The sequence below is a fragment of the Eleutherodactylus coqui genome, chromosome 7, assembly GCF_035609145.1.
Source record: "Eleutherodactylus coqui strain aEleCoq1 chromosome 7, aEleCoq1.hap1, whole genome shotgun sequence".
Classification (NCBI taxonomy): Eukaryota; Metazoa; Chordata; class Amphibia; order Anura; family Eleutherodactylidae; genus Eleutherodactylus; species Eleutherodactylus coqui.
In genome coordinates this window covers 160,535,725-161,054,516 of record NC_089843.1, presented here as the reverse complement: position 1 = coordinate 161,054,516, position 518,792 = coordinate 160,535,725, and the positions used below count along the sequence as shown (strand labels likewise).

General features: G+C 43.3%; 4 protein-coding genes across 11 annotated transcripts in view; 2 read left to right on the top strand and 2 right to left on the bottom strand.

Annotated features, from left to right (window-relative positions):
- NPNT (nephronectin) overlaps positions 1–5,368 on the top strand; it is a 101,538-nt gene extending 96,170 nt beyond the window's left edge. For all 6 annotated transcript variants that reach the window (XM_066573902.1, XM_066573904.1, XM_066573901.1 and 3 more), the window contains one exon: positions 1,070–5,368. In XM_066573902.1, coding sequence (XP_066429999.1) covers positions 1,070–1,162 — 93 coding nt within the window. In that variant the 3' untranslated portion in view covers positions 1,163–5,368. The remainder of the gene's footprint in view (positions 1–1,069) is intronic.
- A 26,321-nt stretch (positions 5,369–31,689) lies between these two features.
- Positions 31,690–265,155, bottom strand: TBCK (TBC1 domain containing kinase). Its single transcript, XM_066573900.1, has 26 exons — positions 265,066–265,155; positions 260,369–260,591; positions 247,232–247,304; positions 208,455–208,569; positions 206,780–206,853; positions 204,214–204,355; positions 203,402–203,462; positions 196,204–196,265; positions 195,587–195,648; positions 193,807–193,955; positions 193,582–193,717; positions 191,817–191,916; positions 187,979–188,028; positions 187,444–187,570; positions 185,835–185,933; positions 185,335–185,397; positions 183,441–183,567; positions 181,022–181,072; positions 176,981–177,064; positions 176,231–176,316; positions 142,876–142,912; positions 136,049–136,210; positions 106,443–106,618; positions 71,840–72,015; positions 57,062–57,221; positions 31,690–32,587 (listed from the first exon to the last, which is right to left on the bottom strand). Exons 2-26 carry the CDS (start codon positions 260,562–260,564, stop codon positions 32,477–32,479), a joined length of 2,679 nt encoding a protein of 892 aa, XP_066429997.1. The 5' UTR covers positions 260,565–260,591; positions 265,066–265,155; the 3' UTR covers positions 31,690–32,476.
- A 3,506-nt stretch (positions 265,156–268,661) lies between these two features.
- AIMP1 (aminoacyl tRNA synthetase complex interacting multifunctional protein 1) lies at positions 268,662–319,087 on the top strand. Of its 3 annotated transcripts, XM_066573897.1 has the most exons (8): positions 268,755–268,794; positions 276,478–276,531; positions 287,241–287,374; positions 288,646–288,759; positions 290,112–290,255; positions 300,693–300,898; positions 311,629–311,797; positions 318,835–319,087. In XM_066573897.1, coding segments are annotated over exons 2-8 (936 nt in total). In that variant the 5' UTR covers positions 268,755–268,794; positions 276,478–276,529; the 3' UTR covers positions 319,002–319,087. The 3 variants fall into 3 exon arrangements, with proteins under 3 accessions (XP_066429995.1, XP_066429994.1, XP_066429996.1); XM_066573898.1 differs by lacking the exon at positions 276,478–276,531 and having other exon boundaries at positions 268,662–268,794; XM_066573899.1 differs by lacking the exons at positions 268,755–268,794; positions 276,478–276,531 and adding an exon at positions 285,028–285,156.
- A 1,301-nt stretch (positions 319,088–320,388) lies between these two features.
- On the bottom strand, positions 320,389–332,976 carry GIMD1 (GIMAP family P-loop NTPase domain containing 1). Its single transcript, XM_066574824.1, has 2 exons — positions 332,590–332,976; positions 320,389–320,649 (listed from the first exon to the last, which is right to left on the bottom strand). Exons 1-2 carry the CDS (start codon positions 332,974–332,976, stop codon positions 320,389–320,391), a joined length of 648 nt encoding a protein of 215 aa, XP_066430921.1.
- Positions 332,977–518,792: the final 185,816 nt, after the last annotated feature.

Genomic DNA, 518,792 nt, shown 5'->3' with positions numbered 1-518,792 from the left:
CCTCATTTTTGGGGGGGGGCTTGAAATATAAGCCCTACCCCCAAAATAAGCCATAGCTAGATTACATTTTGAAAAAAGCAATACATTACCTAGCAGTCCGTGTCCCCTCCACTGGTCTCCGGAGCAGCGACGCTCCTCTTGCAGTCCTTGGCCACCCACAGAGGATCGCTTCCTGCTTACAGGATTCATAAATCCGCCTCCAGGAAACGATGGCTCTGGTTCTCGAGTGCTGCTCAGCCAATCACTGCAGCGCTCAATGAACCAATGCGACGACTGTGATTGGTTCATTGAACACTGCATTGATTGGCTGTGCAGCGCTCGAGAACAAATCAGAGCCATTGCTTCCTGAAGGCGGGATTTATAGATGTATGGATCCTGTAACCAGGAAACTATCTTCTGTGGGCTGCTGAGGACTGCAAGAAGAGTGGCAAAGCTCTGGAGACCAGCGGGAGGGTACTAGACCGAGCCTGCTAGGTAAGTATAATTAGACATCCCCCAAAGATAAAACCAAGCTCCTCTTTTGGGGCAAAACGTAATATAAGAGTGTGTCTTATTTTGGGGGAAACACGGTACTTAGAATGGGGTTTCATAGATCAGTGTTAAACATAAATACTTTGTAGGATTTGACACATCTTAGCCTGTCCGTGCCTCAGAAATGGTAAATTTGCTCTATAATTAATGCCATTTGCTGCCGTAAATTGTCAGCTAAGCAAGTGTGCAAGAAATCTGGTTACAGATTCTTAATCAAAACCAAGTGCAAACATGTTTTAGAACACAATATATACAATAGACTAAAAAAAAAACCAAGTGCAAACATGTTTTAGAACACAATATATACAATACACTAAAAAAATCTGCAGAGGTGCTGCCCATCGCTTTTTAACGCCTACGGACACCGTTTGCTACCAATAGTTTTATGGTTCCATTGCATCTAAAATGAAAAGTAAAACAACTTTGGAAATAGTTGTAATTAGAAGTATTTGTGTATATAGTGGATTTATGTCTGTCAGTTTCGGACTACTTGCTTCTTGCTACCTGATTGTCTGAATCGTTATATTTTCCTTCACAGATTGTCTTTAAAGCAGAAAGAGGGAAGGATCGCTCAGGACACGTTGGTCTAGATGATGTCAGTTTAAAGAGGGGACACTGTACTAAGCCTTGAAACTCCTCCTAGTTGTAGCTACAGTGTGTGACAACCCACCATGCGAGAGGGCAGGAATAACCTCTTGTGGGACTTCAAGACAGCAAATCCATAAAAAGAAGAGCCAAGAATTCCTGCACTGTCTCATCATAGGATGACAACGGGCACAAGAACCTTCTCCCAGATATCTGTTTCCAGACTATCATGCTTGCTTCCTAAGACTCCTTACACACTACCAAAGAACTTTCCCCGAGGAAATGACTTGAAGAAAATCAAAAGGAACAAGTCTGGTCTGGCGCAGAGTTAATTCTTGAACTACGTGTGCTCGAGCTTCTGAGAATTGAGAAAACTCTGACGTTAACTGAGTTTTGCCAAGTTAAACTCTGCTAATCGCGGAGCTGAAAGCTTTGTAAATGCGTTCTGTCTACCTTTGTATTTATCAGAAGATTTTGAACTCGACAACTTTTTATAATGAGTATAGCATCTTATTTAATTATGTAGAATAACTGTTAAGGTCAGACACCTAGTCACATCCCGAGTCCTTGTAAAGAACACATACGTGGTGCTTATTAGTAGGCTTCGTCGGCCACATCAAACATGTTTGAAGTTTATATGACAAGTAAATCTATTAGTGTTGTTCTTTCAGCATGATATACTGTATATGTTCATTCATACCTACAAAAAGTGCTTAAGTGATATTTTTGTATCATATATAAGAATAGATCAGTGTTGTAATTTTTTTTTCTATTGCCTTCATATAAGAGACAGTTCGGTTTTCTGTGCAAGAAAAGATTGAACTCCATCATATATGGAGGTTAACTATTGATGAAGAAACAGTGGCCTTAATGTACTGTGACTCTGAAACCAGGAGGAAAAACACCTCAATGACCTCTGGAGATACCGGATCTAGACATCAATATTGTTTAAAAACATTTTCAAGACCACAATTAAAACAGTATTGCGTACAGTTGTTATTGCACCAGTGTTTGCAGGGACTGTTAGAATTTGCTCCACATTGCAGGAACTGTTCTGTGTTTGTTTGTTTCTATAGATTTGCAGTAGCAGACAACTCCAACATATTCCTAGGTTTTTTACCAAATTTAGTTTATATATTCAGGTAGTTCATATAATCAAGTATGAAGAGCTCTAATAGTAATACACGCATTGTCAAAAAAAATTATCAAGCCCTAGAAGGAGTTGTTGTTTTGCTGCAAGACTTGGCATGCAGTTCCATCTCAGGCAGATATGCAAGTGAGAGTAGAGTTGTGGGGTGATTAGATGAACGGTTTTGTCACCTGAGCCCTAAAAGTGGTTCTACCTTTGGCCTATAAAAAGGCTCTCAGAGGCTACTTGTGTGTATTGGATCTTTTTTTCCGCTTGTGTAGAGGATGTTGTCCAATAGATGCTTCTGCGGTGCAATCGAAGAGATTTCGCCCACTTAACTAAGTTTGAGAGGGGCGCATTATTAGAATGTGAGATGCTGGATGGCCATATCAATGAATTGCCTGCCACCTGTGCAATTCTGACCAACTACTACTGGAGGTGTTGGGACCAGTGGATGCGTGAGGGCACACAAGGCAACCAGGCTCAGGACGCCCTTGACAGACGACAAGAGGATCATCTGATCACCTAATCACCTGACAAGCATGAGCAGCTCCAATTGTTTTGTTATCCATCATCCAGAGACAGGTGCCACCATCATTACAGGCCATAGTGTCTGTCAGAACCATTTCCTGGTGCTTAGCTAAAGGACATTTGGTCTACTGCCTTCGACATCCACCATTGCCTCCATTTGTAGTGGGGCTGTGAACGACAAAACTGGACTGCTATGGATTGGAACCGGGTTGTTGTTGTCTTCAGTGACAAATTCAGGTTTAGTTTGTTCATGTCTGGAGACTTAAGGGGAGCGCCTCAATCCTGCCTTTGCTGTGGAGCAGCATACTGTCACCACTGCTGGTGGGATGCTCTGGGGGACCATCACATACGAGTCGGCCACCACTTATTAGTGGTACGAGGGACAATGACAGCTCAGCAATATGTTCAGGACATCCTGCAGACACGTGTTCCTCTAATGGAGGCTTCCAAGAGGCAGTTTTCAGCAGGATAATGCTCGGCCGCACACACAAGGGTGTCACAGGAATGTCTCCACAACATTGTCACGCTTCCGTGGCTGCCCGGTCACCAGATTTATCACCAAAAGAACATGTATGGGACCATTTGGGGTACCAACTATAACTGCCTTTGAGTTTTCACAATCTACAGGCTCAGTTGCCACTAATGTTAACTGATATGCCACAGGATACCATATGAAATCTGTATGCCTCCATGCCCCCCATATCACATCTTGTATCCAAGCTAGAGCTGCTACAACAGGGTACTAGAGCCTCCATACCCGCCTGTATCACTTCTTGTATCCAAGCTAGAGGCGGTACAACAGGGTACTAGAGCATCCATGCCTGCCTGTATCACATCTTGTATCCAAGCTAGAGGCGGTACAACAGGGTACTAGAGCCTCCATGCCCGCCTGTATCACATCTTGTATCCAAGCTAGAGGTGGTACAACAGGGTACTAGAGCCTCCCTTCAAGGGGTCAGTTTTTCAAAATAAATGATCCCTTTGCTCTGATATTGATACATTAGAGTTGATATAAGTGATATAAAGTTTCATTCCATGCCAACAGCTCCTTTTAGGTGCTTGATTTTTATTTTTTTTTTAATGTGTCTACAATCGCAGAGAAGCCATAAATAGTATTCTAGAAATTGCTAAATATAGTAATAACGTTTGGATATTTTCAGTTACTAGAGGCTACTTACCCATTCAGGAACCTCGACTATTAGCCAGAGCATAGTGTGGCTAAAAAGAGCTGCTCTCACATAGCTTAAAAGGGTTTGTCTGTTTACCAGACAGCATCCCTTAATTAGTGCCCTCTGTAGTAAAATAACAAACTCATCAGTACATACCCCTCTCCCACTGCCTCTGAGATCCCACACTGCATCCTTGCTCTGGTCCCAGGGTTTGTTGTGACAGCTGACGTCACTGGCAGTCAGTTGATCGCTGTAGCCAATCACAAGTTGCAGCATCACCGCTCATTCTCCTGGCAGCGGCACTTGCATCATGAGTGCCATGATTCCAGGAACATGATGCTACAGCGGTCACCTCACTGTCATGGCTACCACTTAGAAATATTTTGAGCTTTTAACCCTTTGCAATCCAATTTTGGATTCAGGGTTTCCTAGGGGGCTTTCTCTTTCTGCCATTATACAATGGTGCCATCTGCTGGCTAGAGCCAATACTGCGGTATGTGACATGCTGGAGAGGCCCCCGACAACAGAGCGCCCAGTAATCTATAGTAAGAATACCCTGCCGGACGTCTTCCGACATCGGAGCTGTACAGCCTTCAATCAGAATGTTTTTAGATGTCAGACAGTGGATTGGAAAGGGTTAATTTGTAATTGTAGATCCTACAAATAAGTGGATGTGCATTCTATTGTGTGTTAGACAGTCCGTTACAGAACTCCATCTACTCCCCAAATATACAGAACCAGAATGGAGCCATCATGTAGGTCAAGGCTATGACAACAATGTGAGCAGAGCGTTAGTGAATTGTATGTAGAGGCAGAGGACCAGATCCATCCATTTCTCACTTGGCCATGTTTGGAGCCCCATTACTCTGATCCTGAGTATGGAACATTAATACCTTGCTCTTGGCTCATACTGTGCCTCAGATTTTATATGTGCTCCATTGCATGCCATATCATAGAGATGTGTCCACCTCTCAACCCCCCCCCCCCCCAGAAACATTGCTGCTAATGGGGTCTCACTGAGGCAAATATATTCTGTATGGGTCCTTAAAACAGGCATGTCGCCACATGGGATCCTGGAACGCTGGTGGTGTCATATGCATAAGGATCACCAGGAACTAAAAAAGTGAGCTAAGACAATAAAAATGTCCTGTGTCCCCGGGGTTTCTGCTGTGCTACAATGAATTCCGTTTTAGCAACTTGATGGACATTCACTTCAAGCATCGTGTTTGCCTCTTTATGGTGACGGTCGCTGTTGCCTAGTATTTTTTTTTTTTTTTATTTGACTTTTTAAAATTCTGCATGCGTTTGTGTTCTTTAGTCATCTGACATTCCGGTTCATAGCTAAGCAGCACAGGGGTTTATCACTGTTAAAGAGATACATATGTGTGTAGCCCAAACCTTAATAAAAGCCAGTTTCACATGCCATATTTTACTATGGGTTTTATTGGCTTTATTGTAACATGTTTTGTTAATCTGACTGGCATGAGCCCCAGTGAGGTCCAACTGGTAGTGATATCAAGACTGTTGTAGCACAACTGTAACATAACTGTTCCATCTATTTGACTTGTGCTTGATATGAATCTTCTTTATCTTCTCCTTGCAACTTTTATTGATATTTTGATACGGACATGGGATATTTTGGCATGAAAGCGTAGCCCTTTTTAAAGGAAGGGGTCTCCTCATGATTTTAGCGCACAAATACTGCCAGGTACCATAAATGGTTGCTTCATTAGAGACTGATCTAGTAGCACATTTGGTCCTCCATTGTGGTATCCATCCACGGGTATTACAGGACCTACAACATTACTCCACCTCCACCAGCCTGAACTATTAATAGCTAACAGGAAGGGTTCATCGATTCATGCTGCTTGTACCAAATTTTGACCCTCTAATTAACATGGTGCAACAAAAATCTTGACTCATCTGACCAGGAAATGTTTTTCCACTGTTCAGTGATCCAGCTTTGCGCGCTTTTGCCACTGGACTCATCGCCTTTCTGTTTTTCTTGTACAGCAATGGCACTGGAACTGGTTGTCCACTGTTATAGCCCATGTGTGCCAAGGAACAACGTTGTCCATTTGGGCACATTAGCTGGAGCACCAGCATTGTATCCGGCTACAGTTTGCTTAACCGTGCGCTGCCTATTGGTCAGAACGATTCTCCTCTGAGGAGTTTATGTGCCCCAGCTTTCCTTTCAGTGGATGCTTATCCTAGATCCCACCATTCCCAGTTCTCTCCTGACATCATTGCAGAAGAAAACCCCACAAGGTTGGCAGTGAAATACTGGCCCTGGCTAGTCTGTAATCTGTGTAGATCTAGTATATACTGTTATATGGTCACTGCATATTGGTCTTTGTGTAGTATTTTTTTCAGTAACATTATGTTGGTATTATGTGGTCACAGTCTGGGGGTATTACTTGGCACTTATATAGTGTTGTTATTTGGGGGAGGCAAGTTGTGTGACACTGGTCCTCTTAATCTGCCGCTTTTGTGAATGCATTACAAGGAATGACATATGAGACCTTTGACCACAATGGAGTACAGTGTAAGGTGACAAGTGCAGCCGTAGCACATACTTGACTAGAAAATGCTCCAAGACTGGGATTGTCAGGAACATTCTTTGTCTGCAAACATTTCGTTTTTGGCACTTGCAGAGTTTATGACCAGCCGGAGACATGCAGAAGTTCTCTGAAATGTTTTCTTTATACTTAATGTTGCCGGCCAAATTATAGAACCCAAAGCACTTATCACATAAGACATTTATCTTGGTCTGAATATCCTGCTTTTCCATACTCTAATGTACAAAATGGACAATGTGGTAAATGCTGAACAGTCACTTGTTCTGCTGGTTAGGTAACCTGTTAGATGGGTCGTAGGGACAACGAAGCTGCTTGGGCAACATGATAGCTGGCAGCCAGTCCTTATGTTATAATGGTCGAAACTATTTATGCCAGAAGGACCCACTTTTGGAGTTCGTCTAATCAATAGTAAGTCAGCGGAAACCGCACAGTATAGTTCTGGACACCATCCAGATTTATATGCCGTATGTAGTCACAAACAAAATATAACACAGATCCTTACAGAAAATCTCATTAGTAAAGACTAATAGGTCACAAAAGTGTTAAGACTCCAGTGGCAGGTCATCCACCCCAGTGTGATATTCAGATTGGGTTGTTTACTGGACATCATGGATGTTCTGTAGTGCGGCCCAGCCTCTGGCAGCCCGAGGATCCGCGGGTCAGTTGCACTCGGTGCGCCCGTCTTCTTCTGCATATGGGGCTCTCTGAATATTTTTTCTCTACACAGCTAGCAGCACAAGCTCGGGTAGAAGTGTTTTAAGGGGTATTCCTAGCTCAGCTTTTCATAGCGGGATGAAAAAGCGCTGCTATAGTTAGTGGGTACCTGGCAACTACGAAAACAGCCAACCACTCCAACCCAGTGCTGTTTTGGTAGCTCTCATTGAAGTGAATGGAAGCTACAGAAACGGCATAGCCGTAGGCTGAATTGCTCAGATATTCCGAAACTTAGTAGGAAAAAGAGGGCTGGGTTTTCCCATCTTATTCATTAAAAGCTGAGATAGGAATACCCCTTTAAATATATAGAATATAACGAAGGCTGTAGTCACACAGGCAAGTGTGATATGTGGGCAGACAGCCTATCGCCCATCTTATATACCCAGCAAGCGTCACTTCCTAGGATACATGTTGCTGAAGGCGAAAGTAGGTGGTGATCATAATAATGTAACTGAACTATGTAATTTTGCACATCAACATCACTGTAAAAAATTAGTTTTTGCATCAGAGCTGTATGGGGGCTCATTGGTTTCATTTTCACTTTTGGGAGCATATGAGATTTTGATTACTTTTTATTTCACTTTTTGGAGGCAAGATCAACAGAAAAAACAACTTTGGTACTTTCTACAGTGTCTTCTATATGGCCGCCTAATGCAGCGCTGTAAAATGATGCATGATCGGTAGATAGCCCATTAGTGGCCACTGTAGAAAGTGATATGGGCAGTCACTAACTGGTTAATAGTAATCCTGAGTGAATACAGTACTAACAGCCTCAGTACATAAGCTCACATTTTCTGGTTTCCGCAATTGATTATAATTTCTGTATTGAACAGTGATACAAATTTTCTGTCAAAACTCCGTATTGGTTAAAGGGATTGTCTCGCGGCAGCAAGTGGGGTCATACACTTCTGTATGGCCATATTAATGCACTTTGTAATGTACATCGTGCATTAATTATGAGCCATACAGAAGTTATTCACTTACCTGTTCCGTTGCTAGCGTCCCCGTCGCCATGGATCCGTCTAAATTCGCTATCTTCTGGCGTTTTTAGACGCGCTTGCGCAGTCCGGTCTTCTGCCTCGTGAATGGGGCCGCTCGTGCCGGAGAGCTGGTCCCGCGTCGTCATCGTAGCTCCGCCCCGTCACGTGTGCCGATTCCAGCCAATCAGGAGGCTGGAATCGGCAATGGACCGCACAGAGCCCACGGTGCACCATGGGAGAAGACCCGCGGTGCATCGTGGGTGAAGATCCCGGCGGCCATCTTAAAGAAGGAAGAAAGAAGTCGTCGCAGAGCCTGGATTCAGGTAAGTAATATATATATATATTTTTTTTTTAACCCATCCCTTGAGTTTGTCTCGCGCCGAACGGGGGGCCTATTGAAAAAAACCAAAAACGTTTCGGCGCGAGACAACCCCTTTAATGGTTTCAAGATCTCTGCTTGCTGTCACTTAACAAAATCCTTTATTGCTTAAATTATAGCTGCTAAAAATCTGTTCAGATCACATGATAGACAAACAGATGCAAGAACGATTATATATAGGGTATATCCACATGCAGCGGACCGGTTGCAGAAATTTCTGGAACTATCCCATTCACTGAGAAAAAAAACGTACATAGCACCAAAGTAATGACGATTATTTTATACCACATTAAAAAGACAAAAAATAGAGAATTAGGAGCCACAGGAGAAAAAAACAAGTCATAATACGGAGTCCCACTTATTATACAGGAGTTGTAAAAAGTCTACACACCCTTAAAGATCTCAGTTTGCTTGTCAATGAGATTGTACAGATAACGGGTCACAATGGAGGTGGAAATACATATGAAATGATTCTTTGTCGGATTTTTTTAACATAAACCTGGCACCTTCCCCCGGGGAGTGTAGACTGTTTATATCCACTGTAAATCAATAATGCCCCCAATAAATAAAGCAAGATATACTGTATGATAAACAGTCATAACCTAGATGAATCAATAAGATGATTACATGCGAGCGTACAGATAATATATGAATAACGTGGTGGCGTGGGTTGGCTGCTGGACTGAATAGCTGCCTAGTGCAGAGCTACTGAACCACAGGGGCCCAAAGGACATTACAGCAGCTAATCACAAAGCTACACGGGCCTCACCTGTTGCTTACACCACCAGGAGGTTAATCCAGGCAAAGCCCATTAATTTGTTTTCCTGGTCTCCAAAGCAAGACCATGATGGTGCAGCCGGAGACTTACAGCTCTCCTACTTTAAGCCTGTATAGCGCTCATCTGAGGTCGTGGATTCCATGGAGCAGCAGCAAGGGCACAGCCTAAAACCCTTGAATGGTGAGGCTTTTTTTCCCAGCCACTCTGTTCCGATCACTCCTGCACACAACACCTCGAAGAGCGACCCTGCGGGTACCTAGCGGAAGTCTCTACTACAGGTACATCTACATCATCATCACCACTCATTGGACCACATGGCGGCTGAGGCCTCTTCTCCTCCTGCTAGTCCAGAAAAATAGAGGCAGAGACTGGACACTCCTGAAGGATTATCTGACACAAAGGTGAGCGATTCATCACACACCACTGCTGCATCTTCACCCTTAGCTTGACATCTTTGATGAGATCCCGGTGACTGACACAGCTTTCATGGTAGTATCTGTGATCAATATGTTGAAGGCTCTACAAATCTCTATACAATCTAATTTTGCTCAGCTTATCCAACCCATCAACTCCACTATCACTGCAGAGGAACGTAGGATTGACCAAGTGGAGACAAAGATGGCGGACTTTGCAACATTACATAACTTCCTTATTGATGCACACTGTAACCTGGAGTCGGCGTTTGACCAACTTAGAGCCAAGGTGGCTGACTTAGAGAACAGGTCACGTCGCAACAACGTGAAATTCTGAGGGATTCCAGAATCAGTGTCTTCCCCTGAGCTTATGCAATATCTACAGAGTCTCATGCAAGCATTGCTGCTGGAGTGTCCAATATAGGACTTTAGAATTGATAGGGCACATAGACTTCCTCACCCTAGACGCCTAGAGGATCGTGTACCAAGGGATGCTTGGGCCCATGTCCACTTCTTCCACATAAAGGAAAAATTACTGGATGCCAGCTTGAAAAGCAAAGCCTCTAACTGCGCCATTTCAATCTCTGTCTTTGTGCACAGACTTGTCTGTGGCAACTCTAGCTCAAAGGCGACAATCACTCCCTGTTACAACAACACTGAGGGATCACAAGATCCCATACAGATGAGGAGTTCCTGTTCGGCTTTTGATCACCTAGGACAACATTAAATTTGTCAAGTCATTAGAAGATCAAATCAACCTTCTAAAGCAATGAAACTTAAACGTTTCCTCATCTGCCAAAGACCCTAATCAAATCGCACATCATCTATTAGGAGATTGGCGCACCACGAAATCCCGCAAGCCATCACAACTTTAACTGTTTTGTATGCCCTCTTGGTGTGTTACTATAGATGAACAAAACTAGGAAACATCTGATACCCCCAAACAAGCTTTGCAGCTTGAAGAAGTCGTTAAGTTTCTTTCTTCACTCACAGCACAGTGAGAAACCGTTTGATGCTAATGTTGTATATTTTAGCTCTCTACTTATTTCTCCTATCATTATATATTAGGTACACATATTGGCTCGTCCGGCATATGGAGAACGCTCCAACGCAGCCAACCTTCCACGACTTTGACTATATGAATTGCTAAGTAACTTGGCCTTTTCTATGTACTGGTAAATACAGTGATTAAGATTGTATCGTTAATGTTAAAGGGCTGAAAAGCTCTCAAATGTGGGAAATGTGAAGTCACGGTCTCCAGATATCTCTTATGCACAGGAGACACACATAGTCTCAAAGAATGCCTTAGCTACTCTAACAACTTACTTTAGAATCATAAGATTTATAAAGAATCAAAGCCCAATACTGCTCACAAAACAACAAATCTGAGAAACTATTAGCGCCTCGTCTTAAGGCCCAACATCTTAAATCTCGGATCCCATACCGACTAGACCTAAATAACAAAGGGACATTAACAAATCCAATAGATATAGCAAATAGTTTTAGAGGTTATCATTTAGCTCTATATAACCCAATGGCACTAGGCAAGGCTGCCCATTATCCACATTGATATTCATACTAGAGCCATTAACCCAAACCCTTAGGCAAAACCCCTTACTTCAAGGGGTCCTAATTGGAGACAGAACACATGTAATATCACTGTACGCAGAAGATACATTAACTTTAACAGATACTGCACTAGAGGTTATCATAAATTTTGGAAAGGTCTCTTATTACAAAATAAATATGCAAAAATCCCAGCTCTTATCGATAAACATCTCTGAAGATTTACACTGCATTATCTCCAAAACAAGTCTTCGATTGGAAAGGGTATCAAATACCTGGTCATTACAATAACCGCTCTACATAAAAAATGTAGCCCGTGGTAAAGGCTCTACAGGAAGAATCTCAACTACTTCCTAAATTCAAGATAACATAGCTGGATAAAATAGCCATTCTTAAAATTACCAAAACTCCTATATTTGCCCCTCACTCTCTTCATTGCTCTACCAAAATGCTTTTTTTTGCAGCTGTAAATTGACTATTGTCACAATTCATTTGGGTGAAGCGGAAACCCCATCTAGCTAACAAACTGCTTACAAAAGATAGATGGGTAGGACTGGGTGTTCCCAATATTGGTGATAACTATCTATCTACACATTTATCGCAATTAGGGTGCGTTCACACGAGCGCATGAACGGCGCGTTTTTGCACCCAAACGTATATACGTGACCATCTGAGGCATTGGTTTTGAATGTATTCGTTCGCACGGGCGATTTTACGGCGCGTAAAAACAGCAACCCGAAAAAAAACAGAACATACGCGACCGAAATACGCGCCAACGCTTATTCGATGGCCGAAAAGATAGTTTGCAAAGTAGGAACAAACAATAATACGCTTTCTAGCTCTGGTCATGATCGCCGAAAAACGTTCTTTCCGGCGATTATACGCTGCGCACGTGCGAACATAAATATGCCTACGCTCGTGTGAACGCACCCTTAGCCTCATGGAGGTTCTAAACCCCAAAACTCTGGGTACACAGAGAATTATTTAGTGAATCCTGTTTCACTTAAATGTTTGCTCATAAGCTCTCTATGGCAACTGCCTACACCATCATATCTCTTCCCGTTGACCCACATCTCTTTCACTGCTTGGAAAATATTTCACAATCATGCAAAACCTCATGGGCTTCTTCCAGGGGAATACATTCCTTCGGTCTTGCTTCGACATGCTATCTCTTATCTGAATATCTCTAAGTGGATCTCATCAGGTGTCAGTACTCTGGCACAACTACTGCAGGGAGAATCTCTCATACAATATAATCAGTTAGTGTCTTCGCACCATATGACCCCTGTTGATCATTATAAAAATTTGCCAATTCAACCATTTTTACACGCCCATAAACCGACTCTGTTACAGGCTAACCTAAACCTATTCAAGATATTCTCCAGAGGAACAAAAGGGCTACAACTAGAGTTGAGTGAACATACTCTGCCGAGCTTGATGCTCGTTCGAGTATTAGCGTACTCAATGGTGCTCGTTACTCAAACGAGCATCCCGCCGTGTTCGCCCTGCCCCAGTTTTTGGCCCCTCCCCACTGTGACGTGCCTGTTTTGGCCCCTCCCCGGTCATCCCACATACAAAAATGCTCCAGTCTTCCATTGTAGTCAATGGGGTTCGTTACTCAAGTAGAGCTCTCGAATATTACGAAAAGCTCGACTCTAATAACGCGGACCCGAGCATTTGGGTGCTCGCTCATCTCTAGCTAAAACCTATCGAGTAATTTTCCAAAAGTATATCCACCAAAGGAACATTCAATGATAAAGAATGGAAACAAGCCTTTTATCACACACATAAAGCACTTAAAAGCTGTTCACATGTGGAGACGTTAATGAAAATCACACTGCGATGGTGGTATATTCCAGTTTACTTAGCTCACATGTATCCTAACTGTGCAGTCAACCTCTGAAGAAATTGTGTCAATAGGGAAACGTTGTTGCATGTCTTGTGGAGCTGTCTACTTCTACAACAATATTGGAACTCTGTGTTTCAGATGTTATCCTCCTTGATAGGTTGTGTGGTAAAGAAAGTCCCTTCCTTAGTCTTGTTAATTATTGGCTCATACGCAATCCATCCAGAGTTTTGGATTCCAGGTTGCAAGATACTCGCTTCCTGCTCAGCTGCCCGGCTTTTGGACTGAAGAAAAAGTGCTGCATGCAACACTTTTTCTTCTGGTATTTGCTGTCGGTTCTGTCATGGAACTGCCAGCCGGAGGTTCCAACTGACGTAGATGTGAAATCGGCCTTAGTGATTTTACACCTACATTACGGCCTAGTTCACAGTTTCCGATTTCTCTCTTCTCAGTTTTGGAGGAAGTAAAACTGAAATGAACAGATCAGTTTTTCCTCCCATCCATTTCAATGGGTTTTCAAAAAGACTGCCACGTCTTCGTTCCAGTTAGAAAAACTGCAGCAAAACAAAACTGAAGCAGACTAAGGGCTAATGCCCACGCCGGCGCGTCATATGGGAGCTGCACAGCGGATCCAGAGGGGAGTATGGTGTCTTTGGGGGGAAATGGGGGGCATGACGGGCTCCGCTGCGGTATTCCGCTTGCGAAGCCTGTCACGGCCATGGGCATGAGCCCTAAAAGCCTTTAGTTTTTTTTGAAAACCAATTGAAATGAACTGATCAGTTTTTTCCCCATTGATTTCAGTTTTACATCCTCAAAAAACTGAGCAGAGAGATGGAAACCCTGAACTGAGCTTTAATGCAGGTGTAAAACCACTCTTACTAGGGTAGATTCACACTTGTATTTGGGATTCTGCTTCCCTGTCCCGTCCGGTGAGCAGAAAAGGGGAATCCGCACGGCCAAACGGTTTAATCTCTGTCTGGAACCGAACAGCATCAGACTGGGGTCAGTCCAGCTGCCCAGCTTTTAGATAGAAGAGAAAGTGCTGCATGTAGCACTTTTTCTTCTGGCATTCTGAGCTGGATCTGATCTGTGACGGAACCTCCGGCCAAAGGTTCCGATGCAGATGTGCAACTGACCTAACTCCTGGCAGCTCCCCAGCATGGGAACACTGCCTGCTGCAGTGTCCCTAGGCTTGGTCTCCACCACTATTTCTGCGGACCTCTCTGTGGTGCATATAATCCAATTGCTCTATTTACTTGTATTAGTAATAGCCTTTGGTTGTGTTGGAGCCTCTTGTGGCCAAAACTGATATTGTAGTCTGCATTATTGTAACTAACTCGTAGATTCCACAGAATGGCTGATAGAGGCAGTAGAACTCATTCTGGAGCTCAGTACATAGCGTCACAGCTGCAAGAGGGGAGAAGGGCACTGCTCACCCCTCTTACACTCAATCTGTCCCCTATTTCTTGTTAGACTACTGAACGTATGTTAATAGGAAGTAGGGGGCAGGCAGACTAGAGTGTGACTGCAGAATCAGACTACATAGGGCTTCTTGGTTGTCTGTAACCATGGAGACATATAGATCTGGTTAGAAGCCGTAAGCTCAAAATGTAAATAGTCTACCAAACTAAGGGTTCCTTTAGACGGGACGACTGTCGAGCAAATGAAGCCCAACACTTGTTCCCGCACTTACTCACTCTCGTGTTTCTGCACAGGAGCTAGTATCTCTGGCTCACAGCGGGGAGGCTGCAGGAGATTTCTCGCCTCATGCACCCCCGCCCCTCTCCATTGACTTAACATAGCAGCCGTTCAATACTGATTAGCGATCTGCTCATCATCCATCGTTTATGCAGCATAAATGATGGATGATGAGCTGATTGCTCAGTGTAAATAGCGGCCGTTCAGTATTGTACAGGCTATGTTAAAGGGGTTGTCTCGCGGCAGCAAGTGGGGTCATACACTTCTGTATGGCCATATTAATGCACTTTGTAATATACATCGTGCATTAAATATGAGCCATGCAGAAGTTATTCACTTACCTGCTCCGTTGCTAGCGTCCCCGTCGCCATGGATCCGTCTAAATTCGCTGTCTTCTGGCGTTTTTAGACGCGCTTGCGCAGTCTGGTCTTCTGCCTGGTGAATGGGGCCGCTCGTGCTGGAGAGCTGGTCCCGCGTCGTCATCGTAGCTCCGCCCCGTCACGTGTGCCGATTCCAGCCAATCAGGAGGCTGGAATCAGCAATAGACCGCACAGAGCCCACGGTGCACCATGGGAGAAGACCCGCGGTGCATCGTGGGTGAAGATCCCGGCGGCCATCTTAAAGAAGGAAGAAAGAAGTCGTCGCAGAGCGGGGATTCGGGTAAGTAATATATATATATTTTTTTTAACCCATCCCTTGGGTTTGTCTCGTGCCGAACGGGGGGGGCCTATTGAAAAAAAAAAAAAAAACGTTTCGGCGCGAGACAACCCCTTTAAGTCAATTGAAAGGGGCGGGGGAGCACGAGGAGAGAAATCTCCTGCAGCCGCCCCGCCCCCTGCTGGTCGCTCTGTGAGTGAGCCAGCGATAATAGCTCTCCTGTGACAGCACAGGAGCAAGCATGTGCGGGGACGGGTGTCGGGCATTATTTGGCTGACATTCGTACGGTGTAAAGGGACCCTTAGGGTATGTTCACGCAGTGTATTTCAACGAGTATTCCGCACCAAAATATGTTTACACTGCATGTCCAATTAATTTGTAATGGGAAACGGTGTCCCTTTCTTGATTACATGTGTTTTGCTGACACGTATTTAAATGTAACGTTTTTGTTTTCGGTGTTGGATTTTGGCATTGCAATCAATGGGACTTCAAAATACACATCAAAATACATGTTGTCAAGTTTGGATGTGTATTTTGATGCATATCTGCGCCTAAAACCCTAGTGTTCACAGGCGCAGATTTTTTAAACCCTGCCAAATGTGTCGTATGAACATATCGTTAGTGATTTAATTCAGATGCATAGAATATGTTAAAAAAATTTAACAAAGCAACATGTTTCCATCTAGTAACGAGCTCCAGTGAGCTCAGGCTGCTTTTACGCCTGCTTTGGGGTCAGTTCAGGGTTTCCGTCTCTCTGCTCAGTTTCTGGAGGACAGGGAGGGAAATAAAACTGAAAAAAAATAGTTTTTTTCTCCATTGATTTCAATGGGGGTTTCCAGGGAAAAAAACGGAAAGACTTTTGTTTTCTCTCATTCCATCAGATTTCCTTTTTTTTGGACCAAAAAATAGCGCAGGCCGCAGCGCTCTCATGGTACCCTGTGCCCTCCACTTATACCTGTCCCGGGCAGCAGAATCACCCATGTTCATTGCAGTACAATAGACTGGCATTCATGCCGTATACGACTTTCTGGTTTACGTGAAATGATTCTTAGCTAAAAATATCCTGGAAAATCTGTAAAGAAGTATTTTCTCCCAAGATTTACGTGATTGCACACAACAAGTCATCACGGCAGAAGACAAGATGCTTTCCCATTGGGTAAGGAGCGCTTCCTGAATACAAGAGATTAATTAATGAGAATTCTGCCCATCGCGGCTAGTGTATAATTAATCCCACTGAACGCACAGCAGAACAATCCTGTTAACCCTTGTCTAACCATTTAATGAATACATGGTACAGTCATCTTCATGCCAGTTAAGCAACGCTGCATTTAAACTTCCAGGGTCTTCAAAGTGACGCTCCTGGATCATCTCACTCCTATCAATTAAGAGCAGAAAAGTCAATTGACATCTATGATGTGCGCCTTGAATGTTTAGAGGTGCAATAAGCCGGAGCTGCCGTCTTCCCCGCACAGCCTCACACAGGAAAATGACACAGCTAAATAGCTCAATTACATGCAAAGCCACAGCTCTTGTTTAAATGCAAATTTCTCTATTCCCAGACATCGTTATTGTCTAATTAAAAGCCTCATTAAACAGCCAGGGATTCATTCACACACGTTCATCAGCGCTGAATTATAGGAAATTGGATGTGGCTTAGCACCAAAACAGATGACCATTTGGAAAATTAAAAATGTAATGTTCTAATCGCACATGGTGTGCATGAAAAATGTAGCAATGCTTGCAGAGTTCCAAGAGATTCATCATTATTATTAAAGGAGTTAAGTATTGCAGTAATGAGAATCCAGTAATCTGATTGGATGAATGTATGCAGCATTACTCTTCCCCAAATGGGCCTGATTATTCACATGCTACACATTACAGCAATGAGAGGGAAAACTAAGGAAAGGACATTACAACTGGGGGTATTTTGTTTCACAAGGAGGGACCAATTGTCGAATGATGAAATGTTCCTTGTAAAACTAGATGGTATTTATTTGCCAGTTAAAATGCACTTTTGGAGCCAGGAGACTATTGTAAAGGGCACGCCAAATCCCTAAGCCTGAGGAATGGCTGCTCGATTCATAATTTCTGATAAAGGCATAGACCACGGGCATAGAATGCAAAATACATTGACGCCAATGCTTAGGTTTTGAAAATCTTAGTCATTTATGTTCCTAGTGACCTGCAGTAGAAGAACGGATTGGCCGTATAGGTCGTCAGTGAATGCCAGACTCTCTCAAACTATGGACTTGTTGGGATATTGTTCTGGCTGCATTCCCCAGCAGAAAGATATAGTGAAGAACGATCACTTTAGCAACTGATCCTCCATGTTCAGTTCCTTGGACATAATGCCTAATTTAGACACAACGATACCGATCAAAAGACATCTTTTGAGCGATAATCGTTGTTCACATTTATAAAGACAATCGCTCAAAATTTGCTCAAATGGCAGTTTGAGTGAAAAGTTTTGAGCGGTCACTTTGCATAAGTGTGTAAATGAAGGCTCACGCTGTATGCAGAAGACAAGCAGGACCGCTATCTTCTGCATACAGCTGTTGTCTTCTCAGAGCGCTCAGCTGGTATCCAGCTGAGTGCTCAAGCAGGGTATGCAGAAGCCAAATGGGGGCCGCTTGTCTTTTGTATACAGCTGTTTTCTTCTCGGAGCGCTCAGCAGGTATACAGAACACAGTTGGAGCGCTGTCTTCTTTATACTCCTGCTGTGTTTTCCGAGTGGGATACCAGCTGAAACAAAAGTATTAGCGGTATCCCGCTGAGAACTCAGTGCGTGGCACCGATAAAGCTCATTCTTTAATTTCAGCTAGCTGAAAGACAACGATGAACGACATATTGATGAAAACTGCACGATGTCCGTGCAGTTAGACCCAACGATTCTCACTCAAAAGACGGATTTAAGTGATAATCGTTGGGTCTAAATGGGCCTTTATTTGCCAAATCTCATTGTCTACAGATTGAAAGTGATCTGGGCCACTGGGCATTAACCCTTTCCAATCCACTGTCTGATGCCTAAAGACATTACGATTTAAGGCTGTACAGCTCCGATGTTGGAAGATGTCCGTCTGGGTTCTCTTACTGTATATTGCCAGCCTTTCTGCTTTCGGAGCCGATCCAACATGTCACCTCATGCAGTACTGGCTTTAGCCAGCATATAGCACCATTGTATAACGACAGAAAAAGAGTAAGCCCCCTAGGAAAACCAGGATACAAATTGGATTGGAAAGGGTTAAAGAGATTTTCAGAATTAGAAAATATGGTTGCTTTCTTCTAAAAACACTGCAACTCTTGTTCATGGGTTGTCTCTGGTATTCTAGCAGAACCCATTAATTTCAACGGCGTTGAGCTGTAATACCACACACAAACAAGAAACAAATATCAAGTGGACTATATATATGGCGCTGATGGTGATAACGAGAAGAAAGTGTGCTAAAATGCTGGGATTACCCACACTAGGTGCCACATAAAATTCCAGTAGAGCCTAAAAAAAAAATCCAAATTTTTGTCAGATATTTGAAACACATTGGCAGATTTTATGATCTGATCCTAGATTAGGGGGGGGATTATTTTAGTTAAATAATGTCCTTTCTTTGGACTTCTATGGACTCTGGACCTGGGCAAAGAAGTCCAGCTCTGATGCATCTGCTGTTGGTGCATAGACTTAGATGAAGGTCACATTCAGAGTTTTTCCTCTAACACGGATGGACATAATCCTATCATTGAAGTACTAGTAATTATTAGTAAATTATAGTACCAGTGTTTCTGGTGGTGCAATGTGCCACACAGCTGTGCTACATGGTATATCTATTATGATCCCCACACATCTCACACACAGCTCTACTACATCCATCCTGATTCCCACACATTACACACACAGCTATGCTACATAGTACATCCATTATGATCCCCACACATCACACACACAGATCTACTACATCCATCTGGATTCCCGCACAAGACAAACAAAGCTTGGCTCCTCCCACAGCATGACATCACCGCAGGTCCTTCAGCTCGCCAGATCTCTGTGGTCGTGGTAGGTTGGTGTCTTCTATCAGGACCACTGAGTTGTGTCTGAGATAATAACGGCTTAGTTGTATTCTCATTTTGTTATTTTTGTCCTTCCCTTTTCAAGAGACCTGACTTTATTGTTCCTCTGTCTGTCAGGCTCTGTGTTTTATATATGTTGTAGGACCTTCGATGATGTCACCAGGGGCGGAGTATGAGAAGCATGCACATACATACTTACTGACAAGTGGTCATTAGCAGTTTGATTTAGGGGTCTCTATGCACCTTGAAATCTTTTTGCTTGCCACAATGGCAACCACATTTCTACTTTCCGTCTTGTTTCCTGAGTAATAAATGGTGTAGTCATCTGAGCTGAAGTTCTCAAATCCAGTCCAATGCAATTCACTGACTCCCACTAGATCCTCACTAATTTTTTCCACTTCTCTGTTGATGATGTCCAGCTTTCCCATACTCATCCCACTCAAGTTCAATATTCCAATGGTATACTATTCTTTGCAGTTCAGGGTGACCTTTTTCACCTTGCAGTACCTCAGCAATTGGGCTTCCTTGCAGGTCTCCCCCTCTCACATCATCCCATTGTCCTGACTACTCCGAGCTTAACAGCATCAATAACACTACCGGGGAAGAGTGAAGGAGAGCCCGCTGTCAAACACCATTTTTAAAGCATGTTGATTCTGATCCATAGAGTTTCATCATGAAGGTATTATGGGGTAGGTCATCAGGTCATTCCCCCAACCCATAGCACTTCGCCATAAAACCACCAGTTCATCTCCTACCAATATCTTTTTATTGTTCCATAAAAACTTACAGATAAAATGCAGCATTTCAGCTCATAAGAACCTTTCTCAGGCACAACAAATCACCCCACATACTTCTTTAAATACACAAACTCCGCCTCCATAATTACATTCACAACTAAATCAATAGTTTACATGTCAGATGTCATTAGAAAACAGCGGTACATGAGCCTATCAACATACCTCATACACAAATGTCTTTAATAATTTCACCAATTAGGTGTGTATCAAATTGCTAAAATTGCAGCCATTTTGCTCAAGGGGGAACAGTTTTAGGCTCATACTGGTCGAGTGCTTTAAGATTAAAGAACATTTTACATGTAGGTTGGATAATGTGGTGTATGCTATTCACTGTCCCTGCAGTCTTCTGTATACAGGCAAACTACTATGGAAGTAAGGGAAAGACGCAACAGACAAATGCACAATAAGGAAGAAATTAATAGATGTAGCGAAACATTTTGTGGAAGCGAGACATCAGGTAAGTCAACTGAACTATTGATTGGTTTGCAAATGTAATTATGGAGGCGGAGTTTGTGTATTTAAAGAAGTATGTGGGGATGGTTTGTTATGCTTGAGAAAGGCTCTCGTGAGCTGAAATGTTGCATTTTATCTGTCCCTTTTCCTGGAACAATAAAAAGATGTTGGGAGGAGATGCTGACATTTTGCTAACTTTTTGGTCTCTTTTGGATACTGGGATGGATCAACCCAATGATGATTGCTGCATTCCGCTGATACATTTATGAAGGGGATTCCAGTGCTGTTCCATTTGTGTATGTTGGACAAAGCATTTATCATCATAATATTGGCAGGCAGAGATGAACGAATAGGTAGGATGCCTACCTCAGTCTAAGGAGAGTCCAAGGGGTCACAGAGTCATTGGACTGGGCATGGCTTTCATTAATATTAGAGGAGGGGACTCTATACTTGCCGTCTTGTGCAAGGAATCTAGATGGTTTATCATTTGGACATGGTTAATCCTGTAGGCTCAAATGAAGAATTGCTTTTTACTAGTTTCTTTTCTCAAACGTAGTTTTGTTTCATTACATGATTTTTTTATTTTTCTCCAAATATTTTTTTCTTCCTCCTTTAGGAGATACTAATCATATCTGTCTAGCATTAGGTTTGTATTTTTTGATACTTAGAGAGACTGTCTGTAACTGAACTCCTTTTATTCGATGAAGCCCAACGGCTATCAGACTGCCAAATTCGGAGTTTGTTAATTTTAGATTGACTGGACCGTGCAGGCTTGATAGTCCCCATTCTGGTCTTCTGGATGTAGTGTATTCCTTTGGACATTTTGCGGTTTCTAATGTCGGAAAGGAGGGAAGTTTTGTTTTCTTCATCTCTTACTTTATTATTTTTGTAGTGTTTTTTTTGCTTTAGTGCACTTTTGGTATTACACACCCACTCTAAATGCAGAAAGACTCATCAAAAAGATCAGTGCTTGTCTCAGAAGTTTTCCCAAAGAAACTATTAACTATGGCTCAACAGGTTTTAGGGAGGTCACGCTTACAACCCCCTTCTTTATGAGAAAAAAACAGAAATATGGACTTTCAAAAGTAAAATTTTACTTAAATTTCAATGGTTAGTGAATGAGGATAGAAGATTTCACATCTCATCAGGAGTAGTATTTGGCCACGGCCATCACAGCAGCCGACTTCTGATGACTGGAAGCTGCTTAATGTAGATAAGTCCAGTATGTGGAAAAAATATAATAAGGAATACATGGTTGGCTGTGGAGGCTGATCCCACAAGATACTATGCATATTGCCACTGTAGTTTGGTTTCCTCACTAAAATAAATCATCACTTTTAAACTACTGTTTTATGACTTCCCACCCCCAAAAATGGGCATGTGAAACAAGTGCAGTTAGTATCCTCTGTTCCCCGTGTCACCATTTAAAACTGTGAAAACTGGATTACGATACACATGTACAGCAGAGTTGGCAATCTCTGTTTTTCTTGGACAAAAGTCACAGTCAAAAATAAAAAAAAAATAAAATTTTTAAATGTACTGAAGTCTACGGAAGTTGTGAAGATAGACAAGCAAGTGACACCTATAGACTTTAGAAGACAGACTAACACACGTCTCCACCTCCTTTGGGCTGGACAGTATTGCAAATGGCCTTCAGGGATTTCCTGAGTGGTGGGGGTCCCAGAGGTAATATATAAATGATGGTTGCCAGGAAAATGCTGTGACCTACAACAAAGTTTTAAAAGATCCTCCCAACTTCCATCATTGGTGCCTTTTAAAAGTCTTCATCAATGTAATTTTTTGGATTAGAAATAAAGAGTATACTTAAAGGGTTAATGAAGAGAAGAGAGAGAAAGAAATAGGAAGATAGATAGAAGGGACTAAGAAAGGGTGTGTGGTTGAGGTCTCCTAGTTCCCCAAGGCCCTATACGTTCTGTGAGGCAGTAACAATCTCATGCTCAGCAGTAAGAGAGTAACCGCCTTTATCGTTACTAACTCTGTATACATTTTATCTGGAAGGTAATATTCATAGTTTTGTGCTCATACCACTGGAAAAAAATATATAGATCTAAAACCAATCAAACCTATCACAGAAATCGGATCAAAGACTGGAAAAATAATAAAACATAACCTTTATTAAATATGATTGAAAGGCATAAGCCACCATAACAATGTCAAAGGTCACCCACAAAAGGAAAAAAAAATAAGCAGGAGTCTAATAAGGAACATACAGTAGGTATCTAGGCTCGCCCTGCTGTGCCCATAATCCTCCGGCCCTATTAAAATCCCTGATGAACTAGCTAATCTAGAGAAATACTTTGGGACAATTTGAGTGATCATGTTTTAGTGTCTTTTGGTTCCTTATTGATGTTTTTTATTTACATAGTGGAACATATGTCTAATTGTTATGTGATTCTTTTGGGGGGATTTATATGAGTAATGTTATAGCTGCTGGATATCGAATATATATTTATATGTGCTTGCCACTGCATTTGATTTACATCTTGTCTATATGTATTCAGCATCTTTTCTTTTGAGTCTAATCCTATATCCTATTAATGAGAGTTCATTAGGGGATCGTAGGATATTGGAGCGTGGGGTCGCCCCCTTCTGGGTGATTACTCAGTTAATAGGACCATTGAGAATAGGGACATTGCAGAGCGAGTAAGTAGTTTTGTGAAATGATGTTATTACCATCACAATAGCTTCGTCTACAACTACGGGGCTGGCAGAGCTGGTGTTTCATCACTGATCTTGGCTGTCTTGACTCACTGCCTAACCACATGACTCGATTTTCTGTCATATGCTGTCAATTTAAGCAAACTATATTTTGCTAACTTTTGACGACCTATGATTACGCTTCTCATTTATCTATCATATGCAAATGTAGAAACATAGAGTATTGACTAGAGAAAACAACAACTACTCCACGTAGTCTTTCCCTATATCCCTATATGTTTTTTCCAATTTAAGGCCTCAGTCACACGGGTGCATCGGCATCCGTACACCGGCGCCGATGCGCCCGTGTGACTGACAGAAGACGGCCGTACCTGAAGACGGACATCTCTCTGCAGCGCTGCTGAAAGAACACATGACCGGCAATGGAGCCGGTCACATGTTCTTCCTCCCGGCGCTGCAGAGAGACGGCCGTCTTCAGGTACGTCCGTCTCCTTCCTGCAGTAACCGCTTACTTTAGTCTTTTTTTGTGGCCACCCTGGCGTGTTTTTATGCGCGCAAACACACTTCATATTTGCGCCTGCCCATTCACTTCAATGGCCTGATGCGACGGATAATACGCACCAAAATAGGTCATGCCGCACATTTCGTGAAAGATCACGCTCGTGAAATAACGCTGCACAAATACCCTGACATGAACGAGCCCCTGCTATACAATTACAGTCACTTATTTAAAGGCAACCACAAGGCTGCTGTCCTCGGTGAAAACACGGATTAAATGAAAGAGCCGCGCACATTCCCATCTGAAAACAATATTTTCTTGTCCTAATCTCGTGTCGCTGTGAGAAGCAGACAAGTGGTGGTCTGTACCGAACATCGCACGGTGTACCCGGATCACAATAACAAGACTTAATCCCTACAACGGCTGTAGGGCTCCTTTTCTAAGCTTCCTAAATGGATACAGTAGGACGAGAAAGCCAGTGCAACAATTAAACACAAAATATAATTGTTGGGTTCTGGAAAAGTTGAACTTAGAGTAAAGCTATAAAAGAAGAAAACACAGAATATAAGCTTGATAGAAAGTAGTCGAAGAAGAATTTAGGAATAATACTGGCTTTGTTCTGTGGCGCCTGCAATCTGACCAATCCCCAGTAGTAACTAGGATGATAAAACACTCACTAGGATGTTTTCCTCCTCGGCTTGTGGGATTTAGAGGGTTCTTTGATAAACCACACACAAAGCAATACTACCGCACTCTTCTGCATTTGATATCATAGAGAAGATATGTGAGAAGCATTCACTATGCAGAACAACGTGCCGCCGTCTGTTCAGATTTCCTGAAATATAACATATATCCGTATCTATTTACAAGATAAGCTTCATTCTAGGACATTTCTCTGCACTGAAAATCCACAGCATTTACAGTAGAGCCAAGATTTTATCAAATCTCATCCAAATGGTGTGAAAATATCTGTGCGAAATCCACAGGGGAATGGATGTAGTCAGCGGATTGTAAATCGTCGGCATGTCAATTATTTGCTGCTGATTGTCACCATGCAGAAGGCGAAATTTGTAGTGACTCCACAGCATTTACACACTAAATCCACAGCAAACTCTGCGCCATTTGGAGGAGATTTTGCACCTCCGGATTGTTGTTGTGGAAAATCCGCAAGAGATCCGCTGCTGATCATACCGTCAGGGGTACAGCAAGAACTAACCTGGGTTGGAATGGTGAAATCCAGGAGTCAAAATGTAGTACACGGGGGCACAGAGCTTGTCACAGTCAGAAACCAGAGAAAGACAGCGATACAAACAAAAACGGATCCTGATAACAGCAGGGTACTGTACAGAGGTTTAGGCACTATAACTGGCACCAAAGACCAAAGGTAGTGTAAAATGTGGCATTGTTTTCACTAATTGACCATGTACTACTACAAAGTGGCAGCTGGTAACCCGCAAATGTGGCTGGAGAGTGGCAAGGTAAGGGGCCTTTTACACGGCCAGATTCTCAGCTCAATGTTAAGGATGATTTAGACAAAACGATTTTGGCTCACAAATTGCTCAAAGCCGTCTTTTGAGCGATAATCGTTGTGTCTAACGGACATGCTGAAAGACAACGCTGAGCCTTATCAGGAATTCACAGTGGGATACAGCTGATACTATCAGCTGTATCCTGCTCCCTGAACACAGATGAGTATGAAGAACAGAGCGGTCCAGCTGTGTTCTGCATACCCCACACGGAGCGCACAGCTGTATTCCAGCTGAACGCTCCATGAACAGCCAAGGGGTGAAGAACGCAGCGGTCCAGCTGTGTTCTGCATCCCCCACTCGGAGCACACAGCTGTATAACAGCTGGGCGCTCCGAGCAGAGAACAGCTAGATGCAAAAGACAAGCGGCCTCTCTTGTCTTCTGCATGCCCCTGCTTGGAGTGCTCAGCTGTATAACAGCTGGGTGCATCCGAGCAGAGAACAGCTGGATGCAGAAGACAAGCGGCCCCGCTTGTCTTCTACATACCCTGCTCGGAGCGCTCAACATTTGAGTGATCACCTTGTGCTTAAAGGAACACAACGATTATCGCTCAAAACACAATTTTTGAGCGATAATCGTCGTGTCTAAACCAGGCTTTACGAGTGTTGGTCAACAATGCATGTCAATCAGCATTTGTTTATAGGACCAGGACTTTTTATGCTTGCTCCAGAAGCAATGATCAGCCAACAAACATGCGGTCACTTGTTCATCAGTCAATTGTTGTTCCTGTAGATGGCCCTATGAGCGGACAAATGTTTACGCACAATACTTGGGCCAAGTAAAAGAGACTTAGGCTTCTATTAGAAGAGCTGATTCTCATTTCCAAGAGCATGTGACATCAGCGCCCCGTGCAGACTGCTTAGACAGACAGACACATCGTTGACTCGTTGAACGAGAATCATTCAGTCTTTCACATTAGCTAATATGAAAGACTGAAGATCAGTGTTTACACAGAACAAGTGGTGAACGAGCCAACAATGAATTTTATGCCGGCATGAAACAAACGACAAGTGAGCAATTCTCGTTCGTCTTTCAATCGCCGGCTCGCATTTATACTGATTATCGTTCACTTTTGCTCATTTGAACGAATCATTCCGACTAAAAGCACCTAAACTGTCCAGAACAACAAACAGTAAAGAAGTATGCAGGTACATAAGAAAACAACAGGTTCAACTTAAAGGAGCTAATACTATCGACCTAACCTGAGGATATGTTATCAATAATTGATCGGCTAAATTCTGTCAGCTGATCGAGCGCCTGCTGTCAGCCCACAACATACAGCGGTACGGAGTGGAAGCAGTCAGCTCCGAACCCTGTGTAGTGGCCAGCACTTGTCATTGCAGGTGCAACTCACATTAAAATCAATGCAATGTCTGCAATTACCACTGCACAGGAGTCGGAGTGATCTGCTTTCCTTCTGACCTCTGTGCCGTGTGGCTCTGACAGTGGGTGCTTGATCAGCTGATTGGCAGGGATCCCAAGAGGCGAACCCTAGCTGATCAACTATTAATGACCTATCTGAAGGGCAGGTCATCAATAGTTTTTGCCTGAAAACCCCCTTTATGACTGAAACATTCCAACAAGTCAGCTTGTTTATGGAGCCATCTTTCATCAGACTGACGGATCATCACATAGAGGATCTCATATATAAATATGGACAATAGTCTTCCGTGGGGTAATGTACTAAAGTCTATAGAATGTGTGGCAGCAGGATAAAAACTGTTCCTCAAAGATCCCCAGCTCCGCTGAAATATTTATGAATGTAATTGTGTGTTTTATACAATGCTCTGCTGAGTTTTCCCACCTCCCCATCACTATTACCAGTGTGCTAGGAACTCCTATAAAGCATGAGTATGAGAGACATAAAACTGGATTATAGAATTGTAGCAGTTGCCAAGTAATTAGAGACTTAGAAGAAATCAAGTCACACATAATGTAAGAAAAAAAAAAAGCTAAGGCCATCTTTATTGCAGACGATATTTAAGTTATGGCTGAAGTTTTCACATTACTCCTCACAAGTTTTTTATGATAACCTGTATGTAAAACGGACGAGCCGCTGCTACAATTGGGACATCACAATCTGGAATTAGATGTATATACAGTTCTGGGCCCAAATAGTACAACGTAATTACAGGGTGCAGAGATTTTCCCGGCAGCCGACATAAAAAGCCCCTTGGAGGAAAATTTCTAAAGAGTAGCTGCAATTGCAGCCAACGTTGGACAGCCGCATATAGATCTATAGAAAGGTCTATATAGTTCTATGCGGGTGTCTTCAGCTGCCAGTAGGAGCCAAGGGGGCACAGCCCTGGGGTGGGGGTTGCATCCCCCTCGTTCTAGCGATCAGCGGGGGTCTCAGCAGATGGATGCCCATAAATCAATAATTTTGACAAGTTTATGACACGTCAAGTTAGATGAAAGTGCAGCTACTCTTTAAAACAACCCTCCGATCCTGGATGAAGAAAGATGGTCGCACCGCTTATCTGACTACCTGATGAACACTGTACACTAGTAAGAATCATTGAGGCATTAAATGCTGATCTAACTGGGCAGCACTGCTCACATGGACAGCACTGACCAATCCAAGTGGGCGTAGAGTCTTAGACTAATGATACATACTAGTATACATTGTGCATCAGGTAGTCAGAGAAGTAGTTTGTCTATCTTTGGTTCTCCAGAACTGGAGTGTCACTTTAAGTAAGGCCCATGTGCTCAGGGTTCTCTGGGACTATATCAACATCTGGTACAGATGAGCACTGTGCCATGTAAATAATGAAGGATACTTCACTGTGCTGATTGAGGAGGACCTCCACTGATAAAATACTGATGACCTATCCTAATACTATTGTACCAGATAGTTGGGAACCCCTTTAATACTGTTGCAACATAAAGACTTGTAATAATAGTGGGATCAACCATTGATGATTGTAGGATTCATGTCATAAATGTGAAAATACTAGGGTATCTGAGTCAAGGCTCCTAAGATGTCATAAAGGCTTCTAGATTAGGGAAAAATTGTGTCCTTTCACTAACATTGCATTGCCTGTAAATACAGTATAATAGGCTGATGGAGGGAGTGGTGGACCCACATAACTGTAACCAGAACGCCATTAGAATCATAGAATTAGACTTTTACAATCTTAAGGATGCCATTTACACTAGTGTAAGCACAGAAACTGTAGAGCGTGGAAGCTGGAGTTTGTCACTAATCACTGGAGGTCCAGTGCCACCTCACCAGAGGAGCAGCCAGAAAGAATTTTTAATGTTATTCCCTAACTGCCCCGGCCCTTAGGGGTGGGCAGGCACTGCTATCAGCCCCCCACCTTAACCTCAGGAAAATGTAACCCCTCTGTGTCCTACTTATTTAGTGACCCTACTCGGTAATATTGTCTCCTCTGAGGTCCCACTTAGTAATAATGTTCCCCTTTGCCTACACTACACAGCCCTCACCCCCTTAGCCTCTCGACAATGTCAAAAGCATTTCAACCATGTTGTTAACTCCTTCAGAGTAGTGCTGATATTTCGCTCGATTCCTCCGACTGCTCCCTTTTGATGCTGTGCGGAGGTTGAGGGGGTAAGGGCTGTGTATTGTAGGAGGAAGGGGACACTATTACCAAGTGGGACCACAGAGGAGACATTATCACAAAGTAGGGACACAGAGGGGTCATTATTAGAGATGAGCGAGCACGCTCGGATAAGCCAGTTACTCGAGCGAGCCTCGCTCTTCTTGGGTAACTGCATTCTTGTCCGAGTCTGCTCGGGGGGCAGCGGGGGATAGCAGGGGAGAGAGTGAGAGAGATGTCTCTCTCTCTCCCTCCTCCCCCCCGCCACCCTCCCGAGCACACTCGGAGAAGAATGCAGTTACTCGAGAAGAGCGAGGCTCGCTCGAGTAACTGGCTTATCTGAGCGTGCTCGCTCATCTCTAGTCATTGTTACTATGAGGATAGTGACAGAATAGGTAGAGCGTGCAGAGATAAATCATGGGTGAAAGAGGTCTTCTTGGTGGTCTGGACAGTTCAGGAGGCATTAATGACTAGCACCTTAGCACATAGCACCACAATATACGAATGGTAACAGGCAACTATCTAAAGTGTACGGGCAGCAGCTGTAACCCTTTTCAATCCAATTTGTATCCTGGTTTTCCTAGAGTGCTTACTCTTTTTCTGCCATTATACAACGGTGCTATCTGCTGACTAAAGCCAGTACTGCATGAGGTGACACGTTGGATAGGTTCAGACAGCAGAGAGGCTGGCAATATACAGTAAGAGAACCCTAATGGACGTCTTCCAACATCGGACCTGTACAGCCTTAAATCATAATGTCTTTAGACGTGAGACAGTGGATTGGAAAGGGTTAAACTGACTTACTAATAGAGAGTGTGAGCACTAAAAATGTTTCGAGCAGCATGAACTCTAAATACGACCCTGTGTAGAACGCAAAAAGGGAAAAACACACACCAACAAAATGAAAAACCAGTGTGTGATTTGTGCACCATCATAAATAACAACCACCTATTCAGTCTGCAAGTCCAACATTCACAGTATTGGCAGCTGGCACTTTTCTGGTTATCCAAGAGGAAGGTAAAGGCGGCTCTCCTTGATATTCAGAATTAAAAGCAGCACTTTATTTTATATAAAAAATATTAGATACAAAACCAGAACGCGGCGCACTAAATATAATGTCGCCTATTACTGTGCACAGTGTCCTGGGTTTATACATACTATTTCTTGATATGAAATAAAGTGCTGCCTTTAATTCTGCATCTTGAGGAGTGCCGCCTTTTTATCTTTCCTCTCGAATATTTGATATTCTTTAATTCAGGCTGCAGCACCTTTGAATTACCATAGAGTCGCGGTGAGCGGTGGGTGGCCATCAGTGAGTGCTGTTTGCATCTTTTTAAAGTTGGACTTTTCTAGTTATATTGTGGAGGATTGCTTAAAAGGATGCCACTAGAATAATAGATCTTCCAATATTTAACATTTACATTAAAGGGATTGTCCCGCGCCGAAACGGGTTTTTTTTTTTTCAACCCCCCCCCCCCCGTTCGGCGCGAGACAACCCCGATGCAGGGGTTAAAAAAGAACACCGCACAGCGCTTACCTGAATCCCTGCGCTCCGGTGACTTCTTAGGCCTCATGTCCACGGGGAAAATCAGATCCGCTGCAGATTCTACATGTAGAATCTGCAGCGGGTCCCTCCTGCCCCGCGGACATGAGCGCTGAAAATACGAATAAATAAGAATTTACCTATCCGTAGCGGGCGGCGAAGCTCTGCTCTTCCTCACGGCTGGATCTTCTTTTTCGGCCGGCGGATGAATTCCTGACGCCGGCGGCACGTCGCCGGCACGTCGTCGACGTGCCGCGCGCATGCGCCGGGCACATCCGCCGAGCCGAAGCAAGGGAGATGCGGCCGTGAGGAAGAGAAGAGCTTCCCGGCCCGCTGCGGGTGAGTAAATGCTTTTAATTCCTATTTTAGGTCTCCCGCGGATCCGGACGGCTTCCATAGGCTTCAATAGAAGCCCGCGGGAGCCGTCCCCGCGGGAGACCCGCACGAAAATGGAGCATGGTCCAGATTTTTTCATGCTCCATTTTTTTAAAATCCCTTTTATTGACGATCCGCGGGTATTTATGTACCCGCGGGTGGTCAATGCATCCCTATGGGGTGCGGATCCGCGTGCAGGTAATCCGCTGCGGATCCTAAATCATATTTTCCCCGTGGACATGAGCCCTTACTTACCTGCTGAAGATGGCCGCCGGGATCTTCTCCCTCGGTGGACCGCAGGGCTTCTGTGCGGTCCATTGCTGATTCCAGCCTCCTGATTGGCTGGAATCGGCACGTGACGGGCGGAGCTACACGGAGCCCCATTGAGAAAAGGAGAAGACCCGGACTGCGCAAGCGCGTCTAATTTGGCCATTAGACGCTGAAAATTAGACGGGCACCATGGAGACGAGGACGCCAGCAACGGAACAGGTAAGTGAATAACTTTTGATAACTTCTGTATGGCTCATAATTAATGCACAATGTACATTACAAAGTGCATTAATATGGCCATACAGAAGTGTATAGACCCACTTTGTTTCGCGGGACAACCTCCAGTTTCATGATGGCTATTTACTCACCAACCTTTGTCCCATGTTCTCTTTATTAAATATCTGCTGTATTACATGATATATTATATGGAACATCATCACAAATAAAATTATTCAGCATGGTTCACAAGGTGGAGTGTCCACTTCATACAGATAATTTAGGCTCTTCCATAATTCCATTCTCTAACTAATGTGTGTCGTATCCATAGTAATACGCAAAATACACAAATATCAGCTACCCAGAATAAGTAGATTATAGAATTGTGTTATTTTATCTTATGTGTTTGAGTTGGTTAAGTGGGATGACCCCGGATGGACAGCCATCGCTCCACTGAAATCAACCAACTCCTCTTACTGTTTCAATAAAAGTGTGGCTCTGAGCACTGGGGGGTCAGAGCTGTGACCTGCCCATTCTGGACATTAGTGAAGGTCCTAGACCGCACCAATGTGACTAAACCCTTATAGTATATCAGGAACTGCAGTATTTGGAAATACCCCTCTAAGTAGGACTGTAACCTGATTCTATATTACTTTATTCTTTATATCATACACTTTGTAGAACTGACCATTACTTTTCAGCACACCAAATATAGTGACCTATGTGTGTCGTTTAATTCGACCCCAAAACTTTAGGCAGTTTATGGCAACCATGATCCAGGAAAGATAAAGTAATCAAATAATAGAGATAGAAAACCCTTTTTGAAGCGACGCCATCGTCCAGGCTCATGATAGTGTGGGTGGTATCATAATATATAAGAAATTAGATTGGTCCAGTCCTGCTCCACGAGTGCAATGGTCATAGGCTTCAGGTTGTGGAGCTCTTATATCTGAGGGGATGGTACAGTCAGTAGACCTGTTGGCTTCATCTTGTTCATTCCACCATCCAGAATACAAACTCGGGGGTATCCCAACTTCACCAGATGTGCTGCAAACTAGAAGAGAAGACATAAGTAGAAATATCCAGTCAACCATCTATGTGCTTTCACTTGCTTTATACAAGGACTGCCAGACCACATAACTACAAATCTATAGATTAGATTATAAGAGCTTAGTAACACTTACGTTGACAAGACCACTTATCAACTACAGTAACATCTCTGACGTGACAACCTTGATAAAATGGTTTTGCTGGTCCCCTCAAAGATGATGGCAGGAATACATTTTTTTAAAATCCATCATATAATAAGCTGGCTTAAATTATGGGTTGGTCGTTTGGAGAGGATTCATGTATCTGTAATATACAGATTGCCTGCTGACAATGCTATACTCAGTCACATGACAAGAACACCAGAGAGCACAAACCCCACCAGTGGCATCTTCTGATATGTCTCGGTGACATAGGTGAATACTCCTTTCAAATTGCCTTCCCGATGGTGTCCTTCCATGATTGCCAGTTGCTCAGTAATCACTTTTCACAAATGCAGCGACATTTTGGGATAGACGTCCTCTTCCACGGTACCTTCTCCATTAACTAGGGCCTAAATAGTAATGTAATTATCTCCAGACATTTTCTCCCACTTAGGGTCATTTTACAGGGGATGGTGGTCAAGCATTTAAGGACTTGACAGTGATGTCAGTGATTGTCACTCCTGGGCTTTCACACAGGAGCGATGATTGATTGGTGATTGGAAGCATAGCAGCCTGGAGATTGCTTCCGACCGGCCACCTCCATTCACAGTAAACAGGTAGTCGTCCATAGATGAAGACTACCTGTTTAGGCAAGCTGATCATTGTTTGACTTTTACGCCTACCTAAACTGAACATCACATGATAAGTGAATGCATTATTGTTCGTTGCTCAGTCGTTGGCAGTGTTTACACTGAAGTATATTATTCAGTTCCGCATGATCCAGCAATAATCTGAATGAAAATCATTCCAGGTAAAAGGCCCCTTAGTCTCTAATAACCCTTTAACTTTCCTTCATTCTGAGTTATCCCATCTCCCCCCTATATTTTACTATCCTAAACCTTTTTCCACTTACACCTACATATTTGTTCTCGTTCCATATTGCCTCGTAATATTCTATATTTCTAGACCTCAGCACCCATCCTCTCATCCTCTATAGCCAATAATTCATCCGTTGTCTTACTGACTCTTTCATTTAGTGATACATTGTTGGACAGTTATATTGGAGTTGAAGAGAGAAAAATTCCAGGCGGGGGGCGCGTACTCTCAGGGTGGGCTTACAAGGAGAATTTACAAAGTGTAGAGCGTGAAGAACTTGACAGCTGCCCAAGGCAAGCTGACTTGTCAAGCATGGATCCTGTGTCACTTTTACTGGCCAACATATTGACATTACTTTTACTGCTGTCTACACTCTCCATGGATATTTATGATCAGCACTGTATACTTCAGCACTTACAGAGCAGACCCTAAATATACTGTGTATACATTTCAGAATGGGTTAATGGTGGCTGCCAGCATTCAAGTCCTAACATAGATTTTCTAAAGACGATGTGTAGGTTGGAGTGGCTGTCTCATTGCCGACCTATTTTCAGCTGGATACTTTAAAAGCCTTATATACAATAAATTGTATGTTCATATACTCTATTATATAGTTCTAAATGAATACACAGGGGTCCTCAGTTCAGAATCCTCATCTCTTGGCCAAGGTGGAGAGTCCTTACATGGAGCATCAACTAACTCCGGAGGAAGTATCATGTCCTGCAGAACAACTGAACACTTATGGCCAGGTTTGCATATACTATAGACCACGGCTGTTCTTCTAATAAGTGAGAATTGTCCAGAATGGAGGACTGCTTTAAGAAAGCTATGCCAACTCTGTTGGAGCCGATGTGGCCATCAGATTGGGTGGAGACATAAATCAAATTGACAGAAGGGTATTACTCAACGACTTACATAGCAAGGTAAAAAGGGAAACAGACAATGGTCTTCAAACCCCAAACATTCTAGTTCTGTTCTTGTTGTACAGATTCAACAACCGGATTTATATAATCTGGTCCTCAATTTAAAAAAAACAAAAACTAAACCTTACTATAATACAATGACTTCAGCACAGGTTTCTGGAGCTCAAACAAAAGAGGAGGTCTGGGAGCCGTCCACTGTGTACTGGGTGAAGGGGTCCCATGGGAAAACAGGAGTCAGTCCTAAATAAACTTTTCATTAAGAACAAGTGAATTTCCTTGTGAGCACTACATCCCGCTGACTATACAGCTGCCAAGGTCAACACACTTGTAAATGTCTTGAGGGAATAATCAGCAGTGGGCCTGCAGAACACTCCTGCCTGTTATAATGGCATTAGCAGGTAGTTAGCACTAATTTATTCCAGACAGGATAATTGGCTGATCAAAGCAGCCCTGACTACAGTGAGTGGCAGCTTATAAGAAACGCCTTACAGTGCGGGTTCACCTTAGTGAGTAGGTAATAGGGGAGAGCAGATATAAATGGGTACTTCTATTCTATTGCCCGTTGCAGGGTAAGGGGGCACCGCCATGGGGGAACTTCATCAGTCTACATTTCAGTTTACATTTTACTTAAATCTCTCCTGCTTGTAAAAGGAACAGTCTTGGTATAAGGAATACAATTTAGCTGATGTAAACATACCTAATTAACATAGGATGAAAGCAAACAAGGCTCACCCATAGAAAACATTCACTTTAAAGGGACACCGTCATTACCTTTGAGTTCCATAAAGTATAGTCTGGCAGCTGTGTTTCATACTCACTGGGCGCCCCGCTTCAGCGCTATGTCCCCACGAAGTCAGCGAGTGCCATCAGCTTGACTCTTTCTGCATGCGTACGTTACATAGAGATGAATTGGAGATGAGTGTGTGCAGAAGTCAAGCTGCTGGCACACACCAACTTAGCGGGGGCACAGCACTGCTAATATAGCTCTCCGGACACCCTGTTCCCTCACCTTTGAGCAATAAGACAGTTTACGGGGTTCAAAAGTGTACCTTAAGTCAACAGAAGGAACAAACAGACACATGATATCATGTCACTACGGATACAATGTCAATGTGGCCCATCAATATATGGGAGCAATATATGGGAGCTCTAGCAATATACGGGAATCAACAGTGGGAGGCATAAGAAGAATCATGATGGTAAGACTGGAACACAGTTTGTTCAGGTATTTTTATATACATGTTGTTCATCCTTACTGGCGGCATCGGTTAACGACAGCCGATTCGCCACCGGGCAATTTGTTTCTTGCTGCTCTTGAATTACAACCGGCTGAATAGCGTTTGTATCTCGCTGCACTGCGGTCACATTCACCAGTGCTTTCAGCACATCTTCCTCTTTGCCGCTTATAGTGCATATGTCCGAATCCGAAATACCATAAATGTGTGGGGATCGCCTAGGATGAATACCACACGTTACACCTTCAGGTGGCAGGTGACCTGCCCCCTGCTGCTTCACAGAATGATAGGAGTCCGTGAGGAATAAACCTCCCATCTACTACAACTCCTGTCATCTTAACAATAACACAAGTGGACAGAGAATACTGACCTCTCTACACCTCAGTTCATCTCAATGGCACAGTACTGCGGCAACAGTGAGGAAAATGTATTGGCTGATGAATGATTTTTGAAGACAAGGGGCTATAAACACAAAGCTCTCTTTTTGGATAAGCGATACATCTGGACATTTACATTGATTGTACCACATATTGGGCCATTTCCACACACACGGGTGATTTACGGTTTGACATGTGCCATCTTTATTTTGTGTTTTAGATGTTTTTTTTTACAACTATATTAACAGTTTTGCAAGCTGTTAAAATTATGACAAATGCAGAAAAAGGCCAAATTCAAACAACAAGGTCATAGAATGTGTGCTAGACTTTATCCTGGCTCAAAAATTGACCAGGCTGGAGAATCTATGCCGGAGATAAAACATAGGATAGCATTGGGGTGAAGTGCAATGCTAAACAAAATCTGGAAAAGTAGGGATATCGGCACAGCAGCTAAATGCAGGATAGTGCAAACCACCATATTCCCCATCACCATGTATGGATGCGATAGCTGGGCTGGGAAGAAAGCTGATAGAAGCAGAATTGATGTGTTTGAGCTGTGATGCTGACGAAAGCTGCTGCGTATGACCTGGACAGTGAGAGTAACCAACAGAGAAGTCCTGAATCGTATAAGACCCGATATATCACTGGAGGGGAAGATGACCGGACTCAGACTTACGGATTTTGGCCATGTAATGCGAGCAGAGATGCTAGAAAAATCTATAATGCTTGGACAGATCAGTGGCAAAATAAAACCCAGCCGCCAAAGGACACAATGGCTGATACTGTCAGAGCTGATACTGGCATGGATATCACACAACTGAAGGAAGCAGTACGAGACCGAAAAACATGGAGGGAGGGAGCCTTGAGGGTCGCCGAGGGTCGTGAACAACTAAAGGCCCTGTTTAGATACAACGATTATCGCTCAAAATTCTCAAAAGACGTTTTATGAGCGATAATCGTTGTGTGTGTCTGCACTGACATCGTGCATTTTTGTTAAGCCGTCGCTCATTGTTGTCTTTTAGCGTGCTGAAAGACGATTATGAGCCTTATCAGGGATACACAGCGGGATACAGCTGATACTATTGTTTCAGCTGTATTTCGCTCCTTGACCACAGGCTGGGTATGAAGAACAGAGCGGTCCAGCTGCGTTCTCTATACCCTGCACGGAGCGCTCGACTGTATAGACAGACACTCCATGAAGAAAACAACTAGATGCAGAAGACAAGCAGAGACACCCCGCTTGTCTTCTGCATCCTCTGCTTGGAGCACTCGACTGTATAACAGCCGGGCACTCCATGCAGAAAACAACTAGATGCAGAAGACAAGCAGAGACACCCCGCTTGTCTTCTGCATCCTCTGCTTGGAGCACTCGGCTGTATAACAGCTGGGCACTCCATGCAGAAAACATCTGGATGTAGAAGACAAGCGGAGACACCCTGCTTGTCTTCTGCATCCTCCGCTCGGAGCACTCGGCTGTATAACAGCTGGGCACTCCGTGCAGAAAATAGCTGGATGCAGAAGGCAAGCGGGGACACCGCTTGCCTTCTGCATCCTCCGCTCTGAGCACTCAGCTGTATAACTGCTGGGCACTCGGAGCGGGGAACAGATGGCTGCAGAGGACAAGCGGGGACACCCTGCTTGTCTTCTGCTTCCTCCGCTGGCAGCGCAAAGTCATCGCTCATCTTGCGCTGTAAATGACACAACGATTATCGCTCAAAAGTCACTTGAGCGACATCTTTTGAGCAATAATCGTTGTGTCTAAATGGGCCTTAACAACAGCAACAAGCTGTTAAAATGCACCAAATTTACTACAGGCATTTGCCATTTTTTCACTAAATATTGGTATACAATATTTAGTGAAAAAATACAGCAGCCATAAGGCAAAGAGAAGTATGTCTAATATGCCAAGTCATGGTAAATGTACCTTGGTATGTCATTTGTTCCATGTCATGAATCTCCTCGTTACTATACGGGAGTGATAGTTACTCTCGTCATGAGGACAGCCCATAATAAACAGTTTGTGCCTTAGTTTTGCTGTATGAGAATGCAGCTCTAACAAATGTATCTTTTTCGTATAAGCAAACGTCATACATTTTGCAAACGCTAAAAGGTAACACTTTAGATAATAATACAACACAAAGATGACATAAGGAGAAAGTTAGTGCGAGTGTTCAAAGCTGTCAAGCAAAGAAATGCTGTCTCTAGAATTATGGGGAAAAGAACAAATGGCGCTTTAACTTGTATTACCATGGCTTTAGCAGAGCCTTTGAAATGGAAAAGTCAAGCTAACTTGGAATGGAGTTGTGGTTTTAATCTCGCATTATTTACATTCTCTGAGATGCTCCACATTTTCCCTATACCAGTTGGAGAATGCATGCTTGGCACAGAGGTGGGTGGCAGAGCCATAACAAAAGCTTTTCTTTTTCATGCCAGCACAGAAATAGACCAAGAGTCGGTCCGGTTTTTTGATCTATACATTCCCTACATCTTACTAATACCCACATCATCAAACTTCAAACAAACTCTGGGGTCCCGCTATTACCACTGACTGAGCTTTGAAAGCGGTTCTGCTCCTTGTACGGAGACTGTGAATAGACTAACCAGGAGATCAGATCATACGACGGCACGTCAACTATTCCTAGCGCCATAAATGAATGCAGTAGTAGAGCGTTTGCAGCACAGTCATTCTAACCACAGGAACAGAAAGCCCAGGAAAGGTTTCAAACTTTTTTGCTTTCTGCTATCATTCTTGAGATGTCCTCTTATTAATGAGGACAAATATAAGATGTGATATTTGTGAGGGCAAAGTCATCTGAAGGTCATGCGATTTCCTTGGCTCCATATGTGATTTGCAATCCTTAAAAGATAATTTTGGTAAAATCCATGGAATACAAGAATGTGTAGGAATGCAACTATTCGAGAAGGGCAAATCTTATCTACAAAATACAAATGGCTGTCCCCTAGTCTTCTATAGGCTGCTTCCTCTACCATGTAGATGATGATCCATCTTCTGATCGCTGTAATCCCTTGCCACATAGCAGATGTAGTTTACAAAGCTACTTCTCACATATAGTGATTTTTACAATCAAGATTTTGGGAAAAAGTCAGACTATTGTCTACTAGGGGTGGCATGGGAGGAATAATGAAGGGTTAGGAGATGTATGGAAGGACTGCATGTGTCTTCTACAGTTACTAATAAACTACATATCTATAGTCATTGCTGCATGGGATAGAACAAAAATCATACACATGTGATTCACGACGTGGAAAGTGTTTTTGTCTGAATTTTAGTACTGGCAAATTTATGGAAAAATCATGTCTCTCAGGGAAAATTAACAGATGGCCAGGTTAGAGGAGTTTTCCCATAAACATAAATGCCCTTAAAAATCTCTAATAAAAAAAAAAATGTAATTCCCTTCTTTTAGAAATATTGCACTGTTCTTGAGATCAGCAATTACCTGCACTCCGTGTATCCAAAGCAAGAAGAGTCCAGTTTGTGCAATATTTGTCCCGCTCTCCCTGGATTTCCTCAGCTGAGCAGCGCTCTCCTAATGTTGCACATGCTTAGAACACATATCATCTGTCTGTTCCCAAGATGCTTGGCTACTTCCATAGACTTCTATGAGCTCCTTTGACATCAATGCAGCCAATATAATCAGGGGCGTAACTAAAGGCTCAGGGGCCCTGATGCAAAAGGTGAGCTGGGGCCCCCCTCTATCTATATCTGTACCCGTACCCATAGCTAAACCATGCTGCACAGAGACATAACTTGAAGCTCCTGGGCCCCGATGCAAAACCTGTAACAGGGCTCCCAACTATAATGCTTTATTCATAGTACTGGGCTCCCTATATGGAGAAGAGAGGCCTTATGGGCCCCCTAAGGCTCCTGGGCCCGGGTGCAACCGTATCCCCTGCATCCCCTATAGTTACGCCCCTGCATACAATATGATATGAAGCTGAGCATGCGCAGTGAATTGTCTTTTCATCCCCAAGATACACTCTTACTGCACATGCTTGGCCTTATTATATTGTATGGGCTGCACTGATGTCAAAAGAGCCCAGAGAAGTCTATAGAAGTAGCTAAGCATCTCAAAAACAGACCGATGATAACTGTGTTCCGAGCATATACAAAGGTTGGGAGAATGCCGCTCAGATAAGGAAAAATGTGGGGCCAACTGCACAAAATTTACCACAAAATCCTGGAAGAGCCGCAGGATGAAGATTGCACACATTGGACTCTTCCTCGTTTGGACACATGGAGTGCTGATCTCAAGAACAGTGCAATATTTCTAAAGAAGTGAACTAGAAATGTATTTTTTTAGATTAGAGATTTAAAATTGTAACATTTAATTTTATGTTTATGGGAAAAAAAACCTTAAAGACCATTCTTCTGCTTCTAGTAGACTAAAGGCCTTGTACTTTGCCCATATAGGAAGGTAGGGCATGGCGATTGATATTATTAATTTAATTAATTCCCCATTTGAAAGCCCCACAATTCTGACTATATTTTTATATTATCATTGTCTTACAGCTGTCATTGATAAAATGATCCTATTATTGGCTAAGGAGCTATACTTGTTTAGCGTTTATCGCAAATTGAGTTCTATAGGTTTAGTAGTTGGGATTAGTAGTTTTTCTATTGTCAAGCCAAGATTAGAAAGTGCAACCATAACGATGGAGTGAGTCAGACAGAAAAACAAAGCAATTAAACTATGTGCAAAACTGTAGATATGAGATAGATAGCAAGCGAGAGAGAGAGAGAGAGAGAGAGAGAGAGAGAGAGAGAGAACGATAGATAGATATGAGAGAGATAGATAAGAGATAGATAGATATGAGATAGACAGATAGATAGATAGATAGATAGATAGATAGATAGATAGATAGATAGATAGATAGATAGATAGATAGATAGGAGATCAGGGGATGCGGTTGCACCCGGGCCCAGGAGCCTTAGGGGGCCCATAAGGCCTCTCTCCTCCATATAGGGAGTCCAGTACTATGAATAAAGCATTATAGTTGGGGGCCTGTTACAGGTTTTACATTGGGGCCCGAATCTTCAAGTTACGCCTCTGTATGAGATAGATAGACAGACAGATAGATATGACAGAGATAGATATGAGATAAGGCTGATTTAGACACAACAATTCTCACTCAAAAATCGTTAAAACCATCTTTTGAGCGATAATCGTTGTGTCTAACCTCACTGACATCGTGCAGCTTTCGTTAATCAGTCTCTGATCATTCTCTTTCAGCATGCTAAAAGACAGTGATGAGCCTTATCAGGAGTTCACAGCAGGATACAGATGATACTATTGTTTCAGCTGTATCCAGCTCCATGAACAGGGCCTTGGTATGAAGAACACAGGACTCCAGCTGTGTTCTGCATACCCCGCTTGGAGCACTCAGCTGTATAACAGCCGGGCGCTCCAAACAGAGAACAGCTGGATGCAGAAGGCAAGCGGCCCAGCTTGTCTTCTGCATCCCCCGCTCGGAGTCCAAAGTAATTGCTCAACGTTTGAGCGATCACCTTGTACTGTAAAGGCACACAACGATTATCACTCAAAAGTTGCTCAAAAGACATCTTTTGAGTGATAATTGTTGTGTCTAAACCAGGCAATAAATAGATATGAGATAGATAGCTATGAGATACATATGAGACAGATAGATAGATAGAGATAGATATGAGATAGATAGATATGAGATAGATAGATATGAGATAGATAGATATTAGATAGATAGACAGACAGACAGGATATTCCATTCTCTAATGCTAAAGGACACTTGCATACGGCTTTTTGCTAGACCAACAGAAAAGGCCTCTTAAGGTTCACAAGCAGTGGAGCAAGCAAGCAGATCCTTTGAGAATTCTTATCAAAGCTCAGATCTTTGCTACTGGACAAATGCCAGTCCCTAGAAAGGACAAAATAATTACAACATATTTTATTAAACACACTAGTTTCCAAAATACAGAAACTTTATGTTATCTGCATGTGGCCACATTTCTACAAACCAAACTGCAATGATGTATCAGAGCACATAAAATGTACTTGAAGCTAGAAGTCCATCCCCTTGCGTATGATTTCTCAATTGCCAAGTTATAGCTTGGAGTCTTTTCCATCTCTTCTGATTAGGAGGCATGCAATATTAGAGGTCAAAGCGAGATCATGCGAACCCAGAATATACACCCATTTGTAATACAAAACTACATGGTTTCCATGGCACTCATCTGAATGTAGAAGCAAATGCTGGGTGACTAGAGTGAGAGAGAATTACACACGTAATAGAATCAGCCTTTTACTTTGGTAGCCAAATGCCTATAGCCTATAAGGAATATTCTGCTATACATTCAAGTGCTTGAATTTAAATTGATGCTCCAAGAAAAAGTGAAAAATACAATTATTACCCAGCTTGGATGTATGTACCCCAGCCACAAAGTCTGTCTTACGTAGTTATTGTTGATTGAGTGATCCATGGGTGTATAGGTACCAGTATAGGAAATGACTCACTATAAAAGCTACAACCTACTGTATATTCTGTAAGTCTCTGGATGGTCATGACAGTTGTCTGGGATCAGAGATTGCAGAGAGACTTCAGGAGCAACCTGCCAGAAAATACCTGTAGATCCCATAATCACAGGGACCAAATAAGTAAAACCTTGGAGCTGGTTTGGGCACCTCCAATCCGGGCAATAACTCTGTTCTGAACTTTGCTCAGATTATCTCTTTAACATTTCTCTTGCGCTGCAGAAAGCAGAGATCATTTCTGATGAAGGTTAAAAAAGTAGCCAAAGACGAAAATGTACACAAAAGGGGCCAGCCAGACACACTTCTTGTAATAAGATGCCCAAAAAGAAATTAAAAGTTTAAGTGGAAGCTCTTCTACTAATGGAGTTTCATTCACTATGAAGTCCATCAGATGCCATAATAAAGGAGCACTTTTCTTTCTTTTTTTTTTTTTTGGGGGGGGGGGGGGAGAGGAGGAGGGTGTCCATCATATCATCAGTGACCTCTACTGTGAAGATGCTAAGGGTAAGAAAGGCCTTTGCGCTCTTGTCTCGAGACTAATGGAGTTACTGGGATATATTTATTGTATCTACAGTATATAACAAACAGTGCAGATATAACATACACAAAAAAGATAAACCAATGTATGCATGCCCGTAAGAGCGCAAAGGCCTTTTTTACCCTTAGCATTTTCATATAGTGCCCTTCCTAAGTAAGAAATAGGTGACATTGTCCCTGCGCTCTCCTTGTACTTCTAACTTGGATTCTCTGTAGACCTTGGGACCACTTGATAAAAGACCACAAACGTAAACCAGGACTTCAGGGTGCTAGCAGGTAAAGTCCTATATTAGAAACCCTGTTAAGCACCAGGAAAGGCCACATCTTGCTCATTATATCATGGAGCATATTACTTATCTAGGCATTTTCCCACTCACTCTTGTTATTATTCTCTACTGCGAAGAATCTAGCTCTGTAGCCCTCCAGATTGTGTATTCTGCACTTTTCGTCCGACCTCCAAGGCACATGTTCAGCACTCTGACAACACTGTGCCCTGCAGTTAATAGGCAGATTTCTGAAAATAGGTCTCCTCTGCATTTTTTTCTAACATCCCAGTCACATGGCCAGCATTCTAAGAAGGCTCTGTGCCCTGCAGTTAATGGGTTAGATTTCTCACAACTGTCATAAGGTAAATCTATCTTCTTGCCCACAGCAACCCATCACAGAGTGGCTTTCATTTCGGATTCTGCTTTTGAAAATGAAAGCTGCATTGTGAATGGTTGCCATGGGCAAGAAAGACGGCTTTTCTTTATGACTGTTGCCATTAACTGCAGGACACAGAGCTTTCTCAGAGTACTGGTCACGTGACCTGGATGTTAGAAAAAAGTACAGAATACACAGCCTGGAGGAGAGGAGCTACAAAACTGCATTCTTCACAGAAGTCAGTGATATTGCAATGGATTCTACTCCCTTTCCCCCAAAAAACAACCCAGAGTGATTTTTTAACAAATCTATGACTAAGGACAATTGAGGCCCAATACACATCAGTTATGTTGCTGCTTATTTTTCCTAAGAATTAATAAAACTTTTTTAAACTCGCTTTTACATATTTTTTAGTCACCATTGGGGACTTGAACTTGTGATCATTTGATTGCTCATAGAGTATAATGCAATACCATAGTACTCTATTATACCGCATTCTGACAGGTAGTCTATCAAGTCACACTGCAGGCATGGCTTAATAGGAAATCAGAAGGACCCAGGCTGCCATGGCAACTGCACAGCACTTTGTGATGTCATCGTGGGCAGCGGCATTAGATATCCCAAAATACTGATCCTGAAATTGAAATGCCACTGTCAGAACTGACAGCAGCATTTAAAGGTTAAGAGCCTCGATCAGTGTTCATGCAGATCACAGCTGTTGCGGGTGGGCATCAGCTATCAGAGACAGCTCAATGACTCCGGATCCCGATCTATATAAACCTGGAACCCCAGAATGTAACTGGACGATCTGTGGCATTAAGGGGTTAAAAAGCTGAGAACTAATCACATTCTAACTAGATTTTCCAATAAGTATTATACAGTCTGTGGAAAGCCAAATAATCTATAATTACGTAATTAGGTACTGGCTCAGTGAAACCCAACCTGGAACAGACATTGTTATGGCTTTAGCCAGTTACTTTTCATGAAGAGCGAGCACTGTAGATTGATTCCAGTAGGAAGGTCATGGAGTCAGTGACCGAGGAAACATCACTGCGTGAAGAAAACAGAGCTAGGGTTTCTTTTGGCTAGGCTTACATCTACATCAGGAAAGGCATGATCCTCAGAACGCACTCCTTACTCCCATACACAAGGCTTTCAAATCACTTAATAGTAATAGAGAACAGATATTAAGAAATTAGTTTCACAAGGAGCACAAACAGCACTGCGTTCTCCTTGCTTCCATTAGGACAAGAGCGAAACACAAGAGAAAACCTATAAATCAAAGTTCTATAATGTGCAGAACAAACATTACCAAGTTATTTTGTACATTTTAGTAATTTTTTCACTTGCAGAAAGAAAGAAAGAAAAAAAAGTATTTAGTCAGATACCAATTGTACAAGTTCTCCCACTTAGAAAGATGAGAGAGGCCTGTAATTGACATGATAGGTAGACCTCAACTATGAGAGACAACATGAGAAAACACATGCAGAAAATCACATTTTCTGATTTTTAACGAATTTATTTGCAAATTATGGTGGAAAATAAGTATTTGGTCACCTACAAACAAGCAAGATTTCTGGGTCTCACAGACCTGTAACTTCTTTTTTAAGAGGCTCCTCTGTCCTCCACTCATTATCTGTAGTAATGGCACCTGTTTGAACTGGTTATCAGCATAAAAGACACCTGTCCACAACCTCAAGCAGTCACACTCCAAACTCCACTATGGTGAAAACCAAAGAGCTGTCGAAGGACACTAGAAACAAAATTGTAGCCCTGCACCAGACTGGGAAGACTGAATCTGCAATAGGTAAACAGCTTGGTGTGAAGAAATCAACTGAGCAATAATTAGAAAATGGAAGAGATACAAGACCACTGATAATCTCCTTCGATCTGGGGCTCCACGCAAGATCTCACCCCGTGGGGTCAAAATGATCACAAGAACAGTGAGCAAAAATCCCAGAACCACACGGGGGAACCTAGTGAATGACCTGCAGAGAGCTGGGACCAACGTAACAAAGGCTACCATCAGCAACACACCACGCCGCCAGGAACTCAGATCCTGCAGTGCCAGACGTGTCCCCCTGCTTAAGCCAGTACATGTCCGGCGCCGACTGAAGTTTGCTAGAGAGCATTTGGATGATCCAGAAGAGTATTGGGAGAATGTCATATGGTCAGATGAAACCAAAGTAGAACTGTTTGGCAGAAACACAACTCATCGTGTTTGGAGGAGAAAGAATGCTGAGTTGCATCCAAAGAACACCATACCTACTGTGAAGCATGGGGGTGGCAACATCATGCTTTGGGGCTGTTTCTCTGCAAAGGGACCAGGACGAATGATGAGGTTTAAGTGCAAACCTCCTTCCATTAGCAAGGGCACTGAAGATGAAACGTGGCTGGGTCTTTTAGCATGACAATGATCCCAAGCACACTGCCAGGGCAACGAAGGAGTGGCTTCGTAAGAAGCATTTCAAGGTCCTGGAGTGGCCTAGCTAGTTTCCAGATCTCAACCCTATAGAAAACCTTTGGAGGAAGTTGAAAGTCCGTGTTGCCCAGCGACAGCCCCAAAACATCACTGCTCTTGAGGAGATCTGCATGAAGAATGGACCAACATACCAGCAACAGTGTGTGCCAACCTTGTGAGGACTTACAGAAAACGTTTGACCTCTGTCATTGCCAATAAAGGATATATAACAAAGTATTGAGATGAACTTTTGTTACTGACCAAATACTTATTTTCCACCAAAATTTGCAAATAAATTCGTTAAAAATCAGACTGTGATTTTCTGGATGTGTTTTCTCATGTTGTCTCTCATAGTTGAGGTCTACCTATGATGTCAATTACAGGCCTCTCTCATCATTATAAGTGGGAGAACTTGTACAATTGGTATTTGACTAAATACTTTTTTTCCCCCCACTGTATTTTAAATGCAATTCTATACGCCTATCCTGAACCACATGTTTTTGAAGACGATATGAAAAGCAATCTGGATACAACTAATGCAATGTGTTATGCCTGATGCTTGGCTTGAAAGGACAATGCATGATGCAGAGATTCAAGGAGCACTGAAGACAACACCAGTCATCGTCTGCACTGGGAATAACATACAGTAGTAGCTGGATCGTTCTTTTAAATGGTCACTAGCTTTTCAAACATCTTCTGCTAATACGATAGCCATTGTGATAACTAGCAAAACTGCCATTCACCTAAAATGATGCTTTTGTGCAGAAAAATCACTCTGAAGTACCTTCCTTCTAACTTGCTATCTACTGCCTGTTGTCATGTGATGTTATCTCTGTTACTAGAGACAGCAGGATGTTAGAACAGGAAAGGGATAAGTCATCCTGTTCATTGAAGTCTATGAGAGCAGAGCAGAAGTAGGTAGAGGAAAGAAAGGTCAGACACGCACAGATGTACTTAGAGCTAATGGTGAGTTATTTAATGCAGTTTATTCCCATCTCCACTGCTCAGTACTGCTGAACTCTGCCCTATATGATGATGTTATCGGTGTATTACAAACTGGTAAAGAGCACAATCTGCAGTTCTCCGTTTGGTCTATAGTGTCCACACAGCAACAGTCTCCTCCTACTAGTTTTGAGAAAACTGAGAATTACAGATACAGGCTACAGATGGGAAAGAAGGGGAAATAGAGAAAAATACAGGATACAAGTCACACCATGCTGAGAAATATTGTTATTCCTAATGGCAGCTTATCCTAAGAGGTCATCTGAAAAGTTAGGAACGCCTTACGTTGCTTAACTAGAACACATATAGGCTCATAGCTCCCCCATAACAGCAAGAGCGACACATTGTTTCTACCTCCGTAACACTGCCTCACCATAACTGAGTTAGCCACACAGTAAAGCCCCATAACTGTTCTGAGTCATACAGTGCACTGCATAATACTGCCAGCCACACAGTTACCCCATAACTGGGCCAGCCACAAAGTGCCCTATATAAGTGCCAGTCACGATGTGCCCCACCAGAGAATGGAACTTACCTGTCACTACCCCAGTGTGGTATACCACTGCTCACAATCACCTTGCCTCTGTAACTGGGCAGAATAAGAAGCACATAATGTAAGTGCTTTACACCCTCTACTCTCTAACCCAAGGAGGCCTGTATAGATAGATGGCAGTGCAAGAACGCAGCACAAGATAGTGATTCCTCAGACTGCTAATGGAATACAGATTCTCTCTTTGTTTTGTTGAATTCAAATTTTTGCTGACCGCTTGCTATTTTTGGGAAGAACTTGGAATTGGCATCTGATAACACACTTCAGCTATTTTCTTATCACTTTAGTTATGTTTACAGGAACATTTCATGTTTTAGATTTGACATGCACCACCTCCGAACTGCAATCTTAAAATGCTTAATGTTTGTGTGGGCCTATGGGGGCTGGGAGCCGTCCAACAATAACCAGAGATGATGACATTCATGAAGAGCTGATCCCAACTTACCAGATTGGAGGATTACTACCACCCTAAATAGTTAACTCTCCCAGAACCCCTCGGATTGTGGAGTCTCCGGCTTTTGCTGAATTTGGTAGAAAAAAAAAAACATTGTTGTGTTCTTCATAGCAACACTAAAACAGAATATAATTTATTCCCATTGTAAAAGCCTGGGATGCAATTTCCGTATATAATGTACATAATTACATTGTTACTTAGGTGGAAAAAAATCCTGTCAACTTCAACCTTTTTAGATCAATTATACATTACTCATTGCATAATTGGTTCTAACACTCATGCATCTAGTCCCTCTCTACTATAGTAGTATTCGAATGCTGTAGTTTACTCTGGTTCTTTAAAAAAATTCTTTATTTATATTTCTTTAAAGTAGAAAGGTAATAAAATAAAGATATATTGGTAACAGGCCTAAAGACATATCCCTAAGCCAACATCGAGAGATTAAGAAAGATTGGAATGGAGATAAGATACCAAAAGTCTAATATCTGTTTAGTTCTGCTATTATTATTGCTATTATATTGTCATATCAACTTCACAGAAAAAGATACTAAGGGTGAAATGGAAAGTATAGGAAGAGGGCGAGAGAGAAACAGAGATGGGGTCAAAGTGAAAGGTCTCCTGTCCACGGGCGATCTTACATTGCGTTACTCGCGGCGATAATCCGGCCACGAGTAACGCAGTGTATGCTTTCCATAGCGTTGTTATGGAAAGTGCAGCCCTCCACATAAGGAAGGTCCCCCCGGGTCTTTCGTACAGTTTTTGGCATGAATGAGTCATGAGCCAGTCTATGTATTAATCACGTATATATTACATCAAGGTGCTTGACTGTGTCCACCATAAAAAATTATGGCAAGTTGATAAAACAATCAAGAAGTCACTGTGAGAACAAAGTATGGGGATACAGACTGATTTGGGATCAGCAAAAGCATCTGACAGAGCTGCATCCTCTCACCCTTCTTGCTTAACCTATATGCAAAAGTGATCATGCGGAAAATGGACCTAGATGAATTGGAATTTGGGGTGAGAATAGGTGGAAGAGACATCAACAACATCCATTATGTGGATGACATATCTCTGTTTGCAGAAACAGAAGCAGGTCTGAAGCAGCTGATATGGAAGACTAAAACTGAAAGTTAAAAAATGGGCCTCTACCTGAATTTAAAGAAGACTAAAATTAGAACTGTCAAAAATGGCCAAATTGAAATCAAAATTGACAACAAGGCCATAGGATGTGTGTGAGACTTCCTTGGTTCAAAAATTGACCAGGCTGGAGAATCTATGCCAGAGCTAAAATGTAGGATAGCGTTGGGGCGAAGCTAAGAATGGACAAAATATGGAGAAGTATGGATATCGGCATAGCAACGAAACACAGGATAATGCAAACCACCGTTTTCCCCCAAAGCCATGTATAGATGTGAAAGCTGGACTGTGAAAACAGGTGATTGAAAGAGGATTGATGTGTTTAAGCTGTGGTGCTGGCGAAAGCTGGACGACGAGAGTAACAGAGAAGTCCTGAATCGTATAAGACCCGATATATCACTAGACGGAACATAACCAGACTCAGGCTCACAGATCTTGGCCATGTAATGCGAACAGAGTCACTAGAAAAATCTATAATGCTTGGACAGATCAGTGGCAAAATAAGACCCGGCCGCCAAAGGATAGGATGGCTGATACTGTCAGAGCTGATACTGGCATGGATATCACACTATTGAAAGAAAAAGTGCAAAACCGAAAAACGTGGAGGGAGGGAGCCCTAAGGTTTGCCGAGGGTTGGGAACGACTAAACGGCTAACAACATCATACAGAGTGGCCCAAAAAATGTACACACATTCCAACGTGAAGACTATCTGCATAAAAGCTTTATTACTAGATTTATATAGACATCATAGGGTAGCAGTAAGCTATGTTTGACTTCTGCAGTCACATTAAATGTTCAAAGTGGTCCAGACACTTCTGATTTCAGCAAACGTCTGCACCAACAACATTGGTTAGTGTCCACAGCCATTCAATATGGCTCTTGACGACCATATGGCGGCTTTAGCAATCATGTGACTAGTGACATCTTTACAGACAAGCTCATACCACGTATTGTCACCATATACACTATTGGGATTTTAAAAAACGGCATAAACAACTATTGAAATGTCTATACATTTTTTGGGCCACCCTGGATTTAAACACATATAATATGTATAGTATGCACAACATAACACAGTATAATAGTATACAAATATATCAGGGAGCCACATTGTATTAGTCCGTGGCTTTCTGATGAAGAAAGTTATACATCAGTCAACTCAGTTAGAAGATCACCATTTACCATCAAAGAGAAAATACCTTCTATTCGCAAGGAATCTACAAGTTTGCCCATAGACATGCTGCAGACTGCCACAATCAGACAGTTTGCCGACTGGCTCTAAAGGCAACCACAAGCTATATAACTACTTGGTGTTTTATGCTTGGAATGATCTAATGACACAATATGGAAATTACTCTGAAATGAAGGTGTAATAAAACACTGAAGGAAATCTGTCAGTGTTCTTTGTCTGAAAAGAAATCATCCAGTCATTAAGAGACAATGGTGTTATAAAGAAAGTACAATGCGGGAAAAAAGAAGTTACAAACTCATGAAAATAAGTTTAACTATAAAGACTGAGTGAAGAGTGAAATGTAGGTATTTTAAGAAGATGGAAAACCTAGATTTTACTGGAAGAAATCACAGAAACATGGAAAATCTTGCAGAAATTCAACATAACTAAATATGCCATGCTCCACCACCGATGACGAGAGACTGGTGAAAGATGGCCTTGTTTTATCCATCATTGAAGTGTACTTGGGGAGATAACACGCTCCAGCAAGCGGAAAAGCTGAAATAATGCATGTCTTCCAAACGGGACAGCTGTAATCCTGCAGAATGGCTGGTATAGAATGATGCGGTATAAAAGAGACATAACTGATGTGTGACAGAATAAATACCAAGTTACAGAGCACGTCCACCAACACCGGCCATATAACCACCCTATACAAATACACGCTGGTATACAGTATATAGATGAATTTATGTTGTCTGTTCTATATTCACGGCCAAAAGACTGGATTAATCTCACCAAATTTGCCACATAGGTAAAATCAGGCACCTCGGAAGGTTTTATATTGGGTTTCAGCTCTCTAGGGCCTACCGTTGGCAAAAAAATCGGAATGCAAAAGCAAATATGAACTGAAACCTGGTCTATAAGCTTCTGAAGCGCTGGATTTACCCATGTGGCTAATTTGGTACTATATAGATGTTGTTTTCATATCCGTCACAAACAAAGTGTTTAACCCCACACACAAACAGCAAACCACTACATGAAATAGACAGTGCGAAGCCGGGTAATCCTGCGAGGCATGCTTAAAGTCTCCTATAGGATAATTAAGATGCTAATGATAAAGGATAATGTTATTTTAGAATTTAATGACTCTTATCACAATCTGTAGCAATTCTCAACATAACTTGCAGGGCTGTGGAGAAAGGGAATTCCCAGCTTGCACTACTATTGGGGTAAAAGGCGCAATTTATGGTAGCCAACACAACAAAGAAAGCAGTGGAAGGGAATTTGATTTCTTTATAGTCCCCCGGATTTGTTTTTCTGACAAGCAAACACTTATTAGATTGCAATGAATAAGGGTGCTGTCATGCTTGGGATGAGGAATTTGCTTTCCTGCTCCGTTCTGGAAGCAGGAAAAGGAAATCCCTAGGAACCGAACAGCGTAGAGCGGACCTCATTGACTATAATAGAGTTCACCCGCTTTCCATCCAGCTTTTGGACAGAAGATTCTTCTTCTGGCATTTTCAGCCGGATCTAAGATGGAACCTACGGCCGGAGGTTGTGACACCACCCTTACAGCGCAACAAACACAGATAAACTGGCCCATCCAAACCTGAAGTCCAAAACAAATCCCAAAGGAGGGAATGTATAAAAGGTAATGACTATGGATAAGTATGACACACATCGCTAAATTACTACAAAATACCAAGTCTTATCTGTTCTCCACTATGAAAGAAAACACGAGGGATGGAGAACAATAACAAAAGAAAAACTGTCACAGTTATTACTTATAGTTCACTCAGTTAGTTTAGAGAAATGTAACAAGATACGATTAGAGATGAGCGAGCATACTCGCTAAGGCCAATTATTCGAGCAAGCATTGTCCTTAGCGAGTACCTGCCCGCTTGGAGGAAAAGATTCGGCTGCCGGCGCAGGGGAGCAGTGAGTTGCGGGAGTGAGCTGGAGGGAGCGGGGGGGAGAGAGGGAGAGAGAGATCTCCCCTCCATTCCTCCCCTCTCTCCCCTGCCGCTCCCCGCCCCCCACCGGCACCCAAATCTTTTCTTCCGAGCGGGCAGGTACTCGCTAAGGGCAATGCTCGCTCGAGTAATTGCCCTTAGCGAGTATGCTCGCTCATCTCTACATACGATGCATCTCCAAGCATTCAATTTCACAGCAAGAATGGAGCCAACCCTGTTGTCACCAACCATCTAGCCAATAGGTTGTCACATATAGCAAAGAGCACAAGAACAAATCCCCACTATGCAAGAGATCCCAAAAGCATAATAAAAACAATTCAAAAGTCATAACCTCAAAATGGTACCAATAAATACTAAAACTCATCCCACAAAAATCAAGACCTCACAAAGCTCAGTTGCCAGGAAAATTAAAATGCTATTGCTCCCAGAATACAGCAATGCATATTCTGTTTTTTCATTTAAGAATATGTTTTGATTCTGCAAAAGGAGTAAAAGAAAAAAAAAATTATTATAATATATATATAACTTTGCATTGCAGAAAACAAAGCCCAAAAACATTGGTGGAATTTCTGGACATTTATTCCATCTCCCCCAAATATGTAATAAAAATTATACAACACATTATATAATTACTCCAGAGTGGTGCCATTGAAATAATACAACTTGTCTCCAAAAAAACAAGCCCTCATACGAATATGTTAATGAGTTATGGCTCTTGCAATACACTAAAAATCACTTGGTCCCTAAGGCACAAAATAGTCCAGTCACTAAGGGGTTAAGGATAAGCCATAAATTGAATGGATAAGATTCAAGACTACCATCCAGTAACAAAAGAGTTTCGGACACCGATACATCACATGCAGGAAATCTGCTCCTAAGAGTCATATGTGAAATCTTTGTGGTAGGGCAATTTTGTGAGCCAAAGCCAAGAGTAAAATTAAGGAGGGATGAGAAATATAAAAGGAAGGATCTACTTCTGACTGCACACAAAAAGTACAACAAAAATGGCATGGCTGCTTATTGCCTAAGGGATGTAAAATGATTGGTTTTTCTTAAAGATTCATTCTGCATAATATATTTCTCATCTCAGAATTGTAGTAATAAATATAGTAGGTGCCGAAGCTACTGTCAACCAACGTACCTGCAGATTGTGGCGGGGCACGTAATTAACTATTGACCGATGGTCTTACATGACAGAGGTAGCTTACGAATATAATTTGTACAGCTGTCTGTTGCCCATTTAAATGTGACTGGAAAATATTTGAGAATCGTGGCGAAGCAGAGGATTAGAAGTACAATACTCAACTACATGTTGTGAACATAAACCGAGTGCCTCAACAACTCAATACCTGAAGGCTTCCTGCAGAATATCTTCACGCTGACATCACTCGGAATTAGATCACATTAGGCTCCGTCAGCTAATGACTGAAAATAAATACTGTTATGGTGATGCAGGGCACTGCCGTCCATGTCGGATGCGGTACTTGGTTTGGTACACTGAGGCTTTGCACATCACTTCCTAGGTTATACATAATGTAAGAGTGCTGTCATAACACAGGAAGGTTGGGGGTCATATTGTATTAGGTATACTGACCTCTGGTAATTCATGTGCAGCAGTAGGGATCATCGACACATCTATGGAAGTACTCCTCATCGTGCAACATTCGATAAGTTTGTTGCAAATAATGGTAACGTGGCCTCCAGCAAGTGACTTAAACTGCAAATGCTAAATGCCCCCCTATTTACCAAAAGAATTGTTTTACTTGCCCAGTGCACCATAACTAAATATGGTGTAACCCCCCCCCCCCCTATCACCCCCCCCCCCCCCAAACATATTCAGTGTCAATGTCAAAGACATAAAAGTGCGGTCTTGGGGTTCAACCCTTGATCCTTTATGAGTCTGTTACCCAGAATAAAAGTGCCTATGTTGTAAGTCAGAAGAGCCACTTGATGTGGTCATCCCTGCACTGTAGTTATAGTAAATTATTTTATTAGTTTTCTTCTGGCAATAAAAGCTATACATACTAGATTATTAATCTTGATTCGTATTTCAAAACATGCATAGAGAAACAGGAGAAAAACATAAAATACAGCGCTCAGATAAATACCGCATAGGGTGCTCAGATAAATAGTGCATGCAATGTCCAGGTAAATAGTGTAAAGATATAAGCAGCACAAAGAATTTCTAGATCCACTAAAAAAACTTTTATTTCTCTAGTAGCCCATGTGGTGAAGAAGTTAATGTAACATCCCTGTAATCTAGGGATATTTTCTCACACAGTGTCCAGTCAGTGGGTTAGGATACAGCCATGGTATCATAGAGAAGCATCTCGTGGTGATTCCTTCTCAAAACATCAACATGTAAAAACACCCTTTTGTACATCTCAAAGCTCCGATGTTGTCCCTGCTGCCTGTGACAGGAAGTTTAAAGGAGCGCAACATTAATACACAACTTCTGCCCATCTAATCATTTCTGTAATATACTTGCATTAAAAGTTTAGTTGCTTTAAAACTGTACTTGACATTTGAAGTGGCTGCCACTAGGGGTCGCCTTTCTAGCTTCTCTGCATTCCACTATGTCGCTAGGTACATAACTTTTCTAGTAACAAGGACACATGGATGTTTCTTTAGTAACCGGTAACTATCTTCACAGGCGGCTCCTGTGCACTCTGAGGCTGCAGGCTGACAGACCTGCAGACACTGTAATAATAGTCTCCACAATTTGGGGGTGAGGGGAGGGCAACAATTTGTCACAAGTGCAGTATTAACCTTAATGAGGTGTGTTATTCATTGGGAACAGTGATTAAAGGTGCACTAATATGCACGGGTTTGGTGTATGTTTGCATATGTCATTTAACCAGTTTGCCCTCCGTGATGTACATATATATTACAGATGTACATGTTTGGTACATAGCAGGCTACTACAGCTCGTATAGCAGAGCACTTAGAATATGGTGACAAAAGGCAATTCATTTTTTAATTAAGGGGGTTTTTAATTTTTGAAAGGACCTCTGTCCCATGTTTTTGGCACTGTAAACTAGTTGTTTTGTCAGATCTGGGACTTGGTGATGAGGGTATTTTTATCATCTTCAATAGCTGCTCTGAACCAAAATAATCAAGGTTGATGCAGTTCCTACACGGTATACAAATGACAGGTGACATGTTTAGACGAAGGAGGTGAACCATTCATTAAACACACCCAATGGAGCATTGATTCAGGTCTGCAGCTTACAAGTATTCTGAGCTCGGTACCGCACTGTACCAGCACATGGGAAGTGGTGGAATTTTTGACATGACTGGTTGAGAGAATAAGTCTTGTAAAACTTGGAAATGGAAAAAGAAACACAGTTTTGCCATTTTTGGGGAGGGTTTGCTTCGGTAGCACTCAAGGTACAGTAAAAATGGCATGTTAGCTTTATTCTATGGGTCAATACTAGAGATGAGCGAGTATACTCGCTAAGGGCAATTGCTCGATCGAGCATTGCCCTTAGCGAGTACCTGCCCGCTTGGGAGCAAAGATTCGGCTGCCGGCGGCGGGCGGGGAGCTGCGGGGGAGAGCGGGGAGGAATGGAGGGGAGATCTCTCTCTCCCTCTCTCCCCCCTGCTGACTGCCGCAACTCACCTGTCACCCGCGCCGGCAGCCGAACCTTTTCTCCCGAGCGGGGAGATACTCGCTAAGGGCAATGCTCGATCAAGTAATTGCCCTTAGCGAGTATACTTGCTCATCTCTAATATTGACCCATAGAATAAAGCTAACATGCCATTTTTACTGTACCTTAAGTGCTACCGAAGCAAACCCTCCCCAAAAATGGCAAAACTGTGTTTCTTTTTCCATTTCCAAGTTTTACAATACACTACATGGTACATTAAATGGTACCATTAAAAATACAACATGTCCCACAAAAACACAAGTCCTGATATGGCCATGTTGAGGGAAAAAAAGAAAGAAAAGAAATGACTCATGAAATGTGTGTATGAAAAAACCCCAAAACATGACTAGTAGTAAAAAGGTTAAATTAAATGAGTTTGGGAAATATATGCACATAACTTAGTGGTGAAATTCCTGCCAATACCAGTTTGGGCCCTTTTACACAGAACGATTATGTTCAAAAAACTGTTCAAAAAAAGAAAAATGAACAATAATCGTTCAGTGTGAACGCAGCCAATGATCGAACAACAAACGATAAATCGTTCGCTTTTTGTTTATTTTATGCAGGCATAAAAATCATTGCTGGTTCATTCACTTATTCACTTTAAATAGCGCTCATTCAGTCGTTCTCAATCACTTATACAGCGAATGTGAAAGACTGAACGATTTCTTGTTTGAGCAAGACAACGATGTATCTGCCTGCACAAACAGGCTCCCCGAGCCAATTTGAATGGGATTTGAAATCGGGAGGCGTAAACGGACCTTTAGAGGCACAAAACTTTTAATTACCATGTAGAAAGTTGAAGACACTTCGACTTACCTCTGCTGCATTTGTTGACACATGTCCTACGGACACAATGACTTTGCCTTTGAAGCTCTGAAGGGTGGCACTTGCAGGACCTGGCACCAGTTCTCCATCTGCAGTGAAGGCCGAGCCATATGGCATATTGATGCTACCAGGTATATGCCCTCGATTAAAGCTGTGACAAAGTGGTTAGGGAACATGAGAGAAGATACTTTCTGGAAATACATATCAGTGGTGGATCTTCAAGATGTTTATACCACAAGAGAACGCTTAATGTATCAGAAATGCGGTGTTGATGGTATGCTGGTGGGCATCACTGTAGTTAATACCCGCTAAACACACTTGTATGATGAATATCTTGTCTTGCATAACTCAGGAAAGCATTGTGTCTTGCCTTGAAACATTTGTGTCTGATGTGTAATTTGTAAAGAGCCCCAACCATCAACCTTCTTTAATAGCAATGATCTCCTCAAACAGGACCGAGGGACTATTTGGTCCACCTCACGTTTCAGGATCCGGGTGTGACTATTACCTATGCAACTTCTCATAGTTAAATCCTGGATAGGCAATAACTTTCAATTACACATTGCTACCTCTGCAGCCGCCTTTATCAGAGCACAGACATCACATACACAGCTATATTCTTAGAGCTACTGCTGGGAAACAGTTTGTGATAGGGAAAGTACTCGAGGACTGGTTGGGCAATTACCTATTTAAGGAACTTAAGTGGTTCCAAAAGTGGAGCTTTGCTTTAAGTCCAAACAATATATACATTATTAGGCGGGGACATTAACCCTTATAACTATAGAAAGCCTCCATCAAAGGTCATGGAGCGTAGTGGCACAGTGTGAACTTCACTAATATATCCTGTAGAGTGACTCATACTTCAGTATAACAAGATCTCGCTATCTTAATTGTGTAGTACGGAGAACTAGGAAATAAAAGCCGGTTCGAACATATTAGATCGCTGCCTCTCTAACACACAGCCACTGTTCCATTGTCCTGTATCTCTTTGCTAGTACTAGAGGTGTGGATTGACCTTAAATGGAACAGCTGCTGGGTGAAAGCCAATACATCTGCTGTTACATTGAAAAAGGAAGTGTTATCTCACTTGCCGCCCTATCAAACTTTCCGGATGAGGCTGAATTTATCTGGAGAAGGCAACTTGTTATCATTGCATAGTGCACATAAAGAATAGCGCCATTGACGTTCAGTTACTTGATGCTTTCTCTTTACTTTTTTAGATAGCAGCATATAAGTAAGGCTTATTCTCTACAATATGATTTTGAAAAGATGTGATGATTATGAGGATTGCGAACCACTCTATGCAGGGTAAATGTTCATTAGAAAACCATTCCCAGCCATTTCTAGACTGCCCTGATAGACCAAAGATGGACTAAAAGGGCTATTATACAATTGTTCCCTCATTCCAACGATTAATTGCTCCGTGTAGAAGGTTCGCTCTGATTTCATTGGAGGTATTGAGAGTATTTCACAATGTATATCATCGACCGATGTCTCAAATTTATGCCACAGTATAAGCATACAATAGGGTATTTCACACATGGGACCCCATTGTAAAAACCGTATACCAAATGGAATATTTTTTTTGTCTGTATACACAAAATTTGTCCCAGGTCAGAAGGGGGGATTTGTAATATTGCATGCTGCTTTTTCTGGGTATTTTTCGTGCCCCGGGTCTGCTCGTTTCCAGATCCCGCTTCATGCTACCAGGATGATACGGCTCCTGTCACTACCCGGTACACACTGTGTCTCGGTAGTCTTAAACACTTCTGGCAGCTCTGATTGGCCAGTGAATCACAGCAGCATGTAGTCTCCACCAATGCAGATGTCACACGTGCATCGTAATCAGAGAAGTGGTGCGGTCATATTGGAAGACTGAACAGGAGCCTGGGAATCAGTGGATCCTGGGAACAAAGGTATAAAAGCAGAGTGTCAGGCAATATATTACTCCCTCAGGACAGACCGAAGGGAAGGTTGTGAGTTCAATTCCCACATGGTTCAGGTAGCCAGCTCAAGGTTAACTAAGCCTTCCATCCTTCCGATGTTGGTAAAATGAGTACCCAGCCCCTGGACAAGAATAGTGCCGTTTCTGGGGACAGAAGCTGTCTTTTTTCTTAATTCTAAACAAACCCTTTCAGCATTATTATGATGAAGATGTGTAATAGCATAACCTAACAGTACAGTAATTATATAATATACCTGAATGAGTAAAATCTACACCCATTATCAAAATATGACTTTACTTTAAGACCTACATATCTAGTAGTTCTAATAACTCCAAGTATATTAATAGAAAACTGCAATCTAACTGATGTAATTCTGCTTTAATTTGCTATTATTATGCATCATTGTATCTGTGCTGAAGTTAGCAGAATGTAACAATGTTGCCTGGAGGAATGCTTGCTTTTAGTATTTGCCAAGTGCTACTCTTTGCTACAGCTGAGCACATTGCTAGCGACTTACACATATGTAACCCTTGGGCCAGATTACCTGCTGTAGTTTATAGTCTCTTCAGGAAACCGATAAATGGGTTCTGCCTTTAACAAGTCTGGGCTGGTAAGAGCAATTTGCGAGATGTACTGTGAGTGTGCATCTTCAGTTTTACTAAAAATTACATAGGTGTCCTATAAAACGCCTCTAATGCGGCTGGCAAGATGGGGCCTGAATTTCGGAGAAGAGGTGTAGATAAATCTTGCAGTTACAATACATGTCTAGTACCTCTTATGCCTGGGTGAGATAGAAATACAGATTTTGTGTACTTTTAATTTTGTTAACATGATCCTTCACTTGATACCTTGAAAGCCCAGGAGACCACAACACCAGTGATAGCAAAAACATGCTTCCTATGGTTACAGCTACTGAATGATGGGTTTCCTGAAGGTTTCTCCTTTAAACATTGCTAAGGGACATTAGAGCAATAAATTAGAATGCGTGCTTTATTATAATAAGCATGGCTTGTTCATAGGTGTATTGGTGGCCGGTTCTGAGTAACTTCTCAATACTTTGTTGGATCACCTTATCCCTGTATGTTGTATTATACAGTACATTGAGATTGTATTGCACATGTCTAATAACCCTCCAATTAGCTGCAGCGTCCAAGAGCCATCCACCATCACAGACACTAGGACAGTGGTGGCGAACCTATGGCACGCGTGCCAGAGGCGGCATGCAGAGCCCTCCCTGCTGGCACGCGCCCCATCGGCCGCTCACCACTTGTGAATACCAGCAGGGGCCGTGGCTCCCCTGCCAGCATTCACAAACGGCACTGCTAGCTGCACTGATCCCGGCACACACTGAATTCCGTGTGCAGCAGGAATCCCTCTCCCCCCTGCCCCGACGTCTCCTACTACTTGGTTCCGCCGGGAGGGGGGAGGCGTCCAGCAGCGTGTGTGTCAGAATGTGTGCCGGGAGCATATTAACACTTTCTTCCCCACTTCTGCAGCAATCAGCAATTCCCAGCAACCTGATTGGTTGTTTGGGTTGGCTGATTCACCAAACAACCAATCAGGTTGCTGGGAATTACCTATTGAGGCAGAAGTGGGTAAGAAAAAGTTAATATGCATGCCGGGACCAGAAGAGAAGCTGAGCATCCAGGAGGAGGAGGAGGAGGAGGAGGAGGTAAGTATGTGGGTCTCGGGAGGGGCACTGTGGGGTGTCACTACTGCACTGGGGGGCCACTGGGGGGTGTCACTGCTGCACTAGGGGGTGCCCCTGCTGCACTGGGGGGTGTCACTACTGCACTGGGGGGCCGCTGGGGGATGTCACTACTGCACTGGGGGGCCGCTGGGGGGTGTCCCTAATGCACTGGGGGCTGCTGGGGGGTGTCCCTAATGCACTGGGGGGCCGTTGGGGGGTGTCACTACTGCCCTGGGAGGGCCGCTGGGGGGTGTCCCTAATGCACTGGGGGCTGCTGGGGGTGTCCCTAATGCACTGGGGGGCCGTTGGGGGGTGTCACTACTGCCCTGGGGGGCCGCTGGGGGGTGTCCCTAATGCACTGGGGGGCCACTGGGGGGTGTCCCTAATGCACTGGGGGCCGCTGGGGGAGTGTCCCTAATGTACTGGGGGCCGCTGGGGGGTCACTATTATCGCTGTGGGGTGGGGGACACTATTACCGCTGGGGCCGCTGTGGGGTGAGGGGCACTATCACCGCTGGAGCCGCTGTGGGGTGGGGGCCACTATCACCGCTGGGGCCGCTGTGGGGGTGACTATAACCGCTGGGGCCGCTGTGATGTTGGGGTCACTATTACTGCTGGGGGTGCTGGGGGGGTGTGTCACTATTACCGCTGGGGGTGGGGGTCACTATTACTGCTGGGGCTGCTGTGTGGTGGGGGTCACTATTACTGCTGGGGGGTCACTATTACCACTGGGGTATGTTTACACGTGGCGGAAATGGGCAGGGCTCTTTCAAAATAGACCGCGTGCAGATTCTGACTACTTTTTGGATGCAGAAAGGCTGCAGAATTTTCCACAGTATTTTCCGCTGAGGACATTCTGCAGTATTTCCGCATCTAAAAAGCAGTCAAAATCTGCCTGCTGTCTATTTTGAAGTAGCCCTCTCCTTTTTAGAACGACAGGAGTAAAATCATACGTCGTGATAAGCCTCGCCCCCTGACATGTTAGCACTTTGCGATAATTAAGTGGGTTTTAGGTTACAGTTTAGGCACTCGAGCTCTAAAAGGTTCGCCATCACTGCACTAGGACATACTTTATCAACACAGTGTACAAACTTAGACTAGACCATCTTAACCCTTTCCAATCCAATTTTGGATTCAGGGTTTCCTAAAAGGCTTTCTCTTTTTGCTGTTATACAATGTTGCCATCTGCTGGCTAAAGCCAGTGTGTGTGCGCCAGAGAGGCTTCAAAAGTGGAGTAGCTGGCAATAGACGGTAAGAATACCCTGTCAGACGTCTTCTGACATTGGAGCAGTAAAAGCTTCAGTCAGAATGTAAGAAGACGTCAGACAGTGGATTGGAAAGGGTTAAAATGTGCCCAAACTATGACAGTGACTTTGCTGGATGATAAACCTGTAGCATATTTTACGGTCTCGTCTAATTTAAGTCAACTATTACCTTGTTTAGTTTACACCAGATTCTGTGTCAAAATTTAGGCACAATTTTTGTTGTATGATGTTACAATTAGGCTTTACCCTCGTGTGGCACAGAGTGTTAAGGCAGTAGTATGCAGTCCTAAGCTCTTGCTCACGACCTGAAGGTTGTGGGTTCAATCCCCGCATAGTTCAGGTAGGCGGCTCAAGGTCAACTCAGCCTTCCATCCTTCCGAGTTTGGTAAAATCAGTACCCAGCTTGGTGAGGGGTAGTAAAAAAGCGCTGCGGAATAAGTTGGCGCTATACAAATAAGTTTTTTTTCACCCTCTTTCAGTGAAGCCACACCCTTTCTGTGAAGAAGCACCCATTTTCAACAAAGTCCCATCTCTCATATTTGTAATCCAGTCGTATAATCTTAAATGTACATTTTCAATTCATTCCTACATCTGTTCTCTCCACGTTGTAGAATGAATAGCCGGCATTCACCCCGATAAAATCTATAGCAGTGCTTTATTTCGTATCTTGGGACAAAAAGGTGCAAAAATAAAATAGAGGACGCGATGCACCTAGAATCAGGTGACACCTTCTCTCGTGTTCACACGCACAAGTGATTTAAATGTACGACGCTCTGTTGTACCGTAGCAACATGACAACAATACAATTGTGATTCAACCGCAGTACTTTACTATCACCCTCAAGATTCTCTCGTACATGCTAAATTAACCATTTCGAACCCACTCCCGTTGCAATCGATCTTATATGCTCAGCAATGCGTTTCTATAAGCATCATATATAAGCAGCTGATTAATAGAATCTTACTGAGATTGTAATGCCCAGCTCAAAGTAATTAAAGTTGGAGATATTACATATTGCATCAATCAGTTTTTGAACTGTAAATCTACATGAGTTGTCCATGTTATCTTTTGCCCTTGTGGTCTATGTTATATAAGTAAGACCATATGATGCCTATACATACACATTGCTGAGCATATAAGATCAGCTGCGACTAGAGTGGGTTCGAAACTCTTTATTGAACATGTATGGGAAAAACGTGAGTGATGGTAAAGTACTGTGATTTGCAGCAATTGGTTAGGTAGACTGCCCAGAAAATGGAGGAGATAGACATAAGCTATAACTTCGAAGAGAGGCAAGATGACTTAGTAGATCAGATACCCTGGGAGGGCTTGGATTGAAAAATAGGAACAAATTGCATGCATTTTTGTAATGCTTATAAATGTGTTGAATCCCAATTGTTATATGTTGTTAAGATACAACAGAACGTTGTACACTGAAGTTATGCCCCGACGTACTTGTGAAGACTAGACAAAGCGGCATGTTACGTGAAACCGCTTTCTGTATGCACCACATCCCCGATTTTATCCCTGAACCTCTTTGTACCAAGATACAAATAAAGAACTGCTATATCTAGGTGAGTGCCGCCTATTCATGCTACAATGTGGATATTTGAAAAACTGTTATTACTGTGACTGAGCCTCATCGTTTATCACACGGAACCGCGGTCAGAATTTGTTCATCCATTGGCAAAGTCTTTTGCCATCATTACACATTCATTTGATGTAGACTGAATATCTGACCTTCTTAGGGTGCCTTCACACTGGCGATGAAATAGCACAATTTCCCAGCGCTGCGAGAAATCACAAAAGTATGAAGCCAATGGCTTCCAATGGCTCCATTTTGTGAAAACAAAATGGCAGCATGTCCATTCTTTCTGCGATCTCGCCCATTGAAATCATGCGGAGATGATCGCGATCCTCTGCCACTGCTGAAATCAATGCAGAAACATCAGGATCCACTGCGGCAGCTGTGACAGCTGAAGCAGGAGACTTCTTCAGCGATCGTGTTCCACTGATTTCAATGGGTCTGGCACTGCTGCTGGCCCTATTGAAATCAATGGGAGGAGCTCACTATCTCCTGCCATGGCTGTGACAGCCACAGCAGGAGATTCCTTCAGCCCTGCTGGGATGGGAGGCTGTTTCCCTGCAAATATCAAAGCTTCAGAAAGATTGCGAGAGCGATATGGGGCCGTCAATCACATCCCGATATCGCTCTGCCCAGTGTGCAGGAGCCCTTACAGCTATTAAAATGAGAAAGTTGAGCTCTTAACTGCAAGTAAATATAGGACTGGTTTAAACAGACAAGTCTTTGTCTGATCGCCTTCCTTTAATGTATGTATTCCAACAACTTAATACTGAGCCGGTTCATGTCCATGTGAAGCCGTGCTCTGATTAGCCATTTGGAATTGCTTAAAGGGGATTTCTCAGGCAATAAAATACTGGAGATATTTTAGAGCTTTCTAGGGATGTAATTAAAAAAGCCAAGTCATTACAACGCCATGGAAGGAGGCTGCAATTACTAAATCTCCTCTAGGACACTAAGAAGCAGGCGATTATACTACCTTGATGATTAATGTGGGATTAACAGAGCTAGATATTACTTAACAGGCCAGATGCGTCCAGCACACGTTTCCCATAAGGTTGTATCTTGACACTATATTAAGCACAAACCCTACTTAAACCAATACAAATACTATAACTAGTTGGATGGCTCCACGTTCTGCACATCAACACTAGGGCTACACTGAGGCTTGTTAGAGCGCTACTGTTAAAATCCATCAAGAGACAATGAGTACATTGCGTTACATTCAATCTGGTGGACTGCAGCTGTAAAATGATAGTTTGAATCAAACGGCACTACGAAAACTCTCTGCAGCCCGGGCCTAATGCTGCGCTGAGACGGAACGATTATTGTCAAAAAAATAGTTCAAACGAATGAAAATGAACGATATTTGCCTCTTGAACACCATCCAGTTTGTGCAGGCATAAAAGCCATCTTTGGTTCGTTTGCTTATCGTTCAGTCACTCTCATTCGCTTATACAAGGACTGAAAAAATCTTAACAATTTCTTGTTTAAAAGCAAAGATGCATTTGCTTGTCAAAACAGCCTTCTATTAATTTTTGCCCCAAAAGACATCGGGGGATGTCTTATAATACTCACCTAGAAGGCACGGTCCGGATCTTCCCGCTGGTCTCTGGAGCTGCGGGGGGCTTGCTTCAGTCCTGAGTCGCCGACAGAAGACTCCATAAATCCCGCCTCCAGGAAGCGATGGCTCTGATTGGTTCATCGAGCACTGCATTCATTGATTGAGCAGCGCTCGAAAACCAATGTGGTGGCTGTGATTGGTTCATCAAACGCTGCATTCAGATACTGCCTTTCTGCAGTTCTGCCACTCTAGTCCTGCCCACTGGGCTTTGTTTATGTAGCGGCAGCGATGATGCGCCTGTATACCCCCAAGTGATCGATGCAGACAAATCAGTGGCTGCATAGCTAATTTTTTAAATTTTATCACAATTCCTAACTTTGGTCAATTTGATGATTATTTTGAAAACCCATTGCTTAACCCTTTACAATCCATTTTTGATTCAGGGTTTCCTAGGGGGCTTTCTCTTTCTGCTATTATACAATGGTGCCATCTGCTGGGTAGAGCCAGTACTGTGGTATATGACATGCCAGAGAGGCCCCCGACAACAGAGCAGCCAGTAATATACAGTAAGAATACCCTGCCGGACGTCTTCCGACATCGGAGCTGTACAGCCTTCAATCAGAATGTCTTTTGACGCAAGACAGTGGATTGGAAAGGGTTAATCCCCTAAAAGCATTATACGAGACCTGTAAAATTTTGAAAAAAGCTGGAAATAAAAATAAATGCATTACTTGCTTGCTTTCTTTCCCACTGTTCCAGTACTGCTGCTCCAATGCTCCCTATTGGTGGTTGTTTCTGGTATTGCAGCAATGATGTGCCTGACTCCCCATGTAACTGTGGCAGCCAATCAATGGTATTTATAGCTACAAATTTTAGGATGCTTTTCTTTTTTCTTCTTTTGAAGCTATGCGGTTTAAGTAATGCAAGCTTTATTCCATATGTCATCATGATTTCAGTAGTTCAAAATTTTTTAGTTTACGATTTTTAATGAAAAAATTGATTTTATTAAGTTTATTTACACTACCGTTCAAAAGTTTGGGGTCACCCAAACAATTTTGTGTTTTCCATGAAAAGTCACACTTATTCACCACCATGCGTTGTGAAATGAATAGAAAATAGAGTCAAGACATTGACAAGGTTAGAAATAATGATTTGCATTTGAAATAACATTGTTTTTACATCAAACTTTGCTTTCGTCAAAGAATCCTCCTTTTGCAGCAATTACAGCATTGCACACCTTTGACATTCTAGCTGTTAATTTGTTGAGGTAAGCTTGTGAAATTGCACCCCACGCTTCTAGAAGCATCTCCCACAAGTTGGATTGGTTGGATGGGCACTTCTGGCGTACCATACGGTCAAGCTGCTCCCACAACAGCTCAATGGGGTTCAGATCTGGTGACTGCGCTGGCCACTCCATTACCGATAGAATACCAGCTGCCTGCTTCTGCTGTAAATAGTTCTTGCACAATTTGGAGGTGTGTTTAGGGTCATTGTCCTGTTGTAGGATGAAATTGGTTCCAATCAAGCGCTGTCCACTGAGTATGGCATGGCGTTGCAAAATGGAGTGATAGCCTTCCTTATTCAGAATCCCTTTTACCCTGTACAAATCTCCCACCTTACCAGCACCAAAGCAACCCCAGACCATCACATTACCTCCACCATGCTTAACAGATGGCGTCAGGCATTCTTCCAGCATCTTTTCATTTGTTCTGCGTCTCACAAACGTTCTTCTTTGTGATCCAAACACCTCAAACTTGGATTCATCCGTCCACAACACTTTTTTCCAGTCTTCCTCTGTCCAATGTCTGTGTTCTTTTGCCCATCTTAATCTTTTTCTTTTATTGGCCAGTCTCAGATATGGCTTTTTCTTTGCCACTCTGCCCTGAAGCCCAAAATCCCGCTGCCGCCTCTTCACTGTAGATGTTGACACTGGTGTTTTGCGGGTACTATTTAATGAAGATGCCAGTTGGGTACCTGTGAGGCGTCTGTTTCTCAAACTAGAGACTCTAATGTGCTTATCTTCTTGCTTAGTTGTGCAACGCGGCCTCCCACTTCTTTTTCTACTCTGGTTAGAGCCTGTTTGTGCTGTCCTCTGAAGGGAGTAGTACACACCGTTGTAGGAAATCTTCAATTTCTTAGCAATTTCTCGCATGGAATAGCCTTCATTTCTAAGAACAAGAATAGACTGTCGAGTTTCAGATGAAAGTTCTCTTTTTCTGGCCATTTTGAGCGTTTAATTGACCCCACAAATGTGATGCTCCAGAAACTCAATCTGCTCACAGGAAGGTCAGTTTTGTAGCTTCTGTAACGAGCTAGACTGTTTTCAGATGTGTGAACATGATTGCACAAGGGTTTTCTAATCATCAATTAGCCTTCTGAGCCAATGAGCAAACACATTGTACCATTAGAACACTGGAGTGATAGTTGCTGGAAATGGGCCTCTATACACCTTTGTAGATATTGCACAAAAAACCAGACATTTGCAGCTAGAATAGTCATTTACCACATTAGCAATGTATAGAGTGCATTTGTTTAAAGTTAGGACTAGTTTAAAGTTATCTTCATTGAAAAGTACAGTGCTTTTCCTTCAAAAATAAGGACATTTCAATGTGACCCCAAACTTTTGAACGGTAGTGTATATATTTTATTATTATGGGGCGATTTTTTCAGTTAAACCTTATGTTACTTTTTTTTCTTACTAGGGAACATGAAGCTGAAATCGAGTTGATCGGTAGCATAATACTCTGGAAGACTAAGTATTCCAAGGAATTACTGCAGTAGTGGTGATTCATATTTATTAAGAAAACAGTTCACATAAGAGGAGCCATGTAAGATTTTAATCATGAATCCGTATGATTCACAATGCTGGAAACATTAAAATTAAATTAGGGAGGCTGGAGTAAACCTATGGGGGCCTTCCTGGAAGGTAGCAATCCCAGAAGTCTCATGTTCATGAATGTTACACTCAACTAAGGTTGGGTTTCCACCAACAGATTTCACTCCCCTAATATCTGCACAAAAGCCAATTCTCCTATTACTCCTAATTAGACCTTTATCACTGCACACATTTATAGTAAAGATCAGATACATATACTACCGACCTTAGTATTCAGTGGTGACGACCTGTACGCTTCGGTGTTTTAATGGTCGGGCATGCTCAGTGCCTTCAATTTCTGTAATGATGACAAAGGGTTGTACAGCCGCAAATGGGCACTCATCAGTAACTGGCAATGGGGCATAGTGGGAGATGTAGTTTTTGCACTCCATGGCACCATTTTTAAAAAAGGTCAGCAAAAAATCTACTGGAGTTCAGTTTGACAATTTAGATGGATGCTTGGAATTACAGCAATAAGTGGAAATGTTAGGAAAATGTATACCTTCACTGGCATCGGGGACGGTGGCTGTCACACTAGTAAGTACAGCATCCTCACCTTACAAAAGGCTCCCGTATTTGGTGCACTCAATAAGTAAGGCGAGTGCATTTGGTTGGGTTTTTTTTTCCAGCCAATCAATGATGTACTAGGTAACAGCGATTCTGATCTACAGCTGCGGTGTGCAAGAAGCTCTCCTATGTAGTGGAAGAAGTGGATCAGCGGTCATTGTAGAATGTTAATGAAGGAGCTTGGAAGAAACACCTAGGGACATGATGCTCATAGACCAACTTGAATAATTTCTACTTTAAGTCCGATTTACTTTGCTGACTTGTACAGTATATGGTGGAATACAGAGCAGAAAACAGAAGCCTCTTCACCTTCTAATGAGGGCTGTAGAACAGATTAGTATTGTAAAGTGAGGGATTAAAAAAACACTCATTGTAAAAAAAACAATACTCAAGCACCTAAAAGGAGTTGTTGGAATTGAATGAAACTTTCTTTTTGTGATTGTAACATTGATATAAGGAAGTGATTACAATATCTGAGCAAAAGGAGAATTTATTGCAGAAAACTAAACACTTGAGGGAAGGCTCCAGTACCCTATTGCCCTATTGTACCACCTCTAGCTTGGATACAAGATGTGATACTGGCAGGCATAGGGGCCCTTGTACCCTGTTGTACCACCTCTAGCTTGGATACAATATGTGATACGAGTGGGCCTGGAGGCTCTAGTACCCTGTTGTATTACCTCTAGCTTGGATACAATATGTGATACGAGTGGGCCTGGAGGCTCTAGTACCCTGTTGTACCACCTCTAGCTTGGATACAAGATGTGATACTAGCAGGCATAGGGGCCCCTGTACCCTGTTGTACCACCTCTAGCTTGGATACAAGATGTGATACTGGCAGGCATAGGGGCCCCTGTACCCTGTTGTACCACCTCTAGCTTGGATACAAGATGTGATACTGGCAGGCATAGGGGCCCCTGTACCCTGTTGTACCACCTCTAGCTTGGATACAATATGTGATACGGGTGGGCATGGAGGCTCTAGTACCCTGTTGTATCACCTCTAGCTTGAATACACATTTGTGATATGGGCGGGCATGGAGGCTCTAGTACCCTGTTGTACCACCTCTAGCTTGGATACACAATGTGATATGGGCAGCCTTGGAGGCGCCAGTACACTGCTGTACTGCCTCTAACTTATACAGGTGGAATGGAGGCTCTAGTACCCTGTTGTACTGACTCTAGCTTGGATGCAAGATGTGATACGGGTGGCCTTGGAGGCTCTAGTACCCTGTTGTACCACCTCTAGCTTGAATACAAGATGTGATACAGGCATGCATGGAAGCTGTAGTACTCTGTTGTACCATCTCTAGCTTGGATACAATATGCGATACAGGCGGCATGGAGGCTCTAGTACCCTGTTGTACCAACTCTAGCTTGGATGCAAGATGTGATACGGGTGGCCTTGAAGGCTCTAGTACCCTGTTGTACCGCCTCTAGCTTGGAGACAAGATGTGATACAGGTATGCATGGTGGCTTTAGTACCCGGTTGTAATGCCTCTAGCTTGGACACAAGATGTAATTCAAGCAAGCATGGAGTCTCTAGTACCCTGTTGTGCCACCTCTAGCTTGGATACATGATGTGATATGGGCAGGCATGGAGGCTCCAGTACCCTATTGTACAGCCTCTAGCTTGGATACAAGATGTGATACGGGCAGGCGTGGAAGCTCTAGTACCCTTTTGTACCCCCTCTACCTTGAAAACAAGATGTGATATGGGTGGGCATGGTGGCTCTAGTACCCTGTCGGGCCATCTGTAGCTTGGATGTAATATGTAATACGGTCAGGCATGGAGGCATACAGGTTCCATATGGTATTCTGCAGCATATCACTCCACATTTGCTGTAACTGAGCCTCTAGATTGTGCAAACTTGTAGACTCTGGACGTTGGTGTCCCAGATGGTCCCACACATCTTCTATTGGCAATAAATCTGGTGACTGGGCAGGCCATGGAAGTGTGGCAATGTTGTGAAATTCCTGTGATAGCCTCTCTGTGTACAGCCAAGTATTATCCAGATGGAAAACGCCATTTGAAGTCCTGCGATAAGAGGCAACACATGTGGCTGCCGGATGTCCTGAACTGTCATTGTCCTTCGTACCACTACTAGGGGTGACTGTCATATGCGATGGCCCCCCAGACCATGACACCAACAGTAGGGACAGTGTACTGCTCAACAGCAAAGGCAGGATTGAGGCCCTAGGTCTCCAGACACGAACACGGCCATCATCAGTGCCCAAACTAAACCTGGATTCATTGCTAAAGACAACCCGATTCCACTCTATAGCAGTCCAGTTTTGTTTTTCATGACACTACTGCAATGGTAGGTGGGTGTCAAAGGCAGTACATGTAATGGGCGCTGTGAGACCAAATGTCCTACAACCAAGTGCATGGTAATGTTTTTGACAGACACAGGGGGCCTATAATGGTGGCGCCAAGTTAGAAAAAGAGAAATGCCAGTTCACCTGCTTTTTCTGCAAATCAAACATGGAGCACGACAGACCCTTGTTCAGACTCCCAGATTCCTTCAAATCTCAAAACACTCTAGATTCAGTGAGGATTTCATAAAATTCTCCATGTAACATTTCTTCTTAAAGCGTGATAAAATTCACAACGTTCACATGGACACAAGAGAAGGTCCAACGTGTTTTAAATGCATTTAAGAGTTTCGTAATGATGGTGCCACCTGTTCCTGGATGTCAGACAACAAAGCAGTTGGAGCTGCCATTGTTTGTCAGACGATCCTTTCTACTGTTGGTATGCTGAGGGCATCCTGAGCCCGGTCACCATGTGTGTGTCCCCCTACACATCCACTGGTCCCAATACCTAACAGTCTGGTCAGAATGGCCCAGGTGACGGGTAATTCGTTGATGCAAAAAAGACAGCTTCTTACATTTCAATAATGCGCCCCTTTCAAAATGTGGTAACTGGGTGTAATCTCTTCTCTGCGTCGTAGAGGCGTCTAGTGGTCAACAGGCTCTACACAAGCGGAAGAAGAGGTTACTACACACAAGGAGCCTCGGAGAGCCTTTTTATAGGCCAAGGGTGGAACCCCTTAGGTGGCAAGACCGTTCATCTAATCACGCCACAACTCTAACCATTTGCATATCTGCCTGAGATGGAACTGCATACTGAGTTTTGCTGCAAAACAACAACTCCTTCTAGATGCTTGATTTTTTTTGACAAAGAGTGTATTACTCATGTATGGTCTCAGGTTTTGTGTTCAGAAGGTAATAAATAAAAGCACACAAATGTCATCAACAGTTTTATGAACAAAAGGATACTCTTCACTGTTGCGAATGTCAACCACGAGCAACTTGGGTTTACTAGACTTGGTCTTTTTGGTAGGTCCCTTTGCATGACTTGGCACAGTCAGTTCACACAGGTCAATCAGATCCTCTGCTGATATTCGAGGGGACACCTCTGATTTTAGTTCACTTAACTTGATAAGTTCTCTTCCCTAAAAGAAAAGGAAAACAAATATGACAATGGTAACTGACCTTACTCGGCATATTCATCAGGCAATATATATAGAGAACATCACTAAATTCTGACGTAAGGGAAGATAATAGAGAACATATAAGTAAAATATGACCAAACTGGCACTCAATTATACAGAGTCCTGAAGCATGAAACAATCATAAATAAGTGCATACCGCAGAGCTTATTTAGTGTTACCTTGCTATTTCGATTATTATATGGATTTTTTGAGACTTGTGTATAACTTTATACTTCCACACCATAGTGACAAGGGGCTGTGAGCACATGACCCATTCAAGATATCAACCAAACACTACAGTGATCCTACAAATATGCTTTTGATATAGAGATTTAGGTGAACACGAGGGCCCCACACAATGACCTCCATTCACACACTATATCAACCATTCAAGTATTTTTCAAAGGCTAAAGACAAAAAATCTCAGGAACTCAAGATAGCAAATGTATAGTCCATAAATATCCACAAGGAAATGGTATACAGCCCTAATGCTAGTGACTTCAGGAGAGATAGATACGGTTACTTTTGGATTTGCTTTATTTGCTTAGTCTAAAAGCAACAAAATATAACGATGAATATCAGTAAAAATCAGGATTTTTCTTCCCCCCTGCTTGCCTCCATTCATAGTAAGCATACAGTCATTCAAAAGTGAACGCCGGCTGATTACACGGGACGGCTCGTCGTTCAGTTCTCTGCATGCAGGTATTGCCAAGTATATCATCACACATATATGAAATGGAATTAATAGAACTCTGGTGGCCCCAGTTTGAACATTTGACTCTGTGGATTTTCCCCCATGGTAGTATACCACAGCTAATCTGTATATATAGTGCAGAACAGTTACAATGACAGGCATTTCCAAGTCTCATCACCTACAAGAAGCCATGAAAATGCTAAACGTACAATAAGTGGAATGTCAGAACATTATGAAGGACGACCTTGTTTACCAAAAACGCTGAAAGATTCTTGTGCTTGAGCGGAAATATTCACATGATCCCAGATTTCCCCTTTCTCCAAAAGATGAATATTTTCTCAAGAAGCATTACATTCCTCAAAATTACACACTGATCATGTTCAAATCTACAGACTGCATGTGTTCTTTACAAGGACTCCCAACATCTCAGCGGGGTTCACTTATTTCACATAATGTTCAGAACGTTGAGGCATTTGTTCACCTTTAAACGTTATACATTATATATACTTTCTAAATGAAAAGAGAAGTAATTTAGAAAATCCATTGCATTACAGCTCCTCATCCTTCACAGCTGAAGTCATAATGCTGCTAGCCTACTGAGCTTACAAATGTCCCAACAGCCGAAAATAGTTCAATGGAGCCTGGAACTCCGTAAGACACCTCCTTATAAATGCCCTGCGGTACTGTGGCTTTGGTTACATCCAAACCCAGTAATAGTACATTATAGTATGGGAGTACAGGCTCTCGCTGGTGAAGTATGATTAGCATATATTCATATCTGTTGGAGTTGACCAGACCTTTGGCCAAAATGGTTTTCAAAGAGTTACAACAATCATCGGCATCCCATGCATGTGAATGGGGTTTGTACAATGCCGTTCGCATGCCATGGAAGACTTTTCATGCTTGCTACTTATTTCAAGTGGCAATGCCAAGGATAAGTCCCATTGTATAATATGGGGTCAAACCCTGTGCAGATCTCCTGCACACCTCCAACATTACATTGCTAGACGTTAATGTATCCAATGCCTTCGAAACAGAATACCATCCTCTTCAAGGTATAAAGCGCGGATCACCCTTGAAACTTGTGTACATGGTGTATCTCCTATAAGGCATAGTAGGGGCAAGTAAGGAAGAACACTCAGTGCTAACCTCATTAAAGTAACATGTCACTAGACTGGGGGGGTCTGTGTTAATGATGGTGGTGCTCAGCAACTGCAAGGAGGAGAAATATACTTCCAATGGAAGAAGATATGAAGAACACAACACTCACCAATTAAGATTTAAAACAGCAGTTCATTCATTGCATGCAGGACTTACAAACACGGAAGGGGACTGGATGGGTGCAATAGAAGGTAATAGCCGTTTTGCGTAGACCGCTCTTTGAGCCTTACAGTAGTATAATAGGGCACATGGATGTCACAGCGGCTTCCTTGCTTGAGATCGCATTCTATAAACCAGTACAAAAAGCATCTGAGTATATGCTGAGCTTAGGACAGCAGAAGACGGGAAAGATGAGTGAATAGGTTCAGGTTGAACTGGGAGACAATCACAACTAATAGCACCTTTGCAGAACCATGTGGAATCTATTGCTCAATCACACTCCAGTGTTGGAAGGTGCTTCAAAATAACCAGATGACTATCTAGATTGGGTGGAGACGAAAGAGATGTCCCTTTAATAGGTAGGCCAGGCACGCGCATACATCCAAATCGGTAACACAAATAGGTGGAAGGATAGTGCATAGTCTACTGCACAGGGCATGCTTATGGCTGTGGCCTATGGGAGGAAGAGGGAGAGGAAGCTGTCGGCTATAGCCAGCGGCCAAAAAACAATATAGGATGCCACTATTGGACTCATGCATAGAAACTGTTGCTATTCATCGTATTACTTTTTGGTAGAACCATTTCACTACATAACAGACTCTATGAAGCTCACACTAGCCCACAATGGAACAGGTAAACCCCCTCGTGGGCTATGAACCCCCAATCCTGTACGAGCAGTGTATGGCACAGTACGCTAGCTGCACTACATACCGCATCTCAGCAGCCATTCTGGTTAGTTTATCTATTTATACAGACACATAAGCTGGCCGACGTGACATCCACGTACACTGGGAGGCTGGCCAGTAGCCATGAGCTATCTTGTTAAAGGTGAGGTCACATGAATACCACACTAATATTTGGCTTTATTGCAAATGAGCAAGTTTTTCAAATTGGTTCTTAGTGGCCATACGGTTTCATGGGTAAAGCCGCTGTTCATCTGCAAAACCATGGAGCCTTTAAAATCTATTTGAAAACTGTGGCGTTTTACCATAAAACTGTATGTTGGCATCATTTTTTGGCCATACTGTGTCCGTTATGTAAGAGCCCGTCCTTTGCAGGACATGCCATATATGCCACCTCTGAGATGCTCACCTATTGGGTGAATGGGTGTCCACCAATTCCCACACGCTGCATTCTCCACACACTTCAGTGGAGACAAGGTCACATGCAAATACAGCCACCTTTGACACGTATGTTGAATGCACCGTCCGGAAATTTGCGAACCGCAAAAGCCATAATATTTGCATGTAGCCTTACAGTGTGCCCCAAAATGAATCTCACTAGTGCACTCTAGGTACTCTAATCCGACACTGGACTGTTAAGAAAAAATATTTTTAAAGTATCAATGTCATCTATATGATATCTATAAAGGGATTAAATGGTGAGCATGGCCATCATCTTCTGAAGGAGGTGGCACTGATCAGCCGAGTCAGTAGGGTCTCTTCCAAATAGTATTGTCTGCAGAGCAAAGCTGCAGAATCTCCAGTCCGGAGATGTACAGAGAGAGCTCCCAAGCTCCTTTGAGACAAGCCGATTATCGTTTGAACGAATGAACAAGCAAGTGACCTCCTCTCTAGCTCGTTCGCTCTCATGCTTCCTGTTTACACTGGCAGACACATCGTTGGCTCGATCAAACGAGAATCGTCCAGTCTTTCACATTCACTGTATAAAGCTCCATTTACACGCAAAGATGATTTGCTCACAATTCGCTCAAAAGACAGTTTGAGTGACAGTTTTGAGCGATCATTTTGCATAGCTACTAATGGGCACTAATGCCTGTTAATAGCTATTTAGCTTCATTTCCATTTAAACGAAGCTCCCTTCGCTGTATGCATATAAAAGCGAGTGGTCTGTTACCTGTATACAGCTCCATTGTTCTCCCATGGGACAGCAGCTGAAAACAATGCTATCAGCGCTCCCGAAGAGAATCACAGCCTGCGGTCCCTACTATCAGCTGGCTGGCCGAACAATAGTTTTTATGCTGAACAAAAAAATTATTGTTCGGCCGAACAGCTGACAACAGTAGCATTTACATGCAATGATTATCGCTCAAAAGACATCGTTTGAACGAATTTTGAGCGATAATTGTTGTGTGTATGGGCCTTAAGTGAGTGAGAGGTACTGAAACATTGCTGTTTAAACCCAACGATAAGTGAATGAGCCAACGGTGATTTTTATGCCTGCATAAAATGAATGACGGGCGAAAAGTGAACGATTCTAGTTCGTTGTTGGCTTGTGTTTGCACCGAATGATTCTAGTTCATCGTTGGCTTGTGTTTAGACCGAAGGATTCTTGTTCACTTTCACTCGTTTGAACGATAGTCTTTCCGTCTAAAAGCACCTTTAGCGAGTATGTTGCCTTACACTGTCATTGTCTTGCGAGTCTATCATCATACATCAGGTCGCTGACAGCCCGTATCTACCTACAATTTGTCAGTCTAATGTAAAACAGTCAGTCAAGTGGCTGCAGAGAAGACTCGGGGTGTACATACCTCCTATGTGTTCCCTACCTGCTTATCACTAAAGCAGCTCTTAGTATATTGGGGAATTGTTATATATGTAATTCTCCAATGTAATAGTCAGTGAATGAACTATAAAGTAATATACTTATGTCAGAAATCCCCTTCCCAGTGTGATATTTTACATCACACATAAATTGGAAGGAGGATATGTGGTCAAGCATAAGATCAGTATTTCTCCTCCTCTAGCAGCACGGAATCACAAAACCATATAAGCCTCTTATTTTAATATTAGTAATCAAAGCCACCAAGGCATTCTGAAATTAAAAGCTAAGCTCCTGCAAGATTAAAGAGTTCTCAGCATCATTTGGCGGCAGGCACGCACAATTAGAGGCGGCCATTTCATTTTCCATCATTTTATAATCTCTTTCTGGCATTTCAATAAGGCTTTCATGTACAATCAAACATTTCTCAACCTGTCTTTTATATCCTGTGGCCTCTGACATTATTTTGTAGAAAGTCAAGGTTTATGAACAGGAGAGTGTGAAAAGCATCTATTAGATCAGAGGATCCTTCGTCTTACTCAGCGGGAGGAAGGGATTGTAACAATGTGTTATACGGTAGCTTTGACATTAGTGGATGCATTTAATGATCTTTGATCGTCTTTGCTAATGGGGTCCGTGTATGACTAGCTGATAGTGGGGGGTCTCTGCCACAACTGACCTTTATAATTGTGGGGAAGAGTCACGGTGGCCATGGAAGAAATTAGCGAATGCCAGGCCCCGCTGAGCAGGAGCTTCTCTTTGGAAAGGCTCTCTGCCTTGCCCGTAAGAGGGGAGTCCGGAATTTACTCGCATCCTAACAGTACATATAGATAGGGGTCATCATAACCAGACAATTCTTCTAACCCTTTCCAATCCAGTTTTTCTACCACCCGCATACTCATTATCTGCTTAGAAACAACCAGCGCTATCTGCAGGCTAAAGCCAGTACTACAATAGGTAATATGTCAGACAGGCTTCGACAGAGGAGGGGTCAAGCAAATCCAGTTAAAACCCAGTTGGACGTCTTCCGACATCAGAGCTATAAAGGCTAAATCATCATGTTGGAAGATGTTCAACGCTGGATTGGAAAGGGTTAAACGGGTTGTCCAAGTTAATTTCGTTTAAAAAGACTAGAAGCAATGGCATGAAACTGAAAGGGAGGAGACACAAATTAGATATTAGAATAAAACTGTCTGACAGTGAGGGTGATCAGTGAGTGGTACAGGTTACCACGGGAGGTGGGGAGTTCCAATTCAATGGAAGTTTTCAAACAAAGGCTAGACAAATATCTGTCTGGGATGATTTAGTGAATCCTGCACTAAGCAAGGGGTTGGACCCGATGACCCTGGAGATCCCTTCCAACTCTATGAAATGAACTGTAGCCGCTCTGCCTCCAATTACTACCGATGCTCGTTCCCGTGTGAAAGCATAGGAAATATCATCACTGCTACAGCTGTTGGGCATCTGCGCCTGACAGGTTGTCCCGTGTAGAAGCCCCCTTAAACATAGTTCTTTGCAATGAGGGAGCCCGTCAGTATTTCAGTCTGCCCATGGTTAGAGCACTGTGAATTTACTGATTATTTCATTTCATTTTATTTACTTAAAGGAGATGTCCCGAGGCAGCAAGTGGGGTTATACACTTCTGTATGGCCATAATAATGCACTTTGTAATATACATTGTGCATTAATTATGAGCCATACAGAAGTTATAAAAAGTTTTTTACTTACCTGCTCCGTTGCTAGCGTCCTGGTCTCCATGGTGCCGACTAATTTTTGGCCTCCGATGGCCAAATTAGCCGCGCTTGCGCAGTCCGGGTCTTCTGCTGTTCTCTATGGGGCTCCGTGTAGCTCCGTGTAGCTCCGCCCCGTCACGTGCCGATTCCAGCCAATCAGGAGGCTGGAATCGGCAGTGGACCGCACAGAAGAGCTGCGGTCCACGAAGATAGAGGATCCCGGCGGCCATCTTCAGCGGTAAGTATTGAAGTCACCGGACCGCCGGGATTCAGGTAAGCGCTGTGCGGGTGGTTTTTTTAACCCCTGCATCGGGGTTGTCTCGCGCCGAACGGGGGGGGGGTTTAAAAAAAAAAAAACCCGTTTCGGCGCGGGACATCTCCTTTAAAAGGGTTGTCTAAGCGCACTTCAATGGAAGCCGTCCGCACGGAATCCGTCTAAAAATACAGCATGCTGCGTTTTTTTTTTGGCTCACGGAAACCACAATTAGTTTCCGCTTGTGTGCAGGAAGACTCACTTTTCCATAGCATTTTATGGACGGTATTTGCTGTGGGTCCTGGGGGCGGACGCCTACTCTGGATTCCCCGATGCAAATCCGGTTGTGTGCGGCTGGCCTCAAACAGAAATCTCAGCATCAAGATGGTGCCTGATAAATATCAGACAGGAGGCTGCACTGCATGGAAGTGACTGCAGTATACATAAGGGGCATCCAAAGTGTGACAGGCAATCAGAGAAGGGGAGCAGGGATGGAAGAAATGCTTTCCTTGGAGTGGCCCTTTAACATCTGCCAACTTCTCCGATGGATAAAGGTGGACAATGAAGGTTCACTGGGTGTGAAATCCACATCCAACTTCACATTCCCCATTTTTTTTATTCTACATTATTACAAAAAATATCTAAATAACCATGGTAAAGTAATACACCGTGGGATAATATGACAAGTGTGCACCTGCATGTGAGTAGGCGGACACTTTCTGGAGCAACATAGTAATGGCAAAACTGCATATTTTGGGGGAAACCGTGGGCTGGGGAAAAAACCAAACTATGGATCATTCCTCCAAGGAAACACACTGGAATGGTATCATCTTTGCGTACATCTTTTATCTGCATATCAGGCAACAAAAGTCTAGAATTTGTCTTCTCTAGATCAAGGCCGGTGTTGATAGTTGATGCTGAAGATCTTGAACCATGGAAGAACAGATCGTCTATGGATACCACAATGCGGAATCTGGACATTTTGGCGTAATACGATGTATTCTACTGGATGCAATGACTGTACAACTGTAATATTTATTCACTTCAGATAGCAAACACTTCTAAACGGTCTCAGTCTCGCAGGGAGAGCACGCTGAAGAGCGCCGGCTTAATATGAACTTGCATGCCTCCTGGCATAAACACAATGTTCAGCTTTGCTTGAATAAGTTTGTAATAACAACATTTACCTAAACTTTGCACCCAAACGCAGTCAAATAAAGGTATGTCGCTTGTAAGCAATCACATTCGTATCAGGACATGCAGGTAAAATCATTTTTATGAATGCCAACGGACATGGCCGTAAATGGCAGCTTTCAATCCCCTCTGGAATGTAACTTTGCCTAATTCAGTCCAATTTGACGTTATAATACTTATTTTCTCTTGGAGAGAAAAAAAAATCTTAAGAGCGAGAATGCACTGCAGACATTTGTCATGGTGACTCTTACAAAGGGCCGCTGTGACTTGTCGGCAAAGGAAAAAAAAAAACAGCACAAATTACATATGATTGGCCAAAAAGTGATTACCATTAGTGACATAAAAATGTCTCCACGACAGGTCACTCAGAAGTTAAGCTGATGCAGAGGCTCCGAAATGTCAAAAAGGCATGCGAGTAGAAAGAATGTAGTCTGCTTCATTTTACTTACAGTTTTGGCTGCCAAGAACTGCTCGAAAGTAGGAATATTAAATGCAGAGGTATTCACAGATTACGTGTATTGCTAGAGCTTTTCCTAGCATAAACCAATTATAAGTACATGCCCGGTTTCCCCCAAAATAAGACCAGCCCTGAGCATAATTTTCGGGGAGGATTGACATATAAGCCCTACCCGGAAAATAAGCCCTAGTTACACTACATTACAAAAAAAAAATACATTACCTAGCAGGCTCGGTCCCAGACCGTCTCGTCTCATTGCTTTCTAGAGGTTTGGCGTGGTTCCAGCAGTCCTCAGCTGCTCGTACATCACTTTCTGGTTACGGGATTTATAAATCTCACCTCTAGGAGGTGATGGCTGTGATTGGTTCTTCGACCACTGCTCAGCCAATCAATGCAGTGCTGGATGAACCAATCACAGCCATTGTATTGGTTCATCCAGTGCTGCATTGATTGGCTGAGCAGCAGTCGAAAAACCAATCACAGCCATCACTTTCTAAAGGCGGGATTTATGAAACCAGGAAGTGATGTTGTATGACTGCGGGAAGTGCGTCGGAGCTGTGGAGAGCAGCGGGAGGGACCTGGACATAGGAAATAGGACCTACTGCCTCTTTTGGGGCAAAAATGTATATAAGACGGGGTCTTATTTTCAGGGAAACACAGTATATAGCCTTGTGCATTAAATCCTTCTAGCTACATTGTTACCCTTCTTTCCCAGAAAATGAACACTATGTGATGAAATTCTCTCTACGGCATGGCAGAATAACATACGGATCTAGTGGAGTTTAACGCATTAAAACTTTCTTTACCTCGGTTCGTTTACCCTTTAAAGAGTAGTTTCACATCTGCCCTGGAACATCCAGTCAAAGGTTTCATACTAGATCGGGCACAAAAAGCCGAGCAGCTGAGCAGAAACTGAATGGATCCCATTATAGTCAATAGTGTCCATTCGGCGCTGTTCAGTTTCTTCACAAGATGGAGCCATTCGCCCAGGGTGATTCCTCTTTCCGGTACTGTTGTATCTTGTCTCCACCAGAAGAATGGGTGAGGCCAAGATGCATGCCCACAAGCAACGCCCCCAACTGGATTGGCTGGGTAGGAGAATGGGTGGGCCACATCTCCCCTGCAGGCTCCTGTCAATCACCACTCCACCGCTCGGCCTTGTCCCCTTCCCGGCTCCTGCGCTGAGTCTCCTCGCTGTGGTCACATTTGCCTGGCATAATGCGAGGCTAGCGAGGAGACTGACAGCGGCTGAGCGAGTGCAGCGGAGTACTGAAGGCAGAACAGCGGGGCCAGGGGCCACCAAAAGCAGAGGTCATGGAAGTGTGAAAGCGCCGCAGATTTTGGAGCACTGATGTAAGGCTTCCGAGGACAGTCTGCGCCGGAGCTGGTAGGCAACATCTTCCAGGAGGGGGCATGATGTCACAGCGTTGGAGAAGGAACTGCGTGGGGGTGGAGGAAAACCGATAATTACAGCACCAGAGGCGGGAGGGGAGATGGCAGAGCGCACCGCTGAGCTAAAGCCAACAAGCTACAAATGGAAGAGCAACCATAGAAGTCACAGGGAGGTGCTCAGTGGACATGGTAGACCGGCAGGGGGAGAGTAACATGGTCAGCATCAGCGGAAATGGGATGTCGCAGCTGGGACGTCCCAAGCAGAGTACTGTTGTATCTTGTCTGCCCAAAGCGCAGATGAAATTCTCGGCGATGAGCTTACATGAGGCTGTTTTGGTGTCAAGCACATGGATTTCCACAAGACCCATTTAGATGACAGGAACAGTTGCAGAAATTTGTGCAAGAAATCTGCCGTATGAGAATGAATATTGACTATACTATTTCTAAGCATTTCTATACAGCTGGGATTTACATTTGACTTTGCTGTTATGCTAGATCATCATCATCCAAGTTGCGGTTTTTCTTCACATTGCTTGTTTCAGCTGTAAAAAGCATTTTGGAAACCGAGGACTGGATGTATTAGAATCCACTCCATGATCTAGTCTATGGTAGGTTGGCGTGGCAGCGTTTAGTGCTTTATTCCAAATGGTCTACATTTCAGTTGATTCGGTGCATTACGTACTTCTGTTTTGGTCATTGGGTAGTTTTATGCCCTATAGTGAGATGAAGTCCTGATTCATGACGTTACTGAGGCTTTGGAGAACATTAGTTTACCCGGTGTGTTTTTGGTGATGAGCAATGCTCTGCTTACATCGCAGAACTCACATTTTTTGCACTCTCTGCATCTTACTGCGGAGATATCATATGTGCTTTATTGTCATCATTCTTTTGCAACCTCTCTAGTGTTATTTGAAAGGTGTGCACATATCTTCAATAGCTATTCGCTTAAATCTTGTTAGACAACCCTTTCTACAGACTTCCCCATACACATGAAGCTTGGTTGGGCCAAACATTTATGTGTTTTACAAAGGGTCAATGGAGAAAGACGAAGCCAGACACTTGCGGAATTGGCTTACCTCCAGGGTGGACACAAGGATTGGTTATTGGAATTCAAAACAAAGGCAGGGCGGCCCCCATACATGTGAGAGTTTTATACTGCCACTTGAAATCAGCAGGTTCGGATGAATTTTGTCTGATGTGTATGACAGCCTTAAGTCTCTTGGTAGCCCACCATGAATCCCACCCTCCTTGTAATAATTAATCTACCTGTACTGAGGGAGAGATTCAGAATTCATCCACTGACTGCTATTTTTTTGATAAGGAAATTGTTTTATTATCAACAGGACCTTCCAGGTAGAGATATGAATTGGTTGTTCCAGTGATGAGTTAGAGTCCTTCTAGACGAGCCGATTCTCATTTGTACCTAGCGAGTAGCGTCACCATTAGCGAAGTTGCTCTTGTGCAGTCTGTTTCGACAGACGCATCGTTGGATCATTCAAACAAGAATTACTCAGTCTCTCACATTCACTATATAAGCGCAGAATGATTATTGCTTAACCCAAACGATAAGCGAATGAGCCACCGATAGTTTTTATGACTGCATAAAATGAATGACGAATAAAATGTGAATGTTTCCCATTCATCATTTGCTCGCGTTTAGACTGATCCTTGTTCACTTTCGCTCGTTGACACGATTTTTTGAACGATAATTGTACAGTTTAAAAGCACCCATAGGGGGCGTGTACATCTAGTCGTAGTGCGCTGAACGGGTTTACCCCAATTTACGCTATTGTTATCTTAAAATGACAGTGTGCAGGCGGCATTATGTGCCATGGAGTTTATATAGATGGTGTTCAGTGTTTACTCCATGCACTGTTCGTGGGTATAATCTTGGCTCAGAACAATTCCGGATTGTGTGGTCAAAAACTATTTAAAGGAGTTTTCTCACAATTACATTGTATCATATAAATAAATACACCTAAATCTTTAAAACATTTCTATTATACAAATTTACCATTCCTCGAAGGGATTGGTGACGCAGGCTGAGACACGGCCACATGGAATCAGAACTGTCATCACACTTTAATCACACAGGAGATAATTATCAGTAAGCACTCATTATAAGGAATTAATGCGCGAAATTCCATCAGTTACAAGGCAAGCAGATAAAGCTCATTACAGACCACACTGGATGACACAATTGTAGAAGCCCTTTTTTGTTTTAGAAACTATCTGGACACAAAGACGGAGCTGGCAGTGGGATTAGGGCGGGGTGTATGTATTACCCCATCATATTATCATGTGCTACGTTTCAGGTTTACACAAAACTGCAAAGAAAACGTACAAAATAATGGCTGCAAATTACTACCATATACAGTTGCAATCAAGCTTATTCGACCCACACTGCAAATGAGGTCTATTTCCTAAATTTACAAACTTTCAGCTGTTTTAAAAATAATGCAAGGACAATTTTAATAACTCAACATAACTAAGACAGCAAGCAGTTTGTCCAAATGTAACACAAATGCCACTTTTAATGACTCTTGCAGAATTATCCAACCCATTAAATAAAATCCCTAATAAGAGCACACAATTCCAAATCAGGTGTTGGCTGAAAGACACCTAAAGCAACTAATCAAGGGTTTCATTAGTTCCATCAGGTGTGCTTTAGATGAAATACATGAAATACCTGGACTGGCTAGGCCTTTGCTGACTGTGAAATTTAGGGCTCTTTCACATGAGCAGATATATGTAGATGGCGTTTTTATGTTTTCACGCCTGCTCCATATGAGCACCTGAATGGGCGTTTTTCCGCAATCACGGACAGCACATTCTCGACCAGTCACGTGACCACGAGCGTCGTTTTTAGCAAAAGGAAGGCGCCGCATCCCAGAAAGCCCTTCCTTGGGATGCCTTCCAGTGCCTATATAAAGGCATCTGTAAACTTTTTGCAGTGTTGGACGCTGCTAAAATGCCTCCCCCTCCCTTCTTTTTCCCTGCCCCCATAGGAGCCCCCGTATATACACTGGACGTATTTCAGCAGCTTATGTTCCATCTTTCATGCTGCTGACGTATTTACGCGCGGTATAATCGATTCACATGGGTAGGGTATATACGCCCAAGCATGAAAACGCAGCGTTTATGTGCTTGTGGGAATGAAGCTTCACCTGCATGTTATAAATATGGCTATGGGCTCATTCACAAAACCACACGAGTAAAATGCTGCGTTGGTCAGGCAGTGTTTTAGCGGTCTGTGTGAGCCAGCTATCACCGTGTATGGCAGCGAGTGCACTGCATAAAATCCATCCTTCAGCCAGAGAGAAGATAACACAGACCACATGCTGTGTTTGCTGTCCATGGTGCTGTATTGTCCACGGGAGCGCTGAATACATTGTATTCAGCAGAAAGCCCCCGGCAGAACAAAGGAGCTGAATGCAGAGAACAGACCACCTGCTGTTCTCCGCATACAGGTCCTGGAGGCTCATTTACATTCAAATGACGTTGATAAGCTGCTAATGGACATTAGTGTCCATTAGCAGTTTATGCAAAACAATTGATCAAAACCTATCTTTTGAACAATTATCTTTGCGTGTAAATGGACCTTAAGATTTTTCAGGAACACTGCCAGAGGCTATGCAGCAGGTCAGACCAGCAAAATGAGCTCTACTAATTACTAAAGCCACATGCCATGGCAATAGTCATTAAAATTGCCATTCTGTGCTGATTTTGGAGAAACAACTAGTTATATTAGTTGTGCTGAGCTATTTAAATTGTTCTTTGACTGTTTTTTCTTTTGCAAAAAGCTGTAAGTTTGTAAATTTGGCAAATAAACCTTCAATAGAAGTTGAATAATTTTGACTGCAACTGTACATATAACGCAGCATAAACAGTTAAAGGGGATAATACGGGTTCAACAAACAAACCTCCTTATTTGAATAATAAAAAGCTATACCATTTTCCACTACTTGATGTATCAATCCCTCGGGGTGTTCCAGATCTCTGCAGATAATTGAGCATGAGCGATACATACGTTCAATGGGTTTCCACTTATGAAAATGATATGATATTAAGAAAGCTATCCAAGGCATGCCAATAATTACAGAATATATATGATGCTTGCAGATATCACACAAGTAGAGCATATATTACTTTAATGCATCCTTGTAGACTTCCATTTAAAAGTTCTGAAGAAAGTTATCCCCCTTGAGGCAGATGTACTTGCTTTTAATACATTTGTTCAGAACTGGCAATTAGCTGGCAGAAGAAAGAGCCGGGAAACAAACTGGTTGCTGTGCCGTGTAGGCTCTCCACAAACCCTATATTTTTTCTAATGATGAACAGAAAAATAAGACAATCCGAGCGCCGAGACCGGGCTGAGTCAGAATAATTAACCTGGGAAAATACGCGAGAAGAGAAGTTCAATAAGGACAGCACATTAAATCGTTCCGTATTCAATTAGGTTTAGAAGATGAAGGGCCTGTAATTATGGCTAGCAGGGCCTAATTATAGAACAATTAAAGTGATGACATAGCCTAGAACTGCAATAAATTGCTGCGTGCTTAACAGCAACATCATGGCCATATTAGGCTTTAAGAGCACTTGTTTCACACTACGTAAACACCAGGCAGAGAAATCCAGCGGCTTCTCCTCCGCGCCGCTACGTAGATCTTACACAAACACTGCACAAGCATAGATGGAATGGATAGAATGACATTCTTAAAGGGCACCCGACTCCCATCTGTGCCGTCCGACTGCCTGGGCTTTTTGTGGACGGGAATATGACATGGCACAGCAACCCTGTTATGGACCTCAGGAGGCATTACATCAGTATCTCTTACCCTAGGTCCTCCCTCACATGTCACTACCCCATTCTTGGACAATATACAGTGGGGGACATTTATGAAACCGTCTAAAGAAAAAACGGTCTTTGTTGCCCATAGCAGCCAATCACTGTGCAGCTTTCATTTCTTACAGTGCAATTGAAATAGAATGCTGCACTGTGATTGGTTGCTATGGGAAACAAGAGATACTTTCTGTTTTAAACAAGTTTCCCAAATTTGTCTCAGTTTGCTCCGATGGTAATGATAATTAAGGAAGGCTTAGATTTTTTTTTTTTTTAGGAAAAAATAAAAAATAAAGTCGCTTGCAGTTGCCCCAGAGTTTTCTAGTAAGCACGTGTTCCTTTAGGCCAGCTTCACACCACACGGACATAAGCGTATTCGGTGTTGCGTTTTCGCACACGTGTGTGCATACTTTACTGTATTTTTTCCCCATGTATGTCCTGCGTACTTGCGCGCGCAAAAAAACACACAAGCGTGCTCTTATTGATGTCAATGGGCAAACAAGTTTCATTAAAATAAATAAAGCTTGTTATTTGTATAGCACCAACTTATTCCGCAGCGCTTTCAGGTAATTTATTTATTACCCCCCACCAAGCTGGGTACTCATTTTACCGACCTCAGAAGGATGGAAGGCTGAGTCAACCTTGAGCTGGCTACCTGAACCATACGGGGAATGAACTCACAACCTTCAGGTCATGAGCAAGAGCTTAGGACTGCATTTCTGCTGCCTTAACACTCTGCACCACACAAGGTTCACATTAATTTAAAGTGCTAATACGCAGGCTTTCTTGTGTGACGAAAATGCACATGGAAAAACCAAGTGACCGAAAATATTGAAATACATATGTTCTATGTACTGCGTATTACGAGCGCAAATTTTGCAAGTCTAATATGCAGTGCAAATGCATATATGTGAATAAGCCCTAAGGTTTTAGATCTTATTCACGCAAGTGTGCTGTCCGTATGTACAAAAACATCTTGTTAGTTGACAATCAAAATGAGGTTCTAGATCAGCGGTGAACATAAGAGGCCAGCAAGCTCTTCTATAATGGGCCAACACAAGCAGGAAACGGGTAAGGAGCACATTGCACTACGGAGGGGTTTGTAAACCAAGCAAGTCTTATCTGCTGAGGTGAGAAAAATCAACTGCATTAATTTCTCATTTTATCTTCACTAAATTTTCAGTTTTTGGCCCCAAGAAGCTTCTGTTATACCTGTAATACCATTGGCAGGACTGCCATCAGGTGCCCAATGGCAAATATGGGAAAATAAAGGGGGCTTTTAAAGATGCAGAATCCATTCCTTTCACTCAGGGCTCTTTCCCACAAGTGTAAACGCTATGATCTGATGCATTGGGTTCTATTGCATCAGATCACATGGCCGTATTCCTGAGACGTAAAAGCGCCAAGCCAGGCCAATATAGCGCCGGGCGTTTTTATGTCAGGCCCAAAAGATAGTCCTGCAACTATCTTTTGGGCCGGAATACATCGGCCGCTAAATGGGCTCCTATTGGAGCCCATGACAGCGGATGGAGGTGGGAGGGAGTTTAGCAGCGCAGCTGCTAAACTCCCTCCCTCTGCTCCCCCCCCTGAAGGCTCACCCCTGCTCTCCACCCCGCTCGTTCTCTGCAATAGCAGGGGGCGGAGCTAAGCACCATCCCGTCTCCTCCAATTGCTGGCTGCGGACAAGGGGCGGGATGTAGGCAGGGCTAAGCTCTCGCCCTCTCCCCGCCCATTGTCCATAGCCATCAAAGGGAGGAGGCGGGATGGGCCGGGGATTAGCTCCACCCCCTCCCATTGCAATGAGCGAGGGGGGAGGAGAACAGAGGTGAGCCTGAGGTGAACAGGGATGGGCGACATCATGGTAGTCTCGGCATGTATGCGCCGGGACCCAGGCCGTCTGAATGGGCGCACAAACATTTGATTTGTGCCCCCGTTCACCAGTTTAATCTCTCCCACCATAGCGTATATCGGCCAGGCCATTAAAACGCATGCGATATACGTTTGTGGGAATAAAGCCTAAGGCTGTATTCAGTCAGTACGGCGGAGGTTGATTTTTAATTGCAACTGCATCGAAAACTGCATTGAATTATGGAGACACCCCATGCGATTGTTCCTGCGCAGCTTTGACCGCACCAGCTAAATAATTCCTGACACATGATGTATCCAGCGACTGCAGCAAAGAAGGGGGTGTGTTTGAGTTGAAGAATCAGGGTGGACCTCAATTAGAACAGCTAATTTGCATACGGCGTGGGAAGAATTTTGGCGATGTTACTTAAGATGCAATCTTCTGTTGAAAAACAAAATCAAGGTACTGCCGGATTCCTTCTTCAGACGCACATGCCGAGATATATTGTGTTAACCCCTTAAGGACCAAGCGCTTTAAATTTACAGCTCTTGGTCCTGGGCTTTAATCCTGCCCGATAGCAGATGTACGGCGCAGGATTAAAGCCTCTGTTCCTGCAATCAAGCAGGAGCAGGTAGGGCTGTCAGCTATTAGTCACAGCTAAGAAGCGGGAGGAGAAGGGAGTAGCAGTTTTTAACCCCTTCTGCCCTCTCCTTCCCAGGTACACATGCTCAATGACTGCTATGCACTAAAAAGTGAGAGTGTTTCTTCTACTACATGAGCTGACGATCACGTGAACGCCGGCAACCTATTGGCACAGCAGAGCTACAGGGTCCTAGCAGACCCTGATCAGCTCTGTAAGTGACTATTGTCACTACAGGGGGTTGTTAACCCCTGTAACTGGGGTTCCTATGGATGCCTCAGCTACAGTTTAAAAGTGTCAAATAAAAAAAAAAGCCCATGTGAATGTCCCCCAGAGGTCTTATATGACATCATGGGGAACATAGACTGTAAAAACAAGTGTTACAAAAAATAAGTAAGAAAAAACTGCAGAATAAAATAAAAAAATGTATACATAAAGAAAATGACCCAAAGTCGACGCCAACCAAAACCGTCGCCGTATACACCATGTAACCCGAAACCATACATATTATATATCAAAATCTCCGAAACAAAATGAGGAACCCGTTCCCATACTTTATTTTAGTGCAAATGTCCTAATTTAAAAAAACCTTTGTTTCAAGTGTGGTTCAGTATGGTAGAGGAGACAAAGATGGAGGACCTGACAGCATCATTAAAAGGTACACATGTCAAGTTTAGGAACACATGGTTTTACTGGATTGAATTCCAAGACACAATGGAATACTGTAATGCTTACAACTCCTAATTACACAAAAGCGCCAGAGGGAATTCTGGATAGCAAGGCGATTAGTGTAATTTCAGTAAAGTTTGATCACCTCGCTAGAGTGGTGGCTATATGTAATCTCGACCCCCTCATATCTTACCCTTCATTGGGTAGAAACTCCCCCCACCCCCTCCCTGTTTTTTTTTTTCCTCTTTCCTTTATCATCCTAATTTTCCTAGGTCTCTGCCCCCCTCCCAACTAGTTGCTTTTAAAATAAGAATAGTGGTCTGACAGTAGGGGAAAGTTCAGGTTCTTGGATGGGTTTTAAAAAAAAAAAATGCAAGCTGGAAATAAGGCAGCAGAACGTGGATTCTATCTTACTAGGGTCCACCTTCCAATACTTGAAGAGATGAGACTGCAGGACCTGCTAGGGGGCTTACGGCCCCCATACATGACTCTACTCTGCTTGATTAGTTCATTGGACGAGACTGAATATGGCCCGTTTGGCCAGGAGTTATGTTGCATTTAAGTAATGCAAAATGTTTATTACGAATTTTGTTTTGCTGGTTATTTTCTTTTGATCATCTAACAATGTCAACCATGATGTGTGAGAAAAAGAGAAAACATGTACAAATAAAGAATTTAAAAAAAACAAAACACCATCTATAAATGTAAAAAAATAAATCTTTTTTTATAGCTTTTTACCCCCAATAAAAGTAAAATATGGAAAAAGGTCAGTGAAAAGGGTATTTAAAAAATAGCCCTATATGTCACGGGAAAAAATAAAATACCAGCAAAAATAATTTTGGCAGCTGAAGGAAAAAAAATAGGGCAGTAAAACCACCACATGGGCAAAATCCCCAAAAAGTGTCTGGTCTTTAAGATACAAAACAGTCTGGTCTTTAAGGGGTTAATGGGATAGAATCAACATGAGATTTTCTTATTTGTATCCCCATCAACAATCCATTTGTGACAAGACTGACTGTATTCATATATACAACGTTCTAATTTCCAGCAGTCTGATAAATTAGAAAATTCCCTGGTGGATTTTGTGACTTATGAAAGCCTATTAATGCTCCGCTTTATAAAATGTTCTTCTCTGTCCAATTACTACAAGATTTCTCTTTTTTCTGATAAAGGCCATACAATATCACCCATCATTCACCCACAACTAGAAGGAAGTACAATGTACCATGCATACATCAAATCTACCCATTTCCATGCAGAGAGGAGGAGAGCCGCTTTCCTTCAAGAAGATATTCCATAATGTATTTAGTACCAGTGTCCTGCACATGGATGCGGGTTACTAATATATGTGGTGTTGGCCCGTCTTCAGCTGAACATTTATGTTGTGGTAATTATGGAAATGGCCTCCAAGGTCCTAACCGACTAAACCTATAGGCCAGTTCTGTGATATATACCGATCCTTTGAACTGACATTTGGGGGTTACTAACAGATCACGGGTCTACTGACCTTCACATGACTTTCAACGCTGAGTTACGGCTATTATAGGACCTAGATTATACATTTTACCAGTGACTTCACTCATCCTGCCGATCAAATCTCAGTACTCCATATATTGTTTTACAAGGAAAAAGACACTCTAAAAAAATGACTTTCTTTTAGTTTTAGAATCAAACAGAACACATTATTTGTGTGTTAACCCCTTAGTGACTGGGCTTACTTGCACCTCGACGACCAACTAATTTTTCAGTTTCTTTCACTGCTGCATTCCGGGAGCCATAACTTTTTTTTTTGTTTCCGTGGACACAGCCGTATGAGGGTTTGTTTTTTGCGGGACAAGTAATTTTTAATTGCATCATTTTGGGGTACGTATACTGTACTGTATAACGTTATTTTTAGGGGTATTGGGGAAAGAAAATAAATTCTGCCATTTGTTTTTTGGATTTCATTTTTACGGCGTTCAGTGTGTAAAATAAATAATGTGATAAGATTATTCGCTAGTTTATTTTTGTGGGATGAGTTGTACATTTTAAATGGTACTATTTATTGATCTATGCAATGCTGTGATCACTTTTTAATCCGTTCTTGTAAGGTAAGACAGGCAAAATTAGCTATATTTGGACATGTTCTGTGTACTTTTTCCATGATATGCACTGTGTGGGTTGAATAATTGACTACCTTTTTTCTCTGGGTCATTATGAACCACATGTAATTTTTTTTGTTCATAGTAAAGGTGAGGTTTTAATGTTTTTATTTATTTATTTTTTTAGTCTTTTTATTTTTGCCCAACTAGGGGACTTGAATATCAGCATCCTTTATCATTCTTCCACTGCACCATTATACTTCTATATAGCAGTGTATTAGAAAGCCTATTAAACTTAGCCAAAGGCCACTGTAGCTGGCAGACTCGAAGGCTACGTTTAAGCCATAGCAACCAATCGGTACCCCGCTATCACACTGAGGGGGGCTGAGGGAGCCACAAAGGTGCATAAATGGTTAATCCCCGGGGCTCCAAGGTTTCCAATGATCCCTGCTGTTAGAGCAACGGCACTGCAGAATAAAGCCCCTTAATGGTCGCTGTCAAAAGACGTACAGTATGGGCGGTCGTTAAGTAGGTTAAATAACCTTCTATCCACCAATATCTATCTAGTCTACCTATCTCTCCCTTCAGAATAACACATCCGGTGGTTTTAATTAAAATTCAATTATGGCCAACATCATTTAAAACTACAATAACGTCCACTGACCCCAATTAAGAAAAACCCAACATTGAAAACCCACACGTAAACCAGTTTACAAGCATGTGGTGCAATTGGCTACAGACATACCGTAGTTATAGGGAAATATTCCTAGAATTAGGTCTTTCACACAACCTTAACTGCAGCAAAACCATGCTTAGCTGTGCAGCATTACTGCTGTATATAGGTGTATATACCATAAAAGCCACCAAGACAGCAAGCAGCATCTCTACTACAATAAGACTGCATTATATGTGTACAATTAATAAAAATACCAGGTAATGCAATCCAACACTAATAATGCACAGATGCCAAGATTGAGCTGGGAGTCCCTCACTAGAAATTTAATCATCGCTCTGCTTTGTTTTCTGGCAGATATAATTGCTGGTGGAAGCACAAGTCGGGCTTTGATGTTCTAAGGAAAAAAAATAAATGAACTAAAACTAGTAGCCCAGAACTGCAGGAGGAGGCTAGGGAAGCTTGGCATAAGATTAAGAAAAGCATTCAACATGGGGCGTTTATTTAAAGGTTTCACTAAATGAAAATACAAAGATACGAGACACAGGCTTTACCTACTGACTGGACTTGTCAACCTGTCACCGGTGGGGTCTACAAAAATGTAGGCCCAGCCAATCACGCATGACTTCCGGAATAGGTTTCTAGAAGTAAAGGTTTCCTATACTGTATAAAGTGTCATTTTACAGTAAAGACCATTTCACAAAGTGTATGTTCCCATCTGTGTTCGGAGCCTCCGTTCACAGGCTTCATCGCTGATCTGGCATGAAATGTGGTCCGTTCGGTGCAGTTCAGTAGTCATAAGACAGAATCGGTCATCCAGGTGGTGCAGTTCCGCAGCTCCTTGAACAGAGCAGAAAAACGGCATCCCGATAGCAGATCTGAACGAGCTCTTTGGGCATGTTCACATGCTACAGATTTGTCCTGAACAGTGCGTTCTTTATGCCTAACACGATTTTTCAAGGTCTACAGGACTTGGGCAAGAATGCTTGTAGGAAGGCTTGTTTGCCCAGTTGTCTGCCTGTGTGAAGCTGTGCCCAACCTGCGAATGCTCGTTCATCAGCTGATACCATCATCTATGCAGCTGAAAGAAAATCATTGTTGGCTGCACATCTCCAGTGTGAATGGGGGATGCATCAACGATGGCTTATCGCACGTAAGGACTGAGTTGGCGAGTGTAAAGGTCAAGTAGACGAACGCGGATGTTGTTGATGGACATTTGTCTACCAGAGCAAATCATTCCATGTAAAAGGATGAGAATGTTTTGTGGTGTAGACACTGCAAATGCCAGGACTTAAAAGGGGTTTTACCTGAATAGCAAGATATGGGATAACTTGTTGATTGGTGCAGGTCTCACCGCTGAGACCCCCGCTGGTCGCAAGAAATTAACTCTGTTCGCAGCCTTGTAATCAGCCATCGCTCCATTCAGAGTGATGTCACTGCTGGAGAAGAAGCAACCAGCCCCCACGGGTGAATGGCAGTCCTGCTCTCGAGATCAGCGGGGGTCTCAGCACCAACATACTCACCCATCAGAAAGTAATCCCCTATCCTGTGAATAGGAGATAACTTGTAAACCCTTTAAACTGCTGCTGTTTTCTAACTGTACATTTCATAAGTCCAGCGTTCACTTAGGCATTGCTTTATTTACTGGTTAGTACATTATGATGCACAATATATAGATAACTTATGACAAATGCACTTTTAGATATCCTAATGTTCTGGAAAACCCCAGTCAGTGTGGGGGATTACCGTATATTTTACTGTATGCTTTAAAAAGAACATTTTCTTAATGTGTCGTAAAATAAGATATCATTAGATGCACATCACAGAATAACATAACCGGTCAAGCTGATTCACAGGCAATGCCATAAATATCCTAGAATTCCATCTTATCTGCACAAGTGCAAATGTCTAACATTCCGCAGCTGCTTTTGGACACTCCGCCTTAGAACCACTTCCAAATTCATCTTTAGTGTTTGCATAATACAAATTAATTCTCTAGTCTTCTGACTCCCTTCCAGGTCATTATAAACCTGCTAGTTATTTCATCTGCAGCCAGTTCCACCGAACAGAATAATGCCTTATCTGACTTATGTACAGTTATAGCAAAGTTCATCTGGACATTGATAACTTACTGCCACAAGTTATCTTAAGCAACTGAAAAGTTATTGTTATCTTAACACAACAAAGCCATTGAAAAGCTAGTCATGAGAAAAACTTAAAGGGGTTGTCCCGCGAAAGCAAGTGGGTCTATACACTTCTGTATGGCCATATTAATGCACTTTGTAATGTACATTGTGCATTAACCCCTTAACGACCAGCCCATAGTGTTTTTACGTCCTCCCGAAGTGGGCTCTATTCTCTGAGGACGTAAAAACATGCTTCCTGCAGAGAATAGTGCCCCTCGGGCTGTGGACGTGACAGCTCCATGCTGTCGGTGTCCGCAGGTAGCTGACAGCATGGAGCTGTCATCCCGGGCTGTTCGGAGCCCCCCCACCCGGCATTGCGATCGGCGCTATGCAATGTATAGCGCCGATCGCAAAAAAGTAAACAAAACTGCAAAAAAAGTGACATATTCAGCTGCTCTGATGGATCGGATCCATCGGAGCAGCTGAAATTACTTACCGAGGTCCACCGCACGGCTCCCCGCTGTCCCGATGTTCCGGGCCCCGCAGCCGTCCTTCTGCGCATGCGCGCCAGGCGGCATTACGTCAGCCGCATGCGCAGAAGGCCCGGCGGCGCGGGAAATTTAAAATCTCCTGGCTCCCGGCTCCTGTAGGTAGCCGGGAGGCAGGAGATGTCAGCGGGGACTGCGGTGAGCGGTCCCCGGTACCGCGATCGCCATTATCCAATGGATAATGGCGATCGCGAAAAAGTGAAAAAAAGTTAAAAAAAAGTAAATGTTTCAGCTGCCATCATGGATCGGATCCATGAGGGCAGCTGAAAATACTCACCTCCATCCTCCACGATGTCTCCGGTGATCTGGAGCCGCCACGGGCTTCTGCGCATGCGCGCCGAGGGGGAAATGGCGGCGCATGCGCAGAAGCGCCACGAAATTTTAAAATCCCCTGTCTCCCGGATACCTTCAGTAGCCGGGAGACAGGAGATGTCACCGGGGACCACGGAGTGCGGTTCCCGAGCACGCGATCGCCGGTATCCAACGGATACCGGCGATCAAAAAAAAGTTGAAAAAAGTTTTAAAAAGTTGTAGTTTCATCTCCCCTCATGGATCCGATCCATGGGGGGAGATGAAAATGCTCCCCCAAGGTCCCCAAAAGCCCCCCCAAAGCACAGGGCATTACCCTCTACTGCGCATGCGCAGTAGAGCCTAAGGCAAAAGTTGCCTTAGGCATAGTTACTTGCAGGGACCAAAGTAATTGGTCCCTGCTGACATGGGTGGCTGTGATAAACCTATCACAGCCACCCATGTCTTTTGTTTAATAAATATGGCACACAGTTAGTCCTGGTATCTCTCCCCTGTCACTGAGAGTGATTTGTGACAGGAGAGAGATAGCTGAGAAAAATCGTGTGCCATATAGAGAGTCAAAAAAAGAAAAAAAAAACCCGTTATTACCCGCCTTCACCTTCCCTTATACCCCAATTACCCTATTTTATCCCTGTCCACTTTTTTGGGGGCTATTTTTTTTTTTTTACCCCCATTAAAAATGTTTTTAATAAAATGGAGCGTAGGCGCTACACCACCGAGCAAGCGTACGCGCTGCTCATCGCTTCAAGCTCCGGTAGCGATGCTACCAGCGAGTCGGAGGAGGTTTTTTTTGAGAGTGACAACTCTGCCTCCAGCGCTATGGAGGTAGAGGAAGTCGTTGGGGCAGCGGGGCCAAGTTATGCGGCGCCCGCCACTGTGTGGAGTGCCGCAAGTTTGTTTGCGCCCCGCATCCCAGAATTTTTAGCGGCTCCAGGCGTTAATCTGGACGTCGCAAATTTCACCCCGTATCATTTTTTTAATTTATTCATTACTGACGATGTGCTGCAGTTAATTGTCCAGCAGACAAATATATACGCTGGACAATACGTGACTGCGCACCCCACGTCGGTTTATTCCGTGATGTGGACCGCCGTAGATGTCCCTGAGCTAAAAAGATTTTTGGGACTTATTTTACTAATGGGACTCGTAAAAAAGTCATCAATACGGTCCTATTGGTCCACGAGCGCCATTCACGCGACGCCCGTATTTGCGTCGATAATGCCCCGACGCAGATACGAAAACATTCTGCGTTTTCTTCATTTTGCGAATAATACGCAAATCCCCCCAAGAAGTGACCCAGCATACGATAGACTGGGCAAATTAAGGCCCCTTATATCGCTATTAAGGGACGCCTTTAAAAACATTTATACCCCCCAAAAAAATCTGGCGGTGGATGAATCTCTGATGAGTTTCAAAGGGCGTTTATCTTTCCGCCAGTTTATTCCCTCAAAGCGCGCAAGATACGGCGTCAAGCTGTACAAAATCTGTGAGAGCGCCACAGGTTATACTTGCGACTTTTTTATTTACGAGGGCAGGGATCGCCAATTAAACGCCCCCAACTGCCCTGAAGACATTGGCATCAACGGGAAAATTGTGTGGGAGCTCGTGGGCCCTTTTTTAAATAAGGGGTACCACGTATATACTGACAACTATTATACGAGCGTCCCCCTTTTTAAAGCGTTACACGCCGCAGGTACAGGGGCCTGCGGAACTATCCGTAAAAATAGGGTAGGATTCCCACAGCCCCTTGTTTCCAGGCGTGTCGACAAAGGCGCGTCTTACGCACTGGCCTATGACCCCTTGCTGGCAGTTAAATGGCGTGACAGAAAGGACGTCTTTATGTTGTCCACTGTGCACGCAGACACCTCCGTTACAGTTAGGGAGAGGGGGGCTGCAGCAGAGAAAATTAAACCGGTCTGCGTCACAGATTATAATAAATTCATGGGGGCGTCGATCTGTCAGACCAAGCTATACAGCCCTACCTTGTAAAACGTAAAACGCGAGCGTGGTACAAGAAGGTAGCCATCTACCTTATACAGATGGCTACATATAACGCTCACGTGATTTATAAATCGTCTGGGGGCACGCTGAGCTTCCTCCAATTTCAGGAGGAGCTCGTAGAAAATCTTTTATTTGGGACCACCGCACCACAAGACGCATTGCAATCGGAGGAGGTGCGGAGGCTAACGGAGCGTCATTTTATGAATCCCATCCCCGAGACTGCGAGCAAAAAATACCCCCAAAAAAAGTGTCGCGTCTGCACTAAGCAAGGGAGGAGGAGAGATACGCGTTTTTATTGTCCCACGTGCCCATCCCACCCTGGCCTTTGTAATTACCCCTGCTTTGAAATTTACCATACAGTTTTACATTATTAATTTTATTTCACATATAAAAAACGCCAAAAGGGTGTGTGGGTGGGGTGGGGGTCTTTTTAGGGAATCAGTTTTACTTTTATTATTAGTCCGTCTCCCCAGTTTTTCCTGCTTGAAACAAAAAAAACGGTCCTAAAAGTGTCAAATTTGGTGAAAAAAATGAAATCACATTTATATTTCACTCACATTATAATTATTTAAAAAAATAAAAATGTAGCGTCAGAATGCCCAGTACACCCCTAGATAAATTAACTAAGGGGTCTTGATGTCAAAATTGGGTCACTAGTGAGGGGCATTTTATTATTTTGGCAGTTTACTATCTCTACTAGTGTGCAATGGGCCCTGTAAATTATTCAGTTGCGCCCTAAAATCAAACGGGTGCTCCATACACTATAGGCCTAGCCATGCGCCCTCTAAGAAAATTGGGGCTACAATGGGTATGTTTCTGAGCAAAGGACAAACAGTGGTATCCATTTTGGGGTGCAGGTCTTTATTCATATATGTGCTGTACAAAAAAAAATTCACTTTTAAAATGACAGAATTACCAAAAAAATGAAAATCGTAATTTTTTTCTTCTGCTTGGCTTAGATTCATACAAAAACCATGAAGTCAAAAAAGACATTGTACCCCTAGATAAATTCGTTAAGGGGTCTAGTTTTCAAAATGGGGTCACTTGTGGGCGTTCTCCATCGTTTTGGTCACTCAAGGGCTCTACAAGTGTACAATAGGGCCTAGATCTCATTCAAGAAAATTTTCTGTTCGAAAAGTCACCGGTTGCTCTTTTCATTTTGGGCCCCATTGTGCATTCAGACATAAGATTAGGGCCACAATGGGTATATTTCTGAAAACAGGACAAACAGGGGTATCCATTTTGGGGTGCAAGTCTTTATTCATATATGTGCTGTACAAAGAAAACGCTTTTAAAATGACAGAATTACCCAAAAAATGAAAATCGTAATTGTTTTCCTTATGCTTGGCTTAGATTCATTCAAAAACCGTGAAGTCAAAAAAGACATTGTACCCCTAGATAAATTCTTTAAGGGGTCTACTTTTCAAAATGGGGTCACTTGTGGGGGTTCTCTATCGGTTTGGTCACTCAAGGGCTCTACAAGTGTACAATAGGGCCTAAGTCTCCTTCAAGCAAAATTTCTGTTCCAAAAGTCACCGGTTGCTCTTTTCATTTTTGGCCCCATTGTGCATTCAGACATAAGATCAGGGCCACAATGGGTATATTTCTGAAAACAGGACAAACAGGGGTATCCATTTTGGGGTGCAAGTCTTTATTCATATATGTGCTGTACAAAAAAAAACGCTTTTAAAATGACAGAATTACCAAAAAAATGAAAATCGAAATTTTTTCCTTCTGCTTGGCTTAGATTTATTCAAAAACCGTGAAGTCAAGAAAGACATCGTACCCCTAGATAAATTCGTTAAGGGGTCTAGTTTTCAAAATGGGGTCACTTGTGGGGGTTTTCCATCGTTTTGGTCACTCAATGGCTCTACAAGCATACAATAGGGCCTAAATCTCCTCCAAGCAAAATTTCTGTTCCAAAAGTCACCGGTTGCTCTTTTCATTTTGGGCCCCATTGTGCATACAGACGTAAGATTAGGGCCACAATGGGTATATTTCTGAAAACAGGACAAACAGGGGTATCCATTTTGGGGTGCAAGTCTTCATTCATATATGTGCTGTACAAAAAAAAACTGCTTTTAAAATGACAAAATTACCAAAAAAATGAAAATCGGAATTTTTTCCTTCTGCTTGGCTTAGATTCATTCAAAAACCGTGAAGTCAAAAAAGACATTGTACCCCTAGATAAATTTGTTAAGGGGTCTAGTTTTCAAAATAGTGTCATTTGTGGGGGTTCTCCATCGTTTTGGTCACTCAAATGCTCTACGAGTGGGCAATGGGGACTAAATCTACTTCAAGCAAAATTTCTTTTCAAAAAGTCACCGATTGCTCCTTTCATTTTGGGCCCCATTGTGCATACAGACGTAATACTAGGGTCACAATGGGTATGTTTCTGAGCACAGGACAAACAGGGGTATCCATTCTGGGGTGCAAATCCTAATTTTCATGTGTATTATAGAAAAAAGTCCTGTCTTTAAAATGACATATTTGCAAAAATATGAAATGTTAGTTTTTCTCTTCTAAATTGCATTGACTCCTGAAAAAAAACTGTGGGGTTAAAATACTCATGGCACCCCTCAGTGAATACGTTAAGGGGTGTAGTTTTTAAAATGGGGTCACTTGTGGGGGTATCTATCATTTTGACTCCTATGAGCCTTTCCAATCTTGGCTTGGTGTAGGAAAACAAAGTGTTCCTCAAAATGCTGAAAAGTAATGTTAAATTTGTACGTCTCCTAAATGGTTAAAAAAAAACAAAAGTTTTTCCAATGTGCACCCAAAATAAAGTAAACTGATGGAAATATATATCTTAGCAAAAATTTCTATATTATGTTTGCACATTTTTGAGATATTGCAGTTGGAAATGTGAAAAAATGACGATTTTTTCAAAATTTTCCCTATTTTGGCGCTTTTAATAAATAAACACAAATTCTATTGGTCAATTTTTTCCGCCTAAATGAAGTACAACATGTGGCGAAAAAACAATGTCAGAATCGCTTGGCTATGCAAAACCTTTCTGGTGGTTTTCCATGTTAAAGTGACACATGTCAGATTTGCAAAATTTGGCCTGGTCATTAAGGCGCAAACAGGCTTGGTCACTAAGGGGTTAATTATGAGCCATACAGAAGTTATCACAAGTTATTCACTTACCTGTTCCGTTGCTAGCGTCCTCGTCTCCATGGTGCCGTCTAATTTTCAGCGTCTAATCGCCAGATTAGACGCGCTTGCGCAGTCCGGTCTTCTTCTTTTCTGAATGGGGCCGCTCGTGCTGGAGAGCGGCTCCTTGTAGCTCCGCCCCGTCACGTGCCGATTCCAGCCAATCAGGAGGCTGGAATCGGCAATGGACCGCACAGAAGCCCTGCGGTCCACCGAGGGAGAAGATCCCGGCGGCCATCTTCAACCGGTAAGTAAGAAGTCACCGGAGCGCGGGGATTCCGGTAAGCACTGTGCGGTTTTCTTGTTTAACCCCTGCATCGGGTTTGTCTCGCGCCGAACGGGGGGGCTATTGAAAAAAAAAAAAACCGTTTCGGCGCGGGACAACCCCTTTAAGGTCCCTTTACACGGGACTACTGTTGGGGAAACGACGCCCGACTCTTGTCCCTGTGTTTCCGCGCTCCCATGATCCTGCACGGGAGCTAGCAGAGCTGGCTGGGTCACAGAGTGGCAAGCAGGGGGGCGGGGCAGTGCAGGAGATTTCTCTCCTCTCACTCCCACGCCCCCCTCCATTCACATAACACAGCGGCTGTTCACTACTGAATGACCGCTGTTTAAACTGAATGATGAGTTTCATTGCTCATCTTTTCAGCTGCTCATCGTTCAGTTTAGACAGCGGCCATTCAGTAGTGAACGGTCGCTGTCTTATCTCAATAGAGAGGGGCGGCGGAGCAAGAGGAGAGAAATCTCTTGCACTGCCCCGTCCCCCTACTGGCCACTCTGTGAACCAGCCAGCTCTGCTAGCTCCCGTGCAGGAGCATGGGAGCGAGAAAACACAGGGACGAGTGTCGGACATCGTTTGCCCGATAGTCGTCTCGTGTAAAGGGACCTTAAGTACACCCGTTTTGAATTCTATGGTTTTACACATCAGGATATAATAATAAAAATCTGGTCCTTAGAAAGTCTTAAAATAAATACGACCTCCAATAAACACCTCTACATGAGAAGTTACACCATGTCATTTATTTAACAAAAACTAGGCCAAAATGCAGAAGCACTGTGTGAAAAATTAAATACACTCTTACTGCTTCCATTAAGAAGATAAGTAGCAGCCAAGTTTTGCTAATCAAATGCCCTTGATTAATTGATCATCAGCAAGGTAAGCACCTCTATAAACGCAGAGGTTTTGGCAGTTTGCCGGTGTGGAACATCTAGAATGATGTTAGAGACGCAATTGTTGTTGCCCATCAATCTGGGAAGGTTATAAGGCCATTTCCAACAATTTGGAGTCCATCATTATACAGTGAGAAAAATTCACAAGTGCAAAACATTCAAGACAGTTGACAATCTTCCCAGAAGTGGACGTCCCAGCAAATTCACCCCAAGGTCAGACTGTGCAATGATCAGAGAAATTGCAAGAAACCCAAGAGCTACATCTCAGACTCTAAAGGCCTCAGTTAGCATGTGAAATGTTGAAGTCAATGACAGTACAATTAAAAAAGACTGAACGAGTATGGGTTGCGCAAGGGTTGCCAGGAGAGAGGCGCTTTGCAAGCTTTAGCTGTGCTGGCCTGTTATTTTTTTGTTTTACCAAAGTTGCATCTGAGCAAACCCTAAGACTTCTGTAAAAATGCCCTTTGGACAGACAAGACCAATGTGAAGGTGTTTGGCCATAATGCCCAGAACCATATTTGGTGAAAAACACACACAGCATATCAGCACAAACACCTCATATCAACTGAGAAGCAGAATAGTGGAGGGGTGATAATTTGGGGTTGTTTTGCAGCCATAGGATCTGGACACCAAAGTATTCCAGAGTCCAATGTGAGGCCATCTATCCATAAGCTGAAGCTTGGCCACAGCATGACAATGTTCCCAAGCATAGCAGCAAAATCCAGCAACATTGTACAGGAAGAGTGGGTCAAAACGACTCCAGAACAATGTGAGAGACTGATAAGGTCATACAGAAAATTGTAATTTTAAAATATTGCTGCTAAAAGTGGTTCTATGAGCTACTGATTCATAGGGTTACTTAATTTTTCACACACTGCTTCTGCAACATGACCTAGTTTTTGTTAAAAAAAAAATTAAACTATGTAATTTGTCTTAAGGTATTGTTCACCTGAGGTTGCATTTACCGAATGTTATGACCTTCTAAGGACCAGTTGGTTTATTTTGCTCTAATATGTAAAACTACAGAATTCAAAACTTAGTTTCTTCATCACAGTATTGAAAGGACAAATAATTTGTGGTACAGAAACGTTATCTTAATGTGTTAAAAGTCAAGTCAAACTCTGCAACATTAGTAAGTAACTGAGCCCTTTCTGAGACAACACTTCTGCTCAAGTTCTATGATTAAAGCGGTTGCATCACAATTGATACAATTGTGATTGGTGGTGGTGGGGTCTTATCACTGAGACCTACACTATTACAGAGAACAGGGACCCTCTGTCCACTCTTCTTGTCATTGTGAGTTAGCTACACTCACCACCCAGTAACAAGGTGATTAAATTGAACAACAGCTGTGCATGCGTGGTGCTGCTCCATTAATTTCAGTGGGCTGATGGAAATAGCCGAGTAGAAGGGCATGTCTATCTCTAGCAATCACACTGCAGGGGGTGCAGTGAGCTCACAAGGAGGAGGACAGAGGGGCATAGGACCTCCATTCTTGAAATCTGTGGTGAGCCCCCCATCGATCAGACTTTTATCACCTATTCTATGGATAGGTGGTAAAAGTCAATTGTAGTACAGCTTCTTTTAATGATACTTTAAAGAGCATGCACACAATTTTTACATCATCCTAGATGGATGACATCACTGTAAGTCCAACATATTAAGAAACTATTGTCAATGATTCTTGGAATTGCAATTTACTCTGCACTAAGAGTAGGCATAGATCATGTGTAAAATATACTGACTACTTTGCATTCTGAGGTCCCAACCCATTGGCTGAAAAGTAGAACCAATTATTAGACTCGATCTAGGCACTTACAGGGGTCATCACTCCGCTTGTCTGACATATGCAGAATGAATACAGACTGCAGTACTCTCAGGAAGGTGGACGTCTTCCTAAAGTTAAGAGCCGCTTACACTACATACTTTGCTGCGCTAATTTTAGCTGTGGACCAATCCAGAACAAGGAAAGTTATGCTAAGAGCATTTATTACCGACAATACTGTAGCGAGGTTAATGGTTTCTAAACATAAGAACCTTTTAGGTCAAACTGCTCTTTAAAGCAACTTTATACATGTAAAATGTTGGCAGTGGAGCCACTGTGATAATTAATATTGTGCTGCACGTTCTTCACTATGGCTCCCTGTTATGACCATAGGGACTGGAAGCTATATGGGAATTTGAAAGTATAGAAACACATTTAGAGGCGACTAATCTATGCACAGCAATACATATACACAAGTACAGAGAAGTGATGAAGTCTCTATCTGCCCCCCCACCCCCAATTAAATCCTCCAGGTTGTCCGTTGCCGATTTGCTGTACAATTGCTGTTAGTTGTATTCAATTCTTCTATTCCAACCCCTGTTGTAGCCATCTCACATCTTTGATGTCATTCTGTTACTTGTTCAGCTGAGTCTGCATTCTGTACAATCCAGGCACTATTTCCTCTTTGGCTACACGCACAGGTGCATATAGGCCCTTGTAGACAAGCCAACTTATCATTCGAACGAGCGAGTGACGTCATCGTTAGCTCGCGCAGCCTGTTTATACAGCAGATACATCGTTGGCTCGTTCAAACGAGAAATTGTTCAATCGTTCACATTCGCTGCAGAAGCAAAAGAGAAGAACTGAACGAGTTCTGAACTGGACTAGCGAAAAGCGAGCAATTATTATTTGGTCATTGGCTTACGATTAAATTGAGCGATAATTTTTCACTTTTGCTCGTGCGAATAATTTTTTTGAACGATAGTTCCATCCAACAGCGCCCTATGACAGTATTTGTGGGTTTTCCCACAAATCTGCAGCGTACTACAATATCAGTATTTGAAAATCCCATCTAGACGTTGCAGAGTTTTTCCACTGTACATTGAGCTGTGTGTAGATTGTGAAATCTGTAGCATGTCAATTCTGCGGATTTTCACTGAAGATTTCACTCTTTGCAAAGTAAAAGGTGAAATCTGGGATAGAATCTGCAACAAAATCCCATGAGACACCTGCAGCGTGCCCAGTAAATCAGCCCTGTGTGCAGGTTTCTTACAGTCTTGCAAGTCCTAAGCGGCCACGACACATGCCATTCATGCCTCGGGAAGCACTTAAAGCTCTTCTTGGAGAAACACTTAGACCTTGTTGAAGTGTGAGCACAGCAGACACTTTCTGAAGTCATGTTCAAAACTGAAAAGGTCCAGATTGTACGGGATGAATATTCTGCATGCACCAGGATGATGCCTAAGGGGTGATGGTATCCATGCTATGGCAGGAAGCCCATCCTCTGCTTGCTAAAAACATACAAATGTAACCACAGAAGCAGATCTGAGTCGACACTCCGCAGCTGAGCGGTAACGGAACGGAACCAATTATATTCAATGGGCTCCGTTCAGCTGTGTTCAGTTCCGTTAAAAAGCAGAACTGTTCGGTCAGAGGATTCCCCTTTCCTGCTCTCTAAACGGAGCAGGAAAATGTAACGCTGGTGCAGATGTGAAAGCAGCCTTACCGCCACACTTTTAATCTTAGGAACATGATGGCGAACAACACCTAGTCCAGTCAAATGATTTTTTGTTTCTGCCTCATTCCTAGCAACATTTTTTTGTATAATGTTTTGTTTTATGAAGTTGGATTTTAGGCCCCATTTTGGGGTATACATAAGTTACCCTTAGGCTAGGACTACACAGGGACTTTATCTGGGACACACGCCATGCAATCACAATGTCCCTCCGCATTCACCAGAAGAAGCACACATTGCAATGAAAGTGACTGTGGTTAAATAGTTCCCCGCAGAGTGCCGTGACAGGAGAGTCGGAAGATCTCCGGCTGGTTTGGATTCCTTGCAGCTATCGTGATGCAGTAACTTTCAAGTCGCAACTCAACCACATTCACTTTCATTGTGATGTGATGTTTGCAATGGCCGCATGACATGGCGATCTAGCCACAGCCTTATTATGGGCATATGTAGTCAAAAAGTTATTTAAAGGGCTTGTGCCAAAAAAAACTAATCACAGATCCATAGGATAAGTCTCTGATTAGTGAGATTCTCTCCGCTGAGACCCACTGATCCCAAGAATGGGGCTCCTGGGTCTTCGGCTTCCCCCCCACAATGACGTCACATTCAATAGAGTTGGGGCCCCACATGTGCGATGGTCACTCCATTCATTTTAATGGAGTTGATGAAAATAACCTAGCACTTGTAATTGGCTATCTCCGTCAGTCCCATTGACAATGAATGGAGTGGCACTGCACATGTGCGACGGACGCTCCATTCAATCTGCTCCTACTCACTGTAGGGAGTGCAGTGAGGTGCAGAGGGGGACTGGGGACTCCAATTCTTAAGATCGGTGAAAGTCTCAGCGGTGATACCCCCCCAGATTAGACTTTAATCATCTATCCCATTGACAGGTGATATAAGTCAATTCTGTTCCAACCCCATTAAAAAAGCATATGTAATAACATTTTTCAGTAGCTTTATTAGAAACATTAACTTTACCATAACTTTTTTTTTTAAACAGTTTTTGAAGGACGTTTGATCATTTTAACTATAATTGCATAAGCTAGCTTTATACATATATAATAGCCGATAAGGGTACTTAGACATGGAAAGCAGTGAAGCCTGTAATGCATTTTCAGATGACATGCATACGTAGAGGATATTTTTCGCTATGGATGTGGCATCAGATTCGCAGCAGATTTTGCTGCAGGTTTCCCCCTTAACATGGCAAACCATGTTAGACAACATATAAGAAATGTGAAGATTTGTAAACATTCTTAGATAGGTGTTTATTGGACATACCAAATCAATCTTTGTAGAATCCTGGTATTCAGTGGGGAAGCTAGCTGGAGATCTGCTCATGCCGTTGCTGTCACTTCCTTGTTTCAGCGACTGCGCATGTTGCCTGTAGGTGGCGCTCTTCGGCGTCCAGCAGAATAGGTTGATGGACTCCCGCACACATCGCTCTATGTCAATTTCTGCAGATAATATGAAATGATACAAGAGGTAACATTTTACATAAAAATGATTTTGCCCTTTGGTAGCACAACATTATGGGGTCTCTAACCTGTTCAACATATTAGAATAGGTCACGTAAAATCCCCTCAGAGCCTAGGTAGGCAACTAGCAGATCTACTAGTAGATCTCTAACAGGTTTGGAGTATATCACAGCACCTTAAAGGGGTTGTCCAGGATTTTAAAAGATTGAACTAGAAGGTAAGGCAAGTCTTTGCTACACTGTATCTGTCATGCATGTATGTGACTGCTGTAGTAAATCACTCGCCTTAGTGATGATGCTAGCGTGGATGGTACAAGACCACTGAGGCTGGTAATTTTGTTGCAGCACCTACCGTATTTCCCTGGCGCTACGGCAAGCTGCAGTGTAATCCTTAGCATTGACACAGCACTCTCTTTCTGTTGACGTAGATTTGAATACCCCGCCTCCAACAAGCGAGTGATGTGATTGGGTCACTAGCGTCGCTGGCTCAGCCAATCAGTGTCGGCGCTTAATGAACCAATCACCTGATTGAGCGCCGGCACTGATTGGCTGAGCCAGCAATGCTCGTGATCCAATCACAGCACCCGCTTGAGGGTGTATTTAAAGCCCCGTCACCAGAAAGACAGTGCTATGTCAACGCTGAGGACACTGCAGCCTGCCGCAGCGCCAGAGACTAACGTATTGGTGTTTTTTTCCCCATGTAGTTTAGCTAGGACTTATTTTCATGGGAGGGTTTATATTTCCACAACCCCCTCCACCAAAAACCGGGGTAAGGTTTATTATCGGGGAAGGGCTTATTTTCAGAGAAACACAGTACATGGATATACACTACAAGTCAAAAGTTTTATAACACCTATATTTCTCTATTTATTTTTGACATTAACACAGTTCAGTTCTAGCAAATAATGTGAAATGGTTCAAAAAGGTTCAAAAGTAAGTTAAAAACAAAAATATCATAAAATTTTAATCTGAAAGGCAACAATAGTCAGAATTTATGATTTTAACCACAGGGCTTTTATTCAGGAAAGACATCAAGGACGGCCGCTCTGCAGCGCAGAAAGCAAATTATGGTTTAAAATTGGATGTAAAGTACTCCCACAGGTGGCTCAACGTGTGTGCGGCAGATTACTTTCAAAACCTCAGATCCTATAACACCAGTGTTGGAACAGACCGCATTACAGCATCCTCTAGGGCAGGATAGGGGCAGCTTTGCTCTTCAGGACAGAGCACATTGCTATCATAATGGCAAGAAAAAGGCAATTCAACAAAGACGACACACAGACAATTATAACCCTTAGGCCTCCCTCACACAGGTGTTTACTGCGACTTCAGCAGCACTGGCATGCGTTATGACAGTGTTTTGAGCACAGCTGATAACGCAGCCAAGGAAGGTGGAAAAAAAATACTCACCTAGTAGGCGCCGTCCGCCGTCACAGCAAGCTTCCCTGGCACTTGTCTGTGCCTGCAGAGCATCTCTTGCTGGTAACGAGGTTTGAAGACAGTGCCTCCAGCAAGAGACTGCTCTGATTGGCTGAGCTGCGAGCCATTCATTCATTGAGTGGCTGTGATTGGTGCATCCAGCGCTGGCTGTGATTGGCGCTGGATTAGCCAATTAGAGCAATCTCTTGCTGGAGGTAGGGTCTTTAAACCCCGTCACTAGCAAAAGATTCTCTGACAAGTGCCCGGAGCCCCTGAAAGCAGCACCCGGATAGTGCCAGCATTGGTGAGTATAACTTTTTTCTTGGCAGTGCAGCTAGTGCTGTGTTTAGTGCTGCCCAAAGTACAGCAACAAGTTGTGCCGCGTTTTCAGCAGCTCTGCTCATTCATTTCAATGAGCGACGCAAAACTGAAAATGGACAAAGATAGGACATGCATCACTGTCAAACGCAGCGTTGTGATGCTTGTGTGAACAGCCCCATTGAAATGAATGGGAGCATTGTACAGAGTTTAGCCCTGCGCTGAAAAGGCAGTGCTAAATGCTGTAAAAAACATTTGTGTGAGGGAGGCCTTAGAAGTGTAGGTCTGTCCTACAGAGAAATTGTCAAGAAAGCCCGGGTGACAGTCAGTGCAGTTTCATATACCATCAAAAGGCAACTGGAGTAAACTTTGACAGGGAGAGATCTGGCAGACCAAAGGCCACTACAAAATCAGTTGACAGGTTTTTGAGAGTCAGTAGTTTGCGCGATGGGAGCCTCGAAGCACAAAATCTTCAAGCAGAGATGAATGCAGCAAAAAATAAACAAGTTTCCATTTTAACTGTGTAGAGAAGACTTCTATCTAAAAGCTTTGTCAGGTAGAGTATTAGTAAGAAAGCCACTGCTAAAAATTGCTAAATAAAAAAAAAATTAAAAAAAGGCTTGCCTGGGCCTAGCAGCACCTCCAGTGGACTGCTGGGGAGTGGAAGATGACCTTATGGGACTGACGAATCAAAATTTGACATCTTTGGTACATCGCGCAGGGTTTTTGAACGCCATCAAGTAGGTGAAAGGATGGTTCCTGAGTATATGAGAGCAACTGTCAAACATGGAGAAGGACGTGTGATGGTCTGGGACTCTTCTGTTCAGATCCAGAGTTGGCAACTTGCACGGGGTGACTGGCACACTGGACAAAATGGGCTACCACAGCATTTTGATACACCATGCAATACCCTCTGGTGTGCGCCTAGTTGGTCAGGCGTTCATATTACAGCAAGACAATGATCAAAAACATACTTCTAGGTTATGTCAGACCCACTTAAGAAGTCAAAGAAAAGCCTGTAGTCCTCAAAGAATGTAATGACCTGCACAGTCTCCAGACGTAAGCCCCATTGAGCTTGTTTGGGCTGAAATGGACAGAAGAGTGAAAGCAAAACAAATTATAAATGCAGCACAGTTGTGGGAATTTCTGCAACAATGTTGTGAAGTACAATATCTGAATGCAATTGTAGAAAGAATGCCTGGATTGTGTAAAGCTGTTATATCAGCTAGAGGGGGCGACTTTGAAGAAACAAAAATCTAGATTTCATTTGGTGAAACTTAACTTGTTTATTTGTTCTATGCATTCATTCCAAAGTGCATTTGAGACATTAAACTGTGGAATATTGATAAAAACTGGAAAAATGTAGGTGTTCTGAAACTTTTACCGGTAGTGTATGTGATGTCATAACTGCAGGGAAGCAAATGGGGATTGCTGGGACTAATGGAGCAGGGGGTAACTATTTTATAGCATAACCATACAACAGCAGTTTTAGTTTTCTAAATTAGTTGACGTTCATGCGTTATACCTGAAGGTCCTTGTTCTGGAGTCCAGCATTATGAGTTGAAAAGACAAACTGATGACACAGGCTTCCGCCCTGATCTGAGCTTCTATTGATAGGGTACACATATGCTTGTTTGGAATAAGCAAGCACTGCATTACCAATGACTGTATCTGACAACAGCTAGGAAGGCACGACACACCAGAATGCACTTTTTGCAGGATTGTCTTGTGGTTCGTTTCTAACAGTCTATTGTGTAAAACGTATGACAGCTAATAAATGGATGAAATTAATCATTGTGCGTTGTCAACGTAAAACTAGCAATATTCACCATTAGCCTCTTGCTTTGGTCCGGTTATCAAACTGACTGACACAGCTCTGTGACAAGGCATTAATATGCTGAAAATATACCGTGTCTGTTCCTTTATGGAACATATGTGTGCAAAAGAGAAGGAAAATTCATCATGTGTAAACAACATATTTTGTCTTAAAGGGGTTTTCCGTGCAAATACTATTGATGACCTATCATTAGGATAGATCATCAATAGTTGATCTGCCGGGGGCCATCGCTTGGCATCACAACGGATCAGCTGTGCGGGCGCTGCAATAACAGAGGTCAGAGCGGAAGTAGGCACAGCTCCAATTGATTTCAATGAGCCTGCACTTACAAGCGCCAGTCACTACATGGAGGTCGGTGCGGACACTTCCGCTCCGACCTCTGTTATTGCGGCGCTGACAGCATGCGCCTGCACAGCTGATCAGTCGGGATCCCGAGCCGTGGACCCCAGCTGATCAACTGTTGGTGACCTATCCTGAGGATAGGTCATCAATAGTATTTCCATGGAAAACCCCTTTAACGCCAAAATTCAAATGGTGGGCACTTTGTAGAAGTGTAGTCTGTGACCTGAACATGGTTGCTATTCTTCTGTATGAAAGCAAATTTTATCATGGTTGTTCTATAGTATCTTATGTGTCAATACAGTAGATCTGTACCTCACCAAGGATGCCTACCCCTATCTTATTAGGCCAACAAAGGTCATCTAAAGAAGAAAGATGGTCCTTCTAAAGCATGTAAGAGCCCCAATGTGTTCCATTAGGCTGCTTCCTAAGCTAAGATCATGAACGGGCCTAAAGAGATTCATTTTTTTGCCATCAACCTTTTGTTTAAAAAAAAAAAAAATCACCAAAACCCCAGAGTTTTTCCATATTTAAACCTGTAACATACGTTCCTTAAGATTTTTGGGCACAGATCCTGGTTATTAACCAGTTCCCTCTCCAGGTTGTACATTTACGTCCTGGCGTGTCGGGGTATGTATGAAGATAGGTCGGGGGGGGCGACCTCTCTTCATACAGTGCAGGTGTCAGCTGTTTATTACAGCTGACACCCGCGGGCAATAGCCACAATCGGCCATTCATGGCTATTAACCCTTTAAATGCCGCTGTCAGTTCTGACAGTGGCATTTAAATCCCCCAAACACTGTTCAGGGGTCCCGCACGCCCCCCCGCGGTGAGATCGGGGGAGCCGTGCAGGTGTCATGGCCTTCTGAAAGGCCCCAGGGCTGCCTTGAGAGACTGCCTATCAAATTGTAGTATGACAATGCTGTAGCATTACATCATATTGCAGGAGCAATCAAAGCATTGCATGTTGTAGTCCTCCAGGGGGACTTAAATGTAAAGTTAAAAAAAAGATCAATAAAGTTTTTTAAGTTGTAAAAAAAAAAACAACAAAAGTATTAAAAGTTTAAATCACCCCCTTTTGCCATATTTATAATTAAAAAATCTAAATAATAAAAATACATATCTGATATCGCCGGATCCGTAAAAGTCCGCTCTATAAAATTAGCACATTATTTACCCCGCACAGTGAACGTCGTCCGAAAAAAAAAAAAAAGGCCAGAAATGCACTTTTTCAGTTACCCTGTCTCCCAGAAAAAAACGCAATAAAAAATTCATAGGCATTCCGAATTGGTACTAACGGAAACTACAGGACATCTCGCAAAAAATGAGCCCTCCCTCAACTATGTCGATGGAAAAATAAAAAAGTTATTGCGCGCAAAAAATGACCGCAGAAAATAATTGAAAAAAATTAAATGTCTTAAAAAAAAAAAAAAAGGAGTATAGTGAAAAAAAAAACTATACAACTTTGGTATTGTAGTAATCGTACTGACCCATAGAATAAAGTTATCAGGTCGCACTTAAAAATGGTGGAATGTCGTTTTTTTTTCCATTTTACTCCACTTAGAATTTTTTTAAAGTTTTTCAGTACATTATATGATACGTTAAATAGCACCATTGAAAAATACAACTCGTCCCGATAAAAACAAGCCCTCATACAGCGACGTCGATGGATAAATAAAGGAGTTACGATTTTTTTAAAGGGGGAGGAAAAAACAAAAATAGAAAAAAAAAGGGGGCAGCGTCATAAAGGGATTAATCATGGTCTTATTCTGAGCTGCTACCGATTGTGGGTCGACTGCATCCTAGCATCATGTGATTCTCAGATTACCCTTCTCCTGGTTCTATTAATCTGCCTTCTATTTCTAAATTTCCTTGTACAACTGTGGATCAGCCTTACACTATTAGTAAAGATCATCAAGTTTTAGCGTTTTTTTCCCCAATTTTGGGTGTATATGTTTATATGGTTGGTCCTGAGATGCGCCCCTTATGCAGCTACAGCTTTTAGATAGCACATAGCTAAAGTCACTATTCTGGGTGAAAGAATAGCCCTCCCTTTGGGCATGGCACTCATGTCTCATAAATCCACCCGTCTAATCCGCCAAACATGCAAAAACACATTTAAGGTGCTACAGTGGCCAAAAATCTGCCCAACCCTCAAGCTGAAAGGGAATCATGTTCCCTCTCAAAGCCTTCTCTGAAAAAAAATCCAAACCTGTTCTTTTGCACACTTTAATTCCATCTACTCTCCTACAATATAAATTGTTTTAACAAGTTTACTTTACATACAGATTCTAAAAAGATTCAATAAAAAATACAGATCCAAATTAATTAAGTACAGTTCATATTTTCAGAGGAGCCATTATATTACTCCCCAGGCCTAGAACGTGGATCTTGGTGCCACTAATGTTCCAAAACGTACGTGGTGGTCAATGTATGCAGTAGAATATCATACTCTATATTTTACATAATTTAATACCAGTTTATAGAACATTTCTTTTGTTTAACCCCTTGAGGACCAAGCGCAAAAAATACATACGGTGCTTGGTCCTGGGCTTTAATCCCAGCCGTTGGCAAAAGTACGGGTTCACAGCTGTCAGACACAGCCAAAGATCCAGAGGAGAAGCGTGTTTTTAACTGCTTTTGCCTTCTCTTTTCCAAGCTACATAATGCTCAATGAGTACTATGTACTAAAGAGTGAACGTGGAAGTATTACTTCCACTATGTGACCTGGCAATCACGTGACCACCTGCTGCCCTCTATCATAATAGAGCTGCATGGTCTGATCAGCCTGATCAGCTTTATTAGTGACTTTTGTAACTACAGGGGATGTTTTTCCTGTACATGGGGCTCCTATGAATGCTCCAGCTACAGTGGGATAGTATAAAATAAAAATTATAAAAAACTATGTAAATGTCCCTCAGAGGTCTTATACGAAGTCAGGGGGGGGTTATAGGTGGTAAAAAAAAGTTACATAAATAAGTAAGAAAAACTACAGAATAAAGTAAAAATCTATAGATAAAGAAAATGACCCACCAGAGACACCAACCAAAACTGTTGTCATATGTGCCCTGTAATCCAAAACTAGACAAATTATATTTCAAAATGTCCAAAACAAAACGAGGAACCCGCTCCCATACTTTATTTTAGCATAAATATACTAATTTTAAAAATAAACAACTATAAATTAGAAAAAAAAAATAATTTTCTTGAAAAAAAGTAAGTGTTAGGGTGGAGTCAGACGAACGTATATCGGCTGGGTTTTCACGCCCAGCTGATATACATCGTCTCTCTCTCTGCAGGGGGAGGAGGCTGAAAAAGCCAGGAGCAGTGCTCTGAGCTCCCGCCCCCTCTCTGCTTTCTCTCTGCCCCTCTGCACTATTTGCAATGAGGAGAGGCGGGGCAGGGGTGGGGCTAATTCTCGGAACTTAGCCCCGCCCGCCCCACCTTCTTTCATTGCAAATAGTGCAGAGGGGCGGAGAGAAGGCAGAGAGGGGGCATGGAGAAGGCGGGAGCTCAGTTCCTGCTCCTGGCTCTTCCATCCTCCCCCCCCCCCGCAGATGAGGACACCGTCGGTTTTCACGCTGAGCCGATATACGGACGTCTGAATCCACCCTTAAAAACATATTAAAAATACCCCTATATAATGGGGGAAAAAAGTAGGAAAAATAATATAGGGCAGTAAAAGCCACCACATGGGTAAAATCCCTAAAAAGTGTTTGGTCCTTTAGGTACCAAACACCCGGGTCCTTAAGAGGTTAAAGGACAAACACCCAACAATTCTTCCCAGATTTGCAGTCTGGATTAACCTTAATTAACTGGCAGAATCTGTGGCACCTAATAAAACAAATTATGATGACGGCGTGACATTTCAATTACAGTTTGGAGCATTTTTAAACATGGTTCCAGCTGATTGGCTTCTTCAGTTAAAGCACTAAATAAGCATTGTTTTTCTTATAAATTACAATGTGAACACATCATTCTAGTGGGGTAAAAAGGCAACATGATATCACGCTCTCCTCACCAAAGAGATGGCATAAAGATTAATGTATTTCATCTATTAAACATGTTTGCAATTTTATTTCTCTTTTGCAATTTTCTAACATTACTGATAAATGCTAAAAATGGCTATTAAGAAACTAAACTAAGACTAAGAATATGTAGTAAAGGTTCAATATGGAGGTAATGAACATTATCTCAGGGTCACTATATGGTATAAAAGGCTGCAATCACCCCTTTTCCATAATCTGACAGCATGCAAGTGTGAAATTATTCTTTCCTTATTAGAATGCCTTTTTGTTGGCTGCAATTAGGCTTAAAAGTACCCCCCCCCCCCCCATTGCAATCTCATGTAGCCACTTTCACTTAGGTGACATCTGTTGCTTACATTGATGTCAGCATTGGGAGAACTGAAAAACGTCCACAAAAGTTTGAACCCCGTTAAACGTGACCCACTGGATAAACTAAAGCAGTAGTAAGAATTATAAACACATGTTGGTTCCACTTTCCGTTGACCTTTTCTTGCGCAGAAGTTTTCCAATGGTTTCACTAATGTTCAGTTGCTATCTGTGGGCTGGATCTCTTGTAGAGTCAATGTTTTCATTAGGAAATTACATATGTTACACTACTGTGACACTCGTATCAACAATTTGGACAGCTCTATTAAAAGGAAACCTGTGATACAAAGTTATGTTGTCATTGGAAGGATTTCAATCCAGAAAAGTTATGGGAAGCAGTCCAATGCCTGCCCTCTGGCTAGTGGTCAGTAAGTAGTTAAAATCTCTCCCAAATCAAAGACTATTCTACTTTTATGCATATGTTTTCTCTCTGGACATCTGCATCAAATCAGACCTGCATTTTTTAATTACAGATCTAGCTGTATCTATAGTGAAGCTCTTGACAGGTTTTGGATGGTTATTAAAGGGTCTGTCTGGCTGTAAACTATTGATGACCTATTCTTAGGGTAAGCCATCAAAAGTAGATTGATGGGATTTCACCACCCAGGACCCCATCTGATCAGCTGGTCACCGGGTCAGTGTGCTCATGCAGGGAGACGATTTCTGCAGGAAGCAGACAGCTTAGTTCCCACTGCAGTGGCCAGGCTTGGTATTGCAGGCCATTTATTTTAATGGGAACTTTGTAATACCAAGACTGGCCACTGTAATAAGAACAGAGCTGTCTACTTCCTACAGAAATCAGCTCAGTGCATAAGTTCCCTACCTGGCAAACAGATGATAGGCGGAGATCCTATACAGCAAACCCTTGTTGATCTACTACCGATGGCTCATTCTGTGGATAAGCCATCAATAGTTTTTCAACTGGACAACCACTATAAAGACACATTTCTAATTCTTCAACTTCATTCAGAAAGGTAGAGTCTGTTGCATTGTTTGGTGTCATGTTATCATTATGAAGCATCCTATAGTCTATAGTGGAAACCCCTTTTAACAGTTTAATATCTACCGACTTTGTACTTCTTAGTTGCTGCTGACTAATAGCTGTGACTACTGTAACCAATGAATGGCCACTGCAGTGACCTTCCATAGCTCATGATTGGCTGCAGCAGTCACATGTCTTGGTCTGCAGCAACCAGGAAGTACTGAGTGGCTTTGAAACAATTTTAGATAATGGGAAAAGCCCTTTAAGATTTATGATTTACTTTATTTCATAATACACGTATAGGTATTTTCTCTTCCTAGCTGAAGCCATGGTCAGTGACTAAATTACCGCTAAGTTCCATCTTTCATTATTAACAAAGCTTGCAGTACAGATTAGTAACTTTGTAGCAGTCCATATTAATTTACCCTAGAAAGGGTTACAGCAAACTTGTCATCAGTTCCATTGAATGTTCCACACACTCCCAGAAGTGTCTGTTAGCTACTGCAAATACACTACACAATACAGAGAATCAAGTACTTTGCTAATTAAACAAATATGTGATTCATTCATTAAAACTGGCAGCAAGTGCACACCATGGCAACTAGGAATACAGCGGACAGGGGAACAGGCGCCAGGCATTTACAGCCAACTGGTAAAGGAGAGTTCCCAACAAACTATTTAGGATGAAACCACTCGGATCCCGCTGATCCAAACAATACTGGTTCTGATACGGTCTATAGTCTAGTAGATAAGTAGCTGTGAACCCACAGAGGTTAGCAGTCCTGCCACCGCTCTGGTGGATAGGTCACTCTGCACATGCTCTCACTTTCCACTGAAGTGAACAGAAGGTGTTGGAACAGTCAAGCAGGTGTTCCTGTATCTCTCATTGACTTTTTCTTTTTTTTTCTAAAGGAACTTTTTATTTAGCCAAAATAAAACAGACAGGTAAACAAAAACAGCGGACACAAAAAAGTGCACGTCATACTGGTACAACATGGTACATGGAAACAGAAAAGAATAATTGTTTGCATATGTGCATTCATTCCTCATAAATCAGAACATTTGGCTAAGTATTTTTACTTTATTGTTAATAATGAAAAGAACCACAGAAAAAGGGCTCCCAAACCTGAAGCCCGAAATAACAACTAAAAAAACTATAGTAACCCCTCCCACCTCCCCCCAACAATACAGTGCCACTCTTAACAAAAAGGAGAGGATAGAAGACAGAGTTGGTATTAGTGTATCTTGACGCCACCAGAAGTACAGGTGGAGCCAAGATACAAGGAGTTTGACAGGGTGTTGATGCTCCATGTTACTGATTGGCCGTCCTTTTTTGTTTCCTGTCTTCATCCTCACAGGTCCTTTAGCCACCGCCGGAGTATACGATGTCGGCCCTGCTGTGCCTCTCCCTGGTTGCAGTCTCCCACCTCCTGCTGTGATTATCCCCGCTGGATTTATGCTGCAGATGCTGTGCCTCTCGCCGGCGGCAGTGTCCCAGCTCCGCACACCCAGCACCTGTGATTGATGCCGGCCCTGTTTAGGCTCTTCCCGGCCGCCAGTCTCCCAGCTTTGCAGCATGCCGCTGGTTGCCTGGCTCTTCCTCTCGGCAGTGTTAGCAGTCCTGCTGCTGTGCACATCGGCTGTCACAACGAGGGAGGTAGCAGCGCGGCAGCTATGCGGCCCGGCCTGGTGAGTCCATTCAGTGGAGGAGCGGTGGACATAACTGCAGATGGGCTCTTTCAGGCCGGGCCGCTGGTCACCTTCCTACACACCCTTGTCCGCTGCCCAGCACCACTCATAAGTCACGGTGGCTACAGGACCTGTGAGGGCGAGGACGGGGAGCCTGCAGGACAGCCAATCAGTAACAGGGGGCGTCAAACTTCTTGTATCTTGCCTCCACCTGTAATTCTGGTGGCGTCAAGATACACTAATACCGACAGAGTTTAGGTCAAGCGGGTACTCTCTACTGTATCACCTTATAATGCTCAGGCAGACACCTCCATTACTGCTGCAGGGCAGCTCACCCAAGCACCCCAGATCTTGTCAAACTTCTCTGGACATCCCCTGGCCGAATTTGCCTCCTGGATCCATGCACTCCCAGTCATCCTCTCCGGGTGTCTCCAATTTAACAATATTACTTTTTTGGCATAATAAAGCAGCAATTTATACAAGGTGCAGGTTGTCCCAGCCACTGGTAGATCTCCAAAAATCCCAAAGAGGCACACCCCAGGGTGCATGATCTTCGGGGCCCGAGTTGAGATTCCATGAATATGAGAACGTCCCTCCAATAGTCTCCCAGAACATATGCATAATGGTCCCATCAGCAATTAAGCATCGCGGGCAAGTCGCCGAGGAAAGCAAAACCCTAATGTGCAGTCTGGAGGGAGTGTAGTATATAGGGTGCTGGAACTTGACCTGAATAAGTTTGTCCCTAGCACTAATCAGAGGGGGGCCAGAACCCACCAGTATGTTTTCATTCTCCCCCGACAACAGATCAGGAATATCATTGACCCACTTCCGGGTGACCCTCTCCCTCACCGAGGCAAAATGCTGTGTTAGCTGGGTGTAGAAACTAGACAGTGGCTTCATGAGGTTACACATCTGCACAGGCCCTCCAACCATCTATCATTGAATTTAATGGTAAGTGAGCACACATATGAAGCCACTTTCCTCCAGGAACACTTACTGTGCTCGCCCTTCACAGAACCAACGTGCTCAAACATCACTGGCTCATTGTATCTGCTGGGATAACTTACAAATACAGAATATTACAAATGCAGATATTTCCAGTGCCTGAACCTTGAGAATGGCTATGTATGCTTATAACTGTCGAAGTGTCTTTCAAATCCAGTATATTACTATCCTTACCTCTTAAGCTAACTTCAGATGGGCGCGTGCGATATGGGGCTGTGAATCCCGCCCCCATATCGTGATTGCAATATAATGTGAGGATCGCAGAGTTTCTCCCATTGCTTTCAATGGGACGGGCTCTGCTGCTGATGGCTCCATTGAAAACAACGGGGCTGCGATACGAGATCACGCAGCAAGATAGAACAAGCCGTAATTTGTTTCTCGCATGGCATCGCTCCTGCATATGACCCTATTCAAAGGAATAGGGTTCATATCAGTGCGATTCACAAACTTTGCACAATTTTATCGCCTGAGCGAAGACGGCCTAAAGCCTCCTTCACACAGGACACAAAATCACGCATGCGTTAGCTGTAGGAAAAAAAATGAAATTGCACCTAGCGATGCAGAAAGTCGTATTGACGGACGGTTTTCCGCTATCAAGTCCACTGCTTAATTAGAAGTGAAATTGGCCATTCAGACAATTGGAAGCTGTGTGTTACAGCAAAAAAAGTGCTGCATCTCCGGGAGAGGGGAAAGAGAAGAGAGGAGAGAGAAGAGAGGAGAGAGAAGAGTGGAGAGAGAAGAGTGGAGAGAGAAGAGTGGAGAGAGAAGAGAGAAAAGGGGAGAGAGGAGAGAGAAAAGGGGAGAGAGATGAATGAAAGCCCCAGGGGAACATCCTCTTCTGTGGGACTTCCCTTCATCTCAGCGGGGCTGGAGGAATTCCCCGGCAGCAGCGAGACTGGGATTTCCCTGCAGGGGAGAAGAAGGAATCCTCCAGTAGTGGCGAGAGAGGGGCTCTCCTGCAGGGGAACCCCGCTCTCTCCACTGCTGGGGATTCTTTCTTCTCCCCTGCAGGGGAACCCTTGTTTCGCCGCTGCTGAGGAATTCCTTCTTCTCACCCTTTGCTGGCCGCCTCGCATAGTGTCCCATAAATGTCTATGGAGGCTTCTGCAAGTTGCAGCAACAACATGGGTCAAGAGACCTATTTTTTTCATGCAGAAGGAAATTTCAGTTGCTAAAAATTGTTCCGCTGATGTCCTATCTTTATTGGTGCAATTATTTTTATGTGGCCACAAATCGTTTATCTGAAGGTCTTCACAGGAAACCATTGGTTTTATTTTTCGACGCATGATACTTTGCTGCAGAAAATCGTCCATGTGAAGGAGGCCTTAAGTGTTGAAATTCCGTTCTAAATCAGTGTGTTCACCGGAAACATGGTCTTAGTATGTATTGTAGATTATGCAAGGCAACTGGTAATAATAATGCAATGTGATGTTTCATTTAGGTAAGAAAGGCTACAACCCAAATTTAGTATGGGGTGTAGCCCCGCTACAGTGGGTTTCAGTCCAAGAAGAACACTGTCCTTAGCGATGATGCAGGTACCCACGCAGCCCATATGCAATAGGCTCTAGGGTTGCGGATTCCGCCGTAAAACAGAGCATGCTGTGATTTTTCTTCTGCAATTCGTACCCACAAGTGCGAAGAAAACTTCGCAACTACATGCCTTTCAATGCCCACGTATTACTGCCGAATCCGTAATTCAAAGTCCGTTGTGTGAGACCGGCCTTAGAACTCTCAATTGCTTGGTATAGAGAAATTCCATTGTAGGTCCCGCAGCATGTCCCGCAGGATGCTCCTAACTAGACTGCTGGTCCATAACAGATGGATGTGATTAATATGATATGTACAATGTAAGGCCAGCAGCGCACAAACATAATTTGCTGTGTGCCGCCCGCATTTGACAGTCGCGTGGTACACAGCAAAAATGCAGGCCGCTGATTGCCACGCACTATCTTGGCATGCATAATACACACCAGGATAGAACATGCCATGATCTTTATTGTGGGAGCCTATGGCAGATTGGTACAGTGTATCCCACGGACGCGGAATACACTGTAACAACATGGTCATGAGAAGGAGCCCGAAGATAACCACTCTAAAAACATTACAAAATCCCAAATATACCAGCTAACACTATAGTAAGAGTAAATGTTTAAGCTCATTGTATCAGCACTGTTCCAATAAAGGATGTGCTCACGTCCACACCCTGCAGAGATTTATTATTTCAGCTGACGCCTGTTCCTTTAATCTGTCCCTGAGTCACCTTTTGCCATCAATAAATCAGTTATTGTCCATGGCCGAGGTAGGAAGGAGCTGACAGCATGAATAAATGACCGGCCTCTGTGCTTCTCCCAAGCTGCACTCACAATCATTGAATAATCTGCGGCATTAGAGCACAAAGACTGCATGTCAAAGATCACTGTGGCAACCACTCGGAACGTTCTCGGACAAGGACCAACGCCATCTTCCGTCTTTACAGCAGCGTCTTCTCTTGCTTCTTTTCCAGTTAGCATTTTGTTTTGACAAGGTAAAGCTATTCATGTACACAGCAAAGGGTTAATCTAGGCTGTCATTTCCATACTATACATTAAATGGCTAATTAAATAAACCTAATTCATTATACTAAAATTAACCACAGAACTGACTGGACAGCGATACCTGGGCAACAGAGAACACAAACAGCTAGAAGAGTTCTAGGTCAGATTTAACCCCTTGAGTGGCACGCCCGGAAAAGTTCCGTGACGAGCTCCACTGCTCATAGCAACATAGCCCGGAAGATTTCCGGGCTATGTATCACTATGGGAGCTGCAGAGCACAATGCCACAAGCTGTGACAGTGTGCTCTGCCTGCACAGACCCACAGAGAACAAAACAAGGGCTTTGAAAAACCAGCAGAAGATATTGCCGACATGTCGGCAATGTCCTGCTTTGTTTACAGGTTGCCATAGAGACCATCGGCTTGTCAGAAGCAAGCCGATGGTCTCTGTGGCAGGGAGAGCTGGTTGTTAGCTGTCAGAGGACAGCTAGGTACCAGCTCTTACAGCAGAGATCGGAGAAAACCTCCGATCTCTGCTGTGTTAACCCTTTACATGCTGCAGTCTATGTGACTGCAGCATGTAAAGGGCTGTCACTGCAGCATATAAAGGGCTGTCACCATCGGACCCCTGGAATGTGATCAGGGGTCCTGATGGGTCCCTGTGGAAGTCCCCTAAAGGGACAAAAAAAAATAAAAAATTTTTTAAAAATTAAAAAAAAAAAAGTAAAAAAATTATTAAAAAAATAAAAAAAACACTTGTCTCCCTTTACTTTGTAAAAAATCAAAAATACAATCACACATGTGGTATCCGTGTGCGTCGTAATGACCCAGAGAAGGAAGTTAATACATTATTTAACCCCTTAATGACATGGCCCTTTTTTTTCTTTTTTCCCCATTTCTTTTTTTCCTCCCCCCTGTTTAAAAAACACAACTTGTCCCGCAAAAAACAAGCCCTTATATGGCCATGTCAATGGAAAAATGAAAAAGTTATGGCTCTTGAAACGCAACTGCAAAACTAGTTGAAATTCAATGATTAGACCATTTAAAAAAACCTGCCCTGGTGGGCACGGCAGGGTGGTAGGAAACCTGCCACTCAAGGGGTTAAAGGAATCGTCCAGCAGTGATTTTCTATTTTTTTAAACCATCCAGGAAAGTTTCAAACTCAAATCATCATCATACACCCCGTATCCATCTCCGCTGATCCAACCTCTTCCCCTCTCCCACTGGTTCCTCTGCAGCTGATCACCTTCTGTCTAATCATGTGACTGCTCCGCCCAATCACCGTCTCAGCTCTGTGGGCAGTGATTGGCTGCAACATCACGGGGCGGACGAAAAGTGATCAGCTGCAGGCGAGACTGACAGGAACAGATGGCAGGGGATCAGTAAGTGAATAGGACTTCTATTTTATTCTAGAAGACTCTAAGCATTGGGCAAAGTATCTACAAACTGTCACAAGACATAAGCCTATTCACACGGGTGAGTTTAACATCAGAGTTTGCAACTGACAGAATTTGGGCTGGCAGCACACGAAAATGGGACTCTTTTCAGAGCCCCGTGTTTGCAATCTCTCGTAGAGTTGTATAGGAAAGGCTGCGCATGGGACTCTGAAAAAAATCTGATTTTCGCGTTCCACCAGGACATCAGAGGAGAACCCCGCTGGATCCAGGGAGTGGGCGAGTATAAAATAATTCATCACCCGGCTCCGTCATTTCCCTAATAGCATCATAATTTAGTTTATGGTGCTGTGAGAGCGTGACAGATTCCCTTCAAAGAAAATGTAGTCATTCACGATGGCCCGTGTTAAAAATTTGCAGCATGTTCTATTTTGGTTAATTTTCATACAATAAAAATCGCCAATTCAAGTCAACGGGTGTGTGAAACAAATGGAATGCACTCACATGGCATATGTGTAAAACATGGATTACACACATTAAAATAGCTAAAAGGTGTGACGGGTTATACAGCCATACATATATATCTATGCATATTATTGTTGTATCATTATAATATATAATTCCTTTCCTGAACACCCAAAGAGGTCTTTTTCCCTGTGGCTTTGCTGCTGTGCATTAACAGGGAGTGAGCTGGCCATTGCTGGCTCATGGGCTAGGTATAAAAGGCAGGTCCTGTTTCTTATGCTGTGCTGTGACTCGGCAGTTTTTGCAGAGAGCCTTGTAAGGAGTGAGCTGCCCCAGTGATACTGGAGAGCTGGGTTTTCCTGTGCCAGAGAAACAAAATGCAGCTCATATTCCAGGAGTGGCACTACCCAGTTGTTGCATTACCAGAGCTAGAGGGAGGTCTGCCGATGGAACATGGAAACGTCAGCTATAATTACTGATCACACGTGCCAAGTCATCACCGGGAGAGAGACCACCAACGAGAGCAGTTAGACAGCCAGTATCCAAATTTTCAAGTTTTGGTAGTGTGTAGTGGTGAGTATTATTACCCATGCTCCTATCAGTAAAATAGATTGTTTTGACTTCCTTCTTGCACAGCCTCCCCAAAGGTCCTGTGCTAATAATTTGTACAAGGAACAGTGACTGCAAATTTAGTCATTTGGTTAACTGAAGTTCCTGCAAAACTAAGTTATTCTAGAGGAGGCTCCTATTCAAACAGCATCATTGGAGCCATTTACCCCGGGTCAGGTTTAACCATTTATTGGCTGTGATAATTCCATATTGCTTGCACAATATCAAGGACACCCTATTTGAATGGTACAGACAGAGTTATAGCGCTAATCAACTGTTAGTAAACTGTATTGTATCCAAATAACACCGCTGTATATTGCTGCCATGTTATCCTTTTCAGTAAGGCTGCATGGACACGGGTGGGTCAGATTCCGGATGCAGAATCTGGCCCCGAGTGCGGCCGGCGACCCTTTGTACCTGTCGTTCTCCGGCTTCTCTCTACTGCGGATGGTCCACACAGCCCGCCGTTGGACATACGCCGTACCGATTTTGTTTTTTGAACTCCTGCTTTTCCTGCGTCATCACCTAGTGATGATGCGGCATACGCGACCTTTCCACAATGTCAATTGCTGAAGGTCCGGGATCAGACGGCTTCAATTGACTTCGCGCAAAAATGGAGCATGTAGAGATTTTTCATCTGCGAGCTGATAACTGAAACAAGACAGATGAACAGTTCACTGACAGACCAGATTACATGCTGCCCATGAAAGTCTATGAAGAGGAATAACAGATTCCCTTTAAAGCATGAGAAAGCCACACAAAAGCGCCCTTAGGAAGGCTTCACATGGGCATATGCGTTTTCGTGTATGCCTCAGCGCAACATATTTGTGCTATGAACTGGGCTTTTTTTATGGATAACGTATTTTACTGTACTTTTTGCGGATTGCAGGGCATGGTTTTTTGCATATGGGACACTGCCATGCTTAGATTTAAAAGGTTATTTAGCCTAATGAGTTGCAGATGTGTTCTTTTTTTACTAAATTATGTGCATTTGCGAACCTGCCATAGACATCTATTGGTACAAAAATAGAGCAGGTCCTATTTTTTCGCACACGCGTGCAAAAACAAAAAAGTTGTACGAACCCATTGATATCAATGGGTTTTACTCTCAGTGTATTGCATGTGCAAATACACACTGATGAAAAGGGGATGCGTTTCAGACTTCTGTTCCGTGTAAATCAGCATGCATCCTAATGCCCTAATGGGGCAGGTCTATGAAGCAGCCAGCAATAAAGAATAGAATGAGCAGAAATGCATCACCCATGGGGGTCAATGTATAAATAAGGTATAATATTTCAACTGGAGCTCTGCTTTAACCCCCAGCATGTCACCGCAAGATGTTCTAGAAATAAGCTTGGGAGGCTACTATATACAGGATAAGACTGCCCATCAGAACACGGCTTCATACACCGTATATAAAAAATCATATAATTAAATAAAAATATAGATCAGGCAGAAAAGGATAAAATTCTGCAAATAGTCTAAGCATGTCTTCCAAGAAATTAATTAACACGGCAGCACTCTGTAAGGCTCTGTGGGAGTTCAGTGTAGAATAAGCATTATCTGCTCTTTTGAAAAATAATAATGATGGTAATTTGTAATTCCACCAGGTCAGAGCCTCAAGGCTTTCCGAGCACAAAGGGAAACCACCAATGCTGCAGCCCGCAACACAGGAACCGGCTCATTAAAATGAACGGCAGGCAAAAGAATCCATGCACAGAATGCAATATTCACCGAGGGCTTCAGCATATCTGCAGCGTCATATGCTTAATAGTACAGCAGCATAGAAGTGCTGCAGCCAGAAGCAGAACTAAACTCCCACAGTGACATTTTAGCTCGCGATTCCAAACCCATAGAAAAGACTTCCTTTCCTGAGGAACCCCAACTAGTACGGGTCACCCCCATCGCACTGAAAACTTTCATTACAAGAATACCACACTCTACTTCTACTCCCACGGGGCCGTTTACACGAGCCGACTCATCGTTGGAATGAACAAGTGACGTTACCGCTAACTCGTTTGTTCTCGTGCAATCTGTTTAGACAGGCAGATACATCGTTGGCTCGTTCAAATAGGAAATCGCTCAATCTTTCACATTTGCTGTATAAGTGAATGAGAGGAATGAATGTGCGCTAATTAAATTAAATTAAACGAACCAATGATGGTTTTTATGCTTGGATAAAATGAACGCCGAACGACAAGTGAACGATTCTCGTTTGGTCATTGGCTCGCGATAAGACTGAATGATTATCATTCACTTTTGCTCATTTGAACGATAATCGTTCTGTCTAAAAGTACCTCTACCTCTTATGGGGAAACATGAAACTGGGCAATATTTACTATAATTTGCGTAATCAATGACAGTCCATTGATGAGGGCAGAAGAAGCATGAAATGGCTCAAGCAGGTTGGGTTCATCTACTGCCAAGAATATTTAAAAAATCTGACTGTTATTCCCTGCATCTAAGTGAAAACTTTGTACCAGGGAATGGGACGCAGGTGGGGAAATGCTGCGAGCATTGTTGTCTTTATTCGCAGTCACATAGCTACATAGTTATAGGGATAAAGATGAGACATATATCCGTCACGTTCAACCAGTGGGAGGGGGAGGAAAGAAGAATGAGTGTTAATCTCTGAACCTTGTTTCTGTCCATTGATCCAAGGGAGCAATTTCCATCCAGACCCCACATGGTGTTGAGCCTGGATTAACATTAAAGAGGTTTTGTCATAAAAAAAAAAAATTCTTTACTCACCTATTCCCCCCCAGGCAGACTCCTTACTGCATCTTCTCCCCACCGATCTTCTCCAGTGCCCCGGGCCAGCTCACTGCAAACCATTCAGATCCTCTTCTCCTTGTTATGAAGGCAGCATTCTTCGTATTCTTCTTCCTGCAGATCAGTTAAGGTCACATCCCCGTAATGTAGCGTTCTCTGGCTAGGAAGGAATGCTGATCTATTGCAGAGACAGCGGGCATATGCAGTCTCTGCAATAGCTCGGCACTCTGTGCTAGACTGTGATCTAGTGACGTAGCGTACATTGTCCGGCAGGAAGAAGAATGCCGATGAGTGTATGCTTCGTCACAGGAAGCAGAAAAATCAGCCAGCTGGAGGTGAGGTGACCCGGGGCACTGCAGGAGCAAAGAGAAGATCAGCACTGAGAACTGCCTGGGGAGGAATACGTGAGTATAGAATTTTTTTTTTTATGACAGAAACCCGTTAACTCAAGAGTTCTACACATTTACCTACGGCCCTAGGTGGTTTTTGTTATGCAGTAAGAAATCATCTAAGGTCTCAAGTCCATGGGGCAATTGGATTTGTGGAACCCGCGCGAGAGATCTGCAAATCAAGCCACCCATAGGGAAGCACGGGCGTCTGCAAATTAATTTAAGCATGTCGATTTGTATTGTGGACCTTCTGGTCCAGAAAACAACTCGCAACATGCTCCATTTTTGTGCAGATTCTGCACTGATGGCTTCCACTGAAGTCAACGGAAGCCGTCCGATCCGCGGCGCAGCCACAGCTGACACTGTGGACGTGCCGCGGATCCCACAGGAAAGCAGGAGATTTTAAAAAAAACTGTACTGCGCATGTCTGACAGCAAGCCATGAGGACCATGCGTGGTACAGCGAATCGGGAAGTGGAGAGATCTGGCGGATGCCACTGCCGGGGAAATGCAGGTAAGATTCCGACCCACTCGTGGATATGAGGACCAAGTATTTCAGAAGCCATTAAGGGACTCTGCTAAAATCAGCTCCTGAGTCAATTATTCCACAGATTTTCCATGCCACATATCACTTTAGTTTTTAGGCTGTGTACCTTTTCTAGCTTTATGGCATTCTTTTTAAAAATGTTGCCTAGAAACAAAGGGAGCCTATCGGCTTGATCATGCTGTCCAGATTGCAGACATCATGTTATAGAGCAGCAGGAGCGGAGCAGACTGATATATAGTTCTATATCTCTGCACATTCTGAGCTGAACTGTCCAATGGGTGGTTCTTTCAGTGAGAGTGTACATACACGAAGGCTGTTAACCACCGATAGGACCGCCCACTGGACTGTTTACCTCAGAATGCACAGAGATATAAATGAATAAAATGCAAGTTCTACTGAATCTTTCGCCATAAAACTATATATCAGTTTGCTCAGCTCCTCCGGCTCTATAACATGTCTACACGTTCAAGTTGACAGATTCCCTTTAAACTGCTTTGTACAGAATAAGCCATAGAAAGTTTATGTCCCTGTCTTGCAAGTTCATGCCCCTTTCAATAAACAGCACTATCTTGATGACCTTAGAAGCAGCTGATTGACCTTGCATGCTGTTGTACTTGATCTACAAGTACATTGAGATCCTTCTCTATAAGTGGCTATTTGTTCCGCTCATCCTACATTCATGCAGTTGATCAGAACTCAGATGCATAACTTTCCACTGAATACAATTTGCCAACTGCATGTCCAAACACTACATGTATACAGTTCAGCCTTTATGTATAATGTGTATAAGACAGCTTGAATGTGGAATGTATAATGTAGATAAGCTTGAATGTATATTCCATAGACTGTATTACATTACATAGCTTGAGGTCATTTTCAAAACTGGAAACTATCACACCTATATACCAATAGGACAAGTATCTGGAATAAATAACACATATGTAGCACAAAGTTCAAATGCAAAAAACTGTAGAATATGTACACACCAACTATATGTAAAACAATAAAAAAAAAATTTTTTATATGATAAATAATATATGTAAAAGAGGCAGCCATAGACAGCCATGAGCAAGTACGTTAGACCTTCCAACATCTAGGCAAGGAACAACCAGAGGAACAAAATTATACTGACAAGTAAATAAGACTAGACTAATAACAATCAACTAAAACATAGCTACACTATCATCAGCAACGCACTGCAGAAGCCAACAATACTTAAAGAAAGACTATCCAATCAGACGCTCCTCCTCAAATGAGCAGAGGCTGCAGTAGTGTGGTTAGCTGACCCATTCTAATGGATCAACTGTAAGCAGTTGCATAACTAAAAGGCCAGATTTGATGAAGCTGCAGGACAATTCCTGCTATTTATAACAGTGTCCACACCCAATACCAAGGATCTTTTAAACTGCTGAAGATCAACTTATCATTCGATTTATTTAAGTTAAGCCGTAGCTGGAAAGCTCTGGCGCAATCTATTTATTTTATCAGAGTTAAAGATTCAGCTGAGGAATTGCCTGGCTGTTTGTGTAGATGGGGTAAGTGGCGTAGGAATGGGGGTGCGGCAGGTGCGGGCTGCCCCATATACTATCACTGAGGGGAGTGACAAAAAAACTTTTCCGCACCCGGTACCACCTGACCTTGCTTTGCCACTGTTTGCCCTCTATCCCATTTAACATGCACTGCAGGCAGCGCCACTCCATAGAAATCCCAGTGGCTTTGTGCTTTCCCTCTGACTCCTGGGTGGCAGGAGGTTGCTAGGAACCGCAAAATCTTCAAGCACTTGTAGCCATACAAAGATACGGGAAGAGCTCACAGCGCTTGGCGTCCTCCATCCTCTGTGTGATTGAGGTGTCTCCTCGGTGACTGCTGTCTAAGAACTGATCCCCCTCCTGGGAAGTTTGCCATCTCCTCACACAGCAGCTGTGAACATGCGGAGGAGCCAGGCACTGCCTGACCGTCCGGGTCCTGCGCACGGAGTAGCTGGTGGCTTACCCAGCACCCTGATGCTGCCGCTGACAGAAGTTAACGTGTTCTGCCCCTTATTACATATGTGCTGCTTCATACTTCAGCGCATGGGGAGTCTGCATGCTGCAACGTAGCCAGCTTCTGGCACAGTGATAGATGATGTATGTTCATACTGAATACTGTTACCTATTGCAGGCAGAGTAGGGTGACAACCAATATGGCCTCTATTACAGTTATTTCAGGTGTCCTAGCAAAATATTTCCAGACTCCTGAACTGCAAAATGCTTCAAGGAAAGTTGGGCGACAACCTCAAGGAGCTGATTGCCATCCAGTGCTATTAGAACTAGAGCTAATGTACCACAATTTCTTGGGTCTTGAAGGTTCATACTGGCTGACGCAGGAGTGTGGGGCACAGAGGGCATGGGCCAATCCCCCTCTTCATGGTAATCAGCTTCTGCCCACCCATAACTTCAGCTGCATCGCTGACAATGAGCAGTTAGTAATCCAGGCATTGTTCTCTTTAAAAGGGTATTCAAAAATTTACTTTTATCACACACTGAGAATGGGTGTCCCGCATCCACCTCTCTTTCTCATTGCAGGCTCACCTCACCATCTGCAGTGAGGAAGAGATGCAGTGGAGCGTGCATAGTGCTGCTCCATTGAGCTTCAATGGGAGTCTCAGCAATAGCCGAGTGCTTGTAGCAGTAGTGTAGGAAGAGGTGTGTGGCAGGTGCGGACCGCCTAGGGTACTATCACTGAGGGGTTGGTGGGGGAACAAAAAAAAATTCTGCACCGGTACCACCTAACCTTGCTACACCACTGGATGGGGTTACCAACTAGTCAGGTGGGTTGGAAAATCTGTCTTCAGAACATGAGTGGGATTTTAGGGGTGGGGACCGGTATCGATCACACATTTATGGCACTGTGATAATACACCTTTAAGATCAACACTAGGACCTGTTCACTCTCAACGATGATTTTAGCCAAATGATATGCACCAATGTGACTTTGGAGTGACATATTTTAAAACTTTATTATGTTAAAGTTACTTTTAAGCAAAATAAGCATGGTAACTTCTATTACTTTGTAGAGATAAAAAGCATTTTGATCTATACTAAAAATGTACCTGATTGGCATGCCAAAAAATACATTGATAAAAAGCAAAACAGAGTAGAAACAGGGATAAGCCGACACATCCCCATAGAGCACTCCCAACAACAAATTGATACTCAGCTAGTATACGCTTGATAAGGCGTCTCAATGCACTAACTCATCATAATGCAAGAGCATATAACAGATAGCAGCCTCCGAGAAATACAGCAGTGAGTAAAGTGCAAATACATGATGAGAAGGAGGGAGACCGGGTAGGGCGCCCCAAGTGTATCACCACCTACCACCACCACCTTTCTCGCTGTTGGTGATAGGTATTTGCACTCTCTTTCCTAGATAAGAGTTAATCTATGTAAATAACGGTGATTATTGTTATTCTCTGTACTCATTGCTGATTTATCATCTTTTATGTGGACTTCTCGGGGTTCTTTGGATTCCCCATCTTTTTGCACTCCTCTCTGAGGGCAGCATAAGATAGCAACAGGCTTGCTGATTACAGTGATATATCTCTTGTATGTATAGGTGGAGTAGTTTAGGTAAAACGTACATTTTATTAGTAGTAGCCACACATAGACTACAGAAAGTAGTCTTCGATATTCATGAGATCTGGTTATCCCCAGCCACCGATAGCAATCTCACTACTACTGTGCATGAAGATGGGCAGGGTCATGAATATCAAAGACCAGTCCTCTATGTGTGGATGTTGCTAATAAAATGCAAGTTTCTCCCAAACTACTGCACAAATACATACAGCAGACCTAGATTTGTAATCAGTGTGGGTGTCATAATTTTATGCTGCCCTCAGAGATGACAGCAAAAAGATGGTGGCAGATTTCCTTTAATCCGCAGTATATTCACTGTTCAAGGACAACTGCAACTGCTTGTATTTCAGCTCATCCCTGTCTTAACTGTATTCATTTTTTCTGCCTACCTATGATAGCCAAATAAAGTTTTGCTATTTCATGAAATAAAGTATTAGTTTTGAGCCTCTATCTTTTAGTTTTCTGGGATCAATACACCTTCCCTTGTGCTATTATTTTTTAGTAGAACGGTTAGGCTGATTTCACATCTGTGGCAGGGATTCCCCGCTCCGTTTGGGGAGCAGGAAAGGGGAATCCCTGCGGCCAAACAGCTGCATATTTGGACAGAACCGAACAGAGCCGAACGGTCCCCATTGTAAATAAGGAGGTCCGTTCGCTTTCTGCCTAGCATTTGGACAGAAGAAAAGGTGCTGCATGCCGTGTTTTTCTTCCGGTATTTTCTTCTGCATCTGTGATGGAACCTTCTGCTGGAGGTTCCGACGCAGATGTGAAACCACCGTTAGCCTTATAGTATGTAACAATAGTAAAGTAACATTTTTCTTTACCAATTATATAATTAACACTAAAACAGATTTTATGGGGGAAATTTACTAAGACCAGCGTTTCCTGCACTGGGCATAATGCAGTTTCCCTCGGGCACAGGGAGTGCTGAACACATGAATAGGTAAGTGCGGGCTTCTTCATGTATTTGGTGCATCCTTGGTAGCTCCGTGTGCCCGGACAGAAATGTATGCCAGGTCCGATTTGGCGTACATTTCTAGCTAAAATTATACATGAATCTGTCATCCTTGGCAGCCCTGCCCCCTTCCTAAAAGCCCCACCCACTTTAAAAAAAAAAAGTGGTGGGGCTGATGCAGAAAAGAGAAAAGTTTCAATTGTTGCGTAAATACATGTTTACGACTTTTTTTCACCAAAATCTGGCGTAAAAAGGGTCCTAAATGTGCCCCAATGTCTGCCTTCACAATTATCTAATCATTATTTTTTCTGTATTACATGTACAGTTTACAACAATGTTCAAAAATAACAAACTAATTGGGCTTATTAGGACTGGTTGTAGAATAGTTTTTAGGGTATGTTCACTCCTTGCAAAATCCATAAGCCACAGCTTTTACCCCTTGATTTGAAGGAATGGGGTCTACGATGAAAATCTGCAGCATACTGTATATTAAAGATATGGACTTTTTGCACAGCATGTGAATGAGATTCCTAAACTCCCGTCCACAATGCTTTTACTGTAAATGCTGCTGATTTTCCATAGCTAATTTCATTATGGAAAATCCTCGTCATTTCTGACCCATGTGAACATACCCTTAGGGTGCAGCGGTGTTTATATGGTTTATTGTTAGTTATTACGAACAGAAAACCTCTTGTGTTCCCTTCAAGGTGCCGGTCAGTCTCTGACAGCCACGCACTCGACAAGCGTGATCACTTGGACCGGAGGCTTAAACCCATGGCATAACTTGGCAAAGAGCACGGGTTTGAAAAACCAGAACATTCTGCCGTAAAGGTAGTTCGAAATTTTCTACTTTTTGTATCTGATTTTCTATCAGATACAATAAATCTTGGAAGGCTTTTGTTTCTCCACCATCATTTTTCAGGAACCTTTGCACAAGTCATTAGGAAACCGAGACAAGGCAGGCTGACCAGTAACTCTTGGAAACATTTTTAAGATTTACCCCTTTCCAATCCAACTTGTATCCTACTTTTCCTAGGGGGGTGTACTCGGTTTTTGCTGTTATACAATGACGCTATATGCTGGCTAAAACCAGTACTCCATGAGGTGACACATTGGATAGGCTCCAACAGCAGAGAGGCTGGCAATATACAGTAAGAGAACTCCGACAGATGTCTTCCAACATCGGAGCTGTACAGCCTTAAATCATAATGTCTTCAGAGGTCAGACAGTGGATGGGAAAGGGTTAAGACTTTTGAGATGGCAAATTCTGGCGAAATGATAAACGTTCCAGAAGGTTTTAAAAAAGATATTCACCAAAGAAAAGCCTGAAGAAGGCAATGCCATGTGTCTTTTCAGAGGGGCTAATAATCTTCAAGGTATCTGTACAAAGTATGTAGTATTCTATAGAAGAGCCAACCATGGCATTCTGGACTGATCTAATGTCAATGTTCAGTTGTCAGTTAGAATTCGCATTCTGAAATGGGAATGCCGGAAATTAACAGGAAATGTCAATCATGTAAACAAGATCTGTTAATTTTCATCTTTGTTTTCCTGGATCATAAGGCAATATACCTGTTGTACCTGAGCGATATGTTTTCATTTCCTCTCTACCGAGGATAAAGAAATCAAGTTGGGACATTGTGGTTCTTCAGAGACAGGAATGTATCCTGGGGACAAATAGCAGAGCTAGTCCACAGCTGAGTTCTTTCCTTCTTGATATGCTGGAGGCAACACACCTTCCACAAAGCAACAGTAATACCGCTACTTAACAGATGTGTGTATGGAAATGTATGGTGCTGTCAGGATCATCAACAAGATCAAATACAAGTCAGTTTAATTAAAGACTTTTATATACCTGCCAGATCTGCTTATGGACATTAAAACATATTACAAGTATGTACACACATAGAACCAACAACACGAACGCAGACAGCAGTACTGAACAAAGATATATAGACGATGCAAAAAGTGAAACTGGCAGCCAATCTGCTGCAAATTGTGTAGCAAACCTCACATGCAGCCGGGAAATCTCAGCTAACGCTGAGAAACAATACCCCTAGGCAATAAGGTGGGTCTTCATTTTAATCATCAAGATCACAGGAATACAAGGTACAATAACTTGTCCCCTTTTCCACAGTAGAGCAATCATGGAAAGTAAAGCTATGAAGCACCCTGTGATGTTCCAATTGGGTAAAGGGAAAAAAACCCAACTTATTTTAGCTGTCAGTTTGAGATATCCAGACAATCTATGGTCATGACGAGTAATTAAGGCAGTAAGCATGGAGGTTTTAAAAGCTGTAGGGAGAATTTATTAATACTTGTGTTACATACGCCAGCCTTAATCTAAACTCTGTGTTTGAGAGATGTATCAAAATGATTAGAAAAGGCCCCACGCCTCTTAAGCTCTGCATATCTATTCTATCTGTGCACAAGAAATTCGAATCTATGCTAGTTCTCAGCCGGCCTACAATCGAGGCCAAACATTTTAAGACTGACACATATGTTAAGGTGAGTTCTGTGACATACCAACACTAAAGCATCCTGAGACCATTCATGTGTGAGGTTACTTTTCATCCAAGGGAGTGGATTACTCTCAATTTTGCCTAAAGAATATTCTCCAAACGTTATCCAAGAGCGACTTATCCCAATGATCCAGGAGCAATTTGGTGATGAACAATGCTTTTGTATTCCAGCATAATGAAGTACCATGTTACAAGATGAAAGTGATAACTAATTGAAATTTTGGGTCTATGGTAAGGAAATTTCCCAGATCTCAATCCTACTGAGAACCTGTGGTCATTCCTCAAAATGTGGGTGGACAAACAAAAACACAGAAATTGTAATAAACTCCAAGGACTGATTAGGCAACAATGGGTTGCTATCAGTCATGATTTGGCCTGGAAGCTGATATCCAGCATGCCCGGCCGAATGGCAGAAGTCTTGAAAAAGAAGGGTCAACACTGTCAATATTGAGTGTTTGCCTAAACCTGATGTATTTGTCAATTAAAGTTTAAAAACTTTTGGAATGGTTACAATTACACTTCAGTATACCATAAAGGCTGCCTGCACACGGGCGGGCCGGCGTCTGCGTGTACCTGACTTTCCGTATCTTCATCTGTACTGTGGATGGTCGCACGGCTCATCGTTGGGCATTCACAGTATAGTTTTTTTTAAACTCCTGCTTTTTCCAGCGTCATCTCAATGTTGATTGCAGAAGGGCCGCAGATCGGACGGCTTCCATTGACTTCAATTGAAACAGTCCATGGAAAAAATGAAGCATGTAGTGATTTTTCCTAGCAATTGGTTTCCGCTCGTGTGCAGGAAGAATCACTTTTCCGTAGCATGCTATGGAAGGCATTTGTTGCGGAATATGGACGCGGACGCCCGCTCCGGAATCCACAATGCAAACCTGCCCGTGTGCAGGCGGCCAAAAACATCTTACAACAGGATCTAAACTCTGAAGTACCAAAATTTGTGCCAGTCTCAAGGCTTGACCACAACTGTAGACTTGCGGTATAATTTCCGACAGTTTCTGCTGTGAATTCCACTAAATGCCTTGGGCAGTGGGAGGCCCTGCTGTCTTTCATTAAGCCCCGTCCACTTTTCTTGCCCCTTTGGAAAAGTGTAGAGGCGTAAAAAGAGCAAAAGGTTGCAAATTATTGGGCAAGTGTGGCATACTCCATAACAAGTGAATCTTGTATTGCCACAGTTGGGGGGGCGCAGCCCTTAATAAATTCCTCCTTTATTGTTTGGATGCAAGGTCATAGAATGAAGCAGAATATGTACATCCTACACATAGTAACTCAACCCCAACCTCTCGGCTATCTAAACGAATGCCTGCAACATCCAATCCAAGTATTTTCTGAACAGCACAGGACAACAACAAGGCAAATTTTTTTTTCTCCAAGAAAATTTTTGACACATGGACGTAAAAGTCTGACTGCTAATAAAGCAGCTAAAATCCTGGCAAACATGCCGCCTTGAAAAGTAATGCATGTTTTTATAGAGGTGTAAATAATGCATGTGCTACATTAGAACCACAGAATTTAAAGATGACACATAATAGAACTAATAATCCATCTTCCAGGCATTCATGGGGCTTTACCTGGAGATATCAAATCCATTTAGCTTTTATGGCTACGACTTACCTGGTAAATCTGAAAACAGGAGAATGCATTCATTAAATCCATTAGCAAGAAGCCTGACTCTGAGCTGCTGCAAAATAGCCACTCCAATACAGAAAGGGAATGAGGCATTCCCTAAGAGCAGCGTGTCCCACAGATGGAAGATCTTGTGCAGAGGAAAAACATCTGAAAGGCAAGAAGGTAATGGGGAGAGAATAAAACAATATATAGAAAAATTCAATACACACTCAACTGAATGTCAAAGGAAAATATAAGGTGAAGGGTAAGTATACCTTTGGGAGGCAGCTTTTTTCCTTAAAGGGGTTGTCTGATTAAAGGAAAACCTTGCCCCTATAGATCCACCTGTGCTGAAACAACAAAAAGAGTACTACTTACCCCATCTCTGCCGCAGGGGTTCAGCGCTGCAGCCCCACTGTGGTCTGGTGATCATGTCACTGGAAGTCATCAGACTGCTGCAGAATCGCTGTTCTGAACATCTGGCATTATAGCATGCAGCATATGAGGAGAACGGGTGGCGACACTGTAGCCTCTGATTGGCTGCAGCAGTTAGGTAACTTCCGATGACATCAGCAACCACAAACACCGGACCATGGTGGGGCTACAGCGCTGGATCTCAGCAGTAGTGGAAGGTTAAGTATTTCTCTTTTTGTTAATTTACCACAGTTGGAGCTACAAGGGCTGGAGCTGGACAATCCCTTCACATGAGTGTATTTTTGGCTGAAAATTTTTGCAATAGAGATTTATTAAAAATTTTGCACCATTTGGCTTCTGCAGCTTTTATATCAAAGTATATAGTAAGTTGCAGAATGCCTTTCACCAGCAAATCCATTATTGAGCTATTCTGATGGCTTGGTCTCCAGCCCCGCATCTCCACTACAGAAGAAACTGCTAAAGCAAAGCATTAAAAAAAGACCCCATAAGTGTCAATAAGCTTTAAAGGGGTTTTGTCATTAAAATAAAACCCTATCCCCAAACTGGGCCCTACCTAAAATGTAAGCAAGGGTATACTCACCTTCCCTGGAGCCCTGGGATGTGGCTGACAGTTGGCATTGGCAGAAACTTCTGGGTAGACAGGCCAGGGGAAAGTATGTGACCGCTGCGGCCAATCAGAGGAGGCAGCGTCACATCCTCAAACTGCCGGCACCATGATGGTTAGGAAATGAGCACTGATGGCCTCCGATTGGGTGCAATGGTCACATGCTTCCGCCAGGCCCGTTTACCCGAAAGTCACTGCTGAAAACAGAGCTGGCTGCCCGACACGTCCCCGGACCCAGGAAGGTGAGTATACCTTCGTTTGTTATGTCAGGTAGGCCCGAGCCGGGGAAGGGGTTTTGTTTTAATAACAAAACCCCTTTAAAAGTGATCATTCTAATCTAACAATCATTATCTCGTGAATATGTTCCCGCCTACAAATCCAGCTAGACAATTAAAGGGGTTTTCTGGGACTACAAACAATTCTATGATCATGGACGGTTGTAAAAGAAATAATGCATACTTCCGTCCTATGACTGCCACTTTGAACCCGGAAGAGGCTGGCAGCAGTCATGTGTTTTGTACAAGTGATGGCTCAGTCAATGATCAGCTTTAGCAGTGATACGTCATGAACGGCACATGATGGCTACCGGCTTTTTTTGGGTTTACAGCGCTGATAGCTAGGACTCCTGCGCTGAATCGGTGTGTATTTAAAGGGGTGAATTTGCCTTATTTCTTATCATTCCATGACAATGGGCAGTACAGTGAACCAGGCCAAAAACATCAGTTCTAGTGGCAGATCATAACTGGAGGCAAGCTTTCTATTCATTCCAATGAGGGGCAAAGTATAGAAAAAAATGGCTATAATAAAGTTTAAACAAAAAAACCCCACAAGAACAAAAACAAAGCATATCCCTAAAGCCTGCGTTTGTATGATTGTGGATAGGAGGGGACCTATTGAGCTACACGTAGCCCACAGACATGAGCCGCCCTCCAGTCAGCCCTCTCTTCTCATAGGCACCATAGTAGTTTCCTTTTTAGGGACGATGATAGTGTTTCTACATTTTCATGAATGTAATAAAATTCGATGAAAGGGAAAAAAAATTCTGAAAAATTGCTCTTTTTACGATCTTCAAAAAGAAATGATGTGATGCGTGTAAATTCCAGGCATCCTATTCTAAGCTCAAGAGTAAAACGCGATTTCCACAATTGATATTCCGAGGCTTCCAGTTGCTGCCCCGTTGTAACCTCAAGAGCAAGCGGCACATTTCTGCTACACATGCTGCCGCGTCTCACCGGACTCAGAAGGCCAGAGCATCTTTTATCTCCTCTTATTAATGCTGCTCATCACATCCATGCTTCCATGCCTTGCACAAATGAACAGAGAGGGGAGAGTTCACCATTCGTACAACGGCAGAAATTAATTTTTCTGGAAGTGATAGAAAATAGGAAGGATAAAAGTTCAATCGTGTGTTTGTGTTCAATCATTAATGTAGAAGATTCCTTGAAAAGAATTCAGCTTTCTTGACCATTTCCACATTGTAGGAAGAATCTGCTTTGGGATATTAACCAGTACATGAAATCCTCCTTCTTAGAGGTGTTCTGCATTGTGAATCTGCCGTGGTTCAATAATTCTGCCTCTTAGTATAACTTCCAGTAACACTTTTCTCAATGAGCCGCCGCACACAGCTAGATTATACTTTTAGGTAATCCATATGGCAAAGAACCAGGATTTCTAGGGAAACGCATGAACTCTTTAATATTGTAATACAAGTCTTTATATTGAAGCCGCCACTTAATAATGAGAGCTGAACACTGAAGAGAGGCCTCCCATAACGGTACCAGGTTTTTGTTTACTTCTCCGTCAGCGCAATTAACGGGTGATTTTCTGAAGCGGTCACATGTCCAGTTGTTGGGATGTCATCGCTGCAGCAGGAAGAAGTGAGAAGCGAGGGACTGGCTATCGGAACGGGAGAGGAAGACTTTTTTCTATGTTTTTCTATCACGCTGAACAGGATTCAAAAATTTGGAGGGGGCTTTATGACCCCTTAAAGGATCCATTGGGACACACCTATACAGAAATCACAACTTCCTAAAATACTATGTCTCAATTTCTCTGCATCTTCTACTTGCCTTCTTTGAATGGAAACACTGGGGCAGACCTACATATGCTGTCAGACAGTGCTAGACACTGCAAGCTTAAACAGATTTAAAATGTGCCAGATCTGGTGCATATTTAGATATTTCTGTCTAACTTTATACCACCTATTAGTTGGCTTAGTCAACGCCAGTTTTTGGCACAATGCCACATTTAGGCCATTCCCCTTGCAATGAAACCACACCCCCATTTGAGAAGTGGCAAAAAAAAAGTCTGAAAGTGTCTAAAACACATTTTAATGTGTTGCAAAGTTTGTATGACAAGTTTTCTGGTGCAATTAGCACAAAGAAATATGTCCTATTTCCAGTGGTAAATGTGCCCCATTACGCATTACATCATCATATTGAAAACCAGTGCCAGGCGCGGCACGGCGTACCAGAGCCATGTACCTGTGTTTATAGACATGATCAGAACAGACTTCCAATCTTGCCAATATGCCCAATATGCAGAAGGGTCCAAGGCACGGCCACTTAAAATTTTCAATGCTTTAAAAAGGACTCTGTCATCATATTCATGCTACTTGGACCACAGAAAGCATGAACCCACAATAGATAGGATTCCTGTTACCCCTGCAGGTGTTTTATTCTGAAACGTTGTGGCGTTTCGGCATAAATACATTTTGAAGTTTGACTCAGAGCTGAGCTCCAAGTCATGGGGCGGTCTTTCCCAGCTTCTCCCTGCCCACTGCAAGAAGATTGACAGAATTCTCCCTATACAAAAAAATGGCAAGAGCTGTCCCTCTACATGATGAAGGTGCGGAGAGGCCGTCGCGGCCCACCCCGTGACTCGGAGTTCAGCTCGGAGACAAACTTTGAAGTGTATTTACACCGAAATGCTGAGCGGTTCAGAATAAAACATGCGCGGGTATGGGTTCATGCGGCTCGTGGTTATGACGGCATTACCCGATGACAGAATTTCTCTAATGCGGACCACAAACAGTAATAGTGACATTCCAGCACACAGGTCTTCCTCAAAACAAGAAAGTTGAGGAACTGCACCTTTCATTTCAAAGGTAGTAATAGTTCAGGATATACATGCAGAAACATATATGTATAAAGTCATTTAAATTATTCTATACAATTTCCTATAACACAGATTAAAAAGAGAGTTCCATTACTGAGCTAAATTACATAGATTTACAGCCTATTTAATAACAGGGCTGATATTATAATCTATTATTTAATCTATAGAGGTTATAATTAAAATTCTGCTACTCTGTCAATTCAGTACCAAAATTGACAATTTCCAGCTACTTTGATACTGCTGCTTAGAAAGAAGTGTGCTGCCAAGTTACAATTAAAGTGAGTGACAGATGAAATTAGCTAAATGACACTTCACATTACTAAACAGAAGGTGATTTAGTATCTATAGCTATGTACAATTAACGCACAAGCGCAGCTCGACATGATTGAGTATCGGAAAAAAAGTAGTGTTTAAGTCATTTAAGTGGATCTGTCAGCAGGTTCATGTTGCCCGATCTGAGGGCGGCATAGAGTCGTGAGATCCTGGTTCCAGCACAATGTCACTCTTTTTTTATTGAGCGGTTTTCGTTAAATCAGTGTCTATCAGCAGCCGCGTGAGCCGGGCACGGAGTCCTCTTCACGATTTGCGCATGTGCTGAAGTCCTCGATATTCAGGAGTTGCCAGCTTCCGCTGTCTATTGGACACTACATGACAGCTTTCTCTCTATGCACTACAGTAGGGAGAATTCTGTCAAAAGAGAAAGCTATACTCAAGGCGATTACCATTCTATTAGATTAGGGCTATACACCGACGTGTAGGACATTATGTTTCATCTATCATCATTTCCATAATGACAGCACAAGAAGCGCAACCACCCTGGTTGTCACTTTTGAAGAGCCTGTATGGGTGAGCGGAGGGGAGTAGCATCCAGAACAGAAAAGCAGCGAGGGCTGCAGAGCTACGTAGGCTGCCACAATGATTTTACCAGATGACAAATCTGAGGAGCTAACTTGATTGTTGCAACAAGTATGGCTGCCCTTCATGTTGTCACTTTAAAAAAAAATGGCTGCCATATACAATATCTCTGTAAATACATGAACCATAATTATCAAACTGAACATAGTTAGAACTTCATTTATAGATTTGTAGTAATTTATAGTTTATTGACCTAAATAGCAGTAATTACAATTTGTTGTACAATAAAACAGTTCCCACCTGTGTTGTGGCTTACTTTCAGAGCTAAAACCGTGACATTGTGCTGAATACATTGTATTCAGCTGTGACATTGTGCTGCATACATTGTACGACCAATCCAAAGGGTACCTGATGGCCTTCTAATGAGGTCCCTCGTGGTTCTATAAAGGTTCCCGTCATTTTGACAACAATTGGGCTGTATACTCTGCCAATTCTTACTGTTGAACATTACGGTAACTTCTGAGATAGGCTTACTAACAACAGTGTGAGCGCAACCTAGGATATATAGCGCCTATGCTACCAAAGGTAATGTTTCTGGAATCTACTGGTTAATTTTTTTCTCAATAACTGTTTTTTTACAACTTACAGAACCGTGACCTTCTGAAAGCTTCCCGGTTTGGGCAACGGAAAAGTTGACTTGGCCTTGGCAAAACATCAGTGCATGCAAGTTGTTAAGAATGAATGTTTAATTACGGAAAAGTCATTCCTCTGCATGATAATGGCCGGTCATGTGCCGTTGCCGACACATGAAAATGAGCTTCAAGACCTCTTCCACAGCAAGGGTGGACCCCCGCCAAAATGACTAATGACAGCTCTATAATGGAAGCCCCACTTTAAGTTACGTTGATTGACAAACTAAGCAATGGCCATGGATACTTGTGTAACTAATTCATCCGGCCTGTGAAGTGGACTTAAGGAAGTGTTAAGCCCCTTTTGCTGTAGTTGGCCACTTTACATAACGAGATATGCCAACATCTTAAATTGATTATTATTACAGCACCCGTATCCTCTTCAAGATCGAACGAATGTATTCACTTCCAAACGTCTGGTAATTACAACTGGGAAGCATTGGTCTTGATTTTTATTTAACCTATTAAAGAAGGCTTTTCATTTCAAGTGTATTTCAGAGAAGTGCAAATTGCTTTCTAAAGTGAGTTTTGGCTATTGTTAAATGAGAAGATCCTCTTCTTGTTCTGGCACTGTCAAAAGCCACATGATTTACTTGCAGATTCTGCTCCTTCTTGGATGATGCAAGCAATTCTCGCATCTAGGCATTAATTGTTTAATCAAACCCGACAAGAGTTCTTCACTCGACCTGCTCTCGGTATGAGAAACTAGTAGACTTATAAGACGAGAAACCTTCTCGAAGAAACGGCCACATCAGCAGGCATGAATTTGGCCTTGTAGGTTTTAATCTTCCACCTTGATTGAACTCCTATTACTCCAAAGTCTTCTCATTCCACAGAGACGCGGCGTATTCATTTTCCACAACAATCTACCTCTCAGTTTCAATGACATATCCGCTTCCATCTGTCTTCAGTCTTTTAACCCCTTTATGTCAACACAGTTGTTGCTGTAACTGTGCTATAAACTGGGAGCAACTGGGTGTCTGCTGACATTTAATATCTGTGATCAGCAAACACGACAAACCAAAGTATAATGCAATACAAATGTCAAGAATGCGGGTAGACAAGAACAAAAAAACGTGACGTAAAGCAATAAAAACCAAACACGGGAACAAAATAGAAAAGCTGTGACTTACGTGTGAACATTGTAAGAAACCACGGAATAGCGTAGAGCTGCAAGACAATGAAGAAGTAATCAACGTGGGAACAATCTGTTCTTGCTAGAAACACAACCCTTTAGCAATGAGTAATGTCATCGTTACAAACACGTTATACAGATCCCACAAATGGAGGTGCCACTTTCCAAAGTGAAAACTAATAAAACTCAATATCAACTTTTATCACAATAAATACGTTGTTCTTAGGTCTCTATGGACTTTATAAAGCCTTACATGGAGACATCACATTCCCAGGCTACTGAATGACAAATCCTTCTAGCTATGCATATACATCTTCCAAGTAGTATGCGGGTGACAGAAGGAGCGTCCAAAAGAGCCGCCTAAAAAACACTGTTAGCATCTTTAGATGTATGACCCCAGCAAGTGCTGAGGAAGAGGTTCCCATGCCTCGATACGTGTATACAAGCTGGTTTTAATAATAAACTGAAAGCTTTTTGTCAAAATACCTAATCTCAAGAATTTGTATAAGATACTCTTTCTTTTGTTCTATACGTTTACCCATTGAGTATAACATCATTTAGGGTGGGCAACACCTTCCATAAACAAGGGGACTCTTCTATCTCACCGCTGCAATTAAACTCCCTACTTCCACTCTCATCCTGTTTCTTTTCCACTGGGGTTGTTTCACCTTAAAAGGAGCTGTAATGGAAGCCATTAGGATTGTTGCCTAGCTTTCTCTGTTACAGATGTAACTGGGAGAAATAAATAGATGTTATACTGTTTTTTAAGTTGGTAGTGCAGGAACGCTTAAGTTAGACCTCATTTACACTGAAAGATAATCACTCAAAAGTCGCTCAAATGACAGTTTGAGTGACAGTTTTGAGCGCTCATCGTTGTATACTCTAAAGTAGCTAAGTAGCTACTTAGGAGCTATGCAGGCAGAGCAGGACACTGCCGCTATCACTTGGCGAACAATACAGCTGTTTTGCATAAGCAAACAGCTGTATTGTTCTCCACACTTACAGCTCGCGTCCTGCTGTGAACTACCAGTGGGACGCGAGCTGAAAGAATCTTATCAGTGCTGCCGACTGTGATAACAGCCTGCACTACTGATAAAAGAGTTCATTGCTCAATTCAAGAAAACTAGAATTGAGCGAAGAATGTCTCGTGCACGAAAACTGCACGATGTCCGTGCATTTAGACCCAACGATTCACGCTCAAGAGACACCTTTGAGCAAATTTTAAGCAAGGTCAAAATCGTTGGGTCTAAACGAAAAGTATTATTTGATTTTCCAGGGGAAACCCTCTTTAGGCTATTTGCACACAGTTGAGTAAAAAGTTGTGCCAGAGTTGTGCAACTTGCATTGGTAAACACACGGGCATCCTGTCTGATGCGTTGAACACAACACATTGACATGTGCTACACTCGCCTAAAAATTGGACAATAGGAAATTCTGCAATGTTTTTTACTTCAACTATTCATCCAAGTAAAATAAGCCTATGTGAATGCACCCATTCAAATGAATCGTTGATACTTCTGTTTAATTTTCGTCCCAGTTATTTGGTCCACAAGTCAGACATAAATATCGTCCATGTGCAAGTAACCTTAGGGTCTGATTCTTGGGTGATAATAGCACATGTATATGTGTGGAGTCCAGTACATCAGATAGCACATGGATGAGATGTCAGTGTGCTGTCTGATATGACTTGTGCCCAAGGAACTTATTTTCAGTCCGTGTGCAAGTAGCCTTAAGGGAAACCTGTTTACTCCTTGATACAGTAATTTATGACACACTATATAGTACTGACAAGTCTATATACCGCCTTCTTGGCTAATAAACAAAAAAACAAAACCAACATATATAAAATCCATTTTACTGATTGGGCGTATGGACAAGGTTTGGGCTGCCATATGTCAATGGATAGGACGGTAGGGAGAACAAGGGAAGTCGAATAGTCTTGACAGGTCAGCATTAAGGAGTGAAATGAACCTAGGTTTTAGGAACCATATTGTAACATTTATGATCTTGCAAGACAATTAAGAGAAATGGAAAAAAAAAACCTTCATGCCCCCCCCACCCCCCCTGCTAACTATACAGTAAGGAGGAAACAGCTCAATAGCTCAATAGTCACTATAGTGCAGGTGACTCAAGTACTTAGTGACTCTACTACAAAAACATTGAATGTAGCATGCGCTTAGATCACACACTCCGCTGAATATCATCAAGAGATAACAACGTATAAGAGTTTTGGAGAATACTTATGGATGGATCAATAGTGCAATGTAAAAGAATGAAAGCCTTGAACCATATACCGCTACTTAGTAAAAAACAAAAAGCCAATTCATCTGTACAAAAAAAAATATCATCCGATAACATAAAATAAAATACCTGAGGCAGATATGGAGGCTCAGCTTTTCTTTTGATCTTTTGACTAAACAGAGAAGTGTTGTATAGGAGCAGCTCATCTGTGAGAACCGTGTATGAGAGACTATGGGTGAGGGTAACGAATGACCGAGTAGTCATACTAGTTGTATGTTTTGCCTGTCCTGTAAACCCATTGGCAAGCAATATTGAGGAGAATGATGATACAAGTTTCTGACATGTTTCTCAGACAACCCCAACAAATACTAGTGGATGCCATGTGTGTGTTTAACAAACAACCTAGTGGAGGATGGAAATGAGGTCTACACTTGGGCCAAGTTCACCGGGGCGTAGTTGCGTGCAATACGCATAGGATAGAACCCATTGACTTCAATGGGTTCATTCACATTTCTGTGTTTTGTGAGTTCATTTTGGTTGATGTTATATTTTTCTGCATATTTGCGCATCAAAGGTCCCCAAAGAAATCAATGGGGGTGGGCGAATGTACACGCAATACGCAAGGAGATGCGTGAAACGCTGCTTTATTCCGCTGGAACATATCTGCAACTGCTAAGCCATTTCAATCGCTGCGTCTGTTTGCTGTGCAAATTAACACGTCTTGTGTGGGCAAAAAGTGCAGTAAAATACGCTGATGCGTGCGCAAAAAAGCACTGTTTGTAGCGCTATTTTACAGCAATCAGGCGAGAGCAAATAAGCTGGTGCCTGTGTGAAGGAGGCCTTAGGATACACTAAAGAGTCTCATGGGCACATCTAAGTCTGTCCAAATGGAATAAACTTTACTTTGCTATGAACTAATAACCCTAAATTAAAGGGAATGTCTAGCTTAAAAAAACTGATGACCGATCTATCCCAAGGGTAGGTCGTCAACAGCTGATCAACAAGAGTCAGCATTCTGGTGGACAGAACAAGAAGCAGCTAGCTTCATAAATTGTGCAGTGAACCCCGCATGGTATTGTAGGCATGACCTTCAATCACTTCAACAGGTGCTGTGCCTGCAATATCATGCCGGTCAGCTACTGATGATGTATCCTGAGAATAGGTCCATTTTTTTTTTTAACTGGAAAACCCCTTTAAACTGAACCGCCATTATTCTGCATCCCACAACTCCTTTGTTTCAGGATCTCTATCTGAAGACCATTATGCAACCCAAAACACTCAAAGTTTGTGCTCTAAATCCATACTCAAGTTCACAAGTCGGAAGTCTGCTTGAAGCCTAGTATGAAGCATGTCGGTCAGGGCTCATTCATATTGCTCACAAGGGGAGATGATCTGCTCTATAGGCACAATCATTCGTCCCTATATCGCCATCCATGGTCAGATGCACATCAGGAAGTTGTGTAGGTGACCCGCTTACATAAAAGATAAGAAAAGCCAACAAATGAGTGTTCGGTTTTTCATTGGCTAAACGCTTGTCTTCCTACATGATGATCGGGCAAACAAACTTTCTGGCTAATGTTCTTATCCAACAGTGTGGCCATGTCAAAGGCTCTTAAGTGGTGGACACTGGCACATGAGTATTCCACAGCCAACGTCATCAACTGCCGGTTTGTTCTCCACATCAGATCAGCGACATCTTGGGAACAGTGGGGGTAATTTATTAGGACCAGCCTGTCAAACGCTGGTCTTGATATGTTTTGCCTTGGCACATGATGTGCCTAATTTATGAAGAAGCTCACGGCTCCTCTGTGCACCTACATAGAAATATATGCCAGGTCTGAGCCGGCGCACATTTCTGATATAATTTATGCCAGTTCCTGATGTAAATTATACAATTTGTTGGTCCTTATGGCCACGCCCCTTCCTCAAAGCTATAATCCATTTTTTTTAAATAGCCAAAAGTGTCTAAACCAGCGCAAAAGGCAGAAAAGTCACACATTTTTGCGCATGTTTTCTTATGGAATGAAAGAAGAATTTTAGCAGCCATTTTGCTCCTATAGAATGTGATTACTAGTTCTAATACCCCAAAGTATCAGAATATTAGATACATTGTATAACATTACCTGTTTATGATACAACTCCTCTGTGTAATTCCGACACTACACATTAAATACTAGACCCACAATCTACTGATTTAGTCACTTCCCCAACAACAAGAACCAAACAGATTGCATCTTAACTTGTTGGATCTTCTGAAGACAAGCGGTACCAAGGTGTCGGTCTCTGCCCCAGCACTGACCTGACGCTTGGCTGAGCAGGTGCCAGAGAACACAGCCATGGGCATGGGCATCCTTTACACTGATGCCTTATTCAAAAGTCTCTCATTTTGGCGATTACTAATGATATCAATGTTTTTCTCATACCCAATTACAGAAAAATTGGATTACGAAGCCCTAACAATTCTGCCTCCAATGTGCCTTCTGCACAGAATAAAAACTGTAAAATTAATTGTCCATAATCTATTTAAAATATTATATTCCGTGAAGCTAAGATGCACGTTTACTACTTTTTTTTTTTACAATGTGCTACAGAATAGCTGCTATAATATTAAGAATTGTATAAGGTGACGGGAACGGATTGAAAATGTGACTATGGCGTGGGTCTCTTTAAAAAGATTTCCTTTTTTTATTTCCCACAATAAAAAAACAGACAAGCGGCTGCTTTTATTGTACCACAGTGCCCCCTAGTAGCAGAGCAAGGTAAATCACCCTTTTAGAAATACACTTTTCCTAATGCCTCCTTGGCATGCACAATCCTGAGAGATCTGGCAAAATAAAATATATTTAGCCACGCTGGATACAAAATCCAGGACCAGTCTTTAAAGAGGATCTTCTATTTGGTTTTACAAGTGATATCTGATGGCGCAGTGCTCTAATGTTTTATTATAGCATGTGCTGTAAGAGCATCATGGTCTGGAGGATGGGTGAGGGGCTGCGTTCATATATGCCTTGTCCATGGAAGTGGCAATATCCCATCTATCTCACGGTCGCTCACATCATATGTAGGTCTGGATGCATAGCTATCTTTGACCCATCATCCGTCTGTCTGTCAATCTTCCTAATGTATCAGTCTGTCTGTTTGCCGATCCATCCATTCATCGAGATTGTCAATCTATCCATTCTATCCATCTGTCATTCTACTTAATCTGTCAGTCTGTCTATCCATCCAGCTATCATACAGTTTTACAGCTGATGAGAATTCTGCTGCTCCTCATCTGGCCGGTGTAGGAGATCAGCGGCGGTCTCAGCTGTGTCGGACACTTACTTCCCTATGCTCTTTCTGTCTCCGTGCTCGCTGACCTATAACAGGGTGTAAATTGGATGCATCTAAAGGCTCAGCAGCTGGAACGAGAGGCATGCAGCCTATACGTTACATCAAACCAGGTTTTGAAGCTTTTTTTCCCCCAACCACTGTAAGCTTAATCTATTCTGTTACAAGAAACATGTTACGGATTTTCGTTACAGCTCTTATTGATGGGAAAGAAGCCGCAGACAATGGCTGGAAATAATAATAGAGGCTGTCTACAATGTGGCGGAGAAACCTTAAACCTGAAAATTGTAAGACAAGAAGGTGGAAATGGGAACAGATAAAAGGAAATTTCTTTTTAAAAAACGTAAAAACTTTTCTTATTTTTAGACAATGCAATGCATTTTAAGGTAGAGGGTCCAGGTCAGAGGGGCACAACCTATTGTAGTATGAGGTCTGCATCGTCATTGTTTTTTCTTTCAGGGGCCACAAAAAATATAAGCTGCTCACCACACAATTCCCGGCCCTACAGAAGCAGGTCTGCTCTCATGACATACTGCCCACCCCCGCGGATCCACGTCAACACTCACAGCACAATCCCCCGCCCCACAGAAGCAGGTCTGATCTCATAGCATAATGTCCACCCCCGCGGATCCACGTCAACACTCTCCACACAATCCCCCGCCCCACAGAAGCAGGTCTGCTCTCATAGCATAATGTCCACCCCCGCGGATCCACGTCAACACTCTCAGCACAATCCCCTGCCCCACAGAAGCAGGTCTCTCCTCATAGCATAATGTCCACCCCTGCGGATCCACGTCAACACTCACAGCACAATCCCCCGTCCCACAGAAGCAGATCTGCCCTGATAACATACTGCCCACCCCGACGGACCCACGTCAACACTCTCAGCACAATCCCCTGCCACACAGAAGCAGGTCTGCCCTCATAGCATACTGCCAACCCCTGTGGATCCATGTCTCCCATCACATCACAGTCCCCCACAGGACCACATCAATGCTCACAGCAAAATCCCCCATCTCTTGCCACTAAACCTTTTCATGCCCAAACAGAGCCAGCTGCCCATGATACAATTCCCCCTCTTGCCGTGCAGCAATCATCATCAATACATCATCTCCCGTACAGCCCTTCCTTGTACACTAACAGAGACTGCTCCCTCAATGCTTTCCTCGGCTGTGAAGTAAAGCGATCATTGCGAGAAATGCGTTGGAACGATAGGAATTTATGTCAAAGAGCATTTTAGGGTAAATACGCACGCATCGCGACAGCCATAGGTTTGCAAAACCACAGATGTGCAGTTTGAGGTGCTATGGATCCTGCATTGAGCAGGGGGTTGGTCCAGATGACCCTGGAGGTCCCCTCCAACTCTAACATTCTATGAGGCCACTTTCACACGGCGTTCCCTCAGAAAGTCTTGCCCAGTGTTTTCAATGAAGCCAGAAAAAACATCACATGGTGTGCAAGGTACACACGAGGGTGGTGTGATGCGAGGCTTCCCATTGAAAAGAATGGGAAACACTTGCTAATCCTTTTTAGCCGTCCTGGTGGATCACTACTTCCCTGAAGGGACAGGGATACCGCATGTTCTTGAGTGCGATATCGAGCAGAGTTTAACGGCCCAATAACGCGCTCGCCTATAGGAAATTAGCCTGATTCTACAAAGACTAGCCATATTCAGTGGAGCTTATCTGCTCGCTCTTCTGTGTGGGCTCTGCAAAAACAAGTAGCATGCTAATGATTCTCGCACATTTTTCCCCCATAGCATGGACAACAATCTGTGCATTTATTTTTCACAGCATGTGATCAGGTTACAAAAACCCCATTCACATGGATTAGAGCTGGGATGTTGGAGGATTGGATGAGAATTTTAGGGTAACATACAAGGTCTCATGAAATCTGGAACATGTTAATTGGTTCTTAGAATGATTGCTACCGGTCAGGCAATAGAGGTGGTTGCCATTATGGAGGTTGCCAATACTGTACTCCTTCCCCATTCTTCTGAATATGTGCCACTTTTCCAGTGTGATTCTCACCAAAAAGATGGGTCCCTCATGGTGACTACCCTTTGGCTTGCCTGCTTTGTTTACTGCATTTCTATTGTGGTAGTTATGATTATGCTATATAATGGATGTACTAATGTCTTTTTTTCAGCCTTACATACTAGGTTTATATGAGTGCCAACAAAAAGGTGGATAGAAGTGTTATGTCAGATCTTCAATACAGAAGAAAACCTGCATAATAAAGTCTAAAAAGTCCACTACTGTATATTCCCGTAAAAAAGAGACTTGTCTTTGCTCCTGATTGCGCTCCCTAAGAGGTGTCCTTATTGTCCATATCAACCAATAAGAATTTATAAAGTTACCAATTGTATTTTGGGGAACAAACTTAAATCTGATTTTCTAAGGCAGTGGGGGCACCTTTTTAGGACAGTTTTTACATGTCGGCAGAGCTGACCTTACATGAGAAGGCGCCCCTCCCAAATCCCCATAGTGGTACAGTGTGACAGATATTTACTTTATGTATAATAGCCATCTTCTTTGAAAAGACAATCCCTTCTAGAAGACCAGATTTCAACACAAATTTTGGTGGTTATCTCAAAAAGGATTCACTGTATATTATTAATATTTGTGGTGGTGGTGGCAAGCCTTGGATGTCAGGCTACGTGAGGTGCCATTTTCAGTCTTGTACCCTCAAAGGCCGAATCTTTATACAGCTCTTTATGCTTTCTGTGAAGAAGCTGAGGCTAGAATATCATTGGACCTTCCAACAGGACAATGATCCCAAACATACCTTAAAGTATGTTACATACTAGCCCACCAAGGCAAGATTTCAGAAGACGTCCTAGAAGATTCTGGAGTGGCCGTCACAGTTACCGGACTTGAACCCAATAGAAAACCTTTGGTGAAATTTGAAGGTGGTGGTTGCTGCACGTAAACCCAAGAATATTAGTCAACTGGAGGCCATTGACCATGAGGAATGGGCTAAGATTGCTTAGGAACACTGTCAGAAGCTGGTGTCTGGCTATATGTTACATTTTGAGCAGGTCCTAACAGTAAAACTATGCTCGTTAAACCCCTTCATGACAAGTGTCTTCAGTGGTTAGTGAAGTCTGAAATTGTAGTAGTCATTAAAAGTGGAATTTTGTGTTAAACTTTGGAGCCACCACTTGTTATATTAGTTGCGTTGAGCTTTTGAAATCATTTTTGTTTGATTGTTACTTTTACAAACAGCTGAAAGCTTGCAAATTTGGCAAATTTACCCAATTTGTAATGGGGGTTGAATAACTGTGAATGCAACTGTATAATAATATTACATCCTTAGTGTCAATGAAGGAAACATAATACGGCAATATGTGACATTCTAGAGAATGTTTTGGTCACAGTTTAGGAAAGTCCAGTTTCAGGATGACTGTGTCCCCCGGGCTTCCATCTCACTGAACACCTCTAGAATGAATAATGCTTAGGCTGGCTGTCCACAGGCGATAGTTCATAAATCGCACGTGGATCACGCTTGAAACGCTTTCCATTGAATAACTATGGAAAGTGCAGCCCAATGTACACGATCAGGAAATCCATTGTGATTTTCTGCTGGCGTCTAAAAATCGTGGCATGCTGCGATTTTCCGCAATGAACTCATCATAATGATAGGTTCATCGCGGAAAATCGGGGTGACTTTAAATGATCTCCCGCGCGGAAATACGCTGCCGAGAATCCGCCCCGCCCATGGACAGGCGGTCTAATGAAACAGCAGCAAAGTGAGGGTTTTCCAACTCCATATTAATGGCCATGATAAGATGCTCAACAAAAACCTATGGATGTGATTTTCGGGTGTCACATATTTTGGTCATGTATATGTAAATATCATGAAATAACACAGCGTTACGAAACAAAGGGTCATAATACAATTCCACACAATATACAACTAGATATTGTTTTTAGAGACTCACTAAATTAATTAAAATGTGCTGCGTGTCACAATTCAGCATCCCTTCACTGCAGCTTACAGCCTGTGTGATAGAACATGAATGAGAACATATCCCCATGGGATAAATGGCTGTTATCCTCACCAGTGGCTTGAAGCAAATCCTGAGGGAATGGCTCATGTAGTACACTCCTAATCAAACACATCGCGGCACATCTGCTGCCGCTCAGCCATTTTTTTCTGCCGTCTCCTGTGCATCTGGAGCATCCCTAATAATATTTTTCCATTACTTAGTAGGTTTTCTCCTCTAACTCTTTGTTAGAGCAAGTTTGCAGCTGCACAGTATTCACATGGCATCGGAAGAGCAGCGGATAGAGAATAATAAAGCATCCAGAAGCATTAGAAAACCTAATCCATCCAGTTTAATTGGTCGTTAGTCTTTCTTCCCTAGACATGCCTGATGAACTAAACTAAGGTGAACTAAGGACTTGATGTCATTTTTTTGGACTGATGTGTGTAGACATGTGATAACATGTCGGTCATCTATGGCTACTTTTACGTAGATGCTTGTGTAATTTGGAGAGTATTAACCCTTTCCAATCCACTGTCTGACGTCGGAAGACATTCTGATTGAAGGCTGTACAGCTTCGATGTCGGAAGACGTCCGGCAGGGTACTCCTACTGTATATTACCGTACTAGCTGATCTGTTGTCGAGGGCCTCTCCAACATGTTCGATACCGCAGTACTGGCTCTAGCCAGAAGATGGCGGCATTGTATAATGGCAGAAAGAAAAAGCCCCCTAGGAAACCCTGAATCCAAAATTGGATTGCAAAGGGTTAATGAAGTATTGAAAGTCAAAAAACCTTAATATTACAGCATAAATCAGTGTGTAGCTTGTGCAAGCTGTTTCTCTCTCTAACTTAAAGGAATCTTACAGTCAGGAACTAAAACTGATATACAAGCCAATACCTATGGGGATGATTACCTGCTATTTAGTTTGTCTCAGATCTTGCTCCTTGGTTGCTTTATAGCTCATCACTACTAGGACAGAGCTGAGATCTGTGACAATAGTTTAGTTACAGTGCCTAATCTGAGGTGGTCTGGGACCCCCCCCCCCCCCCCCCCCCCGTGTCTCATCATTGACATCATTTGCTCAGGCTGCAGCTTGTACCAATGATGAGACAGGAGGTGTGTCCCAGACTACTTCAGATTAGGCACTGTAGCTAAACTATAGTTAGAGATCTCAGCTATAAAGCAGTCAAGGAGCAAGATCTGAGACCAAATAAATAGCAGGTAATCACCCCCATAGGTATTGGCTTGCATTAGATTTTGAGCTCCGGACTGGGGGCTTACTTTAAGGCTGTATTTACACAAGTGGGCGCAGTATCAGTCCAAGATACTCAGGATATCGTGCTTTCAAACATACAATTTTCACTGCGACTATGATGCGTTTTCATCGTTACACCACAGATTCTCATATGTATTCTTTAGGCGTGTGAAAATTGTATGTTGTTTCAATAGGAAATTAAAAAAAAAAAAATTCCATCACACTTGCATGAAAGTCACAGGCGAGTGCAAATTTTTTTTCCCGCCTCCTATAGAAAATATATCGCCCCAAAAAATAGGACAAGCTGGGATTTCACATCGCTGCGAGAAAAGAATTGCCCATGTAAACACACCCACTATAAATGATGGGTTATTACTAGAGATGAGCGAACATACTCGTTTCGAGTAATTACTCGATCGAGCATCGCTATTTTTGAGTACCTGGCTACTCGGGTGCAAAGATTCGGGGGGCGCCGGGGATGGCGTGGTGGAGCGGGGGGTAGCAGTGGGGAGCTCTCTCTCTCTAACTCTCCCCCCCCCCCACTCCCCTCTGCAAATCCCCGCTCACCCACAGCGCCCCCGAATCTTTTCACCTGAGTAGAGAAGTACTCGAAAATCGCGGTGCTCGAGTGAAAAAGGGGCGTGGCCGAGTAGGTTTGCTCATCTCTAGTTATTACAACATGCAAATTCTGTGCATCGCGCAATCACATTGAATTTGCTTGTTTTACATGCCCATGTAAATACGGCCTTATTCCCATGACTGCATATACGCTGTGTTTTCATGCCCGGGCACATATACGGAACCCATGTGAAGCATTGGATTCCAATGCAGCCGTAATATACGGCGCGTAAATACGCTGGCAGCGCGAAAAATAAAACATACGCAATTGGCGCATACTTGCTCAGCCAAAACATAGTTCTGGAACTATGTTTTGGCGAATATACGCCGTTGGGTCCTATAGACTTCTATGGGAGCAGGGAAAAACAAGGGAGGGGGAGGCATTTTTGCAGGGTCCAACGCTCCAAAAAGCTTATAGGTGCCTCTATATAGGTACCAGAAGGCATCCCGAGGATTTTGGCAGAGCAAGGGTTTTCTGGGGTGCGGTGTACTTTTGCTAAAAACGACGCTCGCAGTTGTGTGAATGGACAAGAAAACGCTATCTGTGATCGCGGAAAAACGCCCATTCAGGTGCTTATACAGAGATGCAGCCGTGAAAACGTAAAAACACCATTGCTGTTTATGCACTCATTGGAGAGAGCCCGAAAGTTGGGGTTAGACCATAAATTCAGGTAGATGTTACCAAAGTTTTGCCACTGTTGCCATCAGGTTGTGCTATTCACTGTACGTGTGACAGAGAATGGCACAAAAGAGGGAGAGCCAAGGCACTCACCCATCTGTTGCACGAATTTTACTATTATATTAACCCTCTCCAATCCAATTCCCCTGCCAGCCGCACTCACCCCAGCTCTTAATTTATTTTCGGTGGGAAAGCGCATTGTGGATTCCTTGGAATTACTCAACAGAGACAAAAATGATGTCAGGATGATTTTATTTGCAATTCTTTTTTTAAATTAAAAATGTGAGTTAATATGTATATTGTACATATGTAATATACATATAGTGTATTAATATGTATATTGTACATATGTAATATACATATAGTGTATTAATATGTATATTGTATATGTATATTACAGTATGCAAAAGAGGTCCACCATCAGAGTTCTCTTATGCATATGTATATTACACTATGCAGGAGAAAGGTCTGTCAAGTGGAAAGTGGGTAAACAATAAGAAATGGAGAAAAGAGGAAGATCATTGATCAAAAAGCGCCTGATTTTGCTCAAGATTATTGTATGTGATGAACATTATCCTTCCAATTTCTTTAAAAAGGATGATGGTTACAACTCTGACAATGAGCAAATGTGAGTCACTGGTCACTGAATAAGTACCTGCTTCTGACTGCTCGAAATGTTGAACTAGGTTGGAATATTAACCCATTAAGGACCAAGCACAGTAAATTTACAGCACACAGTCCTGGGCTTTAATCCCATTAGATAGTAAAAATATGGATTGGGATTAAGCTGCTGTTTCTTCAATGTAACAAGAACAGGTCAAGTCCTCGGGTGTTAGTCAAAGCAGAGGACCCATAGGAGAAGGAAGAAGTGTTCTTTTAACCACTTCTGCCTTCTCCTTTATAGGCTACATAGCGCCCAAGTAGTGCTATGTAGAGAAGAAGCGGAACGGTTACTTCCGCTATTCGACCCAGCGATCACTGATCAAATTTGCCTACAAGACAAAGCTAAGAGGGACCACTACTAGAGAAGAGAAAGGGGATTCAAAAAGATTTAGACAAGCTTGAACAGTGGGCAGTGACTAACAAAATGGTATTTAACAAGGAGAAATGCAAAGTCCTACATCTGGGCAAGACAAATGGAAAAAGCACATACAGAATGGGAGGAATTGAGCTAAGCAGCAGCACATGTGAAAAAGACTTGGGTATACTTACTAATAGATCATAGACTGAACATGAGTCAACAATGTGATGCAGCAGCCAAAAAAAGGCAAACTCAATTCTGGGACGTATTAAGAGAAGCATAGAGTCTAGATCACGTGAGGTAATTATCCCCCTCTACTCTTCCTTAGTTAGACCTCATCTGCAATACTGTGTCCAGTTCTGGGCATCCCAATTCCAATTTAAAAAAGAGACAAACTGGAGCAAGTTCAGAGAAGAGTTACCAAGATGGTGAGCAGACGGCAAATCATGTACTATGAGGAACGGTTAAAGGATCTGGGAATGTTTAGCTTGCAAAAACGGCCGAGAAGAGACTTAATAGCGGTCTACAAATATCTGAAGGACTCTCACAGTGCAGAGGGATCAGCCCTATTCTCATTTGCACAAAGAAAGACCAGAAGCAATAGGATGAAACTGAAAGGGAAGAGACAAATTAGATATTAGACAGTGAGGGGGATCAATGAGTAGAACAGGTTACCACAGGAGGTGGTGAGTTCTCCATCAATAGAAGTCTTCAAACAAAGGCTGGACAAATATCTGTCAGGGATGATTTAGTGATCCTGCACTGAACAGGTGGTTGGATCCGACAACCCTGGAGGTCCTTTCCAACTTTACCAGTTTATGATCCTATGCCCCCGACACAGCAGAGCTGCAGGGACCTAGCAGACCCAGATCAGCTCTGCTAGTGACTATTGTTACTGCAGGGAGATGTTTTCCCATGTAACTGGTGATCCTATGTATGCCCCAGCTACAGTAAAAGTGTCTTTTCTTTTTTTTATTTTACAATGTGAACGACGCCCAGATGTCCTACATGACATCATGGGGGACATAGATGTGAAAAAAAGTTACAAAAATGAGTTAAAAAAATTATTATATATATAAATGAGACCTACTGCCGATACCGAAGATGTCGCCGTGTGCACCCTGAATCCAAAACTATATATATTATATATTCAAACATCCTATACTTTATTTTGCGTAAACCTACAAATTGTAAAAATAAGCCTTTTAAAATAAAGAAAAGTTGACTTTTTACCCCTAATAAAACTACAAAAAAAACAAGAAAAAAATTCAGTGACAAAGAAAATAGCCCTATATGCCACGGAAAAAAAAAACAAAGCAAAAATAATTTTGACAGCTGAAGAAAAAAAAGGGCAGTAAAACCGCCACATGGGTAAAATCCCATAAAAGTGACCAAAAACACCCTGGTCCTTAAGGGGTTAAACTAGTCTACATACCAAATTCAGTAAAATCCAGCTGCCAGATTATGCTAATCCTCATCTATATCGTTAAACCATGAATGTCTACTATATAAACCCGACTGCCGTCACCACCGGGGTAATATACGGAGCCCAATCAATTAGGAAAGTACAAACGATGTATCTGCAAAATGCAAATGACAGTGGAAGTGCATCTTACTCAGTCTGGCTATAAAGCAGCACTCAGCCTCTACACGTGTTACAGCAGAGAGGGAGCTGATGATACAGAATAATGGACACATAAGGAAATAGAAGCATGATAAATAATCCAAATCATACAAGGGTAATATGATGCTGCCGTTGCAGCAAACAGGCAGGTCAGCCTCCGCCGCTGAGGATGTTTGTAGCTTCACAGACATTCTGTATTCCGAGAGCTTCTTACTGACCCCGAGCAAGTGGAAGGTTGCCAGGAAACGCAATCCTTCCTGCAGCGAGACATTGCGTTAGGGTGATGAAAGATTAATCAGGTTTTACTGATACCGGATTACTGCTCAAGCACAAAAATCAAGTTCAGGCCCTATTATCGGCTCGCTGATAGGTGGCTGGGACCAGACATAGGCCATCTTGTTGGAGGAGAAAACAATCTCTTTTATATTAGTGCATCTTCTGCAGCTGCGGGTTGTACAAGAACCATGACAATCGGAATTAATAACAACAACGTATGTGTGATCACATTACAGTGATGCACGGATGAGGGCCCCTGCCTTCATTCTAGAAATATACTATAAAGTAGGCAATCTTTCCCATCACACCCACAAAGCAGCGCCCCAGTCACCAGCAAATCCTTCAAACAATATATTGGATTTTGAGTCATATTTGAACCAAATGAAAAAAGAAAAAACTCAAATCAGGAGTCTCCCAATTTTTCAAATTCTGAACAATAATAAGAAAAACGTACACTACAAACGAATACAGACACTGCGAGAGTTCCTCTACAGAGAGACATCACAGCTACATACAGCAGTGACTCCAGCAGACAGAAACAACACAACACTAAACTCATATCCCAGTGATCTAGACACCATAAAGCAATCATGGCCAAGAAGGAGCTCCATGGTAGACATGCCTCTGATCTCAGTCGGGATCATGTTGGCAAAACTGTGTCAAACTACTGGCGGGCTCAGGGGAACCTCTTTGGAGAAACAGAGGGGTTCATGATTGCCATACAGATTAAAGGCCCTTTTACACACGATAATCACTCAAAAGCCATTTGAGTGATAATTATTGTGTGTAAATGTGTGCCCATCGTGCACTTTTCATCCATCCCTGACTTCAGGTCCGCATGAAATCCTCGTCACTCAGGAGGACTATCTCGCCGCAGAACAATGGCAGATGTATTTAGAGAACAGACCACCCACTGTTCTCTAAATACATGCAATGAAGTACTAAAGGGCTGATTAGTAGAGATGAGCGAGCACCCAAATGCTCGAGTCCGCGTTATTCGAGTCGAGCTTTTCGTAAAATTTGAGAGCTCTACTCGAGTAACGAACCACATTGACTACAATGGGAGACTCGAGCATTTTTGTATGTGGGACGCAGGGTGCCGAGCTTTTATTTTTTTCAAGGTTTCTTTGCCAATGACGCATGCTGCGTCACGGCAGGGAGGGGCCAAAACAGGCACGTCACAGTGGGGGAGGAGCCAAAAACTGGGGCGGGGTCGAACATGGCTTGATGCTCGTTCCAGTAACGAGCACCATCGAGTACGCTAATACTAGAACGAGCATCAAGCTCAGCAGAGTACGTTCACTCAACTCTACTGATTAGGCCATGAGTACCTATGCATATTTTGAGTGATCATCTGTGTGTGTAAATGCACCTTAAGGGCTTAGTCACACGGGCGCATCGGCACCCTTCCTTGCTCTGCCCTTCCTTCTTCCTCCTAGGTTTCTTTCCTTTCCCTGGCTTTAGGCTTGAAGAACACGATTAGCGTTTTAGCATATTATGCTTGTAGATTTCCCTTGTGCCTAATGGCATATTGTGCATTTTTTGGTTATACTAATGTGACTATGCCGCTCCGGCACACATTTCTGTTTCTCACTTTATGTTGTGTTTTGTATGGGATGACTTTTTCTTCTTTTGTTATATATTTTTGAAAATCTCAATGACTTAAAAAAAATGTGAGAAGGACCCAGCTTGCTCAAAGTATTGAAGCCACTGCAGCTTAAGCATATGCGGGACGTATTCGGTAGTTATTAAGAAGGTAGTATTAAATACACCATACGTGTCAAGTGAGACTGTTTTAACAAGTAACAGAGCATGGACATGTTTGAGTCTACTTTTACCCCGACAGCAGACAAGCATTTAGGGCGCCTTCACACTTGCGATAACATCGCACGATGCAAGAGTGCAAACGCAGAATTACGAAACCGATGATTATCAATGGTTTCATTTCCATTTGCAATGTTTACACTCATACGATGCGGAGTGAAAAAAAAAAAATCACAGCATGTCCTATGGTTCTGTATTTTGCGATTATTTTTTATCTCCCACGTTTCCCTATGGAGCCTCCTTTTTAATGCACAATTTGCGATTTTCGTGCAATGTGTTTTTAACATTACAAAAAGTCCTACTGATTTTCACGCTTAGAAATTGCTGCAAAATCACGTGAGAAAAAGCATTGCTGAAGCTCAAAAATCGCAGGAACAAAGACGCAATTTTCTTGCGGCAAAATCGCGATCGCCAGTGTGAAGAAGCCCTTAAGACGTGATGGCGATATTGCACAGTATGATAGATACCACATGTAGGAATGTTATTAGGAGAGGAGGTAACGAATCCCATAAAGGCTAAAGAGAGAGGTAATGCACAATAGAAAATGTGTAGCTATTAACCCCTTAACGACTGCCCCATCGGGAAACTTCGTCCTCAGTAAGTGGGCTTTAATCCTAGAGGACGTAGTTTTATGCATCCTCTTTGGATTAATGCCCACTTGCCTGAGGACATGACAGCTCCATGCTGTCGGTGCCCGCAGGTAGCCGACAGCATGGAGCTGTCATCCCAGGATGCGGGCAGTCCCCCCCGGTATTACGATCAGCGGTATCCAATGGATAGCGCAGATCGCAAAAAAGTAAAGAAAAGTGCCTAAAAAGTTAGATATTCAGCTGCCCTGATGGATCGGATCCATCAGAGCAGCTGAAAATTCTTACCTGGCTTGTTGGCGGTGTCCCCTGGAGATCGGGTCCTCTCGGACCCGCCGGCGGTCTTCTGCGCATGCGCGCCAGACGATGACGTCAGGCGCATGCGCAGAAGCCCGGGAGCCCCCCGACAAATTTGAAATCTCCTGGCTCCCGGCTCCTGAAGGTAGCCGGGAACCAGGACGTGTTACCGGGGACCGCGGTGAGCGGTCCCCGGGCACGCGATCGCTGCTATCCATTGGATAGAGGCGATCGTGAAAAAGTTTTTAAAAAAAGTCTGTTTCATCTCCCCTCATGGATCCGATCCATGAGGGGAGGTGAAAATACTCACCTAAGTCCTTCCCGATGTCCCGGGACCCGAATCCCCGTCTGCGCATGCGCACCCGATGATTGATATCGGGCGCGTGCACAGAAGGGCTCGAGCCCCGGGAAATTTAAAATCCCTCTGCTCTTGGCTGCCATGTGTAGCCAGGAACAGAGAGATTATACCAGGGACATGATCACTGTTATCCAATGGATGACAGTGATCATGTAAAGTAAAAAAAAAGTGTAAAAAGTGAAAAAAAAGGGTAAAAGTAAAAAAAAAAAAGGTTTAAAAAAGTTTTAAAAAGTTTCAAAAGCTTGTGTTTCATCTCCCCCCACGGATCATATCCGTGAGGGAGGATGAAATGACGTACCTAAGGCCCGCGGATGTATCCGCAGACCTTACCCCAGGTTCTGCACACGCGCCCGTCGCCAAAATGGCAGACGCATGTGCAAAAGCCGTGGATTGCCAGGGTAATTTAAAATCTCCCTGCTCCTGGCTACAAAACTTAGCCGAGAGCCTGAAGATTTCACGGAGAGCCGCAGTAAGCAGTTCCTCGTCACGTGTTCGCCGTTATCCAATGGATAATGGCAATCACGTAAAAGTAAAAAAAAGGTGAAGCTTCATCTCCCCTCACCGATGCGATCGGTGAGAGGAGATGAAACTTTTTACCGGAGGCCTCCGTATTTGCACCCCGACGCGATCTTCCTCCGTGAACTTACCCGGATTCTGCACATGCGACCGCCGGCAAAACAGCGAACACATGCGCAGGAGTCGGGGAGCCCAGGAAACTTGAAATCTCCTTACTCCCAGCGACCAACGGTCGCCGAGAGCCTGGAGCAGTGACGGGTGGCCTCGTTGAGCGGTCCCCGGTCACGTGATAAAAAGGTAGCGATCTACCTTAGGCCGGTCTCACATGACCGGATAGGAATTACAGATTCCGCATGCGTCTGATCCGCGGTAATACGCAGATCAATCGCATTGGATTACACAATTTCGCTCACATTAGCAGGTCGGAATTGCGTAATCCACTCGCAGAAAAGAGAACGCAGCAGGTTCTATTTTACCGCAGATATCCGCAGCATAGAGCCCATTGTGCTCCATGGTCGCGGATATACCCGCAGCCCATACGCAACTACAAAGTATACGGGCTGCGGGTACCCGGGTCATCGCTAAGCGACTGTGCGGGAAATACAAATTTAAAAAAAGTACTGCGAATGACCGCCCGTGTGAGTAGGCAGTTATGCGCAGTACAAGAAGCGGCCGTACGCAGGGACACGGCCGGGCGTGTGAGCCCGGCGTTATTCAGACCGCTACCTGTAATACACAATTTACAAGAAGCCCCGGGAACGCTCGCCTTCATGCAGTTCCAGGAGCAGCTTGTTGAGAGTCTTCTGTGCGAGACCGCCGCACCTCATCAAGCTTACGGAGACTCACAGAGCGCCACTTTTTACACCCCATACCCACCACTGAGGTCAAAAAATGACCCCCAAAAAGCATGAGAGATGGGGGTATACCCGGTTTTATTGCCCCATGTACCCATCCCAACCAGCCTCCGTAATTACCCCTTCTTCGGAAATACCACACAGTTCACATTATTACTTTTATCTAAGATTTGGAGAACGCCGAAAAGGGCGCGGTGGGGGAGGGGCGGGGGATTTTTAGGGAGTCAATTTTTATTCCGTACAAATGAACAATGGGGCCTGGGATTTATTCAGTTCTGCCCTGAAATCCAACGGGTGTTCCCTGCATTACAGGCCTAACCATGTGTCCTATAAGTAGATTAGGGCCACAATGGGTATGTTTTTGAACACGGGACAAATGGGGGTATCCATGTTGGGGCGAAGGTCTTCATTCCTATGTAAACTGTACAAAAAAAAACAGTTTTTAAATTGACAAAATTGCCAAAAAAATGAAAAACGTAATTTTTTCCTTCTGCTTTGCTTAGATTTATTCAAAAACTGTGGGGTCAAAATACGCAGTACGCCCCTAGATGAATTCGTTAAGAGGTCTTTAAAATGGGGTCATTTGAGGGGGTTCTTTATCGTTTTAGACGCTCAATGGCTCTATAAGTGGGCAATGGGGCCTGGAATTTATTCCGTTGTACCCTGAAATCCAACGGGTGCTCCTTCCATTATAGGCCTAGCCATGTGTCCTTTAAGTAGATTAGGGCCACAAGGGGTATGGTTCTGAACACGGGAGAAATGGGGGTATCCATTTTGGGGTGTAAATCCTCATTTTCATGGGCAATATAGGAAAAAAATATGTCTTTAAAATGACATATTTGCAAAACTATAAAATTTTATTTTTTTCTCCTCTAAATTGAATTAATTCCCGAAAAAATTGGTAGGGTCAAAATACTCATGACCCGGGGGGGCGTGGCCTGGACCATGAGGAGCTGAGTCGCATTCTGCTGGAGCTCCGTCTTCCCCACGCCTAAAACACCTAAAAAAGCATCCAGACCCGAAAACCAACAGCCCAGAAGGCAGAAATGGGCAAGAAGAAGAGGGGGACTAGCGTTCCCAGAAGAGAAGAGGAGGATTTAGGCCCGCTGGACCGCTTCATCACAGCCGCCGGTGACCGCCGCAAGCTGCAGGAGAAGAGCCGGAAGCGGCCCCCGGCGGAGCAGCCAGGAGAAGGGAGAGGACGCCTGCCGGAGGACAGAGGGGACCCGGACCAGAGCGACTACTCACCCAGCAAGTCTCCCGACGGATCACCGCACACCAGCCTGCCACCACCTCCAGCTCGACCAGACGAGAGGACGCCGGGAGAAAGTGCGGGACCGCGCCGACACTCCGAGCCCTCAGACAGCACCGGCGGGGGACTGACAGCTGCCTCCGTCTCCCCACAGAGCATGAGGTACTCACCGCCAGTGATAGCCGCGGGGACGGAGACAACGGAGCATCTGCGCCGGGAAGCCCCACCGGAAGTGCGGGTCCGGCCGCCATCTTCTCCGGCCGCGAAACCGGAAGTGGAGGAAGACCGGGACGCCGCAGTAGGGGGGGCAGCGGGGAGAGGCGCCGAAGCACGGGGGACACCTGCAAAGGATACAGGTACAGGGGGGGAGAAGCGCGGGAGCCCTATAACCCGCAATATGAACCAGCCGCCCCCCACACCCACCAGGGACCCTGAGGTACCCAAAAGGGGTCATAAGGAGGGCATAAATCAGGCACATCAACCCCAAGACCCCCTACAAGAAAGTGAAGAGGAGTGGGCAGCCTCCCCTGGACCTCCACCTAGACCCCAGGGAAATAGAGGGGCAGAACACCCTAAAGACATTGGAGACCCCGATTGGTGGGCCCCCCCACAAAGAGCACATGAAGGGGCAATACCCAAGAGAAAAGAGGGGAGAAATGGAGAGCTGCCGCGCGCACCCAAACTAGGAGACAACGCTCCAAACGCAGGGCAACATATGGCTAGGCCCGGCAACTCCCCACAACAGGATATACCGCGAACAGAAAATCGCCCCACGAACAGCGACGCGCATCGGTCCCAGAGCAGAACCAGTAATCAGACAAGATCAACTGAGTCGGACTTAGATGACTGGAATTGGAAGGAGCACCTGAGAGCTATCCCAACCAAGGGCGACTTGGACAACCTGTTTGCTCAATTCGCCTCGTCACAAAAATCTGCCCTAGAAGCCTTACAAAAAGAAATCCACCAGATGGGACAACGACTGATGGAAACGGAGGAGACTCAAGAACAAGTATTCCAGCGCATAGATGAGCATCACGACATCCTAAGCAAGCACGCGAGTCAAATTGCGGAGCTCACAACTCAGCTAGATGACATAGAGAATAGCCACAGGCGTAACAACTTGAGGATAAGGGGATTAGGAGAAGAAGTCGAGAACAAACACTTGGAGGCATGGGCACAAAAAAGCTTCGGTGAACTCCTGAGCAGGACCCCGAACGACCCAATCGAAATAGATAGGATACATAGAGCGCTAGGCCCGAGATCAATAGACCCCGAAAGACCGAGAGATGTGGTGTGCCGGATTCATTTCTATAAGGAAAAAGAAGAGATCCTACGCCAGATCAGATCCAAGGGCCCGATAAAGTTCCGAGAAAGAAACCTCCTGATACTGCCGGACCTCTCCAAAAGAACACTTCAACAACGGCGAGCACTGAAGCCTCTATTGTCAACACTAAAAGAAAAAGAAATCCCGTATAGATGGGGGTACCCCTTCCAATTGATAGCGGGTACGGGGAGCGAGACAGCCACATTTAGATCATTGGGAGATCTACCCAAGTTCCTCTCAGCATTGAAACTCCCGATGGTGTCGCTACCGGAGTGGCAGAAAACAAGCGCCCCGACGCCCTCCCCCCCTAGGGGCCAATGGCAGGTGGTCAACCGCGGGCGCAAACAGCCACACAAAGAGGACAGAACTCGTCCACCAAGAGAACACCACAAATGAGTTTGATACAACCGGACATACGCAAGAGACTTTGCTGAACCTCGAACATCACCCCCGGAGGGAAGGACCTAAAGAACTCACAAAGTAGAGACATTGCCCCCAGCAGGGTTCCCGACAATCGATGCAGAATATCCAGCCTGTGACAACATAAGGGGACTGCTAAAGGAACCATCTAACCCGACAAAGGAGGACTGACCAACCGAACCTCAAGATGGACGCGCAGTCTCCCGGGAATCTTGACCCAGGACCCCGGGCAACCAGGCCCTTCTTTTATATGTCAAATCCCTCTATAGTTTCCTACCTGTTCCATTTCTAACTAACAGTATTTCCAACTAACAGTATGCCTTTTAAACACCACAGTCAGAGGGTCCTCTCCGCCTCCCTCTAAGACAAGAAGCCCCTACTCCTGTCCTCCTTTCCTTCACACTAACACTCATATAACCACGTATCTACCCTCTCTAGTGTGCCCCACCTATTTGTCCCTCTTAGACTAACCGCAAACGGGTCTGGATGCCCATCACAACTTTCAATAATAGACGTGGAGTGGGGAGGCGTGGCTCTCGGACTCGACCTACCCAGCCACCCCCCCACTAGGGACCGCAGCATCACACTGCTGCATAGACGTTTGCCGTCTATATTTGTAGAATGCTTTCCACAATTGAACGCAAAATTACCTGTTGTTTTCTTGTCATTGTTCATATGTGGACTTATGTTTCCCCCCTCTTCCCCCCCCCCTCTCTACCCTCTCGAGTTCCCCACACCTCCTCCCGTTCCAGGTTATACCCGCAGGAACGATAAGGTGCCAAGATGCCCACCACAAACTACGGATACCCCCAACAGATCCCAATGGCCAACCTGACGATATGCTCTTTTAATGTAAAGGGCCTCAATTGTCCCAGTAAGCGTAACCAAGTGCTGTACAGGCTCCACAGGAAAGGGGTGATGATAGCGATGCTCCAAGAGACACATTTCCCACGCACCGACATGCCGGACTGCAACAGGAACAAATATTACCCCAAGTGGTTTCACTCTACTCATCCCGAAAACAAAACCTGTGGGGCCTCGATAGCATTTCACAAATCAATAGCCCCAGAGGTATTGGCCCAAAAGTCTGATGAAGAAGGGAGGTACATATTACTGAAAATACTCATCGCCAACAAAATTTTTACAATTGCCAATTTGTATTTTCCTAACCAGGGACAGGTGGGGTTTGCTTCTAGAGCTCTCCGGGAGCTTGCAGAATTCGCAGAAGGATCACCGATCGTGCTAGGCGGTGATTTCAACATGTGTATGGAACCCCGACTGGACGCCTCCTCGGGACGCTCAACATTATCCAAAGCGGCTATCCGTAAGGTACAGAGGATACTAGTGAGTATGGACCTGGTTGACCTCTGGCGCATCCTCCACCCGGGTAAGCGTGACTACAGCTTTCACTCGATGGCACATAATTCCTACAGTAGAATTGACTACATATTTATCTCACACGGTCTGCTTGACGGAGCCCCCAAGTGTTCCCTAGACATATTCCTTTGGTCTGACCACTCCCCGGTATTTGCATCATTGGGCTCGGGGGACACGGGGGGGACGACACGTACCTGGCGGCTCAACGACAGCCTGCTCAAAGACACCGCATGTGCACAGGACATCAGGAAAACTATAGAAAATTTTAAGAAGGACCACGAATCAGATCCCACTAGCGCCCCAATAAAGTGGGAAACCCTAAAGTGCGTGTTGAGAGGTGTCTTCATCTCACATAGCGCAAGGATCAAAAGAGACCACACCGCACGCCTCACCCAATTAATACGGGATCTTAACATAAAGGAAATCTCTAACAAAACAGCGTCATCGGCCACTCTACAAACAGAGATATCGGATCTCCGGCACAAAATCCTAGACATATTAGACCAAAGAGCAGTAGGCAATAGAGACAAACTGAAAGCCGGGTATTATGAATACGGGGACAAGTGCGGTAGCTGGCTTGCCAAAGCTCTACATCCAAGAAAGTCACATCCACACATACACTCCATTAACTCAGCGAAAGGGGGGAGGGTCCATGCTCCACAAGAAATACTAGGGGAATTTAGATCATTTTACTCCAAACTATATAACATACGCGGGACTGAGGAGGGAGCAGGGACCCAAAACGCACAAAGGATATCAGAATATCTGGATTCTCATGCCCCAGGACCCCTCTTACCAGAGGAATCCGAGGGTCTAGAAAAGGACTTTGAGCCAGAGGAACTCAAACAGGTGCTCTCAGAAACTAAACCAGGGAGAAGCCCAGGCCCGGACGGGTTCTCCCCGAGATTTTATAAGACTTGTGGAGACCTGATCTCAGATATGTTACTTAAAGCCTTCAACGAGGTTTCAGGGGGCTGCCCCTTCCCACCTCAAGCCCTTCAGGCCCATATCGTTCTGATACCCAAACCCGGGAAGGACCCCCTGTCGTGTGGCAGTTATCGTCCAATTTCTCTCATCAATTGTGACTTAAAAATATTCTCAAAAATGATAGCAAATAGGTTAAACCCTGCAATCCCCCGAATTATCCATGGAGATCAGGTGGGCTTCGTTCTGGGGAGAGAAGCGAGAGACAACTCCATAAAGACCTTGGCCTTGATCGACCGGGCAAGAAAGAAAAGAATCCCATTATGCCTGTTATCTGTCGACGCTGAAAAAGCGTTCGACAGAATCAGTTGGAAATTCCTAGAAGCAACTCTCCGCAAGGTGGGACTCGGACCAAGAGCTCTAGCTCGGATAATGGCCCTCTATCATCGCCCCTCGGCACAGGTCAGGGTCAATGGCAAGTTGTCAACCCCGTTTGAGGTTGGGAATGGCACACGACAGGGGTGTCCCTTATCCCCCACATTATACATCTTAGTTATGGAAGCATTAGCTAACGCAGTTAGGAACAACCCCTCAATACGCGGAATACAGACTGGTAGGGAGGATCGAAAGCTATCTCTATACGCGGACGACCTCCTGCTGTACGCCACCGAACCACACGTAAGCTTCCCCAATATCATACAAGAGTTCGCCACTTTTGGCAAGCTTAGCAATTATAAAGTAAATACCCAGAAATCTGTAGTCCTAAACATCACTATCCCACAACAGGTGGCCAGTAATATGGCTGCAGCCTTCCCATTTCTATGGAGAAACGACTCACTTAAATATCTGGGAATTCACATCCCAGCTGACCCAATTCAGCTGTTCGAACTGAATTACAAGCCGTTACTACTGACCCTGAAAAAGGACATGGAAAGTTGGGCAAGAGGCTCGCTGTCATGGTTTGGCAGAATGAGCGCAGTTAAAATGGATATCCTCCCTAGGATATTATATATCTTCCAATCAGCACCATGTAACCCCTCGAGAATCTTCTTCGACAGATTGAGAAGTTTGATACTCCGGTTCATATGGAAGGGAGGTTCTAAAAGACTCAGTTACAAAAGTCTGTCCAAGCCAAAATCTAAGGGAGGGGCGGGCCTACCCGACTTTAACCTTTACCATAAAGCCACTATAGGAACCCTAATACTAGACCTACACCACCATGAATCAGACAAACTATGGGTACAAATCGAAAATGAGAGTAACACCTTTTCACCAAAAGGAGCATTTTGGGTCCCGAAAGGGGTCAATTGGGAGAAAGCAGAGGCTTCAAGCCTGATGACCACCCTCCTGGGGGCATGGAAAGGGGGCTGCCGGACAACAGTCCCGGGTCCCCTCACCCCTTTAACCGGAAACCCTCAGATCCCTGCAACACTGGGCATTCGCAGTCTGGGATTCCTACCCCTCGGAACGGAAGCTAAAGTAGGGGAGGTGATAGACTCTCAGGGCGTGCGCGACCTGGCGAACATGCAGGGAGCGGGGGGAACTCCCCCGGGCTCATGGATGCAATACCTACAGATTCGTAGTTACCTGGGTAGGGTGAGACCGGAACAGGGGTGGAACCTAAATCTTACCCCGTTTGAGAAATTATGCAGTGGGGAAGAGGCGCCGAGGCATACCGTGTCAATACTGTACAGTCAGCTACTAGAGGAGAAACTTGATGGTCATACCCCCAGGTGGATCACTGCGTGGGAGGAGGTCCTGGGCAGGTCCTTCCCCGGGGAGCTCTGGAGCAAAGCATTCCATCATACCCATAAGATGTCGGTGGCCAGTAGGTTACAGGAACTGAACTTTAAAATACTATCAAGATGGTACATGACACCAGAGAGGCTTCGCTCCCTCTTCCCATCAGCCTCAAATACCTGCTGGCGATGCCTGGGGGAAGTGGGCTTGATGCTACATATATGGTGGGAGTGCCCCATGATCAAACCCATCTGGCGAGACATGGAAAAATTATACGGGAAGGTGTGCAGGGAACCATTGACCCTGACACCAGAGGTGGCACTTCTATCCATTCCTTCATCAGGAACCCACTCGCTCAAGAAAGGCCTGCTGAAATTCTTTATCATGGCCACGAGGCAGGTAATACTCAGATTCTGGAAGCAGGACATGGAAATCCCCAGAGGCGCGTGGGTAGGGGCAATGGATGAAATAGAAAGATTAGAGAGACTGAGATCACAGGACGACGAATCCGGACGAGAGAATTTCTACCGCACCTGGGCAGCCTGGATAGACACACGTGACTCTCCCGTATTCGCTAGGTGGCTGCGGGACGGCAATTGTGAATAAAAACCAAAGGGTTTCAACCTGGATTCCCCCCCCCTCACCACGCTCTCCCCCTAATATCTTACCCCCCCCCCACCTTTCCATGTCTGTCCAGTAACAGAAGAGAATTTATACAAAATAATATTGTTCTTCATAATGTTCTCTTTAATAGTTGCAATAATCAGTTTGAGATGTGAATTTCACACTATTAATAATACTTGTTAAGTTATGTTATACATGCAACAAAAAGCAATAAAATATGTTGGAAAAAAAAAAATACTTATGAACCCCATCAGTGAATACACTAAGGGGTGTAGTTTTTAAAATGGGGTCATTTGGGGGGGTATCTATTATTCTGACACTCATGAGCCTTTGCAAACTTGGCTTGGTGCAGGAAAACAAAGTGTTCCTCAAAATGCTGAAAAGTAATGTTAAATTTGTACGTCCTATAAATGGTTAAAAAAAACACAAAAGTTTTTCAAGTGTGCATTCAGAATAAAGTAAACAGATGGAAATATATATCTTATCAAAAATTTGTACAGTATGTTTGGACATATTTGAGATATTACAGTTGAAAATTTGAAAAAATGACAATTTTTTCAAAATTTTTCCAATATTGGTACTTTTAATAAATATACACAAATTATATCGGTCTCTTTTTACAATCTAAATGAAGTACAACATGTGGCGAAAAAACAATGACAGAATCACTTGGATATGTAAAGCCTTTACGGAGTTATGCTACATTGAACGACGCATGTCAGATTTCCAAAATCTGGCTCCGTCACTAAGGCGCAAACAGGCTTTGTCATTAAGGGGTTAAATGCTGGACTTAGGCCAACCCCTTAACCCTTTCCATTCCACTATCTGACGTCTGAAGACATTATGATTTAAGGCTGTACAGCTCCGATGTTGGAAGACGTCCGTGGGGGGTTCTCTTACTGTATATTGCCAGCCTCTCTGCTGCTATCCAACGTGTCACCTCATGCAGTACTGGAAAACCAGGATACAAATTGGATTTGAAAGGGTTAATACGGAAGCTGTTGCAGTGATCAGTTGATCTTATTTGGTTTGGGCATTTCCCTTTCTGCTGCAGGGTAAATGTAGTACATGGCAGCCGTTCAGATAAAGCCTTTACATGCCAGGATAACCTTCTCAATGACCTCCATATGTCATAATAGAGATTATCCTGAACAGATAAACCATTTAAGACCAGTTTGATCCCCCCCCCCCCCAACACTGGACCCTAATGAAAAAAGCAAAACACAGCCAAGAAATGCAAGAACAAACATTGAAAGTGAGAGGTCAAGTGACCCTTAACCCTTTCCAATCCCGTGTCCAACATCGGAGATCTCTTCTTTATATGTATATTAGTGGAGATGATAAGTTGTTTTTGAATGGTTGTATTGACAGTTGCAAAATGACAAAAAAAAAAAAAAGGGAAATGCATATAAGAGACACTATAAGTGCATAAGTGAACGCAATTTCAATAAAAAGCCAAGTTTTTGGCTGCTACGGGTGCACTTGCTCCTAATCTTCATGTCAAGTACTCTGCAGCAATACACCACATTATGCCTTCAAGTGGGAGCGCCAGAAAGCCTTTTTCTTCCTCGCTGCATTTGATGGACTAAGTATTGTAGTGAGAATCATACAGCATGTTCCCCATACTATTCTGAAAAAGTCAAGTGTATCCAAGATACAGAACTGTACCAGCGCACCCTGCATTTACCATGGCAGCTTCTATCCTTATTAATTCTATGCCTTGAGATGTAATGCATGCTGATTATAGCTTTTTGTATTATTAGAGACAATTACTCTTCCACAAACAATTAGCGAGAAACTGTCACATTTCAAGTAATAATCAATGAATTTATCTCAAAAGGTATTAAGAAATTAACATTTCCATAAAAGAAGTTGTTTACACTATCCTACCAAAAGTATTAGGACACCCCAATTAGAAGAAAGGCTCGTGTCTTATTAGCATGTCACGTGTCCTCAACCACGCTACATAAGATGCCGACCCTTGGAGGTGTCAGCCATAGTTTGTGATGAGAACTGCATGCTATTGTATATATGCACACAAGCTGTCCATCATAAAGTGCAATGCATCCGTCCATTTATAATCGAGCAAATAAAAAAATATATTACATTTAGGACTTTTTCATTTATTTCTCATTGACTCTTGAGGAGACTGTCCACTTTTGTCTGTAGGGTCTTTCATAAAAACATCTGAACACTAGAGATGAGCGAGTAGTGCCTTAGCCGAGTATCTCCCCGCTCGTCTCTAAAGATTCGGGGGCCGGCACGGGAGGCAGGTGAGTTGCGGCGGGGAGAGGGGGGGAATAGGACTGCCATCTTTTCACACAAGACAGGTGGTGTCACACTAAGAAACTCATCATGTCTTCACAGCACTTGACATCACAGCAAATTCAGAGCACTTCACACGTTTACATTGCAGAAGAACAAAAAACAACTCCTGGCCATCTGGCCTCTCACTATATAATTAATATTGCCCTTACTAGCAGGCCTAGTAACTCAAAAATGTCAAATAAGTAGAACCATAAACATCAAATCCTCTCTCAGCCCAAAGGGCGTCTCCTCCCTTGTCATGTGTGGCCTCTCTCTTCCAGTACAGAGTGGGAGCCTGGGAGCTCAGAAGGGCACCTCTGAAAACCGGCCATGTTTTTGTACCAAGGCCTCTCAGATGGAGCATAATAAGGCTGCTCCACATCAGAAAACCCTTTTCTACTAATACTTTTCCCAATACTTTTACCCTATAGTGGCCAAACTTGCCACTACAGTGGCTGCACTGTCACAAGGTGAACTTCACATGTTCACACCAGAACTTAACATTCAACCTCCAAGACGTTTCACGCATGCTCTGAAAGGGTTCTCACAAAGGACCAAAATGCAGTGTTGGCTTTATAGGGTTAAGATTTGTTTTACCTTGAAGAATGGTTATTTTGTTACCCAGGAAATTAGACTCAAAAGTGACCATCTGTCCAGCCTGAAGACCCTGGCAAAAACACCCAGATCAGCTTCCTGAACCAACGTGAATATGAAATGAGTGGAACACAGAGATGGGCGTTATGTAAATGACGAGCACGACCTTTCATGGCATCTGTTTACCAATAGTCTCGGCTTTCAGAGCATAATTTGCTATAACAAGATAATAGAAAACAGAATTGAACAAAAGTTCAGTGCAACCACAATGATAGAAAAAAACTGGCCAAGCCGAGTCATTCCAGAAAAGAGTAAAATCAAGAACACTTCTGCCTAATGATTAAGGATCAGTCTACAAAATAACCGTGACATCTGATTGCATCAGAACCACTGATTGCACTCAGCGGCACTTCAAGCCAGAATTATAGCTGCTTAGTATCTAGAAAAGAAAGATTAAGAGAAATTATGGCCTTGACGAAATTATAGCCATTTCACAGCAATCAGTGGAGGCAGAGTGCAATGTACGGCTCCAACACACCAAGACTCTCTCTCTGAACATGGTTTGGGGAAAATAATCTGGTTTAAAAGTGCGCATTCAATTTTACATGAGATTATTGCTCTCAGGCCACTATTACCGCATGGTATGGTATTACTTGTGATAGACAGACCAAGTGCCACTTTATTAGAGACACCATCCCTTCCATGATCGGAGCTTCCCTGTATGGGAATAAGACGTGTAACCCTGGAGTGCAGCAAAACATCAAGTGACAATATCCCTGCAACAATGGCAGGGACTGACAGCCAGACAACTGTCACTGCTAAAAGGTACCCCTTTAAAAATATAAACCTTTATCCAAAGATACTTTAAAGCAATTATACTCACGAAATGATAAAAAAATAGAGACATGCCATCTTAGGGTAAAGGGTTATACAGCAGGTATTACTTCAGTTGTCATGGTTTGTTGACTCAAACCCTGATGTTGATGGTACTACACATAAGATAGCATCCCAGGAACAGCTGGTCTATATTGAAGGTGATGTTTTGGCAGCACACTGATCCTATACAAGATCTACGGTAACCCAGCCTAATTGCTGGGCGATCGCTCTGACAAGAGCACCCCCACTCAACAGAGGATAACCTGAATGAATATCCTCTGATGATCCCGTCAACTACCTGTACGGAAGAAATGCGTTGAGATTGGATTCGGTGTTGGTCTTAGATTTTTGTAAGGTTACAGAAGAGTTAGCCTCCGTTGAGTGGTGGTGCACTTGTCAGGGCGATCACCCCGCAATTGATGATCAATGATAAACAATGTAATTATTGACCTTCTTTGTCAATACTGACCAATTACCATTACAGTTGCTTTTTCACAAGTGAATAATGATGATAATTGGCGAGTATAACTGGACATATTATATAGGTAAATACGGCCCTGAGTCTGCAGCAACTGTGAGAAACGATTTTGTCCACATAGCCCAATATTCCTGCAGAACGATTACTAGTTACCACAGAATTATATTAGTTTCTAATGCCTTGATAGAAATCAGCCTTATACAATGCAGAATGTTATAAACTCTTGAATCACTCATGACTGACTAAAATGTCTACAGTGAAGAGCTACGGCGCCTCCAAGTGGCTAACTGCAGATGTTGATAACTGATTTACAAACTAAAATGTAAGTAAAAAGATATTTAAATATTTTTTCTCTGGACACTTCACTGTAATAAATATAAAAATGGAAGCGAAGGGGAACTGTTAAAGTCAAAGCAAGATTGGGTAGACCAAAATAATCTCTTGTAGACTTCCCAGATATGCAAAGGAAAATTCCACATGACTGACAAGACCCAGCAGGAACGTGTGGCTGGTGGGGGTGCTGCTCGCACAAATATCATCTGCATGGAAACCTGACTTGCAGTCTGCCTACAACATTTTGGAATAAAGCTTTGCATCTGATGAAACAAACAGTGGACTCTTTGGCTTTAACGATCCAATATATGTCTGAAGGGCCCTCGTTGCCTAATTTCTACCTTATACAGTAACTGATAATGGCTAAAAGTGCCCATGTGGTTCTCCCGGCATTACGGTAGAAAACACTGATCCCTAATTTAAAGGAGGACACTTTTCAGGAGGTTTTTTGAATCACTTTTATATGGGGTCGATCCGGCGCTGTTCGGCTCCATCCAGAGATGGCGCTGTTCGGCCACAGAATAGCAGAATTCGAGCGCAGATGTGAAACCACCCTTGGATGTGTGTGGGCTGATGCAGATTTTTCACACATGGTATGGGAAAGTCCATTTATTCAAGATTTTTGGAGAGCAGTTACGAATCTCCTGACTGAGATTGTGTCCGATCCTATTCCCCATTATCCGGACGTCATGTTTATTCGGCATTCTTGATGAGGAATCTTGGCAACATCATATAAGAATATTCCTTAAGGAATCCTTATTTCTGGCCAGGAAGTCTATTGCCATTAGGTGAATGGGCAGTAAACACCCATCATTATTTATGTGGGAAAAGACGGTAAACTCTATAATTCCCTTCAATAATGAAGTCTGTAAAAACAGACACTGCTCAGAAAAATGTGATAAAAGTGTGCGGTCTATGGTGTAACTTCACCTGTAACCATACAATCCCCTTGCTCACTTTCTATGCTTATGTTAACTTTTAGGAAAAATAAGGCATTAAAGAAAAATTAAAGGAAAATAAGGCATTATCTTACAGTAATTTTTGCCCCAAATGAGGCACAGTGTCTTATTTTCAGGGGGGTCTTATACTTACTTAGCCAGCAACATCTGGGTCCCTTGCGCTGGTCTCTGGCACTGCAGCAGGCTTCCGTGTCCTCAGCGCTGACTCAGAACTCTTTTTCTAGTGACGGGGCTTTGAATACCACGCCTCCAAAACGCGAGTGCTGTGAATGATTGAGTTCCAGGTCTGATTGGCTGAGCCAGTGGCGCTCGTGATTCAATCACAGCACTCTCTTGCTGGAGCCGGGGTATTTAAAGCCCCATTACCAAAAAGAGAGTGCCGAGTCAGCGCTGAGGACACGGAAGCCTACCGCAGCGCCAGAGACCAGCGCGAGGGACACAGATGTCGCCGGCTAGGCGAGTATTGCTGGGTTTTTTGCATGTAGTTTAGCTAGGGCTTATTTTTGAGGGACGGCTAATATTTAAACCCCCCAACGAAAATCTGGGTAGGGCTTATTATCGGGGAAATACAGTACTTAGTAATATTGTATTATCATGCGCAGAAATACATCAGATAAACAGAGATTTACACTATATTTATGGGACAGTGCATATGGAAGAGCCATAGTACTCACATCTGGAATGAAGCCAATTTCATTGAGATGATTACTCAGTTCTGGATCATGAAATGCAATCATCTGGGAAAAAACGGTCAGGTACTCTAAAAAGACAGTAGGATCAGACAGGTGGGATCAGAGGGATCAAGCACTGTTCAACCATAGTTATTACATGTACAGATTTCTATATAGGCTGGTAATTATCTGAGGTTTCCATATGCTCTCTTAAGGCATATGAATGTTATAGTGTGTTCCCCAATCAAGACCCCTTTCATTCTTCTTAGTGGTAAATCCAGTTAAATGGCTTCCATATAATAATTCCCCATGGAGCAGCCACCAATACGAGTCCCAATGGTAAAGTCCCCGCCGATCAGCACGGATGACGTAATCTAGCAATCTGCCATCAATTTCTTAATATTGTTTTTAGACAAATCTCTCTGAATCCTCTAATATATTTCTCCCACTCTTTATTAGATGTGATTCCCCTTTAACCGCTTAATACCACTAATATCAAATAATGCAATATTTATTTGCTCTCTGGCGCCAGTGAAATTCAAGATGTGCTGCTACTTGTGCATGCCATCCATATGACGTAATATGGCAGCGGTCATGTGATACGCAGACATACCAGCTTTGTCTGTGCCAGGTGATGCCCTATAGCTCAAGGCATCCGTCACATGCTCAGATAAAGGAGATTATGATGCCTGTCAGCCAATAACACGGCAAACAAAACATTTGACAATTAACAATGTAATGTAATCAGCTTACCTTGAATAACATGGGAATTGTCTTTCAAAAAGAAATTGTACAGGTACTTTGGTATGAATGCGGACATACATGCATATGCCAGGGCTAGAAGAAAAGGGAAGAATTGTGTCATAGTTCATTTGCCACAATGGCGTCCACACCTTCATGTCTGTACAGCATAAACACATCCCTTTACCTCCATGGGGAAGATTTACTAAGACTGGACTTTCATGCACCAGTCTGAAAGAGGATCAAAAAAACTGTTCAACTAAAATGCAACAAATTAATTAAAAAGTGCACGGTTTCTACTAAATGTGTTACATTTTGGACTACAGGGATAGGTCTGTCTCTCTTTCTTGGCTTTTCGCTGAATAAATCTGTCTAAAAGTTGATGATCCTGTCCCAAGTCTGGTACACAATGCCCACTTTTCAATTTTTGGCAAGCAGATTGTGATGTTTTGTGTCTTTTTGGGTCCATGGAGGGGGTGGTGTTACTAATTGATGGCACTACCACTAGATGGGGCTAAGGAGAGGGTGCTCTCACCAGATAGGGCCAAAGAAGGGGAAACATTACTAATTGGGGGCACTATTACTAAATGGGTCCACTGCAGAGGTACTATAACTAAAGGAGCAACTAGTGGTAGGATAGGGAGAGTGTGAAGAGATGAGTTGAGGTTAGAAATAGTTTTCATGGCAGTCTGGGCTCAGGTAAAGAATAAAAACTAAACAGACGTCACCAATCAGAAGAGACGTCACCTGTTATCCCTGGAGGTGACTGCACTATTACTGTGGAGAACTGGTATCTGATAATATATGGTGACTGTTATTTAGAGGTATACTCGAGGTATACAGAGGTATACTGCTGCTTATACTCGAGTGAGGTAAAAAAAACAACGAAAAACCTACAATACTCACCTCCCAGCCGGCATCTGTGTCCCCGGCGTGCTCTCCCCGGCAGTGTTGCAAGCTGCTTGAGAATTTTCCCTGCCCGGCTTTAAATTCCCCTGCCATCAGTGCTGTGTAGGTAAGCGCTGTGATTGGATCGAGCACCAGCCAATCACAGCCGGCGCTCGATCATTCACAGCCATTCAGTGGATGACATCACTGAATGGCTGAAAGTGGTTTATTGAGCGCCGGCTGTGATTGGCTGGTGCTCGATTCAATCCCAGTGCTTACTTACACAGCACTAACGACGGGGGAATTCAAAGCTGAGCAGGGAGACGACAGCGGGGAGAATTCTAAAGCAGCTTGCCGCACCGCCGGGGAGACCATCGCGCCGGGACATAGACGCCGGCTGGGAGGTGAGTATTGCATTTTCTCTTTACCTAGTATATACCCGAGTATAGCTAGGCTTATACTCGAGTCAATAAGTTTTACCAGTTTTTTGTGGTAAAACTAATTGACTCGGCTTATACTCGGGTCGGCTAAGATAGATATACATATATATATATATATATTTATTAGTAAGAGGGGGCTCAACTGAATTCTAAGTTTTTGCTACGGGGCTCTATAATTTCTATGTATGTCCCTGAACCACCTGTTCATATTTGTGAAGCTGTCAACAGCTAGTGCACTAATATGGGAAGTGTCTTTGGGTGGTGCCATCACCAGTTGGTGGTACAACACAGGAGGCATTGGAAGCTGGCATGGGGCTATAGAGCATAATGCCATAATATAAGAATGGTAATAGTTAGTTGTCAGGTTTTTCATACATTTTCAGGTAAAATAAGAGGTAAAAAGCCAACATTATGATAAGCCAGTCCCCCAAACTGCCTTTTTTTTTACCCTAGCTAGTATCTTTTGGTGAAAAAATTTGCCTCTTTTTTATTAGGTCAGAGAAGACTATTGCGTCAGATCGCAGCAGAAGCTGGATAGAAAATAAGGCAGACACTATTGAGAATAGAGCCTTATAAAAGTTTAACATGAGGTCACTGGGTGACTGCACTATTTTCTAAGTTTTTGTACAATCCCTTTGTTTGGTTCCATTACGTCTTGCTAACTCTTTGCCATGATGTGGTGGAAATTTCTTTCCCAATTCTGACTAGTTCTTCATTTCATTGATAGGGTACAGCACAGACATACATTATGGTTCAGTAAAAAAAAAAATCCAGCCGCAAAGGCGTTAAAGAAAATGAGAAAACATCAGGAAATATAAAGAGAGTCTAAAAGCTGCAGCTCAAATTGGACCATGTGATAAGACTAAGCCGTAGTACTGTTCTAGCTCTGCAAAGAGAAGTATAATACTAAGTTTATGATACAACAGCCATGAAACCACTTCATAGTCATTAGCAGGTAATGCCGGCTGGCGTGGGAGGGAAATGACAGCATTAAACAAACAAAAGGGGAGTTAGATACTATTAAAATAGGAAGAAAAAAAAGATATTTAAAGCAACACACACCTCCCAGGCTTTCATCATTGGAGCTGAACATGTAGTTATTGCTACAAAGCATTACTTAAGACATTGCTAAACAATGCTGAGAAGCTTCTAGAAGGCACAATGCAAACTTTAGAAAACTATAAAAGGTAACAGAAAAGTGGGATCAGTCAACAATGCATCATTTTGAATAAACGTGGGAATTCAACCATCAGTTGGCATTTATGTTAGTCATATTGTGTTCTTGCAGGTAAGTTGGAGATGCAAACAGTCTGTAAAGCATCATTAAAGTACGTCAATGCATTGTGATGATGGTGATGCTTGGGTGGCCAAGTAACAGTGAGTGGGAAGTAAGCAGATAATGGACTAGCATCAGCGGTGTAGAAGCGAGGGCGGTCACCGGAGGTTATAACATGCTCATCTCATTCATAAAAGAGCAGGTACGTCCCTGCTACGTAAAGGAGTGGGAGGAGGCGACGCCGGTGCTCAGATGGGGAATGGAGACGCCCGAGGTTCTCACAGGCGTTAAAAAAGCAAAATGCAAACTACTGTCTTCTATTACCATATGAAAACGGGGTGTAACTGCAGTAGGGTTACCTGAAACACAACTCTACATAGAAAACAATTTAACACCTTAATGACCACAGTCTATATGTTTTTATGGCTGGACTTTTTGGTGATTTTGGATACAATCGTTTTTGGATGATCGGGAAGGGCTTTAGGTAGAGTTTACATTATTGTTGTGTGGAGACGTGGTAATCTGTGTCTGCTGGGAGGGCATGCATGAGCACCCTGCGGTCTGTCAGATGATTGGTGGGTTCAATGTAGAAAATGTAATTGCTGCTGGCCTTTGCTATATGCAGTGATCAGGGAGCATAGGATATGTAGAGGGAGCCTGGGAAAGGGGCAAACGGAGCAATTGACTGGGGCTTCCATAACCAACACTGTCCTCTAGGGTCATGGCAACTGACCTCTGCCCGGGTGCCCAAAGGCTTCATTTTCAACTAAATCTTCCTTCTCAGGACAACAGTGAAAACCTATTGCAGAGCAGGGAGTCATAAGCTACAAGATGGCGGTACCACATATAGTATATCAGTGCCCTGGTGCAGCTGACGCAAGCATGTCCCCACAGTGGGCCATCTGTGGTGGGCCGCTGACATTACAAGTAAAAAGAGACCATAGCCGCTCCACTCATCATGGAAGCGAAGTATGGGGAGTATAAGTTTTACTAATGTCTGGGGATTAGGGAAGGCACTATTACCTATGAGGGGCACAAAGGTAGGCATTTTTATTGTGTATGGAGCACAAAGTGGGTTGCCATTAGTGTTTTATGGTAAGAATAAGGTATTTTATACAATAGTACTCCTTTTCTGCCCCAAAATAGTAACAACCACCCTCATATCTATTTTGTATAGGGCACAGCGGTGGGCATTATTAGTATGTGGGGGCACAAGAGGCATTATTACTGTATAGAGGCATAAAGATGGGAAATATTACAATGCAGGGCATGAAGAGGAGCATTATTACTGTGTAGGGTTAAATGGGGCATGGTTACTGTTTATTTAGGGGCACTGAGAAAGCAACTGTTATAGTAGATATATTGTGCAATTAATTAGAACAGAGTACTAAACCTGAAATTATGCTGTAGTTAAAACTTTATTAGTCATGTGAAATAATATACACTTACCTTCATTGTTAAAATTCAAATAGAGAAATGGAGCACACAAAGAATCCAAACCTGACAATACAAAAGTGGACATTCATAGTCATAAAGACGAAAACCATCACATATCTCAACACAGACAGCCCCGAAAATCTGATGGTTTCTGACATGGAACTGCAATACTGCATATTCTAGAATCTCCCAAGAGCAGAAGACGGAGAATAGCCGTAACCTCTTATGGGACTCCTCTTTCATTGTGCGGAGGAACAAGGACAGGCACCAATTGCATAAAACCAAAAAGAAGGACTGGTGTAATAAAAATAGATAGGATTCATCTTTCATAGTGACTGCTATAACCAAGGAGTTCCGGCTGCTGCTGAGATAGTTTGTTGTATGCCATCCCTGTGAGGAATATAAACCTCCTATCTACAGTACAGCAAGTCCGAGCTTTTTATATCGGCTCCTCGGAGAACTCGATAAATGAGAAAAGCTGATTACAAAGAGAAAAAAAGCTGTGTTGGATGCACATGCCTTCCTGGGGATTTGTCCGATTGTTCCCAAAATCTAAAGCACAAATGTAGAAATAAGGAGGCAGCACTACATGCTGACATGTCCCCTTTGAGAACGTGGTAACAGGAAGCTTTAAATCGGGACTTGGATTAGACACTTCCATAGAGTGCACTGGTTGTACCAATGTGATTGTAGCTCTGATAGTAAACTGCACTTAATATTTAAAGGTTATGTGCATTTTGGCAACCATTCTTCATAGGGGGCATGGACTAACCATTTGGGTGATTAGGCACTGCTATCAATGGTCATAGGCTTTATGGGAGGATCCAGAACGCTTTTCTTTGAATGCCTCGTTTCCCCTCTTACTTCCTGCCTGCCCTTATTTCAGTGCATCTAACAAGAGAAGAAGCTTTTATTCAGACCCATAGGTCTCCATAAACTAAAAGCAATCCCTAGGTATAATTCGATTCTTCTGTCACATGCTGCTCCCTTCCATCTGACCTTTCTTAACGCTAATTTAATGCCTGTCGGTTAGAAAGAAAGGTTGGCGAAGTGTGAAGCTAGAGAGTCATATCTATATCTACATCATGCTCCAAACTGTTGGATGGATGGGATGCACAAAACGTCAAGATACATGAGATGATCTGCAAATGTGGCTACCTTGGGGTTCACATCATATACAAATATCAGAGAATAAATATACCATAACATGGCAGCTAACTTCATTCTTCAATTCCTAACCAAATATAATTAATATTATTTTCTTTATTATTAGAGATGAGCGAGTATACTCGCTAAGGCACATTACTCGAGCGAGTAGTGCCTTAGCCGAGTATCTCCCCGCTCGTCTATAAAGGTTTGGGGGCCGGTGCGGGTGATAGGTGAGTTGCGGCGGGGAGAGAGGGAGAGAGAGATCTCCCCTCCGTTCCTCCCCGCTCTCCCCCGCCGCTTCCCGCCCCCCACCGGCCCCCGAATCTTTAGAGACGAGCGGGGAGATACTCGGCTAAGGCACTACTCGCTCGAGTAATGTGTGCCTTAGCGAGTATACTCGCTCATCTCTATTTATTATCTATCCATTTCTTAGTTAACACCAAGAAAAGAGTTTGGTGCCGTGTTAGCCAGTAGAACAGAATGTTTTTGTGCACAGTAAGAGAAAACTAAATAATCTTGTTGATACGATACCTTTCAATGGCTAACAAAAAAAAATGATGTTAACAGAGCAAGCTTTCGAGACTATTTAAGTTCTCTTATTAAGGCCTGATGAACGAACACCGAACTGGAGCAATTAGTCATGAGTTGTCAAATGACAAATTAATCTGCTCTTGGAGTGTGGAAGAAAACTGACCGGACCCAAACTACACTGACATGTACTAACCTGATGTTACAATATAACAGAGATGAGTCTCCAATGTACAGCAGACAGGCGGAAGGAAGGCATAGAACATATCAAGTTCATAGAATAATATATAAATTCAGAAATACCCCCTGAGGAAGCTTGGGGCTAAACACGTGTCTGGGTGCAGGTGGTAAGGCAGGCTTTATGTACTGTTACGTATGTATGTAGGTAGGTTCAATCTTTTGTATGCTTGAAGTGTCATTCTATATGATTAAATGTTTGTTGATATATGGTTTTGCATACATGCATTTCTGAACGTATACATTATTCTATGAACTTGATATGTTCTATGCCTTTCTTCCGCCTGTCTGCTGCACATTGGAGACTCATCTCTGTTATATTGTAACATCTTTTTAATTGAAATTAATAAAATACAGAAAAGTTGTTTTATGGAAGCTTTGCATGTTGACCTATTATTTTGTAAATTAATTGTGCGGCAGAGCGTGTGCTGCTGGTTGTGGGAAGCTACCGTGATGCATTATACTATATGTACTAACTTGAGGATTCATGTAATGATGCTTTGTTAGCACAGGTTACCTTGCCAGTATACCAAGTTCGGATGTGAAACCACCCAAGCTTTTAAGACCCTTCGAAATTTTGCATGTCCTTCAGGTGATGACAGCAGCTCGTCATATTGATGGCATCGTGGAATATCGACCTCAATCTAAAAAGCAGGGAATTAACATTCCAAGTATATAACATACTGAAACACAAGATAATAATGTAATTTTCGCAGCATTTTCTACCCACATAGCATAAATATAATAAAGCCAAATGAAGGGTCAACCAAGGAACTGGATTTGGTATAAGTAGTATCTTTTACTTGAAGAGTTAACAATGATCGAAAAAACTACCGGCATGCCAGATGTTTGGATTAGTTTGGTCCCGACATGCTGACCAATGAATGACACAAAGGGCAGAAGTACTGAATGGGAATTATGCCTCTTCAACTGTATTTAGAGATGAAAATAGAGCGGTGTATAGACTTTCTATGGATCCATACATCTCTCTGCTTGCATTTCAGAGCAAAACTGTGCAGGGTCAAAAAAGTAGTAGGCGCACAATGCTCTGCTAAATGTTCCTGCTTCTCAACTTCAGTGACTGGTGGTGGTCTGAGGGCCTGGACACCCACCAATCAAAACTTATGCCATGTCAGCAGGTTTTTCAAATGTTAGTTACCTTTTAATAATATACATCAATAGGCCATGAAAATAACCCAATTGTTTTACACCTCTGTTTGGAGTAGTCTTGGACACACTCCCTGTCTCATCATTTGTTCAGGCAGGCACACCATGTGACCTATGATGTGTCCCAGACTACTTCAGACAGACCCTGTGGCTAAACTATAGTCAAAGATCTCCCTCCCAGTAGAGCCAAGCTAAAAAGCAGCCAAGGAGTAAAAGCTGGGGAAAGATGAACAGCAGGTAATCAGGCCCCATTCATATAGACTTGCGTATCACTTTAAAGCTCCTGGCCTTGTGGGCCTTTTTAAAAGGGTACGGCATTCCCATTCCAGGCTTTTAGGCAGATCCACAGAATATACCATAAAAGTCTGATAGATGTGGGTCCCAACTCTGCTGGATGCCAGGAGTGGTTGGGAGTAAGGGAACAGAATGGAGTTACGGCAACAGCGCAGCACTCACGCCACACTCTCTATAAACATGCATGGATACAGTATGTAGACCCAAGCACATTTATAGAAACCATAGACCCCATTTAATCATAAAAATAGTACCCATAAGTAATCAAAATGCTAATGACCACTTGTCTGTGAGTGACCGAGTTACATGTGATGAAGTCAAAGTCATGTGATCAGTCACCGGAGCTCTGAGCTCCGCCCCTTTTCACATGACAGTGACATCATCACAGGTCCTTTATCCCTGTGCACTGAATGAGGGATTACAGGCGGGCTACATCCCCCACAAACCGTTGCGCCTCAGTTGCTATTGATACAACAGTACTCAGTCTGGCAGTTTGCAGCTGGTCGTGAGACAGCTGGACACCTGTGTGGAGACTCCAATAAATGAAATCTCACAAATGTACACATACACAACTGGCGGTGCATATTGACCAACAACAACATTGAAGCATAGTCCTTCACCACTATCTTCAGTCTCCTGAACGTGATATCATGTCATCTCAAGTGCTAATGCCGCCAACACCAGTCCAGCCTTCATCTAATCGGCAACCGTTGTTCAGTGTTGTAACAAACTGTCACTGTCATGCAAACATGTCACCACAGAGGGTTCAACGCCGCTGTGAAGCTAATGCAGCTTACATGATACAGCGACAAGCCACGATTACACCTCAGCCACCAGCTGAAGTTCGTAAATCTAGCACGGAAATATTTTGACCAACTCCAATCCCTTTCACCATACTGTATTAGTAAGTGGTGCATTGCGCCACCAGAAACACTGGTACTAGTCATTACCTGACGGTCAGTAGGAATTGGTGTGTCCTTGTCTGTAGAATCATACTTTTCTTGTATTGCACCCTTTAAAAAACAACATGGAGATACATAAGACCTTAAAACTGCAAAGTAATTATTGTTTCATAAGTAATATATTTTATTGTAACTAAAATTGTGAAATTATAAAGAAAAGCTTGTATGGAACTTGCAGGAAATACCTTGCATTTACTTCTGGGGACAACAACTTTAATTGCTCTATACCACACAGTCTTCTGTAATTGGTACAATATGTTACCCAAATATTCCTCTATGAAAGGTGATACAGAGGATCGTGGCGCTATGTAAGTAACTCAAGCAATGATACTACCACTGTGTAAACTGCCACAAATGCTGAATGTGACATCAAGTAATATGTTGGTAGATCGATTTTGTCGGGCTGCAGGTTAAGTTGTCCTCTTCATACACATTACCACGTTGTCAGAAACATCTTTTTGTTGTAAACCCCCATAGATGATACTCACTTCTACACCCAGCAGCGCCGCCCAGGTTAATCCTCTCAACAGGGGAGGAATGTCCACTCTGGCTTCCTTCCAGATCAGATTCTTCTTGTATGGGTAAGCCTTGAAAATATGCGTAAAATGTTCTTACTAAAAAGGGTTTTCCCACTAAAGACATTTATCCTCTATCCATACCCCAAGAACAGCACATCCCGAATATCCGGAGTGAATGGATTGGTGGGGTGCGTGTGGGACTGCTGCTCCATTCACTTCTATGAGAGTGCTGGAGTTAGCTGAGCGCATCCATCACCATCAGTCCTATAGAAGTGAATGAAGTGGTGGCCACGCTTGCGCACCATTGTTTCAGTCACATTTGGGGTGTGATGCCCATGTGATTACTGAGGGTCCCAATGGTTTGACCCTAACTTATCACTTATCCTGTGGTTAGGTGATGAATGTCTTTAGCGGGAAGATCCCTGTAAGTGCATTTCACAAACAAAGAAAAGAAGAGACTGATTAAACTGTGCACAACAGTCCTACCTAAGGCCGGCGGCACACAAATGGTTCGGATTCCGCATGTGGGAGCGGAATCCAGCCCTGTGCCCGGCCGGCATCCGCGCGTACCTTTCATTATCTGTATTGCAGACGGAGCCAGCGGTTCTCCATCGGACATGCGAAACACCGTTTTTTTGTTACAAAACGTTGTTTTTCCTGCGCTGTCGCTAGGCGATAACACAGGTATACGCAGCAATCCACATTTGACAAAGCGAATGTTCTATTCTGGTTATAGATGTGGAATGTCGCTGATCGCCCGGGTGGGTGACAATTGCGGATTCTACAGTCCAAATCCGGTCATGTACCTCTGTCCTAGGCTAGTTTCACGCAGGCGATCGCCATATTACAGGCAATTTTGGAGTATCAGCGATGCTTTTCCTGTGAAAACTTACACCTGGCTGCCGCCCGCGATTTTATGGGTCAAAAATGAGAGTTTCTAATGTTAAAAACGCATTGCACAAAAACCGCAAGTTCGTGCGTTACGATGCGATAAAAGGGTGGCTCCATAGGAAAACAGGAAAAAAAAAATCCCAAAACGCAGAAAGATAAGACAAACTACGGTTTTCAAATCTCGCAATATCAAATGAGTGGAAACCATTGGTTTCATAATTCTGCGTTTTAACTCACTCTCCCATTGCACGAATTTTACGTCAGTGTGAAAATGGCCTAAACCTTATTTGCGGCCGTTGTACCATTTTCATTTTGCATTAGCAGTCCATGCAAGTAATAGCGGGCCATGAAGAAACGACTACCATGCGGCCCACCATACACACAAAGAGGTATACAGTTAAACAGTTTTTGAAACATTGTAAATGTATGTGAAACATATAAACCTGAAGAACAGTTTGAAGCAAAAAACTTTAAAAACTCCGCTACTATTCTTCCTAAATATATGTCAAATATTTTCGGCCATCAGAACCGGAGACTTGTGAGCTCTAGTAGTGATCATGCAGTTGGGACATATACTCGGCCGTCAGCTTCCCATAAGGAATACTGGGTTGTATTCAGCAATGCAGACTTTGGCCTTTGCCTGCGGTCTGTGACAGCCGCCTGTTCACACCACTACAAGAGTACTTACTTTGAGCAGCCTATCAAACAAGACAATGCGGTTGAGTTGATATTCCGTGTCCCTTTCTCTGATAATCAGGGGCAGGTTGGATGTGGAGAGCTCGTTGTTACTACCGGAATGAGGGACGTTTGACTGGCTGAAAAGTGATTAGAGAGACAAGAACAAATTAGCAGCTTGTTCTAGACACACGCGTGCCCCATCTGCCACCGACAGCTTGTGCCTGGCTGACGCACAGCAGCGGTCCCTGCCATGCCCCAGCCGTGTCTGTGGCGTCTCGCTCTCCGGGGAGTCGCTCATGAATCATTAATAAATAAAGCTGATCAGCGTGATATTACAGCAGCGCTGGTAACATTTTGCACTGCCGGTTATTAGCATCGCTATGTATGCCAGGTACAGTATGCATAGTGCTCATCTGATGAGCCGCGTGCCTTTAGAGTGCCCGCGGGAATAACGCTACTGTAAAAAGATAAGCGTCACGAATGAAACTGTAGCACAAGGCATTACCATATGTATATCGGACTTATCTGCGGCAGTATATACTCACTCTTCTCCGAGCAGAGGATAATAGGCTTCACCGGGAACGTCTTTCAGCCTCTAGAAGGTTAGAAAAATGCATCTATAACTTATGATTACACAGATTTTTATAAGTAATTCTGAAGTCAGGGGCATAGTTAGTGTCTTAGAAGATTAGGGGCACAAGCCCCAAGACATACGTTTCCCCTCCTCCAGTCATCTCCCCCCCTCCCTAAAGAAATTATAAATCACAGACGGCATATTTATGAGACAACACAGCAGTGCAGATACAGCGGCTCGGCTCTAGGGTACCTCTAAATAATGCAGCCGCCAAATAAAAGTCAGATGCCAGACCTACACAGTGATAGTGATGACAGTGCAGTTACCTCCAGGGATACAGGTGACGTCTTCCCTGACTATAGTCAAACACTTCCCCTTTACTTGTCTACCCATGCTCAAACCTTGGTGAAGGCTTCGCTCTGTCACAACTCATCTCTACATAGAAGTTCCCCATCCTGCTGCTACTCTTCTAAGTGCCCCCTGCACTGCAATTATACAACCTTTGTGCCCCCCCCAGCACAAAATGATAGCTGTACCCTGCAAACAAAAATTCCCTCCGTAATTAATCATACCCCCATTCATGCTCTCAGTCATACCAACCCCTTTTGTGCCACTGCACAGTAATGACATCCCCTTTATGCCCCCCCCCACTAGCAAAAACTCTCTGCACCCGCCACAAGGTAACTGTGCCGGTTTTTGTGTTCCACCCAAAATAATAATACCCCCAGTAATAATGCGCCTGCACAGTAATCATTTTTCCTTTGTGCCCACCTTGTGATTACAAAACAATTAAAACTTCAATCTTCACCTAATCACTTCCTCACATCAAGAAGAACGTCTCACACGTAGTACCATGGGCTTGGAGCAGGCGCTGCAATGACTTACCTGCTTCTCACCGCCAGTGCTCCACACGCCCTAAAGTGGCCGGTGGTGAACTAGAATGGGTAGCGGGTTGGGAGCCAACAGCTTCCTGCTTCACCATATTATTCAACTATACGGTTGAATGTTGTGGTTGCCCCGATCTCTGGGGCATTAGGCCAAAAGTCTTGGATACCTAGTGCTAGCGATGCCTCTAGCTTTAAGTAATAAATATAATGGTTTCCTATGTGAGGCTGAGACAAGAGATATGATGCCCTCCCCCAAATCCAACCTCATTCTGCCATCAAAACCTAAACTATAGCTTTATAATGGCAGTCACAACGATCTCAATAGGGTATTGAGTTACAAAGATTGCATCGCTCTAAAGGCATCAGACAACCTACAGTAGGATTAGACCTAGCCGCACACGAGGTACGCACACTACCATCTAAGGCCACATTCGGATGGCCATAGGGAGTTGCGCCTGGATATGTCGGATGCTACTTGCATCGGACAGCACACAGACACCCATCCATGTGCTGTCCCACAGTTAACAAGATTTTGCAGAACTAAACTATTGATGACCTGTCCTCAAGATAGGTCATCAATAGTTGACTGGCTGGGGTCAGTATCCCCACCGGTCGCTTCAGTCTATAACACACACAGTGATATACATTTTATAGCAGCTCAGTCCCATTCACTTGAATGGGACGGAGATGCTCCCAGACCAATGACCATGAGGTCACGTGCTTGAGAAGAGGTAGCGGTGCTTGTGCGAGTTGTGCGCCTCTTCAGATACCTGATCCATGAGAATCCCGAGTGGAGGACCCCACTAAACAACTATTGATGACCTGTCCTAAGGATGGGACACCAATATTCGAGCCCTGGAAAACCACTTTAATGCTACTCTTAAATACATAGGCCATGTTTAGTTGACTGTAGTGTCTATAATTGCAGTCTCTCTAAGGCTTTGTCTGACCGGCACCCCAAATTGTTAATCTTTATCCAACAGTCCAAGACAGAGGAATAGCATGGGTGATCAAACAGCACTGAATGGACCTACTGTCTGCTGTCTACTGGTGTCACTTGGTGGATGCCAAGACCCTACGTGGTCTTATATAGTCTGTGGAAGAATTCACAAGCTGACCGGAACACAGTTAGTGTTTAAGCATCCATTCGGCATACAAGATTCAATGCGTATAAGGGCATTTGAGGACTAATCTACATGCACCATGCGTCCTCCAAGGGGAGAAAGAGTAGGGTGCACTGGTAGACCGTAGACTAAATAATAGCATGTAACACCAGTCAGCTGCTTCCGAGGGCACAAGATACTGTCTTGTATCAGATAATAATAATAATCTTTATTTGTATAGCGCCAACATATTCCGCAGCGCTTACATAGACAGGGGATACAGAAAGACAAAAGTACAAACATTACAGAACCACGGTTACATATAGTAATCAATTGATGGAAACAATAGGGGTGCGGGTCCTGCTCCAACGAGCAGACGTGGGAGACAAGACACTATCTTAGCACTTTACAAGCATGCAGGCACAATAAGTAGTTACGCTCCAAGCACCGGATGTAAAGGAGGACAGCAGAAGTGATGGGATGCATGGAGAATCTCAGTGATAAGGACAGCATAATACATTAGTACATCTGCAGTCTTTGGAGGGGACATAAAGGGGGCGTCACACTCCACTAATACAAATATACACACGGCCCATACAAAAACACAAGGAAGGCAGTTTACTTATCCCAACGCACACAAGGCTAGACAGGATCTTCACTGTTCCAGCCATGGACTCAACTACAGAAACGGATTTTCGTTCAAACGATCTCTTCAAAGGGTGGTTTCATATCTGCGGCAGGGGTTCTGCTTTTCTGCTCTGTTTGGGGAGCAGGAAAGGGAAGTCCCCGCGGCCAAATGCTTCCATCTCTGGATGAAATCAAACAGTGCCGGATGGACCCCATTGACTATAATGGGGTCTGCTCGCTTTCCAGATTCTGCTATGCTTAGCTGGATCTGTGACGGAACCTCCGACTAGACGTTCCGATGCAGAGGTAAAACCGGCCTAACATACAGTAATGTAAAACAATTGGTATGTTTTAAAACAATACTTGGCTGGATAGTGACCAGGCTGCCAGACACTAGGGTGGTCCGCTCTTTAACCCTTTCCAATCCACTGCCTGATGTCTGAAGACATTCAGATCGAAGGCTGTACAGCTCCGATGTCGGAAGACATCTGGCAGGGTTCTCTTACTGTACAATCCTTGCTGCTATGTTGTCGGGGGCCTCTCTAGCATGTCCCATACCGCAGTACTGGCTCTAGCCAGCAGATGGTGTCATTGTATAATGGCAGAAAGAGAAAGCCCCTTAGGAAACCCTGAATCTAAAATTGGATTGCAAAGGGTTAATAGTTTTTTTTTCCTATCTCTGGATCAACCAATCTAAAAGAGGTATTCCAATACAATCCATAGGATATTACAAAAGTGGGTGTCCCATAGAAGAGGCCATAAATGAAGAAAGGAAGAGGAAAAGAGAGCTAACTGCAAAAAAATAAAATATCCACCTCTCCCTTCTTGAGGCCGCAGACCACATCCTACAAATAAACGGGGGTCGCAGGATCCATGTTGTAGGATTTAGAGTACCACATAACCTGGGATTCCTTCATTGCTTCCATCCCACCAAACTGAACCTAACAAACCTGGATACATGTTATGTTCAACCATCCCAGCAGGTTCCAGATGACGAGTATAACTCCTGGTACATGAAGATTTGCCTATCCTGGGGTTACCGAGAAGGACTGTGTGAGGGACACTTTCAATGCGTGCCGTGATTTGGCACTACCAAGTCTAGCAGAATCATTCTTAGGCAAAGAAATGTAGCACGTATGTTGGCTGGAGATACTTCTCACAAGCAACATAGAGCATGACAATCCATTCTTACATTTCTGAGTTGGCACAGAGATAAAGTCACCGTCGTGTCATCCAGGAGGGAGCTTCTGTCTCTTCCACGGCCAAAGCTTTCTCCATCTTCTAGTAAGAGGCTACATGAACAAGATAAGGTACAATGTAAAGAATAAGTAATAATCCGGAGCAGAAGTCCCTCAACTATTTAAACCACAGGTGTGCAGCGCTTGTCCTGTGTCATATAGCTGGACTCCCTAGAGGTCTAGGACTTCCTACAGGCTATGTTCCTGGCAAACCTTTTATTGGCTCCGGCCCCAAATATATGGATGAAGACGTCAAACTAGCTGATGCATAGTAATGCCAGTGTTTAAAAACCACACACAAAAACATAGTATCTCTAGAAGAGCTTAGTAACCAAACTTGTATAAGCACCCTGCATTATTCAACTTTCACCAGATGGTGGCAGCAACGTACATGCTGACAGAAACATTTTTAGGACTTTTATTACGTGCATTAAGCTAAAATGTGTTTTTAAGGCTTTTTTTTAATATGCTGCTCATGGTAAAAAAAAACAAAAAAACAAACAAACAAGAAAAAAAAAACAATAAAAGATCCTACAGTCAACCATCTCAGGTTCTGCACCATTAGTACCGCATCTCCGTTCTCCCTGACAGCATTAGGCTGGGCTCACATGAGCAGGTCGGATTCTGCATGTGGGAGGCCCGCAGTAGATTCCAGCTGTGAGTCCGGCTGGTGACCCTGCGTACCTCCATTAACTGTACTGTGGATGACTGTGGAGGACCGTGCCATCACTTATCAATGACATGGATACTCACAGCCCAGACGCAATGTTAATTGTGTATCGGCTGCGGGTCAGACAGCCGCCATTGACATCAGTGGAGGCCGTCCACACAGATTCTGTAGCAAAAGAGAGCATGCTGCGCTTTTTCTCCCACTTGCAAAATCCGCAATTTGTATCCGCAAGTGCAAATGAAAATAAGAAGGCTCAAGCCTTCCAATAGCCGCTCTGTACCGCTGGTCATCTGCGTGGACGGCGATCGCGGAGTTCACAATACAAGTCCGCCTGTGGAGCCCAGCCTTACACTTACAGGCTGCAGTCAGCCGGTTGATGGGACATCATAGGCTGTTGCAGCCAATCACAGAGCTTAGCAGTTAAATACTGAGTGATATCTTACATAGAGAGCTTGTACAGCCTGCAAGGACACCGGGCAGTGCGAATGGAAGTGCTGGGAGAGGGATGGGTCGGTATAGGAACTTTTATTGTTTTTTTACCCTACTGAACATCTTTGGGATGAACTGGAACGTTGAGTCAGGAAATATGAACAGCGTGCATCTTCTTTGAGAGAACTTGCAAGGCATTTGCAGGATGAATGGATGGAAATCGCAGTCCATTTTCAAAAAAAACTCGGAAAACCACTTTAAAAAGATCTGTCCTGTTGAGAGGTTCCATTTAAGATTCAACAGGGATCTGAAGCTCTGATCTCAAACTACAGGAGGTTACTTGTGATTATTGCTGATAGTAGCTCTTTTTTTACATAGCTAATATGGCTGTAGGATAATGTTGTTGCTGTCATACAATAGTAACTCAAAAAGCAGTTGTGTGCTTACTCACCTTCCCTTTGTCTAATATTACATTTGGTTATAGAAACAAGACCAGATCCAGTGTGAATACACCTTACGGCACTGCTTACTGCTTAGATGTACAGTAGCTTCCTAATTCTGTCCCTGTCAAAAAGTTTGCTGTGGGCTGTGCTGAAGACGAAAGGATTCTTTCCACTTACTTCGGTAATGTGCAAATTGGTGGCTTGGACTTTATAATTCCTTTACTGATCAATTCTTTCTCCAAGTCTCCTCCTGCTAGGCACCAGAGGTGGTACACCTCCTCAATGGATCTTTCTGCCAGAAACTCACCTTCATCTAAAAAAAGATGGGAGGAGAAGGACTGAATATGCATTTCGTCTCTGGAACGTTCTGCTCTAATCTCCATTCTCAAGCAGGCACAGTACCTTTACACAGGAGACTGATGTCCTCCGGCAGAAATAGGTCAGCGCATCTCAAAGCGGAGGAGAACAGGCTGGCAGGTTTGCAGTAGGGCATGTATGTAGGGGAGATTTCAGCGAACGCGCTATCGGAAAGTAAATCTGAAGCTGTGGGCCTACAAGTATAGCATGAATTATTAAGTAGAGTAAACCACTTGAAGACAAACATTCAGTACGCCATCGGAAATTTGGAGTAGAACGAGTCATGAAATGCATTTTTTTCAATAATAGGAAGTTTAGAACAAAGAAAATAGGAAAAAACTTTTAGAATACCAGGCTACTGAAAGGGTTAATGTGGTTTAGTTAAACAGAAACTGGCGTCTGACAGCCGTCCCAATGACTACCGTGACAAGAGCGATAGCTGTTCAGTGAGTGGAGACGGAGATCTCTGCTGGCCACCCGCCTCCATCCACTGCCAACAGGATGAACGACTGCCTGTTTATACTTGGAGAGAACTACGTTCGGATTCACTGAGCTGAAATGAAACGACTAGCGCCTACTGAGCAACGTCTCGCTCAGTACCCTGCTGGGTCAGCAGTTATCTGTCATCCATTCTGTGAGTGATTATTTGGGCAACTATTGCCCAGTGTAAAAGTACTCTATATGGATTATTATGTATGATCTCAATGAGTCAGATACCTTGACTCCTAATCTCCAGTGGTGAGGTGGGGGGTACCCAAGCCTTGCCTCATTTTCCCATTACTCCTTTTGCTTCTCACCTTGCTTATTTTTGTTGTTTCTCTGCTTTTCTTAATTTGCGTTGTATATATTTTTTGCAGTATTTATATATTTGTGATGGTACGAAAATCATCTCTTTCTTACTTACTTGCTACTTGAAAAACAAACTACTGAAATAGTACAGTTTTAACAAGAAGGACAAGTGTTGATTGCTTTGTTGCTACTTTTTTTTACTTTACAGCAGTAAATATGTATCCATTTTGTATCCATCTTGTATGTTTTAGCCTGTCATATTATATTGTTGTCATTTTCCTTTACCAAGAACTTTGCAGATATACAAGAAGGTAAACAACCTTGCTTGGTCAGTACATCCCGTATGGTCAGCACTCTGAGACAAGAGAACCGGACTACACAACCTTGGTGCTATCAGCTCCAGTTCTCCAAGAGAAGGCCATTTTACAGAAGTCTCATGAGAAATAGTTCCAATCGGCCTGAGAGAAGTCCTGCCTCTAACTAAGACGTCACTGTTCTTGTTTACTTTTAATAACCAATCATAATAAATGAATTATATAACAAATTATAATTCTTAAAAGTGAGGCGTGTTCCAGCCTTGTTGCAAATGTCTTTATACTTTCTGCTTGTTAACGGAATAAACAGACGACTTCCAATCACATCCAATGCGTGTGTGATTTGTAAACGTCTTCGAGCTTCAACATGAACAATTACTTTGGATACCTAAAAACATACCAATTAGCAAATATTTGTGCTAACGGCAGATATCTTTAACATTTTACAGTTTCTAAGACACTTTCACATAAGAAAGGTCGTTCTGAGACACTAAATAGTTAAAAGTGAAAACATCTATAAAGTGATATGACCAAGCTAAATGGCTTATACCCTAGAGTTAGCTATCTGTGACATAATTTTGACCTTGTGCCACGTTCTAGCGCTACTTCACAGTGCCACTAGTGTACTGTAGTATCCGCAGCTACCAACAGTTGGAGAGCAATATGCTATTACACTTCTTATTGGCAAGTTATATTATCACCGCAGCCTACAATGCACTCACCTTTTTGAGGGATGATAAGTAAGGCATTTTCTCAATAAAGTTAGGACATTTCCTGGAAGACTCTTCGAATAATGAGCAAAAAGAAACTCAGTTATTTAAGACTAAAACAACATACAATAATGAAGAAAACGTGATTAATGCCAAATCAGTTGTTGGGTTTCCACCTTGAACTACAGTATTTACTTGGTATCAGCTCAACAGTCTATTCATCCGGTATTTCCACATCTACCTTATATGAGCAGGTGACATCTGTGCCGCATCACACATAATGTGAGTTCTATAGCTAATATTCTGCTTGGTACACGATACTACAATAAAAGTATTCTATTGAACTTTTTGGATATTAATCTGTGCTGTATTATTACAAGACGACACGGTAGCACCAGGCGCTGTAATAAGCATTTACACGCAGTGGTGACAACCACAGAAAAAGGGATAAATCCAATTGCGCTCTTGTTACAGATGATTTGAAATGCTATCTGCTAGAATTGATGAAATGAGACTCTCTGCTGCTCTCCAGCGCCACCTACAGGGAATATCACTAGCCATCACCTCTTAAAATGCATGTCACTAGCTATAACAGCAATTTCCTGGGAATAGCAAAGCGCTTCACACACCTTTATCACTTCCACACATCCATGTTCTTCAGCGAGCACGGTCACAATGTCATCAACGCAGCCTGAGGGAACGAAATAACAAGAAAATGAGTCCTGTGCTGTACACGCTAGTACTTGAAGCCACCGGAAAATAGCAAGCTGGGAATTACATGGTGAGGGCTGGAAAGCTAAATACAGCTGGGGTGGAAGTGTGCGAGTAGCAAAACAAACACATGATTAAATGCAGATCAATGCTTCCTGCAGACAAGACACCATTAGCGGGGTGCGCTCGCACTGGAGGAAGACCCCTCATCGGGGCGTATTAGCAAACATCACTCTAGCAAAACCTTCAAGACAAATAAGAAAGATATACGAGACCCTCGGCCGCTGACTACGGTCGGTTTTGTAATTCTGTCTCTTCTGTTATGTACCCTAAATAGGGTCATACGTGTTTATGAGCTTTCAAGGCGGAGTCGCTCTCTTCAGGGCGATCGCCCCACATGTTGCTGCATAGGGTGGTTTAGTCACTAGTCATATTTAGGGACAGGTGTCCATTCCCTTCCCAGTTCACCCTCAAGAGGAACCTCCTGTGGACGCTAACAGGTCCTATACGAGATTGTATTCAGCCATTTGGACTGGTCTTCAGGAGTAGCAAAATCTAATCCCATCTACTGAAGCCAGATTGGCATAGGGGAATTTCATATGGCTATTCATCTTTTATATACGTGTGTTATGGCGTTATATAGTTAGCTGTGATCAATATAGTAAACGGAATGGGAGGACTGGAATACCCAGGATTATTCACCCTGGAAAAAAGACGGCTAACGGACGACCAAATAACTGTGTATAAATACATGAGGGGACAATACAAGGATCTCTCCCACGATCTGTTTATACCCAGGACTGCGACGGTAACAAGAGGGCATCCGTTACGTTTAGAGGAAAGCAGGTTTCATCACCAACACAGAAGGGGGTTCTTTACTGTAAGAGCAGTGAGACTGTGGAACTCTCTGCCTGAGGACGTGGTGATGGCAAAATCCATTGAGTTTAAGAGGAGACTAGACGTCTTTTTAGAGCGCTATGATATTACAGGATATTGACATTAAATAACCAGGAGGGTTGTTGATCCGGGTATTACAGTCAGGTAGGAACTATCAAACGTTGATCCAGGGATTATTCTGACTGCCATTATGGAGTTGGGAAGGAATTTTTTCCACCAAATGGGGTAAATTGGCTTTTGTCTCTTGGGGTTTTTTGCCTTCCTCTGGATCAACAAGGGGGGAAGAAACAGGCTGAACTGGATGGACATTGTCTGCCTTCAGCCTAACATACTATGTTACTAATATCTATTACTTGCATTACTTGAAATAGAAGAAAAAGATGAAGTCGAGCAACCTCAATGTGAAAAGATCTGAAATAAGGAACCTGGAGCTTGGTCACAGGGACAGGATGGCGTAGTCCCCACAAAATGATGTACCCACATGGAATTGCAAACACAGAAGAAATAAATAACAACTTTCTTTTGGAAGGGTGAATATGACGCAGCCTTCAGACAACGATGACTGTAATATATGTTTTTGCCAAAAGAGATCTTAGCTTATTGATGACAACCAGCTTGTAAACGCGTTTCGAGGTATGTGAACCTCTTCCTCAGTACTTGCTGGGATACACATCCCTGACAGTGTATCTTAGAGAAAGTTCTTTCGGCGCTGAACTTTACCTAAGATACATCTTCAGGGACGTGTATCCTAAGCGAGTACTGAGGAAGAGGTTCACATACCTCGAAACGCGTTTACAAGCTGGTTCTCATCAATAAGCTAACATCTCTTTGGGCAAAAACATATATGACTGCTATCTATGTCTGAAGATCGCGTGATATTCACCCCTCCAAAACAAAGTGTTTTTTTCCTTCTTTGTCTGCTATTACTTGCATAATTGCCACCTATTGGGGTGACAAACTAGTGTAAATTGTCACCTTTGACATCTAAATTGTCTTAAATGTTTGACAGACAGATACATAAGATACCAGATTTCAAGAGAAGCAAGCCTTCATAGTGTCTACAGCAGTGTTTTCCAAACTCTAGTCCCCAACAGGCCATGTTTTCCGGATTTCCTCAGTGCTGCACAGGTGATGTAATTATTGTCGGTGCCTCAGACATTACCACAGGGGTTTTTACTATAGGAGATCCTGAAAACATGATCTGTTGGGGTCCAGGAGGACTGGAGTTTGGGAAACACTGGTCTACAGTCATCTGACTCAAGTGGATGATGGTGAAGGGACGGAAAAAATTAGAATATGTCCATGCTCTGTGATCCTTCAATAAAGGGATTGCTACTAATAAAAGTTAGCACCTATCCACAGGACTGCTAGGACCCCCATGATCACTAAAACAGGACTCCCAAGCCGCCCCCCCACAACCCCACTCAGCATACACGAACAGTGAGGAGGAGATTGAATGGAGTGACTTTCAAGCAGTCATACTGACACTCAGGACTGGACTGCCCATATGGCAATTGTAGCAAATGCCAGATGGACCGTTGTCCTCAGTAGGCTGCTCTGTTTTCCTGCCCAGGTGGCAAACATTACACTCCCCCCACTACACAACCTACTACCCGGTAGTTACTGAATGTAGGGTAGCGCTGAGAGTGCACTGTGGAGTGGCAGGGGGCCCAGTATCCTCCCTACCCAAATACCAAAGCCCCCACCACCTCGTCACCATGTGGGTGGCCTCCTATTCTACACCTTCTTGCTGATCTAGAGTCCCTGGCCTTTGTGACAAGGTATCTCCGCAGCCCGTTCCCACCCAACACAAGGGATCATGTACATTTGTCCACTGGCTCTCCTCCACTTTTAGGTAATCAGAGTAAATACATTCACTGTCATGGTCATCCCTGACCCTGCCATGGGAAACTATAACACAAAGCATGACCTGACAGCTGTAGACCTTCAGGACCTGCTGAGAGTTGTAGTTTTATCCATGATATTGCAAGTTACTTGTTACCCTCCTAAAGGGGTATTCCCAGCTTATAAAAAGACAGCATATCTCTAGAGTATGCCCTCACTTTATGACTGTGGGGGTCGGACCTCATGAGACTCCCACTAATCCTGAGAATAAGAGCTACAGGTCTTATTATTCAATGCTACGTCCCCTTAAAGGGGTTGTGTTATTAAAAGAAAAAAAGGCTGGCCATGTGATAAAATTTAAAAAAGGCAGTATACTCAGATGTATTTCTCCTCCCTTCCTTCCCGGGGCACAGCTGAGTAGCTCTTGTTGCCCCATTCCCTGGAGAGGACGGCTGCCAAAGTCAGGTGACTGCTGTGGCCAATCAGAGGCTGCAGTGTTACTTTCCCAAATTTTGGTATGAGCATTCTGGGCACCATGTTGCCAAGAGTTAGTAGCAGCCTCTAACTTGCTCAGTGGTCACCTAATTTCCAATGGCCGTCTGCGCCAGGTGACCGGGCACCGGGAGCCGCTCAGCTGTGCCACGGGCCCTAAGACCATTGAGTATGCTGCATCACAAGGCCAGCCTTTACAAATGTTTCTTCTTTCAATGATACAACCTCTTTAACAGTTTTTCCCTACAGAGCAGTGCTCCCGTCCACCCGTCTATGCAGCACAGTTACCCCTAGGGTCCTCACCTATCGGGAGAACGAGGGGTCCACTGAGCCACACCCATTCATTGACTACATACTTCTCCTCTATCCGGTGGATAAGTAATAAGTGGATAAGAAAGTGTTAAACTTGACACAAACCCTTTAAGAAGGTTGCCCACTTATCTACTCTACCTTCAAAGCATGTTAGTACTCCAGAAGGCTGGTACATTTCCTGCTCTACTGCTTCGCAGCGGTGCGTATGAATGTCGCACATACACAAGGTAATTGCGTATGCACGGCGTTCATTACACGCACATGAGCCCGGCCTTAGTGCAATGCATGTACAAGAACGCTCTAATTTCCCTATTGGTAAAGTCTTTCCCAGTTCCAACCAGAAGAACTGATAAGAAGCCATGGGAGCTACCGGCAATGCAGATTCCGTGCTCCATCAGTAGTGACTACTTTTGGGCACTTTCCCCAGGAGGACTGCCTGCCTGCACACAGTTTGCTGGTTCTTCACAAGGAGGATCTATACTCTAGTGCAGAAGCGGATACAAAGGACCGGAGACAGCAAATGGAAAACCACTTCAACAGTCTTTACTGGCGTAAATTATAGTGCAAATCTATGCGTGCTCCTGGCAGGTGCAGATAGGAATCTGTGGCGCTGGTGCCGGGATGTAGTACAGAGGCATCACATCACTGCCAGCTGCACCCCTGGCATGGCAGACCTGCTGGGTCTTAAATGGAAAACTGCAAAATAAGAAATATCTATAAAGAGCAAATATCAGATAGAGCTTTTTATGGCCTCATGGAGGCATTCTGTTTAACTCCTTGAGGGCACAGTTATTAGACCCTCATCCCTACACGCCAGGCTGCCCTGTGATATACTTTCCAGGGGTGGGGGGTGATCAGGGAACGGGGGGAGACCCCTCTGTCTGTCCAGCCAATTAAATTCCACAGTTAGATCTAAGCGTTACAGGCGGCAGATAACTGCGGGAGATATTCTGATGAGGAGGAGTTTTTCAGCAGCACAAAAGATCCCATCATCCGATGAACGAAGCGTTTGTAGGCTGACTGGGTGCAGCTTCACTCGGCCTGATGATCGGGTAAACATATGTTTCTTCGCAGGTCATTGCCCAATCATGGTTGTTGTTAGCCGTTTAGTCGTTCACGACCGTCGGTGACCCTAAGGCTTCATTCACACAAGCGGTTTTACGTGGCAATTTTGTCGCAATAACACACAGGCCAAAAATGACGACCATCTGACCAATGCATTTGTTCAGATAGGCCATTTTCCAGTGCCAAAAATTGGTCGGCTGGAAAAAATAGCGCATATGGCCGGACGATTTCACGCTGGCCAGAAAAGATAGGTCTTGTCCTATCTTTTGACGAAATACGTCAGCCATTTCCATAGACTCCTATGGGTGCCTATTAGAACCATTAGAAAAGGGAAGGGAGAGGGAGTTTAGCAGCGACTTGCACTGCTAAATCTCCTCCCCTTGCCGGAAGCTCCCATAGGCTGGGGAGGGAGTTTAGCAAGGGTAGCTCTGCTAAGCACCCACCCTGTCCCGCCCCCTCCCCTTGCCGGCACCCTGCAAGGGGCAGGGAGGGAGTTTATCAGAGCTAAACTCTCTCCCATCAGCTGACAGTGTTCCGGACTGTGGCATATACATGCAACGCACAGCCATCTGAATGGGAGAGGAAATGGTGCGGCTGCCTCTTGTTCATGCGATTTTCGGCTGCAATTCGGGTGGCCGAAAATCACACCGTTCATGCGAAAGAGCCCCAAAAATGAACTCCCTGCATGTTTTTTGGTTTTGCACTGCTTCTTTCAATTGGTTGAATCATTAGGCCTTGTTAAAGGCTCTTTAGCCAGTCTACAGTATTGGCTCCATGAGCTAGCTGAACCATAATGACATGTCCTGAGCATAGCTCACAAATTACTTATCTGCTTTTATAGTTTTTATGGTGGTTTCACATCTGCGTTGGGATGTCCGGTTGGAGGTTCCCTCCCAAATCCAGCTGAAAATACCGGAATAAAGAGTGCTGAATGCAGCGCTTTTTCTTCTGTCCAGAAGCCAGGCGGACCCCATTATAGTCAATGGGGTCTGCCCAGCACTGTCCGGTTCCATCCTGAGACAAAGCCATTTGGCCGCTGGGATTCCCATTTCCACTAACAGAGCAGGAAAGCGGAATCCCCAACGTAGATGTGAAAGCAGCCTTACGTATATCAGGAAGCATACTGCATCGCCCCATTCTGTGTATGGCACTGGGTAAACTACATTGTTGGCCACCATTTCCGTGCTCAGGCTCATTAGGCGTGCTGCCTGCAGATTAAAGGGAAGGAGAGTTGCAGGTGAACAAATGTTACCTCTCCCGGCCACTAATTGGGCTTCTCCGACCCAAAGATTCTGCAGTAATAAAATATGCTGCAATTAGATGCGGTGCAGAACTCATAAATGTACGTTTCTGCAGACTGCTGAGTCTATGACTGCCGTATAGAGGTAGTGACAGGCCCCCTTTAATGAAAGCAGTTTGGGGCGCCACAAGAGAGTAAACCTTATAAAGCGTATCAGACGTGCGTGCATAAGAAACGGGAAAAATTGGGGAATAATGTATCTGCAGAGAAGTACGAAAATCTGGGGCACTCTGTAGCAGACGTGAGAACGGCATCCATACACAGGAGGGGCAGACGTATCCCTCGTATCATCTCACATAGATCGGACCATGCCTGCCTTGCTTTATAAAACACACATGGCACCGATCTCAATGGAGATCATGGGACCTCCACAATGGATTTTGAGTTCAATGAAGATGGATTTATATGGCTCTTATTCAAACCTGCATGTAACCTGTTTCCCTGAAAGTAAGACCTACCCCGAAAATAGGTCGTAGCCTAATTTTCAGGGATGCTTGAATATATAAGTACTACCCTGAAAATAAGCTACAGTACATTAAAAAATACATTACATTGCAGGCTCGCTCCAGGGCTCTCCAGCCGCTGTCTAGAAGTTCGGTGTGGTTCCCGCAGTCCTCAGCCGCTCGTACCACTTCACTTCCTGGTTACGGCAATCATAAATCCCACCTCTGAAGTGATGGCTCTGTTTGGTTCTTTGACTGCTGCTCAGCCACTCAATGCAGCACTGGATGAACCAATCACAGCAATCGCATTGGTTTATTCAGCGCTGCATTGATTGGCTGTAATTGGTTCTTCGACCGCTGCTCAGCCATCACTTCCTGGTGGCGTGATTTATTAATCTCATAACCAGGAAATGATGTTGTATGAGCGGCTGAGGACTGAGGGAAGTGCGTCGGATCTGTGGAGACCTGAACCAAGCCTGCTAGATAAGTATAATAAGACCTCCCCCTAAAAAAAAAGACCTAGTGCCTCTTTTAGGGCAAAATCTTATATAAGACAGGGTTTTATTTTGGGGGAAACACGGTAGTTAGCTTATGAGGCCCTCTCTCTAGCTGTGTGAAGGCAGGCAGGGACTATGGGGGTCTGACACCTACAGACATGAATTATACAATTAAGAAGCATAGAAGTTTAGACCTATCTGGATAAAAAGTTGTAGGTATAAGTTAACTTCAATGTGTTATGTGAGTTTGAGAATGGCCACTTACCTAATTCAAGTATTACTTTCAGCTTCTCTGATATGTCCAGGCTTTGAAATAATTTTCTTCCCTGTGAAAAGAATGGCAAATGTTATCATCATAGTACACTATATATAAATAGTAAATATATATATATACAATCACTATGAATGGAGGTTCTTTAATACATACTAAAGGGAAACTCCAACAGTGTTTTCTTTGTAAATCCTTACCTGAAATCATGATAGAATCATAGAATGGTAGAGTTGGAAGAGACCTTCCGGGTTATCGGGTTCAACCCCCTGCTCAGTGCAGGATTCACTAAATCACCCCAGACAGATATCTGTCCAGCCTTTATTTGAACTCGCCACCTCCCATGGTAACCTGTTCCACTCATTGATCACTCTCACTGTCTAATATCTAATTTCTGTCTCCTCCCTTTCAGTTTTGTCCCATTGCTTCTGGTCTTTCCTTGTACAAATGAGAATAGGGCTGATCCTTCTGCACTGTGACAACCCTTCAGATATTTGTGGACCACTATTAAGTCTCCTCTCAGCCTTCTCTTCCACAAGCTAAACCTTCCCAGATCCTATGGCAGCCAGCACTGTTCTTCTTACTTTCTGCATCACAAGAAATCCGGTGAATGTAGCCTGGTCTGTTGCAATAGTGTTGTTCCATCCTCCCATTTGCATATTCCCCAGAGGAGCATGCATGGCCTTATAAGTCTCCTCACACCTTTTAGGTGCTCTCCTTAAGGAGAGACAATACCCTTCCTGACCCAGAATTCAGAGTGACATAGGCATACAAGTTGTAGTTAGACAGCCCTCGTCTGCTTTACCTACCATACAAAGTTCAAATACAATGACACCCAAAGACCACACATCTGACTTGGGTCCGGAAGGCAGAGGTCTCTCACATTGAGTGGGATCTTTAGGCTTTACGATTCCCTGGGCAATTACTTCTGGTGCCAAATATGATGGGTATCTAAAAGAAGAAGAAATACATAAAAGCAGTTGTCTGAAATAAGACTTTTAGGACACACAAGTAATAACTGTTACCTGAGACCCACGGTCTAAACTACTCTAATCCTGTAGAATCTTTGAGAAATAATTGAAAAACGCTTTGTAAAGGTCCATTTACATGGGACGAATGTCGGGCAAACAATGCCCGACACTCATCCCTACATGTCCTCGCTCCTGTGCTGTCACATGGGAGCTAGTATTGCTGGCTCGCTCACAGAGCGACGAGGATGAGTGCGGGGTGGCTGGAGGAAGATTTCTCTTCTCGCTCACCCCCGCCCCTCTGCATGGACGATGGACGATGAGTTGAGCTATGACAGTGCAGTGTAAATAGCAGCCGCTATGTTAACTGAATGGAGAGGGGCGGGGGGGTGGGGGGAGCGAGAACTGAAATCTGCTCCTGCTGCCCCGCTGTGAGCCAGTGATACTAGCTCCTGTTTGCCCGACATTCATTCCGTCTGAATGGGGCTTTAAAAAAAAACAAAACACTCTAATGCGAGTCTAGCTATCTGAAACCCAATCACCCAACGAAGGAAAACGGACAAGAGTCAGGGTCTCCAAGCCCTTCAGATTTTAGCAGCCTTTTTTGGTCTTTATTTATTTTTTTGATTATCTTATCAAAAGCCGTAACTTTTTTTTGTTATTTCTCCATTGACATATAAAGGACCTGCTGTTTGCAGTACGAGCCGTATTCTGTTAAGGCACCACTGTGGGATACATATACTGTACTGTATAACTTTCATGCATTTATTTTTTTGGTGGGGGGGTGAAGGGGGTTTTATGTGAAAAAGCAGTGTAATTCCACTGTGTGTGTTTTTTTTTTACAATGTCCGCCATGATATACAGATGGCAATACCTTTCGCTGCTGGTCGTTGTGATTAAAACTATTTTTTCTACTGCTGCATTCAAACACGCATAAGCCTTTTATTTTTCCATCACATAGCTGTGCGAGGGCTTGTTATAGGTGTTACAAGCTGTAGCGTTCATTAGTACTATTTTGGTGAACATACAGCCTTTTGATCACAGGTAAATGAGTTACTTTGGTAGATCGGACTTTTATGGATACAGCGATACCAAATAGGCTATTATTTAATTTAGATTCTTTTATTATAAATATGTCAAAAAGTTGTTTTTTAATAGATAAACTTTTATTTTTTTTAAATAGTTAATAAAACTTTTTAAAACTGATCTTTACATTTTTTTTATTGAGTCCCCATAGCCTACATGAACTTGCGATGCTTTGATCGCTCCTGCAGTATGATGGCATGCTATAACATTACATTATACCGCGCTCTGACAGGCAATCTATCTAGCCACGCTACAGGCATGGCTTCATAGGCAACCTGCCATAGCAGCCCTGGGGGCTTTTAGAAGGCCCCAGACTGTTATGGCAACCGCACGGTGCTGGGTGCCATTTGAGACGCCCGAACATCGATTGGGGTATTTAAATGTCGCCGTCAGAATTGACAGCGGCATTTAAAGGGTCAACAGCTCTGCTCAGCAGTGTTGCTGATCGGAGCTGTTGTGGGCGGGTCTTGTTGTAAGAAACAGCCGGCACCCGTGTAGTATGGAGAGGGATTGGCCTCCGATCCCCCTCCATACATACCCCGAACCTTCGGGATGTACATGTATGCCCTGTAGCGTAAAAGGGTTAATTTTCTAATTTAGGTTTATAGGTGTCAAAAGTCCCATCTACTGAAACAGAGCTTCAAAACAGCTTTGGCACAGACTTACAAGATTACAAGCTGCCTTAATGCACTAGAATATATATATATATATATATATATATATATATACATATGGTCTGAACCTACCAGAAGCACTGCCAATTTGGTGAGATATTCATCGCTTTGTAAACTATGCTATCAGATTAGTCAGAGCAGTGTCACAATGTAACCTTTAGGGCTCATTCCCATGGCCGTATGCGTAAAACGCTGCGTGGGTCATCGTTCTACTGCTGCGGGAGCAGACGGTAAGCCGGCTGTGGCCGTGTATGGCTACGACAGCATACCTTTTAATTCTGCAATCTGTCTAATAGCGGTGTTGCTTGTGTACAGTGTTGAATACACAACCCATAGAGAATAATAGGGCTGTATGCATGTAATATGCAGTGAAATAGAACATACTGCGTTCTCTCTCCCGCTCAAATTTCCCACAATGTATATACGCTAATGGGAATGGATCAAGGAAAAGCAATGTACTTTCACTGACTCCATTCACCGCGTAATATGCTATGAAATTACGCCGGTGGGAATGAGCCCTCAGGGTGATATATACCGTACGAGGGATACAAGGTGGTAATAGCTGTGGTTTCGCAGACATTTAGGCTGTCCTGTGACTATACTGCCATCTACTGGTGCATTATATTACCGCAGGAACTAGTACTTACCCAATTGGAAAATCTACATCTGCTCCGTGATCCGTTATGTAATAAAGACCAAATTTAGCCATCTTAACGTGACCCTGAAAAAGATATATATAACATGACAAGAAATACACATCTGCAGTTGCAATTAAAATCATTCAACCCCTACCGAAAATTAGGTTTATTTGGCAGGTTTACAAACTTTCAGCCGTATGCGAAAAACCCCACAACACAAGTAGGGCCGGGCTGACACGAACGTATTTGCATGGTGTATGACGTGCGTATAATACGCGGTAAATGGCATCAATGAAAGGACATTGATTTTCCTTGTTCCACTCACGCTTGCGTATACTTATTTCGAATGTTACGTGCATAAAAAAAGGAGCGCTGCATGTTCTACTTTAGCGCGTATTATGTGCATAAGAGCCCTACTGTTCCATATGGGTGCGTTTCAAAGGCAATTACATTGCATACATGTAACGCATGTAGCTAAGAGACATGAGAAGGAAGCGGAAAAAAACCCAGGAAGCCGGTGCAGAACAGCTACGCTATACATGCACAGGCATACACGAGGAAAAACGCGTCAATAGGCAGTTCCATACACCGGTAAAACGTTGTGATTCTTAGGCAATGTATCACGATACGGTCGTGTGAGCCCGGGCTAAGAGAACAGGTGGCTTACCCAAATTTAACACAAAATGCCACTTTTACGCCGAATGCCCACGGATAGATTTTCGCAGCAGAATTTGCGGCCAGACGCTTTCCGCGAATTCTGCAGCAATGTCTGTCCATGTCGGTTAGGTTAAAAGATTCTCCTTTGCCCACGAGTGAATATCAACTGTGATTTTCCGCTCGCGGAGGGATAATCACGGCATGGTCTATTCTGTGCGGAAAATTGCACGGACGGCTACCATTGCGATACTTCCGCAGTGAGCACGGCAGAAGTATCATGGGAATCCGCGTCATGCCCTGCACTGGGCATTGGCACTGGCCGAGACACTCGCGGCGGATCCAGACAGGTGAGAACAGGGTCTCTGGGGGTCTCTTCTGGGGCACCGGGTCTGATTTTGCAGTTGGAATCCGACTTGGCCGTGGGCATGAGGCCTTAATGAATACTGCAGTGTCAGAATGATGCAAACCCTTCATGACAAGTGTCTGTAGTATGTAGTAGAGCGCCCTCTTACTGCCAAGAGCAGCTGCACATATGACGGACAGCGGCTTCTGACAGTGCTGTATCATTTTGATTGCAACTGTATCTAGAACACAAAATACACACATACAGAAACAGCGCCCCAGTTGGGAAGGGGTTAAATGGTTTAGGCACAGCCATCCGCATCGGGAGTGCCAACAGTTCTTGATAACTCGGTGGGTTAGCAGCGTTTCCCAACTCCGGTTCTCAGGGACCCCAACAGGACATGTTCTTGGCTAAACACCAAAATCGGTGTCACCTGAACATACGGCCCAAGGTGCTTCTACTGCAACCCCATATAATGAGTCAATGGGCAACCTGTGACTATGTATTATCATTAATCTATATTGTGTATATATATATCTCCAATAGCAGTGTGGGAGGGGCTTACTGGGGTATAAAGCACATATAGAATATCACATGATTAAATCCCTATGCAATATAAGAATCAACTATGTCTTTTAAAGCAAGCTGTCCAACAATAAAGGAAGCAGATGCCATGATAGTTACCTCTCCGTCCAGCAGGATACTGTGCGGGGACAGCGCCCGGTGGACAATGCGGTGGCGGTTCAAATACTCCAATCCCTGAAGGGCCTCAAAAGCAAGGTGCAGAATCTTCACAGGGCTGAAGGAGAGAAAGAGCGGGACGGGTTAGAGGAAATGGTAACAAAGGGGTTCATGAAGTGAATGTTCAACACACTACAAAGAGAGGAAGGGTAAAACCCAAGTATGTAGAGCTGCTGGGGGCTCTCTGCACGTACATCACACCATCCCAATAGTGACCACCAGGGGGCTCCGGCTTTACCCCCAGTAACCCCCATGAAGAAGTGAAGCACCTCTGTAGTGTGCAACACCGGCTTACAGGGAAACAGATCGCATTCTGCTACATGACAGCTTAAGCCAGGATTCTAACATCACCTTAAGGGGGGATCTGCTGGTGATGACCTGTACACTCCGCTGTATTACTGGTCGGGCACGCTCAGTGCCTTCACATTCTGCATGGACGACACCGTTTGTACAGTTGTGAATGTGCACTTGTCAGTAACTGGCAATTAGTTTTTGCACTCCATGGCGCCATTTAAATTAAAATGTGGAGATCTGAAGTTGGTTGGAAAGCTGCGATGGTGCAGGTGCGCAAGACATGTACTGGAGTTCAGCTTGGTGATCTAGATGGATGTGTGGAATAATGGCAATAAGTGGAAATGTTACGAAAATGTTGAAAATGTTGCCCGTTCTGCGGAATCCCCCTTTAATGAGGAGCTTGCAGTAGGTGTATGGAACGGTATCATACACCGTGCAATGCAATGACCCATCAGGCCAGTCATACTAGTCCCGTGCAGCGCCTGCTCTGGGGGACCATGTATTACGCCATATTCGGACAGCTGACGACGTTTTGGTGGCTCTTTTCTTTTCTTCTCCTTTTTCTAAATACTTTCATGATACCACTTATGATGAAAACTAAACCTTACAACTGCAACCTACTTCCTGCTATATATATATATACACACACATACACACTCTATGTAGTAGTCTAACAGGCTACAGCCTTGCTGAGAACCCCATATAATAACTGCTCTAGCATACTGCCATGGCCGCCTCCTGCTGTAACGGCTGGGCTCTCCGATATTTAACCCTTAGATGCTGCCACCAATATTCATTGTAACGCTTACTTTGTAGCCCTTTCACATGGGGCAGATCTGCCGCAGATTGTCTGTGCAGACCCTCTAAAAATCATGTCCCGCTGTAAAAGCCGTTCTGCCGCAGTAATGCCCATGTGATGGGAAACGTAGATCCGCAGCTCGTCACTTTTACACTGGATTTTTGGGGTGGATTCCACCTCTTTAAATGAGGAGTTACATTTTGCACCAAGTTCTGTGTCAAATAAAGGCCCAAGTTGATGTGTAAGTCTGCTGCAGACACGGCTCAGCAAATCCGCCCTGTGCAGACATACCCTACCAATATGCACATGGGCGAGAATCCCGTGTGAGTTTGTTGCATTGCGAGATACACATAACTCGGATGAATGTGAACTCTATTCATATCAGCCATTCATTTTCAGGTAAAAATTGCATCATGTTGTATCTTTGGGCGTCCCCGCGGAACGCCTCGCCCATTGTTTTCAAAGACACCGCATGCCGTGTGATGTGATGATCCCACTGAGCCAACGGGAAACACTCATGGTCTTTCAGCACGTGAAGCACATGAGGACCGCAGTGTCACAGAATTGATGCAAGGCGTTTTTAAATGAAAACGCCTCACATTCGCATGTAATATTACTATGGGGTTAATATTACTGACAGGGATAATATTGTTACTGGGGGGGGGGGGGTATTATTACTAAAGGGGGTTATTATTACTGGGGGAGTTAATATTGCTATGGGGTAATATTACCGATGGGGATGATCTTGTTACTGAGAGGGTTTAATGTTACTGAGGGGGGGGGGGGGATATTACTACTGGGGGGGTTAATATTGCTATGGGGTAATATTACTGACGGGGAAGATATTGTTACTGAGGGGGTTTAATGTTACTGGGGGGGGGGGTATTATTACTAAAGGGGGTTATTACTGCTATGGGGTAATATTACTGACGGGGATGATATTGTTACTGAGGGCTGAGGGGGTTTAATCTTACTGAGGGGAGTTAATATTGCTATGGGGGGTTAATATTATTAAGGGGGGTTAATATTACTGAGGGGGGTTAATATTACTAACAGGGATAATATTACTGATGGGGATAATATTATTACTGAGGGGGGTTAATATTACCATGGGGGGGGGAGGTTAATATTAATACTGGGGCCACTGTGGGGGTTGTTATTACTACTGGGGCCACTGTGGGGGTCGTTATTACTACTGGGGCCACTGTGGGGGTTGCCATTACTAATTGTCCCACTGTGGGGGTCACTATTATTACTGGGGCCACTATGAGAGTCAATATTTTTACTGGGGCCACTATCAGAGTCACTATTACTACTGTGACGACTATAGGGGTCACTATTAGGGCTCATTCACATGGGCGTAATCGTATTTCGGTTGGGCAAAAAAGAATGCAGATGGGCCCACTTAAATGGTGCGCGAATATGCAGTGAATAAACAGGTTTCCTGCGCATTCACCACGTATTTGCGCGGCCCATCACTTCAATGGCCTATTGCGGTGCGTAGGACACAACAAAATAGGTCATGCTGTGTGAGAATATACATCATGTGAATGAACTCACTGAAATCAATGGCTTCTATTCACTGCATATTATGTACGCAAATACGCATGTGTGAACGAGCCCTTACTATACTGTCTTACAGTCGGCCCTTTGAAGGTCATCATAAGCCCGATGTGGCCCTCGGTGAAAAAGAGTTTGACACCCCTGACATAGGGGATCCTGTGCGGTGAGAGAACGTGTCAGGGCGCTTTCACACACCATTATTGGGTTGTTTTTTTCTTAACTTCCTGCAGTTTTTTGAGCCAAAGCAGAAATGGACTGAGAAAGCATGGGGAATATAATGGACGGGCTTATACCGCCTTCCTGCTGGACCCACAGACTGCAGCTAAAACTGTAGGGACGTTAACCCAAGAAAATCAGTGTGCAGAAGCACCTCAAACTAAAAAACAAAACTGGGCTAGGTCAGAGAGCCAGCACACATTTGCAGTTAAGTGTCATTTACACAAATGGCCTCTTGGTGGCAGCAAAGCACCTATTTTCTGGTCAATCAGCGCTATTATTAAGAAGTTCATATTCTGGAGCCCCCATATGTAAGAACGTACTGCTGTAGAGGACTTGGTTGGTTTACTGAGGACCGCTGTTGTGGCCCAAATACCCACATTGTAGACCAGACTTGTACATTGTAGGCTTCCTAGCAGGAAGTATCATTTACGGACACAACCACCATCATAGTACTGAGACGATGTGCAATATACCGTACCTAGCGCACCCCGGATAGTAACATTCACACCTCCTATTATCATGTGCCCAAGTGAACCAGCTGGTGACGCCATTCTGCATACTGGCAATCGCGATATCGTTGCGAGAAAATCGCGGCAAAATCTCACCTTCTTTCCCGCGATTTTTGAGCGCCCGCAGTACTTTCTCACAAATCATCGCCGCCACTTGAGATTTTATCGCACGTTTTTTTCACACAATTCTGCAGCAATTTTTTAACGTGACAGTCAATAGGACTTTCTAATGTTAAAAACGCATCGCACGACAAAATACAGGTTCGTGCATTGTGATTTGATGAAAAGGAGGCTCTATAGGGAAACATGGGAGAAAAAAAAACGCAAAACGCCAAACGATAGGACATGCAACTATTGCATGAGTGAAAACATCCCAAATGTGAAGAAAGGCATTGAAAATCACTGGTTTCATAATTCTGCGTTTTCCCTCACTCTCGCGTCGCATGAAAATCGTACGTTTTTCCCACGAGTGTGATTGCGCCCTGATGAAATCTTTATAAACGGTCTGTATTCTGTCGCACATCTGCACTCTGCAACCCTAACAAAAAAATCTAGTGCTAAACTGAAGTTTCTGCCGCTGATTACACTCCACCAGCCTGCTGTTGGCTATGGGCAGACATTTTTATTAGGTTCCCCCCCATATTGTTGCTTTATAAACTCTTTTATTTAAGGCGCCCACTTGACATTTGAACAATGCTTTGGAAATCAAGTTATGGGTGAGGAGGGGTGTAGCTGCTCTTAGTAGGTGTGAGGAGAATTATAAGGCCATGCAAGCTCCTCTGGGAAATATGCAAATGAGGAAAATGGAATAATACCTCTGCAGTGCCACCTATTGGAAGGCAGCATTGCTGCAAATCAGTGTCAGACCCTTTATAACAATCAGTGTTATAAAGCCTTGTATAACAAGTCTAACATTGATTTGCAGGAATGCTGCCTTCCAACAGGTGGCGCTGCAGAGGTATTGTTCCATGTTCCTTATGTGAGTATTGCCAGAGGAGTGGTACTTTTCTGTGGCCAAGAAGTACATAACTAGATGATCAGAACTTCCAATACCTGATGGACCGCAGTTCATTTCAGTTCAAGGGAAGCTGCCTGCTAGGAGCTGGGGGGGGTCTAGAGCATTGCTAGGGTTTTGGTCAGGGCAGTCTGCGCCCCCCTTGAAAAGTATGTTTATTCTTCACCATTAATTGTTTATAATTAAAATCTTGCCCCAATCCTGCGTTACAATCGGCATTAGGCCTCATGTCCACGGGGACAGACCGGAGCGGGTGTACCATACGCGTGATCCGCACCCCATAGGGATGCAATGGACACCCGCAGGTAGTTAAATACCTGTGGATGTCATTTTCCCCTGAGGCGTGGATTGCGGGAAAACACCCGCAGCATGATCCATTTTAGTGCGGGTCTCCCGCAGGCTTCTACTGAAGCCTATAGAAGCAGTCTGGATCCGCGGCACACCCATAGCTGAATTCCTGCTCTCTGGTGCGGGAGTTAAAAAAAAAAAAAAGAGTGCACGGCGCATGTGTGCGGCACGCTGCCGGCGCGCCGAGCACATTCACTGGGCCGAAGAAAGAAGATCCGGCGGCGACGGAGGGAAGATCTGCAGCGTCCGGACAGGTAAGTAATTCTTCTTTTTAGGCCTCATGTCCGCGGGAAAGGAGGGACCCGCTGCGGGATTCTGCATGAAGAATCCGCGGCGGGCCTGATTTTCCCCGTGGACATGAGGCCTTACAGTCTTTTCTGCAGTCACAATTTTGTGCGCTAACATCCCGCAGCACCCCTTGCTGGTTCAGTGTCTGCATAGCGCTCGGATCCTAGGGGTTACCCACTTTCCACCATTCATCTATATTCTTCCATCGGTCCTCCGTGGCGGTCACTAGTTCGCCGCCTCGCGGCCCTGTTACAGCAGATACTAGGCTGAAGCAGTATTTTTGTTTTATTGTCTGCCGGAGTGAAAAGACAAGGTGATACGTGCAATATAAATAACATGTAATCATACTGAAGGCATCATAAAACACTTCGCAGCGTTCCAAAACTGAGGTAACTTAATAAAGAGATGTAAGATCCTGGATTCTGATATTACGGCTCCGACCGTCATGCTTCACTAGCCAGAATCACTATTTCCTATTCGGGAGTCTGATGGTGGCCTGCGGACCACCAAGCCCTGAAGAACGGGACATGAAAGCCCAGAGTATCCAGGTGATGCTGGTCGGCAGCCAGTCACAAGCCGCTCTCATTTCCCGGACCCTCCAAGGGCGATCTATCACTAATGCCTTCTGGATAATCTATAGAGTCAATGCTAAACACATGTGCGCCGGATTTGCTTAGATTCCCCTTTATTTCCTTCTGAGGACCAGTAATAGAGCAGCACACACTAATATGGGAAACATTTCCTGCTTTATTGTTGTGGATTGTATAATAATAGAGCGAATGTTGCAACAATCTATTCTCAGCAATGGAAATGGGAACGTTCAGCCCAAAACGTGATTATTATGTTCCCGTAATCCCATCAGACCTGCAGGAATGTCTATACATTAAGCTGCGTGCAGACAGAATATAATCAGCCTCTGTGGCCGAGAACTAGGGCTGTTCTGTATCCCTGCATTCATAACTAGAGATGAGCGAGTATACTCGCTAAGGCACATTACTCGAGCGAGTAGTGCCTTAGCCGAGTATCTCCCCGCTCGTCTCTAAAGATTCGGGGGCCGGCGGGGGAGAGCAGGGAGGAACGGAGGGGAGATCTCTCTCTCCCTCTCCCCGCCGCAACTCACCTGTCACCCGGGCCGGCCCCCGAATCTTTAGAGACGAGCGGGGAGATACTCGGGTAAGGCACTACTCGCTCAAGTAAAGTGCCTTAGCGGGTATACTCGCTCATCTCTATTAATAACGCTTCAGCACAGGAAGTCTATGGGGCCGCTGCACCGCTCCTCATTGTGGACCAGATTACTAGTTTTACCAGGACTTCCTTGCAGATCACTTGTCCTCCAAGAAAACATGTATTGGGGCAACTCGTTTACCCTGACAAGTATATTCCGGGTCCTGCTTGGGTTCCTGATCCACATAACGCAAGGCTTTGGTTGGAACCTCACAGACTTCACTTCCCCCAAATATTTTACAGCAGATCACAGAAATTCGTCACTTTTATAAACAAGTGAAGTCTATGGCAGCCGAATGACCAGAGCTGCAGCACAGCCACGTACATCAGAACTGACGAGAAGTTTACAATCAGTGTCAGGTGCTGGTACCGTATACATGCAGTGCTCTGCAGTCGCTCCCACCCAAGGACTAGCTCGGAGTAAGTCTAGCGTCGGGTAAAAAACTTTTTCTCTTCATTAAACAATCCAGACAGACACGGAGGATCAGGGAGCGTGTGCCGTCTTACATGTTTCAGGATTAAGGGCAACATACTTGCCTGAAACATGTTAGACAGCACGCGATCCCTGTTCCTCCATGTCTGTCTGGATTATTTAACCCTTTGCAATCCAATTTTGGATTTAGGGTTTCCTAGGGGATTTTCTCTTTCTGCCATTATACAGTGGCGCCATCTGCTGACTAGAGCCAGTACTGCGGTATGGGACATGCTGGAGAGGCCCCTGACAACAGAGTGGTCAGTAATGTACAGTAAGAATACCCTGTCGGACGTCTTCCGACATCGGAGCCGTCTGGCCTTTAATCAGAATGTCTTCAGACGTCAGACAGTGGATTGGAAAGGGTTAAGACCCAATGCCCACTGACAGATTATCACTGTGGAAATCGTGGTCAGACGCCCGCCACAAATTCTGCAGCAATGTCTGTCCATAGACGTGCTGCGATCAACTGTGATTTTCCGCTGGCGGGGGAGAATCGCAGCATGTTCTATTTTGTGCGGAAAACCATGGCACAGATGACTTCCACTGCAGTCAAGGGCAGCCGTCCATCCTGCAATATTCCATGCAGTGGGCACAGCGGAAGTATAACATGAATCTGCGACACTGCCCTGTGCATACGTGCCAGCTCGCCGACCGAAACATTCACAGCAGATCCGAAGAGGTGAGAGCGTGGCTTGGCCACAACGGATCGGCTGCAGTGTGGGTATGAGATTCTTGCAAATCTTGTCCACTTTGCTGGCTAATCTTGCGATTAAAGTCGCAGGTGGAATTCCTCGGCAATTACGCCCCATGTGAACCCAGCCTGAGGGTATTTGTTCTGCACCTCATTGATTTCAATGGACTTTTTATGACATTGGTTGGCTCCTAAGCATCAGGTTTAGAGATGAGCGAGCATCCTCGTTAAGGCGATTTACTCGAGAGAGCATCGCCTTTTTCGAGTACCTGCTGGCTCGTCCCTGAAGATTCGGGGGGGCCACGGGGATGAGCGGAGGGTTGCGGAGGGGAGCCAGCAGGTACTCGAAAAAGGCGATGCTCTCTCGAGTAAATCGCCTTACCGAGTATGCTCGCTCATCTCTAATCAGGTTTCATTTTTGAATGGGTAGAATAATACAATCTGCAGCACTATGCTGCTTATTAGGAAAGTAAGAGCAGTCAGATTCCATTAGGCGATGGACCCATTATGATCGACAGGATCATGCTGGGGTTTTGATCCCTTACAAAAATGGATCAGACAGAAATGCTTGTGAATGTGTGTGAAAAGGAAGGCGTATGTAGGGAATAATATTCAGAAGCGGGCTGCAGGGAAATCAAATACCTCCTGCCTCCCCTCTCAGGATGGCTGGTAAAATACTGCACCTTTCCAGTAAAAGAATAGAAGAGGCGCTGTAATAATACTCATCAGGGGGTAAGTGCAGATGTCCTGCAGCTCTGGGCAGAAGTACGGTGGCAGAGGTGACAACCCAGCCAGGAGGTGACAGGGACATGGTGCCACAGGGGTAGGAAGGGTGAGAAGAAGGTCTCCTGTAATCCCGCTACACTGTTGCCCACTCACTCAGCTGTAGGGTGTTGGGGTCCTTTCTCGTTTGAGCGAGTGACTGCCCGGCTAACTGATTGGCTTTTCACAGTCTGTAAGTCTCTATAAGCGGATAGGAGGTAGTGAACGATAAGTGAATGAGCCAACTATGCCTGTATAGAATGATGAATGTAAAGCGTACGATTGGCTGCGTTTCGACCACAAGTATTGTTCACTTGTGCTCGTTTGAACAATATTTGTCTAAAAGCGCCCTAATCCAGTGATGTCTCCACCTACAGCCGCCTAGGGATACAATACTTTCAGCATACAATGGTACTTCACGGTTCATTGTAACTCGAAACCAGGTTCAACATACATCACAGATAGCCCGGATCGGCGCCATTTACACTTTACACTGGACAAGCCAGCCAATCAGCACAGCCCTTTCAGTGAAGTACATGCACTGATTGGCTGCCTGGGAGCGCCTCTCCAGTACAGTGTGGTACTATTTTTCTGCTACATTGTGTTCTGTAGATTGTAGAGGACCCTTAGGAAACTCTTATCCTCATCACAGAAAGTCATCTCCATCCGTCCTTTATATGGAAGGACTGGCTTTATCTGGAGGTCCTCTACTTCATTTTGTATTACTTTTGGTTGATATTTTGGAGGCTTCAGAACATTTCCATATAGTTATGGTTTCAACATACAATATTTCCAATATACAAGGTTATCTAGAAGCAAATAATATTGTATGTCGAGGGACTGATGTATTAGCACAAGGCTACCTCTGATCAAAAGATGTGGGCATGTGACCCATGAGCGATGGCCGATGCAATCTTCTGACTACCGAATTCCCATGGTGCATTGGCAGTGTTAGACTATTAATACACCCTGTATACTCTCCCATTGGCCAGTGTTGCTCATGTGATCAGTGCTGGCAAATCAGAGAGCAGTGTGCAATAATAGTTAGATAGAAATTTACAGTGGTCGTCGCGGATGGCTGAAAACTGTAACTGAGATTAGCGATTCGGGCGGACAGCAGGGAAGGGTAAGTGCAGGTAATATACTGCCTGTCCCCTCCGGTCCCGGACAGAATGCTGTCCTGAAACTGGAGGGTCACTTTAAGACAAAACAGCAGCAACGTTGTAAAAAACATTTTTAGCCTATTTTCTGGAAGCGCTTTTATTATCCTTTCTCCTTGTAACCTTTTCCTGCGGCCGGATCTCCGGCGCTCCCTCGGGCACGCATGTTTTGTTAAAGAAATCAACTACAATTTTTAATACAAAAATGAATCATTGCTGGTCCATAAAATACTAAATCTTCCTTACGTTGAGGAGCGGTTGGGAGCCGGACAGCATTAAATAGCAAAAAACAACCCAACGGCCACAATAATCTTTCTAATAACCTAGAACATAAATCTTTGGTCGGAGAAAACTATATATTCCTATTGTTATCACTCTTAGAGTTTTGTCCAGTCTTGATGAACGTCATCCAGCATGAAAACTCTAACAATGCTGATATAGAACTTACCCAGCTTTCCACAGACCCTGAGTGGCATATAGAGATGTATTGTTATGCTGGCACACCCTCTTTTTACCCCTTTTCTACTGCTAGGCCCGTCTTGGAGTCCGCCTGAGGGTGGTTTCACACCTGAGCCCGGGGTTCCGCTGTCCAGCTCCGTTTGGGAAGCAGTGAAGGGGAATCCCCATGGCCGAATGGCTACATCTCTGAGCGACAACGAACTGTGCAGGACGGACCCCGCTGACTATAATGGGGTCCATTCGGTTCCCGCTCAGCTACCTGGCCTTAAGCCAGAAGAAAAAGCGCTCTTGCACATGTGATGTACCGGGGAATGCGAGGAGTCCTTATGTAAAAAATACACCTCCCATCACTTGTGAGGTTGTGATCAAAGCCGCTTTCAGCCGCGTTGGAGGAAGTGTTTCCTATTGTTTTCAAGGGCAAACCTCGCATCACACTCGCATGCACATCGAATGCCGTGTGATGCTTTTACAGCCCCATTGAACACAATAGGCGTTATGTTCTAAGAGAACACCCAAAGAAAGGATACACCGCAATTTTTTCACACATTGTGGTGTGGGAAAAATAAAAAATAATTAAAAATCGCTCATGTATATGACCCGCATATTTGTGCGTCTTGTAAAACCCAATTTTGTGTGATTTTCACGGCCGTTTGAAAGCAGCCTAAGTCAGCTTGAGGTAGAGTGGTCTCAGTAATAGTGTCCGCTATATTGGCTGCAATAGTAAGAGAGGCCCCTATAGTGGCATAAGTAGTAATAGTGTCCCCAATATTGCTATTAGTAGTAATAGCACCCCCTTGAGACCAATATACTTACCTCCTTGTCGTCTTCAAAGCGCCGCTACTCCTCTGCTCTGCTGCGGGCAGACGTGTGCGTCCAGGCTCCTCCTTCCTTCTATGGAACCAAGGAGGAGAGGCAAGGGGAAGAGGAATCCGGCTGCACACACTGCCATCAGTTTGTGCACCCGTAGCAATGCCACTGAGGGATTACCAACTGGGATGCTGTGGTCCCCCAGCTGGTAATCACTTTCATAGTGGGTGTCAGGGCTCAAACCCACAACCTCTTGTGGCAGTCCTCTCTGATAGGTTATCCAGGACTTGGACAGTTTCCTTGTTGAAACTGAGCCTTGTTCTGCATTTCTCAGTTACCTAGTCTCTGCCTTAGTCCTGACCCCGCCGCTGTTCCCGATTACCCTTCCTATATAAGCCTAGCCCTGCCACTCCTTCAGTGCGTGATTATTGTGTTCCACCACCTTGATCAAGCTCCTCTTCCTCCGGCTGCTCTACAAGCATACCGATACGTACTGCTGCTGACCTTTGGCTTTCGTCTCATCCATTTGTACTGCATACCGTGACTTCCCTATAATGACTCCCGGCTATTCTGACTACTTTCCAGTGACTACACCTGCGGCTCCAATCCAGCATCGGTAAGACGCGACATTGATAATGAGAAAGCTTACAGCCAAGTGGATACCGAAACTTTTGACAACTAAATAAAAGAGGAGACGTGTGGAGACATCATTGGCTGTTTTGGAGCATTTTGCAAGAAATGAGTCAGATTTCCTGAATAAACTAGTAACTGGTGATGAGACATGGATCTACTGCTATGATCCAGAGACAAAGGAACAGTCTAAGCCATGGGTCCCCAACCACCAGGCCGCGGGCCGTTATGTGGTTAGCGCCGGTCCGCGGAACTTTCCTCCTAAACACAAGGCCCGCGGGCCGAATCGCTATGTGGCCCGTGGCGTGCCGACGCCACTCACCACTGAGGCGATTACCAGCGGGGGCACCGCAGCTCCCCACTGGTAATCGCGCTGGTCTCGGCGCACACTGACGTCAGTGTGCAACCAGGGTCCTCCTCCCCGAGTCCCCTGCTCATTAGTTCCGCAGGAGAGGATTCGGGGAGGAAACGTGCAGAGCTGAACACTGATGTCAGGGCAAGCAGAGAGGGACCAACACTGACAGCAGGGAGGAGGTAAGTATATGGGTTGGGGGGGCTGGTTATTACTGAGGGGTTGGTGCTGCCTGTTACTGGGGGGGGGGCTGCTTACTACTGGGGGGCTGCCTGTTACTGGGGGGGGGGCTGCTTACTACTGGGGGGAGCTGCTTACTACGGGGGGGGGGGCTACTTACTACAGGGGGGAGCTGCTTACAACTGCGGGGGCTGCTTACAACTGGGGGGACTGCTTATTACTGGGTTAGGGGCTGCTTACTACTGGGGGGGCTGCTTACTACTGGGGGGGCTGCTTACTACTGGGGGGACTGCTTACTACTGGGGGTGGGGCTGGTTATTACTGGGGGGGGTTGGTTATTACTGGGGGGGGCTGGTTATTACTGAGGGGGCTGGCTATTACTGAGGGGTGGGGGCCTGCTTATTACTGGGGGCGGGGGCTGCTTATTACTGGGGGTGGGGGCTGCTTATTACAGGGGGAGGGGCTGCTTATTACTGGGGGGGCTGTTAATTACTGGGGGGAGGCTGCTAATTACTGGGGGGAGGCTGCTTATTACTGGGGGGGGAGATAAATTATATGCTGCCCTATGTGTGTGCTGGGGGGGAGATAAATTATATGCTGCCCTATGTGTGTGCTGGGGGGGGAGATAAATTATATGCTGCCCTATGTGTGTGCTGGGGGGGGGGGGAGACAAATTATATGCTGCCCTATGTGTGTGCTGGGGGGGGGCGATAAATTATATGCTGCCCTATGTGTGTGCTGGGGGGGGGGGGGATAGATTATATACTGCCCTATGTGTGTGCTGCCAGGCGGGGGGGGGGGGGGATATATTATACATCCCTATGTGTGTACTGCCAGGACATTCTAAATGTCATAATTGAATAAGTAGGCACTAAACTCCAACCCCCTTCATAACCCTGCCCCATATAACCAAAGCCTCGCCCATGTCCCACCCAACCCTGCCGGGCCTTGTAAAAATGTTCTTGCTTGAAGCCGGTCCCTGGTGCCAAAAAGGTTGGGGACCACTGGTCTAAGGAATGGAGGCACAGTGGTTCCCCCAGGCCAAAGAAGTTCTGTGTGCAAAGGCCAGCACAGAAGCAAATGGCAACCGTTTTTGGAATTAGAAGGGAGTTCTGCTTGTGGACTACCTCCCAAAGGGTTCAACCATCAATGCAATATATAACTGTTCATTATTGACAAACCTAAGGCAAAATATTAAGGAAAAACGTTTAGAAAAACTCCGAAGGTGTCATCCTGTTGCATGACAATGCCCGTCACACACTGCAGGTGCCAGTATTGCAAAAATGACCTTGTTAGGCTGTCAACTGATGCCCCATCCACCCTATTCGCTTGAACTGGCTCCATTAGACTACCATCTGTTCCCAAATCTCAAAAAACACCTAAAGGGACAACGGTTTGGGAGTGTTTTGGAGGCAACTAATGCTGCAAATGAGTGTTTTGACCAGCAGTCGGAAGAATTCTATTCAGGGACTTAAAAAGCTGCAGGAGATGTCGCAAGTGCATTGGCATCCTGGGAAAATATGTGGAATACTGTGGCAGTTTCAGCTTGCTATCTAAATTTTTTTTCTAGGTAAGGCTCAATACTCATCAGCACCCCCTGGTATTGGTATGAATGTAGGTGGAGTGTTTAACTAGTATGTTGTAGCAAGTTATCATACCATACTTTCTGAATCAGCCCACTTTCATTTACTGATAAATAGCAAAGGGCTGGTGAGATGGCAAATGCGCAGAGCCTTGGCTATACCACTTTTATAAACCTGGCAATTACTTATCTGCTTCTTTACTTTTCTGTGATATGCTCGAACCTAATCGTTACCAACTGTACAATTGATTGTGTATGCTATATGATATGCTAGGATTATATGGTTTTAAAATTGGAAAATTTTATAAAAAATTACCAAAAAAACCCCAATGAACATAGCAGGGACATGCAGTGTCCATAGATTTGTAGGGTCACACAGACATGATTCAAGCTACATTGGCAGTGTTCTAACACCAGGGAAAACCAAAGGCAGATTGGAGGTGTAGAACCTCTTTAAAGCAATTACTTAAGGAAAGGAGATGAAAATGATTCATTGGACGACATGAGCCACTTGTTTGTGAAGCCATGTTGGCTCGGTGTTCCAGTCCCAGGTCCGCTGGAGATATATTTATCGCTGGCCTTTTACTGGCTTCTACCCTCGGTGCTTGCCAGGCCTTTCTTTATCTTGGACGCTAACATTTTGCCTTCATGCTAAAAGCTCCCCATTCTGATTCCAGCTCGGTAATTTACTGCCGTCCTTCCTTCCTCTCCGTTGGGTTGATCGTGTCCAGTGCTTTCTTTCTGAAAACAATGTCTGCATTCGATTCCAAGTATGTCAAAAATTATTGCTTATATTTTTGACGCATTAAAGAAAAAAAAACACAAAACAGCTCCAATATATTTTCAGGGGCCGTTGTACTTGGAGGAATAATAGATATGTAGATCTTGTTGACAAGATGATGGAGATATTGTAGAGGCTTTATTCTGCATAGTTGTACAAGGCACTGATAATTTAGGAGCCAAAATGTTTTATGCCAATGATTCCGACTCCTCTTTCATTGTATGAACAGCGCTCATTGGCAGTGCCGCTGCCTTTACTGGTCCCAGTGATCACATGACCACTAGAACAACGATCATGTGATGGAGTTACAGGTGTAACTAGATCCAACATCGGTAGGATTGTGAAAAAGTCACTGGACAGGGCAATTTTCCCTTTAAGGCCGGGCTTACACGGCCGTAAGTGTAAAACTCTGCGTAGGTTATGAAGCGTTTTATATCTGTGGACCTGGCAGGGAACCGCCGCCGAAATTGTACTGCGCATGACGGCGTATCTCCCACACTCTGTCATGTGCAGTCCATCTGGGGATATATTTACCGTGCTGTTGCCTAATGATGGCGTGTATACACACCACCCACACATGATATAATTGTGCCTGGGCGTACGTATATACGCCCCACAGAGAACAATGGGCTCTATCGCGTGTATATACATGGTCAAACAGAACATTCTATTTTGCTCTTGTGTATTACACAATTCCGACATGCTAATGTGAGCAGAACAACATAAGGCAGTGTAATCGATTGCTTGCAAGATACCACGTATCACACGGGCATTACATACGTAACACGCGGTCATCATACGCCCGACTTAACTAGGAACATGAAAATACTGACCTTTTGTGACCAATAAATGACAGTGTAATCGCAGGCAGTATTATGGTCAGAAATAGCGTTATTAGCCAATTACACAACATATTATTCTGATAATCTGCTTAAAATGATACGGACCATTCACACTTAAAAAAAAAAAAAAAAAATGAGAAGTACAATTTTTAAGCTAATTTACATTCAAATCAACACATATTACTTAAACAAGGTTGTCCCACAATTATTAAAGATCAGCCCCCTCCTGACACATCCGTTTTAGACATTCTTGTCTTCCCAATTATATGACAATTCTGGAGATCCTTTCTTAGAAGTCTACATTGGGCCATTGCTGTTATTTTGCTTGAGGAAGTAAAGGACAACTGGGCGTTACTATATCTCCTCGTCAAAGGGGTGTGTTCATACAGTCTGCTCCTGTCACCAAGGAATAGACAGGGTAAGACTGAGTCGGAACAAACCCCTTTGACAAGGAGAATAGTAGCACCCAGTTGCCAGGTTATTCATACATTCCTAGGAGGAGTAACAGAGGTACGGCACATCACAGAGTACTAAGAGGAGATGCCCCGGAATGGTCATTGCTCGTGGAATACAAGTATTGACTACAATAGGTCAGGAGAGGTAAACTGGTACTCCAGCGCTCGCTCACATCAGTGTTAGGCTACATCCACAGGGGCGAGAACTATATGGGGCCGAGAAAGTCGTGCCGATATTGGGCTTCCAATGTGTGATTTTTACGGCGATGCTAAATCTTTTTGATTTAAAAATCAAATTGTTTCTGTGAGTTTCATGTGCGTGAAAGGATCGCAAGTGGTTCCCATGCAAGGTCTTTTTAAGGTCCCATTGACAACAATGGGCGAGGCGTTCCGAGGAGACAGAACACATTCATATGAAGACATCCATTCAAAAGAAAGGATTTCATATTGGTGTACGTTTTGTTCACATAGCGTGAGAATGTCGTTCGCGTGAATGCATCCTTAGGGAGTTCCGTTTTTCTGCTCCACTTAGGGATACTTGTGAAACCTAGAAATATGGCCTATATTTACTTGACTAATATTCAGCTGCATCGTACAAGAATGACTAATAGCTGGTGCCAAGCCCAGAGCAACATGGAAACTTGCTGAAATCTAAGAATAATGCAAGCTGAAGGTTTATTTTGGTAAAAAGTCAATGTCTTTAAAATGATGTTCACTTTAAGCACCTTGACTGCCGCCCAAAGAAATGTTACCGGCTACTCTTCACTCGATGGTCACTTTACATATACTGACTCTTGGCTACCGGACAAAGCCACAACAATGGTGTGGCTTATCTAGGCGTTCACAAAGCCGGCCGCTTCCAGCGGGTGGTCCTCATTCATCAAGGCATGTAAAACAGAGACTGATACGTTCCTGCAAACAGATACGCTTTAATAACCTGACAGGATGGAAGGAAATGGACCAAGAACGATCAAGATGGAAAAAATACATGTTTAACAAGATGCAGAAGTAAAAAAGGACCACTTCAAGTGTATATAATAACCTATTATCAGCATTTCAGATCAACTGGAGAGCAACATGGCTGTTTGTTCAGCAACCGGACGGCCAGATTTACACATAATATATCCATCAACTATTATTTTCAAAAGTTTTATTAACTTTCAATGAAGAAGCTAAAAATACAACATAGCGTCTCAGCATCAAAAACATAAAAGGTGAGACTGCACAAAACAAAAAGGAGTCAACAAGCAAAAATCCCTTCAGGTTAAGGGCATCTTGTAGGGGTTGTGTCTAAGAGAAGAGATGGAGACCAATATGGATGGTCAAGTCATTAATAATAGACAAGTATAGGCAAAACAGAGGGGGCCACAACAAGAACAGTTATATAACCATTAGGCTTCCTACACGCGGCCGAGTGTGATATTGGGCCTGTTATGGCACCCGTGCAATGTATCAGCAGAGGCCAAGCATTTTTCTGTAAAAAAAACACCTTCCATCACTTCCATGAGGTTGCGTTCAGAGAACCGTCAAGTGTTTCCCATTGTTTTCAATCGGAAGCTTGGAATCGCCCTCGTGTGCACATATTATATGCCCCATTGAGTTCTATGGTCTGGGCATAGAACCTTTATGATAGGGATTTCCAGGGAGGATATTCTTTGACTGGCTGTAAAGAGCTTTGGTCGCTTTATAGTTTCCAAAAACTTTCAACTGAGAAATCCCTGGGTTACAATCACCGCCAATAGCATTGATTAGCTAGTTTTTGTACCATCCATTAATGCGCAGAGGTGAATGCAAACCTTAATGACTGTAATGGATGGTTTCCACTGCAATCAAGTATTACATGGGGTATATTACTAAACGATGTTCAACTTGGTCTTAAAGACCAAGCTGTCCATAGATAAAGCCAAGTTGTTCATAGATAAAGTTGTCACATAATAATCTGCAATTTTTTTTAAGCACCACCAAGTGGAATTGTCTCCTAAACAAACTTCCGTATGGCTCATGACGGACTTTCTTGATTGTCATATTGTGAAGGCCAACTCCGGCTGCAGCCTAGTAGATAACAGAGGATCTCCAGAAGGAGCAGTTAGGTAATATAGAGCAACAGGTCTTATGTCAGATGCCCAACAGCTCTGAACAAGCATTCCTCTAGAGGGTTCAGGCTCTGATACAAAAACAAGCCACAAACGGTTGAGTAGAAGACAACCCAATTTGAAACCAATCATTTGCCATTATACAATATGGGAGGTATTTATAAAGACAGCCATTTTGTACATCAGTTTTAATATGAACTCGACTGGAGTAAGATGGGTCCTAGAGGCGTACTATTTTAATATATTTGGCGTATTTCAGGTGAGCCATCTGAGGACCTAAAAATAAATCTATATCAGCAATTCGCTGGAGAAGATTTCTGGTATAATGTACCCCAGTTTCTAGCATGGTTGGGCACATCCCATCCCATTAAGCCATACCTGTTCTGTTTTAGAATTGTTGTGGGCACTGTAAAGTTGAAAAAGTTTACAACGCAGTTAAAAGTGGATGTACATAAGTTCTGTGTAGATGTAGATGGAGAATGGGCCCTAAGATACATTTCCTCTGGAGGAGCCAACCACAGTACAACACTGTATTCAGATAATATTTTACAACAGCCCATCATACTGGCACTCTATTAGCGATAGTGAATGCTGACCGAGTCAGTCTGTATTCTGCCACCCAAAGAGCAGCTGAAGGAGTTTTATTGGTAGGTGCCAATATCTCAGGGCTACACTTACTTTTAATATCAATTTTCTCTTCTTCAGTGTTATGATTATGTAAAAAAAAATTTGTCGATTTCCTAAGAAGCAATCCATTTGTTGCTGGTTAGACTGAGATGTAGAGTCTAAGGGATATCCTAACATTTGCCCTTGAGGGGGTACTTCAGCATGGTGGCTCAGCGATTAGCATTGTCACCTTGCCGTGCTGAGGTTCTAGGTTCAAATTCTACCAAGGACAAAATCTTTAAGGAGTTTCTATATTTGCCCCATGTTTGCATGGGTTTCCTCCGGGTCTTGAGATTTCCTCTCACACCCCAAAAACATATAGAAAGGTGATCATAGGTTGTAAGCCACAATGATGATAGAACCCAGTATCAAGTGATGTAAAGTGCTGTGTACCATATAAATAGAGGTATTCTGGGCATTCAACCCCTTGCAGCAGGGCAGATGCTAACAGCTCCAGGGCAGATGCACTGGGCTGGAGCTGGAAGTGTAGGAGAAGGCTTTGCTCCCACTGAATTTAATGGGAGCTATACCTTCTATTGGGTCTCAAGTGGCGCGGAGTGTTAAGGCAGCAGAATGCCTGAAGGTTGCGAGTTCAATCTCCGCATGAATCAGGTAGCCGGCACAAGGTTGACTCAGCCTTCTATCCTTCCAAGGTCGGTAAAATGGGAGGTGAAAAAAAAATTTACTTGAAAGCGCTACAGAATAAGCTGACGCCATACAAATAACATGTCTCTTCCCTTCCGGCTCTGACTCACAATGCGTAAGCACACTTTTGCTGCAGCGAGTGTGTGGCCTGAGATCAGCTGATTACTATTGATGACCAATCCTGAGGATAGTTTATCAATACAAAAAGAGGTTAAATGCCTGGAATACCCCCTTAACTCAAGCAAAGAGGTGTGGACTTCGCTGCAAGAAGATCCCCAGGTAATGGTGCCCAGAATAGTCATGGATTAGCACCAGTAGCTCCGATACAGAAGTTGTAAAGTCAAGAATGGAGCCTAGAAAATCTGAAGAACAAGGCAAGAGTAAGGTCAGGTGCAAAGCAGAGGTCAGGATTCAGTTTAGTATCAAGACAGGAGAACACGCAAGAACAAAACCCAGAGAGGAACGTACTGTATCTCAAAACCAAGCAAGACATGGTGATAACTGCCATCTTTAAAGCGCTAAAAGCCTTAGCATCCTGATGTTTCAGTGGAACAAGAATGACCAGGAGCTGTAACAGGAGCAGGAGCCCTGGCCCCACCAGAATCGGGAACTGGGGCAACGTTTTTAACATAATTACCAGTTTGCAGAAACTCAGTGGCATACCAATAAACAGTACATCCACACATATGTACATCACATATAACCTTGGTAGATGCCAACACCACATCTGATATTGACTCTCTATGCACCCATTGATGTTCAAGCCAATAAATGTGTTACAATTTATCTTCACCTTTATTTAGCAAAAATCACGGATGGTAAGATCGTACATCGTAGGCTGCCAGAAAATCAGTGGCATGGAGACCGGACATTGCTTTTGGCCAGTAAGGATTCATTTTCCTTCTAATTTCAATTTTAAAAGCAATCCGCAGGCTGGGGTTGTTCCAGTACATCAGGTTTTAATAGATGACACCTGCTCTCCACTGGAATCATAAAGGTGAAACACATATTGCATATACATTCCACCGATGATTGCTCCAATTGTCCTGGAGGCCATTTCTTGATTATCCCAAGCTTCCAGGAAGTTTAATAAAGAATCCAGAATATAGTAGTGAAGAAAACTTTATGTGGTTTATCAGGAAGTATGAAAAGCCAATGTGGACAATACAGATCATCTGTAAGTCTCAAGGGAAGACGAGACCACAACACATAATAAACGGTGAGCAATGCGCTTTTACAGAATTTCTGGGTGGGAAGTTTTGTCTCGTACCTAATAAAATGTCATGTGAGTCACTGGCTCTAAAATAAAATGATGCTGGAAAATCAAATAGCCTTAATGATAACAACAGGACTGTTTGCCAGAGGCCCACACAGAACATATGCGGAATATAGTGAAATTAAAGCTATGTCCTAGCATTGCAGAGGTCACATGGGTACGGGTGGACCGCCGTTCCGATGACTAACATTCATTAGAAATCTGAGGGGAAAAAGTCAATCAGAATTGCTGCATGTCAACAGTCAAGCCTGGCACTTCCCTAATGCCTGCTCCATGCCAGGCGTCTGTCCTCATCATACTGCAGTTTTTAGAGGGCCTGGAATATCAATGAGACATTTTCTTTGAAGTGGACAAATGAATAATAGGAAACCTTGGATCTACATCAGCAAACGTTCAACTAGGAGGAATTATTTTCTGTTCTGAAGACCCCAACGTGATGGGAAAAAAAATATTGTTCTTACAGACGAGCGTTCTTGGCTTGGCTAGGACTATTCTTGCTCTATGTAATGAAAGTTTAATCACGGTTAAATTAAAAAAAAGTTCTACAACTTTCTAATATATTTGGGGTTTTATTTTTCACCATTTTTAAGTCAATCATTTCCATTTCCATCTAGAGGCTGAAAGAAACAAAATGTCCTTTTTGCCCATATAAAATGCTATCTCGCTAGCACTATTTTAGCCAGTCCCATCCATACATTTTGAAGCCTCTCAATATAGGCAGCTGTGTTACTTGACCCCGGTCTATCTACCAGTTTAGAGCTTGTTTTTCGGAGTGTGACTTCCTGTGAACTACAGGATTATATCAGCAACTCTCAGTTCCCTCCTGGCAGCGCTCAGACACTTTCCCTCCCCACGAGCTCTACCCTCATTCTTATCCATGTCCCTTCACACATAAAGCAATGCTGAAGATATCATTTCTCACTTATGCGGAAATTAGGACTTGCATTATCTACTGTCTGCAAGTGAAGTGTGCAGAATATCTAGTGTATCCTTATGAGACGAAGCCTCACACTGCTCTTCCCAGACTCCTATTGTAAGAGCTGGAATAAACCCATCAATCACAAGAAGTGTGCAGAAAGAGCAGCGTGTAACTGCATTACATAGAATACACTGAGACTCTGTCATGTAAGTGTAGGCTCATTTACATGCAAAGACAATCTTTCAAATGTTTGAAAGATCGACAGTTTTAGTGATCATTTTGCATGAAGTACTAATGGGCACTAATGCCCATTAGCACTTTATCAGCTTCATTTGCATGTAAATGAGCCTCCAGCATCTGTTTACAAACCCCAGCATGTGGTCTGGACTTTGCACTCAACTGCATTGCCTTCGCACAGGTTACTGTGGGCTGTCAGCTGAATACAATGTAATCAGCTGCTCCCATGGAGAACACAGCCTGCAGTCCCTCTTATCTCTCTCCAGTTGAACAATGGATTTTATGCTCACCTAGAAAATCATCATTGAGCCGAAGAGTGAAAGATGGAACAATTATCACTCGAACGCCATTGTTTGAACAAATTTTGAGCAATAATTGTTGTGTGTACATGGGGCTTTAGACGTCTTTCACTCTTTCTTTGTTTCTCCAGTGCTGGCTCCATATCGGGTTTCCACTACTGTATAGAAAGCTACATAAGGACAGAAACCGGAACAGAACCATAGGCTTTATTATGTGAGACAGAAAAATCTTGAGACCCCTATACTCAGTTTTTTTTAGCTGGCTAGAAAAGCACAGACCGGGGTCGAAACCATGTGAAACGGAGACCAAGAGGTCTCCACCTCGCATACTAAACCTCTAAGGTTCCACTCAGGTTTCCAATCCTATGCAGTTTTCTGTATGAAAGATGGAAAGCCAAGATTGAGCCGATGTTAGAGAGAAAAGCAAAGTGTGAAAGTAGCCTTAGGGAACACAAGTCCTATTTCACTGACCTACCACTCGCAGCCCTTAGAAAGAACCCATAGCAAATGCAGTATGATGAAACTCCAGCCCCTGTGTGATGAGATGCCAACGCTTTTGTCTCTGCAAAGCCAGAGGCATAACAGAAGATGCAGGCTCCAATAGGGGAACCATATCAGAGGGGAAGAAGGAACCAAGACGGGAAACAACCTATGAATAACACATAGACTAGAACAGGTATACAGAGGACCCTTTACATCATTCTTTTATTATAGCCTATACTGAACTATATAGGCCAAAAAGGCAGGAGCACTTCTTTAAAACCCCCACAGACTTAATACGTCTCACATATGAGATGGATACATTGGTGTACTTCACTTAGCACATCCAACAGGCCTAATTGTCTAACTACCCCTCACAATCATACAACTAAAAATGTATGGTTCTTCCAATGTAAATTTGGAAACCCATGTAAAACTCAGTTTCTTAAATGAGAACTTTCAACCAAGAACATTCAAATGAAAAGCATAAAAGTAATCAAATATATTGGTACTAGTTGATGAATACAGAACATAGTCTAGATAAAAGTCCAAATAGATTCAATGTGCAAAAACTTTATTCTTGGATTGTTACAAACTGGTGTCTTAAATCAACCAAATATCAGATATATATAGAAATGGTTTCTTAACATGCCAGTAAATCATTTCATCAGCTATTTCCATTTTTATAGCCTTCATTACTTCAAAAGTGATTATGGAGTGAAAATTACATCAATTTTGGCTCATCATATCAACACTTTTCATGCAGTTTCGTAAATAAATAAATGGAACCGGCAGTTAGCTATTTCTTTCCATTATATCACCTTTATAGTTTTATGCAGTTTGACTGAAGATCAAATATTAATATGTTCACATATGTTAAATATTACAAAACTTTTTTCACATGACTGTACATATTCCTTTTTTTTTCAAATCTAACAAAAAAAATGATATATGGCAGGGTTTACAGATTATGACTTATTTTAAGAGAACTTTGTCTTGGCTGGTATGTGTAAATGGCCAATTGCTTTGATTGACATCTATCCTATCCATCAGAAAGTTAATCTGGTGCGCCATAAACATTCCGGACAACAAGCACCACGTTACAACTTTGATCACAAGTGCTAAATATACACATAAAATAAATTAATTATATATATGTAATGAAAACAGAAATCCTGAATTCAGTCAGATAAGGCTCTCTAAGGCCCAATGTCCACGGGCGGATTTGATTTGCGGAATCCGCGCGAGTGCCTCGCAGTTCAAGCCGCCCATAGGTGCCCCGCACCTGAATTAAAGAATGCAGATTTGTTTTGCGGATCTTTGGGTTCAGAAAACAAATCGCAGCATGCTCTATTTTAGTACAGATTCAGTGCAGGCGACTTTCATTGAAGTTAATGGAATCTGTCCGATCCGCGGTTTGACGCTGCGAATGGGCAGCGGACTCCGGGGGAAGACAGAAGTTTAAAAGAAAAAAACACTGTACTGAGCATGTGCGCCGGACAGCACTTCTGCACACATTCGTAGTACAGAAAAAAGAAGACCAGGACAGGTACGCAGGGTCACCGGCCACGGGCAGGGTCGGATTCCAAATCACGTGAGAAAATCGCCTGTGTGGAATTGACCTAAAGAATCGTTTCCAATTGCTTAATAACTTTTGAAAAGAGCCAGGCGAACTATGGGAGGAAAGTAAATGCATAAAAATCGAAACAAATTAAAACCATAGAAAAAAGCAACAAGAAAAACAACCTGGCTAGCAGCAGACACCATTCGGATTGCCAATATGCAACGAGAAGAAAATGCTCCTAGAAACCTGGATGATTTCCAGTGTGAAGTGAGGAAAGACTAGGAACGCTTTTGGAACGCACGCTGCATAGAATTGGAAGAGCTCTCTGGTGTGTCCTTTTTTGTTTGCTTCTTCCCTCATGCCCTTTTTGCCTCATAGAATGCAACATCAATTTTTGATCAGAATAGGAACGAACTACACAATCCTGAACAAATCAAGTATAGATGGCAGGAAAATACAGAACTGCACGATCACGGATACCATCAACCGCAAACAGAAGCGTTAACATAAGTAAATATCCTGGAGAATGAAGTTGAGTGGGCACTAAATCCGTTACCAAGCTGGAAAGCCACTAGAATCGATTGCATACCGGCTGGGCTGCTCAAGCCCCCACCAGTCCAGATGGTCACAGCACTGTCGCAAGTTTGGTAAACCAAAATGAGGCCAAAAGATTGGGTAAGGTCAGTTTTCGTGCAACTTTCCAAAAAAGGAGTCCTGAGAAAATCTCAAATTACCGCACCATAGCCCTATCATCACATGCAAGCAAAATCCTATTGAAGATTATACAAAAAATGCATATGGACAATAGTGGAATGGGAACTCCCTGACACACAAGACGATTTTTGCAAAGGAAGAGGAATAATAAACTCAATTGCAAATCTCCGATGGATCATGGAAAAGGCCCGGGAATACCAGAAGGAGGTTATGTAGGCTTTATTGATTACAGCAAAGTCTTCGATCGCATGCCCAAGACAAATGGTAATCCCGGGAATTTTGGGGCAACTCATACAGTAGTTATATGTGAACCAAGAGGTTACAGTCAGGACCTCCAATGGTAACACTGAATTGTTCAGAATCGGAAAACGTATACAGGCCGCACCTATCAGGTCTACAGGTGTCCAGACCGTCCTCAGGGAAGATGAGAGACACTACAGACTAGACATGCAAAACACCAAGCTCAGAGTTGGATTAACACACAATGCATAAACAGGAAAAAAAGACCAGCCATCTTTTGCAAGAGAAGCTGGTATTTATGTGCAGCAGACCAGTGGGTTGGCTGGAGAATATCACACCCAGCCAGCTCAAATAACCCCCACGTGTGAAGGTGTGCTCATGGAAACCTGTAGTACCACAGGTCCCAGCCGCACAACCTAACACAGAGTCAAGATCACTGGAAGAAACATAAATAATTATTTAATGATGACGATCAAAGAAATCAAAGCAGTTCAAGACTTCATCTTCCTCGGATTGAAAATCGACCTCAAAATAAAATGACGAATCCTGGTAGTTCGCAATGTAATATTAAGTCTGGATAAGATCTGGAGAAACAAAGGCATAAGCATTGCAATGAAATGCCGGGTAGTCAACGCAATTATCTTCCCAATCTCAAAAGTTGGCTGCAAAAGTTGGACACTGAGGAAAATTGATGCCTTTTAACTTTGGTGGTTTCATTAGAATATCTGATAATGCTTGGGGTGGTCAGCGGCAAAAGAAGACGCCAGGTTGTTACTATGAAAGCCAACACCAACATGCAAATGGTCGAACTAAAAGAAGCTGAACAAAACAGAACCGTGGAGAGAACGATCTATAAAGTGTCCGAGAGTCGGCCATGAATAAACAGATATAGAAGATATACCTATTCTAAATGTATTGGATCGATTTAGGGCACAATATATTTTATTCCCATTTATACCAGTGAAAAAAAAATTAAATAGGAAAAACCACAATCTCGCTGCAATTTCTAATTTTCACCATAACACATGATTTACACAGTATTTTTTGCTGAAAATATAGTAATTTCTCTGTCTGCACATGCAGCTAGCAGCCGATGCTACGAGGACATTCCCTGCTGGGTCTGAACCAATGCCGACTACAGGTGCATAAGGCCTTTTTGTTCTCTTTTGGCTCCTGGCAGTTGCTGGCAGGACTGATCTGAGAAGCAGATGAGTCTCAACTTTATGGTCCCTTAAATTGAATAAACATTCAAAAATTGAAATAACATGTCCCTCAAAACGTATTCGCCAATTGACTGAGTGGAGAATCGATTTGGCAACTTAGCAGAAAGGAAATCTTTGTGAGAGACTGTGTTACCTCTCTCATGGTTCAGTGAGCAGCAATCCAGAATGATATATACCAGCAGAGCGGAGAATGGAGACATTATGGAAGAGACGCAACATGCAGTAATATCAGGGCACCATTAGCAGCAATCACACAATAAGTCAATGGTTTGCCCAGACAGTAGGCAAAGCAAGTAGTATGTTCAGCTACATAGCTAGTCGGATACCCAGTAGAAAGAGGGAGATTGTGATCCTGCAGTATAAGGTTCTAGCGAGACCACATCTGTAGACCTCATCTACAAAACGACATTGATAAAACTAAATGAATCTAAAAACAGAATACAAAATGGTGAAAGGTCTCAAGAACAAAACTTATCAGCAAAGACTTAAAGACCTTAGGTATTATTGTATTTTGTCACCACCCGGAAGCTAGGGGTTTGACAGGGCTTCCATGGAGGAGCGCCCCCTGTCACACACCTAGCTCCCGATTGGTAGACATTTTTTAGGTCCTGGAAGGTCCTAACAATGTGGTGATCTGCTGCACAACATTATCTGCGCTACACCATGGGGGAGGCCAGCGTCGGTATACATGTTACCGTGCCCTGAAGGGTTAGGGATTAGTACTCCAGTTAGGCTTACATTATAAACTGTCAATATTTCCATGTTACAGTGGTAACATGGAAGCATTTACAGCAAATATTCTAAGACTAACTGGAATACTAATCCCTAACCCTCCACAGCACGGTAACATGTATACCGATGCTGGTACGACCTTCCAGGACCTGAAAAATGTCTACCAATCGGTATCTAGGGGGTGTGACAGGGGCTTCCTCCATGCAAGCCCTGTCAAACCCCTAGCTTCCTGGTGGTGAGAAGATACAATAATACCAAGACCTTAAAGGTGTTATCCAAGCAGCGGTGGCGGTGATACACCAAGGTCGAAGCGGAAGCACTGCTCCGACTCCTATGTAGTGGTTGGCACTCATAACTGTAAGCACAGCTCTTATTAAAATTAATGGGAGCTGTGCTTGTAATTATAGGTGCTTGCCGCTACACAGGGGTCGGAGCAGTGCTTCCGTTCCAATTCTGATATATCTCGGAAGTCGCTTCCTGAAAAAACCCTTTAATTTGTATAGCCTGGAGAAAGAAGGGAGAGTGGGACATGATTAAAACCTTTAGGCTGGGTTCACACAGGGCGGATTTGCTGCGGAGATTCCGTACGGAATTTCGCAGAGGCACATCCACCTGCGGCCGCTAATCCCGTAATCAGCCAGCCATATGGACGAGATTTCTCAGAAATCACGTCCACACGGGACGGCAAATCCATTGCGGCAAACCAGCGTTGTGGCATGAATTCCCTAGCCACAGCATGTTCATTTTTTTTTTCCCTTTGCGGCCGCGCTCTCCTCTATGGGGGTGCCGGCCGCAACAGAAAAGCGTGCGGTCAAGCTGATCCAAAACCAGTGGCTAAGTGCTGCTAGTTTTGAAGCAGCACTTTCCCCGTGGAAATCTTGCGGTTTTTCGCTGCGTCCAAACCATGAGATTTCCGTTGGGATTCTGGCATGTGAGAATCCAGCCTTAGGGTACCTTCCCACAGGGCGAAATGCTGCAGAATTTCAGCAGCAGAAAGTTTAGCATTGTTTCTGCATCCAAAATAGTCAAAATCGGCTGCATGTCTGCAGCTGATTTCAGAAGACACGGCGCTCCTTCTCTCCTCTAATGTCTTTGCACTGTCAGCCCATCCCGGCACCAGGCAGCCAGTGGTAAGTGTAGCACGCTGGTCAGGTGATGCAGAAGTGCTATCTGCTATACGTACCAGTGGTACGGATTTTGACTCGAAGCAGAAATGCCGCGAAATTTGCAGTACCCGTAAAGGGTCACCAGCAGATTACATTTTACACTTACCCCATAGAGCTCCCTGCCATGTTACCACAAAATCTGCACATGTTTATAAGAGCAAGTATGTGTTTTATTTGAGAAAAGGTCATTTTTGATAGCACCCGTGGTATATGCAAATTGGGCCTCCTCGAGTCTTATGCCCTTCATGGTTATGGTGCCTCCCCTTGATGCTGTTTCATTAGGTCCCTCCTGTGTTCTGGTGCCTCCCCTAGGAGACAGAATCCATTTAAAAGTGTTAAAGCTATAACTAAGGTTCAGAAAGGAAATGTTTTTATTAAGAAGCTAAAAGCTAGAACAAGGGGGCTCAATCTGAGATTAGTTAGGGGGAGATCAAAGGCAATGTCGGAAAACATTATTTTCCTGAAAGAGTAGTAGATGCTTAGAACAAACTACCAGCAGACATGGTTGGAAAATCAACAATAAATGAAGTCAAGTGGGTCTGGGATAAGTATCCTAAGGCTGGGTTCACACGAGGCGGATTTGCTGCGGAAATTCTCTGCGCAGCCATGTGGACAAGATTTCTCAGAAATCTCATCCACGCGGGACGGCAAATCAACTGCGGCTAAGCCGGCAGAAACCGCTGTTGCGGCGCGGATTTGCTGACCGCATTTTTAATTTTTTTTTCCGCTGCGGCCGCGCTCTCCTCTATGGGAGCGCCGGCCGCAGCGGAAGAGCGAGCGGCCGGGCCGCGGGTTTTGAAGCAGTGGTTCTCCCGGCGAAAATCTCGCGGTTTTTCGCTGCAGCCAAACCGCGAGATTTCCGTCGGGAATCTGCCCCGTGTGGACCCAGCCTAAAAAAGCAAGAAAAAAAGGAAATATAAGTGTAGACTAGAAAGACCATGTGGGCTTAATCTGCCATCAGTCTATGTTCCAACCTACTGTATGTCAGCAACAAAAAACACATTTGCATCTCAAATGAGAGATACTTAAAGCGGTTTTCAATTAATGACCTATCCCGCAGGTGTGATCCGCTTTCTACGCTGTCCATACTGACAGCGGTTCCAGGAATCAGCTTCTGTACTCAGTTGCTCTTCTTGTCGCAGTCTTCAGCATTTTTCAGGTAGTGTATTTTGTAGACACGGGGACACGGACAATGTTAGCGCCCCCATCAGAGACTGAACCCCACAACACTTGTAACAGGAGACAGGAGCTAACATGATGACATGGCTGTAGGTGGAATTATAGGTTCTCAGCTCTCTATATGGAGCCCCTATAGTTCCTGCCCTGCAGCAGCTGCCACCATGTGTTTGGGTGATGATGCACTATATTATATGTAGGATAAGACAACTTCCGGAATATTGGGTGGCAGCGATCACTTTCATCATGGTCGCTGTGTAAGGAGAAATGCAGACAAAAGACAAACACCACGATGTAGATTATAGAATTCTGTTTTATTAGAATAGCAATAGGCAACATTGTAATTAAATATTACCGGCCCTTTAATAAATTACACAATGATCTCAGTGACCCTCAGGTAAGGACCGCTGGAGACCACAGAACTTGCGGTGGTCCTTCTGACCAGTCCACCAATGTCCTGACATGACAGCAGCCGAACCCAAAGATCAAGTGGAAGGCGAAAAAAACTCCCCGGAGAGTTCTACCTCAGGGGGGCAAAAAAATTACTTCCTGACCCCAGATGTGGCTATTGACTATCACCCTAGATCTAATCTGTCCTGCTGCATATTGCTGTATAGATGTATGTAACTATAGACTCGGGACACCTAATGCTGTGCAGAAATAGAAAAACACAGCCTGCTCCTTAGACTCTGTAATCTAATATATAATAGAAAGTTTACCCTGCCTATACCTGCCTTACCACCCTCAGGCCGACGGCTTCAGGCCACCCGCCTTACCGCCCTCAGGCCCACGGCTTCAGGCTCCCCGCCTTACCGCTCTGAGGCCCAGGCTTCAGGCACCCCGCCTTACCGCTCTGAGGCCCCGGCTTCAGGCACCCCGCCTTACCGCTCTGAGGCCCCGGCTTCAGGCACCCCGCCTTACCACTCTGAGGCCCCGGCTTCAGGCACCCCGCCTTACCACTCTGAGGCCCCGGCTTCAGGCACCCCGCCTTACCACTCTGAGGCCCTGGCTTCAGGCACCCCGCCTTACCACTCTGAGGCCCCGGCTTCAGGCACCCCGCCTTACCACTCTGAGGCCCCGGCTTCAGGCACCCCGCCTTACCACTCTGAGGCCCCGGCTTCAGGCACCCCGCCTTACCACTCTGAGGCCCCGGCTTCAGGCACCCCGCCTTACCACTCTGAGGCCCCGGCTTCAGGCTCCCCGCCTTACCACTCTGAGGCCCCGGCTTCAGGCACCCCGCCTTACCACTCTGAGGCCCCGGCTTCAGGCTCCCCGCCTTACCACTCTGAGGCCCCGGCTTCAGGCACCCCGCCTTACCACTCTGAGGCCCCGGCTTCAGGCACCCCGCCTTACCACTCTGAGGCCCCGGCTTCAGGCACCCCGCCTTACCACTCTGAGGCCCCGGCTTCAGGCACCCCGCCTTACCACTCTGAGGCCCCGGCTTCAGGCACCCCGCCTTACCACTCTGAGGCCCCGGCTTCAGGCACCCCGCCTTACCACTCTGAGGCCCCGGCTTCAGGCACCCCGCCTTACCACTCTGAGGCCCCGGCTTCAGGCACCCCGCCTTACCACTCTGAGGCCCCGGCTTCAGGCACCCCGCCTTACCACTCTGAGGCCCCGGCTTCAGGCACCCCGCCTTACCACTCTGAGGCCCCGGCTTCAGGCACCCCGCCTTACCACTCTGAGGCCCCGGCTTCAGGCACCCCGCCTTACCACTCTGAGGCCCCGGCTTCAGGCACCCCGCCTTACCACTCTGAGGCCCCGGCTTCAGGCACCCCGCCTTACCACTCTGAGGCCCCGGCTTCAGGCACCCCGCCTTACCACTCTGAGGCCCCGGCTTCAGGCACCCCGCCTTACCACTCTGAGGCCCCGGCTTCAGGCACCCCGCCTTACCACTCTGAGGCCCCGGCTTCAGGCACCCCGCCTTACCACTCTGAGGCCCCGGCTTCAGGCACCCCGCCTTACCACTCTGAGGCCCCGGCTTCAGGCACCCCGCCTTACCACTCTGAGGCCCCGGCTTCAGGCACCCCGCCTTACCACTCTGAGGCCCCGGCTTCAGGCACCCCGCCTTACCACTCTGAGGCCCCGGCTTCAGGCACCCCGCCTTACCACTCTGAGGCCCCGGCTTCAGGCACCCCGCCTTACCACTCTGAGGCCCCGGCTTCAGGCACCCCGCCTTACCACTCTGAGGCCCCGGCTTCAGGCACCCCGCCTTACCACTCTGAGGCCCCGGCTTCAGGCACCCCGCCTTACCACTCTGAGGCCCCGGCTTCAGGCACCCCGCCTTACCACTCTGAGGCCCCGGCTTCAGGCTCCCCGCCTTACCACTCTGAGGCCCCGGCTTCAGGCACCCCGCCTTACCACTCTGAGGCCCCGGCTTCAGGCACCCCGCCTTACCAGACTCAGGCCCCAGCTTCAGGCCACCTGCCTTACCACCCTCAGGCCCCAGCTTCAGGCTAACTCCCTGTCTACTGTACCCTGTCTGTGAAGCTTTATAGGAAAACCCTGTGAGTCCAGGTTCACACATGGCGCATTTAGTGGTTTTTGGAGAGGCAGAATACACGGTGCCCAGATGTGCACATTCTCCATTTGATCAGGTCGAAGATCAAAACTTTAAAATCTTTCTATTTAATGTTTTGTCCTGATAATCCCAGCCAGTAACACGTCACACAGGTGTCTGTGCTGAGATTTTAGGGGGATAAAATGGTGCAGTTCCAAACTTCACCACTCGCCTCCGGCTACATGATGTGTGAAAAAGGCCTCAGCGCTGAGTGAGGATACTTACCTGCATCCATCCTCGTAAGGCTGTGCTGCTGAAGTGACACCAGATGGTTCTGGTTTAGAACTTTCACATTCTGCAGCAATTATGATGTCATAAGCCCTGTGACATCTTGTGACTTGTGATGTCCTCATACGTTCTACTGCTGCTTTTTTTCTTAAGAGGTTTTTTCTAATCTAATATACAGTACATGGCCGGATCCTAAGAGCTTACAATCTAATATACAGTACATGTCCTGATCCTAAGAGCTTACAATCTAATACACAGTACATGTCCTGATCCTAAGAGCTTACAATCTAATATACAGTACATGGCCGGATCCTAAGAGCTTACAATCTAATATACAGTACATGGCCGGATCCTAAGAGCTTACAATCTAATATACAGTACATGGCCGGATCCTAAGAGCTTAAAGACTTGGCGTAAATGATCGGACGGCGGTCTGAAAAGAGGCAGATTGTCAGACCACGCACAGACCTCGCCGGCAGATACCACTAGGGGAGCGGGGGAGTATAAACATATATCCCATGGCTGCCTGTCACCATAACTTAGTTTAACCCCTAAGGCCACAGGACGTAACTGCCCGTCCTGACAGGGTGGTACTTAACGCAACAGGACTTACACTTACGTCCTGTGGATCAGAAGAGATCCCATGCTATCCAGCAGTGGGAACCAACTGCCAACGGTAGCCGGCGACCCCCTGCAACAGGGAGGGGGTGCATCGGGACAGCGACCTCTGCTGCTAACCTCTTCCCTGCCGCGATCTATGTATATCACAGCTCATAAAGGGTTTACGGAGGGAGCGTGTGTCTCTGTCACTTCATTGGACCCTCCGCTATGTAATCGTGGACAGCCGCCAGGTCACCATGGCAACATGACGCCAGAAACAGGCATCCTGCATTGCCAGTGATCGCTATAATAAGCGATAAGGCATTGAGGGGCAGAAGTCCTGCAATGTCTTAGCATAGCGATCATAGGTGCTATCCTACATGCCCCTAAAGTGACATAAATCGTGGGAAAAAAAAAGATCAAAACAGTGCAAAATAAAAAAAAAATGAAAAAACCCCCCACTTTTTAGTGCCTTTACCCTTATTAGTATAATTTTTTAAAATTTAAAATCCCACATATTTGGTATTGTTGCATCTGTAACGTCTCGTCCAAAAAATTAAACACACTATTTATTCTGCATAGCAAAAACTGTAAAAAAAAAACGCCATTTTTTTTTTGATTATTTTTTTCATTTTGCCTGCCAAAAAAAGCAATAAAAGTGTTCCAAAAAGCCATATGTACCCCAAACTGGTAGTCATAAAAACTACAGCTCCTTACATAAAAACAAGCCTTCAGAGAGCTCCGTCCATGGAAAAATAAAAAAATTATTGGACTTTGAATGCAGCGATTTCTAAAATCAAATAATTGAAAGAAAAAAAAAGGATTTTTATTGCAGAAAAGTGGAAAAACTTTAAAAAAAAAACAAAAACAATTTTGGTATCGTAATCGTACCGACCCGCAAAAAAAATGTATTGTGTCCTTTTTGCTGCATGATTAACGCTGTAAAAAATACCTCCAAAAAACAATGGCAGAATTGACGCATTTACTCTTCCTGCTATCACTAAAAAATGAATAAAAGTTTTACAACACAGTCTATGCAGCCAAAAATGGCACCCAAAAAAACTACAGCTCTCCACGCAAAAAACAAGCCCTCATACGGCCGTGTCGATAGAAAAATAAAAAAGTTATGGCTTTTGAAAAATGGAGATGAAAATCCCCCAAAAATCGTTGCGTCCTCAACGATGAAATAGGCCGTGTCATTAAGGGGTTAAAGTGCTGTGCGGAGGGGACGGGTTCCCTTTTAAAGGGGTTTTCTGCTTGTGAAGGAAATTTTCAAAATTTCCCAATATAAAAGGGTTTGCGCCCTGTTTATGGGTATAAATCACACAGACGGTACTTATTTCTGATGTTTCCCGACCTCACCATTTCCCAAGATGGCTGCCGTATCCCTGCTGACCTGCAGCTTAAGACTACATTTATCACAGTGAATCAGGGCAGTGGTAATGTTCGGTGTCGCTGGATGCGGGATGGTGCGGCGGAGACAGATATCCTTACAAAATATGCTTTTACTGACCATAAGCTGCTTAAACATAGTTTCTCTCCACTTCGTAGTTTAAGCCGCCTCACACGGGCGACACGGCAGCACCGCGAGAAAATCGCAGCAATATAGCATCGCTGGTCCGTGCGATATCGCTGCGTCTTCTCACGGCAATACCGCTATTTTGTAGTGCTACAAAGTTGCACAACTTTGTAGCATCACATGCAAGGTTTTTTGGGGAGTAGGGGGGTCTTGAAATACAAGCCCTACCCCGAAAACAGGCTGTAGCTGAAGAAAAGAAAAAAAAGTATATATCATCTCTCCTGCACTGTCCGGGGCGCCGCTGCAGCTTCTCCCGCTCATCTTCTGGCCGGGGATTGAAAAATCCCCGATTGGCTAAGCGTCAGCCAATCACAGCCAGCGCTTCCAGGAGGCGGGGAGTTTTGAATTTGCAGCCAGAAGAGAAGAAGAAGATCAGTGCCGGGACCTGGGGAGAAGATGCGGCCGGGCTGACAGCGCGTCTAAGGTGATGTATGTGTGGAGTTAGGGCTTCAGTTATTGGTATGTCAACTAGAGATACGGCAGCATTAAATTTAATGCTGCTGTATCTCTAGTTGACTTTGGGATTGATTGGGGGTATTTTTGTTTATTGACCCCCATACGGCTTTGCATGAACTTTTCCTCCCCATCCTATTATTTGGATTCCATTATTTGCATGTGTGCTGTTGGACTCTATATCTATATATTCAGTTATTGGTAAGACAGTAGCATTTTTCTACTGTCAAAGTTGCATCGCACCACACGAAAAACGTGTTTTCGTGCGATGCAACAGAGAGAAAGGCTCCATAGGGATCATGGGTTACAAAACCTCACGAGTCTCAGGCATATTGCCAGATCGCAAGGTTTTTGTGTCGGGTTAACATCACATGTGTGAAGGAACCCATAGGAAAGCATGGGCTTCCTATACATGCGATTTGCAGCATTGTAGCAACGCTACAAAATTGCGCGACTTTGTCGCCCATGTAAAGGAAGCCTTAACGTTATGTGATAAACTTGCACTATAAACTCTGCTAAAGTAGGGAGCCGCTACACATGTCATAGACATCACTTATCCAGGTTGTCACATCACTAATGGCGCTTTAATCCCCGCTTCCCATCTTAAGCAGGCCTCCTGCACACGGGCGGATTTGCATTGCGCAGTACGGAGCGGTATTCCGCCTCTGGATTCTGCAGCAAATCCAGCCCATAGCACGCTATGGAAATACGCGATTTCCTGCCAACCAGCGGAAATCAATTGCGATTTTCCGCTCACGGGGGAGAAATCACAGCATGCCCTGATTTTGTGCAGGCTACGCAGGGCTGGCTTCTATTGAAGTCAATGAGTGGACTACAATACCCAGAGAGGTTATCACAATTGGGATTATTTAGTTTAGAAAGATGACGGCTGAGGGGCGACCTAATAACTATGTATAGATATATCAGGGGACAATACAGAGATCTCACCCACCATCTATTTATACCCAGGACTGTAACAAGGGGGCGCCCTCTACATCTAGAGGAAAGAAGGTTTCTACACCAACATGGAAGGAGGTTCTTTACTGTAAGAGCAGTGAGACTATGGAACTCTGTGCCTGAGGACGTGGTGATGGTATATTTGATAAGAGTATAAGAGGGGCCTGAATGTCTTTCTTGAGCGATACAATATTATATGTTATAATCATTAATAACTTCAGCAGGGTCGGTGATCTGGGGATTATTCCGATTGCCAGCTTGGAGTCAGGAAGGAATTTTTTCTCTGAAATGGGTAGAATTGGCTTCTACCTCATTGGGCTTTTCTGCCTTCCTCTGGATCAACATTGGGGGAGTAATAGGGTGAACTGGATGGACCACTGTAGCCTGGTGGCATGTCCTCCCTATGGCCAACACGTCAGGGTTGTGTATGTTGCGGGAAGCACTATTTTGCCCTGTACGATGCCAGACGGAAACAATCAGTAGGGCCCATTTGGTGCTGCTGGGTTCTATCAGATGGATTAATTTGGCCAGTGAGTGCCGTCACGTAGATGTGACATGGGTATAACACATCTAGAGTGGACGGTGCCTTTAAATATGACTTGCTCAGTCCAGAAAGCCTCTGAAAATAAACTTAACGTGAGTGTCCGCAGCAGCTGCGAGAAAGGACAATCATGTCCAGTATAAGGCTGGTAGAGAAAGTGAAGAGCAACTGTGTGGTAATAGCTCCCCAGCGTCTCACAGTCTGGCATGTTTAGCTGATGAATTAGTGTCCCCTCCCGTTACTGGAATGATTAGTGAACCTGGGGGGGTTGCTTTGTCATTGGGAAGTGGTGAAACCAGGATTGTGTGGCCGGGGTAATAGCGTTTCAGGCCTCTCCCTTTTCTTCTGTGAGACCCCCAGCTGGACCACTTTGTTTTGCAGAGTTTTGTGTAAGTTCTTAAGGCCTCATGTCCACTGGGAAATTCAGGCCCGCGAGGATTCTCCATGCAGAATCCCACAGCAGGTCCCTCCTTTCCCGCAGACATGAGGCCTGAAAATAAGATTTACTTACCTGTTCGGACGCTGCGGATCTGCCCTCTGTCGCGGCCAGATCTTCTTTCTTAAGCCCAGCGGATTTGCTCGGCACGCCGGCAGCGTGCCGCGAGCATGCGCTGGGCACATCGTTTTCTTTTTTGAACTTCTGCTCTCCCGCGGCACAGCAGAAATACAGCTGCAGGTGTGCCGCGGGAGCGGACGGCGCCCATAGGCTTCAATGGAAGCCGAGGGAGACCCGCACGAAATGGAGCATGCTGCAGGTGTTTTCCCGCAATTGTGATCCGCGTGGCAGGGAAAAATGGCATCCGCAGGCATTTAATTACCTGCGGGTGTCCATGGCATCCCTATGGGCGCAGATCACGCTTGCGGGACACCCGCACGGATTTACCAAATACATTTTACAAGTGGACATGAGGCCTAAGGTCTTGTTCACATTAGCGTTAACCTCCATTAGGAATTTCCATTTCTCGATTCCGTTCTTGGAGCAGAGAAATAAAATTAAATGTATTGTTTTTTTCCTCATTGATTTAAAAAAAAAAAAAAAAAGTTAGTTTGCTTTCCTTTCCATTCCATTAAAAAAACAAAAACGGAACTGGAGCGCAAGCAAACAAAAATCTGTGTCCGCTAGGAGCTAGCATGGATGTGTGCTATTATTTCAGCAAGTTTTGGCATAACTTATTTGTAAGTTTACCAGGCAGAAAGAAGTCGCACTGCTGAGCCCTGTCCATTATGCAGAAAAGTGGTAGAGGCTGCACATAACTGCAAAAAGTAGTAATGTTGTGTGCAAAACCCCACGTGCACCAAATTTTCACATTTTTGACACCAGAGTACTAGCGTACATGCATTAGTAAATCCCCCACCTCCTCGCAGTATGTTTAAAAATGTCTAAATATACATAAATATTTTTTCGTAATTTTTCAAATTCGCCTTGCAGAAGCCAAGTGGCTAAGCTGTGGATTTCTGCAGAAGCTGTGCACATGTATACCTGCAGATTTACCCCTTTTTGAATGGGCAAATTTGCTTTTGGAACTCCTGACGTGGATCTAGTGTGATGTCACTTTTTTTATTTCGCATGTGGCTTTGAAATCTCGCAGCCAGAGTGTGACCCGGCCATGTGCATGTGGCCTAACGGGCAACCAAATAACTATATATAAATACATTAAGGGACAATACAAGGATCTCTCCCATGATCTGGTTATACCCAGGACTGCAACGGTGTTACGTTTGTGTGGGCAAATGAGAACGTGACCCAGAATGCCAGGCAACACCAGGTGAACTACCACAGATAAATACCTGTCCCGAACCTCTACTGGTGTAAGTGACACTGACCTACCTGAGCGGATAGAACACATACATAGTACACCACCGACAGGGACAACTAGACAAGATAACACACAGCCAGAATCCCACCATACAGCAGCAAACACGCAAACACTAGTAGCAGATGTAAATACTATAAATACCAGGTATTAGTTGACATTTTGATCAAAACATGGAAGCTAGCGGGCCACGTCACGGCTCCTGGCTATACCACTAGCCCCTACACTAACCAGGAGTCCAGCAACACAGCCAAACAAAACCCAAGCCACAAACTCCTCTTGCTGCCACCACACATAGGACTAGCTCACACCACAACAAACAGGAGAAAGACCAGCAGCCACTAGGAAAGGAGCTGGTGTATATATGAGCACAGACCTTGAGGATTGGCTGACTAGAAACCAATGTAGTACAACAGATCACAGCCAGCACAACCCTTACAGACGGTAACAAGAGGGCATCTGCTACGTCTAGAAGAAAGCGGGTTTCATCACAAACACAGAAGGGGGTTCTTTACAGTAAGAGCAGTAAGACTGTGGAACTCTCTTCCTGAGGACGTGGTGATGGCAAAATCCATAGAGGAGTTTAAGAGGGTACTAGATACTTTTCTTGAGCGATACGATATTACAGGATATAGACATTAAATAATCAGCGGGGGTTGTTGTTCTGGGTCTTGCATGCAGGTTGGAACTCTCAAACATTGATCTGAGGATTATTTTGACTGCCATTTTGGAGGAAAGAATTTTTTTCCCCCAAATGGCCTCAATTGGCTTCTGCCTCATTGGGGTTTTTTTTTGCCTTCCTCAGGATCAACAAGGGAGGGGCAGAAACAGACTGAACTAGATGGACATTGTCTTCATTCAGCCTAACATACTATGTTACTATGATAGGTCATCCATAAAAAAAAATGCCTAGAGTCCCGGACAACTGCTTTAAGTGTATATCTTTTCTTACTTTTAGCTCATTTAGTTTTGAATGCCTAGAACATAACGAGGTATGGTTTCACTACACATATACACATCTCCTTCCACCCCATGGTTGACTATATCAGGCAAGTTCCCGTCTGCCCATCAGTTTTTGTTTGACAGTTTTTACAAACAAGGATGTCCAGAATGGAGACGTTACCTCACAGGCTTCCTGCTCCGTAGCAAATCTTCAAGACTTTTTTCATAGTGTTCAGCTACGACCACCAGTCTCTCTGAGGAGGTAAGCAGAGAATAAATCAAAATGTTATAAAGTAGTGAAACTTTGAATACATTATTACAAGTCAACAAAAAGAAAAAAAAACACCGACAAAAGTAGAAAAGTACAAACAAGAATAACATAATACTTTATCTAGAAATGCTGTGGACATGAACATGGGTAAATTGGGGTAGATATTATAACTGTGCTTATAGTCCTTAGAAAAAAATATAAAAGGCGCCTCTGGTGATTTGTTTAATTCACTAACTATGTAGCTAGTCTCTTGCTCACGACCTGAAGGTTGCAGGTTCAGTCCCTGCATGGTTCAGGTAGGCGACTCAAGGTTGACTTTGCCTTCCATCCTACCGAGGTCGGTAAAGTGAGTATCCAGCTTGCTGGGGGTAATAAATAAAATTACCTAAATGTGCTGCGGAATTAGTTGGCGCTTTAATTAAAGATTAATTTTCATTCATTTATTTCTATGTGAAACTCCTGGCCTCTGTTTCCTCACATGTGATCTCAGTTCTGACAAGCTCGATCTGCTTGGGGTTATGCATTGATTTTCTAGTGAAATTCTCAGTTTTTGTGATGCAAATGATCATGCAAGTCTCGTACAATACACCGATCAGCTTACAAAAAAGCCTTGTTCGATGCGCAAATACATTTGCAATTGCGCATATGTTCGTGCGTAGCCTGCCTGAAGCTTTAGGGGCAGCGGTAATAGGTCAGCTGATCACAACACCGCTGCAGAGTTGGCACTTCATGTATAGTCATCATCCTATAAGTTGCCCTCCATTAATGTATTCCAGGTATCCAGGACATATGGCGAATAAATAAAAGACGGAAAAACCAGACATGTTCTGTTTATGATACAAAAATAACTCCCCGAACCATAAAACGACTTTAAAGAAATGTATTATAAGCAATACGGGTCATCCAAACATCCTGAATGGTCCGCACACCGAAATCTGGAAAATATATGTTCCAATGAAAGTTTTTACTACAGGTAATTTAGTGGATTTCATTCCCAGAGAGAAGGAACTCCCATCAGCGCTGCCGCTGCAGCCGAGCGCAGCGCTGTCGTAGCCCAGACACATTACAGTTTAACAGCTCCCCGCAGCCTCAGAAAAGACTGGGAATTTCTCGGTGCGGAGTTTATAACTCACACGCCTGTACGTGTTATTTTCGTCAGGACATCGGGACAGATAATGACGGAGAGGGACATAATCTCCAGGGTCTCTTAACCACATGTTTGTCTTCAATTATCTCGCCCGATGACCTAATGCTGCATACAGATCACAGAGTTGGGGACACGTCATGTCACGTTATACACTAATTATTGTCATTGGGGGAATACATAAACCGAGGAACGGCCTCTTTGTAGGAGATTAGTGTCTGGTGTGAAGAATACACCGCAATCATAGAAACATTTGGTCTGCATAATGATTTCAGCTCTGAAACCTTCAGAACTGGAAATGCAGCTTTAGACTATAATGTATGTTGTAATATAATATTCCTTGGTCAATGGTTTGAGAACCAAATGTGGCTCTCAGACCCTCGGCATGTAGCTTCCAAGGTAACATACCATGTTTCCCAGAAAACAAGACCTACTCCATAATAAGCTCTACCCTAATTTTCAGGGTGGCTTAAATTTAAGCCATCCCCCAAAACTAAGCCCTAGCTACACTAGGTAAAAAAAACAATACTCACCTCACAGGTGCTGTCCCGGTCCCTCTCGCTACTCTCCAGCGGTGACAGAGAATTCTGTTCCTGGTAACGTGGGTTGAATACTCCGCCTCCAGCAAGAAATTGCATTGAATGGCTGGGATTGGCTCATCAAGCACCGGCTGTGATTGGCTGAGGCTGTGGTCCTGAGCCAATCACATCGATCTCTTGCTGGAGTAGGGGTATTTAACACACGTTACCAGGAAGAGAATGCTCTGTCACCACTGAGGACGATACGGAAGACTGCTGGAGTGGAGTAAGAGGGACTGAGACGGCGCCTGCTAGGTAAGTATTAACACCCCCCCAAAAATAAGACACTGTGCCTCTTTTGGGGCAAAAATTAATATAAGACATTGTCTTATTTTCGGGGAAACATGAAAGTATACTAGGCTGAAGAAAGACAAATTTTCATCCAGTTCAGCTTGTTTCCACCCCCTCTTGTTGATCCAGAGAAAGGCAAAAAACCTCAATGAGCCAATTTACCCTTATTTTTGGGGAAAAAAAATCCTTCCCGGCTCCATAATGGCAGTCAGAACAATCCCTGGATCTAGAAACACATGAGATGTGTTAGCATTTCTAGAATTTGGTACCATACCTTTAAGAACGGGGTTGTGCCAATATTAGAAGTTATACCCTATCCATAGGATAAAGGGATAACTTCCTGATCGGTGGCGGTCCGGCCCCCACCGATCCCAAGAACAAGAGTCTGGGGCATCCCCAAATGAATGGAGTGATGGTCGCACATACACACCACCACTTCATTTATTTCAGCGGGACTGCTGGAGATAGCTGGGACTGTTTTAGTGTAGCTATATACAGGCCGGATGACAAAATATACATCTCCGCAGCCTCCAAAATGACTGAGCATTGTTTTACCTTACAGTATGAAGAAGAGCTCTGGAGCACAAACTGCAGCTCTAAGACATGTTATACAGTTCACACAAGAACAGGAACATTCGGGAACATGTGTAAGTTTTATTATTTGGGCAGAAGGAGGTTTTAAACACTTCCAAATGAAACTTCTAATAAAAAAGATATTTGTAGGATGTTACAAGAAAGTGTTGAAAGACATGGCTGAACACAGAAGAGGGACGAGAACGGCTATTATTACAATAGGCAAGGGCAGCACACATGAATATATATATATATATATATACCAAGAGTATCTTGGCTGCTATGTAACGTGCTGTATATCTTGTTCTGCCCCGTCTCTCCTGATTGTATCTAAAGTACAGATGTAAATCAGAGCGGGGCAGTCGTTGAGGTCTGCAGATATTGTACATGTGCACTAAACAGTATTTATAGCTAGGATATTGGAACAATCCCTTCTTCCTATTATTACTTTTAAACAGTTCATAACTTTAAGCTCTTGAAAGGCAAAAGTGTGTGCTGGAAACTGCAAGTGGTTCTGGACTGCACACTGCAATCAGGGTTACTGCACTGCGGGGAATGTCTCACTGCAGACACTCACCTTCCTTACCGCTATCTAACATCTTCAGCCTTGCAGGAAAGTTAGTAAATGTTGGCTTCAAATGAGTGGGGAAAGAGAGTGGGACTGGAATAATCTTTGTTAATGTCTCAATAAACAACTGTAGGATTTCGCATGAGCTTGAATGTCGTAGTTTCTACTTCTTTGATAGTGGATACGTATCCCACCACTGAGCACCATTTATGGTGACCCAAAATGACTCCAAAGAATGCTAGAGCCGAACGTACAAAACTTCTAGAAGTAACCCTTATAAAAATAGGTGAGAACTGCAGAACTGAGCTGCTGTGTGCCACTCCTCATGTAACCGGCCGGTAAATGGTGGCTCATCACATACATAATATATACAGTACATAATACATACATAACACATACATAACACATACATAATATAAACATAACACATACATAATACATACATAATATAAACATAACATACATAACACATACATAATATATACATAACACATGCATAATATACATATAACACATGCATAATATATACATAATACATACATAATATAAACATAACACATACATAACACATACATAATATATACATAACACATACATAATAAATACATAATACATAGATAACACATACATAATACATACATAACACATACATAATATATACATAATACATACATAATAAATACATAATACATACATAGCTCCAGCAGGAAAACTTCTTCATGGTCAGGGGAAATTTGATATAGATTATGCTTACTTGGATAGGTATTTCAAAAATAGACATTTATGCCACCACTGGGGGCAGCACTTCTTAGAAGACCCTGGGGGTCCCGTGAGCACTGCTTTGCAATAGAAGCGGTATAAGATGATGGCGAGGGACAGAATTGATGGCTGCCCTGCTATATCTGTGTCTCCCGTAAAGCATAGTGGGGACAGGCATGTACAAGCTCTCTCCTCCCTCCTTACTGCTATGTGAAACCGGGATCATGGAACCTGTGGGGGTCATCTATCAGACATCTCTAGAATATCCAACGTGTATGCCATAAAGGTCTATAGTAAGAATACGTTTTTAAAGGGATACTGTCATTACCTTTGCACCCCATAAATTAATTTATTCAGCTTAAAGGTGAGGAAACAGCGGGTAGGGGGAGGTATCTTTCATACCCACCGGGCACGCCGTTCCACACCACGTCCCTGCAAGACTAGAATGTGTCAGCAGCTCCCATAGAGGTGAATGGGAGATGTGAGTGCAAAAAGAGCCACGTTGCTGCCATGTGCAAAGCGCGCAGGGACATAGCACTGGAGTGGAGCGCCTGTGGTGTATGAAAGATACCTCCCCGGACTCCCTGATCCCTTACCTTTGAAAATATGGTGCAGGATTAAGGATCCTGGTCCTGCAATCTAGCAGGAACAGGTCGGGTCTTTGGCTGTCAGTGACAGACGAGGACCTAGAGGAGAAGGCAGAAACGATTTTTAACTGCTTCTGCTTCTTCTCTTGCAGTCTACATAGTCCTCAATAAGCGCTATGTAGCAAATAGAGAAAGCGGAAGTGTTGCTTCCGCTAGTCGATGCCACTATCATGTGTCTGCAGAGGAGCTACAGGGTCTTAGCAAACCCAGATCAGCTCTGCTATTGATTATTCTCACACTAGGGGGATGTTTTCCCTGTAACTTGGAGACCCCACTTACAGTGGAAAAGTGAGAAATTAAATTTAAAAAAACGACAATGTCTTATATGACATCATAAGGGTTAATGCCCATAGCTGGACTTCTATTGAATCTAATAGCTCAATGTTCACGCAGCGGAATTCCGCAGCGTGAAATAACCGCGGCATGTCCTATTTGCCGCGGGAATACGAGTGGACAGCTTCCATTGTAGTCAATGAAAGCCGGCAGTCACGCTATACGTACGCTGTAGTCCCGCGGAAGTACAGCGTTAATACGTGCCCTGCCCACAGCCGTTGCGTCATATGACACTACCAGAGTGCCATGAGCTGTACTGCGCATGTGCACTGACGCCTCATGCAGGACCTGCACAGCGGATCCGGGAGGCAAGTATGGGGTCTTTAGTGGGGAAAGCGCTGTGACGGACTTGGCTGCGGTATTCCGCTTGCGGAGTTCGTCACGGCCGTGGGCATGAGCCCTAAGAGATATTTTTTTTTTTTTAAATGTAGCATCCAAAGTAAAAAGAAAGTAAACAATAAAATAAAAATATATAAATAAAAACTCGCCAACCCACTGCCGACACCAACCAAAGAAATACCGTCGCCATACGCACCTTGTAATCGGCGACTATGCAAATTATATATCAAATAGTCTGAAACAAAGTGAGGCCGCCTGCAGATGGGTGGGTCGGATCCGGCGGAGAGAATTCTCGCCGCGGGACCCGACCCCAGCGCCTGCAGGGAGGAGCGCGTCCTCACCCGCGCCCGGCGGCCCCGGCTCTTTCATGTGCCAGCTGCCGGCGCATGCGCAGACCGGAGCCGGCAGCCGGGTGAGTGACGTTTCTGTGCGAGGCTCTGCGAGCCCCGCACAAAAATAGGACATGCCGCGGTTTGTTTGCCGCGCGACATTTCGCGCGGCCAAACCGCGGCCGTCTGCATAGGAGTGCGTATTGTAATGCACTCCTATGCAGGTTTTCAGTGGCGGAAATCCCACCGCGGGATTTCCGCCCGTGTGCAGGCAGCCTGAGGAAGACTGTACTTTGCTTTAGTGTAAATATAAATGAACAATAAAAAAACAAAAAACTTTGTTTTTTTTTTTTAGCTTTTTACTTTTATTAAAACTAAAAGAACTGGGGGGAAAAAATCTGTGAAAAGTATATTAAAAGAATAGCCCTATATGTCACGGGGCAAAAAATGAGGCAAAAAGTTTAGTAGCTGAAGAAAAAAAAAAATTTCAAAATAGGGCCCCAAAACCAACATTAAAAAGTGTCTGGTCCTTTTGTTCCAAAACACACTTGTCCTTAATAATGAGACGACTGTTGACACGCTGTAAAAGCTGTAAAGTGATCAGTAGGAAACCGCAAGTGTCACAGTATTATGGGGGATGTAAAGGGTTGTATCAGATTAGAAAGAAATGGTGACATTTTTCTAAAAACAACGCCACGCTTGTCCATGGACTATGTCAGGTACTGCAGCTCAGCTCCATTTAAAGGCATGAGCCTGAGCTGCGGTACCATGCGCAGACAATGGGCAAGACTGGCACAGTTTCTGAAGAAAGCTGCCATGTTTTTCTAATCTGACACAATCCCCTTAAAAGGGTGGGATGTTTCGGAATGTAGTTTTTATATGCTTAGAAACACAAAAAGAAGGGAAAAAAAGTTTATCATAACCGAAACTCCCAAGAGGAAGTTCTGCGATACAAGTTATGCAGCACGTAAACTCTTGCCATAATCCCTTCTAAAGACATGAGTTCACTCTGAACCAGCAGAGGCCGTTGTCTACCCCGTAGGTGCCTACAGACAGCTGTATTACAGTACGGAGCCCTTCCCTCAGCCATGTAATCCGCCGTGAGGCTCCTGATCCACCATCAGCATGCAAGTAATAAAGACAATTGTCAGTGAGCATTATACGTCCTCGGTGTCCGGGAGGTGATGAAAAGCTCGACATCTGGAGAAGCAATTAGAAGGTTGTGTTGTAGCAGATTCCCAAGTCCTCGGCATGTTCTGCTCTCCAAGGTAATGAAGGAGGGATGGAAATGTATCCCTCGCAACACCGAAAACACAGCAAAACAAGGGCACACCTAAGCCTCAGGCGTGACTACCGGGGTGCCAGCCGCTGTGGGGCACGCTATTAAAAGGGCTTTCCAGAACAAGGATATTGTTGACCTATCCATCAATATCAGATTGGTGGGGTCAACCTCTTGGAAATCCCACCATCAGTTGTTTAAAGGGCCGCCGCACTCCCGTAAGTGCTAGTCTCTTCTCAGGCATGTGACATCATGTTCACCAGCCCTATGGCCGAGAGCGGCTCCGTCCCATTCATGAGCTGCCGTAGCATGATGAAGAAGCTGGCCACCACACGTCTGCTGGGAATCATATGTTGTCTGGACTTTTACAGATTTATCTTTGATGGCCTTTCCTTAGGACAGATCAACATTAGCTGATCAGCAGGGGGTGCCGCTCAGTATCTGTACTAGCAAAGCCTTAACAGGCTGCAATTCACATTACGACCACTGGGGCACACACAGCAACGCATATAAACCCCCTGACGAAATGCAACTAGGGGTTATTTTTGGGGGAGGGTCTATATTGCAACCCCTCTTAAAAAATCAGGGTAGGGCTTATCTTCAGGGAAACAGGGTAGCACCTACAGAAAAGTTGCAACTTAGATATGGAGTGGGTTCGGAAGCCCCCCTGACCCACTGCTGTTGCAGATGCATCTACATGGCAACCTGGAATCAAGTGCAAGCCCCCAGGAAAGCCCTGTATTGCAGTCTAGAAGCATTCCTCCCAACTTTTGAACATTGAAAGCAGGACAATTCTTATGTTGCACTATGTGTATCACAGAAAATGTATCCGCATTAGGCCACTTCTGCTGAGCCATGGCCTTGGTATCCTCTCACAATAATAGTGCCCCTCAGTGACCGCTTAAAGTACTAATAGACCTCTAAGTAACAGCGAGATTCCAGTTCCACTCAGTGAAAGTGATTACAATGCCGGTACCTCAAGTGATCACAGAAGTCTTTGACTGGAGTAACTCAAGCGCGTGCCCTACATCGCTAAGGTGACAGAGGCGAGCGCCCTACATCGCTAAGGTGACAGAGGCGAGCGCCCTACATCGCTAAGGTGACAGAGGCGAGCGCCCTACATCGCTAAGGTGACAGAGGCGAGCGCCCAACAACGCTAAGGTGACAGAGGCGAGCGCCCTACATCTCTAAGGTGACAGAGGCGAGCGCCCTACATCTCTAAGGTGACAGAGGCGAGCGCCCTACATCGCTAAGGTGACAGAGGCGAGCGCCCTACATCGCTAAGGTGACAGAGGCGAGCGCCCTACATCGCTAAGGTGACAGAGGCGAGCGCCCTACATCTCTAAGGTGACAGAGGCGAGCGCCCTACATCTCTAAGGTGACAGAGGCGAGCGCCCTACATCGCTAAGGTGACAGAGGCGAGCGCCCAACATCGCTAAGGTGACAGAGGCGAGCGCCCAACATCGCTAAGGTGACAGAGCGAGCGCCCAACATCGCTAAGGTGACAGAGCGAGCGCCAACATCGCTAAGGTGACAGAGGCGAGCGCCCTACATCTCTAAGGTGACAGAGGCGAGCGCCCTACATCGCTAAGGTGACAGAGCGAGCGCCCAACATCGCTAAGGTGACAGAGCGAGCGCCCAACATCGTTAAGGTGACAGAGCGAGCGCCCAACATCGCTAAGGTGACAGAGCGAGCGCCCAACATCGCTAAGGTGACAGAGCGAGCGCCCAACATCGCTAAGGTGACAGAGCGAGCGCCCAACATCGCTAAGGTGACAGAGCGAGCGCCCAACATCGCTAAGGTGACAGAGCGAGCGCCCAACATCGCTAAGGTGACAGAGCGAGCGCCCAACATCGCTAAGGTGACAGAGGCGAGCGCCCAACATCGCTAAGGTGACAGAGCGAGCGCCCAACATCGCTAAGGTGAAAGAGCGAGCGCCCAACATCGCTAAGGTGACAGAGCGAGCACACTACATCGCTAAGGTAACAGAGCGAGCACCCAACATCACTAAGATAACAGAAACGTGCGCCCTACATCGCTAAGGTGAAAGAGCGAGCGCCCAACATTGCTAAGGTGAAAGAGCGAGCGCCCAACATCGCTAAGGTGAAAGAGCGAGCGCCCAACATCGCTAAGGTGAAAGAGCGAGCGCCCAACATCGCTAAGGTGAAAGAGCGAGCGCCCAACATCGCTAAGGTGACAGAGCGAGCACACTACATCGCTAAGGTAACAGGGCGAGCACCCAACATCACTAAGATAACAGAAACGTGCGCCCTACATCGCTAAGATAACAGAGAGAGCGCCCAATATCGCTAAGGTAACAGAGAGAGCGCCCTACATCGCTAAGGTAACAGAAGCGTGCGCCCTAAATAGCTAAGGTAACAGAGCGAGCGCCCTACATCACTAAGGTAACAGAGCAAGCGCCCTACATTGCTAAGGTAACAGAGCAAGCGCCCTACATCACTAAGGTAACAGAAGTGTGTGCCCTAAATCGCTAAGGTAACAGAGCAAGCGCCCTACATCACTAAAGTAACAGAGCAAGCGCCCTACATTGCTAAGGTAACAGGAGCGTGCGCCCTAAATCGCTAAGGTAACAGAGCGAGCGCCCTACATCACTAAAGTAACAGAGCAAGCGCCCTACATTGCTAAGGTAACAGAAGCGTGCGCACTAAATCGCTAAGGTAATAGAGTGAGCGCCCTACATTACTAAGGTAACAGAGCGAGCGCCCTACATCACTAAGGTAACAGAAGCGTGTGCCCTGAATCGCCAAGGTAACAGAGCGAGCGCCCTACATTGCTAAGGTAACAGAGCGAGCGCCCTACATTGCTAAGGTAACAGAGCGAGCACCCTACATTGCTAAGGTAACAGAGCGAGCGCCCTACATCACTAAGGTAACAGAAGCGTGTGCCCTGAATCGCCAAGGTAACAGAGCGAGCGCCCTACATTGCTAAGGTAACAGAGCGAGCGCCCTACATCACTAAGGTAACAGAGCAAGCGCCCTACATCGCTAAGGTAACAGAGCGAGCGCCCTAAAGAGATAATCCTGATGGTCGGTAACAGATGGTCACGTGGCGTGGGCACTGGCCGAGGCTTTCAATTAAGAACACCAAAGACAGTCAGCAAGTGCGGAAACTGACAGGAAACGGACTCAGAAGTTCAGGGAAAGCGGTGGTGTCCAGGACAACCCAAGAACTGGTTGTATAAACAGCGTTTCCAATCCCCAGGTGTGACAGCAGTGCCGGCTATTTCCACAAAGTCTACAGAAAAGCACCAGGAAACTGGCATTGAAGTGCGGTGTGAGTCAAGCTCTCCGGGTAATAGATTGGCCTTTTACAGACACGGTGACACCAAATAGGTTTTCTTTGTTCTTTTGATTTTTCTATGTTAAAAACGAGGAAGAGGAGTTAAACTTTTAACATTTTTTATTTTTTTCTAATAATTAAAACCCCTCTAACTTATTTTAACTTTTTTCTTACTCCACTTAGGGAACTTAAACTTGCAATTGTTTGACCGCTGAGATAACAGTTTATTTTATTTTTGCAGGCATCCTATTTAATATTTCCATTAGAAAGACTTAATGGGAAAAAAAACCATAGCAGCCTTAAGGGCCTTCACAACGCACCCTGCGATCTTGTTGTAGGGGAACATTTTGGAAGATGGAGTCGTCTAAATGGTTAGTGAGCCAAGATCAGTGTTATCTACGATCCTGGCCGCTGCTAATACCTTCTGCATGTGGGGCAGTCTTGGACATCGTCCATACAAAACCTCCATGCATGCCTGACGCCATAAGGAAAAATACAAAACAGTGCAGAACTGTATTGCTTTGTGCTTCCTGTTTCCTAATACAAAATGAGTGTTCAAAAGGTCATATGCATCGTAAAATAGTACCAATGAGAACTACAAGCCGCCCTGCAAAGCCAAGCCCTCACACCGCTCCAGCAATAAAAGGTGTATGGGTCTCAGAATGCAGCAGCAGACAGCAAGGTGTCTTTTTTTTAAATAGTAAAGCATTAAAAAAAATGTGTATAAATTTGGCATCACCCCAAATTGTAATGACCTACAGAATAATGTAAACATATCCTTTTTACAGCAGTATAAAACAATACCTCCAAAATAATGGTACTACGGTCTTTTCTTACCTTTTCACACAACCAAAAAACTGTTAAAAGCTTTTCAATACAAAGTCATGGAATAGGAAGCCATATTGTATAGGACCCCCACTAGCCCAGTGAAGTATAGCAACTCGACGTGGCAACGATTCCACAAGTGGAAGGAAGACGGCTGGAGGGATATAGAGCCATGCTGTCTGGATAGCCGCCCCCAGCTCCGTGGTATCTGTAGATACAGGATCCCGGGTGTGAATGGACCTCTACACCACATCCCATAGATGGTCGATTGGGCTCATGTCAGAGAATGCGTAGGCCACACCATTGGTAGGGATCCACCCAGAGTGGTAAAGCTTTCTACAATGTATTCCGCTATACACGACACTGCGGAGTGAGGAATGGTAAATGCCCACACAAATTCGGAAATAGAATGTCCCATCCGTCTGGCACCCACTATCATGGGTTCCAACTCTATTGCCGTTGTCTTGCCATGAGCATGCTGACCAGTGTTCAGTCTCAATCAGAGAAGATCAATCCCACCACAGCCTTTGCCATAAGCTGAGACCCACAGTTGGGTCTCCTTAAAAAGTAACCTTTATTAATGTGTAGTAAAATATATTGTAGTAGCAATGAATAAAAAAAGATCAGAGACTTGATGTCTCTGATCTCGATGTCTCTTAGACAAAACAGTCTAAGAGAAACAATATCCTGCCTTGCTGATCATGCACAAATGTCAGGGTCAGGACTGTAAGACTAGCTGCAAATGATGCACTACTATGCAGCAGTACACTGCTATGTGCTAAAGATTCAGCAAGTGATTATATCCCTGCATGAACTGCCCGTATGTGTGATAAATGCTGCCAGATAAATGGAGTCTGACATAGCAGGATGGACTACATGTGGCAGTTCATCCAGTCTACAGACATACAGGGATTGTCCAGGATATAAACTCAATTTTGCTACATGCAGGAAAGTTACTAAGATAACAAAACCAACACTGCACTATTCAACCCTGACCAGTCCAGCTCTACCACTTCGGCGGTCCCACTGAGCTTTGTTTCCTTCCCAGCAGCATTGATGTGCCATACATGCATTTGACCAATGCCTCAGAGAGCAGTGCTAGAATGTACGGCAGAAGAGCGCCGACACCAATGCTAGAATGTACAGACGACCACCGGGAACAGTGCTAGTATATACGGCAGAAGACCGCCGAGACCAGTGCTAGTACATACGGCAGAAGACCGCCAAGACCAGTGCTAGTACATACGGCAGAAGGCCGCCGAGACCAGTGATAGTATATACGGCAGAAGACCGCCGAGACCAGTGCTAGTACATACGGCAGAAGACCGCCGAGACCAGTGCTAGTACATACGGCAGAAGACCACCGAGACCAGTGCTAGTACATACGGCAGAAGACCGCCGAGACCAGTGCTAGTATATACGGCAGAAGACCGCCGAGACCAGTGCTAGTATGTATGGCAGAAGACCGCCGAGACCAGTGCTAGTATATACGGCAGAAGACCGCCGAGACCAGTGCTAGTATATACGGCAGAAGACCGCCGAGACCAGTGCTAGTATGTACAACACAAGACCGCCGAGACCAGTGCTAGTACATACGGCAGAAGACCGCCGAGACCAGTGCTAGTATGTACGGCAGAAGACCGCTGGGACCAGTGCTAGTATGTACGGCAGAAGACCGCTGGGACCGGTGCTAGTATGTACGGCAGAAGACTGCCGAGACCAGTGCTAGTATATACAGCAGAAGACCGCTGGGAACGGTGCTAGTGTGTACGGCAGAAGACCGCCGAGACCAGTGCTAGTATGTACGGCAGAAGACCGCTGGGACCAGTGCTAGTATGTACAGCAGAAGACCGCTGGGACCAGTGCTAGTATATACGGCAGAAGACATCTGAGACCAGTGATGGGTTGTACACATGGAGTGCACGTAGGGCATGTCATTGCTGCAGATCCAAGCAACAAAGACCAGAGAGGACCACCAGTATGGCAGTACGAGATATAAACGGATGAATATAGGATTTCTTTTCCCCAACCTTCCTATTCTGATCCCAGATCATATCTCCTTAACAGTTGTTCCTCCTTACCATGCTTGCCACGGGTGATATCCACGTACTGACAGAGCCGGGGGTGGACGATGGTCTTGAGAATTTGAAATCGTCCCAGGATTTTGATTGAGTTCGGAGTAAGAGGGAGACCGTTACTTCCACATACATCGTGAGGGAGAGCGGATGCAAAAAACGTGAAGGCTCCCAGTCCTGCGTCCCTTAGAGGAGCCATCATGGAGGACCGCCTGCGACTCGCTGAGAACTGCAGACACAATACAAGATGCAGGTTAGTAACGGCATTCAGTACGGCCGACGCGGCTGCTGCTTCACATATTTCTATCATACACTGACGGGCGCAGTGGACTGGTTAAAGGGATTGTCTTAAAGATTAGGCATTTCATAATGAATGGCAATATTATACGTAGGGTTTCGATTCCTTAGCAAACTCCAGATCCCGTCTTAATGCCCGTAAATGGAAACAGTCTTGCTTAAGTCCAGAGAGAGGTCAGCGATCTCTTGGTACCAGGTCTGTAGGAGGCGCTAGACTCTGAATATAAAGGATGCTCCAATTCACTGACAGCAGAGAGAGATCTTGAAAACAGCAAGAAGTTGAAGGACGAAGTATTAGAGCGTCTCAAACATTTTTCCTATTTAAAGATTTGGTCTTTTTTTTTAACCCTTTAAGGACCCAGCACAGTAAATTTACAGCTCCTGGTTCTTGGCTTTAATCTTGACTGATAGCAGAAGTACGCCGCGGGATTAAAGCTCCTGCAATCAAGCAGGAGCAGGTTGAGTCCTCAGCTGTCACACACACAGGGACCCAGAGAAGAAGGGAGAAGTGTTTTTATACTTGCTTCTGCCTTCTTCTTTCCAGGCTACACATTACTCAATGAACTCTATGTAATAAAGAGATTAGGCGGAAGTAGTTCCGCCATGCTACTCAGCGATCATGTGACTGCGGGTGTCCTCTGTCACAAAACAGCAAAAAGGGTCATACCAGACCCAGATCAGCTCTGTTAGTGACTATTGTCAGTACATGGGGATGTTTTTTCTTTGTAACTGGGGTTCCTATGGCTGTCTCAGCTACAATGGAAGGCCTTATTTACATGAGCGTATATCGGACGGCGTTTTCACGGCTGGCCAATATACATTTCCATCAAACAGTTCCCCCCTTCCCACCGCCTCATCGGCTCTCTGCCTTTCTTCTCCACTCCAGAGCTTGCAATGGGAGGAAGGGGGAATAAGCCCAAAAAGTGTGAGATTAAAAAAAAAAAAAACCAATGACGACCTCCAGAGGCCTTTATATGACATTATGGGGGACATAGATGCTAAAAAAAATTAATAATTTAAAATATAATATGGAAATTTTAAAAGAGACAGAAAAACTCACTTGATGCGCTCCATCCAACTGTATCACCCAGTGAAAATCTTACTTGATGTGGGGTGCCTTGGACTCCTGGCACCCCAATATCCAAAGAAGCAGGGAAATTCCAACGATGCAGAGGTGTATTTCATAAAACAATTTATTATACACATGCAAAGGTAAGTGGATAGATATCGCAACGCGTTTCGGCTTTTTGTAAGCCTTTTTCAAGCATAAGGGACACATGTCTAGTGGTTCCTATTTATAGCTGACATACTCTAAGGGGAAGGGGAAGGGGAGGAGTTTCAATCTAAACAATCTGCAAACCCTAAACAATATATTTTCTAATTAATCACATCCTACTCTCATTATTATTGGTATATTATTATTGATGTTAGGACATTATATCTAAAAACTATGTATATTTAGCGGTCCCCTTACGAGGACACTACACTATCACCACGTGATCGGAGCTCAGGACGGGGGGGGGGGGGGGGGAGAGAGAAAGGGGGGGAGGGATGGAGGGAGGGAAGGAAAGAGAGGCAGGGTCTATATATTGCTGCACCATAATGGGAGCAATATGGTGCAGCAATATATAGACCCTGCCTCTCTTTCCCCCAGGGGATGTCTTAGGACTACCAACGTATCCCACTCCAATCGATTTGAAATACTTCAGTGGACCCATGAACTGACCGGTACCTTTTACTAGGACCGGTTCAGTTGCGGTGAGTTCTTTTACTATATTGTTCCTGTCTGTAACCTCGTTGTACACCATCGGAGCGCCGCTTCTGATTTACTGTTTATTCTTAAAATATAATATACTAATTTTAAAAGTAAGCTATAAATTAAGAATTTTTTTTTAGATTTTTACCCCTAATATAACTAAAAAAAAAAAAAAAAGTCAGTGAAAACAAAGATAAAAAATCGCCCTATATGTGACGGAAAAAAACACTGCAAAAATAATTTTGGCAGCTGAAGAAAAAAATTAGGGCACTAAAACCACCACAGGGGTAAAATCCCTATAAAGTGTCTGGTCCTTTAGGATCGAAACACCTGGGTCCTTAAGGGGTTAAACATAAAACACCCAGAGACTTTGGCTGCAACACAGGTTAGGCAGCCGGTGATGGCAGCGTAGCCCTGAAATGTTGGGACTAATGGATATGAGGGCGGTTGCCTTGGGGCTGGCAGGTTGCCCAGACCCGATGATTGCCACAAGTCCAGCAGGTTTGGATCTCGTCTTTGTCAGGTCACTGATTGCTTGTAAGTCCCATCCATTATAATCCCCCTTATTTATATAGTGCATGCATATTACACATCCTTAATAGTGGGGTCTGTCCTCATTGGGGTCAGAATCTGTATTCACCTACCTATATGTTAGGAAACCCCCGCACACCTGGGCAGATGTTGCCCTTGGTACCTGCTGAGCCCCATGCTGCCCCACCAGGTCCTGACGTCACAGGATTACACTGCGGTCTTCGGCTGCACAACCCGTGTCGTGGCTAATGCCAATGGCTATCCCTAGCCTGAGGCCGGCTTCACACGGGTGTATTTGCGTACATAATGCAGTGAACAGAGCCTACTGATTTGGTTCATTCATATTTGCGCGTAAATCCCTGCGCATTTCGGTCACGCAAAAAAACTACAGCGCGCTCACCAAACATCCCCATAGAATTTAATGGGGAAGCGGAAATGCATGCGCAATACGCTTAGGAGATGTGTGATACGCTGCAAAATGACACAGGAAAACAATATATCTAGGACTCGTTGGACTCGTTAGACTAATTAGCCATTAGCCAGTGTTAAATGAAGTGCGGGTACCCAATGCTTCCCTTTGGGCGGCTTGAACTGCGGATTACCTGCGCAGGTTTTGCTAATCAATTCCTTAGGCTAGCTTCCGTGAATCCCAACCCCATATTGCGCCCCCCACCATGTGAAATCCCCAGGATGTGAGGTGCTGTCATGGGAAGACCTCACATCACTTCAGGGTGCAGGGATCCTTCAGCCCCTATTGAAGTCGATGAGGCTACAATGCGAGATCACAAGGCTGGACAGAACATGCTGTGCCTTGTTTCTGCATCGCGGTGCCATGCAGGAAGCCATCACTCCTGTGTCTGAGCTCCTTCAGAAGAATGGGGGTCATATTTGTGCATCTCGCTATACAAAAACCTTGCGCTATTTTCTGGTCCGTGTGAAGCCGGCCTCCGGGTCTGTTCATTCGTTTTTACTGATTCGCTATGATTTTTATTACAAGACGCCCCCGCTGCGGCGCAGCGTGACACGATACATGCCGGATGCTTCACAGAATCCCATTCAATGACATTAAAGTGGATGACAGATCGCACCATGCAGAATAACCGACGGCAGTTGTGAAAACCACCAACAAGGACCTCTTTGTAATAATCTGTAAACCTGCTAAAGGCCGCTTTCATGCGGCTGAGAAAATTGCGCAAGATTTGTGCGTAGCGAGGTACACGAATATGAGCCCCGTTCTACTGCAAGGCTTCATACACACGTCCTATCTGTCCCCGTCTCCCGGAAAGCATCGCCTAGTGATTCCAATGGAAGCGCTAATGCTTCACACGGCTGGCGCGTGTTCAGGAGGGTGCGATGCGAGGTTTACCATTAAATGGGAAACACGTGCGCTCCTCTACCGTGTGTGAGACCTGCGCAGCAGGATCGGGACTTCAAGCAACGCGTTTCACTGCAGCCTGAAGGAGTACCGGCTCAGCAGCGAAACGCGTTGTCTCCTGAGTCAACAGAAGAATTAATACTCAACTCTCCCAATTTGCAGCTGGCGCCAAAGTGTGAGCCGTGCGTTGTTCTTCTGTTAGCGTCCTCTCCGACTATCGTTTGAACAAGCGCCATCCCCGTCCGCGCAGCCTGTTTATACAGCAGATACATGGTTGGCCCGCTCACATTCGCTGTATAAGCGACTGAACGGACGCTGTGTACTCCGAACGATAAGCGGATGACGTGACAATGCGCCTGCATAACACGAACGATGAACAAAAACTGCGCGATTCTCGTCAGTCGTTGGCTGTTTACACTGAATGACTATAATCGCTCCGTGTAAAAGCGTCTTTAGCTGCCATCATACTAAGCGTGTAAAGGTCTAAAAACGTACAGCGTCACGAACCTGAAGCGAGAACGGCGCAGACGGGCTTCACAAGTTGTGATTATTTTTGCGTGGGGTATAAAAGCGCTGCTGACTACGCACTCCTGTGCCGGAAACCTATATGGTACTGCTTTATTTACACTGCAGTCAGTGAGAAGCATCTGGGAAGGTCTGGCTGTAGTGTGGGTGGAGACAGAAGCCCTCGGTATACAGATATGTGTCCCCTGCACCCCCGTCCATCCCCTCCTGGAGTCTCACCCCGGGCTGCTCCCTCCCAGCGGCGCTCCTCACACACCACCGCACTACATGGACACTGCACGTCACTGACAGACCTGCTGTCACATGACCGTGACGTCATCAGCAGGCGCCGGTGCAGCAGCCAGGCCCCTCCACGTGAGGAGGATCGCGGACATGCGCACTGGTCACTCACAGTGGTGCTGAGCGGTTGTGCACGCCGCTGCCTGTGCACGGGGGTCAGCTGCCACAATGGAGGATGTGCCCTCCTCTAACGTGTGACAGTATGACGAGGGGCAGACCTCCAGGGGGTGAAGCCAATCACTCAGCAGGGTTGCCATCATTACATTTATACAAAAGTCCCCGGACGTAGTGAAGAACCGTAATAAATGATAAAGATTATATTAGGCGTCTTTCTAACGCCATGATTTTCGGAAGCTGTTCTTTCGCATCTCATCACCCGTCACAATGATGGGGTGCGTTAAAACCCGCTGCCCTACGTAACCAGTAAAGGCGCGGCGTTTGGCCAACGCTGTGTGTGAAAGTGGTCTAAGGCTGCTTCCAGGTCTGCGTCGGCGGTCCGTTTTTCTACTCCCTTCAGGGAGCAGGAAAGAGGAATCCCCGCAGCCGAACATCTTATAACGGACGGTACAGCGCAGACGGGCCCCCCTGACTATAATGGGGTCCGGTTGGCTTCTGCTCAGCTGCCTGGTATTTTACCGGAAGCAAAAGTGCTGCATGCATGGCTATGTCTGCCGGTATTTTGCGACTGTCCAGAACCGCGGCCGCGCTGTGTGGGATTTCACCACCGCAAACCCAGTGCTGATCACCAGCTATGTGTGATGTCCCGCAGAGGTCTCCCCGTTACAGTGTGATGGTGCAGTCAGCAGGGACACAGCAAGCGTGGTGCGGATGTGAAGGCCCCCCGAACGCTCATGTTTCCTACAATGACTGGGGCTTCCGTGACGTCTCCTGCGTGATGCGGACTCCGCTGCGACTGGATCGCAGCGCTGTTTACTGACTTCACCACGTCTGGATCACAGCGCTGTTTACTGACTTCACCACGTCTGGATCGCAGCGCTGTTTACTGACTTCACCACGTCTGGATCACAGCGCTGTTTACTGACTTCACCACGTCTGGATCGCAGCGCTGTTTACTGACTTCACCACGTCTGGATCGCAGCGCTGTTTACTGACTTCACCACGACTGGATCGCAGCGCTGTTTACTGACTTCACCACGTCTGGATCACAGCGCTGTTTACTGACTTCACCACGACTGGATCGCAGCGCTGTTTACTGACTTCACCACGACTGGATCGCAGCGCTGTTTACTGACTTCACCACGTCTGGATCGCAGCGCTGTTTACTGACTTCACCACGACTGGATCGCAGCGCTGTTTACTGACTTAACCACGACTGGATCGCAGCGCTGTTTACTGACTTCACCACGTCTGGATCACAGCGCTGTTTACTGACTTCACCACGACTGGATCGCAGCGCTGTTTACTGACTTCACCACGACTGGATCGCAGCGCTGTTTACTGACTTCACCACGTCTGGATCGCAGCGCTGTTTACTGACTTCACCACGACTGGATCGCAGCTCTGTTTACTGACTTCACCACGTCTGGATCGCAGCGCTGTTTACTGACTTAACCACGACTGGATCGCAGCGCTGTTTACTGACTTCACCACGTCTGGATCACAGCGCTGTTTACTGACTTCACCACGACTGGATCGCAGCGCTGTTTACTGACTTCACCACGACTGGATCGCAGCGCTGTTTACTGACTTCACCACGTCTGGATCGCAGCTCTGCTCACGTGGATGAGCTTTGAGGTTTTCTGCAGACACTGACCTGCAGTGCAGATGTTGAACCCCTTCAGGCCGCTCTCACAGAGGCCGATTTTTACCTCGTTTAGCGTGGCATTTGAAACGCCGCGCTAAATGCTGTAAAACTCGGTATTTCTGTATCTTGACTCCACCAGGAATTCCTGGTGGAGTCAAGATTCACAGGGGTGTGATGCCCCCTCAAAGTGATTGGCCGCTGTGCTTTTTATTTCTCAGGTCCTGCGAGCTCAGTAAAAGTATTCACTGAAGACATGCAGGGTGTGCCGCCGGCCTGGTGCAAGACAGTTCGCCCGCACTGAAGGGATAGGACTTCAGCTGTCAGCAGGGGAGCGTCCATCAGTGATCGGCGCTGGCCCACAACACCGAACCCCTGGACGGAGGGCAGTTTTCTTTTCTTATGCTTTCGCAGAAGCATCTTTTTTTCTTCCCACCTGTCAGCGCGGAACCGGGCATCAGGGATCACTGAAGTGGACGTTGTCACCTATCACAGAGGCGGACACAGTCTTCTCATGTTTCTTCGGTGGAGTGGCCGACCTTACCCACCACAAAGCCGAACGCCGTATTCTAAGCTGTCTGCGGGGGAGCCGCCATGAGCCAGCAGAGAGGTGGCCGCCGCAATACAGAGCAGTCACTCAGCCCCCGCCAGGGAGCACGCAGCCGGCAGCCCGTACGGAGGAGACAGGAGACGAATGGCACGCAACCGTGAGTCGCCACCCGGGCGGTAAGCATGCCTTAAATTACGGCCGGCCCACAGCACACTGTGGATTGATTTTTGCGTGCTCTGCACGCGGAAATCAATCCACAGCATGTTGCTAGAACCTTACTACATTAACCCTATCAGGAGCTAAGGGTGTGAGAGGGGCGTTCCTCCGGTCAAACCCCTAGCTTCAGGTGGCGTCAAGATACACTAATACCTTAATCAGCAATGGGGTCCGCTCGGTTCTGTCAGAATACGGCTCAGTTCGGCCAGAGGGTTTCCCTCTCCTGCTCCTCAAATTGCGCAGAAAAAAGAATTCCCACCTACAGCCAGTTTCACACGGACGTATTTGCGCGCACAATACGCAGAGCACTATACCAAATGATTTTCATGGATTTGTTCACATGTCCGTATTTCACACGCGCATTTCAGTAGTGCAAAAAGTAAGGGAACGCGTTTTTTTCTGCGTATTCGCACACAGAAAGTCCCCATAGAAGCCAATGCCGGGGGTGCGCAATGTATGTGCAAAATGCGCGAAACACGGTGCAACTGTGCAGGGAAAAGAACATGGCGAATTCACCATTTTTAATCGTGCGTCTTTCTGTCGCGGGTGTTTATGAACAGGCTTTGCGGGCAGAAAATACAGTAAAATGCACCGATACATGCGCAAAAGGCCTTGTTCACAGCGCAAAAACATTGCGTTGAGGCCAGCACAATTGTGCTTTCCCTCATGTGAAGCTGGCCTTAGACTACGGATGTACACTAGTGCACTGGTGGTCGGGGAAGCGCCGCCGCCATCTTTGTACAGAAGCGGAGGGTCACACATAATAGCAGGGAATGGTACAGGGGCAGTGTGTGTGATGGCAGCAGGCACACAGGAGGACTACTGGGACCTGAGGTCTCCCTCTGGTAACCATGACGACAGCCCCCAGCCTGCAGTTACACAGGAGGACTACTGGGACCTGAGGTCTCCCTCTGGTAACCATGACGACAGCCCCCAGCCTGCAGTTACACAGGAGGACTAGTGGGACGTGAGGTCTCCCTCTGGTAACCATGACGACAGCGCGCTTCCCCCCCCCCCGAGGTGACCGGCGCCTCACTTATGTGTTCTGTCCCTCCCCAGGCCTATCCACTGCCCGGCCGAGTCATGTGACCCGTGACGTCATCGCCCCGCGCCGGCCTCTCAGTAAAGCCCTCAGGAAGAGGTAAGGGCAGCGCTACGTGTGTGGTATCGTCAGAGGGGTGCCGGGCACGGTGTGGGCGCTCACTAACCGGGCACTGTCATCCCCCAGCACACCGCATGGGGTGTGCACTGATAATGGAGCCATTACCTGACAGTGCAGGGGGTGAGAAGTGTAGTGGTGCCCCCCTCAGTATTGCAGGTGGCATGGAGGGCCACCGACGGCTCTGTGTGTCAAAGCTGTCGCCATGGAAATAAGCGTCCATGTTTTACTTCACAAGTAATTGGGGGCCAGGCGGTCTGGACTCCTCTGACTGCAGATTATTGCATCAACTGCCGACTGTCTGCAGCTCATGTACCCCCATGCACTAGAGCCGGGCACACACCAGCGTACTGGCAGTGGGCCACCCATCGCCATGCTCTATTTTGGGGTGTATGCATCAAGATAGAACACACTGTGATCTTTTGCGTGCTCATATTTTGTGCAAGTTGTGTGAGCTGCAACATGGCCGCTCAGGGCAGATTGGTACGCTGTACCCACATGCTTGTGTGAGCCCAGCCTTACACACGCAGGTAGCACGCCGCACCCATCCCCCTCGGGCTGCCATGTTGTCCATCACACAAATTGCGTGAAATGTTTGCACAAGAAAAATCGCAGCAGGTTCTATTATGTGCGCGTACGCTGCAAGATGGCGATTGGCGGCAAACTGGAAACCCCCAGCTATATCAGCCCAGCCTAACCTTGTGTGCACTTAGCTGTGGGATCTGTGACTAGTATGGTAGAGTGGCGTCAAGCTGTGGGAAGACGATCGGACATACTGAACTCCAGTGCGCCACCCGCTACTGGCTGACCCCCACACAATCCTGCCGCCGGGCTCACTTCCAAAAATTGTTCAGATTTGAAGGATAATCGGTCGTGTAAACGCGGCTTACGGCTGGTAATTCAATCGCTTATCATTCATATTAAGCAAGCATGACCATCATGGCGGGCCCGTCCACCAATCGCTCCGTTTACATCCGGATGGTTCAGGCGTTCTCACCCACTGGGACAGAATGGAACCATTTGGTAAAAAAGCTTAAACGTGTTTAAACGGACCGCGTGAGCGAACCGGGACATCGTGTGCTCATCGACTCGAGCGAACAATGGTCACCGTGTGTAGAAGCACCCTAAACGCACAAAACGGATGAGTGTGTCAGCGTCACCAGACTCGGCCTGAAGTATCAGGGGGCCTTCACACCGGCGATCGCGATATCGCTGCGCTTTTTTAACGTGATTGTCAATAGGACTTTCTAATGTTAAAAATGCATCGCAAAAAAAAATCGCAAGTTTGTGCTTTGTGATTTTTGTGCGCTGCGTTTTTAACATTAGCAAGTCACATTGACAATCACGTTAAAAAAACGCAGCGATATCGCGAACACAAGTGTGAAGGCCCCCTAAGTGGTGCGCATCCCTGGGGTCTTTTTCCTTTTCCCACTACTTAGGGCTCGTTCACACGGGTGTATGCGGACAATGCTGCCGCTCCCCCGCAGCGCTGTACACATTACAGCCCATACACTCTGCTGGCTGAGGATGCGCAGCGAATGCCGCGGTCACCCTATGCATGGATCAATAAATCTGTCTGGGTCTGTAGATACCCTATGGTGGGTGGTGCGGTCTTGTATACAGTATACACACTCTACAAGTAGTAATCATCCAGAGGCCTATTATACTGAGGGGTTGTATATATGACGTCGGTCGGGGTTCATATATTTACTGTTGGCTCTGCTGACCATAATTATCCTCCTGAACGTTCCCCAACTTGTGGCTGATATTTGGATATATACAGCGAATGGCCACCATGATAGAAACTGCGCCCCTTACATGATTGTCGCCCCCGCAGTGCAGCCGGGTCTTCTGCGGATTGCTTCCAGTGGGAATCCACCCTAGGGGCACATAGACAATATTTCCCTCTGATTTTTGGCCCAAAATTCAGATAAATAGCATCTATTCATTTAAATGGCCGTATGCACATGGGTTTGTTTTTTGTTTGTTGTTTTTTTTAAATCGGACTGATAGTCCAAATACAAGAAATCACAATAATGCCTGTTCTTGTCCAGTTTTTGGAGGTGACTAGCACATGTCAATGTATGGAGTTCAGCACACAGACGGGATGTCCGATGCAAGTTGCGCCAAAAATCTCAGGCACCACATTTTAATTGACTGTGTATATGTAGCCTTAGGCTAAGTTTACACGGGCGAACACAGCCCAATATGGCGCTCGCCAACATGTGATTTCTCCACATTTGTGAGGTGTGTTTTTTATTAAATCAAAACTGCCTCGCATCACTTTGCGGGAAGTAGCGATCCTCCGGAGCCGTGGCAGAGGATCACGGAGTGTCGCCCGTTGTTTTCACCTAGTACGCGTGGCGTGATGCTGCCGCTGGCCCCAATGAATACAGTGGGCGATGCGATGTGAAAGCACATCTAAAGGTAGGGCATGCTACAATTTTTTTCCCCGCAGCTCGGTGCAATGTGATGCGGAGGGGAGGTGGAATGGTTCGTGTATAAGCCCATTCAGAAGAATGCGGTTCATATTCACACAAACCTCGCCTACATGAAACCGGTCTTAGGACGCCGTCACACTGGAGATAAGTCGCGCGATGCGAGAGTGGGTAAAAATGCAGAATTATGAAGCCGATGATTTTTAATGGTTTCCTTCACATTTGCGGCACGCCGTATCTTTCTGAAATGTTTTTATCTCCCGTGTTGCCCTATGGAGCCTCCTTTTAATCGCGTCACAGAGCTCGCACTTGTGATTTTCGTGTGATGTGTTTTTAACATTGACTTTCGCACTTAAAAAAAAAATGCAAGCGGCAGCAATGTTTTTGTGAGAAAAAGCAGCGCCGACGCTCAAAATTGCTGGAAAAAAAGACGCTATTTTTCCTCGTCAGTATCGTGATCGCCTGTGTGAAGGAGCCCTTAGAATCACAGCCGGCGGCTCTGCGTACCTGTTGAATTCTGTACGGCGGATGACTGCGGCCGCTCGCCATCGGTCATCTGTAGTACAGATATATATTTTTTAAATCTGTTTTTTGCCTGCGCCGTCGCCGGGCGAGGAGGGAGAAGGCAGCTGCCTAGCACAAAAAGTGCACATAGATACATGATACATAAGGAGTCGGGCCAGTTGATAGGTGCAGTGTACCATACGGGCTTACAGCCTATTAGTAACGCCATATTCTTAACTCAGTGGGCTGCCCTGTGCCTCACATCTAAATCACATTGGCATCGACACCCCCAGCATGTATGGCCAATATATCCATCTCTAGCTGGTTGGCTTTTTGTGCTGGGCAGCCCGGGCTGTCAGTGCCAATGTGCATTGCTCCTGGTTGGGGTGCAGCCTGCTTAACCTCAGTCTGTGGGCTTTGGCTCTGCATGAAGTGGTACACTTGGGCCTGCCACCCTTTACCTGTCTGCAGGTGTAGCACTGGGTGGCCACTCCCCTCCCTGCAGGTAGGTCAGGTGAGTGGCGGGTCATCAGTACTTCTCACCTGTTGGAGGCTCCTCCATGTAGTCTTTCTGCATCTACTGGGAGCTGGTGGATGAGCCTACTAGTATTTGGTGAGTAAGTATGGCCGTACTCCTCTGTGACTTCGCTGTACAATCAGGGTGTAGGTTCCCAGCGGTGATGTGACTTTGAGGGGCTGTGTGGGAAATACTGATTATACCGCTTAAGGTCTGTCTGCCAGGAGTGTAGTCTGCACGCATGCTCCGCAGTGACTAGAGCCCATTGTGTATTGATAGAACCGTGCTCTTATTTTCCCACGCATTTGTGCATAAAAATGGCACGTATTGAACTAACTACACTAATCAAAGTTGCCCACTTTACTAAATGGGTACATGATTGTGTGTATTTTTGTGTGCAGAAAAACGCACATGCGTGTGATAATACTCAACACCCATTGCACATGTAAATGGGCTTCATAGAATTGTAGAGTTGGAAGGGACCTCCAGGGTCATCAGGTCCAACCCTCTGCTCAGGGCAGGATTCACTAAATCATCACAGACAGATGTCTGTCCAGCCTGTGTTTAAAGACTTCCATTGAAGGAGAACTCTCCACCTCCTGTGGTAACCTGTTCCACTCATTGATCACCCTCACTGTCTAATATCTAATCTGTGTCTCCTCCCTTTCAGTTTCATCCCATTACTTCTAGTCTTTCCTTGTGCAAATGAGAATAGGGCTGATCCCTCTGCACTGTGACAGCCCTTCAGATATTTGTAGACCGCTATTAAGTCTCCTCTCAGACTTCTCTTCTGCAAGCTAAACATTCCCAGATCCTTTAACCTTTCTTCATTAAGCTCTTGTGACCGCGGCCTGGAGCTCAGTGTTTTACGGCTGTTTGAGCCAGCGTATTGCCGCGTGTGATTTTATACCGCACGCTGTCCTGCACAGTTTGACTTGTTTTTTTAAAATTTCCTGCTCTGTTGCTTAGCAATGTGTGTGGCATTTATACACAATACACAAGGTGCCCGTAGAGAACAATAGGGCTGTATTGTGCATAATACGCTGTAAAATTGAACATTTTAGGGAGTTCGGAATTTGGCACAAGCAGCATTAATCGATGAACCCTTCCTGTCAGCTGTCCAGAGCATGTCAGCACCTCCCTCTACGGCTGCTCTCTCACATACATTCACGAAACATCAAGTCTGAAACCCCAGTGTTTCACCACAGTTTTGCGCAGCATTTTTAAACATATGTTACAGCGTTTAATGCACCCCATCATTGTGATGGGTGATGAGGTGCGTTAAAAAGCACTAAAATATAGCAGATAGCCCTTGCAAATCGTGGCATTAGAAATGCCATGTTCAAATGCTGGTCTGCGAAGCCCCATTGAAATCAATGGGAGTGTTGTTCTGCGGTTAGCGCAGCGGTAATAAGTGGGCTGTGTGAGAGCGGCCTCACTTACACTGGTGCTAGAAGCCCAATAATCCTCAGAACCATTTCTACACCTAGTGGCTGTTCCCAGCAAGAGAAACCACGTAATCTTGTAGATCTGATACCTTTTAATGGCTAACAAAAATACATGATGTAATAGCGAGCTTCCGAACCAACGCAGGGTTCTTCTTCAGGCTTATGGATTGGATCTGAAGAGGCATGGATATTTATACACACTTATAACATACATACTTATGACAAGGCACAGATATGGATGTGATTGGTTCGCACTTAAAAGGAATTCTGCAACAGAAAACAAACTTTTTTTTGTCTAGGCACTGATAGCGGAGTGAAAGTTTTATGGTCCCTAAATTACTGTTGGGGGGGGGGGGGGGGTTGTCAGGCTAGGAATGCTACAAGAGGTACACTGACATTTTTAGCTAAACACTGATAAGGGAGTGAAAGTTTATGGTCCCTGAATTACTGCTGATGGGGGTCTTATCTGTGCAATAAATGTCTCACACTTCCCATTCACGCATAAATCCTGGGGAATAATTTAACCCCGTATTCAGCGTGTCAAAGGTTGTTATCAATTTATATTCCCAAATTCTTCTGTGGTTTTGTGACTTGAAACCACCCTTCAATATCAAAACTCTCATATCTCCTATGTCATGTCCATGGTTAGAAAAGTGCTCCGCCACAGGTAATTCTCTTCTGTGTTCAATCGTGTGGCGATGAGATCTCATCCTGGCTTTCAGTTTCTGTCCTGTTTCTCCAACATAAAGACCCCCAACAGGACATTTACTGCACATGATCAGGTACACAACATGCCTCTTCAGATCCAATCCATAAGCCTGAAGAAGAACCCTGCGTTGGTTCAGAAGCTCGCTATTATTACATCATGTATTTTTGTTAGCCATTAAAAGGTATCAGATCTACAAGATTACGTGGTTTCTCTTGCTTGTTTTCATTACACCTAGTGGAATCCGCTGCACGGCGAACCGCGGTGACTCTCCCTTCCGGGGCACTTTACACTTGGATCGATGTACGAAACACTAAAAATAAGTAGACTTTCCCCATTGCTTCTACACAAGTATATTTGGCAGAGGAACAGCCGGGTGTTTATGTTCAGAAGTTCTTCTATTCCAGCACAGAAGTGCGATGTCAAATAGTCCTCTTAAAGGGACCCAAGCTCCTGATTTGGTCAGAGGACGTCGCCAGCAAGTACCCACAAAGCATATTGCTGAACTGAAACAAATGACCTGGGAGCCCTAGGCTACTAAACTGAGATCTATAGGCACCAGTTCTATAATTCACATACATACCGTAGATAATTAATGTTTAATCATAGTAATCATCTACACACCCGTAGTAAGCTTCCCCCCTGCTGGTGGCTATCTGTACCCCTACATACCATTACAGAATGCCCACTGAATCCGTGCGGACCATGCAGGTTCTTCATGGTGAGATGAGGGGTCCGCCATTGTTAAATTCCAAACAGGGCGCTTAAAAGTAGATTGTCTTGCTAGTCACCCCTTTAATGCTGCATTATGGGATTTCTGTTTTGTGTCTGAATTTGGATTCTTGCTGATATGATAAGATTTGGGGAGGATTTTGGGGAACGACATGTACGGTGTAAGATGAAAATATAATGATGTCGGCGGCAATAAGTAATAAAAACGTAACCCTGTGCGGTTCCTGAGCTCAGTGGCACGAGGGCTCACTTACACAGGCGTATTTAAGCTGCGTATTACGCGCATATCTTTTGTGTACCGTACATGACACACAATTGTGAAATCCCATTGACTTACACTGGGCCACTCAGACCTACGTTTTTCATGCAGCATGTCCTGTTTTGGTGGTCATTGCGCACCATTATAGTCTATAAGTGCGGTGAATACACATGTTACTACATAGTTGCCGTGTAACGAGTATTGCGTGCTTGGAAAAATGTGCATAATACGCAGACGGCGTACGCCCGTGTGATCGAGCCCTTAGTGTACGCCTAGACGGACGACTATCACTGCTGTCCTTGTACACAGGAGTGATAGTCGGTCAGTGGATGGAGGTGGAGCGCGCCGGGGGTCTCTACGGTCGTCCCCATCCATTCACCGTGATCTGGCCGTTGTTCAAAGATGATCATCTGTCTGTTTCCAATGGCTCATCACTCGCTTTGTTCCAGTGAGTTTAAACAAAGTGACTAGTGAATAATTAGGATTTTCCCGCTCGCTATTCTGTCGGGTCCCGCTTTTACACTGGACAAATATCATTAAAAGTCCCTCTTTTTTTGGAGGGGGGGGGGGGTGGGGCGATGGTCGGCCTGTGTAAAAGTACCCAAGGGGCCTTTTACGCGCAGAGCCGAGGAAATTGTGCAGGTTTTGTGTGTTACGAAACGTACGAATAAGCAGCCCATTCTTTTGACTGGGGTCATACACATGAACGGCACATCCTGTCTTTGGGCTTATCACATTGACCATTGTTTTCGATTGGGCCGGCGGCAGCATCGCGCCATGTGCTAGGTGCACGCGAGGTCTCACCTTTGAAAACAATGGGAGACAGCCACAACGGAGGATCGCTATTTCTACGAAGCGAGGCGGTTTTGATATGAAAACGCCTCGCATCAGCGGGGATATCGCATTTTGGCGAACGCAGCACCGTTCCGTGATTCACAGTCTAATATCGCACTCGCCTGTGTGAAGTTGGCCTAATTGTAGAAGTGGAGCATCGGCAGCTCCCCAGCATTGGAAGCAACTGGTAAGCTGAAGAGTGAAACCTTTCTGGTCTCTGCTTGTAGATCTCCAGCGTCTGTGGGAACAATCTCCTGGCCGGCAAGTTACTGTCTATACATGTAAGTGCCCGTTTCATCTAAGCCTTCCTAATGGTCTCGCTTCTGTTTAGGACATGTATGCTTTTCTTCTAGGCTAATTATATACATGTCTCGTTAGGAATAGCAGAAATACTCTAGTTATCATTTACATAATTTCAGTATACTCGGGGTCGTCTCCAGAACTGATGCCCACAGTGCCAAGTGTCCAGTGCCAGATCCCTTGTATGGCATACACCATCCGCATCCAACAAACCCTATTGGCTTGTAGTTGGCTCTGTCTGCTCCTGCCACTTGGATGGGGAAGAGAACCCTGCATGCATCGCTATTCTACCCATCATGGTTGAATTCCGCAGCCAGTTATGCTATGGGAAATCTGCAGTATTTCTGCACGTATGAACGTACCTTTAGTGCAGAAATACTGTGCCTATATTATACAAGCTGAGGATGCATTCACACGAACCATATTCTCACGTGACTCTTGGGCGATGTGCACAAAACTCACACGAATATGAAATGAATTATTTTCAATAGATTCACTCACACGAGCGATTTTTTTTTTCTATCTTTGGGCGCTCCCGCAGAACAGTTTATCCGTTGTTTTCAATGGGATCTTAAGACCACGCATGGCACTTGCATGCCGTGTGAACGCGACACTTCCCATTGAAGTCAATGAGAAACAGTTGTGATCCTTTCATGCGTGTGAAGCATGCGCGTAAAAATCACAACTTCACAGAAGCGATGCAATCCAATTTTTAATCAAAAACTCTTTGCATCGCTGTCAAAATCACATTTTGGCTAGCGCGATATCGAGCTGAGTTTTTTTTGGCCCTGATATTGTGCTCGCCCGTGTGAATGTAGCCTGAGGGGGGAAAAAAAATAAGACGATTAACTATCCACTTGAGCTCTTGGCTGAGTGATGAATAGGAAGGGCTTCCGACAGGGTGTGATGCAAGTGCCGGCTGGGCGGGATCGTTGCCAAACTGACCATCATGCATCATGTATGGCATTTACTGGGCTGTTATGGCTGCCTGGTAATTGTAGTGACCAGTTTGCAATCCCATTCCATCCTATGTTGAAGTGCTTCCTATTTGCTTCTCAGACAAGAGAACAAGTAGATGATTGAATGTCTTGTTCTTTCCCAGCTTGTAATATACATGTGCTGGTGTTCTTGCACTCCATTGGTGCTTTCCTGCCCCACCTGGTGGGGGGGGGGGGGGGTGCTTTCCTGCCTTAGGTTAGGCAGTGTGTATGAAGTGCAAAAACACTAGCAAAAGTACATTACAGGATAGGTCATCAATAGTTGATCAGTAGGGTCCACCGCTCAGGACCCGACCGATCAGCTGTTCAGCACCTACTTTCACCATCAAAACACAGAGTGCAAGCAGATGTCTCCAACCCCATTTTAATGGCCGACACTAGTAATTTCAGGTGCAGCTCTCATTAAAATCGGTGACGGCTATGCCTGCAACTGCCAGCTCCAACCACTACACGGGTCGACGCCATCTGCTTCCACTCTGCACCTTGTGTGTTTTGCCGGTAACAACAAACACTGGAACAGCTGATTGGTCGGCGTCCCCAGCGGCAGACCCCAGCCAACCAACTCTTGATGACCTATCCTGAGCACAGGTCGATAGTAACGTTTGCCTGTAAAACCCCAATATTAGCTTCAGCACATTTTCGGCCTCCTTAGCCCGCAGCCTTTTATACTATGTTTTCTATTCTTGGCTCATTTTCTTCATAAATCCATCACACCAACATTTAATAATCTCTGGACTTCGGCTCTGAAACTTTGCCCATTTTTAAGACTGAGAATATGTTGGCCGTGGAACAGAGCAGTGCGAATGTTGTGATAAGCCCCCCAGTTATGGACTAGTGTAGGACTCCGCACCTCATGATGACGCCTCTATGTGAACTGTAAGGTTGAGTCGAATGAGATTACCAAAGAAGTGACCTTCCTGAGGTCCAGGAAGAGTCGCCTGCCGTACAGTTGGTATGTGGGGTGCGGTGGCACCGCTCTGGGAAGGTGCCAGCCTCACGGTTCATGCATCTGGCCGTGGTTTATGGTGGAGGCACCTGGCTTTGTTTACTTTGATTAGTAGAAACCTTGGATTCACTTTTAGTATTTTCTTATCGGGCTCAGGTACAAGCTGATTGAAAAGCCACAAAAATTTCCTGGGAAATGAGGTTTCAGGAGAATAGTGTGTTAACCTCTTCCCTCCTTACTGACACACATTCTGACAGAGTGTTAAGCAAACCCAACTTTAGAACTCTGCAAAAAGGAATGAAATACTTTCCTTCTAATTTTTCCTTTTTGGATCTTCTTTTTCCCTTTTTTCATTCATCTCCATTTTCTTTGCCTTTTCTCCTTCCCTTTTCCCCATTGCCGCTTTCTCTCCCTCCCAGGTTCTGTTGGGAGAGATGGAGCTGGACCCCGAAAGTTAGGTGCGAAAAGCAAACCCTGGCGCCACAGCCAACTGCTTCATCACCCTTGTGAACTGGAATCCTGATGCCCTGGAGTAGACTCCTATTAGCCTTCACCCTGACTGTCTTGGTTAATGAATACTTTCCATCCAGCCGTATACAACAACCTTACAGGGCCGCGTTGTGCAATATCACCGTCTTTCTTAATTACTTGGGTGAACTACTCCACCTCCTAAGTGTAGGGCACACGGGGTGACGATTACAGGGCCATGATGTGGGTGAACGACGCCGCTTCTTAGGGGATGTTCAGATTTTGGAATAATCCAATGCAGATCTGTATGAAGAGGCGACGCGTGATGACCATTTCCCGCTACATGGACTCATATCTGTGCACAAATCAGTGCCACATTATCACATGGCTGGGTTGGGATGGATGTAGGCAGTATAGTAGTTACGGGGATGCTCAATGGATAAACGGCTTCACAATTAGTGGCTTTTCTTTGAGCATTTTAGATATGGAAATGCTCTGTATGATTGTGGGTGTTTCAAGTGGACGGTTCCAAGGGTTATTCTCAGTGGGTGACCCATTGAGTGAGCGGTGGGGATCATCCACTGGAAATAACCAAGACCTGGACCTGAGGGGAACTTGTACCGGCAACAGGAGGTATGGAAACATAATGGGGCTAGTCCACGGGGCGGCTGCCGCGGAGCCATGCGGTCAGCCCCACTGACTATCCAGTGACAGGTGCCGCTGTGCGGCATCCGTAAGACTTACGCGGCACGTTAGGAGCTTTACAATAACTTTTCAGGGTGCCACTTGGCATCTGTTTATGTGGCAAAATAGTACATGCTGCGTTCTTTTTTTGCGCTTGCATATTATGCAATTCCTACACTCGAATGTGAGCGACCCAGTGTAAGGCAATGTATCTAATAGCCTGCGAATGGCTGTATACTACACGCACGGGACATGCGGTGATCTTACGCTTGTTTGAGCCCGGCTTCACACCAGTGTATGCACATTTACACACATATGAGCGTAGCTTTTGTGTAATGAACAAGGGGGGGGGGGGGGGGGGGGGGGTGCACGCATGTCGGTGTATTTTACTGTACTTCCTGCACACGCAAAGAATGTTCACTTGCAGATTGAAATGTCTTATGAGTTCCAGATGGTTTTTTTCTTGCGCAATGACAATGTTTCTCGCATCTCCTTATGCATTGGGCACACTTTTGCACCCCCCTTGACTTTTATGGGGACCTTTGTTGCGCAAATACGCAGAAAAATGGAGCATATTCTAGTTTGTTTTTTCTTGTTTTGTTTTTTTTGTCCTGCGCAGACGAAATGCGCTTCCAAAATATGGAAATATGAACCTGTTGAAATCAATGGGCTCTATTCTTTGCTTATTGCGTGTGTATAGACACTCGTGTGAAGTCGGCCTTAGGGCTCAGAAACCTGTATGACCCTGAGCACCGCTGTACAAATACGCATGCACGGGGAATGTGATACTTACGTACAAAGTCGGAGGTTTCGCAGCACAGTAAATTTCTGCTGGAATCATGTGGTATCTTACAGAGAACCCCCTTGTGAAGTTGGAGGCGTGAGGAGGTGCTGTAAGGTCCTTGTGTGCGTCCTATTCCATTGAAACTCTGTAAAAAGACCATAAATGGGCCCTGTAAATGACACGTAAGTTTTGCCATGGATTTTGTTTGCACGGCCCTATAAACCCAGCGTGCGGTGTGCAGCATAGAGCGCGGCGGGTCGGCACATGGCTTGTTGTTGTTGGAGGTGGGCCGGTACTTTTGGGTGCGGACGTTCCTATAACTGTGGAAAAGAAAGAAGTGATTAAATGAGATTTCATTTCATTTTGGAAACCCTCTGTTTTGTAGATTAGCTCTGTTCTCGCTCGCATGTAATTCTCTCCCGGATCTTTCCAGCTGTGCTAGGAACACGGGCACTGATGGACTTTCCAGGCTGGCATCTCGGGGACATGTTAGCGGGTTTATTCTTCTTTTCTTATTATTTCCATATTAAATCTTTAGGCACGGCCTGAGCTGGAATGTATGACCCCCTGCTGTTACACCAGTTACGTCTGCGAGGAAGCGTTCCGTTAACACTCAGCTACCAGATTATAGAGAATGGCTTCAAAGCAAATCGCGGTCACGCCGTTACGTGAAGCACCAGCATAATATCACATGGAGTTGCATGAAATAACCAGGTCTCGTGTGGCGCTGAGTGTTAAGGCAGCAGTATGCAGTCCTAAGCTCTCACTCATGGCCTGAAGGTTGCAAGCTCATTCCCCGCTAGGTTCAGGTAGCCGGCTCCAGGTTGACTCAGCCTTCCATCCTTCCGAGGTTGGTAAAATGAGAACCCAGTTTGATGGGGGGTAATAGATAAATTATCTGAAATAAGATAACTGCGGAATAAGTATACAAATAACAGGCTTTATAATAACTGGTCCATAGCACTTCCCTGCAGACGGGTCTTAAAGGGAACCTGTCCCATCCCCATAGCACCATTTGACCTTTCATATGCGCAGTTGTGACCGTTTATATGGTAGAGTCACGAGGATTCACTCTTGGCCACCGTAAGTGTGTGCAATCTGAAATGCCCAGCAGCCGGCACGTCCTTATTGTAGCACTTCGAAAAGTAGTTTTTCAGGCCGTTGCCACCTTATTGACCCCTAGGTGGCTCTAAAGGAGACATTTAGCAGATATTTTGTGTATCCGCAAGTTGCCCTGTTGCTAGATGGCATCGCTCAGAGGATCCGCCATCCAACACTCATTACGTGCAATTATTTCTGGATGAGGGTCTTATTCATGTTTTCCGGCAAAGGTTTCCGAATACCTAAATATGGCCATAATTTATAACCTAATAAAGCGTACAGCAACCATTTGAAGTATATTTTTATTACACTTGGTGACTTTGGTCCGTAACAACTGCAGATGTTGGAGCGTTTCTTGGAAGGGATTTCTCAGAAATCAGGTGTATCGAATAAAATTTATTGTTCAATGAATTGACTTAAATTTCTTTGTGGTCCGGCTCGGATCGTAAACCATTTATCTTTACACCACATTTTGCCTTTTTTTTTTATTAACATTGGGATCTTGATAAAGAACATCTCTGTGGGATTATTAATATGATGTAAACCATATTATGGGCCGCATGCTCAACACTAGCTTTTTTTTTTTTTAGCTAAATGTTTTCTCCAAAACGTCCCCAAATAAGCCCTTCTCCACTCATTCAGATGACATAATGAGGGGGGATCTTGGTGGTGTTCGTATTACGGCTACAAGTCTTGGGTTGGCCAAAGTTCTGGTGACCTAAATGAATAACATCAGAGGGATCTTGCAACATGGTCACTAAAATGTAGCAATGTTGCTGTACAACCGTCTTAAAGGCTTCCAGCCGTTTCACCAGGTTCCCGCTTTTTAGACGGGAAAATAATGCTGCAGACTGCATTGGTTTTTCATCTAAAAAAAAAAAAAAAAAAAAGCTGAAAGGCTTTTGCTCCGTCAGATTTCTTCTTTTTTTTTTTTATAACCCCCATTGAAATCAATGACTAAAGGCCGGGCTCTCACCGTGGATTCAAATGGATCCAAATGTGCATGAAAATTGAGCCCCCTGTCGGATCGGAGCTGTTGCGTGACAGAGTCGCCCTGCACCCAACGGACCCGATTGACTATAATGAGGTCTGTTGGGTTGACATCGATACAAAATAGCCCTGCGTGCTGCTCTACTTTGTCCCGTGTTTAAACAGCATTCAGCAACAGAAGTTCTAATTAGAACCTCCGACTCTGCTGTGAAAGTTCATGGAACAAGAAAGTCATAGCTTTTGCAAGGTGGGGGTAAATAAACTAAAATGAAGAGCTGAAACCTTTCTGGTCTCGAAAGGATGAAACATTACGTTGAGTCTCAGATTGCTAAATTGCCCGAATGTGACTGTTCTTCACACCTAACAGATTCCGATGGCGTGAAGCCAACTGAACTGGTTTGCCTGTATTCAAGGAAGCTAAAACTTGCCGTTGTCCAATGACCATGGGAATGTTTACTACCGCAATATGTAGTGTATGCTGCAACGTCTGCGTATTTCTGTGTACTGTATAGTTCTGCAGAGGACATTGGGTTTTTAGAGATGGTTAAACGAGTTCTTTTGTTTATCAGGTTCAGTTCCACGTTGTCGTACAACTTCTCCTAGCGAATGAATTACTGACTAGTAGCCAATCTATTCTGGGATAATGATTTGGCCTCAGACCAAGTGGAATGACCATACCCGTCTGACTGCTCAGCTCCCTTCGGCCCCATGTGCAGCTGTCCGCCTTCGCCTGGTCTATTTTGTGATGCACAAGTGTTGGCTTTTCTAAATGCCAGTCCGCCCGGTATGCTCAGAGTCCTTCCAGAAGCCCAGCATCTACAAAACGCTGACTTTACTCAAATTGTGATGTGCAGGGACATCCCGTTGGCGGGTTGTGTTTGTGTGTTACCTATGACTTGCATTGCTTTTAATGACATTCGGCAACGTTTTATGTTAGCCGGACTTGTTACCAGTCTTGTGTGCAAAAACATTTTCTGATAGTTAAAATCTCACTGATATCAACTATCAATTGTGTATGAAGAGCCCGTCCCGTTATTGTGTGTCCCTGTAGGATTCGCCGACTAATTTCTGTTACTACACTCATTAAAGTGGATCTGTCTAATACACTAGCCTTTGTAGGGTCAGCCACAGGTGCGTAGTTCTAGTAGCCAAAACGACAAGTGTGCCATTTGGCTAACGGTGAGTAGCAAAGATAGAGAAAAAATTGAGGGTGGAGCAAAAACCTGGTGGAAGGTGATAAGCCAATAAGGATCTGGAATACTAGGCGTTTGGAAAGGTAGTGGTGCTGCCTGCCAGAAAACACTCCCCCTAGGTGGGCGTCGATGTGACAAGGGGAAAAAAAGCTGGTGAAAGAGGAATAACACTCTAAACTTGGTAGAAACCGGAGGTCGTGGATACGGTAGTGGAGAACTTCTCTTTTCTTGGACAACTTGAAAAGCCAGCAATGGACAACGTGTTTTGGGGTCAGACCCCTTCATCAGAAGGTCTCCAATAGAAGGGGTCTGACCCCGAAATGCATCTTCACTTGCTGGCTTTTCACGTTGTCCAGTAAAAGAGAAGTTCTTCAATACCATATCCATAAAAGGGAGTCCTGAGCAGCATACTTGGTGCAAGAAAAAATGCATCAAGACCGATGCTCCTTCATTCCTCCATACAACATTTCGACCGTCACCTGTGGCCTTGAAAAAGGTACATGAACAATTTTAAAAAAATCACAATTAGAAATAAAAATTTTTGATGTAGACTACATCTATACTTTCGGAAGCATACTCGCTCACGCCGGTAAGCGTGATTTTTATTTTTTTTTTCCCTCCGCTTGCATAAACCACAATTGGTTTCCACAAGTGTGCAGGAAAAAGTGTTTTTCCATACCATGCTATGGCCGGCATTTGCTACGGATCCACGGTGCGGATTCCGCAGCTAAACTCTGCCGGTGTTAGGCCGGGCTCACGTGACCATGCGGTAATATGCTAAATAAAAATCGCAGTGTTTTACAAGCGCAGAGAATGCTGTATCCCTACGTAGTGTCGCCTTTTTGCCCGCGCATGAACGGCGTATCTTACGCACGCTGCCATACTTCAACTGCTTGGTTTCTTCTTCCCTTTTTTTTTTTAAGCTTTCTTCACGTTTACTAGCAACGTGCATAAAATCGCCATATATATGCAATATATTTGCGTATGTACTGCGTTCTGAACGCACTTACGGAAAACAATAGGGCTCTATCGTGCGTAATACGTGGTAAAATAGATCATGCAGCCTATTTTTTTACGCTCATTATACGCAAGTGTGAGTGCAACAATGAAAATCAGTTTACTTTCATTGACGGCATTCACCGCGTATTATACGCACGTAATACGCAATTGTAATACGTTCTTGTGAGCCCGTCCTTAGTAGGGAACTGAATGTGCATTAACCATTCTGAAGCTTTTTTTCCTGCTATCTTAATGCCACCCAGAAAAAAAGACATATAAAAGCCCACCAAACCCTGGTGTGACGTTTCATGTTTCCCGGCGGCGGCTGAGGGATCTGTGGTATGTCGCTCCTTGACTGACAGCGGACAGTTGCTGCTGACCACGGATGGACTCTGTCTGACGCTCAGCTCCTTTCTGCATCAGACCTTACACTGGGATTGCCGGTAACGTACGAGTCTCCTTGCGGATCTTGTTCTTCAGCAATGATCCACTTTGTAGTGGGGGCTTTACCCTTCCCTGCAGTGACTGGGGGCGGCGGGCCCTGCTGGGGTCGGAGCGCAGCCTCCATACTGATACTTCATGGGACCTAGTTAGTTTGTAACAAGGCTTGTTGATGCCACATCTCTGCCCTAATATCGCTTGTTCTCTCTTTGCCGGATAGTTAATGACTATATAATGTGCGTCTCCTGCTTTGTGTGACACATGCCGGGTCCAGGGAGGGCGGCTGGGGTTAGAATTACCCCCTGGTGCGTACAGCTAGGAGTATTTCTGTACACAATGTAGTCTATTCTGACGAGGCTGTACGCTACAATGTATTTGGTTACTTTTACACTTTTTTTTTGACCTCCTGAATGTTTTTGTGCATCTTGCAGTTTGCCATTTGTTTCCCAGCGTCTGCATGTGGGTGTAAGCGCCGTCCGCTTCCCAGCGTGCAGATAACATTCCTACATACTTTATTCCCAGCGCTGAGGAATGCTTCTGTTCAGTAAGAGAAAAAACTGGTTCGGTCGTGTATGAAGCCCCCTTGTGTATGTATGAAGCCCCCTTGTGTATGTATGAAGTCTCCTTCGCACAAGCTTATGCGCATTTGTGTGTCCCTCAGCGCAACAGAATGAGGTTTTTTCTTTTCTTTTGCGCATGTCGGCATATTTTACTGCAAATAAAGATACGCTGATTGAAATGACTAATTAGTTCCAGATGTGTTCTTTCAGCGGAATTGCGTATCTGCTTTTATGCCCCCCCCCCCCACATCCCCCTATTGATTTCAATAGGGAATTTTAATGTGCAAATGCGCAGAAAAATAGAGCATGCTGCCGTTGTTTTTGTGCGACCAAGATGCGTACACAAAATATGGAAATGTGCATGAACGCATTGAAATAAGTGGATTCTATTCTCTGCGTATTGCGCATGTAAATTTTGCGCTCACAAATGCGTCCGTGTGAATCTGGACTTTGCCAGTTCTCAAAAGACTTTTAATTTGTTTTTTTGTTTAGCACTGAGGAGTTTTTATTTTGTCTTAAAACTTGGAGTTTCACTTCATTTAAGTTCTAAGATCCGTGTGTCTACCCCAACCGGTGTACAGTTGGATAATAGCTTTCCATTGTAAAAGAAGGAAAAAAGTAGTAGAATGCACGGTGTACATTTTTTTGTGCCTTTGTGTGGATCTGCTAAGGCCCAATGTCCACGGGCAAAATGGAATTTAGGAATCCGTGTGGGGGTCCCGATGCGTGATCCGCGCCCATAGGGAATCATTGGACACCTGCAGGTAATTAAGTACCTGCGGATGTCATTTTTCCCTGGCGCACAGATCGCACATGCAGGAAAGCAACCGCAGCATGCTCTATTTTGTGAGGTTTTCCCACATGGACAGCTCCCGCGGCTTCCATGGTAGCCGTCCAGTCCTGCAGCACACTTGCAGCTGTATTTGTGCTGTGCTGCAGGAAAGCAGGAGTTAAAAAATGTGCACAGCACATGCGCGCGGCACGTTGCCGGTGTGCCAAGCACATCTGCCCAGCCTAAGAAAGAAGATCCGGCCACGACGGACAGGAGACCCGCAGCGTCCGGATAGGTAAGTATATATGAATTTATTCGCCTCACGTCTGCGGGAAAGGAGGGACTTCTGCATGGAGAATCCGTGCGGGCCCGAATTTCCCCGTGGAGATGAGGCCCTAGGGCCTTCTCATGTCATGACTGTCCAGAAGAACGTCTCTGATTCTGAAAAGAAGATTGGAGCGGAACAGTCTCTGGTATTGTAGGCAACTGCTGAAACGGGACACCAGTAGACCTCCGTTTCAGCGGGCTGTAAGAATAATGCGGTCCATCGTTTCATTATTTCTGATGTTCCTTGAAATCAGCTGCTAACCCCCTGAAGTTTTGGGTTGTTTAGTATTGATGTCTATGAAAGTTGTCTTTGGCTTGTTACTGGGAGTCAAACTGGCTTCTGAAGTCCACAGTGGGTTTTTTTGCATACTTGCCTTACGCGAGGCACTTTGCCAAGGAATGCCAATAATACAATTTTTGTCTGTAGGTTCTTTGTCAGGTCCCTAAGGAAGATGGCTGCCAGCAACCCAGTTCTGAACAAGCTAGAGCAGAGGGCCTCCGAAGCTGATGAAGTGATTGAATACCTCAAACTGCAAGTCGCTCTTCTGAAAGAGAAAGCAAGTACGAAGTATTAATGTATTTATATCCTACAGTTTTGCTAAACGAGTAATTGAAGTGTTAAAGTGAAGCTGCCCGCTCTGCTGATATGTCTGTATTCACCATTACATAAATCTGGAACATACATTATCTTATAACTGTCTGCTGTGCCATACCTGTGGTGTTCCTTATGCCCCATTAACAAGGGTACCACCAAGCTGTTAACTCGCTAATAGATTTCTAGAGGACTGACCTATTACTATAATCTTAATTGCATTATTCTGTGTTTTCCAGTTTTTACCTTGAAACGGCCCCTAGCTTTTCAAACAACTTGTGTGATAACTAGTAGAGATGAGCGAACGTACTCGTAACGAGTACTTACGCACCCGAATACCGCCATTTTCGAGTACTGCAGTACTCGGGCGTAAAGATTCGGGGGGCGCCGTGGCGGCACGGGGGGTAGCAGTGGGGAGTGTGGGGGAGAGGGAGAGAGAGAGGGCTCCCCCCTGTTCCCCGCTGCTCCCCCCCGCACCGCCGCGCCTCTCCCCGCCCCCCGGCGCCCCCCGAATCTTTACGCCCGAGTACTGAAGTACTCGAAAATGGCGGTATTCGGGTGCGTAAGTACTCGTTACGAGTACATTCGCTCATCTCTAATAACTAGCCATAATGCAAATTACGGTACTTTGTTTGCCTAAAATGACATTTTTACAATGAAAAATCACTCTAAAATGCTGGCCATCAGTGGTCTCCCTTCCTCCTGGCTTGCTGGCCACTGCCTGCTATCAAATGTGTGACAGGAGGCATAGCAGAACAGGAAGTGGAGGAGGGGGATGAGTCATCAAAGTCATTGAAATGTACAGCATAGAGAGCAGAGGGGAGGAGGAAAGGCGGAACTCAGAGATGCTGCCTGCAAGAGAATAGTAAGTCCCTGTTTACTATGTTTCAGATAGTGCAATCACATCTCCACTGCTCATTCTTACTATACACTGTACCACATGATGATGTCTGTGTGTTACAGACACTTAGAGAGCAGGATCTGCAGTACTCTGTGTACAGTCTGTAGAACATAGCACAACAGCCTCCTCCCATCAATCCTAAGAGGATGGAGAATCAGATGTACACCCCACAGAGGGTAAAATGGGAGAAATATACAGGCTACAAGTGATAAAATGGACAGGAATACTGTTATTTCTCATGTAAAGTTAGGTATGCTTTTAATAGGCCTTCATTGTCTAGAATTCATCAGAGTTTTATCAGAATTCACAAATGTTAATTGTATTTTGTTGTCTTTTTAGTTTTACAAGCAACTCAACGTGAGGAGAAGAAACTGCGTGTTGAAAATGCAAAGCTGAAGAAAGAGATTGAAGCCTTGAAAGAACAACTCATTAAAACAGAGATCAATAATGGAGGTAGGATGACATCCATCACAGCTGGATTAAGGCATATGTTCAGAATTCACTGCTCACTGGTATACTTACTGGTATGTCTTTAGCTAACATACTGGGTGGGATGGATTCCTTTTATACTTTACATGGGACTGAAGCGCTTGTACTGAAACATATTTATCAACCCCTTAAGGACATTTTTTTTTCAGTTTTTGTTTTTTCCTCCCCCCTTTTAAAAAATCATTACCCTTTCATTTATCCATTGACGTAGCTGTATGAGGGCTTGTTTTTCGCGGGAAGAGTTGTATTTTTTTTTAATGGTACTATTTAGTGTGCAATATAATAAAGTGAAAAACGTTAAAAAAAATTATTTTTTTTAAAGTGGAGTGAAATGGAAAATTAAATTCTTCCATCTTTCAGTGCGTCTTTTTTCTACGAAGCACAAACTGCAACAAAAATGACATGATAACTTTAATGCATTACTTTGATAGATCGGACTTTTACAGAGGCAGCAATACCAAATATGTATTTTTGTCTTTATTATTTAGAATATTTTATTTTAAATATAGCAAAAAGGTGTGTTGTTTTTTTTTTTCTCTCTCAAATAATTAGTAAAACGTTATTGATCTTGTTTTCACTTTTTTTTTTTTTTGTCCCCAGAGGGGACAACAACTTGCAATGCTTTTATCGCTCCTGCAGTATAATGTAATGCTGTAGCCTTACATTATACTGCGGTCTGACAGGCATTCTATTAAAGCATTCTGCTATGACAGCCCTGGGGCCTTTCAAAAGGCCTCCGGCTGCCATGACACCCACGCAGCAGTCCACGATATGCTCGCGGGGGGGCCGTACAGGGCCCCCAAACATCGGTCAGGGCATTTAAATGCTGCTGTCAAAACTGACAGCGGCATTTAAAGGGTTAACAGCTCCGATGAGCGGCATGGCTTATCAGAGCTGTCTGCTTTAAGAAACAGCTGGCTGCGGTGATGTATGGAGCCCTGTGATCTCCCTTCTTACATACCCCAAAGCTGCAGGACAGAACTGTATATGTAAAACGGCCACCAGATTCGTAATGTACGTTATGTACAGTGTGCTCTGGTAGTCCGAGACACTCCATCCTGCTCTCGGATTAATCGGCATTCATGACACCAGCTATGTCCATCCTCTATCTCCCCATGCAGGTTCCTTGCCCCGGGAAGATAATGCCTCAGTGAGTAAGAGGTGTTTTGGCAGAAGAGGGAGACGGGGGAGGCGATTTAATGTCATGGTTAATCAGTGTATTCCGTCAATAAGCCAATTTTGAGAAGTCCTGGCTATGAGTGAAGCATTAGGGGGGAGTTTGCCTCTTTATATATATCTTATTTTGTATGCCTTAGTGAAACAAGTTGGTGTTCCTGCTGCTGCACCCGCTGCCTCCAGCCCAGCTACCTCAGAACCCGCTGCTCCACCCGTCCCTGTGAACCCCCCTCTAGTACCAAAAGCAGAAGATAAGAAAAAGAAAGAGAAGCCAGAAAAAAAAGGTATGACATGGTTTATAACAGAGGTACACGGCGACATTGTAGATGTGCTCTACTAAGTCTCAGTTTACATCTCCTTTCAGTTCACATCTTGTTTTTAGGGCGTGTTGGCAGTATACGCCAGGAGAAAGCTTTGACGTATACTCCAATTTGCCTATATGCCTTCATGCACCCAGCGTATACCAAAAGAGTGTCCTTCTGGTATACACATGACCAATATGTGCCGGCACGCTTTATTTATTTGTATATTTTTTTAATTTGTAACGCCTTAAGTGGCATGCCTGTAAAATCTCCAGGGCTTGCTGCACTGACCCTGCAGTTAAAAACCCCAGGAGATTTCCGTGGACAGCTCTAGTGCTGAAATGTGCAGAGCACTGTGCTGTCATCTGAAATCTTCTGGGGTTTTTATTTTAATTTTCCAAAATTTTTATAATGTATTCTTTCATTACAAAAACAAATGTTGCGATGTGATTGTTGCATTCCTTAATAAATACTTGCGAGATTAAATTGCATTGTTGATTCATTTAAAAAATCTGCCCTGTGAGGCATGACATGGTAATAATAAACCTGCCGCTGAAGGTGTTAATAGTACACTATAAAGTGAGGTCTGCCACAGTAAACAATTGTTGTCAGTGGCCAACTTATGTCACTGTAGTGGCATGTACAGGTATTGGGGACATGCTTCCAATCTAGCAGAAGGTTAGGCTCTGAAATGGTTCCAGCCTGGACATGCTTGGTGTAGCGTATGGGACATCTACGTCCAGAGCATGAAGATTATGCCACCCCAGATCTCCGTCCATTCATCACTAGATCCTTTTTTTTTTTTTTTCTAATTTCACCCCCAAAGATAGAACGCCCCATCCTGTTCTCAACCAACCACTACGCAACCTCCTGGAGTCACTTAGCACACCCATAGGCTTCTGGACTTTTACTCATATGTGGATTTCCAGGCCATGCATGGCATCAGAAATGCCGCCTTTGACATTTTACCCTGTACTGACTGCTGAACCCCGCTGCAGGAACTGACGAGTCTCCTGCCCTTAGATGCTACCAATCTGAACGCCAGTCTTCTGGTGCAGGCAGTGCCGGGGGGCTACTCCTACTGGCTAGTGATCCCTCCCCTAGCTGTCTTATGCCTATACAGTGACATACATTGGAGACTTAAGGTAGAGCTGTACGTCAGGAAAACTCCCTCTGCATATCTCCAACGTGTCTTGGAAATGAAGTGTGAACTGAGCCTAATAATTACAACAGAATAGGGAATATTTATCAAAATGTGTGCAATGTAAAATTGGAGGAGTGGTCTCTAGAACATAGCAAATAATGAAATTGCATGCTACTGCTAACCTAGTACAACACTGTACTTTAATACAATATCATACAACTGTTGTAAATGTAAATCACACTTTTGATGCCTGCAGTTTTGGCTCCATCTATGCTGCCAGTTAACCTTATTCTTTACTGTTCCACTAAGAACTGTCAGAACGCTGTAGCACTGGTAGCTTCACAGCATATCCTCTACACAGGCATCTTACTTTATATATTCTACTCCACCTATCATTTTATATAGAAGATCTCGTACCATTAGAAATCTGTACGGTCAATGCGGATTTCTGATGTGGATTTTCAAATTCACACAACTACAATGCTGGTTCTCATTGAAATCAAAGGGATGGCAAAGAGACGTGGATTCCGGATCGGAGTCTGTCACCGTAAAACTTCAGATGAACGGCACCTTCATCTAGTTTAGCATTTTGGGTTCTTTGTGACATTTGTGGCATTTAAAGAATGCAGTTTATTCCACTTGGAGGTATGTCCAGTTTTTTAAGTAACCCTATGCTGTTTCTGAAGGAAGTCTTCGAGGAGATGTAGCTACTGCCAAATGTGTGCAAGTTAAGGCCCACAAGAATGTAATTGCAATCTGCTTCATCTAAGACAACGGCTCTAAAAGATTTTGATTAATGACAATTTCCTTTTTGTTTCTATCCGGAGGGTGATCAGGCTCTGGAATTGGCTTCCAGAGGAAGTATTGCTTTTCACTTGGAAATCGGATTCCTGATCCAGTGTGACAAGGTGGCCTGAGGGCAGAGGCGCTTGTGTAATCCTCACGCCGCTTTATGGAGTTTCAGTCTAGCAATGCTTCTCTATTTTTTCCACATCCGTTAGAAACCTAGAATGCGGACAGCAGAAGGAGCCCACGTGCTTCATCTAGTCCACACGTTTATTATCTCCCTTTTTGTTTTTCTCCCAGGACAGATCTATGCTTATCCCAGGCGTGCTCAAACTCACTTACTGTTAACTTTCCAACCACGTCTGCTGGAAGTTTGTTCCAGGCATCTACTACTCTTTCAGGAAAATAATCTGCTTGTGAAATTACACGCAGGTGTCAGACAATATTTTTCAGAACACAAATTAATACAATAGTAAATGGACCTAGAGTAACGCAGATTCTTAATAATAGTGTTCCAATGCAGTATATGTCCAGCAATATGCTCTCTTAAAGGGACGTGGGCCTGACTTTACTTGTCACTTAGGGTCTCTTTACCTTTTGTTAAAATAGAGCTCCGCCTAAATATTTTTTGTGCAATGTACCCTTTCTGCCATCACCTCTCCCCTCCTTAGTCATCAGAGAAGGACTCCCAGAAGTCTATGCAGTCCCGAGAAGTCACAGCATCCCTCCCCATTTTTCTTAGAGGCAGTATTGTAATTTTTTTTTTGTTTTCAATCATTATGTAGCAATCTCCCCACCCCCATCCCCAGCGAGTGAGTGTCACCGTAGTTAGTTGTTGCTTTTTATCTGAGACTCTTGCCCTCTTTCTCCTCAGATGGTCATGCGATCTCCGTTCTGACCAGCCCAGATTTACTTGGGTCTATGTGTTCAGTTTCTCAGTCTGTGTTATGCTGTTGTACGGACCCTACCACAGAAACTGCCTAGGAAGAGGGAATACTGTCATTCCTATCATAGTTACTGATGATCACACAGCTCCTGTCACACAGTTACAATAGAGCAGATCACAGCTCATCATCCGGACTGCATACTTATTAAGGTCTGTAGCTAATTTAGGTGAATAATAGAAGATAATTAAACTGACCCCCTGCAGGCAGAAATGGTATAGCCTCTAGATAGTGCTGTCAGTCATGGAATTGATGTGAAAATGAAACCAAAAAATCTCAGCATCAAGATGGTGCCTGATAAGCATCGAGGAGGGGGCTGCACTGCATGGAAGTGACTGCAATACACAAGAGAGACCTCAAGAGTATGACAGGAAAATAAGTTAAGGTTGGGCAAGGATGGAAAAATGTGTTTTTGCCACAGTGGCCCTTTAATCTTCACAGCAGGCATACTGTATATAGATCACACAGTAGTCACAGAAGGCTCCTGAACCCGCTACTTCCTTGATCGCCTTCACACTGCCCTATCACTCAGTAGCCACGTTCACCCCAGCCATTCAGAGGAAGGGGCAGTGTCCCCAAAAAGCTTCATGTGGTCTTTTGTTGAATAAGGACAAGTCAGGTTTGCGCTCCTGGTCTAAATTTGCTATTTATCAAGGGCTGCACCATTTACCTAGTATTTCTGCTATTGTCTTCCCAATCATTCCTACTCCTTGTTAATTAACTCTGGCGTTTACTGGGCTGGCAGCACCTTAAAACCTTACTAATTTTAGTTTCTCAAACTTATGCCCACCAATTGGATCCCATAATTCACTGGAGTAGCTCCACTTCTGTCTGCACCCTTTTGGAGTGACTATATAAGAGCACATGTATAACAAAGACAAAACATGGTGGAAAGACCTACCCAGCCTCTGAGATAGATGTCCTCGGTACCAGTGGGCAATGCGGCAGTGTCATAAATATATAGAGTGCAAAGGGAATCTAAAGTGTCGATTTCTCATATAAAGACCCAGAGCAGAGCTTGATCATTAATGTAACTCCTAAGGTCTACAACACTAGAGCCAAACATAGATGTGACATTAGAATGTGCTGTAGGGAAGAAGAGCATATACTTGGAGATGGGTGCTTGTACACACTGTAGTCTATACTAATGAGGAGGGCAGCAGACTGCGCCGAGAGACGAAAGAAGAGATCTCGCTGCGGCACTGATAATATAACGCACATGTCAGCACCAATTCCATGTTACAATTTATGAATGCAGGTTTCTATAGTATATCATTGTGGTTTATTTCCTGCTTCTGACTTAGGTTTACCTTCATTGCACTTGTGTATGTTTATTGTGGGATAGAAAAGCGTTGCATACGTATAGGTTGTTTTTTTTCCCCCATTGCAATAAATAGGAAACGTAAAGCTGTAGCTTTCCGTAAGTTTGCTGTATCCTTTTTTTTGTTCTCAAATGCCTAAAAAGGAAAAAAAAGTGTTAGACTTCAAAACTTTATTTAAAGGAAAGTCATATATATTTTTTATTGTTTTAAAAAACTGACAAACATATGAAAACTTATAGCAATATGTTTTACACGTATGCTAAAAATAGTACAGATATGCTAAAATTTGCATATTTTTTTATGTAACATTAACATTTACACTACACTTACATTAAATACATGATGTGAACCTCTGCTAAGAGATAGAATATTATCAAGGACGCCCGAGAACGCCTTTATTCCTCAAGCTGGAGGGATGCACGTTTAGATTTCATCAAGCTAATTCACACTTGGAAGACCTGATTTCCTCTGGAAAGAAGAACAAAATACCATCTGGAATACATATGTCATAATTATAAAGTCGCTCTTATTGATTGTAATCCAATAAGCCAATTATGAAACTCGACTTGTTTTTAACGCCAGAAAGATTTACTGACTGCTGTTGTCTCCAAAAAAGGCGAGCTGTGCCATGCTTCCCCTCTGTGCTCTCAGCAGGGTATTTTCCATTTCACGCTTTTTAATTAAATGACACGAAAAATAGCCTAGACGAGAGGAAGGAATCTGATTTGTGGATGAGGTAAACGCAGCGTTGTGAAACTACCAAAACATGCAAGTTCAGCCTCTCACAAAAGGAAATCCTAATCGCCGTCTCTTACCCGCCTCCTATGCCAAGGCCTTACTTAAAAGGTTAAATTCATTGAAATGGGGGAAAATGCCTTACCCCAATGCTTAACTAACATGGCAGAAGAAACGTCCTCAATAACTCCGAGTAGCATCCAGCGCAACTGAGCAAATTAATACTATGCATCTTATACAAGGCAACCTACTTCCTACGGGTGGACAACTAGAGCTGGCCATGCGCCTTATAGATAAATGTCGGCCTATCCTCCTAGTAGTCACGGGGCATCTCAGCAGCTCTCTGGAGAGGGATGAATTGGGTCAGAGCGTCTGGCATCCGATTATCTCCCTCTTCATATTGAAAAAGACATGCCGATCCAAGAGTGTTTATGCGGAGGTTGGGGGCCAACAGCTATCTTGTATGGAGCTGGCTGTGGATATCCGATTGTGGTCAGTGGATCCAGACAAATTGAAGACTCCACATATAATGTCTACGAAACCTGGCAAACAAGCATCCAGTGTTTGCCGTTGAGGGAAACCATGTTCTGACAGACAGGAAACCATTGCAGCATTCTTTTCGATGTACGGAGTGCTGGGTCTCTGGAAGTAAACTAGAATGTTCCCTCCAAGAATCATAGAGCTTTAAAAATGGCAGGAAATTTTGACTCAAGACCTACTGCAGAGTTTCTTCCCCTCTCATTTAAAATGCATCGGTCAAAAGAAAAATCTGCAATGATGGACATATCCTTTACTGCGGTGTATTTTAGTACTTGTTTAAATGTTGCCTAAAAATCTTGAGTCCCATAGCATTCGTTGGACGGTTCTGGTAACCGTCTTTCAAGCAAATGTGGTTTCATTACTACTTTTTCTTTTCCCTATTGTGGTTTCTAAAATAGATTTTGACATTGGCCTGTGATGAGCTGATTGGTACAGGTAATATTTCAAAAGCCCAAAGGAACCACCAGTCACTCGACTGTAAAGTAGCCCATCTACTCCGGACGCTATCAAATGACCAGTGTTCTTGTAGTGATGGATGACAGGCTGCCAAGCCCTGTGTGTTCAGCTAGGTATCATTACTACAACTGCTAATTTTAGGCTTATTCTGCAGATCAGTCGGCCTCATTGAATGGCGAAGAACTAGTGTTTTGTTTTTATGATGGTCGAAGAATTTAAGCAACGTGCCTCTACATAACGACAGAATTAATCTTCTGAAAGTGGGGAAATGTTGTGTAATGAGGTTCCAATATATTACAATGTATCATTTTCTGATTTGAGATTGAGTTACATACAACCTCTCCACATTAGATAGGTTAGAACATGTATAGAACGACTACTAGATACAGAATAACGGGGAATTTATCAATGTATTTGTCTTATTTTTGTGTAAACTGACATTTTTCCACAACTTTGGCACACACAATGATTTGTTATTGACTGCATTGCAAATATTGAGAAAGCATGCGTTGCTTACTGTGAATGGGCTTGGCCTAAACTTTTTAGACAGATTTTTAAACACAAGACAGAAAATGGCACAAACTTTGGCATTTTCTGAAATTTTAGGACCTTTCAAAATAGTATACATTTTGGGACTGGTATGATGTGAAGAGGCTGTAGTGCTCACTTGAGCCTTCAAAAATCTGATCAGCAGGGGGTGCTGAAATCGAACCCACGCTGATCTAGTTTGGATGACCTGTCCTAAGAATAGATCCTCCATATCTATATCCCAAGAAAACCCTTTAAGTCATGCCAACAGATTAGGGAAGAAGCAGGGGTGCAGCGTGAGTGGGGCACACTTACTTCCTAACCAAGTATAAGGAAATTCTTTAAGAGCTCTGTATATGTGATGCCCTGGTTCTCTAAAGCTTTTGGCTTTATCTAGAAGGACTATGGCGTAAAATCATTTAGTAGTGCCAATTACGAGATTGTTTGCACATACATAGAATTGTCTTGAGGAGTCCGAGATCGAACGGCACAATATAACATGGAGACTAGATAGACCGGGGATGCACAACTGCCGATGGTCCAAAAGCCACATTGTGAGATTGAACAAGTCCTAAGGGCTATTATCATCTAGGATGTTTATAACCTATCAAAAGTATGTTTGATAGGTGTTGGTTTCACTGCCAGGACTCCTACCTATCGGAAGAATTGGGTCCCCTCTTCGCACTCTGGTTAGTAGAAGACCATGCATGTGGCACTTTCCACTGTAGTTTGTGAGTTGCTCAAATACATAACTATTTTCACTACTCCCATAAACTACTATGCCACGCATGTATATAGTCCCCTCATCTACTCCTTTCTGCAGTACCACACGAGTCAACCTACGTATTTATGGCCACACAATGCACCATTAATATATGCCACTCCTCTCTGACATGGACCATAGATATGAACAGCCAGACACAAATAAGCATGTTTGCGTCCAGATGGTTGGGGGACGCACAGAGTGACATCGCGGACTACAGGTTGTGAACCCCCCCCCGAATAGACTGATCGCTTCTTTTTGCCATCAATTCCCTGTTTTTTATGTTACTCTCAAATATAATCATTTTTTTTTATTTAATACGTTCTGGAGGCCCATAGTGTGACTCATAAAACCCGAACTTTTACCTCAAGGATATAAGGTTTCATTTCCAGATATTGGATCCCAACCAGCTAAACTTTTGTTCTTTTATCAATTTGTTTTATTCCGCTGTAATTATATTTGACGCTTGTGTTGGATGCTGAAGCAGCACACAGCAAGAGGGAGGCTTAACTGGAAAGCTCTCAAGCAGTTTGCTTGTCTTTTGGCTAAATTCTGCATTTTAGCTTTTGCAGTCATGTGCATTAAAGAGAACTTCTACTATATATTCTCTTCATGGGATTCATTAGCGGAATATGAAGCTGCTCCACGGGTATTACTGTAGCAGACCAGGGCCTCTTCTATGCATGAACTCGGGATCAAGAAAAGTGATCTTTCTTTACACCTCTGTCCCTACAAGCTCAGACAGGAAGGCAAGATTGGGACAAGGTGCGTAAAAATGTCCACTAGTTATGCTTGCTGCTTTTGGGGCATTTTTCATTAAAATGTAGCTAAAATACCTTTTTATTGTTCTAGACATTGTCTGCTCAAGCTGCTAACCATTTTCAAAAGGGTGTATTTAGGGCTCATGTCCACGACCGTGTTTTCACTGCGTATTCGTGTACGTTATATGGCCAGGTGATACACGGTCAATAGACTTTCATTGATCCATGCACATCAGCGTGTAGACACTGCATATCCATACGCACGGATCGCAACATGCTTTTTCTCTGCGTACTACACACTGTGAGCCCTATACATCTGTATGGGCAGTATATGAAATGCTGTCCATATGCAAATGTATATGCTGTCCACATTGTGTATGATCAGCGTTTTCATAGCGGGGCATTATAAATAAATAAAATTACACTGCACATGTCCGTGGGCATAAGACCTTAAATGAAGGTTCGAGCTGAATACTAGCAGTAAAGACATCGACTTGTTAGGCTGGGTTCCCACAGCAGGGAAATCCTGCAGCTTGGCCGCACCGAAAAGCTGCGAGATTTCTGCGAGAGAGCCATAGCTTCAAAACCCGCAGCATTTCGCCATGGGTTTTGGAGCGGTTTGGACGCCGGTATTCCGTTGCTGCTTTCTCTCCCCATACAGGGGAGTGAGGCCACAACTGAAAAAAAAAAGAAAGAATTGACATGCTGCAGCTGTCAATTCCGTGCCGGTTCTGCCCTGGTTTGCCGCAAAGGATTGGCCGCCCCATGTGGACGAGATCATGGCTGGCTAATCCCGGGATTAGGAGCCGTGGGCAGATTTGTTGCATGGAATTTCCTCCGCAAATCCGTCCCGTGTGAACCCAGCCTTAACTGTTTCCAATCCATTGTCTGACATCCAAAAACATTCTGATTATAGGCTGTAAAGCTCCCATGTCGGAAGATGTCCGGCAGGGTATTCTCGCTGTAGATTACTGGCCACTCTGTTGTTAGGGGCCTCTCCAACATGTCCCATACCGCAGTACTGACTCTAGCATAATGGCAGAAAGTGAAAACTTAGGAAACCCTGAATCCAAAATTGGATTGCAAAGGGTTAATATTTCACAGACTTTGTAGAACTATTTACAGCAAGATTATTTGTTAGTGAAAAAAGGCAAAAGACCCCTAAAACTCGCTCAGACCCCAGATCAGAACCCTAAACTCACAACGTCCAGCATCGGGACCTTGTGTACCAGACCCAGGCAGCAGTTCGGCTCTCCGCGGTAGACCCTGCCCTCTTCCGGTGCATCTATAGGTATAACAGCCGGTCTCCGGGGTCCTGACAGATGGCATCTATAGTCCGGATTCTGACTGCAGGCCACCATATAAAGTTAGATTAATATCTCTGAAAACCTGACTGTGTTTGCATGAAGTATTGGTCACATCTATGATTCTGATGATCTGGGATTTAATCTCACATTTAACACATATATCCATAATTTGCACGCTTCGTCAGTGCTGTTAGCCTGTTTTCCTGCTGTGTCCAATGACCTTACTACCAAGAAGAAATGTTTGTACATCTCTATGTGCGGGTGTTCTGCTGATCCCGGGGTCTTGCTGTCATTAGAGCCTCCGGCTATCATAAGCAAGGTCTTTGAGTCTTCAAAGTGTTGCTAATTGTATTATCCCTTGATTAGAAGTCACATTTCCAGATTTTACTACACTTGGGAGAATAAAATAAGGTGTGATGTATGCAGGAGGGGATTTGCATATTTCATTAACTGAGAATTTGCTGTTACGTGTCCTGAATTGTGTTTCTGGAAAATCAAGGAATGATTTATGGCCGAACTTTCCTGCAGATTGCCATACTGGCTGTATTTGATCTTTTTTTTTTTTTTTTTTTTTAGGTTACATTGAAATGAGACACATTGTTGCAAATTTCAAATATTCATTGAAATCCGCATATGTCGGATTTTGATATCTCCTTTGAAAGAGTGAAATCCGCATTAAAAATCCACACCATTATTCGACCTGCAGATTTCAGATCCACACCGCAGGCCAGTTTACACTGCAGTCATTCCCACAGCATGTGGTTGGGACTTCTTGAAATCTCAGCTACTTGGCCTGTACAGCCCGGTACGACCGTGCAGATGGTTCCCACAAGTGTGCAGCATATACGTCACTTGTGCACATATCCTAAGGCCGTCTGCAAATGTTTGTATTTGGCATATATGTAGTATCTGACCACAAGTACATACTTTATGCATGTGTGGGCTTTCAGTAAAACTTGCTCAGTGCTAATTTATAACTTCTCGGGATGCGTGCCTTATGTTCCTAATAGCTGCACTATCCAGGATAATTACAAAATCCTCATCAATGCATTGGGGATATTTTTTCCCCAAAAAATACTTTCCTGGAAACCTCTTGCATAACTTTTTTTCTTTTTTTTCCCTTTTATAATAAGGAGAGAAGAAAGAGAAGAAATCGGCTCCAGCAGATGATGAAGCAAGACCTGTGGATGTATCCCGATTGGACCTGCGTGTTGGCTGTATTGTCTCTGCCAAGAAACATCCGGATGCTGACTCCCTGTACGTAGAAGAAGTAGATGTAGGAGAAGCATCTCCGAGGACTGTTGTCAGTGGCCTTGTGAAGCATATTCCTATAGAACAGGTATATAGTGATTGATGAATTGTTCTCCTGTATAAACTCATAGCTATGCAGAGCCCAGGGTGTATATAAAGATATCAAAGATTACAATGGGGATTCCTTCTGATGCTTGTGACCACCAAACCCCTTACTGAGGACTGGGTGCTTGTTTGCCCTAAACCTTATTGGTTTCTCACACCCTTGTTTGCAGAGTCACTATCGGCCAAATAACACGGCCTACAAAACAAACCTTTTTCTCTTTCACAAGAATATTTAAGGCTGGATTCACACTGGGCAGATTTGCCACATAAATTCCGTGTGGAATTTCGCTGCGGAAAATCCACCTGCAGCCGCTATTCTCAAGTTTAGTCAGCCATGTGGATGAGATTCGTCAAAAAACTTGTCCACATAGGACAGCCAATCCGTCGTGGCAAAGCCGGCATTAGCCAGCGCTGCGGCGTAGATTCACTGGCCCCAGCATGTCTTTTTTTTTTTTCTGTTGCGGCTGCGCTCCTCTCTATGGGAGAGCCGGCCGCGACGGAAAAGCATGCGGCCAAGCTGCTCCAAAACCCGCGGCTAAGTGCCACAGGTTTTGAAGCTGCGCTTTCCCAGTGGAAATCTTGCGTTTTTTCACTGCAACAAAACCGTGAGATTTCTGGCGGGATAGTAGTATTTCACCTCCTGAATAAAAAAAGTCAACATTTTTCCATAAGGTTTTTTGATATTCGGGAATATTTAGCTTCTGTGATGGCTCTCGACGGTCCAGCAATAGTCAACCGGCTTACAGAGAGTCCGCTTGCCTGTTCCATCGTAGAGATCTGCTGATGGAAACGCTCGCCCTGCCGGTCACTGACAGCCCCAAGATTTTCTGGGAAGTGGTCCAGGTGGGAGTCCAAGAAGTGGAAGTTTTAAGGGCATATTGCATCCTGTAGCTTTGTGTGATTACACAAGGTCACTCGCCAGATCACAATGTTTTTCTGATTTATGATTTCCAAGAAAAGGAGACCATTTTGAGTGACTATCTGGCTTCTTTTTGCAATTGATTGATTTAACCGTTCCTGAAATTTTTCATCCATCATTAATCTTATTTGTGGTCCTATAAAAAAAAAAAACTTCTTTCAGTTTTGCACCACTAACTTTGGGAAATTTAGATTTTAAGGGCATAAATGCTGCAGATTTTCTATCCATTGCTTTTACAAATGGTTTCCTCGGTCCCAGTTTTATATGCATGAGAGAAAACATCCTGTTGACCAGTGTAATCGCTCGGAAGTGCAAATTCAATCTATAGTCATCTGATGTAAAAAATGGCACCAGCCGTGTTACCAGCAATAAGTCACAAGTCGTTTCAGCTTACCAACAATAATGGCTAATTAATCAAGTCATCTGGAGAAAAGTTCGTATGTAAACAACTGTCATTTGTGCTTCAACGACTCTTCTGAGCGACTATCTGAATGCTAGTAGCTCCATGGAAAGGTGCCTTTAGGGTTTCCTGCACAGAGCCTTACCACCCATTACAGATCTACACACACTCCCCCTATGGACTAAACCACTTTGTGTATTTTTGCAAGAAAAAAAAAAGCCCTATAAATGTAATTTTTAGTTCCTGAAGTTCAGGGCCACAAGTCTTTACTGTGAAGAAGCATAGGAAGACCCTGCATTGTCTGTCACTGGTGCGTTAGCACCAAAGCCAGAACTCGAAGGTTGATTCTAGAAGCTTCACCCAAAGCTAAAAAATACACGTTAGTGATGCCTGCAGAAGAAAATTGAGGCGTACGGAATTATTTTCCACCTAAGTACCATATGTATCTTCCATGGCACCATCAACGCAATCCAAACCTTGGCAATTCTCGGGGGTCCACGGGGCTTGGGAGACAATGTGACAAGGGGCCACATCCACCTGGCGCTGTCCCTGTGTATCCGCACCAGCTAATATACAGAAATTCCATCATGTGAAATACATTTCTCCAGCCTCTTGGCTGAGCGCAGCCTCCTCGTAAATACATTTCCAGTTCTCTCTTTTCTGTAGCTTGTGTGGTCCTCCCCAGAATAAGCCATTTTTCCATTCAAAAATCCTACTTTTGAGCAATCCTTCAAGAATGCATAAAATCATTGTTTAGGTCGTTAAATACGCAATGCAAATAGAAAATCACTCTTAAGTATACAACGTTTACAACTACATTGTATCTCATTAATATGGTGGGATTCATCAGGGTGGGTCTTCGCATATGTCCTGTTTTGCTTCAACAGCTGCAATGATAAACTGTTTGCCATAGAAAACATTTATCCCCTTCCACTAAAATTGTAAAGACTTGTTTTTTATTTTTTCTACAACTAATATATGCACTTTATTTTTCTGTATGAACCCAGTGTTCATGCATTTTAGGTTTGCATGCGCTTCATCCCTGTTTTATGAACCTTCGAATGGGGGAAGAATAGGATCTAATTTGAAGGCTATTTTCCCTTTTTTCATTTTTTCCTCGGAGACCGGTCTTTTATGACTACATCCTTAGTGCCAAGATTAATGCTAACCTTGGGAACGATTACAAACTGCTGATCAATATCCCTCGGAGTGCAGCAGGGAGGATCGGTGGGCTGCCAAGTCATTCAAGTAATTAGATAATTGTCTCTGATGCTTGCTTGAGCTTTAAAATAAATACATGCATAAATAATAAGGAGCACCTGGGAAATAAGAAGAAAAACTGCACTTGATGTGAATCATGTGCTCCTAAGTACAGATATAAAACAACAATAGAAAAATAAAACATCTGGTCAATTACATTTTATAGTCGTATATCTTCATCATTGCTATAAATACTGGAAGTAAGGTATCTATCAAGGAAAGTCATTTTCCAGCTAGGGGGAAAATGGAGCATTTTATTGCTCGTATGTGCAGTCCAAATGCTGACTGAAGTGGTAGGGCTTAAAGAAGTAAATTTTCTCCCTGGTTTTTAACATTCCCTTTAACCACGAGCTTCCTGGAGGTGAGTTGAACTGCTCAGCTTGCAAACTTAGAGAGACACCGGGAAAAGCAATTTCTTAGCGAGCAAAATGGCCGACCAAAGTCAATCTCCAGATGGTCCGTATTATATTGGCAGAATTGCCCTGGAAATACTAGAATGAATAAAAAAAGAAATGTATGCAACATATAGAGTAGTAACCATCTAAATGGTGCAAGTACATGAGATTGGTAGTTCTTCATTGATTCAAGTTTACCAATTTTTCGTGATGCTTTAACTACTTTTACTTTTTAATTTTTTTTATTTTTGTTTTAAATGTAAAATGTCCCGCTCAAAAAATTAAAGGAACATTTTAAGCTGCGTTCCCTCACAGCAAAAAACGCGTGTGGCTGACATTACCGGCAAGATTGTATGACCATTGGTTGTCATCGCTGGAGGATGATTCGGCCACAAGCGATTTTGGCTGGGTAGGAATTCAGTCTGATGCGTCATAACATAACCCCATACTTCATGGATGTCAATCTGTCCCGTTAGGAAGCATAAGCAATTGGGAATCACTTCTGCCGGTGCAAGTGAAAGTGACAACAGGTGTGCTGGAGAGGCAATAGCAAGGCACCCCCAAAGAGTGCGGTCACACTGCAGTAAATCTTTAGTTTTTTTTTAACCCAAAATCAGGTGTGAATTATAAAAGAAGATAGAATATGATGGACAAATACTACTTATTACACTTTTTTTTTTTTTAATCTACTCCTGGTTTTGTCATCAAATACTTTATCACTTAACCTGACCGCATCCAAGAAGAGGATAGTCTTGGAAGTGGTGGCCGCAGACAGTTCCGCTCTCCTTATCCTCTGTGACTGATTATTCTCCAGTTTTGCAATCGGGTTGCACAAGTAGTCCTGCTCCTCCAGGATGATGCATCCGTACATGGCGTCACAAGAAAGTTTGCTGTGTCTCTCAGAACAGTCTCGTTGAGAATTGTGAAGTTCTCATGCAGCGTTTTACATTCCTATGAGTGATCAGTGTTTAAACTGCACTAGACGGTAGTGTTCTATCGCGTCAAACCGGGAAAAAAACACCACTAGAGGACAAAATCGTCAAACAGCGTCTCTCTTTTTTTTGGACACGTGGTGCGCGCTTTCTCACTGGAAACAGTACTGATGCTTGGCAAGGTCAGTGGAAAGAAGATCAGGATGACAAAGAACAAGATGGCTAGATACAATCAAGGCCACCACAAACATGTCAATCGCGAAACTGAAAGAAGCGGGGAAAGACAGAAATGCGCGGAGAACGTGGATCCGTAGCGTGATCGAAGGTCGGATGTGACTAAACGGATAATCGTCATCAGAAGTGCACTAGCCGGTGAAGAGTTTTATGCCGAACAAAACTCACTCGTCGTTCAGTCGTTGGTTGCACTTAAACTGAACAATTACAAGGGGCTGCTGATAAGTCTTTGGCTTTACCCAGAAAGAAACGAGATAGATTAGAAGATGAAACTTCACATTTATTCCACATGCTCTCCACTGATGTCAACACACTTCTTACATCAGTATTCCAAGTTCTGTAAGCCTTGCAAAAAGTATTTTGGTTGAGCCTCAAACCAGTCATCCGTAGCAGCCATGGCATCAGAAATGGTGGGAAATTTGGTCCCCTTGAGGTGTTTCTTCAGGTTTGGAAACAGATGATAGTTGGAAGGAGCTAGATCTGGTGAATAAGGTGGGTGGTCAACCAGCTGGAAGCCTAGCTCCACCAGTTTTGCCGTGGTCGCTTGTGCAGTGTGAGCGGAGGCGTTGTCTTGCAGGAACAAGATTCCTTTGGACAGCTTGACGTGCCTTTTGGCCTTCAGAGCTGCCTTCAATTGGTCCAAAAGTTCAATGTAATACCTTGCATTGATGGTGGAACCATTTTGAAGGTAGCCCACTAGTAGAACGCCCTCCTTATCCCAGAACACAGACGCCATCACCTTAGTGGCTGATTTTTGCACCCTGAACTTCTTTGGGCCAGGAGAACCACTGTGCCTCCACTCTTTTGACTGCTCCTTGGTTTCAGGGTCATACAAATAAATCCAGGTCTCATCCATAGTGACCAGTCGATCCAAGAAGTTCTTATCAGTCCGGAAACGCAAATGGACTGGGAAGTTTTCACTCGCATGTTTTTCTGATCTGTTGTCAAGCATTTGGGGACCCACTTTGCAGATCGCTTCTTCATGTTCAAATGTTCATGGCTAATGACACAAACACGTTCATAATTAATCCCCATGATGTCTGCTATTCCTTTAGCTGCAATTCGCCGATTCCCCAGTATGAGGTTGTGCACAGCATCGACGATCTCCGGAACAACAACCTCACTCGGTCGTCCAGAACGTTCCTCATCATTGGTGCTGAAGGGGCCCGTTTTAAATTTGGTAACCCAGTTCCTAACTGTAGAATATGAAGGGCATTGATCCCCCAATGTCTGCGACATATCACCATGAATATCCTTCGCGGACTTTCCTTGCAGAAACAAGAATTTTTTAAACTCCTCTGCTCTCATTTGCTGTGAATATCGCCTTAGACTCCCCCATTTAGTTTTCCCGCGTGCCTAGATCACTGTTGCCATAAGCTACAAACACTAAATTTTGAAAACATATATTAGACACATAAGGCTTTCATGTGATGTAACATTCGTTACCATAGAAACAAAACAAGAACACAAAACCAAAGACTTATCAGCAGCCCCTCGTATCTAAATGAAAGTTGTTCCATCTAAATGCAGCATAACCGCACTGCATTAAAAATGGCAATTGAGCAAATTCAATTAATTGCCCCGCTCTAGTTCTAAGCCATAAATGAAGCACAGATCTATGTATTTAGGCATGTTTGTAACCAATCTTGTTTAGTTGTTGCAGGGTGATTAGCGTTTATATACTGATATTCCCAGTGAAATGCAATTAAGAAAACCTGGCGCTGTGTTGTATGAAGCCATCAGTAATTTCCATCTCGGAGATGCTCGGGATCTGGCTGGATACTAAAGCCTGTTCTGTCCCGGTCTTTTGTTTTGTGCACCCAAGAATTTCCAGTGAGGTGAAAACGCGTCTGTTTTCTTTCTTTATTCTATTTTATGTTTAGTGGAAGACGAGGACTATTTGATTACTGAGCTCTGGGCTCTTAGAAATCTCGCCATTCACTAAATCAAAGCCGCTGAAGTGTTGGCTATAAATTTGCGGTTCTAGCAGCTTCCACTCCCGCCAGACTCAGAAGAGCTTTTAATTAAAGGCATTATGTACCGAATGGCCACTTTGTTGGAGATACCCATTTAGTGGTCCAGAACCACTGCAGTTTGTCATGGCATCCGCCCACAGGCACCAGGACACGAGCGGTGTTTTCCCTCACAGTGATTCCGCGAGGAAATAAATTGTAGCATATTCCATCTTTTCAAGTTCCTCGGAACACATCGCCAATTGATCTCCATATGACCGTAAAGACATTGCATGACTTGCATGCCGTACAATGAGAGCTCTGAGCTCTATCGCATGTGAGGATTGGAATTTCACAGAAGCGATGCAAGACGCTTTTACTTGAAAATTGCTTTGCATTTATAGGTAAAACACACATTGCCGAGCTCGACATCTCTCTCGCCTGTGTGCTCCCAGAACAGGTTCGTTGGGATACCTGACCAGGAACCAGTTAAATCAGCCTGACCAGCTGATGTCTTTCCTCTGCTCCATCATCCAACCTTTGTGATGTTTTGCCCACTGGAGTCTTGCCTTACCGTTTCTCTTAACAAATGGCGCTGGAAATGGTCTGTTATAGCCCATTCATGCTAAGTTACAATGAGTAGTGCATCAGGCATATTAGATAGATCACCATGGTTTCAAAAGGGGTCATTGAAACTATTCTTGACCTCCCCCTTTGACCCCTTTTGACTACTTGTTTACTTGTGCATGATCCCTTTTTGCTGGATGGTTTTCCTCGATCACACAAATCTTTGTTATATTTTTAGCACTATTGCACAAGGAAACCTCACAAAGTTGGCAGATTTTAAACTACTGGTTTCACATGTGCACAGGGATTCTGCTTTCCTGCTCCGTTCGGGGGATCCCTGCGGTCAAATGGTTTCATCTCGGGATGGAACTGAACAATTCCGGGTGGACCTTGTTGACTATAATGAGGTCCACCCGCTTTCCACCCAGTTGACGGGCTGTTGGCCAGATCTGTGCCTGCACCTCCGTTAGGAGGTTCCGATCCAGATGTGTAACCGGCCTTGCCCATCTGTTATCTGGGGTTATTTTAATTTGCGTTCATGTACCCTTCAGTGTTCCGCATACCAAATAACACCACAACTGGTTTTCCAGTGAATTACCTCAGTGTTTCAATGCCGCTTTTACAGGTAAAGCCTGTTTTTAAGAAATGTATAGTAAATCTGTGGTTGAAGAGTGACCTCGATGACAGGCCGATTTCTATTGGGTACAGCTCTTGCCACCAAATACAAAAGTGCCTACCCGGCGCGAACAGTGACAATTGCACCTAGTGATTCGGATCCAAACGGCGTCTCCTGACAACCTTGCACCAGGCATTGTAAAGCGAATGCCTTGAACCTGGCTCCGGGCCTGGAACGTCAAGCGTTCATATTTCAGGCATAGAAGAAAAGAATTAAAAACCGTTTTTCACATGTGAATGTAAATTTAATGGGCTTTTTGCGTTTTCTTCTGGTAGGTCTCCTTTAAGTGTTGGCAACCTCTCACTTTCCCGTATGTCTTCTCCTGCCTTGAGGAGAGCAGTAGGTAAATGCTGTGAATTGGTTTTCCTTCCGAAAATAACTTCAAGGGAAATATTCCTGCTGCGAGCCATCGTAAACTTTGGATTGGGTTACACGGAGAGGAAGGACTCATTTTCATTCAGATGTTTTGGAAGTTTTCTTTCGGCTGTATAATAAAACGCAGCTATATCTTATTTCTGGCAGGAAGAACATGAAAGTACAGTGACTGGCTGGATCGATACAACCCAAACCTGTTTTCTGTGTATTTTGGCTTTTTTGGATTTTCTCCGAACATGTGCTGAAAAATTTAACATTGTTACAGTGATTGGATTTGGGCACATACAAGACTTTGTGTTTTCAATTTGTTGACACGTTTTTTATGCATGTAAGATGGATTATGTGCTTAGCCCCATCCTGAGTATGGTAAAGCTTTCTCCCGTAGACTCGTTCTTCACTAATAAATCTTTATGGATCTCCGCGATGTAGAAATAATAAAGCTCGATGCCTTTAGATTACATTTAAAGGTGCATCACCTGATACATTACTGTTCTTACTTTTATGTACTTCTAGCGTATCCTCAAGTGAACTGTATGCGCTCGATACCCTAGCAGTTTGCATAGGGTTATGAATGGAGCGGTTGACGCTATGGTCGGCTATGTGGATGGAGCAGCATTGCAATGTTTGTCACTCCTTCTTGCCTTCTGGGGGTCAAGAAGTGGCCTGGTGTTCATGCGCCGCTGCTTCCAGGGTGTAGATTATAAATGGTTTTTGACCAGAATACCTCAAATATATAAATTGTGATTTCTGCCCTCCACATCTAGGTGCTTTCACAGTTGCGCTGGGGATTCCGCTTTCCTGCTCCATTCGGAAAGTGGGAAAGGAATCCCCACAGTTGCAGGGCTCCATCTCTGGACAGAACCCAACAGCGCTCGGCGGACCCCATTGACTATAATAACTTTCCGCCCAGCTGGCTGGTTTTGGGATAGAATAAAAAGCGTGCATGCAGTGCTTTTTTTTTTTTTTTTTTTTTCTTCACCTTCTCTTCCAGCAATTCTGGCATTGGCTTTTAAAATTTATTCTTATAGCGTTTACCCTCTGCGATTAAATAACAAAATAGTTTCGTTGTCTGGGTCGTTGCGAACCCTTTAATACCTATAATGTGTTGCTTTTTATAAAGTGTTGTTCGATGTTTTGTCCATTTGGGAGAAAAAGCATTTTTTATTTTATTTTTTTTTAATGGATTTTTTTTTTTCTTAAATGGCATCAAAGTTCAAAAAAAGTTTAACAATGGGCTTCAACAAGGGATCTGAAGGATGTGATGGTTTAGTTGTTAGGATAATACATTGTATTACTTCTGTAGTGCATTCTACTAATCCTGTGACAGCAGCCTGTTAAGACTTTGCCGGAAGAGAGTTTTTTTTTTTTTTTTTTTTTTTGTGTTTAAACGTGTTTTTATTAATTTTCAATACTCAGTTGTACAATCATTTTCAAAAACATTTCAACAGCCTCCGTTGCTTTCTTGCTCATTAAACTTCTTGCTTGTACTTAATAAAGGTTTTCATCCCACCCACCCCTGCTAATTACACTTGTAGTTGCTTCTAGTAAACTATTATGATCGTCTTATTCTAAAACTTTGTAACATCATGAAAGAGAAAAGGGGTAGGAGGGGTCTAAGGTGTGTTAGTAATGGGAGGGGGGAACTATTTGAACATGGGGTAGGGGCTGGCCCCCAGCCTTCCGGAAGAGAGTTTTAATAGGCTGAGTTACATGGCAGACATGGAGGCCTTTGTCAGATTTCCAGCTGCCATTGATACCTTGCAATCACACTGCTAGATGCTGATGGGTGACAGCACTCGCCTGTCATTCATTCATTGAGAGCTCTGTGTGATTGGCTGAGCGCCTCAGCCATTCCCAAGCAGCTCTTTCAGCAGGCAGGGATTGTAATTCCCCGCCTGCTGAAAGAACTGCATTGCAGAGCCGGTGACAGCGCAAAGAGGACGCAGCTGAGCCCCAGCAGCTGAAGAAAGGTAAGTATGTGGTTTTTATTATTTTTAAAACTACTTTGCCTTGTTTTCCAGGGAAGGAATTATATTTAAAGCCCTTTCCGGAAATACAATTATGGGGTGCCGGCAGCTGGATCCCCTACTGCAGCTGTCATGTGTGACAGCTGCGGTAGGGAATTCTTTGCCCGTGGGGATGCATGCAGCAGATGTGTTATTCATCCCTGCGGGGGAAACCGCAGCGGCAGGCAGGTAAGTTTTTTTTTTTTTTTTACACTGAGGGCGAGCACCCACTGGCGTTTGCGTTTTCCGCGGGGGAAAAACGCAGCGTTTTCGCGGCGTTTTCGCGGCGTTTTTTGCGGCGTTTTCACAGCGTTTTCGCGGCTTTTCCATTAGTTTCCATGGAGAAAAATAAGGACACATATGCAACTGACAGTTCCTATGTTAAAAACGCAAACGCAACGCAAAAAAAACGCCAGTGGACAGGAACACATGTTATCTCTATGCCTGTGCAGGAAAAACGCAAAACGCAGGTGAAAAAACGCCAGTGGGTGCTCGCCCTTAAATGGCTGTTTTTCCAGTGAAGCGCTTATATTTAAAGCTCTTGCCTTAAAAACAATTCAGGGGTGCTGGCAGACCATTGCCTTTAGTGGAGCCGCCGGCAGCAGCCGCGGCTCCATTAAAGGCAATGCTTGCATTTCCTATGGTGCACGCATGTCCTATCTTTGCAGGCGCCTGTAAAATACGGACATGTGCACACACCACAGGGAATGCAGTGGATGTAATAGACATGTGTTTTTGTGCGTGCGTATGCATGCACAAAAACACGCTTGTGTGAAGCCACCCTTAATGTCTTGTGAACCATTTTAAAAGCCTTGTACGTTATAATCGACTTCGTATCACTTTATCTCCATTATTTTAATGACCAACTTTACCAGTTTGTGTGGGGTTTTTTGTTTTTTCTTTACCAGTTTGTGGATTTTAAGGAAGTGTTTCTGTATTGCTTACCAACCCTCGTATAAAGATGCTAGTGATCAACCGCGTTGTCTTTATGTTATAGATGCAGAATCGGATGGCGGTGCTGCTGTGTAACCTCAAACCTGCCAAAATGAGAGGAATTCTCTCTCAAGCCATGGTCATGTGTGCCAGCTCCCCGGAGAAAGTGGAAATATTGGATCCCCCCAGTGGAGCAGCTCCGGGGGATAGAATTACCTTTCAGGGCTTCCCAGGTAACTTTTAAAAAGATGGAAGGAAGTTGTTTTCTAGAAAACAACAGAATATGTCACTTTTGCCCGTGCCCTCTCTGTACATTTCTCCTGCAGTGGGCACTGCAGTGGAAAAGGTGGTATTATACGGTGCCCATTCAAGCAAATGAGCGACCAGGTAGTATAGTGTGAAGCGCCAGCGCAGGAGCTGCTCGTTATGATGATATTGCACTAAAAAAATAAATGTTATAAGTTGAGATTCCTATTTGAAAGCCTGTATATTTAGGACTGGATGTTGGCATGCAGGGGAGCCACAGCTGCTATTGTTTGTGCAGAGGGATGATTAGCTGAGAAACTACACATCTTATAACTTTTCTGAAGGAACCTAATGACCCCCAAGTATGCACTCTTATAAGGAAGAGGAGTGATGACATGAACTAAAATCTCAGGCTCTGTAGAAGATGGAGAGACTAGACAGGAATTGTTTTAAGATTGGCTTTAAAACAAGAACGTGATCGATGTTGTAGGAACAACACAGCCTGAGATATCACCTGTAGAAACACAGTTGGGAATAACCGGAATGAGAGCTGCAGGTACGTTCCTGACACTTTCTCTCCCACTTCAACCTCCTGTATCTCAGACTGTGTTGTTGACTACAAACCCCATTCCAGTTTTGTTTTAAAGCCAAGATTGTTGGCTTTAAAACAAGTCATTTAATGGAGGCACAACACCGCCTGATATACAGACTCTAATGTATATAGGATGTTTCTAATACATTTTGGCTACAGAAGTGCCTCTCTCAAACATGCAGGAGATTCATAGTTGGCAAGGAATGTTAAACAAAACAAGCTTTAAATAACCAGAATCAAACATTACTGAGGCCAAACTGTTTATTAACAGCGTAAATACACATTAGGGTCGTGTACGTTTTTTTTTTTTTTTTGTAAAGCAGTTAAATTGAAGTTTGCCACCCTTGTCACTTCAGTTCCTTTCCAGTGTTGATCTGTGCGCCTTCTAGGGATCACATGTGGGGGAAATCCTTTAAAGCATTCCACTAACTTTGTTCTGCTTCATTTATATGGCCATTTATTTATATGCACACTTGCAATATCACAACTTTTGGAGAGGTTTGGTGTTCACATGGCCACAGTGGTTTTAGACAGTGTGACCCCGGGTAAGAGTACAAGAAAGGTGGTAAATGCTGAAAAATTCTGTTAGCACAATCACATCCACTCAGTTCAGAGGATGGTGTGAAGAGATCTGCAGCACTGAGTGTTCAGGAGCTTGGTTAGGGTCTTATAGGATCCGTGGTACAAGCCTCAAGGCACATGTTCTCTCCCTCTCATCTGTCTGTAGAATTAGCATAGACATTATTTCCATTTTTTTTTTTTTTACTTTTCCCGCAACCACTAAAGTTCTGTCTGTTTTTCATATTGGTGTAATGTGAGGATGGAGGGTTAATCGGTCATAAAACCTTTCCAGCGCCCTTCATAGCCCAGGATAGACTGGTGTGATTAATGAGGTGCAGAACAAGCCCTTGTTAGCTAATAATTCAGATTGCAGCGACTCCAAAACACAAGCCGGTGTCAGGTCTTATCATAGAGACGAGTGCAGGGAGAAGTGATAGGACTCTGCAGTGCTCTACTCCATCATTCACAGGGTCTTTAGGCAGCACACCCATAGTATCAGTGGGGGCCCTGGACAATTGCTTAGTTGGCCCTCCCTCTTCCCTAACAGTAGCTTTGAACTTGTCTATGACACTAATTTAAAGAGGTGGTCTGATTTTAAAGGGGGAAAAAAAAATTAAACATCTGGCCACGCCATAAAATAACAAGAAAAGCAATCCTTGCCTCTTCACTCCCCAGGAGACTGTGCAGCAACTCTGGAGACCACTTCGGTGTGTGCTGATAGCGGACGTCAGGTGACAACTGCAGCCAATCGAAAGTTGTAGTTTCATCGGTCTGAACACCTGCATCATGGCACCCAGGATGTGAGCGGCAGATGCTAGGAGAATAGGCGGTGGTGCTGCGGCCTCTGATTGGCTGCAGCAGTCACCTTGCTTTCGCTGTCGGCACAGACAGGAATCGTAGCTGGAGCCACTGCACTGTAATGTATTCAGTGGCTTCATGAGTATTTTGACACCACAGATTTTTGGTTTTTTTCAGTAATTAATGCAATTGAAAGGAGAAGATATACAATTTCATTTTTTTGCAAATATGTCATTTTAAAGACATATATTTTTTTCCTATAGTGCACATGAAAATGAGAATTTACACCCCAAAATGGATACCCCTGTTTGTCCTGTGTTCAGAAACATACCCATTTTGGCCCTAGTCATATGTCCGTATGCACAACGGGGCCCAAACAGAACAGACATTTTGCTTAAAGGTGATTTAGGCCCCATTGCCCACTTGTAGCTCTCTTGAGCAGCCAAATCGACAGAGAACCCCTACAAATGACCCCATCTTGAAAACTAGACCCCTTAACGAATTAATTCAGGCATATACTGCGTATTTTGACCCCATAGTTTTTGAATGAATCTAAGAAGGAAAAAATTCCGCTTTTCATTTTTTTTCGGCAATTGTGCTATTTAAATTTTTTTTTTTTTGTACAGCATACATAGGAATGAAGACTTGGGCCCCAAAATGGATTTCCCAGTTTGTCTCGCCTTCAGAAATGTACCCATTGTGGCCTTCATCTTATGTCTGGCTGCACAATGGATAACGGCGATCACATGAACGGAAACCACTCACCGCTGCCCTTAGTCACTGCACCAGGCTCTCGTCTGTCTTTAGTAGCCATGAGTAAGGAGATTTTAAATTTCCTGAACCCTACCCAGCTTCTCCGCTTGCGCCCGCCATTTTGCCAACGGGCGCATGTGCCGGAATTGGGGAAAGGTCAGCGGATAAGGATCCCCTCAGGTGACAAATCCCTGAGGCCTTATGTAAGTAATTTCACCTCCCCTTATGGATCGGATCCATGATGGGAGGTGAAATTTTAACTTTTTTTTTTTTAAACTTTTCAATGATCAACATTATCTGTTGGATAGCAACGATCACGTGACCAGGGAACGCGTACCACGGCATCTTGTGAAATTTCCAGGCTCTCAGCTATGTTTGGTAGCCAGCAACAAGGAAATTTTTAAATTACCCTGGCAATCTGCAGCTTTTGTGCATGCGTCCGCCATTCTAGCAATGGGCTCATACACCGAGACCTGGGTAAAGTCCACGGATAAATCCAGGGGCCTTAAGTACATACTTTCATCCTCCCTGACGGATATGGTCCATGAGGGGAGATGAAACTTAAACTTCTTAAACTTTTTTTTTTTACACTTTTTTTTTTAAAACTTTTTTTTTACTTTACATGATCACTGTTATCCATTGGATAACAGTGATCATGGGACCAGGAACCGCATACAGCGGTGACATCTCTCTACTCCATGCTGCACATGCTGTCCGGGAGCGGAGGGATTTTTAAATTACCTAGGGGCGCGAGCCCTTCTGTGCATGCACATAAGGCGACGTAAAGTCCTGGAAGGACCATATTGACACGGGACATCGTCGATGACGGTGATGAGTATTTTCACCTCCTCTCATGGATCTGATCCATGAGAGGAGGTAAAACTTTTTAACTTTATTTTACTTTTTACAACTTTTCCGTGATCGCCGTTATCAATTGGATAGCGGCGATCAGTAGCCGGGAAGTAAGAGATTTCAAATGTCCCACGCCGATCTAGACAATAAGTTGCACACGCTTTTTATCCTGCATGGCAAAAAGCGTTAAAAAACCACTAAAAACTAATTTTTAGCCTTTTGCCTCCCAAAAAATGCTATAAAAGTGATAAACAAAGCTGTATGTACCCCAAAATGGTACCAATAAAAACTACAGCTCGTCTCGCAAAAAATAAGCCCTAACAGCGCTCCGTACATAGAAAAATAAAAAAATTATAGGACTTTGAATGCAGCGATTTCAGATAAATTGTAGAAAAGTGGGGGAAAAAAAAAGGAGATTTTTGGCATAATTGTAACCGTACTGACCAACAGAAAAAATGTATTGTGTCATTTATTCTGCATGATTAATGCTGTAAAAAAAAATCTATGGCAGAATTTGTGTTTTCTCTCCCTGCCATCATAAAAAAAAAAGGTTTTACAGTATAGTCTATGTACTCAACAATGGCACCAATAAAAGCTACAGCTCGCCATGCAAAAAACAAGCCCCGATATGGCCCTGTCTACGGAAAAATAAAAGGTATGGCTTTTGAAAAATAGAGATGAAAATCTGCAAAAAATCATTGCGTCCTCAATGCCAAAATAGGATATGTCTTTAGGGGTTAACTTCTATATGCAAGAAGTTTTCCCGGTTTGTCGGATATCACACCACACTGCACATTAGATCCTATTGTATATGCAAACCTGAACAGGGTATTTGCTAGAACCACATATCTGCTTGGGATGGCTAGTATGCTACTAAACTCCGTCTCGGCTGCAGTGCCTTCCCATGTGTTCTCAACAGCTGCGTTGTCCTCATCTGTGTGTAGAATAATTGGCACAGACATTGTGTTTCCATATTTTTTAGTTTTTTGCTACAATTCCTAAAGTTCTGTCTGTCTGTTTTTCATATTGTTGCAATGTGAGGATGGAGGCTTCTTCAGACATAAAACATTTCCAGCGCCCTTTGTGATCCAGGATAGAGAATAGTGCGATTTAATGAGGTGCGGAACAAGATCTTATTAGCTAATAATCCAGATTGCAGTGACTTCAAAAACACAAGCCGGTGTCATGGCCTGTCAGAGCTTCGCCTCATATGGCAGCAAAAGACGACCGTAAAACATAAAACCGGTCTTGGGTTCACATAGTTCACCGGCACAGCTCAGGCAATGTCTGCAAGGAGGACTTCCATTACCACATCCTGGAGTTCAGCTGCCATTTAAGGTGCTGTTCATACACCGATGCCAAAGACGAAGCACTAGGTGGTTGTCATTTTAATACTTTTAAAGGAATTGTCTTTTGGGATCTCTCATATGGATCATGTAAACACCCAGAAATACACAACTCAAGGCCCTTTTACACGGACCAACAATCTGGCATGAATGTTTGATATTAGACTTTAGTTTTTCACACCTTCCAGTAACGGGGGGGGGGGGGGGGAGGAGGATGAGTGAATGTTGTATTTCACCTGCATGTTGGCACAATGTCTTATTTGTAGTTAAAATGGTCCCCCCTTACTGACACAACCTGTTTGCGCCTTAATGACCAACTACATTTTCTGGTATTTTTTTCATCGTCACATTCCAAGAGCCATAGCTTTTTTATATTTCCATCGCCAGAGCTGTATGGGCGCTTGTTCTTTGCAGGATAAACTTTAGTCTTCATTTATCCAATTTTTTGGAACATATAATATTTTGGCAGCTTTTTATTCAAGTTTTTTAGAGTTATGTTTAAAAAAAAATGCCAGAATTGCAGATTTTTTTTATTTTTTTTTGCAACTATCTCGTTTTTTTTTTTTATCGCTGCATTCAAAGAGTCTTAAAAAAATTTTTTTTTTTCTTTTTGCGGGATCAGTTGTACTTTTTTATGGTACCGTTTGTTGATCCATGCAACATTTGATCACTTTCTAATCCGTTTTTTGCAAGGCATGATATACAAAATGAGCTGCTTTCACCATGTGTTTTTTTTTTTTTTGTATTTTCTTTTCCTTTTTATGACCTGCACAGTGCAGGTTAAATAATGTGCTAACTTCATTCTCTGGGTCATTACAAACACAGCGATACCACGTGTGAAAGGTTGAGTTTTGACAGTTTTATTCCTTATGTATTTTTTTAATATGTTTTTTTTCAACTTTTTATTGTTGTCCCACAACAGACATTAATATTACCATCTTTTATCATTCTCCTAATACACTACTTCAATATAGCTGTGTATTAGAAAGCCTATGGAATTCAGCCAAAGGCTGAGCCTCATAGGCCGCCATAGCTAGCAGATCTGGAAGCCATAGCAACCCATCAGGACCCAGTAATCACATCGCAGGGGTCCGATGGATGAGAGAGGAAGCCCCCTCCCTCAGCATTTTACAAGCCACAGACGCACTGACCGAGGCATGTAAAGGGTTAAACAGTCAGGATCCAAGGTTTCTCTAGTCCCTGCTGTTTGTGCAGGTGCCAGGCTGTCATCCATGGCACAGGAGACCCATGCCAGGCCTTTGATGCAACTGTACTCAACTTTTTATTGAAATTTTGACTTGTCATTAAAGTGGCTTTATATTGGAGTCTGACGTTTTTTTTTAATATTTAGTTTTAATTGGAATAACTGAGACCCCTGCTGATTGCTGTAATGAAAGGGCTGCAGCACTCACCCGAGCACTGTGCCCCTTCAGCTGTCCTCAATGCCTGACAGTTCCTCTTGGCAGCTGAAGATGGACACACAGACTTCTATAAACATCTATGCATCTATCTTCCGCTAACGAGAGGAGATGACAGGCAGAAAAGACAGACGAATAGTCACAGCACTCGAGTGAGTGCTGCAGCCCCCTCGTTCTAACGATCAGCAGGGGGCTTAGAAGTGGGATCCCTACTGATCAGAACATTTGACAGGTGACTCTTACATGTCATAAGTTTTCAAAAAGTTCAGTTACTCTCTCAAGGAATAGATAGCAAAAATGTATTATGTAACCCAATATGCAGCAATCATCAGACTCCAATATAAATCCACTTCGAATGACCATTCAAACTTTTAATAAAAGTTGAGTAACCTTCCAAATACAACACTACGATGCTTTGGCATTATTTCATGTAGTCTGTAGAAGTCTGTGCCAATGAGGCACAGTGCTAAGGTGAGTGCTTACAGCCCCTTCAGAATATTCAGAGATCAGCAGGGGTCTCGCTGACCAAAACTTTTAACATGTTGCACTTAGATGTCATAAGTTTTTTTTTTTTTTTTTTTGTTTTTTTTTTTAAGTGCAGTTACTCTTTAATTCAATTAGATTTTCTAAGCCTTTGGTTGGCTGAACTATGTACTGATGCTTTTTGCAGATGATCCTCTTCATTATTTTCATCATTTCTATAGGTGAACCTGACAAAGAGCTGAATCCTAAGAAGAAGACATGGGAGCAGATCCAGCCAGATCTTCTTACCAATGATGACTGCGTGGCTACTTACAAAGGAGTACCATTTGAAGTCAATGGAAAAGGTGTATGCAAAGCTCAAACCATGTCCCGAAGTGGCATTAAGTAAATTATTTGTGTATGAAAGACACATTCTAATGCTGACGCCAAGAACCCTTCAGAGAACTAGTAAAATAAAGGCCATTAATTTGTTGATTCTGATTTTTGCTCTTTTGTAGTGTGTTTAGTCTTTTATTTTAGGCACATCACTGCTCTTCATTCATTGGTTACCATACAAGACTACTCTTACCCCCTCAAATATTCTAGGCATAAGCCCCATTTACACACAACGATTATCACTCAAAATTAGTTCAAACAATGGCATATGAGCGATAATCGTTCCGTGTAAACTCTACCATCGTTCACTCTTCGGCTTAACGATGATTGTAAGGTGAGCTTAAAATCCATCCTTCAGCTGCAGAGTAGATAACACAGACTGCACTCTGACTGCTGATTACATTGTATTCATGCCAACTGCCTGTGAGGGCCCTTGTGAGAACAATGGAGCTGATTGCAGAGCTCAGACAATCTGCTGTGTTCTGCAAACATCTCCTAGAGGCTCATTTACATGCAAATGAAGCTGATAAAGTGCTAATGGACATTAGTGTCCATTAGCACTTCATGCAAAATGATTGCTGGCACTGTCAATCTATCAATCGTTTGAAAGATTGTCATTGCGTGTAAATGAACCTTTACTTTTTCAGTAGTTTGCAGATGCACTTACCGATTGACAAGAAGTTGATTTTAATGATTTTTTTTTTCCTTTTGATTCACACATGTCGATTGTTTGTCTTTAACCCTTTGCAATCCAATTTTGGATTCAGGGTTTCCTAGGGGGCTTTCTCTTTCTGCCATTATACAATGGTGCCATCTGCTGGCTAGAGCTAGTACTGCGGTAAGAGACATGCTGGAGGGGCCCCTAACAACAGAGCGGCCAGTAATCTACAGTAAGAATACCCTGCCAGACGTCTTCCAAAATCGGAGCTGTACAACCTTCAATTAGAATGTCTTTAGACGTCAGACAGTGGATTGGAAAGGGTCAATCAGACATTCACTCTATTATAATTGTATTTTTTCATTTCCACATACCATTTTAGGAAACAGGATTTTCTGACAAACCTGTACATACAATGCATCTGAAAGCTGCCTAGATTTAAGGGCATGCTGTGCCATGGTTAATACTATTTGCAGGATCATGATTGTTTCCTGCATCAAGCTCAATGCTGCAAACCTGGCCAACAGATAGTCTTACAGTTAATACATTTTCAATGGGATGAGGAGCATTAGGTGTGAAATTGTATATGATACTGGAATTTATTAAATACAGCAAAGTACATCTAAATTAGTATGTACACCCCTTACTTTAATTTGAAGACACACCCTTTAGTAAACTCTGGTAGTCAATGGTATCACTTGTTGGCATAATGCCATTCCGAGGTGGTCCAGCTCCACGTGAGTTATATAAACATTGATGTTCGATAACTGTTCTGTCTGACAAAATGCAAAATTTGGTTGGCCAATACTGCTCTTTCCTCATGCGCTGATTCATGTGGATGGTCCCTAAAGATGCATCGACTCTGCACATCTTCCAGGAGAGCAGAAAGACTTTTTGGGGCCAAGCTGATAAACTTCTCTTCTGTCATCCTCATTTCTTCTAGTGTTTCTGCGTGAGTGAATACGACAGCGGTGAAATGCTTCCAGTTAGGACCCAGGAGATCCTGTAGAGAAGATCTATTCATTAGTTTATTCAGTAAGATACACAGATGATATCTAGTATATGCTGTTAGTTTATGGCCATATTACCCAAACTTGTCCTTAAGGAACCCCTGCAGTTCATGCTTTAAGGATTTTCCATAGAGAAAACACAAATTCTTGATAATCAACTGTACAAAATTAAAGGGGTCGTCAATGGAGATAAGCGAGCACTCTCGGTAAGGTCAGTTACTCGAGCGAGCCTTGGAGGAGAAGGCAGTTACTCGAGATGAGCGAGGTTTGCTCAAGTAACTGACCTTACCGAGCGTGCTGGCTCATCACTAATCATCAAGGAATAGAAAAACCTGTCTAATTCGTCCTAAGGGCGCCCACCCACTGGCGATTTTTTTTTCCCTGCGAAATTCGCAGCATTTTTTTCTCTGCAGGGGTCTATGGGACTTGTAATGTTAAAATCGCGATTGCGCAAAATCGCAATTTACCGCAAAATCGCGATTTTAACATTACAAGTCCCATAGACCCCTGCAGAGAAAAAAATGCTGCGAATTTCGCAGGGAAAAAAAATCGCCAGTGGGTGGGCGCCCTAAAGCAGTGCTACACATGTCTATAGGATGTGTGGGCTATTAGGCTGGGTTCACACAGGGCAGATTTGCTGTGAAAAATCTGCGGGGTTTTTTGAAGCAGCGCTTTCCCGGCGGAAATCTCACGTTTTTTCGATGCGGCCAAACCACGAAATTTCCGACGGGAATACACTGTGTGGGAACCCAGCCTTACAGTTCAGCCTCATCTGTTGCTGGAAGAAAGTGGCAATGATCTTCTAATCCTGGATAACCTTCTTAAAGTGGTATTCCCCTCTCAGCTGGGAATACCTGCAAGTTTGTAAGGATTGTAGCTGTCCAGGATTACACATCCAGCTGACCTGACTGTTCTATGTGGTTTCTGTGACTCCATAGAAGTGAATCGGAGTTACCTGAACATCGTAAAGCTACAAGTTACATTGTTTCCAAACTATCTAAGTTGCTGAAACGGCGAAGCTGTACCACACTGTTTCCGTGACTCTGATTTACTGCTATAGGAGTTACAAAAACAGCATACCAGTAGAATAGACCGGCTGTTTAGGGAATTCCAGCCCCCAGTGGTGGTGGGACGTGGTCAAGGCTACCTGGTTATGGAGATAGGTGTGGGTCCCAGAGGTGGGACCAACAGCTATCAGGAATTTGTTACATATTCCCCTGCTTGTAAAACTCTGCAGAATATGTTGGCACTATATCAATCTTGCCACATGATTTCTATCCACATAATGGCTTTATAATAACATAAACTGTCAGTATATTGTGTCTTGGGGACAGGGGAAGAGTCGGTAATATAAGGAAGCAAGCTATTCCAAACTTTTTTTTCGCAGTTTTAAAAAATAATTCTGGTAGTCTCAATTCTGAAAGGAGAACTATTAGCCGTCAACGACTATGGTTCCAGACCTCAAATATATTGGCAAGGATGTTTTTCTTAGGATATGGCACTTCTATATGTATCCCGTATTGACTACATCAGACTGCCAAGTCAGCATTTCACATAGGAGTGGCTCCATTGTTATGTCTACGGAGCTACGTGTCAATATGCAGAGGTCATTTGAGCGCATTCGGGAGTGAGCTGTGTTCAATAACCAACTCAAGTGTTTTCCATAGTAGACAGCTGACAGGATGAACATGCTTTTCCTCAAAATGCTCCATAAACATATGTAACAATCATATTATATTTAAGCATACATATGCTGAAGCTTGCAAGTGCTCGTATTAAGTAATGCAGAACGGTTGACATAAAAGGAAATGACCACAAGTTTGTGTGGACTCTCGGTTACTGTTTTTACCATGTGATTAAATGATTGTATCCAGAAAGACGAAACACGACTCGTATTTCATGATCTTCAAGAATGTTTTTCATTTTTAAACAAATTGTGGAATTGATGAAACTCAACACCCCATCATTCCAGGACTGAATGTTACAGGTTTCGGAGCGTGCAAAAGTTTTCTGCTTTTCCATGAATGGAAGTGATTTTATTCTACCATTCTAGGTTTCATTATTTTATAGAGAAACTAAAAAGTCTTTTAATCGCAAACTCTATATTTCTGCCTTAGGCCGGCTGCACACGGCCAGATTTGCATTGCAGAATCCGGAGTAGATGTCCACCTCCAGATTCCGTAGCAAATACCGGCCATAGCATGCTGTGGAAAAATGTTTTTTTTTATACATAGTTCTTTTGGTGAGATCTTTGGAAACAAAGCTTTATGGACACTGAGGGCTCTCTCACAAATGCGCTTTCTACTGAGAATACCGTGCTGGTTAGAATTGCGCGGTAATTGCAGTATAAAGCTCCCATTGATTTTTGCCAAAATACTCATGAGGAGTAAAACCCCCAAAACAGCTGTCTGTGAATGGATTCTGGCTTGGTTTTCGATTCCCAATCATTGCTCTACAGCCCTGTATAAAGGTTCTGGCATTGATTTGAAGGGATGCTGCCATACAATAGTTGGCGCTGCAGAGGTATTCTTTCATCTCCCTTATTTGCATATTACCTAGAGGAGCATGGATGGCCTTATAAGTCTCTTCTTGGTGCTCTCCCTAAGGAGTGATGTTACCCTTCCCAACCAACGTTATAGGCCTCTCACTAGCAAACCCAGGATCCAAAGCAAAACCCCCGAAACAGCTGTCTGCGTATGGATTCTGGTTTGCTTTTCAATTCCCAATCATTGCTTTAAAGATTTGCCTAAAGGTTCAGGTATTGTTTTAAAGAAATGCTGCCATCCTATAGGTAGCGCTGCAGAGGTGTTGTTCCATCTTCCTTCTTTACAAGGTTCTTTTTGCACAAAAAACCTTTAAATTATACCACAAAAGACCTGGTATAAAAAAGCAAAAGCGACTAATGTGCATCATATTTATCACATAGATGCATAGTGTGCACCACTGTGTGAAGTTTGACACATCTTCTGATTGCATTGTCTAGGTTTATGCTGTATAGGTATTAGAGAGCATTAGTAAATCTGCCCTAGTGTCTTCAGCGAACCATATGCAAATAGGACGGAGCCTTGGAAGTGTAAAACAATGCAAGTAGGTGTTAAGAAAAAAAACAGAGCAGGACTCACCTGGTGTAGACAGCTGGACCGAAGGGGGCCAGCTGCCATACCTCTAGTCCCTGTACGCCAAATGGAAGGAGCGCGTTGGAAACCCTGAAGTATCTACCAACTGGGGAGAGGGTCTGGGAGAATCCGAAATCCAGAGCAAATGGTTCCGTGTAACAGAACGGAGAATCTCTGGATTGTTCACCATCTATAAAACTACAATAACATCAGGTATGTTCCCTCAGGCTGGAGAAAGGGGATTTGTACCCCGAAATGCGTCACATACTAATGTAGCCCACCATGTTTGTCCATCTGTATGTTACCTTGTATTAAAGTATTCTTTGATGAAAATCAACAGCAGTACCCTGGGTCTTCTACCTCTGGCTTCCACTGTGTGTGTATGCCTAAATCAAGGCATACGTAATTATATAAAAATACTTCTACAAGGCACTCTTAGCCACCCGCTGCTACATCCTTTGCTGTGCTTTTGCATTTATAGGTCTGTGTGGACATGAGGCCTTAACCCATATGACCATTGAGCAGACCTCCTGATATATACAAATGCTGACTAAGGAAGAGGACAGAAGTTCTAGCTTCAATCTCACCCCACTTCTGTCTATTGTTTTTGTTTACACCATTAACTTAGTGACAGGATAGGAGACATAAGAAAAGAAGTGGACTGCGGCTCTCTCTGAATAAGGAGCTATTGTAATACTGTGGCAAAGGAACAATGCACACCATCGATAGAACTTAAGGCTGAGCTGGAGATATAGGGAGAGATGATTTCCACTGATACCAGCCACTGAACAAAACAGGCCAAGGAGGACCCTACTACTGGTTAAAGAAAGGCACAAAAGAGTGACTGAACTGTGCCAAAAGTTACATAGACAAGTCTACTGGGAAAATTTTCTATTCTCAGACGAATGCAAACAGCAGCTCTTTGGCAAAGCATACCTGCATTATGCTTAAGGCCTAATTCACATGAGCGCTCTTTTAGCACAGTATAGATGCATGAAAAAATTGCGCCTATACTGTGGAAAAAATCACGTAAAAGGGCAGCTGCCCTTGCAACAACGCAGCTGTTCCAAGAGGAGAGAGAGAAGAGTCCCCACAGGGCTATGGGTTAATCCCCCATAGCAGGAAGAGAGAGCGGGGCTATGGGGGATTAACCCATAGCCCCGCTCTGTCTCTCCCTGCTATGGGTTAATCCCTCATAGCCCACTCTCTCTCCCTGCTCTTGGGATCCCTGAGAGATATCCTCATAGCGCAGAGGGTGGGCAGGGCTATATGGCTTCTCACAGAGATCCCCTATAGCAAATATAGATGGGGCTTGTGTAGAGGGGCGGGGCTAGAGGGCAGATCCCATTAGCTCCACCCCCACACTCTCAGGGAAGCCCTACAACCTGGCCCTCCTCTTTCTACCCGCTATAGGAAAATCCCTTGGGGAGAGAGGTAGTCGGAGTCCCCTACTGTCCCCCTTGCTGCTGGGAAATTGCCCAGCACCAGCGCTGGAGGGATTCCCTGCTGCTTACAGCAGGACATTTAAAATCTACTGCCCAGAAGCACATTTTAAATGTCCCATTGTAAATTCCTGTTAGTCCTCACATGGATTAAGGGAACCCTCGGGGCTCCCCTCATCCGCATGCGGACTAACGGGAGTTTACAGCAGGATACTTAAAATGTGCTTCTGGGCAGTAGATTTTAAATGTCCTGCTATAAGCAGCGGAGGATTCCCTCGGTCGGCAGAAATCTTTTCCTGCACAGGAGTTTCCATAGACTCCTGCTCCCATAAGAGTCTATGGAAACTCCTGTGCAGCTCGCACCAAAGATAGGTCAGGTCTAGAGATGAGCGAGCACACTCGGTAAGGGGAGTTACTTGAGCGAGCCTCGCTCATCTCAAGTAACTGCCTTCTCCTCCGAGCGTGATCGGGGGGGGGGGGGGCAGCGGGGGTGAGCTGGGGAGAGAGAGATCTCTCTCACTCTCCCCTCCGCTCTCCCCTGACCCCCGCTGCCTCTCCAAGGATGCTCGGAGGAGAAGGTAGTTACTCGAGATGAGCGAGGCTCGCTCATCTCTAGTCAGATTCTATCTTTTCTCATAGCAAGGACCTTAGATCCGGGCATTGTAGCCACGCTTGTCCTATCTTTGATAGGTGCGAGAATTTAGCAATTCTAAAATTCCTTAATGTGAACGCTTCTATAGGAAACCATTGGTTCTTATACGATTGGTTCTTATATATTGGTTCTCGTAGAAGCGCTCTTTTCACACAAATATACTGCGCAAAAACAGCGCTCGTCTGAATGAGGGCTATAGATGACAAAATGAAGCCTATAAAAAATGAAATTGTTATAGGAACAATGAAATCAGATAAAAGGGCTCCCAAATGTAAGACAACTAGGTTTGAGTTGAACAAAATGGGTCCTATAGCAGGATGATAACCCAAAGCACATCCAAAAGTACACAAGAATGGCTAAGAGTGGGAAATGGGCATTTTATACCGGCCAGCAATGAGCACTGATCTCAATCCAACTGATAATCTTTGGAGAGATATTAAATCTGCTATTGGGAAAGGAACTCTGCAAACATTCAAGAGCTTGAAAGAATTGTGGTGGAAGAAACTACCAGCAGACATAGTAACATACCCTGTTTCCCTGAAAATGAGACATACCCTGCAAATAAGACATAGCATGATTTTCCAGAATTTTTGAGGATGCAAAATGATTTTTCAGGCTTTTTGAGGATGCTTGAAATATAAACCCTACTAAAATTAAGCCCTGCTAACAGTTAATTAAAAAAGTCAATTTAAAAAGTGTCCAGGCAGCTATACATATAAAAAACTTAAACCTTTTTGAACAAAAATTAATATAAGACACTATCTTATTTTCGGGGGAAACCAGGTAGCATTATGGTACATAGACAAGTGCTAGAAGCTCCCAGGTGACTACAAAACATTTGGAGGCTGTAATTATTACTAAATTGTCTGAAGGTTTTGTAACCCAGTACTAGCGAAGGAGCCTTTAATCCTGTCCATGTCCTATACTACATGTTTTCACTATTTCTTTTTAGAAGTGACTGTATGTACGGTGACAGGTAAACTCTTTTGTGTTTGTATTTAGATATGATATTACAATAGTCTAAGATGCAATGTTAGTACATATCCACTTATTTCTGAAGATCTTGGATTTTTTAGCTAAACCATGAAGGGTGACAATAATGTTGACCACAACTGTACTCTGCAGATATCAACTCTACATAAAAATCCAAATTGGCGTGTTCCATCCGTTTTGCAGATAGAAAATACCTAATAAGTCTACGGAGAGTGCTTAAAATGAGGATACATCTATATTTGCCTTCACTGGTATTCTTCGCTATCGGGCAATAATATATTTGCCCAATAGAAAATAATACTAAGAATGCAAATACAGGTGCTAAGGCTAAGTTTACACAGCGAGCACGATATCGGACCAGAAACCTGGTTCGATATCGCGCTTGCCAACATGCATCCTCAGGCCCTTGTTTCATGTGCGTCAGACTATCGCAAGTCTCTTTATTTTCAATGACAAACATCACATCGCACTCGCATGCACATTGCCATGCAATGTAGCTAATGGTCCCATTGAGAATAATGGGCAAGGCGTTCCAGGAGAACAGCAAAAAATAGAATGATGCTGCGAGGCAAGAGAAAAAAATCCTCATGTGGATAAGTCCATTCAAAACAATGAAGTTCACATTAGTGCAAGATTTAGTGTGAAAACGTCTCTCAACCGCAGTGATGTCACACTGAATAGATCGTTGGTAGAGATGAGCAAGCGTACTCGTTAAGGGAAATTACTTGAGTGAGTATCCCCATTTTCGAGTACATGCCTGCTTGCCCAAAAAGATTAAGGGGGCGGGAGATCTCTCTTTCTCTCTCTCCCCACCCCTTGCTCCCCCATGCTAACTCCCGCAACTCACCGCTCACCCCCGCCGGCCCCTGAATCTTTTCGGATGAGCAGGCATGTACTCGAAAGTGGCGATACTCGCTCGAGTAATTTGCCTTAACGAGTACGCTCGCTCATCTCTAATCGTTGGCCAAGCATGCTGCTTGGGTATCTCCAGAGTTCCCACTGAAAAAGAATGGAGTGGCAGCGTGCTTGTGCAACCGTCACTCAATTCAGTCTCTTCCTTACTGCACTGAGGAAGACAGGGGGCCCAGAACCCTTGTTCCCAGGTTTGGTGGGGGTACCCACACGGATCCATAAGTTATCCCCCTATCCTGTGGATAGGGCATAAATTGTAATTCTGGTACAACTGTTTTAATGTTTTTATGCCATTTTTCTGGTATAAAAATGTCACAAACTGTAGCACATGCCACATTTGCAACTCTTTTTTTTAGTATTGCCATAGGGAAAAAGTAGGTGAGGTTTGGTGGCAGAGACAGAGCCACCTGTGGACTGAAAGAATTACTATAATCTGCCATAACCCCATGTAAATTATAGCACAAGTCTATACTTGCTTGTAGCAGGTGGAGATTTAATTTTCTGGCACATGGACAGCCAAAGAAGAGCCAAATTTATTAAGAGACGTACTTCCGTTACAACGTTTCGCGCATTGTACTCCAACCAAGCGTGGAGTAAGACTGACATATGAAATACCAGTGTTTTAATATTTCCTCATCTATGTACACAAAGCAGTGGAGTACTGGGCTTTAGATTACAAACTGTCATAAAATGTGATTTATGCTCCAGTACAAAATGACATCATCTTCTTCTAAATTGGTAGTTGTTTATCAGAATCTTCGCATCTGTAGCTATGGTTAAATGCGTTCCAAAACCAGCTATTACATCATACAAGGAGCATAATTATGGAAGGAAATTCCACAGATAACTGTTCTTTTCTGTTCTGCTGCCTATATCTTTACAGTGTTTATGTTTCCATGAACACAAGTCTTCTTCATTAACTATGCATTTGCTGCAAACAGGGTTGACCCTATTCAATACAATGTAACCTGAGAATGTTAGAGAATTGTTGCAAAATCCATCCCGTATATCTGCATGGTTAGACCCCCATTCAGGAACCTGTGCTACAAAGCCACTACATGTGAAAATCCATTACGTACAAGAAATAGGTCATAAGGTACTGCTTCTGTTTCCATACTTGAAAATGTCAGAATATTTGTTGGGGGCCAATGCTGCCAATATTAATAATAATTTTTATTTGTATAGCGCCACCATATTACGCGGCACATACAAAGACGGGGAATACAGAAAGACAATACAAAAATTACAGAACCACGGTTACATAGTAATCAGTTGATGGAAACAATAGGGGTGAGGGTCCTGCTCCAACGAGCTTACATACTACAAGTAATGGGGTGATACAGAAGGTAAAGGGGCTGGAGATGTGCATGGTATGGGATGGTGGAGAGTGAGGGATGCTATACACATAGACAACGGTCAGACATTAAGCCGTGTGACGGCAGAATCGTTATGACTGCAGGTACAGTTAAAGGGGTTGTCCCGCAAAAGCAAGTGGGGTTAAGCACTTCTGTATGGCCATATTAATGCACTTTGTAATATACATCGTGCATTAAATATTGGCCATACAGAAGTTATACACTTACCCCCTCCGGTGTTGGCATCCCCGTCTCCATGGCGCCGACCGAAGCCTTCTTCTGCCTGAATTACACGCGCTTGCGCAGTCTGCTTCTTCTGTCCCGCTGAAGGGGCCGCCGGATGCGCAGAAGACCTCTGCGGCGCGAGCACGCCGGAGCCGGACAGAAGAGGGCAGACTGCGCAAGCGCGTCTAATCCAGGCAGAAGAAGGCTTCGGTCGGCGCCATGGAGACGGGGATGCCAACACCGGAGGGAGTAAGTGTATAACTTCTGTATGGCCAATATTTAATGCACGATGTATATTACAAAGTGCATTAATATGGTCATACAGAAGTGCTGAACCCCACTTGCTTTCGCGGGACAACCCCTTTAATGTTGGCTGGCAAGGATTGCAGCCAGTAGGTCAGGGAGCATGTTATCAGGCGGTGTACAGAGGGGTTTGTTTAGGGAATGCAGTATGCCTCCCTGAAGAAGTACGTTTTTTGAGCACACCTGAAGTTTTGTGAGTCCTGGATTGCCCGGATAGACTTTGGTAGTGCGTTCCAGAGGACCGGGGCTGCTCTGGAGAAGTCTTGGAGGTGGGAATGAGAAGTCTGAATTAGAGGGGTGCGCAGTCTAGTTTCGTTAGCAGAGCCGAGAGCCCGGGCTGGGTGATGGATTGAGATGATGGAGGCAATATAGGGGGGCACTGTACTGTGGAGGGCTTTGTGGATGAAGGTAATGAGTTTAAATTGAATTCTGTATTTAACGGGCAGCCAGTGCAGTGATTGGCACAGGGCAGAGGCGTCCGAGTAACGACTGGACAGGAAGATGAGCCTGGCTGCCGCATTCAGGATGGATTGGAGGGGGTAGAGTCTGGAGCAGGGGAGGCCGATCAGCAACGAGTTATTGAAACTGGCAAAGGCTACCCCACTAGTGCGGTATATTTACTGAGATTTTTGTCATTGACATCTGCAAACTTGCAACTATGCTAAATTATGGTAATCTTCAAAGTTTAAAAACAGACAATTTCAAGTCTCAAATGAAAATTTGAGCCTAGTTGCATTAAAATGTTTCCTTAACCACATAACAGTCACGCTAAAATTGGAAAAACCCTCCAGAAAATGTCACTTTTGCATTGTAGATTATGAATTTAAGTCTCATAGAATTATATTTGATGCAGAACTCCATCGCCTTAAGTGCATTTTTAACCACTTAGTGACATAAGTAATTTCAGCCTTAAGAACCGTAAATCGTTTCCCCTGTTTTGTTCTAGTGGTATTCACTTTTTTATTTTTTCATCAACGTAGCTGCATGAAACTGTTGTAATTTGAGGAACGAGTTCTATTTTTTATAGGAACCAATTTTGGGTACATATAAAGTATTGAATAACTTTTATTAATTATTTTACCATTGTTTTTTATGATTTATTTTTATGGCCTTCACCATGTGGTATTAATATTATGTGAACTTTTTTCTATGGGTCAAAACAATTATGAGAACATCAAATTTATAGAGCTTTTATTCCGTTTTACTACTTTTCCCCAATATGTACACTTTTTGTGCGGTGCCACATTCCAGGATCAGAGCATTTTTATTTTTCAACAGATGTATGGAGCTTGTTCTTTGCAGGACAGTTTGTAGTTTTTATTGGCCCTCTTTAGAAGTATGTATGACCTTTTCATTGTTTTTCATTCCTTTTTTAGGGAAGCAAGAGGAACAGAAAAGAGCAACAATATTTTCGGTCTTTTTTAGCAGAATTTACTGTGCTGGATAAAAAATGTAATACCAAATCATACGAGTTGTTATGGATGTGGCAATACCAATTATGTGTAGTTTTTTTTGTTCTTTTTAATATTTAAAGTGTAAGGAGAAAATTTTTTTCACTTTTCTTTTCTGTAAAAAATGTGGTCAGTAATGACTGCGGCATGTGCAGGGTTAAATGATGTAAAAGAGCAATTAGATGAGCAATTCCTCATCTTTTCACTCCTTTTCTTGGGAAATAAAGACCCTCATTTGTGGCAATCAGAGAGTAAATCGACTCTCTCATTGATGGGGGTGATAATATGAACAAACATTCATGTCGTCCCTCCCCTGGGACAGGTGCACATAGATGCAATGCATTTTTTGCTTAAAAAACACATCGCATCTATGTACTTGTGATCTTCATGCCTGTGAAAAAATTGCAAGTGTTTCCAATAGTTTTTAATGCTAAATAATTGCATCGCGCTCATATGCAAATCACATGGTATATGAGTGCAATGCCATTTTTTAAGAGCTCCCACAGAAGCAAGCCAAAAGTGGTGCACCATAGCAACCAATCAGATGTTAGCTTTTATTTTTCCAAAGGCCTATCGTAAATGAAAGCTTTGTTTGTTTGCTATGCGTAACAACTCTACTTTTCCTGTGGACTAGTTTTGATAGATACCCCCCAATATACTATTGTCTGTAATTTGTAACATAAATCCTTGTCCACTTATTATCTCATACAAAGACATTCCTAGGGCTTGTGCTTACTTACTCTGTCTCATTCCATTTTTCGGCTCCAACTTTGGGGCTGAACAATGGTAAACCTGGCAGTGCCGAACCTGGCATTTGACGGACCCCATTGACTCTGTAATGGGGTCCATCTGGATTTCATTATGCCCTCTGTCATTCTCCAGGATTTTAACAGAAAACTACGAACTGAGGTTCCCAATGGAACTCCGACTCAGCTGTGAACGAGCCCTTATTCCTTAATGATTTTTGAAAGGTTTTGCTTGTAAGCGCAATAAAGAAAACCCTTGTTATGTTTATGAGCATCTTCTCCTGTTTTCAGGAAATCCTTTGGTAATAAAGCCATTACAATGGTAGAGGTCACCAAATTGGTCGAACATAAATTCAAACCTTTCTCTCATGTTGGGCTCTAATGCCTCTTGACAGGATGTGCGTGAATAGCGTAACCTGGCCTGGTCTTGCTGGGAATAAGGAAGGTGAACTTGTATTAGGCCGTTTTCATCTGGCAGCAATTAACAATTTCATCCGTGTTTTTCGAAGAACTTATAAGGCAGATCTCCTGATATGGGATTACAGATAAAACTCCAGTTCTGGAGGGCCTGGCAACAGAATGAAAACCCTTCCCCTCGTACAATAACTAAACATCTTCATTTATCTATTCTTCTTTTCATCACGGAAATTGATGAAGACGTGCACACAAAACAGACGGGGAGAGAATTGCTCATCTTTAGCAAGTGCTAGAAATTACTCATCTTATTACAGGAATTACCTCCGTTAATTTGACAGTGTGCTGGTTCTCTTCTTCACAATGTGGTATGTCAGCCCTTAGAACAAGTAGAGCCATATGTAACCCCTCTGGAAAGTGCTCGGAGAGGGCTTTTCTCACTCTCTTCTTCACCTCATCCTGGTTCAGGCTGCTATGAGGAATGCCAGGTGTGTCCAGCACCTGCAGTCTCAGGCCCAGCTCTCTCCCCATCCGCCGAGTGAAATTGGGTATTCGCATTCTGCGGAGTCGGCACTCTTTAGTCACAGATTGTGGGAAAATCCTACTTTCAAATTCATAACTTCCCAGCAGGCTGTTTCCAAGAGAACTTTTACCACATTGCATCTTTCCCAGGAGAAGGAGATTAATGGTGATCTCATTGTTATCATCCATTTATTCTCTGTCAAACGATAGTAATAATTGGACAACATTAATACGAGCTTTCTCAAGATTTATGTCATGCAGGTTACTTCTAATGAATACCTTAAATGATCGGCTCACGGGCCAAATATGTAGAGAAATAACTTTGTGACGTTATAGCAGAATACGTCCTCAAGACATGTGGATCAGATTTTATTATGGCCATTGCATAAAAGAGACTATAACGGTCCTTTTTTTCTCTACTGTACACTATTTTACAGCCTAGCTCATATTCTTATCACAAATAATACAATGATTTCATTGTATCTGATGACTTCCAAGAACAAAATCATGGACCTTTTGAGGGTGTTTTTCAAAGTAGGTGATTTTGTTCCTTAAAGTCATCACCTACCATGAAAGCCTTGTACATTCATCAATGGTGATATGATTAATATAGTCATTATACAGAGTAACAATACAGACTATTACTACAGTAACTTTCATTAAAAGGGAAAAGTAGTCATTTAGAGGTGATCTGCAGGGCTGACTTTAGCAGTATGTGACCAGTGTGATTGCACAGGTGGTCCTTAATAGATAGAGCCGCAAAAGGCAGCATGCAGTCTACGGCCAGCCCTGATGATCCCCAACTAGGGGTGTCTATATCCTGATGCTGAATACTGATAATACATCCCCCTTCGATCTTGGTATGAGTTTTTTCTGTAAAACAAAATGTTTAGATGCCACAGTCAGCAATGGCCGAGGCATCTGCAGGATTAAACAATGTAGAGGAGTGATTAGATGAACAAGTTCTCATCTTTTCACTCCTTTTGGGGGGGAAAAAAACCTTCATATGTGACAATCAGAGAGCAAATAGACTCTCTCATTGATGGGGGTGTTAACATGAACAAAAATTCATGTCATCCCTTTCTTGGGACAGGAGGATAAAAAGGAGACTTACAGATAGTTCTCTGCTGCCAGTTAGTCCCCCTCCCTCTCTCCTTTGCACCTAACTGAAAAGTGACAGTTGTAAATCCAGTATTCCTGACCCCATTTCAAATGGTTGTAGCTCCAGGTCTCTAAAACTACCCCCATGCTTTTTTGCATTTAAAGCCTATAATCTGGGCTTTAACCCTTTGCAATCCAATTTTGGTTTCAGGGGTTCCTAGGGGGCTTTCTCTTTCTGCGATTATACAATGGCGCCATCTGCTGGTTAGGGCCAACACTGCAGCATGTGACATGCCAGACAGGCCCCCAACAACATAGCAGCCAGTAATCTACAGTAAGAATACCCTGCAGGGATTTCTTCTGCCATCTGAGCTGTACAGCCTTCAATCAGAATGTCTTTAGACGTCAGACAGTGGATTGGAAAGGGTTAAAATTACACCAAAAGCATGTTAGTAGCCCTGATAGAACCAGACCTACAGCTATTTAAACTAGAACGAGCTCTGTTTGCCCAAAACTGTAATGCCCTTTTCCAGCAGGACGAACATAACTCCTAAACTGCTGGGGGGTAAAAGTTTCACGAGGATCTCTTTTTCTTTAAGGGGTGGAGAGTAAGACCAAGTGTATAATTCATAATGTATGGAGCAAGGCTGGTATGGTGATTGCTGCTCACTCATACTTGGCCTATTGAAATACAGGCATTGACTTAATAAATTGTTTAGCTCAGAAATGGTTGTCCACTTAAGGTGCATTCACACGGGGGAGCGTGATATTAGTCTGAGAAACCAGGGGTGTCTATATCCTGATACTGTATACTGATAACATTTGCTCCCTTCCATCTTGGTCCAAGATGTATAGGGACTAGAAACCTACCACCATTCCCTTTCCTTGTAGGAGAGATCAGCTGGACCATCAGCCTCTTTACTTCTCCAGTGTTTGATAACTTTATAGTATCATATTTATACAGGGCGACTCAAAAACAGTGATGCAAAAGTAAAGCTGCAAAAGGAAAATTAAATTCATAAGTGAATTTCCATCCAACAGCAAAATGACATGAAAAAATAGAACTCTTCAAGTTTCTAATGCACCTTGTGTTCCATGTGGCCACCAATGGTGACATGGTGAGATGTTAAGGCTAGCCACAGATGGGGGAGCGAGATATAGGGCCATGAATCCCGCCCCATATTGCGCTCCCCACCATGTGAAAGCCCCGTGGATGCGAGGCGTTTTCATTTCACAATGCGCGAAATCAGGGCCGTGTGTAACCGGCCTAAGTCAGTAGTTCAGTTCTGCCCGGCATATCCTGCTATTGATTCCACTGCATTGGACATTCGTTGTTTTAGATCGCCTAGTGCCACCAACAGCGCCCACATTAAACATCTGTAAGGTGCATTAGATGCTTGTAGAGTCATTCTGTCTTTTCATGTCATCCTGCTGTTGTATGTCAATTCATGTAGGAATAAATCAGCTTTTTGCGCCACATCTTTTGAATCAAGTGAGAAGAAGAATAGGACTACTAAGGTTAGGCCATCGTTGTAATGTGTACTAAAGCAGTCACAGCCTAAATTATCCTAAAGTACACCCCTGCATGCAATAGAGATTTGGGGGAATTTATTGAACCTCTTGTGCCTGTTATCTGTTGTAAAAAAAGCTGAAAGTTTTGTTAGACGCCAGAACTTGCCCCATGTCACTCTAGCATACTTTGAAATCTGAGTAGCATATCAAACATGTGCTACATATGATATAAAACTATATGACTGACTGGTATAGTATTATAATACAGGTAGAGATGAGTGAACGTGCTCGTTTAGGACAATTACTCGATCGAGCATCGCTTTTTTTGGGTAACTGTCTACTCGGGCGAAAAGATTTAGGGGCGGGGGCGGCGGGGTGGAGCGGGGGATAGCAGGGGGGAACAGGGGAGAGCTCTCTCTCTCTTCCCCCCCCTCACCCCCGGCAGTTAGGCAGTTACTCGAAAAAAGCGATGCTCTAAACGAGCACGTTCGCTCATCTCTTAATACAGGCATTATACAAATAACAGAATAACATCCAATTCATTTTTAGTTCAAACACAAAACTGTATAAATGTATTGTAAAGTCCCGTCTTCTTCGTCTCATGTCTCCTTACCTTGCAGCCTGTCCGTTGGGCAGAACACGATATGTCACCGCCACGGTTATGAATGAACTTTGACTCCAAGATGATGCTGTCCCTGGTACCACTCGGAGGGGAATGCAGGATCTTTGTGTTAGTTAATGAGTTACAGAAAGACCAAAGTTTACTGTAGATAATATTATGTATATACAGGATCCTGATGTTTCACTGCACTCCATTCAATACTCCCAACAGGATACACATATATCAACCAGTGACAGTGCGGAATATCCATGCTATTCCGGTCAGTAAATTTATTCTATATCCCAGTGCTATATAATAAATTACAAACTGGATGGTAATAAAGACAAGCCAAAAAGCTGTGCTGTGTAGCCAGACGAGATATCACATCAGTATCATTAAGTAATGACATCTCTTGAGCAACGGTGTGCGTTCTACATATCACAGGAGGAAAGGGCCACATTAACCCCTGAAGGACACGGCCTATTTTGGGCATAAGGACGCAACGATTTTGGGGGGATTTTCATTTCAAGAGCCATAGCTTTTTTATTTTTACATAGACGCGGCCGTATAAGTGCTTGTTTTTACATGGCGAACTGTAGTTTTTATTGGTACCTTTTTTTGGTGCATGCAATGTATTGTAAATTTTTTATTATTTTTTTAAAAGCAGGGAGAGAAAACACATCAATTCTGACATTGTTTTTTAATTTTTTTTTTAACAGCGTCAATCAAAGAGCATAAATGACAATACATTTTTTCTGTCAGTACGATTACAATGATACCAAAAACATTATAATTTATTTTTGCATCGCTGCACTCAAAGCCGCATAACTTTTTTATTTTTCCATGGTCGGAACTCTGTGAGGGCTTGTTTTTTGCGTCACAAGCTGCAGTTTTTATTGTTATCATTTTCAGGTACATACGGCTTTTTTGATCGCTTTCATTCCACTCTGTTGGAGGTAAAATTAATAAAATGAGCATTTTTCCTCTTTTTCACATTTTTGCTGCGCAGGATAATTAGTGCGCTCAAATTATGGCACAGGTCGTTACGGGGATGATACCATACAAATGGGTTTTTTTCTTACATTTTAAATTTTTTTCATATAAATATGGGGAAATGAGTAAAAAAGGTTTGTTCTTTGGTTTTTTTAACACTAAAAAAGGGGACCTGATTAGAGATGAGCGAGCGTACTCGGAAAAGCACTACTCGCTCGAGTAATTTGCTTTATCCGAGTATCGCTGTGCTCGGGTCTGAAGATTCGGGTGCCGCTGCGGCTGACAGATGAGTCGCAGCGGGGAGCAGGGGAGAGCGGGCGGGAGAGAGGGAGAGAAAGATCTTACCTCCGTTCCTCCCCGCTCTCCCCTGCAGCTCCCCGCTCCGTGCCGGCACCTGAATCTTCAGGGCCGAGCACAGCGATACTCGGATAAAACAAATTACTCGAGCGAGTAGTGCTTTTCCGAGTACGGTCGCTCATCTCTAGACCTGATCCATACCAGCTATGATCGCTGTGGTAAGGTATTGCAGGACTTCTGTATTGCAATGCCTTATGGCTGGTTATAGCGATCATAGGCAATGGCAAAGCAGGACGCCTGTAGCTGGCGTCCTGTTGCCATGGCAACCCGTTGGCCCTCCCCAATTACATCAGGGGGTGTGTCCGATGACGTCACATATCGTTGACCTCCCAAGGAGCGCAGGATCATTTTTCCTTTTTTTGCACACTTTGACAAATTTTCAGCGGTGGGTCTCACCTAGTGGTGAGACACAGAGATCCTACCTACTCTCCTGTTATAGCCCATCAGGATGCAAGGGAACCCAGGAACTTAGAAATTGGCCTACTGTGACGTTACAGGTTTTCGTGAATTTGGAGGTGTTAGTGGAGTCCTTTCCCCAGGCTCCACTATACAACGGGCGAGTACCCAGTTATTTTTCTATTGTTAAAATCCACACTGGAGGAGCGCTTTCCTGATTTATACCATTGTATCCAACGGGATCCCCTCATTTCTCTGTATAGCCCTATTTTTTATGTTTCTCAGGAACGGAGAGTAATCTGTCAATCATGTGAAGCAGGGCAGGGGAGCTGCCCTTTGGACACATCTCCCCAACAGTTTACATTGTACACACTGTGGTTTAAGTCGTAATACTGTATATGTAAAGCGATGCAGAGCTTACTTAAAACACAGTTTCTCATAGAGAATCTGTCACCTACTTTCAGCCAAATAAGCTAAGCTTATGGCCTAAAAGTAGGTGACCTGCTGAGTCCGGGGATGTAAGTCTGCTGTACCCCGGATGGAAGCCACCACTCAATGCATTGATCAGTAGTCTGCTTGTTCCAGCACTGACACTGGGGGAACGATGGGGAAGTAAGTATAGGACTTACATCCCCGGACTCCACGGGTCATCTACTTTAGACCATACACTTATTTTATAGGATTAGAAGTAGATGACAGAGTCTCTTTAAAGTCACTAGCCCTGTCACTAAGTCATGCTGCCCCCATACCGGACAGCATAAACATGGTGACAGGTTCTCTCTAGGAGGAAGCAATCTAACTTGACTTCATATCTCCAGTCTGGCATTAATAACCAGTTCTGGGAATGGCCCCCACCTGCCATGCGCCATTTATAGTACTGGTGTCTTCTGTGGTAAAGGGGCCTTTGCCCTTTCCCCGGGACCCATTGATTTAATTTGTTTTGTTCACATTTCCATATTTTGCATATGCACTTCGGTCGCGCAAATAAAAAACAAACATGTTCTATTTTTTTGCATATTTGAGCACAAAAGGTCCCCATAGAAGTTAATGGGGGGTCCAAATACACGAGCAATACACATGGAGATGCGTGAAACACTGCGTAATTCAACTGCAAAAATAACACACCTGGAACTCATTAGCCATTTCACTTGGTGCGTCTTTGTTTGCTTCGTGCAAATGTACATCTCTTGCGAAGGCAGAAAGAACAGTGAAATACGCCAATGTGCGCGCAAAAATACATCGTTCATTCTGCCAAAATGCGGCAAATACACTTCCGCCCGTGTGAAGCCGACCTAACATGGCAGCAGAAGTGATCTAAACTTGATCATTCACAAATCGCCCTTTATGATTTACATGCAGAGATAAACTGCAGGAACCTGTGGAATTTTCCAAAGTCTTCTATATCTCCCTACGTGATTAAGAACCGCGCATTTATAGGTCACGGGGCGGTTTTCTTTTTAATTAGGCAAACATTGAGTAGTACGTTGTTCTCTAAAAACCATAAGGACATAATCCCAGAATGGTAACGCATATACTGCGTGCACATATGGCAGTGATTATATAAGGTGATATATATATATATATATATATATATATATGTGTGTGATAGTAAGGAATCTTTATTACAAATGACTGCAGAAGTGCAGAATACATTAATTGTCTGTCACGGGTGCTCAATAACTTTCAATATGGACCACAAGGTGGCACTGTGCCCCTGTGCATGCGGTACATGGATAGCGAGCCTAACACAGATCATGAGGTTTCAGGATCAATTTACAGCAAATTCCTGGAATTAATAGATATGTAAATAAGGTACAGTATGTGTGTCATCGATTAGCTATTGTCACAGGGGGACGTGGGGTACCTGCTGCAACTATGTTAGCAGAATTCGTATTAGAAGTACAATTGTTCAGGTATAGAGATGAGCGAACGTACTCGGTAAGGGCGATTTCGCAATCGAGCACCGCGATTTTCGAGTACTTCACTACTCGGGTGAAAAGTACTCGGGTGCGCCGGGGGGCAGGGAGGGGGGGGGGGGCGCGGCGGAGCGGGGGGTAGCAGCGGGGAACAGGGGGGAGCTCTCTCTCTCTCTCTCCCTCTCCCCCCCACTCCCCTCTGCAACCCCCCGCTCACCCCCGGCGCCCCCGAGTACTTTTCACCCGAGTAGTGAAGTACTCGAAAATCGCAGTGCTCGATTGCGAAATCGCCCTTACCGAGTACGTTCGCTCATCTCTATTCAGGAATCACAAATCAACATTTAATTAAGTTGCACTAAATCAAAATTCCAGCTTTGGAGTCACTATGAGGAATATACAATATGTAGCAGATCTGTAATACAATGATAATTGTATGGTCACCTGGAATTTGAAAATCCCCATAAGCACCGAGGATTAGAAATTCCCTGCTAATATGCAACTTATTAGAGGGTGTTTTCCCAAGAATGAAAGTTACCTCCTATTAACAGGATAGGAGACAACTGACTGATTGGTGAGCGTCCGACCATTGGGAGTCCCCGCCGATCATGAGAATACAGGTCCTGTGTAACCCTGAATGAATGGATTGGCGGTGGACTATATGCATTCATATAATGGGACTGCTGGAGATAGTGCTGGAACTTGTTGATCTCCAGCAGTCCTGCTGAAATGAATGCTAGGGGGTGCGTATGCTCGATTACTGCTTCATTCATGCTGGGACCTTCAGGAACCCCATTCGCTAGATTGGTGGGGGTCCCAGTGGCCGCACCTCCACTCATCAGAAAGATAAAAGAAGAATATTTATTTACATAGCACCAACACATGCTGCAGCACTTATCCTGCAGTCATATAGGGGATAACTGTAACCCTTAATGATATGGCCATTTTTATTATTATTTTTTTTTTTTCTCCTGCCCACTTTCAAAAAATCACAAGTTTTATTTTTTTCTGCTGTAGCTGTATGACTCTTGTTCTTCACAGGATCAGCTGTATTTGTCAATGGTGCTATTTAATGTAACATGCAATGGGATTCTGACACTTGGCCCAAGAATGTTGGAATCTCCGTAGATTGCCTGATCTACCAGCCAATAACAAGGACAATTTTAATCTCTAACAGTTTTGCTACATGAGGTCTAGAATGACAATGGAGGTTATTATTGTAACAGTCATTGTAATTGCATTGTCTAAGGCTAGATTCACACGAGCGTAAGTGTTTTTGTGGTGCGTTTTTGTGGAATGGGAATTGCGTATTTGCTCATGCATCAGTGCATTTTGTTATACTTTTTGCGCGCAAGCTGTATGCAAATGTGCGTATAAAAAGTATACTGATGCTCTCAGCCATTGGGATGGCCAATAGTTTCATCAGTTCAAAATCTTCTCTCTCCCTGTGCAAATGCCCAATGTTTCAATGGGAAACCTCGTATCGCACTCGCATGCATGTCGCACACCATGTGAAGTGTTTTCCATCTCCATTGGAAACAATGGACAAGGTGTTCCGAGGGAATGCCCAAAGATGGGACATGCTTCCTGCACTGTGATGCGAGAAAAAAATGTGCTCATACACATGGGGTTCATATTGGTGTAACAGTAGCCTTCGTGTGATGAAAGCTTTTCAGTGGCCCTAATACCCCTCAGTGCAGGAGTCGTGTATCTGGTGCCTAGAATAGATTTGGTGCCATCAATATCAAGCAGGGAAATCTTGGATTAAAAAAATAAGCTGCTTTGGACAATCCCTACTTGATAATAAGCAGATCATTATATGACCCCAAGCAATGAGATGTAATCTATGGGAAAACCGCTGCGTAAGGCCGCCTGCAGACGGGCGGAAATTCTGCGGCGGGATTTCCCGCGGAATTTCTGCCCCTGGAAGCTGCCATAGGATTGCGTTAACAAACGCAATCCTATGCAGACGGCCGCTCGCAGAGCCCCGCACAGAAACGTTACTCACCGTCCGGCGGCTCCACTTTGCGCATGCGCCAGCTGCCCGGCAGCCGGCACATGAAAGAGTCGGGGGCCGCGGGAGCAGGTGAGTGACACGCTGCTCTCTGCAGACGCTCGGGTCGGGTCCCGCTGCGAGGATTCTCGCAGCCGGATCTGACCCGGCCATATGCCGGCGGCCTTAGGCTACAAACACAGGAGAGCGAAACTCGTGCGAGTTTTGTGCGTTGCTAGACACACAACCCAAACTTGCGCGAATATGAACTCCATTCTTTACAATGGAGCCATATACATGAGCGATGTTTTCTGTTACAGTGATGCTGCAAGGGCAAAAAAAATTGCTGCATGTTCAATTTTTCATGTTGGGACATATTACCCATCGTTTTCAATGGGGCTTTAAAGGCATCGCATGGCATTCGTGAATCACAATTTCACAGAAGCGATGCAAGGCGTTTTTGCCTAAAAAATGCCTCGCATCTGCGGGTAAAAAGCGCACATTGCCAAACATGATATCGGGCTGAGTTTTTTGATCCGATATCGCGCTCGCCTCTGTGAATGTAGTCTAACTGTTCAGTTTCCCTGCAGTGCCATCACAGGAGAAATTAAAGGCAACCTGGCACCAACTATAAGAAGTGTAAACTAAGGTATGGCGCTTATAGTTTAGGTGATGTGGAATCCAGAAAGCCTATTTACAAACTCACCTGGTGCCCCATTCCTGCGGGTGAAGTCAGCACACACACAACAAGCATGACTTTTCAGAAGGCTGTTTGCTTATTCCCACTCATCTCTATGGGAGTGCGCATGCGCAGCCTTCTGAGAAAAGTCCCGCTTGCTGTGCATGTGCTAACTTTGCTGGGGGACATTGCAGGAAAGGGGGACCAGGAGAGTATGAGAACAAACTCTCCGGACTCCACATCACCTAAACTATAAGCACCATAACTTAGTTTATGGTGATTATAGTTGATGACAGATTTACTTTAAAGGGGTTGTCCCGCGGCAGCAAGTGGGTCTATACACTTCTGTATGGCCATATTAATGCACTTTGTAATATACATTGTGCATTAATTATGAGCCATACAGAAGTTATAAAAAGTTTTATACTTACCTGTTCCGTTGCTGGAGTCCTCGTCTCCATGGTTTCGGACTAATTTTCGCCCTCTGATGGCCAAATTAGCCGCGCTTGCGCAGTCCGGGTCTTCTGCTTTCTTCAATGGAGCCTCTCGTGCAGGATGCCGGCTCCGTGTAGCTCCGCCCCGTCACGTGCCGATTCCAGCCAATCAGGAGGCTGGAATCGGCAATGGACTGCACAGAAGAGCTGCGGTCCACGGAGGAAGAGGATCCCGGCGGCCATCTTCACCGGTAAGTATAGAAGTCACCGGAGCGCGGGGATTCAGGTAAGCGCTCCGGTAAGCTTTCTTTAGGTCCCTGCATCGGGGTTGTCTCGCGCCGAACGGGGGGGGGGGTTGAAAAAAAAAAAACCCGTTTCGGCGCGGGACAACCCCTTTAAGAATTACACAATTAGCAGCCAAATCTATGTTTTGCATACGTAACACCGGACGGGGCAGGCTGTCTGGAACAAGAGAGGCTCTTTGTAAATTCTTTCTGCTCTGAAGATAATGAATAGAGGTCCTGATAACTCCATAATAGAGAATAGGAAAATGGGTTTTCTAAAATAGGAAGTTCTTTGAAACTTTGGAAAAGTTTTCTTCACTTAGTTCTGATGGGATTTTATTTAATTTTTGGCACAAACTTTAAAGCTGTTGTATGGATCCAAGTTATGGATCCATAACACCTGAAAGTGACCTAAATATAAGCTCTGGGGAAACTTTCAGTTCTAAAAAAATGGAAAACTGAAAACAATAGAACATAGGACAATTGCATCAGATATGTCCTATATGTAGTGGCCCAGAGTTAGAGTACCTCTAGTTGGTGTTTGTCTACCCTAGTTGGATTGTCTTTGTGTGTATGTTGGTCCATGTACTGTTTTCGTGTTGGTGTCACCATTCTTGGTGGTGTGGGTGTGTCTGTCTCCCTAACCTGCTCTGTGTGGCGTGATTGGTCGTTTGAAAGGTTGGGAGCAGAGTTAGTAGAGGAGAGAGTAGAGATGTAGTAAGTGGAAGAGGATTTGTGAGCAGGTGGCTTTGCTGCTTCTGCCTCGGCCGAGCCCCGTGCCTTTTCCCAATTGCTATGGGTAGTATCCCCTCCGGGGACTGGAGCTCAGAGACTGGATCCTGTGTAAGAAGTTGGTGGATTGTATCACACACTCCCCTGCCTAACTACATGTTGGAGAGAAGGGACTGACTCCACTATTGCAGGTCGGAAAACAAGTTTTATTTAAGCAATTCCTCTGCAAGAATGTCGCTAAAGAAGCGAGTTCAGGTATGTAGCAAGGGATGAATGAGGAATAAGTGTTGCTCCTCCATTTCCGGAGTGTTCTCTCAAGAGTTCTACTATCAGATAACTGAGACTGATGATGACTGTACTACGGGAGAAGAGGGACTCCTAATTACCAAAGTGTTGTACCTAAGACTGTCATAAGTTCTTGGAAAATCAAAGTTGGAAATTGTGAGTAAAAGAAAACTGTGTGCTTCCGGTTTCAAACTACATCTTTGACTGTGGACTCAATTATTCAACTTGGGCGATTTATCACTCAGAAGAAGCACTGGCGTCATGGGAACAGATAAGTACCGAGAGTTGCACAGCACAGTTGCTAATTGTAACCCCTGCGTGCAGCCGGGCCGTGTCCTTGGAGGTACCAGGAGGAGACGGTAGTGCCATCGTGACCTCGCACCATCTTGCATCCCTGCTGTCTCCCCCAGCCATAAGTCTGATGCCGGCCACTGCACTATACTTTTTAGGAATTCCCCTGACCTTTGATGTAGGATTGAAGGAGTTTGTGCATGGAAATAATGTCAAGAAAAGCTATTATGGAATTGGACCCCATTTTTATGGCTATAACAGCCTTCACGCTTCTGGGAAGACTTTCTACAAGATTTTGGAGTATCATTCAGCCAAAACAATATTTGTGTGGTTAGTCACTAATGTTAGACAAGAAAATCTGGCTTGCTATTGGCATTCCAATAGGGTTGAGGTCAGGGCTCAGTGCAGACCTGATTATGAAGAACAGACCTATACCATTATCTCTTAGTGACAGCTGTTGTTAATCCTTCTTCACAACAGTAACACTTCTATCTGACCGAGGCAGACTTAGCAGACCAGAAAAGTGCCAAACTTACTTATGGCAAAGGTGCTATCCTCTGACAATGCCATGTTGTAAATGACTGAGTTCTTCAATATAACCAATGATACTACAAATGTTTGTCTATGGGTATTGCATGGCTGTGTGCTTGTGTCATTAACTCTGCACACTTTGCAGGCAACTCTACTATGTTGTTCTTTGACTCATCACTACACCAACAAACTAACACTTAATCTTACTTTGGACTCCACCAATGACCAGCCAGCATCTGCTACATTTGGCACCCCCACCCTAGGGTGGAAGCCTAAACAATTGGTCTAATTTTTGACAAAGCCCCCATTCATATTGTTCTGGTTCTAACCCTTGCCTGATTATTGACCGTTCTGACTTCTGTGCTCAGACTTTGGCTCTGTATTCTGGACTACTTGGCCGTTATTTTCTGCCTGCCCTGACCTACAGCCTGGCCCTTATTCCTGGGCATATGCAGAGACTTTTCACATAGAATTTGTGATCAAGTTCACATTCCTTCACATTTTATATTTCCTCTGGGAATTCAATTCTTATATCTTATCATGCCAAGTGCCCATAGAACATGTTGGTACTGCATTGGATGAGAAGAGGATCATTGGTGTTATGACATTGAGTTACGGAGGAGTTCATTGCATATCGTGTCTATGTTTAGACGTTACAAAGCCATGTCAATGCCAATGGGAAAGGGTATAATGCCTCTGCAGCACCACTTATTGGAAGGTAACTTCCCTATATGTCAATATCTGATCATCTAATAGGTATTTATAATATGCAAGCCTGAGATTTTTCCATAAGACAGCTAAGTTGGGGTTCTCGCTCCTTATCAGTGCACAATACAGTTGAGATGGCCTGTGAGATGGGTTGGGAGAGGTGCTGTTTTTCCTGGTGGAGAGCACTAAGTAGGTATAAGACTAAAGGTTCTTTTACACATGACGCTTATCGCTCAAAATTTGTCCAAACGGCCGAAGTGAGGAATAATCGTTCCATGAAACTATCATATCACTCACTTGCTCTTCGCAGTCGTTTAAGCTAAATTTTTTGTCAGCTTAAACTACCTCGTTAGCGCTCGCTGGATCACTGGCTTCTCATCTTGTCTGACAGCTCCCCACTCAGCGCTTCCCATAGGAACGAGAAGCCAGCGAGCGGCCGGCAGGCCTTTCAGCGTGAAAGTACTGCATGAGCGCTAATGAGCTTAGCGGTAACGTCAGTGCTTGTGAAAAGACTGTCGGCCCGTATAAAAGGGGCTTTATAGGCCATGCAATGCTCCACTGGGAAATTTAGTATGCAAATAGCACATTGTATAATGTCTCTGCAGTGCCACCTATTGGAAGGTAGTTTTCCTATAGCCATACCAATGCTTGTTGTATTTAGCTATACTTCCAGGTTATCCAACCCTAAACATAACATATTTAAAGGGATAGTGTGTACAGATAAATGGGAGATGCGCTCATAAAGAGTCAAGCTGCCGGCGCATGCTGACTTCACAGGGACTCAGCGCAAGAACGTGGCATTTGGTAAGTATGAAACATACCTTCCCGGACTCTTTCACCTTTGAGCCCAATAACGTAGTTTATGGGGCTCAACTGTCCCTTTAAGGAGCCATTTTTACAAGATAGGTAAACAGACAAACTGATCTCATCTTTTCGACAAGTGACGTGTCCCTATTTACTTTGTTGGGCACCTACTAACACTGCCTGGAAGCCAGCAGGTGGTACACTTATATGGCTGCCCCTGTAACGCCATTTGCTAATACTAAAATGTATCCTGTGTTTCTCTTTTCCGAATTCCAGTACTGATCATTGTGTTTACTTATGGCAAAGACACATCTGGAACATCTTAAACATGCACTAGTAGATACCTTTCTGCGGCCCAATGACAGAGAAGACAGAGCAGTGATTTATATGACAGATATATTGTGGAAGTTGAAATTGGACACAGGGATCTATGAGCATCCTCCCCGGGGTCATAGCATCAATCTCACATACAAGGCCAGCACCACCCACAGAAATACCAAAAAAGAGAATATGACATCGACTAGTAATGGAAAACTGTTGTATTAAATGTAAAGGAACATAAGTTATAATTATGTCTAAGCATATGGAAACCCAATGTAACTGCAATATAGATCACAAATATACTAGACGTTAACGAGGTTCCCCTACCAAGATAAAAAAGAATTGGCTTATCCCCTTACCTCTCAGATGCCACCAATCTAGAGAGTGGGGTCTGTTGACCCTCATCTGCCTGGTCAGGTAGCTGCTGCCTCTAGGCCGGAGAGTGAATGGAGGGATGATGGTGCATATCCTCAGCTGCAAACATGCTGACCCGTAAGTAGTCGTCCATCCTTAAAAGGGATGTTCGACATTAAAATAAAATGTCTGCTGTCTGGGCGGCCCATGGAAACCCATCCTAGGAGAACTTATGTGCAGGCTGCAGTGGGAAGGTGGCAGAGCCTAAGGGCTCGTTCACATTGCGTTTAGGGTTTCAGTCGCATAACACGCAGCGTATTTACATGACCAAAAATCGCATATTCCCTGTGTATTTTGGCCCTTCAGCCTGTTTTTGCATTCTTAAAAATGCAGTTTATTTATTTGTGAAACAACAAACAGCAGCCCCTTGTCTAGATGTGCAAATATGCAGTGAATATGCAGGTTTCCTGCTTATTTATGCAGGTTCATTGACTTAATGGCGTATGTCAGTACGTAATGCGCATCAAAATAGGAGATGCTGTGTATTTATTTCATGCGCCCAATGGTTGTGTGAAAAATACTCTTATCTGTGCATTTACCATGGCCAGACTAGGATTAAAACTTTAGTTTTCTTTGTCACGTCTCACCACTCCCTTAAATATGTAAACCGCACCATCAGCATCAGAAGGAAAATAAAAGGGGCACGTAAGAACGTAAGATCATATGATTGCATAGTCAGGAACAACTACCGTATGCTATTTTAGTCAGGGAAAAGTGTATGCTACAAATGAGCACCAATGAAACTACCATACAATGGCTACGTAGTGCTCCGGAATTCACACTTCTAACATATGTATCACATATTTATAGCAGGGATTCACTTCGGCAAGACAAGGCACTTCAGACCTTAATCATGACTAACCACCATCCTCGTAGTACTCTATACTTATCTTTGTACTCCATATTATATTTTTGAAGGTTCCCGGTATGACAATAATAATAAACTTTATTTGTATAGCGCCAACATATTTCGCAGCGCTTACATAGACAGGGGATACAGAAAGACAAAAGTACAAACAATTACAGAACCACGGTTACAAAGTAATCAATTGATGGAAACAATAGGGGTGAGGATCCTGCTCCAACGAGCTTACATACTACAGGTAATGGGGTGATACAGAAGGTAAAGGGGCTGGAGATGTTCACGGTATGGTGAGGTGGAGAGTGAGGGATGCTATACACATAGACAATGGTCAGACATTTAGCCGTGTGATGGCAGGATCAGTATGACTGCAGGAGAGGTTTATGATGGCTAGCAGGGATTGCAGTCAGTAGGTCAGGGAGCATGTTATCAGGCGGAGTACAGAGGGGTTTGTTTAGGGAATTCGGTATGCCTCCCTGAAGAGGTGCGTTTTTAGAGCACGCCTGAAGTTCTGCGAGCACTGGACAACATAGTGACGTCCCGCACCAGAGTACATCACCAATTTAGGAGTTCCGTGTCATTGTGGAATCAATGCACCATAGATGCAAAAAGACATCTGCTGTACACTGTTGTCTCACATAATCTTTCATCTGTGCATAATGCTGCTTCACTTACTCGGTGTGACACATGTCACTTCCTAACATAGCTAACCGATAACCATACATATTGCGTCATAATAACAGTACGTCCTAATGTCTCGGTGTCACAGTTCCTTATAGGGAGATACTCCTCTGGAAAAATAAGTCCATTATAGTCCCTAGTGTATGCACACTACCATGTCTCATTGGTCCTGCAGCCTTGTATCCAGATTATGATGTCGACCCTTACATGCCCCCCTTTAAGTGCCTGTACCAGGGCAATCGGGCACATTCAGCGGTTCACTGCACTATAGCACCACCACTGGCATCATCTTGCCGACTACGCTAATTTGAAGCAGGGTGGTGGGGTGGATGTTATATTATAGCATGGTGGTGACAGACTGAAGCAGAGGCAGCAATTTTTTTCTACCTTACTTACAATCTGCCATTGGTCCTTTGCACAAGTGTAACTTGTTGTCCAAAGCAAAATAACGCGGGAAGCCTTTTTGAAGGACACATTCAGCAAAATAGTGAGACATCAAAGAAAAACAGGTTGTGAGAGCCTCTCTGTTAAATATTAAATCTAGTATCTATTTAACCACTTAAAAAGGTTGCAGTCTGTAGAAACACATCCTAGGATGGATTGAGTACATCTCTAGAACGGAGGAAGAAGGGTGCAGGGCCACAAGTGGTGGGCAAAGCCTAATGCCATACTCTTCATTTCTGTCAGGCTTGGTGTTCAGCCTAACGGGACCAAACAGTGTGGCATTAGGCTGCTCCCTGTTCATGGCACTGCCCCCCTTTCTTCCACCTTCTGGTCTAAAGATTTTTACATTTGCTAGGCTCCGGGCTATCATGATTACCCATTGGCAACCCAGGATCACATCCAACGTGGGTTGATAGAGCAACAGAGGGAGCCACCCCCCTCAGTCAAACATCTTTGGTGTCATGGTCAGCATTGACCATTGCTTTTAAGTGGTTAGTTGATCAGGATCAGAGTTATCTCTGATCATGGCCATTGCGGGCAAGGGTCACTTGTTTACCCAACTGGGTATGGAGCGGACTTGGGAACCGAGCTTGCTCCATAACCCAGTTGCAGCCTGTGATGTGTATATATATATATATATATATATATATATATATATATATATATATATATATATATAAATAAGTTATTGGTTGTTTAGTGGTGTTTAATATAATTGGTTTCTCATTCATAACTCATCAAATAGCAAGGTCAGAGAGTAGATATAAAGTGCACCTCTCTCTGGAAGACTCCACACATCCATGCATTACGTATACATTGTATTGTTTCCAGTGGTCATCATGCAATGCTTCGTTTGCCCTGTGATGGCATTAAAGGAATGTTAAGCAGTTGCCGCTGGGTTCCCCTGCAGATCACAGCTGATCATTAAGCTCTCCAGCAGCAGGACACCTTGTGATCATCTTAGTTTTTTGGAAGGGGGCTGAAGTTTTCTAGCAAAAAAGAGATTGTCCAGAACGGAAAACTCCTTTGAGATACAATCGAAATTAATTTTGTTTGTAACTTAGAAACAAATCTTTATCGTCTCTAACATTTCTGTACTTTTTTTAAAATTTTCTTTGTACATTAGAATTCAGTAAACGTAAGTATTTTTTAAAAAGCTTGTCGTGTTCATCTGCCTCGCAATGCCTTAAATCAGACTTTAAATGCATAACTGTATCGTCTGAGGGCTTATGAAAAAGCACAAAAATGTACAGAGCGCAGTTTACAGTGGAGAAAGTAGAGGCAGATTAGTGCGGCGAGAGTGTGAGAACGGTATGTGCCCCATAGCAATTTAGGCCTATTCAAGTCTCAGTTGTGCAATTATTCTTGCATCTCCCCCTTAGTGTGCATCCCCAGTTTTATAGCTCTGCTTTATAAAGTACATGTGATATAATTCCTTTCATGATTCCTTGCTAAACCATGCTTAGTTTCGAAAGAATATGAGATAAAGATGTTGCACGAGTTGTCCTCTCTCAAACCTCTACGAGTCATTGCGAAACAATCCGTAACTCTCTGACATATAGAACAAGGTTAGGGCATAGATAGTACAATGAGCACAGCATTAGGCCAGCTTCATACGGGCGTATTGGTGAGCACGCAAAACGTGCGCACGCAATACACAGGGAATAAAACCATTGATTCCAATTGGTTCATTCACATTTCCGTAATTTGTGCACACATTTGCGGTCACGCAAAAAAAAAAAAAAAAATAGAACATGCTCTATTTTTCTGTGGAGCACTGCGTAATTCTGCTGGAAAAAGAACACATCTGGAACTCATTACAACTAATATGCCATTTCAAATGTTGCGTCTTTTGTTTTCCGCGTGTAAATGAACATGGTAGAAAAAGTGCAGTAAGATACTCTGGTGCACATGCAAAAAAGCGTCGTTCATTACGCAAAAATGCTTTCCTAGTGCTCTAATGCGCATGACATTGATTCTTCAGTTCAGTTATATAAAGGATACACTTTGAATATAAGCCAAGTCAGTGCGAAGTTTGCATAGGGGGATGTAAATGGTCTTCAGTGCATAATCACTTCACATTCATGGCATGGGAAATTAGATGTTTTACACGAATGATAATGTAAAGCATGTTCCGTATGCAGCAATGGGGCTGTGTGTACCAAATGCCCTTAACGCTGTATACACAATCATACAGAAGAACGGGTATCACACACAGCTAGCAACAGCACAGCTAAGACATAAATCATATACAGTATATGGCGACTATAGCATGACAAGTTTCCTTAAAACAATTATATATACTGTGTTTCCTCAAAAATAAGACTCTGTCTTATAATAATTTTTGCCCCAAAGGAGGCACAGGGTCTTATTTTCGGGGGTGTAGCTGTTGCCGTTCTGGTCCCTCTGGTTGTCCTGCGTCGCACCAGCAGGCTTCCGTGCAGTCCTCTATGCCTGGAGGCGGTGTATTCAAGTTCCGTCACCAACAAGAGATGCTTCGTCAGCATTGAGGACTGCACGGAAGCCTGCAGGATCGCCGCAGCCCAGCAGGAGGTACCCGAACGGCAACTGCCAGGTGAGGATTGTTTTTTGTTTTTCTTCATGTAGTGTAGCTAGAGCTTATTTTCGGGATAGGGCTTATATTCCAAGCCCCCCTCCCCTGAAAATCAGGTTAGGCCTTATTATCGGGGTAGGTCTTACCCCATAAGCCAATAGAAAATAGATGTCATTGAATTCATTTAGACTTTACTTGCTTGTGTGTTGTAAATAAAGATGTGGGTCAGAAAGGGTATTGTTTCTCCCTAAGAAGAGCACTTGTTTAAAAAAGCCTGACATTGATTTGCAGGAATGTTGCCTTCCAATAGGTGGCGCTGTAGAGGTATTGTCCCATCTTCACATTTGCATATTTCCCAAAGGAGCATGGATGGCCTTATAAATCTCATCACACAACTTCTAGGTGCTCTCCTTAAGGAGATATGATACATTTCCTAACCCACGTCTATAGCCCTCTCACTAGCCAAGCCAAAAACCTACTACAGACTAATGAGGGGCAAAAACCCCGAAACAGCTGTGTATGACTGCTGGTTTGTTTTGAAAGTCTAACATAGACTTGCTGAAGTGCTGCCTTTCCAATTGGTGGCGCTGTGGAGGTATTGTTTCATCTTCTCATTTGGAAATGATGATGTATCAGCAACAACTCGAACATGTAATGTTATATAATTTTTTTTACCAAAAACTCTAAAATTGCTGTGAAGAATGTTGTGGAAATGCTGTGAAAATGCCACATATGAACATACCTTAACAGAATTGTTATTCGATAAATATGTAAGGCATGCTTGGAATTACTGCACAATAAAAAAAATTGATAGCCTGAGAAGTCTATAGATATAGTTCAGGAATGTCTTCAATGGAATTTCCCAGTATGGTCATAATTGGGTTACTCTTACTTGTAAAATGAGAGACTTTATTATGGGAATTGATGATAACTATACACCTCCTCTCGTGAGATCTCTGGACCATTCCTCCAAAATATCACCGACTGTCTGTCCGCTGTCTCTAACACTATGTCCTCCCTTTTTCTCAAACTAAACCTCTCTAAAACTGACCTCCTTGTCTTTCCACCTTCTAACCGACCTCCCCTCAACATCTCCATTCCAGTGTCTGGCACCATCATAACCCCCAGACGGCATGCACGATGCCTTGGGGTCACACTGGACTCTGACCTCTCCTTTGCCCCCCATATCCAATCTCTGGCCCAAACATGCCACATGCACCTCAGAAATATTGCTAAAATACGTCCGTTCCTAACCACGGACACGCTAAAGACGCTCGTGGTTGCGCTCATCCACTCCCGGCTTGACTACTGCAACTCACTACTCATCAGCCTCCCCCGCACTAGACTCGCTCCACTCCAATCCATACTAAATGCAGCAGCTAGACTCATTTTTCTATCCAGTCGTTATTCAGACGCCTCTGCATTATGCCAGTCGCTGCATTGGCTGCCCATCCACTGCAGAACTAAATTTAAACTCCTCTACCTCACTCACAAAGCTCTGCATGGCGCTGCACCACCATACATCGCCTCCCTCCTATCAGTACACCACCCAGCCCGCTCACTCCGATCGGCTAACACCCTCAGACTAAACACCCCTGTAATACGAACCTCTCATGCTCGCCTACAGGACTTCACCAGAGCAGCACCCATCCTCTGGAATGCTCTACCCCAAGGCATCCGGACAATTCCCGATGCACGAAATTTCAGACGTGCCTTAAAAACGCACCTCTTCAGGGAAGCATACCAAATCTCCTGACCTAGTCCCTCGCCCCTCCCTATGGTGCTCCACCCTGTTTTGCCTTCTGATAAATGATCTGTACATAAAATTTCCTATTGCCTGTGTTCCCCACCCCCTGCACCTCCTGTACCACCCTCAACCCATTTGTGTCTAACCCAATGTATCTCACATTGTAATTGTTGCAATTGTTGTATTGTTTTGCCTTTATCCATGCCTGAAAGCGCTGCGGAATAAGTTGGCGCTATACAAATAAAGATTATTATTATTATTATTATTAATGTAGTCCCCTAGTATAATAAAGTGGCCCTAATATGGAGTCTCACCTAAAAGAGAAAGGAGAACATAACTTAATATGCGCTGTCTGCCGTGGGTTTAAAGCCATTGCCCCTGCAAGTGAGCGGGAGTAGATTTGCTGCTATATAGTATGCTGAAATACAGTACAGGTACTGGCTGTAGAAAAATATACTTTAACTGGAGGGAACCCTTAAAAAATGTAAACTTTGAGACACCACACGACCACTTGAATTGGAGTAAAGTGAGCACTTGACTGGAATTCCATAAAAGCTGTCCCTTAGGGTAGATTCAGATGAGTGTAGGCACAACTACGCTCGCCTGAAAGAGCAGAATTTCTTCTTCCTCACCAGCAATTCAAACTCCAGGCCAGAGCTCAGGAGTTTGAAAAAAAACACGGGAAGTGAGGTGCCGCCCGATCTTTCCTGCACATAGTATTTACTACACGCGGGAAAGTTAGGGCAGGTCCTATCTTATCTCAGCTGTACAATTAACGGACTGAGAAAAGAGCTAGTGAAAATGAAATTACAGAAATCTATTGAAATCAGTGGTTTCGTTTTGTCCTGTTATGAGGCCGTGATTATCATAGCTGCATAGCGGGAGAAAACCACATTCGTCTGAAACCACCCTTACTGGCAACACAGTTTAAAGCCCAGTCAATAAGGCTGCACTCACACGAACGTATATCGGCTCGGTTTTCACGCCGAGCCGATATACGTCCTCCTCATCTGCAGGGGGGGGGGGAGAATGGAAGAGCCAGGAGCAGGAACTGAGCTCCCGCCCCCTCTCTGCCTCCTCTCCGCCCCTCTGCACTATTTGCAATGGGGAGAGGTGGGATGGGGGCGGGGCTAATTCTCTGAACTTAGCCCCGCCCCCATACCGCCTCCTTTCATTGCAAATAGTGCAGAGGGGCAGAGAGGAGGCAGAGAGGGGGAGGGAGATCAGTTCCTGCTCCTGGCTCTTCCATCCTCCCCCCCTGCAGATGAGGACAACGTATATCGGCTCGGCGTGAAAACCGAGCTGATATACGTTCGTGTGAATGCAGCCCACGACTGCTTTCACTTAGGCGTCAGAGGTTCTGTTTTCCTGCTTCATGCAGGGACGCCTTATGATGGAACTGAACAGTGCCGAACGGACCCCATTGACTATGTAGTGCTATTTCTTCCGGTATTTTGTGCTGGATCTGCAATGGCACCTCCAAACAGAGATTCCAACACTGATGTGAAGGCAGCCTATAAGCGTTTGCATTCTGAACATTATATCTTAGTCATCAGCACATAGCCAGTTGACACACCATAATGCTGGCCAAAAGACATGCCACCTGCTATCTCCTGGCACTTCTCATTATGGCCAAGTCACTCAAGATCACCAGCAGTCCAAGGACACCTTGGACACTATGCAGTGCTGGAGATTTTAGACGGGTGTCTGCTGCCAAAACATCAGTTTCCCAATTTTGGAATAGAGAGACTAAGAGCATTCCCAACAATTTCATAACGATTTATCCTGTCTCTATAAAAAATATTAGTAATACAGCATTTATACTACCTTCTAGGGCTATTCCCATCGCAGAGACCCTCACCAAGCAGACATTTATGGCACATCCTATGGACATGTACAGTACAACGGTCTGTGTGTTATCAGTTTAGTTAGGCTGCCTTCACATCTGCGGTGGGGATTTCATTTTCCTGCTCTGTTTTGGGAGCAGGATAGGAGAATCCCCTATCAGATTGCGTCCGTCGTATGACCGAACTGAATAGCGCTGAACGGACCTCATTGACTATAACGGGGTCAGTACAGTTTCCACTCAGCTCTACGGCATTTTACTGGAAGAAAAAGCGCTGTATGGCACATCTATTCCTCTGCTATTTTGTGCCACATCTGTGATGGAACCTCAGACATTATCTATAATTGTGATTAAGGGCTCCTGAACACTTGCATTTTCTTGTGCATTTTTTTCATGCGATATCGCTGCTTTTTTTATTGCAATTGCAAGTTTGTGCTTTGCAATTGTTGTGCGATGCGTTTTTAACATTAGAAAGTCCCATTGATAATCTCGTGAAAAAAAACGCAGCCATATCACATGAAAAAAAACACATAAGAAAAACGCAAGTGTGCAGGAGCCCTAAGATAGCCATTTTGTATGGACCATGTACAGTATGGCTAATCAATGCAGAAATCCGGGTAATTCCAAAGAGTATGAATACTTTTTCCTACTGCGTTCCCCCAAAATAAGACCCTGTCTTATATTAATTTTTGCCCTAAAAGAGGCACTGGGTCTAATTTTCGCGGGATGCCTTATCATACTTACCTAGCAGGCTAAGGCCAGACCCCCCCCCGCTGCTCTCCACAACTCCGATGCGCTTCCCCCTAGTCCTCAGCCTCTCATACAACATCACTTTCTGGTTACGAGATTCATAAATCCCGCCTCCAGGAAGCGATGGCTGTGATTGGTTCTTCAACTGCTGCTCTTCACAGCCATCGCTTCCTGGAGGTGGAATTTATGAATTTCGTAACGAGGAAGGGATTTTGTACGAGCGGCTGAGGACTGCGAGAGCCTTGACGAACCTTGCTGCACCTCTAGAGAGCAGCGGATGGAACCTGAACTGAGCCTATTTGGTAATGTATTCTTTTTTTAATGTAGTGTAACTATGTCTTAATTTTGGACCAGGGCTTATATTTCAAGCCTCCCCAAAATTAGGCTAGGGTCAGACGTATTTTCAGGGAAACTGGGTGAAACAGTCTCAATCCACAAGTCACACTGTGCTACAGTCTCGGAGCATATGAACACCTGTAAATATAAGAACAATAACAGTCTCATTTCAGGAGAGTTCATCTATGCCTTACAAAAGCACAATATGGGGGATTGTCTTTGGGTAATATAGACCACCAGCCACGTCATATGCCACGTTACCGTTTTGGGCAGATGGCACTGCCTTGTGCATGAACTGTCATAGAGACGTGACGAATTTCTAGGTGTATTTAAAGCAGATATGATTCTACTGAGGACCCTGAGCTCTAGTGCTGAATGGTTCACAAAACACATTACATTGAGATCACAGAGACCAAGCTAATTTTTAATTTTAGGAATTAATGACAGAAGTTGAGGTTCATCCTGGAGTTCTTCATGACCCTAATTGAGAAGCGTAATAGAACATCAATAAATTAACATGATGTTACTGGATTATTGGACTTCTGAGTTGGGTTAACCATAAAAACACATATGGTCGACAACATGCCACCTGCTTCATAGGATATTGCAATTTCCTATTCAATGTAACCTTTGAACTATGCTTTTTTTTGTCATACAGCTGATATGTAGCAAATTGCACTAGAACATCTGCCAGCCGCCTTCGCAAAGGAGACATAATTAACCTAATTTCATCAGTAAATAAATATGGTCAACTTTAATAAAAGTGCTGTCTCCTTGGCTGCACAGGTTCCATGGACACCTAATCACAAGTACTTACCACCTGTTGAGCTCTAAAGCCAGGGGCAAGTGCAGGAGGTGGGGGGTTGTAAATGATAACACAGATGCTCCTAACACAGATGGCAAAATTACTCTCATCCCCCCGTCCACCTCTAATTACACTCACTTTGCCAACTTTCAATATGTACTATATCATACCTTTACATAGGGGTATGTAGTGGGTTTGTGGGGTGTAACTAGTGTGCAGGAGAGTTGAGGCAAAGCTCATGGGAATAACAATCTTTACTTGACAGCTGAATAGTACAATCACTTTTAAGTTCCATACAATAATTTTCAGTATGGCCACTTGAAGTAGTAGATGAGTTTCAATGTTTGGAGGCAATTCAAATAGCATTCAGGTTGCAGGACATTTTACCATTTTTGAATACTCTGGTAACACCATTCTTAAAGGGGTTTTGATACGAATAAAGTTTTTATGCTTTAACAGCCATTATTCCCTGGTCTGCCTGATGGACACAGGGAACCCACGATTTTTGGCTGTTAAAGCATAAAAACATAATACTTACCTTGTGTTCTGTTGTTGTTGTCATCAGGGGGGTCATCTCCCAGCAGGCCCTCTTCTTCCTCCGACGAACCGCCCCCCTCCGGGATTACGCGCAGGCGCAGTAGACAGGTGCCCTCTGACAGGAGTTAGGACGGGCCCTGTCTCCAGAATCTCGGAGTTCAGCCAGGACGGATGGGCCACCACGGCAAGCACTGCTTGTGACGTGCTTGCTGTGGGTGGCCCGTCCATTCACCTCGGAAGTGGCGGACGGAGCAGAGCAGGAATTGGTCATTTTGACGGCTCCTGCTCTTCTTCTAGAAGCCACAGATGAAGAAGCCGGATAGAGGGGGGGCAAGCCTGGCGATTGGTCCTGGCCAGGCAAGGTGAGTAAAAAAATTTTTTTTCATGTCATAACCCCTTTACACTTTTTAGTTACATAGTCTCTTTGGTTAGTAGTCTCTTTAGTTACAGTAGTTATTTGGACTTACACACTCCATGAACACTCAACACTTCTCCTATTGGTTCACTTTTAATCTATGATACTAGCCTCTCTCTCATGGACTCAGCAAATCAACAGGTCCCGGATGAGAGCTACGGCAGCTACAAACTGTTTAGGCACTCTCTTCCTCAGGACAAGAGGCTCTAGGAATTTCATCAGCTCACGCTCTGAAGCTGCAGTCAGCCTCTTCCTGAGCTTGGACCTTATGCACACACTTGCTCTCTTCACTGGTGCACAAAACGTGACCTCCATTTGTGCACCACACCTTACTTGTTATACCTCCGCAGGTACAACGTTGCAGGGCTGGACATACCCTCTGATTTGTTTATCAGACTCACTCACAGTATCCAGCACCATAGCCGGTTAAATACACCAAAAACATGGCTACCATGTCCAGGTTTGGAGCCCAATCACACAATGTCCACACGGGCCACAACAGAGACTATCACACTTCTCTAACTACTGGGTTATTCACAATACAAATCATCATTTGGACGGCAGCCATCATCACATTTCTCTAATCAACATCAATCAGCATATCAGTCAGCTGTAGGATACACATGTCAGTGGTGTTATACATAGTCCCAATATGCTATACAGTTGTGCAATAAACAAGTGTGGCTACATACTAAACTATTGCTATACATCTCCGGCCTTAGCAGCTATTCACACTCTAGCAACAATATAGCATTTTCATACCTGAACTTTGTATCTTTGCATTAATCAGCTATCATTGTGATATTCCTTCTAATATACCTATGCAATACTCATTACTAGTATAGCTCTTCATTACAAACTGTATCTTTATAGCATTTCCCCAATGAACTTAACATCAGCATCACTTTCTTCCACATACTGTACCATTTACATTACTCTTTACACTAAACATTGGCATTTACATTACTTATCGGACTAGACTTTATACAGAATCATCTCTACAAATACCCTCTATCTACACTGACATTTTACCGTCTACTTGAAGTTAAAGGGAATATATCACTAATTTTTTTAAGTAATTAAAACCAGATAGAAAAACAAATTACCTTTTTTAAGCGTTTTGTATTTTTGGATAGTAGAACTAATTATTCTGTTGTCTGTACATGACTATGGGGGGCGGCTACCTTTCCTGAGCTACATTTCCAGCATTTAGTGTGATACTTTACATCAGCTTCATGGGCCATTCACACAATGGACAGGAGCGGACCCATTGACTTGTATGGGAGACTGTTCTAGACGTGTTCTGTGACCTGTGCAGGGAGGGAGGGTAGATAGTCACAGCTGATCACCTATTGTGAATGGTGGATCCTGTGTTTATCAACACATAGGTGTTACCTCTCAGTGTCAGGCCTCCCTCACACAGGCGTGTGCAGAAGCACTGCGTTTACTGCAGATTCAGACCGGTTTCAGCAGCACTGGCATGCATTATACCAGCGTTTTGGCTGAATTTTTAGCCAGCGAGCTCTGATTGGCTGAGCCAGACAGTGAATGGCTGTGATTGGGCAATCTCTTGCTGGAGGTGGGGTTCTCAAGCCTCACTTAGAGCAGTAGATGATCTGTCAGTGCAGGGGAAGCCCGGAGCAGCAGCAGAGACCAGCGACCAGGAACCCGGACGGCACCTGCTAGGTAAGTATTGGGTTTTTTTCATTTAGTATAGCTAGGGCTGATTTTCGGGGTAGGGCTTATATTTCAAGCCCTCCCCCCGAAAATCGGTGTGCAGTTAACGCTGCCAAAGACGCAGTACCAAGTTGTGCCATATTTTCAGCAGTGCCGAAACCGCTGCCTATTCATTTCAATGGGCGACGCAGGGCTGAAAACGTCCAAAGATAGAACATGCATCACTGTCAAAGCACAGCATTGAAGACGCCCTGTGTGAGCAGCCCCATTGAAATGAATGAGAGCCTTGTACAGCATTTAGCGCTGCACTAAAAAGGCAGCGCTAAACGCTGTTAAAAAACGTCAGTGTGAGGGAGGCCTAATCTTGCCTGTGATGTTAGTTAGATGACTGCTGCAAAGTTTTCTCTACAGAACAAGAAGTGACAGGCTAGTATTATTCTCTGTGGTCAGTATGAAAAATGCAGGATCTTAGGAGTTTTTAAATCAATAGATTCTGACCGAAAATAAAAATAAAAATCATGCAAAATTCTTAAATATGTTTAAATAACAATGTGACAAGCATCATTTTCTGATAGCACATTCCCTTTTAACTTTTCACATCCCTCTTACAAGTTAAGATATATTACGTGTGGTAGTCTTCATGGTAGTCTAGGGTGGTGGTGGCTTAATGTCTCTGGAGGGCTAGGCTTATTAACACTTAATATTATATATTAAGAAAATAGTAATGGTGATCGTCATGGTGTACCTATTTTTTCATTTTTTTAAATAAATGTTAGAATGTTTTAGAATTGTTAAAGGGGTTATACATGTTAATTTTTTAAAAATCCATCTCCTCATGACCAAAAATAATAAAACAGCTAATACTCACCTCTCTGGAGTCTCTGCATGTCCCTCACCATAGCCGCTGTTCTACCCTTGGCATACTAGCTGTAGTCATATGTACGGGATGTCACAGGCTGCTGCAGCCAATCACAGAGCCTAGCACTCGATTGCTGAGCTATGTGATTGGCTGTAGTAGCCTGTGGAGTCCCATACACAGACTCCTGTACACAGTATGCCATAGGGCAGACCCCCAAGCTTCTGTTGGGGGGATATGCATGGAGGCAAGAGAGGTGTTAGCTATTTTATTATGTTTGGGTGTGGGGAAGATTGATTTTTAAAAAAATTAACTTGGACAACCCAGTAATGTTTTTTTTTTCTCATACACCTCTCCAAATCCACTGCTTCTCTTTACACCATCATCCAGTTAAATGTGTTGTGTTAAGTTATAAAGTTGTCACCTATCCAATAACTTTATGATCGTGGAGGTCCAATAATTGGGATCCCTACTGATTCCGAGAATAGGGGTCCAGTTGGTTCCAAAGTTAATGATGCAAGGGTTGTACAGGCATACCACTGCTCCAATCATTCCAATTTCAGCACTGTAGCTTGTCAAAATGGTTCAATTCAGTAATTTCAGGTGCTGTTATTAAAGTGAATGGAGTGGTGGTGTGCCCGTGCAACTGGACCACCGTTCTCGGAATCAGTGGGTGTTCCAGTGTTTTGACCCCCACCAATCACAAAGGTATCCTGTGGATAGGGGATAACTTTATAACTTGGTACAACCTATTTAAATGATAACATTCTGTCTGCCTGCAGCAGCCATCAGGGACAGCTGTTTGCATGTGGATTTATACTCTTCCTTTTCAATTCCCTCTAGTGATGATTTTGTAAACTTTCATTTCTAGATATCTTTCATTAATTATATAGCACCAATATATTCTGCTGCACTCTACTGAGATTGTCAAGTCCTGGTTCCCACGTGTCACCGGTACTGTTAACTTCTGTAGTGTGGTCATCTGCTGGACATTATTTGGAAAAATTATCCCAAGCTGGCGGCGGTCTCCCTCAAGGCTTCATTGATTAAGGGGCAGCAGAAGACTAAAAGCACATCGTATTGCTTTTCATCTATCATGGATGAACTCCATTGGGAGGACATCCAAGAAGTATTCTAATAATAAACACGAGTAGTAGAGATTCCTCAATGAGGCTTATTCAGTAGTTTCTATTAGCATCAATCCCTTATAGGAAATGATGTTAATATTTGACAACTTGAAGTCATCTCCTTAGGTACTTCAAGAAACGGTTACATCAGCTTAGCCATAATTGCAACCATACGTTTTAAAGCTAATAGCTTCTTCAAATGAGTCAGTGATAGGGTTGTCAGATGATTCTAATAGTCATTTTAAGTTCTTTGTAATGAAAACAAGGACATTTAACAATGGTATTTACGAATGATGTAGATACATTGGGAGTCAGAGACGCTTTGTGAACAAGATCTTCAAACCATGATTAGCTGTCTTGTATTCTGGGAATACCTTGCTATCAAATTTCAGACATTGATATTTATGTGTCTATTTACATTTCATGTTGTAATTTTTTACCGTCTGGATGTATTTTTTCGAGATCTAAGGACTAGGAAAGTAGGGGGAAACTTATTAAGACTGGCATTTCAAATGTTGGTTGATATATAGGTGCAAACCTCTTCATATTCTAGGTACATCTTGGGCAGTACCTGCACTTATATAGAAATCTACTTCAGCTAGGAGATGGAGTAGGTTTCTGGCATAAATAAGATATAAATATGTTGGCCCAGGGAAACCACACCCCCACCTACAAGCCACACACCTTTTTAGGGAGAGAGGTGTGCAGCAGTTTAACTGAATAAGGCCTCCTTCCCACGGACGGATTTCCGCCGTGTTGCCTGCAGCTATTAGGTTCTATTGAACCTAATAGCTCAATGCTCACGGTGCGCAATTCCATCGTGGAATTCCGCACCGTGAAATCACCCGACCTCACCCGCAGCATGCTCTATTTGCTGCAGGTGTACGCGCGGACGGCTTCCATTGTAGTCAATGGAGGCCGTCCGTCACGCTATCTTCCGCTGTAGCACAGCGGAAGATAGCGTGAAACCGCTTCCCCGCCTACTGCCGCCGCATCATATGACACGGCCGGCCGCGTCATGTGACGCTGTGGGCGTGTCATGTGACATGGCCGGCGTGTCACATGATGCTGTGGCGCGGCACGCCGAAGCGTCCTGCGGGACGTAGGACGCCGGATCCACAGGTAAGTATTGGGTTCTCTGGGGGGCGCCGTGACAGGCTCCGCCACGGAGCCCGTCATGGTCGTGTGCAGCCAGCCTAAAAGTCTAAATTTCTGCAAAAGCTAGCCTTGAGCAAAAATTTGCAACTTTTCAAACATAGTATGATAGGCTGAATAAATACAAATGTCTATCCAGTTCAGCCTGTTTCCACGTACCCCTTGTTGATCTAGAGGAAGGCAAAAAAAAACAGTGAAGCAGATGCCAATTTACCCCATTTGGGGGAAAAATTCCTTTCCGACTCCATAATGGCAGTCAGAATAATTCCTAGATCAACATTTGAAAAGTTCCTTCCTGACTCCAAGTCCAGCAGTCGGAAAAACCCGGATCAACAACCCTTCTGGTGATTTAATGTCTATGTCCTGTAATGTCGTAGTGCTATAAAAAGGCGTCTAGTCCTCTCTTAAACTCCTCTATCGATTTTGCTATCACCACATCCTCAGGCAGAGAGTTCCACAGTCTAACTGCTCTTACAGTAAAGAACCCCCTTCTATGCTGGTGATGAAACCTTCTTTCCTCTAAACATAGAGGATACCCTCTTTTTACCGTCACAGTCCTGGGTATAAACAGATCATGGAAGAGATCCTTGTATTGTCCCCTCACGTATTTATACATAGTTATTTGGTTGGCCCTTAACAATCTTTTTTCTAGGGTAAAAAATCTGAATTTTGTTAGCCTCTCTGGGTATTCCAGCCCTCTCATTTGGTTTATTATTTAGTTGCCCATCTTTGAACCCCCTCAAGCACTGCAATGTCCTTCCTGAGCACTGATGTCCAGAAATGGGTACAGTATTCCATGTGGGGCCTGACAAGTGCCTTATATAGTGGGAGAATAATGTTCTCGTCCCTCGCCCCTATACCTCTTTTAATGCACCCCAAGATTTTATTTGCCTTTGCAGCAGCTGACTGGCATTGATTGCTCCAGTTAAATCTACAGTCCACTGGTACCCCAGGTCTTTTTCTATATCACTTTTGCCTAGCAGTACCCCATTTAGTGTATATTGGTGACATCTGCTTCTCCTGCCCATGTGCATAACCTTATATTTATCAATGTTGAACATCATTTGCCATTTTTCTACCCAAGCCCCCAGCTTATCTAGGTCCATTTGCACCCGTTCATTGTCCTCTGTTGAATTGATTATATTGTATCATTTCGTATCATCTGCAAATATTGATATTTTACTGTGCAGCCCCTCTATCAGGTCATTGATTAATATATTGATCAGAATTAGGCCTAATAATGAACTCTGGGGAACCCACCAGTAACAGTGATCCAATCAGAGTATGAACCATTAACTACCACTCTCTGCTTTCTATCTCCGAGCCAGTTTGTTTTTGCCCAGACCAAGCTGTTTCATTTTATATATTAACCTATATGTGGCACGGTGTCAAATGCTTTAGAAAAATCCAGATATACAAGATTAACAGACTCTCTCAGGTCCAGCTGATCAAGTTGGTTTGACATGATCGACCCCTCATGAAGCCATGCTAATGAGGAGTTGTACTGGTATTTTCCTTGAGGTATTCCAGGATGGCATCTCTCAGAAACCCCTCGAATATTTCCCCATTTGCATACCACATTCCCTTATTTACTAAATGAATGAAAAGCATTTTTATTTGGAGCCATGAACCAGAGTTTTCAGTAAGAAGCAGTTCTATGAACACATCCTGTACTAGCGCATGTCACTTGTGGCCCCTCTGAGTAGACACAACACAGCTAATTAAACAGAACCCAGCTCAGTTTCCAACTATATACACATTCCAACCATTTCTCACTTGTATACAGAACCCAAACCTGTATGCCTGTATACAGAACTCAGATTGCCCGCAGTATCCATACCCTAGACAAGCTCCACTATATACAGACTCCAGACCAGCTCAACTATATACAGATCCCAGACCAGCTTCCCTATATGCAGATCGCAGACCTATATCTCAATACTGGTGTCCTATATTGAAATAACAATAGTGTCATTGAGTAAGAAGGCATGAATGCGCTACACGATGGTATGGTGCACGGGCCTCTGGGGGTCTCGGAGCATGGATTTCAATTTTGTGTTGTGGATCCTGTAAGAGGTAAAAGAGTAAAACCCTATTGCAAAGTTAAAGAGTACCATGTTAGAAGCAATAATCTGATTTCCGTGTCACTTTAGGTCACACCAAATTAAAATCCGTGTTTCGGGGCCTGTGTGCCATACCATCATGTAGCCCATCCATGCCTTCCTATTTAAGTACTCTACTGTTATCTCAATATAGGACACCAGAATTAAGATATAGTGCTTGATCAGTCATTATGACTCCAACCTATATATATAAATCTAGCTATGTGTGCTTTACATCAGTAAATCGATACTGGATATATGGATGGAGGGGGGAGCGCTGTAACCCCTGCCTCCTTTACCTCACGCCATCATCCTTCTCTGGTGTGTAGAGGGCACAGCACTGCCAACTTAGCACATCAAGCTGGTTGTTGGCAGAGAGTGTAGAGAAAATAAATTGTTGAGACCTTACCAGCTCCATCGGTGGACTCATAACTTCACAGAACTCTACAGCTGCAGGGACTGAGAAAGAGGCGACCATTACTAAAACAAGAAATGGAAATTGCATGGCAACATGCGGTGCCTCAATGTCCATACAGAGCTGCGTCCTTTAACTAGCCATCCAGATACGGTACTAGGAATGAGAAGGGAAGTGATGCACCTGGGAGATTAGTCGGCTCCTCTTGGAACTGTATCCTACAGTTCAAAAAGTTTCGACAAATTGGAGTCAGTGGTGGTTTTGAGTATCTACAAAGTACAAAACTAGAGCACTGAGCCAAAATATAAAATATAGAGAGTTTTTTTCATTGCCATCATCTAATGAGTGGAGGTGGAGCAAACTAGATGAAGCGCTACATTTATACATTCCAGATGCTCCCATATTCTTGTGATCTAAGGACAAATTGAAGCTAATCTGCTTTATTTTAGGAGAATACCGAGAAAAATTGAAATTTCTATTACATTTTAATAATTTTGGCTCCGCTGTAAGATATCACCAGGATCTGACTCTCGTTTTAGAAGCAGGATGAAATGCAGTCCTACCCACAAGAATGCATGCGGGTAAGAAAATAAAAACTGGACAGATATCACAGAGCTTTCTACTGCCGTGCCGATCATTTTCTCCTTAACAAGCACTTTAAACAGATTTCCAAAACCCTACATATTACGGCTAGTTTACCTTAGTATATATATGGCAGCCACCTGGTAATCTTTATATCATTGGTGGTTTAATTACTAGTAGTTTATAATTAATTCTGCATGTTCTTCAAGGTGAACATGAGGGGCATGTGCCTTTTGTATGGGGCAGCAGGGGTCTTAACAAGCCAATCTGCCTTGGCCGAATTATCTCCATTCACTACTAGTGAGGCAAACTGAATATTTGCTCCTGATGAAAGAAGGTCAAGCTAAGTTTTTGTAGCCGAATCTGTAGGATGAAGTATGTGGAAAGTATAAAGCAGTGGGAAACGGCTATGAAACATGATGGATGGACAGGGCTGATGACGACAGCCTGTGTCCATCTATCTCCCATTGTAGTCCCCTGGTCCCAAGGGTAGAGATGAAGTGTGAAAGACTACCAGAAAACACAGTGCATATGGTAGTCAGAGAATCTGGTGGCCATTTTATCTATATGAAGAGGGGACTGGAAATGAGACAAACTATAGCATAAAAAAGGGCACTAAGTACTATATGTTAACTATACATTCTGCATGTATAGTGAAATGTTTTATTGTGAGCTAGAGGGTCTCGTTAAAAGAGCAACTTTACACTTTTAGAAGTATTTTGCCTAAAATATTAGAGAATCACTTTATAATATATAGTTATTGGCTAAATCTTTTTGACGTACATTTTCCATGCAGCCCATAAACAGACTTATTTATAACAGTCTAAGGCAAAAGTTTATTCTAAATGTCAATAGTTTATATAGTGAGCTCTAATGGGTATTGTTCAGAACAGCTATTAACACAATATTGGCTTCATAAAGTAAGCAGAAATGAAGGGTAAACACCTAATATATCCTTACAGCTGTGCATAGAGCATTAAAAAATATCCCTACTTTGCTCCATAATGTGCAAGTGGAAACATATATATATATTTAAAAATGTGGTCAGTGCATGTGACCTATGAGAGTTTTCCAGTTCCATCGTCCTGGTTAGCAGTAGACCCAGCTAAGAATCTCTAAAAGTCTTTATTCCTCCAAGGGCATAGCAGCAACGCTTCAACGGTAAGGTCTTTGTCATGCTTGACAAAGACCTTATGGTCAAAATGTTGCTATTATGTCCTTGGAGGAATAAAGACTTTTAGAATTCGTACCTTGAAGGCTGTCACGTCCATCTTCTAGGGTTCTAGATTGGATCCATGGATTCTGGTTCCAGATGAAGATGCATTTGTTGCCTCGCTACTAAAGTACTCTGGATTGTGCTGCTGGCACCATGTTTGTTCCTATAAGCCAGCTAAGAATCTCATTTCTTTGATGGTTCTCGTTTCCTATGAAAATTCAGATTTCTATAAAGCCATTCCATTACATTGGAAAACATTGCATTGTACTTATATGTATGGCCTCTAGCTGTTTGTCTTTATTTTTTTATTCCTCCTGAAAGTTTTTATCTTCTGAAACTTTTGCCCTTTTGAAGTTCTTTACTTATAACTAGAGATGAGCGAGCATACTCGCTAAGGACAATTACTCGAGTGAGCATTGTCCTTAGCGAGTACCTGCCCGCTTGGAAGAAAAGATTCAGATGCCTGTGGGGGAGAGCAGGGGGGAACGGAGGGGAGATCTCTCTCTCCCTCTCTACCCCCTGCTCACTCCCTCAATTCACCGCTCACCCTCGCCGCCCCCTGAATCTTTTCTTCCAAGTGGGCAGGTACTCGCTAAGGACAATGCTCGCTCGAGTAATTGTCCTTAGCGAGTATGCTCGCTCATCTCTAGTTATAACCATATCATGTGACTGGCTGATACATTACAAGCAACTCTAAATATTAAAAGAACACTCAAAAAATTAAAACTGCTTCATGGTGTTAAGCCTTAGTTTAGGCTCTGAGAAGGTGGTGTACTCCACAGGGATTCCCTATTTAGTGTTCTTCGAATCCCCATAGGTCAGGAAGGATATAGTTTCTCCTTAGGGAGAGCAGCGAGTGAGCAGACTTACAAGGTCATGCATGTACTTCTGGGAAATTTATGCAAATGGGAGTTGGAACACTACCTCTACAGCACCACCTATTGGATGACACTATTCCTGCAAGTAAATATCAGACCTTTTAACAAGCCTGCCTTGAATGTTTGTATTTTGCACCACCTGCATTGGCCTTGCACTAGATAGAACACATTTTATCGGATTTGTCTGGTGTTTTCTTTAAAATATCCATTGCAAATTCCTGGTGAACTTGACAAATATAGTAATACTGATGCTTAGTGGGTGAACTTGAAATATGGCCAATCATCCCAAAAGGACATTAGATGTACTCAATCCTCAACTCGTCTGCTTGACATAAAGCCCATTATTCTTTTTGATGTTGCAAAATGAAACCTGGTTAAATAATTCTTCTTGGTGAGAGGGGTATTTTAGGACAACTCTATAATCCTAATAGACTATTGAGAATGTAACCCTTTAAATGGAAGTTTATCCATCTTACTTAAATGTAATTGTACCAATCAAAGGAAAGGAAACTTCAGTTGACTCAAAGTCCTACCAAAATGAACTTGCAGAAGAGGTTGTATTTCATTATACCACAGATTGCCTTACAGCATCACCACATGCTACTAGAAAGATCACTTCATGTACTATATTAAGGAAGCAACACTTTTTACCAGCTTCTGCTCAGTTTGTAATGGTCTACAATGTAAATTATCTGAACAATTAAGTTGAAGAATGCGCAGTGACACCTGAATGCACATGGTCTACTGAGAGAAATCATATACTTTGCAACCACATGTCTCAGTAAGGCTAATGCATTCTTAGGAAACATCTGGAGATTGACATGAGTATATTTCCTTTCTTGCCCTTCATATTATTTTGTCTTACATCCTAAATTGACTATAAATTAAAAAGGAAGTTTCCCTATCAGAATAGTTTAACCCCTAATCTGAGGGTTTGTTCAATGTCTACTTTGTCATTGAACTGAAAAGTAATTATACTATAGTATTTTAGCATTTCATTCAAAGATGCGTATGAAGAGAAATTTACTTACCCTTTAGCACCCACAGATACAGAACTGCGCAAGAGTTTTAGGCAGGTGTGGGAAAATGCTCCAGAGTAAGAACGCTTTAAAAAATAGAAGTGGTAATAGTTTATTTTTGTCAATTAACAAAATGCAAAGTGAATGAACAAAAGAGAAAGCTAAATCAAATCAATATTTGGTGTGACCACCCTTCGTCTAAAAAACCCCATCAATTCTTTCACATACACTTCCACACAGTTTTTGAAGGAACACAGATGTATGAAAACTAACATAAATAACACTTACACCATGGAAAAAACAAGCAACATCAAACCATGAGCATATCCCTCATGGCGCCACCTAACTAAACCCAGTGTTTATCACACACATGTGTGAACACTTGCTACTGCACACGCGCAAACCTTTGCCGATGAGCACACGTGAATGCTCGCCAATGATCAAGAGCGTCTAAGTGCTCCCATAGCAACCCCTCAGTCAGCCGATCGTTTTACCAATCACATAACCGGGAGAATCATAATATAATGATTGTAACTCATGTTTATTTTCATACTACATCTGTGAAGGTTGTTTCTGAAGGGTTAATTGTTTTATACTATTTACTATATATATGTGATACATTACTGTGTTTGCATGCTTGATAAAGACCTGTTGGTCGAAACGTTGCAGCTGAATATGGAAGACTAATGACTTTGTTTTTCACTGCACCCTGGATGCAGTCACATCTACTTTATGATTTGCATATCGGATCCATGGATTCTAGTCCTGTGTTACTTTGCCTTGTTGCCCCACCAGTCCAGTGTTTGGATTGTGCTGTTGAATACCTGTGATTTATTTATGGCTCATGAATAGTTTAGCTGCTTAGCAGTGTTTCTACTTCGAAGGAACGGCTTCCATGAAGACCACTTCTGTTCGGAGAAGTCTGGCCAGTAGATGGGTGTACCTGGGTCCCACTGGTTTCTGTCAGTTCTGAGCTGATGGCACTGATGGACATCTTCTGATTTTGAAGGGAAGTAAGCATGATGTGTCTTTCATCCGCTGCATGACGTTTCCTTGGCCAACTACTACATCTACGGTCCTCATTGTCATCCGTTTCTTTGTGCTTCTTCAAAAGAGCTTAAGCAGCACATGTGCTTTCGTCTGCTCATAGCGTTGTTACTTCAAGTGCCTTATTCACCATTCCATCATTTTACCAACACATTGCTCTCCAATGTGGTAACACTCACTACCTAACATAGTTAACCAGTACAGTAAACATGGCATCATACCCTTCGCATTAAAGTCCTTTCAGAGAGATACTCCTCAGAATGAAGTCATCCATCTGTCATTGTCTCTATTAGTGACTACAGGGATGGAATCCCTGCGGGAAGGGAGGCTCCCTCTCCTTAAGGCCCATTTACACGGAGCGATGAGTTTAAATAACAGCTTTGAGCGATCATTTTGCATAAACTATTAAGTAGCTGCTTAATAGCTTATTAGCGTGCAAACGCAGCCTTTAGCTGAAAGCAGTTAGTAGCTGGAGGCCTCTTATCTGCATTAAGCTCCTTTGTTCTCCTATGGGAAACAATGCTATCAGCACTACCCACAGAGAACTCAGCGTGCAGTCCTGATAAGACCACAGGATGATTTTTAGGTTGACCTAAATTTAACGATCAGCTAGAAGTTACAGGAAAAGTGCATGATAGCCGCGCATTTAAACGCAACAATTATTGCTCAAACGATCGTTTTTTAGCGATTTTTGAGCGGTCATTGCTCTGTGCAAATTTGCCTTTACTCGCAGTTTATCACTTTCAGCCCCCGGATTATCTGGGTCCATTCACATGTAAGCTGCATCTTCTGCATCTCTTTAATGGCCGATAGACATTTGTTTCCATCAGCACTTGTTAGACTGGACCGAGAACTTAGCCTTCTTCTACTCTTCTCACCCTGACTGGTTATGTGATGAGTGCACTCACTGAAGTTGTGAGCCACTCTCCTCTCTTCTCTCAATTTTGTCAATTGTTAATAACAATAAATGAGAGGTAATAGTGCTAAAATAAACTGTTGCATTCAATTGGCTGGCCATGGATAAGGGAGAGAACTATTCAAAGTAGAAGCTGTAGAGGGAAGAAAAGTGTAGAAATCCTAGAAGCTTGTTTGCTGGCAGTGACTGCATCCAGGAGGGCTAATGTGCCCTGTGCAAGTGCATGGGTCGCATACTCCTAGCGTCAGACCTGCGGCTGTAAAGCCTTGTTTTTTCTGTGTATGCTCCTGCTGCCAGGAAACACAGATGAGAAAGCTTAGAGCAGACACAGCTCAAAGCAGAACCTTTTTTCAAGTCACAGTGTATATGTACCCAGCCCAATAAAAAGTATTTTATAGAATTCTTGCTAATGTCTTCATGCATTCTTATTGTAGCTCTTAAAGGGAGAATGGACCAACTTCCAAGATGAAACTTTACAGCTATCCTGCTCCCATTCCTTTTGTCTTCACTCCTTCAACCTCACATTTATCTTGGTAAATGAGAATATTCAGTACTTTCTACTCCAGTGGGATAAATACATTATTAGGGACTTACTTGGTTGTTCATTTGTACCTCTATTAGTACCCAACAGTAGAGGAAGTTTTAACCATTTTGACCACCAGGGGCTTTTGGACCTTTTGTACCTGTGGAAGGAAGGGTAATTTTCATCCTTTTGACATGCACAAATAAAACCAAAATTAAAAAAAATAAATACAGTGAAGTTTCACACCCATATCCCATATATTTGCTGAAAGCAGACACCTGGCATAATGTCAAAATGCCACTCAGCACTTTATGCACACTGACACCTTCATGCAAAGTTTTGTAAAAATGTTTATTCTTGTTTTTCTTTTACACAGAAATGCTTAAAAATTGGCTAAAAGTGTGATTCAAGCAGAAAGTTAGATGCATATTACCTCCTAAAATTTAAGTTCACTATGTTCAGAGTTGATATATAGCACTTAGGCCTACGTCTACATGCACATGTTCATAAAATCATCCAAAAAGGAAAGGCTAAAAATCTGGTTTTAAGCTGCAAATATATTTTTTTAAAAAGTATTAGCCTGTAAACTACACCTTGAAAAGTAAGAGAACCCCTAAGCTCTCTGAAGTTTTAAAAACTGCCTTAACAATTAGATTTGTGCCTAGAACTCACATGCAAGCAGAGGTTTACATAAAAAACAATATAAATATAATAGATAATAATCTGCAAAGTTCATATATACCACAATCATCTACATCAACAAGAGTAGTGTAACATTTTATACTGCAAACAGCTACTCGGACACCAATCTCAAAATTTTCTTGAGAGTGCACAGCATACTGTTTGTAAAAATACAACTTAATTAGTAGAGATGAGCGAAAGTACTCGTCCGAGCTTGATGCTCGTTCGAGTATTAGCGTGTTCGAGATGCTCGTTACTAGAGGCGAGCACCACGCAATGTTCGAGTTACTTTCACTTTCATCTCTGAGACGTTAGCGCGCTTTTCTGGCCAATAGAAAGACAGAGAAGGCATTACAACTTCCCCCTGCGACGTTCAAGCCCTATACCACCCCCCTGCAGTGAGTGGCTGGCGAGATCAGGTGTCACCCGAGTATATAAATCGGCCCCTCCCGCGGCTCGCCACAGATGCATTCTGACAGAGATCAGGGAAAGTGCTGCTGATGCCGGAGCTGCTATAGGGAGAGTGTTAGGATTGATTTTAGGCTTCAAGAACCCCAACGGTCCTTCTTAGGGCCACATCTGACCGTGTGCAGTACTGTTGAGGCTGTTTTTTGCAGTGTTGCACTTTTTTTTTTTTGTATATCGGCCATGCAGAGCATTGCGTCCAGAGCATTGCGTCCTGCAGTAATTTTACATAGTCCACGGCTAGTAGTGGTGGTGAGGCAGGGACAGTGAAAGACATATCCAGTCTATATACGCAGTGGGCTTTTCCAAAAAAATTTGGGAAAAAAAATCTATTTGGGCTGCCTGTGACCATCCTGACTGTACTGCGTCTCTGCTGGGGGTATTTGTCCTAATTCATACGCAGCCAGCTAAGTGTTACAGCAGGCTTGCGCAAAATTCTTTCCTGCCTCTGCGTTGCCTCTTACATCACCGCTGTCATCCTGTCCAGAGTGAAACAGTCTGCAGTAATTTTACATAGTCCACGGCCAGTAGTGGTGGTGAGGCAGGGACAGTGAAAGACATATCCAGTCTATATACGCAGTGGGCTTTTCCAAAAAATTTGGGAAAACAATCTATTTGGGCTGCCTGTGACCGTCCTGACTGTACTGCGTCTCTGCTGGGGGTAGTTGTCCTAATTCATACACAGCCAGCTAAGTGTTACAGCAGGCTTGCACAAAATTCTTTCCTGCCTCTGCTGTGCGTTCCATAAGCGAAGTCAGCCTCCAACCACAGGCCAATAAGCGGCACATTTAATTACAGCGTTCTGTTTCTGCACTACTGGTAATACAGCATGCTGAGGGGTAGGGGTAGGCCTAGAGGACGTGGACGCGGGCGAGGACGCGGAGGCCCAAGTCAGGGTGTGGGCACAGGCCGAGCTCCTGATCCAGGTGTATCGCAGCCGACTGCTGCGGGATTAGGAGAGAGGCACGTTTCTGGCGTCCCCACATTCATCTCACAATTAATGGGTCCACGCAGTAGACCTTTATTAGAAAATGAGCAGTGTGAGCAGGTCCTGTCGTGGATGGCAGAAAGTGCATCCAGCAATCTATCGACCACCCAGAATTCTGCGCCGTCCACTGCTGCAACTCTGAATCCTCTGGCTGCTGCTCCTCCTTCCTCCCAGCCTCCTCATTCCATTACAATGACACATTCTGAGGAGCAGGCAGACTCCCAGGAACTGTTCTCGGGCCCCTGCCCAGAATGGGCAGCAATGGTTCCGAATACTCTCCCACTGGAGGAGTTTGTCGTGACCGATGCCCAACCTTTGGAAAGTTCCCGGGGTCCGGGGGATGAGGCTGGGGACTTCTGGCAACTGTCTGAAGAGCTTTCAGTGGGTGAGGAGGACGATGACGATGAGACACAGTTGTCTATTACTCAGGTAGTAGTAATTGGAGTAAGTCCGAGGGAGGAGCGCACAGAGGATTCGGAGGAAGAGCAGCAGGACGATGAGGTGACTGACCCCACCTGGTTTGCTACGCCTACTGAGGACAGGTCTTCAGAGGGGGAGGCAAGTGCAGCAGCAGGGCAGGTTGGAAGAGGCAGTGCGGTGGCCAGGGGTAGAGGCAGGGCCAGACCGAATAATCCACCAACTGTTTCCCAAAGCGGCCCCTCGCGCCATGCCACCCTGCAGAGGCCGAGGTGCTCAAAGGTCTGGCAGTTTTTCACTGAGAGTTCAGACGACCGACGAACAGTGGTGTGCAACCTTTGTCGCACCAAGATCAGCCGGGGAGCCACCACTACCAGCCTCACCACCACCAGCATGCGCAGACATATGATGGCCAAGCACCCCACAAGGTGGGACAAAGGCCGTTCACCGCCTCCGGTTTGCACCGCTGCCTCTCCCCCTGTGCCCCAACCTGCCACTGAGATCCAACCCTCCTCTCAGGACACAGGCACTACCGTCTCCTGGCCTGCACACACACCCTCAACTCCGCTGAGCTCGGCCCCATCCAGCATTGTCTCTCAGCGCACCGTCCAGCCGTCGCTAGCGCAAGAGTTGGAGCGCAAGCGCAAGTACGCCGCCACGCACCCGCACGCTCAAGCGTTAAACGTGCACATAGCCAAATTTATCAGCCTGGAGATGCTGCCGTATAGGGTTGTGGAAACGGAGGCTTTCAAAGGTATGATGGCGGCGGCGGCCCCGCGCTACTCAGTTCCCAGTCGCCACTACTTTTCCCGATGTGCCATCCCAGCCCTGCACGACCACGTCTCCCGCAGCATTGTACGCACCCTCACCAACGCGGTTACTGCCAAGGTCCACTTAACACTTAACGTGGACAAGCACAGGCGGGCAGGGCCACTATATCTCCCTGACGGCACATTGGGTGAATTTAGTGGAGGCTGGGACAGAGTCAGAGCCTGGGACCGCTCACGTCCTACCCACCCCCAGAATTGTGGGCCCCAGCTCGGTGGTGGTATCTGCGGCGGTGTATGCTTCCTCCACTAAACCACCCTCCTCCTCCTCCTACGCAACCTCTGTCTCGCAATCAAGATGTGTCAGCAGCAGCACGTCACCAGCAGTCGGTGTCGCGCGGCGTGGCAGCACAGCGGTGGGCAAGTGTCAGCAGACCGTGCTGAAACTACTCAGCTTAGGAGAGAAGAGGCACACGGCCCACGAACTGCTGCAGGGTCTGACAAAGCAGACCAACCGCTGGCTTGCGCCGCTGAGCCTCCAACCGGGCATGCTCGTGTGTGACAACGGCCGTAACCTGGTGGCGGCTCTGCAGCTCGGCAGCCTCACGCACGTGCCATGCCTGGCCCACGTCTTTAATTTGGTGGTTCAGCGCTTTCTGAAAAGCTACCCACGCTTGTCAGACCTGCTCGGAAAGGTGCGCTGGCTCTGCGCACATTTCCGCAAGTCCCACACGGACGCTGCCACCCTGCGCACCCTGCAACATCGTTTTCATCTGCCAGTGCACCCACTGCTGTGCGACGTGCCCACACGGTGGAACTCTACGCTCCACATGTTGGCCAGGCTCTATGAGCAGCGTAGAGCTATAGTGGAATACCAACTCCAACATGGGCGGCGCAGTGGGAGTCAGCCTCCTCAATTCTTTACAGAAGAGTGGGCCTGGTTGGCAGACATCTGCCAGGTTCTTGGAAACTTTGAGGAGTCTACCCAGATGGTGAGTGGCGATGCTGAAATCATTAGCGTCACCATTCCTCTGCTATGCCTCTTGAGAAGTTCCCTGCAAAGCATAAAGGCAGACGCTTTGCGCTCGGAAACAGAGCCGGGGGAAGACAGTATGTCGCTGGATAGTCAGAGCACCCTCCTGTCTATATCTCAGCGCGTTGAGGAGGAGGAGGAGGAGGGGGAGGAGGATGAGGAGGAGGGGGAAGAGACAGCTTGGCCCACTGCTGAGGGTACCCATGCTGCTTGCCTGTCATCCTTTCAGGGTGTATGGCCTGAGGAGGAGGAGGAGGATCCTGAAAGTGATCTTCCTAGTGAGGACAGCCATGTGTTGCGTACAGGTACACTGGCACACATGGCTGACTTCATGTTAGGATGCCTTTCTCGTGACCCTCGCGTTACACGCATTCTGGCCACTATGGATTACTGGGTGTATACACTGCTCGACCCACGGTATAAGGAGAACCTTTCCACTCTCATACCCGAAGAGGAAAGGGGTTCGAGAGTGATGCTATACCACAGGACCCTGGCGGACAAACTGATGGTTAAATTCCCATCCGACAGCGCTAGTGGCCGAAGGCGCAGTTCCGAGGGCCAGGTAGCAGGGGAGGCGCGGAGATCAGGCAGCATGTACAGCACAGGCAGGGGAACACTCTCTAAGGCCTTTGACAGCTTTCTGGCTCCCCAGCAAGACTGTGTCACCGCTCCCCAGTCAAGGCTGAGTCGGCGGGAGCACTGTAAAAGGATGGTGAGGGAGTACATAGCCGAACGCACGACCGTCCTCCGTGACGCCTCTGCCCCCTACAACTACTGGGTGTCGAAGCTGGACACGTGGCCTGAACTCGCGCTATATGCCCTGGAGGTGCTTGCTTGTCAGAGAGGGTGTTTAGTGCGGCTGGGGGAATCATCACAGATAAGCGTACCCGCCTGTCAACCGACAGTGCCGACAGGCTTACACTCATCAAGATGAACAAAGCCTGGATTTCCCTAGACTTCTCTTCTCCACCAGCGGACAGCAGCGATACCTAAACAATACGTAGGCTGCACCCGCGGATGGAAGCATTGTTCTCTATCACCATCAAAAACGGGGACCTTTTAGCTTCATCAATCTGTGTATAATATTCATCCTCCTCTTCCTGAAACCTGACGTAATCACGCCGAATGGGCAATTTTTCTTAGGCCCACAAGGCTCAGTCATATAATTTTTGTAAACAATTTTTATACGTTTCAATGCTCATTAAAGTGTTGAATCTTGCACCTGAACCAATTTTTATTTTAACTGGGCTGCCTCCAGGCCTAGTTACAAATTAAGCCACATTAACCAAAGCGATTAATGGGTTTCACCTGCCCTCTTGGTTGGGCATGGGCAATTTTTCTGACGTACATTAGTACTGTTGGTACACCAATTTTTTGGGGCCCTCGCCTACAGTGTAATCCAATTAATTTTTTGCCCACCTGCATTAAAGCTGACGTTACATCAGCTGTGCTGGGCACTGCAATGGGATATATTTATGTACCGCCGGTGGCTTCCTGGCACCCACCCATGCTGTCGGTCCACACGGAGTTGTAACTGCATGTGTCCACTTCTAAAGAACCCCAGTCTGACTGGGGCATGCAGTGTGGGCCGAAGCCCACCTGCATTAAACATGACATTACCTCAGCTGTGATGGGCAATACAATGGGATATATTTATGTACCGCCGGTGGGTTCCAGGGAGCCACCCATGCTGTGGGTCCACAGAGACTTCACAATAGGGAATTGTACCTGTCTATGTCTATGAATTAAAAACCCCGGTCAGGTTGGGGCATGCAGTGTGGGCCGAAGCCCACCTGCATTTAATCTGACGTTAGCTCTGCTGTCCAGGGCACTGCAATGGGATACATTTATGTACAGCCGGGGGGTTCCAGGGAGCCACCCATGCTGTGGGTGCACACGGAATTCCCATTGCGGAGTTGTACCTGCCTGTGACTATTTATAAAAAAATGCGGTCTGACTGGGGCATGCAGACACCTTGACAGAATGAATAGTGTGTGGCACATAGGTTCCCCATTGCTATGCCCACGTGTGCAGCTCCTGATGGCGGTGGCACAGTATTATATTTCTCATTGCTTCTGTACAGCATTGTGGGCTATCGCCCCGCCCCTTTTAGAGAGGGTCGCTGCCTAGCCGTGCCAACCCTCTGCAGTGTGTGCCTGCAGTTCCTCCTCATGGCAGACGCACTTATAAATAGACATGAGGGTGGTGTGGCATGAGGGCAGCTGAAGGCTGCGCAGGGACACTTTGGTGTGCGCTGTGGACATTGGGTCGTGCGGGGGGGTTGGGCAGCATGTAACCCAGGAGAAGTGGCAGCGGAGTGTCATGCAGGCAGTGATTGTGCTTTGTTGGAGGTAGTGTGGTGCTTAGCTAAGGTATGCATTGCTAATGAGGGCTTTTCAGAAGTAAAAATTGTTGGGAGGGGGGGGCACTCTTGCCGCTATTGTGGCTTAATAGTGGGACCTGTGAACTTGAGATGCAGCCCAACATGTAGCCCCTCGCCTGCCCTATCCGTTGCTGTGTCGTTCCCATCACTTTCTTGAATTGCCCAGATTTTCACAAATGGAAACCTTAGCGAGCATCGGCGATATACAAAAATGCTCGAGTCGCCAATTGACTTCAATGGGGTTCGTTATTCAAAACGAACCCTCGAGCATCGCGAAAATTTCGTCCCGAGTAACGAGCACCCGAGCATTTTGGTGCTCACTCATCTCTATTAATTAGTTATATACATACCTACCTCAAATAGTGATTATAAGCAAAAATTGCATGAAAACTCTAATGTGTGACTAAAATGCATTCCCAAGCCGAGGGTACTGCAGTATTGATTTAAAGCCAATATTCTTAAAGGGGTTGTCTCGCGGCAGCAAGTGGGGTTATACACTTCTGTATGGCCATATTAATGCACTTTGTAATGTAGATCGTGCAATAAATATGAGCCATACAGAAGTTATTCACTTACCTGCTACGTTGCTGGCGTCCCCGTCTCCATGGCTCCGTCTAATTTCGATGTCTTCCGGCATTTTCAGACGCGCTTGCGCAGTCCGTGCTTCTGCCTGGTGGATGGGGCCGCTCGTGCCGGAGAGCTGGTCACCGCGTCGTCATCGTAGCTCCGCCCCGTCACATGTGCCGATTCCAGTCAATCAGGAGGCTGGAATCGGCAATGGAACGCAAGGAAGGAGAAGAAAATCCACGGTGCACCATGGGAGAAGACCCGCGGTGCACCGTGGGAGAAGACCAGCGGAGCCATCTTTAAAAGAAGAAAAGAAGAAGCTGCAGAACGCTGATGCAGGTAAGCACAATGCTATTTTTAAAACCTAACCCATGCTTTCTTTTTAACAGGGCAGAATGCGGGGGTAAGTGAAAAATTTTTTTTTTAGATTTCGCTGCGGGACAACCCCTTTAACTTTAAAACAAGGCCAAAATCAAAGGTATAACTGCAATACAGCCTGAGGCTTTATTCACAGGAGCATATATCAATCGCGTTTTTTATGCCTGGTTGATATACGTGACCATCCGAACCATTGGTTTCCAATGCATTAGTACACAAGGGCGAATATGCGGTGCATAAAAACGTTGCACTGTAAAAAATGGAACATACGCAACCAAAATGTGCATCGACGATTATACGGTGGATAAAAAGATAGTTCTGGTTCCATCTTTTGACCAATATACGGCGGCGGCTGCCATAGACTCTAATGGGAGCTGGATAAAAAAAGGGAGTGGGAGGCAGTTTAGCAGCACCCAACACTGCGAAAAGCTTACAGGTGCCTCGATTTAGGCTTTTGAAGTCATTCAAGGAATTATGCCTAGCGAGGGTTTTCGGGGTGCAATCTATTTTTTCGCTAAAAACGTCACACCTGGTCATGTGCATGGAAGAGAAAACGCTAATTAAGCTCAGGACTTGATCGCAGGAAACCATTCATCCATGCAAATTAACAGCACAGGCATGCAAACATAAAAAATGCATACGCTCGTGTGAAAGAGCCCTGAGTTACATGCTGTAGCAATACAGTCATTAGTGAGGGCTGCATACAAGGTCTATGCTGTTTCCACTTCAAACTCTGTATTCACGGCCGGTCGATATACACTACGATCTGATGCATTGGATTCCAATGCATCAGATCACATGGCCGTATTTCCACGGCGAGAAAGCGCCCGGCCAGGCCAATATAGCACCGAGCGCTTTCACGCCGGCCCACACAGATAGTCCTGGAACTATCTTTCGGCCCGGAATACATCGGCCCCTGCATTGGCTCCTAAGGCTGTGTGAAAGGGTCCTCAGGCTGTACTGAAGCTAGAACCATGATCCTGGTCTTGTTTTAAAGCCAAGATACTTAGTTAAAAAAAAAATCCAAATCAGCCAACCAATCGAGCAAATTGTATCTTGCAATACAGTCTGAGATATAGCCATTTGTAGCAAGGATGTATCTCATATGTCCTTGGCTATTGAAGTGCTTCCCAACAAGGATGTAGATCTGTCCTGGGCAAATGTAAATCATGTGTAGCAAAGGAACAACAAATAACAAAACACTAATATGTTACTGATTGCATCTTTTATGTGCACCTAAAAATTATTCCAATGTGTATGGAGGGGATGAACACTCGACATGAAAGCAAACTATATAGGAATGAACTATTGATGGAATTATTGGATCCAACATCCTCATGATAATTTCTATGTTTAAATGGAATTAAACTAGTACCAACCTACTTGCCTCATCATTGAGGGGCGCTTTTTATGGGGAAATTATCTGCCTGTGTAAATGGGCCTTAGTAGAGATGAGCGAGCACCAAAATGCTCGGGTGCTCGTTACTCGGGACGAAATTTTCGCAATGCTCGAGGGTTCGTTTCGAGTAACGAACCCCATTGAAGTCAATGGGCGACCCGAGCATTTTTGTATATCACCGATGCTCGCTAAGGTTTTCGTTTGTGAAAATCTGGGCAATTCAAGAAAGTGATGGGAACAACACAGCAACAGATAGGGCAGGCGAGGGGCTACATGTTGGGCTGCATCTCAAGTTCCCAGGTCCCACTATTAAGCCACAATAGCGGCAAGAGTGGGCCCCCCCCCCACTTTCAGCGTAAAGATCGTTCTCCTCTGCCATAGCTGTAACTGCTGTGGCAGAGAAGAACGATGTTTGCCCATTGAATTCAATGGAGCCGGCAATACAGCAGGTTCCACTGAAAGCAATGGGCTGCCGGCGATCACAGGATGAATTGTCGGGAAGGGCTTAAATATATAAGCCCTCCCCTGCAATTCATCCAGAAATGTGTTACAATAAAAATATATACCGGCGTATAAGGCGACGGGGCGTATAAGACGACCCCCCAACTGTCACCTTATACGCCGGCAATACAGTGGAGCAAAGAATAAAAAGCATTACTCACTTCTTCTGACGTTCTGCGCCGCTGCTGCAGGCTGTCGCTCCCTCCTGGTTCCATGGCAGAGCATTGCTTTCTGGACGCAGGGCTTGAAATCCCCGCCTCCAGAAACACGGCCAATCACAGCCATTCAATGACATCATTGTCATTGGCTGTGATTGGCTGAAGGCACGTGTGTTTCTGGAGGCGGGGATTTAAAGCCCTTCGTAGAGAAATCAATGCTCTGCCGGGAACCAGGAAGGAGCGACAGCCTGCAGGAGCGCTGCAGAACGTCAGAAGAAGTGAGTAATGATTTTTATTCTTTGCTCCACTGTATTGCCGGCGTATAAGGTGACAGTTGGGGGGTCGTCTTCGTCGCCTTATACGCCGGTATATATTTTTATTGTAACACATTTCTGGATGAATTGCAGGAAAGGGCTTATATATTTAAGCCCTTCCCGACAATTCATCCCCGCGCACGCCGGCAGCCCATTGCTTACAGTGGAACCTGCTGTATTGCCGGCTCCATTGAATTCAATGAGCAAACATCGTTCTTCTCTGCCACAGCTGTTACAGCTGTGGCAGAGAAGAATGATTTGTCTTCTATATGTTCTCAATGGGGTCGGCGCTGCTGCCGCCGGCCCCATTGAGCGCATATAGAGAAGAGAACAGAAATCGCAGATCGCACATAGGTGCGATCTGCGATTTCTATGGCCTTAAGAAGGACCGTTGGGGTTCTTGAAACCTAAAATACTCCTAACGCTCTCCCTATAGCAGCTCCGGCACCAGCAGCACTTTCCCTGCACTAATGTCAGAATGCATCTGTGGCGAGCCGCTGGAGGGGCAGATTTTAATACTCGGGTGACACCTAATCTCGCCAGCCACTCACTGCAGGGGGGTGGTATAGGGCTTGAACGTTGCAGGGGGAAGTTGTAATGTCTTCCCTGTCTTTCTATTGGCCAGAAAAGCGCGCAAATTTCTCAGGGAAGAAAATGAAAGTAACCCGAACATCGCGTGGTACTCGTTACGAGTAACGAGCATCTCGAACACCCTAATACTCGAACGAGTATCAAGCTCGGACGAGTATGCTCGCTCATCTCTAGCCTTAAGCCCTTGAGGACAAGGCAATGATTTTTTTTTGTTTTCCTTCCAACTTAAAAAAATTATAACTTTTTATTTTTCCAACGATGTAGCTGTCTGAAGGCTTGTTTTTTTCTGGGAGGAAATGATTTTTTCCATGGTACCATTTAGTGTGGTATATAATGTACTGAAAAACTTTTTGGATTTTTAAGTAGACTGAAGGGGAAAATATGCAAGTGCACCATTTTCTTGGGAGGTCTTGTTTTTACGACATACACAGTATGGGGAAAAATGGCATGATAACTTTATTCTGGGGGTCAATAGGGTCAATATGATTACGACTAGACCAAATTTTTTTTTTTTTGGTTGTACTACTTTAAAAAAAATAATATATCTTTTATTAAAAAGTTACTTTCTATCACCATCTTCTGACCACCATAACATTATTTTTGTTTGTCGATGCAACTGTGTTAAGGCTTGTTTTTTTTTGCAGGATGATCCGTGTTTAATATTAGTAACATTTTGGATTACACATGACTTTTGATAGCATTTTTCTTACTTTTTTTTGATAGGTGAACAAAAAGCACAATTGTGGCTTTGTTTATTTTTTTTCTGACAGCGTTCACCATGTGCGATAAATAGTGCTTTATTTCAATAGGTTGGCTTTTTATGTATGCATAATACCTGTGAATTAGGTATATGAAATGAAATGTGTTTGTTTTTGTTTTCATTTTTATGACAAACAATGGGAAAAGCTTTTTTAAGCTTTTAATATTTTTCATTTTTCTGTAATAATTTACAAATAAAGTTTATTTAACTTATTTTTACAGTTTTTTTTTTTACCAAAAGGGACTGACTGTGATTGTTTTATACTGTATTGTACATCTGCAGGTATTGCATTAGATGGGCATTAGAGATGAGCGAGCATGCTTGGTTAGGGCAATTACTCGAACGAGCATCGCTTTTTTCGAGTAATTGCCTACTCGTCCGAGAAGATTCGGGGAGCGGCGAGGTGAGCGGGGAGAGAGAGATCTCTCCCCTGCTCCCCCCACTTCACCCGCTTCCACCCTGCCGCCCCTCAAATCTTTCCCGCCGAGTAGGCAGTTACTCAAAAAAAGGGATGCTTGTTCGAGTAATTGCCCTAACCGAGCATGCTTGCTCATCTCTAATGGGCATTAATTAGAGATGAGCGAACGTACTCGTTTCGAGTAATTACTCGATCGAGCACCGCGATTTTCGTGTACTTCATTACTCGGGTGAAAAGATTCGGGGGGCGCTGGAGGCGGGGGGAGGCGTGGCGGCGCGGGGGGTAGCAGCGGGGAACAGGGGGACCCCTCTCTCTCTCCCTCTCCCCCCCACTCCCCGCTGCAACCCCCCACTCACCCACGGCGCCTCCCGAATCTTTCCGCTCGAGTATGGAAGTACTCGAAAATCGCGATACTCGGGTGAAAAAGGGGCGTGGCCGAGTACGCTCGCTCATCTCTAGCATTAATACTAACTTTTCACACAACTAACTTTTCAAGCACTAACTTTTCACACAATAATTACTTATCTTACAGTCTGTGTGTGTATCATCAATCTTGCATTCATTTTTATTTATTTTAACTCTGAAGTGCTTGCCAATAGGGGTTTTCCTTCCAGCACCTTTGCAATCCACTGCCTGTTGTTTGGCATTCTACTTCTCTAGTAACAAAAACATGGAGACTCTACTAGTTAATGCAAACAACAGAGGGGCGGGCGAATATGGAGCTCTATAACACAAAAGAAACAACTTCTAGAAAGTTTATTAAATCAAACTGCACTTCATTTTAAACCAAAAATTTGAATGATGTTCAGTGATGGAATCACACCTTAGTTAAAAAGAATAATAGAGAAGAATAGTCAATAACTGAAAAGAATAGTCAATAACTCTACTTGCTCGCATTCAAATGATGCATTTTGATATTGAAATCTGTAAAGCAGATCACATTGCAGTAAAAGACTTTATGAAGTGTTCTGTGTATAGTAAAGCAAAATGCTTCTCCCAATCATGTCAAAGCCTTAGCAGTGCATACTATGTGCCAGACTTTATGTTTTTACTTTTTGACAACACAGTAAAGATGACATTTAAATGATCTCTTTTGGGCTTTTCTTAGTCTATTTGAAGATTTAATGACTGATTTACAACCCGCACTTGGAAAAGTTCAGTCGGAACTTAGTTTTTAGCCATATAAGTGTAAAACAAAAAGTTGGCCAATCTCTGATATCAATGAATTGGTTTCGGAAAGTATGTTTGTTTTCATTTTGTGCACGGTAACTGGTCAAAACAGATCTATTTTTTGGGCATTCCATTTTTTATTGAGCTGTATAATTTCTTATTAAATGCCTTTTTCAGTTAGTATTTTTCTTTTCTATCTCCAAATATAGGATTTGGATAGCTGATGAATTTTGTCACTTTACGGAAATGAAGTTGGAATAGATGGAGAAAGCATTTATTGAAGCCAGGAAAACCAGAACGATTAGTTCAAAGACCAAGAAGCAAGCTCTTTTGATATCAGACCCTATTTAGCTAATGGAATTCCAACATTTTCAGTTCATAAGCACGAACTAAGTGGACGGTTTAAAACAAAGGATTATATCAGATGATAGGAAGAGTAAAATTTCCAGTGGTAGGGCCAAGAACGACTTAATGACAGAAATACAGTGATTCATCTGCACTGTAGAATGAGATACATGAAACTCCCATTACTAGGAGTATAGTAATGATCAGTTGTCTGTAGTTACTGATTTGCATTTTTTTTAAGCAAAATTCTATTTACATTGTGCTACTAATGGCCAAAAAATTGCCCACATATATTAAAAAATATAGCAAAAGTATCATATATCTATTTCATTAAATTTCCAGCTCAGTAACAAAGTTAGGGTACCCAATGAAACTGTAAATCCACTATTTGGGGCCCCTATCTTTTGGAAGAATGAGGTTCCTGTGGTCTATGTTGTGTATACGTTTCTGGGTGGCAACATAAAGAAGACAAACAGGGGAGACCTGGCTTTGCACATGCTCAGACACCCCATAATAGTCTATAGTAGAATGGGTGTGTATATGCACTCATGAAGAGGATAAAGATTAAAAATTGTGGGTACTAACTTGGAAGGGGAAGTTCCGTGCATTCCACTGGAGCATGATGACGTCACTCCGCCCTCCCCTGGATTGATATTGAAGAACCAAACTTTATTGACAATCTGGATCTCACTTTTTTGGGTGGCAACACAAAGAAGAGGACAAACAGGGGAGACCTGGCTTTGCACATGCTCAGACACCCCATTATAGTCAATAGTGCTATAGTCTTAAGGAACACAAGCTCATACATAGAGAATACAACTTCCACTTCTACACACTGGCACCTAGCTTCCGATTCACTACCCAACTCTTAACACTTTTAAAGAACATGCTAAGGCATCTAAACTTTATATTTTTTAGCATTTTTTGTCTTTTTTCCTTTAAGCCGTAATTCCTTGCTTCCTTCCTTACCCTACAATGATGCCCCCACTGTTTACTTGTTGGAAGGCAAATTACCCAGTTACAACTACATGATAATGCAGAGAAATAAGCAAGTCTGGACACTGTCTTTAAAGTAGCAAGCCTTGATAAATTTGTATATAATGTGAAACAGGATGATATTTCAGATAGTATGTTCTTTATTTCCATTACAGTCCCACTATATAATATGCTAGAGCAGCTTAATCAATTATACCCAGGAGATTTATTATCCTGAAAACCAAGTGTATTTCCTTTTTCTTGAACACATCTAAATGTTTTATTAAACTTCCAGTGGAATCTTGTATTTGAGGAAATGTTATGTACACAGAACAGATGTAATCAAATTTTGACACTAATTAATTATTTCTATGGAAAGAAGAAACAGATGGAAGTTTCAAGAAACTGGAATCCAGATAGTTAGGTAGACAGAATACCCAGAGACTTGGAAATTGGTCCTTGACCAAAAAATGTGTAATGAAAACAAGGAATCTTAAATGGAATGGTTCATGATATAAAGACATTCAGCCAGTAACTCATGATCCTATCAGCCATCTGTATAATGAATTAAATGACTTTAAACAAAACATTAGTGGACTACAGAATTATTTGAGTTTGGTTTGGGTTACCAGATGGGCAAGCATCTCAAGGAATGTACTTTTACATCAACAGGCTTAAATTCGTAATACTCAATTAAAAAAAACTGTGGTAGACATGAACTATATACAAAATACATATTTTTAAGGTTCATTATTACACTATCCCAAATCACCAGTGTGATTAATGGCATACAATTGCAAGAAAAAATAAGTAAACCCTTTGGAGTTAACAGGATTTCTTCATTAATGTGTTCGTGTCTTTTATAGAGCATATTGCGTAAACATTAGAGATGAGCGAGCACCAAAATGCTCGGGTGCTCGTTACTCGAGTCGAACTTTCAGTGATGCTCGAGAGTTCGTTTCGAGTAACGAACCCCATTGAAGTCAATGGCTGACTCGAGCATTTTTGTATATCGCCGATGCTCGCTAAGGTTTTCAATTGTGAAAATCTGCAAAACACTAGAAAGTGATGAAAACGACACAGAAACGAATAGGGCAGGCGAGGAGCTACATTTTGGGCTGCATCTCAAGTTCCCAGGTCCCACTATTAAGCCACAATAGCGGCAAGAGTGAGACCCCCCCCCCCACTGTCAGCGTAAAGATCGTTCTCCTCTGCCACAGCTGTAACAGCTGTGGCAGAGAAGAACGTTGTTAGCCCATTGAATTCAATGGAGCCGGCAATACAGCCGGCTCTATTGAAAGCAATGGGTTGCCGGCGTACGCAGGATGAATTGTCGGGAAGGGCTTAAATATATAAGCCCTTCCCTACAATTCATCCAGAAATGTGTAAAAATAAAAAATATATATATACTTACCTGGTCCCGGCAGAACGATGTTAGCCCATTGAATTCAATGGAGCCGGCAATACAGCCGACTCCATTGAAAGCAATGGGCTGCCGGCGAGCGCGGGATGAATTGTCGGGAAGGGGTTAAATATATAAGCCCTTCCCTGCAATTCATCCAGAAATGTGTAAAAATAAAAAATATATATATACTTACCTGGTCCCGGCAGACGGAGTTCAGCGCGGCAGGCTGCAGTTCTCCTGAACTGCTCTGAACAGCTGTGAGTAGTATTCAGCAGCCGGGGATTTAAAATCCCCGCCTGCTGAATTAGATGCCTCTGATTGGTCTCAGCTGTCCCTGCACTGAGCCAATCAGAGACAGCCCTCACTCACCCATTCATGAATTCATGAATGGGTGAGTGAGGGATGCCTCTGATTGGTCAGGCTGTTACCAATCAGAGGCATCTAATTCAGCAGGCGTGGATTTTAAATCCCCGGCTGCTGAATACTACTCACAGCTGTTCAGAGCAGTTCAGGAGAACTGCAGCCTGCCGCGCTGAACTCCGTCTGCCGGGACCAGGTAAGTATATATATATTTTTTATTTTTACACATTTCTGGATGAATTGCAGGGAAGGGCTTATATATTTAACCCCTTCCCGACAATTCATCCCACGCTTGCCGGCAGCCCATTGCTTTCAATGGAGTCGGCTGTATTGCCGGCTCCATTGAATTCAATGGTCAGTGCTCATTTAATCGAGACGAGTATCGCGTGGTGCTCGTCTCGAGTAACGAGCATCTCGAGCACCCTAATACTTGAACGAGCATCAAGCTCGGACGAGTATGCTCGCTCATCTCTAGTAAACATCCATAATGCAGAGAGAAACAGTAAGTAAACCTCTGTGTTAAGTGCTTCACCAAGAGATAATTAACAATATGTGTTTCAATTAAGGAGGTGAGTTTGGAAGTGTGGGTTTTGTTGATGCTTTGCTCATCAAATAAAGGCAGAAAATGCCTGGTTACTGACAAATATGTTCTTCTGAAGATAGATTGGTTTCTGTGAACCGAGATTTGATGCAAACTACTTTCAGAAGACCTCAGAAGACATGTTATAGAGACACATGAAGTTGGATAAGGAGGCAAAAACATTGCTAAAGACCTGAGTGTACATCAATCTTTGATTAGTCAAATGATCTACTAGTGGAGAAAATTCAGGACTGTTGCTACTCTCCCTAGGTATCCTTTTAAGATCACTTCAAGAGCAAAACATTAAATGCCAAAAGAGGTGAGAAGGAATCCAAGGGTAACCACAAAAGACCTACAGAATATTCTACAAACTGCAAAAACTTCTGTTCCAGTGTCCACAATTAGGCCTCTCTCACATATACCAATTTTTACCGTGATTATCGCGGCGTCCTGAGCACTGCACTAACCCCAGTGCAGCTCTCCCGTTGATTTTAATGGGGCTTCGATTTGCAAGTGCGGTCTGTCCTATTTTTCAACGTTTTCTCGTTTTTTTAATGCACACCATCACCCATCACAATGATGGGGTGCATTAAGAAGCGCTGTCAAAGCGTTGTACAATGTGTTCAAAAACGCAGCTCGAAATCATGGTAAAATGCCACAATTTCTTGCATAGTTTTTTGAGCGCATGTGTAAAAGTAGCCTTAGAAGAACATTGAACAAAAACAGTGTTTATGGAAGGACACCAGAAACAAAGCCACTGCTGTTAAAAAAAAATCAATTGCTGCTTGTCTCAAGTTTCAAACACCACGCTAAACACTGTAAAACACTTTCATTGATTTCAATGGGGCTTTTCAGATAAGCGTAGGATTGCGATTTTCTAATGCTGTCTACTCTGCTTTAGTGTGTTTCAGTGTTTTTTAACACACCTCATCACACATTGCAATCATGGGATGCTTTTAAAAACGCTTTTGAATGCGTTTGAAAACGCTGCATTTTTCCAGCTGCCTGTGTGCGAGCAGCCTTATTTGTAAGCTTTGAAACATGGGATGCCTGTCACATATTTATGTACAGAATGACCAATCCTAGATGAGAACAAGGAGCACTGATTGACGGCCACGGTCTAATGGATAACGGCGATCACGTAAAATTTAAAAACAGTTGAACTTCAATGCTCTTTTCGGTTTGGGCCCCGTTGTGCAGCCAGACATAAGATTAGGGCCACAATGGGTATATTTCTGAACATGGGAGAAACAGGGGAATCCATTTTGGGGTGAAAGTTCTCATTCATAAGTATGCTGTACAAAAATTTTTTTTTTTTTAAATGACACAATTGCCAAAAAAATGAAAATCTCAATTTTTTCCTTTTGCTTAGATTCATTCAAAAACTGTGGCGTCAAAATACGCAGCAGACCCCGAGATGAATTCGTTAAGGGGTCTAGTTTTCAAAATGGGGTTATTTGTGGGGGCTCTCTATCATTTTGGCTGCTCAAGGGCTCTACAAGTGGGCTATGGGGCCTAAAACGCCTTCAAGCAAAAGGTCTGTTCTGAAAGCCTCCGGCTGCTGCTTTTCGGTTTCGGCCCCGTTGTGCATACGGACATAAGACTAGGGTATGTTTTTGAACACAGGACAAACATGGGTATACATTTTGGGGTGTAAATCCTCATTTTCATGTGCACTATAGAAAAACAATATGTCTTTAAAATAACATATTTGCAAAAATATGAAAAAAATTTTTTCTCTGCTAAACTGCATTCATTCCTTTAAAAAAAGCTGTGGGGGTATCTATCATTCTGACACCTATGAGCCTTTGCAATCTTGGCTTGGTGCAGGAAAACAAAGTGTTCCTCAAAATGTTTATAATTAGGGATGAGCGAGTATACTCACTAAGGCACTACTCGCTCGAGTAATGTGCCTTAGCCGAGTATCTCCCCGCTCGTCTCTAAAGATTCGGGGGCCGCCGCAGCTGACAGGTGAGTTGCGGCGGGGAGCAGGAGAGAGCGGGCGGGAGAGAGAGATCTCCCCTCCGTTCCTCCCTGCTCTCCCCCGCAGCTCCCCGCCCCGCGGCGGCACCCGAATCTTTCGGGACGAGCGGGGAGATACTCGGCTAAGGCACATTACTCAAGCGAGTAGTGCCTTAGTGAGTATACTCGCTCATCCCTATTTATAATCAATCCTAAATTTGTATGTCTCCTAAATGGTTTAAAAAAAACCTAAGTTTTTCAAACAAGCATTCAGAATAAAGTAAACAGATGGAAATATATATCTTAGCAAAAATTTGTACAGTATGTTTGCACATATTTGAGATATTACAGTTGAAAATGTGAAAAATTAATTTTTTCCCAAATTTTCCCAATTTTGGTGCTTTTAATAAATATTCACAAATTCAATCGGACTATTTTTACCACCTAAAGTACAATATGTGGTGAAAAAACAATGTCAGAATCACTTGGATATGCAAAACCTTTACGGAGTAAGGCCGCCTGCAGACGGCCGGGTTGGATCCGGCTGCGAGAATCCTCGCAGCGAGACCCGACCCGAGCGTCTGCAGAGAGCAGCGTGACACTCACCTGCTCCTGCAGCCCCGGCTCTTTCATGTGCCGGCTGCTGGACAGCCGTTGCATGCGCAGAGAGGTGCCGGTGGCCAGGGAGTGACGTTTCTGTGCGGGGCTCTGTGAGCCCCGCACAGAAATAGAACATGTCGCGATTTGTTTGCCACGCGAGATTTCGCACGGCCAAATCGCAGCCGTCTGCATAGGATTGCGTTTTTTAAGGCAATCCTATGGCAGCTTCCAGGGGCGGAATTTCCGCCCGTCTGCAGGTAGCCTTATTCTATAATAAATCGACACATGTCAGATTTTCAAAATTTGACTCCGTCACTAAGGCGCAAACAGGCTTCGTCACTAAGGGGTTAAAGTCAGGGAGGTTGTTTCAAACATCTACTGTGGATGCAGACTTGCTCAAATCTTTCCGTCTCTTTTTGTAATCCCAGACAGACTGGATGATGGTGAGATAAGAGTTCTGCAAAGGCCATATCATCACTTCCAGGACTCACTATTCTTCTTTTCGCTGAAGATAGTTCTTAATGACATTGGCTGGATGTTTGGCATTGTTGTCCTACTGCAGAATAAATTTGCAGCTTATTTTCTGGACCTGCCTAAAACTTTTACGCAGTACTGTAGCGGCGGCCCCATTGAAATCAATCGGAGAGCTTCAATGTGCAGTGACAAGGGGACTCCCCGCAGGGGATATTGACACGCACCACGGACCTATGCGTTCACGCATGTCCTATGTTTTACAGGTGCATGCGTTTGCACGTCTGTAAAACACGGACGTATGAACACACCATAGGGAACCAATGGTTCTAATAGACACGTTGTTATGTGCTCCCAATGCCCCTCTCAGTTCCTCCCACAGTATAAGTGGCCCTTCTTGTGCTCCACAAAGCAATAGTGCTTGCATTCAGTAATAATTTCCCCGTAGTGACCAACACAAGAAATAGTGCCTGCTTTGTGCCCCCCACTGTAATAATACCCTGCGGTACATAGCAATAACTCCCCTATATGTCCCTGCACAGAATACTAATGGTCACTTTATGCCCCAGAAAAGTAATAAACTCCTCTATGTTCACAAAGTTATAGCAGTCTCTTTGTGCCCCTTAAAGGGCATGTCTGTTTCTCTTTTAATTCCTGTACCTGAAATATAAAAATAATAAACCATTGTATAGTCACCTTTCCCAGCTCACCACAGCTCCATTCTGACAGGCTGCATCAGCCTGTTTATGGGGTATCACATGCTGCAGCCAATCACAGATGTCAGTGCTCTAACTCTGAGGTCTCTGATTGGCTTCAGCAGCCTGTAACGTTCCGTAAACAGGCTGCTGCAGGCTGTCAATACAGTGTCATAGCAGGAACCAGAGGATACAGCGTTTGAGCTACTGCCGCACAGGTAAGCATACGATTATTTATTTTTATACATGATGTATACAAATATAATTTTTTTTAATTGAACTTGAACAACTAATTTACTGTAAAATAGAGCCCACCATGACCCTCTTCTACATAATAAAGATTCCACTGTTACCCTCCCACCTCCAAAAAAGACTCTCTGAAACTGAGCCCTCCTGAACTTCCATCTAACCTCTGTGTAGCTGAGCAGTAAGAATACACAGCCTTCCTGATTCAGCTATAGCAGTGCTGCCCTCACACGACAGGTCCGGTTATGTGGCCAGCACTGATGGGCCAGTAACATGTGATGGCTTCTTCTGGTCAAGGATAAGAGCCATGAGAGCCGGATCCAATTTGGCAAACATCGGGGCAATTTAACTGCTTGGACATGAGTAACACTAACAACAAACATAGTATATGTTTGCATATATCTTCATATCGAGGGAGGGAAAGCTGCTGCATCGTTGTGTTTGTTTGCTGTTGCACTACAGATGCAGCAGATTTGCACCAGCATATTTATATTACTTTGTCTTTTCCTTTAAATTTCATAAGGTGGTGCACGTGTCTCTAAGTGCATTGTACTTTGTCCAGCTGAAGGACAGTAGGAGTAAGGACACTGCACAGTCATTTTTACTGGCAGTCATATTCACTGCATATCTTCTGTCAACTAAGATCTAGGAATAGGCAGGGCAATGAGAAAGGTTAGTAAAGGGTTGTAGATTAGTAAAGGTAAAGGTATTTCTACCCTGTGCATAGGCATTACAAAAGCCATAAGCGAAGTTACCCAGAATAAAAACGTACTTTTCAACAATCAAAAGGGTATTATATGTATATAAACTAGTAATTAATAGGAATTTATAGTATTAGTAATTCTGGTGGTGCAATGCGCCACACAGCTCTACTACATGCACTTCATACACACACAGCTCTGCTACAAACATTGTTCATCCCATACAACAGGGATCAGAAGCAGCACAGCACTGGAGATGAAGGACCTCACCTTCATCTGCTCCACCCCTGATCACATGACAGTGATGCTTATCCTAAATGAATGACTTACAGTACACGCTCTGCCCCTGATCACATGACACTGACGTCATCAAAGGTCCTGCATCCTTGTGCATATTACGGGCGGACTACAAACCCCCTGTGGCCTTAGTTGCTATGGAATACTAACAAACACCTAGCCGGACAGCAGCCATGTGCTTAAAGAGGCTTGAAAAAGACTTAGATTAAGTCAAAACATCACCATTTTATGGAGCAATAAAACCTTTTTCTACAATTTCTACACCGTTGATGCTGCCGCCTCCTTGGATACCATTGCATTTATTTGCGGTTGGGTTCATGACCCCACAGGTGGCTTGGCATACACAGATTGGAACCTCTGCACTTAAGTGCATGTTTTAGGTGTGCTGCGGGACTTTCCTATTTCTATGTGCTTAAAGGGCCTGTGATGATGTCACCGGCATGTGATTGGGGGCGGAGCATTAAACTCCCTCACTAGGGATGAAGAACCTTTGATGACATCACCATCATGTGATCAGGGGTGGAGCATGTAAGTCACTCACAAACCCACTCACTCATGCACGGACAGACAGGTCGTTTTTTATTAGTTCGATAGTAGGAGAACTGGAAACCTATGTACTGCACTGTGGAATATGTCACTATATCAGTAATAGCAAAATAAAATATATCTTTCCTAAATGGCCAACAGACTAAATGCTGACAACAAAAGTAGTTCAGGGACTTTGCTAGCAAAATCCTAGGTTTGCAACTAATAAAAAGGTGTAACTAAGGTTGCCTTCACTCAAGCGTCAAAAACGTGCAAAATTTGTGCATTCCGAGATGCACAAATATGAACCCCATTATTATTTTGTATGGGGTCATACACATGAGTGATGATTTCCTGTCTGTCAACGAGATGCTATGCTAAGCAGGAAACAAACCGCAGCATGTTCTATCTTTCTGCGTGATCTTGCATTGCAGCGCTCATTGTTTTCAATAGCAATAGCATCGCGAGATGGGACGATTATAGAGTTTCTCTCCGATGGGAGAAGCTCTACGATCATCTGCCACGGTTGACAGCCGCGGCAGTAAGTTTACTTTTTCCGAAGTGATGGGAGGCTGTTTTAACATGAAAATCCATCACATCCTCGAGGAATTCACATGATGGGGAGCACAATATGGGGGCAGGATTCATGGTCCCATATCGTGCTTACCAGTGTGAAGTTAGCCTAAGAGCTCATTCCCATGGTTTTTGGTTGCATAAATACTCTGCTCATCTATGGACGGAAAAAGACCTATTCTCTGAGTATTTTGATCAAACTGCGTTTTTTTTAATGCACTAAAAAAATCCCTTCAATTTCTTGCAAGAATATGTAGCGAATATGCAGGTTTCCTGTATATTTATGCAAGCCTATTGATTTCAATGGGCTATTTCAGTGCGTAATACGGACCAAGTTAGGACATGCTACGTTTTTTTCACTCAACCAAAATATGAGTAATAGATACACATCTGTGAATGAATCCATTGAAATCAATGGGCTCTATTCACTGTGTGTTAAGCGCATAAAAATAAGTTCTAGCTGCTACGAAGTGTAGTTGTACATAAGCGTTTTTTGTTTTTTTTCTCTGACTTTTCAGACCTTGCGCTAGTGCGCGCAAGTTTGACAAAAAAAAACTGCAGGCAGATAGGTCCTGCCCTATCTTTCCCGCACGAAGTAAATAGTACATGCAGAAAAGATAGGGCAAGTGAAAATGAAACCACTGAAATCAATGGTTTTGTTTTGTCCAGTTATGGGGCCGTGATTATCACGGGAGCATAACCGGACAAAAACATGTGTTTAATCTGTAATACGGAACATATTTAGGTTCATGTGAATGAGCCTTTAGTAGCATACAAAACATTATATAGAAAGGTATGACTATAACTAGTAACTGATAGCATTAGTACTATATATGCTATTGGTTATTCTTTGTGAACTGACCGTGGAACTTGATTCGTGACTAGTCAGGTACCTAAAGTCTGCTGTTACAATTAGAGTCTGATAGACTGACCCTTTTCTGATCTGCCCTTTGATGACCTCTCTGCAATACTTTTTTTCGCTGATTGTGACCTTCTCTTTACTCATTGCTGGTAGATTTGCCTTGTTCTTCAGGAAGTTGTGCTCAGAATTAAGAGTTACTTATCTAAGTTCTGAAGGTCAGCCAAGAACATGTTCATGTAACTAATTCTAAGAGATAAGAAAGTACTATGGCTAAATCACAAAATCCAATATTCCCATCTCTTCCTTGTCTACTGAAAGCACCCCAATCCACTATTTAAGGCAGTGGAGTCACAGTGTATAAGGGTATTCCAAAGAAAACATTTCTGGGGTGTCTTTTGTAATGAATGGATGCCAGTCACCCCTTGGTTACATGATCCAGTGTTACCCCTGGAGTACAGTAAATCCAAGTGGCCAATAGATTTTTGGTTGCTTTTTAGAAAAAAAATATGGATGTAGAAAACTGATTGCTGTAATTACCGGCACCGGACACAAGTATCTGAAAATTGGGCCATTTCCTTTTCATTGTAATCACAATAACTAATTTCAGTTTTCCTATTTCCTAATTAGGTATTTCAGCTTGGAAATAGTGTGTCATTCTATTAGCTCTGGTCCTGTAGATGTAATCAGAATTCCAAGCATCTGTTGATCTTAACGAGATAAAATATTTCTTTCTAGAACAGTCTTCCTGTGGAATGAAGGAAAACCTCAGTGTTTACCCTCCTAATAGATTCTGTAGGAGGAAATCTACATGTGGAAGTTGTTTCTTGAGTGGCTCGTTAGGATCAGTACATGTCTGTTCATATGATGAATTGTTAAACATTTATTGCTTTTTTTCCCCCATATCATGATTCGAAAAGCCTTAATTTTACAACCAAAAAATGAAGTTGCTTTCATTGTAAGAAATGTAATCAGAGCTGGTACTTAGAAACTTCTATAAGGCCATCCACATGTAGAGAAATTCCCATTGGGAATTTTAGTGTGTATTCGTATATGAGTTTACAGAAAAACTTTGATGTGGATTTTGACTTTTATCTGAAGCGGTGAAATTTGCAATGAAAATCCACAGCATACATTGACATGTTGTAGATTTAAAATCCGCACCTCTGGTCAATTTACATTTTTCACCGTTTTTTGGATAAGCTCTTGGAATCCTATCCACAATGCCTATTCTGTAAAATGATATCGAATTTCCAGAGCAAACTTTGCTGCTGACTATCTGTAGCATTCCCACAATGTGTGAGCATACCCTTAGGGCTCCTTTACACGGGCGTATTGGCATGCTCAAAATTTGGGCGAGCAATAAGGAGAGAATAGAACCCATTGATTTCAATGGGTCTGTTCACATGCGCATAACTTTTGCAGCTGATTTCAATCACGCAATAACCAATGCAGCATGCTCTATTTTCCTGCTCATTTACACACCTAAAGTCCCCATAGAAATTAATAGGGATGCGCAAAGTGTGCCCAAAATACGCTATGAAATGCGTGGAACACTGCATAATTGAGCAGGAAAAAGAACACATCTGGAACTCATTAGACTAATTAGCCATTTCAATTGGTGTGTCTTTGTTTGCTGCGCACAAATTAACATGACTTGTGGGCGCAAAAGGGACAGTAAAAAACGCTGATGTGCGAACAAAAAAGCATTGTTCATTCTGCAATAATGCAGCGCTGAGGCGTGCGCAAATGCGCTTCGGCTAGTGTGAAGGGGCCCTAAGGGTTTGTACACACAAGGTTGGATTAGCCACAGATTTTCTGCATGGAAAATCCACAGCATTTATAGTAGCAGCAAAGCAGAGCAGATTTCCCAAATCTGATGCACACACTGCGGGAAAAAAATCCACTGAGGATATTGACACGAGGTGCGGAATTTAAATGCCCAGCATATTAATTATAGCTCTGGATTGTTGGTGTGAATTTCACATCTTCAAATGAGGGCCCATTCACATGGCCGTAGGCATTTTTATGTGCTCCTGATGGCGCAGTAAAAACGCACAAACGGGCACACAAATCTAATGTTTGTGCGCCCATTCAGACAGCATGAGCCCAGTGTATATACGCCAAGCCTGCAATGCCATTGGGCAGGGGGAGACAGTTTAGCTTTGCTAAGCTGTCTTCCCCTTCCCTCCCCATCGCTGGCTCTTTAAAGGGGAGGAGTAGGGACGGGGCAGGAGCTAGTGTGCTAAGCTTCCGCCCCCTCCCCGCCCCTTGTTGCCAGCCAGCAATGGCTTAGCAATTAGCTACGCCCCCATCTCACCCCCTCCCTCTGCAAACAGCCGGCAAGGGGTGGAGAGGAGGAGAGAAGGGGGAGGGAGTTTAGCAATCACACTGCTAAACTCACTCCCACCTTCCTTCTCCGACAGCGGCAGAGCACCGCTATGGGCACAAATGTTGCACCAACTTACACGAACACCTTTATGCAAGCATTCAAAGAAGAACAGTTAAATAAATCACAGTTTGGGCCTAAAGTTAGGAAGTGGTACCGCTATATAGATGATGTGTTCATGATATGGGAGGGAAGCAACATGGAATTGCAGATTTTTCTTGAACAGATCAACACCTTTGATCCTAAATTAAAATTCCCCACTAATTATTTGTCCAATAGTATACAATTTCTTGACGTCATGGTTTTCAAGAGAGCAGGTAAACTTGGTACAGACCTCTTTGTTGAAGAGGCGGACAGAAATAACATCCTATTGTTCGACAGTAATCACCCCAGAAGAATGATTCAATTGCTCCCTGGGAGTCAGTTACTCAGGGTGTGGAGGCTAAAGGATGACGAATACATAGATACATGATTGGAACAGATGGCGGACAAGTTTACGAAGAGGGGTTACCCCAAGTGTCTGATAGATAAAACAGTTGAGAAAATTAGGCAGAGATCTTCTAGATCAGAATTACGTAGACAGGACAATCTTAAGACACAGGAGGAAAATAGAATTCCGTTTGTGATGACGTTTGGACCGGATAGTAGGAGAATTAATAATGTCATCAGGAAATATTGTCCAATGCTTCCTAAGGGGTGTAATGTAATCAAGTTAACTTCATATCGAAAGGCGTGCGGAGACCCAAGTCCCAAAACTTTTCAAAAAATGGAGAGAGTTTATAGAAAAATTTCTTGACCCTAATGAAATTAAGGAATGCATGCACCATTTGACAAATACGACATGGTATTATGGACAAAACGATATGAACTAGCTGGGAATTCTAAAGATCACATGACAAATTATGGAGGGGAAGTGACCACTGGGAGATTCACTGCGGGTTAGATTAGCAAATTATCAGTTATATGTTTAATTTCTGTTTTTATAATAAAGTATTTAGATTTGGGGAATTTAGGGGAGGGGGGATAAAGGCAAATAAATAAAGGAAAAAGGGAGGGCATATAAGCGTGATGAATAATGTTTTATATACAGAAACTGTTAAGATGTGACCTAAATTCTATGTAACAATTGCAATTTACCAATGTATGTTTTCTGTACAAAAAAATGCCAATAAAAAAGAATTAAAAAAAAAGTTAACTGCATATCCAATCATGGAATACAGTATAGGAGATGTCGGAATTTGAGGGACCAATTAGTAAAACCTTTCCTTCAGAAAAAAGATAATTTGATACAGCGAACACTGGCGCCCCGAAGCAGGGTAATTTCCCATGCTTGGGATGCGCATGCCGTAGCAAGATTGTCAAAGGGAATGAATTTAGGCATCCGATGACTGGTGAAAAATATAAGATCAATAGTAGATTTACATGTGTTTTATCCAATGAAATATATTTGATAACTTGCCCCTGTGGTATAGGATATGTGGGTTACACTACAAGAGAGGTCCGTGAGAGAATAGGTAAGCACAAAAGTAATAGTCGTACAAGGAATATGGAACTTCCAGTATCAAGATGCTTCACCGAACATAAACATGCAATAAGTCAGCTACGGTTTAGGGTTATTGATTGGGTGCTAGAAAGGGGTGGTGACAGGGTCCTTATGCTAAAAGAACAGGAACTACGTTGGATTTTCACTTTGGACACAATGACACCAAAAGGTCCAAATTTAGAATATGACTATATCCCACATATATAGATGTAATCTCTCACTAGTCTGCCCAGAATTGAGACACAGTAGATATGAGGACTACTGTATTTTACTTTTTTGTACTAATTTTTCGTATTATGTATTTATTTCAGGTGTAGACATCATATGTACAAGATCACCACAGTGTGTTTCGGCTTGCTCTGACTCCATAGGACTAGACTCTTGAATCATGCATCACGCATCCATATGCGTTTGTCCCTTATTGTTGATATCAAATTTTTAAAAAAAGATCATTTTTGGCATATAAAAAGGCCCCTGTGTTTATTACAATTCCTATTGATATAGACACATGGGAAGCTGATGGAGATATACCCTATCTTTCATCGGTTTTCCTCCACTCTAGGCTTAGACTCCTCTGAGTGCGGAGTATGGGGGTATACCATGTTATGAGTTAGAGTAAATCCAAGAGGACAGATGATATGTGGGCTATACAATTTTGGAACCTTACACCAAATTTAGGACAATATCCATGTGCTATATATACAATAGCAATAAGATTGTAACTGTATATTAGGTAATTACTTGCAGGAGTCATGAATACATAATAAGTCACATATGGATGTACTAGATAAAGAGAGTTTAATCTAATTAATATTGGAATAGCGGGTGTTGCTTTAATGACAGACTGCTGTCCCGGGTAATAGGTCTGGAGCCGACTGTGGTTGCTGGGGTGACAGATCCTGGGTATGCGACCCGTATCCTGATGCAAAGAGCGCGACAGACGATGTAATTACGCACATGCGCACGAATTGTAGAGCTTTCTGCTTAGATCCCCGATCTCTGTTGTCAGCGAGAAACAGCATGGGAGTGTTGAAACTCCCAGACATGCGCATTAAGATTGATGAGATGCAAGGAGAGGCTGGAGTCACATGGAGCCTGGTGTAAGTACGGAGCATACTGTGGAGCATTATTTGATCTGTAGACCGGACAAGGTCATGGTTAATTAACCGTATGATCAGATAGAGATGTAGTACACCTGTGTCTTTTATCTGTGATTGGTGGAGAGTGAGATGTATATTGTTATATAGCACTGTCAGTTTGACAGACTCTTCAGTGACGGTGCATATGTGCCTTTGGAGGCCATCTACTAATAAGCTGTTTGAGTGCCGCTGATCAACATCACGTTGTTCTAGAATGTTTGTATGTGGGGGTGCTCATCTGAGGTTGTATTTACCTTATATTAAGACCTTCTATGGATGAGATGTTTTTTTTTATTATGTCCTCCTGATACATTAGACCATAGAAATCAAATTGGGTGCAATCCCTTGTTCCTGGTGGCTGTCTCCAGGACAGAAAAAGTAGTGTCCAAGGGAAGACCCTCACTTTACATAAGTAGGGACCTCCGTGGGAAATGTGGGATGCTTGCTGACCTGGTAGTCTGAACCATCATTTTATTGAGGTTGAGGACTCACATCATACATGATCATCCACAGTTTTCATAAAAGCTGTATAGACATGTTAATGTGTGGACAAGTTCTTGAGATGAGATTCATTCCAGACAAGAAAGGCGAGACTCTGTGGAGGCAGGGATAATTACATTTTAATTTCGGGATATTAATATGAGTGGTGTGTATGAAATCTGTCCTTCCTTAAGACTTAAACTATTCATAGATTATTGTGGGATTACATACAGTGCAGAATTCCATTTAGGGTGAGAAGACAAGATTTCCATGTCACCCTTGGTTCCACAACTATGAATGCTAAAATTAAGCTTGTACAAAAATAAAAGTGACAGTGGGATTATCTGCTAAGAGTTTTAAAGACGACTGACGTGTTGTTTAAAGGTGATTGTCTAATCTAGCAAAAAAGTGAACACCTTTTCTCGTCACTAGGCTATACCACAAGATTATTACCACTTGAAGTCTGAAAGTACCTTTAAAAGGGGTGTTTAACCCTGGAAACAGTGAATTCAGGGGATAGTTGCCCTGCGTACAAGCGGACGCTGACCTAAAAACCAGGCGACTGTTGGGCTGTGTAAAGAGGAGATGCTGAAGCTTTGAGTGATGGCCTGTTTACTGTGAATGGAGATGGACGGCTGGAAGAGATCTCCAGCATGCTCCACCTCCATTCACAGAATGACCTACTCTTGTGTAAAGACACATGAGCGATAGTCACTGGGATGGATGTGAGTTGCTTATATGCCCAACAGTCATCCCATGGAAGGGTACCTTTGCCTATGGAAACCCACCAATCCTACATTTGTTATTTTAGGTGCACAGCAGAACTGCCATAATTTTTTTGGTGTTACATCCACTACAACTCTACAGCCAGATGTTAGCTTAAAGAGATTCCATCACCTACTTTTAGCCCTATAAGCTAAGCTCGTGGGCTGAAAAAGGGGTGACCCACTGATTCCGGGGATGTAGGTGTTTTAGCTACCTTCCCTGTCATTCCCAGTGTTAGTGCTGGAAGCCACCTCTCAATACATTGAGTGACACGCTAAGTAGCCGCCTGTTCTAATTTTATAATCGATGGACTACTTAGCAGCGCCGCTTAATGCACTGAGTGGCTGCTTCCACCTCTGACACGGGGAACAAAGGGGGAGTTAAGTTTAACACTTACATCCCTGGGTCACCTACTTTCAGCACATAAGCTTAGCTTACATATGTGACAGATTCCCTTTAAATCCAATACTGGAATGTAAATTCCCCTTCAAAATGTACATTTTTGTGGCTTTTTTCATAACTTTTGGTATGGTGTGTTTTTCATGTATTTTACTATAGGTTTGTAAACAGAACTGATGAAAAGTAAGAAAAGGTAAGAAAAAACTCATGTAAAAAATTATAAATAAATCAAAAAACCATCACCCAAGAAAATGCATGAAAAACATAGAACTTTTTAACAAGCCAACAAAAAAGGTCGCACAAAAAAAGTAAGTGTGAAGGAAATCGTAAGCTCAGTTTGTGACAAAACAGCTAAATCATGAAAAGTTACATTACTTTATGCAATTTATTAGTTAATGTGATTAATGATAAAGTAATACTTTTTTTTGGCACAAAGCCATTTAAAAGGAAAATTCTATAAAAAGGACCTTATTATGAGTCATAGAGAAAACTTTGGTGAAGTCTTTGATCCTCACCAATTTGCAGAATGAAAGGTTTCCACATGGCACTAAAACCGTTTAGACACTGCTCAAAGATTTGTGTTACATATTTTGAGCACACTGTCATTGATTGGGCCCTGTATGTTTGCCAGATTTTAGTGACAGTACTCTCTTAGCAATGCACCAGGTAATTAAGCACCTTATAGGGATCCTTCATTCTGGATATCAGTGACAATCCAAGATCACAGACTTCATCAGTGTCATCTTCTTCTTCACATGTATCTATGACATATCAGGTCATGTGTCAAAATTATAATGAACCAATGTTGGTTTCTCTTATGAAGTGAGGCATACTGTACAATGCAATAAGCACAGATGACTACTTTTTTTGCAGATCCATATACTGTATATAGGAATTTGCCTGTGCTGCCAATTTGTAACTAAGACAAGTAATGCAAAGTACTTGGGAAGCAGATCAAGAACTTTCACTGTGAATGATAAATTGCAACTATTGTCATAGAAGTCAGTGAATATTCCACGTTGGTCCTTTATGGGAAAAAAAATCCAACCTTCCAGTTTACATATGTTCATCATTAAATAAACCAAGGTATGCCGATAATGTTGAGCGAGCTGAATTCTGTTATTCTGTAGGTTTTGATGCAAACCCAAAAGCATAACAAAATAAATGGGATCATAACCTAAAGAAAAAGTTAAAGCAAAGTTCAGGATAAAGTTTGAGTAATCCACCAGAGTGACTTGTTTTATATTGAATCATGCTTCATGAAACCTGAAGCATGAAGTGTTGTCAGTGGGTGAATTAATGGTCTTTACCTCTTGGATATACATTCAAATATTGCATATAATCTGATGTATGTTACTAAGTTTTGTTTATGCTCTTCATGTTTACGGTTGATGTCCAGGAAAGAGATCATTATAATCTCATCACTGTGTTGCAATGTTTTACTTTGGGAATATCTGATAGCAGTGACATGAGTGTTGATATTTTCTTGAATGGTAGTAAAGATAGATCATATGTTAGCTTGTCTTTTCTTTCTTTACTTCGCACTATGATGTAATGCCTCCATGAAATATTTCACATTTTGCTTCTTTTCTTTTTTATTAAAGGGATCTTTGCCCAAAAACACAAAACCTTACACGTGCTTAGGATAGTTCTTGTTCGTTTAGTCTGCACAGTATTTCATTTGTTGCAAAAGTTGTTCCTTTTGTAACCAAGTCCAGGTAACTGTAACCATAGTTAGTCATGTTGAAGCTTATAGAGAGAGTACTGTCATTTGTTAACCAGCCACTCAGCCTATAGACAAGTACTGTATATACAATATCAACACAGCTTTCTCTATTCCCTCAATTTTATGTAGGTTACTCCCATACACATCTGTGTACCTTCTGTTACTACTTCCCTTAGCACACAGGGAGAGGCATTCATACACTGTGGTAAGAATTGTCAAATAAGAGGTTACATGCAGCAAGGAGTCATCAACCTGGGAGAAAATTGTTACAAAAATATCATAAAGCATATATATATATATATATTGGGGGAATAGCTACATCATGAATAAAAAAAACTCACCAAAGTGGCCTTTTAATATATATATATATATATTTGAAGTAGTGTTGCATTGGTTAGTTATTCCTTTCTATCTGAAGCTCCTGGCCTCTTTTTCTTTAGCTAGTCATGTCATCTTAATTCTGGCACATTTACTTGGGGTTATGCTCACTGAAAATAGTCAATTCTCCATTTGTGTGATACTATTACATGGCGTGATCAATGGAAACTGCCTAGAGGGGGACACAAACTCTTCTATCACAGTTACTGATGATGATCACATAGCTCCTGTCACACAGTTATAATAGAGGAGATCACAGCTCATCCTCATGACTGTATACTTCTGGTCTGTAGCTTATTTAGGTGAATACAGGAGGTAATACAATTGAACTGTCCACCCAGATGACATAAATGGTATAGCCTCTGGCTAATGCATCATGAGATAAATGTGAAACTGAAAGTAAAAACTCTCAGACTCAAGATAATACCTGATAAGCATCAGACAGGGGGCTGCACAGAATGAAAGTGGCTGCAATACACAGAGGAGACGTCCAGAGTGTCACAGGCAATCAGGTGAGGGGGCAGGGATGTTTATACCGAAGTGGCCCTTTAAGCATTAGGATAAGAATGTTTTTGCAAACTTCTGCTTCCTTGAATCTTGGCTTCGAAAACCTATGATGTTGCAATAATAATACAGGCTTCTGTGTGTCACATAGTGAGGTAGGAAGGCATAGATAGCGAGATTTGTGCTCTCTTTGGGGCTCTTTATATGCAGATTACTGTTAATAGACATGTAATAGATTGTAATAGACCCAAAAATGAGAAGAAAAAGGCTAAAAAAGCAATACAAATGCAAAAATGTCAAAACGGACAATAATAATTAAAAATGAACCAAAGTCTTCTAATAAACCTTCGCCAAATTAAAAATAAAATATTTAGAAAAAATGGGTATTGGATGATACGCAAAATATATATTTGCCAATTTGTGGGAGACATTGATTTGTAAATTTTGATTCCTTTTCCCACTATTATAACATTACACATATGATCTTATATTGAGTTGCTTGTGAACGTAGCATACAGCGTACCATATACAAAGTACAAAAATGAAAGATAGATTTCCCATGTTCCTTGATCTCTTGAGCTAGCAGGGCCAATGATTACCATTTGAGGAGAATGGTACTGTAGTTGTGTTTCAAATTCCTCAACCCTGGAATGAGATGTTATTCCGTGTTATGATGTGTAGGAAGCACAGATTGCAGTTCATTCATAGACGCTATTAGCATTGCTTACTCTGCTCCTAAGCTTTAACTCAAGACATCTGTTTTAATAATCAGTTCCAAGTATGTGTCAAACACCATTTGTACTGTATAAGCTTTGATGTGTTTTTTTTTCCAAGGGAATATATTTCCTAAGCAGACAGTTGTAAAGAAATTACAGAATAAACCGCTGTTGTTAAAAATACATCAAATTGAGAAATTTTATGCAATTGTGCCTTAAAAATAATTTTTCTAAAATAGCACAATTTCTTTCTTACTTGATTTGATAGATTTCTGGGCACTAAATAGGGACAAAAAGAAGGAAAATCTTTCTAGGCCTGTTTAATGTGATCTTAATATGACCATACGGAGAACCACATTGGTCTGGGCGTAGAGGCCAAAAAAAGGCCCCATAGTACTACTTTTTGAAATCAGCCAAAAAGAGATTCTACACCTGGAGTCATAGGGGAAATTGGCTTTGCTGAATGTCACGCATGGGCCAGTACATAGAAAAATGCCAAGTATAAAAGGAAGAGAAAAAAAAACCTGATAAATCAAGGTTAAGCTGAGATATGGTCAGACAAGAGGGATGTCATGCATGATTCCAACCATATAAGAGGACCAAGATAATACCCAGGGAGGTAATCAAAATTGAGGTTATTCAGTTTAGAAAATAGATGTCCGAGGGTGACCTAATAACTATGTATAAATATACAGTGGATATAAAAAGTCTACACTCCCCTGTTAAATTGCCAGGTTTTTGTCATGTCAAAAAATCTGAAAAAGATGAATGATTTCAGATTCATTTCGACCTTCAGTGTGACCCGTTATCTGTACAATTCCATTGAAAAACAAACTGAAAAAATTTAGGCTGAAAAATTAAAAATAACAAAACTAAAATAAGTGGTTGCATAAGTGTGAACACCCTCTTATATTTGGGGATGGGGCTGTGTTCAGAATTAGCCAATCACATTTAAGCTCATGATAAATAGTAGTCAGTACTCCGCTGCCATTACTTACAGTAATTGTGATTTACCCCATATAAAGTTCAGGTCTTCTAGTTGGATTTTCCTGACATTCTTCTTAGCTGTATTTTTCACCAAAAGCAATGGTTTGTAAAGAGCTTTAGAGTACATCAAAGGGATCTGATTGTGGAAAGGTATCAGTCATGAGAATAGTACCAAAATATTTCCAAGGCATTACACATACCATGGAACACAGTGAAGAATGCCATTAAGTAGATTAAATTTGGCACAGCAGTGACATTATCAAGAACTGGACGTCCTTCAAAATTAATAAAAAGAGCAGAAGAAAATTGGTCCAGTAGGCTCCCAAAGAGCTGCAGGAATTTCTGGCAAGCACTAGTCATGTAGTGCCTGTGAAAGCTATCTCCCATATTCTTCATATGTCTGGGCTGTGGGTAGGATGGCAAGATGGAAGGTTCTTCAAATAAAGGAAACATCCAAGTCTGGCTATCTTTTGCCAAAAACTACATTAATTTTGCCAAAATAAATCTGAAATGATCCATGTTTAACATGACAAAAACATGACATTTTAACAAGGGTCTGTAGACTTTTAAATCCACTGTATACTAAGGCCTGTGGCTGTAACAAGGGGGCATCCTTTACGTCTTGAACAGGGGTGTCCAACTTTTCGGTGTCTTTCGTTCACATTGCAAGAAGAGTTGTCTTGGGCCACACATTAAACACACAAACACTTATGATGCAGGGCAACGTCTTCCACACAACCCATCATCCTAAACAGTCCTCCAAACAATCCCATATCGTTCTTCACAGTCCTCCAAACAACCCCCATCATCCTCTAAATAATCACCACCACCAGACCATATGACTGCAGACTGGAGTTAGTGTCTGTTTCTGCATGTAAGCCTGGACACAGAAACCTGTCCGGGCTCACATGCAATTCACGTCAGACAGTCACTGACTCACATGCGAGTCAGACAGTCACTGAGCTGCAAGTGCTGCCCCCTGCCTCGTCATCTGTATGAGCCTTTTTTATGGCCTAGCCTCTTCCTAATTCAGCTTGCACAGGACGGTAGCGGGGGGGAGAGAGAGCTCTCCCCCGCCGCCCCCCCCCCCGAGCACCCTCAAAGGAGAAGGCAGTTACTCGAGATGAACGAGGCTCGCTTGAGTAACTCACCTTACCTATCTAATAATAGGTTGAACTAGATGGACATGTGTCTTTTTTCAGCCTTACATACTGTAGGATCACTGACTATCAATGCAATGTATTCACAAACTTCCCCATCTTTTTATGTATATCTATACATAAACTGGAAAATAATGATGAAAGATTAAGCAACAAACTTTAAAAATAACTAATACGCCTCTTATTAAAGTTTAATGTAGACAGGAAAAATAAGAAACAAACGTTGTAACCTTTACTTAACAATTTACTGATTCTTTTATATTTCCACTGGTGTGCACCTCAGGAGTGAGTTCACAACCAAAGTTTAACATCAGTTCTTAGATACCCATTTACAAATATGTCAATGGTTAAACAAAAAAAAAAAAACAGGAACAAATGACTCAACAAACATAATTCTATTCATCAGGCACCAACATGTCTAACAGTGCTGAACACTGAGTTACCTGTTACAGTGAAATATAATTACAATTAGGTACAATGTTACAATATGAACAAAAGGAGAGAAGGTCCCGCTCACAAGGAATGGGGTGATACAGCAGGAACATCAGTGTTTGTTGCACTTTTAACAATTAACAAGCAATTAGGTAATAGTTGTACATAATTGCACACTCAGTCAGGAGTAGATCCAGGGTTTAATTTTAGGAGGTGGGGGAAAGGTTTAACAGCCTTTTACATGGACTGATAATTGGAAACATTTGTCCAACCATTTGTTCAGTCTATCGTTGCCCTGAGTGAAGGTTCTGACAATCGTCCAACAAATGATCGCATCTTTTATGAAGCACCAAAAATCAATGGTTGTTTTCAGCCCATCTACCCATACGTATAAACAGAGATGTGCTACTGACAATATTGGAACGGTATGTGCTTGAAAGAAAGAAAAACTGCCAGTGGAAAAGCACCCTTAGTTATGGTCCAGTTTACTGAAGAACATTCGTTTCAGGCAGAAAACCCCCCACCCAGGGGCGTAACTAAAGCCTCAGGGGCCCTGATGCAAAAGGTGAGCTGCCCCCCTCTATCTGTATCTGTACCCGTACCCATACCTAAACCATGCTGCACAGAGGCATAACTTGAAGCTTCTGAGCCCCAATGCAAAACCTGTAATAGGGCTCCCAACTATAATGCTTTATTCATAGTACTGGGCTTCCCTATATGGAGAAGAGAGGCCTTATGGGCCCCCTAAAGCTCCTGGGCCCGGGTGCAACCGCATCCCCTGCATCCTCTATAGTTACGCCCCTGCCCTCACCTCCTCAATAGTACATGTTAGGTACAGCTAAAAGGTCTTGAAGGGAGATCTATAGGGGTCTTCACACCAAGTATTACTTGTGAACTGGAGCATCTATGGGAAATCTGGGTTACAGACAGCTCAGTGATGATGCCTTTGGCACTGCCAGGTCCTCCTGAGTCAGGAATAAATGAATCACTGAGCTGTAGCCCAGCTTTCCCTCATTGCATTGACCCTGCACTGACCTGAGCAGTAGAAAAGCTGTGTTACAGAATAGTCAATTCCCCACTAATCATATACTGTACTTTGTAAGTTATACTTATACAAAGTATCAGGGACATTTACTAATGGCTGTATGCCAGAATTCTAGGGTAGAAAAGTCGCAAATTGTTGCGCAAGTCCTGTTTGGCCAAAAATCTTGCAACTTTTCTGCTCTCTGCACTGGCTTTGTGACGTTTATGAAAAGTGGACAGGGATTGTCAGGAAGTGGCATGTCTGCCCTGGACTAATATATTTATGTATAATTTACACCAGAAACTGGTGTAAATTATGCCAAAATAATATACTCCAGGTCCAACCTGATGTACATTTCCTTGCAGCGCATGGAGGTGCTGAGATGTTCCAAATACATGAGGAGGCTTGTGCCTCTTCATGTATTAGGTTCATTGTTTTCTGGAGGAAATTGTACTTAAGACTGGCGTTGGAAATGCCAGTTATAGGCCACTCGCACACAGGAATTAGTAAAAACGTTGCATTTTTAAACTTGTCTTTGTACAGCATTTTCAAACGGATTCAACAGTGTTTTTAATGCAACCCATCATTGCAATGGGGGATGTAGTGCGTTAAAAATCACAGAAACGCACTACAATACAGCAGACAGCATTCAAAAAGTGTGGCGTTTCTAACATTGAAATCAACGAAGGCGCTATACAGCATTTTTAGCAGGTGTTTCAAATGCCATGCTAAACACTGTAAAAAGCGCTCATGTGAGAGCGGCCTTAGTAAATTTTCCTCTATGTCTTCCTCCACATAGTAAATCTTCCCCATTATATGTCTCCCTCCCACACACAGTAAATCTCCTTGACTGTAAATCACCACTCACACAGTAAATCACCCCCAAACACAGTTAACCCCTTGCAATCCAATTTTGGGTTTCCTAGGGGTTTTTCTCTTTCTGCCATTATACATTGGCGCCGTCTGCTGGCTAGAGCCAGTACTGTGGTATTGGACATGCTGGAGAGGCCCCCGACAACAGAGCGGCCAGTAATATACAGTAAGAATACCCTGCTGTACAGCCTTAAATCAGAATGTCTTCAGACATCAGACAGTGGATTGGAAAGGATTCATTTCCTTTCTACATAGTTATTCTCCTCCTTTCCCATAGTAAATCTCTCCATCTTAGTAGAAGACATTCACTGGTCGACGCCCTCACCTTTCCACAATTGCCTCATAGTCCTGTCCATCTTGTCAGAAGCTCTTCCTTCTGCGGCTCCCACAGCTCCTCCGCTGTGATCACAAAGAGGATCCTCTTGCGTGTTACACAGGAGCCTCTTTGATTACACCATCTGTCACAGCCATTGAAGGATATTGCAGAACGTTTGAAGAGGTAAGGAAGCCAACAAGTGGTTGCCTTCTATGGTGGAACCATCCCTGCCTAGACCTCTTGTCATCACCCCCAAATCCTCTGGTGGACTTAGTTGAGTGGTCTAGCAGGCCATGGGATTCTCTATGAAATTAAGTGCTATAAGTGTAGAGTGCCTTAAATAAGTGGCTTTTAGAGCCATCATAAAGCGTTATACACTGGTGAATAGTCTTATGGAACAAGGGATAGCATTCTGAAGAAGTGGAGCAGCACAGAAGGTCTTGGATATGGTAATGTGGTTATTATGCATAAAGCAGTTGTTCCTTTTACATAGCCAATAAGGTGACTGGCATAGGAAAGCACTATGGAATGGATAGTAAGAAAAATAAGGGTATTTTCTATGTAGCATAAATACTGTGGACTGTCTGTGCAGAGTTTCTCCATGGAAAATCCACAGCATTTAGGCCCCCTGTCCACGGTCGATGCGAAGTCTCGCGGCGAAGCCGCCCCGGGAGCGGGAGCCACTGCCAATCCTCCGCCGGTCAGCCCTATCTGATAGATAGGCTGGCCGCGGAGAATCGGGGCAATTTGCAGCATGCTGCAAATTGCCCGTCGCGAGCGGAGAATCGCAATGATTCACCGCTCGGGGACAGGTGCCGCCGTTTTCTATAGCAATGCTATGGGAAGTGTCGGCCGGCGTGATATTCCAGCGGTAAACCGCCGGCGAAATTACACCCGTGGACAGGCAGCCTTAGAGTGCAAGCCATGTGCATAAGATTTTCATCTACATGGATCAGAAAAATTCAGTGTGGAAGCTACAGTGGATTTTAAATCCCAAACTTGTTAATTTGCTGTGGATTTTCTTCATAGATTTCACCCTTTGCTATTTTCTGAGGTAAATCACAGCATTTATGCGTTAAAATTCTCAGCAAGGCAGCAGACAATAATAGTTAGTCAGGCAGTGTTCAGGGCAAGCGGACTCCATTCATAATACTATGTAGGAAGAAAGTCAAGGTTAGCAGTAAACAGAATAACATGATCAGAAGCATGCTGGTCCAGTAACAGACAAAACACGAATAGCACATCTTCACAGAACTCAAGAACCTAATGAAGAAAACTTCTCAGATAAGGAACAAAGGGAGATGGATCCTTAAGAAATGTGAGTCACAAGTGCATTGGATAAAGACTGGCGCAGTTGGGAAGCATTGGAGTGTTAAGAGGCTGGAAGCTTCACATAAGTGGATCAGCAGAAGAGAGATGTATTTCCCTAGAACAGCGCTTGGTAGGGAGGGAATGCTATGCATGGAAACTTTTAAGAGAGCACTGTGTTACAGTACCCTTTTCCCTGTATACCCCCTCTTCTTGGATCTGTGATGAAAGCTGAATTTACAGATGAGAGCAGAAGCAATAATACAACATTTTCGAAGAGTCCAAAGATCTCTTCTTGGGACCAAAAGTTGTCCAGTTAATGAGATACCAACAATTTCATTTGGACTTCTTGACATGCAAGGTATCCTGGGTCTCAAACTCAGTATCAGGACCAAAAGAAGTTTCAGGGACTCTGGGAAAATGCTTTCGAGGCTGAAAAAGGCTAACACTGAGTGTCCTCTTCCATATGATTGTAAACAAATTATGTCCATGGAAGAAGATTAGCCCAGTTTTACTGTCTAGAGGAGATAAAGTTTCAAAGGAAACTTTGCAAGATCTGATATATGTGCTCAAGAAGCAGCACCAGTAAGCAAGGCAATTGTTTAGTCGCAGGGTCTGTGTGGAAGTAGAATCTCTGCCTGGTGTTACTACAGACATCAGCATAGTCAACATAAGGCCAAGGTTTGCTACTCAAAATCTGTTTCATTGTTTGAAGCTATAGTGGACGAATGACTGCTAGACAGCATAGGTGGCAGTTATTTCTCCAATGAGTAATTTAGCTAGAGTTGCAGACAATGACTAGTGTGTGATTCTGTAACCATGGATAACTCAAAAGAAGTGGAATGACGGACCACTGCAAAATGTAAAAAGAAATCTTTCCTTGGTGTATAACACAACGCAGGAGTTTCCTATTCACAAAAGCAATAGAAAGTAATTTCTCAAGCTGGGTAATGAGTATTTGGTACTAGGAGAACATGGAAAGATGGATGAAGTTGCTAGCTGAGCCAGAATCTAAAAAAGCTGAAACTCAGGATCCTGAGATATCCAGGATGATGGATATGGTAATCTTTTGATAGGTAGCCTCTCCTACTTGTCCTAGGTACTGGAGTTTCCCTGCCTTCACTGGACAGTCCCTCACGAAATGACTCTTGTAGCTATAGTGAAGACAGAGGTTCTTGGTACTCCTGCATTATTATTACACAAGAGCTTGACCCCTTCTGGCTGCGAATGTTCTTCAAGAGAGAAAGATACAGGGGTCTGTAGAAGCTTTTGAAAGATGGACGCAATCCTGGACACTCAAAGAACTCAATCAAGAAGGAAAGCTGAGGGAAAAACCTTGAGGAATCCCAACTAGTAGAGCATACAAATTTGAGGCACTATCATCAAGAGAAATACTAAATAGGTGGCTATACGGGTATTAGGTAAAGTAGGATAGTACAGCACTACGAAGGGTGCTTTTAGACGGAACAATTATTGTCCATATGAGCGAAAGTGAATGATAATTGTTCAGTCAAAACACGGGCCAACGACTGAATGATGAGCAAGAATAGTTTACTTTTCAATCGTTTACTTTATGCAGGCATAAAAACCATTGTTGGGCGTTCGCTTATTGTTTGGTTTAAGCAGCAATTGTTCAGTCCCTCCGATTTGCTCATAGGTGAATGTGAGAGACTGAACGATTCTAAACGATTCTTGTTTGAACGAGCTACTGATGCCTCTGCCTGTCTAAACAGATTGCACAAAAGCGAATGAACTAGTCACTAGTTACATCACTCGCTCATTCGCTCACTCAAACAAGAATCTAGTTATCTGAAAGAACCTAAGACCAAGGTAGGACAACGTCTCAGGAAGGTGTTGGTGATGTGAAAGGCTGCAGAGAAATTAAGGAGGATGAGCAAAGGCAAGTGACCTTTAAACCTCCCATACAGTGATAATGAAAAGCTTTGGGGAGAATCGTTTCCGTTGAATGCATTGGATGGAAACCAGTAATGAAAACATGTTACTAGCGGCTGTTTTTGTTGAGGCAACAGTCAAATGTTACAATTTCTATTTTGACTCAAGCACACTAACCAAAGCAATAATGACCTCTAGTATGATGACCTACTACTGTTATACCTTGACCTTCAGATGAAAGGTAACTGACAAGGTACATATAATACACTAGTAGAAACATGAAGCAGTCTTCCACATATGACTACAGATTCATTTGAATATCTAATTCTTTAAACAGAAACCACATGCCCTCGCACAATATGGTTTCTGTTAGGAATTATTTGGAAATAATTACACTTTCTTGACACTTTCCGTTATGAACTTAACATCCTTGTCAGCAAGGAGAGGAAACACTTTCATGTATGAAACATTTCTACTAAGGGAATTTAAGGTTGTGGCAGCTTCTATCCCTGGTATTGTTTCCATTTCATTCTTGAAAGCATAGACCACTGATCTGTTCTCCAAACAATGAATCATCTTTCTTTTAACTGGCTCTTATAGTTCAAATGACTTTTTCTTGTAGCCAGAGCTATGAGGTGTTGGTGCTGAATCTGTCAAAGCAGCTCAGGATTATGTGAGTGCTAAAGAACAGCGTAGAACATCATGTTGAAATCTTGCATAATAGAAAAGTTTATTTAGTTTGTCATCATAAAAAAAAATCTTGCTGATATTTAATTGGAAATCAGAGAAAATAGCGCAAAATGATTTCTCAATCTTTAATATTTGTGGGAATACTCTTATAGTAAAAAAAAAGTCCACCCCCCCTAGAAAGAATTGTCGGAATCGAATGAAACTTTCTATGTGTGATTGTAAGGTTGACATAAGTAAGAGATTACAATATCAGAGCAAAAAAAAAATATATTTTGGGTAAACTGACCTCATGAACGGAGGCTCTAGTACCCTGCGGTACCGCCTCTAGCTTGGATGCAAGATGTGATACGGACATTTTCTGTAACTCAGCCTCTAGAACGTGCAAACTAGTAGGCTTTAAAGTTCGTGTCCCAGATGATCTCATACATATACTATTTGCGATAAATCAGGTGATTGCAAAGGCCACAGGACTGTGACAATGTTGTGAATGCATTTCTGTGACACCTGTGTGCAGCCGAGCATCATCCTACTGGAAAATTACTCTTGGAAGCTCTGCCATGAGAGACAACATATGTGGCTGTAGAATGTCCTGAGCATTTCGTTGAGCTGTCACTGTCCCTCGTACCACTACTAAGGGTGACCGACTGGTTTATGCGATGGCCCGCCAGACATCACACCAGTAGTAGGGGGCAGTATGTCACTTAATACCAAAGGCAGGATTGAGGTGCTCACAAACACGACACATCAGCAGTGCCCAAACTAAATCTGGATTTGTCGCTGAAGACAACCTGGTTTAACTCTGTAGCAGTCCAGTTTTATGGTACACAACACCACTGCTAATGGAGGCGATGGTGGGTGTCAAAAGCAGTACGTAATGGGTGGCATGAGACCAAATGTTCTTCAGCCAAACTCCGGTAAATGGTTCAGACAGACACAGGGGCCTGTAATGATGATGCTACCAGTCTCTAGACAGTGGATAACGAAACTGTTGGAATTGCTCATGCTTGTCAGACGACCAGATGATGTCTACTGGTGGTCTGCTGAGGGTGCCTTGTGTGAGTGCACTCACGCATCCACTGGTCCTAACACCTCCTAATAGTCTGGTCAGAATTGGCCAGGTGGTGGGAAATTCATCAACATGACCATCCAGCTTCTTGTGTTCCAGTAATGTGCCTCTCTCAAATTCTGTTAACTGGCCAAAATATCTAGTGGTCAACAAACTCTGCACAGGTGAAAAAAGAGGTCCACTACACACAAGTAGTGGCCTCAGGTGGAAAGACTGCTTGTCTAATCACAGCACAACTTCAATCATTTGCATATCTGCCTGAGATGTAACTGCATGCCAAGTTTTGCAACAAAAAGACAACTCCTTCTAGGGGCTTGTTTTCTTTTTCTTTCCAAAGAGTGTATATAGTTACAATGATGCGCGGACACAGACAGCATAAACTGGTCAATATAACAAATGAGGAGTGCTAATCATAGAGCCTTTGAGGCTCTAAAGACATACCCGGACTGGATAAAAATCCTTACTGTAGTATTTCATGGCTATCATGCTTAGTAAGCTGCCATAATTATTAAATTCTGAGGAGCAAGGCCATATGATTCCCTAATAGCATGCTACACCACACCAACATGGCCAACGCAGGTTGAAAATAATGTGGTACTATTTGTGCTTTATTTGGTATGTCTTAAAGATAATTTCTGCTTAGGAGGAAAAAAACCTTACCAAATTATTGTTGTTCTCTTCTTGTAACTTTTTTCATAAGCAACATTTATCAACCATATACAAGATAGGTGATACATGATAGATTGTTGGGGTTTCCACTTCTCGTACCCCATCAATCACTGTTCTGGGTGTCTTGAGTCTCCTGTTCATCCATGGTGGTACTGCTGAAGAGAAGTTTTTATGGAGTGGCCTTAATTGAAGTGTACTGTCACTCCATGAAACTCTATGGCAGTTACGGAAACTGCCAAGCATTCTCATATGACTGTTTCCATGATTCCCATAGAGCTGTATGAAGCAGCAACATGTATTCTTAATTGCTGCTTCATACAAACTCTTTATCACAAACAGACTGGTGATCACAGGGTTTCTGGGGATAGGTAATAAATGTTCTTTGTAGGAAAACCCTTTAAAAATTCTTTTCAACCAAGTCTTGATTATACAGGGTGTCTCAAAAGTGTGGAAGCATCCACATAGAGTGAAAACGGTTTGGCAGATGGTGATCTCATTTTTCAAGCTGTGTAGGAAGGGGAAAACCTGTTAGGCCATGCCACCAAAATGACAGCCATTTTGAATGCCGTCATCTTATATTCAACTCTTATTTTTTTCAATGGGAGGTTAGGTGTGTGAAATATCAAACTAAAAGAGAATTTCACCAGAAAAACAATGATGTGCTTCATTTTAACACAGTGATTTTTCTTGATTACAGGCAATGTGAATGATGAAATTATCTCAAACAGAATGTTTTGAGATCCTCCTTATATCAAGTAAATGGAACACAGGTTTCATCACAGCAGATTTCAATCAGTGCCACCCAACCAGGCCTCCCACAACTTACAATGCAGTTGCCAAACATCTCTCCAAATTCAAAGAGACAGGTTCTGTCACCGATAAACCTAAATCTGGATGACCAAAAACCTTTAGTGATGAAGTATCAGCTGCTTTGTCCTCCTTCAGCAAAATTTTACAACATAGCACTCATCATCCGCCTCCAGAATATGGGGTTAACCGTACTTCTATACAGTGATTTTTGTCTACATGTAAATGGCATCCTTACAGATGCTTCAACACCTGAGGGAGGACAATCGCAACATGTTCTGCTTTAGATAACAAAATCATTAAAATTACCTGTAATGAAGAAAAATTACTGTGTTATGTTAAAAGGAAGTACGCCATTGTTTATCTGAAATTCTCTGCCAGTTTTTGGTAAATTAGTTTTTAATGAACAATAATAGAGTAAAATATAAAAACATGGAAAAATGAGAAGAGGGATGGGAAGGAGGTGGAGGGGAAGAAGAGACTAATATAAATCCTGCAGCCCATTACTACATATAGTCAGATGTAACTGCCTCGTACCCAGTCATGCATAGTTACAGTAGATCTGAAGGTAAACCAGTAGTACCATGTATTTACAAATGTAGCATAGTGGTCTTTATCTATGGCCGTCAGATCTTCCATACGCATGATGTGATTAAGGCAGTCTGCAAATCCTGTTTTGGAAAGAAGAGAACACGATTTTCAATACTTTGGGATCAAGATGCGAGCTGCACACATGAAGACATGGAGACCCTAGGAAAATGGTCTGGTAGAAGAAATAATAATGCAGTCTCAAGAGTTGGCCGAGTTGAGCTACTGCGGACTTTGTTATATAGTTGAAAAACAGCCATCCAGAAGGGCTGCAGAGCTGCACATTCCTACCATGTGTGTCTATGAGAATCCCAGTCAGAAAGACGAGCAATGGGAAGCATCTTATGAAGGGTAACAGGGCATCTATACCATACCATACTATGCCATTATGATGGCAAGATGAATGGGTCAGAGCATCTTCTAAATAGCATCCCTTGTGTGGCGTTCCTTAGTACCTACCAAAAGGTGTCCACAGAAGAACAAATAGGGAACCAGCTACATGGTCATGGCTGTTCATCGCTCATTGATGCACATGAAGAGCTGCCAAGGAACAAATTGCTGGAATTTAATACGGATAGTACTGAGTATGATTCCCTAATGGCAATGGCCTCTTTTAGCTGGATAATGAATACTACCATACTGCAAGAATTGTTCAGAAATGGTTTAGGAAATATGACAATAAGTTCAAGGTGTTGACTTTCAGATACCCCAGAGCTGTGTGCTGTTGGGAAAGTCTGATTCATGGAGACCCCACTTTGCAACTTTAACTACCTTCACATGGGTAATTATCATCAAAATTATCACCGGAAGTAGCTAATTCAGGCAATAGTCATCCTATATACATGAGGCTGCCGACAGGGCACTGTGCAAGAAATCTGGCCTTTACTAAGGAATTTAACTATAACATTAAAAATTGTCTCTTGTACTTGGTGCATGCAATACAGCCGGTCTCCAGTTGTTGGCAGTGGTGAAAGAAAAATGGCAATTCGTCGGCTTGTTCAACTTTAGCCATCACGCTCCCTAGGCAAAGCGTTTGGCATAACTCAGGCTTGCTCACAGCTTCAGCACTTTGATGGAACGAAAACCATTATGATGTCAACACGTCACAAGCAGGACCACAGGTCTGCAGCTCTTCCACATCTCTGCTCGGGAAAAATCCCATCTAAGGCACTACTCCGCACCCACATGCGCAGATGCCCCTGCTGTACACCATTATAGTATTAGTCATTTTAAAGTGACAGTAGAACACTTACACTACATTTATCCTGGAACTTAATAGAGATATTTACAGATCCCAAAAGCATAAATTCTGCCCAGCCAGATAATAAAATGGCAAAACGTTGGAGAGTACATCTTCCCATGCAGACCCTTAGAAGTGGTCTTGTGGAGTCCATGCCTCCACTAGTCAGAGTTGTTCTGGTGGCTTCAGTTAGACCTTCACAATATTTGGCAAATGGTCTAAATATTACGTCTAACTGGTCTATATCAATGAAAAGAGGACTACAATAGTTAGAAAAAAAATTAGAAGCATGGCTGCTGTGTTACAAAAACAGTGCCACATCTATCTACTGATTGTGTGTGTGGCACTGCAACTAATCGCCATTCTCTTCAATAAAGCTAAGTTACGATACTGGCCAAAAATACATGGACAAATGTGGCGCTGTTGTTAGAGGAAATAAACCATGTTTTTCTAATTCTAGACAACCCCTTTAATGGTAATACTTCACTTCAATTAAAGCTTTCGTCATGATCACTCTACTGCTAATGACAATTCAATCTGTTCAACAAATGTAAGATGTGATGGCCTGTTTAATAGAAGTACCATATTCCATAGAGAGATGTATCGCTCTCCCAGGACCTGTTTGAAAAGAACTAAAATATATGACATTCATTTGTGAAGATACCATCAGCATCAATAAAGTAAATCTACAAGGCACCAATGAACTCTTACTTAATATTTCATCCTGCAAGTTATACAAAGAGAGAGCAACATTGAGTATTTCAGTCACTCAGTTAATCAAGAAATGAATTATTTCTCAAAATTGCTCCCTATGGTGTTTGTCCAATGTTTGACTTCCCCAAGCTGTCATGTGCTGTCATGTGAGACAGCGGCATAGTTTATTTTTACACAAAGGTAGTATTTCTATTCCTGAAAAGTATGTTTTCCATTTACAGTTTTGACTTCTTCCATAAAATGCAATAGTAGTAACTGCAGTATATTTGGGGGTTCAGCAATAGTCCATGAACTTTGAGCAGTGTTGGGTAGAACATTGGTCCTTTTCGTCACACTGTATTAAAGTCTATTCTTGCTGCAGACTCCATAATTGCTAATTACTAAGTATGATGTTTTTACAGTAATCACACCCTCTAGATCAAAACTGCTAAATGTGCGAATTGAACAGGAGGACAAGCTGAGGGAATTTCTCAGGATGTTGTGACTAAAGTAATTGAACTGTTAGGATATGTTCACATTTCATTTTCAGTTTACACTCAGCACATATGTTGTGAAAAATCTCTCGGAGTGCATACAGAACATAAACTCCCATGTAAGCGACATTGCCCACTTTTAAAAAATGTAGAACGTTCGGTATGTGTTTCCATGTAGGATACCTCTATTGAAAAGCCTGATTGACTAGGGTATTCGATACAGCTGAGAAAACGTATGCAGGCACACACTCCCCTAGTTTATGCCAAATGTATTCTCTTTTGGTATGCGTTTGAGTAAGGGTGGCTTCACATCTAGGCTCGTGGTTCCACTTTCCTGCTCCGTTCAGGGAGCAGGAAAGGGGAATCCTCACAGCCGAATAGCTCAGTCTCTGGATGGAAATGGACAGTGCCAGATGGACCCCATTGACTATAACAGGGTCCATCTACTTTCTGCCTAACTGCTTGGCTTTTGCCATGCAGCGCTTTTTCTTCCAGTATTTTGGGCCAGGTCTGTGACAGAACCTCCAGCCAGAGGTTCCAATGCAGATGTGAAACTTGCCTAATTGAGATCCTTTGGATGCATTTAATGTATGCACCATAAGCATCCCTGCCACATATGCTGAATGGCAAATGCTATGTTATACAGGATGAGTACCATAACTGTCTCTAGTTCTAACATGTGAATCGCTCTTCCTGATAATGGTGATATCATGAATATGAAAGGACAGTTACTTTAAATCTAGTTACAGCTGGTTTAATATCTATGAAGAAGAGAAGTTAACTTTTTCCTCCATCCAGGGACTTAGAATCCAAGCTTATGGCGAGGACCTCTAGGGTAGTTTTCTCGGAAATACCGCCTGCACCTAAAGCCACAATAGAAATGCAGTAGGACCTTAGGGAGGTAAACAAGTGGCTCCAGAGTTGGTGTAAGAAGGAGGGATTTGGGTTCCTAGAGAACTGAGGTGACTTTGCTGTCGGCTTCAGGCTCTACCATAGGGACAGGCTGCATCTTAATGGGGAGGGTGCAGCTGTGCTGGGGAAGAAGATGGCTAGAAGGCTGGGGGAGTGTTTAAACTAGGGACTGGGGGGAGGGCAAAAAGAGAAACAAGGGGGTAGTCAGTGTATCTAGCGACCTGGATCTAAGTAATAGGAATGGTGGTCAAGCAGGGGGTGGGGTTAGTACAGTTAGAACTGACAGATCAGCCAATAGTACCATTAGTAGCAAAATGAATTTAAAGAACAAAAATAACCGTATAAATTGTATGGCAACGAATGCAAGAAGTCTGATCGGTAAAGTGGGGGAGCTTAAACGAGAATGACTGTTGAAAACTACGACATAGTTGGAATAACGGAAACATGGCTTGATGATAAGTGTGATTGGGCAGTGAATTTACAAGGTTACAATCTCTTCAGAAGAGAACGTGGAAACCAGAAAGAGGGAGGGGTATGTCTGTACGTTAAATCGTACTTAATGCCGAGGCTACGGGAGGATATAGCAGCAGGAAATGAACATGTGGAATCTCTATGTGTAGAAATACAGGGAGAAAAAAAAATAACAAAATCCTGACAGGGGTTTTCTATAGGCCACCAAAAGCAACAGAAGAAACTGAAACCTTACTATTAAGGCAGACAGAAGAAGTGTCAATCTGCAATGAAGTAATTATCATGGGGACTTTAATTATTTGAATATAATATGGGATAACGAGACCTGCAAATCTCACAAGGGTGATAAGTTCTTGAGAACAATTAAAGATAACCACCTTTCCAACTTGTGCCAACTAGAGGGAGGGCCATTCTGGACTTAGTATTAACTAATAAACCGGGCCAAATAACGGGGGTACAGATTGAGGGGCACTTGGGGAACAGTGACCACAATATAATTAACTTCCAGCTGTCATTCAATAAGAAGCCTTATCAGGGAGCGACAAATAAACTAAACTTTAATAAAGTAAAATTTGATCAGCTTAGAACTACTATCGGTAACATTAATTGGGACAACATCCTCAAAAATATCAGTACAGAGGACAAATGGGTTAATTTAAAAGCATCCTAAACACCTCATGTGAGCAGTTCAGAACCCTTTAAAAATAAAAGAACTGCAAATAAAAGGAAACCATTGTGGCTCGACGAGACGGTAAGGGGACAATAAACGAAGCGTTTAAATTACTTAAACAGGAAGGCAGTGAAGAAGCACTAAAATTGTACAGGGAAAAAAATAAAATATGCAAAGAAAAGATCAAAATTGCTAAGGGGGGGGGGGGGGCAGAAAGACTGATCGCCAAAGAGAGCAAAAACAACCCGAAACTATTTTTCAATTATATTAACAGTAAAAGGATTTGAACTGAGAGAACTGGCCCTTTAACAAATAATGCAGGAGAAATCATTGAAGATGATGGAGAGAAGGCAAACCTATTAAATAGTTTCTTTTCAAGTGTATTCACAAATGAAAAGGAAATGCCACATGAGATTAACGGAAATAAAATGAACCCCTCGCAAAATATTACATACCTAGCACAGGAGGAAGTGTGGAACTGGTTTAAGAGGATTACAATCGATAAATCGCCAGGCCCAGATGGAATACACCCAAGGGCTCTAAGGGAACTAAGTGATGTGATACCTAGGCCGCTTTTCTAATATTTATGGATATTATCAAGACCCGAGTTGTACCACTGGATTGGCGCATTGTAATGTATTTCCAATATACAAAAAGGGGTCCAAATGAGAGCCTGGTAACTACAAGCTGGTAAGTCTCAATTCAGTAACTGTAAAAATATACAAGGGGTTTCTGAGAGACACCATTGTAGAATACGTCAAGGAGAACAATGGAATAACTCCTCACCAGCATGGATTCATAAGGGGTCGATCATGTCAGACCAATCTGATCAGCTTCTACAATGAAGTACATTCTAGGCTGGACCTGGGAGAGTTTATTGATCTCGTATATCTGGACTTCTGTAAAGCATTTGGCACCGTGCTGCATAATAGGCTATCATATAAAATGAGACAGCTCGGTCTGGGGGAAAACGTGTGTATCTGGGTAAAGAACTGGCTCAGAGACAGAAAGCAGAGGGTGGTAATAAATGGTTCGTACTCTGATTGGGTGAAAACGTGTGTATCTGGGTAAAGAACTGGCTCAGAGATAGAAAGCAGAGAGTGGTAATAAATGGTCCATACTTTGATTGGGCCACAGTCGCTAGCAGGGTGCCACAGGGCTCAGTAATAGGCCCTATTCTGTTGAATATATTTATTAATGACCTGATAGAGGGGCTGCACAGTAAAATATCAATATTTGCAGATGATACAAAATTATACAATACAATCAATGCACGGCTGCAAACAGACCTAGATAAGCTGGGGGCTCGGGCAGAAAAATGGCAAATGAAGTTCAATGTTGATAAATATAAGGTTATGCACATGGGCAGGAGAAACGGATGTCACCAATATTCACTTAATGGGGTACTGCTAGGGAAAAGCGATATGGAAAAAGACCTGGGGGTACTAGTGGATTGTAGATTAAACTGGAGTAAACAATGCCAGTCAGCTACTGCAAAAGCTGATAAAGTCTTGGGGTGCATTAAAAGAGGTATAGGGGCGAAGGCTGAGAACATTATTCTACTGCTATATAGGGCACTTGTTAGACTTCACATGGAATACTACCTACAGTTCTGGTTACCGGTGCTCAGGATAGATGTTAAAGTGCTTGAGGGGGTTCAAAGAAGGGCAACTAAACTAATACATGGAATGAAGGGATGGGAATACCCTGAGAGGCTATCCAAATTGGGATTATTTACTCTAGAAAAAAGACAGCTAAGGGGCGACCAAATAACTATGTATAAATACATGAGGGGACAATACAAGGATCTCTCCCATGATCTGTTTACACCCAGGACTGTGACGGTAACGAGAGGACATCCGCTACGTCTAGAAGAAAGCAGGTTTCATCGCCAACACAGAAAAGGGTTCTTTACTGTAAGAGCAGTGAGACTGTGGAACTCTCTGCCTGAGGATGTGGTGATGGCAAAATCCATAGAGGAGTTTAAGAGAGGACTAGATGTCTTGCTAGAGCGGAAGGATATTACAGGATATAAATTTTAGGCAACCAGTGTGTTGTTGATCCGGGTCTTCAGACAGAGAGGTAGGAACTATTAGAGGTTGATCCAGGGATTAGTCTGACTGCCATTAGGGAGTCAGGAAGGAATTTTTTCCCTGAAAGGGGTAATTGGCTTTTGCCTCGGGTTTTTTGCCTTCCTCTGGATCAACAAAGTTGAACAGGCTGAACTCAATGGGCATTGCTTTCATTTGGCCTTACATACTATGTTACTGTGCAATTTTATTAGATTATAGGGGAAGATGTATAAGTATATGTTCAGTGTACAGAGGTCTCAAGTTCATTTCTTAGATTCACTTCAAATTTTCATCTACTTTATCACCAAAGGAGGATACATTTTTGAACCAGAAAGCTCAAGATTCTCATCACAGCAACTAAGGTTATCTCTTTTCCTATAAGTTAACAATTCAATTTCTAATAGTTTTGCACAGGTATATCAGAGTGTCTAGGAATAAACTTACACAGTGTTATCAAATACTCAATTAAGTCTAATCAAATATAGCAGAAGATAGGAGGATATGTTTGGATATGCATTTAGCTATTGTATAATCACATTTATATTCATATGCAACTGCATTATTTAATACATTTGGAAACAATTGAGAAGAAGATGGAAAGTGTCTGAGCATTTTTAGAAGGTAATATTGTACATAACTTGTTAGGAAAGGTCAAGAAGCCTTTCATTTGAAATCTGAAGTTGTGATTTATTTCTTAGTGGAGATGAGTAGCTATTAGGGTGCTTTCATTCAGGTGGAATATTTCTGCAACCTGAACCTAAAGCTGGAGTCACATGGGTATATATCAGCCGCATTTTCATGCCCAGCTGATATGCGCTGCCCTTCTGGCTGCGACAAGGGGCGGAGAGGGGTGGGAGCTTAGTACACCAGCTCTCGCCCAGTCCCACCTACTCCCTTGCAGAGAGACAGCGAGGGGGAGGGAAGGGGGAGACAGTTTAGCAAAGCTTAACTGTCTCTCCCCCGCCCAACAGCATTGCAGGATCGCCGTATATGCACCGGGTCAGGGCTGTCTGAACGGGCGCACAAACATTAGCTTTGTGCGCCCTTTCATGTTTTTTACGGCACCGGCAGGCGAATGGAAAAACACTGACGCCCGTATAATTAAGCCCTAAGGCCTTAGTCAGACGGGCGTTGTTAGCCGCGATTTGCGCATGCGCATGCGTCCGGCGATTTTATAAAACCATTGCTTTGCAATGGTATCGGACACATGAGCACTTTTTATGCGCTCGTCCGATAAATTATAGAACAAAAAATCGCAGATCGCACCTATCTGCGATCTGCGATTCCTGTTCTCTTCTGTATATGCGCTCAATGGGGCCGGCGGCAGCAGCGCCGACCCCATTGAGAACATATAGAAGACAAATCATTCTTCTCTGCCACAGCTGTAACAGCTGTGGCAGAGAAGAACGATGTTTGCCCATTGAATTCAATGGAGCGGCAATACAGCCGCTCCATTGAAAGCAATGGGCTGCCGGCGTGCGCGGGGTGAATTGTCGGGAAGGGGTTAAGTATATAAGCCCTTCCCTGCAATTCATTCTAAAATGTGTTAAAATAAAAAAAAATTGTATACTCACCTTTCCGCTGCAGCCGGAGTCCAGCCGCGGCCGCTGTCAGTTCTCCTGAACTGCTTCTCGGCACTATTCAGCCGGCGGGGCTTTAAAATCCCCACCTGCTGAATGATCTGCCTCTGATTGGTCACAGCCCTGACCAATCAGAGGCCGGTTTCACTCACACACCCATTCATGAATTCATGAATGGGTGAGTGACTGCTGCCTCTCAGCGCTGAGCCAATCAGGGGCAGTTCTGACTCACATCCATTCATGAATTCATGAATGGATGTGAGTGAGGCATGCCTCTGATTGGCTCAGTGCTGAGCCAATCAGGGGGCAGGTCTGACTCACACCCCCTTCACACCCACTGCAGGACGGCCGCGCGGAGCTCTGGCTGCCGGGAGAAGGTGAGTATACAATTTCTTTTTATTTTTACACATTTTAGGATGAATTGCAGGGAAGGGCTTATATATTTAAGCCCTTACGACAATTCATCCCGGGCTCGCCCGCAGCGCATTGCTTTAAATGGAGGCGGCTCTATTGCCGTCTCCATTGAATGCAATGCGCTGGACAGCTCCGGCCCGTTTCTAATGAAACGCGGCTAGGAGCAGATTTTCGGGCGATTTGCGGGCGACTTGCGCGCACCGGTCACGCGATTTGCGGATGCGCATCCGTCATGCGATCCGCAAATCGCGCGAAAAAACGCCCGTCTGACTAAGGCCTAAAGATGCAGAAAATTCTGCACCAAAATCCACTTGTATTGATGCGGGTTAGGGAGTAGAAACCTGCAATAGCAGTGTAAGTTGCATCTTTAGGTACGGATTGTTGAATAATTCCACTCGTGTGAAAGAGCCCCAAGAGGGCATTAATGCTCTGGACTAGAGAAGAAAGGCACTCAGACCTGTCCTCTTCAGAAATAGGCAAATCCCATGGTGGATCCTGGTTGTGACCCAATAAAGAGGATTAATGACAACTTGATCTACGTTGTCCCAGACAGAAAACCGCAAGGGAAAATCCCATGGTAATATACCGAAGTCCCAGAACGGCATGTCTCATTTGTCACTACATTAAATTGTTATTTTGACATTTATGGCATTAGACCTTTTTTAAATAAACGTGATTCATAAAGGATATTAAATAATAACATCCCAGTAGGGGATCCACTATGAAAAATGCAACGAGGGGGCCAATGACTTTAATACCACCCAAACCGCCGGTTTTAATGCACAACCACATATCATCCGCACCAATATTCCTGGAAATGTTCTGGAACAATTTGAAAACAGAGTTTAAATGAGAATCTGAGCTAAATTCCCGATTTATATAACTTGCATTTATACTTGTAGCTAGAGATGAGCGAGTATACTCGCTAAGGCACATTACTCGAGCGAGTAGTGCCTTAGCCGAGTATCTTCCTGCTCATCTCTAAAGATTCGGGGGCCGGCGCGGGTGACAGGTGAGTTGCGGCGGGGAGCAGGGGGGGGGGGGGGAGAGGCCCCAGAATCTTTAGAGACGAGCAGGGAGATACTCGGCTAAGGCACTACTCGCTCGAGTAATGTGCCTTAGCGAGTATACTTGCTCATTTCTACTTGTAGCTATTATAATAAAGACATACATAAGGTAAATGTTTTAAGTATGCGTAAATGTGCTGTCTCTATATTCCATAGATTCAACATATACCAAAAGTACACTTTTTTAGCAGGTTGATAGTTCTTAGTACTACAACATTAGAATAAGGAAAGTATCTATGGAAGTAGAACATAGCAATGATAGTTTTTCATCTTCTGAATCAGTTCTTGAAAGGTACTGGTTCTCATTGTGGTGATCCAGCTTATTTATGGAGGTTTTCAGGCAATGCTGTCTGGGTAAATATATGCAAATTAGCTGTCTCTTGTTTTTAAGGCTCTTTAATATGTCAGACGTTGACTTATAGGATAATTACCTATAGGTGGCACTAGAGAGACAGCTTTCTTTCTTTTGGTGAAGAGCTAATCAGTGTCTGAAAACGTTTTAATTCACTGAAATAAGTATAGATCTTAAAAATGGGTAAGAACTAAAGTAAAAAAGTATATTAAAAACTAGCATTATTTTTCAAAATAAAAAAGTAATCCTCATTACTATATTGTAAAAACAGCTATAATAATGAAACTTCAGTAGCAATAACCACTTCACAGAAGCAGAAAAAGGTCCTAAAGTAATTAGGACTGTTTACCACTAGGACCCAAAGTCTAGAGATAATAAAAATTAACCTTTATTAAATTATCTAAAAACCTTATGTACAAACAAACAAACAAAAATTTCCATAGACGATAGGGGATATGTGAATGTGCCACCAATCACAGTTCAAGATCAGTACCATTCGTGAATCTTAATATACTTTGCCTCAAGCTATATTCAGTAGGGTATTCCTTAGTTGTGTAGCTTAAAGAAAAATCCCAGCGAGAGGTTCCCCTTAGCTAGAAAACTAAATGTTTTTCACCAGAAATAGATGTAATTCTCGTAATTCAATATGAAGTTAGTTAAAAAAAATGTCGCATAATATTATGCAACAATCTTCCCAATCACCCGACGCGTTTCGTCCACTATGTGGACTCCTCAGGGGCTTTGATTAATTTAGGTATACTATTCATAAAGGGAAGTTGATGGTCGAAAAGAAAGGGTTATGATCCGTAAATGCGAATGATCATATGTGGGGTACTGTTTCGTATTATGTACCCAACTGTGGAATTAAGTTGTTCAGATAGTATTAACATTCCTTACAGAGGACTGATTAGAGCAATCATGCATAACCTGGGGTAGAATCAGCAATCCGAAAGCCTTAATGAAAAGTAAAGCCTGGTATTCTCCCATAGGATAATGCCTAGGGTAGATTCCAGGATTGCCCACAATTTGAGCTTAGCCTTCGGTATGCTAACGTCGTCTATCCAGGTTGTTTTAGAGGTGAATTTCCTAAGATTTCTATACCGCTAGAGATAGGTTTCTTACATCCCTCAAAATGCTCAGGATTAAGAGAAGCTTTTGCCTGCAACTGAAATAAAATTATCCCCCCTATCTAAATCTACAAAAAAGCAGCGGCATGACAGTCCTGGTGGTGGACTGTCATGCCGCTGCTTTTTTGTTTTTTTGCTTTGCTTTACATCTGATCCATTGTAGATTTAGATAGAGGGGATAATTTTATCTCAGTTGCAGGCAAAAGCTTCTCTTAATCCTGAGCATTTCGAGGGATGTAAGAAACCTATCTCTAGCGGTATAGAAATCTTAGGAAATTCACCTCTAAAACAACCTGGATAGACAGTGTTAGCATACCGAAGGCTAAGCTCAAATTGTGGGCGATCCTGGAATCTATCCTAGGCATTATCCTATGGGAGAATACCAGGCTTTACTTTTCATTAAGGCTTTCGGATTGCTGATTCTACCCCAGGTTATGCATGATTGCTCTAATCAGTCCTCTGTAAGGAATGTTAATACTATCTGAACAACTTAATTCCACAGTTGGGTACATAATACGAAACAGTACCCCACATATGATCATTCGCATTTACGGCTCATAACTAGAGATGAGCGAATGTACTCGGCCACGCCCCTTTTTCACTCAAGCACCGCGATTTTCGAGTACTTCTCTACTCGGGTGAAAAGATTCGGGGGGCGCCGTGGGTGAGCGGGGGGTTGCAGAGGGGAGTGGGGGGGAGTGTTAGAGAGAGCCCCCCCTGTTCCCCACTGCTACCCCCCGCTCCACCACGCCATCACCCGCCCCCCGAATCTTTGCACCCAAGTAGCCAGGTACTCGAAAATAGCTATGCTTGATCGAGTAATTACTCAAAACAAGTACGTTCGCTCATCTCTACTCATAACCCTTTCTTTTCGACCATCAACTTCCCTTTATGAATAGTATACCTAAATTAATCAAAGCCCCTGAGGAGTCCACATAGTGGACGAAACGCGTCGGGAGATTGGGAAGATTGTTGCATGATATTATGCGACATTTTTTTCACTAACTTCATATTGAATTACGAGAATTACATCCATTTCTGGTGAAAAACATTTAGTTTTCTAGCTAAGGGGAACCTCTCGCTGGGATTTTTCTTTAAGCTACGCAATTAAGGAATACCCTACTGAATATAGCTTGAGGCAAAGTATATTAAGATTCACGAACGGTACTGATCTTGAACTGTGATTGGTGGCACATTCACATATCCCCTATCGTCTATTGAAATTTTTGTTTGTTTGTTTGTTTGTACATAAGGTTTTTAGATAATTTATTAAAGGTTAATTTTTATTATCTCTAGACTTCAGTAGCAATAAAAATAATAATTATTATTATTCCCATTCATACAAACTCATCGTACATTTCAAACCTTGGTATAACACATATAGCTTGCTGCTTCGAACCCTACTTATTCTGTTTAGTTTTCTACATACGTACCGCATATGTAAATCCTGGTTTACATTACGGATTCCACATGTAAACATTTAAATTGCCAACTGTACCTTTTATAAAAAAATATATGTAAATGTAATAAAGAACACTTGGGAAACTCGTATGATATTGTAAATGGAGCAGAAAGTACTTACTATTTCTATAAAACCATATGCCACATCTGTTATACAGAACTGATGCAAAATACAGCAAACAATTGAGCAAACCCGTAATTTGCAAAACTCATTACAAAATAAACATAATAAAATCTAATGAGAAAACAAATGTGTAATTGAATGTTTTTGACTGGAGATCCTGTTTTTGCTTGCTTTTCATTTAGTTTTGTTAAGTTCGTGATTGCTTGTTCAGTCAAGAAGAATAATGATATCGAAGGAGAATAATGATATTGGTGACAATCAATGAAATATATTGCAAGATTTCTGTCTAGTTCTGATTGAAATGATTTGCCCTATAAATTGTCTTATGACCAGCATATAGTGCATCCTATCAATGCATCACCCCTACTTAGTGTGAATCAGGCATTCTAAGAAACGGGGAAGGGGGACTTGTTATTTGTATAGTGCTAACTTATTCTGCAGTGCTTTCAGGTAATTTATACCCCCCAATAAGCTGGGCACTCATTTTACCGACCTCAGAGGGATGGAAGGCTGAGTCAACCTTGAGTCGGCTACATGAACCATATAGGGATTGAACCTGCAACCTTCAGGTTGTGAGCGAGAGCTTAGGAATGCATACTGGAACATGAAAGAGGGGCTACAGAAACTGGTAGATCCTGGGAACAATGGCAAAAAAGAAAACTACTAGATAATATTACTGCCCCCTCTTTATCCTGAGACAGGAGGGTTGCTTTGAAATCAGATCTTTGGTGTCTTCATTTTAATATCTATTTTCATGATTCATGCATGTAGATATAGGTGTAAGTAGAATGCATGACACCGGGCATCATGAACTTTTATTCTACTTGTGTGATATCACTGTGAATCCGAGTCATGTTGCGAATTTTCACTTGATGCAAATATTTCACCATGGATTTCATTTATTTCAGTGTAATGTGTGAACTCCATGGCTAAATACGCACCAATATCTGTAACAAAATTCTGTGCCGACTTCATTACAGAGTTTTTTACAGAAATACAGTGTAATTTTTATGCTGCATATGAAACTAGCTTTATCGAACTGACCATGTACAGGTTATCTTTGTGTAGTGTTCAGTTGTTGTACACTCCCTAAAAGACTGTGGACTGTCTAGTGAATATAAATGTTACTTTAATTGATTGTTAGTAGAGATGAGCGAGCATACTCGTACGAGCTTGATGCTCGTTCGAGTATTAGGGTGCTTGAGATGCTCATTACTCGAGACGAGCACCACGCGGTACTCATCTTGAATAAACGAGCACTGACCATTGAATTCAATGGAGCCGGCAATGCAGCCGGCTCCATTGAAAGCAATGGGCTGCCGGGGAGCGCGGGATGAATGTCGGGAAGGGCTTAAATAAATATATAAGCCCTTACCTGAAAATCATCCAGAAATGTGCAAAAATAAAAAAAATATATACTCTCCTTGTCCCGGCAGAACGATGTTAGCCCATTGAATTCAATGGAGCCAGCAATACAATGAAGGGCTTATATATTTAAGCCCTTCCCGACAATTCATCCCGCGATCGCCGGCAGCCCATTGCTTTCAATGGAGCCGGCTGTATTGCCGCCTCCATTGAATTCAATGGGCTAACATCGTTCTGCCGGGACAAGGTGAGTATATATTTTTTTATTTTTACACATTTCTGGATGAATTGCAGGGAAGGGCTTATATATTTAAGCCCTTCCCGACAATTCATCCCACGATCGCCGGCAGCCCATTGCTTTTAATGGAGTCGGCTGTATTGCTGGCTCCATTGAATTCAATGGGCTAACATCGTTCTTTTCTGCTACAGCTGTTACAGCTGTGGCAGAGGAGAACGATCTTTATGCTGACAGTGCGCGCGGGGGGGGGGGGGGGTCTCACTCTTGCCGGTATTGTGGCTTAATAGTGGGACCTGGGAACTTGAGATGCAGCCCAACATGTAGCCCCTCGCCTGCCCTATCCGTTTCTGTGTCGTTCCGATCACTTTCTTGAATTTCCCAGGTTTTCACAAATGAAAACCTTAGCGAGCATCGGCGATATACAAAAATGCTCGAGTCGCCCATTGACTTCAATGGGGTTCGTTACTCGAAACGAACTCTCGAGCATCACTGAAAGTTCGACTCGAGTAACGAGCACCCGAGCATTTTGGTGCTTGCTCATCTCTAATTGTTAGTCAATCACACCTTGTTCTCACAAACACAATCTAAACTAAAGGTATGAGTAAGGCCTCCTGTCCACGGGCGATGTATCACTGCTTTATCTGCGGCGATAATCCGTCCGCAGGTAACGCAGTGAACACTTCCCATAGACTTAACTAGGGAAAGCACTGCCCTACGTCCACAAGTGGAGAATCATAGCGATTCTCCGCTCGTGGGATTCAAATCATGGCATGCTGCGATTTGCCACGATTCTCTGCAGTAAGCCTATTTGTCAGATAGGCTCATCACGGAGACCTGTCAGTTCTCCCCTCTGCTCCCCAGTGGTGTAATATCACTAGCGATATTCCATCACGGCCGTGGACAGGCAGCCTTAGCAAGATAGAGGAAAGGCAGCTGGCGATTGAAGAAAGGTTCGTAGGCATGGGTGGCTGATAGGAGGCTAGAGGAGGTCTATTGGACTGCAGGCTACAGTTAGAGGAGAGTGAGAAGAGAGACTGAGGACAGAGGGAGAGGAGAGATGACAGCGAGACGTAAAGAAAAGAATGCTGGTCATTCTACAGAAAGAGGCTGCTAGACAGAGAGTGCCAGCAAAAGAGTAAAACTACTAACCAGTGCGGTGGGAAGGGAGACAGAAAGTGTGAGTAAATTTCTGTAATCAATATTGAGAAAAAGTAAAGGACAGAAATAGATAAACTTCAGCAAAGACCTACAAGAACTGTAATGTACTAAAAGCCTAAAGTAACTGAGATACACTAGAAATGATGCTTAATACTAACAGGAACTAGAAAAAAAACCCGAATACTCAAGAGAATAGAAATAATAACTTAGAGAGAAGCAGGAGGGCAAAGTATAGAGGACAGAAAGAATCCCGTGCTTAATTACTGCAGAGAGCCCGTTTGTTGTCCAGATAGGAAGTCTGTGCTTCAAACCTGCACATGTTCTAATTGTACTATTAACTGTTTGAGAAGTGACCTACCTTTAAGCAAAGTAAACTGTGAAATGCACCTTAAAGAAAAGTAAATTGGAATTGAGACAAGAAATGTAAAGTCAATTTAAAATTGGCTGAAGATTCTTGTTGTTCTAAACCAATAAAGTGTTCTATGTTTTCACCATTGATTCTGCCTCCTGGAGTCCCTTCCCTCCATTTAACACCTGCACTGAGGTACCATACTACGCTTCAGGGGAAAGAAATGTTTTATTTTACTTTTTCCAATTTTGTATTATTATTTTGTCCGGCACAGGCTTTGACCTGTATATGGACTGGCGTCATGAACTTGACAACTGCCCTTTTTCCCTGCGAAGAACCGCATATTTTCCTGGGAGGAGAGCAGCAGCACCATCATGACAACTAAATGCTTTTTCGCTGCTCCCCATCCTAGGTCTGGTCTGGTTTGCAAAGACATGAATTTCGCTAGAGGGCATTTTGTGCTTACATACTCATGAAATTCAAAGCTGCACATATCTACAATATGTCTGAATATATAGTGAGGTCATGTAAACTTTGTAGTGAGAGAGACTGCAATATTGATCAAGTAGCTAGGATCCCTGTAACCGTCATGTTCTCAATTCAATTACTGGCATGTGCAGAGCTGGGAGCGTACTAAGAAAGTGTTTTCTGCTATATTTAACAAGAATTTAGCTGTACATTCTCTTCATCTATTTCTATTCACTGTCACAAGACAATGACCTGCATAGCTTTTGTTAGTCCCCACCGCTCGCAGATTCAAATGCACACAATGGTTGAAAAGTTCAGCATACACATGTTTCAAATATAATCAGTATTTTAGCTATTTTTCTTCCATTTTCATTATTTGTCATTCTTAAACCCAGAATTCCATTTATAGTTGTTTTAATTCATCAGTGTTACAAAATGTACTTGTTAAAAATAGCAGCATTGTCTATTTGCAGCTGTTTTACATTATAGGATCTACTTTAGTACCAGTAGTGATCGCTGTGACCAAAAGAGTCTCACTGAATTGTTTTTTTCGACCTTAGTAAAAATTAATTCTTTTTGTGTACAAGTGTCTGACTATTTCTGTCATTCTTACAGAAGGCATTTTATAAGTCTCCAAAGTCCTCCAAAGTTTTATGGGAATATTTAAGAGACATTTTTTGCCACACTTTTCAAAATTGTGGCAAAAAATTAAACGATTTTTCTGTGATGATGGGGAGGAACAAACATGGCAAAAACATCAGAAGCCCGACTCTTCTGGCAGCAGCAGTGTGAGCAAAGACAAAACTCAATTAGCTCTCAGATTAGAGCTAGCTCCCAGCCGCCAATGCTCGTAATAACAGGCAGTCAGGAACGCTAACTGTTCTACACCTCTAAGCTAGTTTTTTGTAATAGTCATCTCATAGACTGGTAGAGTTGGAAGGGACCTCCAGGGTCATCGCGTCCAACCCCCTGCTCAATGCAGGACTCACTAAATTATCCCAGACATGTATAATCTGGAATTAGACACTTCAACATTTCAACACTTCACTTGAAGTTGAAAAAAATCCTGTGCTGATCCATCACAGAATGTAACTAGTGTTAAATAACATGTACAAGATCAGTGGTCATTGACCTTGTTCATGAGATAGCGGGTGCTATGTTTATTTATGTCACTCAAATGTGTGGAAAGTAAGAGGTGGAGGCCAGGCAAACACCAGACTCATAAGCATTAGTCTACCTGAAAGGGATTTTGCAATATATTCAAACAATGGTGGCAGTGGGTGAGTGTGACTAGATATAACAATATAAATAAATACTCCTCCGCTACTGCACTGCTCCTGTATTGCCGATCCTGTTCTCCAGTGCCTTGTTTACTTGCTTTGCAGTGGTCACATGGTTATTTCCCTATGTGAACTCTGCATCCAATAGGAGGCCCAACAGATACATCATTAGTCCGTAAACCTGCTAGGGACTAGAAGTCTATGTGACAGGTTGTCGTGAAGTCACTGGGTCTTCTGGCCTGGTGATGTTACCTGATAGATGCCGTGGTGCTACAGTGTAGAAAAGGTGATTATTAGAGATGAGTGAGCATACTCGCTAACGCAAACTACTCGAGCGAGTAGTGCCTTATGCGACTTCCTGCCTGCTCGTCTCTAAAGATTCGGGTGCTGGCGGGGGAGAGTGGTGAGTTGCGGGAGTGAGCAGGGGTGAGCGGGGGGAGAGAGTGAGAGAGAGATCTCCCCTCCGTTCCTCACCTGTCTTTCCCGCTGCTCCCCGCCCACCTCCGGCACCAGAATCTTTAGAGATGAGCGGGCAGGTACTCACATAAGGCACTACTCGCTCGAGTAGTTTGCCTTAGCGAGTATGCTCGCTCATCTCTAGTGACTATATTGAATTCATGTAATTTGGGCATGGGGGGCCCAAAGCTATATTACAGAGTAACTCAGAAAATCCCTTTAACACATTAAAGTACAGTTGTCCTGCTGATATTGGGGGGACCAGATGACCCTCGTATTTGTTGTCCCCCCTTTCCCCACTGTCCCCATGTAAAATGAATTAACCGAGTGTTCATGTGTTCGGGCAATTCAGGAGAAATATCTGGCAGACGAATGAATATTTAGCAGATATTGAAGTTGTATTGGCACCTTCATTCTTTCAATGGGTTTTTAAAAACAAATCAAACAATAGTGTTTTTTGCCATTTGTCCCATCAACTCTTGAGCGTTTTACATATACAAACAGACATAGCGTTCTGGCACAGCATGTAATTTATTACAGCCTCACATTGTTTTCCTTTACTTCCAAACATAACGATGGAAGAATAAAAAAGGCAAAATAAATTTTAATTTCATAGTATTAGCTAAACTCTCATGATTGTTATATTATCAGATTAGAATGCCTATGCATTTATTTATTCTCACTACAAACACATTTACCAAAGTGCATGATCCAATAAACATAAGCTATTTATGTGGTTTTTGTGGTTTCACATTTTTTTTCCGAGATCATGGTATATAGTTGGAATAATGGCTTCGGATCATAATAAGGAAAAGGATTGCTTTAAAGATTGCCTGCTTTTTTGATTTTTCCATTACACATAATTTTAAGAAGCAAAGCAATTAGCAATTATAAGGCAAGTAGTGGCCACAAAAATTCCATAAAACATTTTATAAGTCACATTATTTTCACTTTATATGTTTTACAAGAATGGCCATTTCTTGCACATATGTACAGTGGGGAAAAAAGTATTTAGTCAGATACCAATTGTACAAGTTCTCCCACTTAAAAAGATGAGAGAGGCCTATAATTGACATCATAGGTAGACCTCAACTGTGAGAGACAACATGGGAAAACACATCCAGAAAATCACATTGTCTGATTTTTAACGAATTTATTTGCAAATTATGGTGGAAAATAAGTATTTGGTCAATAACAAAAGTTCATCTCAATACTTTGTTATATATCCTTTATTGGCAATGACAGAGGTCAAATGTTTTCTGTAAGTCCTCACAAGGTTGGCACACACTGTTGCTGGTATGTTGGCCCATTCCTCCATGCAGATCTCCTCAAGAGCAGTGATGTTTTGGGGCTGTCACTGGGCAACATGGACTTTCAACTCCCTCCAATGGTTTTCTATAGGGTTGATATCTGGAGACTGGCTAGACCACTCCAGGACCTTGAAATGCTTCTTACGAAGCCACTCCTTCGTTGCCCTGGCAGTGTGCTTGGGATCATTGTCATGCTGAAAGACCCAGCCACGTTTCATCTTCAGTGCCCTTGCTGATGGAAGGAGGTTTGCACTCACAATCTCACAATACATGGCCCCATTCATTCTTTCATGTATATAGATCAGTCGTCCTGGTCCCTTTGCAGAGAAACAGCCCCAAAGCATGATGTTGCCACCCCCATGCTTCACAGTAGGCATGGTGTTCTTTGGATGCAACTCAGCATTCTTTCTCCTCCAAACACGACAAGTTGTGTTTCTGCCAAACAGTTCTACTTTGGTTTCATCTGACCATATGACATTCTCCCAATACTCGTCTGGATCATCCAAATGCTCTCTAGCAAACTTCAGTCGACCCCGGACATGTACTGGCTTAAGCAGGGGGACATGTCTGGCACTGCAGGACCTGAGTTCCTGGCGGCGTAGTGTGTTACTTATGGTAGCCTTTGTTACATTGGTCCCAGCTCTCTGCAGGTCATTCTCTAGGTTCCCCATGTGGTTCTGGGATTTTTGCTCACCGTTCTTGTGATCATTTTGACCCCACAGGGTGAGATCTTGTGTGGAGCCCCAGCTCGAGGTAGATTTTCAGTGGTCTTTTATCTCTTCCATTTTCTAATTATTGCTCCCACAGTTGATTTCTTCTCACCAAGCAGCTTGCCTATTGCAGGTTCAGTCTTCCCAATCTGGTGCAGGGCTACAATTTTGTTTCTGGCGTCCTTCGACAGCTCTTTGGTCTTAACCATAGTGGAGTTTGGAGTGTGACTGCTTGAGGTTGTGGACAGGTGTCTTTTATACTGATAACAAGTTCAAACAGATGCCATTACTAAAGGTAATGAGTGGAGGACAGAGGAGCCTCTTAAAGAAGAAGTTACAGGTCTGTGAGACCCAGAAATCTTGCTTCTTTGTAGGTGACCAAATACTTATTTTCCACCATAATTTGCAAATAAATTCATTAAAAATCAGACAATGTGATTTTCTGGATGTGTTTTCTCATGTTGTCTCTCATCATAGTTGAGGTCTATCTATGATGTCAATTACAGGCCTCTCATCTTTGTAAGTGTGAGAACTTGTACAATTGGTATCTGACAAAATACTTTTTTTTCCCCACTGTAACTCTATCTGGATATTTGAAAGCATCTACAGTTCTGTTTTTCACGTTAGCTGTGTCTGTAGAGTTGACTAAAGGACAATTGAGACATTTTGAACAAAATGTGAGGTTTCATTAAAAGAGGACTAAATATGATGTCATCATGTGATCCTTCTATGTTATGACAACCCAGAAGTAACATAGATAAATTACATTGATAAAGTCCTACTTGCTTGAAACCCTCTGTACAACAATCTGTGCATACTTTAGTGCTGCCTGTGCCCAACATCCTCTGCTGAAGGCCAACAATTGCCAGTTCTGGATATATTAAAGGCTTACAATGTTCCATTTCTGGCACAGACGCATTTGAGTATTATAAAGGGAGCAACAATTCCGAGATATCTTTAACCTAGGGAGACTGTTACTTGCCCTTTCACATGATCTTGAACATCCTTTCTAAGGAGATCATACGTTTGGAGAAAACAATTATGAAATGCAGATGGGTAAGGAAAGAATCAGGGAAAGAATACAAACTGCAATTACATTTGATTAATAATGAATGGGACTCAGCCCAGGGTTTAGTTGGACAATATGCACTTATGTAAATGTATTCTTTTTTAATCATTTGCTTTACAAAAGAATTCTTACTTATTTGTAGCTTTAAATCTTAAATAGTCTTCTTGGATCCTTCGCTCGATAGTGAACCTCAGTCAGCACATTTATGCCATCTGTGTATTTATGATTAAGTAATCTGTTTGAAATTTGCATTTAAAAGGACATTTACAAATACTACTGCATTTCTTCCTGTTTTTCTATGGAAAAAATCTTAACTCCACATGTAGAAGTTGGCTCCATTATTGTTACAACTAGGGATTTTTGTAACAGATTCTTATCTCCTTCTTTTCATCTCCAACATTTTGTATCTGATTATCTATCTTATTATCTATCTATCTAATATCTATATATCAATCTATCATATATATATATATATATATATATATGTATATATATATATATATATCATATTTATCTAATATCTATCTATCGATTTATCCATTATCTATCTATCTATCTATCTATCTATATAGCTATTTCTTTATCTAATATCTATCTATCCCATATCTTTCTATCTGTCTATCCATCTAATATCTATCTATCTCATATCTATCCAATAATTATCTATCTCATATCTATCTAACTATTTATCTAATATCTATCTATCTCATATCTTTCTATCTATCTATCTATCTATCTATCTGTCTATCTAATATCTATTTCATATCTATCTATCTTTCTATCTCATATCTATCTATGTATCTATCTCATATCTATCTATCTATTTATGTATGTCATATCAAAGTCAAAAGTCAGAAGTGTATGTTATTTAACAAATCCACTTTGATACTCTCTGTATTAGGATCAATTTACCCCTGCTAACCTAATTGTCCTATGTTCACCAATAAGGCATGGCTTGCATCCTGAAGGAAATTCTGAGTATAACAAGTAAATCAGTACTACAATGGAAGGTAAAAAAAAGGCCCAATGGTTTAAAATTTCACAAAAGGACATTTATGCCTTACTCAAGATTTCACAGATGTCAGATGAGCGAAATCACAAATTCAATGGGATTAAATGGGAGAAAAAATAAACAAAGCTTTTAATAAATCAGAACTGGGGCATCCACTGCTTCTGTGTGCCCCTTTTCTATAGGGAGCCATTATAGTAGACAAATTATTGTGCAAATGAAGTTCGGTGATTTCTGTCACTGGCAATCTGACACAAGATTCTAGGCAAAAGATCATAAATATCAGTAATGGTTTGCATTAACTGTTGTGTGATATTTTAACCCCTTCGTGACGGAGCTTTTATGCTTTTTTCCATTTTCGTTTTTTCCTCCCCCCTTTTAAAAAATCGTAACTCCTTTATTTATACATCGATGTCGCTGTATGAGGGCTTGTTTTTTGCGGGACGAGTTGTATTTTTGAATGGTGCTATTTAATGTACCATATAATGTACTGAAAAACTTTTTAAAAATTCTAAGTTGAGAGAAATTGAAAACAATGACATTCCGCCATCTTTTGGTGCGTCCTGTTTCTATGGCACACAAACTGCAACAAAAATGACATGATAACTTTATCCTATGGGTCAGTAGGATTACTATGATACCAAACTTGTATATTTTTTTTGCTGTACTACTTTTATTTTTTTAAAGATATTTAATTTTTAAAAATTATTTTCTATCTCTATATTCTGCTATATATACTTTTTTATTTTTTTGGCGACATAGTTGGGTGAGAGCTCATTTAGTGCGGTATGTCCTGACGTTTCCTTTGGCACCATTTTTGCATACAAACGACTTTTTGATCGCTTTTTATTACATTTTTTCTTGGACATAGGGTGACCAAAGAAGCGCGTTTCTGGCGTTCTTTATATATTTTTTTCAGACGACGTTCACCGTACAGGGTAAATAATGCATTACTTTGCTAGATCGGACTTTTATGGACGCAGTGATACCAAATACATATTTTTGTTTTATTATTTAGATTATTTTATTGCAAATATGGCAAAAGTTATTTTTTTAACTTTTATTACTTTTTAAAAAAATAATTAGTAAAATTTTATTGTTTTTTTTCTCACACTTTCTTTCAGTCCCCCAGGGGGGACCACAACTAGCGATGCTTTGATCGCTCCTGCAGTATGATGTAATGCTATAGCATTACGTCATACTGCTTTTTGACAGGCAGTCTATCAAGCCACCCCACAGGGATGGCTTGATAGGCAGTCTCCTAAGGCAGCCCTGGGGCCTTTCAGAAGGCCCCAGCTGCCATGACACCTGCACGGCTCCCCCGATCTCACTGCGGGGTGGGCCGTACGGGACCCCCGGACATTGTTCGGGGGATTTAAATGCCGCTGTCAGAATTGACAGCGGCATTTAACCCTTTCCCGCTGCAGGGCGTAAGTTTACGTCCTGGGAGCGGGGTACTTCCCGCAACAGGGCGTAAACTTACGTCCTGGAGATAGCGCGGGATCACATATGATCCAGCGCTATCCCGCAGCGGGAGCCGGCTGTCAGTCACAGCCGGCGTCTCGCTGCAGCAGCGGGGGGGCATCGGAGATGCGCCCGCCACTTTTAACCCCTTCCCTGCTGCGATCTAAGTAGATCGCGGCAGGGAAAGAGTTCACAGCGGGAGCGCGGCTCCCTCTGTGTCTCCGGCCGGAACTCGCGATGTCATCGCGAGAGCCCGGCCTGTCACCATGGCAACAGGACGCCAGACACTGGCGTCCTGTATTGCCTATGCCTGAGATCGCTGTATGAGCGATAAGGCATGGGAGAGCAGTAGCTCTGCCATGCCTTATGACAGCGATCATCAGGGCAGTGATTAAAGTCCCTCAGAGGGACACAAACAGTGTAAAAAAAAAAAGATTTAAAAAATGAATTAGAAAAAATGTAAAAAAAAAGAGTAAAAAAAACCATTTTTTATGCTTTTTCTCAGATTAGCATAAAAAAAGGTAAAAAAAAAATAAAACCCCACATATTTGGTATTGTCGCGTCCGTAACGATGCGTACAATAAGTTGCACATGCTTTTGACTGTGCACCAAAAAAAACGCTAAAAAAAAAGCTAAAAAACTGAGGCAAAATGCTCATTTTTAGCATTTTGCCTCACTAAAAACGCAATAAAAGTGATCCAAAAAGTCATATGTACGCCAAAATGGTACCAATAAAATCTACAGCTCGTCTCGCAAAAAATAAGCCCTCATAGAGCTCTGTACATCAAAAAATAAAAAAGTTACAGGACTTTGAATGCAGCAATTTAGAATAGAAAAAAGATTTCCAAAAAAAAGGGTTTTTATTGCAGAAAAGTGGGAAAACCTAAAAAAAAGTTAGAATTTTGGTATCGTTGTAACCGTACCGGTCTGCAGAAAAAATGGAAAGTCTCATTTATGCTGCATGATTAACGGTGTAAAAAAAAAAAAAAAAAAAATCTATGGCAGAATTGATGCGTTTTCTCTCTCTGCTATCATTAAAAAAATAAATAAAATGTTACAATATAGTCTATGTACCCAAAATTGGCATCGATAAAAACTACAGTTCGCCACGCAAAAAACAAGCCCTTATACGCCCGCGTCCACGGAAAAATAAAAAAGTTATGGCTTTTGAAAAATGGAGATGGAAAAATACCAAAAAATCGCTTGGTCCTCAACGCCAAAATAGGCCATGTCATGAAGGGGTTAAAGGGTTAATAGCTGCGATCGGCCGCGCAACCGATTGCCGCTATTGCCTGCGGGTGCCATCTGTAATAAACTGTATGGAGGGGGATAGCAACGTAAAAACACTATTGGGCCGTCACTAAGGGGTTAATAATAGAAATCTATAAGGAGAGTCAAAGAGTTATATACAATGCTGTGCAAAAGTTTTAGGTAGGTGTGGAAAAAATGTTGCAAATGCTTTCACAAATAGAAGTATCAGCAGTTTATTTTTGTCAATTATCAAAATGCATAAGTGAATGAACAAAAGAGAAATGTAAATTAGATCAATATTTGCTGATTCTTTGCCTTCACAATAGCATCATTTCTTCTAGGTACACTTGTGCAGAGACGAATTGAGGCTAAAAGCCATACCTTTGATATAGAAACATGGCTAAGTGACTCAACTATGCACAAAACATGGGAATCGGGGTGCATAGAAATGGCAGCAGGCATTCTGGACTGATGAGTGAAAATTTGAAATATTTGCCTGTAACTGAATGAGTGTCTGCAGGCAACAGTGAAGCACGGTGGAGGTTCATTGCAAGTTTGCGGCTGCATTTCAGCAAAGCGATGTGGGAATTTGGTGAGGATAAATGGTGTCCTTAATACTGAGAAATACAGACAGATACTTATCTATCATGCAATACCATCAGGGAGGCGTCTGATGGACTCCAAATTTATTCTGCAGCAGGACAACAACCCCAAACTTTCAGCCAATGTCATTAAAAACTACCTTTAGCATAAAGAAGAACAAGGAGTCCTAGATGTGATGACATGGCCCCATAGATTCCTAATGTCATAATCACTGAGTCTGTCTGGTATTACATGAAGAAATATAGAAGGTGGTCAGCAGCATACACAATGGGAAAATCCACATCTCAAAAGACTGGTATTAATACCATATGCACGCTATACAAGAGGGTTTGGACCACAACCCACAAAATGTTTCCAAAATAGCAAAGAGTATAGCAGCATTGGAAGATGCAAAAACAGTAAAGTAGAAAAAATTTTATTACTCCAGAAAAATCACAAGCAGCAGCGACGTTTCGACCTGTGAAATAGGTCTTTCTCAAGCTTGAATCCAGGAGTTTCACCTTGTGGTCAATGGGGCTGGCGGCAGCAGCGGCGGTGGCCCCATTGACATACAGAGAAGATCATGATCCTCTGCTACAGCTGTGGCTGAGGATTTCTTCATCTCCGCGGGGAGTCCCCTCATAACTGAACACTGTGACAGCTGTGGCAGAGGACCACAATTCTATCCCATTGAATTCAATGAAGCCAGCGCTACAACCGGCTCCATTGAAAGCAGTGAAATGCTGGCAGCCCCCACAGTGATTTTCGGAGAAGGGCTTTAAATATAGACCCTTCCCTGAAAATCATCCCTAGAATGTGTAAAAAATAAAAAAATAAATACTCACCTCTCCGTAGCTGCTGGGGCTCAGGCACATCCAGGCACTTCTTCCCCTGAACTGCTATGAAGTGCTTTCAGCAGCCAGGGAATTAAAAATCCCCACCTGCTGATAGGGCTGCCTCTGATTGGCTGAGCACTGTGATCAATCAGAGGCAGCACTCAGCCATTCATTGAATTCTGTCACAGTGTCCAGTGATGTGGGGACTCCCCGTAGAGATGAAAAAATCTTCGGCCACAGCTGTCACGGGCGTAGCAGAGGATTGTGATCTTCTCTGCATGTCAATGGGGCCGCTGCTGCTGCCGGCCCCATTGACCACAAGGTGAAACCCCTGGATGTCGCAGCATCCAGGGGTTGCACATCCAAAAAATGTGGAATCCCACAGTTATTTGCGTTTTAAAATCCGCTGCCCTATATTTACTGTTGCACATTTTTGTACGCAGGTAAAAATTAGGCATGTGACCACTGCCATTGAAAAGCATTGGTTCTAATAGATGCGGAGCGCAGATGCAAGTAACATGTTCAGATTTGCATCTGCTCGTTCCATTCAAGAGTTACATCATCAATTCTGGTAAAATGACAGAAATCAGGATAGAACCCATGACAGTCAATACGTTCCATTGACAGATCGGCAGGTCATTTTATTTCCATCCTTCTGTCCCATAGCAGATCTGATGAACAGAAGTTTCCTTACGTCTCGAACTTTGGAATTGTCTTCTGTATGTATGTTCATTCTAAATAAACCAATAGCAAATACAGAAGTTTAAGAATATGGAATGTATTTATTTTTAAAAAGAAGTTTATAAATGTAAAATAATCACTGCAGGGCATAATAAGCACATTTTCCACATGAAGTACAGCCTGTAAGATAAAATCTTATCTATCCTTTCATGTGCCAGCAGATCAGAGAATACAACTGTGACATTTTCTGATTTATTTCAGATCCTCGAAATGTAACATGTGGAACAACAAGTGTGGTCTGAGACTTGTTTCCTGCATCAGTTATTACCCTATAAAATAAATAATATATGGAATTCATTCTTGCTCCTCATGGGGCCTCCAGCATCAATAATGTTGTATAATGTGCTGTGTTCAGTTTTGATACACAAATGAAAGTTGTAGATGTGTGTCTGTGTATTATTCCTCTGAAGCCAGTGGCACACAGCCATAACTTGCACCCGAGGGACTCTGTTTTCCGTCCGATATACACGGACAGCGCACATTCACATCCACTGCATGTCTCATATCTCGCCCATGAAACAGGTAGAAATAGGACATGCTGTGAGTTTGTTCACGTAGACCACGAGTCTGTGTGAAAAATCGTCCATGCATTTAGCCTCATAGAATATGATGCGGCATGTGCTGTCCGTGGAATTACTCAGACAGTACATAGCCCCAAAATGTGCTGGTGTACCACTAGCCTTAGTATAGAGGAGAATTTGTGTCCACCAGGAACTGTGGTAGTATGGGAAAGTGGAACATGGGATGATGAGTACTGAATACCCAGATCATCACTGAATATATTTACCATGTTTGAGGTTTGAAAACAGCTGTTATGGCTTACCGGCCATGTTGAATCGGGACCAGGATGACGCCATGGCTTCAGCCCCGGCCTATGTGATCCACATTCGGGCACATGTTCAGTATAATTTTGGTGCTGGATGCCACCATGAACACTTCTCTGTGGGTGTATGGATGGATTAGTTGGCTTGGAGATTTGTGTCCGAGCTGGCCAATCGGCACCTGCCTGTACACATTAATTCTGGCTCCTCCTCATGGAGAACACTGGTTGTATTTCCATTCAGTTCGTGTTGATGGTTTCTATCAAGGTCCATAGTCAAATAAGTCTGTTTGGCATTTATGGTGTAGAGGGGTGTTGTGACATCTTGCTCCTGACTTTATTGCTATTTCAGCTGGTTTATTGTATGCTAATTTCCATCTATATTATATTTTTTGTTGTTTTCTGCAGCAAACATTATCCCTGTTCTGCATGTAGGGAGAGTCAGGATTGTTCTAGGTTCCTGACATGAGGTTGCCCTCATCAGAGAGAGAATTACACTTTTAGGTAGGTTCTCATTGTATTAGTAGTTAGGGTTAGATTTCCGGTTCCCTCATTTTTGGTTTCATTTTTCTTATTTTGTGTTCTCTGAATTATTATATTGTATGTATATCTGTCCATCAGGACAATTAATTACATCTTATCCAGATGAGGTGCTTTTGCATCCAGTTGGGACGTAACAACAGCCTTCTGAAATTATTGTACTTTCCATTTAGGCCTTAGTCACACGGGCGTAAATACGCGCGTATATACGCGCATAAAAACCCACGGGCGTAAATACGGGCATATATACGCGCGTAAAAACGCACCTACAAAAGATAGAACATATTGGTGGCAATGGACATGGTCACGCGGTTTTTTTACGCGCGTATATACGCGCGTATTTACGCCCGTGTGACTAAGGCCTTAGGGGTATAAGTAATTAATTAATACACACATACAGCAGGTATCTTACTTATTAATATTTTGCAACTTCACTAAAATCTGGTCAACACGTTCACTATTGGTCCTAGAGACTGGACCATCAGGGAAATACGACTCCACACTTTATATCATACTCGGATCCAGTTTCAGATTGAAATCATCAAGGCTGATACTTAGTCTTAATAAAACAAAGTTGCACATGCTTAGATGTTTGCTAAGGATGATGGGATACTTATTTATTCATGTAATGTAAAGATCTTTCAGCAAAGCACATATTTTTAATACATAAGAGAGATGTGCTGAAATCTGACACATGGAAAAGCAGATGTAGCAATAAGTTCACGGTTAGAAAGTCTGAATGTCAGGTTTCCTGTCAATAAATCATGAAATCCTTGTGCCTGAAGAACACTTGGGTGCCTGCTGCGTGCAAATCCCTTACCTGATGCAAAATCTAATCCTTTTTTGTGGGAAACGCACATCACTTGTTATACCAAGTTAACAAAAGATTAAAGGATTTTCTCTTTTTCACCTTCTAACTTACTTTGCTTTCTGATTTAAAAAGTTTTGACATTTAACATTAAAGGCTTGTAGATTTTTGAGAATTGAAGTGCTGTATATGATTTAGGTGTAATAATGGTTGCAATGAAATTCATAAACTCTGGGGGAGATTTACTTAGAACAGTGTTTTATACACCAGCTTAAGAAAAGATTTTGCTGACTTGAAATGTGGCAATAGCCTCTTAATACATTTGGTTCATCTTCGGCCACTTGTATACCAGTCTGAAATTTACGTGGTCTACGAGCTGGTGTAAATTTCAGCCACAAATTGCCTAACCTACACAAAGCCCTGATTTGAGCCCTCACAGATGATTTGCAATGAGGACTTCAAGCCAAGTCAACCTAGGGTCCAATCTCACTTTATTATAGCAGAATGGAATTGAATAACTGTAGACATGTTCCAAAGTCTTCTGAAAAGTCTTCATGAAAGAGTAGAGGCTAGGGGCATAACTATAGGGGATGCAGAGGATGTGGTTGTACCCAGGCCCGAAGCCTTAAGGGGCCCATAAGGCCTCTCTTCTCCACATAGGGAGCCCAGATAGGCTCACCGCAGAGAACTGTGAGAACACTAGCGACAGGGGGCCTTACTCCTCTGGTAGAGGCTATTTTAACAGAAATAGGGACACATTCAGATTAAGCCCGCATTCATACTTCCGTATTTAATCAGTATTTTTGTAAACCAAGGAGTAGATTCTAAAAGCAGACAATGAAAACATTTATACTTCTTGTATTGTTGGAATTCACTGCTGATCTTGGCTTAAAAGAAAAATGCTGATCAACTACTGCCATGTGAATGGGGCTCATAGAAATGCACAAGCACATATGGTGTCCACACGCTGCTGGAAAAGTGCATCTCTTGAGAAAGTTAGATGGAACTCAAGCAAGTAAATAAAGAAGTCCAAAAACATTGCAGCATTCCAAGCAGATAATTTTTCATGGTCATGACAAGACATAAACCTTTAGCCATTGGGCGGTTAATTTATGTAAATGATTACAAAACAGGCATTTTTAAGGTCTCAAGCGGCTGAATTAAATAAAAGTGCATACAGGACAAGAAATGTGTTCAGAGAGATGGTGAAATTTGGATAGAATACCGCAATGCTTCACTTTTCTACAAATGTAGAGATAAAGTGCCATTCACTAAAAAAAATATGAAACTTCTCCGACTTTCATCATGTTTAAGTCCACGGGACTTCTATATCTTGTAATTTTATAACACATAGAGTAAATATATGAATGTTCGGGTTTAGTGTCTAACAAGTGTATAGATCTGGCTTAATTTGTCAGGTTCAGCATCTGTAATGTGAGAATTTCATAGCGCCCTATAAGCAACCCTGGCAGGATTGTGCTGTCTCTGGAGGTGAGAGATAATTAAATTTCCATTCAATTATGTTTATATTCTGTGTATTTGCCATACTTGGTGCTAAAAGGGGTCAAAGTCTGTAGACTCAGGTGTTCTGGTCTTGCGGATAGAAAATGCTGCACCTCCCAAAAGGCGAAGCTAAGACTTACAGACTTATTTCACTTAGGACCCAGAATGTGAGCCTAAACGCAGGTTAACTCTCTGCTGTGTTTGATTAATGATTACAATGTTTTGGAGATCAACAGCTGTCCTGAAAAGTACAAGGAAAGGATTGTTATATTTAAAGGAGATGTCCCGAGGCAGCAAGTGGGGTTATACACTTCTGTATGGCCATAATAATGCACTTTGTAATATACATTGTGCATTAATTATGAGCCATACAGAAGTTATAAAAAGTTTTTTACTTACCTGCTCCGTTGCTAGCGTCCTGGTCTCCATGGTGCCGACTAATTTTTGGCCTCCGATGGCCAAATTAGCCGCGCTTGCGCAGTCCGGGTCTTCTGCTGTTCTCTATGGGGCTCCGTGTAGCTCCGTGTAGCTCCGCCCCGTCACGTGCCGATTCCAGCCAATCAGGAGGCTGGAATCGGCAGTGGACCGCACAGAAGAGCTGCGGTCCACGGAGGAAGAGGCCATCTTCAGCGGTGAGTAGAGAAGTCACCGGAGCGCCGGGATTCAGGTAAGCGCTGTGCGGGTGGTTTTTTTAACCCCTGCATCGGGGTTGTCTCGCGCCGAACGGGGGGGGGGTTTAAAAAAAAAAAAACCCGTTTCGGCGCGGGACATCTCCTTTAATGAAAGTCGAGTAAAATATGTTCATCTCTAACATCTTGCTTTACGTGATAAATTCGGTCATTAAAATTGGAATGCATGCACCATTAACAAACAACAGGGCAACAATAAAAAGTATATACCATCTGTTCAAATTATGGTAGAAGAGGTCTTGGCCAAAAAAGTTCATTAGTTCCTTTCGCTTGGTTTTGATGTTAAGAAATTTATACATGCATACTGTAAGTAGTGGCTTTTTATTTTCTGAATGTAAACCTCTAAAAGGACACAAAGCAGGTATTTGGGGTCTTACAACTATGGCATAGTCTGTAAATTACTTTAAATACTGCCTTTAAAACAGCTGACTCTTGGGTAAAGGTACACTTATCCCAGCTGGCTCCTCCTAATTGGATCTGATGGGGCTCTATGGATTTTGGTTGGGTTTTAGTTAAGCACCGTGAGTCGTTACATTTATCTACTTTCAAAGTTCGGAGGTTTACTCACTTATTTGATCTACTTAATCCTTCCCACCGCAGCCATTTTTGGCCTTCCTAACAAGGCCCCATATTTCAAAACTGACATGGGTCTCTTTATGTTGGGATAACTGGGAAATGCTTTTTACTTATCCAAGTGTTAGTAGTAGATTTTGGTCAATATGTTTTGTATGTATATTTGAAAAAATGTAAAATGTGCAGAAAGTTTGGAAAAAAAATTGCATTTTTCAAAATTTTAAATGTTTTTAATTTTTAAAAGTTAAAGTTTTTTTTTTAAACTATAGCAGAATTGATGTGTTTTTTATACTTGCCTCCAAAAAAATGAAAGAAAACATATAGAATGCACATAGTGATGACCATGGTTATGTGCCTTATACCCGCTGTGAGTGGAAGCAGGCATGATGTACTCTGTCTTGTCACATTGACATCATTGGGATTTTGGAAGCGATGTCATGTTACCATGATGAGTGCTGTCCATTTTATTATATACAGGTATTTTGATCCGTATATGGAAGGAGAAATCAACGTGTCTTAAAGAAGAAATCCAGTCTGTGCATGTTAGAAAATCAAGAAAAAGCCTATATCAACCTCCACCAATCTGCAGAAGTAAGGGGTTTTACACAGAATAAGTTCTCAAACTTTACTGTGCTCATGATTGTGTTTTTAATAAATAGCAAAGTGCATGTCATAGCCTAGGGGGTACTATGGTGTCATTTGTTATAGTTGGGAGGACTTGGCTATTGACCACTTTAATCCCTTTGGCACTGCTCAGTGATTTCTGTCACTGGCAGTCTGACACAAGATTCTAAGCAAATGATCATGTAATGATCAGGGATTGTTTGCATAAACTGATGTATGAGACTTTAATAACAGAAATCTATAAGGAGAGCTAAAGAGTTATATACAATACTGTGCAAAGGTTTTAGGCCTCTTGCAGACGGCTCGGTCGGTTCTCTCAGCAGGATGTGAGTCATGCCCCTGCAGTGACCACTGCGGCTCACTTGCTCAACCATCCCCTCCGCTCTGCTATGTGCCGGCTGCCTCCCAGCCGGCACATGTGTGGAGCGGAGCCGGTGCGTCACCAGTGACGTTTCTGTGCGGGCCTCTGCGAGGCTTGCACAGAAATAGGACATGCCGCGTTACTAGATTTTAGGTCACTAATAGGTCAATACACAAAACAACATGTATTTTTGACAACGATGACCAAGAAATTATTTACATTCCAATGACAAAAATACTATCGTTCGTACCACCTAGTTTTCTTCATATAACTCTTCCACAATTCCTTAACATAGATCGCCTATAACAGGCCTCTTTTTTTTACTTTAAGGCCGCCTGCACACGGGCAGAAATCCCGCGGCGGTATTTCCCGCGGGATTTCCGCCGCTCAAAGCCTGCATAGGAGTGCATTACAATACGCACTCCTATGCAGACGGCCGCGGTTTGGCCGCGCGAAATCTCTCGCGGCAAACAAACCGCGGCATGTCCTATTTTTGTGTGGGGCTCGCAGAGCCTCGCACAGATACGTCACTCACCCGGCCGCCGGCTCTGGTCTGCGCATGCGCCGGCTGCCCGGCAGCACATGAAAGAGCTGGGGCCGCCGGGAGCGGGTGAGTACGCGCTCGTCTCTGCAGGCACTCGGGTCGGGTCCTGCGGCGAGAATTCTCGCCGCCGGATCCGACCCGCTTGTCTGCAGGCGGCCTTATATTAAAGACATCTAGTTTCTTTCTGTCCCTGCTAAACAGCCAGGTTTTTGTTAAAGACAAGATAAGCGCAGCCACGATCTTCACGAGCCGATACAAAGAAGATCTTTTTTTCCCATCACTAAATGCACGCGCCTTTCAGACAGACTATCACTCAATTTTTGTTTAATGCTAACGCTACACAACGATAATCTAGCGAGTGAAATGCCCGGCTGCTACCTCCATTTTCCAACGATTTTCATTAAGTTAAAATGTCCAGTCAATAGTAACAGGATACCAGCAGCATCACTTCTGTCCACATCAGTGGCAGGACTTACGGATTGCAAGAGCTGCTAGGGATCTGAACTTATTCCCAAAACGTATTCCAGAGAGCAAAAAGAGACGGCAGCATCCAGGTTTGACAAAGTAGAAATTCTTTATTCCCCCATGAGAATAAAAGTTGACAGCAACGTTTCGACCTGGTGGTCTTTGTCAAGCTTGACCTGAAGGGCTGGAGAGTGCTACAATAATGAGTGTCTGCAGGCAGCAGTGAAGCAACTTTGGGGCTGCATTTCAGCAAACAGAGTTGGGGATTTGCTCAGGATTAATGGTGTCCTCAATGCTGAGAAATAGAGGCAGATACTTATCCATCATGCAATACTATCAAAGAGGCGTCTGATTGGCTTCACATTTATTCTGCTGCAGTACAACAACCCCAAACATACAGCAGCCAACGTCATTAAGAACTATCTTCGTAAAGAAGAACAAGGAGTCCTGGAAGTGAAGATATAGCCCCACAGAGCCCTAATCTCAACATCATCCAGTCTGCTTGGGATTGCATGAAGATACATAAAGATTTGAGCTAGCCTACATCCACAGAAGATCTGTGGTTAGTTTTCCAAGATGGAACAACTTCCCTTCTGAGTGCCTTCAGAAATTGTGTGCAAGCGTACCTAGAAGAACTGATGCTGTTATGAAGGTAAAGGGTGGTCACACTAAATACTGATTTGACTTAGCTTTCTCTTGCATTCATTCACTTTGTATTTTGTCAATTGACAAAAAAAAGCTATTAAAACTTCTGTTTTTTAAAGCATTCTTATTCTGCACCATTTTTACACATAACAGAGCTCTGCAGTGCTCAGATTGAGGCCCGGGCTCACACGGCTGTGACACCAATCCCCATACACTATCTTGGTGTGTATGTAGACGTAATATGTGCCAAGATAGGACATGATTTTTTTCGCACAAGTAATATGTGCACAAAATAAAAGCAGGTGTGAGTGGCTCAATAGAAATCAATGGGCTATTGGCATTGCATGCGTAAAAATTGCGTGCTCGACACACAATGACAATACACCTGTGTGAGATCGGCCTGAATGGTAGAAATTGCTGACAGTCACTAGCAAGCACCCTTACTTTACTGTGAGATCTTATGAGAGCTACTGGTACACTTGATTGCCATTACTAGAACAATCTCTCTTTTATCCATGTCTCTTTGCGGGGTCTCAGATGAGGACAGCACTCCCACTGGTCAAATGCAGGAGGCAACTAAGTGCCAGCATGTACCGTATAGTACTGGCAGAGCTCTCAGGCAGGATTACCGCCCATTGAAATGAGTAGATGGATTATTACAGTGCAGTAGCTCTGTTAATGTGTCCCAAATTACTACACAATTGGAGGCACAAGAGTTAAAAGCCCATGCATTTAATTATGTTACTTAATGAAATTACAAATACTTTTCCCTAACTTTAAAAAAAAATATTGATACATTGTAAATTGCACAATAATTGGTAACAACTCATCAGTATTAGTGTATCTTGACGCCACCGGAAGTGTGGGTGGTGACAAGGTACAGTCTTCTTGACTGGCTGGCCACTCCCCCCTGTCAGGTCCTGGCACTCACTAATCGGCGTCCTTAGCCGGTGTTGGAGTGGGCTGTGTACCTGGACAGTGAGGGAGCGGCGGCACAGCGGCTTTCCCAGCTGCCTGCCTGCATTGTGCAGCGGTGGGGGAGACAGAGTGAGCGGCAGCAGAGCAACTTCCCCGTCGGGCTCCCTGCACTCAACAGCGGCGCTGGATTTTGGGGGACCAGCGGCAGCATCAGCAGCAGCAGTGGCGGCCGCAGTACTGCGATGCCTCACAGTGAGTAACGGAGGGAGGGGGACGCGGAGGCTGGAGGCCAGCGGCAGACAGTGAGGGAGCAGCGGGGATGGCAGAGCCGCTTCCCCATTGGGCTCTCTTCACTCTGCAGCGGCTGCCGACACAGAGAGAGTGGGGACCTAGGGCCCTGACTGTCACTGAGGGAGGGAGGCATGGGGACGCGGAAGGTGGAGGGCAGTGGCGGACAGTGAGGGAGCGGCTGGGGGGGGGCGCCAGAGCTGCTTCCCCGTCACCCTCCCTGCATTGTGCAGCGGCCGCGGACACACAGGGAGTGGGGGACCTGCGGGGCTGACAGGAGGCTGGAGGCCAGCAGCGAGACTGAAAAGAAAGGACCTTACATGCTTGAGCCAATCGGGAGCTAGGGGTGTGAGAGGGGCATTCCTCCTGTCAAACCCCTAGCTTCCGGTGGCGTCAAGATACACTAATACCCAACTCATCTATAAATAACATAAAAAGGAATAAGGTTTTTCATTAACACAAAGATGTTTTATGAAGATGTTTTATGAATGAACTAAAGGTTGCAGTTCTCATTGCTAAAATACATAAAATATTTTACTAGAAATATGGTAGATTTCAGAAAAGAATGTAAAGTTTGCTTCCAAAAGTAGTGAATAAAGAAAGGTGAATGTCTGAGCAGCCAGCCATAGCATTACATCTTTCCAATAAACAATACAATTTAGCGATGCCATTAATTTGAAAAGCTAAAATTGTCAAAAGTAAATGAAACTTCTCTAGTGTTATTAGACCGCAGGGAGGTCACTCAAGTGATGAACACACAAGATTGATTGATTATTTAGCATGTTCCTTATATTCCTTGCAGACTGATAAACAGATGTTGATAGTGCTTCTACAAAGGTCGCACAAACATGTATGGTTACTAAACTTTCATATGTTTTATTGAGGAGGTAAAATAGGAAAATGCATTGGAAATGTGTTGTAAAAGGTATCTCACATAATCATTACAACTGATCATTTTTTTCAGAAATATCTCCACTTCACCATGGGGAAAAGTTATAAGGTGATAATTGATGACAGAATAGTCAAATGACTTGCAGTGGCCAACATGAATTTGGCAGTATTAGAACATTGGCAAGCGCACAGGGCTGGTTTTCTGTATTTCCATATCTGTGTTTGACAAATGCACATTCACTGAGAAATACTGAGTATGGCAATACGTATAGTTCTGTATGTCTCTTGGATCACTAGAGTCAACATCCTCTGAAAAACAATACTTTAAAGTGAATGTCAACTCAAATGCCCTATGTCGACCTATGGCTAAAAGATAAAATTCTCTCTGTTTGCAGCTACCACTAGAGGGAGCCAGACGTGTATTACACACTGGGCTGCATTTATCAAAATTGAAATAAATAATAACACAGTATATAGGAAAAGGCTCCTAGTAGTTACTGTAGGCAGTCAGAAGTTTATCTTTAAAGGTGTTTTTCATGGAAAATACTATTGATGACTTATCCTCCGGATAGGTCATCAATAGTTGATCGGCTGGGGTCTTTCGCTTGGGACCTCGACCGATCAGCTGAGCGAGCTCATGCTTTCAGCGCCGCAAATACATAGGTCGAAGCGGAGCAGCGGAAGTCTCTGCCCCATCCCCTGTGAAGTGGCTGGCGCTTGTAACTGCAGTCACAGCTCTCATTGAAATCAACGCAAGCGGAGGATAGGTCATCAATAATATTTTCCAAGGAAAAGCCCTTTAACTTTATATCTAAGCAGATAATTCGGGGCTATCAGAACTTTTGAGTCCAAGTCATTAAAAAGATATATAATAATACCAGTAGAAAGCCCATCCCAGGACAGCAACTGCAATACATACATATATATATATGTATATATATATATATATATATATATATATATATATATCCATGCTCAGGAAATTATTAAGTAAAATCAGGAATAACAGTTATAATTAGGGATGAGCGAGTATACTCGCTAAAGCACTACTCGCTCGAGTAATGTGCTTTAGACGAGTATCTCCCTGCTCGTCCCCGAAGATTCGGGAGCTGCCGCGGCTGACAGGTGAGTTGTGGTGGGGAGCAGAGGAGAGCGGGCGGGAGAGAGGGAGAGAGAGATCTCCCCTCCGTTCCTCCCCGCTCTTCCCCGCAGCTCCCTGCCCCCCGCCGGCCCCGGAATCTTCAGGGACGAGCAGGGAGATACTCGTCTAAAGCACATTACTCGAACGAGTAGTGCTTTAGCGAGTATACTCGCTCATCCCTAGTTATAATGTAAAGGCGTAAGCTAGTTCGAATACTCAGAGCAAACCAACGTGGAGGTCCCTTTGCGTGTGGCCCCACGGATCTACTTTTGTAGACACTGGTTAAATTTTTCAGAAACCACTGCAGGCTTTTCTTTTATTCTTAGCGCATCTAAATAAAATATCTCCTGGTAAACAACATTCTGATGAAGTTAGTTGGACAGGGTGGGCCACTGAAAATTAGACCAACACCACACTGTTATGGAAGCTGACTAAAAGAAAATCTTTGTTGACCGTAGCAATCAATCATAGTACAGCTTTTGTTTTGCCTCACAGTATAAGAAATTAAAGCTGCGCTGTGATTGGTTATTGTGGGCAATAAAAACAGATTTTTTTTAGACAGCTTTCATAGGACTGTGGTGCCGGACTAATTTCCTCTGTCCTACCCTGTAGATGCTATGGTGATAATGATTGAGTGTGAGTCATAGTGTGTAGTGGTACATAATGCACCACATCAGGCTAGATTTATCGCCAATGGAACATGTATGGAAACATCTGGGATGCCAACTTCGACAGCCTATGGTTTTGGACAATCTAGAAGCTCAGTTTCGGCAAATGTGGACCTATATGCCTCCATGCCCGCCCATATCCAATCTTGTATTCATGCTAGAGGCGGTGCAACAGGGTACTAAAATGCTGCCCGTATCACATCTTGTATCCAAACTAGAGGTGGTGCAACAGTGTACTAGAGCCTCCATGCCCGACTGTATCACATCTTGTATCCAAGCTAGAGGTGGTACAACAAGGTACTAATGTCTCCATGCCCACCAATATCACATCTTGTTTTCAAGCTAGAGGCGACCCAACAGGGTACTAGAGCCTCGATGCCCGTCCGTGTCATATCTTGTATCCAAGCTAGAGGTGGTATAACAGGGTACTAGAGCCTCCCATCAAGTTTTCAGTTCTCCACAACCAATGATCCTTTTGCTGTGATATTGTAATCACTTCTATCAATGATACGATCACACAGAGAAAGGTTTTATTCCACTCTGACAACTCCTTCTAGGTGCTTTGATTTTGACAATGAGTGTACATAATAAATAATTAGCTCAAAATGATAGACTTAAAAGTGGCATGATGTTAAAAAGTGGATATGCCCTTTAAAAGGGTTGTCTCATGCAAGCAACCCCTATACATATGTCCTCTTAGGACATATGGACATATGGACGTCATAGAAAGGCTCCCCTGCTTAGGCTCCTCCTACATAAAGCAGAAAGGCGTGCTGCTTTGTCAGAGAGGCTCTTTCTCAGGTGGGCTTATCTATGGGGGAACATAGACGGTTATTGATTATGCCTGCTTGGCTGTGGTTTATACTGCCTATGGGTGTATAGAGATGTGGCGGGTTTGCAGCAGATTTTCCACAGTAGATTTTGACATGAATTCACGGCAGACTTCACTTCTTCAGCTGAAGGGGTGAAATCTGATGTCGATTCGTGTCAACATCTATATTAAATAGTGAAGACTTTAATGCGGATTTTAGTGACGATCCACCCCAAAATCTGCCATGTATGGATCAGCGTTTTTCCAAGGGTGTCAAGCGGCAGATCTATGGCATTCTGCTCATCTGATGAGACAATGCATTTAATATTGGGGTAGCATGGTGCTTTTCACACAGTCAGGGCTTATGCCCACAAACGATGCAGGATACGCCCACAGATTTACACCGCGGGAGTACCACAATTAAAAACATTAATGATATATTAATGGAGACCTCCTGTAGTGTAAATCTGCAGAAAATAGAACATGCCACGACTTTTTTCCTGCATGTGAGCATTGGCAGACAGAAAGCTATTAGGTTCAATAGAACTTAATAACTGCGGAATTCACACGCAGATTTCCGCAGCGGGAAACACATAGCGATTCTGTCCATGGGTATTCACCCTTTAGAGATGAAGCATTCTTGTAGCTCCATGGCAATAAGCCAGCTGTGCTATTACACGGCCAGAACAACATGCTTATGGATTTGTTCTGGCCAACTCCCTCATAAAAAAAAGATTGTATGAGGGAGTTTGCCTTTATATAACTAGCTGCAAAAAGTTAAATCGCTCTAACTTCCCTAAAAATTTCAAATCCATCAAAGCTATCACCCATAACAACAAGGGGATTAAACAAAGTTATAGATTCCAAGAACCTTCCTGTATGGAGGTTACTGAACTTCTATGCATGTACACTATAGTCATTACAATGTGCTCCATCATTTCTCTTGTTCGGCTAATGGAAAGAGCTAGAAATTTACAGTGTGTCTCCAATGAACCATACATCCCATAATAATGGCATGTTAACGTTTTGTTTTTATGGAAAGTATTTTGTCTTGAACTTACTTAGCCCTATAGGAAACTGTGCCTGGAACAGCCTTCATAATGGATTCATTTCTGCATGATTTTGAAAAGTAAACATATGTGTTTAGTTTTGGTGTAATTTAGGAAATGGCAAGAGGTAAAGCTAAATGGCTAGAGATATTAGAACTATAGCCATTTATTGAAAAACTTCTCTTCCTGCCATTAATAACTTTATGAAGAATAGGCAAAGAAGACTATATAGGTAGGAGGGGAGATTAGGAAGCAAGCAGAAAAAAGCCCGAAAAATAAATAAGCCGGTCAACAAGTAATGTAGTTGAACTAGGAAGGGAAATGATGAGGACACAAAACAGAAGATGGGGAAGGAGTATGAAAGATCTGGGCATGCGCGCTAATACTTACATACATGGATGACTAAGAGTTAGTAGTAATGGCGCCAACCAAGAAGAGTCGTAGCAGGCATGTAAAGGGCTGATGACTTTCACAGTGCCACTCATAGGTCTTTCCTCCTGTACGCTGTATGGACTATGTGGAACTTTTTATACATGTAATTCTATGCTACGTCTGCAATGTGGCAACTAGATGACAATGTGGGGCTAAGGATTATGAAAAGAACTGTAAAACAAGAAGTGTTGGAGTGCGTGGCCTGGACCGTATTGAGTGCCTGTAAGCAGACGGTAGAGATATCTCTCTCTCCCCCCTGCTGCCCCTCCCGCATTTGCTCGGACTAGTAATCAGTTACTCAAGAAGACCAATGTTCGCTCGAGCATCTGCCTTAAACGAGCGTGCTCGCTCATCTCTAGTATTGACCTAAATTATACAGTTAAAAGCAATCTGTCAGTTTGAATATGCTCTCCAAACTGCAGGCATGATGTTGTAGAGCAGAAGGAACTGAGCAAATTGATATATAGTTTTATGGGGAAAGATTCAGAAGAACTTTGATTTTATTCATTTAGGCTGCTTTCGCACGGGTGATTTTCTCGCAATGCGACAGCGCTACAAATCGCATGTATGTGAAGCCCCTGCTTTCCAATGAGTTCCTTCACATTAGCGATGTTTTGTAGGCTTCTACATTGAAAGAAAAAAAATTGTAGCATGCTGAATATTGCCGTGATTTGCGATATTTTGTAGCCCATATTTCCCTGTGGAGCTTTGCTTTGTGCTGCATCGCACGAAATCGCGGTTTTCATATGGTGCGATGCAACTTTTACAGTGGGAAGTCCTACTGTTTGTACCTAATATAAGTCTGAGCTGCATGTAAAATAATAAAAAAAACAATACATTACCTAACAGGCGCTATCTGCTCTGCCGCACTTCTCCTCCCAAAGCATCGGCACACTTGTCTGCAGTCTTCAGCCACCGCTTCCTGGTCAGGGGGTTCATAAATCCCGCCTCCTGGAAGTGCTGGCTCTGATTGGTTCTTGAGCGCCGCGGTTCAGCCAATCAATGAACCAATCACTGACATTTGTTTTTATTGTTAAAAAGTATCACATACATTTGGTAATGCCATAATCATACTGACCTGCAGAATAAAGGTAACATGTCATTGATACAATGTTGTGAACCCTGTAAAAAAACTGAAGTAATTTCTTTTCCTCCACCCGTTCAAAATCTAATAAAAAAGTTAAACAGCACAATATTTGTACCCTAACCCCTTAAGGACATGGCCTATTTTGGGCTTAAGGATGCAACGATTTTTGGCAGATTTTCATCTCAATTTTTCAAAAGCCATAACTTTTTTACTTTTCCATCGACGCGACAGTATAAGAGCTTGTTTTGTTGCATGGCGAACTGTAGTTTTTATTGGTGCATTTTTGGGTACATTGACTATATTGTAAAACTTTTATTAATTTTTCTATGATAGCAGGGAGAGAAAACGCATCAATTCTGCATAGATTTTTTTTTACAGCGTTAATCATGCGGCATAAATGAAACAATACATTTTTTCTTTGGGTCAGTACGATTACAATGATACCAAAATTCTTATATTTGTTTTAGGTTTTTCCACTTTTCTGCAATAAAAACTCTTTTTTTGGAAATCTTTTTTTTTTCTAAATCGCTGCATTCAAAGTCCTGTAACTTTTTTATTTTTCTATGGACAGAGCTCTGCAAAGGCTTACTTTTTGCTAAACGAGCTGCAGTTTTTGTTGGTACTATTTTGGGGTACATACGACTTTTTTGATCACTTTTAGGGCTCAGTTACACGGGCGCCGATCTGCCCGTGTTTCTGGATGATAAGACAGCCGCACCGCGTGCGGACAATTCTCCGCATGACCGGCTCCATTGCTGGCCATATGTTCTTTTTTCTGGCCAGTGCGGAGAGTTGTCCGCACCTGCAGTGCGGCCGTCTTATTGTCCAGAAACACGGGCGGATAGGCACCTGTGTGACTAAGCCCTTATTGCATTTTTTGGGAGGCAAAAGGCTAAAAATTACCATTTTGCCTCAGTTTTTTTAGCGTTTTTTAAAACACTTTTTGCCATGCAACTTATTGTACGCATTGTTACGGACACGACGATACCAAATATGTGGGATTTGAATTTTTTTATGCTAATATGATAAAAAGCACAAAAAAAGGGTGAGAACTCAATAATGTTAAGAGGGGGTTAAAGCGGTGCCCTTCAAAATCCTGTAAAAAAAAAAGAAAGTCTTAGTAGGGCTATATCAAGTAAAAATAAAAACGTTACAGTTCTTGAAACATGACGGTGAAAAAACCAACAACAAATTGCCTGGTTATTAAGGCACAATATAGGCCAATCACTAAGGAGTTAAAGAGCAAGAATTTTTGTTACTTTTTCATGATTGAATACTAAGAAGCATAACTCTTGTGTTTTTCTGTCACAGCTGTAAAAGGGCTTGTTTTTTGTGGGATGGGTTATATTCATCGACTGCACCATTTTGGGGCGCATATGATTTATTAACGTTTATTACGGTTACGCTTTACAGGATGAAAGGAAAAAAAAAATACTTCCACCATTGCTTTTTGAGTTAAAAGTTTTGTGCCACCCATCATTTGGCATAAATAAAATGTTACCTTTCTGTGATGGCTCAGTGTAATTTTTAGGGCGATCATTTGTATTTGTATGGTGTTTTTTATCCTTTACTAACATTGCTAAATAAAAATACTTAATAAACAATTTATTTTTGTGTCATAAGAACAGATACCGCTGATTCTCCGCTGATTTTGGCTAGCCTGCTACGAAGCCCCCCGTCTTCCTCCATAGATGTCAGATGTCCCCGTTTGCTAAATGATGGTTATTAAATGTGTGTTTGATTGTATCTGCTAAGAATTCTGATCCAAAAAGTATAATTCGTTTTGTGAAACTGCAATTCTTTCTGGCAAAAGACCGAGGGGAACATTTGATTCTGAATTGTAAGATAATGTGTTTTACAGCCCATTCAGTGACTATGGGGTCATAAAAGCTCAGCTCCACATTATGCACCTGTGTTTTAGGGTGGGAAAAAAACATTTGGACTTTTTACCTGGAAGCTAAATTTCTCAACAAGTTATGCTTGAAAAAAGGTATTGTGAATATGTCATATTTTAACCAAAGGTTAATGTGCGGTTCCATTGGGAAGGCTTTCTAGACTACTTAGGATGCAATTTGATTACTGCTCATGATATCTGCTCAGGAAGCAGGGACCGTTACTGGCTGTTTCCATTTATAAAGGAATGTATCCACAGATGATTCAAAATCCCTCATGCACATTTCCATCTTTAGGAAACTACGGAAAGTGTTTTTCTTATTATTTTTCAATATTGGCATATTTCTTGAAACTTTCCAACTGGCACTTTGTAGGTTGCATTTCCTTCCCCAGCATTCAGTACCACAAATTAGCAGGAAAGCAATGCAAAAAAGTCCAGAGCTCTTCAACATTATATATGAAAGGCAGATTAATATAATGGTGAGGGAATGAATCATGATGCTCTGTAACTATAAGCTACATTTCTCTTTAAAATCAGTCCTCACAATATAAGCAACACAAATCTAATAGTAATCAAAAGTAAGAGTAGGAAAAGTTCCTACTATCTCCCCATAGTCAACAATCATTTTAGCTATTCAACCTTTATCTGTTCCAATGAAAATAAAGCTTTGCTAATATCTACACTATCACTCTATCCAAAGGACACCTAAAGAAAAGACAAACCACAGAAGCATACACTTCAACCTGTTGGACTATCTGGAGCGAAGCTGCCAGTCCATTGATGAGGCCACCGCACCACGACTATGTCACGGTTCACAATAGATAAATGTATAAAACTGATCGTCATGTGTGGTAGTATTTGGGACTAATAGATATACTATATTAGGGTGGCTTCACACGAGCGTGTTTTTGTGCCTGCATACGAGCGCACAAAAACACGCATCTATTTCAACCAATGCATTCCCTATGGTGTGTTCACATGTCTGTGTTTTACAGGGATGCGCCTGTAAAGATAGGACATGCGTGCACCATAGAAAATGTACGGATTGCCTTCAATGGAGCCGCAACTGCTGCCAGTGACTCCATTGAAGGCAATCGTGTCGGGAGCCCTTGGTTGTTTTTAAGGGAAAAACTTAAAATATAAGCTCTTCCCCTGTTATCTAATTTAATCAATTCAATACCTTGGACGTTTAGACATTTCTCGTCTCCATCATGCACGTTCCAGATGTGGTTAGAGACCGAGGTCTTTTCTTTTCTTCGGACATTCCCCATATGGTCTAGGATGACGTCGATCCTCTCGTGTTACGAAAAGAGGCATCATGGATTTACAAGCTAAATACCGTGCATCCAAAAGGCCTCAATGAGAGCCTTCAATTTAATTGCTTCCTCTGACTAAGTCTGCTCACGCTCCCCCTATTCTTTCTTTTATTTTTTCCCCTCTCTGTCCCTCAACCCCTAATGCACCACCTCCTCCCTATAGCTGGCATCATTTTGGGGATAATGTGGGTTTTTAGTAGGGGCAATCCACATAGCCGATTTAATAAAGATTGCTCAAGTATGGAACAATCCTATTACCAAATTAGGGTTCATGCATAAATTACAATGAGATTTACAGATGCCATATAGTACAACTTACAAGCATAGTATGTATGTAGTACAGTCTTATCCATCTGAATGAGACTTAAATAAGGTTAATATATGCTGCAAAACATAACCCTCATTCCTTGTGGGCATACTTATTCTGTCGGCCCTAAAGAAAGATGGCTACTGTGGTTTCATTGCTGCCCCCTTTTTTGTTAATTAGCTTGTAGTCTCCTTACCGATGAGCAGGACCACCCCCGATTCGGTGAGCACACCCCGATTGCCCTGCGTCACTATGGGCCCCTCCTCCATGCCACGTCACCTATAATCTCTCCCGTACACTACGTCATCATGCTATCATCATGCAGAGGGGCGGTACCACGCACGGCGTCATGTCCTTATGCCGGACTCCGCCCATCATGATGCCGCGCCCCCGCTCGGCTGATTGACTATTGGTAAAGTACTGTGTGACGTGCATTATGCGTGCCTACGCCATTATCGCGCGCCGTATTATCATCTTAAGGGGGCACATAGTATTGATGCATTGGCAGCATTCATTCCTCATTAGGGGAGTGGATACACAATCAGTGGGCGGACCAGAACGCTGGTCGTCGCTATGGTAATGGCATCAACAGCATATTATAAAGTCCTCTATGGTTAACTCTGATTACAATCGCGGCGATCGATTATGTCAATTAAGCTATCCATCTTTATACAACCTGGGCAGTATCATGAAATGGCAATAAATGACCCTTCACCACCCTGCAATAGCAGGGGGCTAATTGGGAAGAGGGAGGTATCAACAAGAGGGCGGCACTAGAGGGCCCGCCTAGGGGAGATGTCAGTACCCTTTATAACCTTCAGAAAACCATGAGGCAGGTAATGCTCAATGTCCACCATCAGGGCTATGAGCACTTTTTATTATTTTGTGTGCATGGGAGATATGTGAAATTAAGGAATGAGTGTTAAATTCTTGTGTGAGGGGCTAGTTTGCAATTAATACTGATCCCCAACTGCCGTATCGACGTTGTATCCAATTTCTCACTGACAGCAATCTTCCTGATGAACCGTTTATCATACGGGAAAACGCGTCGAAGACCGATATCAACTTATTGATTAGTAGAGAACATTGTTACAATTTAGGTTATCTCACTTTGTTCCACATACAGTGGACGAAGTCCTGACTATCCTATATTATTGAACAAGCCGTATTTCTTGACGCATAGTTCTGTCTTAATGTCAGCAAGCGCCTAGAAATGTAGCAACCTATGCTGCCTGTACAGCATCAACATATTAGCTCATCACGCGCGTATGGACATCAGGCATCCCACATGGAGGGTATTTACCCCCATTGCGCCATCCATATAATTCACATGGCTTTTCGGAGAGATAAACTCTGTAGGACACGAATTGTACGTTATCTCCGTTTTTTCATACACGTCGATTGTTTGTTCTATGTTCTGTATGTTAGGGGTGCCCTATGGTGGTTTGTGTTTTTTAAACAATTATTATTAAATGTTATGTTTTATTAAGTCTATACTGTGAAGGGCCTTACTACAAGAATTAGACTTCTGCCCCTGTGAATTTCTTACGACTACCCCTTTAGGGTGCATTCACACAAGCGTGTGCTGGTGCGTACATAGGTGCGCACAAAACCGGCGCACCCACGTACGTGCACAAACACATATGAATTCTGGTCCAAGCAGCATTGCTTTCAATGGAGCTGCGGCTGCTGCCGGCAACCCCTGCAGTGATTTTCAGGGAAGGGCTTTAAATATAAGCCCTTCCCTGAAACTCATTCCTATCTGGTATAAAAACAAAAGATATACATATATATACTCACCTCTCTGATGCTGCCAGAACTCAGGCTCATCTAGCCGCTTGGGTCCCATCACTGTAATGAAGTTATTTCAACAGGCGGGGATTTAAAATCCCTGCCTGCTGAAAGGGCTGCGTCTGATTGGCTGAGCGCTCAGCCAATCACAGGCAGCGCTCGGCCATTCATTGAATTCAATTCATATTGCATGTCCTGTTGGCGTACAAAACTCACAAAAATGTTTTTTTTTGTTTTTTTTTTAGCGAGTTCTGCAAGTCTCGGCAATGGACAGAACTCGCACAGAAATATCGGCCATGTGCATATGGCCTCAGGCTTGTTGGCAACAACAAATAGCACATTGACTCATTTTCTTGTGCTGAAACCTGCCTAATTTAATAAGCTTCCGCAGCATGATTGCGGTACTCCCTCAACAAATATTCTTCAAAAGTTGATTAATAGACACAATGTTGAGAAAAATCTGTGCAGGAAAACAAAAGTATAAATAAACACAAAGAGCTGTTTATATGATGTGAAGAACATCAGACCGCCACGTCAAGGTTACTTTATTTACCTTTCATTTTGTTGGTTGAAGTCTGTTTAGGAAATACATTGCGGAAGACAAATGATACTTTTTTAGCTTGTTTTCTATACCACCCCAAGAATTTAACAGAAACGTGAGCATTTTTACTCCTTGGAGAATAAATATACGCTGTATTTTTGAATCTGACTTGTTTGCCGTTTTAGATAAATGGTTTGTTTAAAGCATCTTATATCGATATGCAAACAGGCACTTTTCCATTTGTCATTTTGTTGAAGTCACACAGTCTACAATGAACTCTCCCATAAGCGGTATATGTTGTTAGCGAGCATAGAGATATACAGATGGACTTAGGGTTCGCTCACATCAGCATCAGAGGGTCCATTCAGAATCTTCGTCACCAATTTCCGCTAGGAAAAAGGATGAAACAACGATGCCAGAAGCGCTATTTCATCATGTAAATTCTGGCAAAGTGCTTAACTGCCTACCATAAATCGAATGGACGCCCATTATTAAAGGGGTTGTCTCGCGAAAGCAAGTGGGGTTAAGCACTTCTGTATGGCCATATTAATGCACTTTGTAATATACATTGTGCATTAAATATGAGCCATACAGAAGTTATTCACTTACCTTCCCTGCGCTGGCGTCCCCGTCTCCATGGCTCCGTCTAACTTCAGCGTCTAATCGCCCGATTAGACGCGCTTGTGCAGAAGGGTCTTCTGCCTTCGGGTCTGTCCGGCAGCAGCGGTGTTTTGGCTCCGCCCCCTTCTACGCATCATCGCGTAGCCCCGCCCCATCATGTGTGCTGATTCCAGCCTCCTGATTGGCTGGAATCGGCACACATGACGGGGCGGAGCTACGTGATGACACGTAGAAGGGGGCGGAGCCAGAACGCCGCTCGTGCCAGACTGAGCCGAAGGCAGAAGACCTTACTGCGCAAGCGCGTCTAATCGGGCGATTAGATGCTGAAGTTAGATGGAGCCATGGAGACGGGGACGCCAGCGCAGGGAAGGTAAGTGAATAACTTCTGTATGGCTCATATTTAATGCACAATGTATATTACAAAGTGCATTAATATGGCCATACAGAAGTGCTTAACCCCACTTGCTTTCGCGAGACAACCCCTTTAAAAATGTTGGAGGAGTGGTGAGTCCAAGGGTACTCTAAAATAGGGAAGAAAATGCATGTTTTAGTAATGCTGTATTTAAATCAGGCAGAGTGATTTAGGGATCGGATAGACGAGCGTTTCTTTTGCGTGCGTGTATGTGCGCTCAAAAAACAGTGCGTCAACGGATGTGCAAAAAAAGTATGACCAAAGCGCCCAGCGCTTTCCCTGGGCGGGGATTTTTAAAGGGAAGGTGCTTCAGAGCAGTGACGGGGATGCCAGAGAGAAGATGAGCAGGAGTTCGCACAGCGCTGCTAGGTGAGTAATGTTTTTTTTGTGTTAATTTTTCTACACCTACGAATGATTTTCAGGGAAGGGCTTATATTTAGAGCCCTTCCACGAAAAATCACTGCAGTGGTTGTCTGCATTCCATTGCTTTCAATGGGGCCGCTGGCAGCCCCATTGAAAGCAGTGGGAGAACATTGCATTCCTTTGCCACAGCTGTGATAGCTGTGGCAGGGGATTCTTTCCTCCCCGCAGGGAGTGCCATCATTACTGAACAGTGTGACAGTGCTATTACAGTGTTCAGTGATGAGGGGACTCGCCGCAGGGAATATTTACGCACAGCACGGACCTTCTTGGCACGTGGATGTCCTATGTTTTGCAGTTGCGCGAGTTTGGGCGCCTGTAAAAAAACAGACATGTAACCACACCATAGGGAACGAATGGTTCTATCAGATGCGCTTTTTTGCGCACATAGTCACGCGCAAAAAATTGCTTATCTGACTTCGCCCTAAAGCTTTATTAAAGTATTTGATTAAAAGTAATAATAAATATACGAGGAAAGAACAAGGCTCAGCAAGGGTAACACTTATTTAAGATTTACAGATGTCTTAAAGAATATATGAAATAATATAAAACAATGTAAAACTATAAAAAGTTTATCTAGTTTGAAATAAACAGTTCATAGGTTAGAAACATGTATATAACATATAATAATAATAATAATTAAAAAAAAAATATATATATATATATGTATTATAAAATTTTTAAGGCAAACAAAAATATGTATGAAAATATATATTAAAAATGTATTTTAGTAAAATTATTGTAAAATCTAAAAAATATAAAGTATAAAAATATAAAAAGACAATAATTACTAGTGCATGAGAAGAAGCATAAGATGTGTATAAAAAATAGTCAAAAAGGAAGATGCGTACGGGGCAGTACAAGAGGCTTTAAAATGATTAAAATGTGTTTAAAGAATTTTATTATTGCAAGTCCCCAACACATGCAAAGTGGAGTGGTAGATAATAGGGATGAGCGAGTATACTCGCTAAGGCACTACTCGCTCGAGTAATGTGCCTTAGCCGAGTATCTCCCCGCTCGTCCCGAAAGATTTGGGGGTCGGCGCGGGGCGGGGAGCTGCGGGGGAGAGCGGGCAGGAACGGAGGGGAGATCTCTCTCTCCCTCTCTCCCGCCCGCTCTCCCCTGCTCCCCGCCGCAACTCACCTGTCAGCTGCGGCGGCCCCCGAATCTTTCGGAACGAGCAGAGAGATACTCGGCTAAGGCACATTACTCGAGCGAGTAGCGCCTTAGCGAGTATACTCACTCATCCCTAGTAGATAACCCTTTTTATGTATGACAGTGCAGTAGGGGAGCAACATGGCCTTATTAGCCTCCTCACTCACCTCCTAGGTGTCTCCACTAGAGTTGAGTGAACATACTCTGCCGAGCTTGATGCTCATTCGAGTATTAGTGTACTCAATGGTGCTCATTACTCGAATGAGCATCAAGCCGTGTTCGACCCCGCCCCAGTTTTTGGCTCCTCCCCACTGTGACGTGCCTGTTTTGGCCCCTCCACGCCGCGAGGCAGTGCGCGTCAGAGAGAGAGAGAGAGAGAGAACCTAGGAAAAAAAAAAAAGCTCGGCACCCGGCGTCCCACATACAAAAATGCTTGAGTCTCCCATTGTAGTCAATGGGGTTCGTTACTCGAGTAGAGCTCTCGAATTTAACGAAAAGCTCGACTCGAATAACGCGGACTCGAGCATTTGGGTGCTTGCTCATCTCTAGTCTCCACACACCTTGTAGGTGGTCTCCCTAAGGAGAGATGATACCCTTCCCAACCCAAGTACAGTAGAGGGTCGCGAAGAATAATGGCAAACAACTAGAAAGATTACAATGCTCTAATATAACTAAAGTATAAATGGCTCTTCCTCATAGATTTCATTCATTCTTGCAAGTCACAATCCTGTCTTTTTCAATCTCTCTTGCCATATATTCACAATTTTTCTTCTTAACATAGGTACTGGCAAGGAAATGGTTGTAAACATATCCAACAGCAATGAGCTGTGACCAGCAAGTTATAAAACTCAGCAGAGAGGAAACAGTAAGTGAAAATGTCAGTAGTAATTATTAGTCTCATGATGACAGCTTTTGCAGTTTTTTTTGTCATTTTGCTCTTTTTATAGTGCAATAAATCATTCCGTTTTATTGATTGTAGCCACAGTATTTATGTACCTGAAGGATACATGATGACTGACCCTGTAGATATGTGCCAAAGATTACTTGCCAATGCCAAGAAATATGTGTCGAAAACTCAATACATTAAGCTATGTCACCAGTGCCCTTTTAACTGGCCATAAACTGTAACTTGTAATTAATATAAATATATATTTCTATGACTCAGACCAACCATAGCTAACTTAATTAAAAGTGTTTTCAGAAAGTGTAATGCGGATAGTTGGTTATTGCTGCTTTTTCTGCATTATGGAGTAAGTTTTATAAATGTAAATGAAAAAAAATAAGATTTATTAATTGGCGAATGAAATTCTACTTACAACAATATGACAGTATATGAACAGAACGATTGTATATATCATATACAAAGCATTCAATTCTATTTACCTATAGCACTAAATTCCATACATATTTATATAAAATTAAAAACTAAATGACATTGCAATAAGTCTTGATTAAAATTTTCTTTAACTACTAATGACGACCTGCCTGTCTGCGTAAGTGAGTGGGTTTGTGAGTGACTTACATGCTCCACCCCTGATCACATTATGGTGACTTCATCAAAGGTTCTTTATTTCTAGTGAGGGAGTTACATGCTCCACCCTGATCACATGATAGTGACATCATCACAGGTCCTGTACGCACACGGTTGCTGTCCACCTGGGTGTCTGTTAGTATTCCATAGCAAATGAGGCCACAGGGGGTTTGTAGTCTGCCCATAATGTGCACAAGGATGGAGGACCTTTGATGACATCACCATCATGTGATCAGGGGCAGAGCATATAGCATCACTGTCATGTGATATGGGGTGGAGCATGGTGGTGATGTCATCACAGGTCCATCATCTCCACTGCTGTGCTGCTTCTGATCCATGTTTTATGGGCTGAACAATGTATGTAACAGTGACTCATATGTAGCACAGCTGAGAGTGCATTGCGCCACCAGAAACACTGGTACTATAATTTCCTAATGCCCCCCAAAAATGATATACTGTACATATATGGTTACTACATAACACTGCTGCCACTTTACCAAGACCAAACATTACCACCATACAGTAATTCAATGTTCTTAGCATGCAGTTATGGAACAAAACACACCATACAAAGGACAATATTAACAATAATACCACCACACAAGGCTCAAAAAAGCTGCCACACCATGGGCACTACGCTTCACTGAAAAAAAACATTATTTTGTTGTTGTTTCATAGATCATTGACAGAATCAATGCGAAAAAAATGTGAAATTAAAAACAACCTTTATTTTATTCATATAAAGATAAAATGCTACATGTATTGATAGTTCATAAAATAATGTATAGATGCATAGCAGCTCCCTCCTATTAAATAATGTTAATGATGCAGTTGAAAGTGGCTTAAGCCCCGAATACTTGGTGCTAGTGGCTCTCCGCGCTTTATTTGCTGTCTTCTACCATGGAGATGCATAGGTCTGCATTGAGCTGTGGGCCCAAAATGATAGGACGTTTTATTTAAGACCTATTGTAAAGTAGATAGTTACATTTTTCATTTTAGATGCATTGAGAAAAAAAACTGGTTGTGTGATATTGTATTCAGACGCAAAAACTGAGAGCTAGGATGAGATCTCATGGCCACAAAATTAGAGAGGGAAAGATTGAATTACCTGTGGCAAAACATTTTTGTGGTCACGGACACAGCATAGAGCAGATGAGAGTTATCATACTGAAGGGCAACTTCAAGTCGCAGCGTCACAGAAAAATGTGGGAGTATAAATTTATGGCCATTTTTGATATGCTCAAGAATAGAATGAACCTCGGAGTGGGGTTCCTGCAGCAGTGGAGAATATGAAAGGTCTGAAGGAGGTCAAGAGGGGTGTCCTTAAGAAGAGCACCATGGGGGTGTGTGGAGCCACCTGGGGGTGAATGGGTTGGGGGTGGCATCTTCTCTCCCCAATGAGAACACTCAGAAGGGGTGCTATACCCAATCATTCTTATACAGACTTGGTAAAAACTCATACAGTGATTTGAAGGAATGCTGCCATCCAATAGGTGGCACTACAGAGGTATTGTTCCATCTTCCTGGTTTGCAGGTCTGAAAGAGAAATTTCACATTCCTTTCATATTACTTGTCACTGGACTAATTATTTACTGTTATGGTCATCCTTCCCTGGTATTTATTTAAATGCTATTAATCCTAACATGTCTGTGCCTTCTTATCCTCTGTCTCTGGTATTTATCTAGAGCAAATTAATTCCTGCACTCCCATGTGATCATGTGTTATAGTAAATATGTCTTTAGATTTGTTCCATTATGCCTGAGGAAGAACACTGAGAGGTCGGAAATAGAGATGAGCGAACGTACTCGGTATGGGCGATTTCGCAATCGAGCACCGCGATTTTCGAGTACTTCACTACTCGGGTGAAAAGTACTCGGGTGCGCTGTGGGGCGGGGGGTTGCAGAGGGGAGTGGGGGGTAGCAGCGGGGAACAGGGGGGAGTCCCCTCTCTCTCCCTCTCCCCCCCACTCCCCGCTGCAACCCCCCGCTCACCCACAGCGCACCCGAGTACTTTTCACCCGAGTAGTGAAGTACTCGAAAATCGCGGTGCTTGATTGCGAAATCGCCCTTACCGAGTACGTTCGCTCATCTCTAGTCGGAAAGTTCGCTATAACATCATATATTTTTATTAGCCAATAAAAGTCATCATATCTACAAGATTACTTGATTTCTCTTACTAACAACAATCACATTTTGCTCTACTGGCTAACATGGTACTAAATCCCCTTTTTTGCACCTGGGGGGGAGGAATGTAGAGTGGGTCAGGGGAACAGACTTCAGCTCTGCAATATTTTTTTCCTTATACAGTTACTTACAATTTGCTGAACTCTGCACTTCCCTGTTTAGCTGAACAATTCTTGATATCCTCCTTTGACCCCTTTCTTCAACAAGTTGTTTATATCCACAGAATGGCCTTTTGCTGGATGTTTTTCCTTGATCACACCATTCTTGGTATACTCTCAATACTGTTGCACCAGAAACCCCCACAATATTGGCAGTTATTTAAATACTGCCTCCAGCCTTGTTCAGCCTCACTCAGATCACTTGATTTTTCCATTGTTATGTAGATTCACATTGAAATTGATCCACAGAAAACTCGCTCACTTGATTTTATGCTGCAGTCTGGAGTCACAGGTCTAATTTCTATGAATGGAATCTCCAATTGTTAAAGGGTCGGTGTCTCTAAAGTGGCCATTCAACTGTCATTGTAACAATTTTCTCATATACTATAAATGGATACCTATTTCTTTACTGCACTAGGTAAACAAGTACTAATACAGTTGGTTTGATTGATCAGTTTCCATTTGACTGATCACATCACAAGTGAGAGAGAGAAGCTCCTCAGGTTATGGTTGGTTTCACAGTGCGTAGGAAGCCTACAACTCTGTAGAACTCTACAGCTTAGCAAGAACTCTCTTGGAGCAGTCACAATTTCTTTCTGTCAGATTTCTACAGAATCCAATACTTAATACCTCCTCTGTATGTCTCCATATAAAACTGAAGGCAAACAGAGTTAAAGTGGAGCTCCACAGAATACAATGAGTGTCCTACCCCTGTTTCCCTGAAAATAAGACCTACCCCGAAAATAAGCCTTAGCATGATTTTTCTGGATTTTTGAGGATGTAGCATGATTTTTCAGAATTTTTGAAATGAAAGCCCTACTCCAAAAACCAGCTTCATGCAGTATGTTTGTTTCTGGTACAATATCTATATATGCATGCTTGGTTCTGGCAACAAATGTATGTAGTAAGCTCGGTTCTGGTATCGTATCTATGTGGCAAGCTCAGTTTAGGTACTATATCTATGCACTAAGCTTGGTTCTGGTATCTTATCTATGCAGGAAGTGTCACAACATTTTAAATGTTCAGCTAATGGGGGACCCACAACCTTTCTGCAAGGCCTCGTGGTAGACATTATGTACCCTGGGTGGCATTCCCAAAGTGAAGGACTGCAGTTGCTCCTTATTACAAGGTGTATAGTAGTGCTTTAAATGCTACTGAAACTTTGCTTTGCTATTCCGCTATATACTGCACTGATTGCTGCTCAACATGTGAAACAACATTCCATCTGACACAGGAAAGGAGTGGGGGCGCCAAAGGACAGTGGAAATAAGAGGAATGTGACGTCCCATATTACAGAGAGGGGTAGAGGAGAGATCATTTAATTTACCGCATGGCAGACAAGCAGGAGGTAAACATCATATCATGGTCATGTGTTTGTAACTTTGTATGCGAGACTGGCTTAGCGAAGCATCTTAGCTACTGGCAGGAGATTAGTAAGCAACAGATTTTTAATGGATTTAAATCATTGGCACTAGTTTTTAAAGATTGGAAAACACCTTCTAATCAGGCAGTTGCTAATTTGTTTGTAAGACTTTAACAGTCGGGACTCCAGACTGATAGGCAACAGCCAGATGCAGGGTTGTTTGGCCGAAGTGTTGCCACAATGTGGCCAAAAACCACACCGCCACGTGGTTTTACCGCAAGTCAGGGCTGATTATGAATACATGTTTATCCTCATGTGGTTTTTGAAGGTAAACAGCAATGGGTTTTGGCTGCGTCATAGCCAGACTTTGACTTAACTATAACTGAACTTCGACTCTTTGTCTTTTATCAGACATCGTAAGTATCAGTGAACTGGGCTTTAGGTTCTGAGGCTAAATTGTCCCCTATGAAAGGGGTTTTTAAATTGATGGCTTATTCTTAGCTTGTCCTCAGAACACTGTGTTTTTCTTGGTGACTGTTCTGAGGATTGCAGCGTTGTCCCATTCAAGTGATTGGGATAATACCTCAATACGTGGAACAACTGGTATAAAAAGTAAGATGTTCTGGGTACGAACCAGACTGCAACCCAATGCAAGCATTGAAGAGGCTGCAGGGCGTGCATGAACACCACAGCTAATAAGACATCAATCTTAACACACCCTGCACTCTCTACAATGTTCCACAGTAAATAGCACTAGTCACATTGTACCCCCTCTAAAATTTGCAACAATAAATACCATCATTCATGTTGTGTCTCATCTAATATTCCCTATAGCAAATAGCACAACTCATACTGTGTGCTCTCTATAAAGCTCCTGACCCTAAATAGCACTATACACATAATGCCCCCTCTGAAATACATCACAGAAAGTAATACATATACTGTGATTCCCCCACGAAGTTTCATACATCCCCTAAATAGTACCGTAATGCATTGCCACCCCCCCCCCCAAAGTGCGTTATATAAAATTATGTTTTATACAGAGCAATCTAAATGCCTAACATAAAAGCCCCCGCCATCACTTGTAACAAAAAGAGTCCGAGGAGTAGGCCCTCAGCCAAGGAGACAGTGGGGTAGAGTGTTGGCCTTGTCATGGGGCTCCACGTCTTCTCCCTAAGGGTAGCTCGGGACCCAACCTCGTTACTGCTGGGGGAGTTCATGGGGATCGTAACCCTGGTTACCTGTAGTCCAGTTTTTGTCTCTCGTGATGCCAATGTCCTGTCCTCTGCAGTGGATCACTCCGACATCCATTCTGGGAATAAAATAGTCCACACACAAAGAATACTTTTCTGAGTAAATAATGCTGGAATAGGGAGGCTTCCCAGGGAATTACTCAGTCGCAGTCTTAGTTATCTGCCAGTTCTTCCGCTCTCTCCCAGTAACTCTCTCTCTTCACTCACGGTTCTGTCGCTTGCTAGCGGTGTCTCTATCTCTCCGGAAACGTTCGGTTTTTGCGTGACTTTTTCTGCGCCCAGGGACATGCACTCTTTTTAGCTAGTTACAGTGGGGAGTTTCTTGAGAAGGACAGGCCCAAGCAGGAATGGCGGACCACCTCTCGGCCTCCTCCATGTCTCCCTGACTCTCAGATCTTTCCTCTGCCTCGCTAACTCTCAGAACTGTCTAGCTCTCCCTCCTGGTAACTCTCTCTTTTCTAGACATGTGATGCTTCTTTTATACCACACACAAGAGGAAACAATACATTTTCTAGGCATATCCAGACATTTACCCATTCATGCCTGCAGCTATCCAATACACATAACTGATGCACTCTACAAACATGACAGTGCACAAGGCAAACATGAAACATGCATTCTGAGGTGCTGTAGGGGACCCCAAACTCTAGGCCACTACACTGGCTGATTTGTCTGCTTCCTGTGAGGTTATGTATATTGCTGGCAGTCTCCTTCCTGCCAGCCAATGTACATTACGTCACAGTTCAAAGGCCAGCAAGGGAGGGTGCCGATCTACTTTGGAGACTGCTCATGCGAGCTGTCTCTGAAATAGATTAGCATTCCTTCCTAGCCAGTGAACAACGTGACCTTCACTTACCGCCCTGGAAGAAGAATGTGAGTAATGCAGCTTTCATAACAAGCCGGCCGACGTGCAGTGAGGTGACACCAGGGGCACTGCAGAAGCTCAACGAGCAGAAGATCTGGTAAGGAGACTGACTGGGGGAGGAATAGGTTAGTATAGAATTTTTTTTTAAATGACAGAACTCCTTTAAGCGCAATCTTAGGCACTTGACATCCAGTGCAGAACATTGCCTAAATGGATACAGTTGTATCTACTTCTGAGTTCAGTGCCTGATTCGGTAAGTGCACGTTGACAGCCTCAGACTATAAACAAGAATTTCTCATTCACTAATGGCAAACAAATATCTTGAAAATGATGAGGAATCGAGCAGAAAGTGTATTAAATAGTTGCTAAACCTTTTCTCTTATATGTTGACTAAGCATTTTTTTTTACCTAAAACTGAAAAATCTCTACACTAACTAAATAAGCCCCTGTAAACCCTTATTCATACGAGCGATATTCTCACATGAGGTTTGAGCGATCTGGGCAAAACTTGCACAAGTATGTAATTCATTCTTTTGAATGGATTCATCCACAAGAGCAATGCTATGAGTAATAAAAGTCACAGCAAGTTCTATCTTTGCGCGTTCCCCTCGAAAGTCCTTGCCTAATGTGCATGCGAGTGCGATGCGATGTTTCCGATTGAAGCCAACGGGAAACACTTACAATCTTACCATACATGTGAGGATCACAATTTCACAGAAGCAACGTGATTTTTAATCAAAACCGCCCTAAAAATTGCACGCTAAACAGCGCGATATCCGGCTGTGTTTCTCGGCCCGATTTCGAACTCCCCCGTGTAAATGTAGCCTAAGAGGAAAGACTTGAGACAAACTTTAAACATAACTTTCCATTCAGTCGGTTCAGGATAATAAGATTTGACTCATTTCAATTGGTCTAATCCGTTATTCTAGTGACCTTGAATAATCACGTTTTAGGCAGAATTTTCCTTTGTTGGTGAATATGCAAATATCTGTATGTATAATTCCTTACATAAAGCATAGTGCAGTCATACACTTTCCAGAATATATCTGTTTGTATATCTGGAATGGAGTTTTGGATGGAATTAAGAATATATCCAATGTATATTTTCTATCACTGACAGAAACATGGTCTGACATATTTCTGGCACGAAAGCAATGGACAAGCCAAACAGCATTATTACAACTTTATTCAGCAGACACATGCTCTCATAAAAGGGGTATGAGTCACTGTTGCTTTTGTGTAAAGTGTTCAAGTAATAAAATCTTGTGAAGTGTTCATCCGAAGGCTTACACTTTTACAACAGCCATCTAGAGTACCAGAAAATGCAAACTAACATTAGACAGTCACTTTATTGGCCTGTTAAATGTCCTCTGAGATTAAGGAACTGCTCTGTTTCATATCAAGGTTGGAGGTACAGAAATTAACAACTTCCTTATCTCTATGCATACTTAACTATGTTTTAGTCCAACGGGGACATTTAAATAAGTAACTAATGAATTGTTATGTCAGGTCAGCGCAATTCAAACCAGTTGTTCCTAGGCATTTCAGAGGAGACCTGTCTGACATGAGTTGGTGGTCCAGATATTTTGCAATGCTACAGATGCTTGACATTAGATTTTGTATTCAATAATGTTGCTAAATCCTCCTGTTACACATATATGAAGTTATGTTAAACCCTCTGTGCTACGAGAGGGAACAATGGCGATAAAGACTAAAAATAGAGAATATCCAAAACCTGTCAATCCTTGAGAAATGATGAAAAGTAGATTTGAAAAGTGAAAGCTACTTGTTGGGGCCGGTCAACACAAGCGGAATACTGGTTTGTATTATGGCTGCTGTGAGTCTAGCCCAACTGCGGGTCTAGTCACTCCGACTAACAGCATTAGGCAATGGGTGAAAAAGCGGCTACATCTGTATCAAAATATTTCAGGCTGATTCAATAGTGCATTGTTTATTGAATGTAATGGCTGAACTATAAGGATGCAGTTGCACCCGGGCCTAGGAGCCTTAGGGGGCCCATAAGGCCTCTCTTCTCCGTATAGGGAGCAAAGTACTATGCATAAAGCATTATAGTTGGAGGCCCTGTTACAGGTTTTGCATTGGGGCCCAGAAGCTTCAAGTTATGCCTCTGCGTTAAGGGGTTAAGAGAAGTTGGGGAACCCCAAGATAAACTTTTGCACCTGGGCCATGAGCCTTTAGCTATGCCTCTGATTGAATGTGTGATAGCCCAACAATAATTAGCACCATTGTTAATCCATGAGGGTCGGAGTAGGTTGCGTGATGCAACACAAGCCGCGCTATATTCTGCAACAAAACTCAAAGGCTACTTGATAGACCTGCAGATTTTGGAGTGGAATTCCATAGCTGCCGGTTTCCATCCCCTGTGAAAGATCCTTTAAGGGTTTTTTTCACACAAGCGTGTTTGCGCAAGTATTTACACAGACAAAATCTGCGCACGCTGAACACGGAGAATAAAACCCATTTATTTAAATGGGTTCATTTGCATTAGCGTGCACAAAAATTAGGTCTTGCTCTGCTTTTGTGCGTTTTACGCAGCAAAAGTGCCATAGAAGTCTAGGGCAGGGGCAAAAATACGCAAGAGCCTAGAATGGGACACTGCACAAAATGCAGGAAAAAGAAGACAGCTGGACCTTATTAAGCTTAAATAGCCATTAAAGTCCACAGAAAGGGTGCATCACATGCACGTGTAAACTGTCCATGCGAGCATAAAAATTACAGTAATATGCGGTCACACACACAACATGGTGATTATGCTCCTCTTCAAACCTCGTGCATGTGCAAATATGCTATGCGTGTACGTTTTTCGTTTTTGAGCATTTTACTGTACTTTTTGGTTGATACCTACATTTCATATGTGAGCTGGACACACCTGTCCCATGATTTAAAAGGCTATATAGTCTAATAAGTTCCAGATGTGTTCTTTTTCCTGTGAAATTCTGCACCGTAATGCGCAATTATGTGGTTATGAGGTCCGCATTTGTGCACCCCCCCCATAGACTCCTATGGTGCGCAAATCGGCAATAAAATAGAGCATGTTGGGTTTTTTTGCACATGGAATGTGCGTGCAAAAACAAAAACTGAACCAATTGAAATCAATGGGTTATATTCTCTGCGTATTGCGCTCGCAAATCTTGTGTGCAAATACTTCCGTGGGAAGTCACCCTGAGGGTACATTCAGACGATCGTATATCGTCTGTGTTTTTACGCCCAGCTGATATACGGTGTCTCTCTCTGCAGGGGGAGGAAGCTGGAAGAGCTGGGAGCAGTGCACTGAGCTCCCGCCTCCTTTCCACCCCCTCTCCTTCCCTCGCCACTATTTGCAATGGGAGGGGGCAAAATGGGGGGGGGGGCTACGTTCTCGGATGTAGCTCCGCCCCCTCTCATGTCCTGACATTTCCGTTGGTACCATTTTTGTATACAAATGACTTTTTGATAGCTTTTTATTACATTTTTTCTTGGAGACAGGGTGACCAAAAAAGTGCATTTCTGGCGCTTTTTTTTTCAGATGACGTTCACTGTGCGGGGTAAATAATGCATTACTTTGCTAGATCGGACTTTTATGGACACAGCGATACCACATACATATTTTTGCTTTATTATTTAGATTCTTTAATTGCAATTATGGCAAAAGGGTTTTTTAAAACTTTTATTACTTTTTTAAATAATTAGTAAAACTTTATTGTTTTTTTTTTCTTTCAGTCCCCTGGGGGCATATATTTATTTTCAGCCCCACTTCAGCACTATTCAGCAAATCCAGCAATCTGATTGGTTCTGATTCACAATTCTAGAAACCTGATTGGTTGTTGGGTTGTCTGTTTCAGAATTCCAGCAACCTGATTGGTGAATAGTGCTGAAGTGGGGCTGAAAATAAATACCGTGCAGGTGTCATGGCAGTCAGGGGCCTTCTGAAAGGCCCCAGGGCTGCCTTAGGAGACTGCCTATCAAGCCATCCCCCTGGGGGGGCTTGATAGACTGCCTGTCAAAAAGCAGTCTGATGTAATGCTATAGCATTATGTCATACTGCAGGAGTGATGAAAGCATCACCGGTTGTGGTCCCCCCTGGGGACATATATTTATTTTCAGCCCCACTTCAGCACTATTCACCAGTCAGGTTGCTGGAATTCTGAAACAGACAACCCAAACAACCAATCAGATTTCTGGAATTGTGAATCAGAACCAATCAGGTTGCTGGATTTGCTAAATAGTGCTGAAGTGGGACTGAAAATAAATATATGCGAGTGGGCGGGATAGAGCAGAGTTTACCTCCATCTCCGTCCCGCCCCCTCCCATTGCAAACGCCGGAGTGGAAGAGAGAGGCAGAGAGCCGGTGAGGGGGAGGGAAGGGGGGGGGGGGGGAGACTGCTGATTTGGAAGCGTATATCGTCCGGCCAGGAAAACGCCTGCCGATACACGCTTGTGTAAACAAGCGCTTAAACAGATTTCTACAAGGTGCGATAATAAAAGTGCAGTCATCTTTTTCCTTGCTGTCTGTGGATGCCCTTTACCCCCACGTATGGGGCGAATGGGGCAGTTAGGACCTCTTGTATTCTGGCGGCTCAATACATTAACATTATTCTGCATTTTTACGTTCCAGCATCTCTTAGAGACGACATAACAATTGCATCATCTGAATATAGTCTTGGGTTTCCTCTTCATTCCAATCCAGTCATTGTACTATAGCATGACAATGATAAATGATCTCCGGGCTTTTAGTATTATTTGTTGTTTTTTTCTTCAAAGCGTTTTAATTTCTCAAATTATCTGTAACAAGATCCATTTCGTGCAGATAATTGGTTTTGGACGTATCTCACATACTTACATTAAAAAAAGCTGTGCAGGAACAGCCTGACCAATGGAGAAGGATGAAGCAATGTGATCGCTGACGGCTACAGCTTCACGTTCCACGATACATTGTGCAGTGTGGTGTTTATTATCCAGAATATCTAAAAGAAAACATGATAATGAGAATATATATAGAACCTCCTAGTATCCATTCTATGTGATAGTCTATCCGCCAAGAATCGACATCATCCTTCTTCCAGATGTCGGCGTAGCATACCGGGGTCACGATCACCAACCTATAGACTTATGGATGGAGACAGGCTGGCCTGAAGAACTGCTTTACTGGTGTCACAATCCCTCCGACTTCTCTTCCCTTATATAAACACTTTGTTAAAACGTTTATGGCTTGTGAAACTATTTGAGAGCCGGCAGTGCGACTCGGCTGTGAATATGTTTCTGGACAACATTCAGTGTTTTTGTATTTATTACAATATATAAACGGCTTTCAACTTCATTCATTGCATTCGTGCCGTCGAATCTCCTACGGGACGTAAATATTTATGGTGTACTGTATAATGCCCAAATAATACCGTCAAATAGTGTGGAAATCACCGCTGTCCAAATACAACTGTCCTATCCATAAGCTGGAGAATCAAGCTACAAGGTAAGGCCACCTTCACACGAGCGGAAGGAACGATGTGGTATATTTTACTGTAATTTTTGCCCTTACCAGGCATGTTCATTTGTGCATGGCAATCAAAGCGCACCGATTGAAAATGCTAGTTAGTCTAATGCACATGTGTCAAACACAAGGCCCGCGGGCCGAATCCGGCCCGCTGCCTTGTGTTATGTGGCCCGCGGCGTGCCGACGGCCGCTCACCACTGTAGTGATTACCAGCTGGGGTGCCGCAGCTCCCCGCTGGTAATCACACTGACAGCGCTGGTCCCTTCTCCCCTGAGTCCCCTGCTCTTCAGTTCCGCAGGAGAGGACTCAGGGAGGAAGCGTGCCGTGCTGCTCACTGATGTCAGTGCACACCCGGACGCATATGAACTTTTTCCACAAGACTTCTGCACTTGTCAGCAATTCCAGCAATCTGATTGGGGAATCAGCCAACCCAGAGAACCAAACAACCAATCAGGTTGCTGGAATTGCTCAATAGTGCAGAAGTCTTGTGGGAAAAGTTCATATGCCACCCGGGCTCAGCACCGTTCCTCCTCGGATCGTGGAGGTAAGCACATGGCTGGGGAAGGGGGAAGTTAATATTGCTGCTGGGGGGTGAGGGTTAATATTGTTGTTGCTGGGAGAAGGTTAATAATGCTGATTGCTGCCGGGGCTGAGGGAGTTAATATTGCTGGTGTGTTGGGGGGTGGGGGTTAAATTGTTGCTGGCAGGGGGTTAATATTGCTGCGGGGGTCGGGTGGGGTGGTAATATTGCTGGTGGGGGTTAATATTGCTGCTGGGAGGGGGTTAATATTGTTGCTGGCAGGGGGTTAATATTGCTGCCGGGTTGGGAGGGGGGGGGGGGTTAATATTGCTGCTGGGTGGGTGGGGGTTAATACTGTTGCTGGGAGGGGGTTAATATTGGTGCAGGGGGGAGGGGTTAATATTGCTGGTGGGGGTTAAAGGAGATGTCCCGAGGCAGCAAGTGGGTCTATACACTTCTGTATGGCCATAATAATGCACTTTGTAATGTACATTGTGCATTAATTATGAGCCATACAGAAGTTATAAAAAGTTTTATACTTACCTGCTCCGTTGCTAGCGTCCTCGTCTCCATGGAGCCGACTAATTTTTGGCCTCCGATGGCCAAATTAGCCGCGCTTGCGCAGTCCGGGTCTTCTGCAGTCTTCTATGGGGCTCCGTGTAGCTCCGTGTAGCTCCGCCCCGTCACGTGCCGATTCCAGCCAATCAGGAGGCTGGAATCGGCAGTGGACCGCACAGAAGAGCTGCGGTCCACGGAGGAAGAGGCCATCTTCAGCGGTGAGTAGAGAAGTCACCGGAGCGCGGGGATTAAGGTAAGCGCTCCGGTGAGCTTTCTTTACCTCCCTGCATCGGGGTTGTCTCGCGCCGAACGGGGGGGGGGGTTGAAAAAAAAAAAAACCCGTTTCGGCGCGGGACAACCCCTTTAATGTTGCTGTGTGGGGGGGTTAATATTGTTGCTGGGAGTGGGTAATATTGCTGCTGGGAGGGAGTAATATTACTGTAGGGGTCGCTATTACTACTGGGGCCACTGTGGGGGTCGCTATTACTAACTGGTCTACTGTGGGGGTCAATATTTTTACTGGGGCCACTATCAGAGTCACTATTACTACTGCGACCACTATAGGGGTCACTATTAGGGCTCGTTCACACGGGCGTAATTGCATTTCGGTCGCACAAATACGCTACGTATTTGCGCAATCGAAAATTGCTTATGCCTGCGTATTTGGGCACGCAGAAAAGAACGCAGATGGGCCCCTGAGATGGTGCGCAAATATAGGCTTCCTGCGCATTCACCACGTATTTGCGCGGCCCATTCACTTCAATGGCCTATTGGGGTGCGTAGTTTGAAACAATATAGGTCATGCTGTGTGAGATTATACATCATGTGAATGAAATCATTGACATCAATGGCTTCTGTTCTCTGCATATTATGTGCGCAAATACGCTTGTGTGAACGAGCCCTTACTGTACTGTCTTATAATCGGCCCTTTGAAGTTCACCAAAAACCTGATGTGGCCCCTGGTGAAAATGAGTTTGACACCCCTGGTCTAATGAGTTCCAGATGCTTTTTTTTTTTTCCTGTGCGATTCTGCAGTGTTTTAGGGCTCATTCAGACGAACGTAGTTTTCGCGCTGAATGCACTTCTGTAAGGAACCAATAGGTTCAGAAGCGTTCACATGGTTGATGGTTAGGTGTTTGGGAAACTGCACGCATCCAACAAAAATAGAATATGTGAGTACAGACTCGCATGTTGGCTCCGAGGTGCGCCCAAAGATAGGACATTTTTTATCTTTGCTGTGTGCTTTCCATAGGCTCCTACGGGAGCTGGATAGTGTGCAGCTTGCACCTAGGGTCGTGTGAATGGGCTACTTCAAGTAGCTGGAAGCAGCCTGTTCATGCAATCTTTACAGCTCCTACAGCTGCCATCTTTTTACGCTGCTAGCAGCACGACAACTATGTTCATCTGAACGAGCCCTCATGCATCTTCTAGGATATTTTGCGCACATTTCAGCACGGGGCTTCTTCAAACGACTGTGATTTTGTCCTGTTTTGCGGCTGTGAAAATCACGACTGCAAAATGGGACGAAACAAAGCCATTGATTTCAATGGTTTCGTTTTCACTAGCAGAATTAGCACATGGTAATACTACGTATGAGAAAAGATAGGACTAGCCCTATCTGTAGCACACATAGCGCAGAATTTGAATATTACAAAAAGCACTGGTTCATGCGCTAATTCACTCCGTAGCAGGGAGTGTATTAGTGCATGTTCTTGTCTGTTTAATACCTGATTTCTATAGGGACTCTGGGTGCGCAGGGAAATAGAACACGCTGCATTGTTTTTGTTAAGTAAATGGACCAGAAAATTACACTTACAACTATAATGCCTCCTTCAAACAGGCGCTTTTTCCCACGTTTTCAGCGCCGCACCAATCGCGGTATAACGCTCCCATTGTTTTCAATGGAACTTCTCAGACAGCCGCTCGATCGCAGCGCTTTCGAGTAGAGTCTGTTCTATTGTAAATGTTTAGTGCACCTCATCAATGATCAGGTATGCTAAACACCGCTGTCAGTCGCAGGGAGCTGCGGCCAAAAGCAAAAGTGAAATTGCGGCAAAGCGCCACAATTGAAATCACGGCACTTTGCCCAACATATGTGTGAGGGAGGCCTAAGAATGTTGTTCTTCCTTCTTTTAATAATTAAAAAATTGGAGGGGATGGATGGTGACAAAAAAAAATTCCACAGCGGGTACCACCTGTCCTTGCTACGCCAATGTCCACAGCTACATGCCTACACAATGGAAACATAATGCTTGCGATATTCATATGCATATGCCAGAACAAAAGTCATTACCTTGCTGAAACTATTACAAGTGTGCATGAGAACATACCATCCTTCTAATTATGTCCCCATGTATAATGGACTCACATAAAGGTGGCACAGTTATTCACATAAGGCCTCATTCACACGAGCGCCATTTCTGTGCATTAAACGCGCGTGAAAAGAGAGCTTCTATAAGAACCAATGGTTTCCTATGGAAGCGTTCACATGAAAGAATGTTAGACGCGCTAAATTCGCGCATCTAACAAAGATAGATCACATCTAAGCTCCGTGGTACAAGAAAAGATAGGACCTGACTTGTCTTTGCTGCTTGCTTTCCATAGACTCCTATGGGAGCTGGAAAACGCACCACGGATCGTGTGAATGGGCTAATTCGAATAGCTAGAATTAACCCATTCATGTGATTTTTAGTGCGGTATAGGCGCAATCTTTTCACGCACCTATGCTGCACTAAAACAACGTTCGTCTCAACGATGCCTTTAAAAGGTGGGCATGTCTTAGTCTTGTATTGCAGTTATGATTATCACAGCCGCATAACTGGACGAAACAAAACCAATGGTATTAGGATATACACACGAGAAAAGTTAGGATGTGCCCTATCTTTCTTGCACGTAGTTTTCCTATGTGTGAGAAAGGTAGGGCAGGACCTATCTTTCCGCTTTTTTATCAAACCCGAATGCAATAGCGAGAAGTTTGAATAGTACAAAAAAACCCAAAAAACAGTTCACGCAATCACTAGGACAACCGCCATGAACAGTGACGGCTGCACCCACCAAGTACCACAATTGCAGATAAACAGCAATCAGACTCGCATAAAACTTGCCCAAATATGAACTTCATTCTTTTGAATAGACTTCTTCACATGAGCGACTTTGTTTTCCCTCACAGAGACGCTGCGAGGATAAAAAGAGTAGGTTTTATATTTGGGCATTCCTTTGGAACGCCTCGATGATTGCTTTCAGTCAGACCTTAAAACACATTGCATGCTGTGCGATGTGCATGCGATTGCGATGTGATGTTTTTCATTGAAATCAAAGGGAAACACTTGCAATCCTCTATTGCACATGAAACTTGCACAAGAGGATTGGAATTTCCCAGAAGCGATGTGAAGCGGTGCGGCGCGGTTCAGCTAGTCCCTGATGTGGAAGGTTTTCATGCGCTTTTAAAATGTTCACAGACCTTCACAAAGCTATACGGCAAGACCCACACCTCTTTCACCTTTTTCATCTAATGTAATTAGGTTTTATCACATACCCTTTTATTATGCGATCATGAGTGAGTGGTGAGTGCAGCTGAATCCCTTGCGGTTTTTCAATAGCAGCCGGTTCCCGCTGCAGCGTGTTTTTTGACTTTATATGAACAAAAACTTTACAGATTTTATTAAGGACAACTCTATTACTTCACCGTCTGATTTGCTCCAGTTATCTCAGCTTTCTTTGAATGTTTATGTTTTCTTTTAGCCACTCCTTGGATCTATTCTTGACCTTGCAACTTTGCCTGTGAGCCTATCTTGTCCATGACTTATCTCGTTTTATCATAATTATTAACCTCAATAGTCTCTGGCTTGCTATCCAGCTTCTGACTTACTTTTGACTACACTATTTACCTGTCACCTTGGTTTCATCTCCAGTTTTCTTCTGTCCAGCTATTTCTTGAAGAGCCATGAGACCTCTCTATAATTCTTTACATTTCCTTGTGTCTTGAAAAAAGACCAATGGGCTCACTAGGCTATTCATCTCGGGGCTGCCAGCACCAAATCACGTTCTTACAGTGGCTGCAGTTCGGTATTAAAGCCTATTGCTCAGTTACTACTTGACAGGTACCAAGGCTACCATGAGCAGGGAAAGAGGGAGCAGTGAAACACTTTGAGATAAAGAAAAGGAAGATGGTAATAAGTCCTTGTAAGTTGTTAAGAGCTAGTGCTGGAATGGGTAGTACTTATAGATATGATAATGCTTCAGTTCTGACTCATTGCTCTGAGCTATTAAGATAGCTAGCTAATCAAGTTTTTTCAGTGGGTGTTGCATCAAAAAGTGGTTTTACCTATATACAGTTAGGGCCAGAAATATTTGGACAGTAACACAATTTTCGCGAGTTGGGCTCTGCATGCCACCGCATTGGATTTGAAATGAAGCCTCTACAACAGAATTCAAGTGCAGATTGTAACGTTTAATTTAAAGGCTTGAACAAAAATATCTGATAGAAAATGTAGGAATTGTACACATTTCTTTACAAACACTCCACATTTTAGGAGCTCAAAGTAATTGGACAAATAAACATAACCCAAACAAAATATTTTTTTTTCAATATTTTGTTGCGAATCCTTTGGAGGCAATCACTGCCTTAAGTCTGGAACCCATGGACATCACCAAACGCTGGGTTTCCTCCTTCTTAATGCTTTGCCAGGCCTTTACAGCCGCAGCCTTCAGGTCTTGCTTGTTTGTGGGTCTTTCCGTCTGAAGTCTGGATTTGAGCAAGTGAAATGCATGCTCAATTGGGTTAAGATCTGGTGATTGACTTGGCCATTGCAGAATGTTCCACTTTTTTGCACTCATGAACTCCTGGGTAGCTTTGGCTGTATGCTTGGGGTCATTGTCCATCTGTACTGTGAAGCGCCGTCCGATCAACTTTGCAGCATTTGGCTGAATCTGGGCTGAAAGTATATCCCGGTACACTTCAGAATTCATCCGGCTACTCTTGTCTGCTGTTATGTCATCAATAAACACAAGTGACCCAGTGCCATTGAAAGCCATGCATGCCCATGCCATCACGTTGCCTCCACCATGTTTTACAGAGGATGTGGTGTGCCTTGGATCATGTGCCGTTCCCTTTCTTCTCCAAACTTTTTTCTTCCCATCATTCTGGTACAGGTTGATCTTTGTCTCATCTGTCCATAGAATACTTTTCCAGAACTGGACTGGCTTCTTGAGGTGTTTTTCGGCAAATTTAACTCTGGCCTGTCTATTTTTGCAATTGATGAATGGTTTGCATCTAGATGTGAACCCTTTGTATTTACTTTCATGGAGTCTTCTCTTTACTGTTGACTTAGAGACAGATACACCTACTTCCCTGAGAGTGTTCTGGACTCCAGTTGATGTTGTGAACGGGTTCTTCTTCACCAAAGAAAGTATGCGGCGATCATCCACCACCGTTGTCTTCCGTGGACGCCCAGGCCTTTTTGAGTTCCCAAGCTCACCAGTGATTTCCTTTTTTCTCAGAATGTACCCGACTGTTGATTTTGCTACTCCAAGCATGTCTGCTATCTCTCTGATGGATTTTTTCTTTTTTTCAGCCTCAGGATGTTCTGCTTCACCTCAATTGAGAGTTCCTTTGACCGCATGTTGTCTGGTCACAGCAACAGCTTCCAAATCCAAAACCACACACCTGGAATCAACCCCAGACCTTTTAACTACTTAATTGATTACAGGTTAACGAGGGAGATGCCTTCTGAGTTAATTGCAGCCCTTAGAGTCCATTGTCCAATTACTTTTGGTCCCTTGAAAAAGAGGAGGCTATGCATTACAGAGCTATGATTCCTAAACCCTTTCTCCGATTTGTATGTGGAAACTTTCATATTGCAGCTGGGAGTGTGCACTTTTAGCCCATATTATATCTATAATTGTATTTCTGAACATGTTTTTGTAAACAGCTAAAATAACAAAACTTGTGTCACTGTCCAAATATTTCTGGCCCTAACTGTAATTGTTAAAGGGAACTTGTCACCGGCTATGAGCACCATAGAGCACAGTTTTCCCTAGAGCCATGTATTGATGTGAAAGCTGGACTGCAAAAAAAGCTGATAGGAGGAAGATTGATGCATTGGAGCTGTGGTGCTGGTGAAAGCTGCTGCGTATGCCCTGGATGGCTAGAGTAACAAACAGAGAAGACCTGAATCGTATAAGACCCGATATATCACTGGAGGGCAAGATGGCCAGGCTTAGACTCACGGATTTTGGCCATGTAATGTGAGCAGAGTCACTAGAAAAATGCTTGGACAGATCAGCGGCAAAATAAGACCCAGCCGCCAAAGAACACAATGGCTGATACTGTCAAAGCTGATACTGGCATGGATATCACACAACTGAAAGAAGCTGTGCAAAACCGAAAAACATGGAGGCAGCTCGCCTTTAGGGTCACCAAGGGTCGTGAATGACTAAATGGCTAACAACAACAAACTTAAGTTATAGTGCTCATAGTACAGGTTCCCAGGACTGCAGAGAGATAGATTTAATACTTACCTGCCTCCTGATGCCCGCGCTGTCAGCCCTGAAAGTCCACACTCAATCGACTAAAGGCTGTGTGCGCATACTCCCACTGATCTCTATGGGAGCATGTGTATATAACCTTCAATTTTCAGTCCAATGACTTGATCTGCACACAGTTCGCACATGGACTTTCGGGGCTGACAGAGCAGTCACCGGGAGGCAGGCAAGTATACAAAATACCTGTCTGCACTCCTGGGAACCTGCCCTATGAGCACCATAACCTAGTTTATGGTGCTCATAGCCAGTGACAGGTTCCCTTTAAACATTTTGATCAGCTTGTCAGAACAGCAAGTATGGACCCACTGTGCCACTGACCAATTTGGATTTGGGTAACTCCTGAGAGCAGCGCCTGGGGTCCATCTGTTCTCAGTGCCATCAGACCGTTACCCAAAGAGTAGTCTTAGTTCAGTGGCAGCTGACTTGGACAGGTCAGAAGCACTATAACGCAATATCTGAGGAGTAGGCACAGCTATAGTTGATATACAAAGCCAAGGTCAAGACAGGCAGAGAGTCAGGGCAAGCAACATACACATATATCGTAATCAAAGTACTAGCTGAGGTCAGGATAGAAAAAGGCAGGAATGACAGTTAAGGTTACAAAATATGACTGCAAAGTCCAGAATTCAAATCCCAGTGAGCACAGTTCCACCAGATTGACTGGGAGATGGGAAAGCTGGGTGTGCCTGCTGGCCCTTTGAGAGACAGGCTGACTGTGCTGCCAGTGACACATGCAGAGATGGTGTGCCATCTGCTATACATGACAGATAGAGGAGGTCAGGAACCACATAAGGAGGACATAGAGACCATCAATTGCAACAGTACGTTCCCTCTTCTTTGCTCCAGACTGCATATGAAACTTCTTGAAAGGAGCCAGGGCATTGATGTTTTCAGAAGGTTCTCAAGACCTCTCCTCAGGACCAAAGTTCTTCCGATTCATCAGATAATACAATCTCCCTCTTATTTTTTGCATTCAGGATCCCTGTAATATCAAACTCTTCCTCAGGACCTGTTGGAAAAGGTTTTTAGAATTAGATGCTTCAAAAGGGAAGAATGAAAGGATTCAGGAATTCTTCATGAATAAGTAAATTGTCACTTGCAAGATACTGGATTTGATTGCTTGAGAACCAAGAATGGTCCTAGATACCTTGTAGCAAACTTAAACAAAGGCATCATCAAACTGATAACCAAACACAATCTCCTGGAGAGTAGGAGGAAGTCTTCATTGCTTATCAGCACTTTATTTCATTAGAGTGGCTGCTTAAGATAGGGAATTCTTGGTCTGCCAACAGAGCCTAATAAATTCCAACACTTCTGAAGTAGGGTTCATTGAAAGATGAACTTGAGGATGTTGTCCAAGGACTGTGAACAATAAAAGACTCCCGCAGACTTGCTGACCTGATTGTTATAGGAGAATTCTGCCTAAGAAAGGATTAAAACTCAATGGTGCTGATGGAAGGGCACAAAATACAAAGTGTTGTAAGTGGAACTTCAGATTCTGATTTACTTGTTTTCCTTGTTGGTTTGATTGAAGGTGGTAAGCTGAGAAGAAGTCCAACCTAATGTCCAGTAAACCACACAGAGCTCTTCAGAACCTGGAAGCCACCATACTGTTTCACAATAAAAACAAACACTACGAAAATATCAGAATTATCACCATGCTGTATAGTGTGTATTACCACCACACTAAGAATGAGTACAGAGATCAAATAGTGGTCCGAAACCACAGAGTATACACTGCAGACCGGACACATTGATAAAATATTGATCAGTTTAGAAAAGGCAGAATAAACAATTGAATCAAGTGACTCATAGGGGACGTCCTCTCTGTAATTTGTTTTCCCCATCTTTTCAAATAAGTCCAGACCATAAAGACTTCTTCCAGCTGCGATTCCCAGCTCTGAAGAGTTAGTAAAAAACATATCTTTAGCTTCTTGTTTCCCCAGAAAATTTGCACCATCTTCACAAACTACCTATCCTGCTGCCATGTTTACTACTTCCATCCATTAAGTTTCATATTGTAGATTTGCAACCCTCCCTTCTAAGGATTTATGGTGGCTTGTGCCCTCTCTCCCCCCCCCCCTTAGAATTTGGAAGCTCCCAATGGGATTGTGATCTGCAGCCTATGTCTTCTCCTCCTCTCTAAAAGGTGGCATGTGACCTGTAGACTGTGATGTGTAGTATGTGCCCAAGGATTATGCCCATGCCCAGACTGGTAATCTGTCCAGCACAGATAGAACAATACAGTAATGTCCTCATGCCGCCTGTGCCAGAACATTAACGTCCCTTGTGGTCCCAGTGTCTTGTAGGCTGCAGGTCTAAAGTAGTCTACACAAGAGAAAATAACAGGGCAAGGAGTCTCTCTGCCCTGTCATAGGCTTCAACTATATCTGTGTCCTGAGGACACAGATACAGTTTAAATTGGTGCTCCTCTGGGGATGCAGGGCACCGTGCTACATGCCTTGGGAATAGGGAGCCCATTCAAACGTTTGCTAGGTGGTCCAGCCTGTTCTAGTTATACCCCTGCCCAGGAGAGGTAAAAAATATGTTAAAGTAGAGTCCCATCTGAAAAACATACCTTATTGTTGGCAAATGGGTTCTTAGAATTTGATCAAAATGTGTGCTTAGAATTTCAAATTAAAATACAAAGTGAATATAATGTAATGCAACTCAAACTTTATATATTCAATGCTCATATATCTTAGTGCTTAGAGTATTTTACTCTTTATCTAATTAGAATCCAGCTATTACTTTTCTATTGCAGGGCACTAGTAAGTATAGCACCATTCCCATGCTGTTGGACTAGTTTTAGTAAAATAACTCTTCTTTCTTCAGAAATGTCTTCTTGACATTTCCCAAATATGTCTGGATAACATTTGAAATTAAATACATACGCTCTTGGAGAAGTAGTTTATTTTCTGAATTTATTGAAGAATTAGGTTTTGTAATGAGCATAATAATGGAATAATTTGTTTTATTTTTAGATATTATGGGAAATGTCTTGAGTCTGGTATGTATTAGGATAAATAGTTTTGAGATATGAGAATATTCTACAACCTATGAATGTAATATTTTAGTACTTAATCATATACACCCTGATAGCTCATAGAAACATAGACATGGGGAAGAAATGCTTTCAAGTTTCTGCCCATCAAATTTAATATAAATACACTGAACATACTTCTGTGATCTGCTTTCCCCTAAATGCCATGCACTGCTGCATCTTTCTTCTCCAAAGATTCCCCTTCATCACATGCCATTTGACAACCTTGACAAGTTCCAACTTCTGCCTCTTCTTCTGTCTTCGGTTGTGTGATAACACCCAGCCAAATGGTTCCTATGAACACAGCTACATGTTATACTTAGAACATTGTTCTAACTTCTGCCTCTTCTGTCTTCGGTTGTTTCAACTACTTCCAATTCTAAGTTGTATTGGTAGCTCCATGCTTTTTATTCTTTATTATGAATGTGATAGCTGGACCTGTACATTAAGTGGTTGGTTAAAAACATAGAATCATGAAATAAACACCACCTTTGTATCTTTTCATACTTTCTATGTTTCACCCTAATGTTACTGTATAAAAAAGATTTTGCGATTTTGTGATTCTAATGAAAGGCTATGGTGGGGGGATATACATTAGAGTGAAAGAGCATTTTTTTTCACATTGCTTTTAACATTGCAGTTAATAGTTAGCACTGAAAATTTAACAGTCTTCAACATTTTAACCCTTTGCAATCCAATTTCGAATTCAGGGTTTCCTAGGGGGCTTTCTCTTTCTGCCACTATACAATGGCGCCGTCTGCTGGCTAGAGCCAGTACTGCAGTATGTGACATGCCGGAGAGGCCCCTGACAATAGAGCGGCCAGTAATATACAGTAACAATACCCTGCCAGAGCTGTACATCGGAGCTGTACAGCCTTCAATCAGAATGTCTTCAGACGTCAGACAGTGGATTGGAAAGGGTTAAACTCTCTACAGGACTGATAGGTGAAAATGCCAGGACTTTACATCTGTATTTAACTGCGAACACACATCCTTTCCATAAAACTAATGTAAATAAAGTGAAACATTAACCATACTACAGTTGCAATCAAAATGATAAAAACCCCATTGCAAATTAAGTTTTTGTCAGATTTACAAAATGTCAGTTGTTTGCAAAACCCAATCAAGTAAGAACAATGTAAATGCCTCAACACAAGTTATATAACAAGTGGTTTCAACAAATTCAATACAGAATGCCACTTGTATTGGCCGTTGCAGTCTCACAATTATTCAACCCATTCATGTCAAATGTCTTTAGTACTTAGTAGAGCACCCTTCTGCAACCTGATGCATAGCCAGACACCAGCTTCTGACAGTGTTCCTGAGGAATCTTGTCTCAATCCTCGTGGACAATGGCATCTAGTTCACTAATATTCCTGGTTTTGTATGCTGCATCTATCTCCATCAAATCCTACCAAAGATTTTCCTATGGGGTTTAAGTCAGGCAACTAAGACGGCCGCTCCAGAATCTTCCAGGACTTTTTCATAAGCCATGTCTTTGTAGCTTTTGAGTTATGCTTGGGTTATTGTCCTGTTGGAAGGTCCAGTGACATCCAAGCTTCAGCTTTCTCTCAGATGGCATTATTTTTTCTCCTAGGATTTCCTGATGTTTGATTGAATCCATCTTCCACACTCTACAGGTTTCCAGTCCCTGAAGAAGTAAACAGCCCCAGAGCATCACCGAGCCACCGCCATGCTTCACTTTAGGCAGGGTGTTCTTTTCAGCCTATGTTTAATTCTTTCTCTTCCAGACTTACCACTGATCCATAGGCCCGAAAAGTTCTAGTTTTTTTTCATCACTCCACAAAACAAAATCCCCATGTTTATTGTGCTTTTGGGTTATTAGAGGTGTATGACTTGGAGTTCGGGCATAAAGACTTTCAATGTTTAGTATGCACCTTACTGTGCAAACGGAAACCTCAATGCCAGCCGCCACCAAATCCTGCTGCAGGTCTTTTTCATTCACGCAAGGATTTTTGACCACCTGCCTCCTCAGGAATCTGGTGGTAGCTGGTGATAGCATCCTTTTTCTGCCACGTCCATGTAGTATAACCAACCAGTGTTTCTTTAACTTTGACCTTATGAACTATACTTGCAACTGCATATATAGGAACATTTAGCACAGGGTGAAACCCTTGCATGCGAAAGCATCTAGGGGTTTCACACACATAGAACACTGTTTGCCGCAGTTACATGCATTCTGCGAACCGCTGTCCTATCATTTTCGCCGCACGTGTTTTTCCGTATGTAAAATTTGCACATGTGACTGCTGCTATTGAGAGCATTGGTTCTATCTAGTGCGAAATCTTGACGTATGGAAAAACGCATGTTAAAAACGCCCGTGTGACTGAGCCCTTAAGAAAAAAATAAGTTATAGAGGAACATTTTATATTAGTCATCTAGCAGTTTTCAAATTTGGAGGTGGGACCAATTTGCAATTACCCATATTTTCCCCCGGACCATTCAGAACAACTTGTTGATCCTCACTCAACCATCAATGACCTTCCAGCTTCCAGTAAATAATTTTTCTTGGACTTGTTGTTCTCCTGGAATCAGCGCCCTAGGGCCATCCGAACCTCTGTGAACTAGTTCTAAAGTCAAGAAAGTGTGTAGGTTGAAAAACACCCTCCTCTGTTATCTATGAACATGAGGTTTCCTCTAGAGGAGCGCTACATAATTATATGCTGGATTTCACTGAATATTTTACACTGAATACCAATTAGGTAGGTCAGGGATTAAATTCCACATACTGCTGTCATAACATGTCTGCATAATGAGAGATATATTGCCAGATTGCAAAAAAAACTACATTTCCAAAATGTCATGAATTTAAATATATTCCAAATGCGAGTGATTACAGAATGTTTAATTTCCAATTAAATAATACAAATAGAATAAATATGGAAATACTATTTTTTTTACTTTCATGAAACAGTTTTACAGATAGCATGTGTCATATATGTGCAGTATTCACTGACACTGTGATTCATGAAATTAATTAATATTTATTAGTAGATTGTCTGAGTTGATGAAAAACCTGGATGAAGAGGGAAATGTGAGAAAATATGAATAGAAGCATTACTTACCGGTCAAAATCTAGGCTACTCCGGCTTCTCCACTCTGGTCCACCTCGCGGGTCTTTCTTGACTTGGCTGCAGAGGTGAAGTGATTGCTTTAGCCAATCACTGTACGCTGTGTTATATAGCACATGCCTCCATATACATACATTTGTATTAGATTATTGAAGATTGGTTGTTAATCCAGGAATTAATTGCCATATTTGAAGCTGAGAAGGATTTTTCCTCCTAAAATAAAGCAGTTCACTTCTGACTCGTAGGTTTTTTTCCCCCCCTGGATCAACACTGTAAGGCTGCATTCCCACGAACATATATCGGCTCGGTTTTCACGCCGAGCCGATATACGTCCTCCTCATCTGCAGGGGGGGGGGAGGATGGAAGAGCCAGGAGCAGGAACTGAGCTCCCACCCACTCTCTGCCTCCTCTCTGCCCCTCTGCACTGTTTGCAATGGGGAGAGGTGGGATGGGGGTGGGGCTAATTCGTGGAACTTAGCCCTGCCCCCATCCCGCCTCCTTTCATAAAGAACTGAAATCCATCATTCAGCAGAAAAGTGAAAGATGGGTACATTTACAACCAATGATTATTGTTCAAAAGATGGCTTTTGAGCGAATTTTGAGCGATATCATTGTGTCTAAATGGACCTTTAGAACTATGGCAAGAGAGTGGTCCAAAAAGTTAACATAACAGATCACTGTCTTGCACAAAAAAAGATACAAAAAGATAGCAGAGCCCACCCCATTGAGCACATATACTGAATTCATAAATGGGTGAGTGCTGCCTCTGATTGGCTGAGTGCAGGGACCACTCAGAGGCAGCTCTCAGCTGTCATTCAATAGCTGAGAGCTGCCTCTGATTGGCCACAATGCTCAGCCAATCAGAGGCAGCCCATTCAGCAGGTGGGGATTTTAAATCCCCACCTGCTGAATGGGCTGCCTCTGATTGGCTGCCGGACATGGCTGAGCCCCGGCAGCTGCAGAGAGGTGAGTATAGATTATTATTATTATTTTTTTTTACACATTTTTGGATTGATTTTTGAGGGAAGGGTTTATATTTGAAGCCCTTCCCCGAAAATCACTGCAGTGCTTGTTGGCAGCCCATTACTTTCACGGCTGTATTGCCGACTCCATTGAATTCAATGGAAGAACATCGCTCTCCTCTGTCACAGCTGTGACAGCTGTGGCAGAGGATTTTTTCATCTCTGCGGGGAGTCCCATTGTCACTGGACAGTGACAATGGGACTAATCGCTGAGATGAAGAAATCCTCTGCCACAGCTGTCATAGCCGCAGCAGGGGATAGCGGGAAACACCCGTGTGACCGAGCCCTTCTGAGCGGATAAACGCTGCTAGCAGCATTTTTTCTGCTGTGACGCCCGCTTTGCTCATGCGAATTTTTGAACGCATCAGTTATGTGTTCAAAAATTCGTGCGTCAAAACGCCGATGTGACTGAGCCCTAAAAGGGAAAGTCTGAAGCACCTGCATTGTATATTATATACTTGCTGCAAAACAACATAATACACCCCCAGATGCTGTATATCTTCTTTTTGGAAAGTGTGTTACATATCAATAAACCAATAAGGAATCTCTATGTTCAAGCAGAGGTCTGCAGCAGTTGTCATGTGTACTATAAGGAGTAATGTACCCACTGCTATAAATTATAAAGAATATTAGATGTTACCTTGAGGCTTCATGATCTGTATAAAAGTACTCAGCCTGCTGCCTTTGGCTGTTATATGTTGACAACAATCCTTGGTGACTTTCAATACTCTTATAATTTACAGTAAGGCAACAAATATGGCATAATATCATACATCATATTATATATCATAATAGTATGACTAATGATCAATATAAGAAGATATCTTCATTTTTCTTCATCTTAAAGGGGTTCTGTCAGTAAAATAAAAAAGGTATACTCATCCGCATCCTGCTCTGCATCCCTGTAGAGTGTAACCTGTGGAAAGAAAAGAGTTAAAAAAAACCAAGCAAACGTACCAATCCCTTTGTACTTCTTCCCTGCCTTGTTTACCTGGCATGTGAGGGGTCGGCTCCTGCGCACTCTCGTCGACCTGGCCGCGTCTAACCTCCGAAGTCCTTGGAGAATCGATTGCGAGTGTGCAAGCACGCCGGGAAGGGGGACGCATGCGCACTTGCCGTCGACTCTCTGAAGACGTCAGAGGTTAGATGCGGCCAGGCCAATCAGTGGGCAACTCGTCACTTGTAACCCATCGACCACTGACCCCGGTAGAGATTAGCTGTTATGATAGCTCCCATAGATAGTATAGAGAGGAGATCCAGATATTCTAACTCTCTATAGCACACCTTTATGGTTCAACAGAATTTTATTCAAGCTGCAGATTCTTCAAACAGTGAGTACAGAAATACATAAAATCACATTAACAAGTGACTATAGTAGAGACAGTTTTCTAATGCGGTATAATCTGTAGCACCTTAACTGTGCAGCCCATTACTTTATCTATAACCAACAACAAAACAAAAAACTCCTATACTGGAGCAAGCAACAGGGAAAAAAAGAGAAATTATAGAGGAGGTATGGGAGATAAGTAGGAAGAGAGAATAAGGGGAGAGGATGATGGGGGGAGAGGGAGGACTGGTGAGGGGTGGGGTGACCTAGTTATGTCTTCCGGCAGATACTGGGATTTACTAAGCAGATAATGACCCGACAGGGTCAACAGATCAATCACATGTTGGCTCGAGGCTCAGGGTGGAGCAATCCCACTGGCTAACCCTGAATCTAATCCTGGAGAGGCCCAAAACTGAATCCAGACAGCCCATATTGTGTAGAACTTGTTGCATCTCATCCCGTCAGTAGAGCGGAGCTCCTCCATATATTTAAAATTGTCTAAGGACTCCAGCCACATCAGCCTCGAGGGAGCAGCAGTAGACTTCCATTTCCTAGGAATGATTTGCCTAATGGCAAGTAAAAAGAATCTCAGCAGAGATCCCTTGGTTTGGGCCAAAGAGCCTGGAATCATTGACAATAAGGCAATCTCGGGGGTGACATCTATCGGACTCTTACACACTGAGGCATAGAGAGCAACAATCTCCCGCCACAGGGGCTGGATGAAAAGGCAGGACCACCACAGATGAATAAAGGTCCCTCGCTCCTGGAGACACCTTCTATAGCACACCTTTAAAAGTAGTGGTGGCATGAAGGACATTTTACAATAGTACTGGTTAGAGTAGCTGTGAATCCAGCATCAGGGTGAGAAAAAGAACACCTACTAAAGCCATCAGCAGCAGTGCCTCTGTATGTCATTCTGCCTCTCACTCTGGAGCTGCTCCCTCTTCATCCATGGAGGGCGACATATAACCTGATCCCACAGTAAGTAGACCCTACTTGAGACAGATTTTAGCAGTAGTTCAGAATGAATAAACAGTGCAGAACGCAGGGAAGAAGAGAGGAAAAAGCAACTGATAAGTGGAGAAAGACATTTTTTTCCCATAAGATATGAAGTTTGAAACGACAGTGACTATGTAAAAAAAGTTTCAAAATTCTAAAATCAGTTAAAATTTTGAAGCTTCATTCTAAACAGTTTGTCTTGTGTGAAATTGTACACAATTGGCAGCCCAGTTACCTAGTCTTTAAAAAGAGTTTGTTTGTCTTTTACCTCCAACGATGAACTTCACACAAACTCAACTTGCAAAGCCTGGGAAAGTCTTTGTCCTTGTAAGAAATTACAATTTACAACTGTATGTTTCATAAAATTATTTCTTTTTGGTTAAAAATGCATGTTCTTCTTGAAAAACCGTCTGTGTGATGTTTCCACCATTAATTGAATCATAAACTATGTATCTGTTCTCAATTATCATATCTGCCAATAATAGGATGGGATTGTGGTTTGTACACACATTGAGGAAATTCTTCAATGTTATTATCATGGACCTATCCTCATCTGTATCCTAAACAGCCAGGCTCTATAGAGGCTTCTCATCAATCTTTCCAGAAAAACCTGTATGTTTGTGATATCTGTAAAATACAGCAAACAATCATGATTACTATCCCTGGAAACACTTAGTCAAATTTCCAGATACTCAATTAAATTTGTAACAAATGTCTGCTCTAACGATGCATCTTTAATTAATTCTCAATGTTAAAGTTTAGCTGTGAACAACAGTGTAAGCCAAGGATTACAATGATATAATGGAGAGATAAATAAGACCTCAGCCATTCGACAATTAGGGGCTACTACCATAAATTCTGTGATAGTTACTTGAACTATGTTAGGGTGATAATCCTGCACAGAGTTTTATATTTTTTTCGGATACTGAAATATACTGTTGGGTAAATTGGCTACTTATGAAGTTGGCCAATTTTTCAAAGAATTCTATTGCTATTTGTGTCGTTCATGTAGTCAATACCTCATGGACATAATTGGTTTTGCATGGTCCTACCTTTTGTTTTGTTTAAATACTCCCTATAAGTTTATATGTTATAAATCGATACAGGCAGGGGCATAACTATAGAGGATGCAGGGGATGCGGTTGCCCCCGGGCCCAGGAGCCTTGGGAGGCCCCATAAGGCCTCTCTTCTCCATAAAGGGAGCCCAGTACTATGAATAAAGCATTATAGTTGGGGGCCCTGTTCAGGTTTTGCATTAGGGCCCAGAAGCTTCAAGTTACGCCTCTGGATACAGGGCAGGTGAAAATATTCTCCAGTGACGTATCTTCCTACCTGGTGTAAAGTACTGTAAGTAAAAGAGTAATTGATACAGTCCTGTTGATTTTGGCATTTAAAGTGCCACTGCATTGACTAGAGCACATGTGTCAAACACAAGGCCCGCGGGCCGAATCCGGCCCGCTGCCTTGTGTTATGTGGCCCGCGGCGTGCCGACGGCCGCTCACCACTGTAGTGATTACCAGCTGGGGTGCCGCAGCTCCCCGCTGGTAATCACACTGACAGCGCTGGTCCCTTCTCCCCTGAGTCCCCTGCTCTTCAGTTCCGCAGGAGAGGACTCAGGGAGGAAGCGTGCCGTGCTGCTCACTGATGTCAGTGCACACCCGGACGCATATGAACTTTTTCCACAAGACTTCTGCAGTAGTCAGCAATTCCAGCAACCTGATTGGTTGTCTGGGTTGGCTGATTCCCCAAACAACCAATCAGGTTGCTGGAATTGCTCAATAGTGCAGAAGTCTTGTGGGAAAAGTTCATATGCCACCCGGGCTCAGCACCGTTCCTCCTCGGATCGTGGAGGTAAGCACATGGCTGGGGAAGGGGGAAGTTAATATTGCTGCTGGGGGGTGAGGGTTAATATTGTTGTTGCTGGGAGAAGGTTAATAATGCTGATTGCTGCCGGGGCTGAGGGAGTTAATATTGCTGGTGTGTTGGGGGGTGGGGGTGGGGGTTAAATTGTTGCTGGCAGGGGGTTAATATTGCTGCGGGGGTCGGGTGGGGTGGTAATATTGCTGGTGGGGGTGAATATTGTTGCTGGCAGGGGGTTAATATTGCTGCGGGGGTCGGGTGGGGTGGTAATATTGTTGGTGGGGGTTAATATTGCTGCTGGGAGGGGGTTAATATTGTTGCTGGCAGGGGGTTAATATTGCTGCCGGGTTGGGAAGGGGAGGAGGGGGGGGGTGTTAATATTGCTGCTGGGTGGGGGTTAATACTGTTGCTGGGAGGGGGTTAATATTGGTGCAGGGGGGAGGGGTTAATATTGCTGGTGGGGGTTAATGTTGCTGTGTGGGGGGGTTAATATTGTTGCTGGGAGTGGGTAATATTGCTGCTGGGAGGGAGTAATATTACTGTAGGGGTCCCTATTACTACTGGGGCCACTGTGGGGATCGCTATTACTAACTGGTCTACTGTGGGGGTCAATATTTTTACTGGGGCCACTATCAGAGTCACTATTACTACTGCGACCACTATGGGGGTCACTATTAGGGCTCGTTCACACGGGCGTAATTGCATTTCGGTCGCACAAATACGCTACGTATTTGCGCAATCGAAAATCGCTGATGCCTGCGTATTTGGGCACGCAGAAAAGAACGCAGATGGGCCCCTGAGATGGTGCGCAAATATGCATTGAATACATAGGCTTCCTGCGCATTCACCACGTATTTGCGCAGCCCATTCACTTCAATGGCCTATTGGGGTGCGTAGTTTGAAACAATATAGGTCATGCTGTGTGAGAATATACATCATGTGAATGAAATCATTGACATCAATGGCTTCTGTTCTCTGCATATTATGTACGCAAATACGCTGGTGTGAACGAGCCCTTACTGTACTGTCTTATAATCGGCCCTTTGAAGTTCATCAAAAACCTGATGTGGCCCCTGGTGAAAATGAGTTTGACACCCCTGGACTAGAGGCTGAAGAAACCAATCTACAAAAACTTCACACATGCAAAAAGTTAGGGTACAAAGTAATAATACGTAAGTAGTTAATTCAACTCTATTCTCTAGTATTCGAACAGCCCCTATGGTGACTGTACTCTTGTATTCTGCTACTTACCAGAAGTATTTCACATGTAGACTCTACTGGAGAAGAATGGAGACGCTATTCATCATAGTAGCATACAGTGATAAATGCTAGGGTTTGAAAATTTTAAGAAGAACCTTCATTGTTACTTTACCATTGGTGTTAAACACTAAGAAAAGTGGTCTTGTCCAAGCAAATTAGAGATGATTTGTTATTTTACTTATACACAGACCTACAGTATGTAAAATGTAACCACAAAATGGTGAATATATTCACTTATCCCTGGCTAAGTAATGATAGACCAGATTCCATTCTATCATTGATTAACAGCTGTCTTATTATGCCTTAGAGACATACTGGATATACTTGCCAAGGCCTACATTCCAATGGCACCTGCGAAAAGAAGTTATTTTCGAGAACTTTTCTGGTTGTTTGACTTAGAAATACTTAGAGAAGGTTTTTTACCTGTGTTGTAAATTCAGGAAAGAATGATGCTGCCAAAACAACTCAATCCACCAAGATGTCAGAAAGAATCACATTGTTCATTGCTTCAATGCTGAAATGTTTTTCATTGGAATGGGATATATAGGTCCCATGGAGGCTAACCACTGAACACAAGAAAGGGGAAGCATTGTCTGATGATTTTAGCAGAGTATGTGATTATCTTGCTTATCCACTGAATAAACAGTCCAATGGTAGCCACATATTTATGAGCTGTTGTCAGGTTCTTGACAGACTGGGCTTCTAACATTGGCAGACACAGACAAGATAAGATGTGCTTGGACTCTATAACAAAGTAATACCAGTTCAAGTCATTGGGGAATCATTGTTTTCTTTTTAATTATTCCAGTGAACTAAGACAAAAACGCTTAATTTACTTAAACTATATAATTTTTGCCTGCTGTATTTACTCATTCAAGGGGACAAAAAGACTTTTGACCATCCAATTGTCACATGTTCTTTTATAGGCTATTTACCTTAATTGAGAGATTTTAGACATAACTCTTATTAAACGGGCACTGTCATTTCAACAAACGTTGCATAAATCAATAGTATGAGCAAATATAAGAAACTTTGTAAAATGCCTCTTACTCCACTTATAAGCTGCTTATCCAAACTTCAGCTTCCTGATCTGAACACTCTTTATTTACTGGTAAAATCTATCTTGAGAAGCCAGAAGGTTTTTTATATAACTTATGGATCAGGTTACATGCTGCAACAGTATTTGGAGTATTACAAGTCTTTGGAGTGTGGCAGTGGGGGTGGAAAGCTGCTGCAGAGTGAGAGAGCAAGAAAGAGAGAAACAGTACGGCATGGAAAGCAGAAGTGCAGCATCGTCTCCCTGAGGCCGAAACGCGTTGTACAATTAAATCATCTTGTGAAATCGAAAACTCTATGCCTACTGCGATATTTATATACCCTCTGGGATTAGGGGTGCCTAGGTCGGGCACCCCTGTGAAATAAGTTCACTATCTACTTTTTCACCTTACTGCTTATCTCTATACTGCCGGATCGCTGTGATTTTTTCTTGTATCTTTGTTTCTTCTCTCTGCCATATATATGACCAGAGCTTGCTCAACACGCCCTCCCATCTATGGGATGTTTCTGTAACCGGCAGACCATTTCTCCTAAGTGATCCATTCATCTTTTGCAACTTTTATGTCCTTGTTTTTCCACAGAGCGCCATGTATTCGATTTTGTTTTTGCTGCAGAGTGAGAGAGTGAGAAAGAGAGAAACACAGAAACATTGCTGCCACGGGCTCTAGCAAGTGTTTTATTCCACCACACCAGTACTCGTTCACTGCTGCACTACTTATTACTGCTACATAGTGTCTTCTATGCTTCTGCTGCTTATTTGTATAGTGCCAACTGGAACACAAACAATGCAATAATTACAAGTGGTATTCAATTATTTGGAAGCAAATGAGGTGGGGTGATACCGGAGGTACAGGGGCAGGAGATCTACAGGATAGACAAAGTGAAAAGTATGGGGAGCCACAGGAACAGGCAGGGGGAAATGTTATGGGAGGTGGGGGATTAGATCAGGAGATTTAGTATGCTTCTTTGAAGAGGTGTGTTTTTAAGGCGCGTCTGAAGTTCCGTGTATAGGGAATTGTCCGGAGGTTTTGGGGTAGTGCGTCCAGGTTTTAAAAAGACTGCATGTATTGGTTAAATCCACATGCAGTTTTCAATAGTGTATGCAGTTTCTTGAAAACACGCTTTTGAATACCACTTGTAGTTTTTAAATGTGTTTTTTAATTGTGGTTCAAAAATGCAACAAAAAATATGTACACAGCCTAGAAACAAATTTTCATGCAGTCCAGGAAATGAGTCAAGTTTGGAAAGCTTATACCAAGGTGCTAGATCATGTATGTAAATTCAGTTACAAGTGCCGGCCACTACACAGAGGTCAGCGCAGAGACTTCCACTGCTTCCGCTCCCACCTCTGTGTATCCCGAGTAACGGCCCCCAGCTGATCAATAGTATTTTCCACAGAACACCCCTTTAATACATTTTAACCCCTTAGTGACATACCAAATTTTAGCCTTAAGAGCCACTAAATTGTATGCCTTTTTGTGTTCCAGTGCTCAAAGCTTTTTTATTTTTTTCATCAATGTAGTTGCATTTTGTAAGTTGAGTTTTTATAGGAACCAATTTCAGATACATATAAGGTATTAACTTTTATTATTTATTTATTTTTTTGCTAGGGGCAATAGAAAAAAGCTATTTCCCCATTGTTTTTTGTGATTAATTTTTATGGCATTCACAGTGTGTTATAAATGTTACTTTGTTCAATGAATTATTACGATTATGAAAACATCAAATTTATAGAGTTTTTATTATATTTTACCACTTTTGTGCAATGTAAACACTTTTTTTGCACGGACCAGCTGTATCAGGTCTGTTTTTTGTGGGACAACTTTTGGATTTTATTGGTTCCATTTTGAGGTATAAATAATTTTTTTAAATTATTTTTATTTTACTACTGTCTAATGGAAAAAAGATAATCAGAAAATGCCTCTTAAGGATTTTTAAATGGAATTATAATGTAGTACTTTATAGTATGGGTTATTATAAATCTGGTGATACCAATTATGTGTATCTTTTTTTTTTTCAATATCAAAAGCCTTGTCTAAGGCGGAAAAAGTTTTTCAAAAATTTCCGTAAAAATGTTTAGATGCCACGGTTGACAATAACTGCAGCATCTTCAGGGTTAAGTGGTATAGAGGAGTAATTAGATCAGCAAGTACTCATCATCTCCCACCTTTTTTGGGAAAAAAAAACTATCTCTGACAATCAGAGAGCAAATATGGTCTCTAATTGATGGAGGGGGGGGGGAGGTAAAATGAACAGAATGTCATGTCATTCCTGTCCTGTGACAGGGAGATATACAGGAGAATCACAGTTCTCCTCTGCTGCTGTTGGTCTTCCCTCCCCTCACTTTCCCCTGCACATCCAAAAATTACAGCTGTAAATTCTGTATTCCCGACTCAACTACAAACAGCTGTAGCTCTGGCTTTGTAAGGGCTTGGTATTGTTTTAAAGCCAAGGATCATAGCTTTAAAATGACACTGAAACCATGTTAGTAGCCCTTACTGAAGCAGAGCTACAGCCGTTTAAGTAGAACAAGCTCTGTTCAGCCTAAACTATCATGTCCTTTTCCTTCAAAACTTTTGGGGGGTTTAAAGGATGAGAATGGACTTCTACCTCATGGGGTTCATCTTCCTGCCTCAGGATGAACATTACAGGATTATAGGCTAAACTGTGTGGTATATCTTTTTTCAGTTTTACAAACTATGTCACTAAAGCTAACCCTGCAGATTTACAGTGTTATAGTAATAGTATATGTATCCTATTGTATATATACCTTGTCAATGTGCCTCGTAAATGTTCCTGTCTAATGTTTCTTACACCAGCCTAGGCATATATATATATATATATATATATATATATATAATCTGCCTTCTCTGGAAATAGCTAGCAGTTAAATGGCTAACTGGTTCAATAATGTACACTGATGTGTGTTGGATTCTTGTGCAATGCCTCCCACACATGGTTCCCATGAATTAGCAGTGTCTCCAGATGTGTTTCTCACCAGAAAGACCTGGGATGCCCACCCTCAAAAGTAAGGGGGGGTGGGGGTAATTCTTACCCCCTCTCTTGGCTTCCTTGGTCCAGGCAGGGATATTGATAAAATCTATTCCAGTTTCAGTTCCTAGAAATTATGTGTTAGTAGCAACATACACCTTAAGGCATTAACATATGTTAATTATTAGAGTCCTTACATGCTAAGCCAATCATGAGTCCTTATGATTCCAGGGGGCGTGTACTCCTCCTGATGTGTTATTTCCACTATAACCATATCATGATGTTACTTCTCATTATAATTAATTTGGAGCAGTACAGTGAAGTCTGGAGTAAAACCATTGATTTGTCCTATAATATCAGTATATTTTAAAATGGCCTTTTTTAGTTATTTATTACTCTTTCAATAATAGTTGTAAGCCATGATAGGTATAATTTTAGTCACTTATACATGTTACTTATAGGAATAAATTTTGCAGAATTATTACCCAAAGCAGGTTTAAAGAACTCCCATTTAACAGTTGCAGTATTTGACAATAGTTGTTCCAAGTCCTGAAGCATAGCCCTTAACCTGAGGCTTTTGGCTTTTTTAAAATTGCATTTTTACCTACCACCTTTGTTTAAGGGTATCGACTTACAAGTGGTGGAAAATCTGCAGGGAATCCACAGCAGGAAAATCTTCCCCAATTGTTGCAGATTTTAATGCAGATTTGACACAGATTTCAGTTTCATTAGAATCCAATTATATCTATATAATATAACTAACTATATATTACACATCATCATTTAACTATGACTATTTCATTTTTGTTTATATTCCCTTTGCTTATCTTATGTACATTTACAAATGCAAATCGGCATTAAAAATTGATGCTAAAGAAGTTTTCAGGACTCCTACAGCCACAAGTAAAAAAAACAGCAATAAATCTCAGCATGTTCTTGGAACAATATGTAGCGCTGTTGTCATGAAGACTAATTACTCTGCTAGTTGGAACTATTACATATTGTGATTAACATACAACAAAAACCCATTTCCAATAATTCTGATGATTTTGCAGTTTTACTTTACTTATCATGGATGATATCATTATTAACCCCAGGTCCGTAGATGGCCATACACACTGGATACAACTAGGTTGCTGGTTGACCAAAAAATCTCCTAGTGAATGGTAATTTCCCAGATGTAGTTATACACATTTTGGGCAATTTTGGTTGTTACAGTTGTTCAGACTTCGGGAGAAGACTCTGGCTTATATTCCAAGTTATTGTTACAAGGCTGGTTAAAAGGTCTACACTAACACTTTCCAACTGATTCTTAGGGCATGTCCACCTGTAGCTGAGCAAAAATCCACATCAAAATCTGCCCAATTGAGAAAGATCCACAGAAGATTTCACCCTTTCTATTAAATTCAAATTGAAGGAGCGAAATCTGCTGCAGATTTGAACCAAAATGCACAGCAAGTAGCATGGATTTTGATACTGATCATGGTGCGGATTTGTTGCAGATTTTTTTCAGCAGCTGAAAATCTGAGTTTCAAATGGCTAGTTTCACATGTACATATTTTTAGCCTATTGTTGGTACTTTCCACATAAACTCTATGTGTGTATTTTTCATGGTCAAGTTTTAACCCTTTCCAATCCAGTGTCTGACATCTGAAGACATTATGGTTTAAGGCTGTACAGCTCCGATGTTGGAAGATGTCTGTCGGGGTTCTCTTATTGTCTATTGCCAGCCTCTTTGCTGTCGGAGCCTAACCAACGTGTCACCTCATGCAGTACTGGCTTTAGCCAGCATATGGCACCGTTGTAGAACGGCAGAAAAAGAGTAAGCCCCCTAGGAAAACCAGGATACAAATTAGATTGGAAAGGGTTGAAAATGCAGCTACCTTTATCCATTTTTGTTAAAAGACACTTCCATTATAGTTCATGGAAAGTAATGAAAATACTGATGCTACAGCATTACATCCGTATTTCATCATTACTCAATCTGTTTCTGCCTCTGTACTTGCATTCCCTGGTATTATTTACTACTGTGAAAATCCAAATCCGTAGTTGCCCAGTAGAAAATAAAACCAGAGGCAAAAACAGATGAAATAATGCTGAAATATGGCTGATATACCGTTGCTCTTTCATCTGTAACACGTGCTATGGAGCGTTCGCGTGAAACCGGCCTCGCTGATTCTGTAGATGTTTATTTTTCCTGAACATTATCTGCTACAGTCCACCTCGTTTCAAAGTAGCATGCAAAAACCACATATAAGTGAAAAAAATGCAGCTGCTCCAATGAAAGGCACATGAACCAATAAAATGAGTTTATTTTTCCTTCCTGTGTGTTTGGTAGGAAATCTAAAGAGAGGAAAAAAATTAATTATCACACAAGTTTTTCCCTGTGTTTGTAAGTGTTAACATGCTGACAAAACTTTTTCTCACACTTTCCTGTCACATCATGTACCACCTTGACGTCTATTAGTCTCAACCAGCTTAGGCCACCCATGCTTCACACCCTGGATCGAAAGAGAATTTCTTTCCATTCAGCAAGTTTAGCTTGTGTTTCTTTCTTCTAGGAGTTTGCAGAAATGTCATCTTTTCCTGCCTGTAATCGTTAATTTTTATTGGACCGTGCTTCTGAGATGTTAGCTGAATATGTGAAAAGAACATGGCATGTTTTTGAAGTTGTGGGCTATGTAATCGTATTCCCAGGAAATGGAAATATGTTATATCATTCAATTTCATTTTCAATACTAATGGGAAATCAATTTTTTGTTTGAACCGTCTCCAAACCACACCTGCAGCTTTCCCATTTCAGCAGAGTTTAGCACCCAACTGTGACTCAGTATTGATCGAGTGCCATGTGTTTCGTGTTTTAGAAATGACTATATCTAATGCATTGCTTCCTAGTCATTTACATAAGGCGGGTCGTGCATGCTAACACCGTAGGCTTCTGCTTCATTTACCATCCAAAATATTACATCATCTATAAAAGGCCATGAAAATATTACATCATACATAAAAGTACATGGGGTGTTCATGATGAAGCATTATTCTTTATTCATAAGAACCAGCATACCCCACTGAGCTGTATAACCAGAGAACTGGCGTTCCAGCACATTAGTCCTAATTACATAGGACACAATGATAATCCAATTGCACAAACACTAGTTGACCACCAGTTAACCTTCCGCTGTCTCAGGGATCATAAGATTATTATACAATTTATTGTAATCATTGCATTGCATTTCGAGCTATGTGACCAAAAACATACAGTGTGCACAAGTTATTCACCTTGTACTAAAAAATTATAACATTTTGGTATAATTTGCTGTAACACTAGAGGATATCAATAAAGCAGTTACAGACTCAGAGCTACTCCAGTCCATATGTCCATGTCATTTCCAACATTACTGCAAATAATGTCAAGTAAAGTGTAAGGAAATGTGAAGACTGTTTCCCAAATGCCAGTCTTCTGTCTTAGGATGAACACACAGTTGCTACTTAGAGGGTTATTCTGCAGACCAAAAGGGGCGCACTGCCACTATATTCATTTCAATGACAACTCCAGAGATTACCAAGTGCAAAGCAGGAAGAAAAGCATTTGACAATCTCTCATTGCACGACCTCCACTTCATTCCCTTGGAGACCAAGCAGACCCCAGTTCTTGGGATAGGAGGAAGTCTGACCACTGTGGCCTCCACCAATTTTTCACAGTTTTTACCCATCCAGTGGATAGGCACATGACTTGAAAAAGTATATGGTCTCTGGATTACCCCTTTAAGTCACTCGTGAGCCTCAGCAAGCTGGATCATCTCAGACTCCACTCAGCTCGGTGGTAAGTTTTGTGCCAGTGCTGTATTAGACCCTGCCCTTAGGTTAGGGTCCCATAAAGTGTTTGTTCTGCGGCTACCCTATGTCCAAGGTGCGCCTGAGATGCAGCTGCAATGTCACCAAATCTCCTGCTCAATACAACTCACTAATGATTGAAGTCGTTACTAACTGTTTATTGTTAATGGCCACGTGGTTTGCCTCAAATTTCATAGCCATTGACATGAACAGGGAAATACCACTTGAATGACTAGTGAGCTGAAGAGAACTAGAGCTTTTGGCCCCATCCCAGTAACCTCTCAGATGTTGCTCAGCCTTACTACCCTTAACATGGCATTTAATCCTCACTTGAGGCAGTATGTCCAGTTGTGTTTTGTGCAGCCACACTGAGAGATCGAGGAGCTCATCACAGAGAACAAGCATCATCTAGTTTCTGCCTCATGTAGCAAAGGCTCTTCTTACTTGTGGAAGCCTCAGCTAAACAACAACTCTCAAACAACAGTCTAAGGGAACGGAATTAATCAACAAGGACATTTCTGCAGCATCATTTTGTCCCTATGGGGCCTGAATTCCGCACCTGTTAAAATCTGCATGTTTTACTTCAAAACCGCAAGATTAAACTCCACAGTGGAAAAGTTTTCTTTTAAGGATGTCTTGTGGAATCGTTGTTGCAGATTTCTAACATGCAGGAGATGTAATTCCACAATTAAAGTCTGCGTAAAAAAAACATTAAAAATTCCACAAGATGTTCCTCAGAACACATTCCGCAGTTAAAAATTCAACAAAAATCTGCACTGATTGACAAAATCTTCATCTGTCCTGCGTCTTGTGGACTATTCCGACTTCTTGAAAGGTCCCTTAAGAGTGTTCATCGCTCATTAAACACCACTTATAAATTATTTAACTCTTTGGGACTTTTGCTGGCACCTGCAAAAGATAGGACATGTCGGCTCCAATGTGCGCGCCAAGATAGAACATGTCCTATCTTTGCTGCGTGCTTTCAATAGACTCCTATGAGAGCCTTGAAAGAACGCAGCACACACCTCGAATCTTGTGAACGGGCTACTTCAAGTAGTCCGTTCACGCGATCTTTTGCAGTACTATAGCCTGCGATCTTTTCGTATGGCTATAGAGCATGAAAATAGCGCTTGTGTGAACGAGCTCTAAACACATGTTTCCCAACCTTTACCAGTCAGACTTTTCTGATTGTTATGTCTTATTGCTTATATCTTATTGGTACACATACTGTATGCAGTCTGAAATAGGTGTTCTAAAGATATAGTATATCGTTTTATATTTTTGGTTGCATATTTTGCATGTTATAACTCACTATAGATGTCTTAGATCCATATTTAGTACCGTAGATGAAAGTCACAATAAGATTCTCTTACATACCTAATATGTTCTTGTTAGTAATATATCATGTTAGTTTACTATTTCAATGCTTTAATATACTGTACAACTGACCACAGAATGGTGAGTGTAAGATATGAACACATTTTCTAACACCACAAAGTTCTAGTTCTTACTATTTTCAAGACCTGCTTATTGTTAGTGATTAGACATACTTTTGCTTAAACCCAGAAGTTACACTTGTTTAAATCTACAGGTTATAACCCTGTACAAACCTACTTCTGTTCATAGTTGAGAAGTGAGGTACACTGGATATGAAAAGTCTACACACCCCTGTAAATGCCAGGTTTTTGTCATGTTAAAAATTGGACAAAGATGAATCAATTGAGACTTATTTCCACCTTCAGTGTGACCCGTTATCTGCATAATTTCATTGAAAAACAAACTAAAATCTTTAAGGGTGGAAAAATTAAAATAAAACTAAAATAACATGGTTGCATAAGTGTGAGCACCCTCTTATACTTGGGGATGTGGTTGTTTTTTGGAATTAGCCAATCGCATTTAAACTCAGGGTAAATAGTAGTCAGTACCCCACTGCCACTATTTACAGGGATTCTGATTTACCAGATATAAAGTTCAGCTCTTCTAGGAAGATTTTTAAATCATTATTAATTATCTGAAGCCCTTTGCAGTTTTGGACCGGGTTAAGGCATCTTCGCTGACAGTCACACTTGAATGGTAACAGTCAGCATTGGAAAAAGCTTCATTACAACCTGTGGATGTCTATAATTGCCACAATCAGTAATGATTCAAATAACTCTAGGAAAAAAAAACTAGGGCAGGGTCTCCCTTTGTTTTATCTCCTTTAACCTCAACATGATACTTGCTGAAGTTAATGGTTTTATATCACAACCTTTGGTCTAAAGCCTCATTTACACAGGACAACTGTCGTGCAAATGATGCTCGACACTTGTCCCACATGTACTCGCTCCCATGCTATTGCACAGGAGTGAGTATCGTTGCCTCACAGTGGGGCGGCTGGAGGAGATTTCTCTCCATGCTCTCCCCCGCCCCTCTCCATTAATTTAACACAGCAGCTGTTCAGTTCTGAACATCCGCTATTTACACTGAACAATTATCATTCAGATCATCGTTTGTTGTTTAGGCTGCATAAAATTCTAAACGATGATCGTTCAGTGTAAACAGCAGCTGTTCAGTACTGAACGGCTGCTGTGTTAAGTGAATGGGGAGAGCGAGGAGGGAAATCTCCTCCTAACTGTCCAGACCACTTGCTGGCCGCTCTGTGAGCAAGCCTGCAATACTCGCTCCTGTGTAATAGCATGGGAGCGAGTATACACCCGGGACGAATATCGGGCATCGTTTGCCCGACATTAGTTCCGTGTAAATGGGGCTTAACATGTCAGAATGCCTGTTTGAACATACTTACAGATATAATTCTCTTTAGCTTGACTCTTAATGCAATTTGATATCATGCTGTGCCACGCTATCAGGGTGTTGTATTTAATTTTTTTAGATTTTACAATGGTTTTGTTATGGTAAGATGAGCGATAGTTTTTTAATGGGTTAAGATATGCTAACTTTCTGTGCCCTGATATCACAATGAAGCTAAAGTTTACTGCATCTGTAAGTACTTTTTTCCCTAAGGCAGTAAGGGTGGCTTCACACGAGCGTGTGCACACATAGATGCGTACATATGTGCGCACCCCTGTACGCGCAAAAACACGCGTGTATGAAGGTCCGCACATTGCCGGCACCCGATAATTGTTTTTCAGGGAAGAGCATTAAAAATAAATTCTTCCCTGAAAAACAAGAATTTTAGCTTAAAAAAAACCACTTACCTGTCCGCCGCTGACGTGTCCCCGCGGGGACGAAGAATACATCTGCCGCATGTGACAGCTGTTTCCTTCATCCTCGTGAGGAAAAAGAATACCCTGCGGCACCTGCCATATCTGTGACAGATGCAGCAAAGGAATTTGTCATTCCTGCAGGGAATAAAGAATTCCCTACCACAGCTGTCACAGATAACAGCTGCAGTAGGGAATCCAGCTGCCGGCATCCTGTAATTGTTTTTCAGGGAAGGGCTTTAAATATAAGCCCTTCTATGAAAAACAAGGAAAAGTGGTGTTGAAAATTTTTAAAAAATCATGCTCACCTTCCTATAGCTTTCGGGGCTCAGCCGTGCCTTCTCTGCACTGTCCCCGGCTCTGTAATGCAGTTCTTTGAGCAGGTGAGGATTTAAAATCCCCGGCTGCTGAAAGAGCTGCTTCTGATTGGCTGAGGTGCTCAGCCAATCACAGGCAGCTCTCACATGTCAGTCATTCAGCTGAAGGAAGGTGAGATGAGAGAAACCCATAGCAGAGGTAACAGGCTGACCTAGTGTTGACCCGCTAACAGCAATTTACAGACTCTAAACTTTCACATTCCTTGTCGCTGGACTAATTATTTACAGTTATGGTCATCCTTCCCTGGTATCTATCTAAGTGCTATTAATCACAATATCTGTACCCTCTTGTCTTGTCTCTGGTATTTATCTAGTGCAAATTAAGTTTACCATGTCTGTACCCTCCCATGTGATCATGTGTATATGTTTTCATATAAATACATCTTTAGATTTGTTCCATAATGCCTGAGGAAGAACCCTGCATAGGTGCGAAAGCTTGCAACAATATCATGTATTTTCGTTAACCATTTAAAGGTATCATATCTACAAGATTACTTGGTTTCTCTTACTGAGAACAATCACACTTAAGAATACAAGGAGGCAAAAGTCACAAAGGTCTTCTATTCCTAAAGGCCGGAAATGACTTGATCCTTATAGGCTGAAAATGAGTTGCATAACTCCTCATTATGCAAAGATTAAGTTTTATTTACTTAGTCATAAACCCACTTCAAGACCATGAAAAACCATTAAATTATGAAAAAGTTTACTATTCCACATTATCCCTTTTGTTCTCTGATGTTACATATTTATGAAAACATGCAACATTCTACATTGGGAAGCAATATTGAGAAGCAAGAGCAACTCTGTTCTGCTATATTGTATATACATTATGTACGTATATTCCATGTTGGATTTAAAAATCCTTAGCATAAAACACTCATAAACACATAGGATAGGACAAACCAATTAATCGTAGCATGTTTAAAGGGGTTTTCCAGGAAAATACTATCGATGACCTATCCTCAGCAGATTCGACCCAATGTCAATAGACAGCGGGTTGGAGTGGAAGCTGCTCCTCCCATCTTGGTGCAGGGGTCTTGTGTAGTGGAGAGTGTTAAGGCAGCAGTATGCAGTCCTAAGCGCTCACTCATGACCTGAAGGTTGCGAGTTCAATCCCCACTTGGTTCAGGTAGCCGGCTCACAGTTAACTCAGACTTCCATCCTTCTGAGGTTGTAAAATGAGTACCAGCTTGGGGGGTAATAAATAAATCCCTCCCTCCCTAGTGGTCAGTGCTTGTAACTACAGGTTGGGATCCCATTGATTTTCACAAGAGCTGTGCCTGCAGTTATAAGCGCTGACCATTACACAGGGATCAAAGCAGCAGCTTTTGCTCTGTTCCTGTGTCTGTGTCTGAGAATGAAATGCTTCTTTGGGAAGCATTGCCCTATTCTTTCTGTTTTTGATAAGTGATACAGGATTGCTTGGATGTCAGAGTGAATGTAGGCATTGCACATAAGTTTATTACAACTCTTTTTAAGGGCTCATTCATGCAGTGTTCTTTTCAGGCATTGTAAAATGCATGAAAAAACACCTTTTAACCACCCAACAGTTTAGGATAAACTCTGTTACTTCTGCAGGAAAAGGACATTGTAGCTCAGGATATACAGCTCAATGTATTTAAAAACAGGTGTGGCTCTGGTGCTATCAGTACTACTGACATGCTTTGGTGTCATGGTAAATCAAAGAGTCTTGTCTTTAAAATGACACCAAATGTAGCACTTACAAAACTGGCGCTACAGCGACTGGAAGTGATGGGTTTATAGCTGTCACTTTTCAGTTAGTATGCAGAGTAAAGATAAAGGGAAAGGGGAGATTTTCCCATCAATCAGAGAGCATATTTGCTCCCTGATTGTCACACAAGTTTTTTTTTTCGATTGAAGTAGTGAAAAATGAGAATTTGCTCATTGAATCACACCTATACTGCAGATGCTACAGTCTTTGATGACCATGGAATCTAAATATTTTGACTGACAAAAGCTACATATTATTGGTATAGCCACATTTATAACAATTCATACTATAAAATAATACATTATTTATTCAGCACGGTAAATTCCATAAAAAAAGAAAATGTCAAAAAGTCATTTTATGTTCATCTTGTTTCCCCAAACAGGAATAAAAAAATTATCAATAAGTAATACGTACCTCAAAATGGTACTGATAAAAACTACATGCTATCCAACAAAAAACAGACTTCTTGTAAAAAGAAAAAATGTTTAGATTGTGCAAAACATAATGTAAAACATAATAAAACCTCTATAAATTTGGGGGTGTTATTTTAATAATAACCCTTAGAATAGCGTTAACATAATATTTATACCACATCGAGAGTGCCGTAAAAAAACCCAATAATCGTGAAATTGCCTTTTTTCCATTGCCGAACAGCGAAAAAATTTTAAAAGTTTTTCAATACACTATATTTATTTGAAATAAGTTCCTGTAAGAGCTAGAACTTGTAATGCAAAGTAAAAGGTGGGTGTCATAGAGTTACAAAGGTACGACTGCTGGAACACAAAAGAAGGAAATAACTTACTGGCTCTTAAAGGTAAAATTAGTTATGTCATTAAGGTGTTACAAACACATCTAAGGCAACTAAGTTGTGTGCCAAATATATTTAGTGAGACATAAATTTAAAATCTACAATAAAAAAGTGAAATTTTCAGGAGGGTTTTTTCAAATTTAGTGTGACTATATGGGGCTAAAATGGCAGTGCTTTATTCCAATAATCTTTATTTACATTTTTCATTTTTAGAACAAAATACCACATATGAAATAGCAGGTTAACAAGTACAAACTAAATGTCAATAATAGTAATCCAAATATCGCATACCATATATTGTAGATAGAAATGAGCGAGCATACTCGGTAAGGCGATATACTCGAGAGAGCATCGCCTTTTTCGAGTACCTGCTGGCTCGTCCCTGAAGATTCGGGGGGGGGGGGGGTGCGGAGGTGAGTGGGGGGATGCAGAAGGGATCGGGAGGGAGAGACAGAGGGATCTCTCTCACTCTCCTCCCCGCTCCCCCTCGCTGCCCCGCACCGCCCCCGACCCCCACGCCCCCCCCCCCCCCCCGAATCTTCAGGGACGAGCCAGCAGGTACTCGAAAAAGGCGATGCTCTCTCGAGTAAATCGCCTTACTGAGTATACTCGCTCATCTCTAATTGTAGATGATCAAATATGTAATAAAAAGAAACTTCAACTTTACAAATGAACCAATAATAAAGATACATGGGTAGATAAATAGGTAAGTAAATATTTACCAGGTAAACGAAAGATAATACGGTCATAGCTCCTAGTATAGTTACTGACTAAATAGTGATATCGCAAGAAGCTACGAAGGATAAGCCTGCTATGTAGTGGTTACAGGATGACCATGTGTTCCAGATATAGTGAAATTACAAGAGTGTAAAGGTATTAACTGCAAGCATTTTTCCACACATATACTCGTGTGTGTATAAATATAAATATATATATACATATATATATATATATATATATATATATATATATATATATATATATGTCCTATTAATCAATGTGATAGTTTCTCCTATTTTGGGAATATCGATACTTTTCCAATGTCTAAGTATGACTAAATTTGATAATAAAAGCATTTTGCTTGCCAAAATGTGGTATTTCATAGGATTACATGTGAGCCAATGTTCATTAATATTAAAGCTGTAGATTTCTTGACTATTTAACCAACCCAAAGATGACATTAACCTAAACACAGAGTCCCAGTATTGCTGGAGGAAAGGGCAGCTCCACAATATATGTAGTAGCGTTCTTCTGTTGTCACAATTCCTCCAGCAGTCATCCCAGCAATTGCAATTAGGGTGCATCAAGCTAAACACTTTGATGCATAATACTTGCTTCTACACTTTATTACAAAATTTTTGGGCCAACTTTCTTTCCCACTCTCTTAACGGATACATTTTTTGAAAGTTAGCACAATCTTGTAACAAAGTATATATAGGCTTTAACCCTTTAATTACACAATATTTTGAGTATGGTTGAGTTTCCTCTGAATAATAAAAGTTTTTATGAGTAAATCGAAACATTTGGGGTTTCACACAATCATAAGATTTTGTCCATGCCTTTAAGGATATTCGAGTAAACGTTGAAAAATAGGAGGGTAGAGGCAAATTTCATAATGGAATTACAAGCAAAGTCTTGGTTGAGATAGGAGAGCCTAGATAATCCTCTATATGGACGCAGTGTTTCTGGGTCTGAGTATTTCAGATCTTCACCATGGAGCTAGTTGGGAGACATGTGTGCTAGCACTGCTAGATAATAATCTTGAATGCCTGTGAAGCCTAGGCCCCTCACCCATCTATCTTTGGAGAATATTGTACTAGCCACGCGAGATCTGTGTTGCACTCAGGAAAATTGAGACAAGATCTCAGTCTTATTTTTAAAGAAATGTTGTGGTAGTTCGATAGCGAGAGTGTCAAATGGATATAGTATTTTTGAAAAGAAAAGCATTTTAAAAGAAGCTATTCTTCCCATTCACTAAATTTAGATAATTTGTGAGATTCTTCCTGCAATATTTTTAGCATAGATCTGATATTATTTTGATAGAGTTTTTTTTGTGTAAAAAGTAGAGATGAGCGAGCGCACTTGCTACTCGAAAATGGCAATACTCGATCAAGTAATTTGCCTTAGCGAGTACGCTCGCTCATCTCTAGTAAAGAGAATATAGCTATGTCCAAGTATTTTATACCTTTGTGTTGCCGATCGAAAGAGTGCTTGTTTTGTTGGTAATGTAATGGGTCAATAGATATTTATAGGCAAAATTTGACATTTCTGTCTATTTATCTTGCAATAAAAGATCTGCCCAAACTCTGTTATTACCTTCAATGCATTTTTTAGGGAAGGTCTGTTAGCGTCAAAATGATATCTGCGTATAGCAATATTGACTGAGAGCAATCTCCAATCTGTAGTGCTGTGGTTAAAATACTTCCCTTAAGGGCTTACGCCAATAGTTCTAGGAACAGTATAAATATTAATGGGGAAGTGGGAAACCTAACTTAGTACAATTAAATTTGTCCTATAAAGCTGCATTTGTAAATACTCGCACTAAGGGGTTCGAGTATCCTGTGGATATAGCTTGAAGACACTAAAGGCATAAGACCAATTTATGCAATCAAATGTCTTTTCAGCGTCCAGAACAAGAAAAAAAAAGGGGTTTTCGTAGATTCCACACATTGTGGAAGATTTAAGACTCTTCTAGTTCTATCCAGAGCCTGTCTACATTTCATGAATCACACTTGGTCTTCCCTGATCAAACAAGATAGAATAGGGGCGAATCTGGAAGCTAATAACTTAGCATATATTTTAATGTCAGTATTTAATATTAATATAAGCCCAGAATTTTCGGGCACATCTGGGTGTTTTCCCAATTTAGGAAAGATGACTATTAGAGATGAGCGAGCATACTCGGAAAAGCACTACTCGCTCGAGTAATTTGCTTTATCCGAGTATCGCTGTGCTCGTCCCTGAAGATTCGGGTGCCGGCACGGAGCGGGGAGCTGCAGGGGAGAGCGGGGAGGAACGGAGGGGAGATCTTTCTTTCCCTCTCTCCCGCCCGCTCTCCCCTGCTCCCCGCTGCGACTCACCTGTCAGCCGCAGCGGCACCCGAATCTTCAGGGACGAGCACAGCGATACTCGGATAAAGCACATTACTCGAGCGAGTAGTGCTTTTCCGAGTACGCTCGCTCATCTCTAATGACTATTAATGCTTGTTGATTTTCTTTGGGAAAAGAGCCTTCAGTAATCGTTAGTTGGAAGGCTTTGAACATATGTGGAGATAGAGTAAGTTTGGTAGTAAACATTTTAACTCCATCCAGGCCTGGGGATTTGCCAGTTGATAAGGAGTTGATTTGTCTGAGTAATTCTGCTACTGAAATTTTGACATCAAGGATTTTCTCCTGAGGTTTAGAAAGAGAGGCTAGGTTAATATTTTGTAGACATTTTTTGAATTTGCTGTGTTGAACGTTAATACATAAAGGGATCATCTTTAAATTATACAATGCTAAGTATCAGTCCTTAAAACTGTTTGCTATGTCTACAGGGTTAGTAAGCTTTCCTGTATTATTTGGACCTAGCAAGTATAGGATATATATGTAAAACGTTATGACCAGAACACCTTTATTTTTTGTTTGGGACATAAATGGAAGCCAAGGTATATATGGTATTCTTTATAGAACAGACTAGAATGACATACAGTAGCTGCCTTGTGGATTTCATTTTCTCCTTGATAATCTGTAATGCTACAGAATCTTTTATCACAATTAAAACACCTCTCGATTTTTAGGTAAAGTGGGACTGAAATATTATAGGATAGCTAGAATGTTTAACCCTGAAGGCATCCTTTGATAATATATGCATCAACTGAGTGCAAAAAACATCTGGGGGCAACTTTTTTTTATATATTTTCACACATAATTGCACATTTTGGGGGGCTATTAATCCCTTTAATATTGAACGACACTATCTTAATCACCATCGTTAACAGTAAATAATAAAGCATAATTATGTAGGCTTTTCCACTATTAGATGTGCAGAGTTGTCATTATAGGAGTATCTTTTCCATGCCAAGCTGGCCCCCAGTTGTACATGGTATGCAACAAGAAAATTGAAGAAAAAGAAATAGAAGAAAACAACGGTTACAGTAAACAGTCCTTCACCTAACTGTGAATGAGAAGGGAAATGTAGCGGCTCAATCAGAGCTAGGCAACAAGTATGAGGGGAAAAGACTGCAAATGTTCTTACTGTTCCAGAGTGTCACACCATCAGGGATGATTTGTTGGTTAGCGACGAGCTTGCTTGTGAGATTTCCCCACCTGACATTCTACTCATACTGGTTGGATGGACTGCTTAGGGTCCATTTAGATGGGATGAATGTTGGGCAAACGATGCCTGACAC

Excerpts from the sequence above, each read along its gene's own strand:
- TBCK (XM_066573900.1), bottom strand. The coding sequence starts at position 260,564 with ATGATGGCTCCTCTAAGGGACGCAGGACTGGGAGCCTTCACGTTTTTT. Across the intron at positions 188,029-191,816 it reads CTCTGTGCCAACTCAGAAAT|AGGCTGAAAGACGTTCCCGG; the intron begins GTAAGAATGGAT and ends CTAACCTTCTAG. Across the intron at positions 72,016-106,442 it reads ATTCTACAAAGATTGATTTG|GGAAGAGAACTTATCAAGTT; the intron begins GTATGTCCAATA and ends CTTTTCTTTTAG.
- AIMP1 (XM_066573897.1), top strand. Across the intron at positions 288,760-290,111 it reads AACAGAGATCAATAATGGAG|TGAAACAAGTTGGTGTTCCT; the intron begins GTAGGATGACAT and ends TGTATGCCTTAG. Across the intron at positions 300,899-311,628 it reads AGCATATTCCTATAGAACAG|ATGCAGAATCGGATGGCGGT; the intron begins GTATATAGTGAT and ends TTTATGTTATAG.
- GIMD1 (XM_066574824.1), bottom strand. The coding sequence starts at position 332,976 with ATGGATGATAACAATGAGATCACCATTAATCTCCTTCTCCTGGGAAAG. Across the intron at positions 320,650-332,589 it reads ACACTGTCAAATTAACGGAG|GATCTCCTGGGTCCTAACTG; the intron begins GTAATTCCTGTA and ends TCTTCTCTACAG.